General features: G+C 37.5%; 4 protein-coding genes across 7 annotated transcripts; 3 read left to right on the top strand and 1 right to left on the bottom strand.

Moving 5' to 3' along the window:
- Nucleotides 1-11,332: 11,332 nt before the first annotated feature.
- Ptar1 (protein prenyltransferase alpha subunit repeat containing 1) lies at nt 11,333-58,113 on the bottom strand. 3 transcript variants are annotated; one of them, XM_027940128.2, is made up of 8 exons: nt 57,947-58,113; nt 49,446-49,615; nt 35,315-35,381; nt 25,089-25,193; nt 23,136-23,349; nt 15,847-16,151; nt 13,846-13,880; nt 11,333-13,764 (listed from the first exon to the last, which is right to left on the bottom strand). In XM_027940128.2, the coding sequence occupies exons 1-8, from the start codon at nt 58,030-58,032 to the stop codon at nt 13,538-13,540; spliced, it is 1,209 nt and encodes a 402-aa protein (XP_027795929.2). In that variant the 5' UTR covers nt 58,033-58,113; the 3' UTR covers nt 11,333-13,537. The 3 variants fall into 3 exon arrangements, with proteins under 3 accessions (XP_027795929.2, XP_027795930.2, XP_027795928.2); XM_027940129.2 differs by having other exon boundaries at nt 11,333-13,761; XM_027940127.2 differs by having other exon boundaries at nt 11,333-13,880.
- A 35,425-nt stretch (nt 58,114-93,538) lies between these two features.
- Nucleotides 93,539-156,691, top strand: Cfap95 (cilia and flagella associated protein 95). Its single transcript, XM_027940123.1, has 6 exons — nt 93,539-93,690; nt 115,235-115,343; nt 127,057-127,175; nt 127,960-128,028; nt 139,463-139,520; nt 156,503-156,691. Exons 1-6 carry the CDS (start codon nt 93,539-93,541, stop codon nt 156,689-156,691), a joined length of 696 nt encoding a protein of 231 aa, XP_027795924.1.
- A 129,134-nt stretch (nt 156,692-285,825) lies between these two features.
- Mamdc2 (MAM domain containing 2) lies at nt 285,826-454,720 on the top strand. Its single transcript, XM_027940136.2, has 14 exons — nt 285,826-286,270; nt 286,607-286,720; nt 365,441-365,712; nt 367,294-367,378; nt 370,423-370,560; nt 383,078-383,334; nt 388,686-388,779; nt 395,610-395,753; nt 400,566-400,831; nt 427,140-427,233; nt 428,928-429,080; nt 444,942-445,201; nt 453,545-453,629; nt 453,771-454,720. Exons 1-14 carry the CDS (start codon nt 286,237-286,239, stop codon nt 453,833-453,835), a joined length of 2,061 nt encoding a protein of 686 aa, XP_027795937.1. The 5' UTR covers nt 285,826-286,236; the 3' UTR covers nt 453,836-454,720.
- A 15,059-nt stretch (nt 454,721-469,779) lies between these two features.
- Smc5 (structural maintenance of chromosomes 5) lies at nt 469,780-573,262 on the top strand. Of its 2 annotated transcripts, XM_027940148.2 has the most exons (25): nt 469,780-470,063; nt 475,938-476,079; nt 481,144-481,196; nt 504,030-504,192; nt 505,118-505,252; nt 506,690-506,830; nt 508,206-508,367; nt 510,276-510,347; nt 519,173-519,428; nt 521,645-521,799; nt 523,988-524,101; nt 531,944-532,038; nt 532,657-532,789; nt 536,396-536,569; nt 536,673-536,842; nt 538,747-538,870; nt 539,551-539,673; nt 561,264-561,389; nt 563,786-563,830; nt 564,249-564,344; nt 564,783-564,887; nt 565,105-565,224; nt 569,361-569,540; nt 569,623-569,718; nt 570,873-573,262. In XM_027940148.2, exons 1-25 carry the CDS (start codon nt 469,876-469,878, stop codon nt 571,014-571,016), a joined length of 3,312 nt encoding a protein of 1,103 aa, XP_027795949.1. In that variant the 5' UTR covers nt 469,780-469,875; the 3' UTR covers nt 571,017-573,262. The 2 variants fall into 2 exon arrangements, with proteins under 2 accessions (XP_027795949.1, XP_027795950.1); XM_027940149.2 differs by lacking the exon at nt 563,786-563,830.
- Nucleotides 573,263-576,716: the final 3,454 nt, after the last annotated feature.

Below are 576,716 nucleotides of genomic sequence, written 5' to 3'. Positions count from 1 at the left end.
TTTGGAAATTGATTATTAGATACATGAATTGCAAAAGTGTTATCCCATCCTACAGGCTGTTTTTCCACTTTCTTGATAGTGTACTTTTAAGTATAAAATTTTTAAAAATATTTATGATCACCTATTTTTTCTTTTAATTGAGCTTATATTATCATAATTAAGAAAAATTTGCCTAACATAAGGGCATAAAAGTTTATATCTGTTTTTGTGGAAAACGTTTACAGTTTTAACTCTTTAATTCTCTGAATTCATTATTGTCAAAAATCACTTGATAACAGATGTGTGAAATTATTTCTAGGCTCAATTCTATTCCACTGGTCTGTATATCCATTCTTTTGCTAGTACCATACTATCTTGAATACTATAGTTTTGTAGTAGGTGTTGAAACTGAGAAATGTGAACCTAGGGGCACTTAACCACTAAGCCACATCCCCAGACCTTTTTATATTTTATTTAGAGACAGGGTCTTGCTGAGTTACATAGCACCTTGTTAAATTGCTGAGGCTGGCTTTGAATTCCCAATCCTCCTGCCTCAGCCTCCTGAACTGCTAGGATGGCAGGTGTGTGTCACTGCACCCAGTGTATTAGTTTGTTTCAAATTTCTATGATGAAATATCTGAGATATACTACTTTATAAAGCAAAGAGGTTTATTTGGCCTCATAGTTCTGGAGGGACATCTAGGGGCTTTATCCTGTGATGTCCCTTTTTGCAGGCAGAATCCTGAGGTGGTGCAGAGCCTCACATGGCAAGAGACAGGGAGCACTTCACATGTGTGGTTTCTCTTTTCTCACACCACTGCATACAAGCATGGGAACTCCCACTGATGACTTAACCTAACCTCACCTCCCAAAGGCTGCACCTGTAAACACTATAGAATCCGATTTCCACCACCATTAATGTATGTTTTGGGGGATTAAACTCCCACATGACTCAAGGGGGACAAACCATCTTCATACCATAGCAGATATATTGTTATCTTAACAATGTTGAGTATTCTGATCCCTGAACATGACAAGGTTTTCCATTCAGTGAGAACTTCTGTGATTTCTTGCAGTGATGTTTTAGACTTTACAGTATAGAATAAGTTTTGCACTTATTTTAATAAATTTATTCCTAAGTATTTCATTCTTTTTAATGTTTTTGTGAAAAACTTTCTCTAAATTCACTTTTGGATATTTAAATGTTTAAAAATACAATTGATTTGTATTTTTGCAAAGGTTTAAAAATACAATTAATTTGTATCCTGTAGCCCATTGAATTCACTTTTTAGTAGTAGTGTTTAAAAGAAGTGGCAAGAGCAAACATGTTCTATTTACAATCTCACGGGGAAAGATTTCAAGCTTTCATGTAAGTATGTTAGCAGTGGCTTTCCATACTCCTTTTATTAGCTTGAGGAATTTCTCTTCAGGACCTACCTGTTGATTATTCTATCAGGTAAAGGTTTTGGATTTAGTAAAGTTGTTTTTCTTTATTGAAATGATCATATAATTTCCCCCTTCCTTAAATTCTTAGGATATACTATACCCGTAGATTATTTTTGTATGTTGAGCAACCTTGCATTCACAGGTCATTGTGTACAAACTTTCTTATATGTCGATGGATTCACTTTGCTTTATTTTGCCACTGGAATTTTTTTGTCTTTATTCATAAAGGATTGCCTGATTTATCAGGATACTATCAGGATAATAACAGCCTCTGAATGAGTTAGGATGTGTATTTTTGGTTTTAATTTCTTAAACATTTGGTAGAATTCATCAGTAAAGTCATCTGATGGTTGGCTTTTTTGACTACTCAGCTAGCTACTTAGATTTATTAGTCTAAATAAATCTATTTCTTCTTGAGCAAGTGTCAAGTAGTTTGTGTATGTGTTTTTAAGGAATTCATACATTTTGTGTAGGTTACCTAATTTCCCGTTCACAGTATTCCTTAAATTCCTTTTTATTTCTAAAAGGTTAGTAGTAATATCCCTTTATTCCATTCCTAAGTTAGTAATTAGTGTATTTATTTTCTTTATCTTAAATTTAAGATTTTTCAATTTTGTTCATCTTCTAAAGGTCACAATGATTTTTTTCTCTATTATATTTTTATGTACTCTATTTTAATTGTCATCTTTATTATTTTCTTTCTCTTGCTTGCTCTGGGTTTGATTCCCTTTTCTAGTTCAGTAATGTTTCCTAACTTAGAAAAATTAAGTTTCAATATGATGTAGATTTTCTACTTACTCTGCTTTGAAAAACAAAAAACAAAACTTCTGTTTTTTCCAACATTTTTAGTTGTGTTCAGTAAAAAGGTTAGTCTTACTATAGCTGAATATGAGATTTTAAAATTCATTTTAATGAAATTAGGACTTTACATACTACTTTATAACCTACTCTACAAAATTATATTATATGACATTTTCTTCTATGTAATTACATGTTCTTGTTTTTATGGGTACATGGTATACTACTGTAGGAAGGAAACATTTACACAATTTATTGTTGCACATTAGTGATTTTCTATTATAATAAGTGTAGCACAAGATGATTTATTTCTTTCCCATATGAAAAAACTAACATTGCTGGGTGCAGTGGTGCATGCCTGTAATTTCAGCGCCTTGATAGGCTGAGGCAGGAGGATTGCCAGTTCAAAACCAGTGCTAGCAAAAGTGAGGTGCTAAGCAACTCAGCAAGACCCTGTCTATAAATAAAATACAAAATAGGGCTGGGGATGTGGCTCGGTGGTCCAGTGCCCCTGAGTTCAATTGCTAGTAACACCCCCCCACCTCAAAAAAAAAAAAAAAAAAAAAAACTAACACCAAGGCTTGTGTGAAATTAATGCCACAAGTTAGATGTGTCCCAACTTGTAGTCTCAAGGAATCTTTGTACATGGTTAAGATTACAAAATTTACTTTTTGTAAATTTTTTTACCATTGGAATGACTGGTGCTGCACCAATCCCATTTGTTTATCCATCTTTGAGTACTCTCTCAATAGTGTTTGGTGGAATCACTAGCAACTTAAGAAGTATAGGAATATAACAGTAAAATGATGGAGGGCCACTGTATCCAGTTAGCCCCCCTACATAGAAGTAGAACTTTCATTGATTATGCTATAATTACTCTGAGAGGTTTATGAGGAATCTGACAAAAGATATTTGTATATCAGAATACTTCAAAACTAAATTCATAAATTTAGAATTACTACTTTGTTGTTCATATCATTTTACAGGAGGTATGGAAGTCCGAACTGTGGCTGCCAAAATTACTCTAAGAATCTTTCTGTGAAAGAAAAGGTACTATGCCAATTATTGCTGCTTCTTTATAAAGCTCAAAGTGGGGAGGCAAGCAGTCCTTCCACTTTTATCACTATCATCATAGGACACAATGCCATTGTACTTACTCCTCAGGGTGTAATCTAACTTGAAGTTGATGCCCAATCTGATCATTTGGGATGAGTTACTAGTAGACAGGCACAATGACATTCAAAAAAACGTATCCTTTCTTCTTCTTTTAACTAATACAGCATGAAAAGGAAAACTGGGTTTCCACCATGAGGGAAATGGTGATATGTGGTAAATGTAGACCAATGACAAAAAGGTTACCATATTACTAAATTCAATTGGGCTGTATGTTATCCTAAATCTATTATTGCTGTTAATCTTTCATTTCAAGAAGCATGCCATTAAGCAAAGTGATTTTCCAGGAAGCATTTTGCTAATACCAATTTTTGTCAAACTTAGATAATTCACTTACTAATTCAAATTAAGACTGTCATTAGTAAGCTAGTTTCCTTCCCTAAGGCATTAGTGCAAAAACACTACCTCAATTTTAAATTTTGTTTCTGGTGCTTTGACATGAATGATGCAAAATAAACTCCATATTCTGTTTCCTACTCAAAATATACAATGCTAATTGTATTATTGAAAGTACAATCTAGGGTGGGGGTTGTAGTTCAGTGGTGGAGCACTTGCTTCAAATGTGTGAGGCTCTGGGTTCGATCCCCAGCACCACATAAAAACAAATAAATAAAATAAAGGTATTGTGTCCATCTACAACTTAAAAACATTTTTTTTTTTTAAAGTATAATCCAATAGTCAAGGGACAAAGGAATCAAGTCCTTCCCCACAAAACACTCTTGAAATATTTAAAATCTGAGTAAATGTATCCAATAAATACTTTATAGAGTCTATCTACGTATTATACAGTGTTAAGTAACCCTACTACTCTGGTTCATAGCATACAGACCTGAGACTTAGAAAACAAAGGATGTAACACTAAACTGAGTTAGTTCCTTACTTTGTACCTTCATTTGAAATGCATGGGGAAAAGCATAAATAGTCATGACAATTAGTCATTGTTAATGCAATTTAAAGACAACTATGGAATTTTCTCTAATTTCTAATGTTTCTTTTATGTTCTAGACATGGTAACATTTAAATTTCTTTCTACAAATATAGGTAATCAAATCACTGGTTTCACTTAAGATAACAGTTCATACCACTACCTTCTTAACCAACATCAAAGCAATTTAACTAGGCAGTATGGTGGGATAAATCAAAGTGTAAAGCATCAACTACCAGAAGTAAAAATAAAATCACATCTAACACATTTTAGGAGATGAAAAATTTACTTAGAAATTGCAGATATTTAGCAAAGATAAGACAAACACTATTTTCCATATTCTACAGAAATACAATAATTTGTAGCTGCTTGGTACATGGTCACGTTATAAATAAATCTAATGGAAAAAAGAATGGCTCATTCTACTTCTCTGCCATTTATCATAAATAAGTGTACCAGTAAGATACTGGAAGACCACTGCATAGAAAGAATCCTAGGGCTGTTTGTTAATATACATCATTATACATTAAGAATAATACAAAACCAAAATAGGTGCAAATACACAATTAACATGCAATTTAAGGTATTATTTTGAAGAAACAAGACAGAATTTAGTGACTACAACTGAAAAATGTGTTGTTATAATCAGAACATCATTGCATCTTACATGGCATAGAATTTCTTTCTCCTTAAATAACACCTGGCAAATTGGAATCGACTGATCATATTTTGAGAGCAAATTTTAAATGAAGATGAAGGAAAACAAGTGGACAATTCTAGTAGACATTTTTCTAAATTATTTTGAAGTACCATAATTTTATGTCTGCCTCATCATCTCTGAATTTAAAATAGTCACACTTTGTACCATGTACATATGAATTGTCCAATAAAATACCCTTTAGCCACACATGACTTGAGAACTTGAAACATGGTTAGTCAGAACTGAGATGTAGTGACTGTAAATTACACACTGAGATTTGAAGACTTAGTATAGAAAAAAAAGGTAAGATATTTCATTAATAATTTTTACAGTGATTATATGTTGAAATGGTAATTTTTTTAATAGCTGGGTTAAATAAAATATATTATTAAAGTTTATTTCACCTCTTTCAACTGACTACAAGGAAATTAAAAATTACTTTGTGGCTCATATCTCTTTCCTTTTTTAAAAAAAGTCTATATTTATTTTTTTAGTTATAGTTGGACACAATACCTTTATTTTATTCATTTATTTTTATGTGGTGCTGAGGATCAACACAGCACCTAGCACGTGGTAGGTGAGCGCTTTACTGCTGAGCCACAACCCCAGCCCACATATTATATTTCTATTGAAGAGTTCAAGTATATATAATCTATGATCATTATACTAGCCTTAAGTACTCTGTGGTACTAATTCCCAAAATAGTGAAAGCACACTCTGCACATACCTTACTGCAAATCTTATCCTTATCCCTCTGTAAGGTATACATTTTAAGTGTAAAAAGAATTCACAAAATATTTAAGCCTTAAACAAAAGTCAATTAGTATATGGTAGGAACAAAAGAAACTTCAATACAGACTGCTCTATGGGGGAAAATGGATTAAGAAACACAGCAGTGCAATCAGTGAAGACAATTAGTATCTTCAGTAAAGTTAGCCAAACTAATCTTTAATGCCCAGGATCTGACTCTGTACCACAGAGCATATATGTAACTTGTCCATTTGAACATAAATTACAAGAAAAAAAACAATATTGACGTCAATTTATGGAAATATTCTTTTTGGGAAATCTACAAGCACTGTGATATTAACATGCACGATGTATTCTAATAGCAGAATATAGTACCTAAGATCTTTCCCTTAAATTACAGTTCCTCAGTGTTAAACCAGGCAAGTGACTAGTGTATAAGGAACTTGGGTTAAAAAAAAAAATTAGAAGCTATTAAAAAAAATTACTACTTTTAAATTTTTTTTCCTTCCTCTCCTATTGTAGTAGAGTGTATAAATATTTGGCATACTTATAATACCTCATATTTTTTCCAACTTAAAGACATTAAGTTAATCTAGTATACATTCCATTTTTCTCCTAGAACAAGAAAACCCAAAATACAATACTGACACGGTCACTTCAGTCAGAAGCCAGCATCATAGTCATGCATCAAGAATCTCACCAAACATCAATGCTTAACTACACTTGTACTATACATTTGTTTCCTCATAGCTCAGGTAGGAATGTTTGTTTCAAAATTTTTAATGTTTTTTTACATCAGGTGAACTCTGACAAAAATGCTCTGAAAGCCACAGTAAACATAGTGAAACTACTATATTATTCATAAAAATTTCCTCCTCATGTCAAAGATGTTTAAGTAGGAGTTATTTAGGATAAATTTCTATTTTACCATTACCACTTTTAAGATATTGGAATGAAACTAAAATTTAAGGAGAAATAAAACTAATCCAGATAGTACTATATATACCAATATATAAAATGATTACAGAAGACTACAGTAGTTCTCCTTAGAGTCCAGCTACCTATTTTTTTAATCAATTAATGTGCCTCAGATATTATCTAATCTGTTTACATCTCCTGTCTTCAGACCATGTTCTATATAAACAATATTTATTACAAATCACTAACTCTAGCCTAAATAAGCTTAATAATTAATGTGAAATGATACAATTTTTCAGTTTCACACATATATTATTTTAAATATATACTTCTCAATGAAAAGATAACGCTGGTTTCCTTGCTGAAAGCTCATTGTTAGTATGACAGACTAATAATCAACTAGGTGTTTACTGAGCACTTACTTCGACTGCACTCAGTCTAGGCCCATTCTTTAACTAATAGTATAAAATACCTCCTTCAAAAGCATGACATTTGATGAGGGAGGACAACATATGAACATTTCTGGTAGAATGCTGCTTGAGTCAATATTTAGTTACATAAAATGGTACATCCCTATGACCCAAAACAGAATGAAAAGTCTCAATGCATTACCACCTTATAAAGATAAATAAATAATCTACTGTGTGCTGCATAGTACTTTGAGGAAACTGATTACCAGACATGAAATTAAGGCCGATTTCCCTAAAAGTATGAGAGGAAAAAACAGAATGTCTTAATTTGTAGACCATCAAAGACTTAACATAAACAGTTTACCCAAACAAATATCTGGTTAATTAGGGCAAATGGGCACTTGTTTTGTTAGATTTCCAGCTTTGCTGGAGGGAGTTGGTCTAATTTTAAAAAGTGCCTGAAATAGTAGCATTTAAGCAAATATAAAAATAACAATTCTTTGGATAAAATTCTTTGTAAAAGCCACCATATAAATTCAAGCTGCAAATCCTTCATATACATGTACATCTGTATACACACATAGATAATCTCAAAAGTATCTAAACCTCACTTGCAATGGTGTACAACTGTTATATTTATCTTATATATTTGAATATGATTATGTATTCATGAAAACTGGTGTATTTTACCAAAAGCTAACAATGTGGACAATAAGACTGCTATGAGCTAGTTTTACCGCTCGAGCCTTTACCAATTATTGAATTCCCTTATTGAATTCCCATAACATTTTAGGTATTATGCAATGTATTGAACATGCATAGGTTCTGCACATAAAACATTCTCAGGGAAACAGATGTCTCAGAGAGCAAAGTAGTCATGGTTTTGAAAGCCAACAGTAATCATTTTCCTCAACAGAATTTCTAAAAATTGAGAATGATGTCAGTTAATGCAAAATAGTCTCCCCCACCTCCTCAAACATGAAAATATAATTCAGAAATCATTTCTACAGAAGACATATATAAAAAAATGTTCATAACACAGCCACAGGAACTAAAGCAGAGAGATGAATTGAGGCAGTCACAGAGCATCTACTAGCTATTGCATTGGTAGTGATTTATAAAAAATACTATATATACTAAACCTTTAAGAGCTAGTAATATATTTATCCTTTTTTATTTGCCACTGAATAAAAAAAGTATATCCTAAATTGAACTAAATCTTCTATGCCCTGAGGATCAACAATAGACTAATATAAGAAAAATCAGAGTTAGCTTTATGGATATTATTATCCAGAAAGTCCAAACTACATATAGCTAATATTCTTGGAAGCATGTTTTACCAGCAGACTAAGCTGGTTTGGTGGGTTTTTTGTTTTGTTTTTTCAACAGAGAGTTTGGTTTTACAGTGTTAACATGGCCTGGTAAGAGTAGAGAAGTCTTAAGTTGGGAGCCTGAGATTTCCTTCTGATCCCAGATCCACAATGGATACACTGGTTTTCTGACTCTACTCTGAACATAGCATACTGCTGCCTATAGAATATATTATTGAAAAATTCTCTATAAAGCACTTTGAAAGCTTAATTATATATTTTTCTGAAATTATGAGGAATTATTTGCTATCATGAAATGTGAAATTCCTACTCCCAAAAACAAATATATAAATGACACATTTTAAATTTCATCTTAGAATTTCCTTCCTTTCTTCTTATATGTGACAAAAAAAAAAAAAAAAAAAAAAAAAAAAAAAAAAAAAAATCCTACTTTTCCCCTTCAACTATCCTACATTAGGCCTGAACGTGGATGGGAAAGAAGGTCCTTAGAGTAAGGCAGAGGATTCATTTAGGACAATCATCTGGCATTTATTTTAGGGAGGGGTTCCAGCTTCCCTTTGGACTCAGTCTGCACAGATTTCAGGCTGTCTCAAATTGTGCACACGTAAACCTCTGAATGCAATGCATGTAATCCCCAAAATGTTAGTTGCTTTGCAGAAAGAACTAATTCTTTATAGGGTGCTTAAAAATGAGAACTAATGGGGGCTGAGGACATAGCTCAGTTGGTACAGTGCTTGCCTTGCATGCACAAGGCCCTGGGTTCAATCCCCAACACCACAAAATGAAAAAAAAAAAAAATTGAATATGGATTTGGGGGGAAAAAAGAGAACTAATGAAATAGAAATAAAGGACTCTACTTTCTTGTATCAGTATCTCATCAAAGGATAAGATAGGACCAGGTCTAACAAAGGGAATAAATAAAATCATGAGTCATATTCAGCTGTTTTATGTCCTTGTTTTCTATCTAAATATTAGAGTTTAAAGTAACATGATCCTGCTCCAACCCCAAGTAAGAAAGGCACTCAAATTAACACAGTATGTACAGTTGTTTTTAAAAAGACACTGTGTGACAGAAAGTAGAATTCTTAGGGTTGATTTTTCTTGCTCTCTGCCTTTATGATACTGAATTTGCCTAAACTTTCCAGTGCCTCAACACAGATCTCAAATAAATAGGAGATCATTACACAGCATAGGGAGGCAGCAGCACATAGAATGCTAGAGTTTGCAGGTCTGTTTGAGGAATTCATTCAAAAGACAAAAGATTAAGTTGTTATAATGTTGTTCAAAAATTTTAGCATACTTTAAATATCTTAGTTTTAAAATATAATTTTCTAGTAAAAAAATAACAGTAAACTTAAAACAGCTTTTTACACTGCCCCCCCAGTCATGTGCTACTTTCTTTTGCAACTAGATCTTCAGCATCTTCTATAATTCAGGGGTGCTAAGGTAGAGATTGTTGTATAGCAAGTGGTAGTTCTACTCCTAAATTGCATTTAGCCCATGTCATAGACCATGTGATGCTATATGAGAGAAAATTATAATTATGTTTGCAGCAATATTACAAGTTCTTTTTACACATATACTCATTCACCAAGTACAAACTGGTATGAACTGAACATATCAAAACCACACAAATATATATGCTTTCTTATAGACTGCTGCATAAAAATCCAAAAACTTTTGTTTCCACATGTCACCAAACTCCTTATTTGAATATCTAAGTGTTCTTTAGTGACAACCTGTATACATTTAATCCTACTAATTATTAATAAAGTGGAGTATGATCCCTAGCCTAGCACTGCTTAAAAAAAAAAAAGAAAGAAAGAAATTAATGAAGCTCTCAATTTAAATTAGAACTGTACTAGAAGAATTAAGAAGTGTGACTGAAAGTCTGGGCCTGGAGTTTCTAAAGAAATAATAGTAGATATTAATATTTATCAGATCCTTAAGCTTAAAAAACAACTATACAGATTTAGGAAATAACTAAAAGATTCACAGTTCAAATTAATGGGGAAAAAAGGAGAAGCATAAAACAACTATTCATGAAGATACAATAAACAAGTCATTGAAATCAAAGAATTTCTTCAGCTGTTCTCAAATGGTTCAAGCTTTGTGTATGTGTCCTTAAATAAGTAAACAGAAAGTAGTATCCTTAATGCAAGTGGGTTTCTATAAATGTTTAATGTAGATTAAGGTATAGCTCACTGATAATTCTAGAGCTGCATTTCTTGGCTTGAATTTAATGAGTTTAAACAAAGTAATGAAGAAAATAAATTTAAATTAACTTTTTCTATATGCAACAGCTCTCCCTAAGTATTATTCGCAAACAATTAATTTCTCAATCATCACTCTATCCATCACTCATGACCAATCTTTTCCCTTCTTCAGTTAATCAATCATTCATTTAATAAGTAGTCAGTGAGCCCTCACAATGAGCAAGGCACACACAGTAGAGTCTGGAAATACTATATTACTGAAATAAGTCTACATTAAAAAGGCAGGGTGAAGAGTGTTATGGTGTTAGTTACCTACTGCCTTTTGCTTGTCAGTAGTATTCTTGACCCACAGGATGATGAACTATTACTCTTTCGGTGAAAATGTGATGAAACACGTCAAATCTAAACTATCTTCCCCTTTTAAACAATGACATATTTGAAGAAAAATAAGGCTAACAAGCCCCTGAAAACAGACATACTTTTTCTACTGCATGAGCTCATTTAGGCAAAGACATATTATGCTAGTCAGTTTAAATGTCAAGCACTTTTGGGGGGGGGGGGGGGCGGCACAACAAAAATAATCATATAGGGCAATTCTAAGTTTTCCTGTGAATGAACACTTGAAAAATGCAAATTTAAAATAAAGTAGCATACAAAAGTCACATACTGACAGTATCCTTTGGATGTTTGTATTCTCATTCTCTATTTAAAACTTTATTAAAGAAAAGAAGACCAAGGTATATTAAAACACTACATGGCTTCAGAAAGTGGTGGGTTTGAGCAGTTAACAACAAAGATGACCAAGATACTGAGTGTAAGGTAAGTTTAACTAATGTTCTCAGGATATTATCTATACTCATGTCCTGATGTGTATTCACATCAAAGTAGTTGCACTCACATCAAAGAAGCCCTATTACTTAGGATACTAAAAATTATGCTTGAGATAACAGTGATACTGAGTAGTCCAGAATTTGGCAACATGTATTACTGGAATGTGCTGAACCTCCCATGTCATCTCTGTGTAGTTTCTACTCAACCCCTGCAGGAGTTGAAAATCATAAATCTAATGAGTTTTATCCATTGAAATCTACATAGACCTTGAGGTATCTGATTCAAAATAAGCTCTGTACACAAAGGGCCATGGGATTAAGTTCATTATGGCAATTATTTTCTCTCCTAAAAATTATATAAAGTATAAAAAATGGTAATTTTTGCCCCAAGAGATAAGAGCAACATCTGTCTACTGGGGCCAGGCTAAATAATTTTCCTGGTGTTCTTACAAGTATATCATTCAATTTGACAGTTCACCGCGCAACAAAACCATGATGCCCAAATAAAGGACCTATTCCATTTCCCTTAAAATAGTACTTCTACCTCAAGTCCTGGCTATTCACAAGATTGAGACAGGAGAGGTTTGCCTTTCCCTACATCTTTCTCCCCACCTTACAGATTACTAAGCAAGTAAAAAGGAGAAGAGGCAAAGCATGGTGGTCATACTTATTTCTATAACTATTACTCACATTTGTATACACGTAGGATAAGAAACAGCTTCATCATTTGAGAAACTTTTAGAGGGGCAGTTTCTATTCATATTTCGTGTGTGTGTGTGTGTATTTAGATGGGAATGAAATTCACAGAAATAGAGAACATAAAATCTTCAGTAGGCATTCCTGAAATTTGAGGAAAATTATACACAAGTCAAAATGACAAAAAAATATGGAATGGAGTGGTGAAATAAAGAAAACAGTATACAGAAAAAAGAAATACATACCATTTACAAAGGAGAAAATATAATAAGAAAGTAGACATTAGCTGACTCTTTCCCTAGTCCCACTTCATCAACCTGAAAAACTCAGCCCTTGTTAGTGAAAATTAAGATACAGCATTAATGTAGATACTTTGGTACCTCATCCCTGATAAAATCCTGTATCAAAGTGTTCTGTTTTGTTTTTAAATAAAAACTGAAGAATTAATCTCCTGAACTATTCTTTCCTCCTGGCTTTTGCCAGTAAACTTTTCATAGTCCACAAAATTTTGTAGTTTATCCAGTATAATCTCAATAACTTAATTTTTTAAAAAGGAGTTTCTATGAATACATTTGTATGTATATTTCTCCCATTTTTCATGAATGATTTTGGAAAAGAAAAAGTAGTAATAACTAAAAATGGCATTCTGGGTTTTTAAAAAATTTATTTTATCAGGGCTGATATGACTGTTTTGGCATATACCAAATATGAGGTAAAAAACAACCTATCAAAGCTAGTAATAAAAATAATTTTCCAGTACTACACTTACATAAACTCTTAAATTAGATTCTGTTTTTAAATAATCATTTAAAAATGGATTACATTGGAAGCATTTTTTTAATATAAATTTCAATACTTTGGTTACATTTAGTCTATACTTTTGAGTAGAACATGCTAGAAAAAGAACTGATTTATATTTTTCACATATCCAAACATCTAGCCATTTGATTCTGAAAATAAATTAAGTTCTTCTGCATCTGTATTAATGTTTCTAAGCTGAACTACAACAAAAAATTTTGATTTAAAAAATTTGCCTATATAGCAATCAAAATGAGGTGGGTGGATGTATATGTGACCCAATTATAAGAACTGAGTGAAAACCCCATGTATAGAAATATAAAGGATGAGGAGTTAAAAAGAAAAAATTTAAGACTCATTTTTTAGTAAGGAGCTACACAATTACTGTATCCCCAAAGGAATGCCAGTTCTTAATAAAATAAATAAAATGTAAGGTTTCCTATGGACTTTTAACCTAAAGATGAGGAACACATTAGCCAATAATAGCAAACAGTTCATGCAACTATGTCAATAAGAAAGGAAAGCAATATTGCACTAAAAGGGGAACCTTACAGGATTAATCCACTTTCATTGACTCAGAGTGACCAGCCATTTCCTGTATGCTTTGGCATACCTGGCTTGCTCTATGTTCCGGCAAGTGGACAATACTTGATCAATGAACCTGTGCTCCATTTCTAGGCCCAAAGAATCTGGAGCTGGGGTCCGCTTCAGGCGTTTGGTTTCTTGGGAATAGCCTTGCTTGCTTGAGTCATTCAATCCATCTACTTCCATTGCCTGAGACAGCCGAGGATCTGCTGGGATGAGGTGCAAATCACTCAAAGTCTCTCCAGGACTGTCTGCAGGTGGCAGCTGGGTCATGCTGTGAGGAAACTTACCATTTAAGTGATGTTGAAGGTAGAAAACATGCCGCCTATGATGGGGGAGAGGGAGGAAGAGAATAAAGAAAATCTCATGGCAAAGTTAAGCTTTTCAGGGGAAAAAAATTGTGATCATATCAACATGTATACGTGCTGAGTTTGTGGCCCACTTCATAACCCAAAGATAAACAGAGGAATTAGGAATTAGGAAAAATAGTTGACATGAAGTCTGGGTATTTGGACAAATATTGCAGATTACTTGTTTGTTTTGTGAGAAAGAACACTATTAAAAGTTTTTTCAATAAGCATTTACTGAATGATGACAACTTGAAGTTATTACTTTAACATGAAAATAGAAATGTCTTAGTTCAATCAATATCTGTTTTATATAATATCAATATTATATATAACCAAATAAAAAACTAATCTCGTTGATATCTTGGAAGACAAGAGATTCTAGAAATGGGGAATTAAAGGGTTCATTCAGAGGCTTAGTCCATAGCCTTTATCCAATCCTTTTAATTAAAAGAACACATCTGTTGCAGTTGGTCTTATGATCTAGAAATCAACTGACCTATCTTGTAAATCCATCACTAGTCTTCAACATCCATATATAGTGGATCTGTGCTGAATTCTGAGAAAAACACTTTAAAAGATACAGTTTCTGTTCTTCCTCTAAGAAGAGCAGTTCTTGTGTCCTTAAAAAATCACCTGGAACTATTTGTCAAAATGAAATCCCTGTTGCTAATCTCCAAACACTGATTTGGTGTAAGGGGGACATTTCTGGTAGACAATACGATAAACTACATGGCTTCTAAGTTGTTATATCTCAACAAATTAGTGAGAACTAGGAAAGGAAAGGGAAGGGAAGGGGCAGGGGCAGGGGCAGGGGCAGGGGAAGGGGCAGGGGCAGGGGCAGGGGCAGGGGAAGGGGCAGGGAAGGAAAGAAAAAAGGCGCTGGGGATGTGGCTCAGAGGCAAGGGGCTCATTTCCTAGTACCAAACACATAAGTAAAAGATAATTCTCTATTCATGAATGTGCCAAAAAGGAGAGATTGTCTTCTGAGTAGGTTGAGCATAGACTAGCAGGTGTCCATCTCCTCAAACAGCCTAAAACTAGACTGGACAAGAGTAAGGGCAGATCTCAGTAATTTTATTAATATGCCAACTTTTAAAAACCTACCTCCTGACTAACACAAGCAAGTCTTATATTCTGTTTCACACCTTTCTACTAGTCTTTCTCTGTATCCCAAGAGAAATTCTTTAAATTTTTTAAAATTTAAATAAACAAAAAGCATCAAGATATTACACTTCGTTAATTTTGTAGATCATTAGGGTAAAAAAATAATAAAACTTACTTTTTTCCCCTCAGGGTTTAATCAATAGTTTCAACTCTGACTATGCATCAAAATTGATTAAAAAAAAAAAATCACAGGGTTTAAACAACAAAACAAGCCTTGAGCTTGTGATCCTTATACCTCAGCCTCCTGATTCACTGTGATTGCGGGCATGCACCATCAAGCCCAGCTGAAAATTCTTTTTTCCTCTTAAAATTAAGACACCCTTATTCTACGTTTTCAAGAGAACGTAGATTGGGACTTGAGATTGTTTTGATATTGAAGGTTTTTGTTCTATTTTGTATTTGTTTAGGCATATTAATGGCAAAAAAAATAACAAAATTCCATCTCAGATATGCTAAATATCACGGTCTCCAAAGAGGGAGTCCACAAACTTCTATTTGTCTTATTTTCCTTTTATTTTGGAAGTAACACAGATTATTCTGTTGCAAAGTAAAGGCTGACTACTACTGTCCTAAGCCATAGGCAAAAAACTGCACCAGAAACTTCATGTTAATAATAATGATATGGTAACATAAACCCTTTCTTACTCACATAGGCAAAGCTCCAAAATCAGATGCCTATGAATACCTAAACAGGCAGAAGTCAGATTTAACACCTTCTGCAGCTCTCATCAAGACATGCCAATTTCATGTAGGAAATGGGTTTTTCTCTTCTCTTACCTATGACACCAAAGGGTTTCATGTCCTGGGTAGGAATCAATAAGATCTGTGCTGAATTCCACTTCTTCTTCTAGGAGATGAGGAAGATTTATCCTTGGTTCCTCTGTTGAAGCAGCTGCTTCTTCATCTTTTGGAAGAACTAGGGCTGGTTCATTTCTCAAAGTGTTTTTCTCCAATACAGAACTGTCTGTCACAGTTTGACTCATCAAAGATTTTAACAAAAACTGGCGGTAGTGAAATCCACTGTGGTCTGAAACATGCATGGATGCCCAATGTTTAGTAGAAGATAGTTCATCAAGAAGAATCTTGAAGGAAGAAAAAAGAAAAGTGAGAAGAGGAATTTTCTAAGGATTTTACTTCTCTATTAGCACCTCTAATTTCTCTTTGATTTTTTTTTTAAACAATACCATTCTCACCAATATTTTGTACACCTTGTCTACACAGTGCTGTCGTTTAGAAGTTTAATGCATGCTGGTTTCTCTCTTCCCTTATAAAGTTACAGGAATTTGTTTTAAAACCACAGAACCAAAAGACCTGTCTTTCTTTCCCTTGACCTTGACTATTCACATTCTGATGGGCACATGGAGAGAAAAGCCAAATTTTAAAATAATGTCAAACATTAAGACAGTCACTTACAAGTAATGTTAATATAGAAGGAAAATATAAATGCAGGTTAATTTGATTAAACTTTATTTTATTTAATATGCATTATATCTAACATGAAAATATACTATATCTGTTCAATTATAGATTAAATATAATTATCTGTTTTTCTATTATCTATAAGTGTCATGAAGGCAAACAGTATAACTGTTTTGTTCACTACTTAATTCTAAGAGCTTAGTACAAAACCATGATGCATGAATATAGGATTTTGTAAGGGCTCATGACTATTTTTGTTTCCAACTCGCCATCAATGATAAATGAGGTTTTAAAGTGAATTAATAAATAAAATCCAGCAGTAAAATGTTCAAATCTTTGTATTACCAACCTTGTAAATTAAAGAATGACAGAAACCAAAGCAGCATTTGTGGGGCAGGGCAGGGTGGGTACAAGAAAGAAAAGGAAAGTAAGTTTTGGCACTGTCTTGAACAGGTAGTCCAAGAATTTTGAGCAATGAACAGAATTATCAAGGGCCTACCACAATCCATCAGGGGATTTTTAGACCAGCTAAAGAACACCAGATATACACTTGTCAACAGTAAATAATAGAAACAGCACGATGCCAAACGATGACTTTATCTGTTTGTCATAGGTCCCCAGCAAATACCTTCTCCTGTACTATGTTCTCTTCTCCACTCCTCACACATCCCTTTCTTCCCTACAAGAAATCTTTCCCTGTTCTGAACTTCCAAAGTACTTTTATAACCCAGCATGCACATTAAAAAATTCTTTGCATGTCTTCATTCACACTAAATTCTGAAGGTGCTTTATTTGTTTTTAAACTCTGTAAGATGCTTATTCATTTCTAATTGATATGTCCATTACCTCATACCCACTGTCATCAGAGTGGATATATAAATATTTTATGAATGAATGAATGAACAATTTAATAAAAGAGATGACAAGTACAAAGGAGTAAGATTACTTCCAAGTAGGACATTCATGGTTTATCAATGATGTGTTTTAAATATTTTCTCTAAGCTCTAATGAGTTTATTAATCACCATCTAAATTTATTACAGAGGTGATAGCTGGCGAGTCTCTGAGAAACAAGATATTTTTTATTTCAAAAAGTAAGCAGAAATAGTACCAGATGAACTTCTACCAGGAAAATTAATTTTAAGGTCATTACATTTTTTTGAAGAATCAGTCTGTAGGACATTAAGCTAAAACACAGCAGCTTTTTACTTTTTAGCCTGGCATCTTAATATGGATTGAAAAGAGTACTCCACTTCATGAAAATCCTTTAGATCATTTCTTATAGAATATTTCTATGTTAAAAAATGCAACTGTTTGATTTTGAGGCAAAAATACCATATATAAAAAGTTTTCAAAAAGATTTAATATTTAAAAAAAATTTTTTTAGTTGTCAATGGACCTTTATTAGTTTATTTATATGCAGTGCTGAGAATCAAACCCTGTGCCTCACACATACTAGAAAAGTGTTCTCCCACTGAGCTACAACCCCAGCCCCAAGATTAATTTCTTAAAAACAAAAACAAACAAACAAAAAACAACCTTACACTGTTTAAGGAAAAAAAAAAAAAAACCTACCATATTCTTTTCCTTAAGATATATAAGGATGCATTATTAATCCAAAGAACAGACTTTAATGAGAACATTGGGTCATTTTCTTATCAGAAGAAATGGTATAAAGGCAATAACCAAAAATAAATGAACTACTTTTAAAAGATCTTGAAGACATATAAACATATGGATTAAATCTAAGATACTGACAAAATGAATGCCTTTATATGATAAACCTTAAATGCACATATTCTTTTCTAACCTCCACATTAAAAAAATGAGTAAGTAAATAAAATAAAACTAAAGTAGGGCTATGAATTAGAGGAATAACAGTTTTAAAATGAAAGATTACAGAAAATACAAATGTTATCAATCTTGTAAATTTTTTAACAATGGTTTTCATTCTAATTATAAAATTGATAATGATTATTATAGAAAATTTAAATAATAAAAATTATTTTTAAAAAAATTACCTATTATCCTATGGGCCATAAATTACTACTCTTAAAACTTTGATATATAACCAATCTTTCAGGTTTTTTTTCCCTATTCAACGCTTTTACAAAGAGGTTTTTTTTTTTTTAAAAAAAGAGTTAACGGTTACATATAGTAGTTGGGTTCATCCTAACAAACTCATACATGCATGGAAATCGACTGCAGTTCATTATCACTCAAAGAGTTTATTTATTTATTTATTTTTAAGATTTATTTATTTATTCTAATTTGTTATACATGACAGCAGAATCATTTCAATTCATAGTACAAATACAGAGCACAGTTTTTCATGTCTCTGGTTGTTAACAAATCAGTCACACCATTCTTAAATTTTATTTTTAACACAAACTCAGGATATTATTTTGTACTGAGTTTATTCCACTTCTCATGACATTAAATACTATTCTATAACAATTTTAACTCTTGCATAATGTTTACCCTAAAGATCAGCACAATTTAACTATTCCCTTATTTATTTCTACTCTTACATGAGTACCAATCTTATATATAAATCCATGTGCATATCTAATTATTTAGGATAAATTTCTACAAGTATACTAGCTGGAACAGAGAACAACCGTGTAATAGTTATTATAATATATATGATATATACTAATATATTGTGTATTATTAATACTATATAGTATTAATAATACACTAATATATAATGTCAAAGTACCCTCTAAAAAGGCTATATAATTTATATTTCTATTTGAAGAACATTAATGCCTATATCCTAAATTTTTCATCAATACTTTAATCTTCACTAACTTAGTAAAAAAAAAGTTTCATTTTAGCTTACATTTCTTTAGTTATCATAAAGGCTAAATATTTTTGTATGCTTATTTTCCCTTTGATTCTTCTTTATGAAATACCTATTTTGCCTAATTCTCTTTATTTATGAGTTACCTAACTTTATATTTGTAATAGTCATGTTTTACAGTTTTCTGAGATATTTATATATTAAACAGATATTAAGTCTCAATTTGTCACTTTTTTTGGTCAATATCTTATTGCAATTAATTTTTTAATCCTTTTCCACCACCAGGTTTACTGAGATACAGCTGGCAAATAAAAACTGTTATATATTTATGGTGTACAACATAATGTTTTATGTATGTACTGTGAAATGACTACCATGATCAAGCTAATTAACTTATCTATCACCTCACATATTTGTCATGGTTAGAACACTAAAGACCTATTATTAGCAATTTTTAAATATATTATCTCCAAAACTTATTTATCCTAACTGAAACTTTGTACCTTTGACCAGCAACTCCCTATTCTTTTCCCCACCCCAACTCCTACAACTATCACTCTACTTTTTTGTTTCTATGAGTTCAACTTTTTAAAATTCCACATACAAGTGATATCATGAAGTATTTGCCTGGTTCACTTGCACATAGCTTATGTAGTATGAGGTAAAAACCCAATTATTTTCTACAAAGTAAGTTTTTATCAACAAACTGGATAAAGACTCTTTAATTAAGAGAAATGCCATAGTCATCATCGATGAAATCTGTACATAGTATGCAATGGGATTTGTTTCTGGGCTTGGTATCCTTTCCATTACTGAGTTTCTGAAATAGTACCATATTTTAATTATTTAAACATTTAAACATCTGATGGTATAGTGTTCTTCTTTTATTCAACAATTTATTTCTTAAGATTTATTCTTTCTAATGAACTCTGAAGTCAATTTTTTAAGTTAAAAAATAAATCAGTGGTTTTTAGTATACTTGGAGTTGTACAGCTGTCACCACTATCTAATGTAAACCATTTTCATCACATCCCCCAAAGCAAACCCCAAACCAAACCAAACCAAAAAATCCCATTCGTATTAGCAATGAGTCATTCCCCTAGTCTCTCCTTCCTAGTGTCTGACACTCGATAATCTGCTTTGCAGATTCTGATCATACAAATGTTCCAAACACTTACAAGTGTTTATTATCTCATTCAATGCTTAATAGATTAAAATTATATGAAGTGCCCCACATATTTAGCTTATGACCTTAATCTATTATGAATATCTATCTTTATATAATTATCTAAGTACTATGTTTAGGAGCAATAAAATATTCTAATCTGTGATAAACTGTAATGTACCTAGTCCCTCAATTTTGGAGAATTAGTTTTTCAAGTTTTTAACCATTATAAATGCTACTTTTATATATCAGACCTTTATATTTAATATAATGGCCAATGTTTATTGGGCTCTTAGTAAGAGCCACTTCATGTGAATCTGTCCATTCAATGTGCATCAGTGGATGAGACAGGAAAAGGAAGCCAAAAGTTAAAAGACAGTCTAACTTCCTCAAGGTTACAGAGCAAACTGGAGGTAGAGTCAGGATGCAAGTTAGCCTGCATGAACACAGAATGTAACCTTTTATCATTACACAATACCACATCCCTATTATTTCTTTATGATGAATTCCTGGAAGCAGGACTGTTTAAGATAACAATTTTACAATGTTTATTTTCATACTCATATCATACAGGATACTAGCACTTTAAAAAGTCATTTTCAATTTTCTAATTAAAAAAATGCCAGTTTATTTTCATGTATTTTAAGTTGCTCTAGATTACTAATACTTTTGATATTGCTTCCTCTAGTAGACAAAGCATAGCAGAACATGTTATCCTAGCTGGGTCCAATGGCTTGTAACAACAGAAAAGGGATTTTGAAAACTCAGCACTCTTTTCTGAAAACAATGAGAACAAAAGATGCTGCAGTGGTGGCAGTGACAGGAAGAACGGCAGGCTCCCACACCTCCCAAGGTAGGTCAAGGAAGGCTGACAACATGTGAGCCTATGAGTAAATCCAGGCAGCTCAGCCAGAGTCCACTAATAAGCTGTCATCTTTAACATATGATGGTCTCAAGTAACAAAAATTGTGTCTTGGTCCCTTATTCCTGATTTTATGAAACGCTACTTGAAAAGGTCTACAACATGGCGGGCGGGAGTGTTTCCAAAGACCTCTAAGCTCACCTGGAGTCTGGACCCAAACTGGACCCACAAACCTCCGCTCTATCCTCCACTCCTACTCTCCCCATTATCAAACTGTGGAGTTGAGATAAACAGCTCTAAAGCACTTCGTAACACTAACAACACATCAAAGAACTTTTATGCATGCTTCCAGCCTCAGCTGTTTCCAAAGACCTAGACGAAGAGCCATTTCTCTGTTCTTACATGTATCCTGAGATTCCCCCAGTCCCTTCAAGTACATGCTGCTTTGTAAGTGTTGATTTGCTTCCTCAACCAGTTTCAATTTTTTGATAGAAAGTTCTTGTCTTTACTATCTCAATCAGTACACAGGAGAGTGGCTGGGAATGATGGGGAAGGGGGGTTGGCACTTTTTCATGAATAAATTACACTGAATTGATCAAGCAAACTGATAGCCAATTTTACCTAAATTTTTTATTCATGGGAGAGCAGATTTAAAAAACTAAAATTTAGTAAACCTCTCTGAGATGCCCAGTACTTTCCACAAATTAATTCAGGCAATAATTCTCAAAATAACCCAGAGGCAGAGAGTAGACTCCTCATTTCAAAAGTAAAAACATTAAAGCCTCACTTTCCTATATATAGCTGGTAAGGGCAGAATTTGGACTCAGGCTGATGGGAGTCTAAGTTTTGATCTTTTTTCTACTCCAGCAGGTGGACTCCACTCCTGAAACTCATAGCCATATAAACTGAAAAGAAAAGGGATTCTCTTCCAAAACTGTTAGCTTAAAATCTCCTTAAAGTAAAAAATCTCTTATTTGTTCTGGAAGAATCTCTGGCTAGGAAATAAAATAGGGAATGAGAACATGCAAAGGGAGATGTAAGAAGAAGGAGATAAGTACTCGAGATTCTTATGGCATTAAAAAGCCATAAGAAAAAAAAGGAGGGAAAAATTTAGATGCTGTAATATATAAAAAGGAGCACAAGTGATACCTGGATTTCAGTGATGAATAATATATGGTACAACTGTGGCTAACTCTAAACTATTAAAATTCTCTGGAAACCTCCACCTCCTCATTTTAAAACTGAAATTAGGTTATGAGAAGTTCCAACCTCACACTGCATCCAAATAATTCTCTGAATCTGTGGATTCAACCTCATTCTGATTTTTAGGCCTGAAATAGAACCTAGGAAACTTCAGATAATTTACAGGCTCTGTCAAATGTGGGAACACGTGGGTGGTATCTTCTGTACCCTCTCTTCTTCCCCAACTTCCAGGAGAGGATATTGGAAAAGATAGCCAGTTGATTCAGCACAGTGAGCATATAACTAGAGACTACCAAAAAATAGTTCCAAATCCTAAAAGGCTTAATAATCTTTTCTTGTTTCAGGACAAAGTAAGTGCTCAACCTTCCCTGAATGGTTTAGCCTCCCTTTGTCTACCAATGCACTAGCCTTACTGGTGCCCCAGAACCACACTAGTGGATAATGAAAACACTTCCATAATTGCCAGGTGTTCTCTAGGGGTATCAGCAGTCATAATCTGTTCATGCTACTGAACCATTACTTCCTCTACTCCTTTAGAGCTTTAAATTCTTTTGAGGAAGATTTAAAGGACAGGCTGATAGTCTGCCCACTGGGACTGAATAATAGCCTTACCTTGACATCTAGCTTGGCCAAGTGTTGTAACACCCAGATGCGATGAGACCAGGCATTATAATTGCTTGGATATCTCCCTGCTGCTTCACCACAGACTTCCATCTCTTCTTGTATTAGTCGCTGTGTCCTCTCTGAAGGGATTGTTTCCAAATTTCCTTTGGTCACAAAGGAAGGCAAGGAAGTTTCCTGAATTAGCTGTTGTAGCACCCATCGCCTGTTAAGGAAGCATTTGGGAAAAACAAGGAAAGAACATAAACCAGAGAGGAAAAAAGACAGTATTCTTTGTTCAGTGTTCTCTGCATTTATTTATTAATGCAAAATAGTCCTATCTATAAGCCTAATTTTGAGAGAAGTAAGAAGGGCTTGCTGTTTTGAAGACAATTAAATTTAGGAGTATGACTAAAACAGGACAAACAGGAAAGGAAATACTTTCTAAAACTTTAAAATCTGTCAAAAAAAGAATATCATCAGTTTTGAATGACAACTCCCAAATTCCATTTGACCAAGAAACTTAAAAGGAACTAGTCTGTGTATTTATGTGTAGTGGTGATGGTTATGGAGTATTAATTAATGGCTGGTAAATATTAGTAGCAGAGTCATGGTTCACATCTTCAATTACATGTGCATGCCTCACCCCTATGTATATTTGGGTGCAAATGAGAAGCTGCACCTGGAAAGCTTTCATTATGCAAAATTTCTATATTGCAGCATAAAATCTAGAAAGAATACAATATAATTTAAACCATCAGAAGATGTTTTAAAATGTCTTTATCCATAGATTTTTCCCTTTGTCTATTTAAGATCTGTACTAGCATACATTTAAACCAAAAGCTGTAAAAAGCATTTCTAACTACTTAATGCTTTTGGTTGTACAAACATTTTCCTCTTATGAAAGCATTCTTTTAGACTAAAAATTTCTGACCCAGAGGTACAGAAAATTGAATAAGAAAACTCAATTCATCGTGTTTAAATAATAGGTTTTGTTTAACAAAATTATTACTTCATTAAAAAACTAAAGACACCTAATAATTGATGAATGCATTTTTAATATTATCTTTGCCCTGCCCCATCCCTTTTTAAGCCCCCACACAATGCCATGACTCTCTAAGGCCTATTCCAATTTCTAGTAAATAAGAAAATACAACTGTGGTTTGAGAGGAGCTGCCTTGAAATGCTAGCCAAAGGAACAATTATACCTAAGATTCCTTATACTGAAATAAATAAAAATGCCCACAATTAAAAATAAGTGGCTTAGTGAGAATAACTACAGAGAAACTTCTCCATTATCACCAGGCAGCAAACCTTTTTCATTCAATTGTAGTCAAATAAAAGCAGTTATAAATAAGACAAATAAGCTTCTGGCTGGCCATGATTTTGAGGGTCCTTATTTCCATCTCACTACCTCAGGTCTTTAAAATTACTCTTTGCATTAGTGATTCTAGTAATTATAGCCTATGCGCCCTTTGTCTTAGCTGCCTTTAGCTTCCTTTATAAGTTAATTTGAATAACCATAACAATCACCACCAACTTCTTTACCAGGAATGCAACCTAACACATTCAAATGCAAGATACTCATTGTAGTTGAATCTCTAAATTCAGTCTTCACATTACCACAGTTAGCAGTAGCTAATGTTTACTAAGTATTTAATACATGACAGGTACTTTGGTAGTGTTTACATGTGGTACTGTTCCCATGTACCTTGAACTATTAACCGTACGATATGAGTGTAATAATTACTGTCATTTAGCAATGTGAACACTGAAAATTGAAGAGGTTAAATCATTTCTTACAAGCACTTGGGTAGCCAGTGATAGCCCTAGATTGGAAATGTAGGTAACATGACTTTAGAATTCATGCTTTGAATCAACACACAACCCTGCTTCACAATGCTGTTTCTTTCTCCAGTCATTGTTAATTCTAAACAAGAATACTATGCTGTAAATTAATCACACCTGTGAATCCATGTTTCTGGACTCTTTGGAAACTTAGTTAAGGCCAGTTTTCCTAGATGTAAGTCCTTAATTGGATTTAAAGTGCCAGAGAGGATCAGCTCTTTCCTGTAGAAAAAAAATTAAAAAACAAAACATTACTTTATTCTTCTATTCAAACATTCTGAATGACTTTTAATATAACCTCATTGTGAAGTGAATTTCTAAGAATTGGAGAGAAAGAGAATACTCCAAACCACTGTGGCATATAAAACTGTCATAAATATGTCATACACAGTTGTCAAGAATGTATTCTCTGGGGCTGGGGATGTGGCTCAAGAGGTAGCGTGCTCGCCTGGCATGCGTGCGGCCCGGGTTCGATCCTCAGCACCACATACAAACAAAGATGTTGTGTCCGCCAAATACTAAAAAATAAATATTGAAAAATTCTCTCTCTCTCTACCTCTATCTCTCTTTAAAAAAAAAAAAAAAAAGAATGTATTCTCATAATCTCAAAATAATTAATAAGCAGAAAAAGAAGTTCTTAAATAAACAACAGAACTTTAGTTAAGTATTTGGTATACTAAAGGTGTTTCCTAGCCTATCTCATTTCTAAAAGTTACATGACCTGAGAGCAGTATCTCTAAGGCAGATCCAACAGTGTTCAAGAAGTGCTCTAGCTTCTTAAATAGAACTTGATATGGTCTAGTTCATTATCAAAAAATAAATAATCCCCCAAACAACAATGAAAGAATATACATATTAAAAAAAAACAAAAAACACAGCATGATTGAAATGTAAGGAAAAAAAATCTGTTGAATCATTATCCTAATAAATAGAATTATTTTTATTTTTGAATAGTTCCTTCTTTCCTGCATGCAAATATATTTTATATCTTGCTCTCAGCACATCTTAAGAATTCTCCTATAGTTCCATATAATTTTTGTAATGAACACTGTGAATGATCATAGTTTTAATTCAGTAGCTGTGATGTAATTTAATGTCCTTTCTCCCACTGTTACATTTTAGGTTGCTTCTAACTTTTTGCTATTCTAAAAAAAATTGTGGGGAAATACCAAAAACCCTTGTGCTTGTAACTTGTTTCTTTTGTACTATAATTTGGGATAAGTTTCCAAAAGAGGTATTACCAGGTGAAATAGCTGCATGGCCCCTGATATATTGGGCCACTCTTTCTTGAATATAAACAGAAGTAATAGATATATAAGGTTTTTGTTGTTTTAAAGATGGTCAAGCCCAACCAAAGCTTCTGTGCAGTTATAAAGAACATCACAAAAGTATTTGGTACATAGTTTTCACTAAATAAAATTTAACATTTAATTTCTTGAATAAGTTTTGCATAATAGATGCTGGTATTTTTTATTATACTTCCCAATTAATTCAATATATTTATTATTTTATAATAAAACCAAATCATTTGCTCTTACTTATTAATTCTAAAATGTCCTTCTTGGGGTAGAGCTGATTATTAATTTATTTTAGAGAAGTTTCTACTCAACAAAACCAGAGTCAGTCTCTTATATTGGATTAGATGGATTTGGTTCCTAAATACCATAAAAAATTCTTTTTAGTAGCAATAAACTATTTCTAAATTTTTATTTGATAAGGAAAATAACTTCCTTTTTAATGAAAATACTAATTAGTGACAATGAATACTTGTATTTTATAATTGTTTTAAGGTTAGTAATTTTATAATTTGAAGCAATACCCAGAAGGTTTATAGTCATTTTAATAAATGGATTTATGGACTATTTTCTTTTCAATGGACAGGAAACCTATTTATCATTAAAAAGAAATGTAATGCAAGTCAATTGCTTTTATAGTCTTAGATATTTTCTGTTCTGAGATCAGTAATATTTTTTTGTATACAATAAGTAGGAATATTTATGAAGTAAAAAGAGGTAAAAGATTGCTCTATGTAATTTTAACTACTTTGTAGAGCAGTGCTTTTCAACATGGTTCCAACATCAGTCATCATCTGGAACTTAGGATAAATGCAAATGCTCAGGCCTCACCTGGACACACTGAATGGGAAACAGTGGGCAAGTAATCTGTGTTTTAATAAAAGTGGGCAAGTAATCTGTGTTTTAATAGCCCTTCAGATGAGAAATATTAAAGTTCAAATCCACTATTACAGAAAATTTATTGTATTAACCTTAATTTCTATTTACTAAATTCAAGACTTGTCCTTATTTGCAACTGCTTTTCTTTATTCCCAGATATAAGATATATAATAAATTTTTTCTTCAGAAAAGAAGGAGTCACCTCTTTACTAACTAACTTAATCAATGATATCTATGAATGCCATAGAATCATAAAAAAGAAAGCAAAATTTAAATATCAATTTAATAAACATTCCTAGAGGCAGGACTGAACAACTTGTAAGTGTTGTATACTGTTGTAAACAAATTTTTAAAAGACACCTTAAAAAGAAGTATACTAAGTGGTTACATTATGGCAATTGCACATCCTATAGATACAATTAAAAAACAATAATTGCTCTAATAAATTTGAGTTTCAAGTAAGAATATGGCTGGAGATAAAATTTCCATTCATTCATGGATTCAAAAAGTACTCTAACTCAAACAAGTTAAGATATTAATATGATAAGCTCTGGAAAACTACTGGATAGCTTTAAAAAAAAAAAAAAAAAGGCTTTTGTGATGATAGTCACTGATATAAATAATGCTAAAATTCCCCAATGAGACACTGCTTACAGAGGAGGAATGAAGCTAGAATCATCAAATAATCATGGAGAGAACTAACTCGAAGGGGAAAAGGTGTTGGTATTTTTTGGAGATTAGAGAACAGAGTTAGTGAAGAAAGTACCATAATTTAGGTATAATCTTTGTGGAAAGAAATTATGAGGGCTGCCTTCTGAAAAAGGGTGAGAAGGAAAAAGAATGAGGGACTTTAAAAAAACAACAAAAAGAATTATGAAAGGAATGAGATTTTCCACAAAGCAGATTTTTCAAACAATAACTTAATCTTTGCTGTATATTTCGTTCAACAACTGAAGAGTATATGAAAAAATTTAAAAAAACTCATCACTTTCCTTTCAAGTCCTCCTGTTCATCATTATGAAAATCAGCTAGCTATCTATAGTTAAACAGGCCCATAGGAACCTTCAGAAGTTACTAAAGTAAGCAGCATGATTCCCTTCTCTAGGAGATAACTATACTTTTTATACTTCCACAAAGTTTATTTTACTTTTTAGATTTTTCTATTTTTTATCTCAAACTGTATTTTGATTATGATCTCCACTGGTTAGGTCAGTAATTGGCACATAATAAATATTGAGTAAATAAATGCCATCTTTTTTCCCCTCAATCTCAGTAACTCTGTCTGAAGCAACAAAAATAATAACAGCCATCCTTGTAAAAATTATCATCTACAGAACATTTCCTGAATCAGGTACTATTTTAAGTGATTTACATATATTACCTAATTACTACCACAACAATCTTATAGTAAGTATTTGTTGAGTTACATGAAATTGCTAGTATTCAACTTTTCTAAAAAAATAAACTTTTTTATTTTATAACTTCCATATTTTTACAGAAAGTTATAAGGATAATACAGAGAATTCCTGTACACTTCGCACCCAGTTTTCCTCATCAACATCTTGTATTACTGTGGTTCACTTATCAAAACTGATGATTAATAATGATATATTATTAGTGGAAGTCCACACTTCACTCAGAATTCCTTAGTTTTTACCAAATTCCTTTTTCTGTTTCAAAGTCCCATCCACGATTCCACATTATATTTAGTTGTTATGTCTTCTTAGGCTCTTCAAATTTACATTGCTTTTAACGGCCTTGATAGTTTTAAAAGTATTGGTCAGGTATTGTATATACTGTATTTCTCGTGATTAGATTAGTGTTATGGGTTTGGCAGAGGAAGACCACACAGCTAAAGGGTCATTCTCATGTATTCATAGTAGGGACACATAGTATCAAGATGCTATTGATGCTGATATGGATTACTGGGCTGAGGTAATATATGTCAGGTTTCTTTAGTACTTTTAGGAAGGAAGTCACTATGATTTTTTATTCAGTGCACACTGCACAATTAAGGTGTCTGGAATTAAGCTCCAAATCCTTGAAGGGAACCATCCAGATAAATAAGATAAATTAACAAGATATTTGTCCCCTACTTATTAATTGATTCATTTATATCAGTATGGACTTATGGATATGGGGTCTAAGCCATTACTATATTACAATAGTCCCCTTTATCTGCAACTTAAGTCATCCACAATCAACAGTAGTTTTGAAAATTTTAAATGGAAAATTCCAGAAATAATTCACAAATTCTAAAGTGCATGTATTCTGAGTAGCAGGATGAAATTTCGTCTGTATGGCTCAGGATGTCAATCATCCCTTTATCCAGCTATTCCTCTTCTCGGACTATACCCAAGGGACCTAAAAACAGCATACTACAGGGACACAGCCACATCAATGTTTATAACAGCACAATTTACAATAGCTAAACTGTGGAGCCAACCTAGATGTTCTTCAGTGGATGAATGGATAAAAAAATTGTGGCATTTATACACAATGAAATATTATTTTTAGTCACTTGGTGGAAAAAAGCATACTCTCCTTGGCTTCAGGCATCTGCTGGGGGGTCTTGGCACATACCTCCCCAGGATAAGGGGGTGGATATGTGTCTACTTTGTTGCTCAAATAATTTCAGTGCCTTATTGAAAGCTCTTTCAACAGGTTTTATATTCCTTTAGCATACCCTCACCATGCTGATTTTTGAACACATTTCTTCCTTTATAAGATGCTTTAGGCTCATCTTGTATACTTCCTACCTTGATCCTAGAATCAGCCATTTATCTAAGAAAACCAATTCCTTCTCTTAGAGAATGGTGTTAGAAATGAACACTAGGATGTTGAGATTCAACTTTCTTTTAAGTGTACAAAAACAATTTCATAAACCAGAAACTGCATCTAACAGAAGAAAAAGTAGGCCCTAATCTTCATCATGTGGGGCTAGACCCCAACTTTCTTAATAAGATGCCTATAGCACAAGAGTTTAAACCAAGAATCAACAAATGGGATGGATTCAAACTAAAAAGTTTTTTCTCAGCAAAAGAAATAATCTATGAGGTGAACAGGGAGCCTACATCTTGGGAACAAATTTTTACCCCTTACACATCAGATAGAGCTCTAATCTCTAGGGTATATGAGGAGCTCAGCAAGATAAGCACCAAAAAAACAAATAATCCAATCAACAAATGGACCAAGGACCTGAACAGACACTTCTCAGAAGAGGATATACAATCAATCAACAAATATACGAAAAAATGCTCATCATCTCTAGCAATCAGAGAAATGCAAATTAAAACTATGCTAAGATACCATCCCAGTAAGAGTGGCACCCATTATGAAGACAAACAACAACTAGTGTTGGCGAGGATGCAGGGAAAAAGGTACACTCATACACTGCTGGTGGGACTGCAAATTAGTGCAATTTGGAAAGCAGTCTGGAGATTCCTTGGAAAGCTGGGAATGGAACCACCATTTGACACAGCTATTCCTCTTCTCAGACTATACCCAAGGGACCTAAAAACAGCGTACTACAGGGACACAGCCACATCAATGTTTATAGCAGCACAATTCACAATAGCTAAACTGTGGAGCCAACCTAGATGTTCTTCAGTGGATGAATGGATAAAAAAATTGTGGCATTTATATACAATAAAATATTACTCAGCACTAAAAAACAATTAAGATCATGGCATTTGCAGGGAAATGGATGGCATTAGAGCAGATTATGCTAAGTGAAGTTAGCCAATCCCAAAAAAACAAATGCCGAAATGTTTTCTCTGATATAAGGGGGGTGACTCAAAGTGGGGTAGGGAGGGAGAGCATGGGAGGAAAATTACCTCTAGATAGAGAACAGGGGAGGGAGGGAAAGAGAGGGAGAAGGGGAATAGCTAGGATGATGGAAGGAGAGGGTCATCATTATACAAAATTCATGTATGAAGATGTGAATTTGGTGTTAACATACCTTATATACAAAGAGATATGATAAATGGTGGTATAAAAGTATATTAATTATATGCAAAAAAAATAAGAGAGCTCATGTATAATGGCATAATTTGGTGTGAAAATACTTTATATACAGAGTTACAAAAAAATTGTGCTGTGAATGAAAAATTATGAAGGTAATGCACTCTACTATTGTCATGTATGTAAGAAATAAATAAAAAAAAGAAAGAAAAAAAAACAATTTCATATGGTTTAATCTAATATTATCTCAATTTTACAGATGATGAAACTGAGACTTAGAGAGGTTCAGTAAGTCATTCAAGGTTTCCTAGCCCCAAGTGTCAAAACCAAACATAAAATCTTCAAATTATAGTTACCAATTTAAATCAATATGCTGAATGAAGAACTTGAATCCCTGGAGCCTTGTGTCGGCTCTTCTAGTTGCTCAAAGATGTTTTGCTTTAACTAATGAAAAAAATTGGATATTATTATGAAATCAACCTATTTCATCAAGTAATCCACAAATATTGAAAGTAGAAAAAATAGCTTTTTATAACTAGCAGAATCTTAAAAATTAATTAATTTATTCTACTGGGAACTGAATCCAGGGGTGCTCTACCAATGAGCTACATCCCTAACCCCATCCCTTTTATTTATTTTTTTTTATAAAATTTTGAAACAGGATCTCTCCAAGTTGCAGAGGCTAGCTTCAGACTTGTGATCTTCCTGCTTTAGCCTCTGGAATAGATGGGGTTATAAGAATGTGCCACAAAGCCCAGCATATGCATCACTCACTACAAGAGCTAGCTCAAAAACTTGTTCATGCCCCTATTTTCCCCCTAAAACCACAGCACTTACAAACTGAACTAGAGGAGTATTATCTTTTACCAGTTTGTAAAATATAGTAAAAAATGACCCAATGTCTCCCAGGGTTACTGCAAAAGAAATATACAAACAAGTAAACAAAGTGCAGAGTATTTGATTTGTAATAGAGACCTTATATGTTAGACCAGTTTATTTCCAAAGCTGGTTGATTTCTACTCAGAATGTAAAATTTACCCATAATTCTGTCTTTAAATATCAATCAGTTATACTAATAATAAAATTTACTAGAACACATACCTGCAATTGACTTTTTAAAAATCAAGATTCCCTTTCTACTCATCCAGGAGACAATGGCCCTTCATAAGACCAATCACATGTAATGAAAAAAAACAAGTTTCAAAAGAAACATGAAAATTTAAAATCTTTTAGTTCACAGATAAGAAAATAAAACTCTTGAGAAATTTAAAGTTTTGTCTTAAGCTGACTGATAACTGATGAAACAGAACTAAATTCTCTAAGAGAAGGTTCTTTCTCCTATACTGCACTGCCTTAAAAATATACAATAAATAATGTGTGTATGTGTGCATATATATGTGTGTGTATATATATGTATGTGTGTATACACATATATACAGATCTGTATATATGTTATGCTAGTTAATTTTTTGCTGAGATTTTCAGTTCTTCTCAAACGATGAGGAATATCACAACGTGAATAAAAATGTAATACTCCCCTCTCCCTATTATCTTCATGTCTTTTTCACTTAACATGACTTATTTTCAGTTCCCAGCTTTCAAATCGCATATGTATTATGTGCCAGGCACTAGAGAAATATAAGGGGAAAAGAAATAAGACATGGCCCCCTCATATGAGAAAGTTCTCAACTGTAAAGCCACAGTACCTTCCTAAAAGTCCTCTTTGCTGATTCTTCCTCATCTTGAAATGCTAAAACAGTACTATCCAATAGAAATACAATGAGTCACAAAAGTAAGCATATGTAAGATTTTAAATTGTCTAAGTTATATTAGAAATAAATACAAATGTATTTCACTTAATTCAGTATATCCAAAATTTTATAATTTCAAGGAGTTATCAATATAAAAATCATTGATATATTTCACTTTGGGGTTACTTGGCCACTTGTGGCCAATGGCTACTGTATTGGAGTATGCAACTGTTAAAATACTATAGTGTCCCAGGGCTCATCTTTGGACTGGTTATTTTCACTATCTATACCCACTCCAAAAAAAGATCCCAACAGTTCATGGCTTTCAAACCATCTATATGTTATCAATCCCCACATTTATATCTGGCCCAGAACACCTCCCTGAACTGCAGATAATATAGAAATACATGGACACAAACCTAACATGTCCTAAACTGAAACTATTAACTGCCAACTAGCACCTACCCCTACCCCTACCTCCCAAATATACTCCTCTTCCACATATTTCCATTTTGGTAAACTCAGAGCAAAAAAAAAAACAGAGTAAGACATGCCTCCCTTCTTCCTATTTTCTAAAGCTTAAAATTTCACTACTTCTTACCACTTCTATTGAGCTGTTCTTCAACATCTCTCACCTTAATTATTGGAAGCACTCCCTAACTTCCCAACCACTCCCTACACTCCTTATAGTCTACTTTCCACACAGGAAACAAGAGATTTTTTAAAATTCATTTTTCACTTCTCAATTTTTTGATATATATGTATATATGTATATTATACATATATTACATATATGTATATATATTATATATGTACTTTTTTTTCTTTTTTAGTTGTTGTTGGACCTTTTTTTTACTGTGCAGTGCTGAGAATCGAACCCAGTGCCTCACACATGCTAGACAAGTGCTCTACCACTGAGCCACAACCCAAACCCCAACCCCGGGAAAGAGTTTTAAAACCTAAGTTAATGTCCCTCCTTAGCTTGAAAGCCTTGAATGACTTTGTTTTATCCAAAGTCAAAGTCCTTACAACAGTTAAACCTTGTGAGAGCTGGCCTGTTTCTCTGAGCACATCTCTTACACTAACATTCATTCATGATCCTCTAGCTACACTGGCTTCCTTGCTATCCCAGAACAACCAGGAACACTGGCAGGCAATACTGATGGCTTTTCCACGTGCTGTTCTTTCTCCTTGGAAGGCTTTTCACCCGAGAAATCAAAGGATTGCTCAAAAATGACACCTATTTAAAACTGTAATGCCACTCCTCCTGTTCTGTTTTTGGCCTTCCCTACATTCTTTTCCTACTTTTTCTCCACAGGAATTATCACCAAGTGGTCTGCTATATATTTCACTTATAAATGCCCTTATTGCTTTTCTTCCCCTTTTAAAATAAACATTCCACAAGAATAGGAATTTTTGTTTGTTTTATTCATGGTTCTATCCCCAGGACCTAACACCTAGTATATAAGTTAATAGATAAATATTTGATGAATGAACAAACGTTGTCAAGTATTGTTTGAAACACGACATAACATATAAAGTCACAGGACAATCCCAAGCATATAGTAGCCTCTCAATAAACATTAATCTATTTCTTTACCACTGCAATGCTTTTCACAAGAGAATCAGATTTTTAAAATTATAAAAAAAGTAAAGTCTTACATCTTATTCTATACTTTTTATATTTATGTTTATACTCTTTAAATAGCTAATTATTATTCAAAGGACAGTGTAAAAAGACATATAATAGAACTTATCTTCTTAAAAATCCATTGCACACATGAAATTCAGTAGCAACTCAAAATGTGATTGCTTAAAATACATAAAATTAAAGTATGACTTAAGCCATCTTTAAACATAGAGAATTATAATCTCTGGCTCTTTTCTATGGGAAAATATGAAATATATCTTGATCTGAATTGTGATATTTCTATCAAATATTTTGGGTTTGAAAGCTGTAATAATCAGAATCAAAGAATGTAATATATAAATAAAATGTGACACCAAGCTACTGAGTATCAGAGATTTTTGAATGATATGCCCCTCAATATTAGTGATAAAACCAAGACTAAAAGTTCTTGGCTTTGAATCCCCATCCTATGTACTTTCTACTGTACTACAGAGCTTCTCACACACCTTATAATCCAATCAATTAGGCCAGTTGCCTGTAACCCCTAGAAAGGAAGAAAAGTAAAAGCATACATCAAACAAAACTCAACATGGACATTTATATTTTAGACAAAAGTTTATAGAATACAGAAATGCAAAAAGGAGCATGGTTTATGTGTTAGAATTGCTGTGAAGTTATTATGAAGAAGGGGTTGAAGAAATAAATGTAGGATGCCCTGGACATACGGTTTACATTTCATTTTTCAAACAGCTAACAACTCACAGAGCTTCTAAGACTTAAGAAATCTAGACAAATTTTATCTTATCACTGATGAAAACTACATACCTTACATTCCATGCTGTGGTAAAGTCTGGGTTTAAAAGCAGCAGGGTACACGTGACATCTATCAATTCTAAAATAAAGAGAAGTAATTTTAAAAACAAATAGTCTTGACCTTTAAATCTTAGTTTCTTTATCTTAAGGTTCTCTCCTTTTCTGTCATATAACAGCATATATCTCAGGTCGTATTAATTTTAAAGACAGATACCTGGCTCTAAACTGAAGATTATCCTCAAGACTTTCTTCCACTTAGGTCTACCTTTTCTAAAACTCAGACCTTGAAACAATTTTACAATATGCCAGTAAATAATTAACCACTTCATTCTTTCAGTAGTTTTGGCACTAATATTTACCAAGGAAAAGAAATAATTTCTAACCACTTTCATTTAATTTCATAAATATCAAATATGTGCAAATGTTCAAAAGAAAAAAAATCACTCATAATACAACCCATTTAACATAATTAATTTAAAATTTCCTACAAAAATTTTCCCTCTTTGCATATTTTTACATAACTATAGCAATGATAAAACTACTATAACTATAGCAATGATAAAACTACATAACTATAGCAATGATAAAACTACTATAACTATACCAACTACTATAAACATTTTAAACAGATGCTGTATCTTATAGATCCTTTTTTTATGATGTGTTTCCTGAAGTAGAACTACCATGTTGGATCAATATAAAAACCAGTATGGCTCCTACTAAGCATTTCCAAATTGTCCTCCAAGTGGATTGTATCTACGTATACCGACAAGAATAACATAAATGTATTTATGTCCCTCTAATTCTGACCTATATAATTGTTTTTAAAAAATCAGTGTGATGAATTTTAAAAATTGCACTGTTTTTAATTTTATACTTTTACATTTATTCATATAAACTTTTTTTTTCATTTGTTTGTGACTTATAGTTCACCTAGAATAGCCTACACATATTCATAAGCTATTTACCAATCATGGTCTTAACAAAATTTCAACATATTCTAATAAGCTCCATAAGCCTATTTTAAAAATAAAATGAGTAAAATTTAGATAAAGGAGAATTCTAGATTCTAGAATTCAGATTATTAAACCAGGATTATTAAATTCTAAATCAGGTAACCCTACCAAGTGTGTATCTAAGTGCCAACCAAATAAAATAATAAAAATGATTGCTATAGCTTATTTACCATTATTGTGTACCAGACATATTAAGCACTTTATTCACATTCTTTCACTATAGTCTCATAATCATGGTCCAAGATACACTTACTCAGCTTTACGGACAGGGAAAATGAGATACTCAAAGTTTAAGCAATTTGCCCATAGACACTGAATTAGTATCTGACAACTTAGTGCTTTTAACAAATCAATTATACTGCAATTGAAATGTCTGTCTACATGAAGTGGGATATTTTCAGTGTGTAAGTAATAAATTTTTAAAATCTAAGAACAAACACACTTAAGTGTATCCTATCGTCATTTAAATATATTCTAATTAACAAAATCAATTATTGTTGGGGCTAGGATTGTGGCTCAGCGGCAGAGCGCTCCCCTAACATGGGTGGGATCCCAGTTTGATCCTCAGCACCATATAAAAATAAAGGCATTGTGTTGTGTCCATCTACACCTAAAAATATTTTTTAAAAAATCAATTATTATATTTTCATACGATCTTAATAAAAGAATAACATTTATTTTGAGTTCCATGATTTCATCACTATGGAACATACTGTAATGTTTAATACATAAGCAACAAACAGTAGGATTAACACACATTTATTTTTGACCTGCATTCTTCCTATTATGTTATTACATGCAAAAACATAATATGCCTATAAATATGTAAATTAACTTCTTTATTCTTTTAATAGTTTTAGGCACTATTTTAATATTTGCCAAGGAAAATGCACTTTTAATTTATTAAGTCTATGCCATTAGTCATTTAATTGTACAAACATTATAAGTACTGACAATATGCAAAGATTAAATTGGACCCTTACAACTGAAAGAATGGATATAATTGTAAATGAAACCAGATTTTACCCTTGATAAAGTTACCCACTAGTTGGAGAGACCATATAAATAATTATAAGGCAAAATTAATAGTTACTGGAGCACCTATGGGAGACTAAATGAATATGGTTATAAAGGCACTGAAGACCACAGAAAAGTATGGCATGTGAGAAGATGCATGAACTTCACAGCCAGCTCTTAAAGACACAATAGTTAGTAGAGTATGACTACACCACAGGGTGCTGGAGATATATATTAGAAAAATGAAGCCTTCTAGAACCTGGTTCCAATTTCTTTTCTGCCTGGCTTTCCACGATTTCCCTTCACATGCCATGCTCCACCTAAAGCCAAACCCCATCATTCTGGGAACATATCTCTAATCAGTTGACCTTCTATTCTCTGGACATAGCTGAGATTTACCTACTTGCTATTCTTTTCACCAGAAATGGCCTCCTGTGTTCAAATATTTATACCAATAGCAATAAACCTTTTATATCTCAGGAACTCTGAAGTGTATCTTTCCCATAAAGGCTTTCCTGACCTACCTAGCTAGAAAAAAATCTTTCATCTGTTTTGTATGTACCTTACTTTGTTACTTATATAAATATTATTCTCTTAATCAAACTATAAATCAGGGAGACAGATCCTCCCTAACACATCTTCAAATTATTCATTCACTCAAAAATTCTGTAAGCATATATAACAACCTAGGCACTGAGCTGGATGACGATGATTAAGATATGGTCTCTGCCCAGAAGAAATTCCATATTAGTCCCACAGAACAGAGGAGCGGTAAGAGCACAAGACTTAAAGACACAACAGCTGCCAGGACCCGTGGTGCACACTCCCAACAGCTTGGGAGGCTGAGGCCCTAAGCAACCCAGTGAGACCCTGTCTCTAAATTTAAAAAAAAGGCTGGGGATAAAGGGCCCCTGAATTAAATTCCCAGTACCAGAAAAAAAAAAAAAAAAAAAAAGACACAATACCTGGGTTGGCATCCAAGGCTCTCTACTTACTACCTACAACACTTCTTTAAGATCTCAGTTTCCTTCCAGGTACGGTAGTACATGCCTATGATTCCAGTGGCTCAGGAAACTGAGCCAGGAGGATCGAGTTCAAAGCCAGCCTCAACAAAAAAAATGAGGCATTAAGCAACTCAGTGAGACCCTGTATCTAAATAAAAATACAAAATAGGGTTGGGGATGTGGCTCAATGGTGGGGTGCCCCTGAGTTCAATCCCTACACCCCAAAAAACCCACAAAACAAAACAAAAACAAAAACCTCAGTTTCCTTCCCTGTGAAATGGGGATGATAAACATTGCACAGTATTTTATAAAATGAGATCTATCCCATTTCTCCACAGTTTGGAGAAATAACTGCTCAATAAGTATTTATTCAACTAAACACTATTGCTACTTACCAACGAAGAAATGAATATTTTCAACATCAATTAATCAAATCAGATGAGTCAGTTGTTCCTATAGTAAAACTGTAAATTTCTAAACTTGTAAGGTAGTGACAACATCAAAACCCAAATACTTACTAAATAAGTAGCTATGTGGAAAGGTTTATGCACGATGAGAAAGTCTCCAGAATTTCTTTGATGGCTACAACTCTTTAAAAGCCATTAAGCTACTTAGGTAAACTGGCACTTCATTCCTTGGACTCTTCTTCCTCAAGACAATGTCTGACAAATGGTAGTTGCTATATATACTTCTAATAACTCTTTTCCCCCAACTGCTACAAGTGAAGACAAGTTCACCCTTCATTAGAAAGAGATCTCCATACAGAAGCAATAGGCAAAAACTCACAAATACAGCAAATACTCAAGTCTCCACTTTTCAATTTGTGGTTGATCAAAGTAACATTTTGTTTACTCAAAGCTTTGCTTTCTCTTAGGAGAGTGATAGCAAGTTATTGAGTACACAGCCTAGCTCTCCTATTTAGTGGAATTCCTGGGCATGTCACTCACTGTGCTTTAGTGTTCCTATTTGTAAACTGAAGCTAATAACTGTAATACCTTAGAGGGGTATTAAGTGATTAAAACCATTAAGTGTCAGGCAGTATACAACATACAGTAAACACCGAACGAAAAATCCTGTTACGAAGGTGTATCTTCTAGCCCAGTTCCATAGGTCATACTGGGACTGGATGTCTTCAGATGAGGAAAAAGAATTTCCTAAGTGGGATGAGTAGTGACCACGGAGTAGAGGAATACTTTCCAACTTCTATGAATCTCAGGACTTAAAATATCCAACAGCCTCCACCAACGATTAATGGGCTTGGTAACACACAGAACCATGTGCCTCCCTCTTTGATACACTGGCCAACTCTGCCTGATTCATGACTCAAGTTGAAATGCAAGAGGTGGGGTAAAGTAGAATGTCAGAAGCAGGAAAGGGCTAATTAAAGAAAAGTAACTAGTAATACTGGATATCATTAGAGACAGATCCTCACAGAAACCCTCTGAGGTCTTGATTAGCATTCCCTGCTTTTGGTGTAGAAACATGAAGAATTTAAGTAATTTGCCTAAGGTCGCTGTTAAGGAACTTCAGGGGGCTGATTAATTGAAATTTTATTTTTTATTTTTATTTGTTCTTTTTAGATAAACATGACAGTACAGTGTATTTGACATATTATACACATAAGGAGTACAATTTATTGTAATTAGGATCCCATTCTTGCAGTTGTACATGATGTGGAGTTTCACTGGTCATGTATTCATATATGAACATAGGAAAATTATGTCCAATACATTCTACTCTCTTCTCAATACCCCTCTGGCTCCTCCTTATTGTCTAATCCAATGAACTTCTATTCACCCATACTCCCACCATTTTGTGTTAGCATCCACATATCAGAGAACACACTGGCCTTTGGTTTTTTGGGATTGGCTTATTTCACTTAGCATCACAGTCTCCAAATTCCATCCATTTACTGGCAAATGCCATAATTTCATTCTTCTTTATGGTTGAGTATTATTCCATTGTGTATATACACATTTTATTTATCCATTTACCTACTGAAGGGCACCTAGGTTGGTTCCATCGTTTAGCTACTATGAATAGAACTGCTAAACACATTGATGTAGCTATCACTGTAGTATGCTGATTTGTTAGAGTCTGTAAACAAGTCAGGATGGCGCCTGGCATTTTGCCAGAGAAATGTTAGAGTCTGTAAACAAGTCTGGATGGCGCCTGGCAAAATGCCAGAGGGAGTGGTTTGTGAAGTAACACCAGCAAGCCATTAAGTGTGGAGATTTCTTATTGGTTGACTGATGTATCTAGTTTATGCTAATTAAGATAAGCTGTGTGGAATGTATAAATACCGCTCCTGTCCTACAATAAACGGCTCCCACTCCTGCTGTATCGATCTACACAAGTTATTCGTCACCCCCCGGTTATTCTGCTGCAGCGGGACTGCGGCACTGATTCTAAGACCTTTAGGTATATACTGAGGAGTGGGATAACTGGGTCAAATGGTGGTTCCATTCCAAGTTTTCTGAGGAATATCCATACAGCTTTCCAGAGTGGCTGAACCCATTTGTAGTCATACCAGCAATGTATGAGTGTACCTTTTCCCCCACATCCTCACCAACATTTATTGTTACTTGTATTCTTGATAATTGCCATTCTGACTAGAGATGAAATCTCAGTGTAGTTTTAATTTGCCTTTCTCTAATTGCTAGAAATGTTGACCATTTTTATTTCTTCTTCTATGCACTTCTGTGAAGTGCCTGTTCAGTTCCTTTATCCATTTATTGATTGGGTTATTTGTGGGCTTTTTTTTTTTTTTTGGAGCTTTTTGTATATCCTGGAGATTAATGCTCTGAGATGCAGGTGGCAAAGATTTTTTTCCCATTCCACGGGCTTGTTTTCATGTTCTTGTTTCCTGTGCTGTGAAGATGCTTTCTAGGCTAATACTATCCCATTTATGGATTCTTGATTTTACTTATTGTATTTTAGGAGTTTTGTTGAGGAATTCAGTTTCTAAGCTGGCATGATGAAGATTTGGGCCTACATTTTCTTCTAGTAGGCACAGGGTCTCTGGTCTAATGCCTAGGTACTTGATCCAATTTGAATTGTGTGCAGGGTGAAAGATAGGGGTTTAATTTCACTTTGCTACATATGGATTTCCAACTTTTCTAGCACCATTTGTTAAAGAGGCTATCTTTCCTCCAATGTACATTTATGGAGCCTTTGTCTAGCATAAGATAGCTATATTTGTGTGGGTTTATCTCTGTGTCTTCTATTCTGTACCACTGGTTTTCATTTCTGTTTTGGTGCCAATACCATGCTGTTTATTATACTGTAGTATAATTTAATGCCTGGTATTGTGATGCCTCCTGCTTTACTTTTCTTGCTGAGGATTGCTTTCGCTATTCTGAGTCTCTTATTTTTCCAAATGAACTTCATGACTGCTTTGTCTATTTCTATTAAGAACATCATCTGAACCTTAATAGGAATTGCATTAAATCTGTATAGCACTTTTGGCAGTATGGCCATTTTGACAATATTAATTCTGCCTATCTAACAATACAGGAGATCTTTTCCTCTTCTAAGGTCTTCTTTAATTTCTTTCTTTAGTGTTCTATAGTTTTCATTATAGAGGTCTTTCACCTCTTGTTAGATAAGATTCCCAAGTATTTTTTAGTTTCTTTGAGGCTTCTGTGAATGGGATAATTTTCCTAACTTCTCTTTCAGCTGAATCATCATTGGTCTATAGGAACAGAATTGATTTATGGGTGTTAATTTTATATGCTGCTCCTCTGCTGAATTCATTCATGAGTTCTACAAGTTTTCTGGTGGAGTTTTTGGGGGCTTCTAAATATAGAATCATGTCGTCAGCAAATAGGGATAGTTTGAGCTCTTCTTTTCCAATTTGTATCCCTTTAATTTCTTTTTTCTGCCTAATTGCTCTGGCTAGAGTTTCAAGGACTATGTTGAAGATAAGTGGTGAAAGACGGCATTCTTATCTTCTTCCAGTTTTTAGAGGGAATATTTTCAATTTTTCTCCAATATGTTGGCCTTGGGTTTAACATATGTAGCTTCTATAATGTTGAAGTATGTTCCTATTATCTTAATTTTTCTAGTATTTTGAGCATGAAGTGGTGCTGTATTTTGTCACATGCTTTTTTTCTCCATCTATTGAGATAATCATGTGATTCTTGTCTGTAAGTCTATTGATGTGATGTATTATGTTTATTGATTTCCTCATGTTGAAGTAACCTTGCATCCCTGGGTGAACCCCACTTGATCATGGTGCACCATCTTTTTAATATGTTTTTGTATGAGATTTGCCAGTATTTTATTAAGAATTTTTGCATCTTTGTTCATGAGGCATATTAGTCTGAAGTTTTCTCTCCTTGATGTATCTTTGTCTGGTTTTGGTATCAGGTAATACTAGCTTCATAGAATGAGTTTGAAAATATTCCCTCCTTTTCTATTTTGTGGAATAATTTGAGGAGCACTGGTGTTAGTTTTTCTTTGATGGTCTGGTAGAATTCAGCTGAGAATCCATCTGCTCCTGAGCTTTTCTTTGTTGGTAGGCTTTTGATGTTGGTAGGTTTTAATTCCATCACTTGGAATTGACCTATTTAAATTTTCTATGTCCTCCTGATTTAATTTGGGTAGGTCATATGAGACATATGCCCTAGAAGACATAGAGACATATGTCTCTAGAAATTTTGTTGATGTCTTCAAGATCTTCTATTAGTGTATAAATTTTCAAAATAGTTTCTGGTTATCATTCTGTTTCAGTAGTCTCTGTCATGATATTTCCTTTTTCATCATGAATTTTAGTAATCTGAATTTTAAATTTTAAAATTTTTTTAACTTTTTTTTAGTTGTTGATAGAACTTTATTTTTATTTATTTATATGTGGTGCTGAGAATCAAACCTCGTGCCTCACATATGCTAGGCAAGTGCTCTACCACTGAGCTACAACCCCAGCCCCTTGAATTGTTTTGTGTTTATTTGTTTCAATTTAATTAATTTTGGCTTTGCTTTTAAATATTTCCTATCTTCTATTGCTTTTGCTATTTATTTATTCTTCTTTTTCTAGAGCTTTGAGATGTAATGTTAGACTACGTATTTGTTAACTTTCTATTCCCTTAATAAATGACCTCAATGCAATCAACTTTCTTAGAACTGCTTTCATAGTGTTCCATAGATTTTGACGTATTGTCGCTATTCTCATTTACCTCCAAGGATTTTTCAATTTCATCCCTGATTTCTCCTGCTATCCATTGGTCATTACACAGCATATTATTCAGTGTCCAAGTGTAAGAGTAGTTTCTAGTTTTTATTTTATTGTGATTTCTAACTTCATTCCATTAGGATGACAAAATGTAAGGTATTATCTCTCTGGTTTTGTTGGGTTTTTTTTTGTATTTGTTAAGAGTTGCTTTGTGGCCTATCATATTGTATATTCTAGAGAAGGATTCGTGTGCTGCTAAGAAGAAAGTATATTCAGTCATTCACGGATGAAATATTCTATATATGTCTGTTAAGTCTAAATTATTAATTATATTTTTTCAGTTCTATAGCTTCTTTATTTAGTTTTTGTTTAGAGGATCTATCCAGTGGTGAGAGAGATAAAGTCACCCAGTATTACTGTGTCAGGGTCTACTTGATTCTTGAAACTGAGCAGGGTTTGTTTGATGTAGGTGGATGCTGCACTGTTTGGGACATAAATATTTACGATTGTTATGTCTTGTTGATATATAATTCCCTTAAGTATGAAATGACTTTCTCTTGTCCCTTCTTTAACTTGGGTTTGATATGAGGATAGATATCCCTGCTTGTTTATCTGATAGGAGGACAGAAGTCCCTGATTGTTTACGAGATCCATTTGAATATGTTTTTTCCCCATCCTTTTACCTTCACTCTGTGGATGTCTTTGCCTATGAGATGAGTCTCCTGGAGATAGTACATTGTTGAGTCTTGTTTCTTAATCCAACCTGCCAGTCTACGTTTTCAATGCAAACGTATGAGTTTAGGCCATTTGCATTCAATGTTATTATTGAGAAATTATTTTTATTCCTTGCAATTCTGATTTATTTCTAGTTTTCAATTTGAATTAGTTTTATGAACTAAATTTAATTTAATTTAATCCAGGTCTGTCTTCCTACAAACATATGCTCTTTCCATGTTAGCACACCGTCAGCAAACATTCTGCCCTTTGTACAAAGGAATGAACCAAAGATCTAAAGATAAACATATATAATCAACAGCTAATTTACTCTCTAAATTTCACCAACTATATACTATTTCCTCTGTAGCCTTATCCAAAGGTGAGAGGTATTGAAAGTCTTATAATATCTTGAAGTTAAAGAGACCTCTCTCCAAATGCCAGAACATATACCAGCAAATAAATGTTCCTTCTACACACTCCAATATATGACCAACCCATAGGAAAAAAAAAAAAAAATTAGTCAGGACACACTATAATAAGAAAGTAGCTAAATTCCAGCTGTCACAGGGAAAGAACATAAGGATACTACATAAGTCAGGGAAAATTCATACGCTTACTTTGTTGCATTGCAATTCTAGAAATGGTCCAAGGCCAGGAGCACATCATAATGGTAACTGGATTTGAAAACTGTCTCTGATACAGAAAGATTTTCATGCATCTAGAAATAAATCCAAGGTCAACTTGGATTGGTTAATCTCTTCCTCAAGTATATTCAGATTTCTCAAGAAGAGAGGCTCAAGGTTAAACTATAAAGAGGAATTATAGTATCATTCCTCTCCCAAAGCAAATATGGCTATTACTATTATAGGCTTTAGGAAAAAAAACAACCATCAATCACTAACTGTTTCCAAATACCTAAGGAACTTCACATTGAGGTAAATCTTGCTAAGAAATACACAATGAAGAAACAACCAGACTCAAGTTTAGACCTCTTGCTTACCAAATTCATTATTTGTTTGACAAGTAAACAAAGAAAGAGGAGCCATATTCCCTGTTCCTAACAAATTTACTATTCAGCAGGTAAAAGCAGTGTTCAAATAATTAACTAGAATATAGTGTAGTGTTACTATTATGCAAGTCATCTGAATAAAGGACTCTTATCCATAAGAGTGCAAAGAATTATTGCTTCCTGTCAACAAGGCTTCACGTTGTTCAGTCTGTGTATATGCATGTGTGTGCTTAAGCTGACAACCACACCAGTGATGAAATTAAGACAGGAGGCTGGCCTCAGCAAAGGCAGAAAAGTAAGGCAGAACAACACAGTCAATTCAAAGAATTAACCAATGCAGGCAGTGGGGGGGCATGTATATCAAATGGCTACATACGTAAACACCTGAAGTGTTCAAATGAATATCAAAAAGGCAGCAAAGCAAAACTCAATGCCTGAGGGGTGTGAAAAGGCTGTGCTAAACCACAAGACTTGCTCAGTTAAGAAAAGCAGAGGTCCTGAGACTTGGCCAATTGTTGCTGTGCATTAACTTTCACAGCCAAGCCTTCTGATTTTAAGTGATGACAGAAATCCCAATTTTCATCCTGATTTTTACACATTTATTCAATTAATTAAGAACAATTTTTAAAACTTTATACAAGCCAAAGCATAACCTATCTGTAGACAAGCGTCAGCCCAGGGGGTGGAGAATCTACAGCCTTTGATGTTGAATATCAAGTAGAAGAAAAGTCTGGTGAGGTAGGGTAGGAACAGACAAGAAAAACCTTGAATACCATGCTGAAGAGTCTGAAGTCTACAATGACTGAAGGCATCATGAAATAAGATAAGCAGATATATATTTCAATAAAGATTCTCTCAAATGGTTTTTAAGAAATGTTACTGGAAGTATTGTTTGAAATGATTAGTTGGTAGCATGAAGGGCATGGATTATTAAAGAGCATAAAAATGGGGTAGACCAGTTACGAAGTAATAACATTTGTCCAGAAATAATGAAGGCCTAGCTAGCAAAACAAATGAGCTCAGTTTTGGATTGGGATTGGGCAGGGGTGGGGAAGGAGAGTGTTGTGGTTGTGAGAAAAGTAAAAGTGAAAAAAGATGACAATACGGCACATTCAGAGAGAGTGCAGGAGAAAGCTCTGCCCAGTCAGGGTTCCTAATGTGTTAATCTTTCTTGCTTTGTATTTGCCATGGATTTCTAAAAAATCTGAATTATAGTATCATTCCTCTCCCAAAGCAAATACGGTTATTACTATTATAGGCTTAAAAAAAAAAACATCAATCGCTAACTAACTGTTTTCCAAATACCTAAGGAACTTAACATGTTAACAAGAACAGGAATTCAGTTTGGTCAAGAAGGAAAAAACTATCTTGGGAGTACAAATCACCTTGAATTATAGAATATATTCTTACAAGGATGCCTATAATTCTGGCCTGATCAATCATACAGACACTGACATTGTGAAACTGTTCTGTAAGTTGTCAGTTTTCTTCACTTGACTCTTTTTATACATATGGTATTTTCTTCAAAACTGGTTTTAAAGGAATGCCATTTCCATGAAATAACTTTTTTCTTAACAATTTCGACATTTTATTTCTTAGCAAGATTTACCTCAATATTCTAATTGCTTCAGTTCATAAAATAGCAGAATATTCATATTAACATTTTCAGATCTTTTTCTGTCAAATCAGAAATTTACTTCCTTATTTTTACTAATAATATAATACACAATCTGAGTTACATGTGATACCACATTAAACCACCTCCCTGCCCACAAAAAAAAAAAAAAAAAGTGAAATTGAAAATTGCTTCCATAAGGACACAAGATAGGGATAAATTCAAAACCTACTTCCATGCATATGTAGTCACAACAGAACTTAAAGCTAAGACCCCAGAGTGAGTGAGCTTAACCATCTAATCTTCAAGGGTCCTCTTGGGCCTATCAAGACTAAACATATGTGATAAGGAGATAGAACAGGGGCTGGGGATGTGGCTCAAGCAGTAATGCGCTGGCCTGGCATGCGTGCGGCCCGGGTTCGATCCTCAGCACCACATACAAACAAAGATGTTGTGTCCGCCGAGAACTAAAAAAAAATAAATATTAAAAAATTCTCTCTCTCTCTCTCTGTTCAGAACCTACCAGAAAAAAAAATTAAAAAAAAAAAAAAAAAGGAGATAGAACAAAGCCACAGAGCCCAGAAGGACAAGAAACAGAAATGGAAAGAAGGATGTAGATGGACACAGGAAGGAGGTGGGTAGAGTTAGCATATATGAATGGGCAAAAGCTAATGCTCTGAAACCAACACAGCCTTTGGCTCTTAAAAACTCTGTTTCTTTTCTACTAGAGAATCCCTCTACTCCACTCCACCAGCACCCACCACCTGCAAAATTAGTTATATATTGGCTCAATTGTATATTTCTTATCAAAATACAAACAATGCAGCTTTGTTTGGCAAAAATAACATGAAGGATTCATGATGTTAACTTCTACCTCAATGTTACTGAAGCCTATGATATAGTAATGAAACAATTATAGAGGATCTACCAAAAGATAAATACCCTTACATTTATGTCTAAACTTTTACCTCAAAATTTATATCTAAGTTGATATAATTGAGAAATATATATTAAAGAACGAATGGTTTAGATATGAAGTATCCCAGAAAAGCTCATATGTTAAGATACTGTAAGAAAGTTTAGAGGTGAAATGACTGTGTAATGAGAGCCTTAACCTAATCAGTACATTAATCCATGGAAAAGTATTAACTGTGTGGTAACTGTAGGTAAGGTGTGACTGGAAGAGGTGGACCACTGGGGGTGTGCTTTTAGAGTTTATATTTTGTCCATGGTGAGGGGACCTCTTTGCTTTCTGATTGTCATGTCTGCTTTCCTCCATGTACACCTTCCTCCATGATGTTCTGTCTCACCTCAGACACAGAACAATGGAGCCTGCCATCTATGGACTGAGACCTTTGAACCTTTGAACACCAAATAAATTTTTCCTTCTGGTCAGTTCTTTTGGTCACAGCAACAAAAAGCTAAATAAAACATCAAGCGAAACAATCAAATGCAAAATAAAAACTACTTCTTATTAAATCTTCAAAGCAGACTCTTTTTATGGTCTAACAGGAAAAAGGGTTAACCTATTATGACAATATATTAAGGCCAATGCCGAGATGCATTTAGAAAAATCAGTATATGATACCTTTGGCAACACCCTTCTCCATCTCACACCCTCAAAGACACTGTCACTCAACTTTAAACTTCTGAAATAAAGGGACCATGTATTATTCATCTTTTATCTTCCACAGTACTTAGAATAGCTTCTGGTATGAGTAGGCCCTTGGTAATGGCTACCAAACTGGTAATTAAAATTCTCCAGAAAACAGAGTTCTCATTCAAAATCAGCCCACAGGCACACTGAGCACTTTTGAACGTACTGCTGTATGTGGGAAGAGAAAGAAGCTTTATAAAAACAGTTCAGGACATGGTGTTAGGTGACTACTCTGCCCCAAAGTAAGACCTAAGGTGAGACCAAAAGGATAAACACAGAGGCTAATTTGAGAGAATGCTAAGAAAAAAAACCAGGTGGGTAATTAAGGATTATCTCTTGCAGTAAAGAATTGTTTCGGAGATTGGATGCTCTGACTCCTCCACCCTCATTTCAGCACAAAAGCAGGACTCAGAAGGCCACAGCTCAATTGGGATTCACAGTGCAATGGTACATTCATAAATCACTGGGCTGGTTCACAGTATAACTACCACCACCACACCTCTGTTATCTCATCTGCAGTGCTACAAAAACAATTTCTATTTCCCATAAAATGCTAAAGGATCAGAAATCAAAGGTAACAGGAATAGGGTAACAGTCCTCTTCAGTACATAGTCAAATTTTTATTTAAAAGTCATAAGATGTGATCTTCAAATAAAATCTTTAAAATGACCTCAATTATTAACAGGTAAATCAAAACTGTTCTGGTTGTAGCAGGTGGCTTAGAATTCTGCTTAAGGCACTGCCATATAATCACTGTGGTTGCAAAATCTGAAAACTAATGATCTAGTCCAAATTCCTCACCTCACACATGCCCAGGCAGTGAAGGGAAGAACTGAAACTGGAATCCAGGAATATCAACAACCAAACGAGGGCTTTTCTCACTATGTTCCAAGCTGCTTCTAAAAACCAGAGGAAGACACATGATTGATACTTACCATCTTTGTTCAGCCATTGCTTTCTCGTTCTGTACAAAAGGAGCTTATTATGGACGTAGGGTAAAAGGAACTTGACACACCAGCTCTCCACACCAAGTTTGTTTTCAACCAGGACTATGGGACTTCGGTTATACCTTGCTTCAGGGCATGGGATCAGGCCAATTTCATCTCTTAATATGTAAAACATAAAAAAGAAATAAAGATGGTTTTGGGCTTTTCAAAAATTTCCTAATTCTACAGAATACTTAAAAAAATATTTCCCTTTAAAATATTATTTAGCTTATCTACTAGACTAGTAGAAATAAAAAACAATAACAAAAAACCTCGTGTTGTTGACAATGAAAAGAGTATGGAAAATGAGTATGCTGCACTACTCTCTGTTGACAGGAGTTAAAATTGATACCTTTGGATGGCAATTTGAAAATGTCTTCAAAATTATAAATGCACATTCCTTTTGACCCAACAACTTCACTGCTCAAATGATCCTGTTCTAAAATATACAGATAGGATTTTCACTACAACATTGCAACAAAACAGTAAACAATCTATATGTTTATCAATATAAGACTGGTAAACTAAGAATAGCCCATTCATATAAAAATTGTTAAATAATAACATAGATTTGAATATGCTGATATGAAAAGTTGCCAAGGTATACTAAATGAAATTTTTTAAAAAATGCTAAACACAATGTACAGCACAAAGCCTTTTGTATAATTTCTTTAATAATATACAGATACATTAAAATTTTCCTTGGAAGGATATCAAGAAATTTTTGGAGAAAGAAAGGAATTGAGAAAGAATTTTATTTTTATATTTTAAATTGTTTAGTTACTTACATTACTCCTGTTTTAAAAAATTGCACAAACTGTTTCAGCCTGCCTGCTAATAAATGTATATGGAACAAACACAAATTATCAAAGTTATGTTGTTAGTAAGCCATTTTTCTCCCTTTCTACTCTTCTGAAAACAAAACACCCTAGTAAAAGTCAAAACACAAAATACATTTCAGAATTTGATCATTTTGATTTGTGGTAGCATCAATATCCCTCCTTGACCACAATGTAAGCTGAGATTTAATAAGCAATATGTAGGTCACTTAACTTAACAACATAGTAAACCAGCAAACAAAAAATGTTTTGCTAAACCTATTCTTGCCTACATGAAGCATCCTTTCTCAAATAGAATGACCTTTATTCAATGAATAATGAAAATTCTTATAACAAGAGTAGTTGAAATAAATAATGCTTAGTATCTATGAATTTAAAAAAAAATTATAGTTGTAGATGGACAGAATGCCTTTATTTTATTTGTTTATTTTATTCAGTGCTAAGGATTGAACCTAGTGCCTCACACGTGCTAGGTTCTGCCACTGAACTACAGCCCCAGCCCCTATAGATTTTTAAAATGTGTCTTTAAAAAACAGAATGAAAAACTAGGTTTCAGAGTTTGTGTATGGTATAAGTCCCTGGGATTCCCTTGCCAAGAACATAGTTATTTGATAGACTACTATAGGGGGCAAACCCGTTCAACTGCAGGTTTTAAGAAAAACCCCGTTTTGTTAGCTCATCATCACAAATTGGTAAAGGGCTGTGGATCTAAAATAAAATCCCTCCTGGAAACTCTAAACTAGAGAGCTCAGAGGCAACCTACTTTCTACTGATCACTTCATTAGCAACACAGGGATATATCAATAAACAAGGGTACCCTAGGGGATGCAAGTCACTACAATTCTAAATAATTTAACTCTTGAGAAGCTTGTGGGACCTAAGATTTTTTGTCCTGACTTATAAGTTTGGTAGATTCAAAGGTGTTCTAATATGCCATGCCAATACTATCATACTTTTTTCCAAGTACCTACAGTGTACTGAGTACTATGTTAGATTCTGAAAATGCAAATAAGAATTAAAAAGTGGTCCCAGACATAAAGAGATAAATTTTTTGAAAAGTTGTGTCTGAATCTATAATAAAATGTTACCACTCTGTCATTCCAGTTATATAAATAAAATTACGTAGGAAGAGCGGGGACAATGCTAAAAAGGCATCTGAGGATAATGTCCAGTATTTCAATATGTTTTGCATTTATACTTGATATTAAGCTAAAATGTGTCTAATTCATTCTTAGAACAACTAGACACATCTTGTATACTTGAGTAATATATGACAATTGACGGTACTCAGGATTACCATACAAAGTAGAATATAAAAAATAAGCTAAAATTAGTAAAAGAAAAAAATCCTTCAATCTTAACTATTCAGAAAATTCTGTTAAGATCTAATAACTACTTAAAAAACTTCAAAGAACTGCAGGAGTCAAAAACATGTTATAGTAACAACTTAAAAAAAATCCTGGCTTCTGGTATAATCTGTTATGGGGAAGCGATTTTGGTGTTTTGGTTTTAAACTTAAATTCAAAATGTAAAAATCTGCCTTGTTCACTAGCTGTACCAAAAATAAAATGCCCAACTACCTAAATTATAGAACAAAGACATCTGCACAATTAAAAAACACGTTGCTTTGATTGACTACCCTTCTTTTAAGAAATACTTTCAAAACACAAAAATGCCTTGGAGATATCAGGTGCTTAAAAATTGCTTAGTGAAAGGCTGATTATCCTTGCACATCAGCGATTATTCAAATACATAATTTACAAATGTTATAACTTCTTGACACTCCAAAGAAACATTACCCCTGATTGTCTAACATAGTGTAATGAAAACAGCATGGGTCAAATGTCACTTTCACCTCTCAGACCTCAGTTTCTTCATTTGTAAAGAGGTAGAATTGCATTATACCTTTAGTAAAGGAAATGAGTTGGTCTCATCCAGTTTTCAAATTTTATGACAGAAAAAGTCAGCAGCTATTTGTATGTAAGACTGAAAACAATCATAATAAATAGGGAAAAAACACAAATACATGAAAAGAGAGGTAGTAAGTAACATGTACAGACAAAAGCACTCGGTGGAAAGTCCAAGATTGTAATTGGTCTACCAATGACAATTAATGTGAATCTGCTAAGTCACTTGACATCAGGATCTTCATCTGAAATACAGGGAAAATAATGTCTTCCCTGTTATAAAAACAAAGTGATACAATGTGAAGAATGTGGTAAACTACCAAGTACTAAGCAAAAATGAAGTATGTTATCATTAATTCATTTAAGAGTCTGAGGTCAGCCAGTGAAGTTCCTTGGTTAACAGTAATGAGAAGTTGAGGAAAAGAATATTAAGCCTTTGCCAAGTTATCTGACCCTTATATACAGTGATTTTGATGTTTTCTAAAAAAAAAAAAAAAAAAAAAAAAAAAAGACATTTACTTTATAGGCAGGTCAACCTATCAGTTTCCAAATAACAGTTTGATTTCAGACTTCTGTGCCTAGTCCCTTAGGTCATAGTCCACTTTTTTTTCAGACAATTTAGAACAGGATCCCAGAATCATTCTAAAACTGCAAGGGACCTCATTCTAGTCTCATTTTATCAGATGAGGAAACTGAAGTTCAATGGGGTTAAAGGGATTACCTAAGGCTAGCAGCTAAATTAAGAATCTGGGCCTCCTAATACTTAGATCAAACCCCTGGCAGTAGAGTGAAAAGCAAAACAGAATTTAGACCAATTCTTTCTAGAGTTCTGGCAGCTTAAATTCTAATTTCATATTCAAGGAAAAGGTGTGAAAAAACCCCCCCAAACCTAAAAGCAATCTGTCATCTCTCTACCATTATTAATGTCTGGGTACTCACCCCCGCCCCTTTTTCCCCCTATGTATTTTACAAAAAGTGAAATACTGGACATAATTCTTTTTAAATAAAACTTAGCAATTCACATTAAACGTTTCCCTACATAATTAAATTATATTTTAATGGCTATAATGAATGTACTATAAATATCAAATACATTTCTGGTTATTTCCTCACAAAACAGTCTTAAGGGTTCCACTGGCTTCCTGATGAAGTTCAAGGTTCACATAACATGGCTATTGACTTTGATCCACACTTAGTTTCTGTTGTCTGTACTCTTCAGAAACATCATCAGTCAACTAGAATAAATTCACATAGTATTTACTAAAGTATTGACCAGCTTCCCTCTTAGAAAGGATGGACAATCTCCAAATACTAAATCTGAACCCTTGTAATGTTGCATACTGAACAGAAAACAGCCCAAGTATTCAGAAAATGGCACATACCTTTTAAATCTAATAATACTTTGGTTTCTGTTATTCTTTTTTATTAATGTGGAGTTCTTTCCACAAAGACCAAATAACAGTAAAATATCTAATGACTCTTGCCAACTGATAACTGAAACTCTACTAGTGATTAAGATACTTCAGAGACTTCCCAGACTTTCTCATTGGACTATCAACTTTGTATGTCACTAAAATTACATTACAACTCTTAGAAAAAAGCTACACAAATGACTACTGTGTATTGTTTATTACATAGTTGTATTAGGTTTTACATGATTTCTTTTATTCTGCACAATAATCTTGTACAGCAAAAACTGATTCTCATTTTACAGATGAGAAAACAGTCTTGTTTATGCAGTCAGTAAATAAATGTCTCTCAAACCCTATAACCAAACTTTTACAACGATACTACTGTTTAAACAAAATTTAAATATAAAATCCTAACACAAGATTGTAGATCCTGGCCGGGCGTGGTGGCACATTCCTGTAATCCCAGTGTCTTGGGAGGCTGGGGCAGGAAGATTGAGAGTTCAAAGCCAGCCTCAGCAAAATCGAGGCACTAAGCAACTCAGTGACACTCTGTCTCTAAATAAAAACACAAAATAGGGTTGGGGATGTGCCTCAGTCATAGAGTGCCCCTGAGTTCAATCCCTGGCACCAATAAAAAAAGAAAACTTTAGATCTTTTGGTTTCCTATTCTTCAATTCAATTGGCAGACAATTTAAAAGTGCCTGTCATTACTATTTCCTTACAGATTTTCACTGGGATCTGCTTAGAAGTATACTTTCCCAAACCAACTATCCTTCATCCCTCACTTCTCAATTTATTAATTACTATTTCCTCAGAAAGAAACATCTTGACCTTCTAACCTAAGTAAGGCCTCCCTGTTATTATTCTTTCAAAACATTCTTTATAATTACCCTTTCTGCCTCTTTTCATAATCTGTATACTGATTTGTTTTAAGTTCCACTAAAGGACAGGAATCCATGTCTGGCCTATTGACAAACTGACACCCAACTCCTAGTCTACTATCTCCAGAAACAAGCATTGTGTCTGTCAAAAGAGGTGCTCTTTTGCAGAACATATGAATGGAATGAAATAAATTCAACCTGATAGTTAAAGACTTTCATGATCTGTCTCTTCAGTAGCTTCTCATTTTGCTACTGTTGGTTATTTCTCTGCTCTTAGAACATCTTAGCCTCTGAGACTCTAAATCCTAACCAGACTTCAATTAGCTTAAAACCCACCTCCCCTAAGAGCCCAGATATACCCAGCCTCCCCTCTACTTCTAACACTCACAGTATGTACTTACCATACTATTAATACAGCCTTTACCATTAACTGCTTTGCAAGGTTACTTTACTGTTCAAGCCTGTAGATCTTAGGCCTTCATTTAGATCTAGACCATGCAATACAGTAGTCACTGGACTTATGAGGCCATAAATCAACTTAAAGCAAAAAAAAAAAATTTAAATTTGATTAATCATTCACATTAGGCTAATTTCAAGTGTTTGACAGTTACATATGGCTAGTATGGCACAGACACAGAACATTTTCATCATCAGAAATTTCTGAGTGCCTTCAGTCCAAGAAATATTATTTTATACATCTTCCTATTCCATACAGTGAAGATGGTACCTTTAGCACCTCAAAACTGTTAACAGTTAATACAGAAAAATACTATTATTCATAACTTTAATGTGACCCTGATTACACTGTAAATAGCTGTTTTCCACATTAATATAAGGTCTGTATGTTGGGATAATGCCTGTCCCTAGATCAAGCCTTTAGTTATAGAGAATGAACAAGGATTCTCTAAGAGTCAACTAATGAATATAAACAAAATTTGCCAGGTTATTTTCCATTTTATAAAGTATTTCATATTCACCATTCATTTGGTCACTATATTTTCAGCAAAGAACATAGAGATTCAGGTTGAGTCTAGAATTTGCCTAATGGCAACTAAGTAAGACTGTGTGAGATGATTTTCTTGTGTTCTCATTAGCCTTACAAGATCAAGAGGAAACTGAGGCTGACAATGGGTAATGAATCCACATCTCACTTACTGTACCTTTGACTATTCCTGATTAGCTATTTCTATGTAGGCAAAAGTCAATATATTCAAAGGAGTAGATGTCGGCAAACAAAATTATAATCTACCTTGTATTTGGAAAAAAAAGGAAAACAAAAAGAATAAAACTTTTAAAATATTGTAATTAGATACTAATGTTAAAGGTAACAACATTCTTCCTTTTTAAAATAAATACATAACCCCTTATTTGGGGAGTAAAATGGCTAAATTACAGAAACAGGTACCAGCAATTTTAAAAAGCCCAAATTATAAGAAATTTTAAAAGATGCATTATAATATTATTGAAGTTATTTTTACTGTAAGAAATATGTGCTAAAATACAGCTGCTAATATTAAATAAGCTAATGAAGCTATTTAAATGTCTCAGATCTGTTACATACCATTATTTCAAATTATTTCAGACACCTAACTTATCACTAACTTTTAAATCCTAAATGACCCCGATGCTTATTAATAAAATTTTAAGTTGCATACTGGTACAGGATATTTTAATGACATTTCACAGAAAAATATGAAGGGAAGGTTTGTATTTTTAGGACTTAAAGGGTTTAAGTCCTTTATGAATTTTGATAAATATGATCCAGAAGAATTGGGACAAGTTCCAAACTGCACTGTGTCAACCTGCCAAACCCATTAACACTCAATCAGAAATAGTCTGTTTTTTTCAAATAGAAAATGATACATTTAGTCTACCTCAAACAGAAACTAAGGTGATTACTATATTTATTAGACTCCTAATTCTGCTCCAATTTCTTCTAGAAAAATAACACCAGTGACGAGAAAATAGGATCTTCATTAGTCCAACTTGTTTTTGAGGGTGTGTCTTATTTGTACTGAAGCTCCCAGTTTCAAATAAGGATTGAAAGGCTGACATGCAACCAGGCATCAAAGCATTCTTTACAAAGCCTAGCAACCACTATGCTTACTGCCACGAAGTCATTCCAAATACTGATTTTGAAAAAGGCAACAGTCATAAACGAAAGGAAGGGTGTCCTGTCAGAGGTGGCAGGTGTGTTTTGAGGCCAGCAGTGTTTTGTTTTTAATGAGGCACAGTTGCAGGTGTCCAATTGTGTGCCACAAGGGAGCAAGACATCTTAGGGCTTCTTAATTCTTTTAGCATCACCTTGGAGGAAAAGAACACTTTGTTAAAATGTAGGTTTGGTACTTCTTTTAGGCAGAAAAGCTGAAGGGGTGGAACACTTAAAAAGAATAATTCATGTGCTCCAGTTTAAAGGATAAAATATTTAAAATAAAACTCCATAAACAATTAAAGTGAAAATAATGCAAAACTGCATTCTTTGTTTCTTTCTGTGGGGATGAGGAGGGATGCAAAAGGAACTACACTCTTGCTTCTCCCTCACTCTTGTACAATGTTGTAGACAACTCTTTTTAATAGCTTCCTTTTCACTAGTTAAATAAAGGAAAAGTGTCAGAATGCGTACAGTCTTGTGGTATCTTCCCAGAGTGCTGGAAGCAAAATGGAAAGGAAGTTCCAGGAAGAGATAACTTGTCTGTCAGTCCTGTAATGTCCGGTTAAAAGGGCAGCAGTGCTAGGATAAAAATTAGTTATTATGCTTCCTTGTAACTATGAATCAGATTATGCTAAAAAGTGTCGAGGTTTGATAGCTTTATCCCAGAGTACATGATGCTTACAGGCTCACTCTTCAAAAAGCTCTGTTAACCTTCGAAACCCAATGTTTCATTGGAGTCAATTTACAATCTTGTGATGAGCAAAGCTGAAGTCAAAAGCAGCCTCAAACTACCTTTACTTAGTAAACTGACGGGGTTTTGGCCCGTTAAGAAGAAGAAGATCGGCAAGCCCTCTTAGCAACAGCCGGGATGTAGCTGAAAGAGTTGTGCCTACAAAGCACACAGAGAGCCACACTGTTATGTGTACCCATGTACCTTAAACGCATGTAGGTTGAGAACCTAAAGGTGAAGTCATTCAAGTTCCGAGAACTCCTGGGAAAGGATGGGGACAGAGTGTCACACAAAGTCGTTCCTTCTTGATTTTCCAGGTCATTTCTAATAGACTCGCCTGTCAGCTCGTCCGGACACCCAGAAAGCCTGCCCCCCGGGCAGACGGGTCCGCCCGACCTCGCTCAGCCTCCTCGGAAGGGCGCGTGGGCCAGAACCCGCGGTCCGCCCGCCGCCCGAGGTCGGCTCCAGGCGTGGTCCCGCTCCCGCCCGCCCCGACGACCCCCGGTGGCGGAGGACAGGCGCGACTCACATGTGCGGGTTCCTCCTAAAGGCGTTGGTGATGTCCTTCACCACTCGCTGCACCAGCACCGCCACCTCCTCGTTTGTCTCGGCCATGTTGGCGGCGGCCGCGGCAGTTCGAGCGCGCCTCCGGGAAAGCAGAGCCGCCGGCGGGAGTTCCGCGGGGAGCGCGCGCGCGCGTGCGCCAGTTTGGGCGCGCCGCTGTCGCCGAGCACTTCCGGGTCAACCCGCCCGCGGCCGGGGCGTGGTTCCCGCTGGGTTGGCGGCCCACAGAGATGGGCAGGTGGGTTTACCTCCGTTTGGGTAAACGAGTTTCTAAACCTTGGAGAAAACGCTGCAGATTGGCTTGCAAAGTTACCTTAGGCCGTAGAGGGAGGGTCCCCAAAATACTCTCCGAGGGACAAACGCGTGCGCCCCCACGCCCTCCGCCAGGTGCCCCAGAGCTCCTGGAGAAAAGTTGAACAGAGGATGCTGGTCCTTTTGAACAGCTAGTCCTGGGGCGTTTCGAAGGCTCCTGGCTTTCTTGTACCTACTCGAGGAAGACCAAAGACGTCGCGGCGGAATGAGTTCGTTTGACCTTGGTGGTGACCTGCTTTTGTACCGTGTGCCAATTTGGGCTTGTGAATTTCAAAGCAGCCTTTCAAACGGGTTAAAATTTTTAAATTAATGCGTGAGAAAGGAAAAAAAAAACAAAAAACCTTGCCCTCTGGATCTAGGAAGAAAAAGTGAAAATTTTTTTTTAGATTTTCTACTTAGAGCGTAGAAAATTAAAGGCCTGACAGTTTGCTTAAAATAGCTCTTTTTCTTGCTACAAATAATTTTTGTAGGAAAAACCGAGCTCTGTAGTCCATTTCGATTTTGAAATGTGATAATTAAGGTTTTGTGCATGCCTTTCTGTGATAGAAAAATCTGGTTGTCTTTAGTTCACTATTTTTTTCTTTCACCCTTGAAATCTGTGTCTCTTAAAAACTTTTTTATTTTTTTAAGCAAGCTCGTGGTATGTGATGTGGCACTTGAGGTAGAGTTTATGATTGTGAAAGTAATTCATTGGTTGTGAAATGAATTAAGAAATAAAAATTAACTGTACCCGGTAGTCCATATATTATGTAAGTATGTTTGTAAAGGCATTGGCCTTTTGGTTTTCATTAAAGCAAAACTGAAGTTTGACACAATTGCAGAAAACAAGATGAAACAGGTTTAAGAAGTAGTAACATCAAACAAACCTTACCCTCTGGCAGGTTCTGGAATGAAAGAGTAAAATGAGTGGAATGTATGTTTAGATTCCAGGGCCAAGACAACTTCAGATATCCTGGCTACTTAAAGAATAACAGCTCTCAAATGTTTTGAGTTAACTGATGAGTCTTTCTTCTTAATCAAACAAAACCTTACATCCTTTTCTAATGACAGTGGGAAATAAACCCTGACTTCTGGGGCAGAGTTCAAAGCAGCATACCCAGAAATAAGAATTTTTTCCAAAAAAGTTTATTTTTAATTTTAAGTTAGTGAGATTTTTGTTTTTCATTCCAATAATATATGTATTTGTATTTTACAGAAAAACTCCAAACTTGGATCCCAAGTTTTGAAGTACATATACATATGTCTTCTTTGTATTCATTTGAAAGACATGGTTCTTGTAAGACTTCAAAGAATTGTTTTACCCAATTATTAAGGACCTACTATGTGTAGAACTCAATTTTTTTTTTTTTTAAGAACTGGGAATGTATTAGAATTCTGATCCACCTCAATGTACAGATAAGGACTGAGATTCAAAGATGTTAAGAACTGAAATTCATGAGCTCTTGGATATGTATAAGAATAGGAGATGATGGATTCTGGTTACCTGTGGCTATAATCCCCACTATTAAAGGATGGGCAAGTTGGAGGCCAGCCTGAGCAACTTGGTGAGATCATGTCTGAAAATTTTAAAAAGGGTTGAGGATGTGGCTCAGTGGTAGAGGGCCTCTGGGTTCAGTGCATAGTACCACCAAAAAATATAATAAAAAAGAATAGGATATGGATTTTTGGATGATTTTCTTGAAAAACTATTCAGGGGTTTCAAAACATTTATTGATAATGATGAAACATAGTAAATAGCTTAAATGCTCAATGATAGGGTATTGATTAAATTATGGTAAATTTGTATGATAAATTATTATTTAACTATTTAAAAATTCCATTATAAGTGATGACTGTACAGTTGGATATCCATAAGCCTAGATTCCACATCTGTGGTTGGTTGAATCTAAAATTTCAAAGTATATAGGAAAAAAATTGTGTCCCAAAAATGTACAGACTTATTTTTGTCATTCCTTAAACAACATAGTATAACAGCAATTTATATATCATTTACATTCTGTTAGATAAAATATATAGCAGGATGCGCATAGCTTATATGCAAACGCTGTCAGTTCATGTAAGGGACTAGTGCATCCACAGATGTTGGAGTCTATGGAGGTCCTATAGCCAATCTCCTGGGCAAAGAGCAAGAGTATGTTACCTTTGTTAACCGGTGACGAGTCCTTGCTTCCTCATTGTTGAAGTATAACACCAGAGAAGCAGACGGAGGCAAGTTTAGAGTGGAAAGTAGAGGCTTTGTTAAAGGACAGCAGAAAAGACTTCTCCCAGAGGAAGAAGGGGACCCAAGAGGTGGAATCCCTGGAAGGGCGAATGTGTTCCCCTTTTATAGCTAAGGTCTTCATCTAGTTTTTCCCCCTATTCCTGTCCTTTGTTCTGTTATCTTTCAGTGATGGAATGTAGGTGGGAAGGCCCGAAGGGTGGGGCACAGGTGGGCCAAAGAAGTAATCTGGGCAGGAAGAACTTTTGGGTTAGCATCTTCAAGTTTGCCAGGAGCTGTTTCATTAACATTTCTTTGGGATGGGTTCTGGGTCTTGAGGACATTAACATTCCAAGAGTTGTTCTGCTTTTCCCAGACTTCATTCTCAACATGGCCTTCATTTTGGATTTTACTGGATATTAGACCTGATTTACCTAACTACACTGACTACCTATCTTTAAATCTGGCTTCAAGTACATTCCAAAGTGTTAGGGAGAAGTATATTCACAGGGGAATTTTAATTTCTAAATAAGGCAAAAAAAAAAAAAAAAAACAGTAATTTTTATAATTTAAAGCTTTTTAAAGTTTATATTAATAAAGACATATGTATGCATGTATATGTATGTGTGTGTGTGTGTGTGTGTGTATATATATATATATATATATATATATATATATATATACCAGCCATCTCATGCATTTGTTTTAGTACAAGGATTGAACTTGGGAGCACTTGACCACCAGGCCACATCCCCAGCCCTTTTTTGTATTTAGAGACAGGGTCTCACTGAATTGCTTAGTGCCTTGTCATTGCTGAGGCTGGCTTTGAAAAAATATATATATATATATATGCCCCTCACCCACAAAAATACACTTTCCACATTTTAGAAAACTAATTGATATTGGGGAAAATGTAGATATGTAATAAGAAAAACTGGTACCAGAATAGTATTCAATACAATCCTAATTTCATATATACAATACACATTGTACATAATATAATCATGTATGCATAAAATAGACTGGGACAATATAAAATGTGAACAATGATTGTTTCTTATAGAATTATTGGAGATAATTGAGACCTATAAATATGTGTTCTCTATACTTTTCTGGATGTTCCAATCTTTCTACAATGAAAATTTTGATGTATGTAATAAGGGCCAGAGAGGAAAGAAGGACACAAAGATGGTTTTAATGACTTTTCAGAAGATATGGGAAATGACCTTGAAATCTGTTTGCATCTCTGTATTATTCTACTGACATCACTATGACATGTTTATGTATGTACTCCATTATTTTTATTTGAATTCCACCTTCTGATAACATTATACAAGACAATTCAAATAGTGCTAAATGTGTTCTTATTGTGTATTCATATTATTATAAAAACAGCAAGCTTTTATCTCCTTTAAAAGAATTAAGTGCTCAGTTTTAAATAGTTTATTAAAATGTTGCCATTGTGATTCTATATTATAGTGTATCCTATCCACTATCCTAAAATCTAAAATCAAAGAACTTACTAGCAAAGAAATAATAGCTGGAAAATGTATATATTTAAAAGCATACATCAAATGCAGGGACAATTAATATATCTTTGTCTTGGTGTGTTAATTTATTTCCCTGAATACAAGATTCCAGGTATAAGAACTATTTTTTTTAAGTCTCAAAACACCCATGAATGCTAATTCCATCTATTGTTATGCCTAGTTGACATCTCCATCACTTTATTTTTCCACTTGTTGGCATAAAAATAGGAAAATACATGTGAGAGTATCTTTAAACTGAGAAGCATACAAATTATTACTTTTTCTATGATTACAGAAAGCATTATGACTAGTCAGTTTTAAAACACAGTAAAGTAAGACTAAACTAAATATTTTGGATATGAAACTGTTCTCTAATATTTCTAAAGACAATTCTTATACTGCAATTATAATTTAATTTCTTAGTTAAAGGATGAACTTTCTTTAACCTGACAAAGTAGGTAAATATTATCAAGATGATAATAATGAAGATGACTTTAAATGACCAGTTTTGCCTATGTTAGATCCTAAGAGTAAAGATACTAGTTACATAAATTTTTTTTATTATTTAGTGATGTTTTATTTTCCTAGACATTTAGTAGTTCCAAAATGTCATCCTTTTCCTTTGTTCAGTTCTTCCTTTCTACCACAGAGGCTCAAGAGACCCATGATGTATTCTTTAGAAAAGTACTGAAAAAAAAATGACTAGAGAGAAAAAGAGCCAATCCAGGACCTGCAGATGAAAACAGATAGGAAGAGTGTAACTCCCCATGATGCAATGAATGTTTCTCATGTACTGAAAATGTCAAACTGTCATAGGAATTTCCTTAGTAACATGCTTTTTAATGGATAACTAAATAAAATTTTATCTTAATTATGACAGATGAAAACCATAGACTTAGATTCAAAATTCATAACTAAAAATTTAAAAACGTGTGGGAGCTTCATTTTGACTGTTGAAGAGGTTTAGTCTGAGAACTGGTATCTGACTAAAAATAAAGGCTATACCTCCTATTCTCTTTTCTAAAGTCAATTGTTTAATTCAGATAAATTGTGATGAAAATACACCATATTTCTCAGCTTATGTCTATTTCCATATTGTAAGCCACCTTTGAGACCTGCTAAAATTAACATTAGACCAAAATTACCCACAGGAAATGATGAATTTTCTTTGTTAAATGTTGAATTATGCTCTTAATTTGCAGTATAATATTTATAGAGACTAAGAAAGAATGTCAAAGAGTAACTCCCTAATTATGTCTTTTCACTTTAAGCCTTTAATTTCTATGGGTAAGCACCCCCCCAATCATCAGTGTGGAAAAAAAAAGGTAAAAATGATGAATGTTGGGTTTATAATAGGGGAAGACTAAATATTATCCTTGAGAGGAGAAGACATGACTGAGCAATTTGCTTATTTATTCTATAAATTTTAATGAGTGTTACTGTGTATAAGATATTATACTAGCTTCTGGGTATTCACTGATGAGAAAAACACACCTGGTTCAGCCCTGCTGTAGGACTTACAGCCTGATGGAAAAGATGAACATATTCAGGTAAACAGACAAATATAAAATGAAAAATTATAATACATTGCACAAAAGGAAAAATCAGGGTACAGATGATAATAGTGTGGGTGGAAGGGAATAGCTTTAGACTGTGGTTATAAGCCCAATCTGGGTGATGATTCTTAAAACCTGAAAGAGGAGAAGGAACCAGGCCTGTGAAAAGAAGGGAAAGCCCCTCACTAGCGGTGGAAACTTGTCAAGGCCTAATAAGAAAAGAGCTTACTTAACCTGTCTCAAGAACAGCAAGAAGGCCAAACTAGTAACGTTTACCAATCTCATAGTGTTTATAAAGTGATTGCAGATTCAGAATGGTTGGCACCTGAATGCCAATAATGAGCACGATTGCTTATCTACATTTTTCACCTTTCTATATTTGCTGTGTTCTTTATTGTACTGAACAGCTCCCTGAGCTGAATGATTGACTCCATTTGCAGAATAAAAAAATTAATCTGTTTTAAGGTTTATCAGTTAAGGTCCTATCAGGAAAATGAAAGTCCAACTTTGTATTCTAAGTAAAAAGTTTTAAGACAGATCATTAGAGTCTTTTGTACCCTTTGAAAGTGGAGAGGACAGAAGTCAGGGCACAGTCACCAACCCTCTCAGCTATCAGCAGTAAAACAAGTAACTGTATCTTGTCCAGAAGTTACTGCAAATATCCAGAACCTCTGGGAGACTGCACCAACACTCTCTGCAGCATGTACTCAAGTGCTTCTCAAGAAACTCACACTGAGAGTAAAAGTCTGACCTCATATTGGCTTCGTGTACATGCTTCTGCCTGTAGCTGTTGCCTGAAGAGAAAGACCTATTCTCTCTACTTTCTAAATCTTGTGCTCTTGCTAGTAAACTACTGTGTTACCAAGGAGAATAAAAGGAATAATGATGATGCTTGGTTGCCCATAATCCCATATTGCCATAAAATAATCTGGAACAGTTTAGTTTATCTCTTCTGCTTTGGAAATTTAAAAAAGTGAGTTATCCATTTGGAGTTAGTGGTAAGAGAAGCCACTCCTTCTTGGTCCCTAGATACTTGTATTCTGGTTTTGGAAATCATGGCATCATGCATTGCATGATGCTTTGGATTACATATCTGTCTTGTAGTATGTCACTGCAACTCACAGTGTGCTGTCCAATCTACCACTGTAATTAAGTCTGCAATATGTCATCCCACTGTTTTATTAAGCAAGTTCTTTCAAAATAGTGGGGTATATATTATGATCAGTGAATACCATAGGTACACAACCTATTCCCCTGCTCCTTTTGTTGTGAAATGAGTTGCTTGTTCAGAAATTATGTGTGCTAATTATCTATTGCTGGGTAACAAATAAACCTCAAACTTGTGACTTAAAACAACAATTTTATTATTCACAGTTCTGTGCATCAACTGGGACCAACTGTGTGGAGTTAGGGATATGCAATTATTATCAGATAATTACTGGGGTTGCAGTCATTAAAAGGCTCAATTGGCCTGGATATTCAAGATTGTTTCTTTATTCTTGTCTGGTGTTTCGGTGTTCTCTTCCTCTCTCTTTATAAGTGACATCTCCTACTCCAGGGCTTTTTATAATGTGGTAATTTCAGGAATTATACACAGTAACTAGATTCCTAGAAACAGGAAGTATAATCTCAGGCCAGTTAAAGGCATAGAATCAGTTTTTCAATATTAAAATGATCAAAACAGCCCCAGCACTTGCTGGTTTTAAGGGAATTGAGAAAGTCTCATGGAATTATCAAGTTCATCTTGCAGAAGAGAATGTGGAATAGAAGATACTATTTTGCCTATCTTTAGAAAATAGAATCTATTACCAGTATTAAATAAGGCACCATGAAAGTAAATATGGTAACCAGTAATCTAGGATAGTAGAAGATAGGTCTTTGCTGCTGAAAGTTTGGGCACCTAGCAATAACTCTGGCTAGATGAGCTTGGGGGTGGGGGGTGGATGGAGTAAAAGCTGTGTTGTTAAACATAGGTATGTCTCTGGCTACTTTCTTCATGATTCCTAGAGTAAGCATTATTATGGCTAGAGAAAGAGACTATTAGCTATAGAATGGAACATTTTTGTCCTCTTGATTATCAAGGACTTTTTATAGACCACAACACCAGAATCTACACCTATTCAGAGAAATCTTATATCTTCCCCAAATCTCTATGTCATCAATTTCTAAATTTTGATAATTCTTATATAATTGATTCACACATATAAAAGTATCTGACTAGACAGCTCAGCGAGACTCTTAAGAAACCATGAGCAGAACATCCAAGAAATATGGGATAACATAAAGGGACCAAACTTAAGAGTCATTGGGATACAGGAAGGTATAGAGGTCCAAACCAAAGGAATGAGCAATCTGTTCAACGAAATAATACGAGAAAACTTCCCAGACTTGAAGAATGAGACAGAATCCCAATCCTAGAAGCCTACAGGACGCCGAACGTGCAAAATCATAAGAGATCCACACCTAGACACATTATAATGAAGATGCCCAACATACAGAATAAGGAGAGAATTTTAAAAGCTTCAAGAGAAAGGAAGCATATTACATTTAGGGGTAAACCAATCAGGATAACGGCTGATCTTTCAACACAGACTCTGAAAGCTAGAAGATCCTGGAACAACATATTTCAAACGCTGAAAGAAAATGGGTTCCAACCAAGAATTGTGTATCCAGCGAAATTAAGCTTCAGGATGGAAGATGAAATTAAAACCTTCCACGATAAACAAAAGCTAAAAGAATTTGCAGCTAGAAAACCATCTCTTCAAAACATGCTCGGCAAAACATTACAGGAAGAGGAAATGGAAAATAACAATGAAAACCAACAGTGGGAGGTAGTACAGTAAAGGGAAAAAATAATCAAAGAGGAAAAACAAACCATGTTAAGTAACATAAATAAACAAATATGGCTGGAAGAACAATCCATATCTCAATAATAACCCTAAATGTTAATGGCTTAAAGTCACCAATTAAGAGACACAGGCTAGTAGAGTGGATCAAAAAAAAAAAGATCCAACAATATGCTGCCTACAGGAGACGCATTTGATAGGAAAAGACATACATAGACTGAAGGTGAAAGGTTGGGAAAAATCATATCACTCATATGGACTTCGGAAACAAGCAGGAGTGTCCATACTCATATCAAATAAAATAGATTTCAAGCCAAAGTTAGTCAAAAGGGATAAAGAGGGACACTACATACTGCTCAATGGAACCATACACCAACAAGACATAACAATCATAAATATATATGCTCCAAACAATGGTGCAGCTATGTTCATCAAACTCTTCTCAAGTTCCAGAGTCTAATAGACCACCATACAATAATTATGGGAGACTTCAACACACCTCTCTCACCACTGGACAGATCTTCAAAACAAAAGTTGAATAAAGAAACTATAGAACTCAATAATACAATTAATAACCTAGACTTAATTGACATATATAGAATATACCACCCAACATCAAGCAGTTACACTTTTTTCTCAGCAGCACATGGATCCTTCTCAAAAATACATCATATATTGTGTCACAGGGCAACTCTTAGACATTATAAAGGAGTAGAGATAATACCATGCATCTTATCTGATCATAATGGAATGAAACTGGAAATCAACAATAAAAGAAGGAAGGAAAAATCATGCATCACTTGGAGAATGAACAATAGGTTACTGAATTCTCAATGGATTATAGAAGATATCAAGGAGGAAATTAAAAAATTCTTAGAGATAAATGAAAACACAGACACAACATATCGGAATCTATGGGACACAATGAAAGCAGTTCTAAGAGGAAAATTCATTGCCTGGAGTTCATTCCTTAAAAAAAGGAAAAACCAACAAATAAATGATCTCACACTTCATCTCAAAATCCTAGAAAAAGAAGAGCAAAACAACAGCAAAAGAAGTAGAAGGCAAGAAATAATTAAAATCAGAGCTGAAATTAATAAAATCGAAACAATTGAAAAAATTGACAAAACTAAAAGTTGGTTCTTTGAAAAAATAAATAAGATCGACAGACCCTTAGCCATGCTAGCGAAGAGAAGAAGAGAGAGAACTCAAATTACTAGCATATGGGATGAAAAAGGCAATATCACAACAGACACTTCAGAAATACAGAAGATAATTAGAAATTATTTTGAATCCTTATACTCCAATAAAATAGAAGATAGTGAAGGCATCGATAAATTTCTTAAGTCATATGATCTACCCAGATTGAGTCAGGAGGATATAGACAACCTAAACAGACCAATATCAATTGAGGAAATAGAAGAAGCCATCAAAAGACTACCAACCTAGAAAAGGCCAGGACCGGATGGGTATACAGCAGAATTTTACAAAACCTTTAAAGAAGAACTAATACCAATACTTTTCAAGCTATTCCAGGAAATAGAAAAAGAGGGAGAACTTCCAAATTCATTCTATGAGGCCAACATCACCCTGATTCCGAAACCAGACAAAGATACTTCAAAGAAAGAAAACTACAGACCAATATCTCTAATGAATCTAGATGCAAAAATCCTCAATAAAATTCTGGCGAATCGGATACAAAAACATATCAAAAAAAATTGTGCACCATGATCAAGTAGGATTCATCCCTGGGATGCAAGGCTGAATCAATATATGGAAATCAATAAATGTTATTCACCACATCAATAGACTTAAAGATAAGAACCATATGATCATCTCGATAGATGCAGAAAAAGCATTTGACAAAGTACAGCATCCCTTTATGTTCAAAACTCTAGGAAAAACTAGGGATAACAGGAACATACCTCAAGAGTGTAAAAGTAATCTATGCTAAGCCTCAGGCTAGCATCATTCTGAATGGAGAAAAATTGAAGGCATTCCCTCTAAAATCTGGAACAAGACAGGGATGCCCTCTCTCACCACTTCTGTTCAACATAGTTCTCGAAACACTGGCCAGAGCAATTAGACAGACGAAAGAAATTAATGGCATAAAAATAGGAAAAGAAGAACGTAAATTATCACTATTTGCAGGTGACATGATTCTATACCTAGCAGACCCAAAAGGGTCTACAAAGAAACTATTAGAGCTAATAAATGAATTCAGCAAAGTGGCAGGATAGAAAATCAACACGCATAAATCAAAGGCATTCCTGTATATCAGCGACAAATCCTCTGAAATGGAAATGAGGACAACCACTCCATTCACAATATCCTCAAAAAAAATAAAATACTTGGGAATCAACCTAACAAAAGAGGTGAAAGACTTATACAATGAAAACTACAGAACCCTAAAGAGAGAAATAGAAGAAGATCTTAGAAGATGGAAAAATATACCCTGTTCATGGATAGGCAGAACTAACATCATCAAAATGGTGATATAACCAAAAGTTCTCTATAGGTTTAATGCAATGCCAATCAAAATCCCAATGACATTTCTTGTAGAAACAGATAAAGCAATCATGAAATTCATATGGAAAAATAAAAGACCCAGAATAGCAAAAACAACTCTAAGCAGGAAGTGTGAATCAGGCGGTATAGCGATACCAGACTTCAAACTATACTACAGAGCAATAGTAACAAAAACAGCATGGTACTGGTACCAAAACAGGCGGGTGGACCAATGGTACAGAATAGAGGACACAGAAACCAATCCACAATATTACAACTATCTTATATTTGATAAAGGGGCTAAAAGCGTGCAATGGAGGAAGGATAGCATCTTCAACCAATGGTGCTGGGAAAACTGGAAATCCATATGCAACAAAATGAAACTGAATCCCTTTCTCTCGCCATGCACAAAAGTTAATTCAAAATGGATCAAGGAGCTTGATATCAAATCAGAGACACGCCGTCTGATAGAAGAAAAAGTTGGCTACGATCTACATACTGTGGGGTCGGGCTCCAAATTCCTCAATAGGACACCCATAGCACAAAAGTTAATAACTAGAATCAACAAATGGGACTTACTCAAACTAAAAAGTTTTTTCTCAGCAAAAGAAACAATAAGAGAGGTAAATAGGGAGCCTACACCCTGGGAACAAATCTTTACTCCTCACACTTCAGATAGAGCCCTAATATCCAGAGTATACAAAGAACTCAAAAAATTAAACAATAAGAAAACAAATAACCCAATCAACAAATGGGCCAAAGACCTGAACAGACACTTCTCAGAGGAGGACATACAATCAATCAACAAGTACATGAAAAAATGCTCACCATCTCTAGCAGTCAGAGAAATGCAAATCAAAACCACCCTAAGATACCATCTCACTCCAGTAAGATTGGCAGCCATTATGAAGTCAAACAACAAGTGCTGGCGAGGATGTGGGGAAAAGGGTACACTTGTACATTGCTGGTGGGACTGCAAATTGGTGCGGCCAATTTGGAAAGCAGTATGGAGATTTCTTGGAAAGCTGGGAATGGAACCACCATTTGACCCAGCTATTCCCCTTCTCGGTCTAGTCCCTAAAGACCTAAAAAGAGCATGCTACAGGGACACTGCTACATCGATGTTCATAGCAGCACAATTCACAATAGCAAGACTGTGGAACCAACCTTGATACCCTTCAATAGACAAATGGATAAAAAAAAAATGTGGCATTTATACACAATGGAGTATTACTCTGCATTAAAAAATGACAAAATCATAGAATTTGCAGGGAAATGGATGGCATTAGAGCAGATTATGCTAAGTGAAGCTAGCAAATCCCTAAAAAACAAATGCCAAATGTCTTCTTTGATATAAAGAGAGTAACTAAGAACAGAGTAGGGATGAAGAGCATGAGAAGAAGATTAACATTAAACAGGGATGAGAGGTGGGAGGGAAAGGGAGAGAGAAGGGAAATTGCATGGAAATGGAAGGAGACCCTCAGAGTTATACAAAATTACATACAAGAGGAGGTGAAGGGAAAGGGGGAAAAAACAAGGGGGAGAAATGAAGTACAGTAGATGGGGTAGAGAGAGAAGAGGGAAGGGGAGGGGAGGGGAGGGGGAATAGTAGAGGATAGGAAAGGCAGCAGAATACAACAGACACTAGTATGGCAATATGTAAATCAGTGGATGTGTAACCGATGTGATTCTGCAATCTGTATACGGGGTAAAAATGGGAGTTCATAACCCACTTGAATCAAAATGTGAAATATGATATATCAAGAACTATGTAATGTTTTGAACAACCAACAATAAAAATTATAAAAAAAAATCATTCTTCAGTTTGAAGACTGATCCCAGGTTTCTTGCCCCATTTATTAAGAAGTGGGGTGCATGTGGGCGAAGGATAAAACCATGTTTTGAGTTTTGTTTTTCTTTTGGATATTATATCACTCACATGGCTTAAATAAAGTAAATATTCTAATATTCTAAAAAAATACAGGCAGAAATGTAATTATGAAACCCTTTTAAAATTTTTTTAAAGTAGTTGCATAGCTATTTAGTCTGTGTCTTAACATAACATCCCCTAAATGGGTATTTATGTCAGTGATTAAACTAAATTTCTTCATTCAGAAAGCAAATGCTGAACATCTACCAGGTGCTAAGATATGCCATAAATGTCATCATTTAATTTTAGAGTTAGATAACATTGTGTTTTAAATCAAAATAGTAGTTCACTCCCCACATACCAAAGCTTTGGAAAACAGCAGACTTCATATAAATGGGGGTCCTGTAAGTCTGTATTTCCTGGCATTGTGAAAGATATCTGAAGTGTGTGGATGTACACACCCACGATGACTGCATGTTCTTTTGAGGTACTGCATGCTCTTTTGAGGTATATCTGAAGTTAAATATGGTTACCTTTAAATTTATTTTTGCCAGAAAACAAAAAAGTCTTTTTATGTTCTGGCTCTTTGTATGCTGATTGAGTATCCTAATAAAAATTCTATGTTCTCTGAAAGAATAAATAAATAAAAGTATCTGACTATCTTACCAAGCTATTTGCCACTGTGCATAGATCAGTATAGATCGACTCCTCTTGCTATGTCTTCTTCCAATCTAAACAAACAACTAGATGCACATTCTGTCATTTTGCCCATCTGGAGATTTCCCTTATCAATCTTTTAGGACCTTTCAAGAGTGAGGCTGAAAAGCTAAAGTCATCCTCTTTTTGGGTAATACCAAAACATTGTGAAGAAATATCTGGAAACAGATAAATTTTCTTTTTCACAGTTCTAGGTCTTGTGGAATTCTCCATGAGGCCATACGTATGGATATAGATCAATGCAGTACAAGTTACTACCATTGGTGTCTGAATCACTTACTCATGCAACTTGTATCTTTGAGAACAGCTTGAGCCTGATCTCTATCCCACTTACAGAGCTGTGATCCTATGAGTCAGGGAACACCTTTAGCTCACATGACTACTTGATGTCTCATAGTCAGATATTTCCCAAGGAACCAGCAGCAAGCACAGAACTATTTCTCAAAAGGATAATAATTATCAACAGAGGAAAGCTGGCTTCTTCCTCACAATCCTAAGAGTATTGGCATGACATTTTTATTTTTTACTGTGAGAGCATTCCTATCTGCTATTTCAAGGCACCATTTGGTCTGGTCTGCTGAGTCATATAGCCCAAGATCAGCTTGCATGGAAGCTTAACCCTGCTTCAGGTCCTCCAATTGCTCTGGAATTCTTTCACAACTATGATTTACTCAGTAAAAGACTCATAGAACATTCAACTTGAGTGTATGTCACTTCTGGAATTCCAACTGGTCCATGCATCTCTCAGTGATTGTGTGCAAGATGGAGAACTTGCCCTTCAGCTTGATAGAAATACCATGCCATGCCCCAGGCTAATGAATTCCTAGAAACTTCATTTAGGTGTTCCTGATGTTTTAAAGGCTTATCTTCCATCCTGTCATACATGTGACTTAGCAAGGAACCTAGGGTGTTTGCTACTTATTGTACATGTAGTCAAATTCCTTAAAGGAATAAAAGACTCATTACACATTCGTATACTCCTACATATATCCATATAACTAAACAGTGTCTAATTCAATATCTTTATTCTTCCATAGAATGTAAAGTTCAGAAAAGCTGGAACCCTATTTGTTCCACGCAGTTCCCTATGCTTTGCCTTGCATAGAGTGGGCTCTCAACAGTTGAATGAATAAATGGTTGGAATGTATGTATGAAAGAAAAGAGTGATAAAAATATAGGGATGGATAGACTAACCATGATATAGTATAAATATAATAAGGTAGCAGTACAGGAAGTCCCCTAGGAATTTAGCCAGAGGAAACTTTACCGGAGGAAACTTCCTAATCATAAGGAACCTTGAGGCTATGTTTTGGCAGTTGAAATTTTTCTGAAAAATTCCAGAGAGCCATTGGAAAGGTTAATGCTTCTTTACTGTTGAAATCTCTTTCATCAAGGACATTCTCATCACTTCATACTTTGTTTTAGTTGTGCATGTCATAAATTCACACACATATCTCTATCAGGTAATAAAATAAGAGAATCTATTGATCTTTAATTTTGTCTCCCAAGTACCTACCACAGTACCTGATCATAGTAAGCATTCAACACCTGTCAAATGAACAAATAAAGGACAATTAAAATGACACCTCCACCTGGAAGCCTTCTTTGATCATCTGTGCTGGAAATGCTCTCCTATAATATTAATTGCATTCTGCATGATCTTTGACACTTTTAATGTATTGCCTTATAGTCATTTATATAAATCTCTTATATCTTTTACTAAGTTGGAAGCAGTTGTCAAATTCATTTTTGCATTCCAAAAAAATAATACATTTCCTTTATGAGGCAGATAATTAATACATATCTTTTGAATAAAAAAAGAAAATGTATTTCTCTTTTATTTTTAATGCCATGGGTAGCAAAGAATTATATAACGAGAATAATAATTCTTAAAATTTGTCATCGGGTTGTTGTAATTTCTATAGATATATTTTATTCCAAAATTTTATGTTATTCTCACCAATTGAATGAATGTGTAGAGTACACGAAAACTTGTTTCAGAAAAAAAATTATCAATAATTAAATCTTTTCAAAGTCATTTTTAATTAAGATATTCACAAATAATAAAATTAACCTTTATAAAGTGTACCATTTATTGGTATTTAGTATATTCACATGGTTGTTTATATTACCATCATTATTATCTAATTCTAGAATATTTACACTACTTTCCCACTCCCCACCAGATGCTTCCTTTGTCTCCTTAGACTCTGTTCTTGATTTTTAGTTTGCTTTGTGTTTTAGTCAGCTTTTTATTGCTGAGACCAAAAGATCTGACAAGAACAATTAGAGGAGGAAAAGTTTATTTGGGGGCTCACAGTTTTAGAGGTCTCAGTCAATAGAAGGCCAGCTCCATTCTTTGGGGCTCCAGGTGAGGCAGAACATTATGGTGAAAGGGTGTGGCAGAGGAAAGAGGCTCAAGACATCACATCAGCAAAGGGAGGGAGGGAGAGGAAGGACTGACACTCCACTTGCCATGGAATAATTATATATCCCAAAGCCATGCCCCTATGACCCACCTCCTACAGCCACATCCTACCTACAGTCACCATTCAGTTAATCTCTATCAGGGGATTAACACACTGATTGGGAGGGGGGGCTCTCATAACCCAATCATTTCACTTCTAAACCTTATTCCATTGTCTCACACATGAGCTTTTGGTGGATATCTCACATTTAAACCATAACACTTTGTAATCTTTGGCTGAAAGTGACCATAATGTGTGATATAATAGAATTTGAAGTAAATAGGTCTTTACTGAAAAGTTTTAATGTTAATCTGGCAGGAAGTTGGACCATGTTTAATTTTTTGCTGTAGCTGTAAGTGCTAAAGGGTTCTGTTTCTTCAAGTGTACTTGTATTTTTTCTCCCTATTATCTTTAAGTTTCCCTAAGAACACCTTCTTAAACAGAATCTGTGTTTTACAGCTCTTTTGGTTGAAATCCTTTGGTATTATACTGGAGCCTTATAGGTGTGGTAGTAACATACTACTTTCTCTAGTTTTAATGGACTATTTTATTTGATTTATTTTTCTCTCCTATTTTAGCATATTGTATTAGTTTGCTTAGTCTGTCATAGTAAAAATACCACAGACCAGTTGGCTTAAACAGAACACTCTTGAAACTAGCAGTCCAAAATCAAGGGGCAGCACTGGTTTTCTTTTGAGACCTGTCTGCTTGCATGCAGATGGTTGCTTTCTTGCTGTATTCTCACATTTTTTCCCTGCTGTGTGTGCACTTCCCCATCATCTGTGTGTCCAAATTTCCTTTTCTTACAAAGACATTAGACACATTAGATGAGACCACACCCCAATGCCATCATTTGGCCCTAGTTACCTCTTTAAAGGCCCTACTTTCAAATACAGTCAGATTCTGAAGTACTGGGAATTAGAGCTTCAACATAATGAAATTTGGGATGATACCATTCAGATTATACCATGTATCAATTGTAATTTTTAGACTTAAAAATAAGTTTTTTTTTCCTAACATATAGCATGTCTATGTAGAACTAATGAAAGTCCATTTCCAAGTGATTCTATATTGTTGCAAGTGTGCTGGTATCTCATAACAATGTAGTCCTGATTCCTTTCTCCTGTGCCTTATATATAATATTGCTGTTATTCATTTCTCTTATCCATAAATGATAATCACTGAATACAATATAGGTACTATTACTTTAAATAAACTTATCTTTTACATCAATTGAGTATAAGAAAAACAACAGATTTATTTGAATTTCATAGTTTCCTTCTCAAAAGCTCTTTCTTTTTTATATAAATCCATGATCCTGACCCATATTTTACTGCTCTCTGAAAAAACCTCTTTAAGCATGAAAAATTCCAGACATTTCTATTTAAATGAGAAAGTCTTTATTTCTCAGCTTTGAAGGATATTTCACTGGTACAGAATTATAGGTTGATGAGTGTTTTCTTTCAACACTTTGAAAATTCTGTTCTACTCTCTTCTCACATGGTGTCTGAAGAAAAATGTGATTTAATTCTTCTCCTTACACTTCTGTAAGTAAGATGCTCTTTCTCCTTCCCCAGTTTTGTTCAGAATTTTCTTTTTGTCTTTGATTTTCTGTGGTTTGAATAGGAAATGCCTAGGTGTAGATTTTTTTGTAATGATTTTGTTTGATGTCCTCTGAGTTTCCTGGACCAGCACTTTTGTGTCTGCATCAGTATTGGAAAACTCTCAGCCATTTTTATGTCAGACTTTTCTGTTTTTTTGTTTTTCTTACTCCTTCTGGTGTTCTCATGATGCATGTGTTATATACCTTTTGTAATTATCCCAAAGATCAGCATAATATTCTAACTTTGTAAAATGCCCAAGAAATATATTTTCTCAAGAATAAAGGAAACCCAAAATTCGGATTGAGGAACCTTTGTTCATTTGTTTATCTACTTATTCACTCACTTAATCTGTATCTTTGTTGAATTTCTACATTCCATCAGTTTTCCACATCTTTATTTAATGGGGTGGCTTTGTATGCATTATATGTCTTGAGCATTTCTTTGCAGTGACAACGTCATCACATGGGTAATGAACCAGGAATTAATAATTCAATATTTTTTTTGTTCACTTCCAGGACTTAATAGAAACCAATTGGAAGAAAAATCATGCAGAAGCCTGCAATGACATTTTCAGCTTTTCCACTAGAAGAAATAGGTATAGAATTGATGATATTGTTTACTATTAATGTGTTTTGTTTTTGAAGGAGAAGCAGCTTCTCACAAAAATCCATCAAAAAGTAAAAAATATAAATGACCATGTAACCTGCAAAGATTTTTTTTTAATGATGAAGACATCCAATGAAGGATAAATATATTTATGTATTTTAATAACTTACCATTGAAAGGACCAGTTTAAATGAAGGAAATAAACACCACTACAGATGGCTTAATTTTACCCCCTGAACATGGTTCTTTTTGCCATATGGAGTCATGCATGAACAGCAGCTCATTCTCCAGTCTGTAATAATCCCACCAAAAGGGAAGTCTGAACAGGAACAACATGTATTAATAACAAATACAAATACAGAATTGCTAAATATTTTGACTTATACTCTTGGTTCCAACTTGCTACATGGGGACAGCTTTTAATATCTATGAAATCTATAAATATTCCTCCATCCTGAGGTTAAGTCACATGCCTAAAAATGGCTGTCTCTGTAGCCAAGAAAAAGAAGCTTGATTTTCTAGTGTTGTACTTTTCATAAGAATAGCCATGCAAATTTAGGCCTATCTTGCTTTGTACAACAACATATCTCATTTATCAATCTACTTCAATCCTTGTGTCTTCCTTTTCCTAATATTTAAAAAATGTTTTTATTTATCTGTTTTCATGTCTAAGTTTATCCCCATCTCTTGTACAAACAGCGTACATATAAGAAAAAGTCTGAAAGGATACATAAGCTCCATAATGTAAATAGTATTTATCTCAGAGGTAATTGTTAGATGATAATTACATAATTGAACATAAGTATGTAATGTGTTAATGATATTGATGAAGATATTTAAAAGATGAAATACTTGCCTTCTTTCTTAGGCAGAATTCTTAGCCTGTTTCCCCTGTTCTTGATAAGATTGATAATATAGGTCATTCTTCCAGGCCTCACCCAGGAACAACTTTCATAATGGTTTTTCCAGTACACAAAAATGACTTTGTCAATCCTATGCTTAAAAGCTTTCAGTTGCTATTTTATTGTTCACTAAAAAAATATTTGAATTCTTTCTCCCAACACAAAAGGCTTTCATAGCCTATCCCAAGCTACTGTTTTCAGAGTTGCTCCTTAATGTCAGCCCTTGTGGTAGGATTGCAAAGAAAATGAGAAATGGGTTTTATAACCTTGGGGAATTCACAAATTGTGAACTGGTGCTGCTGCTCAGTGGCTGAAATGCTCTGGTTAGTACATAGAACAGGAATCATCTTGTCATTTCAGAATTCAGAGTAATTATGTCCAATGAACAATAAAGTCTTATTATTTGTTGCCTATTTAAGTGAAAATAAGGAAGGCTATAATTGCCCTAGGAAAAAAGATGGGTATTTGGAAAGAGAGCCTTGAAAAACACTAGTATGAGAAAGAGGCTCTGCTAATAGTAATGCTACCCTTATGTCTGCAGGTGCCGCTATGATCATTGATGTGGCAGTATCCCTATAGTACGCTCTTTTAAGATCCTCAGGGAATAGTCCGAGGAGGGCGATAGCTGGGTCAAATGGTGGATCCATTCCCAGCTTTCCCAGGTATCTCCATACTGCTTTCCAAATTGGCCGCACCAATTTGCAGTTCCATCAGCAGTGTACAAGTGTACACTTTTGCCCACATCCTCGCCAGCACTTGTTGTTGTTTGACTTCATAATGGCTGCCAATCTAACTGGAGTGAGATGGTATCTTAGGGTGGTTTTGATTTGCATTTCTCTGACTGCTAGAGATGGTGAGCATTTTTTCATGTACTTGTTGATTGATTGTATGTCCTCCTCTGTGAAGTGTCTGTTCAGGTCCTTGGCCCATTTGTTGATTGGGTTATTTGTTATCTTATTGTTTAATTTTTTGAGGTTTCTACTTTTTTAACTTTAAATAGCCAATAATAGTTTCCCTTGTGCCTTTTCTCATAAAACATGTAGAAGAGAAACGAGTTATTTTAGTGACAAATTTATTCAAAATGAAGCAACTCCAAACACCTGTATCTTAAATGCTTTAACTTTTAAATCCACTTCTAAGAAATCCTCAGAACTTTGTGTAAGAATATTTAAATTTTTTCATTGATTCGTCCCTGAAAAATTATAGAATACAATCTGATATTGCATATAGATAAAAACTTTAATTCACTGCTGGTAACGAATCAATTTTTAAAAATATTTCTGGACATAAATTTGATGAAACATAAAAAGATTTTAATCTAGCAAACTTACTTTATTAGCTTCAAGTTAATACATGGTAATATTGCTTATAATAATGAAAAACGGTAAAAGCTCAATTTCTAATAATCAGGGGTCAATGATTAAATAGAATTTAGAATATTTAAATAATTCTATACTCCTTTTCACCAAATTAAAATGATTTAAAAATAAAATAATACTTTGGTTATGTCCATAATGATTGCATTAATTTGTTTTAAAAAATCACTGTCAGAAAAAAATATGGTTTTATTTGATCATTAATATATCTTCCCTTTTATCCATTCATCAAACATTTTGTAAGTGTAAACAGTGTGCCAGGCATGCTACTAGATGGTGCTGGATATATGGCGGGTCAATGTAAACTAAGTCTCTAGACTCTGACTACATTCTAGAGAGGCAATAACAAAGTAACAATGAACAATGTGAAACAATGCAAACAAAATAAAACAGTAATAAGGTAAAGAAATAAAAATTGTAGGTTTGTTTTTCTAACAAAGTAAAAGTTAGAGTTGTGTGATAGAGAGTAAATGAGTTGGTGGATGGTGGTAACTTAAGGCAGGGTACTCAAGGAGGCTCTGGGATGAGACTTCACAGATGGAAAGGGTTGCCCATGTAAAATACATGGAGAAGCATGGTTAAGAAGCACAGAACTGCAAAAACAAACCGTCTTATGTAGAAAAGAATCCGTCATGCTATGGGACCAGAAACGATGCCACTATGGTTAGTGTGAAGTGATGGGGGAGGTGTGGGTAGTACCAAATGGAGTTGGAGAAATAGGCAGGATCGCATTTATATGTAAGGGCTTGTATGCCACAGAAAGAATTTAGATTTTATTGCAAGAGCCATAAGAAGCCATTGTAATTATTTTATGCTGGGAGATGACATACTGTGATCGTTGCCTTCTTATGACTCTGAGAAGACTGGATTATAATAGAAATAGTGAGAAAAATGAAGTCTATTGCCAGACAGGAGATAGGAATGATTGCCCTCATTGGAGAAAAATGGGCCAAATATGGATATATTTTGAAGGTAGGATGAATTGATTTACTAAGGAACAGTATGTTGGTCGTGTGATGATGAAATACTTAAACAAGTGGAAATATTGAAAAAAGTAGGGCTGGGGTTGTGGCTCAGTGGTAGAGTGTTTGCCTAACACGTGTGAGGCCCTGGGTTCGATTCTCAGCATTGCTTGTTGTGTCTATCTACAACGAAAAGTACTTGAAATATTGAAAATAGAGGGTTATTATGTTATATTATAACTATAGTTGGCATGTTGTACAATAGATCTTTTGAATGTATTCCTCTTATCTAAATGAAATTTTATTTTTGACCAACATCTCCCCTATCCCATCCCTACTTCACCCTCTGGTAATCATCATTCTGCTGCTGTCTGTTTCTATGAGTTCAATATTTTTAGATTCTGCATATAGTAAATGTAATTGTGGAGTTCAGGAATTTTTGTTGCTATAATAAAATACCTGAGACTATGTACTTTTATTTAAAAAGATTTATTTAGTTCACAATTCTGGAGATTCAAGAGCATTGAGAGAGATATCACATGACAAGGCAGGAAGCGAGAGAAATTCAGGGTCTAGGCTTACTCTTTTTATATAACATATAATTGCTTAAGAAGTAATTCACTCTGTGAGACGAGCATTAATGGCTGAGGGTGGTACTGTCCTCTCATGACCTATTTATACTAGTCCTCACCTCCTAAAAGTTTCAATACCTGTCAACTTCATCATGCTGGGGACAAAATTAATGGAATACAAACTTTTGGAGAACCACTTAAACTGTATTCAAATCATAGTAGGAAAAATGTCTATGTTGGATATAATATCTAAAGATGATGTAAAATATTGGTTTAATTGTCCCAATGAATTGTCTATCACTCTATTTGGTGTCTTTCTCTAATGAACATTTAAAATTTTCTCATTATCCTTGCCCAGATATTTTACCCCAAGGCCTCTGATGTGTCCTGGAGAGGCTGAAATCACAACCTTAAGATTTTGTGTGTCACTGGTTTTTGCATTGCTTCTTTGTTTATAAAATTTTAAAAAATTACTCTTAGCAAAATTCTGGTGTATTATTGTGACTATAGTTGGCAAGAAGTAGAATGGAAAGAAGGGCCAAAAGAGGGGTAGGGAAAGAACATCTTAAATATAATACTCATAACAAAAGGAATATGAGGAATTAGTACACCCAGTTACTGCTGGAAGGACTATAATTTTTTTATAAGCTTTCTGGAGGGCTCTTTGATAAAAGATCAAACTCTTAAAGATGTGCTTAGTTTTTAATCCATAAGTTCAATTTCTACATTATTATATGGAATTCATTTTATACACATGAAAAGATTTAGTTATAAGAAAGCTAATGGCTGCATTCATTATAGTAAATAATAGGAAATAACTCTACCCAATCAAGTATTCTCTTGTCATTAACTATTACATCATAAAATGTTTACTGACATGCAAAATGTTAACATTGTTGATCAAAGAAAGTTACAAGATGTTGTATATATTGTGATTGCATAACAACAACTAACAGATTGGAAGGTTTAATACCAAAATATTAGTGTTATTAGCCAGGTGCAGTGGCACATGCCCGTAATCCTGTAATATCAGCGGTTTGGGAGGCTGAGGCAAGAGGATTGCAAGTTCAAAGCCAGCCTCAGCAATGGTGAGGCGCTAAGCAACTAAGTGAGACCCTGTCTCTATAAATAAAATATACAATAGGACTGGGGATGTGGCTCAGTGGTTGAGTGCCCCTGAGTTCAATCCCTGGTACCTAACAAAAACATCAACAAAAATACCACTGTTATTGGTATTGTGATTTTTCTTCCTTCCCTCCTCCTATTTTTCTTCCTCTCTACCTCCCTATCTTCTTTCCCTCCTTCATTTCCTCTTTTTCTTCCTTCCTTTCTTCCTTCTATGATGTACATATATAAAACATAGATAAGATAATTTAACTTTGAATGATAAATTCCAAATCAACAGAATTGGGATCTCTGATAAAGATGATGACATAAATTTTAGCAACTGTGACAAATACCAAAGAATTGACAATGCAGGGAGAGTAGACATTCATATTTAGCAAACAATTGTTTCATAAGATTCCCTCTAAATATATTTGTTGAGATATTTAGATCCCAAAGTTTTGAAAGTAGACATCTAGACTGCACCAAGTTTCCACTAGAGTCAAATCTGACTTGGGTCCTTTCACAAGGGAAATGAAGGAGAACAACAAGCAAAGAGGGATGTCGTGGAGCTAATTGAGCCTTATAGATGTTGTTTGTTCCCTTCAGTACAAGACAACCCAGAATAAGGGTCTTAAAAAATCTCCCCTCAGGGAAAAGTGACTACTTCAGAGCCTTTCCCTCCAATAATCCATCTGTCTGTAGAAGCTGGAAGTTTGCATTTGAAATTAGATTAAAAAAAAACTCATGAGGCATATTTGGAGACCTCTGGAAGCCACCATTGCTCTGTACCTTTCTACCTCCTTGCTTTTCTTATGCTGCTGTCTCTTCCAGGAATGCCCTACACGATTCCTGGTCCCTGGTTAAGAACTACTACCATACATGTTTATCTACTTATAAATTCTAGTCATGAGCAGAAGACAAAAACTTGATATTCATCCCTTAATAACCCCTACTGAACCAATCTGAGAAGCACAAAGTGCATGACCACTGTGTTTACAAGTGTCACTTATGAGCTCAGACTGATGGGAAGACCAGACACATACTTCTTAGGTAGATTAAACATGGTCTAACTATCTAAATGATCTAAAAGGAACTCATTAGAGTTATGATATACATCACAGAGATCAGCTGCATCATTCAGAAAGATGGAGGTTTAGTCTTCCGAAATCCTCACCACAGTGTTCATAGTTGCACTGGACTACATCTGAGGAAAGCTAATAATCAGCCCTTCTAGAGGTTTAATGGCTCTTCTTTTTACATCTTGGTTTACATGCACAAGACTATATCAGTTCTCTAAGTTTGCTAATCTTAATTTGTGCTGGGGACCACTTCATTAGAGCCAGGAGCACCAAATTTAAACCAACTTTTTACTGTGGAAATAAATGAAGACCAACAAAATGAGAACAAGCAAAGGCCATTTATTGAGAGCTTGCTATATTGAGGGAGTCAGTCACCATCATTTGCACTTTGTGAAGAGACTCAAAGTTAGGCATAGGAGTGGAGAAAAGAGAAGGTTTAAATTATGCCCCAATTGGAGGCTGCTGGCATGGGGAAAAGTAGGTTGGGAACAAAAAGTAAGGAAACTATCAGTTAATAATCAAGTCCTGGTCATTTGGAGTTGACAGAATTCATTGTCCTCCTGGACTGTCACTAGAGTTAGCAGTCCGACTACCCTACAAATCTGACTTACAGAGGCTGACTTTCTGGGCTAGTTGATTTTCTGGCAATAATTCATAGTTCACTTCCATATTTAATTTTTTAATATAATATATGTATGTATGGTTACAGGAGGCAATAAATACAGTATAGTAAACCCAGGCATGAACAGTCCCATTTGTCACCTTTGGTCTCCCTGAACTGCTGCATCCTGGTCCAAGTATACTTAAACTTGGCATTGCAGAGCAAGAATAGGCGTCTTCCTGAGGCATCTGAGAGTCAAAGTCTGAGATCTGCTATAAAGCTTGTCTGGCAATTGGAAAAGTAATATTGGCAGGAAATGGAAGGAAAATAGAAGTGACAACTGTTTTTTTTTTCTCCCAAACCACCTTCATGGTCATATTTTATCTACAGATCTTAATGCAACCAGTGTGCAAGTCTTTGAAACTGCTTTCTAATGCTCTCAGATTTAGTGATTTAGGACTGTGTCATCCAAATAAAGCTATTAGTGCTGCTGTAGTGACAAGTCAGGCAACTCACTGAAGGGCTTGATTATGATCTATCATGACAGTCAAATTGCCTTTAGACAGCATGTCACATGCAAGACTCAGAGATTCTTTCTGGGAATTGTGGAGGTACTGCTATATTCCAGGCGTGGGAGTTTAGACAAGCAGGAAGCAAAAGACACTTCAGATAAATGAACCAATCATCTTCTCTTGGGTCTTGTTTGAACAGGCAGAGAGATTGATTGTCAACTATTGAATTGATTTTTGTCCATATATTTAAAAAGGTAGCATTTGATGGCTCTCAGCCTCCCTTTCCCACTCCTCTTGTACAATAATGAAACTTTAGCAATGTTTTCTTACCATTGCTTTAGAAACATTTCTGCTTTCATTACCTGAGGCCATAGTTTTTTTTTCCTTTAAGCTATCAGAGATGTATGAATCCCATCTCTCAAATAATTTAAATGGAGATTGAGGAACAAATGAATTCCAACTCAATCTAATCAGATAAGCATTTGTTGATGTCATACCTTGTTTTCAGCACCATCATCTTGAATAATATCAAAGGTAACATTTCATTCCTGATCTTGATAAATAGGGAAGTACAGTTTAAAGAAAATGTTATAAAACTTCATAGGAACTACTAATAAAAATAAAAATGTAACATAATTTTTTATTAATGAAAAATATGCTAGCAAATATTGCAGAGTCTATGAGACAAAAATAAAAAAGAAAGCAAAAAAAGTTATAAGAAAAGAAAGAAGATAATGTCATTATTGAATTGATTTTTATCCATATATTTAAAAAGGTAGCATTTGATGGCTCTCAGCCTCCCTCTCCCACTCCTCTTGTACAATAATGAAACTTTAGCAATGTTTTCTTACCATTGATTTAGAAACATTTCTGCTTTCATTAACTGAGGCCATAGTTTTTTTTCTCTAAGTTATCAGAGATGTATGAATATATAATATATAATGAGATATAATAACCAAGAGAAATTGTTTAACCTCACCTGTGAAAACAAGGTTAACTATATTCTATCTATAAATGAACTCCATCCTAAGTAACTCTTGAAGGCAGAGTACAAAAAGATAAACCCAAGATACACCAGGAAAACACAAATAATCAGATTATATATTGCAATAGTAATATCAAATAAGTATAATTCAGGTTCAGAAAAATTAAAATGAAACAAAGGATATAATTTTATGTTGATGGAAACAATTAAAATGTTGGTAAAGATAATGAGAGGTAGACTCATTTACTCTGCTGGGAGTATAATCTAGTAAGTTCTTTTCAGCCCTTTTCCTACTATTGTCAGTCATAAGGGGGTCTCTTCTCAATGCATTTTCTTCTCATTGGGCATAGTTTCTTCAACTCAGGATTTTTTTTTAAAAAAGTATATTCTTAAATATGTATTTTAGTCTCTTATTGCTGCATAACAAATTATCACAGATGTAATGGCTTAAAGCAATACCCATGTATTAGTTTACAGTTCTACAGGACAAAAGCCTGAGAAGGCTTTCCCTGATTAGGGCCTCAACAGGTCAAAATCAAGATGTAAAATGAACTGGGCTCTTATCTGGAAGTTTCAGATCTGACTTTCCCTGTACCACCAGCCAGAGTAAACTCAACTCTCAAAGAGCTCACATGATTGATTAAAACCGCTTGGGGTGATCTGTCTTTTGATTAACTCAAAGTCAACTGGTTAGTACTCTTAAATTACATCAGCAAAATTTCCTTTGTTGTGCAATGTGACATAATCACAGGGTGATATTACGTATATCTTATTCATATTCCCTCAGATTAGGGCAGAAAATCTCGGGGTGGAGGTATGCATTTCAGGATCCTGCCTACTACATTACTAAGGCTTCTTTCCACTTACTATCACATGAGTCTCTCTCTCTTTTTTTTTAATATTTATTTTTTAGTTGTAGATGGACACAATATCTTTATTTTATCTTATATGGTTCTGAGGATCAAACCCAGGGCCTCACACGTGCTAGGAGAGCGCTCTATTGCTGATTTCTCTTCAAATATGTGGAAGGATATCATGAGAGAACGAAATAAGACTTATCGTTTGTCTTGCAGAAACTGAACCAACAAGTGGATCTATCAGGAGGGTTCACTCAGCTCAACAGAACATAGAACTTGTACAAATGGGAATTATCTGCCTTGGAAATAAAATATCCCTCCTGTGATCATGTAGATGCAGAATAATATCCTCTGCATTTCAACTTTGGCTAAGATGCCCAGCCCACATGAGTCTCTTTAAAAAATATTTTTCATTGTAGATGGACATGATACCTTTATTTTATTTATTTATTTAGGTAATGCTGAGGATTGAACCCAGTGCCTCACACATTCTCAGTAAGTACCACAACTAAGCCACAACTCCAGCCCCACATGACTCTTAAAGGAATACCATTTCTCAGCATCCTTTACAAATATCTTAGTTTCTCACTTAATTTTACCATATTAGAATTTTGTTTTCCACATGCCTTTTGGCTTTCCAAAATTTTTCTTGATGAAAAGAGCAAACTGCAGGTTAGTGTAGCCATGTTCACACTGAAAGTTTCTCTGATCATTTTTTTTTGGGGGGGTGTGATGCTGGGGACTGAACCCAGGTCCTTGTGCATGCAAGGCCAGTACTCTACCAACTGAGCTATATCCCCAGCCCTTCTTTGATAATTTTTGATGGTGTTTCATTCCTTTACTGGACTGTTTTATTATTCCAATGTTTGTTTCTTTTGAACCCCCTTTCAAAGTTATTTTACATTCTGTGCCTAATAATTGATATTTCAGAGTTAGGAAAAGAGGGATCAAAATCCATTTCTGTGGTCTTGCTCACCCTAGCCTGTTTCTCTCTACATTGGGTAATATTGTCTGGTGAGGTATCATTTGTTAAATTTAATTGGGGGGAATCCTAAGAGCCTAACTTGGGGATATTTTGCTTCAGAGAAGATTTGTATTTTCAAAGCTCCTTCAGACATCCCTGGCTCAATGGTATAAGTCCTTGTATCTTGCTAGAGGTTAAGAGCTTGGTCTCCTGGTTGCTCTGACCCTAACATTAGCCTTCATCTGACTTCTCCTTCTTCCTTCTTCCTTTCCTTCTCTTGCTTCCATTCTTTCCTTCTTCCTCCCTCCCCGCTTAGTCCATGTTTATAAAAGTACAGAATCAGATGTTTGGGAGACAATGTCTCCACTGATCTCAATGTCATCAGTGTAAAATCAGTGCCCTTTTCTGAGAGATATTTTTAAGGAGGTCATGACCAAAGTGATGCTGCCCAGCTTGGAGGATCAAACCATAACAAAGACACAGAGCAGCCAGATTTGCTTACTTTATGTGAAAAAAAAAAAGAGGAGGTTTGTGATTTCTCTTCAAATATGTGGAAGGATATCATGAGAGAACAAAATAAGACTTATCTTTTGTCTTGCAGAAGCTGAACCAACAAGTGGATCTATCAGGAGGGTTCACTCAGCTGAACAGAACATAGAACTTGTACAAATGGGAATTGTATGCCTTGGAAATAAAATATCCCTCCTGTGATCATGTAGATGCAGAATAAATATCCTCTGCATTTGAACTTTGGCTAAGATGCCATAGAAGTGCATAGATTCAAGACTGGCTAGTTCCATGACTCATATTCATTCTCTCTCTCTCTCTCTCTCTCTCTCTCTCTCTCTCTCTCTCTCTCCTCCCTTTAAATAAGAAATTGTAGCCACCTGGAACAGCTACTTATCCCACATTCTGACTATGTGAAAGGAAACTTTATGTTATAGTATTGAATAAACCTTTCAAACCAGTGAATCAAAGTAATCATTAGCTTATTTTACTTCCAAACTAAACCAAGAAAAATAGGAAATTAATTTTTATGCAAAGTATTCCTCTCATGCATATATACATTGGGATAAAATGAGATGCATATTTCTATAATAATTGGTAAGGTTCCGTCAGAAATAGGGATTTGGTTTCTCTTAAAGTAGAACAGACAGTGATAAATGAGAAGAGATAACATACTATAAACCATATAATGAAATCTAAAATGTGTTTCAGGGTTCAAGTATTTAAAAAAATATATATGTGTATATATATATATATATATATATATATATATATATATATATATATATATTTTTTTTTTTTTTTTTCTTGATAGAACTGGATACATGCTTTAGAATATTTTTGTATAAGACATTCAAATATTGTTAATTTTTTCCTTAGAATTTTATTTGAAAGAAAAATATACTTGTTCTGAAATCATAGCATGTGGGGAAACAAAGTATTTGATTTTTCACTGTGGAATGTAAGTTTATGTTGAGGTCAATGATAGAGCACTTGCGTAGTATGTGTGAGGCACAGGGTTTGATCCTCAGCACGACTTAAATATAAATAAATAAAATAAAGGCATTGTGCCATCTATAACTAAAAATATTTTTAAAAAGTTTATGTTGAAATGTTTTAGGAAACTAGATACTCCTTTTCATCTCTGGATTCTACAGTGACAATAGAACTCTGAGGAAGAAAGACTTGATTTCTCTAGTCCTTTCAGGGACAGTAGACACATTACAGGAGATAGTATTACCCAGAGAAGGACAATAAGCCAGACAGAGAGGATGGGAGCAAAGAAAGGCACATTGTAGGACAGATGTTCTTTAAGACAGAAGGAAGATTTGAAATTACTTGCTAAAGCAAAGGAACAAGAGACCTAAGCTTTCCTTCCTTCCTTCCTTCCTTCCTTCCTTCCTTCCTTCCTTCCTTCCTTCCTTCCTTCCCCTCTTTCTTTCCTTTTTAATGCAAGTCTTGGAAAATTAAATTGCATCATTTCATAGGAAGTTAACAAGGGAGGAACTTTGGAAACAGTGCTAGTTGGCCAACTTCCTCACACCTTAGGTGGAAAGTCATAACACACCCAAAGGATAGAAAAGTTACAGGAGCAATGGTTAAGCTGAGGAAATAAACCTGTAGTTCTAGAGGCCAGATTCCTGCAAACCAAAGATTATATATACCTACGGTATATAGCATCCTCCAGTTCACTGACAGCTCAATTAGAACAAAAAGGTGGAGGAAGGGCAAAATCTCTCTTTCTGAACTGAGACATATATCTTCTGCCCTCAGACATCACAGCTCCTGAAAGTTCTTCAGCTTTCAGATTCTGAGACGTACACCAGAGGCCATCCCTGGTTCTCAGGCCTTTCATCTAAAACTGAATTACTGGGTTAGCTTTCCTGGTTCTCCAGTTTCTGATTGTCGGTAGTAAGACTTCTTGGCTTTTATAGTTGCATAAGCCAATTCCCACAACAAATCTCCTTTTATACATTTATATGATTATGGAGAACCCTAATGACTATGATAACCCCACGTATATTTTGTGAGGGCCAAGGAAGAATAAAATGCAGTGATGGATGAGATGTCTTATTGTTATTGACAGGGGGGAATCTGTTGTTTGCTTTCCCCTTATTCTGGAAGAGCATCCTATCTTTCCCTTTAGTCCAATCTCATGCTTTTGGTCTAGACTGTCATCTCTAAAAGGAAGCCTATGACCCAGACCTAGCTAGAAGTACTGCATCACTCCGGGATCTAGTGATTTTTTTTCAGTATAGATCATAAGAGTCAAGCAGGCCAATTAGCATCCAGGACTTTTCGTTGGTTCTAGAGGAAAGGGAAGCACTGCATGCCACGGGGGAGTGAGGGGACAGTGCATGTCAGTGGCCATCTTGGGGAGGGCTTGGCTGAGAATTAGCTAACTCAAGAAAGAAAGCAGAACCAGGAAAGAGTAACAGCATTCCGAAGGCATCTGTCAGCCCTGGGATTCAGATGTGCTTAAGCCTGATGTATCTGGAATTCCCAGTCATATGAGTCCCAAAATCCCTCTAACTGGTTTAATTCTGTTCTTTGTCATCAAGAGTATACTAGAGAAACTTTAACTAGAAATCATTAGTGTTACTTGGAAAACTCCTGAATTAAATTTTACATTAAGGCTATTAGGTGACTACATGAAATTCCACCTTGAAAAGCAGGGAAACTTTCAGTTCCTTCCATAGATTTTTCCTTCTCAGATAAGGTTAGAAGGTTTTCTAGCTTATTCCCTGAGGAATTCCCCCACTGAACTCTTTTCATGAGAACTGCCAATGGGTAGCTAAATCATCTCATTCTTGCTGCTAATAAACAAGGAAGGTGACAAAAAACAAAGTAGTACTAGGGAGACGAGGAAAAAACCAAGGGCTCAAATCATTTCTGAAAAATGGATATTTACTTCTTTGAAAAGCTAAGGATATCCAATTTGTAGGATATTAAAGTAGTCCCTAATCTATTTATGTTAGAGCATGTCATTAATAATCTAGGACATTGAAATTTTATGATAATAGTTATGGACAGTTCTGCCAAAGAATTTCACTTATTGCCTGGATTAGATATTGAAATAAGAAAAATGTTGAATTATGGAATACTGTATATTTAATAAGTTTATCTCCCCCATGAGTTCCAGAAAGAATGCCTGTTACATGTTGACACTTAATCAATACTAGTTAATGATAATGGTTTGAGAGCAAGTGGATGTTTGGTTCACAGTCCAAATTAAAAGCACAGAGGAACTGCATCAAGGTTTTAGAAAAGGCTGTCAGTAGTTATGGATAGTTAAAGGAAAGAAGATTAAAGCTCTTGCTGGAGTTGAGTTCGTAAGCCTGAACTTATTCATATAAATTTTGGCCCTTGGCTTCTAGGTCATTATTTTTCTTTTATGTTTTTTTATGCAACTTTGAATTGTATCATATTTCATTGGGTGTCCAGCACAAGATTCTGCCTCCAAAATTCATATTCCTTCTCAAAGCAGTGGGGAAGAAAACAGGGAGAGACCAAAGGAGGAGAGAGAATAAAGGGAAAGGTGAAGAAAAGAGGTCATGGGAGAGACAGGAAGAGTGGGGAAAGGGAAAGAAGAAGGAGGAGGAGAGAAAAAAAATAGAAGTCTGGTGACATAGTGAAGGATCCGAATGAATAATAACTTCTTATTTTGATATAACAGGTGGACTCCAATTTTTTTTAATATAACATTCAAAAGGGTACCCATGGATGAGTATATGGTGGTGACAGGAGGTCCTTATTCCTGGAGAACTAAAAGTAATCCTTGATTATGATATAAATGCTTGGTTTTTAGCTTTTGAGTATTATACAATATAATACAAAAATTTAATGTATTTAAACAAGATTTGACATAGAGATGATAGAAATTAATTTTAAGTCATTTAAAATTTTTTTGTCTTAACTTAATTGAAAGACATCTGGCAAAGAGAAATAATTTTAAAAATGGGGTTTTGGGGGAGAACATCTGCTGGTGACTTCGGAAGGTCCTCAGCAGAGTTTTTCTGGGTTTTGGGCATATGGTCCTTAGGACAATAATGGAAAGAAAGTAGTGAAGAGGTTTTCCCCTGGGGCCTTTTATATCTAGTTGTTTTTTTTCCTTTTTAAGTTTGCTGTCCTGCCCAGTTCTTGGCAGGCTTTTCAGAGATCTGATAAAGCTAACAAGGAAATTTAGTGTTGAGAACATAGCTCCATGGTAGAGCGTTTGCCTTGCATGCACAAGGCCCTGGGTTTAATTCCCAGCACCACACACACACACACACTCCCTGCCAAAAATTAGAATAGGCTCACATGACATATTCCCATTTATCCTACAGAAAAATCGTTTTGTCCACCTGAGCTCTATTACACTGAAAAGGGTTAGTAAATGGAAGATATTGCTTAACCCTACACCTCAATGGTTTGATGAAGTTTGAGGAAAACAAGAATAACTCATGTTGAGGACCAATGGTTTCATATTTATAAAGCACAAAGCTTAGCTATAGTTTTGAAAAGAGTCTACTGAATACAAAACCACTTCATTAACACTAGTAACATATCCAAATATCTTGCCAACATTTTTCTGATTCAGACTTACATTTCATATTAAAATATGTTAAAAATCTTTCCTTTGATCTGCTTTGGTCAATTGTGGCAGCACAGAACTAGCATTAATTTACTTTCCATTTTCTGGTTGTTTTGTGAGACATTCTGGGGGAAAAAGGGAAAAGAAAGAAAAAATGATAAAAGTTATATTTATTTAAATAAATCTTATAAACAGATACAGCTTGAAAAGCAGTATAGAGAATTGTATATAATTACAACCACATTTTAGGGTAGTTATCCAAATGATAAAGGGAAATTCATGATATATTAATAATAGCAGCAGGAGATGACATTCAATCGAGGGCTGAGCATTTATTATGTATTATTCTACCTGCTTTTGGTGTATTTATTATCTTATGGAATTCTCACAAAGACCCTTTGTAATAACTGCTGTTCCATTCCTATTTTATTGATAAGGAATCAAGAAACCAAAGAGTCTACAGAATGCATTGAGGTATACACAAAGAATGGAATGTATCTGAATTTGAGGATATCAGAATTAATCTCCTACATTCTAGCACAAGGATGTTGAAAAGTATTTGGTGGACACAAAGGGCAATAAAGCTTAAAAAGTTGATACAGACAAGAAAGAAAATAATAAAGAGGCATACTCACAGACTCAAATGGCTGTCGGCTTGGTTTAAGGAACTCTAAAATAAATGCTATGTCTGTTTGCTTGTTTTCTTAATTTACTGCTCCTAGATGTGCTGAAAACTTTCTAATCTCTGTAGTACTCCCCTCTCCCCCACATCAGAAAGAGTTTGGCACTGGGCAGCTTCCAGCTTTCAGTCAAATCATCTGCAAAGACCTATCACCTTATTTGCACCTATATTATTACTACTTTAAACATAAGTAAAATAAATACACAAAAACACTAGTAATGGTGGTAATAGTTTTGGAGCAACAGCAATATGCTCTGCTTTGAACAGAATTGAACTTGATGTGGATCTTATTGACTTTTAAAATTAACTCTATTTTTCTTTTTCATTCCTTCAAAAAGAAAAGGGCTAAAATAGCAGTCAGCACTCTGCAAGCACTTAGCTTGTGTCAGTGAACTATTTATTTGGTTTTAAATAATGTGGTTTAACTGTGGCTGTTAGTGAAGGACGGACTTTATACCACAGGCGCCCACACTCTGCACCACAGGCCACAGAAAATCACTTAGTAGTTATGTGTAATCAAATTTGTGAAGTCTAATCCAGAAGGGTGCATGAGTATTTATAGGAACATTGTAATAAATCTTCTGTAAATGAGAAAATCTATTATAATGTCAATTATCTCTTACTTCTTAAGTTAGTGCGTTTGTGATCTTAAGGTCAAACACTTCTGGAATCTGTGGAAGCTGAGGAAAATCTAAGGTGGTAAAAAATAATATTTGTTCATTCACTGAATGCTCTGAAAAAAAAAAAAGCTATGTTCTAAGTACTTTGCTGGTTAGGAATAAATAAGTTTGATGATGCCCTTAAAGTGCTCAAGTGCTCAGTTAAGTTTGGGGAGGAGAATTTGAATGTGTCAAATATTATTTTCTTGGGAAGTAGAAAATGAAATAAGCACCTTTCTATAACACAGCTATCCAATAACTTCTTGAAGGCAAGAACATAATCTTTTCTGGAATCTCCTTCCCACATATGGCACATAATACAATAACGTGATGAATTTGTGCTCTCACAAAAAGTCAAAAGTTGCAACAAGGAGAACTTGGCAAGTCTAGGGGAGCTGAATGACAAGTCCTAAGATGTGCCCAGAGGTGGAATCTTCCCACCTCTCCTTCTGAAGGGACCTCAGATTTTTGTGTCCACCCTACTCCTCTAATTTTTTTCAGAGGATAATACTAGTGCTCAGAAAAGTTTAGAAAGGCTGAAACTGCAACCAAGCTTATTGATGCTCAACATATTCAGCTGATTTGCATGATTCTGTGCCTCTTTCACAGGTTAGCAAGCTGTGTAGAAACAATTTAGTCAAACTTTGTAAGCAGGGTGGTGGCTACAGTTAATGGAAGCTAAAAAGAATTCCGCAAGGATAGTGGAAACAGACCCACTCAGGGCTCAGGGACTTTGCAAATCGCGCCCCTTACCTCCTCATACCACTCCTACAATTAGGCAGATCAGTGACACTGCAGATTGGCAAGCAGCCGCCTCCCATCCATAACGATACTATCTGGGAAACCAGAGCTTTTAGGTTGGAGGGATCCGCCCCCCCCATTGACTCCGCCCTTCCATTGACCCCGCCCCAGGTTGCTTAGGAGATGAGAGACGCCGAATCTTGGTTCTTGTAGCACCAGGCAGGACTTGTGCAGAGGGAAATCCTCTGTACTCACAGCGACCATGCGGCTCGGTGATAGCCCCTGCCTGGAGTGGTACAACGGAAATCAATACTGGTTTGAGGTCGGACCCACGGACTTGTTCGAACGCAAGGGCTCCCTGACCCTCCGGTCCTATCACAAGAAATATTCGAAGCCTGTGTTGGTGCATTCCTGGTGAGCAAGCTAGCAGCAGTTTTGCTGGGGAAAGGGAGAAGTGGAGTAGGGATGGAACGGGAGAGGAACAGAGAGGGAACAGTAGAGGAAAAGAGAGTGAGAACAGAAGAGAGTAACAAAAGAAGGGGAGAAGAGAAGAGGAAGAAGGAAAAAAGAGAATAAAGTGAGGAATTAAAAAGTGAGGCAAAAGAAATAAATGGAACAGGGTAGAAGAGACAGAAGGCCAAGGGAAACAGAGACCTTTCAAGGAGCCGTGAACAGGGTGAAAGTGAATTGGGCAGCAGCAGGAGAGGCGAGTCTCTCCAGGAGTAGGCATACCCCAGGCCCAGCATATGCCAGGACCTGCTGTTCTGCTGCCCTGCTCCGGGGCCATCTGAGGATTCACAGCATCCATGCAGAGAAAGCAGCCAGTGGTTTCAGAGGCTTGGAAATCACCCGGGACAAACACTTATAGGCAGATGCTATTAGAAAGCCAGAGGTTCAGGCTGGAGGGTTCCAGGGAGATGTCCACTAGAGGACTAGCTTTCCTGGCTGCCTTTTCTTAGTGGTTTTGGGTTGTGGCACTTGAAAGAGGTCCTAAAGTATCCCCCAGGCTATTTACTGACTGTTCTAACCAGAGGTGGCCCACTGGAGTCTCCCACTGGGTAAGACCAATAGACACAGTTTGTTTGGAATGTATTCTGCTACATTTTTTTTTTCTTTTTAAAGAAAAAGAAAAATGGCTACTTTTAAAGCTAGGAAATTCGTGTCAAAATCCAGGGTTGTGTTTTCTCTTGAAAAGTTGAAAGGCTGAGCAAGAAAAGATTTTATTCCCCTGGGAACTATGAATGCACAGGAGCTGAGTATTTTGCCCTTTAAGATGGAACTTTTTTTCTCTCTAGGAACCTTTACTCAGATTGTTTTTGCCTGATTCCAAAAGGCTTTTGGATTGCTTCCTGTTCTTTACAGTTTGTGCTTAGAATTCATTAGAGATTCTCTTCTTTTATAAAATATTATAGCAACCACTAGCAACACCAAGATGTATAACTGGGAAAGAAGTGGAGTCTTCCTTTTTTTGTGGTCAATTTTCCTGCTATACAGTTGACAATAATTGTTTTTGAGTATTTGGAATATTTTGGGAACTGGACAGAAAGAAATGAAAAGAAAAAAATAAATCGTGTTGACTCTATGCTTTTGCCTTTGACAGGAGATGAATGATTTTTTACTCTAGACCTACTTGCTTCTATTCATTCATGTGATTTATATGATAACCTGCAGTTTCTGTCTTGTGAGCTTTCTAAATCCTACTTCCCACTTTCCCACAAGCTCCCTCCTACCCTTTTATTTCTTATCTCTGAAATGGACTCTCTTTACTTTGAACTCAGTGTGAGAGGTTAGATAGATTTGGAATCCAAAGCTACATTAGAAACAGACAATCCTTTTTTTAGGTTCATAAAGTGCTTACTTCATGGCTGTCAAGTAAAACACTTGGCTTTTCTGTGGTTCTGTTACTCCATAAGTATTTGGGTCATAATATAAATCACCACTAGAAGTTATTGTTAAAGAGCAAGAACTATTGCAAAGGGACAGTACTTCTGCTCTTTTCTGCACTATGATTGCTTTGAAAAGCTGCCTTGTGAACATCATAGACATCAGTAGCAAAGCCACAGAAGAACATTAATGTGAAAGAGGAGAAGAATCTGGTGAGGGGAGAATGGTAGCGGAAGACTCAGAATAATTCCAGTGCTGCTGAAAATGTCATGCTGTTGGTTTTAGAAGGAAGATTTGGGAGCAGGAAGACTTAAATTCAACTTACCAAACACTTATGTGTTATACATTTTGCTACATGTTGGCGACATAGAGATAGGAACACATTTTATCAATGAGATAATTTGTGTAAAGCATTTATCATCATGCCTGGAACATAAGTAAGTAGTAAATATATGAGAACTAGTATTATTTATTTAGCATAACATAATGATTGTTAAGCTTGGACTTTAAGTTTGAATACTAACTTTGCTGCTATTGATGTGGCAAGTGACATAACCACTCTGGGCCTCTGTCTTTAACGGTCTCTTTCCATTAGAGTGTGTGACACATACTTTAACATATAGTCTGGCACATAGTAAGTGCAGTGAAGGTTGTATATGTGTTTAGTTTCACCTATTTACTAAAATCTGTAACTCAATATCAAGGCACTATTATGGTCACTTACAAACATGGCAGAGCAACAAAAAGAGCCAAAATCAATTTTTTTTTTCCCAACACGTGTTCCCAACTGAGGTTAAACAAAGCCATACTTTGCATTCTTATTTCTGCTCTCATACTGTAAACATGATCTATTTAATGCTATTTTTTTTCTGAATTTCTTGTGTGTGTATGGTTTTATTTATTTGTTTTTGTTTGTATATGTGATATTGTTGTTAAAACAGGCTTTAAGCATTGTACCAAGGTGCTGGCTAGAATGCCTAAGTGCAAGAGGGCTGTGATAAACTTTACAGAAAAATCATGTGTGGTAAATATGCCTTGTTCCGGTATGGGGTATACTGCTATTGGCTGTAAGTTCATAAATCAACAATATATATTAAGTTGTTTTTAAAAAGAAATGCACATAAAGCAAGTTTATGTATTGATTGGTCCATGAAAATATTGTGACTAGAGGTTCACAAGTATCTAATACTATTTCCTCTAGGAGAAATGGTTCAAAATTCACTAATGGAGTGTTGGTGGCAACTTTATAAAACATGTAAATAATGAGACTCGACTGTAAAATGTGAGAAATACTGACATTTTCTGCAGCTGGGCTGTACTGCTAACATACATCTTGTTTTTCTTCCATGTCCAACCAGTCACCAAGATCTGTGCTAAAAAAGCTGCATAAAATTCAGAGTATGTAAACTTCTGGAAGAACAATGTCCTTGACCATTTTGTTTTTATGCATTTGGGTCATCATTGTTAACTTTCTAGTAACTTATTTTATAATATATTAAAACATTAAATTTTAATGCCTTTTATTATTGGTCTTTTGTTTAATTGATGAACACCTGATATCTATAATAAATGCATCATTTAGGTGACTTCTCAACTGAACATTTTCTGAGTTAAGTTACTGAACCTGTATATACACAATACAGTCTGTAACTGGTTTACAATAAGCAAATTCTGATTTAATTCTGATTACACAGCTTAAACATTTGGATCTTTTTCTTTTTATCGGGTATGTAATAGAAATCTGCTTGACTTCTCTATATATTTTAAAATGGTTGTATATGATGGACACCATAAAGTGTCCATCATAACAGAATGGTTGTTTCAGGGACATCTCAGATCTATAATTGGAGATAAGACATTGCCCAAGAGCTCTCTCTTTTAACCAGAGTGGTAAAGCCATTATCACACCTGAAGCTTCTGAATGAGAGTTGAATTTTCTAGAAATTATCCTTCACTACTCCTTCCGTAGCATTTATGGAACCTTATCCTCAGATGTTTCCATTAGAAACTGAGAGGAAATTAACTTGAAAGGAAATTTTCTCCTGGGGTATCTTCCCACTCATTGGAATAATGGAAAAATAAGAACCAGAACAATTTAGACTTTCCCTTAATGAATTCTCTTGTGATGCCATTCATTCATTCATTCATTCATTCTCATCTTTTCCTTGGCCAAACTGACATTCAGTAGTAAGTGATAATAATTTAAAGCAAAAAAAAAAAAAAAAAAAAAATCATTCAGATCTCTATGGAGACAGTTCCTGCTCTAGTCTCCATGGTGACACTTAGTTTTAAGGACTCAGGTTAATTTTATGTATTTGTAATTTCAATTACTTTTCTTTCTTGCTAAGCCTCAAATTAAAAAACCTGGGTATTTTACTTTTCACACCCTCCCTCCTACCTTATAATAGGAAGAAAATAGAAAGAGAAAGGAAAAAAAAGGAAGAAACAACATGATAATTGTGAGGGTAAACTCATAATTCTAAAGATTTTCACAAAAACTCACTTGGGCATAGATAATAAATTAGAATTAAAGGTGAAAACTAATCTTTTCTGTGAAGCTCTTCAGACTTCTATCCTAATGTGCTCTTTAGACTGGGAGCTCATAAGTGTTTAAAGTACTCCACATTCATTGGAGAACCCAGTTCCAATCATTAGCATACTTAAATAGAAAATGGTGTGGATTTTCTAATTTGCTATGTCATTCTTCCAGTATTTGCTGAATGATTTCCTTCCATACTGATCTGAAGTATTTAGAACTGCTCATATCACTAAGGGCCAAGACAGAGTCATGTATATCTTTGCTATCCTACAATCCTATCTCCTTATGCCTCCTGCATACACACAAGAACTAGAATAAAAACAAAGCAAAGCAAAACAAAACAAAACAAAACAAAACAAAAAAACCCTTACTAATGACACACTGCAGCCGCTCCCTTTGCTGAAATTCACAAGGGCTTCCTTTCTTATCAAGCCTCCTATATTTAGCATATACTTGGGCTTCAGTAGAAAGCTTAGTTACTCTTACTTTGTGTACATTTGAGACAGTTTGGTGATAGGGTTTTCTTGCACACAGCATATAATTTAAATTGAAGGGAGAAGGCTCTAAAGGGATTTTTTAATCAACAGTGAGATGTGAAAAGAGTATGCCTCTGGATAAGGGATAAGAACACTGTGAGTGCTCACTGACTTGGTATTTATCCAATAATGAACATATGAGCTGGTAGAAATAATACAGAAACCCAAACCATGCTAGAGCAAAAACATATCCATATCTGTATATGTGTATACACATACATATATTTATTTTATTTTTAGATGGTGTCTAGCTATGTTTTCCAGGATGGTTTCAAACTCACAAACCTCCTGCCTCTCTCTACCTCCTAATTAGCTGGGACTAAGGTGTGTTCCACTATGCCCAGCTCCTATATTATGTTTTAAGAAGACCCTGAGGCAAAAGGCTACAATATAACAGAAATCCATAATAAAACCAGAGTCAATTTCCATAGCCACGATCATGATGCAACAGGATATATATTGGCCACCTCTGTATCAGTTGCTTTAGAATGGAGAATTTGAAAATGGGAGCTAGGATTGCACTGCTCCTAGTTGCAGTGTGTGACATCCCACCAGGGGCTGATAGGTACTTTTTGAATTAATAGAGAGAGAAATGACATTTATCCTTTATAGAGGTATTTTTATTTCTTAACTTATAAAAGTTCCAAATTACAATATCCTGTGGGCATTTAATATGATGAAATAAGAGTAAGGACATGAAAATATATTCACTGTCTAGGGGGTAGCAGAATTTAAAAAATTGCATGCGACTCAGATGCATGTATAAAATTTATTTTCTGAAACTAATCCTTATAACTTTTCAACTGCTGGTTACTACAGAAAAATTCAACATGCCAATTAAAACTTATTTCTACCTCTTCAAGTTTAAGCAGCTTGCTTTAGGTTAAAATTGTCCCTTTCAGAACAGTGCCCACTCTTTCCGAGTCCTTCCCTCCTCCATATTCTCCTTCCTCCAGTGCCATCTGTGTGTGTGAGAGCGACTGAGGTTATGTGATATGGTATGGGGGTGGAGGGACTCAGGCCTCCATATCTATGTGTAGCCCTTGTTCACGCTTACCTCAAACGGAGCCTACTGCTGTCCCTGCTGCTTGTGGATTTGTTGCTAAGATTGTTTTGTTGAGGCCCGGGTGTCCCGGTCTGCACACCCAGTCCATCTTGGCTCTTGCTGGTACTGGAGATCCCTATGTCAAGCTCATCCTCCACCAGACCCTGACTTAAGACTAGTCACCCCAAAGCCACTGTGGTATGGACACCACATCCTTCAACATGGTGGTCTACAGCCACACATAGACAATCAACTCAGCTTCCAATGAAGTGCCCTAGAAAGAGGGTAAGTGTAGGCTTTGGTGTGCCTGGGATAGTTTACTTCCATTGGCCTGAGACATATCAAAAGCCTCTCTTTCACTTCCTAAGTGCCCTTCTTCAGAAGATAAATTATAAGGTCATCCTAGCTCTGGTTAGTAGAAGCTTAAGAAATTTGGTGGAAGACCTTTTTATTTCTCAACAACGTGTGACTTTCAAGAAAAATATCGCACCCAGGACTCAAAAATTTTATTTATTTTTTCAGTCAGCAATTAATTAGCAATGCTTAATTTTTCTTCATTTCTTGTGAAACGGTCCCAACTCTTCCCAAGGCAAAGGTTATTTTAAAGTAAGTTCAGCAGAGTATAAAGATTAATATTGGAAAATGTAATCTCATTCCAAGTAGGTCTTAAAACACGCACATACTACAGCCTTTGCAAAAAAAAAAAATGTCTATCTGCATTAAAGAGACTGGAAGGATATCTACCACATAACAGAAAATCTTTCTTACTGGGGTGGTGGATCACTGAACTTTTTGTCCTTTTATTCACTCTCTATTTGCTATTTCTACATTTTTCTATAGAGAATCTATATTATTTTCATTGTAAGAATAAAGTCAAATTACTTTAAAAATTTGATATCATTTTCTACAGCTTTCCCCCTGAAGCAAACATTCTCTAAATGATCAGAATGTAGACAAAATACTTCATTTCCTACAGAGTCTGACTCACTCTCAGTGCTTATTATGAGTCTTTTTAAAATATCTTTTTAATTGCTAGTTTAGGTTGGGTAAAAAAGATGATGCTGTGCACATTCATTTGGTTTAACCACCCTTTATTCTTGTCTGTGTTCTATAATGGTAGATTCTATGCCATGGTTATTTTTAATCTAGTCCTACGCTTTTATTCCTCAATATACGCATATTACCCACAAGTGCTTTTGAATGGAGTAGTTTTTTTAGGAGAAGCACATTATTTTCTATTTTTTGAGATAATATTCAGGAGACCCTGCCTCCTTTTTCCCTGAACCCACATTTTTCTTTCAATGTTCTCTTTTTTGAAATTCAGATTCCAATCAAATGCTTTCCTTTTTTTTTTTTTTTTTTTTTTTTTTAGTATCAGGGATTGAACCACTTAACCACTGAGCCCCATTCCCAGCTCTTTTTATGTTTTATTTTGAGACAGGGTCTAACTAAGTTGCTTAGGACCTCCCTAAGTTGTTGAGGCTGGCTTTGAACTTATAATCCTCCTGCCTTAGCCTCTGGAGGCACCAGGGTTATAGGCATGTGCCTCCATACCTGACTCAAATACCTTTTTAGAAAACCAGTGGTTCTAGAATTGTGTTGCCACAATTTTCGTGGGAAGGTTTGCTGAACTTAGCTGGCATTTACGAAAGTAAGACAGTTTTGCATGCAAGGTGAGCCCTTGGAAGGCAGAGAATCAGAACAGGAATTTTGCCATTGGGCACACTGGGATTAGGAAACATCATTGCTGTGCCTAAGGGACTCTGCCTCAAACTAGTACCCTACCCTTATGACTGTCCAATAGTTGGGCTTTGGAAGCCACCAGAACCCCTTTGGCCATTGTAATACTCCTACAGTCCTCTCAGATAGTCTCAAGGACATTTCCACCAAGAATCCCTTGTTTTGCCTCTCTGATGATCTCTTTCTAGGTAAGGGTATGGGAGTGAGGGAGAAAGGGAGAAGAATGTAGGGCTTAGTGAGATTTCTGGCAAGGAGAGGTTCAGGCTATGTACATCCGATACCCAGGCTCAAGGCTCAGGATTTTTTGTTTGTTTGTTTGTTTTACAGCACCAAAGCTATTATTAAATAAACATTTCTGAATTTGGCTGGTACCCTCTCCTTGGTACCATTTCCTTTTGGTACCAAACTCTTTTGGTTGTTAGTGACAGATACTCAGCTTGCACTACCTTAAGAGAGTGAATTAAACTAAGATATTCATGAATGGCTGATTATTGGGTAAGAAATACAGAGGTACAGCTGGGCCTTAGAAATAGTCAGACAAAGGGATACGAATGCTAATAGGTCTTGCTGCATTTCTCTTCTTTCTTCATCTTATCACGGAAGTCTATAAGAAACAAGGCTACTGCAGTTGAAGTTCACGCCTTACATCTTCATCTCACAAAGAACTTTTGGCTTTAAGGTATTTTTCAGTTGCATATCAAAAAACTTCAGGTCAGATGCCCATTCCTGGGCCAAGATTCTATTTGGAGTCACCTGACTGAACAAGATCAAATGGAAACATGGCACCTGGCACCTGTCTAATAGTCATGGAGCAAGGTGGATATAGGGCAAGAAGTGCTCAGGTGGTGATCCTAGAGGTAGTACCAGAACAGAGCAAGAATTCCAAACTCCAGATACCCAGTTTTATAGCAAAAGTTTAATAACCCATTAATACGTGGGCAATTTCCTATATTTGAAATTGTTTTGACTTTAAAGCCCTACTCAGTGCAGGTGTAAAAAAAAATGAACTTAAATGCAATGGGCAGAAAAAAGAAATCTTGTGTAGAGGTTAAGAAAGCATATTTTTGTGGTGCTTTGAAAGTTAGTTATGAATAAATCTGATATTGTGTTGTTTTTGATAGACACTAATCATTTATTGCTGTTTCCTTTGTTTCATTTTGAAATACAATTAAATTTTAATTGTTATTAGTCATGCTGTGTATTTTCTTTATTTTGATTTAACTAAGTTTTGATGCATTAATAAGGATAATTAATTGGCAGAAATATGATATGTTTCTTTAGTAAGATATTAGATTCCCTAATCAGATTGTTCCAGGTTCAATTAAATGGAAGAATTAATATAATGTCATTAACGTATTGCAAAACAAATTTTAGTGCAAATAATCTAGCCTCCTTTTGTAGAAAGTGATAGGAAGAATATTTTAAAATTATAATGTAAGAATGTATAACTTGTCACAATTTTTAAACAGAAAAACTCTAAATTGCTCAGCTAGGAGTCAGAATCATTAAATGAGCTTTTAAAAAAATCACTAAGTGTTTTCCTCCATTATATTCTTTCTAGATAAAAATCTCTTCTTTGAAAAGTATTTATTAAAATACATTTATTGGGGAATGAAGGTATAACTCAGTGGTATAGTGCTTATGTAGTATGTGTGAGGCCTTTGGTTGGATACCTAGAAACACACACATGCACCCACATACACAAAACACACACACACACACACGGGTTGAAAACACATTTATAGAGCCATTGCTATGCCAAAGGCATTCTGCTAGATCAGGAATTTTACAATGACCATCCTCCCTGTCGGTAAGACATTAGAGATTACTGTGAGACAAGACTGGGTAGGGCTAACTGAGTGATTATAATGCACTGAGTAATTATAATGCACTATGAAACAAGTTATGATTAAGAAAAAGAAGGATATTCTGGAAGCATCTGGAAGAGCATTTAACTTGGCCTGTTGGACCAGATCAAATTTTCTAGAGGAGGTTCATCTAAACCATAGGATCCACAAGGAAAACCAAAGTGTGGTATGTTAGTTTTCAACAGAGGGCAGTGTTGTCCCTTCCTGCAGAGTCTTTCATTGGTAATATGTGTAGGCATTTTTGTTGTTGTTGTTGCATTATGACTGATATCCTGTAATGTAGTATACCATTGCATGAATTGTGACTCTTAGTCATGAGGGTGACCATATCATCTTAATAAAATTTACCCATCTATACAATGCCTAATTTATGTATCTGTAAACCTACAATCAATGAGTGGAAACAGCAGAGGTATTGTGCATTTAGTTTTCATTTCTTTTAATATTTTAAATTATAGGTGGACACAATATCTTCATTTTATTTATTTTTATGTGGTGCTGAGGATTAAACCCAGTACCTTACACGTGCTAAGCAAGCAATCACCACAGAGCTACAAACCAGCTGGATTAACTAGTTTTCATAAATCTATTCATAGTAAGGGTGAGAACAGCAGCAACATCCCTAATAAATCCCTAATCATTTATTCAGTCACAGAAAGGGATTTCCCCACTCATTATTATAAAAGATCCTGAGCATTTGGAGCTCTTGCTCTCCTTGCAGGGATGCATGCCAATAGAGTAACCACCAGGCTATTGCAGGTGATCTCCTAGAGGTTAAGATACTGTGACTTCCCACCCAGACCTCAAAAAATGTGCTGTGTGAATTGTTACAAAAATATATTCTGGCCAGATTACATGTTTTTCAGTTGAGATTTTTCTTGACATTAAACAGTTCTATAATTAATATAAGTTATTGGATGTGCTATCTTTAGTTGGTTGACACGTCAAAAATCAGTGTGGTGAATGTCACAGGATAGGTCTTCCTCATTGTCCCAGCTCCTGACTTGCAACTCTGACAAATAAGCTTGTCAAGGCATGTCAAATGTCCTCCTAGATATTTAGGCACAAATTGAAACTTTTCTTCCACTATAAACCATGTAGGTTGAATACCATCTTGGGTAACAATTCTTTGCTCTTTGATAACTTCCTCTATTTCTTTCTCATAAATCATCTATTTTTAGACTTTTTGTCTCTACTGGGGAAAGTTTTGGTAATTTTTTTTTTACAAAGTTATTATGTCATCTAACTTTCCAAATTTATTTGCACAAAGTTATATTTATAGAAAGAAGCATTCGATGTGTTAAAATCTTCTTCTGTGGTTTCTTCAATGGTTATATTTGTCTATTTTTTGCAATAACTTTATTAAGATATAATTTACATACCATAAAAACTCCTTTTTCAAGTGAAAAATTCAATGGCTTCTAGTATATTCACAAGAGTTGTGGCTCCTTATCATAATCAATTTTAGAATATTTTCATTACCTCATGTAAATTCTGTTTCCCTTAGCTTTTACTTCTAAACCTCTTAAAAGTCCTAGGTAACTGATAATCTATTTTCTGTTTCTATATATTTGTCTGTTTTGCATATTTCATATAAATGCAATTATACAAAATATGGTGTTTTGTGACTTACCATGATATTTTCAAGGTTTATTCATGTTGTAGCATTTATCAGTATTTTATTTCCTTTTATTGTTTGATAATATTATATTTTATGGCTATTGTATTCCTCTCTTTTGTCTTCACTCTTTTTCTTGACTTTTTAGATACAAGTTTATACCATTTACCTACTCATTTATTTCTTGATTTTACCTTTTTTGCTTTCTAACTCTTTTAATTCTGTCTTTATTTTAAGGTATTGATTTGCTTGTTTTTTTCTATGTTTGTGAATTTGATGTTTACTTATTTTCCTTTGTTCGCTTTTAGCATGATATAAGTACTTACAGCTTTGAAATTTTCCTTGGCTACTGCTTTAACTATATTCTATGGATTCTTATAAGTAGTATTTTCATTTTTCTGTATTTTTGAGAAGTTCATCAAGTTGAGTCAGTTCTATGACTCAAGGTATTTGATAGAGTGTTTAAATGTTTCCAGATTGAAGAAAGATCTTTCAAAATGTCACTAATTTCTAGTTTTATTGCATGGCGGGCAGAAAATATATTTTTCAAATATATTGAAATGTATTTCCTTAATTTTTATGAAAATTCCATATACTTTGGAGTTGAATTCTCTTTCTCTTCCCATATAAATTCTAAGTTCACCCACTTGCCCTAGAAAATGACTCAAATTCCATCTAGTCTCAAAAGTCTCAGATCTGCTGCGCATGCCAGAATTTCTTTACCAAGTCTAGATGTAGTTCTTCTTAGTTCAAAAACTTATGAGGAAAATATTTCATGGCCCCAGTTTATGTAATTTCTCATTTCTCTTTACTTTCTTTCTTTATTTATTTTTAATTAAAAAAATTTTGTAGTTGTATATGGGCAGAATGCCTTTATTTTATTTGTTTTATTTTTATCCAGTGCTAAGGATGGAACCCAGTGCCTCACACAGGCAATGGTCTGCCACAGAGCCATAGCACCAGGCCTCATTTCCCTTTACTTTCTTTGTGCATATCAGCCAACTATGTTCCGAATTCACCTCATTTTCTTTATTTGTTCTAATTAGTTTTACATGACAGTAAAATGCATTTTAATACATCATACATAAATGGAGTATAACTTCTCATTCTTCAGGTTGTACATGACGTAGAGTTCCACAGGTCATGTAATCATATATGCACATAGGGTAATAATGTCCAGTTCATTCTAATATCATTCCTATCCCTATACTCTGTCCCTTCCCTTTACTCCCTTCTGTCTAATCCAAAGTGCCTCTATTCTTCCCTAGCACCCGCCCCTGCCCTTTATTGTGAATTAGCATCCGCATTTCACAGAAAACATTCAGCTTTTGGTTCTTTGAGATTGGCTTATTTTGCTTAGCATGATATTCTCTAGTTCCATCAATTTACTGGCACATGCCAGAATTTCATTCTTCTTTAAGGCTGAGTAATATTCCACTGTATATATATATATATATATATATATATATAGCACAATTTCTTTATCCATTCATCTGTTGAAAGGCACTTAGATTGGTTCCATAATTTAGCTATTGTGAATTGAGCTTCTATAAACATTGATGTGGCTACTTCACTGTAGTATGCTGATTTTTAAGTCCTTTGGGTATAGACCTAGGAGTGGGATAAATGGGTCAAATAGGGGTTCCATTCCAAGTTTTCTGAGGAATCTTCATACTGCTTTCCATATTGGTTGCACTAATTTGCTGCCCAACCAGCAATGTACATCTCATTCTCTTTTAAAAATACTTTGTTAAAAACAGCCAGTAGCAATTCACACAGAGAACTAACAGTTTTCTAGAAATCTCTTTTCAGTCTCACTAGGTACATGGGTTGACTTCTGATATATTATTACTACCAAATGTTTGACTTTTCTAATTTATTTTCTTCTGTCCAGCTTTTGGGCAATGCCATATATTTTATATTTTTGTTATAGCAGTACCTGTTCTGCTTCTGGTATAAATTTCTTTGCTATTCTGGGCTAGGCTGAATTTTTGATAACAAATAATCCCCCAAACTCAGTTACTTATCACATAAAGGTTTATTTCCTATTCACATAACGTCCAGTGTAGTTTTTAATAGGGGTTAGGCATTCCTCTGGCACTCAGGCTGATTGAAGTCCTATCATTGCTATGGTTTTAATGTTCCCTCCAAAACTCATGCTGAAATGTGATTGCCACTGAGATAGTAATGGGAGGAGGCATCTCTAAGAATGGTCATTATCTTGGGAGTGAGTTAATTATGTCAAGAGTGGCTTTGTTATAAAGCAAGTTTGTTCTTCCTCTCATGTGATGCTCTTTTATACATTATGACACAGCAAAAAAGGCCCTCATCAAACACCAGCACCTTGATATCAGACTGCACAATCTTTGTAGCCTTTTCTCTATATTTACTGTGACCAATACATTTCTTTATAAATTATTCAATCTGTGGTATTCTATTAGAGAAGCAAAAAAGCAGGCTAAAATAATCATCTAGAAATTCTCTTACTCTGACAGAAGAAAAGAGTCGAGCATTGCACAAGAGCTTTCAGTCTTACCCCAAAAATGGGGTATATAATTTCTACTCAACTTTTTTGGGGCCAGAACTAGTTGAGTGGTCCTACCATGTAAAAGAACTGAGAATTTAGCCTTCTGTATTCCCAGGAGAAATTGTATTGATCAACATCTGTCACATGCAGAAGATTTGTAAAATTACCCTTCTAGGGTAAACTCTGGGAGACTTTTATGTCTCTAACTTTCAAATCAAGAACTTCTAGCCCTGCAGCAATTGCCCATGAAAAATGTTGGCAAATGCCTTGCAGACATGAGCAGGTCTGGTGCTTTCAAGTTCTGCTTATCCCTCTGGTTATAGAATTTCATTCAAAAATTGTCCTGGAAATTCTCCACTGGATTTTCAACTTTTTTTTTTTTTTAAATTTTCAACTCTTAAATGCTTTTAATGTGTTGGAACCTTTAATGAATATATTTTGTCTAGCATTTTTTAAAATTGTTTTTGGTGAAAGAATTTACCTGCATAACCACGGGTGATTTGGTTAGCACTCCCAGAGACGGAGCCTCTGGACTCCATCACTGGTACTTCTCACCATAGCCTCTTTCAACTTGGCTTTAACTGGACCCTCGCTGCATTTAGTAGCCCTTGCATGTGTTATAATCTGGGGTTTTAACTTCTCATTTTGTCAAAAATTTAGTTTATTTTTAGTTTTTCCATTTATTTTACTGCTTTTGCATGATTTCTTAGAAGAAAAGGGAAAAAATATGCATGTAGATGTGTTTGTGACGAGTGTTGTAAGTCTAGATTCTATCTATGAAGAAAGTTTGTTTCTAATATAAATAAAATTAATTGCTCTTAGACCATATAACCTTGTGTTATTTACTCAATATGCATGGTTCATAGACTCACAGAAATGTGCATTTAAATGGCAATTAAGCTCACATAGCATAATCTTTTAATGTTATTCTGGGAGTGATAGTAAAACTATAGAGATAGGAGCTTCCATAGGTAATTAGGTGTTTGTTTGCTTTTGGTTTGCTGCAGGGAGGGGCACTTGATTTCCATGTCTCTCCAAGCCAGCTCTACTACCAAAGTGTTCTTTGACTATAGTGATTATGGAAGTATAATACACTTAAAAAACCCCTCTCTCTTTAGTTCCACTCTTTTGCCACCAAGTGTTTTTTAAAAATATTTTTAGTTGTAGATGAACATAATATCTTTATTTTGCTTAGTTTTTTTTTTTTTAATGTGGTGTTGGGAAATGAACCCAGCATCGCACGCATGCTAGGCAAATGCTCTATTACTGAGTCACAACCCCAGCCTCACTACCCAGAGTGTGATGTAAACTGTTTTTGGAGGGGTAGATCTAAGAAACCATAATAAGTGTCCTAGAATTTGAAGGTAATTTAGATCCAGTTGTCTCAACATAGGGGACAGAATGTCTTTATCCTTGTTGACCAGGATAATTCTGACTGTGACACTCCTGGTGGACTTAGTATTTTATTTCTCTCTTAAAGTATTCCAGGTGGAAATCAATTATATTATCACCCTTCTTGATACATGTCCCTTCAGCTGCTTTCAAATCATGTATTTGGCAGTTAATCAGACTGGCATTTACTTAGCTGTTAAGGTTGACAATGTCTCCAACTGATGTGTTCCTTTAGTTTCTTCCCAATATTCTCCATAGGGGCTACCATTTTTGAAGATTTTCCATAACAGAAAATTCATAATAAGTTGATAGGTTTTATTTACATGCTGCTTAATATACGTTGAGTGAAGAAAATAATTTATCTATCTTTGTAAAATGTTTTTCTTTTGAGTGAAGTTTAACCTTTAAGTTCTGTGGCTTTGGGGTATAGATTCACAAATCACATACAGCATGAGACACATTGAAAAACAAAGTCCCTTTTCAAAAGTTGAAAACGACACTATTTCTCCCAAGAACATAAGATTTTCTTTATGACTCTGCAAATATATCTAAAAGTCTTCCTTTGCCAGTTTGATGAATATGCCATCAAGCAACAACTACTTTGGCATGTAAATCTTTTGCCTGGGAAATCTTTAAAGAGGATTGTTAAACATTTCTTTGCAGCCTTTGCTTCTATTGGTTTTATTCTTCTAATGTGTCAGGGAATGTAGCTGAATCTCAAGGGTAATTTTCTTTTACAGTTTTAGATAGCAGATGATTATAAAACCTAATAGAGAAGTTATCTTTCTCTTCTCATTTGTGCCACATTTACATCAGAAAATACAATAGCTGACAGCCTGGTTGTGCACCACATTAATAATTCTAAGATTTAAAGTTAATATATTCTGCCATCTGGAGTCTTAACTAAACATTTTTAACATCTTTGAAATCTGCAAAGAAAATTTGTCTCTTGTTAAGTAACCAGAAACTAGAAACTGGCTCAGATTTTCATTTTTCTCGTGTCAGATATTGATGAGATTCAAATCCCTTGTAACCAGTGTGATGCATATGTATATTGAGAATTTTCCCAATCAGCTAGTCAGTTTATGATTCCTCTGGAGACAGGTTGGTATTGCAGAAAACCAGCTTCTCCCTTTGCACAACCACTCCCTCTTTATGTGTTCTTTTGCAGACTGGCCCAGGATACTCTTTGTTTTTATGACACATTTAAAACCCTTGCTTTCAGTATTTATACTAAGGTGACAGCAAAAAAAAATGTAAAAATATTCAATCAATCAAGAAAAATTTAATGAACATTTACAATGTGTTAGACTATGCTAGTCACTGAGATCATAAGATGAATAAAAAAATCATTTTTCTGTCTAAGAAGCTATCAGTCTAGAGAGGAGGAGGATGTGTTAATAGATAATTATAACACAGTGTAAAAGATGGGGTAGTAATAAAGATGTGGGTCTAGCATACCTCAACTCCACTTCTCCCACAGAGACATGGGACAACAAAAACCCTAGAGGGGTCCTTTTACATTGAGGAGAATCCTATGAACTAACCCCACCATATCCTCCACCAGGGAGCTGAGCCAGGGAGCTGAGTCTGTGTTAGCCTGAGGGGAGGTATAGGTCCTGTTGGCATATAGCTTTGGAATTGAGTTTGTTCAGTCCTGCAACTCACTTGCCCATCTGGCGATACCTATATTCAAGAGGATATATCCAGAACCCACCTTTCCTGGAAGAAAACCCAAGCTTCTAAAAAGCTCCAGAGACCAGTTCAGCAGATTCCCTTGAAGTCACAGCTTGGGACTATACCATGTTTGGCCCCAGGTGGAGACAGGAAAATGAAGGTCTGGAGGGTCCAGAAGAGTGTAGGTTTGGGGCCTGGAAGTGATTTACTACCCGTTAGGTTGGGTGTTTGTCCAGAATGAGACAGGCTTGTGCTGGTCTTTGTCCTATTGGTGTCTATTGTATATAACTCTCTTTAAATTGTTCCGATTAGCATTTCAACAATAGGGTCAGAATTTCAGATTCCATTTTATGCAGTCTGAAGCTTGGATTCTCTCCCATCTTCTTGTTCCACATTCCTAATTCTATGAATAATGTTAAAACACAAAATTATAATAGATTCAGTTTAAAGGTCGAATTGGCTTTTATTTGTAATTCTAGAATCAGGCAATATCTTTCTCAATATCTTTCTAGGAGGTAGAATAACTGTTCCATTGAGCTGAGCAGAGAATTGTTTTTCTAGGCAGAAAAGAGTTGAAGAAAGCAAAAACAGAATAAAAAAGCAGATGAATCATTTCAAAAGTCACTTTCCTTATGGGGTTTAAACAAAGGGGACTCCCATGTAATGCTGACTTGGGTGGACTTGGAGTCCTCCTGTGTTTTCGGAAATCTGGACATTTCAAAGTTCAGTTGCATTATGTAGTGTTAAGCACAAGTGAGTCCATTTTAGATTGGCCTGGTCTGCTGGGGCTTGGTGCAGAGAGCTAATTCAAAACAATGGACTCTCATAAACTCTGTTTAAAGAATGAACATACGGGGCTGGGGATGTGGCTCAAGCGGTAGCGCGCTCGCCTGGCATGCGTGCGATCCGGGTTCGATCCTCTGCACCACATACAAACAAAGATGTTGTGTCCGCCAATAACTAAAAAAAAAAAAAGAAATAAATATTTAAAAAAATTCTCTCTCTCTCTCTTCCCATCTCTCTCTCTCTAAAAAAAAAAAAAAGAATGATCATACTCTTTCTCTCATAGAAGATTAGACTGGCCTTTCAGGAAATCTTGGGTGAGGATTTATCTTAAGAAAAAGCCATCTCATTCTGCTCTGGGCTTTGATAGAAAAAGACTGTCAACAGAAGCAAGCCTGTTTCTCAAGAAAAATTTTGGTGCTATAGACAAGAAACCCCAAAGGCCCTCCTTCCAGCTAGAATGAGACCCTGTACCTACCACCAGACCTCTAAGACACCATGCTTCCTCAGTAAGCAGCACAGAATACCTATATCCAAGCATCTTTGGCCTTGAACAAATTCTGACCAGCTCCTGTCAAGTTCATATCAGGATGAATTAACATCTGCAAAACACTGTGGACTTGACCAGTGGTAGTCAATGAGGACCTTTTGACTAATCCAAAGTGATAAACCAGCTGTGATGACAATGTAGCACATTTTTCATATTGCTAGATTTATTCAATTTGAAGGACGGTGGGATTGTTTTTACTGACATTTTGGCATTACAGATCTTTTTATTAAAGGATACAGGTGATTAGTTTATTTTGAATATTCTTGTCAAAACAAAAAGTTGGCAGCCTTATATTGGTCCCACCCATTTTAGGGGGAAGTTTGGCTGCTTGGTGAAGCACTCAGGTTTGGGAACCAGTGATTCAAGTGTCTGAGGTGCCACTATTCTCCAGAGCTTTCTCAACCTCAGCACCATTGGCACCTGGAGCTAGCTATGTGTGTGTTGTGGGTCACTGCCTGGGCATTTTAGGATGCTTAGCAGTATCATTGGCAGCTACTTACTAGATGCTGGTAGAAAGCCACCCAATTCAGATGCTACAACTGAAAATTTCTACAAATGTTAACAAATGTCTTTATTGCTTGAGGTCCATGGAGGGTATGGGTACAAATAGATCCCCATCCCAAACTCAACTGAGAACCACTGGTCTAGAGCAATATTTTTCAAACTATGGTTTCAACCTCTTAATGTATTGTGAACTTCAATTTAGAGAATTACTAGAAGCATTAAAAATGAGAAAGGAGATGAGAAAGAAGTCTTTTCAGTAAGGGAAAACTAGATATCTGCCGCAGTCCGGCTGCAGCAAAATAACGGGGGAGTGACAAACGACTTGTGTAGATCAATACAGCAGGAGTGGAAGCCGTTTATTGTAGGACAACAGAGGTATTTATACATTCCACACAGCTTATCTTAATTAGCATAAACTAGATACATCAGTCAACCAATAAGGAATCTCCACACTTAATGGCTCGTTGGCGTTACTTCACAAACCACTCCCTCTGGCAAAATGCCAGGCGCCATCCAGACTTGTTTACAGACCTTAACAGATATCCACATGCAGAAGAACGATACTAGACCCCTATCACTCACCAGTGGCAAAAGTCAACTCAAAATGGATTTAACATTTAAATGTAACACAAGAAACTTCTAGAAGAAAACAGGGGAAACATTTCAGAACATTGAAATGGACAAGGATTTTTTTTTTTTTTTTTTGACAAGACTCCAAAAACACAGGAAACAGAAGCAAATGTAGACAAATAGGATTACACCAAACTAAAAAGCTTCTACACAGCAATGGAAACAAACAGATGATGAGACAACCCATAAAATGGGAGAAAATACTTGCCAACTAAACCTCTAAGAAAGGTTACTATCCAGAGTATAAAAAGAGCTTTAAAAAAACTCAATAACAAAGAAACAAATAGTCTGATTTAGAAAATGGGTAATAGATCTAAACAGAATTTCTCAAAAGAAGACATATACATGGCTAACAGATATATGACAAAATGTTCCATCTCATGAATGAATCCCTAATGGGAGACCAGGAAGGCAGAGGATACGTCCTCAGATGTAGGTGGGGAGAATCAATGACAACAAAGATGGGGTTTTTGGTGTCACAGCACCACACAGAGATGGAAGAAATCCTGAATTGACCAAGATCAAGGTTTGCCCATCTGGCCCAATAAGAGCTTGGAAAAGAAATTAAGTTCACTTATGGAAAAAATAAAGTTGTAATTGTTGGATACTAGATTTTGAAGCCTGATTAGTATTCACTAGACACAGATATTCATAATGCTTCATAGCATATAAGGACTTTTTCCTTTATTTTAAAATTTTAATTCTTATTAAAAAGTGAAAAGATATTGTTATTATTCTTGTAATCATTTTACAAATGTGAAAATGAAAACATGGAAAAGTTAAGTGACCTTCCTAAGGTCACACAGCTAGGACCTGGCTTAGCAATGACTCAGATCCATGACTCTTCATTCTACCACTTTTGGTTGTTGATGTTCAGAACTCTTCACTAAGGACTTAAGTGAAAGCTCCCTGTTAGTTCTCATAAAATGTTGTTAGGTTACTCAAAACCTTTTAGCGTTTGCAATCTGATGCTCAAATAAGAGGATAGAAGAAGGCTCCCGTGCTGGCACTCTGCCTGCTGTGCCACCTCGGGCCTCCGGGCTGTGGGTTCCATGGCAGTACTCTGCTCTCATGCTGAGGTGGGAGCCAAGGCAGGAATGAGTTGAGAGCTCAGGACCCAAAGAGCATGGGAGGAGAGTCTCATGACTTGGGTGCTGGGTGCTTCCACACTCACCACATTGTAGACTTTTCTTATTTCATTGCCTCTGCTTCTGACCAGACTGTAAGTAACTGAAGGTAGGGACTCCGTCAGGTTTGCTCCTGTTACATCCCCTGCACTACGCAAAATATCAGGCAAGTTGTGGTATCTTAGTTCATTTTCTGTTGCTGTAACAGAATATCCATGACTGGGTAATTTATAAAGGAAAGAAGTCTGTTTAACTCATAGTTCTGGAGGCTGGGAGTCCAAGATCAAGTGAATTCATTGGCATTGGTCTCATGCTGCATAACAGCATAAAAGCAAAAGGGAATTGAGAGGAAAAACTCCAAAGGCAGCTTTGCCTTTACATCAGTTTGCTCTCTAGGAAATTAACCCAGTCCCTTGAGGTTGAGAATTCACTCACTGCTAGGAGAGAAGCATTAATCCCTCTTCATGAGGTGACTATCAGATTCCAATTTGAATTTTGGAAAAGATAAACAAACCATAGCAATGTAGATCCTTAAAAATATTTGCTGAATGAACAAATTGGTGGATGGATGAATTCTTGGTGTCTCTTACACATTTCTAATCATGTATGCCTTAATAGAAGCCCCTCTGCCTTGGGATTGAACCCAAGGGTGCCCTCCTGAGCTACATCCCCAGGCCTTTCCCTCCTCCCCCTCTATTTTTAGACAGGATGTCACTAAATTGCTGAGGCTGTCCTTGAACTTGATATCTTCCTGCCTCAGCTTCCCCAGTAGCTCGAATTACAGACATAAAACTACACAGAGCAATAGGGCCCCTTCAGCGGGAGGCTTGGTCTTAGCTTCCTTTATTTTACCTAACAAAGTTTTATGAAAATAGCAATTTCTAGTGGCAGCCAGGACACACCTCCTTTTCATTCATTATCCCAAGTTCCTCCTTTTTCATTATTCCTAGCCGCTCTTTTGGTCAAGATGTTTGGAATATTTTTTCCTCTCTTCCATGTACACGTACATTTTAAGATTATTATTTTTCTTTTTTGCTTATGTTTAATTGTCAGCTTTCTCTAGATGTTCTTTAGAAGCAGGGAGCAAGGGTTATAAATCAATATGAGAAGATACTTTGCTATCTCATTTTGGAAAAAATATAATTAAAATTCATGGTAGAAAGAATTTCTAAAGTGGCAAGTTGCCTCTCCAAGATATTACCATGTCTTATTTTAGAATTTACTGTCGGTAACTAATCTACATTATTAAATAAGATTCAGTTCATTTGAGTTGCTGAATAATTACTGTGTTGGATAAGTAGTGCTTTTTCGATATTATTAGTTTTATCACATATGCTAAGTTGCTTTTTGGAAGTAGCCTCAGCATTACTTGAAAAGAGATGGAAAATACTTTATTTGTCACAAATTCAATAAATTTGCAATTGAAATTATGCCACAAATATGGTAAAATTTCACTGGATAACTTAAAAAAATTTTAGTGCAATGCATGATAAATAAGACTTATCCTTTAATGGACTCTTAATTTTTTTTTTCTTAAGGCAACATGACAGAGAAGCTTTTCCCAAAGATTATGATATAGAGGGTCCTGATAAAATAAAAAGGCTGTGTGCTTCAACATATTGTCGATTTGGAACTGAGGAACCTCCAGTAAGTAGTTGCTGCTAATTTCTTTAAGTCTTGTATTTTTCTCATAGTGAAACATGAAAATATAAGGGAAGGAATATTTTTTTTTTTTAGCGCTACCTCTAATCAACAAGATTAGCAGCTTAGGTTGGTGACTTAGACACTGTGCTTCAGCAAAATTACCTATACAGATGCACCTAATTCATAAGGTTTTGGGGGAATTAAATGAAATAAGTAAAGTACTTAAAATAGTGCCTGACTATATTAGTTACTTTTCTGTCACTATGATGAAGTACCTGACACAGGTTATGTATGAAGTAAAGAGGTTTATTTGGCTTATGGTTCTGGAGGTTTTAAGATTAAAATCAGGTAAATCCATTGATTTGGACCTGTGATGAGGTTGGGAGTATATGTTAGGTCAAGCAGTCACCTTTTGAGTCAGGAAGAAGAGAGAAACTGAAGTGGCACCCCCTTTCTCCACAGAAAAGTCTTAACTGGGCTTCTCCAGAAATCTTCACCATGGCTGACTTTAGGACTGTCAGCAAAAGAGTCTCTGCAAAAGAGTTCAATGTAGACAAACTTCCTAATTTCGTGTTGCCCTGACTTACTTGGCCACTGGCTGGGAAGATACCAGCACTCCAGGTGCTGAACACCCCTTACTAGTTTTTTACAAACATATCCAGTATAGTAGTTTGTAAAAATGTGCAAACAAGGCCTCTGGCCTTGAGCTGGGCTTCACAGAGATGTCTACATTTTTAAGATAAGTTATCAGTTAGGCTCCATGGTAACAGCTGGCAGGGGGAGGAAAAGGGGAGAAGAAGCTCTCCCCTTCTCAGGTGTTGTCCTTGAAGGGTTAACTTGTCCAAAATAGTAAAAGAAAAAAGCTGCTTTTATGTGAACTTCTGCAGACTGTGACTTCAGAACCCCTTCCCTTACATGCTGGGTATACAACTCTGAAACTACCTGAACTTGGGGTTCAGGGAATTAATTGATTACAGCAAAAGCTGTGCCCTTTGAGCCTGGCTGCAGCTAAATAAAACTCTTTCCTGCTATCTTCGGTGCCTTGAACTTGCCTCATTTGTCCCTACAACAAAACTGTTATGGAATGGATCTTAAATGCCCCCTAGAGAGTTCATGTGTTTGGTCCCCAGCTGGTGGTACTAGTGGGAGGTGGTAGAAACTTAAGGAGGTCAGCCTCATTGGAGGAAGTAGGTTACTAGAGGCATGGCTTGAAAAGTATATTGGGACTCTGGTCCTTTCTTTTTTTGGGGGGGAGGGTATTGGGGCTTGTACTCAGGGGCACTCAACCACTGAACCACATCCCCAGGCCTATTTTTTTTTTTTGTATATTATTTAGAGACAGGGTCTCACTGAGTTGCTTAGTGCCTCGCCTTTGCTGAGGTTGGGTTTGAACTTGCAATCCTCCTGCTTTCTCTTCTTTTGCTATCCTGCTGGGCTGCTATGAGGTGAACTGCTTTTCTCTGCCATACACTTCCCACTATGATATTCTGCCTTGCCTTGGGCCCAAAGTAACAGGGCTGAGTGACCAGGGACTGAAATCTCTGAAATTGTGAGCCAAAACAAAATTTTTCTCCTTTTAATTTTTTCTCAGGTATATTGTTACAGAAAGGGAAAGCTAACTGACGCAGAGACTGAAAGGCTGGGGATCTTCAATCCCTGTTTCTTCTTCCTCCCCTCCCCTCTCCCCCTCCCTCCCCTCCCTCCCCTCTCCCCCTCACTCCCCCTCCCTCCCCCTCTCCCCCTCACTCCCCCTCCCTCCCCCTCCCTCCCCTCTCCCCCTCACTCCCCCTCCCTCCCCTCTCCCCCTCACTCCCCCTCACTCCCCCTCCCTCCCCTCTCCCCCTCACTCCCCCTCACTCCCCCTCCCTCCCCTCTCCTCCCTCCCCTCTCCCCCTCACTCCCCCTCACTCCCCCTCCCTCCCCTCTCCTCCCTCCCCTCTTCCCCTCACTCCCCCTCCCCCCTCCCTCCCCTCTCCTCCCTCCCTTTTCCCTCTTTCCCTACCTCTGTCTCTTTCTTTCTTTTTCTTTTCTTGTTACTGGGGATTGAACCCAGAAACTCTTAACCACTGAGCCACATCCCTAGCCCTTTTTATTTTTTGAGACAGGGTCTTACTAAGTTGCTGAGGCTGGCTTTGAATACCCCTGTCCCTTCTGATGGCATTCCCCCAATGACTAGGCCCTCCTCTTAAAGATCCCCAGTGCGTCCCAGTACTGCCATCTTGGGGATGGAGCACTTAACACATAGGCCTTTGAGGGATATTCAGTATCCAAAATACAGCACTGGCACGTAGCAAGTGCTCAAGAAATTGTTATTATTATTTTGATATTGATATTGCTTCAAAAGCATCTTGCTGGCTGCATTCTTTGCCCTCCATAATAATCCTGTGAAGTGGCACTATCATCACTTATTTTATAGAGGAGAGGAAGGAGACTCCTAGATGTTAAGCAACTTAAAGCCAACACAGGTAGGGACTGGAAAAACAGGAGTTTGAACACAAGTCTTTGATCTTAAATCATTTGTACTTGTCTCAAGGTAGTGAAGTTGCAAGAAATTAAAACATACTATTGATATTCTGATAATATCTTTAAGGTCCATTTACAAAAAAGCACATGCATTGCTAAGTAATTCCTGTTTGAATTGCTGTGAGTGAGTTACTGCTTGGTTACTTGTATGAGGCAAGAGCTCTTCTTCTGAAAGACCCCAAATTGCCTTCTATAATGCCAGCAGCTTTGGAGCTAGATGAAGACCCAATTCAGCCTTAGAGGATGGCCTCTGGGCCTGAAGAGAAGGTTATTTGACAAAGATGGATGTGAATGTGCTAAGAAGACTGGGTTTTATATCATTGTCTGCCCCCGAAGGCTGGGCTACTCTCAGATCAGCTTTTGAAGTAGCGCTGGCCTAAGAATATCCATTTTTCAACACTGGAAATTGTTCTAGAAGATACTTTGTTTTCCAGGGTGAGAGGAATGAATTTGCTTATTGTGGCGGTAGTGTTTCCTCCCTTTCTCTTATAATTAGAATGGACAGAGAATGGTAAGAACAACCTGAAAAATAGGGATTTATTATAAAGTTATAGCTGCCCAGATATAGAACAAGGAAATTTATCAAAACCAAGAGAGCTCTAAAGCAAGACATTTTCCTCGACACTCCACTTTCTCGGACACATACACAAACACACTGTCTTTCTTGGAATCTTTATCTGTGCTCAGGGTTTTCTCTTGCCCTGAGGCCTAAATCTCAGGAGCAATCTGAGATTTGTCAGTTTCCACCCAACTTTCTTTCCCTTTGCACCAAGCTGCCTTGCTGGTCATTAGCTAGCATGTGAAGTGTGATGCTCAACTTAGTCAAGAGCCACCCTGCTTCACTCCCGCCCCTCTAAACCCATGCGTTCTTGAGTGTGGGGCTGTGAGCAAACAAAGAGAAAGCTGGCAAGATAGGCATTGTCTGACATGTAATTAGGGTCTTTGGCCTTTAAAAATATTTATTTTTGCCAGGCGTGGTGGAGCCTGGCAAAAGGAGTTGTTATCCCATTGTCTTGGGGAGGCCGAGGCAGGAGGGTCTCAAGTTCAAAGCCAGCCTCAACAGTTTAGCTAACAAGGCTGTAAGCAACTTAGTGAGACCCTATCTCAAGATAAAATATAAAAAAGTCTGGGGATGCAGCTGAGTGGTAAAGTGCTCCTGGGTTCAATTCTCTGTGCCAAAAAACAAACAGCCCCCACCCCTGCAAGACAAACAAACGAACAAAAACATTTATTTTTGATTTCCACCTGGCTTCTGGGTTGTGGGAGAAAGTGAGATGAAGTGTTGAAACCTCAAATATTTCTTCTCCTAGATTTCTATGCATTATAGTAGTCAAGCACTGGGTTTTTAGGAAGATGCATCAGTAGAGAGTAATGTTTACTTTTTCCATGTCTTTTTGTTGATGCCCATGAAAATCATGTCCTTCCTCTACCAGGTTTAGAATATGTATTAGAGAGGAAGGGAATAGATCAAAGATGGACTGCTTCAGATAAAATTGCTATTTTTATATCTTAACAATAAGTTACATTTTTCTCTAATAGACTTTTTGTGCATTAAGTACTGTTCCATCCATCTTCGTTCTTGTTCTTTGCATCCGGGCTCTAAAATTGGCAAGAAAGATATCATTCTTCCAGTGCTAAACCTAGACTATCAGATCTTATCCAAAGTCCCAAGGGTACAGAGAAGGAGGGGGGATACAGGTTTGGGACCTCCAGGCCTTCATATGATGGATGGTGAGTCCTTTTCCCTATCACAAGTTCTGATAGAGGCCTACAGACTAGAACATTCATGATAGTTGACAGGAACCACACATCTAAAAGCAAGAAGCTGAACTACGTAGGCAGAAACTCCTGAGAGACTATCAGCGGGGTTAAACCAGTACTTAGCTGTTATGTTCTTGAAGGCTAGGTAGGAGCTGAAGAGTTGAAACAGGATTTATTTAATTTTGGGTTTCATTCCCTTCTTTCCCATCTGAGAAGAGTTATCAGGGGAGATATTATTGTGAGTCCTAAAATTTAGAGGACATTAGAAAGAGAGGTCCAGAGAGTCAGGGCCACTTAACATCTGGGCCCACATATCCATATATATATATATATATACACATTTGATTAATATTTGTCAATTAAAAATAAAACAAAACTTTAAAAAGAATAGTTAAGCTCATGTGGATCATATGTGGGCCATGAGGAAGAGAAAGAGACCAGGGAACAGTTTCACAGCTCGCTTTCATTGTATGTGGGAGGAGGAGTGAATGGACTTCCAGGGTTTGAGGTTGGATATTTAAGTCCAACCAGAAGCATCCTGTGTGATGGAATATGCCATTGAATCCTCCCAGAGAGTATGCCAAAGTCTATCAGAACATCCCAGGGAAGCCAGTTTCCATCAGTGTCAGGAAGGATCAAACAGAAACATGCCCACAGGAAATCAAATCAAGATTGCATTCTGCCCTGACTGTATCCATCTCTTCTTCCTCATAACCCCACACTCTTGGCATCATTCCCCTAAGGAGACAGTGGGAGGTGAAAGTAGGGAAGAATTCCAAGAGGGACAATTGAAAAGAAGCCAACTATGCTCCCTATTCCCATTATACTAGGCCAAGCCAGAGCAGGCCCAAGGTAGAGGAATGAGAATCCTCAACTTTAAATGAAGTTTGAAGTTTTGAGTATGAGATGAGACTAGGCATTCTACTTACCTTCATGAGACTTTTCTTGGACTAAAGCAGCCAGAGAATTTTTCCCATTATCTGAAGGTGACCATAACATTCCTGGGGGTTTTCTGATATTGCATCAAAGATAAATGAGCAAGAACTAGCCCCTAGGACTGACTGTGGAAGAGCAGTTATGGAAGAACAGGTTTGTTTTCTGATTGTACCTACTCACAAGTCCTACTTGCTCAGTGGGCCAGCTACCTATTTGCATGTTAAAAAAAGCCCATTCTTATCCCCCCCCATTCCCTTTCCTTACTTTAGTTTTCTTCATAACACTTACATCACTGGACGTTTCTTAGACTTTTTTAGTTGTTAACTTTCTGTTTCCATTTACTGGGATACATGCTTCATGAGAGTAGGGACTTTGGTCTGTTTTTCTCTCTAGAACAGTGACCAGCACATGGTGAGTGTTCCGTGTATATATATATATATATATATATATATATATATATATATATATATATGTGAAAGAAAGAAAGGAGGGAGGGAAGGAAGGAAAACATTCAACAAATATTTATTGAGGGCCTATTAAGAAACAATTCCCAACAAGGTCCTTGTACATAGGAAACTCACAGTTCATAGGGAAAATGGGGAGATAAAACCATAATACCAAGGGGTCTAATGGGTGCTACGATAAAAAGATCAGGGTGCTGTGAGAGGCACCTGAACTGAAATGAGTTGGTCGAGGTTCGGGGATGGCTTCCTTTGAGACTCCTGAACTAAATCTTAAAGAAACCCTTTCTTGACACAATCTCGGAAAATGCTGCTTAGGTTTTGATGGTGAGATAAATGGTTTCCTACTTCATGGTTCTAGAGGTTTCAAGAGGCCAGGTGGGACCACAGAGGATCTAGATTCACAGGGGAGAAGTAGTTCAAGGCACTGAGGTTTCTCTGATTATCTATTAGTCTAAGTGATTATGAGCAATAGCATTTTGAATTATGGTATTTGTTTTGGTACTTATTTAGACTTTATTCAAATGATATAACTCTATCAGAATGAATTCAGTGCAGAGTAAAATTATCAGGAGTTCATCCATTATTGTTTTCTCAATTCGTTAAGCCTCTTTCCTAAGCATTCCCAATGCCACCAAGGGCTGGTGCCACAGTCACTGGTTGATCCCTCCTTGCATGTGAGACTGATGTCAAGGTGAGGGCTGCAAGAGGCTGAATAGAGACCAAGACTGAGGAAGTGGTGCATGTTGAATCCCTAAAATTTATGATCTCAATCATACATAGAATCTTAAAAAGTCAAACTCCTTGGAGAAGAGAGTAGAATGGTGGTTACTAGAAGCTGAGGGGACAGGGAAGTGGAAGAGATGGGGAGAAGATAGTCAACTAGCACAGAGTTGTGGAAGAGTAAGTTCTGATATTCTATTGCACAACATCATGGCTATAGCTAATAGTAATTTAAATTTTAAAGACTACAAGAGAGGACTTTAAGTGTCCTCACTACAAAAATATAAAAAAAAATAAATATCTGAGGTGTTGGATATGCTAATAGCCTGATTTGGTCATTGCGCATTGTATGCATGAATTGAAACATCATATTATGTTCCATAAATATATGCAATTAGAGGCTGGGGAAATAGCTCAGTTGGTAAAGTGCTTGCCTAGCATACAAAAAGCACTGGTTTCAATCCCCAGCACCACCACCACCACCAACACACACACAATATATATATATATATATATATATATATATATATATATATATATATATACACACACACACACATTTGATTAATATTTGTCAATTAAAAATAACACAAAACTTTAAAAATAATAGTTACATATAGGCCTAAATATGAGGTGTTTGTAGATAAAATAGGATATTTTGAAATTAATGACTCTAAAAGGAATTTAAAAAGATATAATTATACTAGATCTAAGATATTAGATTATAATTTACTTACTTAGTTCAGATATTTTTCTTTGACATAGTAGAATAGTGATTTAACCAGTAGAATCTTAACAGATGCTCCTTGAATTTACATCTAAGTACCTGAATGGAGCATATGGATCAAATTTTTATAGATGAAGTAATTTTCATTGCCATTTTAATAGTAAGATATTTGGGGGCAGTGGATTGCTGAGCTAGGGCTTCCTTTTCTCCCTGCCTCCATAGTCTCTGAAGTTGAAGTGGATGCCACCATTTTGAGCATCACTTCCTGGAAGTATTTTGGATTGTCTTTTCAGAATCAGCATAACTGCATCTGCCTTTCCTGTTTCAGGAAATTCTGTATAAATTTTGGCCAATGAATGTACTTTGCTACATCTGTGGGATCATTTATTCTAGCAAATATCTTCTCTGTCATTTCTAGGGATTTGGGACAGGAATGAAAGCAAGCCACACACCCTTTGAATCCCATCATTCTCTTTGCTGCTGCAATTATATGTCACTAATCATGTCCTAATGTAACTCTTAGACTAGATATTAATTTTTCACATATATTAGTTTACTTAAGCAGGCATAACTGTTATGTTAAAGAAATGAAATTTAAATGGCCCAATCATGGGCATGTGCACACATGTACACACACACACACACACACACACACATGCCCATATTCTTTGCTTCCACTGTCTATTTACACTGCTCCATAGAGTTAGTTCTTCCTTTTTCCTTGGATAAGATCTTATACAGATACTATAATTTCTTTAGTCACTCTCAGGTAATAAAAACCTATTGCTCATATTTCAATAATTAAATATCTCATCAAAATGTTGATTTCATTTAAGGTTAAAACTTTTCTCCTCCACCAGCTAAAGCCTACTTCAGGCCAGTGAAGTCTGCAGAGGGAATTGGGAGGTGAAGGACAGGGTGAGGTTTGTTGATTTTCTATTTCTCCACCTGTTCTACTCTTTCCTTTCCCCAGACACTGGACAGCATGAATGTCCTTTTGTGATTATTTGTCTACTATTCATTATGTAGCCAAGACTGTTTTGTGACAAGAAATGGTTTTGTTACCTTAGAGTAATCAGACAAAAAAAATGAGACTTGATCAAGATTTATTTCTTCTAGGAACAGGAATTTAACCACCCTATAAAAGCTTGCTTGATCAGGCAGTGGGGAGGAAATTGAATTAGTTTTTTATTATACCTAGCAAGTCTCATTTGTTCAAAATAATGATGGTTGTATTTGTGGGGAACTCTCTGGGATCCTTTAAGACTCTGTGTGGCACTACTGAGTTAACCTAGATGTGAAAAGAGGACCAGTATTTTCAAGGGCAAAACTACTGCTGAGAAATAAGAATGGCCTTTTTGATGACTTTTAAAGAGCAAGATTGCTAAAAAAGTCTTGGGTGTTACCTGTTCTTGCAGCTGCTGATTTTTTGTCTTTTTTGTCAATTATACAAAAATACTATCCTTGGAGGAGGTGAGCTGTTTGACACTAAAGACTTTTCTTTATTTTTGACTGAAGATCTAAGATCTACAATCTTCAACTTTAATTCAAAGTGAAGAGACAAACTAGTTAGGTAGAACATGCAAAGCATTTCTGCAGAAACTGAATTTCGTGGTCTCTCATTCACCTTAAAGATATAAAGACAAACAATCAAAAAAATTTTTTTGAGAAGACCTGGACAAAAGCATTTAGAATGTGTCAGAATCATCTGGAGGGAGAGTGCAGGTTGTGATCTCACTCCCAGAGGGTAGAGACAGGAAAGGTGTTCCTTCACTCTAAACCTGAAGAGTTAGGCCCTCACAGGTATCACCCAGGACTTGATAAGAGTTCCTTGGAGGTTGGGGGATTTGATGGACTGGGGTCTCCCTCATTCATGCTTGCCAAAAGACTATAGGCTAGAGGGTTTCAGAAGCAGCCTGTGGCATCAGAAGGAATACTTGACTTGGCAAGTCTTATACTTTCTTCAGTATGTGTCAGAGGAGTCTGCTTTTGGGGGGTCCAAGAAAGAACTGTCAATTGAAAGTCATCTAAAATGAACCTTTCCATGATTTTTCCAAGAGGTAAATCATCCTGGGGACAAAGATGCTGGCTACCTTAAATGTGTAACTTGAGAGGAAGTCACAAGCTACTCCTCATTCTCTGTGCCAATTACCCAGGTTATGTGTCTACTGGGTTTTCTTAAATGCAACACATATGGGGGGGGGGTCATTCTAGAAGTTTAGAAACTGGGACTTAAAAAAACCCTGATAGTCAAGAAAACAGGGAATAAGTGATATTATGAAATGCACTGCCTATACACATTTGATATTTTTTATATTATCATTTGACTCAAGCTGGATTTTATTATGCAAATTGAATGGAAATTTTAGTGATATTTTATGAGTGTGTGCTGTGTTAATTTAGCTATCTCATGTACCAAATTGCCAATCTCCAGTTTGTGATGTGTATATATATATAAAACCCAAAAGAGTTTTAAACATATGGAAGTGCTTTTATGGATCACCCACGCTTACGTCAGGTTATGAACATTTCTACACCAAAGTGATTTTTCACATTAAGCTGGTGTAGGATTAGGTTTGCCTACATATACCAGAAATCATAAATCAACAGAGGCTGTTCACATTAGGTTTTATTCTTTCATGTAAAAAGCATGGAGGATATATTCTTAAACCTACTACGAAGACTGGCACTGCGGGAATATGTATGGACAGGTGAATGAATGAATCAGATTGGATGGGACTTGTACTTTTTAGCTGCACATTGCTTAATTCCTTTCAGCCTCAGTTTTCCCCACCTGTAAAATGGAAATAAATTATGTCAAGTATTCTTCCTTTGCCCTCCTGATCTATTTTCTAGCTTTCTCCACCAAGTGCCAAGAAGGATAACTTCTGTAGATTACACCCGTGAGCTCCCTTGCCCTCTAGCATTCTGTGGGGGATTGGCCTGCAGGAAGCACTGGCAGGTGAATAGAGGAGGGAGAAGAATGAGTGTGACTACTTATCCTGTGGTTTCCTGCCTACAGGACCATGATTTGGTGATCATTGTGTGCCTGTTCTGAAAAACTACAACTATTAGATTGCACTGTCTTTATAGCTGTAGGTTTTTTTGGGTTCAGTAACTGCTCTACCATATGGCTCTTCTCTGACTATTCTCAGAGTACTTCAACATTGTTGCGATCTTAATGTTCACCATACTTTTATAAATGGATCCTTATATTCTCCCCAGTTCCCCATTTGATTGGTCTTTTCCTTCTGAGGCCATGATGGGTAAACAAGTCACAGCGTTGCTCTTTGTATTCAGTGAAATAATGCATATACTAATGCTATCATTATCTGTTTCCTTTTAATCCTGCATTATTTCATGTTTGGCAATATCTTGGCTGCACATAATTTCTGAAGGGTCGGTGGATTTATTGAAATATTTTACTGTTGAAAATGACCAGAACATAGCTCATGTCAAATTTTCAATTTTATACCTTAAAAAAAGGTGGATGCTAATTGTTTCCCTAAATATATTTTTTCTTCCTTTGTTGTTAAAATGTATAACATGAGGTCCAATCCAGGCTCCCTTAGCATTGACTGGTGAGTGGTGAAATCTTAGAGGAAGAACAGTTCACAGCTGGGAAATTGGGCTGGGAGACTAATGATTTGGTAAGTTGAGGTTTTAGAGAACAGTGGTCAGAGATCAGTGGTGTAGACCAGGGATCCAGGCCCAGAGACTATGGTTAAAACTATTTTGAGTTGGGTAGGATCCTAGTTATGGCAGAGCCTTCTTGCTAACTTGAAGTAGACCAAACCTCTTGGACTACAGCTGTGATACTACTGCAATTGGAGGCTTCAGGTTTCTAAAGAGCGGTAAGCCTTTGTGTGAAACAAAACATCTAGTGGGATTATTGTGTTCTGAGATTTCACTGGATGTTTGGGGGAACCTTGTCTTTGGGCTCAGGTAAAAGAGTGGGTTCTTTTGGTGATGAGTTCTGGTTCTCTGCTCTGAACCTCCAGATTCAGATCTAGAGGTTCATATGGGTGAAATACTGACTCCTTAGCTCCATTTTTCTTGCCAAGATTCCTTAGATGCTACCCATGATGCTTCTGCAATTGGTCTGAAAACATTAGTTTTCAGATTATCCCCCATAGTAATAATTGCTTGATATTTATCAAATTATCCTCCCTAATAAAGAATGGATAACAATGATGATGATGATGACAATGATGATGATATCTAAACTCCTTTTTTATTTAAAAAGTGATTGCGACAAATGTTTTCTTACTTAGGGAAGTTAAATATATAAACCCTGAGAAGGATAAAGAAGGAAATAGAAAGTAGATAAAAATTAGTATTTAGTTGAATGAAACACTTTCTATTTCATAGGAACAACTAATTTGATTTTATTTTCCAACAACACATAGTAAAAATTGCTATTTTTAGATATTCATGATAAAATATAGTTGAGGGCTATATTATTTTTTAATGTGAAGGAGTCAATAATTAAAATCAGAATGCACTTCAATGGGAAAATATTTTAGTAACTGGACATTTTTGGTGATTAATTCATTTTTCTTACACGTGGCTTCTATTTTTCCAGATTTGGATATCAGAAACACACGAAGAGATGGCACAAGGTTTTTCAAACAAAAACTTCGTTGAAATAAAGAGCAAGCCCTTATTAAATGAGGAAACAATGTGCTCTGGGATTATTGAGAGGTATTCTAAATACCTTCTTTTGTTTATAGGACCTGAACTTGCAGGAAAGGATTTGTATTAATAGTAATGTAGATACCCCTCCTATTTTTTTTTTGCCTCAAACTTTCTTCTCGTGCTGTACCCCTTCTTTGGAATTCCTTTTCCCTCAATGGTTTGCCAGTCAACACTTTCACGTGTTCTTGGTCCAGCTAAAAATCTCATTTCCTCTTTATACATTTTCTGACTACCTAGGTTTGAACCCCACTTTCACAAATGTGAAAGTTATTTGGTGCATACAATCCTGTTTGTACACTTATAAAATGGGAAAGACTAAACTGTTCACCTCAAAAGGTGGTTCAGAAGTTTAGATGAGATAAAGTATGCAATGTATCTAGAAATATTGCCGGAAATGCTGTCAGAATTAGGTAAATGTCATTAACCAGAATTAATTGCTCTGGTATCCCTGCCATTGGAGTATGTTATGTCCTACGTGAGAGCTGGACTTGTATTCTAGTTGTTTCTATGTGTGTGCAAGTCCTTGCCAGTGCCTCTTCATGGAAGAGCATGACATCGACTTTGTCTTTTATTGTTATTTTTGGAAAAGGCAGTCAAAGTAATGACAAAATGTTAAAATTTCCTTTTACTTAGACATTTATTTTTCAAAGTGTATAAACATTGCAAACATAAAACCCTGTAAAAATAATTGTAAACATTCAACCCTAAATTCATTTTATACAGCTTTGATAATTTATTTATAGCAGTCTGTCACATATTATTAAAAATTGCTGTCCCATCTTGTTTACAGGGATACAGGGTTGCCTGCAACAGATTTTGGGGCTCTTTTTACCAGACATCCACCAGATTGGAACAAAATGTAAGTAGCCCCCGAACTGCTGCAGGTTGTATAAAATATTTATTGATCCAGAGGATTGAAGGCATGAGGGTATGCCAAGGTCAACAAAACGACTTTACATGACATTTCAGATTTTCTTTAACAAAATTTTTTTTCAATCAAGAGGTATAACATTAATAATAACAACAACAATAATAAAAGGAATAATGCAAGCCAATCCTCATTATTTGCACATCTGTATTTACAAATTCTCCTAACTCTCTAAAATTTATTTGTAACCTTCAAATTAATACTTGCGGTACTGATGCAGTTACTTGCAGACATGGGCAAAATGTTAAGTCACCTGATGTTCACACTTTCAGCTGAAGTAAAATATGGAGGTGATCTGCCTTCTTGTTTTAGTTCTCATGCAGTAGACGACTGTCCCTTCACAGTCTATTTAGTGCCATGCTTTTCTAACTTTTATGTTTTTTGTTGATCTCGTTGTTAAAATGTCCCCCAAGCATAGTGCTGAAGTGCCATCATGTCCCTAAATACAATAAAGCTGTGATGTGCCTTTTGGAGAAAATCCATGTGTTAGATAAACTTTATTCAGGTAATGATGATAGTGCTATTGGTGGTGAATTCAATGTTGATGAAGTGACAATATATTCTAAATAAGATGTCTTTAAACAGAAACACGCACAAAATAAGGTCATATATTGATCAAGCAGTGACATGTCATGACCAGACGCTTTCAGGAACCTAACCTTGTATTGCCCTTAAGAACAACGGTGGTTCAATGCTTGCTAATTCAGGGTTTGCAACAACCTCTTGGAGCACTACTGTGTAAACAGAATGGACTGTAGAGCAAGAGATTGATGCATTTTTACTGATAATAGAAATTATTTGGGGAACAGTGTTAATTACCACTACAAAAAAGGAAATTTCTTATCCACTCATCTTTCTAAAGAACACATATTTTGTAATATACAGGTAAGTGATACGGAAATATACTTACAAACATGACAAAATTCTTGATATTGGATTTTGTATTACAGGATTGTTGTGAGAACTAAGCAAATTAAGATATGTAAAACAATTAGAACAGCAACTGTGACTTTAGGAGAATTTTCTTGATTTCTTTCATTCTTGATTCATTTTGTTTTCTCTTTCAGAAATTTTCTACTTGGATATTGGGTTGCTTGGCCTGATTCCTTGGATTTTCTTGTCTTTTTTCTCTTTTTTTTTTCTTTTTATCTTTAGTATTTACTTTGCTCTCTATTACTACAATGCTACTAATGAATTTTGTTTTCTGAATTATTCTGTTTTTTTAAGATCCTTTTGGGGTTTCATGACCACAATATCTTCCCTTAGCCATCTGGGACGGTTAATGATAGTTTGTTTTTCTTTTAATTTCTTCTCACACATAGTCTTCACTCAAAGCTGCTTTTTATTTAGTTTTAATTTTTGTTTGTATGGCATCTATCTTCGATGTGAGAAGCATTTTCCTCAGATGGTTCGTCATCAATTCTTGGTTTTTGTTCATAATTAAACAATAAGGCTGGGAGCCTATGGGCAAGCATCATTGGAGGAATCTAGCTGGGTCGGCTTTTCAAAGCAGCCTTAGTGTCATAATTTCAGACTTTCCTTTTGGGCTGGTCAGATTACCAGAGGTGGAGCCCCAAGGGAAGTTTACCAGGGGAGGTGCAGTTGCTCTGCAGTGGAGGAGGACCTTTGGAGCTCTAACTGCTTCTTGAATAGCTCTGCCTCAGTCACCCTTTGATATCTTAGAATTTGGCTCTCTGCTACCTTATCCATCTTCTTTTATGCTTCCAAAATTTGTTTCTTTCTTCCTTTCTGTTCTATCTATTCTTGTGGATTCTAAGGTTCTAATGAAATATTTGAGGAGCTCTTGAGGAAAGCAAGATTCTATGTGTTGTTCAACTTTAACTCTGAAGTTGGCCTCCTCCAGAGGACCTTCCCATACCTAACACCCTTATTCCCATGACTTCATAGACCCCTCCTCATGGCTGTTCATAGCGCTGTGTGCTTCTTTTTTACTAACACTATTTATTTGCTTTTGCCATTACTTCCTTTTTTTGTGTTTCTTTCTGAATTCAATGCTCTGAGGGGCAGGACTGTCACAGTTCCATCCCCAGTGCCTAATATAGTCCTGACCCGTAGCAGGTGCACCATGATTGTATTTGAATGCATAAGTTAATTACTTCTGATGTTGAACAACAAATTATAATAAAAGGGGGTGTATCTAATTTCTTATTTGATTTAGGAATTTGAGACCTGAAGAACACAATGATGTCTTCAATTCTATTTTGATAAATGCATTAGAAGACATGGTGTTTCAGAAAACCAGCCCTTATTATTAATTTGAACTGCTAGAACTTCTTTGTGTTATTTGATTTATGAGTATTAACAAGGAAATAAACACATGAGCACCTTCAACTGTCCTTTGCTAATTCCATAAGTAATTCTTTCTTTCAGGTAATATACACTAATTAAAGGACAGTCCATATAATAGAATGCTGTGGGGGTTTAGAATCTGCTGTCTTGAATATTAAATATTCTTTTGCTTCTTGCCAGTTGTACAGCTGTGGAAGTTAAATGTCAACTTTAAAAGGCAATGAATAAGAATGAGTTTGCTCAATGGACCAAAATAATGTGCTTCAACTTATAAAAGAAAGGCTGTAATCATAATGTAAATTTAAACTTAAGGTTACCTCTTAAGGAAAAAAAATCAGAAGAAAGGTATAGCTTTGTTATTAAGGAGACATTAGTCCAATGCAATGATCTTAATTTTTTGAGATAATATCCATTATATTGTAATGAAACTCAACTATTTGTTTCTTTTTCTCATAACTCAGCCTTTGGCCCACTTACTTCACTTGGGACCAAGATGGAGAAGACACAATACTTACACAAATTGGTAGTACATATCTCAGTAAAACAGATTGAAAATCAGAAGAACTAGAATGCTCAATACCACTCGTCACTTGTCACTTTTGTCAAACTTGTCACTCCTGACTTTCATTAGAGAAAAGGGCTCTGTGAACAATTTCTTCCTTATATGCCCCAGATTGAGATAAATGGAAACAAATTTATAATATAGGGAACAATTAGGCAGAGATGAAAATTGATAGCAAAGACTTAATATGAGATTTATAGACTTTGAGTCTGGATTGAGCTCATCTAGAACTAGATATATTGTTTCTCTTGAGGGTTGGCTACATTCCCAAGGACTTGACATTGGCCAGTGATGGAAGAGTTGAGTCAAGGAGGTTCAAAAATCTCTTTAGACAGTAACAGTGCTCTTTTGATCTCTGATCTGGTTGCCTGTGTAAGGAATCTCAAACATACATTACTTTTACTATGTAGATGTAGACAGTCAAAACATAGAAAAATAAAGGGGAGGATGGTTTCCTTTAAGGTATATAGGAAAAATGGATGGAAATGTGAATAGAGTGAATGGGCTAACTTAAGTGTCTTTCCTTGCTCTCTTATCTGATTCTCAAGCATCTCAAGTAAGTTTGACTCAATTTTGAAAGACTTTTTATGAGGCCTAGAAAACTAAATCATAACTTATGAGAGGGGTCCTATATATCTGATTATCTAATACAGAATAATTTCATGATTTGTTCAGACCCAGATAGTCATAGCTAATTCATTTCAGGAAGTAAGGTTTTCTGTGTAAAAGTATCTGAATTGTATCTGTGACCATTAAATGAACAGCTAGAGACAAAAACAATAGAATAAACAACAACAAAAACTATATCAACAGATTCAATTTTAAAAGGGAAATTTAGGAAGAAATATAATTTTATGTGAAGGTCTTATTTCTCAGAGTATTAAATATTGATTTGATAGTAACTTAAATATACTCATGTAATCTTTTGTGATCCTAGGATAAGGGTCCACAGAAGAAGTCATTTTTTTTAATAGGGAAAACCCCAATTCTGGTAGAGGGTATTTGCCATGGGAGAAGCAGTTGCTTAGGAACCGGGATCAGTTTAAGAACATTCGGGAATACTGAGCACTAAGCACCCACTGGAGAATGGAGAAATAGCCAAGGTAGACCTCATACAAGGTCAGCCCTAAATATTGAATACTGTCATTTTTTACTGAAACTTATTGCCTTCTGATGGTAGTGATCAGTGTATATTTGTTAAAATTTTATGATTTTAAGTGTGTCATGTTTCCGAATTCACCCAAATACTTATATGATCCTCCTGGTGGGAGAAGAAACAAATTAACATTGACTTGGATCACTGGATAACTTTTTGACATTGTGCGTTTTTTGAAAGAGCACAGTATGGGAAACTAGGAAACCTGGGATCTACTTCTTGGCCTACGTTAAAGCTACTAGGTGACCTTGTGCTGGTTAATAACTCTCTCTGGACTCCAGTTGTTTCCATCTGGAAAATGAGGGGATTGGATCAAATGATCTGTAAAGTCCTTTCCCATGCTAAAATTTTATGGCTCCGAGGAGCAAGGCATCTATGGTCGTGTAAATAGGCAAGTTAAATGAGGCCAAAAGTAGTTCAGGCAATTAAGTTTTCATTGTTGGCAGACAGCCGTCATCCATATGTGTGAGTGGAGTGGTCATTTCACAGTAGCCACAGCAAGCTTGGGCCACAGTTTATTCCTCTCACTGGGGCATTTAGCATCTGTAAAACCTCTGTACTTTTCAAAGGAAACATACTGCATATAAGTTGTTAGAGGACCCCCACCCCTTTTCTCAAAGTACAGTGCAAAGCATTTATTTTCTTTTCTACTTAGGCACTCCTATGGTGTTTTTCTCTTGGTGAAACACCAGCCAGTTGTTATGAGAGGGACCTAAATTCCATTCCCGAGTCTGCATCTTATTCATTGCAGGACATTTAGCTTTTGTGTGACCAGCTTTTTTTCTTTGGGGCCAACATCCTCTCTTTCCCTCAGTGTAATTCAGCTAGGTCATATGATGGAAGGGCTGATTCTGTTCCTCATTCCCATCTCCCCATAAGCCCAAGTGTTGGGTACCTGATCCAGGCCAGGCCAATCAGAGAACATGCAGGGGTGGTAAACAGTATGGAGCAGAGTATTCCTCCTCTACTCCCAGATTGCAGGTTCAGAAGATAGCTTCCTTCTGGGGGAGCATCTGTCTGTGCATTGAGTTATGCAGAGGTATAGAAAAGGAATGATCTGATGACCTCCTGCTTCTGTGAGCTGGTATTTTTCTTTCTTATTCAAGTTTGAGTTGGGTTCCTGTGCTTTAAAACTATATTAGAAATACTAATAAAATCAAATATTTACATGGAGCTTATATGTGTCATATTTTTATGTTCCCTACAAGAACTTTGTAAGTTGGTTCCATCGTCTGCATTCTGTGGAGGATAAAACAGAGCACAGAGAAGTAACATGTCCCAACTCTCATAGCTGGTATGTGATAACAAGTCAGAATTTTAACTGAGACAGTTTAACATTAAAACTCATTATCTTAGACACTCTTGTATGCTATCTTGCCAACTAGGAGACCTAGGATACATACTTTAGTTCTCTGAATATTGCTTTTCTCTATAAAAATGGATATAACAATTACTACATTTAGGCAGCTAGGTCCAGTGCACTTTAGCATTATATACATATGGTATTTTATTATGGGAATTGGCTCATACAATATGGAGGCCAAGAAGTCCAAACATCTGTTGTCCACAAGCTACCAGGAGAGCCTTTGGTCATTCAGAGTCTAAAGGTCTGAGAAACAGGGAAACTGATGGTATAACACCCACTTCAACTCTGAAAGCATGAGAACTTGTGAAGTAAAGGGCTGCTGATATAAATCCTAGAGTCCCAAGAACTAGAAGCTCTGATGTCTGAGGGCAAGAGAAAATGGATGTCTCAGCTCAAGAAGAGAGTGAAAATTTGCCTTTCCTCTGCCTGCTTGTTCTATTTGGGTTCTCAGTGGTTTGCATGGTGCCTCAGTAGGTAGAAGTAGGAGGAAATGACAGGGACATCAATATCAGCACGATATGATATATATTTTTTAAATGATGGTTGCTCTAAATAATGGAATGGAATTTCCCAGAATGGTCGTAATCTTTCCTCCTTCCCCACTGCAACATAGATATTGTGTGGCCCTCTGTGACTGGACTTGTCTTAATAATGGATGCTGTTCCACTGCTTCCAGCAATGAGATTAATTTCAAATTAATTTCCTGCTTATTTGAGTCTCTTACACAGATTCAGATGCCTAGATGGGACCATGTGATTTGGTGAGTAGATGTCACTCACCTTTGTCATGACTGCCAGGGTGTTGGGTGAGAAAATATCTGTCTTGCCTCTAGACACAACAGAAAAGAAACAGCTGACCTTTAAGCTTCTTCCAAGTTTAAAATTAATCCACTGTGACTCTGTGGATTTGGGTATATCATCTTGTCACCGCTTCACACATGTTATCACTGGTGTTTTTACATGTATAGATACTTTAACACCATGGCTCTAATGATAACTTGAATATCAGACTTCTTTCTCTTTCTCATCTTACAAAACACCTTTAGTTGTTCTTTATCTTGAAAGTTGTCTCCTAGCTGCACCTGTTAAAGGTCGAAGAGGGCATATGTGACAAATGGTGGGAGGTGCTGGGTGAAAGCCAGCTGTCTAACGTCCAAGCATCCTTACAATGTGGCATTATCCTGTGAATTTATCAGCATCTGGTCTTCGGTTTTGCATTTCCAGAAAGATCATTTTATCTGTGTTTCAGAATTTATCTGACTCATGGAGACTGACTTGTGCTCATTAAACTCATAAGAAAAGCCAGAATTCTAATTAGTTAATTTATAATGAGAAATAAAATTTTCAAGCACACTAGACAGTCATGTCAGCCTAATAAAAGCATTCTTTCTATGTAAAAAACCATATGGGAAGCCAGATTATAATCAGAATGTGGTTCAGTGTTTGGAATCTGAGCCAGGGGAGTTGGTTATATGATTATAGTGATTAATGACCTTAGACTCTGATTGTAATAGGACTCTTTCAGTTGTAGGTGACAGAAACACATCATCATGGGCAAAAGAGGGGTTTATTAAAGTACTGGAATGCCTCATGGAACTATGGTGAAATCTAAGGTGAAGCCTGGCTCCAGGGTTGACTGCAATCAGGAGTAAAATACCTCCAGGATTCTCTTCCTGTTGGCTCTATTTGCTTCCTCCTTTTTGCCCTCAGAGTTCCTCATTTTTTCCCATTCATCCTCCCATTATCAATCAGCATCCACTTGTCAGAGAGAACATTCAATGTCTGGTTTTTCAGGATTGACTTACTTTGCTTAGCGTGATATTCTCAACTCCATCCATTTACCTGGAAATGCCATAATTTTATTCTCTTTTAATGCTGAGTAATATCTAATGGATGTGAAATGGTACTTTATTTTGCTGTACTTTGCATTTCACTAATTATTTGATTTACAACAGAATTTTAAGACTGAATTTATTTCCAAATAGTAATTAGCCATGCTGGTTTTTTACATTGTGAATTGTGCATTCTCAACTGAGATTTTTGTCTTGTTGATTTGTGAAAGTGTTTTAAAATTTATTCTAATAAATACAGGTACTGATCCTGTTTTGTTTAAATTTATAATGAATTTCTTCCTCCAGTCTATGACTTTCCTTGTAATTTTATTTTTGATGTCTTTTGATCAACACAAGTTTTGAAGTATTAGTCAATACTTCAATATTAAATATCAAACTATAAGCTTTTTAAAAATTACACACACATACATATACATGTATATGCATATACACATGTATATGCATGCACATGTGTATATATGCTGCACACATGTATATACATATATATGCATATACATGTATGTATACACACATGTGTGCATGCATATATACACGTGTATGCATATATACATGTGTATGCATATATACATATGTAACATGCATAATATATGAATTCATATGTAACATTTTTGTAAGACTAACCAGTTAGTCCAGTACCATTTGATCCACCCTTCCCTTGCTAATTAACAAAGTCATTCTATCATATGCCAAGTTCTCATATTAAACAGGTCTATTTCTGAGCTCTAGAGCTCTATATTCTACTCTGTTGGTCTATTTGTATATTCTTGCACTGATACAACACTGTATTAATTACTACATCTTTATGCTATGTCTTGATATCTGATAGTGGGAACTTAACCCTCATCTTCCTTTTCAAAGTCATCTCCTCTGTCCTTGGCATTTTTATGACTCCAAAAAGTTAAGATTTGTTTAACAAGTACCATGTAACACCTTGATTTTTGGTTTGGATTTTCTGTTTATTTAAATATGTTGGATTTTCCTGGACTAGCAACAACCATAGGTAATTCTACCAAGGGGAAATAAGTTTGGGCAGTTTGCTCAGTATTTTAGTTTAAGAGTGCCCTCTTCTGTTAGGATATTGAAGTAAAGTTAATTTAATTGGTGACACTTAACTGGATGGAGGGTAGATGGTGGAGGGAGGAAGGAGGGGTATTGATAATGTGGTATCATCTTATAGTTCTATGATCTTTAATTTCTGGTGTTTGATTTTTTTTCCCACCTTCCCAATTGCCCCCATTTTCCCCAGAAGCAATACCTTCCCTTGACTGCAGTTCTGGTCCTTTGTACTTGGCAAATCATGGTCCAGATCCTCTAATTTGAGACTGTTCTCAGTATCTCCCCACATCAGGGAAAGATGCTCTCTTTCTGGAGATGATGTCATCTATGTCCTACCCCTGCCTCACAAGGGACCTACTACCCTCTGCTCTCTTCCATGTAATCCTGCCTGACTGTGTCCCAGCGTGGGCTTTGATCTGACTCTGCACATTGATTGTGGATTGTTCCGCCTGCCTACATGTAAATTGAAACTTGTAATGTCAAAAGAAAAAAATAATAACAAATTTGAAGATCTTAGTTGGCTTTTACTTGCAATTCTAGAGTCAGATAGCACTTCATCCTATAAAATAAAATGAGCTGAACAGAGGTTGGTTTTAGAGACAGAAGGCGGAAGAAACAAAGAACAAAAAGTGGGTTGGTTGTTTCAAAGTTGTTTTCCTTGTAAAGGATAAAACAGAGGGACCTCCCTTGTTATACTATCTAAAACTGGTTTGCTGGGAGAGATATGGCTACCAACTCTCTCTCTCTCTGTGTCCTTATTTCTTGGCAAGTCTAAATAAACAACTTGGTTTTGGCTTGGTGGCATGGACACTCAGCATGAGATTTCATTTTGGTTTGTTCTGTTGGGCCTATTGCCAGAGCTCAGTTCAAACCAATAATTTCTTATACATTTTATTTAATAATAGTATTTTCTATCCTCTATTATGCTTCAATTATAGGTATGTGTATGATTTAATTTTCTTTGTTGTTGACGTGTAAAGCTTTGGAGGAGGGTATATGTACAGATTTGGATTTAAGCAACCAAAGGGCGAAGAAATGTGTTAAAATCTTCCTCTATGACTGTACATCTTTCATTTCATCTTTGTGATTCTGTCTTCTTTATGCCTTATTTATTATATTCATCATTGGTTTATTGACTTAGGACTATTATATATAATCTTGGTGACTTGTCCCTTTAATCAGTTGGTAAGATCTCTTTAACTAGTAACTTTTGACTCTAAGTATTATATTTGCTGTTAGTGTAAGAATATAATTTCTTTTAGAAAAGTGTTTATATATATTTATAGACTTTTACTTTCAAGCTTTCTTTGAAAATAATTTAATGTTGAGTATTAAAGCACATATTTGGACATTCAAAAATAATTTGATGTTCAATTTAAGTCTGAGAAAATGTCTTCACTAATGAGTTTAACCATTTTACTTTCATTGTGGCTGCTAAGACATTTTATGATTTTAATTTGTCCTATGGGTGGAAATAATTTTTTTCCAAATTCCTTTTATTTTCTTTTCCTTACTTTATTAAAGATTGATTTTTCTTTTTAAAATGTCATTTACCAGTTTGAAAGTTACACATCCATTTTTTCTTTTGACAATCAGTGCTCAAAACTCTGGTGTGCAACCGGAGTCACCTGGCAGGATTGTTACACTACGCTTGCTGGGCTCCACCCATGGAGTTTCTAATTCAATGGGCTTGGGGTAGGACCCAAGTGCATTTGGCCCTCCAGATCCACAGTTTCCCATCTGCATGTTCAACCAGCCAGACTGAATATATTTTTTTAAAAGTGTGTCTATACTGAACATGTACAGACTTTTCTCCCTTCAGTATTCCCTAAATAATGAAGTATAAGAATTATTTATGCATCATTTATATTGTATTAGGTATTATAAGTAACCTAGAGATGAATTTCAGCTCATAGGAGGATGTGCACAGATTATGTGTAAATACTACATCATTTTAAATAAAGGATGTGAGCATTCACAGATTTTGTTATCCACTGGGGTCCTGGAACCGGTTCTCCTGCAATACCCAGGGATGACTATATTTGCATTTTTGTCATGTTCCCTGGTGCTACTGTTGGGGACAACACCTGGAGGTAGGAGTTGGTGGTCATCACCAGATTAAATACTAACAACTGTAGCTGATAACCCATTTGAGTTGGACTTTGTTATTTTAGAATTCTTGTTAAAATGTCTTACTTTCCAAAGAAATTAGGTGGTTTCCTTGACCATCTAGTCCTGTAATATTGCCAGGAATAGAAGTAGGGTTGTAATTGCTTACAGGAGAATAATTTCCCCTTATCCTAAGCTCCAGGAGGAGACTTTCTTTCAAGTGTCTCTGGGCTGGGACCTGTGGTTTCTCTGGTCTCTTTTATGTAGAAGTGCAGACTTTACAGATTCTAGCTGCAAACTGGAGTTTAGCTCTTTGTCTCATGTGAAGCTAAGGCTGTTTCTCTTGACCTGAAGTTAAAACTCCCCCTCCAGGGCTGGGCCAACAGCTTTTTTGATTTCCCCTTGTAGTGAGTGTCCTTTTCATTTCTCACATCTCCATGTTTCCCTTTTGAGCTTGGCTAGGCTTGTCCTTGTGTGTGTGTGTGTGTGTGTGTGGAAGTGTTCCACCCAGCATTTCTGTGTGTTTAAGCGGGTAGGGGCTGGGTATACTCAGAGTTCTCAGTTTACCTAGCTGTCTTCTATTATCTCTTCAGCTGTCATCCTAAAGAGAATGTGGAGAAAAGGGCCAAAAAGGTTTCAGAATCAGGTAGAGAGTAGTAAAGAGAATTCCTGGAATGCAGAACATCCGAGTTCAGGGACTTGGGAGTTGGTAGCCACAAATTTTATTCACATAGAAGAGTAGTAGGTGGTGCTATATTGAAGTAATTGAAGGAGGGATACCTGGTGGTGGTGGGTGATGCTAAAAAAGAGCCTGGGGCAGTTGTGGGGTTTAAATATTTTGTTGGGACCAGTCTATCCTGATGTTATTATTTCATGCAAAGTTTATAACACTAACATTTTAAAATTTATTCTTTTTTGGAATCCTTTTATCAGATGTTGACTTATCCCTTTTAGGTATACAATGACAACATACGCTGAAGATTATGTTCCACCACATGATTATCCACCACGTGTGAGTACAAGAACCACAATCTAAAATTTATGTACTTAAAATGACAGATTGCATCTAGTATAAATAGTTGATCTCGTGAAGAAAGAAGAAGTTGCTGAGATTTATGATGTTTTATATTTATTTAGATATATTAGCTGTTTGTGAAAGTCAATAGAATATTTTATGGTTATAATTTATTTTTGGAAGCTTATAGATTTTAGGGTGGAAAATATTGCAGTGTCCAAAACATATTAATCACTTTCTTTCTCATCTAGTTTATTGCTCCCATCTTAGACTTAATTTATTTGGAATGAGAACCTACCTTTTATTTGTATCTTATGGACACATGAATATGTGGCTTAATTTAGCTCTGGGAAATGTGTATGTTGATTTTTAAAAAGTTCAGTTCAAACTTAAATATATTTTTACTTTAAGAACTATACAGTAGAAGGAGACCCTCAGGGTTATACAAAATTATATACAAGAGGAAGTGAGGGCAAAGGGGAAAATAATACAAGGGGGAGAAATGAATGACAGTAGAGGGGGTAGAGAGAGAAGAGGGGAGGGGAGGGGAGGGGAGGGGGGATAGTAGAGGATAGGAAAGGCAGCGGAGCACAACAGACACTAGTATGGCAATATGTAAATCAATGGATGTGTAACTGATGTGATTCTGCAATCTGTATACGGGGTAAAAATGGGAGTTCATAACCCACTTGAATCAAAGTGTGAAATATGATATATCAAGAACTATGTAATGTTTTGAACAACCAACAATAAAAATTAAAAAAAAAAAGAACTATACAGTAGGGCTCAGTTGTATAGCTCAGTGGCAAGGTATTTGTTTAGCATGTGTGAGACCTGGGTTGATCCCTAGTATCAAGAAAAAGAAAAAAAAGAAAATATGCAACAAAATTAGCTTTGCTTAGAAGTTTTAACCAATAAACATGAGATAGAAAAAAGATTTAAATATTGATAAAAAGAAAAATAAGACATTGTTATGTTCAGATTCTGTGATTATCTACTTAGGAGAACCAAGATATTAAAACTAAGGAATAATTAGAATGAATAAAATAGTTTTCCTTCATATCAGTAACCAGCTAGTAAATTATAAAGGAAAAAAAACATACAAATTATTACAGTAACACAAATTTAAAAATACTTTTATGAAAAAATATTTACCAAGGTGAGTAAAATAAGATGTGATGTTTCATCTCCAAAGAAGTCAGAGGCTACTTCTCCATCAAGAGGTGATTGATTGTCCCTCTGTCTCTTGAATCTGGACTGTCAGGTGACTGATTTGATTAGTACGGCATTGCAGAAGTGACCTTGTAAACCTTACCTTAAGAACACTGCTTCTGCCTCTTGAAATGAATTACCATGTAACAAATCTAGGCTACTCTGTTAAAAAGAGAGGCCATAGGGAAGAACACCCAGGAGCTTGTCTTAGAAGTGAGCAAGTCATCTTGGACCTCCAGCTTGTATGAGACTGGACTCTGATTCCAGCTGACCCTGACGGTGAAACCCCCGAGAGAATACAAGGGCAGAAGCTACTAAGTTCGTTTGTTTGTTTTTTAAAAATCAAAAAATAACTGAGACAGAAATCTTGAATGAAAAAAAATAGCTAGCATTTAAAGGAACTGAAAAATTAATAATAAATTAAATTTATAAATTTAATATAACTCCAATGGTTTGTTTTCCATCAGAATTTAGGATTCTAAGAATTACTTGAAAAAACAAATAGATGAGAATAAAATATATATAATAATTTTAAGGAAGTAAAAGACTTATAATATTACCTTTAGTATATATTATATTCTTATTTTAAAATAGCATTCAAACCATAAAAACAGCAAATACAATAGTTTAATATATTGATAAACTCAATACATACAGAACTCATACTTATGGCAAGGAAAATGTTAAAAACTCCAGAGAAACAATCAAAGGACATATAAAGGTAACTTACAAAAGTATGAAATATAATTAACTAATAAATATAGGTAATAAACCAATTTACAAATAATAAAATACACGAGTTCCAATAATAAGATTTTTCTACTAAAATATTGGTAATATTTTTAAAAATAATAATCCTCAGTGAGGTAAAGAATGGAGTGAGATGTGTACTTTATCTGTTGCTAGGAAAACTAAATTGTTTCAATCTTCCTGGAAAGGGATTTGGCAATATGCATTAAGATTCCATTTGACCTAATAAATTTCCTTCTAGAAAATCTCCCAATGAACAATTAATCAAATGAGAAACAAAATTTATATCAAAATATGCTAATTACTTAATTATTTATATGGCAAAACTTGGGAATATCTAAATATTTCTATTAGGAATGGTGTTGACTATAATCATATGATGAGATATTGTACAGTCTTTATAATGTCCACAGATAGTTCTTAGTGTCTTAATAAATCTTCATTGAAGGTTAAAAAAATTGAGATGTGAAATTATGTATTAAGTTTACCCTAAATGGTTAAAATAGAGAGGAAATTTAAAAACTGAAAAAAATGTTGAAATACTAGTAAATTTGGCCATTGAATGTTGAGATTCTAGGTGATTTTCTTCATCTTAATCCTTTTTAGAATTTTCCCATACAATAAGCATTATCATTAATAATTAGAAAATCATAAGGGAAGTATATTATTTAAATATACACTTCAGACCTATTTCCTTATTTATAATAGCCTTATCTCAATCCTTGAGTAAAAGGAAGTTGCATGACACCTAACTAAACACAAAAGGGGCTGAGGCCGTAGCCCAGAGGCAGAGCGCTTGCATATCGTGTGTGAGGCACTGAGTTTGATCCTTAGAACCACATAAAAATAAACAAATAAAATAAAGGCATGCTGTCTATCTACAACTAAAAAATTAAAAAGAAAAAGAAACTCACAACATTCAAAGAACTAAATATAATAATTTTAAAGAATGTGAGCTTTATTTTCAGGGCACAACAATTTTTACCCATTATATTTTATGTTCCTGTTTTTATTATTTTCAGCATTGTTTCTGATATTTCTTGCTTTGCTTGTTCCCACATCAGTAGCACAGCATGCTATAGCAGTTGTTTAGATTTATTGTAGACTTCTGTTTGTTCACTTCTAACTTCTGTGCCAGAGTAAATGATTTCAAGGCATACTTTTAGCACTGCTTCTAATATCCACATTTAATGAGTGCTTGCATTATATTGTTACAGGATACAAAAAATATTTTAAATTATAATAATAGTAGATGGTTAAAACCCAGCAGTGTAGTGATGGAACTCTGACAATGAAGTTACCATGCATGAAAATGTATGACTCACAAAATATTGAAAAAGAGCGTATTTGTTGACTTCCTAGAGTCACGGCATGTAGCCTTAGCAGAAGTTAGTTTCACCACTCATTCATCCTACTATGTTTGCCATTATGTAATTCTGGAAGAAATATGAAAGCATTTGGATGCTTATTATTTCAAACATGCATGAACCTATCCTTCAGTTTTCATATTATGTTCTGTTACATTTTCTTAATTCACTTTTATATAAAGTGGGACAGAATTATTGGAGGTAAAGGGAATGCAAGTTATCATCTCATAGCTCTAAATAAAGACAAGGAAAGATAGATAAAGACAAAGAAAGCTAATAAGTCATTTCCAAGGAGAGGAATGGAAAAAAAATTGTGAGCTCTATCTTCTGAACTCCATTTCTTAAGCTGGAGGTCATTAGCGCATCTCAATTTTGCTTACAGATATCTTCTCTTAAAAGCTTCTCCATATCCTAAAGAGCCAGGACAGAGATTAAGTTGCAGAGAAGGTATATTAGAGAATGGGTCCGAGGCTGATGGATTGATGTGCAAGTCCTTAGGACAAGGCAGCAAGCTGAAGATTATAGTAGAGAGTTTACTGGCTCTAGTGAGATGAGCAAGGAAAAGAATTAGTTTGGCTTCAGGGACTGGCAAGCTCAGGAAGTTAAAAGGTCAAAGACACAAAAATATAGATTAAAAAAAAAAACAACTACAATATGAGAGCAGCTACAAGAGTGAGAGAGCTAGAAGAGGTCATGATTGAAGAGAGGTGTATTAGAATTTACTCTATTTCAGAGGTAGGACAGTTCTGGAAAATGACAGAGGATAAGGTGTGGCCATGAGAGTGAGTTTCTAACATGTATCAAATTCATTAATTTGAAAAAGTGAAGGCATGATAAACCAGGATGTTGGCTAGATCTAAAGTATGGATGTTGGAAATTAATATACAAGAGGGCAGGACAGAGGGCAGGGCCAAAGACTGTGAATCAGATGACCAGCCCCCAGTGAACTTCAGCAGCACCTGAAGTTCAGAAAGCATCAGAAAGTTGGTGGCTCTTTCCAGCCATGCAGCTATCAATTATTCAGTCACAAGTATAAAGCATCTTTTTGTCTTTTTTATTGGAATTGCCTTTTGAATTGTCTTTCTAGGTGTATGGGTATTTCCAAACCAGAAATTGTTGTATAATCTAGTTAATTTATAAGTAGAAAGCTGAGGAAGTTTTCAATAATTATGTTTTAAAAGTTAGCCTGCATTCCAAATGGACCTCAGCACTGCATGCACTGTCTTATAGTAAAGAAAAGAAGCTGTTCTGTTTTAGAGTTATTTATAACAAAAGCAGGATTGGCCTGCCCTACCCCTGGGTCTCTGTGCACTGGGATGCACATAGCATTGTTAAAATACTGTATTTCTGTGCTGATTGGAAATTATCTGTGATTTGAAATCCTCCAGGACCCTGCTGGCCCAGACCTACCTTGGAATCTCTGCACTCAGCAGTGCATGATGATTTTCCTTGGCCTGAAACACTTTATTTTCATAGGCGCCTCCCTCCATTAAAATAGATAAATAGAAAAATATATTTTTGATTGAGTTGGAATAAAGACAAATATAATTCACTTGGATTTTTTTCCCTTGGGGGGGACATTTAAAGCTTATTAAAGAAATATATATTTTAGGCTCTATTTCTCATTAGCATTTTTGCAGAGAACGCCCCCCCCCTTTTTTAAACACTGCTTGAATCCTTGCCTATTTGTATTGTGAGATTTTTTTTTTTTTTTTTTTTTTTTGGTACCAGGGTTGTGAGCCTCGGGGCACTTAACCACTGAGCCACATTCCCCAGTCTTTTAATTCTTATTTTTTTTTTTATTTTTAGATAGGGTTTTGCTAAATTGCTTAGGCCTTCCTAAATTGCTGAGGCTGTCTTTTAATTTGTTATCCTCCTGCCTCAGCCTCCTGAGCCACTGGGATTACAGGTGTACCACTGAGTATTTTTGCATAAAACTAAAGTACTTAACACTCACTTTTTCCTGGGAAGTACTTTTTGACTTTTATATCTTATTTTAGGCAAAAATTTCTATGTAATAGCTATTATCAATGCAAAACACAGCTCTTGCTCCTTAGGAAGTAAGTTTATTCAGGGCCAAATATGAGGGACCGGGGCCTGGGAACATGAATACATGTTACCATACATAATATGTTTTGTAATGGAGAAGGTTACATGAACAAAAAAAAGTCATAAATTGACATGTTTGCCATTACATGGGTGGGGGCTTCAGGTAGGGGGCTGGAGCAGAGCAGGGCATTTCTTATATAGGTTTCAGCTGACATCTTACGGCCTTCTTAGCTATAGGGTTGCTGGAGGCTAGGAGTTGCTAAGCTTAGTGATGTGGTCCAAGAGTTTTACCTAGTGATTATTAGGAAGTTAGTTCAGAAACAGAGGCTGGAAGATCATTTTGGTTCTTGAGCTGAAACATTTCATCTTTCCACAATTACAGTGTGTTCTAATCAACCCAGGTCAGCCTGCAGGATCTTTTTTTTTTTAAATTTCACTTATTTATTTTTATGTGGTGCTAAGGATCAAACCCTGGGTCTTGCATGTGCAAGGTGAGTGCTCTACTGCTGAGCCACAACCCCAGACCCCCTGCAGGATCTTTAATATAGAAGAACTCCTTCAGAGAACTTCAGTACACACTGCCATTGGTTTTTGGCCCTGAGATGTTTGTGGATATTATATAATCAGCATGATTTTCTAGTTTAATGATCATTTGGTAGAGTTTGTTTTTTAAAATGGCACCTGCATTTTTAGATTGTGGTAAAATATACATTAACAAAATTTACCATTTCAACCCCCTTTTCTTGTATAATCCAGTGGTATTAAGTGCATTCCCATTGTTATATCTTTTTTAAATTCTGATTTTTAAAAGCCATTAAAAAACTTTATGGGCCCCTAGAAGCTTCATGGGCCCTAGGCACTGTGCTTCCTGTGTGATGTCTACCTGGGCCTAGGCTGGACCTCCAAGAAGCCAGGTCAGTACCTGGATGCCCAGGAACCTCAGGACTTGCTCAGTCAGACTGGATGGTAAATATTTTTCATATCATCTAGACCTCAGTGCTTCTTGGCTACAGACAGAGGTGGGCATGGGGGCAGCACCACTATGGAGCCCTTTATTAATTAGCCTCATTCACAGCAAAGGAACTTCCCGAATAATGGAATGGCTTTTTTTTTTGCTTCTTAAAAAAGGATGCCTACCTGGGGCCTTTAAAAGAAATCAGGTATGACTCACAGAAAAACAAGAAGAACTGAGACAAAAAATGAATTTGGAACAGGGTAGAGCTCTATAGGAAGCATCACTTCTCTGAAATAAATTAGCTGTCAATGCCCAGTTCTTTCTAAGACCTTTAAATTGTATCTTTATTCTTGGTCCCTCTGGTTTTCCCTGGTTTCATTTCAGTATAGACAGGCCTGTTATTTTCCTTTTTCAGCTGTTTTAAAAATAATAGAATGGGAAGTTGTGTGATATAAATTTGTTCACATAAAATAATCATGTATAAACTTTGCAATCTGGGATAAATGTGGTTCAGCTAAACTTGTACCTTGGAAATTAAGGCTGACATTTGAGTAGATAATGTTCTAGGCTCCATAATGTGTCTTCATTGCTTTTATTTCAGTTCTACTTTTATTTGAACAGCATCTGAACATATTCACTATTTAATTTTCCCCTTTTTTCCTATTAAGTTCTGACTCATTATCTGCTAACAAAAGAATAATTGCCAATTACTTAGTATGCTTATTTATCTTTTTTATATTGAATGAAAGGAATGAGATTTTTGGAATCTGTTAATGAGGTAGTGATGGGGGTGGAATTGGAGAAGAAAGAGGTCATGCAGTTGTGCCTCCCATCTTATTATTCATGTCAGAGTTTGTTTTTTAACATAATGCTTGTTTCCTTTTTTACTTGGATCCAGAAAGAGATGGTGATCTTCCTGAACCTAAGTATTCTGCCCAAGAGACCTCAATGTGTGTTATACATATGTGTGCTGATCTTGTAGGTATGTGTAGGCATATTTTTTGTAGCTCGATAGGCAAATGATTCTGAATCTGAGTCTCATGTCATTCTGCCAGTACCAAGGACCACATTTCTAGGCCACAGCTGCAACCTCAGGATCTGCTGGTAGTTGTTCATGTAGCTCTACAGGGCTTCTATAACTTCCCCTTTTGATTGGGATACAATAGGACTTGCCTTCCTGTGTACAATGCTGGTGGAAAACACAAAGGAAGAGGAAATGAAGGAAAGGATAGAAGAAAGAAGGGAGAAAAGAGAAATGGAATAGCATTTGTTGAATGTCTACTATGCTTCAGGCACTGGCCTGGTTTTCTTACCTGCTCAATTAACCCTCACAGTTACCCTGGGAAACCATCCCTGTTACAATTATGTATTAGAGAACCTATTCAATAAAGAGTAGTCATGCATAGCAGATGTGTCCAAAGTGAACTTGAGCCTGACTCCAGATGGCAGGCTTTCATCCACCCTTGTACAAACTAGACTCAATTGCATAACCCAATGCTGTAGGCCTTGGTGGTCTGAGCGGAAGATTAGTGGGTTGGACAGCCATGATGATTAATTTTCTATGTCAACCTGGTTAGGCTATGATGCCCACTTGTTTAGTCAAATACTAGCCTAAATGTTGCTATGAAGCTATTTTGTAAAATGACTAATATTTATAATCAGGTGATTTTAAGTAAAGGAGATTATCCTCAATAATGTGGGTAGGCTTCATCTAATCAGTTGATAACCTTAAGAGCAAAACATTGAGGCTTCATGGGGAAGAAGAAATTCAGCCTCAAGACTGTAGCATAAAAATCCTGCCTAATTTTAGCCTGCCTACCTGCCCCAAGGATTTAAGATTTGCCAGCCATCACACTCATGTAATCCAGTGAGCTAGTTCCTTAACATCTGTCTCTCCCATTGTTTCTGTTTCTCAGGACAGAATGATCTTTACAAGCCCTTTTACTCTCAAATTCTAGTCTTTGATTTGACTCTATCTCATTGATTCTGTTCCATTGAAACTGCTATTTATTTTATGACCAAGTAATCTTCTTGATTAAAGTCCTTGCCAGACATTTAATTGGAGGCTGCTTGAAAATTAGCAAATAAATATTTTTAACTCCCTATTCATCTCATGTATCACCAACAGCACTGAAATTGTAGAGTATCACTTCTCAGGTTGTATTTTTTAGTGTTGTGTCTTTTCAGTAGAAATATACTGTTTCTCCTGAAACTTTACTTTTTATTTTATTCCCCTCCCCCTTATTTTCCCCAGTACCAGCGATCCAGTTCAGGACCTCCCATGTACTAGGCAGACACTGTGCCACTGAACTACATCCCCAGCTCTCTTTCAGATTTTTACTTTTTGAGACAGGATCTTACTAAATTGCCTGCATTGGACTTGAACTTGCCTCAGCCTGCTGAATAGCTGGGATTATAGATGAGCACCACCATGCCCAGTTACCTTTGTCTGACATCACCTTCTGAAGTTAAATAATCAAGCTCTGCTTTTTGTTTAGTTAGGTCATACAGCTCATTTCTACTTCAAAGAATTTGGGATCATGAGAGATTTCTTTTCTTCTCTTTTTGATTACGCTTAATTTCTACAGTGAACATATTTGACTTTTGTAAAGAGAAAAAAGTTTTTAAAATCAAGAAAGCTAGGTTTCAGATTTATATATAACCCATTAGAAATATAAATCAGTGGCAGAGGCAAATGTCTTAATATAAATTGAAGAATAAGAAAAATGATATTTGGGGCTGAGGTTGTGGCTTAGTGGTGGAGTACTTGACTTGTACATGTGAGATACTGGGTTCGATCCTCAGCATCACATAAATAAATAAAATAAAGGTATTGTGTTCACCTATAACTATAAAAAATATATATTAAAAAGTGATATTTGTATTTTATATGGTTGAAATGATAGGACTAGTCAAATTTTGTGCTTTAGAAAGAAAAATATATTAGTATCTAATGTTTGATAGCACTTTGCTTAGTTTTTGAGCTGGCCATAACTAAAATTGTGTGATATTAATCTTTTAAAGTCATCTTATTTTGTGGCAATTTCGTTCATATGAAACCTTATTATGTTGACAAGATTTATCTATGATATACATACTTATATTTATACCCACAGACTAAATTTCTTTGTACTTTCCATGACTATTTTCCTATTGGTGAATACCTGTAATTGTTACAAATTCTTTTCATGGTAAATTTTATCAAGTAAGAAGAAGTATAGTAAATACATAACAAAAATATATATCCCATTAGTTCCATATTTATTTTTGCTACATTTGGCAATTATTCTTATATTTGTAATATAATCATTGGGAGAAAAAATATCCAATAAGAATAAAATCACTTGAAGTTTAGTGAAGGAAATGAGTATGGAGATCTGTCCCCTGATGCTCCCCAGGTAGATGAAGATAGATGTGGCCATAAGAGAATCATTCTTTTCCTTCCACACCATTTTACATGTGTGCTTAGTAGAAAATTATTAGGGGAAGACAGGGCTTCAGTCAACTGCCTATAAGTGGGAAAATCTTCATACATGAGGTATACTGAAAATAATGAAGGAAAATAACACAGTAAACTATTTTTACATCCACTTTCATTTTATCCAATGTGACATTCACATAAATAAGTGTACTGCTTCAGATGCCATTTAAGAGTAAATGAAGTACCTCAAATGATTTTACTTCTAGCTGTACTAGGGAAGGATGGTCTTTGCTGTACTATGGCCAGGTGGCTAATAGCTATCTTTAATAGCAGACACAAGGTTAGTTCGCAGTGACTGATTTGGCCAGGAAACAACCCATTATGCATTTTTATGGATGAGCTAGATGAAAGAATTGAGACTATGCTTTCAAATTGTCTTATAATAAAAATTACGCAGAGTTACTGATGTTCCAGAAGGCAGGTCTAAAATGGAAAATGACCTTGAAAAAACAAAACTACCCAAAGTAAAAAAGTCCTAATGAAAGAGGATGAAATCAAATAATAAATGTAACCAGGGAACTGCCTACTGAAAGACTGGGTGAGGGGGCTGGGGATGTGGCTCAAGCGGTAGTGCGCTCGCCTGGCTATGAGTTTGGCGCAGGTTCGATCCTCAGCACCACGTATAAAAAACAAACATGTTGTGTCCGCCAAAAACTAAAAAATAAATATTAAACAATTCTCTCTCTCTCTCTCTCTCTCTCTCTCTCTCTCTCTCTCTTAAAAAAAAAAAAGACTGGGTGAGGACTGAGGATACATTGACTAAGAAACTCAGTGTCAGTTAATTCTGAGGAAAAAAAAAATGCAGGAGATAATGGTGCTGAGAATAAGAATACAGCAGTGGGGGTGGAGGTGATGTGGGCCTTAAAGACACATTGATATATTTTACAGATTGGAGTGGGGAAAAGGGTTAAACTGGTCCTTCATAATGAGGAAAAGGCAATTGGGAAACCTACTCACTAATCTGTCTTGCCATGATCTATTAAAGAAAAAGAAGGAAGAGAAAAGGAAGAAAGTTTTATTAACTGGTTTTCTGAAAGCTCTCTTTCTCCTGCAGTGATTCTCTGGCTGCAATGTCAGCCATTCCTGTTTCTGCAGGGCCTGTTTCTCCCTCAGTGTTCCTTTCTCTGGCACTTTCTTTTCTGCCTTGTATCGGCTTGTTTTATTGAACTCCCAACCCTCTTCTGAAGCAGCACACTCAAAGGCAACTAGAGATGGATTTATACTGTTGCATTTGGTCGGGTCTTGCTCGCTGTCATGTTTCCTTGGAAGTTAACATTATTGGCTACAGCTGCATTCTTCAACCTTCCTGCTGCTGCAGGACCTACAACATTGCACATGCTCCTTACATTTCGTTCTCTGTCCTTCATGGCTTCTTTATGGCCCCACCTCTGGGCATCCCCAATATTTGGGCTCCAGAACCATGCTGCTTTCACTTTATATAATTTCAGGGAATTCAGCAACTCCCAGGGCGCTGCATCAACCATCATTTTCGGGTTACAACTTTTTATTGTTATATAATTTTAAATTTACAAGAATGTTGCAAGAATTACACAAGGAGCTCCTATATTAAGCAGTTTCTCCTGTGAGAGAAGACTAGATATTTATGCTCCTTTACTCTAAATACCAATGTGGATTTCTTAAGAACAAGGACACATAGCTCTGGTACATTATTCAACCTTAGGAAAATTGATAGAGTACAATTATGTAATCCACATGCAAATATAATGCATAGTACCAATAATGTTCTTTCTATTTTTTCCCTGCCAATGTTTACTGCTGGGCATGGGGCACTGACTTCTCTCCAGGCCTGGGCCATCTGTCCCATACCACCACCTTCCAAATAAACATTTTGTACTGATGTCATCTCAAAAAAGTCTAAAATGTGACTCATCATCTCCCCCTCTGAAACAAGTCCTCTGGCACCCCCCCCCCACCCCGCCCCAAGTCTCTCTTTCTTCTTTTTAGTAACACGATAACTCACCCAGCCGGCCAGATTTGAAGTTGTGAATCATCTTTGGCTCTTCATCACCAGTTAGTCACCTAAGTACTCTAAGTTCTTCCTGTGAAATGTGCCTTTCACTCTGGTTCTGCATAAACCTTTGAGTGCTAATTCCGACCCATTGCCCACCTTGGGCAAATTCTTGTATTTACTATCTCCTATCTGAAGGGTTCAGAAAAAGCTTGCAAATGCCTGCCTGACTTTGAGTAAACTGTGACAGAAATCCAAAACTGAGTAGCACCAAATAGTGGGCCAGCCACCAATGTGTAGTATTTTACAAAGCTGTCTCTGTACACAATTTCTAAATACTTTCCCCCACTCCATTATATCCTGAGTCTTTTTCCCCCCAGAACAGCTAAGATTTAACTATTAAATTAAGGCATTGAACAACTTCCTGCTTCTGTCGACTCATGTATGTAGAGGAAGTATGTAATTAGCCTTCTTCCCAACCCACCTGCAGTAGGAAAACACTTAATTCTTTCCACCAAGTAATGCTTCCTTTGGTTCCACAGTAAACCTTTCTCAGTGGAAGTGTTTAATTTCTTTTAAAAAATATTCTCACTTCTCATCTCCTGTGTGCAGTAAAGAGATAACACAGCAGAGCTGAGATTATTGTCCTTTAAAAAAGCCTGATTGCAAGGCTTGTCTGACATGTAGAAACTTGGCTTTCAGGATAAAAATTCCATGAGTAGAATGGTTCACTGAGTATGATCCATTCGTGCAAACAATATGGTTTAGCCAAACATGTTTTACTTCTGGGAGTCTGAAATTTTGGAAGGCTGAGGATGTCTGTGTGACCAATCCTGAATAAAAACGTTGGGCACTGAGTTTCTAATGAGCTTCCCTAGTAGAGAGCATTTTACAATTCAGTGTTGGGAGAATTATATTTGCCTGAGACTCCACTGGGAAGGTGTTCTTGGAGGTTTGCACCTGGCTTCCACTGGACTTCTGTCCATGTACCTTTTCTCTTTGCTGATTTTTCTTTGTATCCTTTTGTTGTAATAAAGCATAGCCATGAGTACAATTGCATATATACACAACTGTGAGTCTTCCCAGAAAATAATCAAACCTAGGGGTGTTGATATATCCTACTTTTCTCTCTGAAATGAAGAAAAAAAGTGTGTTTTTCAAAAATGGCTGCTACTTGTGTTCCCATCCCATTTGATCTTACAATGTAATTTTGATGCTCTTTTCCCTGAGAGGCAGAGTCTATATTACCTGCCCTGGAAGTGATGCTCTGTGGATTTGGGAGCTGGCTAATAAGTGCACCTTCCTCCTGGTTCACTTTGTGGTGCTTATTCTCAGAACTTAGTTGCCATGTTGTAAGGAAAATCAAGCAAGGACATATATATGGTTGTTCCATCCCACAGCCCAGCCAAGATCCCAGTGGACAGCCAACATCAACTACCAGTTGGAATAGGAGATGTTTCCAGCACCTAGCCCTCAATTTGCCCCAACTTTCAAGTCTTCACAGCTGATCCCTTTAGATGTTGTGGAGCAGAAACTCTGACTTGCCATACCTTGCCCAAGTACCTGACCCCCCAAATCTCAAGACATAATAAGATGGCTTTTGTTTTATACTATGTGTGGGGTGGTTTGCAGCAATAGTAAGGGAAACTCTCCCTAAGAGGATATTCAGCTTTTGAAGAGGGGGATGTGACATAGCATCCTGATAACAGAGGAAGGGTGAGTTTACCTGTACTGTTCTTTGCCTCTTCTGGGTGTCTCTGGGGGTTGCTGTGCTCTACCTGGTGTTTTTTTCCTTGCTGGCATTAATGGCTAACATGTGCACATTGTAATTGGCAGTTTTTTCTCTTTCTCTGTGGCCTTGTTTAGAGCCAAGAAGGTGTATTCAGGAAGACTCAGCCTCCTGTGGCCCCCATCCAGCCCCAGTTTCAATGTTCAACTCTGTAGCCCCATTTGCACCCCTTTCTACAGACTAGCAGCTACTTTCAGATCTTGTTTATGAAACAGGATATCAATGATGGTTCAGGATAGATGACTTTTAGAGGGTCCTTCTGCTTGGTCATGGCAGGCAATTGAAAGGACAGTTTGAAAGGTGATCTGTTATCAGAGTTTTCCACAAGGATGTGGCCTGATGGCCCCCTATGTCTTTTTGCCATTATTCTCATTATTTATCTAATGCAATTCTTTCTGCCCAGGACAAAGGGACTTTGGTTTAAAGTCCAGGGATGGGAAAGTTGGCAATGGACCCTTTCTGGTTTTCTTAATTTTTTTCCTCTCTGCAATTCCCCAGGTAGATAGATACTTCCCTATAGTCCTCTTAACTCTTCTCTAAGCCATCAGAGCAAAGGATATTTTCCCTACACATTTGGAGAACTCCACGATTTGACATCTGATCATTGACATTCTGAAGTACTCAAAACTGTCCATTGGATTACAAGGCTTACTGTACCAAAAAAATATCCTATTTTTCATATTAGAAGCTGACATTACTTTACTCTTTGGTGGGCATATTTCTTTTTTTTTTTTTTGTCCCTTCATATATTTTTTTTTATTGGTTGTTCAAAACATTATAAAGCTCTTGACATATCATATTTCATACATTAGATTCAAGTTGGTTATGAACTCCCAATTTTACCCCAAATACAGATTGCAGAATCACATCGGTTACACATCCACATTTTTACATAATGCCCTATTAGTAACTGTTGTATTCTGCTACCTTTCCTATCCTCTACCATCCCCCCTCCCTCCCTCCCATCTTCTCTCTCTACCCCATCCACTGTAATTCATATCTCTCCTTGTTTATTTTCCCATTCCCCTCACAACCTCTTATATGTAATTTTGTATAACAATGAGGGTCTCCCTCCATTACCATGCAATTTCCCTTTTCTCTCCCTTTCCATCCCACCTCCCTGAAGATCTTAAAAGAGCATACTATAGGGATACTGCTACATCGATGTTCATAGCAGCACAATTCACAATTGCTAGACTGTGGAACCAACCCAGATGCCCTTCAATAGATGAATGGATAAAAAAAATGTGGCATTTATACACCATGGAGTATTACGCAGCACTAAAAAATGACAAAATCATAGAATTTGCAGGGAAATGGATGGCACTAGAGCAGATTATGCTTAGTGAAGCTAGCCAATCCCTAAAAAACAAATACCAAATGTCTTCTTTGGTGGGCATATTTCTGAAAAAAAATTTAACCTCCTTTTGGGCAAATGAGATACATAGAAAGGGGAAAATATATGAATAATTTTCAAATGACTCCCTGTTTCATGGGTTTGACTTTTTTGTTTGCTTTGTTTTTAGAATTGCTTTACTAATACATCACTGATAAGGGGAGGCACTCAATGTCATCTGTATGAACAGGCAACTCTTTCTTAACTAGTTTTTCCAACTTCAGAATCACTACCCTCAATGCACTTATTCTTTTTTTTAAATACCAGCTTTATTGAGATATAATCCCACATACCACAAAATTCCCCCTCTTAAGTGTACAACTTACAGTTTTTTAGTATATGACATGGTTGTATAATGATCACCACAATTTCCAAACATTTTCATTTTTCAATCATTTCAATGTATGCTTAGACCCCATTTGTTTATCGGTCCATCAACTGATGATGTGAGTTATTGAGATCCAATTCTCAGCACGGTTTTTAATCCAGTCCTTTCCATTTCTAGTCTTTAGTACTTCTACTATTAGAATCATTTTCCTGAAATATAGCATTTCATCTTGTTGCTAATCTCACAAAAGCAAACCCTACTGTCTACCAATGAGATGCTAAAGAAACACATTAATTTTGCACTTGAAATTCTCTTGAGTTTGACCACAATTGGGATGGGAACTAGAAGGTCCCATCTCCTTCTGATGGTACAGTTTGAGACATTGTTGCTCAGATCTCATGGAAAGTACCTCTACCTAACCCACTAACCATTCAATCAACCACGATAGCCACAACCACCAACAACAATGGCAACAGCAAATAAAAACAAAAGCAAAGAAATAGCCCATTGGCAAAAGCTGAAGTCCAAAATATGTAAAATAATGACATGGATGTTATGTAGCTGTATATATAAAAAATATAGTATATATATTTTTTTCATCTCTTAATTATTAAAGGTTTCTAGTGGGACATTGGGTCTTTCCGTCAGTCACACCTAGTTTGTAGTCCTGGTTTAGTTTCCTATTATTGGCTTTCTTTAAAGTCTCTCCTTTTGAGATCTTAAGCAATTTGTCTTATGTATGAAATAGGAGTAGTAATTCTTACTTCAGATCCCAATGAGGGACTGAAAGATAAAAGCACTCAAGTACTGTGTCCAGCCCATTATACACACTCAATTGATAAATGGACACTATTATGGTGGAACATATGGTTAAAATTTTCAATTTTCAAGAAAACCAATCTAAGATTGGAACTACTTTGGTGTTATTCATTGTTTTATAGCTTTGGCAATTTAATTTCAATATTGTCCTCGTGCTTTAAAATTAGAGCCAATTTAAAGCAGAAATTAGATAATCAGTTAAAAGGCTTTATGTTCCACGTCCACCATCATGCCAGTGGACTACGAAAGAATCAATATTTCCTTTGGAAATGGTCAGTGATAATGTCTTGTTTTATTACAGTGAAGCTTTTATGAAGTAGCCTAAGGAAAAACATCTTACACTATACTGGGTGATGTTGAGGTCAATTTCTCATAGGAATGAATCTAGACTGTGGCATTTACCATTGTGGGAAGTCTGACTTGGTAGCGATTATTAAAGGTGCAACCCAAGATGATGTTCTTTGGAATGGTTATAACAACAATAACAACAATGAAACGTGTTGAATGGTAGTTAAATTTTAATGTTTGGTTTCATTTGGATGATGATAAAACTTTAATTGCTTTTTATGCCATGTACTCAGAATTTAGAAAAAAATTACTTACATTACAATTTACCTTTTTACTTTTATAAAAAAATATAAACTGGATTTTTCTTTCTGATTTTGAACTACTTATAAAGGCAATAGTCATTTGCTGGAGGCATTTGTTGAGAGAATAAATTTATTAATTGTTAAAAATTTACTTTTGGTTATAAGAATAATATATTAAGATCAACTTTTGGAGATAATTTGTCTTTACATATTTTAGACATTCAATGTCATTTCTCTTTTTAGACATTCAATGTTATTTCTGTTTTTCTCATAGATTCCTCTCTGTCAAGATGATTACTCAATAGTCCACAGAAAATGCCGTTCACAGTTCACAGACCTAGATGGTTCCAAAAGATTTGGCATCCACACTTGGCATGATGAGAGTGGGATTTATGCAAATTCAGATGTAAAACAAAAACTCTACTCATTGACCGTTAGTCCTATTGTACCCTTTTTAAAATAATGTATTGAATCAGTTCTTTGGATAATGAAAGAATAATGGATATAACAGTTGATGATTGCCTGTCTTAATAAACGCAATGGAATTAGATTCCTTTAAACCCAAATTCTTATATTCTAGACCAGTGTTTTTGACTTTATTTTCATAAGTTACCTTGTCTTTTCACCAAGTTTAGTATTCATACCACTCAGGGTATGAAATTCTAGATGGTATTTGTGTCAATTTTACTTTAATTTATTTTGTTTTATGTACTGTGTATTTCTTTTAAAATTCATTAGAATAAGCGGATAAAACTAGCATAGTCAAGCTTATGATTACCTATATGTGGATAAGTTTTAAAAAGTAAGCCAGCTTAAATTTTATTTGGTGATTTTTCCTTTTTTAAAAAACATTTTGATTGACACAGTAATTATACTTATTTATCTTTTTCAGTATGATGTTTCAATATATAATAGATCATAATCAAATCAGGGTAGTTAACATTTCTGTCACCTCAAACATTTATCATTTCTTTGTGTTGGGCATAGCTATTTAGCTATTTTGAAATATACAAGAAACTGTTGTACTTACCTTTCTCTGCTATAGAACACTGGAACTTACTCCTCCTTTTTAGCTGTATTTTGATACTTGTTATCCAACATCTTTCTATTCTCTCTCCCCTTCCCCTCCTACCCTCTGAGACCACCGTTTTACTCTCTTTTTTAAAGACAAATTTTAAATAAATAAAAATTACAGGTGATAGTCAGATTTGACATAAAACTCAAATGGACAATGTCTGAGCAACACTAGCCCTATAACAACATTCAGTGTGTGTGTGTGTGTGTATTTTTGGACTTTATCTATAGTAGCTAGTTGTACAGTATTGGTTTTCCTTATTCTGGATGAAATCTTTTGAGGATATGGGATAGCAGGGATACAGTCGGTGTAATTTCAGTTAAACCTGAGGGATTTGATGGGAATTCTAGTTATCTAGTGTGAGATTTGGAAGAAATCTGGACTTTTTTTTGTTGGGGCTTGGGATTGAACATAGGGCCTTGTGTGTGCTAAGCAAGCACTCTACCAACTGAGCTACATCTCCAACCATTATTGATCATTAAAAAAATGAACTAGAATTAAAGTGTTAAAGACATAAGGATACTACAGATCCAGAGAGTTTCAAAATATAGAACTGTGACTGACTTTACTATTTTGAGAAATACCTTGCCCCTCAGGAATATTCCCTGGTTTTCCTCTCAAGTCCAGAATTAGCTGTTCCTTCGGCTGCTTGTGCTTTTTGCATCTCTCTCTCTCATGGCGCTCAGTTGTCTTAGGGTCATGTTGCATGAGTTCTTAGAGAATGAGGACCATGTCTACTCATGTGAGGGTCACCAGTGTCAAAATCACAGAGGGAACTCAGAAATGGAGAAGGAATTAACTAACATGAAGATGTCTGCCATAATCACATGCTGGTATGTGTCGGGGCTTGGGTAATTGTTTTGGTAAGCTTCTTTCGTCCTTATGACAAAAAGACCTAACAAGAATAATATAGAGAAAGAAAAGTTTACTTGGCACTTGTGGTTTCAGAGGCCAAGTCCATTGCTCTGGGTCCCAGGTGAGCAGAAAGAACATCGTGGTGCAAGAGTGAGGATGAGGAAAGCAGCTCAGGATATGGTAACCAGGAAGCAGAGAGAGCTTCCTGGTTACCTGCTCACCAGGGACAAAATATAAACTCCAAAGGCCCCTCCCTTCCCCTGCAGTGACCCATCTCCTTTTGCAACTCCTCACTTAACTATAGTTATGACCAAATTAATACATATCAAGGGATTAATTCACTGATTTGGTTAAAATTCGCACAATCTAACCATTCCACGACCAAACAATTCTTACATTGCCTCATGCATGAATTTTGGGGATATATCTCATATTAGAACCATAATAGTAATTAATACAAATGCAATCCATATGATCAGAATGGTCTTGGTTTAAAGACTCAGATAATTAGAATTCTTGTCTTATCAAAGGCCTCCATGGTAATCTTGCAAAAAACTGGCAAAATTAGCTTATAAAAAATGTAATGTAAAAATTTTAGAAGTTAAAATTTTTTTTTATAATTACAAAATTAAAATTTAGAAGTTGTCTATGTCTGTCATTTTCTGCTGCTATAACAATATCACAGACTGGATAATTTATAAACAATAGAGGTTTGTCTCAAGTTTCTGAAAGCTGACAAGTCCAAGATCATGAAGCCAGCATCTGATGAGGGCTTCCATGCTGTGTCATAATATGGTGGAAGGGCAAGTGAGCATGTCTGAAACAGAGAGAGGAGAAAAAGGTGCGATAAATTACCCTTTATTAAAAACCCACTCTTGTGATAACTAACCCACTCCTGTGATAACAGCATTAATATATTCATGAGGGCAGACCATGCTCATGATAATGACATTATCTCTGAAAAGTCTCACCTCTTAATAGTTACCATGGCAACTGAATTTCAACATGAGTTTTTGAAGGGACATTCAAACCACAACTTTGAATAAATAGTGCAATATGTAGCAAGAAAAGGCATATAAACATAAAATGTTATAATAATCAGCTCTGAAGATCCTAGAGAATAAATGAGTTATTCTGTTCCCCTGAGTTTGTTAAAAGAAATGAACACTCTGGTTAAAAGGTAAATGTGAAATCTTAAAAGTTTTGTCCATCTACATATTTCATTTTCTAAATCTTTATTTTTCTAGAATGCCTTAAAGAGTATTCAGAACACCAACTAGAGAAAAATAGATGACTTTTGATGTAGGTATGTCCCATGCCACATATAATATAAATAACTTAAGGTTACCTGAAATTCAAGTTTAACTGGGTGCCTTGTACTTTGTCAGGCAACCTCACTCTGGCTTCCCACCCAGGAGTCAGTGGGAACATCCACAGGTGATGCAGGAAGGAGGGTCAGGACAGAGTGTTTCCCCATCCTGCTCCCTGCTGGCGGGGTTGACATAGCTTGTTGCAGCCCTTTGCACAAGGTCACACCTCCTGTTAGTTCTCTAGGTCTTTGGGTTGGAGGAAGCTCTCCTTTCCCAAGTTTCTTCTAACCTAGGGGTGCTAAATACTTCTCCAACATCCACACTCAGTGTCCCTTTTTAATTGTACCTGGGCACTGCATTAACTGTAGTCATTTCCCTACTTCTTTCTTACACTTGCTGCACTCTCTGAGTAATGACTTTATTAAATGCTTCCCAAATAGCTCATATTGGCATGCTATCTGCTTATACCCCAAGACAAGAACTCCTAGAGATCTGGTCTCTGTTGAATGTTGACATCCTTGGTTGCTCACACCTTGAGCAATGTTGACTCTCAGGCTTTGTCTGTGAGCCCTAATGCACTGCTCTGTCCTCTCCAGCAGCTCCATCACTGTCTTCTCTTCCATTTCCTACCTGCAGTTAGCCAAGTATTTCCCAGGGTTTGATCCTTTTCTCTCTTCTCTTCTGTCTTGGTTTTAGCTATTGCCTTTATGTAGAATTGTGATTTTGTTCTTTTATTTACCATGACACCCTTGAGAGAAAATATTCACATGTATGACACAATGCCTTGGTATTCCTAGAGTGTGATGAGGTCCAAAGAAACTCATTATCAAATAAAACAATGCTCATGATGGTTAATTGTACATGTCAATTGACTAAGCTTTTGTGCCCAGATAGTTCAACATTACTCTGGATGTTTCTGTGAAGGGTGTTTTGGGGGCTGGGGATGTGGCTCAAGCGGTAGCGCACTTGCCTGGCATGCGTGCGGCCTGGGCTCGATCCTCAGCACCATATAAAAACAAAGATGTTGTGTCCGCCAAAAACTAAAAAATAAATATTAACATAATCTCTCTCTCTCTCTCTCTCTCTCTCTCTCTCTCTCTCTCTCCCCTCACTCTCTCTTTATAAAAAAAAACCAAAAACAAAATACAGGGTGTTTTGGGATGAGATGTATTTTTAAATTGGTAGATTTTGAGTAAAGCTGAGTGGCCTTCATAAAGTGGGGGAGTGGGCCTCAACCAGTCAGCTGAAGGTCTGACTTGGACAAAAGACTGACCTCTCTCAAGCAAGAGGGACAGATGGTCAGATGCCACAGATGGACTTTGGACTTGAACTGAAACATTAACTCACTACCTGGCCCTGCCGATTTTGGAGTTACCAACCTCTCATGAGCCAATTCTTTAATCTTTATCCCTCTCAAATTTTACAGATGTCTAACATAGATTAGATTGACTACAGATTATAAATTATTTAAGCTGGGCTGTGCATGGTAGCACACACCTATTGCTTTAGTCAGCTTTTTTGCTGATGTGACTAAAGGATCTGACCAGAACAACTGTAGGGGAGGAAAAGTTTATTTGAGGGGTCATGATTTCAGAGGTCTTAGCCTGGAGAAGGCCGGCTCCATTCCTTAGGGCTTGAGGTAAGGTAGAACATCATGGCAGAAGAGTGTAGCAGAGGGAAGCAGCTCCCATCACAGTGATCATGAATCAGAGAGAGAGAGACTCCAGCTCCAGATAACAAAATGCATACTCCATAGCCACACCACCAATTAACCACTTCCTCCAGCTATACCTCACCAGCTTCTAGTTACCACTCAGTTAATCCCATCAGGGATTAATTCATTGATTGGGTTAAGACTCTCACAAAATCATTTCTCCTCCAAACCTTCCTGCATTGTCTCACAGGTGAGGTTTGGGGGACACTTCATATCCAAACCATAACACCTATAATCCCAGTTTCTCTAAAGGCTGAGCAAGGAGGATCACAAGTTTGAGGCTATCCTCAGCAACTTAGTAAGGCCCTGAGCAACTTAGTGAAACCATGTCTCAAATAAAATATAAAAAGGGTTGTGGCTGTGGCTCAGAGGTTAAGCGCCCTGGGTTCAATCTTTGGCACCCCCAAAATAAATAAATAAAAATAAAATAAAATTATTTAGGCTGGTCTGTATTTAACTGCATTGCTTCTCTCGCATCCAGGAACTCATTTCAGAATGCACGTTAGGGAGCATAACGTCTCTGTAAGTGTGCACTAGTTTGTTTCCCACAAGAAACAAAATTCTTACGCTGATTTAAACAATAAGTACATTTATGATCTTATATAACAAAAAGTCCAGAGCTAGGACATACCCCCTGTGCACCATGTCTAGCTTCCACAGTTCTCTTGCCTCTACCCTGGCTCCCTGGAAATTGAAGCTATTCCAGACCTTGTGACAAGGCATGAAAATGTTCACAGGAATAAATATGATGATGCTCTTTTTCTTGAAGTTTGTTGCTCAGAATTTGGGAAACTTTCCCCAGAAACCTCCTCCTTGCAATCTTAGTGGCCACCATTGGGTTCCTAAAGCAATCCTGGGCAGTCCTGGGCAGGGAGAATACCATGTTTAGCTCAAACAAACCGGAATCTCCTCTGGAACTGCAAATGAGTTTGGCTTCTGCTGGGTGCAGTTGGGTAGACATGTGAGGAAAAGCAGGATCCAGCTGAGAGGGAATAAAGGGGAAGCAGGTGTTGCCTAGGGAGCCAGCCACACCTACCAAAGGAGTCACCTAGATGTCGGCTGTCCCTTAACTTCATATAAGCAGATGTTGCCTTGGTTCTCTGCCAAATAAAATATCAATTTCTTAAAAAAAACAAACCAAGCCACACTGAATATAATTTTTTTGAGGATTTACTTAAGTTCTGGGGCATGAGGATCAGCAGCTATATCACACAACCATTTATTGAAATCCCTCATGAGATGTCTCTTCTGTTTCACTTCTTCTTGTGCCTGCCTCTTGTGTCCTTCCACCCACCCAAACCCTCACTGTCAAACACAGCTCTCTCCCCCCTTTTCTGTTTTAGGAGTGAACTCACATCCTTTTTCTTGCTGCATGTGGTGAAGCTCCACCAATACTTATTTGAGAACCTAGAAGCTCATCCTCTGCCAGCTTCTTCTTTCACTGACCAGTTGTTGAGAAAAGAAATTTTCTTCTTCATATCATTGCACAAAATCTATAACACCTTTTATTTTTTTTAAAGAAACTCTTGTTCAAGGATGTTATTTTAAATAATATCAGTAGAAGGCTACCTGTAACCCATATTGTTCTTGGTCTTAAGGGGCTGGCGGTGTGTAGTAAAGGCTTTCATATCAGTAATTATCAGTAGTCCTAGTTTTGACTTTTTTTTCTAACTGGAGTCTCGCATAGACTGTTCATCTTCACCAGGAAAAGAAACTATTGTTCAAAATTGAGGTAATCTCCTATTCCAAATTAGTATCCACTGTTTCTTATTGCTGTTAGCAACAGCCCTGTTCTTCTACCTGACACTTTAAATTTCTTTCTCCTTTGTTCTTTACATTAATCTACCACTTTGCTAAATTTGATCTGGGAGCGTTAATTGGTATTTCTGGAAGTAAAATGGTTGTGGTCAAACACTGTTGGGGAATTTTTTAATTCTAGGGCACTTTCACACACACATAACCATGCACATTCAAATATTAAAGACCCCAAGAAATTTTGTAAAACAAAAGGCAGTTAAACTTCACTTAATCCAGCATTTTCCAGATTTCTTTCATCCCAGAATCATTTTTGTAGGGAATACCTATTCATATGCACTAGAATATTCATACTTAATGGAAAACAGTAGGAAAAACATCGAGCTGAGCAATTTCTAAATAAGGGTGCAGGACAAAATTAAGATTTACTGCATGTCTTGTAAGTACTATATATGTTGGTGAAATAGTTTTTAAAATCTCATTTCTACCATTAAGAAAAAAAACTCCCTACATACATCTTTTATTAAATTGATTTAGACTGAAGTTCAACTTTATGATGATGAAATAAAGTATGGATTTACCTTAAATAGGCACATTTTATCATATTTTCTCCCTTATATTTCTAAGGAAAGAATAAAAGCTAACCCCTCTATTTTAAATTCTCAAAATGACTTGTACCACATTTTACTTGAAAGTTTTCATTAAATACCAATGGTCTGTGGTTTCAGCTAACATTTTAATATGTGCAGAATTGAGTATGTGTAGGTTATAACTGTTTTATTCTATATGACGACAGCAATCTAAGGACTTAATAAGAGTCTTGAGACACCCATAGGAGCTCAGGGTCTGGCACAGGACTGCCTCTTCAGACCAACAGACAGCCCAGATCTGCCCACATTGACATACATGGGACCCAGGCCCAGGGTAGGTCTAAGTTTGCCACCCTCCCACCCCTCACCCCCCACACACACACCTTGGAGCCAAAGCCTAACCTACTTCCATCTTGGGACACTGCAGTCATCACCATAGCCTTCCCCACACAGTAGCTGCTACCTTTTGACAACAGACAGGGCCTAGAAGCAACTGCATCTCAGGGCAGGCCTCCCAAAGACAATGTAAGGCGCACTCTTCTAGCCCCATCTCTGTAAGACGATGAATCCATCTTGGGACACCCCCACTATTATCTCGAGTTACCTTGGCTATTGCCACCACCACCTTTAGTTGCAGTAGCATACATTGAGGGACACCAGCAGGGTCTGGAAGCCCAACATCAAAGTGAGGTACAGACAATCAGCACGGGTACAACAAGAATATAGGGTAGAAACTGAAATATCTCAGATTTACACTGCAAGAAAGGAAGACACATAGACAACATGAAAAAAAGGCTGGGGGAGGTGCCCCAAACAAACCAGGATACTACAATAACAGAACCCATGAACAGCAAAGTTGATGAAATGTCAGAGAAGGAATTCAGAAGGTTATAATTAAAATGATCTGTGAATTAAAGAATGAACTAAATGAGCAAATAAGGCAAAAATTGATCACTCCACAAGGAAATAAGAGAGCAACTACAGGTAACAAAAGATTACTTCAAGAAAGAAATACAGATTCTGAAATAAATAAATAAACAAACCAGTCAGAAATCCTTGAAGTGAAGGATACAATAAACCAAATAAAAATCTCAATAGAAAGCATCACAGACTAGATTACTTGGAAGAAAGAATGTCAGATAATGAAGACAAACTATACAATCTGGAAAATAAAGTTGATCACACAGTGAAGAAAGTTAGAAACCATGAACAGAACATCCAAGAACTATGAGACAGCATCAAAAGACCAAAATAAGAGTTATTGGGATAGAGGAAGGCACAGAGTTTCAAACCAAAGGAATGCACAGTCACTGAAATGAGATAATATCAGAAAATTTCCCAAGCATGAAGAACAAATTGTAAAACCAATTGTATAAAATTATAACAGCTCTCTCCACCAAGGCACACTATAATAAAAATTCCTAGCATACAGAAGAAGGATAGAATCTTAAAAGCTGCAAGGGAGAGGAATAAGATCACATATAGAGGGAGACCAATTTGTATCTCAGCAGATTTTTCAAGCCAGACCCTCAAAACTAGGAGATTGTAGAACAACATATACCAAGCTCTGAAATAAAATGGATGCCAACCAAGAATCTTATATCCAGCAAAATTAAGCTTTAGATTTGATGATGAAATTAAAACCTTCCATGATAAAAGTTAAAAGAATTTACATCTAGAAAGCCTGCACTACAGAACATCCTTTGCAAAATGTTCCATGTAGAGGAAATGGAAAACAATAATGAAAATCAGCAGAGAGAGGTATTACACTAAAGGAAAAACTAATCAGAGGAGAAACCAAGTCAAGTTAAATAGCAAAAATAAACAAAAATGTTTGGGAATACAAATCATGTCTCAATAACCCTGAATGTTAATGGCCTAAACTCACCAATCAAAAAACATAGACTAGCAGATTGGATAAAAAAAAAAAAAAGACCCAACAATATGCTGCCTCCAAGAGACTCATCTCATAGGAAAAGACAACCACAGACTGAAAGTGAAGGGTTGGAAAAAATCATTCCAGTCACATGGACTGCGAAAGCAAACAGGGGTTTCCCTCCTCAAATCAAATAAAGTAGACTTCAAACTAAAGTCAATCAAAAATAATAAAGAAGGACACTACATACTGTTCAAGGGAATCATACACCAACAAGACTTAACAATTATGTATGCCCCAAACAACAAAGCAGCTATGTTCATCAAACAAACTCTTCCCAAGTTCAAGAGTCAAATAGACCACAACACAATAATTTTGTGTGACTTTAACACACTTCTTTCACAAAAGCCGAACAAAGAAAATATAGAACTCAATAATACAATCAATGACTTAGACTTAGCTGACATATATAGAATATTCCAAACTTCAATGAGAGAATATACTTTCTTCTCAGCAGCACATGAATCCTTCTCTAAAATAGACCATATACTATGCCACAAAGCAACTCTTAGCAAATATAAAAAAGTAGAGATATACTACCCAAAATAAAATCCACTCCAACACCTTGAGACTAAACAATATGCTACTGAATGAACAATGGGTTACAGAAGACATCAAGGAGGAGATTAAAAAGTTTTTAAAGGTGAATGAGAACACAGATACAACATATCAAAATCTCTGGGACACTCTGAAGGCAGTTCTAAGAGGAAAGTTCATTGCATGGAGTTCATTCCTTAAAAGAAGAAAAAGTCAACAAGTAAATGACAACACTACATCTCAAAGCCCTAGAAAAAGAACAAATCAACACCAAAATCAGCAGAAGACAGGAAATAATTAAAATCAGAGTTGAAATCAATGAAATTGAAACAAAAGAAACAATTGAAAAAATTGAAAGAACAAAAAGTTGGTTCTTTGAAAAAATAAATACAATTGACAGACCCTTAACCATGCTAACCAAGCGAAGGAGAAAGAAAACTGAAATCACTAACATAGGTGATGAAAAAGGAAATATCACAAGACACTACAGAAATACAGAAGATAATTAGAAATTATTTTGAGAACCTATACTCCAATAAAATAGAAAACATTGAAGGCATTGACAAATTTCTAGAGTCATATAATTTGCCCAAACTGAATCAGGATGATATACACAATTTAAACAGATCAATTCAAGAGACGAAAATAGAAGATACCATCAAAGTCTACCAACCAAGAAAAGCCCAGGACCGGTGGATACACAGCCAAGTTCTACAAGACCTTTAAAGAAGAATTAATACCAATATTCTACAATTTATTTCAGGAAATAGAAAAAGAGGCAGCACTTCTAAACTCATTCTATGAGGCCAATATCACTCTGATTCCAAAACCAGGCAAAGACACATCAAAAAAAGAAAAGTTCAGACCAACATCTCTAATTAACATAGATGCCAAAATTTTCAATAAAATTCTGGCAAATTGAATACAAAAACAAATAAAAAAGATCGTGCACCATGATCAAGTGGGATTCATCCCAGGGATACAAGATTGGTTCAACATACGGAAATCAATAAATTTAACTCATCACATCAATAGACTTAAAGATAAGAATCATATGATCATCTCAATAGATGCAGCAAAAGCATTTGACAAAATACAGCACCCCTTTATGTTCAAAACACTAGAAAAACTAGGGTTAACAGGAACATACCTCAACATCATAAAGACTATCTATGCTAAGCCCCAGTCCAAGATCATTCTAAATGGAGAAAAATTGAAGGCATTCCCTCTAAAAACTGGAACAAGACCACTTCTATTTAACATAGTTCTTGAAACACTGGCCAGAGCAATTAGACAGACGAAAGGAATTAAAGGGAAACACACTGGAAAAGAAGAGCTCAAAATGGCACTGTTTGCTGATGATATGATTTTATATCTGGAAGACCCTAAAAGTTTCACCAGAAAACTCCTATAACTAGTAAATGAGTTCAGCAAAGTAGCAGGATATAAAATCAGCACCCATAAATCAAAGCCATTTCTGTATATCAGTAACAAATCCTAAAAAATGGAAATGAGGAAAACTACCCCATTCTCAATAGCCTAAAAAAACATACTTAGGAATCAACTTAATGAATGAGGTGAAAGATCTATATAATGAAAATTACAGAACCCTAAAGAAATAAATTAAAGAAGACCTTAGAAGTTGGAAATATCTACCTTGCTCTTGGATAGGCAGAATTAATATTATCAAAATGATCATACTTCCAAAAGCACAATACAGATTTAATGCAATTCTGATCAAAATTCCCGTGACATTCCTCATAGAAATAGAAAAATCAATCATGAAATTCATCTGGAAAAGCAAGAGACCCAGAATAGTTAAAGCAATCCTTAGCAGGAAGAGTGAAGCAGGTGGCATCACTATACCAGATTTTAAACTATACTACAGAGCAATAGTAACAAAAACAGCATGGTATTGGCACAAAAACAGACTGGTAGATGAATGGTACAGAATAGAGGACACAGAGACTAACCCACAAAACTACAGTTATCTTATATTAGACAAAGGTGCCAAGAACATGCATTGGAGAAAAGATAGCCTCTTCAACAAATGGTGCTGGGAAAACTGGAAATCCATATGCCACACAATGAAATTAAACCCCTATCTCTCCCCCATGCACAAAACTCAACTCAAAGTGGATCAAGGACTTAGGAATACAACCAGAGACCCTGAATCTAATAAAAGAAAAAGTAGGCACTAATATCCATCATGTGGGATTAGGCCCCAACTTCCTTAATAAGATACCTATGGCACAAGAATTAAAATCAAGAATCAATAAATGGGATAGACTCAAACTAAAAAGCTTCTTCTCAACAAAAGAAATAATCTGTGAAGTGAATAGAGAGTCTACATCTTGGGAGCAAATCTTTACCCCTCATACATTAGATAGAGCACTAATCACTAGAGTATATAAAGAACTCAAAAAGCTAAACACCAAAAAAAAAAAAAATAACCCAATCAATAAATGGGCTAAGGACCTGAAGAGACACTTCTCAGAAGGTTATGTACAATCAATCAACAAATACATGAAAAAATATTCATCATCACTAGCAATTAGAGAAATGCAAATCAAAACCACTCTAAGATTTCATCTCACTCCAGTCAGAATGGCAGCTATTAAGAATACAAACAACAAAAATTGTTGGAGAGGATGTGGGGGTAAAGGCACACTCATGCATTGCTGGTGGAACTGCAAATTGGTGCAGTCAATCTGGAAAGCAGAATGGAGATTCCTTGGAAAACTGGGAATGGAACCACCATTTGACCCAGCTATCCCACTCCTCAGTCTATAGCCAAGGGACTTAAAAACAGCATCCTTGGGCTGGGGATGTGGCTCAAGAGGTAGCGCGCTCGCCTGGCATGCGTGCGGCCCGGGTTCCATCGTCAGCACCACATACAAACAAAGATGTTGTGTCCGCTAAAAACTAAAAAATAAATATTAAAATTCTCTCTCTCAAAAAAAAAAAAAAAAAAAATAGAACCCTTTCAGTCACTCTTGTGATCTTCTGACATTATCTCCCTATCACTGTGCTGGTGTGTATGTGGGTGTCTTTACCATCTGTAACTACAAGATGACCCTGGCTCATTTTATATATTTCCTGCCACATCTCAGAATTAAGTATTTCTTCCTAGTACCACAAACACTTTTAAGACAGTATGTTAGTCAGCTTTACATCACCATGATGAAAATACCTGACAAGAACAACTGAGAGGAGGAAAATCTATTTTAACTCACAGTTTCAGAGATTTCAGCCCATAGTTGGCTGACTCTGTTGCTCTGGGCCCAAGATGAGGTGGAGCGTTATGGCAGAAGGACAAGACAGAGAAAAAACGTTAACCTCATGATGACCGGGAAGCAGAAAGAGCAAGGGGAGGGCTGGGGATGTGGCTCAAGCGGTAGCAGCTCGCCTGGCATGCGTGCGGCCCGGTTCGATCCTCAGCACCACATACAAACAAAGATGTTGTGTCCACTGAAAACTAAAAAAATAAATAAATATTTAAAAAAAAGCAAGGGGAGAGGGCCATAGGAAAGATGCGCCCCTCCAAGGCATTCCCACAGTGGACAACTCTTCCAGCCATGGTCCAAGCACCTGTTACGTGTCCCACCTACCTACAGTTACCACCGGATCAGTCCATTCAAAGTAGGATGGACCAATTAGGTTACAGCTCTCATAATCCAACCTTTTCATCTCTGAACATTTCTGAATTAACACAGAAGCTTTTTTTTTTTTTTTAAGCTGGGGGTGGGGCCTCAAATCCAAACCGTGGCAGACAGGTATCACTTCAAGCTGAGTAGCTGATGTACCTTTTCTACTCTCTAGTTCTAAAAGTCTAGAAAACTTTATAAATTTTCATCCTTGATTTATTTTCATGAAAAATCACCACCTACACTTTTTATTTGCTGCATTCGAGAGAGGAGACAATCCAGTTATCATCTACTCAGAAAAACCCTTCCCTGGCTCCAGGACTTCACTGAGGCATGCCTGTCTTCTTTATAGAAACCCGCCGTCCTCAGCATGCCATCTGTTGGGTGATCTCTTGAGATCGTTTTCTCAAACCTGCCTCCACATTCACTTGCTTTATTTTATCGCCTCATCATGCCTTTCAACTACCCATTTCCTTGAGATTTTTCTTTTCTTTCATAGTCACCGTCTTGCTATTCAATAGAAACCAGAAATGCCAACAGCTTCTTTTTCTATTTTCCTGTGCTATAAACGAGCTTTCTGTACACTCTATTGGACTTTAAAGTACTTATGAGAAAAAGGCATCCTGAAAAGAAATACTCTTTATGATTTCCTGTGTTCTTTTCTTCAGCTGGCTTACACAGAGAAATCTTTTCTGACTTCTATATTTGCTTGAGCTTTTTCAGAGATATTTCTTTATATGATGTACTTTGACCTTCAACTTTTTAAAGCCACAATGTACATGTGTGGGTTTTTGTTTTGTTTTGTTTTGTAAGTAGTGACTGAGGGATTTTTCTGTGACAACCCTTGGGTCTCATGAAAACAGCCCAGTCAACTGTAATTACCAGGATTGTCAACATTCTACCAAAGTCAATCTGTTGGGAGTTTGTATGAATTTTAATAAAAATTGGAGTCAAATTCATCTAGAGAATATTGAATAACACTCTTAGTGTAATTCATTAACCCTCTCCATTTTCCAAATATAACTTCAATTTCTCCTCTCCTACATCTTTCTAGATTTGCTTCACATTACCCCTTTTAATTTGCCACCCCTGCCCCCGAAGGATTACCTTTTGTTTATACACTTAATTGGAGTCTGGCAGGCAGCAAATTCCTTGATTTGGTGATTTTTCCATTTGATGATTATACATATTTGTACAGACTTAAGTATAATTAAATGCAATTTTTTTCCTAATAGTCTTGAGGTTAGGTTAAGAATCTTTCCCACAGAATCTAATATTCTAACAAAAGGATACTTGGGAGCCACCTATATGCATTCCATTAAATATTAAGGTAAAAAAGACTTTTTAATTTTAATTTGTTATATATGTCAACAGAATGCATTACAATTCATATTACACATATAAAGCACAATTTTTCATATTTCTGGTTGTACACAAAGTAGACTCACACCATTCTTGTCTTCATATATGTACTTAGGGTAATAATGACCATCTGATTCCACCGTCTTTCCTACTCACATGCACCCTCTCTTCCCCTCCCTCCCCTTTCCCCTCCGTCCTATCTAGAGTTCATTTAATCCTCCCATCCCCACCCCCCACAGCATATTATGGATCAGCATCCTTAAATCGACGAAATCATTCAGCATTTGGTTTTGGGGGATTGGCTAATTTCACTTACATTATATTCTCCATCTCCATCCACTTACCTGCAAATGCCATGATTTTATTCTTTTTTAATGCTGAAATAATATTCCATTGTGTATATAAACCACATTTTATTTATTCATTCATCTACTGAAGGACATCTAGGTTGGTTCCACAGTTTAGCTATTGTGAATGGTGCTGATGTAAACATTGATGTGGCTGTGTCCCTGTAGGATGCTGTCTGTTTTTTTGTTTTGTTTTGTTTTTAAGAGGGGGGGGGGAGAGAGAGAGAGAGAGAGAGAGAGAGAGAGAGAGAATGAGAATTTTTAATATTTATTTTTTAGTTTTTGGCGGACACAACATCTTTGTTTGTATGTGGTGCTGAGGATGGAACCCGGGCCGCACGCATGCCAGGCGAGCACGCTACCTCTTGAGCCACATCCCCAGCCCCCTGAAAGGGTTCTAAATGGTCCTACTTGAAACATACTTTGAGTAACAATATAAATAAGACCATATTGGCTTCTAGTAAAAAATATACTATACTGTTATATTTGTCCTAATTAAATAAATTATTGAGTACATACCTAAATGGAAAAGAAGTGGCAAATTTCCCCAGCCTTGTGCTGTGGAACTTCTTGTTGTTGTTTTCTCACAAGTTAGTTTGCTTGGGTGCAATACCTTATTTTTAAATTGGGAAAACACTATATCAAGTTAGCAAAGTTAGTGGTTCCAAAAAACATTTGGTAGGAAAAAAATGAATAACGTGATCATTAGACTCCATAGATGCAAAAAGTTCTATGTGATTTTATTTATTAAAAATTCAAAATATATAATTAAGGCAAACTAATCTAAGATGTTAGGGGTTGAATGGTGGTTCCCTTTGGCAGGCATAACTGTAGAGCTTCTTCATGGGGCTATGATGCTCTTTTTCTTGGTCTCAGTGGCACTTACTGCTATAAGCTTATGATTTATTTTCTCTTTTTTATATGTGTATTATATTTTAATAAAAAGTGTATAAAAGAAAAATATAGAACTTCAGAACTTTGCCAATGTGTTTTTTTGAAATTTATTTAAATATGGACTATAAATGCTTTCTGAATAGTAAACATGCTGCATTGTTGTTAAAAATGTATGTTGTCCATTTATTCATTCACTCTTTCACAAGTATTTATTAAACTTTTAGGGCTGGTACAGAGAATGGACTTCCTGTCTCTACAACCATAGATTAGATTTGAAATGGACCTAGAAACAGACAACTGCAAAATATCAGAATAATTGCTATCATGTAATATGTGCAAATACAAAGGATTCTAGAGATGTTCTATGGTCCCCAGAAGGAAATCAGTTTTTCAACAAAGGAGGGATACATGAGTTGATATATGAAGAAGTCATTACATGAAGTCTGTATGCTTGAGTGAGAGGAAGTGGCAATGGGTACATGAGTCAGGTGGGATGAGGAAAGAATTCCAGACAGAGGTGATGGTTAGAGAAAAGTCATGGGGCATGATGCATATAGGGAAGTTTCTAGAGTTTGGGGAGAGGTAGGAATTGGCACTAACTGAGGTGACAGAGGAAGTCAGGAGCCACCTTATGCCAGGTACATCTGCAGAAACTCTATTCAGTGTTGAGAGCCACAGCCAAAGGGGCCCCAGCAAACTTCCAGCTGCCAGCTGATGATTGGCTCACAGCAGCCACAGCAAACTTCTAGCTGCCAGCTGATTGGCTCCTCTGCAGTGATGCTCATTGGGCTGTTTCCCCCACCCTTTCAGACCACGGAGCTGCTCATTGGGGGACTTTTTTGGCTCCGCCCACATGACCCAGCCAATCAGCCTCAAGAGCAGGAGGAGTGGGGGGGGGGGTTGAGAGGCTTGTGGGAAGCAGGTGGTGGCAGTTGGGCTCTGAGGGAATTCCTGAAGAGCTCCTGTGGTATGGCGTGTGTGTTCTAAAAATAAAGTTCGATAAATGGCTCCAGAGTTGTGCCCAGCCAGACTGCGGCAATTCAGGAGGTGGTGAGCTGTTAAGATGTTGAACAACCTGGCAAGAAATAGGAATAGAAATATAACTTGAAGCTAGCATGGAAGAATGCTTGGAGAGGACATGGCTAAAGAAGAAAGACTGTGAAGAAGCTACCATCAGGGTGCAGGAGAGAGACCATGGCAGAATAGACAGAAAACAGCAAAGATGTTTAATATTTAGAGTTGGCAGGTCTTGGTGATTAATTAGATGGGTAGGGGATGAAATAGGAATCCATGGTGACATCATTGGTACCATTAATGATATTAGAGGACACATAAGGAAAATTTAGGGTATGGGAGAAGTTGAGTTCTGTCTGGGATATGAACATATGTTTACTGTAGGTGGGGAGATCTAGCAGGTAGTTGGATGTAAGGGGACTGGGGCCCAGAAGAATGGTCTGGCACTATGGGAGTTTTTTGTCATAGGCATATAACTGGTAATTAAAACTAGCAAGGTCTGAGTGTGCCTATGAAGAGTAAACAGAGTGAGAAGATCATCATGGATGAGACTGTGTAGACAAAGGGGTTGAAGAATGGGAGTTATTAGAGCATTGTTCAAGTGATTCACCATCCATGGGTCCAACTCCTTAAGAAGGAAATTGTGGTCAACTGTGGGTACATGGTGTCACTAGGATACTGGAGGTCCTAAGGAGGTAACCTTCTGAGATTCAGAGTAGTGAGGAAATGAGAAAACAGGGAGGCATGAGCTTGTGATAAAAGCAAATTATCAGAATTTAAGATTGTCAGGCTGAGCCATTTCTGAGTTACAAAGAGAATTTAGATCCACAAGGGCCTAAATTCATGGTCATAGGTGTTGTTCAACGCCTATGACGTATGGTAGGTGCTCAGTAAATATTTGATAAATGAAGCATTGATGAAACAGATTGAATGGGAAGTTAATGAATCAGATAAGGCTAAGGAAACTTCTTAAAAGTTTTAGAAAACTTGGTTAAGTGACTTTGATTTGTGTTTGGTAGTGCATGTTTCATACCTCCCTTTGTAGAAAGCAAATAGTAGATACATTCAGGAAGTGTCTATTGCCTGGAATATGATCATATTCAGAAAACATCTTTTGCTATTTCCTTCTTTAAAGAAAATGAATATATGATGTACACAATAGATTAACTGTCTACATTCTGTTCTTTTCAACAACATTCTACTTTTGAGGATTTTACCAGACTACCACTCAAAAATGTTTGGTATGAAATATGTAGAATTGTCAATGATGTAGTCTAGTTAAATGTTTAGCTTGAATACATTAAACTGTTGGTTTTTTCAGTTTGTAAGCAATACAAAGGAGATAAAAACAGACAAAATGACACCACATGGAAATACCCAGATAAATATAGAAGATGGGACAGTCTGTAGAACAGTTGGCCCAGTTGATTTAACAAGCCAGTGAGATTTGAAGGAGAAAAGGGGTGATTCTGCATGATTAGAAGAGGGAGCTTGGTTTGGATTATTGTTTGGACCAAGCAATTATGAAAACATTTTGTCACACTTGAAAGAATTAGACTGTGAACTGGGCAAGAGAAAAATGAAAGCTTATTGATGTGGAAAGGTGTGGATCAATTAGTGAATAAAGCAGGATATTGAGAATATAATATGATTTTGGTAAAAATTTCACCCATTTTTTTAAATGTATAAAAATACCTGAAAGGGAGCTGGGCACAGTGGTGCATGCCTGTAATCCCATAAGCTCAGGAGGCTGAAACAGGAGAATCGTGAGTTCAAAGCCAGCCTCAGCAAAAGCGAAGAGCTAAGTAACTCAGTGAGACCCTGTCTCTAAATAAAATAAAAAATAGGGCTGGGGATATGGCTCAGTGGTTGAGTGCCCCCCGAATTCAGTCTCTAGTACAAAAAAAATACCTTAGAGGGAAGGTACTGTGGCATGAGATTGACCAAATTATGTTATGCATGTGTACAAATAAGGCATAATGAACCCCACTATAATTATAGTGCAGCAATAAAAAATATCTGAACAGATACGCAATAAACTCTTAACAGAGGTAAGGTCTGGTTTGTGGAAATGTGATGATTTTATTATTCTTTACCAGTACCTTCTAACTTTTACAATGTATTTATATGTCAATGTAATATTAAAAGATTACTTTTTTGTTTTAAACGTTAAAATGAAAAGAAACTGAAGCTGAAGTTTAGAAAGAACATTTTCATTCTAAACATCACAAGAGAATGAAATAACTTCCTGTATTAATTTGCTACAGCTGATGTAACAAATATTACGACGTACTTAGTAGAATAAACAACTGAAATTTATTATCTCTCAATGCTGGATTCTGAGAAGCAAGTGGCTGGTTCCTCCAAGAGCTGTGGGTGAGAGTCTGGTCTATGCCTTTTTCTCAGCTTCCAGTGGTTTGCTGGCCTTATCCTTACTGCTGCCTCCATTGTCTCCATATGCCCTTCCAGTGTGTATATCTGTACCCAACCCCTCCCCCCCCCACTTTCATAAGGACACCAGTACTGATGGGTTAGGGGTCCAGTCTACTTCAGTATGACTTATCTTAACTAACTCTACAATGACCTTGTTTACAAATATCACCACAGATTCACCTCATCTTATTTGAATTTGAACTCAGAAACCCAGAGACTAAATATATGTTTGTCTATAAAAATCCTGGGAAGGAATAAGATTTTTAGGCTGGGCCATTTCTGAGTTACAAACTCAGAAATTGAAATTGATAGAAAAAGTTTATAAAAAAAAGTACAATCATTTATTACTTGGAAAAATATTGATTTGGAGAATCAGTATTGGTCTCATAAACAGCTTTTGATTATTATATAATACCATAAATGAGGATGCAGTATCAAAAACATATTTTCTTTTCCTACATCTGGCAAACATTGCCAAGGAATGTTAAATTTTATTGTTTGGTCTGGTCAATGTTTAAATCTGGCTCCCTCTACTGGAGGATATGATATTTTTCCTCTTTTCTTAACTGGAGTCTAAAAAGAGTATACAGAATAGGAATTCACCGCTCAGGGATTTTGATTCTTCGTTTGTATATGGGTATTGCTTACTTGGCAAACTTGTGGCTTATAATGGGGAAAAGCTTGTCCATCTCATTTATAGATCAGCCACTAACTACCCACCACCTTCTACCTCAAACAGAGCTAACATTTAACTCAGTCCCAAAGGTAAGTAAGCACACGAACTTGACTTTCAATCTTATTGGGACATAGTCTGTGGACTGAATTTAGGCTTTCAGAACTGGAAGGAACCTGTAGAGATCCTCCAATTCAACTCCTCTTTGCCAGGTAGAAAACACAGGTGCAGTAAGAAAGTGATTTCCCTAAGTCATGTGATTATGAGAATTTCAGTGTGGATAAGTCACAAATTATTTACTATGTGCTTCTCTAACACTTTACAGCAATTAATGCATCAATCTAAAGGGATATTTCTTGATTGCCTACTGCATGTCAGACACTCGGATATATAAAAATGTGTGAGATAATCTTTGCTCCTCAAAGAGCAATATTAATTAATTGTATGAATGGTGATTTTAGGTTAGACACAGTTGCCAGGTCTGCAGCTCAAAAAGGCCAGTTGAATGATGTTTTTCACATTAATAAGCACTAATTTTTGACAGATGACTGATAATTTCTTTGCATAGCCCATTAATCTTCTTGATTAAATGTTGGCCCCTATACAGCTGGCTTTGGGGCTTGACTTTTTCTGAACTGCAAACTGGTGACTTTGAATAGAAATGATGGAACCAAATGCATTTTGAGGTTTCAAATATTTTTTTGTTTGTTAATGTGTAAAATGATTTAGACTTCTCAGGTGAAAGTTGATTTGGGGTGAAAATGTCAGAATCTCCAAAAATTCATTTGTTCCCTGGAAAACAGTTCAGTAATCTAGTACTACTTATGAGTGCAGCTGTCTCAACACTAATTCTTTTTTCTTTTTTTTGTACTAGGGATTGAATCTAGGGATACTTTACCACTGAGCTACCTCCACAGCCCTTTTTCCTTTTTATTTTGGGACAGGGTCATGTTGAGGCTGGCCTTGAACTTGTGATCCTCCTTCTTCAACCTCCTGAGTCACTGGGATTACAGGCATGTGCCACTGCATGAAGCAACCTTAAGCCCTTTTTACGATGCTAAGATGCTCATGCAAATCTTTTGTAATCATGTACTACTACTTTTATCTGTCCACTGTGGTAACATAATTCTTCCATACCTATATGTGTATATAGACCCTCACAAGAGTTAACTAATAAGCAGAGAGAATGGAGTCATAAAGCCATTCTAACTTTATTGCTTGGACCATTCTACTAATCACTCATTTTGCTGCCCAAAGAAACAATAAGAAGCATTGTGCACACAGAGGTGGCACATTGTAATGATTGCCAGAGCCTCAATCTTTGGTTCTGCCATTTGCCAGCTGTGCCACCATGAAGTTTCTTAATCTCTCTATGCCTTATATTCCTCATAAGGTTGTTGCAATGATTAATGAATAAATATACATGAGTCTGGAGAACAGAACAGATCCTGGAACATAGTAAGTATGTATATATACTCATGAACATTATTAATACTTGATTTGTATGTGTAAGGATAATGATTATGGTGTTCATGGATTCCAAGAAAGCTTTCAAAAGTTAATTTCAAAATAAGAGCTAACTTGGTAACTACTATACCATACTAGCTCTGGACATAGATGTAAGGGTTTGCTAGGGAGAGTGCCCTTTTCCAGAACCCATCACCAGGGTCATAAATATTAGTTCCAATCTAATGAACTAAATGTCAATCACTTTCTGTTCATGCATCTTCTGCTTAGAAGATATAAAAGTATTAACAAAATGATTTTTAAGTTCATCAAGCAAGGGCGCGGGGGTGGGGTATCCCCTAATGTTGAAAGTTAAAAAAGATGTATTTGAGCACATTACATCTCTCTTCCTCTGGAAACATCTTTAGAAATCACAGGCTTTTCTATTTCAAACTCATTAGTGATTCTTGGGTTTCAGTATCAAAGGAAGGTGCATTTGTAACAAAAGAACTTTATGTTCTTAATATTCACCCTGTAATAGCAGGTACTTTGCTGAGTGCCTCTCTGAAGACTTTATACAATATAAAATCCCTTCCAGAACTGAGAATCATTCTGAGGTTCAGCACTACCTCATTTTCATCAAGGTAGATGTAAATGCGATTATTGCAAATGACTAGAGCTTTTCTAAGCATTTAACTTTTAAAACTCAAATGAGACTTAATCAACTATTTCCCATTTTATCATTGATGTCTCTTATTCTGCACAGCCTAGAAATCAAGCTGAGTTTGAATTAAAATCCACTTTCCTGGCTGCTTCTGAAAGATAAAAAAGACTAATTGGTTTGCAGCTCCTTCAAAGCCCGTACAACAGGTTGAGTTTTAGATATTTAATCATTTGTGGTACTGTAGAGTGTCTATCCAATCACTGATAAACCCAAACCTCTTATGAGCTGTTTTCTCTCAGTGCCTGTGATCTCCAGAGCAGACCCATAAGCAGCTTGTCATTATTAATTGCGGATCTTACATCATGCTACTGTTGCTGCAACCCCATTTAGCATTAAAGAGTGAATGACATCAATGTCATATCACCCCTGCTGTAAGTTAGCAGGACTTCTGCATTACTGCACTAGGATCTCTGCTGACCTGCTGCACAGAGAAACTAGTGAGAATCATTAAACCTAAATAACAAACCCACCCTCTGGAAGTGGTCCTAGGGAGGAATAGCAAATGAAAAATAAAACATCTATTCAAGAAAATCTACAAAAAAAAATTGGTAAGAAATGTGACAGTCTATAGTATCTGAACCCAGACCACTCTCTCCTTCCCCTTTCCCAGCTCAATGAGGCAGAAATTCTTGACAAATGAGGAATGGAATAGAATTTCCTCAACCTGATGAAAAGCGTCTAACTGGATGTGGTGGTGCACACCTGTAATCCCAGCTACTCGGGAGGCTGAGGCAAGACAATTTCAAGTTAGGGGCTAGACTGGACAATTTTATGAAACCCTGTCTAAAAACTGAAAAAAATAGAAATTGGGGTGTAGCTCAGTGGTGGAATGCCCCTGAATTCAAGCCACAGTGTTGTGGGAAACAGACTGGTCAAGAAGCAGCAAGCAACACTTAGGAGAACTTTGAACTTTATCTTACACCAGAGGGCCCAGAGGAAAATGAAACTCCAAATTCTGAGCCCTGATCCATGGTGTCTTACAACATTTATAGGTTAGTGGGCATTATCTTAGATCCATGCTATCATTAGGTTATTTTTCCCCTTTTGATTCCTAATCTACACAGCTGAAGGCATGCTTACAGAAGCAACAACAACAATAACAACAACACAAAGCTCTCTTCACAGGCATCTGTTACATTTCAAGAGGGAGTAGTCATACTCCTAGGACAGTTATTTACAATCCAAAAGGTAGGGACCCATGGTTAATTAGGTTTCCCAGAAAAATGCTGAGAGAAGGGAGGGGAACTTACCCTTTCCTATAATTTCATTTCACAGTCAGGTCTGGTTTTGCCATCACACCAGTACAGAATTTGGAGGGGCCTCATAGCTATTACACTTAATGGTGAGATAGTAGATACTTTCTCCCCAAACTCAGAATGGGACAAGAAATCCTCTTTCTCCACTTCTATTCCACATTTTATTGAAAGTTCTAGGTAGGGAAATTAGGCAAGAAAAAAATAAGGCTTCAATTTAAAAAAAAATTTCTAATTGTAGATGTGATTTTTAATTGAAAGTTAATCAACTGATTCCCATTTTATATCATTGATGTCTCTTATTCTGCACAGCCCAGAAATCAAGCTGAGTTTGAATTAAAATCCACTTTCCAAGCTGCTTCTGAAAGATAAAAAAAAAAAAGACTAATTGGTTTGCAGCTCCTTGAAAGCCCATACAACAGGTTGAGTTTTAGATGTTTAGTCATTTGTGGTTTTGTTTATTTTTATGGGTGCTGAGGATTGAACTGAGTGCCTCATGCATGCTAGGCAAGTGCTCCAGTGTTGAGCTACAACCGTAGTCCCATTCAAATTTGAAGAAGTAAAACTCTCTACGTAGAGAAAGCATGCTCTTTGTATATAAAAATTCTAATGAATCCACTAAGAGTTATGAGAACTAATTTTACAAATTCAGTGAGAGATTTCAAGATTATAAAATAGAGGAGGTCTTCCTGGCTCCTCCTGTGGCAAGAAACCAAGAAAGCAGATAGGCAGCTTCTCAGCAAGGTGAGTGAATAAGTAAGTAAGCAAGTAAGTAAGTAAGTAAGTAAATAAATAAATAAAATGGAGGGGATTTTAAAACTGGACACTCAAATCAGATCAGGGACTCAGAAACTTAGATATAATAAAATAAGGAATAAATCCCCAGTGGCACAGCTGATGCTATGGCTGGTCCCGAAGCACCAGCAAGAGCAGTCCTCCCACGAGCAAAGTAAAGGGATAAGGGAATTACAGGAAACCATATTTTTAGGAGGCCTGAGGCATATCTGGGTAAAGATCAAGGACGTGGCCCCACTAGTCTGAAACGTGATCTGCACAATGTGGGGGAGGGGCGGGCATAATCTCTACAGGCAGCATGTAGGGGGCAAAGGAAGGAACCATTTTGTAACCAGAGCCTGGGGAGCCAATTGGCCAAGGGAGCCAATTCCTGGTAAAACCAAGTTTGGCTTGAAATATAGGCCTAGTAAATATACAATGCATGACATAGAGCATACTTAAATGTCCTGGAGAAAATCAAACCTAGGAAGAGGTTTATGCAGGGGCCAACTAGTCATGGAAACCCACCCGGCCCTATCCCTCTCCTTCCAATTCAGCTGCATGCAGAACCCGCTGGGAGAGACTCCTCTGGCCTGGAATTCAGAAGGATGGTGGTAGGAGAGATTGAGTTTGGAGATGGAACCCCAAACCAGAAAATGTCAGGTCTGCAAGTGTTGTAGGGGACTAAGAATTGGCTCCCCCACCACACAAGTGGAACCCAGGGGAGTGAACCCAGTTTTCAGCATGGACTGGCAATGACTGGTCCCTGGAGATGTGCTGACTTAAAATCTCCAAACCAATTGGCATTCAGCAAAGAGACTGGAGCCCACCGAAAACTAAACCCTGACTCCAGGAATTCCACCTACGGGATTGCCTTTCTCACTCTGGATTGCAGTCCAGAGGGTAGAGCATCACACTCCAGAAGACCCCACTGTTAGGTCGGTGGTGGCAACTTGGTGGCGACTTAGAACAAAGCAGCCAAACGGGAAAGGAACATCAATCGGGTGCCGGTGGAAACACTTGTCAATCAGTAGGACCTCCTGACTAATGCCTGTCAATCAGCAGGACCCCCTGGCCAATCCTGGAGTTCAGTCAACTCCCCTGACCAACTCCAAAGGGACAAGGGACCCTAAAAACACCTTTTCCTGTCCCAAGCCCTTCCCTTCCTGCTGTAAGCCCCATAAAAGTCCAGTCCGGTTGAGCTTCCACACGGTTTCTCCTCAGACCCTTTTTCTGTCCACTCTGTCGGTCTGATCAAGTTCTGTCCAGAAGTGATATCTCAATAAAGCCTTGTTCGGAGGCCCCTTTTAAATCTGCCTCCTTTGGTCGCTGCCCCCCTCGCCTGATCTGACACCCACCTGCCACTACTGAGAAGAGAAGCTGAGAATGTTTGAACTCCAACAGAAAGAATTCTTTAATTTTCATGAAGATTTTATTCTTTTTCCTTCTTTTCTGTCTTCTTCTTTTCTCTGTATGTATAATTGTGATCTTAATAGTTCATGGACAATTATATGTTACTCATATTTGTTTCATTTCTCACTTCCATCATTTTTGAAGCCAGTTATTTTTTATGGATCAGTTTTTTGAGGACTAGGATGTTTAATTAGTATATTTTTGTTTCATTTATTTTTATTTTCAATTTTTTTTTAAAATTTTTACTTTATATATACATATTTCTCTTACCTGTTGATTCACTTTATCTCTTTTATTCTGCTAACAGCTAATTTTTATTGATTTCTCTTTCACTTTTTCTTTAATTTTTTACTTCTATCTTCTCTTCTCCATTCATAATCATCACATCTCATATCACTTCTGCTCTTTGTCCATTATTTGAAATTGTAAACTCTTTTGCAAACTTGCTGTTTTATTGTAGGCAATGACTGATTTTATAATTTCTGTTTATTGTGATAATTAACATTGTAGACATCATAGTAGAAACTATTTGGTTCAGTGCTATATATTGTTTGCATTGGTTCTTATTATTTGTCTCCCCAAACAGTAAGGTGCTGGAAACTTTCAGGGACACAATACATCCACAGGGTATAAACTTTACTACCTCAGATCCATACTGTTAGATGGGTAGAAACACAAACAACATGAAAAAGCAAGGGAACAAATCACCCCAAACAAACCAAGGTACTTCAATAACAGAATCCATTGACACCACAGTAGAGGAAATATCAGAGAAGAAATTAGTATGTACATAGTTAAACTGATCTGTGAATTAAAGGATTGTATAAGGAGTATAATCAGAGAGAAATATAGGAAGTGAAAGATCACTTCAAAAGAGAGATTCTGAAAAAAACCCAGAAATCCTTGAAGTGAAAAAATCAATAAGCCAAATTAAAACTTCCATTGGAAGTATCACTAACAGACTAGATCAAATGGAAGACAGAGTTTCAGGCAATGAAGACAAAATATATAATCTTGATAACAAAGCTGACTGTAGGGAAAAGATGTTAAGAGTCATGAGCATAACTTCCATGAAATATAGAATAACCTGAGAAGACCAAATTTAAGATTTATTGGGATAGATGAAGGCCTGGAGATATAAATGAAAAGAATGCACAATTTTCTCAATGAAATAATATCAGAAAATTCTACAAACCTAAAGAATGAAATGGAAAATCAAATGTAGGAGGCTTACAGGGCCCCAAATATATAGAATTACAAAAACCCACACTAAGGCACATTATTGTGAAAATGCCTAATATACAGAATAAGGATAGAATTTTAAACACTGCCAGAGAAAAATGACAGGTCGCATTTAGAGGGAAACCAATCCAGATCTCAGCTGATGTCTCATCTCAGACACGTAAAGCTAGGCAGTCTTGGAATAATATATATCAAGCTCTGAAAGAAAATGGATACCAGTCAAGAATACTCTACCCAGCAAAATAAAGCTTCAGAATTGATGAAATAAAAACCCTCCATAATAAATAAAAGAATTCACAACTAGAAACCCTGTACTACAAAACATATTTTAAAATATTTCATAAAGAAGAAATGAAAAATAAAAGTGAAAACCAGCAAAGGGAGGAACTACACTGAAAGAACAGCGAACCAATGGAGAAACAAGTTCAAATTAAAAACCAGAAATATATCAAAATGACATTGAATACAAATAATATCTAAATAATAACATTGAATATAAATGGCCTACACTCATCAATCAAAAGATGTAGACTAGCAGATTGGATTAAAAAACAAGACCCAACAATATGCTGTATCCAAGAGACACACCTCATAGCAAAGACATCCACAGACTGAAGGTAAAAGGATGGGAAATAAACATATCATTCACATGGATCTCATAAACAAGCAGGTGTTTCCATTCTTATATCAGATAAAGTAGACTTCAAGCCAAAGTTAAGCAGAAGGGACAAAGAAGGACATTTCATACTGCTTAAGGGAATTATACATCAATAAGACATAACTATTATAAAGATTTATTCCCCAAACAATGGAGCATCTGCATATATCAAACAAACCCTCTCAGTTTCAAGAAGCAAATAGACCACAACACAATAATACTGGGTGACCTTTACACATACCTCTCACTACTGGATAGATCCTCCAAACAAAAACTAAATTAAAAAAAGATTGAGCTAAAAAATACAATTAATACTTTAGACTTAATAGACATATATAGAATATTACATCCATTAATGACTGAATACACTTTCTTCTCAGCAGCACACAGATCATTCTCTAAAATACACATATGATGGGCTGTAAACGAACTCTTAACAAATACAAAAAGATAGAGATAATACTTCCTATTGTATCTGATCATAATTCAATGAAATTGAAGTCTATTATAAACTGAAAACTAGAAACTACTCTAACACCTAGAGACTAAATAATATCCTACTGAATGATGAATAGATAGCAGAAGAAATATAGGATGGAATAAAATATACTAGAGGTAAATGAGAATAGCAATGCAACATATCAAAATCTCTGGGTCACTAGGAAGGCAGTGCTAAGAGAAAAGTTCATTGCACTGAGCTCATTCATAAAGAGAATAGAAAGTCAGGGGCTGGTTGTGGCTCAGTGGTAAGGCACTTGCCTCCCATGTGTGAGGCACTGGGTTCGATCCTCAGCACCACATAAAAATAAATAAAGGTACTATGTGTTCATCTACAACTGAAAAATATTTTTTTTAAAAAATAGAAAGTCAACAAATAAATAACAACCTAAATTACCTCTTAAAGCCCTAGAAAGAAGAACAAATCAATACCAAAATGGGAAAAAAAATAAAATGAGCTGAAAACAATAAAATTGAAACAGAAGAAACATTTAAAAAATTGGCAAAGCAAAAAGTTTGTTCTTTGAAAAAATCAATAAAATGAATAACTCCTTAGCAAGCTAATGAAGACAAAGAGAGAGAAAACTCAAATTACTAAAATTCATGATGAAAAGGATATATCACAATGGATACTACTGAAATACAGACAATACCCAGAACCTATTTTGAAAACAAAATACTCAAGACCTATTTTGAGACAAGAATCACATGATTATCTCAATAGATCCAGAAAAAACATTTGATAAAATACAGCATCCGTTCATGTTCAAAACACTAGAAAAATGAGGTATAGTAGGAACATATCTCAACATTGTAAAAGTTATATATGCTAAACCCAAGGCCAGCATTATTCTAATTGGAGAAAAATTGAAAAGCATTCCCTTTAAAAACTGGAACAAGAGAACAAGACAGGGATGCCCTCTTTCACTACTTCTATTCAACATAGTCCTTGAAACTATAGCCAGAGTAATCAGACAAAAAAGAAAAGAAATTAAAATGATACAAATAGGAAAATAACTCAAACTGTCCATATTTGCTGACAACATGATTCTATATTTAGAAGAACCAAAAAACTCTACCAAAAACTTTTAAAACTCATAAATGAATTCAGCAAAGTAGCAGGATCTAAAATTAACATCCATCAATCAATTGTGCTCCTATATATCATTTAAAAAAATCAACTAAAAGAGAAATTAAGAAAACCATCCCAATCACAATACCCTCAAAGAAAATAAAATATTTGGGAATAAATCTAACAAAAGAGGTGAAAGATCTCTACAATGACAACTACAGAACACTAAAGAAAGAAATTTAAGAAGACCCTAGAAAATAGAAAGATCTCTCATGTTATTGAATAGGCAGAATTAATTGTCAAATTGGCCATACTACCAAAAGTACAATACAGATTTAAAGCAATTCCTATTAAGGTTCTGATGATGTTCTTCATAGAAATATAAAGAACAGATGTGAAATTCATTTGGAAAAATAAGAGACCCAGAATAGCCAAAGCAATCCACAGCAAGAAAATTGAAGCAGGAGGCATCACAATACTGGACCTTAAATTATTCTACAGAGCTATAGAAAAAAAAAAAACCAGCATGGTATAGGCACCAAAGCAGACATGTAGACCAATGGTACAGAATAGAAGACACAGAGACAAACCTACCTAAACACAGTTAATCTCATCCTAGACAAAAGCATCATAAACATACATTGGAGAAAAGATAGCCTCTTCAACAAATGGTGCTGGGAAAACTGGAAATCCATATGTAGCAGAATTAAATTGAACCTCTATCTCTTACCCTGCACAAAACTCAACTCTATGTGGATCTAGGACCTAGATATTAAATGAGAAACCCCATGCCTACTAGAAGAAAAAGTAGGCCCAAATCTCCATCGTATTGGCTTAGAAACCTAATTCCTCAACAAGACTCCTAAAGTGCAAAGAATTAAAGTCAAGAATCAATAAATGGGATAGTATCAATTTAAAAAGATTCTTCACAGCAAAGGAAAGAATCAGAACATGAACAGAGAGCCTACAGAATGGGAGAAAAATCTCTGCCACCTGTACCTCAGATAGAGCATTAATCTCCAGGATATACAAAGAACTCAAAAACCTTAACACCAAAAAATAAAAAAAATAACCCAATCAATAAATGGACAAAGGAACTAAACAGACACTTCACAGAAGAAGAAATAGGAATGGTCAACAAATATATGAAAAAATGTTCAACATCATTAGCAATTAGAGAAATGCAAATCAAAATTACATTGAGATTTCATCTCACTCAGTCAGTATGGCAATTATCAAGAATACAAGTAACAATAAATGTTGGCAAGGATGTGGGGGGAAAGGTACACTCATACATTGCTGGTGGGACTGCAAATTGGTGCAACCACTCTGAAAAGCAGTATGCAAATTTCTCAGAAAACTTGGAATGGAACCACCATTGGACCCACTTATCCAGCTCCTTGGCATGTACCTGAAGGACTTAAAATCAGCATACTCTAGTGATGTGGCCACATCAATATTCGTGGCAGCTCAATTCACAATAGCTAAGGTATGGAACCAACCTAGGTGCCCTTCAATAGATGAATGGATAAAGAAAATGTGGTACATATATATAATAAAATATTACTCAGCCATAAAGAAGAATGAAATTAAGGCATTTGCCAGTAAATGGATGGAACTGGAGATTATAATGCTAAGTGAAACAAGCCAATCCCAAGAAACCAAAGGCTGAATGTTCCCTCTGATATGCAGATGCCACTCACAATAGGTGGGGGAGGGAGGAGTGGAAGTTCATCAGATTGGAGGGGGGGACTGGGAACAGGGGGAAGGAAGGAGAGATGGGAATGGGAAAGATAGTAGAATGAATCTGACATTAATTTCCTATATTTATATATGAATACATGACTGAACATTGCAAGTTCACACCATGTACAACTACAAGAATGGGAAGTTACACTCTATATGTGTATGATATGTCAAAATACGTTGTACTTTCATATATAGCTAAAAAGAACAAATTTAAAAAAAATCAGCAAGTTTTCAGGATACAAATCAATATACATATTTTTGTATATATGCAATGAACAATCAAAAACTGAAATTAAAAACAATTCTATTCACAGTCATGTCCAAAAGAATAAAATGTTTGGAAACAAACAACAAGAGGGCAGAATTTACACCTAGAAAAACTACAAAACATGATTCAAAATAATTAAGCCAGTACTAAAATTCATATGGAATTGTAGGGGACTCAAAATAGCACAAGATATACAAATAACCAATAAGCACATGAAAAGATGATTAACATCATTAGTCATTAGGGAAATGCAAATCAGAATCACAAGATGACATGCCTCCCAGGGTGGCCAAGATAAAAAGGTACAGAATAAGTGCTGCTGAAGATGTGGAGAAACTGGAACTCTTATTCAGTACTAGTGGGGATATAATATGGGGTAGTTGCTTTGGAAAATGTTTGGAAGTTCCTGAAGTTATTAAACATAGAATTACTATACGCCCCAGCAATTTCACTCCAGTTTCATACCCAAGAGAAAAGAAAAAATATGTTCAAATAAAAACTTACAGATAAACGTTCATAACAGCATTATTTGCAAAAGTCCAGGGGTGGAGGCAACCCAAGTGTCTATCAACAGATGAGTGAATAAACAAAATGTGGTTTGACCATACAGCAGATTACTATTCTGCAAAAAAAATGAGGTTCCATACATGCTATAACTCGGACAAAGAAGGCACTCACAATATGTTAAATAACATGATTCCATTTATGTGACAGTTCAAATAAAGAAGTTTTTAACATAAAAAGTGGATAAGTGTTTGCTTAAGATGAAAAGGAGTTAGTGGACATGAGGGTGATAACTAATGGGTATGGGGTTTCTTCATGATGTGATAAAAATGTCCTAAAAGTTATTGGGGATGGGGTGGGGTTTATGCATATCTGTGGATATACTAGAAAACCAAGGTGTAGGTTTTACATGAGTGATTTATAGGGTATGTGAATTATATCTCTATAGAACAATTTTAAAAATAAATGGAGAGCTGTCAAAAGAGGGAAGGAAAATATAGGAATAAAACATGTACAATAATGTAGTACTCACACTTAGGAATATGTTGGGGGGTTGGGTTTTCAAGTGGCAGTAGGGGAAGGATGTTGGTCATTCATTAATCAGTGTGTTGGTTGAAGTGCTGGAATCACACTGAAAATGATAAACATGCTTGAAGATTTTTCTAATAGTTTAAAATAGTAGAAATTCAGAGAGACTATGAAACTTTCCTGTACTGAATGGCCCTCAGTTTTTACAGGGTTCCAAAATATTTGCACATCCAACTTGAAATTCATGCTGAAACTCATGCTGTCTCTTCTAAGTCCAATGGTAATGAAGAGTCAGCTGCTGTATTTAGAGAAAGGAGGCATAGAAAATTTATGATTTACCCTGCCTATGTTTCTAAATATTATTTTATTTAACAAATTTATACTGTTCCCCTCTAAAAAGTAAACTCCGTAATTCTTTCATCTCACAAATGTAGCATTTCAAACACTGTTCTAGGAGCTTGGGAGTATTTCTGAAAGCAAAACACGAAATTTTACGTCTACATAGAATTTATATTCTGCTAAGGGGAAACAGACAATAAACTTTAAAAATAAGTAAATATTAGGGTGTGTTTGAAGGTCCTATGGAGAAAATAGACCATAAGCACATTGACTTACTATATTTCTATCTGTGCCAACTCTGGTGCTTAGAAGAGCTCCTATTTCAGGGAGAAAGTGAATATTGATTGAATACACAAGTAAATGAATGAATGAATTATCATAGTTCAAACTGTATGTTTGGTTTCCAAAGTTTTTTGGTTTGTGCTTTGGAACTAGTTTCCTCTTATTTATTAAAAAAAAAATCACTGCAGCTATGGAAAGATTTTAACATCTGTCCCCCTCCCTGTTCAGCCTAGCTTTGTTTCATATATGCATTGGTACATTATAGTAGTACATAATGACACGATTCATTGTTACATATTTGTGCATGCACACGATATAACCATATAATTTGGCTAGTATCAATCCTCAGCACTTCCTTCTTCCTTCTCCCACCCCCAACATAAATCCTTTCTTCTACTGATCTCCTTTTGATTTTTAGGAGATCCACCCCCACCTTTCTTTTTCTTTTTCCTCGCTAGCTTCCACATATGAGAGAAAACATAGCATCCTTGACCTTCCAAGTTTGATTTATTTCACTTAACTTGATGGTCTCTAGTTCCATCCATGTTTTTTAAGAAGAGGTATAGTGTATTGGCGAAGCACAAAATTCTCTGGATCCAGACCATATATACGGATTAATGTGCCAGCTTTACTACTTCTTTCTGAACACTTTAATTAGTTGTATCATTATTTATACCAATTTCTAATTGTATCATTTTACTTATAACTGAAGCCTTTCTGTTTTGAAGATCTCTCTGATATAGATAATTTTGATATTATATGTTAACTTCATCCCGATAATTCCCTAGGATTCTTATAGTCAGTTGACATTTATTATTTGTTAGTTGTTTGCAATAAACTGTACTGAATCCTAAGAGTATTAAATAATTACTTGCCCATCATAAGTGGATGTTAATGATCCTTCACTGCTATCAATAGGAATTAGATGCCGAGATTCTATGCAAGATTCATCTTTATCAGCTGGGACTGTCTGATTCACATCCAGCATCTTCAGAACCTTATCCAGTGGCTGGCATATATAGGTACACAGCATGTGTTTGACAAATGAACAAAAAGTTATAATCCAGAAACAGCATTCAGGTATACATGCCAAAAGCATACAGTTGCAACTTCTTGGATATTCTATTTAGAGTATCTTTGGGCTGTTTGAGGTTGGTGCCTTATCTGGTCTCCCTTTCAGACCAGCAAATTCTGCACAGAGGACCATGTGCCTGTAGTTTGTCAGCCGCTTAGGAACATGTTCTGCCTTGGACATCAGCCAGTCTGGGGTGAAGTTCAGAGAGCAAATCCCTTCTTCTTTGGAAGTGCTATTGCAACCATGTATAGCCTCAGTCTCTAGTGAGCTGGGTTTTCATTCCTGTGTTTTGGTTAGATTTTATTATTCCTTCCTTTTGTTGGTCTGTTTTAAAAGTAAAGCAATAGTAGGGTTTGTTAAGATGTCTCATTCAAATAGTAATTTATTACCCATAATAAGGATATTAGGAAGCAGCAAGCTCTTCGGCTGTTTATTTTCCTCCCTCTTGGTGGAAAGAAGTATGGAGATGTCTCAGTTGCTATGGATACCAAGTAATAGATAATAGAATCCTTTTAACAAAATCCAGTTCAGTTAGATTAGTTTCTCTCTTGAATATATCTATTCAACATACTTTTATTCAAACAAAAGTTATATCCTGCATTAGGAAATGATGTTCTAATTTTTTCTCCAAATTTGCCTGGAAGCTTTTGTTTTTCCTAAATCCCTTCCTTCTTACACCAAATGAGGTGACAGGGAAAAATAAAGTGTATCTCTGGGGTTCCTTCTATCCCCACTGGGAAAATGACTTACTTAGTTCCACAGAATTATATGCAAGTATCACAACATAAATGACTCATTTGGGAAGCTTAGGTCTTTTCCACTCTGTCTTTAAAAACCATGTTCATTATAAAAAGGCACATATCACCTCTTTAATATTTCATTGGTTCATTGAATTAGATTTCCTTAAATTACAATCTTTTTAAGATATATAATTTTGAACACAGCATTAAGTTAATTCATTGTTGTAGATGGGGAAAAAGTCACAAAGTCTTCAAAAGAAAATTTAGAAAGTGACAACTCAGGTCAAGGGTCTAAGAAAAGTCAATTCCCATGTGTGAACATAGCTGGACTCCTCGCTAAGAATAGACATTTTGAAAGTTAAAAATTCTAGCTAAATCATCATTCGTCTATTTTTCAGAGGAATCATTTTGGAAGATTTATAACACCATCATTTTTTGAACTCTTGCTTTGGTCTCTCATTTCTAATTCTAACTTGTATCTACAGAGAGGGATTGAGTTCATTACATAAATTGAAAATTCTGGGCAGCAAACATTTTTCAGGACTGTTTTGCTGTAGGCTGCCATGATGGAGATGAAAGGGCTGGCTTATGAGTCATGAGGCCTGGAATGTAGTTCCAACTCTGCCTCTAGTTTTGTGGCTTCAGATGAATCATTTAACCTCTCTGGTCTTAATTTCATCATCTGAAAATTAGAGGTCAGACTACATTATTTTCCAAAGTCCCCTGACATCCTAAAATATCTACATTGCTTTGAAATATATTCACATCTCCAATTGATACTCAGCATCAGGGTTAAAAACTAAGTAGGCTCATTGAGTTCAAAACTAAATGGAAAAGACAAAGTTTTAGAAATACAAACCTGCCAACAACCTTTTTTGCTACCTGGCACTGCATTTAAAATAATTTTAAATTTGTAGTGGAAAATAAGAAAATAAGTGAAAGTTAAAAATTGTAACTTGTATCTATAGAGATCTGGGTGGATTGTTTTGAAACCTTTATCTCTGGTGAGACTTTGTCTAGATGTAAAGTAAGTATATAAAAGTCATCCTGGCTAATACTAACATCTCTTTCCTTTATACATGCTCCACACTTTGTTAAGTGTTTTGTGTGGTTCAACTCACTGGTCCTCACAGCAAACTATATGGTGGATATTGTCCTGTTCATTTTACAGATAAAAATGGACATAATAAAGAATAAGAAGGTTAGGTTTTTTTTGTCGCAAGTGCCTCAACTAGCAAGTGGCAGAGCCCAAAATCTCCACTGCCAACTTTGTATTTCCAGGGCATATAAACATTATAATGCAGGCTTTCCAGTTTTCTGTGTGTATGGTTTATACATTCTTTATGTGACTGAACACATACTTATTATCTCCCTTGAATTCCCCAACCCAGCCTTCTCTGCATGCCTGATCTCAATGGAAGGCACCATGCCTACCAATTACAAGGCAGAAAATTAGAAATAGACCTGACACAGCCCTCCCTCACTTCACCTGTCACCTGTGCCACTCTTGCTTCATTCTGTCAACTTAATTTATTAAATAGTTCTCAAAAGTGAATGTGTCAGTCATAGTCCCAGAGCACACCTGGCATACGCTAAGGGGCTTTAACAAAGGAACCATTTGTCAGTTGTGAGAAAACTCAAGGTCATCTACAAGAAATGGTGACGCACCAGACAACTAGCAATAGTAGAAGCTGCTGGCATGTCATGGGCTGAATCATGTCTCCCCAAAGGACATATCTTGGAATCTTCCCCAATACCTTTGAATGTGAGCTTATTTGGAAATACGTAGTTTTTTTTTATAGAGGTAATAAAATTTAAATGAGATCATTAGAGTAGACCCTAATCCAATAGGAATTTTCCTTATAAAAAGGGGAAATGTGAACACACACACACATATACAGGGTCAAGGCCATGTGGACACAAAGGCAGAGATGGGGTGATGCTCCTTCAAGCCAAGGAACTCCAAAGACTGCCAGCACACCCAGACAGGAGAGAGAATGGAACAGATTCTCTCTCACAACCCTCAGAAGGATCACACCCAACTAACACTTTGATCTCAGATTTGCAGTTTTCTCCACAACTGGGAGATAAGATAATTCTGCTGTTTCAGCCACTCAGTTTGTGGTACTTTATCACACAACCTTAGCAAACGAACACAGCATCCTTTGACTTGAAGGTGGTTAGAAATATTTCAAGAAACAGGTGAGAGTTATGGCTACAGATAAGGGACTGCCTCCAGGAAACTGTAGCCACAGGGAAATACAATTCTTCCTGAACTTTTAAAATTTATTTATTTATTTTTAGTTATAGATGAACACCATCCTTTTCTTTTATTTATTTATTTATATGTGGTGCTGAGAATCGAACCCAGTGCATCACACACGCTAGGCAAATGCTGTACCACTGAGCCACAACCCCAGCCCTCTTTTTGAACCTTTGTTCTACTATTTTCTTACTTTGAATAGTAGAGTTTATACAGGAAAGATGCAACAAATTTCCCTTTGTTTACTAGTTTTCAGAATAGTGGCTTGTTTTTCTAACAACCTCCAAAGAGGACTAATTTTCTTCTGTATTATGAACTCGCAGATTTTTAGCATATTTGATGTATTGTAATCTGTTGCAGGCTGTGTTTGTAGCTTTTTGTTGCTATAATGAATACTTGAGATAATCAGCTTAGAAAGAGGAAAGGTTTACTTTGGCTCACAGTTTCAGAGGTTTCAGTTCCTTTTTAGTTGACCAATTTTTTTGAGGGCTGTGGTAAGCAAGAAGTACATCATGGTGGGAGCTTGGGTTGAAGGAGGCTGCTCACCTCATGGTGGCCCAGAAGCAAAGAGAGGAAGGGGCCAGGATCCCAGTATCAAGGGCACACCCCCAATGACTGAACTTCCTTCCAGGAGGCTCCACCTCACAAAGGTTCCATCATCTACCAATAGTCCTATGGGCTGAGGACCAGGCTTTTAACGTGGACCTCTGGAGGACGCTTACCCAAACTTTAGCACAAAGGTTACATTTTTTTTTGCCTTGTTTATCTTAGTTGGGCCCAAAGAGCCTCTGCAGTTTAGCTCTTTTGTCATTTCCTATGCCTCCAGAGGTCTCTGACAACTTTCTCAGTCTCCGATGACAAGATGCCCTGGCTCTGCTTGGTTCTTTTTAGTGGGAAATGGCTGAGACCATATAGTATAGCCATTTCCTGACTTTTTTTAAAAATTTGTTTTTATTTTTTAAATAATGACAGTGGAATGCACCACAATTCTTATTACAGATATAGAACACATTTTTTCATATCTCTGTTTGCATATAAAGTATGTTAACACCAATTCACGTCTTCATACATGTACTTAGGATGATGATGTCCATCACATTCCACCATCATTGCTAACTCCCTGCCCCCTCCCTTGCCCTCCCACTTCTCTGCCCTATCTAAAATTCGTCTATTTCTCTCATGCTCCCTCTCCCTACCCCACTTTAAGTCAGTCATGTTATATCAGAGAAAACATTCATCATTTGGTTTTTTTGGAATTGGCTAACTTCACTTAGCATTATCTTCTCCAACTGCATCCATTTACCTGCAGCTATTATGAAGACAAACAACAATAAGTGTTGGTGAAGATGTGGGGGAAAAGGCACACTCATACACATTGCTGGTAGGACTGCAAATCGGTGCAGCCAATATGGAAAGCAGTATGGAGATTCCTTGGAAATCTGGGAATGGAACCATCATTTGACCCAACTATCCCTCTCCTCTGTCTATATCCAAAGGATTTAAAAACAGCATCCTATAGGGACACAGCCACATCAATGTTTATAGCAGCACAATCACAATAGCTAAACTGTGGATCCAACCTAGATGTCCTTCAGTAGATGAATGGATTAAAAATGTGGCATATATACACAATGGAATATTACTCAGCAATAAAAGAGAATAAAATTATGGCATTTGCATTTCCTGACTTGATGGAGCTTCATTCTTGAATCCTTTGGAAATGGTAATTGCTTCTTTGGGCAGTGTCTGGTGGGAGAACACTGGTAGATGTGGAGTTTATGCGACTTTTGCTTGTGATTTTGAAGGATACACACCTGCTCCTACCACTGAATTGCTGATTTGTCTTGTTTGCCTTTGCTGATACCAATGGGCTACGTCAGGAAAAATAGAAGTCTCTGAATATTCCAGGTAGGATATATTTTAATAAGGAGATATTATGAACTTAATTTTGTTCCCCCATTCATATATTGAAGTCCTGATTTACAATGCAATAGTATTTGGAGGTAACCTTTGGGAGGAAATCAGGTTTAGATAAAGTAATAAGGGTAGGACCTTCATGTTGGAATTAGTGCTCTCAATGACACTCCAGAGAGTTTATCTTGATTTTCCCTCTCAACCTAGATATGCTGAGGAAAAATCAGGTAAGGACAGAGAAGACAGCTATCTGCAAGCCAAGAAGACAGTCCTCACCAGGAATTGAATGCACCAGTACCATGGTTTAGTTGGAGGTGTGTTTTGGAAATGCAGTAAGAAAAGGAACGGGAGGAATAGGTGAGTTCATACATTCAAGGGCATATATTCTTTTATAAAATAAAGTGAAAAAAATTGTACAATTGATTGAACCACAATTTCTATAGAGAAACAAATGGAAAAGGAAATAGTGTTGGAACTGGGAAATGGAGGAGTCTGGAGCTTCAGGGCTGGCTTGTTCTTCCTTTTCTTCCCACTTCTATCTTTGATATTCCAGTGAGTATCAACCAAATGTAGTTCTGGAGAAGCAGCCTGGGAGGAAATGTACTAGAAGAGTCTTCTTCTGAGGGGCTTCCCACAAGATTTCTACAATAGCTGCTATAACCAGAAACCAAAAATCTTTACATGTGACTATTGAAAAGCTGTGTATAGATTGAATGAGTAAGATATGGACCCTGCTCTGTAAAAGTTCACAGTAAAAGAATGAGACTTAACTGATACTCTACCAGCAGAGTTAAGCTACTGTTACCCAGAAACTAAATGGTCCCTGATGTGGTACCGAGCTTGGTAAATGCTAATGACTGCAAAGAAGCTTCAGCATTGTGGATATGAAGAGAAAGGAGAGAGTCTGAAGGTTAAGCAGAGGACATGATATACAGGGCTTTTTTAAGCCAAGATAAAAAGTTTGGATTTTGTTCTAACTGCAATGGACCACCACTGGAGTATTCTAAGCAAGAGAGTGGTAGGATTTGACTTACACTTTGAACAGAACTCTTTGGCTGCCATTTGGAGAATGTGAAAAGAAGAACATCATTCAGATGGGTTTATCAGCTGAGTGAAGGTTTAGGACTCTCTAAGCTAAGGTGTTAACAAGGAAAATGGAGAGAAATGTTTTGATAAAGAATGTCCTTTTGAGGTAGTGTCCATACTTCCTAATGGGTCAGATGTGAGGGTAGGGAAAATGGAGAATTCAAATGAAGGTGACATTCAGTTTCCATCTAGGATGGAATGGTGATGCCATTTACTAAGATGGGGAAGGTTAAGGGAATAACATATTTGGTGGGAAAAATGAAGAGATCTCCCTCTTGCCCAAAATAGGTTTGAGAGACCTATGGCACATCCGAGTGGAAATGTTGTTGAAATGACCCTGACTGGGCTCCTGGGCTCCAGACTTGGTTCTAATTACCTCCCCTCCATTCTCTTCTACAAGTCTATTTATCCTTCTAAAGCTTAGCTGGGGTGATGCAACCTCTATGCTTTAAAACACCCAGCATGCCCTTGATGCCTTCAGAATCACGTATGCATATCAGCCTGGTCTTCAACCCTTAAACTCTGCTCAGAGCATCTCCTTTCATTCTTGTCTCTTGTCCAGTATCTACCAAGTGATCTACCTAAACTAGACAACTTCTGTTCCTCTTGTACATCCCTGCTCTAGACCTTTGCTCAAGTTCTCCTCTCTGCCTGGAATGTTCTCCTTCTCCTTTTTCCAATTAATCCTGTATTTCAAATTCATTTTGATTGATGGTAGCTATCATTAGACTTCTCTAATTGCCATGGTCAAATGGGATTCCTCTTTATATATCCTTTTATAATGCATTGTTTAGATATTACATGGTGTGCTAAGATTCTACAGGGTATTGGAGTTAGTGGTTTATTTACTCACCATTTACCTATTTTAATAGAAAGTTCTGTAAGGACAGACTATATTTTCTTCTCTGTATTCCTTGCTTGTCAATGAATCTTGTATAATTAATTAAATTAATATTTTCTGACCAGGGCCAGTGACATGTGCCTATAGTCCTAGCTCCTGGGAGGCTAAGGTAGGAGGATCATTTGAGCCCAGGACTTTAAGACCATCCTGGGCAACATAGTGACATCTCAAAATAAAAAACAAACAAATAATATTTACTTAACTGAAATGAACCAAATTGTCATTTGATTCAATAATACATTTTTCAGACAAAAACATATAACACACCAGGGTATCAATCAATTAAACATTTTTTATGATTATGAGAAAAGCAAAAAGCAAATTTATAAGCTGATATAAAAATTTTATTTATTAAAATCCTGCAGACAGCAGATGAGTGTCAAAAAATAATTCATACAATCCAAGACATGAGGTTAGAAAGTCCAAATCTCATCTAGTCTCAAATGGATACCCTAATTGTTCTGAACAATTTCAGAATGGATTATTCACTTCCTATGGATTATACCAGGTGTAACAACAAATAATCTTATTGGTTAAAAAGTTCTTTTCTCTTATCAGCTCAAACCTGCCTCCTAATTATTTCTAACTATATGCCTATTCCTGTTAATTCCTACCACTGAATGACCAATCCCAGCACTTAATGAGTTAAAATAGGGACCATTTCGGTTTCTCACAATTCTGTGGTTTGATGGAGTTCATCTGGTAGTTCCTCAGCTTCACATGATATTAGCAGTAGATGCAGTTATCTGAGTGAGGGCTTGTCTAAGCTTAAACACCCAGAATGGCTCAGTAGTATAGCTGGCCATTGCACTAGCTGTTAGCTGGGTACTCAGCTGGGGCTGTCAGGTATAGTGCCTTGGTCTTCTACATGTGCCTTTGGCATATGGGTTTTTTCCAGGCCTTAGAGAAAAATAATCTAGGGTCTCTGACTAATCTCTAGAACATGGTTTTTAGAGACTTTGCTAGTGCCATTACCTTTCCCCTGAAACCTTTCCAGATTATTACCCCTAACAAAGTAAGTTATTTTAGACAAGACAAAATAATCTGTGCTAGAAGATTCCATAGGTTTTTTTTTAACCTGCATTAATACAAATACTTTCTGTCTACCAATGAAACTTGAAGGGGCAAGAGATGATAAAGTACATGTGCCTATGTATAGTCAATGAATTTAGCTGGCAAGTAGGCCCATATCCCACATGCTTTATTTTCATTTTTTATAACTTGCTATGGATTCATCAGAAGTTGTTATGAAGAAACTAGAAGTTAAGAGTAACTCTTTTGCTCCATGTTTCCATTGTCTGCAGAGTTGTTAAAATGGCATTTCATGCTGTCCCTGATGGTCAAAGCTAGTTGCAGCTTTGGCGTATTAACCAAGGGACCTCATGACCAACTTTATCTGAAATCATTACCTTCTGGATAGAAAATGACTGGAAAAGATCCACTTAAAGTAGGGAAGAGCCATTCTCTTTTCTAGTCCCAGAAAAGAGGCTATAAGGTGACCAAATCTGAATAAGTCACTTAAGCTCAAAAGACTCAGTTTTCTTCTTTTTTAAAAAAATTGTTGTAGTTAGTTATAGTTATACATTACAGTTGAACGCATATTGACACATCATACACAAATGGAGTATAGCTTCTCATTATTTGGGTTGTATATGACGTAGAATCACACTGCTCATGTAGTCATATATGCACATAGGGTAATAATGTCTGACTTATTCTACCATCCTTCCTGCTCCCATACCCCTCTCTTCCCTTCACGTTTCTCTGTCTAATCCAAAGTACCTCTATTCTTTCCTAGCCCCGCTTATTGTGAATTAGCATCCACATATCAGAGAAAACATTTGGCTTTTGGTTCTTTAGGATTGGCTTATTTTGCTTAGCATAATATTCTCTAGCTTCATCTATTTACCTGCAACTGCCATAATTTCATTCTTATTTAAGGCTGAGTAATATTCTATTGTGTATATATACCATATTTTCCTTATCCATTCAAATGTTGAAGGGCATCTAGATTTGTTCCATAGTTTGGCTATTGTGAATTGGGCTGCATAAATATTGATGTGGCTGTGTCACTGAAGCATGCTGCTTTTAAGTCCTTTGGGTATAAACCAAGGAGAGGGATAATTATGTCAAATGATGAGTCCATTCCAAGTTTTCTGAGGAATCTCCATACTGCTTTCCCGAGTGGTTGCACTAACTTACAACCCTACCAGCAATGTATGAATGTACATTTCCCCCCTCCACATCCTTATCAACATTTATTGTTACTTGTATTCTTGATAATTGCTCTTCTGACTGGAGTGAGATGAAATCTCAGTGTAGTTTTGATTTGCATTTCTCTATATTTTCATATATTTGTTGATCAATTGTATTTCTTCTTTTGTGAGGTGTCTGTTCAGTTCCATAGTTTAGTTTTGTGTGGGGTGAGAGATAGGGTTTAATTTCATTTTGTTACATAGTTTTTCCAAAACCATTTATTAAAGAGGCTATGTTTTCTCCAATGCATGTTTTTGGCACCTTTGTCTAGTATGAGATAACTGTATTTATGTGGGTTTTTCTCTGTGTCTTCTATTAAAAGACTCCATTTTCTTTTCTGAAAGATCAGATTATAAAAGTTATTGGGGAAGATTAAGTGAAGTAATAAGTACAGACTGCATAACACATAATTCCTGACACAATCTTTAAGTTTTAATCTCAGTATTATTACTATTGGTGTCATTATAAAAAGTTGTGTTTTTTTAAATTATTTTTTTAGCAACACTTTTGATCTGGGATGTCATTAACATTATTAATTGTTTTCTTTATTCAAATTATTCACCTGCAAATGGAGGAAATATAATAGAGTTGGCAAGTCATCTGAAAATTAGGAATAATACATGTATACTGCCTGGCATATTAGATAGTCACTAGACAGAAGCACTATTGTAGCAAAGGGTAGAATCAGAATTCAAACCTAGGTCTTCTGAGTTATGTTCCTCTTACTTTTCCATGAAGTTTGCTTAACACAAAATTTTCTTGTTTCAAAATTGTGCTCAAGTTTCTCCCACTTGTTGTGGTTTCCCTTCTCAACTAATGTGTGAGTTGGAAAAAAAATTCTGTTACACTAAACATTCATTTATTTAAAAAAAGAATTATTATAACAAGAAATTGTAAGATTAAAATAATTGTCAACTAAGATTGCTTAATCCAGCAAAATCATTCTTCAGAATGAAAGGATAAATAAAAACCTTCCAAGATAAGCAGAAACAAAAAGAATTCATGACAACTAAGCTGGTACTGCAGAAAATATTGGATCATTCCTCTTAAGGAATTCCTCTTAAGTGGACCTACCATCTTTTTAGCATTTCAAGTGCATTTATAAAGAGTAGTAGGTTTAATTTTTTTTATTAAGTAGCAATGCTTAGTACTGTGACCAAAATACTCAGAATACTTGTGAATTAAAGGGGTATGGTGCCAAGTGAATATAACGAATTGTATACATCCATGAAGTCTCATTAATCTTTGCTTAGGAGCCACAAGAGCAAAACTGATCATGGGCAAAAATAATTAACACTTGGATATTTTGTAATGTACAGGATGATAAGGTCCCATCTATAACACAGAAAAAGCCAACTTGCAGTCATGGGAATTTGCATATTTATATTTTGGTGGATAAAAGAAACCATGTCACAAGTATAACTCTCAGATGCAGCTACTTTTGCACCAATTACATAATGTTTTCAAATTCAATGTTATAGGGAGTATGTGCCTATCCTTTATAGGTACTTCTTTAAATGAATTGTTTTTATCAGTTGTATCATGTAGGACAAAAACAATGGTTTTATTTTTGCATCTATGGCTGCAGTGACATAAAATAGTTTGTATGATGATTAATTGAATTCCATAGAAACTGACCGTTCATCACAGATAGAGCTTTGTAATAAGTACTAGGTCTTCTTTTAGTCTGAAGTTCAGAATTGCATCCCAAGGCATTAAAAAATTCCCCTTTGAATAGCTCTCTTCCCCATGGGTGCTATTTTAGAGGCCTTACAGTTTTATTCTCCCCTTAACATGTTAATTTAGTTTCAGAACAGATGTGTATGGCGTCTGAGCACATATGTTCCCTACAGAATTCTTGGGAATGGAGGCTCAGTCCTTCAATTTTGAAGCAGATCCTCATAGAGAACACACTTGAAACCTCTATTTCTGGATCTGAGAAACTATGCTTCCTCCCTATCTTGAAAGCTATCTGTGTTTTATGTGCTGGACAATTTAATGAGTTGCCTTTTTCTTCCTCTGAGATTTTTTTCCTAGCACATTCTACTTTTCCTGCTGGGGTCAGGCTAGGGACTCAGTCAGTCTGTGCCTGGGAGTCAGCTGGGCAGGCCGGGTCTCAGAGCTATGGCCTCATCACAAAGCCAGCTTTGTAACAGGTCTCCTAGACTGTGGAGAAACCCACCAGAGCAAGAAGTTTCTTTCATCAACTCTTGGTTAGCACTGACAAATGTTCTGGGAATTTTCACGAGGCATTCAGATTTCCCAGTGAGGTTTCTATGGCTACATAGTCAACATTTTCCAATACTGACTTTGGAGTACTTAGGAGAGAGCTCCAAGAAAATAATGCCTGTTTTACATGAAAAAAAGCTTGTCATTTTAGAAATAATTAGGAACACCAGTTATATTTCAGAACTCAGTGCAATGCTTCATGCCTTGGGGCAGACATCCTGTCTTAGAGGGGAGCCCCAACTTGGCCAAGGGTTCATGCTCACTGAATGGTCTGAGGGTGAATGACACTAACCACACTTGAGTTCACAATCAAAATGCCTGTGAGGGCTGGGGTAAATCACTTTTGAGGCTCAGTGATAAAGCGCTTTCCTAGCATGTGTGAAACACTGGGTTCACTTCTCAGCACCACATATAAATAAATAAATAAATGTCCATGGACAAGTAAAAAAAAAAAATGCTCCTGACATCTGTTGGAGGACCATGGGAAGGTTAGGATATGACAATCCTGAGCCAAATGTTACCTGAAAATAGGTCTCCCTCTCCCCACAAAATTTCACAATGCTTGAATATTGTTCTACTGCCCACATCATCCTGGGAATCAATAGAGATTATGTTTAAATTTTTCTGAACTCTCTTTAGAAACCAATGAATGTTAAAATTTAATTAATGTTATGATGGGATTGGGAGATGGAACCTTTAAGAACTGAGTAGGTCCAAAGGGCTCCTATGAATGGATTAATGCCATTGTCATGGGAGTAGGTAACTTATCACAGATGTGGGTTTGTTACAGCTGGAGAATTAGGTCAGTGGTAGAGTGCTTGCCTTCCACAACAAGGACCTGGGTTCAATTTCCTAGTACTGGGGTTAAAAGGAAATGGGTTTGTTTTAAAAACAGGTTCTCTTGAATGCCTAGTTGCTTGCTCCTGCCCTCTCTTGTGTGTTCCCACTGGCAATGTGATTCCTTCTGCAATGTCATGATGCAGCAGGGAAGCCCTCACCAGATGTAACCCTTCAGTCTGAGACTTCCCAGCCTCCAGAACTGTGAGAAATACATTTTTTTAAAATAGATTACCCAGTCTGTAGTATACTGTTACAGTAGCAAAAAATGGACTAAGCACAGGCTAGTATTAGGAGACATGTAATTAAGACCAAGATCTCCTCCCAACCCAGAAAACTTCTCTGCAGAGGTGAAAAGAGAAAGAAGACAATTTTTATTATTAAAAACAACAACAACTGTGAAACCAGAATGTGATGCATGTTTTAGGCAAACCAATAAAGGGATTGCAAAGACAGGTAGGAATTTCACTCTTTTATATAGACAAGTGGATGATATATGAGGCAGGTTTTGGAATTTGCAGTCAGGTGACAAGTTAGGCCCATTTCTTCCCAGGACATGGGGAGATGGGCCTTATCTTCTTTACACTTCACAGAGATGGGTCTCAGTCCTTGAAGAAACATAGCTCATCTCTGAGGCTGGCAAGGGACTTTCCGAGCCATTGAAAAGATTTGTGTACATTTGAAAGATATGAAAAAAAAATTCTGAAAGGGAAGGGAAGGGGAAAATTACTCTTGTTTTCAGTAGGGACAATTAAGCCTCTTATTTTGAATTTGCATTTGCTTTTTACATCACCTAAGTCCTAATGCTTCAGGGTTACACTAAGCTTGATCAGCCTTCTCCACACACCCAGCTTGCAGGGTCAATTCCTCTTCACTGTTTCTGCTCCAACAATTTCCTGCAAAGTTCTCCTTACATGGTTCCTTCTGGGATTGTACTTTTCTAGTCTGGAATTCCTCAACTCTCCCTAAAGTAGCTACCATACATACCCATATACAAGTTTGAATTTATTTTCTTCCCTTGGGAACATCATTAGAGTAAACATTAGCTTCTCTCAACTAAATTTATATTTCACTCACGCTGGAGGTTAGAATGGAATAACTCCCAAATATATGAACCATGGAGGACTCTGCCCTCAGAATTTAGAGACTCAAATTTTAGAAGAAGTCAGCTTCTAAGGAAAAAGATAAAAATGGCCTCTAAGACATAGATCTATCTTCCCATTAATTGATCAGAAATAAAAACATGTAATTTGCTGCCTAAGCTTGATATAAGTTAAGTTTCAGTGGAATCTCAGTCTTAGCAGAAATTGCCCTAAAATTGAAGTCATCTTCTGAGGGTACCTGCCCTCTAATTCTCCTTCAGACAATTCTCATCCTCCAGAAAAAATGATCCTACGCATTACAATTTAGAACCTGATAGGTTTTGCCCCTAGTAGCAAATTTATGTCAGCATTCCCTATTGCCAACATGTCCCTATTCTTCAAATTGTTATTTGAATTGACTTTAACATCTTACTGGTTTCCTCATTAAAGAGTTCAAATCTTTGACACATGTTTATTTTACATTTTCTTGACAGTGAATGATGCTTTAATTTCTTGAAGAATTTATTTTAGCATTAGTTTCCAGAGTTTGCCCTTTTAAAATTTTTATTACTTTGCAGTTTTGGAGATCAAATTCAGGCCCTTTTGCATATTAGGCATGTACTTAACCACTGAGCTACATCCCAGTCCAAGTCTGAAGTCTGTTTTGGGTGCTTACTATTAAGGGAGGGTTCCAGTATCATTAAGAATCAAATCTAAAACTCTGCAGCAGCCTAAACTGACCTTTTAAAAATATTCTTTCCATAGCTTGAATGTTTTGTCCTTCCAAAGTTCATGTGTTAGAAACTTAATCATTGATACAACCATGTTGGTAGGTGGGGCCTAATGAGATGTGTTTAGGTTATGAGGGCTCTGTCCTCATGTACCAGTTAATGCCATTATAAAGGGGTGAGATTGGGCCTCTCTTACTGTCTCAGTTTGCCCCTCTGCCATGTTATCATATATTAAGAAAGGCCCCGCCAAATATCAGTACCATGTAGGACTTCCCAATTTCCAGAACTCTGGTCCAATATGTTTCTATTCATTCTAAATTACCTGGTCTATGGTATTTGTAGCAGCACAGAACAGACTAAGCCAGCTCCCATTCCTTCCTTCATTCAATAAATAAGCAACTATCTAGTTCTTATTATTGTACAACACTGCTAGAAACTGGAGACATGGTAATGAGAAGATGAGAAGGTCTTGATCCTTAGGCAGCTTAGATAACAAATCAGGAATCTCATTGAATAAGCAAATAAATTTCAAACAACCGATATGTGCAGTAAAGAAGATCAATCAGGAATGAGGAGGTACTGTAGACTGGGTGGTCAGGGACACCTTTGTGACAGCAGCATGGAATGACAAGAGGCAGTCTTTCATTGAAGGATTTAGAAAAATATCCTACGCAGAGGGGACAGAAAGGGCAAAGTTCCAGTGATGAGAACAAGCCTGGCTGGTTTGGAGAAGTCAGAGGCCAGATGACGATGGGTCTCGAAGGCTATTGGGAGGGGTCTGGCCTTTACTGGAGGCATGTTGTGAAATCACTGGGGAGTTTCAAGCAAGGAGCTGGGCTACGTGAGTTATTCTTTGTAGAGACAACTCAGGCTACAGGGAGTTCGGGAGAGGGAAAGCTAGTCCATCTCTGTCAACCACATTTGCCTTCTCAGTAAAGTGAGTAAAATGCTAACTGCAGTGAAAGATTGTTGTGAAGATGAAGTGAGACTGGATCCCTGAGGTTTTGTTTTTCCCCCTTACATAAATCACTGTTCACATAGGTGAATATGTCGGCAGAAAGCCAGGCAGGGCTGGCTTAGCCTCTGGAGTCTCCAGATGGCATCTCTTGAATGATTCCCTGAGTGGGGAAAGAGGTCAGAGAGAGAGACTTAATCGAGGTAGGAACCAGGTGGAGGTGAGAATAAGAATCTAACACATGCTTTCTGAGCCCTGGCAAGTCTGTAAGTCCAGATTAAATGAGGATTTGTTTTGTCTTGTTTTAGTACTAGACAAATGTAAAATAACCCTGGTATTCTTGTGAAGGCCAGCAAGAAAGGAATGAAGGAAGGGATGATGGAGGGAGGGAAGAAAGATGGAAGGAACACGCTCTATATTGCAGAGGTTTGGGTTGAAGACATTATTTCAATTAGATTCTTCAGTCTTCCTTTTTGAAGGAGTGATGTCTTTCTGTCCTCCTTGCTTGGGGCAGCTCTTCCAGCTTAATTATAGGAAAGGGAAGCCTGGCTTAGAAAAACTCAGAAGAGAGAAAAAAGTTCCAGGAATATCAGGGTCCCCTTACCCTTTAGTGATGGGTGTCAAGTCCAGGTATCCTACACCTGGTAGAGCGCCTGGTGTAGCCATGACCCTATGAAGCTGATATTATCTCCCATGTCAAAACAGATGTTGAGGTCCCAAGGGCTTAAGGAACTTGCATGTAGTTGATAAGTAATGCAGCTGGTTGTGAAGGTCCTATCTGACCCCAAGTCCCACACTTGTAAGCCACACAGTAGGTGGGTATCAGCATTTCCTATGGTTTGACCCCTACCCAGGCCCTATTTCTGTACTCAGAATATTCGGATTTTTAAATGTTCTTATCTGAAACAGACTCTGCTCTACACTCCCTATCCCCTGCAGATTTTTTTCTGCTTAGGTAGAAAAGAACACATGTAAATTTTAACTATTTTCAACTTGGGATCTGTAATCTTCCATTTTTTCCAAAGAATATTTCTGATACTTAAAAAAAAAAAGCCCAGATTCCTTTAATTTCATCTTAACAAAGCAGCATTTTGTTGAATCTGTGCATAAGAATAAATCTGCTTCATGTAAAATAAATTTGAGTAGTTAAAGCAAATATATTCCACATTTATTTTTGATAATTAAGAAAACCAGGCAAAGTCAAATGGTTGAGATGCTGCACATGCCCATGGAAAATTTTCTAATTGGGACAGTACCAGAAATCAGCAATTAGTTAGGCCCATTTGGACTGTCTTGTGTTAGCTCAGGTCAGATTTTGTATTCTATTGGGTCTGACAGGCACTTCTCTGCAATGTAGTCATTTCTGTGATCTTAGGGAAATCGTTTTCCTAGCCCTGAGTTAACATGGGGCATTAGGACTGAGTGAAGACTGGGCGGGGGGGGGGGGCAAGGGGGAAGAACATGCATATTTTAATTTTCAGAGGCACAATGCACTAATTAATTATCTCATAAATTCTGGTCTGTGACAGGCCTTTGTGGTATTTAGCCCACTAATTTGCTTTCATTTGTTCCAGTTATAGCCATTTTTTAAAAATGACTAAAGCAATTAGTTCCTGAGTTTATTTATCTTCCTGAGGTGTATGCAGGAGAAAGTATAATAAAACACAGAGCTACTTTTGAGAATAGCAATGGAATCTCTGACCTCCCTTCTTACATTTTAAAAGAGGAATATAATATCAATGTTTTTTTTTTTTTCTGGTTGGTTCTTGTATATCACAGATGTGAGACGATGATGCTTATGGTAGTGGGGGAAACAGTGAGCCCCCAAGTCTATTTTTCCCCAAAAGCTCTGTCATTGTATCTCAGACTAGTTTCTCAGGACTAGTTTTTGTTCTTCAGTATCCATTGGTTATATGTAAATAAATACTTTTGCTATGGGCTAAATGTTTGTAGCTCTTGAAAACTCACATGCTGAAACCTGATTCCCAGGGTCCATGGAGGTGAGGTCTTTGGGAAATAATTAGGGTAATTTAGGTCATGAGGTTGGAACCCCATGGTGGGATAAGTACTGTATAAGGAAAGGACCAGAGTCTCCTCTCTCTGCCACGTTAGCACACGGCAGTCTGCAAGCCAGGAAGAGGTGCTCGCTACAACCAGGCTGTGCTTCCCTGGTCTTGGACTTCCTGCTTCCAGAGTTATGAGGAATAAATTCCTGTTGTTCAAGCCACCCAAGCTATGGTGCTTTGGTAACCGCAGCCCAAACAGACTAAGACACCACTCAAACTAACTAAGCAAAAGCGAATATAGGGGAATAAAAAATTAGTTCTTCTTCAACTCTCAGAAAATCTTAGTTGGAACAGATCCTGGTAAGAAAAGACAGATTAACAAGAGAAAAATAAATGGAAGTTTATTCGCATGTGTATTTCATGTGTACATGGAAGATCCAGAAAATGAATAGTTCTCAAAGAGGTGGCTTGCATTTCAGCTTACATACCATCAATGTTGGAGAAGTGACAGGGAAGTAACTGAGTTTCTAGAGCTGCAAAGTGTTAGATGAAGTGCAAATACATGGCCAATGAATCTACTGACTCACATTGGTTCTTCTGGCGCCCCCTTCAGGCTGATAAGGGTCCAGAGTTGTCTTCAGTGGTTAATCTTGTTCTCCCAGGTGGAAAGAGCGGAGGTGGGAGGGCAGAATATCCTTTGTCTTTGTAAATCTATGTCCTGCTTTTAGGCAAATAGAAGGAGTGCAGAGAGTTCTCCTGCATGGGTTTCTTCTGAATTTCCTTCAGCTCAACAACCATTTTCAGTTGCGGTGGCATATTTTGGTCTCCTACAGGCTTAAAGGAATTTATTAAAAGGGCAAAAGAGGTACTTTAGAATACCACACGGCAGGGAGGGATAAGGCAGATGGAGGGATGGAGGGATAGAGCAGATTGGAACCAACACCTGAAACAGACATGAGTGTATATCTTTCTGTCTGCCTAATTCTTTATATCTGCTTTATTCTTCTTTCTGCAAATTGACTTCCTCTACTTTTCTGGTTCACCCTGTTGAAAACCAGTCTTCTGATAGTTTTTGAGTTGAAATATTATGGTGTGATTCTCTAGGTTGATTTTTCTCTTACATATACCGATTCCAAGTTCCTAGTGAAGAGGATTTCATTCGCCAGTCTGGCTCCATTGCCCATTCCAGACCATCAACCATGGCTATGGTATGAGGAGGTTCATATTATGCAACAAGGCTGGGTGCATTCCCTGGCTATGACCACATGTGATTGGGGACTTGGGTGGTAGTCATCTGAGAAGAAGAAACTGTTGTAAATTGGAGAGACCACTCATTGTATATGTTTTGGTTTGGGATGGCATATTTAACTACGAATAATACCATAGGTCTTCCCACAGAAATATGGAAGCAAATGACTATGCTGTGGTGGGTCTGATCAGACCAGCTGTCCCTCATAACTGGAGTTACATATCTCAGGAGTGTGATGTCTTCTGGGTTTTTTTCCTGTGACTTTAATAATAGCTCCATCTCATATGAGAAAGTTATTCACTGCAGCATTAGGGAGGTAAAATGAAATAGCAATGGTTTTCCCTGGTGAGCTTGAGAAAGAAAAAGAACCCTGGGAAAAGAAGCATGGAATTTCCTTGTTTAATTAAATGTCCTCAAAGTCATGAATACTGAGGTGCAAATTGAATTAAATCTTTGTCCTTCATGGACGGCCTTGGAGGAAGATTCCCCTGCTAAGGCCTAGAGGCTGGAGCTCATGGCTCTAACTTGTCTTCTGGGCTCAAAGGCTTCCATTTTCTATGGTGATCACCATTCTGATTGGTTTGCATGTGATCTTCTCAGTTTTTAATACTTCTGCCTATAGAGGAAACATGATTTCCTAGACATTGGACAACTCAGTGGCGATAAGACTGGGACTATATTGTAAATGCCAAGAGAAATTAGATAATGTAGTTTACAAATATTTTTACCTCCCTGTATGAACACTTGGAAGAATGTGCTTTCCATTTTATATAGAAATATATTTATATATGTCCTTTCCAGGGCACTAAAGAGTGGGATGAGCATATTGTGAAAAGACACTATGAGCTCTCTTCACACTGCTATTACCAGGCAGTGGGGAGAAAACTTGTCACCACAGAATGGTAGGCTAGAGAATCCCTGCCTCATCCATGTGGGTCTCTGTCATCGTAAGTGTGTGTGTGTGTGTGTGTGTGTGTGTGTGTGTGTGTGAGAGAGAGAGAGAGAGAGAGAGAGAGAAAGAGTCTTTAATCTTTCCTGAAAGACTCACTTTTGTCATAGTACTCATGTTCTATTGCTACTATAACCAATTACCACAAACTGAGTGGTAATCACAAATTGACTATTCACACTTTTGGAAGACATACGCACATGTCTTACTGGGATAAAAATCATGGGTGGACAAGGCTGCATTGCTTTCTGAGGCTCTAGGGGAAAATACATTTTCTTTCTAGATTCTAGAGGCTGTTTGCATTCCTTGTTTGGTGGTCCTTTTGTCACACCTTCAGAGCCAGCAGTGTTATGTGTCTCTTCTGTGGTCTTGGCTTTCTCCAAGCACGGGGGGGTGGGGGGGGTGGGGGGGGTGGGGGTGGGGGTGGCGGGGGGGGGAGAGAAGGTCTTGAGATTTTACTAACCCATTGACTGGACCCATCTGGATAATCTGGGATAGACACCTCATTCTAGAATCCTCAATCATGTCTGCAAAGTCCCCTTAGCCACGTTAGGTAACATATTCACAGGCTCTGGCCATTAGGACATACACATTGCTGGAAGACCATTATGAAAGTCTTGCAAATGATTTCTGAATGGAAGAAAACAATCCTATATGAAATAGAATGACTGTAACCTCTTCTACCTTCCAGAAATATGATAGAATTTCTCTTTAGAGGAGGTTAAAAAAAATCTTAGGGTTTATTTTATGTTTTTAAAGAAAAACACCAAGATGTTATTAATAGGCATTTTTAGATATGGAAGGCAGGGCCTTTGTGGGCTTGGATTAGATGGGAAAGGTTCAGAAAAAAAGAAAATTGTTCCAAATAAGGAAGTAGCAGGGACTTTGGAAACTGCACACATGAATATACATGCAATCATGTATGAGGATCCTTAGCAACTCCTCTACACATTGAAATTTAAACCCCCGCTAATATGGACTCCCTGGTAAGACTAAAAGTCCACAATTCTTCCTTTTTCTTTATTTTTTATGGGAGCATTGCTCTTGAACTTCTCACTTTGGGTTACCCACATGCCTCCCTATGTCAAGGAGGGCATGGTGAGATTGATTGGCCTTGGCTCTGAGTTTACAAAGATTCTTCCCTGTTCCTAGCCTCGGGGAAATCTCCACCCTTGTGGCCTGGCATGTTTTGGTTTAGTAAAATCTCAAACATAAACACCTACTCTTTTAGGGATATGGGAAAAGGAACATTTCAGTGTACAACTACTTCTGTATAGCTAATTTTTTTTTTTAATAAAATGGGGAAAATTTTTTTCTTTGTTCATTCCTGTCATCCTATATCTATGATGGCCTTCAAAGTCCAGAGTGATGATAGGTTTATCTTGCAGTTATCTCTTCCAGGAATGCCCTCCTTGCTTCCTACCTCCACCTGAATTCATTCATCTTTGCAAGGCCAGGCTCATTAGGGCTTCCCCCAGTAAAGCCTCCACTGATTATCCAAGAAAAAAATGAAACACTCCCTTCGTTGAACCATGATTTCTCTTAGGATTCACTTCTCACTTTACCGTTAAACATTTTTCTCCCGTTATTTACTTTCAAGGGGACAAATTAAGAGGGTCTCTGAGTGTCTGAACTTATATATTTAAATTTTCATTTTGCCTGGTACCTGGTAAGTACTCAATACATTTTAGATGTAGTAGAAAGTTCTTGTTTTCTACCTAGAAATTTTCCTTTTTTTTTTCTTTGTTACTGGGGATTGAACCAAGGGGGCACTTAACCACTGAGCCACATCCTGAGCCCTTTTATATAATTTATTTAGAGACAGCATCTCATTGAGTTGCTTAGGACCTTACTAAGTTGTTGAGGCTGACTTTGAACTCACAATTCTCCTGCCTCAGCCTCCAGTGCTGCTGGGATTACAGGCGTGTGCCACTGTGCCCTGTGAACTATTCCTTTTGTCTTGAAATTGGGAATTTTCCCTTTCATTTGGTGACTGGTTTATCCATCCATTAGTCTTTAAATCCATTAAATTTTTATTGAGTACCTAGAGCCAATACAACTCCAGCTGCCTGGAATCCACTGACAAACAAAACTTACAAAAAGTTCCTCTATTATGGAGAAGGGAAAAAGACAATTGGCCTAAAGAAGTAAATTTGATTGTAGTAAGTAACATGTCAATGAAGAAACGAATATTATAAAGTGGGATGATAAGAACTATGAGTGTCAAGGGAGAGTACAAAAATGTACTTAAATTGGATGGCCAGGGTTGGCCTTGCTAGGAAAGTGATATTTGAGCAAAGACTTGAATGAGGTAAGGAAGAGGATTCTGTGGCTATTTTAGAGAAGGATGTTCCAGGAAAAAAAGAAAATCTCATACAAAGGCTGAAATAAGAATGGGGTTGACATATTTGAAGTGCTGCAAGGTGAACAAATGGAAAATAGTTGAAGATGAGGCCAATGATTAAATAGGGGACCAAAATCACAGCGGGCTTTTAAAGTCTGTCATAAAGATTTTCACTAACTCCGATCCAATCAAGTGGTTTCAGAGGACTCTCCAGGCTGTAAAGTGGTCCCTCCTCACTCCTATTCAATCATGTTGCTCTTCAGCACCATTAATTAGTTCTGGGGTGGGTAGGGGAAGTTCTTTCACAAATTTTATATCTAAATATGGGGGCAGAGAGTGAGGATCTGTTCTAGATATATAGATGGACTCTCAACGCCTTTCCAATCCCTTGGGGTATGACTGCAGCCTACAACAGGGGGAGAAAAAGAACAGGTCTGAGCTTAGACTTCCATGACAAATCATCAAAGACATGATGGTTTAAATGGCAACCATTTATTTCTCATGATTCTGGAGGCCAGCAATCTGAGGTCAAGGTACCAGCATGGTTGGTTCTGATGAGGGCCCCTTTTCAGGGTACAGAATGCCAACTTCTCCTTGATCCTCAAATGGTGCAAAAAGGGCTAGCTAGCTCTCTGGTCTCTGCTTATAAGGCTACTAGATCTATTCATGAGGGCTCTACCTAAGGCCCCATTTCTTAATACCATCACATTAGGGATTAGTTTCAACATATGAATTGTAGGGGAACATAAACATTCAGTCCAAACAGAATACATTACCCAGTTCCCTTATAGCTGGGTTTTTCATATGACCTCATTGACACTAAAAAGATGCCCCTGAGAGATTTGGAAGGCAGAAATTCACATTATGGAGCTGTTTCTGGTAAGTATGATGTGCATAAGCTTGGGTTTTCTGTGATAGTTGGAGCTGAGGTCCCAGTGCCTGGTTCCCACTTTGTGGATATCAAGAAGTAGAATATGAGACACCCATTTCATTTGCACTGAGAATAGCGGAGGCAGGGGATGGTTATCTGATTGTGACAGAAAACTGCAATATGTCCTGGAAGTTGATCCTGGAAGCTCAGCCTACTGTCTGCATCTCCAGTCCTTTGTGAACCCTAATTCTAGGAAGGACAGAGAGAGAGAGCAGCACATGGTTAATCATGACCACCAGGTTTATGCCTTCTACTTGAACTTGCAGGAAGGGTTTCTGTATTCTGCAACAGAATCCTGATGGCATATAGACCTTTCTGATAGGAGGTATAACATGAACATATGAGACCTCCCAATGGTTATTTTTCTTGCTATATGGGATTGTTTGCTTGCAGAGAGAGACCAAAGTCAACATGGGCTGAAGCATAGAAGGGAACTGAGGCAAAGAGTTTAACTTTGAATTTTGACTCATACTAACTACCCATGAGGCCCTGTAACACATATTACTCTTTGATAATTTGGAATATTTGAGATACCTCAAAATCTTTACTATGAATTCCCATATTCGAGGTAGAATTCTGTTAGTAACAAATCAAAAATGAATTGAGTTGAAAAATAATCCTGGATATGTTATTACTGGGATGTAGAACTTTTTAAACAATTGGAGATGTATAACTTTTAAACATAGTGCATTTAGTATGTCTTCCTCTGTCCCCTCTCCACATTATGGTTACTCTTTTGACCATGTAGAGTTTGGGGTAAGGTCAAACTTAAAGCCATCGGGTTACATCTGCTCTGCTTCATAGCCATAGCCGTATCCTAACCAATCTTTCACTGCTGGAGAATCACCTCGAGTTAGAGACCTGCTGTTGGCAAGTAAGCAATCTATACAAAGTCGAGGGAGTACATGAATGGGCCATGCAGCAAGCTGTGCCATCCCAACAGTGTGCCAATGTTGGCAGTTTCCTATTTATTTAGGAATACAAACTTGTCTTTTGCCAAAATCCAATGCCAAAGCCAAATACATCTCTTCCCAACAAGTGGCCTATCTAAAATCCTAAGCAAATCTTTTGTAATCATATAACTAGGAACTACACACTAGTACCCATAAGCCTTTCTCATCTCCACCACTGGGTGGCAGCCAGCTGCCAGGTGTCAGGTTGACAACACTGGACAATTTTCTTGGGTGCTGTGTGGCCATGTTTGAACCCTTTTTTAGGAATAATCCTTGTTCATAGCTCTTGATAAAAACATACACTTGGTGCTGATGTTTTCCCATGTGATCTTGTCTCCCTCAAATAGTCCTGGTTTCCTGGGTCCTTAATTTACCTCTAGAAGAGCCAATCATTGACTAAACAGTGACCCACCAAAATTGTTCTTCAGAAAATAAAGAAACTACCTAGCTGGTAATAAGTACCGGTGTTCAGATGTTCACAGGCAAACATAAGTGGGAAAAGGAAGATACGCTGCACTTTAATGTATCAAAGAACTCTATCAAGAAACTAAAAGGACCACTCACAGAATGGAAGAAAAATTTACAAATCATATATCTGATAAGGGTCTAGTATCAAGGATACAAAAATAATTCTTATGATTCAATATAAAAAAAGACAATCCAATTTTAAGTATAGACAGAGGATCCAAATAGGAATTTATCCAGAAAAGATACACAAAAGACCTATAAAGAAAAGCAAAGAAGATCAACATCATTAGCCTTTATGGAAACAAAACCCCTATAAGATACCACTTCATACCCACTAAGATGTTTGTAACTTAATAAAAGAAAAGTAAGTGTTGTTGAGGATGTGGGAAAATGGAATTCTCATATATTCGTGGAATGTAAAATGGTACAACCACTGTAGAAAACAGCTTGGCACTTCCTCAATAAGTTAGACCAAGAGTTATTAAATATGATCCAGCAATTTCATTCCTAGAAATATACCCAAGAGAGATGAAACACATATGTATGTTCTTAGCAGCATCGTTGATAATAACTGAAAGGGTGGAAACAATCCAAATGTCCATCAACTGATGAATGGATAAACAGAATGATGTAGCCATACCGCTCTTAGAGGTACCTACCTAGGAGTGGAATTGCTGACTCATATGGTATTTTGTTTACCTTTTTGAGGAACTGCCAGACTGTTTCTGAGAATTTACTTTTGCCTGTTTCTTCCACTACTTAAAGTACCTGATGATAATGAATATGAAATCAGAAGTCATTAATATTTGTGAGGATGTACTAGATGGGTTCACAAAGCCATTTGTACCAGATGAACTTTTACTGGGGGCTCACTGTGTGCTGGGTACTCTCATGGGGGCTGAGGAAACAAAGACCTGTAAGGTAAGAGTCCCTGCTTACAGGAGCTTACAGTCCCTGAGTGGGGCAGTGTTACACAGGAAAAAGACAATGTGTGAGGCAGAGATGTGGTCCCTTCCTGGAGGGGCTTATCCTCTAGTGAGGAGAGATCCTAAAATAAATAAATAACACTGTGCAAACAAAACCTTATCCATAACCAGAAACTGAGTTGAAGCAAGGATGGATTTTTTTTTTTTTTTACATAAATGATGGATCTTGAATAAAATTTGTCTGATAGAAAAACTGAACTGAGAATTCTAGAGATGAAGTCCTCATGAAATGGAGGGACAAATTCTGGGCTTCCATGTGTTAGGGCACTGGAATTTCCCTACCAGCTTGGCCACAGGCTGATAGTATGAATATCTGTATTTTTCTAGGCTTCAGTTTCCCTTGATTCCAAGAGAGGGAAGTGGTTTGGATCATCTTTATGACCTTTCAGGGTTTTTACAAGTTGTTCTTATTGCTGTAGAGGAAGACGGAATTGGTTTTTTTAAAGATACCGAAGTCTTGGGAAAAGAATATCAAACGTATTAGCTGTGTTTCTGTCTGACTGGGAGCCACTATTGGCATATGAAAAGGGAAGTTTTACAGGTATATCCTGATGGAGTTTCGCAGGACTGACAGGATGTCTACCTGCATGGCTGAGGTAGGAGGAAGGGAGTGGAATTCTATATATACTGTTGATATTTGATGGTAATCTGCTTGCTGTCACTAACTGCCGAGGGGCGACATGTTTGTGCCTGGCTGAAACTAGGGCCAGGGAAGCAGGGTGGATGGGTATTACACTGGGGAAACACAACATTTTGAAATAAAAATTCATTGTACCTACCACAGTGTGCATTGTGTCGAGGCAGAGTGAAAGATGAAGATTCCCTCAGGTGACCAGGACTCAGAGCTGACTCTCCAAGCACACGCTGACCCCTCCAATTCTCCACTCCTTCATTCCTGCCAGACTTTCCTTTCTCTTCATTACCTTTTACTCCACATTCCATAATCTCCTAGTGTTTCAGTCCTCTTTTGACTCCCTATAAACTCTAAATTCCAGGTCAGTCATTGTTCCACTCTCTGTAATCCTCAAACTCCTCACCCCTCAGACCTCCTGTCCTGTCTTCCACATAGTGAGGACTTCCTCAGTCCCTCACCCTCACTCAGGGCACCTCACTTTCATTTTGAGCCTTTTCTCCTGGGAAATTCTCTATTTTCTCCAATGCCCCTTACATCTCAGCCCAATTCCACCACTCTCCCATCAAAGGCTAGTCCCTAAAAGTCATTTCTTTAATAATCCTGCCCACCTTACAATTTTGTTTTCTCCTTTGACATTTTCTAATTGACAAGTCTTTTTTCATTAAAAACAAAACACTACTTCTTTTTTTTTGCCCAGAATTAATATTCAGGAGTATTGGTAATTAACAAAAAGAAACAAAGTAGACCTGACATTTTAACCCATTCTCATGGGTATTACTAGAACTTTAGATATGGTTATGGGATGGAAGGATGCATTTTTTTAATTGAAACCCTAATGCATACAGACTTTACATTAAAGGAATTGAAAATCTCAGGGAAGGCTGGCTACACAGAAGGCTTGGTTTTATGGCTCAATGATGTCCTGATTTCTTTCATTTTTCTATTTCCCCTCCCATGGTATCAATTTCATCTAAAATAAACTCTTTCTGTGGTCCTGAGATCATTACAAGCAACTTTCTGAACTAGGGACATCTTGTTCACCTCTACAGGCATGGAAAACTTCATTCCAAACCCCCAGAGGAAGCCCTGAAGTGTGCTCTGAGTGGTCTGATGGGGGTTATGTGCTCACCTGAGAACCAATCATGGCAGTTATAAAATGAATGTAGTGATTTCTATAGCCTGGGTCACATGCTCTATTCCTGTAGCCAGAGTAGAGTTTCCGTTCCTGGAATTATGTGGCTCCCCTAAATTAAATCAGAGCATTTGTCCTTTCCTTGTGTACTGCTAGGACCTGCAGATTGGTTTGGACTCCACTTCCCAGTGCATTCCTAGACCTATGTCTAGCTGTTGTTTTAACCTTTCTGAGCGCCAGCCCTCCTGCTGAAGTCAGAGCACTAGATGTAAACAGGTATCATGTGGGAAATTCCAGAACTGTGTGGAAGCATGTGGTCAGAGATGCAAGGAGGCAGAGAAGTAGGGAGGGTCAAGGACCATTTGGCTCTGTGATAGTGGTTAGGTGATCTCACGATTTTAGCTCTCCAGACATCTGCTGGGAGGGTCCCATTACTAAAAGTAGAACAGCTGATTAGAGGACAAAGAGAACAGAGCTTCCACTTAATTCTGACCAAAAAAGGAAAAGCCAGTTGGCGCAACAGAAGGTATGGTAGACACGGGAGGAAGTGACCGAGTCACCTCGGAATTCATAATGGCAGAGAAGGGAACAAATGGGCATGTTCAGACACATCCATTGGTTTTTTAATCAAAGAAAGGTAAAATGAGTTCAGAGAATGTTCCTAAAGGGGACTGTGACTTCAGAAGAATAAGTAGCTTTAAGAAAAAAAAAAAAAAAAAAAGGAATGTGTACTCTGTAATCTGGGGTTATCCTAATGAGAAGACTACAGAGGAGACATTAAAGAAACTGTGTGTGTCCATCCAAGCCCAGATTTAGAAAGAACAAAAACAGAATCTTGGAGGAAGGACATACAGTCATGGTTGAATCTAAGACCACAGCTGTGGAACAAATCTGTACAAAGGAAATATCTTGAAAGACTGTGAATAAGTTGAGACTAGAGCAAAGGTTAAGACCAAAAAACTTTATTTTTAATTTCTTTTTTTCAGTGGTAGGGATTGAATCCAGGGCCTCACACATGCTAGGCAAGTGCTCTTACCACTGAGCTATACTCCAGATATTTTTTATTTTTATTTTGAGAGATGATCTTTTTAAGTTTCCCAGGATGGCCTCAAATTTGTGATCCTCTTTCCTTAGCCTCCTAAATAACTGGAATTACAGCTTCACTTATTTTTTTCATATTTTTTAATTGGTGCATTACAGTTGTACATAATGGTGCGATTTGTTATTACATGGTCATCCATGCACACAATAGAACAGTATAATTTGGCCAGTGTCATTCCCCAGTATTTCCCTTTTCTCTTTCCTCCTCCCTTTCCCCCATCCCTCTCCTCTACTCAACTGATCTCCTTTTAATCTGCATGAGATTCCCCCACATCTTTCTTTTCCTTTTCCTCTATAGCTTCTAAATAAGAGGATAAAAACATACGATCTTGACTTTCCAAGTATGGCCTCAAGTTCCGCTCATTTTCTTGCAAATGACATAATTTCATTTTTCTTTATGGCTGAGTAAAACTCCATAGTGTGTATATACCACATTTTCTTTATCCATTCATTCATTGATGGACACCAAGGCTGGTTCCATAGTTTGGCTATTGTGAATTGTGCTACTACAACATGGGTATGCATATGCATATGTATGTATTGTTATAGTATACTGACTTTAATTCTTGAGGATAAATACTGAGGAGTTGTATAGCTGGTGCACTTGGTGGTCTTTTGAGGAACCTCCATACCGATTTCCATAAAGGTTGTACTAATTTACAATCCTATCAACAGTGCAAAAGTGGTCCTTTTTGTCCACATCCTCTCCAGCATTTATTATTGTTTGTGTACCTGATGAATGCCATTCTAACTGGAGTGACATGAAATCTCAGTGTAGTTTTGATTTGCATTTTCCTAATTACTAACGATGTTGAGTATTGTTTCATACAGTTATTGATCATTTGTATTTCTTCTTTTGAGAAGTGTCTGTTTAGTTCATGTGTTCATTTATTAATTTGTTTTTTTGTCATTGTTGTTAAGCTTTCTGTCTTAAAATAATAAAATATATTATTTTATTTCTGTCTTAATATAATAAAATATGTTATCCTTATATATTTTATATATTTTTGGATATTAATCCTCTGTCAGAACAGTAAATAGTAGAGATTTTCTCCCATTATATGGGTTCTCTCTTCACATTCCTAATTGTTTTCTTTGCTGTTCAGAAGCTTCTTAATTTGATGCCATCCCATTTCTTAATTCTTGGCATTATTTCCTGAGCTTCAGGGGTCCTATTGAGAAAGTTGTTGTCTTGTGCCTATGTGTTTAAGTGTTGTTGACCCTACATTTTCTTCTAGTTAAGTTGTGTAGTTTCTGGTCTAATTCTTAGGTCTTTCATTTTGAGTTGACTTTTGTGCAGGGTGAGAGATAAGGGTCTAGTCTCACTCTTCTACATATGGATAACCAGTTGTCCCATCACTATGTGTTAATAAAGCTGCCCTTTCTCCAAAATTTTTTTTGGCACCTTATTCAAGGACTACAGATGTGTGTATTTGTCTCTGTGTCATCTATTCTGTATCATTGATCTATGCATCTGTTTTTATTCCAGTGCCACGCAGATTTTGCTACTATAGCTCTGTGGTATAATTTGAAGTCAGGTATTGTGATGCCTTCAGCATTGTTTTTTTTTTTTTTTTTTTTTTTTTTTGGTTTAGAATTGCTTTGGCTATTCTGGGTCTTTTATTCTTTCAAATTAATTTTAGGGCTGTTTTCTGGTTCTGTGAAGAATGTCATTGGTATTTTGATGGGGTTGCATCATATTCACCTATTTTTTTAAGTGAGAGGATGAACAAAGAAGGAAAGGGCTATTGTTTGGGGCTTGTGGTATCAAGTTAGATGCAATTTAAAATAGAGCCACTTAACTGCCATATTTGCCTGTCTCTCCCCTTTTAAGTCAAGGGGTTTTCAACATGGAAAGGCTGGTAGAGCATAGAGAACTGTATTCCAAAAGAATAAAAATGATAGTAAGCATATCATCCCACTAAAATGCATTTCTTTGATTCAGCTAAATAAATTATATCCAAAGATATTGAAGCAACTTGCTCATGTGATGGGTCTTGGGATCTGTGGTAAGCAGATAATGCCTTCTTTTAAAGATGTCCACATCCTAATCCCTGAAGCCTGTGAATATGCTACCATACATGGTAAAAAGGAGCTTTGCAATTGTGATAATAATTAAGTCTCTTGAGATGAAGACATTGTTTACTTATTTTGATGGGTCCAATGTGGTCACAAAGGTTCCTATGAGAAAGGTAAGAAAGTCAGAGATGGAACAGATAATGTGAGGATGGAAACAAAAGTTGGAGCATTTGCCTCTGCTGGCTAGTATTACAAGCCTCCAGAAGCTGAAAAAAGGCAAGGCAGATTCTCCCCTCAGAGCCTCCAGGAGGAAGGTAGCTCTGCCAATCCCTTCATTTTAGTCTGTTAAGACTTATTTGAGACCTCTGAAGTTTGGAGCTATGATGTAACGAATTTTTGTTATTTAAAGCCAGAAAGTCTGTGGCCATTTGTTATAGCAGCAATGGGAAACTAATACAGGGCCACTGCTTCAGATCTGGAATACCACCTCTAAGAGGAAAGTTCCACAGAAGGGAGGTGGGCACATTCCAATTTTATAGGGGTGTTATAGGTATAAATTTGGTTGTTCATTATTGGTATAATTGTAGATTAGATTATTTCACAGGTGGCTTGCAAGCACTTAAAATAGTAGGTCAATATCAGGAACAAGTATAAATAAACTAAGAATCAATTATCTCCACATAAGGTGCATTGGGTTTTAAAGTTATTTGGCTTATTATCAGGAATATATCTGTACCATGCAAATAAAGGATTTGACAAAGCTTTTGATAAAATACCCTATTATAATTATGCAGACAAGATAAACAAATGCGGACTGAATCATGGACAATTTAGACTGATTTATAGTTAACTAAAAAATTGTATCCAAAGTATATTGATTTGATTGATCATTTTGGAAAACAAAAACAAAAAGTCTTCTCTTGTAATTTTGGCCAAATCCCAGATAGATAGATAGATTCATAGATACATAGATAACATACATAGATTTTTTTAAAGAGCATGTATGGCTACATATATAATATATTTACTAGATTTGTTGATAAGACAATGTTAATAGATTAGTAAAAAGAATTCAGATTTTTAAAGCTCTTCTTAGGTTGGAAAAAGTATGTAGACATAGTTGGGATAATACTGAAAAGAGATGTCTATAAAATCTGGCATTAGGTTTTAAACATCATAAAAGGATAGTATAGACAACACAGGAGACATTTGGAATAACAAAAATACTTTTTTTCAGAACAAAATAGTACTTGGTAATTTTTAGTTGAGATAGACAGAATTTGAATCAAGAATGTAGTATACCTACAATTTCATCTTGGGTTGCATTTTTGGAAGCCAGACCTTCAGATCTGCCCTGTTCTGACTGCTGCTGGAATAAGTACCCAGTTTTGTTCACCACACAAGCAGGGTGTAACCTGAAGGGTGCTGGAAACCATATCTGTAATTGTGGGTCCCAAAGATGTAAATATTCAGGGTGTGTTCTGGGTCTAATGAGCAGAACAGCATGGCTAGAATGGAGGGCTTTCAATGGGTGTGAGAAGAACCAGATTGATAAGGTAGGTGAAGGCAGACTGCAGTGACTAGACCCTGAATTCAAAGCCTAATGTGTGAGCCTTATCTTTAGAGAGTATGGGTATTCATAGTAGGCGAGAGTAGGTAAGAGCTGAGTTTTTGAGGTTACATTTGACATTTTGCATAACATGGAGGCAATGGGATAGAATAGTAGTGGTGCTGGGGGGTAAGTGCTCAGGATCTGAAACCTGGGATCTGATAGGATGCTGGTCTTCAATTTCTTGACATTTAATGTTGGGAAGGATTTTCTACCTTAAAATATGAAAATAGTAGCATCTATCTTATAAAGTTGTTATGTGTAGAGTAAGTTAAAATACATGAAGGCACATAGTAGAGCTCAGCATATACTAGCGAGTAGCTATTATTATAGTTCTAACTTGGAATGTGTGGGCAACAAAACCTCAGAAAGGAAGGCACAGCTGCACAAAGCACATTGAAGGCAAAATTCAGAGGCCTTGCTGCATATTTGGACCTGAATTGGCTCTCACTTGGTCTTTTTCAAGTGTTCTTAGCTTTGCTCCATCTATGTTGCAGGTTGGAGCCTGTGACATCTTCCCCTTCATACACTCTCAGAGTGATTTCCATAGTCATTGACTCTTATGTAACATAAATCCCTCAAGGGATTGCTTCAGGATCCCTATCCCCTGTGGGTAGCAAATTCTGCAGATGCTCAAGTCCCTGATACAAAATGGTACAATATTTGCACATAACCTATACATGCATGTTTTCCAGTATACTTCATTTCTAGATTACTTAAAATGCCTAATACAATGTAAACAGTTGTTGTACTCTATTGTTTAGAGTACAACAAAAAGAAAAAAAAGTCTATATATTCAGTACAGATGCAGTTTTCTCCCTGCATATTTTTGATCCTCAGTTCATTGATTCCTTGGATATGGAACCTGCATATATAGAGGGCCAACTTCAAGTTTGATAAAGGAAGGGGCTAAATTAATGATCATTCTATTTCCAATCCTCTGTGTGTTTGCATGTCTGTGTGTGTGTGGGGGGGTGGGTATCTGTGATGCAAGAGTGACACACAGGAGAGAAGCCAATTAACTTTGGAAATAATGGATTCAATTCTGGAAGTATAGTGAGGTTGCAAATTAAGTAGGGTTCAATTCCAAAGGTGCTAAGACAGAATTCAATGAGTGATTTCAGTTCCTCTGGGTCTGGTCAGTTTCTCTTAAGTTGCACACAGAAGAAACTGTTGGATTTTTTTATGATTATTCCCCATCAAAATTTATCCTTTTCTGGGTGTGTGAGATGGTGGTGATGGTATCATGTATAGTTTTTTGAAGTGAATATTCTAGAATTATAAAAATTTACAATATATACGATCAGATTCCAAGGTAACTATGTAGCATACAGGCAGAGATGCCTAATGAATACAGGTGAGAGGTTCAATCCTTCATGGCTCTGCAGTGAGAATCTTTTTCTTCCCCTCCCCCTCCTCTCCCTCCCTCTCCCCTCCCCTCTCTCTTCCTCCTCCTCTTCTTTCTTCTTCTCCCTTGTCTTGATATTGGGGATTGAACCCAAGAGTGCGCTATCATTGAACTATATCCCCAGCCCCCTGCCCCCTTTTAAATTTTGAGACAGGGTCTCACTATACTTTCAAGGTTAGCCTCAAATTTACAATCCACTTGTCCTAACCTCTTGAGTTGCTGAGATCACAGGCATGTACCACTGAAACTGGCTTATAAGTGATTTTTTTTATGCAAACTTTGGGAGAACTGCCCATCATTTGGAAAATCCAAGCAAACAAATGCTTTGAAGATGCCTTTTTATTGTAGAGTTGGGCTTAGAAGTCATCCTAGAGGGGATGGCAAGATAAGTTTTCTCCACTCTTTTTAATCTTCCTCTTTTGTCCCCATAGTGATCCCTATACTTTCTACACTATTCCAGGGAGAGGAAGCAAAGAATATTCTGGAAATGCTTTTTATTCCTTCAGCAAATGTGGACTATTGCATCTACCACCAGTTTTGGAGACTGGGATTAAAGGACAACTATCAGCCTAACACTGTGTACAATGGTTCATGGGTATAAATCAGAAGGGACATTTTAAAAACATTAAGTGGCTTTGGAGGGGAAAACTCAAGCCAGAGTGCAATGTTTCACTTTGCTAGACTTGAAAAATAAATTTTTAAATGATTCTGCTCAATGTAGAAGCCAGCAATTGAAGAAAACAATCTATTATGCAGAAAACAGAAACAATCTAGCCATGTGCTAATGGTCAATAGACAATAGCTGACTGATAGAAATCAGCCATGAGCTAAGCCCAAATATAAATACCACAGAGCTCTTCACCTCAAATGCCTGAGAAGGGTTGCCTTGTTTTGTTGATATTGCTGTTAAGGAAAAAGAAAATCATGAATCTGGACATCCTTCCTCCTAATATTAACCATCTGCCCAAATGTAACCTACTTATTTCCTGGCTGACATTCGACTTTTGTGGCTCTTTCTTTTCATAGTGATTATGAAAAATCCCTAATGGTGACTGGTGCTCAGTAACGTAATGGAACAGCTTGGAGTCTGGCTTCCAAGTTCTTCACTATGAGTCCCCTTCTCCCTAAAATGTTAAGATCCAAATATTAAAACTCCAAGAGAATGGCCAAGCAAGCCCATGGTCCTTGTGAAAACCTCCCAAATGAAATCTGTTTTGGAAAAATTTGAGATTAAAAGGAAGGGTTGAATATAAGGATGAAAGGCCAAGGTCAACTTAACTCTGGTTCAGAGGGAAAAGAAACTGAAGCCTGTTTTGTCAGCACCCAGACCCCCAGGAGCAGAGAGGAGTCATTGTTCTATTAATGTTCAGCAGATGTTCCAACAGAGATGCTAACCCCAATCGGTTTCACTGAAAGTGGTCAGAAAATAATGTTTAAAAGAAGTGAAAAGATGCTGTGTTTAAATTTGAAGGATTATGCAACAGAGGTTGGGTTAGATGAACAGGAGACTCTCCAAAGACACTTTTCAAACTTTAGCTGTTTTGCTCAAAGTTTGACTTATGTTTGGTCTTTTTGTCTAGAGAGGGATATTCCCATTTGAGTCTCTGGGCACAGGGGTGTCTTGCATAGGTCATGCTGGGGAGACTCTGGAGTGATATCCATCTTTAGCTAGACTCTCAGAAGTTTTCTCATCCTCAACACTGACTAAGCCTTGAATCATTAAATAAAAGGGAAGAGTGAATTTTTGCTGGGCATCATTTTCATATAGGAAAATTATGAATAAGTCCAATGAGAAGCTGGATAGGGGCTTATATTGCATGGCTCCCAGAATGATGACACGTTCAGTTTACCTCTATTTATCAATCAATGTTTTCCATTTACATTTAACTCTTTTAATGAATTAATTCAAAGGGCTCCATTGGAGGATTTTTGGGACAGACTCTCTGTGACATCTACCTTGGCATTTCCCCCACACTCAACCTTTTTCTGTTGTAGGCATTCGGTTCACATTTCCTGGGAGAGGATTTTGTGAACATCATCTACATGCACACCTGTGTGTAAAGAGATAAATGCAGGCAGAAGATGTGGTGTGACTAGCTTCTCTCACTTGGAAGGATCTGACCTCTTGGAAAAGGATGCAGAAGCCAAGAATCAAAAGGAGGGAAAGATGCAATCCATGCTGGACTTTCAGACTCTCCCTGTAACCTCTGGATGATGTACGGGGTTGCTCCTGAAGGCGGAAATCTGCTCTGTTTCAAGTTGTCTGGCTTCTGTCCTCAAATACTGACCATAATTTCAAGCCAGTTGAGATAGATGCATTGCACTGCTTAAAAAAATGTTTCTCTCTCACATGACCCTGAGCCATACTTTTCTCCTTTTTACTTCTTCCTCGTGCAGAGATAAAAATGCCCTGCAAGGAGTTAATGGTCTAACAGCCACGCAGCTGGCAGCAGTAGATCACAGAGCTGTACAGAAATCCAATTATCTCCTTTGTCTGAGATGAAAACCTACACTTTGAGAGTGGGGGAAGGGCCCCTCCTGCAGGGAGAGGTTTAAGATTCTGCTTGGTTTAAGATTTTGTTCTAGAAAGGAAGGCAGGTTCTCTGATGTGGCTTGGCTCCTGGGTCATAGAAGTTTCTCTCTCTTTCTTTTCCCTGGTTGCCTGAACACTTTGGGAATCCAGGAATTAGGATAAAGGAACCCATTTGCTTAGGTTTCTGGCTACTTTAGAGCTTTTGTGGTGGGGGTGGGTGGGTGAGTGTGTGAGTGTGTATGTAATGCTGGTATTTGAACCCAGGACCTCATGCATGCCAGACAAGCACTTTACTATTAAGCTACACCCTCAGCCCCTACTTTAGAGCTTTGAATATGTGGTTGACTAGCAATACATATGTTAGGCTAATGATGAGGGTGATTCTAGTAACTTACTATCAATGTAGAAGATGTTTTGACAGGAATTTGAAAAGAGGCTGCTGCTGAGACTTTGGGGAGCAAGTGCAGTAAGAAATATATAAAAGTCACAGAGAGATAATAGTTATTGGTTATCTCATTGGCTTAGAGATGATGGAAGAATTTCCAATTATAAGCCAAAGAAAGTGTTTGGGATTCAGTTAAAAAAAATAAGTAGCCATTAAAAATACAGAACAAGTAGATAGTTCACCATTAGCAGAAACATATTAACCTAATATTCTCCATCCCCATTCACTTTGCCCTGACAATCTTGTGGAAAAGCACAATCAAGTCCTTCTTTAAAAAACAGCAAGGGGACCAGAAAGGCAAGAAGCTTGTATAGTGAGCACAATAATTAGAAATAATGCTAGAGCCAAATTCTTGGCAGGGCAGGAAAGGGCAAGAATGTGATCTTGACGTCCAATAAGATCTGGGTTTGAATTCTTGTTCTGCAGCATAACAGTTCTATGATGCAGGACAAGTAAAGTCTAATTATGTGAGCCTTCCTTTTGTTTTTAATCTATAGAATAGCATTACTTACTTTGGTGAGTTAAGGAGGGTTAGTAATAATATACATAAATATTTCTTCCCCATACTACTCCTATAGACTAGGTGAAAAGGACCAGTAGATAGTACCATGGAACCAATGTAGGGCTCAAATTATAAAGGAACTAGAATTCACCATCCGTGCCTGTCAGGATGTCTGGTCACAAGGGACAGAGAGTGGCTTTGACCCGAGTGATGGTCAAGCCTATTTATTGGAGGCTCAATAGGCTGATGGGAAATTTACCACTGTAGAGAAACAAAGCTCTTCTTACATGACCACAGTCAGACCTTCGAATTCCATCTTTGTCCTTATTCCAACCTTCAGGTACAAAAATGCAGGTTTCTTACTTGAACCCAGCCCCATCTCTGGGAAGATCTAGGATGTACCTGTCCATGTTTAGCTTTTCTGGCACATTTCATTCACTCTTCTTGTTGGCTGGTTTGGGGATAAACCAAAGTGAAACCTTCCTAAAACTTCATCTGAGTCTTCATTGTTGTCAATCTTCAATCCTGGCCTAGTTTACTAACTTAAGCCCAACAATAATGAATTACAAAGATAAGGGATTGCTCAGGGAGTAGTGCTGAATAAGCAGACCTCCCCCTAGATAGGGGTCTGACTTGGTTTATTCCTATAGAAGATAGGAATGAATGAGCACTTCAATGGGATTGGTTCTTCAATGATTTCTCCAAGCTTGGATCACTTCCTAAGATCCAAATTCACAAAGGAGATAATCTGATTGGCCTAGCTCATGTCACATGCCCACAGACTCACCCAATGAAAGAGGGGTATTTTCTTTAAGAAGGCAGAAGGGAAGCTGGGCAGGTCAAACACTGGGTGTCTCTCCTCCGGTTAGGAATGTCAGTAGAAGCATTTTAATCTCCTGATGTTATAGTCTCACAATCTTCTCTGGAGGGAAGATTTGCAGCATACCCAAAGAAGATATCTTTGCAGAATAACCAAAACCTGTCCATGTGTTGCATTTCACTCTCAAGCAAAATATATCTATGTATATTAACAATTGAACAAGTTTCACAATAATTTAATATGAAAACTTCTACAAAGCATCACATGGTACAAATGTTTTAGGCCTGCATTTTGAAATAGGAAATCTGTATTTTGGCACCTAGAATGAAATGCACCTACTGGGTATGTGCATAAGAAGACGGTTTAATTCTAGATCTTGTGGCATCAAACAGTATCTATCTTAAGTAATTGGAAGACAGGAGCTGCTGGGACTACAGCAGGAAGAGTCATGGTAGAGTTGGCATCTCTTCACCCTAGGGCTGTGCACAGCAGCCTGAAATAGCTTTCTGGATTTATCAAAGGAGACTCATATACTATGTTCCTGCAACACAATATTCTGAATCTTCAAAGCATTCAAAAGCAGGTCTCTAATCCCCAACCCACCTCCCAGGCAAGGTAGCTTCATTTCAAATTCTCTAAGAGGCCAAGGACTCCTTCCCTTTATAGCCCTATAAGAATCTGTTTTTAGGAACGAAGAATAAGCAATAGCTAATATTTGCGAATACTTTGTTCTGAGAGCTGAGTTGCTCATTCCCCCTTCTTCTCTGTCAACTCTCTCCATCCTGTCTGTTCCCAGAGACTGACTTCTGTGGACCATATCAACAAGCTCCTTTGCCCATTGGTTTCTGCTTAGGTTTGACAAATGGGAAGTGCCAATAGGATACAGGAGAGAAAAGAGAGGAAATTCAAAGCACTTCTCCCTGGCTCCTTGCCTGCTGGGCCAGGGATTAGCAATATGTGCTTCTCTTGGAAGCCACAGCCCCTGATGTATAGCCCTTTCCTAAGTTATAGCTGTAGCTCTCTCCTTTTAATAATAACCTTCTCTCCACTGGTTCCTTCAGATCCAGGAGTAATAAACCTTTGACCTGTCCCAGAGGGCATCAGCATGCCTCATTGATTTCTATTTATCCTGTGCAGCTTGGTAAGTACTCCCTCAATAAACTCTTCTCAATATATAAATGTAGTAACTATTTGCTGAGTGGACTCTCTTGTAACAGCTGACTATTATTGTCCCCTTTTTATAGATGAGAAAAATGTGGCCCAACATCATTGTGAAATTCAGTGGTAACTCTGGGGCTTGAACTCAGGCTGTCCATCTACAAAACTCAGGGCCCCCTCTACTAACCTAGTCTTCCTGGCTGTCTTCACATTAAGTAAAGCTCATTGACTTCAGTTTAGGTATCACCCTCCTGCCTCATAGGCATTATCATGTGTGAGATAGTATTTTTGGAGAAGTGACTCCATTTTCCACAAGGAGTAGGTCCAGCTCTGTCTACCTACCAAAGGTGATCTGAGTCCCCGTTCCTCCTTTGGTTTAAAAGAATTGTTCGTATCTCCTCTTTTCATTCAGGAATACCTCTAGAGATTTTGCTATTTGTAATACTATTAAGCAGAACTCTTAAACGTGATTATTGGAAAACAGCCTTAATGAAATCTGACTCAAGGCAAGTCCTGAAATACCAGATCAGAGAGGAACCTAATTAGCCATTTTTCCCCCAACTCTAGATGCCACAAAGCACATTAGAGCTGTAAATGGCCTTAGAGATTATCCAGGCTCTTAACCTCATTTTCGGTAATGACTCTCTTAAAATTGGAAAAGCTATGAACCCTCTCCCCAAAGAAATGCATTATCTGTCTCTTTCTTGCTCTCTCTCTCTCTTTCACACACACATACATACACACACTCTTGCACACGTGCACATGCATAATCTTACCTATTAATTTGTTGAGGGAGTCGTTGTCTTCCTGAAGGTCAGTCACAGGACCCCATATTAACCTTCCCTTTTCTAGGCTAAGCTCTTGCAGATGAGGAAATTACCCAGTCAGGTAAAATAAATAGTTTGCCTAGGGTCACACAGCTCATTAGTTAGTATATTAATCAGATTGGGTTAAGTTATGCTGCAATAACAAACAAAATAATTTAATAATTATTTTATAATTTAATATAATTATTTTATAATTTAATAATTCAGTAGAATTATTAAAACAACAGGGTCCGCTCCTCCATTTGTGCAGTTTCCATGTGTTCTGCAGCATGCCATTTTCACACAAAATGGTATAGTATGACGAACAATTGACTTCTGGAGCATCATCTGTCATCGTGACAGGAGAGGGCATTGCAAATCAGCCACTGATTCTTAAGATTAGGTATTTTTTTCCCCACTCTGGATACCACAAAACATGTTGGAGAAATGACCTTAAAGATTATCCAGGCTCTTAACTTCATGAAGAAAGTAACACTGCAAGCCTGGTCCTACTTTATTGGTTAAAAAATGTCATCTGGCCATTTCTAACCTGCAGGGGTGCAAAGAGGCCACTGGTGGATAGTGCATGTGACTATGTAGGCTAGAAAAGTCAGAGGTGGAACCAAGGCATTTTTAACTCTTTTTGTTTAAATGCTCTCTACTCTTCCAAGGCTACTATATCATACTCTAACTCATCTGGACGTATACTACAGAAGAGTTGTCCTGTGCTCAGGCAGGGCATGTTTCTGATACACAATTGAGTTTAACTTGGAGGCATCTGATTGTCTTATTTGTAAATTCTGATTTTCTGGCACAGTTCATTTAAAATTTATCAAGACAAAAGAGTCCTGTCTCATGTGTTGCATCAGTACTGATCTTATACAACTTTCTGTTTTCTAACTAAAGACTTTTCTAAAATGTTCTTATATGTCTTTTTTTTCCTAATTTTCATTTATTTTTCCTAGTCCTCCAAAGCTTAGGAACCGAAATGTTGCCAATGCAAATACAGAGTCATCTCTAGATTTTTCTTTTGTTAGTAACTGGAGATACAAAGCTCTATTTTTATCTCCAATTGTTCATTCATCCACACTTTGCTGAATTACTGCTTTACTCTGAGGATTGCAATAAATTACAAAATTCACATAATCTGGAATGGAGTAATTGCTCAAAACATGCAAAGTGAAGTGTGTAGGTGTGTTTATTTTTATATTTTGAAGTGGCCATAGGATAATGATTAAAAGCACATACTCTAGAATCTGACAGGCCAGATTAGCATCTTGGTGCCACCACTTACTAAAAGTCATAACATCTTGGCAATTTTGTTAGCCTCTCTGTGCCTCAGGTTCTCATCATTAGGTTGGTTTAATGCTACTTCCAACTCTTGGGCTATAGTGAGAATTAACTGAAGTAATATATGTAAAGTGTCTACTGTGGGGCATGGCTTGGAGAAATCCCTTGATACGGTCACCTATTATTACTCTTGTCAGAATGCTTATTGGACATTCAGAGGCTATTTGTCACCTGGGTTGGTCAGAGAGGAGGAAACAGCCTGGGCTTTGCAAGTCACTAGACTGGGTTTGCCTCTCAGCCCTGTCCTGGTGTAAATGTGGGGCAAGTTACTAAATGCTCTGAGCTTTAGTTCTTCAGTGATATGGGATAGCCTTCCTTGTCTTGCAGGGTGTTGGGGAGGAGGCCGTAGAGATGAAACTCTACAGTGTCTCACACAGGGAATGGCATGGTAGAGACAGTTTAAACAGTAGTTCTGGATTCTGTGTGGCATAGGGTGATGAACAAAGGAAGCGAGTCCTTCCCGAAATCTATAATTTTGTTATGGAGATCAGACACGTTCACAGATAACTATACATAACCCAAAATGGTGAGTGTCATCAAGGAAAGACAGCTAATGTGCTGGTGGGTGTTGGTGGTTTGCATTAGGCCAGTTCCTTTAATGGGGTCATTTGAGCTGAGCTGTTGGCTTTGGCTGAGAAAATGTGCTCTTTGCTAAAAGGATATTTTAATTTACAGACACCAGTTGTTTTCTTTTCTCCTTTTCTCCTCATCAATGCCTTCCTCACCTCCAAACCTGAAAATACCCTATTATAACCACTGATGATTCTGAACAGAGAGCAGAAATCCATTACCCTCCCTGCTGGCACAGTCTGTTTTCAGGTTGTGATATTTACAGCAGCTCAGTTAAGATTTAATTTTCTACTATTCCCTGAACTTTGCAGCCCTCATTTCTCATTTGCTGTCTGAGATTCAATGCTCCGGCACCCTGGAACCACTGCTGGAAAGACTTACTTAACATTCAGAATCGATGAACAAACAGGAGGAACGTTTGACCAGAGGCAGCCTCAAGTCATGTGGGGTTTAGCTTTGTTTCTTAGCGATAGTTTTATATGCTTCTTTCTGCTTCCTGTGGCCAACTGCATTTTTCCACCTAACTATCAAATAAGATGCCTTGGAGGTGCCTGAACTTGAGCATTATCTCCTGGAAATGGTACAGTCCAGGACCTCTCTGGATGCCTTTATTATTTCCTTCTGGTCTTGCCCTCTGGACTTGCTTGACCTTGTATGAATCTGCCCCACCCCCACTCTGGCCTTTCTTCGTTTCTTTTTCATATGACTCTGGCTGGTCTTGCCATATCACATAAAAACTTGACTAGCGAGATCTCAGGACTAGCAGGCATTTCCCTTTCCTTGTTAGATGTGGGCCCAAGAGTTTGATTAATGTACTCTACTCTAGAGCTCTCTACACAAACTCTGCTCCACAACCGCATCAGAGTATTCAACATGGATAGGGGTGGTAGGATACTTTGCCCTTCATTCTGCTGCCCTTCTGCTGAGGTGTTAGTAGGCTGCTGGACATTCTGGGCCTGTGATGTTTGGGTTACTGCCTGCCCTTGCCCCAACACACATGTCTGCAATATTGCACTGGGAGCCAAGTTGACTCTACCTTCCTAGCCACATTTTATTGGTTAGATGGGAATGGAGCAGAAACAGGGCATTGAGTCTCTTCCCTGAGATTTTAGATTTGAGACTAAAAGAGAGAATTGGGTTAGTCTTTATGGGAACTGGAGCCACAGATGTGAAAATGAAGGGAATTGGATGCCATTTTTCTTCCAGGTAGAGTCAGTGTACAGGAGAAAAAAAAAATGGAAGCACTTGAAGCCCTGGTTCTGGTTCCTTTTAAGGTCCAATAGTACCTGTCTTCCTGTGGAGAGGACTCTTTATTGAGTACCACGGGATGCCTTGAACCCTTTCCAAAAAATCTATTTGGTTTACAGTGGTACAAGTTGTTTTCTGTCATAGGTAATCAAAGTGTGTTAATTAGTGCAATGCTTTCCCTTATTGAATAGCTGGGTTTATGCTTTCCATGCTTGTTAACCAAGAGAGAAGTTAGGTTATTATTCAGCACCTTTCCAATGTGGTCAAAAAGAATCACCAAAAACTCAAGAATTGAAAACAGGGTCTTAGATGGAAATTTTTACAGCCATATTTATTGTAGCACTGTTTATAATCATAGGGTGGAAGCAAGCCAAATGTCCATCAACAGCTGAGTGGATACATAGAATGCGGAAAACATGTATGTATGTGTATGTGTGTGTGTGTGTGTGTGTAAAGAGAAAAGAAATTAAATAGAAAAGAAATTCTGATACAAAGCACAACATGGATGAGTCTTGAGGACATTATATTAAATTAAATGAGCCAGTCACAAAGAGACAAATACTGTATGATTCCACTATGTGAGGGACCCCAGAGTATTCAAATTTATAGATACAGAAAATGGAATGGTGGTTACCAGAGAATGAGGAGTTGGGAGAATGGGAAGCTGTTTATAGGCATAGAGTTTGAGCTTTGGAATATAAAGAGTTCTGGAAGTTAGTTGTGTGGATAAATGTTAACACTACTCAACTGTACACTTAAAATGGTTATGATAGCAAAATTTATGTTATATGTATTTTACCACAGTTTTTAAAAATCATCATTGATTTTCAAATATAATATCTTTGATTTTGGGGATGTGGACATAGATAGTAGAATTAACCTGGATTTGGGAGTGAAAATCCCACAATTTTTTCCTGGCTTTGAACTCAAAGAAGTATATGCAAGGTCACTTAACTTCTCTAAACCTCACTTCACTTACATGTTCCTTGGATTTATTCATACAAGTACCAGCTCTAGGTTCTAGGATCCACACAAACTTCTGGAATGCAAAGATGAGTGAGAGGGGGGTTGCAGGAAAAGCTTGACTGGAGAGGCCGTCTCTGGGAGTATCAAAAAGACCAATCAAAGGGACTTCAGATAGGAAAGGGAGTGTATTCCAGGCTGTAAAGCAGTGTACATAAAGAGATGGAGAGATCTATGGGCCTGAAGGGTCAGGAGAATTCCGAGCAGCACTTCAGAGTCGAAGCCTGAGCACTTTCAAGTGCAGAGTGGCAAGGGACCTGGGATATGTGTTCACCAGCTCCTGCCAGGGAGTGGTTAAGGGTTGCTCATCTTCCTTCCCCCGTACTGTGACTGACAACTCTGGCAGCTAAAGACCTAGAGACCACCCTCAGACAGAGACAAGCAACATAAGTCAGATTGCCTGGGAAGGACCAAGGGCATGCTGTGGGACTCTGAGAGGGTCAGCTATAATTTCAAAGCTAAAGAAGCTGGAGAGAAAGTTGTTATTGTTTTACTCTCTCCATTCTTAGTGAATGAAGACTCATTCTGATGGTGTGGCAAGGCTCTGTTCACTACCTCAAGATTCCAGAATTTTCCTTTTGGTATTCCAGGGATCTCAGTTCCAAATATTTGCTAATTTAACTCTCACTTTCACCTTTCCTATCCCAAGTGCTTCTTTTTATTTTTTTTAATTTTTATTTTATTGGTTGTTCAAAACATTACAAAGCTCTTGATATATCATATTTCATACATTTGATTCAAGTGGGTTATGAACTCCCATTTTTACCCCATATACAGATTGCAGAATCACATCAGTTACACATCCATGTTTTTACATATTGCCATACTAGTGACTGTTGTATTCTGCTATCTTTCCTATCCTCTACTATCCCCCCTCCCCTCCCCTCCCATCTTCTCTCTCTACCCCATCTACTGTAATTCATTTCTCTCCCTTGATTTTTTTTTCCCTTTCCCCTCACATCCTCTTATATGTAATTTTGTATAACAATGAGGGCCAAGTGCTTCTGTTTTAGATATATCTGATTAATACTCCAAACCATACCTTAACCCTCCTGAAGAGGCAACCCTCTTGACCATCAAAGACTTGCGTTTCTTTTGGACTGGAATCTCTGTGTCAATTTTCTTTAATTTTGCCTGATACAGTCTTATTATGTTTGTGTTTGCTTGCTATTGAATAGGAGAATATTAGAGGGCCCAATTTTTATTATGTCCCTAAATCTGTGCCTTCACTTCCCTTTCACCCCGAGACAGAGCCACAAGGACATTCCCGCCTCAAGATTTATCCTTTCATCAATTTCCCACTCCTGCCCCATTTTTATCTGTTTGATTGATTCATTCAACAAGAATTCACTAAATGTCTACCATGTATGGAAGACAACACTTCAAAGGGCCTGAGAGTAGGAAGAGAGAGGCAAGAAGGCTGTGGAGATAGTGAATTCAGAGCACTGATTCTGAAATTAGATGGGTTAGAGTCCAAGGCTCAATTCTGCCTTAAGAAAGTCAAACCCATGTATAAGATGAAAATAATCACAATACTAATTTTATGGAGTTGCTGTGAATATGTAAATATATGATGCACACACAACATAGATTAGACTCTGACACAATAAATGATTAAGAGGTATATAAAATTATTTTTGCTTTATTATTACAAAGGTAAGCTAGAGATAGATCCCACACTAAAGCTTCACTATATCAAGATGGAGTAACATGGATCAAAGTATGTGTAAAGTAAGATGGAAAGTGTTGAACACCGAAAAGAAGTCAAGAGCGTTCCATAGGCATCAGAAGAAGAGCTAGAAGGAGGGAGTCAGAGGGGAGGTTGAGGGGAACTGAGAAGAGAGAGCATTTGAGCTCGGGGTTAATAGGATTAAGGAATACAGATCACAGAGCTAGTATATTAGTGTAGTTAATTATAATGATACATTAATATGTCATATGTATAAATATCTATACTTGGCTGACCTGCAACAGTATTCATTCATTGTTCATTCATTCAATAGATATTTATTTGGTGCTGTTCTGGAATATTAAGAAGATAGCAACACACAAGCAAAGACTCTCTTCATCAAGCTTATATTTTGGAAATGTTCTTAGAAATGTTCAAATAAAACTGGCTAGAAAGTAGCTCATGGATTTTATCATGAAAACACATATACATTTAGGATTTACTTGATGATATTAACAATTGTTAAAAATTAAAGGATTCTGCCAAAGGCTGAATGTTTTCTTTAATATGTGGATGCTAATCCACAATAAGGAGGTCGGGGGAGCATAGAGGTATGTTGGACTAGACAGAGGGGAGTGAAAGGAGGGGAGGGGGTATGAGGATAGAAAGGATTATAGAATGAGTTGGACATTATTACCGTATGTGTATATATGATTACATGGCCTGTGTAACTCTACATCATGCACAATCAGACAAATGAGAAATTAGACTCCATTTATCTATGATGTGTCAAAATGTACTCTACTGTCATGTATAACTAATTAGAACAAATATATTTTAAAAATTTTAAAGGATTCTGAAAGATTGTGTGTAGTGTGAGATTATTTTTAACATGTGTAGACATATAAACATATGTATGATAAAAATGAGATCATGCATGCATAGTTATATATAAACAAGAGAAAGTGAGGGAGGTACCACAACAGATATTTGGAGAGATACAAAAGTATTGACGGTGATCATATTTCAGGGGTGGGATTATATTTTCATTTATTTCTCTGATTTTCCATTTTGGGGTACAATAAACTTGTGTTTTTATTGCAAAAATGAGAAAGTTGTGTAGAACTCTTGTACAATCAAGCAACTAAGTACTGAGAGTTAGAATTTAACAGAAATTGCAAAGAGTCATTACCTACTTTCCTCATTCCCATTTCCTAGAATGGTTGTCACATTTCTCTAACCCTGAAGGCCTCTTGATGTTCAACTTTTTCCCCTACATCTGCTACCATGCTCATTGTTTGTGGTCCATAAATCCTTTTATTTGAAAAAAATAAAATCTTCAGCTTGAGGGGAGTGCTTTCCCCAAAGAACACTGTGCTCAAAATCTGAAGCTTTGAGCTTTTAGAAGGAAAAATACTCTATAAATGCAAATGATTACTGTTTCTATTTGCTTTATAGGTTGAGAGTATAGAAAATGTTCAAATAAAACTGGCTAGAAAGTAGCTCATGGATTTTATCATGAAAACACATATACATGCACACAAAATTTAGGATTTACCTGATGTGGGAACCTCCCATCTGTAAGTGTGGTCCAGATACAAATGTGTGGTTCTTTTCCTGGCCCCCAAATGCACAGGGGTTGGCCCTGACTCACCAGCCCTCAGCCTGGAGCTTCAGCCATTGAATGCACAGGCAGAGCCAAATTCTAGGCTGAGGCTCAGGAAAAGTTTGTCTGTTGTGGCATCACTTCTGGCAGACATAAATGCCTTTCTTCCACGGAGGCCCCAGTTTGCTTGGCATGACCTGGTTTATCTGGCACAGCAATTGAATGGTGCTCCAGCTTTCCAGAGCTGACTCCCTTTCACAAATAGGCCAGGTGTGGTGATTTTCATAGGCTCACGGTTTACATTATGAATTTTCACATTGGCTTTCATTTATTTACTTTTTGGTTTCCTATTCCAATTTTTCCTGTCTCCTCTTCTTAATTTGAATGCTGGAAATTTTAACTTCAACTTTGAAATGCATGCATTTATTCCATAAATATTTTTTTCACCCTGTGATTATGAACCCTACTATCATTTTAAGAAAAAAAATCAATTTGCCTATATGATTTGTTAAAAGATGAAGGTTCAGCAGAGGTGGGTATAATTTGAAGGATAATTTACATGGATTCAGGACAAAAGTTTAAAAAATATGATTACTCATTGTGTTAGTCTCTCTCCACTATGACAAAATGCCTGACAAAAACAACTTAAAGGAAAAAAGATTTATTTTGGATCATGGTTTCAAAGGTTTCAGTCCACAGTTGGTTGGCTCTGATGTTGTAAGATTGTGGTGAGGCAGAACATCATGGCAGAGAGGGTGTAATGGAACAAAGCTGCTTACCTCATGGCAGCCAGAAAGCAGAAGGGTGGGGCAGGGACTATGGCCAAGATACAGTTCCCAAGGCATGGCCCCAAGGAACCACTCCCTCAAGTAGGACCCACCGCCTACAGTCTCCACCACCTCCCAATAATCAGTTATGAATTAGTCCATAACTCTGATGAGGTCAGAGTCCTTGTGATTCAATTACTTCCGCAAAGCCCCACCTGTGAACATTGCTGCTTTAGGAACCAAGCCTTCAAGCCTTCAATGAGCCTTTGGAGGATATTTTGCATCAAAACCATAACAATCATCATTGTTTTGTCTTAATATTTTTAAATTATACATGGAAGCAGTATTTTTATTTTATTTATTTTTATGTGGTGTTGAGGATTGAACCCAGTGTCTCATGCTCTACCGCTGAACCACACCCCAGTCACCATCACAATCATCATTTTTATGATTGTTTCATTTTGTTACCTAAATTTTTTTTTTTTAATTTTCCCTTTCTCTTAGAATAAAGTTCAAGTGCATTAGGCTGGCCTGTAAGACCTGCCATAGTCAGGTGGCCACCTCTTCTGCAGCCCCAACACTCACATTGTAACTGCAACATAATCCATTTGTTTATTTCCTCTAGAGCACTAAACTGCTTCACCTCTGGGTCTTCTAAGTGAATTGTTTTCTTCCTGGAACACTCCACCCATTCCTGTTTGTGTAACTCCTATTTTTCAGGTTTCAGCTCCTAAGTGGTTTTCTCCAAGAAGCCTCCCCAAATCTCCTTAGTCTAGGGTACAGTTCTCTCCTCTGTGTTGTGTCACCATGGCATGTCATTGCTAGTTGACTTCTCTGGCTCTTCCATTAGTCTATAAAATTGCTGGAGATTCGGGACCATTCCTTTCTGTTGCTATTTTAATCCTTGTATCTAGCACACTGCCTGGCAGAATATAGTAGGTGCCCAACAAATGTTTTTTTAACTGAATAATTTTTTGAGAGAAGGAATCAGGATTTAAGTTGCTTTATGGGTTCCATACCGACATTCTCTTGGTTACCTGAAATATCCAGTTAATCCAAATTGAGCAAATATTGAACAGTTATGTGCCAACTGCTTCCACTATTCCACTGTTTCACTTGATCTTTCCTTAACTTTCTATTTGTCATCTGAGGACCTTTACGTTCAGTAAGTTTGAACATGATCATGGTAACCAATGAACAGAAAGAGCTCTGAGCTTCAGAGACCTAACTCATTGCTCTTGCCTCTATTGCAGGTTCTGCCTCTTATAATGCCCTGTTGCCACAGCCATCTCCTGGGCTATCATATTGGAACAGAGGCAGCCTTGAATTTGCTACATAAAAAGTAAAACTGAGACAGAATTCTAAATTTAACGCTGGAGGAGTGTTGGGGGTAGAAAGTCCAGTCTAGGAACAAAGTCATTTGGTTCTTGTCTTACCTTTGTTACTAACTATTTTGACATTGAGCCAGTCACTTAGTCTCTCAGGACTTTAGTTTTCTCATCTAGCCAATGAGTAAAAATAACTGATTAACTTTTAGAGGCCCTTAAATTCTATAATACCAAGCTTGCAATCTGGTACATGGCATCAGAATGACACAAAGATTACTTCCCAGGGTATCATTAAGTCTACCTGAGACATCTCACCTCTCAGGGACTATCCTGAAATTGCATTCTGAAGGTAAGAAAGAAGAGAATAAACACAGTTTCATATCACCCACTTATTTACTTTTTCATGCATACACATGTAAAAAAATAATAACTCTAAGTCAGGGGAGAATTAAGTGCAAAGAATGACTCACAGGGAATATGCCACCTGTCCTTCTGCTGACATTATTGGCATTTGAATAAGCCCCAGAGAAATGTGCTCATCTTTTGCACACCTTCCCATAATCATATCATAGAACAGACTCCTTCTAATGGGCACTTATTTTATGGAAATTGTTTGTAGCTCTGTATCTCCTGAAATTACCTTAAGCGTTTAAGCAATTAGCAATCAGATTTCACATCTTACTGCTTCATGAGCAAATCTGAAATATAAAAATGCAAATTGTAAGGAATGAAAATAGATTTTAAGTTGTTTGCACATAAATTGATTTCCACGAACAATTAAAACTTGCCATATTTGTAATGATTTTAAAGGTGCTAATGTAAATAGAATAATTATCTATCTGTGAACTTAGTAAAAGAACAGGAAAACCACCATTCTGAACTTAAACAGAGAGAGAAAATTTTGGCTTTAATGTAACTGAAAACAAGAAATACTACAAGTAAATTTACTAACATATGTAACTTTAATAACCTTTGCATTCACATAGATCACATACCAGTGACTACCTTAAAATGCCCTTTAAAATATTGAAGTTGTGGAAAGGCAACAAAAAGAAATTAAAATTAACAAGATGCTTGAATTAGTCAGAGGTTAAAATAGTAGCCATGACCAAAATGATAGAAAATGAAATTTATTTTTTCCTATTTTCTTTCTGTGTGTGAATCTGAAACTTCATCAAAAGTCAGGAAATCTATTTTTTTCTGTCACCAGCTGCCTATGTCAATTTAGGGAAATCATTTTATCTCTCTGGTGAGAAAAGTTGCTATGCATGGAATTACTATTTTACAAAATTAGTTAAACCTTAGTAACTTCAAGAAAATGATGGCAATGTCCCAACAGGAATGACACCCTAGATTGCAGGTTAAATAGATTCTGAAAATAGATGTCACTTTTCATGGAAAAATCATGCATTTTGTTTCCCGGTTGGATCAACTTCCTCTACTACCAAAAATGGCCTGATTGGTGGCACTCTGGGAGGTGAACACCAGAAGGCCAAACCCCACAGATCACAAATGTGTGAAAATTCCTGAAGATATTATGAATTAGTGGGGTAAAATGTAGAATATGGTCCTTTAATAGAAAATCAAAAGCTATATTTCCAGCAGGGCTTTTGAAGTATTGAGACATCTCATGGAAAATGTATCTCTTTTCCCTTTTAGGAATGGTGCATATTTTTTAAGAAGTTAATTAAGAACAGCATTGTTTCCTTGTTGAAAACAAATCAATAATAACATTCCAGAGCTCTAAGCGCCTTTCTCTAAAGAATATACTCAAGTGAGAAATCTATTTTCCTTTTTCAGAAAATTGCCAGTTTGATTTGTCTCAGTGAGAATGTAAAAATACCTATCACCTATGGACCACCAAGAGTGTTTATTTCATCTTTTGAAACTCAGAAGAAAGCAAGAAATGAGGGGGAGCTTTAGTGGAGTGGAACATCACTTAAGTTACAAAACAGAAACGACAATGTAGATTTAGGGGGCCAACCTCATTTCAATATTGAGGTTTGCTATGGTCTGAAGGTTTATGTCCCCCATCCCCATAATTCATATTCTGAAATGCTAATCCCCGAGGTGAGGGTATTAGGAGATGGAATCTTTCTAACCTTCATGATTAAGTCTTGAGGGTGCAGTCCTATAATGGAATGACTGCCCTTATACAAGCAATCATGACAGTTGCTTTACCCTTTCCACCATATGAGGGCACAGTGAGAAGGCACTGTAAAGGTCGGGCGAACGTCGGAGGAAAAGACCACCAAGAGACTGTCTCATGCAACAGCAAAGGGTTTATTGGGGGTCCAGCATGCTGGGGCTCAGAGCTCGCTTCGGAGGAGCGGAGAGCAAAGAGCCCCGAGAACAGCTTGAGCAGAGCTTATATACATTCTTTGGAAAGGGCAGGGACTTCACATACAGCATAACAAATCATCACACGCCGCGGGAAAATCAAATAACAACTCTTAACTATGATTAGTACATTCACTGGAGGGAACAAGTCGGGTAGGGGTGATTGGTCAGCACAAAGAAGGGTATACATTCGAACTGATTGGCTTAAGTCCTGAGGTGTGTACGTGCCGGACTGCAAGGTTTCTGGGTGGGGGGGGAGTTGTTTTTACAGAACAACCAGATGGTCAGGGGAGATTTCAACATACATTTCAGTGGCTTTTCCGGGAGTTGTTTTTAACTTCCACATGAATTTCAGGTTCCAAATGCAACTTAACAGAACTTAAAAACTTTACAGAACTTGAAACAAATCTTATCCTTTACATTTCAATTTCTTTAACCTTTCATTACCATCTATGAACTAGGAGCCAAGCCCTCACCAGACACAGTCCCTCAAACTAGACTTCTTAGCCTCCAGAACTGTAAGAAAAAAAAATTATTTGTTGTGTATAAGCTACCCAGAATTTTGAGATTGCAGCCCAAACAGACTAGACTAAGCTTGAACTAGATGTTCAGGAGTAAATCCATAGAGCTTCATAATGAGCTACAAGAGCCAAATGAAGGAAAAAAAGATGATGAGTAAGAGTAATTAGGTTAGTGCAAAAGGAAATGTGGCTCAGAATAAAGAATGAAAGGGAGGGGACAAGGAATTATGAACAATATGAAAGCTATGATGAGAGGTTACTAAGGCTATCAACATGAGGTCAGAGTGTGAGGGATCTGGTAAATTTGAGGCTGGTGATTATTAATGAGTACACTTGACTTGCTATCAAACATGCACTACTGAAAAATTGTATGAAAATATAATTGTCATTAAGTGAAAACATTTTTCATACTCAATTATTGGAAGGCCATTTATTTCTGGAAGGGAGAGGAGACTTTGGTGGCATGAATTCTAATCTCCTAAATTATTTCTTTTGAAATTCAAGAATTTTGCTTATGGTGAATTTGGAACTCAGATCAATGGACAATGGAATCAGGCAGGACAGAGACAGAGACAGAGACAGAGACAGACAGAGAGAGACAGAGAGAATGCATTCATTGTAGTCTGGGATGTGGAATCACAAAAGGACAAAATGTTCTCAACTGAGAGAGGCCTTTGCCATTGTTAAATTCAGTTCCTCATCCTTAAAGTTAAGTCCACAGCTGGCTGCTCATCCTCAAGGTTAAGTCCACAGCTGGCTGTTTGGAAAGTCAGAGGTAGACCTGATAGCCCTCCTTCCCACACAAGGCTCATTCTCTGGGCTCCCTTAGACTGGGTGATGCTGTGAGAGGAGAGGGGAACATGGCTGCAGCATTCTGCACACTGTTCTCCAGGGCCCTTTCCGGCTTCCGAGTCCTGTGCTTCTATGTCATCATGCAGCTCCTGTTTTTTAAGACTGCTGCCTAAAAGGATTCATTGTAAGAGCAGGAGGCAGCCAAAAAACAAATAACTGTTATTGGCTCTCAAATGGCCAGGGACTCTAGTAATATATCTTATAGAAGGAGATAGATAATGTTAAAAGAAAAAATTATCTCCCAGAAAGCAATAAAGCTTTAAAACTGAGTGCAGAAAAAAAAATAAACAACTCAGTTTCTCCTCAGTTCTTCTGGAATCTATCAAGTATGGCACCTTAAATGGGTCCAAGTTTCATGGATACCAGGAAACTGCAAGTGTGATGTGTTCAAAGATGTTATACGTCTCCCAAAACATGTCGTTTTGTTTCTCTTCTTTGCATACCATTTAACTTAGCTTCTGATTATTTCTTCTCGGAGATTGCACATGTATCTCTAGTTCCCTAGAAATGAGCTTTTATTTGTAACTGCAGAAAATGCATTATGTGATGGTTCAGAGAATGAGAGATTTAATCCAATTCTCAAGCACCACTTCATTTATTCTCTGCAAGCATCATTGTGCTGATCTATAAGTGACAACTCTGATTTTAATCTCAGCGTTTGAAAATTATTTTATTCCTAAGTAGCAGTCTTGCGTAACTTGTTTCTTCTTTTGATCTCTGACCTCCCTTTTGTAGCATGCAGATTTCTTGCTTAAAGTATTTTACGTCATATGCACTCATATAAATTTTTTCATGTGGCAAAATTTTTAGTTGGGTCATTTAAAGAAGAATAGGAATGACTAAAAGAGAGCTCCTAAACTAAACTGTTTTTAAATAGGAACCATCCTCTCTGATGACAACATTTTCTAAATTTTAAATTGCATGCAAATTATCAAATAAAACTTCTCAATAGCTATCCTGTGCTTACTATGGGCACAGCCGTAGACTCAAAGAATGTTAGGGCTGGAAGAAAATTTAGAACTTCTGGGGAAGTTTTCTGATTTTATACATGAAGAAACCGAAACCCATGATAGATACGAGGAGGGTTAGCCAGGTGCTACCTCAACTGCCAATCTATGAAGAGCTCAAAACATCACTGGGGTCACCAGGAAGTCAGAGCCAGATAGCTCTGGTCTCCACATATAACACCTTATTACTTTGTGCACAATCAGTTGAAAGTTGACAGTCTGCTAAAATATCTAACCTAAGGAATGCATGAGGTGGTATGTTAACCATGAGCATGTAATTTAGGGCTGGAGATGTTGCTTAGTGGTTGAGTACTTGAGCAGCAGGCTTGAAGCCTTGGGTTCAAACCCTAGCAACACACACTCACACACATGCACAAAGATATTTTGTTATCTGAATTTTAATTTCTTTATTTGTCTCCAAGCAGATTATTTTTTTCAAACACACTAACTTTTAAATTCACCAAAGAGAACAAGAAGTACAGAAGAATGAGTGAAATTTTCTTAAATATTTTTTGAAAATACTAATCTTAATTTGGCCAATGGAAAATATATAGGTGATCAAATTTCTTTCTGCAAAAAAACATTTTAGAGTTCATTTTTTCTATATTCCTGAAAAATGGCAAAGTGAAAAAAACCAATGGCTGACAGACTGCCAAATCATCAGCATGCCTTACATACCCCCACATCTCAGCCAGGTGCCAAGGTCACAAGGAGAGATTGACTTTCAAGATCATGGAGGCTTTGCTATGCTCATATCAATGGATATCATTCAACAAATGGTAATGCTGTTATTGTGCTAGGTTTCTGGGGACTATACAAATGAAACAGTGACATGGTCCCTCCCCCCAGATCTTATGTTCTAGTTGTGAAAAAGATCTGCAAATGCAAACAAAAACCATAGACTGGTTCTTTCCAGAGATAACTGGAGGTCTCTGGGAACACAGAAGATGGAAATTTTATGCATGCCAAGGTAAACCAAAAGGCTTTTACAGAGGACATGACATTGGAGCTGGTAATTGAAGAAAGAATAGGAGTTTCCCAAGTAGAATAGGGCAAGAGAGTGGAGCCCAGAGGTCATCTTGGAACATCAGCTATTATTATAGCCTAGAAGACTGGAAACTTCCTAGTCAAAATTTTCAACTACAACATTAATATTAATTTTAAAAGAATCAGCAAAAAGGTGAGGAAATGTAATGGGTATGTGGACAATGATATACTACTCACTCCTCTATTGGGCCAAAAGGACTTATTCCCCCAACTACAGAGGATGATGCTGAGATGGTCCCCAGCTGTCAGCCTTCTCTAAAACTGCATGGAGTCCCCTACCTCAGGTGTTACTTTTTTCTAGGCACATCTAATGACTGGTCAAGTTGGAGGTGCCCCAGCTAGAAACAACGCTAAGGGCTCATTTCTGTTTCAGAGCTCCTGAGGGGTCAGCTGAGGCCATTTGCCTCATGGCCTAACTTCTTCCTCTGCCATCTTCTGCTTCCAACCCTTTTCATGACTGTTGACCCCAAAAGCACAATTCAATAAGCTTCTAGCTTGCGTGTAAATCTTCATCTCAGAGTCTGCTTCCTAGACACAGGGGGATAAATAAATATTACAAGATAGATCGAGATGTACACATGTCACATTTCAACAAGCAAGAGCCCATCCAGCTAGTACTCACCAAAGGGTGGTGAGGTGGTCTGAAAAGCTAGGATGGGTCACCAGTTCATGGCAATCACATCTGAAATTTTCCTTCTAGTTCTTTCTACTAAGAATAACTTCACTCCCTTTCAATCTTCTTCATGACAACCTCCAAACTTCCCCCCCTATTCCTACCTTCAGGGGCTTTCCATTTGGGGGCTCTAGCCTCCAGATGACTTGTCTGTAAGCCACCAGACCAGTTCTATTCCTGGAGTCCTCCAGATATTTTCTCTAGCCCACATAGAATGCTCTGACCAGATTCTCAGTGCGGTCCTCAGTCTGCCTGAATCAGGTGGTTGTTTAAAATGCAAAAAGCAATGAGGGTCTCCTTCTACTATCCATGCGATTCCATTTCTCTCTCCCTTTCCCTCCCACCGCTCTTCCCTATGTAAAGGTAATCTTCTTCCCATGCTCTTCCTCTCTTCCCCATTTTGAGTAAAATGAAACAGACATTATTATTACTATGTGTATATATGTGAATGCATGGCCAGTGTGATTCTGCAACCTGTATACTCAGAAAAATGAGATATTATATCCCATCTGGTTCAAATGTATGATATGTCAAGGTCAAGGTACTGTCATGTGTAACTAATTAAAACAAATAAAAATAGAATAAAATAAAATAAAATGCAAAAAGCAGGCTCCACTCCAGTCTATCCATTCAGGAGGGGAAGCAAGGGTGGGGGTAGGAGTGGGGAGTAAAATCAGCCTTTGAACAAGTTCCTCAGGAGGTCCTCATGCCCACTCAAGTTTTAGAGTTTGAAAATCTTTTCCTCAGATGTTCTGGGAGTGTATTAAAAAGAAACAATGGTAAGTGTTTCTGAACTGCCTATTGAATCCATTGTTATACATAATTTGAGAGCTTTACAATTTGTGATGAAAATAGTGTAGACATTTTGTGTGTGTGTGTGTGTGTGTGTGTGTGTGTAAGGATATTTGGGCTTCAACTTACTGTCAGTGGGTAGGAATGAGACCATCTTGGTCTAGCCAGGCTTCAGAAATCAGACAGGTCTGGGGAGGTTCTGGGGGTGTTGGTTGGGTCTAGGCCCGGGTGTTGAGGAACACTTTTTCAGAGGCACTATGGCAGCTTGCTGATAGACAGGGATAGGTTCTGTCAGGTCATTTCAAAGCCTTAGCTCAGAATTTCTATTCAGCTGGAACTAAAGAGGGAGCAGATATATAGGACTGAGTTTTAACCGGGTTGGAACGAACATGGATTTGCCAATGGCATTGAAATTTAAAGAGTGCTGCAGTTGTTGAAAATACTTTTTAAAAAATCAACTTGAGTTATGAATTAATTAATTGATTTGATTTAATGAAACACCCTCTTTGATATGTCCAACAACTTTTAGACCCATACTCAGCTGTGCAGCCATTACCACAAATGATGCAAAGACATTTCCCTCATCTCCAAAATTCTGTGGTGCCCCATCTGCAGTCGCTCTCCACCCACTGTTCCTGGTGTGAGGCAACCATCGATCGAACTACTTTGTGCCACCATAGATTAGCAGTTTCTTTTATAGAATTTCATATACATGGAATCATGCTGAATGAGTTGTTTATTTGACGGATATCTTCACAGGATGTAAAATCCTTGGGAACAGTTTTCTCTTTCAGCAATTTGTCTCACTTGCAGTTTCTAATAACTTCTGTGATTGTTCTTATCTTTGTTTCTGTCAATGTGATGTCTGTTTTTCTCTAGCTTCTCTTTAAGAGTCTTGCTTAACCGTTTCAGGCAATTTGTGTATGTGTGTGCATGGTGTGTGGGTATAGTGCTTGGGATTCTTCAAGCTTCTTGCATCTGTGGATTTATAATTTTCAGCAACTTTTTTTGCCATTCAAATATTTTTAGTGCCTCCGTATCTTCATCTATGAGACCCAGATAATTATAGTTTCTAATTTATAAGGTTATTGTTTAAGATAATGCATTTAATTGTCTTAGTATAGCATTTGATATTTAAAACATGCTCCCCCAAACTGTCTGAGTCAGTAGGATTTCGTATAATTAATTATCTCAACCTGGTCTAATTTGAGATTGAAATAGGGTATTATAAATATTTATGTTGGCCACAGGCATTGACCAAGACAACTGCTGACAAATTAGTACATATGGCCATATATGAGAATAAAAGCTGATTGGTTCAGCTTCCATTTGTAACTTGGGACACTGCTCTGGTGTAGTGGGAGACTCCTCTCCACATCTGTCCCCTTAACAAGTGGATTTGCTCTTAAAGTGGAGAAGGGTACCTGAATTGCACCTTGAGCCAGGACACCATATAGTAGTTGTTTGAAGAACAACGTTTCTGTGTATTCGACAATGTTTACTGAGCCTTGGTTGTTAAAAAATGTTAATTGCTAGACTTTATTTTTTAGAGCAGTTTTAGGTTTACAGAAAATTAAGCAGACATTAAGACTTCCTACATATCCCATCTCTCCCTTGCTCACAGACTTCCTTATTATTAACATCTGGCCTCAGTGTGGTGCATTTTTTTTATATAATCCATGAGCCCGTACCTATCCAGTTTTCTTAACTGAAGTCTATAACTTGCTTTAGGATTCATTCTTTTGTGGTACAATCCGTGGGTTTTGACAAATGCATAACACCACATATCTGCCATTACAGTGCCATGCAGGAGAGTTTCACTGCCTCAACAATCCCCTGTACTCCACCTATTCGCCTCTCTCCTCCAGCCCCTAGGAACTATCAATCTTTTTACTGCCTCTACAATTTTGCCTTTTCCAGGATGTCATACAATTGTATACTACAGTACATAGCTTTTTTCTGAGTGGCTTCTTTTGCATAGCAATATGCATGTAAGGTTTCTTCATATAGTGGCTAATAGCTAATTTCTTTTTATTGCTAAAAATATTCTCTTGAAAGGATATAACCCTTCATTTATGCATTCCCCTTTGGAAGGACACGTTGGTTGCTGCTGATTTTTGGCAATTATGATTAAAGCTGCTCTAAATACTCACATGTAGGTTTTTGTGTAGACAGTTTTCAGTTCAGCTGGGGCAATGCCAAGAATCATGGTTGCTGGATCATATGGTAAGAGTATGTTTAGATTTATAAGAAACTGCAAGACTGCCCTCCATAGCAACTGCACCACCAATGAATGAGTTTCTGTTGCTCCACATCCTTGTCAGCACTTGGTATTGTCATTTTTTTTTCAGCCAGTCTAATAAAGGTATAATGGAATCACATTGTGGCTGGAATTCGTAATTCCCTGAGGACATATTACATGGAGTTCACTTTTCACAAGCTTATCTTCTTTGGTGGTATGTCTGTTTGGATATTTTTCCTATTTTTAAATTGGATTTTTGAGTTTTCTTATTTTTTAATTTTATGAGTTCTTTTTATATTTTGGACACAAGTCCCTTATCAGATATGTATTTGCAAATATATCAGATAAATGTTTGAAAAAACACAGATATACCTTTTGCAAAGCCAATCTGTGACTTGTCTTTTTATCCTCTATGTCTTGAAATAAGTTTATATCCCATCATCTTGGAATTCAATTATATGTCTATTAGACTACTTGATATTTTTCACAAATTACTAAAGCCTGTTTTATTTTTCAGCCACTTTTTCTCTATATATTTCAATTGCTACATCTTCAAATTCATGGATCTTTTTTCCTGCACTAATTTTCTGTTAATTTCATCTAGTGAATTTCTCTTTCCACACACTGAATATTTTCATTACTAAGAATTTGTTTCTGTCGGACATTTTTATGTTTTCAATTTCTCATTATTTTAATATTTTCCTTTATATATTTGAACACATTTATGGGAGCTATTTTTATGTCTTTGCCTGACAATTCCATTATTGCTGTCATTTTTGGATCCATTTCTAATACCTGATTTCCTCTTAAGCTACAGGTCACATTTTGCTGTTGCTTTTCATGCTTAAACATGCTAGACATTTTGAATTTTAGGGTATTGAATACTGGATTTATTTTTTTCTTGAAGTAGTGTTAGACTTTGTTTTGTAGATAGTAATACTATCCAATCCACTTCATCCTTCCAAGGCTTATTTAAAACTCTGTTAGGAGAGACTAACCCACAAAATTATAACTGCCTTATATTAGACAAAGGTGGCAAAACCATGCACTGGAGAAAGGATAGCATCTTCAACAAATGGTGCTGGGAAAACTGGAAATCCATATGCAACAAAATGAAATTGAATTCCTATCTCTCACCATGCACAAAAGTTTACTCAAAATGGATCAAGGATCTAGGGATTAAACCAGAGACTCTGGGTCTAATAGAAGAAAAAGTAGGCCCTAATCTCCATCACGTGGGGCTAGGCTCCAACTTCCTTAATAAGATACCTATAGCCCAAGAATTAAAACCAAGAATCAACAAATGGGATGGATTCAAACTAAAAAGTTTTTTTCTCAGCAAAGAAATAATATGTGACGTGAATAGGGAGCCTACATCCCAGGAACAAATTTTTACCCCTTACACATCAGATAGAGCTCTAATCTCTAGGGTATATAAAGAGCTCAACAGGATAAGCACCAAAAAAACAAATAATCCAATCAATAAATGGGCCAAGGACCTGAACAGACACTTCTCAGAAGAGGATACACAATCAATCAACAAATATACGAAAAAATGTTCATCATCTCTAGCAATTAGAGAAATGCAAATTAAAACTACTCTAAGATATCATCTCACTCCAGTAAGAATGGCAGCCATTATGAAGACAAATGACAAGTGCTGGCGAGGATGTGGAGAAAAAGGTACACTCATATACTGCTGGTGGGACTGCAAATTGGTGCAGCCAATTTTGAAAGCAGTATGGAGATTTCTTGGAAAGCTGGGAATGGAACCACCATTTGACCCAGCTATTCTTCTTCTCAGATTATACCCAAAGGATCTAAAAACAGCATTCTACAGGGACATAGCCACATCAATGTTTATAGCAGCACAATTCACAATAGCTAAACTGTGGAGCCAAACTAGATGTCCTTCAGTGGATGAATGGATTAAAAAATGTGGCATTTATACACAATGGAATATTACTCATCACTAAAAAAACAATAAGATCATGGCATTTGCAGGGAAATGGATGGCATTAGAGAAAATTATGCTAAGTGAAGTTAGCCAATCCCAAAAAAACAAATGCCGAATGTCTTCTCTGATATAAGCGGGGTGACTCAAAATGGGGTTGGGAGGGAAAGTAAGGGAGGAAGATTACCTCTAGATAGGGAATAGGGGTGGGAGGGAAAAGGAGGGAGAAGGGGAATAGCTAGGATGGTGGAAGGAGACCCTCATCATTATACAAAATACATGTATGAAGATGTGAATTTGGTATCAACATATATACAGAGATCTGATAAATTGTGGTATAAAGGTGTATTAAGAATTGTAATACAAAAAATAATAATAATAAGAGAGCTCATGTATAATGGCCTAATTTGGAGTGGACATACTTTATATACAAAGTTACGAAAAATGGTATTGTGAATGGATAATTATGATTGTAATGCATTCCACTATTGTCTGTATGTAAGAAATGACAAAAAAAGGGAAAAAAACTCTGTTAGGGCAGATTTGGAGTATACTTACTTTTAAGTTTATCTTATTATTAAGGTTGGCTTTTCTGAGGGTCTACCAAATGCCCTGGGTACTCTCTACTTTGGCTGGTCAGAATGTCAACATCTCCAGACTGTTGAGCTCTGGAAATTGATCAGGTTACAGTTTTGCAGTCATTCTTTACCTTAACTAGAGGAATTTCACCCTATGTTTTACCACACAAACGTTCAGTCTGTTGTTGCACAATGGAAACCCATTAGTAGAGGCAAGTTGGTGGTAGAGAGAGAATTTTATAAAAGTGAGCTAGCTCATTGGAAGATGGTGGAATAAAGAGCCATTTTCTCAGGATGCTAACAGGAGTGGTTCATATAGCTGATGGGTGATTGTGGCTGGTAGGCACTTTCATGGGTGTTTATAGCCAAATGAGGCACATCTCCTCTTTTATTTTTCTTATTTTCTTTGTTTCCATATCTTTATTCTATTCTATGTTATTGGTGCATTATAATTATACACACCAGTGGGATTCATTGTGACATATTCATGCATGCACATAACATAATTTGATCAATCTCATTCCACAGTGCTTCTCCTTTCCCTTCCCTCCTCCCGTCCCTGATCCCCTTTCTCTATTCTACTGGTGTCCCTTCTTTTATTTTTTTAAATTAGTATGTAAAAGTGAGACCATTGAGGGTACATCTGATTTTAATGTTTTAGTGACAGAATATTTTTCAGTTATGCAAATCTCAGGAATAAAGATTATTATTTCCTCGGGCTATCTTGTCACTGACTGGTTCATCTACATGCAGCTCCTGACTTATTACATAAAGGATAAACTGGAGCCAGTACCTGCCCAGGGGCTCTGCTGCTGATTACCAAACCCACCATAATGAAAGAAAGAATGCTTTACCTGATTATTGCAACAGATTAGAGTCACATGAAGTTGAATAGGGCATCAACCATGAGATCTGATCTTAATTCTTGGTTTCACCATAAACTAATGGTTTAAGATTAGCAATGAACTGCCTGGCATGGTAGTGCATGCCTGTAATCCCAGTGGATGGTGGGAGGGATGGGGCAGGAGGATGGCGAGCTCAAAGCCAGCCTCAGCAATTTAGAGAGGTACTTAGCAACTCATCAAGACCTTGTCTCTAAATAAAATATTAAAAGTGGGGGGGTGTGCTGGAGATGTGGCTCAATGGTTAAGCACCCCTGGATTCAATCCCCAGTACCAAAAAAAAAAAAATAGTGAGGAACTCTGAACAAACTTTTGGAACCCTTTCAAAAATTAATATTTGGGCTAGGGATGTGGCTCAAGTGGTAGTGCGCTCGCCTAGCATGCATGAGGCATTGGGTTCTATTCTCAGCACCACATAAAAATGAAATAAGGATATTGTGTCCACCTTAAAAACTAGAAAATAAATATTTTTTAAAAATTAATATTTGTAAAATGTGTATGCATGTAGATGTACACACAGTACTGATACTTTGCCTCACCAACTAGATAAATATTGAGTCCTAGAACTTTGAATATATTAAATTTCATTAAAATACTTATTATTAAATAAATATGTAAAACATAAATTTGTAAAGAGGCAAATTTTATAATCCCATCATTACTTAAATATTTTTAATTTAACATTTTGATATCAGTGAGTGATAATATATACTTTGACTTTTAATTTTAATAGGTAATTTTGAATAGTTCAGAAGAAATAATTCAGAAACATGAAAAAAAATTAATATTAATATTTAATTTAAAAATTTGAAAAGATTTATTCAAGTTTGTAGACTTAATAAGTTGTATTTTGATGTCTTTACCACTGGGAATGAGTACAAGTTAAAAACATGATAAATGCAGAAAATATAAAAATGTACTTCAGTTAAGTAGCTAAAAGGAAAAAAATGAATGTCATTATAAAGATGTGTATTTTTCTAGGCGGGCGTATTTGTCCAGGAGAAAGGCTTTTATTTAGCAGTTACCTTGATTTGTAACTGTTTAATATTCACACATAACAGTGTGAGAGCCGTGGTTAGTACTCCTGCTCTGGACTCCATGAGAGGGGTGGAGACAGAACAGCCTCATTAGTTGTGTGTTGTCCTCAGACTGGGCAGGTGACATGGGAAATACAGAAAAATTTTGGAGAACCCATGTCCACAGAATTTCTAGTTACAGCTCTGCTGTAGGGGCTTCTTTTACCAGCTAGTGGTTCTGTGGTCAGTGTTGAAGGCAAGAAGTTTCAACTTTGGGGTAGGAGTCCAGCCAGTAAAAACTAAACTGTGAGCAGGGTCGCTGAAGCAAACACCTATGTGTTCATACAGAAAAGTCAGAGTTGGGGAGGGTGGTGGCTGGGATGTGTGTGGGGTTGGGTGGAGAATAGACAGGAAATGCCTGCTCCTCTTCCCCTCCAGGGTCTCAAGGGCACACCAGCTCCCTTGCATTCAGGCTTCCAGGGGTCACTTGTACCCAACTCCTGAAACACTTCATAGACAGGTCAGGATTGGCCCAGGTTCTGAACTGATGGAAAACATCATTGACTCCTGTTCAACAGGGTAGGAAACAAAAAATAGCAGGGAATATTTTTATCTATCCCATGTGATTAAGAATAGCCTTTGCAGTAATGTTTTATAAACAGTTTAGTCATAAGCACCTCACTAGGCATGTCTCCTATGACAAAATTTATGTTCTGTCTGTGATCAGCTCTGCTAGGTTATGTTGGCTGAAGATTGATGGTGTGTTGTCTTTGTGCCAGTTGCTAAGCTAGGCACTTGGGGGACTCGGGGCAGGAGAGACCAGCTATCAGCTTTTAATGGACTGCTTCAGCTGTGTGAGGAAATCATGCCTGTGAGAAACAGTCACTGAAACAAATCAGAGACACTGAAAAAGAACCAGGAGGGACCATTCATTTGGCTAGTAGATAGTGCATCTTTTCCCCCAAACTGATCATCTGAGTAAACACTGTTAGCAAAGCCCAAATTGATGACTGCCTTTCCCACAGTGAAACATGAGTGCCAGTTATGAATCAGCCAAGGACCACAATCTACTGGCAGGGAAAAAGTGTGCCATGTTCATGTCTGTGCCCCTACTGCTTAGATTGGTGGTTCCCAGGCTGTCCATCACAAACACCAGGGCCGCTCTTAAAAATATTGCTGCCCAAATCTCAATCCAGACCAATAAGTCAGAGTCTCTTGGTCTCTGAGCACTGGCACATTCTATTTTTTAAAGCTTCCCAGGTGATTGTTACATGTAAAGGAAGCTGGTGTTTGTTAGTTAGCTATAGAGCTATCAATTACATAGTAATTGCAATCAGCATTCAATAAACTGAACTTGAAGCAGGTAGGTTTGCTAATACTTTGAGAGAAAGAAAAAAATGAGGAGAAATCTGCCTCTTTCAAGTTGGCAAACTACAGATAGACCAGTTTATCTAAAAGGGAGTGGGGGATGTGTGTGTGTGATTTTAGTCTATTGATAAGCAGTGAGGTGCTTATCAATAGACTAAAAAAAGACTTAAAAAACAACTTTTTTAAGACTGCCTTTTCCAGCCAGAAGTCCAGGGCTGTGGTGAAATCACTAAAATTTTAAAATTGTACCACATCGCTTGTTTTGTAGAATAAATAAACTCTGTTCCCATTTGCCCATTTGCCTAAGATAGATACTGTTGAGAGCCACAGCCGAGTCGGAATGGCCCCTGGCATTTTGCCAGAAGTAATGGTTGCGAGGGGAGCCATTAAGATGATGATAATTAAATTAAGCTGTGTATAATTGCTGTGACTGGATGATGCTGGATTGAAACAGGCTGCGTATTCAATTGTATATAGACCCCTGCTGTCCAGCAATAGGGTGGCTGGGGCAACAGGGCGGCTCCTGCTGCCTCCCGTGCCCGCTACTTTGGAGTTCTCACGGGGATTCCTGGAGAGTTCGCATTGGTTGGTGGAGTTCCGGTGGAGGGAGTTCCGGTTGGTGTGTGGTGTCCCTGGAAGGGCCGCGTGGGTGGCATTCCGGGGAGTTCGGAAATAAAGTTTGTTCCTGCTTGAGTGGCTCGTGATTTGTGCCCAGCCAGACTGAGGCAAGATACAGCTTCCTCTGGTACCTAGTGCATAGCTCCTCCAGTGGCTCTGACAGAGGGACAAGAATGGTTTGTCTCTGTGTATTAAATGCATTTCAGACAATTCAGTTCTGCAGTTTTACATTTTTGTCAAAACATGGGCCTGGGCTTCAGTAAGCCCCTACTTTATATATATATATATTTAATTGTTCAATACTATAGAAACATGTGTGAGTATGTGTGCAAGATAGATATTAAAACATTGAACTAACATTTCTAATGAGAGCATCAATGAATGTATTGAGAGTGAAATTTAGTGGCTCTTACCCTTCCTTTCTTTTCTTCCATGGGTGGAAAAATTAGTACATACCCGTACACAGATGACTATGTTAGATACTATTACAAATTTCAATAAACTCTTGTGGGAATTTTCCTAATTGTCTATGTAAGGCTGGAGTATTATAACCATTAGAAGGAAAGAAATGGCACACCTTTGTTGCAATGTTTTTCTTTGTTACTTTGTATCCTCTAGTGATGAGTTAAAAAAAAAAAGACATGTTTGAACATTTGGGGTGGGGGTGTTGCTTAATAACATAGATAAGCTTCCTTCATTTTCAAAAAAAGTGAATGAAAGAATGAGTGGAAAGATGAATGGTTGGACAGAATAATAAATGACTCAGCAATGGCAACCTCAAACTGCAGTGGCTGCAGCATTATTTGATCCATGGTGTGAAACTGGCCCAGCTTAGTTGTATTTTCATTCAGATTTTGCTTATGTAGAAGAAGTCATCACCTTCCCCTTGACAGTGAACTCAACATTGATTTCACTCTATGTTGCATTTTGCTCTACTCTGGTCATTGACCCATGATTTCAGAATTTCCTTATGTCTTCGTGTCTGTAGACACATAGTGGATAGTGAGGGTAAAATAAAATGAAAAGATTAGGATTCTAATGCAAGAACAGAATTTAATTATTAAAAGTTCATGACTTTGGGCTGGGGCTGTAGCTCAGTGGCAGAGTGCTTGCCTGGCATGCGTGAGGCGCTGGGTTCAATTCTCAGAATTACATAAAAATAAACAAATAAAATAAAGGCATTCTGGGGGCTGGGGTTGTAGTTCAGTGGCAGAGCACTTGCCTACCATGTGTGAGGCACCAGGTTCGATTCTCAGCACTGCATATAAGTAAATGAATAAAATAAAAGTCCTTCAACATTAAACAAATAATCTACAACAACAACAACAACAAAAAAAACCCACATGACTTTATCTTTCATTGTTTATAGTCTTATAATCTGAGAAACAAGCTCCTTTAGAAGCTTTCTGCACTTGTAAGATCAGAAAAAATATTACTAAATCTTGAGAATTTTAAAGTCATGTACTTGGACATATTAGTCCATTTTTAAAGATGAAGAAACTGGGACTCAGAGTTTGACTTACAATCTGTCTGGGTCTCAGCATATATGGAATTAGGAACTAGATGGGACATAACTAGTCAAACCGGATCAGAAAGCAAAGCCTAAAGTGGGCTCCCCATCAACTGACAGTCCTTTTTTTATCCAGCATTAATAGGGAGAATGTATTTGTTAAGGTGAAAAGATTTGGGAAGTCTGGGTGGGTAGGAATAGAAGATGGAGAAAGGGAGGGTGAATGCTTGTCTCTGCCAGAGCTGTTGGTAATGCCTTCTGTTAGCTGGGGGCAGTGTCAGGATTTCCATTTACTTGGGTTTAAGTCAACTTGGGAATGGATTGCAACCTGAACTTAAGGTGATAGTCCATTAGATATTGGTCACAGACCAGCTCCGGATGCCTCCAGTGTGTCCCCTTGACCAGTTGACTCTGAGGTCATGACAACACCCTTGTTGTTCAGATAGTATCTTCCAGATCCCAAGTCACATTGAAGGGTACACATTGCATCAATTTAGTTTTACAACTGTCTCTCAGACTCAGATCCTAGCCCAGATTTTTTTTTCTTTTGTATAAAACAAGAGTAAATATGAGAAATTAAGCACTGAGTATCACAGGGATGAATAACAATAGCACTCATCAGCAATTATGTTTTAGAGTCTGCTGATGTAGGAAAGTGAATTTTTCCATATCAATTGGTATATTATTTAGATTGACTTGAATGTGTTCTATTGCATGAAAAATATGCAGACAAATCTCAAGAAGGTTAAGTCACTCATAAGTATTTTCAGCCTAGAGATTTGCTACTCAAAGTAGGATTCCGTCTAGTGTGTGGAAAAGTGGATTTGACTGAATCTGAAGATCTGGATTCAGGAGCCAATGGTCCTAGTAGGAAGTTACTTGATCTTGGCCAAAGCACTTTCCCTCTTTAGGTCTCCTTTTCTCATCTGTGTACTGAGATGGTAAGACAAGTAAGCCTTTGGTTTTTTGTTTGTTTTTTAGTTATAACTTTGTTATATAGTATTTTATGATCCTAATAATTTCTTTTAGTCCATTTTCCCCCTACTTGGTAGTGTGGGGAGTGGGTTCATGAGCTCTTGGCCAAGGCTTGTGAGTTAACCACTAGTCATTGACAGCTACCTGGTCCCCCAGTGGGAACATCCCTCTCTGGGCCACTTTTTGAGGCTTGGCTCCTGTGAACCTCACTGACCTGCCATCATTCCTGTTTCCCTTGAAAAATCACTTGCTTTGAAGAGACTTCAAATTCTTTCTCTTAAGCCATTTCTTCTCCACCCTGTAGGTCAGGTCCACTGATTGCCCTTTCTGTGCTGAGCACCTGTGACTGTACCCCAACCTGAAGCAGCACAGAGAAGGTCCTCCACTTAGAAACCTCATGAAACAAGCCATGTTTGTATTTGGCAATTCGGGAATCTGAAACACAAAGGATAACTTTAAAAATACTTTTGATGCTTTAGATTTCAATTTTGATTCCAAAAGATATCTACCAATACTTCAGTAGGTTGCATATCATCAGCTGTGCTTTCTGTTTATCTCTACTTTCTATAGTTCTGTGCGTCCTTTGTAACAAGATAAACACATGGACATTCTTTGGTCCTAGATGAAGCATTTTACCCAGGAAATTAAAGTCTGCTGTTTTTTTTTTTTCCTGACAACCTTTATTTTGTGTTTATTTGGGAGAGATTTCTGAGTCATGAAATCAGTGAAAAATGGCAAGTTCTTTTATTAAAATCCCACTGGAGTCTGTGAGACAGCAAAGAATTATGGCATTAGAACACTACTTGACCTAAAAGACTCTGAAGATTAGGGAATCCAATCCTATCTCTTTATAGATAAGGAAACAGACTCAGAAAGGTGAGATAACCTGTCCAAGGTCACATAGCTTGCAGGGAAAACCAAGAAGTAGAATTCAGGCCTCCTAAGTTTTAGCAAACACATTTGAAGAAGGTGGAAAGTAGAATAAATGGAAGAAACAATGATATTTTTGGTGACTTTGTGTTCTAAGGAAGCCCATTTTTCAAGTACATTATATTTTAGAGTTTTGCATTGAAGTTTGATGTTCTAACAAAAATCTCCAACATGAAATAATCTTGAAATAATCATGAAATAATCTTGGTACTAGTATGTATTGCAGGAATGTCTTCCTAGGCCAGGGTAATCAACTCAAATGCTTCAGAGGCCAGGCTGGTAATGGGGATCAAAACCAATAGGAAGGGATGCTTCTGCCAAACTGGAGCTGTAATGTAAGCCTTGCAGTAGCCTTCCTAGCCTGCCCCACCTCACCTCTTCCTCAACTCCACCTCCTTCTCTGACAAACCAAGCCCTGGCCCAGCAGTTGCTCCCGGATGACAGATATGCTCCCCCTAGTGGAAGCTGTAGGTTCTTCTACTGTACTTAGAAGCAAACATTCCTTTGTTCACCAGTTAACCCCTGGCGTGGTACCTGTCACTCGTCAGCTAATAAGTTTTTTTTTTCCCAGTGGATCAGTGATTAAATATGTATTTTGGAATTTTGAATTCAGTGTAATGATCTGCGTTTGTGAAGATAAATTAGTTCAGATATTGATGAAAATCTAAAATTTATGGTGTAGCATGTGCCATTTCCTAAACTATAAATACCTTGGGAAAGTCATCAGCCATCGACAACCTAGTATAAATTAATCCCATGCATTCTGTTTTCTTTCTCATCCTCAGTTGAGATGAGTCACCTTGGAGACAAAGAAGAGGTGAGAAAGAGAGGACTTATATGCTAGGGGACGGGGCTTGGGAGCCTGGCCTCACTGCACAAATGGAGCACTGATAAAAGGGGCTTCAGAAGGAAGAACAAGAAGCCAAAGGGTAGATGGAGTTGGAGAATATCATGCTAAGTGAAGTAAGACAATCCCCCCCAAACCAAAGGCTGAATGTTCTCTCTGATAAGTGGATGCTGATCCATAATGGGGGGGGGGACATGGGGAAAATGGAGGAACTTTGATGGGGCAAAGGGGAAGGAAGAGTGGGGAGGGGGGATGGGGGTAGGAAAGATGGTGGAATAAGATGGACATCATTACCCTAGGTACATGTATGACTGCACGTATGGTGAGATGCTACATCATGTAAAACCACAGAAATGAAAAGTTGTGCTGCAATTGTGTACAATGAATCAAAATGCATTCTGCTGTCATATATACCTAATTAAAATAAAATTTAAAATGTGAAAAAAAGTCAAAGGGTGGGTAAGAATAACAGTGTTTAATTTCACAATTGTGTTTAAGGCTGGCACTGCCAGATTCTATTATGAAGGAAATAGGTTCACTGTTAGATACAGATGACTCATGAGCAAACTCATTATAATGTCTTTGGAAGAAATTGAGTCCTGAATTCTGTTTCTTTATCAGAGAATCATTCCCCCCTGCAATCTCCTGCCCTCCCTCTCTAATCATTATACCAGATAAAAACATATTTTCCTATTATCACTGGGGCCAGGTATTACCAGTGACATCCCCACCATTTCCACAACACAGCCTGGAGTGCATCCCACACCACTAGGACTTCAGGCAACATGCCCAACACATGTCCTTGCTTGGGGGAATCAGGAGCAGAAGTGCTCTGGATTGCACTTTTCAAAAAACCTGTTATGCACTTGTGCCAACAGAGTGGGGAAATTTTCCTTCCCAAGTTGCCAGGAGGAGCCTCCAGCTGTCCTCATTGAGCTGAAATGCACCTGCATCAGAGGCTGCTCATCACAGCAGCAGCTGGAGCCCTTGGGAGAGCCGCTACTTAGCATGGAATGGTGTCATGGATGATTTGGAGCCAAGGAGTTGCAGAGAAAAGGATCTGAACTTTGCAATGGATGACCTTAGTTCTTGGCATTACCCTTTCCTAGCAGGTGGTCTTAAGTCCCTCAGTTGCCTGAGCTTTAATCTCCTGTTTTGTAAGCAAAGATTTCACCCTCCGTTGACTTCTGTGCTGTGCTGGCCATACTTGTGCATCTCTGTGTGTGTGTTTTCCTAACCCTAACCCTGTGGATAGTTATGCACTATTATTACTCTCACTTCATAGTAGGGTAAAAAGCCCCCGCTCTGAGTGCTTTGGAGAGCTGGCTAAGGTAGCACAGCCAGGGAGAGGCATGGCTGAGGTTTGAAACCAAATTTGCTTTCAGCATTATTAAAAAGATCAAGTGTTATGTTTCATGAAGAAGGGCTTTGAAAACTTTAATCTTGTGATAACGAATGCAAGTGATACAACAGCTCAGGATCTTATGTTCAGAGAAGGCTCTGGCTGTAATCGATGGTGGAGAGAGCTCTTGATTCCCTTCTCCCAGCCTCAGTCACCTTGTCTATAAAATGGAGATGACCACAGCATGTACTTCCTGGGGTTATTGTGGCAATGCAATGAAATTGCGTTTGCACAGCCCTCGCCACAGTGACTGGCACGTCAGCTCCACAGTTGGCTGTTGCTGCTGTCTGAAGGATGATTTTAAGGTATTGACTGTAAATTAGAGAAGATGAGCTTGCTCACAGGCTTCTCTCATTGTTCACATGCTATTTTTCATTCGCTTCTTATTCCCGGTTAAATTCAAAAGCCAGAAGGAAAGCTGATCACTCGCATCAATTTTTAACAAGAATATTGTGTAGTAAGTAACCTATACTTAAACCTCTCTGTCCACAACCTGAATGAATAAAATCCATACTTCACTAAATAGCAGACAGAGCCTTCTCCTGCCATACCCACTCCCTGCCAGCCTCACAAAGGGCTCTTGGTTGGGATCTGCTCTTCCCACACTTCATCCCAGTCTGTTTTGGCTCTTTGTCTGTTTCTTGGCTCTGAGCTATCAGCTCCTCCCCCACCTGTGCCCTCTGGGCTATGTTCATCCTTATTATTGGGTCTCAAGGCTCCTTTAGCTGTTTTGATAGCACTTCCGGTTTCCACAGTCTCTTTGGTCTCAGGCCCAAATTTTGGGTCCTGACTGAGGCCTGAGCAGGCCCACCCCTGTTGTAACTGATGGTAGGGAGAGCTTTGAACTGACCCCGGCTGTGCTGCCTCGCCTTCTATTACTCTCTGTCTTTAGCTCTCTTATGATTCACACAGGGACACAAACCAAACAAAATAGCAATTGGGGCTCAGGCTGAGTCTCCGTGTCAGACCTCCAGATGTTTCCAAAAATGCAGAAGTTTTGATCATGTAGCTAAATTCCTCTCCACTTAGGTGAATCATTAACTTGTCCTCACCATGTGGCCTCATGCAGTCTCAGCTTGTGACTTGTGCAAGTGAAGCCCAGGATCTCTGAGTGCAGACTTTGGGACTTTTTCTGATACAAATGCACCTTTTCTAAGTAAGCAGCAGAGGAGTCTTTCCAGGCTGGTGTCAAAACTGGGCCAGAAAAGTGTTCTTCAATATTGTAAGTAGGTTTTAGTAATGGGGGAAAGAAGGTGTGGGATTAATCTCTTTCCTGCCAGCAAAGTGTGCTTTTCAAATACCTTTTTCCTCTGTGGCTTCCAAGGTATCTACAAGTCTTCCTTCTACTTACTCCTCCCTAACTCTCAGGGCCAAGTAGAAATTGCATAATCTACAGAGAAGTGACCCAGGCCTGGGATGGAAACAAAGCTCAGCCCCTGACACGTGGGTGCCAGGCACGCTCCTGGCAAGGGTTGTGATAAAGCCCAAAACCCACTCTTGGGAGATTTAAAAGACATAAAAGGCCCCCTCACTATATAATATATATATATATATCATAATATATATAATATATATAAAAGAAATCCTTCTTTCCTCACAGTGTCCTTGTGTTCACATAGGTCTATATATATTATATATATATGAATATATAATATGATATATATATATATCATAATATATATAATAGGAATATATAATATGAATATACTAGCAACTGGCACAAACTGGAACTTGGTGTGTGTACACACACACACATACACACACACACACACACACGGCTGCATGTGTGGTATGCTTTTGTGGGGATCAGAACACACTACCCAAAAATATGGTACATTGGCATTTGAGAAAACCACAGAAGCAGAAAGTCCACTCTCATCCTCCCTTCAGCCTTCTTCCCAGAAGCTGGTCATGAAAACTTCATTTCAGAGGCACCTTCCTATACTCAGAGGAAAAGAATATCCTTATCTCTGAAGTCACAGGGACAGAGAGAAGAATCTGGACAGGCCTTGCTAGGCACCCCTCCCCATTTATTACCTGTGGATAATACTTCTTGTCCAGTCATACTATCTACTAGTGTCCACTCTTCTTCAGACTCAGCATAGAGATACCAAGGTGTCCCTGTTTCTTTGGGTTTTCATTTCTCTTGGTTCCTGTGTGATGAAAATCTTGTATTAAATACATTTTCACGCTTTTCTCTGGTTCATTTGTCTTCTGTTATGGGGACCTCACCCCTGAACCTAGCAGTGGGTGAGGAAAAGAAATCCTTCCTTCCTCACAGTGTCCTTGTGTCCACGTAGGTCTATATATAAGGCTGTTACTTTAGTTCTCATCATTTTGGGGGAGCCATTTGTTATAAATATCTTTCTGTGATTACAGTGATTATCTGGAATTTGATCCTGATTCCAGTGATAAAAAGGGAGTTCTTAAAGGATTTTAAATGTTTTCACCATACAGAAATGATAAATGTTTGAGGAGATAGGTAAATTGAATCCAACTTAAACATCACATAGTGATGAATGAATATGTCAAAACATCACATAGTACCCCCATAAATATGTATAATCTTTATTTTTTAATGTGTCTGTTAAAAGTAAATTTTAAAATAAATAAAGAAATACGAGCAGCTTAGTAGTTACTAGAAAGTAGTATTATAATACAAATGAAGGTAAGCCATTCAGTTCATAGAGATGTTACAAGATTGGGAGAACTACTTTTCCCATCAACAAACTAAAATAAACCTGCAAGCTTTATAAATAAAAGAATATTAAGAAATGATAAATATTGTCTGTCAAAAAAAAAATGGAGAAGTCTATTTAAAAAAAAAATCCTAAAAGTGAACTTGTTCAGACACCGTAGGATAGTTGGGTTTGTTTTGACTGAGTGCATATGCATCTGTCCTAGTCTCCTGGTCCTTTCCATTGCCACCCTTTGTCTCCCCAAACCTGTGGTAGAAGTGGTCCTGGTGACTGTCTAGTCGGTTGGCTGGTGGAGTGGCTCCAACTCTGATTTCAGAATTTCCGTTGGCCTCTAACGGCTACTCTCCCTCATATGTCCTTAGCGAGTTTAGTACTCGATGGGCTGTTTGCTCTAGCAAATGCATCTGAATGATTTCTTTTGCAAGAAAAGTTTATTAATATGATTTCTCCCCTCAGGAAAATATCCTCCCTGTGTTTGATGGTTGGGAACTTTATGTTAGATCTGTCAGTGAGTACATTTTTTTTGAAAGTAAACACCAAGGAGGCAATTAACTCTATAATGGCACCATTTTATTACTTAGTCATAGTGTAAGAGTCTTTAAAACATTTTCTCTAATCCAGAAAGGACTTGAATTTATTTTAAAAAAAAATGAACGCCATACAAATTAAATAAATAGCTAAGATGTCAGATATGGGTAAGAATTCAAAACAAGAAGGAAGCAGTGCACAGCCCTGGGTAGTGGCTGCTGTCAGGGGGCCAGTTTAACTCCAAGTTTTTCCTAATGGCCAAAACAGAAAGGGAAACTCAGTTTTAAGAGTCATCATGTTATAATATACATCCAAATTAACTTTTTTTCAGACCAAGAGGAAATTCTACATGGCCAAGGAAAGCCCTTATAACTCTCAAAGGCCTAACTTGACCTGAATTGCTGGACTACCCAAAACTTAGGGATATTTTCCCAGTTGACTTGGACCTGGGGGGAAAATGTAGCAGTGTTAATGTGCACACAGACGGAATAAAATCTGCGCATGAATATTAGAGAGGGGTGTGAGCATGCCCCTGGCTCTTCTGTGTACCAGGAATATGCAATGCTAAGTAACTGATCATGTATGATCCCAGATCATTCGAGTGAATGAAGAGTTTTATTTATCCTTCAAGGGCCTACTGAAGTACCTCAATCCTGTGACCTTACAAGGTACTTCAGGAGTCCCCAGCATAAGCCTTAGCAGAGTAGGGGTCTTCTATGTGCCTTGCATGGATATGTCTCAAGTAAATAATTAGTGACTTACTTTCATGTCTGCACCTTAGGAGGCTCTGACATTCTCTGTCTTATCCATCACCGAAAGGCAGTGCCCAGCATCGTGCCTTCTCCAGTGTCCCTTGAGCCTAAGAAGAGTGAATGCCTTGTGCTGGCCAGAGTTCGGAGTGGCCTGCAAGGTTTTCCTCGGGTGTTCCTTCTAACAGTAATATGAGGAAATTACTATTATTATTGCCATTTTACAGATGAAGAAAACCATGGCCCGAAGAGTAATTTGCCTCTTTACTGGAAGTAAGTTGTAGAAGAGAGAAGTTAAGCCCATTGTTGGAACCAGCATGCTAGAATGAAGACCCAAGTCTGAATGTTTGAAAAAAGATAGGCTTGTCTCACGCTTAGGAGGCACTAAATGTGCCAGTGGGTTATGTCAGAGGAAAAGGTAGAATGTTGTGTTTATTGATATGGTTCAGTATAAATTCCTTCTTATTATCAGAGTTCCAGAATTGAGGTCTCTCTCTGAGTTATGATCTATGAACAGGCATCCCTGGGAACAAGCATGGTTGGGCAAACTGAGTATCTATGTAGATCTTCATTTCATAGAGTATGATACCACTCAAAATTCAGGAGTACATTTAAACAGGAGAATGCATGGTTCTGCATTAACTTGTTGGAAGCCACCACATAGAAAAATGGAGGCAATAATCTTTGCTTCTAATTTCTTCTAAATGCTTACTCTTTCTCAAGGCAAAGTACTATTTATAACTTTTTTATTAATTTATTCTAAAGTCAGCAGATTCTTAAGAGGCCTGATATCTTTTTATGGTTTTCTGGGGGAAATAATGAAACAGTTGGGCTAATCTAATGTTGATATTTGATCTAACATTTTGATGAATAAACCTCTGTTCTGAAAGAGACTTATGCCCTTTTGATATGCTTCACATATTTCCTTTCCAAAGGTATCCCAAATAGTTGACTATAAATATTTCTACTTAATGAGATGGCCTTGAAATATCACCACTGTGATTATAGGCAAAAATAGTGAATTTCATTAGGTTGCTAGAGTCCCACTTTTGAATCTCAGAGCAATTGTGGGTGGTAAATAGATGAAGAGCTTTTTGGATATAATTAGCTTATTTTAATGCACCTACTAGCTTACCACTGCCATTCTGATTCAGTCCCAGGCTACCTTAAGTATGTAGATCACTTTAGAACTGTTATAGGGATTCTTCATGACCCCAAAGCATTAATACGTTAAAACAACACACACATATATTCTCCAGTTTTAGGGAGCATTGAGGTATTATTAAAATTCTATATTTTATTAATATTCACTGTAACTTGGTTATAATCTAGGTTCTAATACCTAGCACTAAAGTGATATCACATATTATCCTCACAATAAATTTAATTGAATCAAACTCTATAGTTTTGCCTTAATGGTATTATTATGCTTTGCAGTTCTTGGACCATAATTCATTTTGGTGTAAATCCTGATAAACCCATAGATTTTATTTGTGCATGTGTGTTGGCATTGGGGATAGACAGAGGAGTTTTTCTAAGCCAGGAATATATATAGGCTTGGAGATACACGTATAGTTATACCTATAGTCCAGGAGAATACCAGCTTCCTGACCTCTTCACCAGTGCTGTTTTGAATGTCTTGTAGAATGTTCTATATTATAGATTTGTCTGGTTGTTTCCTCATGGTGGAGTTTAACTTGTTTCTGTATCACCTGCATTTCCTATAGACCTGCGTTAGATCTGAAGGCTTCAGTGGATCCCAGTTCAATGCTTTGGGAGCAAGCCATTCATTGATGATGCTGTGTAGCACCTGTCATGGCATCTGGAGCCATGTTATGTGGCTATTCATGATGCTGATGGCCAGTCTCTCCATTTGAGTATGTATTTTTTACTTTGTAGTTAGTTTCAAATCATAATTAGTTGGTGGGATGCATTTATTTAATTTTAATGACATGTAATATGTTTGCATCCATTCTTGAGGAAGCAAAGTGTTTTGTTTGGCGCAGGCCTGCAGGGCAGGGCAGTCCAGCACGCCTCTGTTCACACCAGGCAGATTCCCACTTCTCTGTAAGTGAGATTCAGAGGGCATTCCCACCAAGGGCAGCTGGGACAATTCTGTTGTTTAACCGGTTTTAGGGGCTAAGTAAAATATGGGAATCTGGGGATAATTTTAGTCTTATTTACCTTTTTAATTGGTAATACATTCATGGGATGCAAAATTCAAAATATATAAAAAGGATAAACAGTGAAGACCTGTTCTAGATACTTGTTACTATTTACGGGTAGCAAACCACCTCAAAATAGTGACTTGGAAGAGTAATGGTGTCCTTATTTAGTAATGAAGCAGGGGGTGGGTGGTGAATGAATGGGCTCTGGTGATCCATTCTTACTCGGGGTCTCTTGCAGTTGCTATCAGTGGCTGTGGCTGCAGCCATCAAAGCTTTCTTCATTCTTGTCTGCTGCGGAAGCTGGAAAGACTCAAAAACAGCTGGGGTCAGGAGAAGCTGCACTCCCTGGGTGCCTCTTCTCTCTGCCCCTCACTCTGTGGCCTCCTGGTCACTGGGCCTCTTACATGGCAGCTGATGGCTACTGCAGTGATTGTCCCTAGGAGAACTTGCAGACACTGAAAATCCTTTCCAATGCAGCTTTGGACCTGGTACAGTATGACTCCTTCTGCATTTAATTCATTGGGACAGTGGCAAAGGCCCACCAGGGCAAGGAAAAGGCCACAGACTCTGAGAGGAGGAGGGGCAAAGAATTTGCAGTTGTGCTTGAAAACCATCATGTTCTCCTACATTTCCCTTTTGCCAGACACCCAGTTCACTTTTCCCAATGTAACTGATGTCACCAGTCTCCTGTGAAGCATTTAAGAGATGCTGTATGCACAACATAATCATATTCTTCTCACTTAGCATGGTGTATTTATTTGTTCTGTGCTTTGATTTTTTTCCTTAACAGTTATTTCATGGTTATTTCACTGATTATTCAGGTCAGTCCACAAACTGGATCTTGATTATTTAAATGCCTTTGTAGTATCACATTATATAGATGTACTATAATGTTTAACCACTTATCTGTTAGTGGTTAATTTAGGTGATTTCAACAATTATCATTGTTAAAACTAATTATCATTGGTAAAATTTTAACAATTATCATTGTTAAAAAACAATGTGTTGTTACACATGTGAAGATTTTATCTTCTTATTTTTAAGGATCACTACTTGTATTTTTTCAATTATTGAAAAGGATTTAAGGAGGATTCTGATATAGAATAACGTTTGAGGCAAGTAAAAAGGTGAGATACTCCACATTTTTTATAAACATAAGGATTTCTGAATAATTCAAAAATGCCCCCTTTTCTGAATCCTATCAATGAGTGAGACATGAGCATTTACACCCTCTGTGAGAGAGTTAGGCTGGTAGAAACACTCTGAGATGTTATAAGTAGATGTCTATTTCCACAATGACATCTACTCTCTATGAGGAAAAATTCTTAATTTAAAAAAGATTTCCTCATGACCCCATAGGGCTTGGTACAAAATTTTCATTATTTCTGCAAATCCTTCTCCAACATCTAGTTGAGGTGAATGACTTACCCTTGGATTTTGTGCACTTTCCTCACAAAATATATTCTACTTTTACCATCTCCTCTCTTCTTCTTAGCTAATAATTTATTTTACAGATTCATAGGAAACATCACAGTTTAGTTTTGTACAGTGACATGATGTAGGGAGTAGGGATGAGCATTTCAGCAAAAGTCTATAGGCAAGAGAGAAGACAACACCATGTGGTTGAAAAGGCAGGATACTGGAGCCAGAAAACCTACCATTTACATACCTGGCCATGGGCTAGTCCGTCCGTCCTTCCTTCCTTCCTTCCTTCCTTCCTTCCTTCCTTCCTTCCTTCCTTCCCTCCCTCCCTCCCTCCCTCCCTCCCTCCCTCCCTTCCTTCCTTCCTTCCTTGTCTTTGTACAAGATTTTATTAAATGTCTTTAAAGAGCAACATCCAGACTCCAGATACAGCTTCCAAGGAGACCCTGTTAGGCTATAGGGACTGGCTGGGGCATGGCAGACGGCTCTTGCTTTGCATCCTTCAGTTCTAAGATGCGGTGGTGGGCAGGATCTCATCTTTGGGTTCCACGATGCTCACATGGACAGGCAGAGGCTTCTTCTGGGCCACTTGGGTCCCAGAGCAGCATGATCTTCACTTTGATGCCCAGCACACTAGAGGACAACAGATAGGAACTAGACAGTGCTTCACCAGCAACCCCTCCACCCCCCGCCACACACACACACAACATACAGAATAGAAGAGAGCAGTTCACTCCAGCACCACTGGATCTGGCCTCTTCTCATGGTTCATCAACTTTCAAAAAATCAATTTCCTCATCTGAAAATGAGATAATACTTACTTACAAAAGCATGTTGTCATGAAAACAAAAAGAAAGCGTTCAACTCATATTTACAGAGTTCCTGCTGTGTCCAGGTGTATTTATACACTTGGTCTCATTAGTCCTCCAAGGAGTTCACTACCTGTCATCCTTAGCGGCTATATTAAGTTCGTAAAGCTGCTGTAACAAATTTCAGGTGGTTTAACAATCAAAGTTTATTCTCTCAAGGTGTTATAGTTCAGAAGTTTTAATCAAGTTGTTGGCAGAGTTGATTCCTTCTGGAAAATTTGAGGGAGAATCCATTCTGTGCCTCTCTCCTGACTTCTGGTAGCTGATCACAATTCTTGACATTCTGCGACATGTGGCTATGTCACTCCGATCTTTACCTATGTCTTCATATACCCTTCCCATCTGTGTTTGTCTCTGTCTTCTTTACTCTTACAAATTCATTGAATTAGGGGCCCACCTTAAATCCAAGATGATCTCAGCTTGACATCCTTAATTTAATTATATATTTATACTTATGAATGTGACCCTGTTTTCTAAATAAGGGGTCAGGAATTGGATGTATCTTTTGGGGACCACAATTTAACTCACTATAGTGACCAAGCTAAGAATTAAATCCAGACTCTTTCTGATTTCAGGTGCAGCGTACTTGGACTGTGCAATGACCTCTCCCTCTGGGAGACTGCTTTGCCTGGTTAAGGAGCACATCATGGATTCTTCTCATCCTGGGGTTACATGGTTCCCTGTGCTTTTAATTTATACCAGGAAGTAGCTTGGACAACTGGTAAAAGTCACTGAGTCTCTAAATTTTTGATTTGGTGATAAGGGCATACCTGCCTAAATAATTTTTGAATAGTAGTTGGTTATGCACTCAGGATTTGTTAAATCATCCAATCTTATAACTAACACTTATTATTATTTTTATGTGTCACACCTGGGCTGATTGCTTCACATGCATCATCCCATGTCACCATTTCTCATTTATAGAAGACACTGAGATTCCCAGGTGGCGTATCTCAGGTTACAGAGCTGCTAAGTAGTACAGTTGAGATTTGAACACAGGCAATGTGACACTAAGTCCCAGGCTCTTGAAACTACAGTAGAGTTACATTGCCACTGCTCTGTTGGCAAGGAGTCAGCTTCCCTGCCACCAAGCTGGCCCCTAGGCAATTAGGCTTAGCAAACAAAGACTTGTTAATCATGACAATTAACCACATATTTCTAATAGGAACAGACTGGGCATTCAGATATCTCTTTGTTTATTTTCCTTCATTTCATTTTTGGAGTGACACCATTGAAAGACACTTGGAACTATTGAATGAAAGTACTTGGAACCTAAGCTTAGCTTTTAGGAAAAAATAAAATCAGGGTATTTCCTTTCATCGTTATGATTCCAGGCCCTTTGGTCTGGAGTTTCCCTATGCATTCATTACTCAGAACAGTTGCTTTGAGTTCGTCAGCACATTAAAATGCAATTTTAAGAAAATACAGCAGTTCTCTTCCACCACAAAAGCTAGATTTATTTTGGTTTGCTGTCAATGTAAAACAAATTTCCCTTCAACAGGGTAATATAATAAAGCCTCAGAACTACGAGGAAGGATGTAGTAAGTAAGACCTAGTCAGCACTCTAATTCTTTCTTTCTGATTAATATTTTTAAATTATCTTTGGCTGAAACAAGAAAGATAAATCATTAATATGACCCAAGTCTAAACAAAAGCTTATTGCTTTACAGTATATTCATTTATTTTTAATGCTCGTGTCAGTTTTTAAAGGATGACTTTATAACAGTATTTAACTACTTAAAACATTAACTACCAGTCTGCTGGTCCATCATCTTAACTTAAATGCTGAACTAAACTAGAATTGCTCATTGCCTCCTCTCCCCTGTAATGAAATTTGTTAATGATGGTGTATTTATGCTTATATGGAAGAGGTCATCTTCTTTTGTATGTTCTTTCTTTAATTAACTCAGTATCCTTGAGAAAGAATTTAAGCCTAAATGTCTTACTGATGGATTTATTATTTTCCTCTTAACGTAATAATGTCACTTGTATTTAAAGAATCAAGCCATTACACCAGCTTTGCTTCAATTCTGAAGCTGTCTTTGTAAATCATGCATTCAAGAGGATCTTGGGAACATATTCTGTGATTCAGGCTTGTAACTTAATTATGCTTGGGAATGAGCAAGATTAGGGAACAAAAACAGGAATTCTGGCAACAAAGGAAAGAACTGGCCTCCTTGCCCATTTGCTGAGCTACTTCCTCTCCTCTGCATTGGACCCCAACATGTCACCAGGACAAGAGGCAAGAAACATGGGTGGATTGCCTGCAATTGGGAGTCTGAGTATTTAGACTTTTAATGTAGAATATTAGTGGTTGTATGTAAAGTTTCTATTTTATTATTTGAAGTATTTCATGCAAATAATAAAAATAAACACCTAATGATTCTTGCTCAAGATATTGTTTTATAGATTCTTCTATAAATTTGAAAGGAGTAGAATGTCTGCCTTGGCTTTCCTCATGCTGTGAGCTTAGTTGACAATATTGAATCCAGTGAACTTCCAACCACCATAATGAGGGGTGGGGGTTTATCAGAGTATTTTCATTGTCAAGCTAGGAAAGCTGAAGAACAGAGAGCTGAAGCCATTTGCTCAAGGTCAATTGAAGATCAGGGAAGTTTTGGCTTTAAACTTCCTATGCTGGATATTATTCAGTTGTTCTCTTCTTGATTTACGCCTTTGTTAATTATTACTATTCTTTAAAGGTGGAGAAAATAAGTCTGAAAACCTTTTGCTGCTTTTGTTGTCAAAAAGTTCATTCTGGCAGGGTGCAGGGGTGCACAATGTAATCCCAGTGGTTCAGGAGGCTGAGATAGGAGGATCATGAATTCAAAGCCAACCTCAGCAAAAGCAAGGTGCTAAGCAACTCAGTGAGACTCTGTCTCTAAATAAAATACAAAATAGGGCTGGGGATGTGGCTCAGTGGTCAAGTGTCTCTGAGTTCAATCCCTGGTACCCACCTCCCACCAAAAAAAATTATTTAGCTATTCTTGACTCCAGTTTTATTTTTCAATTTTTATTCATTGTTTGCTAAAATGGGGAGGCTTAAATGAATGTAAGATGAATGTTAGTTATTCTGATACTCAATTTTTCAATATGCTGCACTGACTATGGGCTGAAAATTTCATCTAAATCCCCAGGGCGCAAGCTCCAACAGTCCGCTCTGATCATACTAGAATAACCCTGCTGCCTCTGGCCAATGGAGCTCACCAAAACACCAACAGCACCCATCTTACAGGATTCTGCTTTCCCTAATCTTCTCTCATACAGACTGTGGGTGGGTGGGATGGTGGGGCAGAGGCAATGACTGGGGGGTTGCCGCCCAGTTGGCCACTTCTTAATAATCAGTGGAAGCACAGCCTGGCCCGCATTGACTTCATTTCTCCTTCAAGTCTAGAGTACTCCACAGCTCTTTTGTCTCTGAGCAATGGGTCATATTCCACTCTGTGTTGTATTACTGTACTCCCTGGATGGTAATGGTTGTTTCATTTTGTTTTCTATGGAAAAGCCCAGAAAAAAGACTCAGTCTCCTTTCAGAATCCTCTATCTTTGAGCATCATCCAGAGGCTGTTCTCATGTTTCCAGAGATTTATGTTTATAGGCATAACTTTTGTGCCCAGAGATATTAACTAGCCCAATATACAATTATCATGCTATACAGTAATTCTTGAAGGATCTCAGATAAGCCCCATCATATCTTCATTGCAACTGAACCCTAGAGAAACTAAATAAGACCAAAGACAAGGAGTGAAACTTAATAGTAGCCAGAGAATAAAGACAGATTTTACACACAGGAGCAAATATTAGTGCATCAATAAACTCTCAATAGCATCCCCATCAGAGACAAAGGATAATAAATAATAATTGTTATTATTGTTTCTACATTGAAAAAATAAGGATTTTCCTCCTTCTTTTTCCACCCACTGTGGACATGCATACTTCCAAGACCATAACATAACATAACATAACATAACATAACATAACATAACAATGGTAGTAATTTTGTTTAGATCAATCACCAGTGCCTACATTATTATGATGGAAAAGCTGCTTTTGGGTGTGTGACATGTATTCACCTTCTGAGAGCTTTTGAGAGTGTCTTTTCCTTATTTTTCTGATATTTCACAATGGTGTGCTCAGTACTACGACTGTTTTATGCAATGTTTTATAATGTAATGTAATATTTTATATTTTCTCTATGAAATACAAATATGTAGATATAAATTTAGATAATATAATTTTTCTCTTATTTTCTTTCTCTTTGCTTTTTGCTGTACTTCCTGGGAGGTAGATTCAACCTGAACCTCCAAATTTTCTATTGAGAGGTTCAGCTCTGCTACCATGTTTTTTTTTTTTAATTTTTTATTGTGGGTTGTTCAAAACATTACAAATTTCTTGACATATCATATTCCACACTTTGATTCAAGTGGGTTATGAACTCCCACCTTCACCCCATACACAGATTGCAGAATCACATCAGTTACACATCCATTGATTTACATATTGCCATACTAGTGTCTGTTGTGCTCCGCTGCCTTTCCCATTGCTACCATGTTTTTAATATCTAAGAACTCATTTATGTTCTTGGAATGTTTCTTTTTATATCGCATTCCAACTTTGTTTCCAGGATTAAGTATCACGGCTCATCTCTTTAAGGGAAATAGAAATTTGTTCTTCCTTTTGTAGTTTATTTTTCCTCCAAGTTACTTTTTTCTGTTTATGGTTTGTTTGTTTAATCTTTATTACATATATTACAAGCATTCTTCATCTTCTAAATCTGATAGAGACACCTAGTATTAGATGTCTGTTCATGTTTAATTGTGGATGGGTAAAAAATTGATTTGAAGATCTGATTGAGTTTCATTGGAGGTTGATCTGGCTGGGTCATTTCTTGGGCAAAACCTTGATATCAGCATGGTTACATTTTCCTCTGGGCTGATCAGCATCTTCAAAGATGACTGATTCTTCCACTCTTCTAATTCTTCTGTTGGGAGAGAAAAGGTCTAGTCCTAACTGTTCTGGAAGCTGAGTGGGGGGTGGAGCTTAGAGGCAAGGTCTCAGTCTTCAATATCTTCATTTGTTTCCCCTAGTTTCAGGATGTGGCCTCCAAGTCCAGTGTACCTGTTTTATCCTCTCTAGAGAATAAACATCATTCTTTTGCCAGGGTGGGGAGGAGAAGTCACCCAGTAGTGTAGGATAAAGAGTGAATCTAGGGCAGGAGAGCTTCTCAGCAGTTTTTCTCATCCTCCTTATTATAAGTCATCCTCTTTACCCCCATGTCCTGTGCTTCCTGGTGTCACCATTTCCTAGATTCTTGATAATACCACAGCAAAAACCAAGCCAGCTGCAAATTTTACTTTCTTTTATCTGCTTGGTCAGTTTTTATTATGTATTCTCTTTCTAGATTTTAAAAGTTTGATTTTGTCTTCTCTCCCATTCTGCATATCCTTAAAGGCTCATACATTTCTAAATGAAAGCTATTTGTTGTAGTTTTTACATGATTTCCGGAAAAGCAAAATTTGGATGGTTATGCTTAATCCACCATATCTAACCAGGACTTTATCCTAGAAGTCTGTGTCTCACTAAACTGTGCTTTTGTGACTGATGTTTTCAAAACCTAGGAAACTTAACCTTTCACAATTCTTTGCTGAAATAAGTTACTAAAGGATATATTTCAAATATTAAGAAATTGAACCTTGAAGGAAGGAGCAGAATACAAGAATCAATAGACTTGAAGACATGCTGGAGACCCAAGCAGAGGCCAATTCAGTGTGGCTGTTCCTTTCTGGGAGAATGTGGTAATGTTGTTGTTGTTGTTGTGTGGAAAATTAGCAGAGGTGCAGGAGGCAGCCCCTACTACAAGACATTTCCACGGCAAGAGTGAAGTGCTACTGCCTTCTTCTGGAGTGAAACCTTCAGGAGTAGGAACTAGTTTCTCCATGAAGCATCCCCATTCTCCATCACCATGGGAGAGATTCTGAGTTCAATAAGCTGAATATTCAGATGTCTAATTTGAACCTGCCATGATAAGTAAAACTTCCACATAAAAAATAAGTTTTTTTAAGTATATATTAACTTGTAAGATGGGAAATTTGAAAAGCAGCATTTTCAGTTTGGAGAAAAATTATTGGGGTTTCTAACTATTCATAAAACAAGATGTCCCAGTTAAAAGTTTCTGTTTCTTTTTTTCACACACACTTTCATTGGACACAGAGACTTGCCCTTTGGGTTATAACCAAGACCCAAGGTAATTTCCTTTGGCCTCTAGAAATATAATCTTGTAAGATGCCACTTTGTGTATTCCATTCTATTTTGTATGCTGCACAACCTCAAGTGCCATCAAATAAATATTTCTATTTTAATCCTGAAGCCATTTTCCACATTACTATTTTTAATGGCCTACGTGTTGGTATTTGGAATGGCATCCACTCAATAGTTTAGATTTTTCTTCTATTCCGATAGAACATCAAGGCCACAGCTTAATAATGGTTCAATATATATATTTCTAGTGTCTGTGGCCTGGCATCCCCAAAGACAGGATGCTTTATGAAAGGCTATGTTGAAGATAGATTGCATCATCAATTTCAACTACAAACCTAGACCTGTGAACAACTTGGTTGCTAGAAAATTAAGGATAAATATTATATAGTAAACAGCAGGCCAGGCATTCTTTTGAGCACTCTAAAATACAAATCTACTTAGTACTTATGACTGCCCTGTGAGGTAGGTACTGTTACTGTTTCCATTTAACAGATGACGAAAATGAGGCACAAAGATACCAAATAATGTGCTCTCAGTTCACAGATAGTAAGTGGCAGAGCTACAATTTAAACCCACGTGGTCTAGCTCCAAAGTTTGTGATCTCAGAGACAAAATTATGCTTCTATTCTCGATATAACACTTTCTTACTCCTTTAAACAGTCTCCATCCCACTTATGTTAATAATTAGAGTATTTAATTTTGTTAATCATGAAAGGATTAAACCAGTGTATTATTAACCCTGGATCAGTAGAATCACCTTCAAGAGCTTAAAGGAAATACTAGGGCTTTGGTTCTACCCAGAAATGATGATCTAATTGATCTAGCGAAGCTAAACTTCCTATACTAAAAAAGAAACAACTCCCCAGATGGTTCTAATGTACAAGTAGAGTTGTGATTCACTGGTATTAAGTCACTGAGGCATCTTGTGATGTCTGGTGGTAGAATTTCTTCATTATCACCAATTAATCTGGGCCTTGGGGACTTAGAAAATCGTAGGAAACTAGTTTCGCTTAACATCTCTAAATCCCTAGTGTTTTGTCCTTTGTGTTTAAAGCCTCCATTTGAGTAATACTGTGACTTGGCTTCTCAACATGTGGCTTCTCTAATGTGTCTTTGTACATGACACACACGGACATACACATATACCACATATGCCTGTTCAGAGCTATATTCTCTGTCACCCTCCCGGTGGCTCTGTTCTGTCCCCTAGTGATCAGACCTTTTCTGTGAGGGTTACCTTGTGCCTGTTCAATTTAGATCAAATCACACAATGTGTAGATCCTCAATCTTACCAATTAAGTCAGAGACTATGAATCAGTAGCTAAGCTAGGGTTTCACTGCTGTTTTTGGAAATGTTTGGGGGGTATATAATGCTTATTCTGCCTTTTTGTTTGCAAAAACTTATAGAGAAGAAAACATATCATCTATGGTTAGCCCAAGGTGTTCATGGGCCTCTCTAGTCTCTGGGGCCACCATTAACTTTAACAAGTCAACCTCCAGGGTTCTCAGCCTCATTCTTGATCCCAGCAGGTGACCTAGAGCCTTAGCTCCCTGGATTTGGAGGGACATTCTACAAGTGAACACACATGCTCAGAAATCCGTTTCAACCCCAACACAGCCACCATGCTGCTCCTCCCTGCTGCGGACCTCAACATGCCACAAGGTTGGTGGCTCATAGCAAGAAGGTGGGGTGCTTCCCACCCACTTTCTAGTTAATACTGTCACATTCAGCAGCAATACAGCCATAGGGCTTTTTGTGGCCCAATGTTTTACAGAGATTCAGGGAAACTGATATTTTGGCTTTTCCAGCCTTTCTCCTGGACCCAGGAGGAAGGAGTTCATGGAGCTGGGCTGGAATACACTCAGGTGGCAGGATCTAAGCTGTCTCATAATTGCTATTTCCCTCCAACACACAAGGTCTGTTGCCTCTGTTCAGAGGCCGAGTCCTCTTCTGAGGCCTCATTTGTTTCTCGTGACAATGGACTTCTGTGAGTTTGCCTCTCCTCTCCAGTTTGTCACATGAGCTGTTCCGACCCCCAAAAGCCCACTTTTACTCTCTTCAGGCTATTGCTTCTCTTCAGTTGACTCTGTGATTCCAGAGCACATCTGTGAAGTCCATTCATTTCCATGAACATCCCCTTGGTTGATCTATACCTTAGATTTAGTTCCTTTTCTTCTAATCATAGGGTTGCAGCGTAAACACCCCCTGGGCTGGGTGTACAAATGAAGATACACTCACGTTTTCCTCAATGTGCATTTATTGAGTACCTACAAAGATAAAGCAAACTGGTCTACTTTCTGCCCTTGAAATCTCAGCTTCTGTTGTAAACAACAGAGGCATAGACAAAGTCATTCCAATGCAGAATGCCATGTACACACCCTTCACCCTGTTCATGTGCTGAAATCCTTATCCCCAAAGTGATGGCATTAGGAGGTGGGTACTTTGGGAGGTGATTGGTCATAGAGGTAGAGGTCTCATGAATGAGACTAATATCCTTTTAAAAAAGAGTCCAAAGAGACCCATATCCCTTCTGCCATGTGAGACAGAATGAGAGGACATCTGTCTGTGAAGAAGCAGGCCTTTCCCACACATTCAGCCTTTAGAACTATAAGAAATAAAGTTCTGGTTGCGCATGGTGGTACACACTTGTAATCCTAGCAGCTTAGGAGGATGAGGCAAGAGGATCGCGAGTTTAAAGCCAGCCTCAACAACTTAGGGTGGCCCTAAGCAACTCAGAAAGACCCTGTCTCTAAATAAAATACAAGAAAGGGCTGGGGATGTGGTTCAGTGGTTAAGTGCCCCTGGGTTCCATCCCTGGTACCAAAAAAGAGTTCTGCTATTTATAAGATATTTATAAGTCCGTGGTGTTTTGTTATAGCAGCTTGTGTGGACTAAGACACAGCATAATACACACAGTGTAGCACAGGAAAGCAGATGTAGAAGAGAAAAGATTTGAACTGGGTCTTGAGACCAGGAGTGTATCAGTTTAACTATGCACCACAAATGGTGGCTTAAACATATATCATCTCACAGTTCTAGCAGTCTGAAATCAAGGCATCAGCAGAGCTGGTTCCTTCTGGGGGCTGTGAAGAAGGGTGTGCTGCAAGCTTCTCCCCAGCTTCTGGTGATTTGCTGGTGATCTTGGTTATTACAACTCTCTCCCTCATCTCTGCCTTCATCTTCATGTAGTGTTCTCCCTCTGTGTGTGTCTATGTCCAAATCTTCTCTGTTCATAAGAATATCAGTCATTGAACTAGAGGGTCCACCCTCCTCCAGGATGACCTCATCTGAACTAATCACAATAGAAATAACCCTAGGTCATGTTCTAAGGCACTGGGGGTTAGGACTTTAACATACACATGGGGGTGGGTGGGAAGGGGGCACAATTCCACCCATGACTCAAGTTTACCAACTGGAGAAGGGGAGGAAGCCATTCTGATTCTGAACAGAGAGAAGAGCATTTGCAAACACCCAGGGGTGGAAATGAGGACACATCTGGGGAGGGTGAGTGGCCAGTGAGGAGATGCGTGAGAGGGGATGGGAGGAGTGGGGTGGACATGCAACAGAGAGGTAGCTTTGAATCTAATTCAAACAAAACACTTGGCATGAGTACTCTGGGTGTGAATACTTCCCTGGGACAGAGAGAAACTTCCCCTCCTGGGCTCACCCCTGCTTAAAAGTGAAGGAAAGAATGAGGCATCTGACAAAGAGGACATTTCAAAGTATCTGTTCAAACCTTCCTGGTGTCAGATGCCAGCACAGAGGTTGAGAGAGCTTTGATAGCAACTGCAATAGGACTCCATAGCCTTGGGCAAATCACCTCAACTCTTTAACTAGTTTCTTCCCCTGAATTGACCATGAGATTGCCTGGCACATCACAAGCACTGCACAGAACACAGTAGTGTTATTACTGTGACCCATCGGCCCAGAGAACTTTGATTAAAAAGAACCAAGAGGTTGCATTCAAGAGGTACTGAAGGATGTCTCACTCCAAGCTGGGGTTTGGAGTAAGCAGAAGAAGAAAGGAATGATAGAAAGAGAGCATCTACTTAAGGATCTATTTCCTTTTAAATACTCACTCTAAAAGAAATACTTACTCTGTGGATTCAGGTCATTTGAGTGTGGCAATTTGAACGGTGAGCTATATATTTTGTAATAAAAAGAGATTCGTGAGAACTGACCAGCCGTGGGCCATGGTCCCTCACAGTGAGGATTCAGATCCACAGCAGGTGGATGATTGGCCATTGGAGGGTGAGAGGCAGATGGTGTCGGATAGTAACCAAGGGACACAACTGGCCTCGGGGCAGAGCCCACAGACACCTCCTGCTGGAATGCATCAGAGGTCACTGACCAGACCAGCCAAGAATTGGCCTGGAATTGGCAGGAATTGACAGCCTGGAATTGTTTTACCAGCTCATTTTCAACCTGATAGCATGTAGCGAGTTGGGGTTGCAGGGTGTATGTGTTGACAGAGAGAGAGTAAAAGCAAGGCATGAAGCACTGAGTGTAGACTGCCAGTGTGGCCTCTTCTTACTTCTGAAGACAAGTATAGACTTTTGTAAACTTCACATAAAGATATATTTTAAAGGTTCCTGGAAAACATGAATATTAATAATGATCAGCCACAGTAAATTTATCCATCCTTATAAGTCTATCTATACATTTAATTGATTCTAATAAACATGTTGAACATTTTTTGAGAAAACAAACACTGAAAATAAAGTGACAGCAGCAGAGGTGAGCCCAGAAAGAGCACATCAGAGAGTCAGAAGAGGAGGGGAGGGAGAGGCAAATGGAGACAGACTAGCAGACAAGAATCCAGGGACAACATCTTTGGGCACAGCAGAGGAGACTGAGATATAAAAAGAGGAAAAATATATTCAACAACATTATTTGAAAATACATAAAATATGAAAAGAAGGCAAAGTATGATGACAATAAAGGATATTATTAATACTATTATTAAAATACTTCACATCTGCATAGGATCTAAGGTACACCAAGTACTTCTGCCTGTCCAAATACTGCCAAGTAGGAGGCAAACCAATGGCTTTTCATCCTGTCCCTGCCACTTAGAGATGGGGTCTTGGTTAAGTCACATAGACCCTAACTCCGTTTTCTGTTCCATGGAGTGAGAATGGTCGCATGCACCTGGCTACCTCCTCTGGGGAGGTGGGAGGTGCGATACCCCACTCTGTCTCTACTCACTTAGTAGTAGTAATACTTCTACCTTAGTGCTGCAAACTGAAGCTCAAAAATCAAACATAACCTCCCAAAAGGTTTTATTCTACCTTTACCAGGATTTAATTGTCTTTTGTTTTAATTTCTTGGCAACATTTGAAAATCAGCGTTGTAAGGGTCCCTACAGAGATGGCAGGTCATCTCCCTTGTGTATGCTATTGGCAGCCTTTGTAAAGAGACAGGCCTTTGTAAAAAGGAAGCTTATAGGACCAGTGTGGTATAATGTCAGGAGTGTGGGACATCTGGAATCAAATCCTGGCTACTGGCTGGCTGACTAAATACCTAAATATTGGGCTTCTTTTGAAAAATACACAGATGAGCCAAGCTGATCCCAGGCCATTTAAATAGGCCTGCCTTCTCCAGTTTACCACTGTCCCTATCATTTCTGTTGCCTCCTCAATACCAGCCCACTTCATTCATTTACATTATTCCCTGATCACAATATTCTTTCTTTGCAGCCTTTGTTCTTTCTCATATTTTATTGGAACATCTTTTCTTGGGTCAGTTTCCTGTCTTGGAGGCAGAAAATGTATCTTATTCACTGCTGGATTTCCAGCACCAAGCTCAGAACTGGGCTCATAGTAGGTGCTCAGAAAATGATTTCTGAACTTATCATTTTGTAACACATGAGAATGACTAGAAAGGAGAGAGAAGCAACAAAAGGGAGAGTGGCACTGAGGACAGCCCTTGCTGGGGCATGCGTCAATGAGTACATGAGGTGCCAGCATCACGCCGGATTTCTTTGTCAGACAAAGAATAAGCTTTGTCTGATAAGCTTTCCTCTAAAGCTTCACCCAGCTCTGAGAGACGACACCGATGCATGTGAGTGACACAGACACCTGTGAGGAGCACCTGTGTTTCACCTTCTTTTCTGACAAGAAGGTGAGAAGCAAGAATTTGGAAATCTCTAGGCTGAAAGTGGTACTACTAAAGCAGATTACTACTAAAGTCTGTTTAATGGCAGCGAGGACAGGACAGGCCCAGTAAAGACAAGCGTTGTAAGGGTCCCTACAGAGATGGCAGGTCATCTCCCTTGTGTGTGCTATTGGCAGCCTTTGTAAAGAGACAGGCCTTTGTAAAAAGGAAGCTTGTAGGACCAGTGTGGTATAATGTCAGGGGTGTGGGACATCTGGAATCAAATCCTGGCTACTGGCTGGCTGACTAAGTAAATCTGAGCGGGTTAATTGACCCCTCTGGGCCTGTTTCCTTGTCTATAAAATGGAGAAAATAATGATGTCCACCTCATGGGTATGTTGCATAGATTGAATGAGAGAATCCACGTTAAGCACCTGGCATGTTTGTTTAATGCGTAACACTAATTTGTATTAGTTTCCTACAGTTGTCAGACAATTATCACAACAGAAAGTTGTTCTCTCCAAGTTCTGGAGATCAGAAATTCAAAAATCAAGGTGTCTACAGAGCTATCGTCCTCTGGGGCTCTAGGGGTATATCTGTTGTTTGCCTCTTTCAACTTCAAGAGGATCCAGGCATTCCCTGGCTTGGAGCTACATTGTTCCAATCCCTCCAACAACTTTGTATGACCTTCTATGTGTTTGTCACTTCTGTCTCTTAGAAGGTCATTGTCATTGATACAGGGCCCACCTAGTAGTCCAGGATGATCTCATCTTGAGATCCCTATTATAATTACCTAAGCATACAGTCCCTTTTCCCCCAAAATGTCAGATTCACAAGTTTGGGGATGTAGATGTATCTTTTGAGGGGATTACTGTTCAACATATTACAATACCTTAACCTTGAGGGCTTTCATAAGCCAGAATTAACATGCATAGATCATTTGATTAAGCTATATCTTGGAGGACAGGTTCTTTGACGGCTGACCCTGTTTTCCTAAATGATGATGAAGTACCATGGCCATGTAGGCTCCATGATTAGTGACCAAAGGAATTGGCTGACATACGTAATTTCTTGATTCTCTGAATTCCTTCCTTGGCCCTCTTCCTGCCTCCTGACTTTGTCCACATGCAGTGTCCTTTCCTTTCTCTGCAGATGTCTATAGTGGATACTGATGTATTCTCCTGAGACCCCTCTCAAGGAAGAATTTGTTGTCCCAGAATCTGAGAGTATTATCAAACAGCCTGCAGTTTCTGGCCCCTTCAGGACAGCCTCAGTGCAGGGAGCCAGCTCACACCTGTCCCAAGCTGAGTCACATCCAAAGACTGATAGAGGCAGCTGTATAAAGCCCTGTTCATTTCAGCCTATTATAGGGTATATCAGGTGGGCCATTAACTCAAGTTCCCTTGGATTAGAAGAGGCTTTGCAGAGCCTGCTTTTTATTTCACTCCTCTCTTGGCCCAGTCTCCTCCTCCCTACTCTGGGAAAACCTCTTAGTAATCTTCCTGTACATGGAACTCAAAATCAGAGTCTGCCTCCCAGATACCTTGACCTGCACCAGTGACTAAGGATCATGTGTCCTTGGGGTCATGCAGTTATATGCCAAATAGATTTCTTATCTTGACTATGTTTGTATTAATGTGTAATGATTCTGTTTTCTACAGGTGATAATAACTGATGGCATCTTGAAGTTTTAAATCATATTTTAAATCTTTTACATATCTCCACAGGGCTTTGGAGTTTCTCATTTTCTTGTAGCTTGGGACATACAACATAAATCTAAGGCGATGCTAAAACTCTGAACTATTCTGTGGGTATTTGAGAAAAGGAGCACCCATTTGATAGTGGCTGAAAATTTTCTTGGTTGAAAATAGTGTTTTGAAGTTTCAATTGAATTCATATCTCTTGAATCTAGAAATTCATCATATATTTAGTACCATCTATGGGCAAGAAATTCCAAAGAATATAAGACAAGGGAGGTCACTGCTCAAGTTGAGATAATAAGCTTTTGGAATAAAGTAGATGTAGGTTTGAGTCTTGTCTCTATCATTTGCTGTCACTGAAGTCTGTAGCTCAGTTTCCCCATCCATTCAATGGGGATAAGTGTATTAGTGGGATTTCCAATACTATAACAAAAACCTGAGATGATCAACTTAGAAAGAGAAAAGATTGATTTTGGCTCACAGTTTGGGAGGTTTTAGTCTGTGATCAGTTGGCCCTGTTGCTTTGGGGCCTAGGGTGAGGAAGCACATGGCATTTGGGAGCACTGTGTAGAGCAAAGCTTCTCACCTATGACTTGGATAAAAAGGAGAAAGAGGAAATGGTCTCACCATCCTTCCAAGGTCATACCCCCAATGACATGAAGACCTCCCCTAGGTTCCACCTCTTAAAGGCTCCCACTGTCTCCCAATAGCACCGAAGTCTGTAGCTCAGGGACTAAGCCTTTAACATCTGGACCTTTGGGGGCATTCCAGATCCAAACTATAGCAATAATCATCATACCTGCCCTGTAGGTCTTTTGTGAAGGTTAAATGAGATTGTTCCTAAAAAAATTTTATAATAGTGAACACAATAAATATTCACTTTTATTATCTCTTTCCTGAGGCAAAGGATAAAATACATATACTAAGTAGCACACGCTAAACAGATTTTAGATCATTTGAATCACTGTTTACTGAAAACTCACGAAAATTTGTCCAAATTCTTTTAAAAATGATCCAGACACTTTTTTCTTATGAGAGAGAAGGCTATTAAGTTTCCTAATACTGAAGGTGACATCTGCCTCTCTAGGCAACAAATCACATGGCTCTTAGGGAAAGAACATTTCAAGCAGAGGGAACAGCCAGTGCAAAGTCCAGAGAGAACAGCTGGACTGTGTTTGAGGACCAGCCAAGAGGTCTATGAGGCTGGAAGAAAATCAGCCAGGTGGTTGAGGTCAGAGAAATAAGGGGCTTGAGGAAGGTTTCTTAGGACTTGGTAGGTCATTGTGAAGACTTTGGTTCTACTAAATGATTTGGGAAGACGTTTCATCTTGAACCAAGGAGAGACATGGCCCAATTTCTGTATTGAAAGAATGTCCCTGACCACTGGGTTAAGAATGGAGTGTGGGAGCCAAGCGTGGTGGCTCAGGAGGTAGAGGCAGGGAGATCAAAAGTTCAAAGCTAGCCTCAGCAACTTAGCAAGGCCCTAAGCAACTTCCTAAGACGCTGTCTCAAAATAAATAAATAGATATAAAAAAAGACTGGGGATGTTGCTCAGTAGTTAAGCACCTCTGGGTTCAGCCCAAGTACCCCTCAAAAAGAACAAGAGTCGGGGGTGAGGGGCGGGCAAACCAAAAACAGGGAGACTGTCGTCTGGAGGCCACTGCGATATCTCAGGCTGACATCAATGGTGGCATGGGTCAATCAAGTCATGAACATGAATGTGGACCAGGGTCAGCACTTGCTGTATTTTGAATCCTGACTGGCAGATTTGGTTATTGTCTTAAGAGGCAGAGACAAGTCAAGGATGACTAAGCTTTCTGTCGTAAGCAACTGTAAGAAAATAATATTCCTTTAGTTGAGATGAGGTAGAGAAAGGCAAGAGGCTGTTTTGGGAATAAACATGAGCCATTCATGTCGGGGCCTGGTAAATATTAGATAGCTCTGGAGAATCCAAATGAACACACTGAAGTGGCAATGCGATAGAAGAGTCTGGAGTTTGTAAGATGTATGGTCTAGAGATGTACTTTTGGGAATCATCAGCCTATAATTGCTATTTAAAACTATAAGACTTGATGAAATCACTTAGGGAATAGGTAGGAAAAAAATAGGAAATTAAAGGACAAAACTTGCTCTCAGGTGTTAAGGGATCAGAGAGATAACAAACAGCAAAAGAGACTGAGGAAGAGCTGTCAATGAAGACAAGGAAAACCCGGACTCTGGAAGCCAGGTGAAGGCATGGGGACAGGGCTTTGATGGTTGAACAGAAGTTGGCTTTGGTTAATGATCCTCAAAATTCTGGTCCACAGACCAGCAGCATCAGCAGCAGTACCTGAAAACAGATTAGGAATGTACAAAATCATGGGCCCCATCCCAGATCTACTGGGTGGATGGTAGCTTGAGAACCCCAGGTACAAAACCTTCTGCACAAAATTACAAGGAAGATTAAGTTTGGGGGGAGGGAGTTTTCTTTTGGAGACCCATTTAGTGCTCAAAGCAAACTTGTATCAAATAGATTCCTCAGAAGTAACCTTTCGCCAAAAACAGCCCCCATCCTTCACATCCCAGTTTAGAAGCTTCTACTGACCAATCTATCATGGTTTTTTGGAGAAGTGGAATGTCCCCATTTCACTGAACAGAGGGAATGCAGAGCACCAGGCATGCCACAAATTCCACTGGATGAAAAAAAGAGGGCGGGGGTATTCCTGGGTTAATAATACTGGACCATTAATACTGAAACTTCTGAGATATAAAACTTATTCCACCCACCTTTTCCAAATTTTACTCTAGACTGTCCTAAAAGAATTCCCCTCCCTTCCATTCTGGGGAACAGAAGTTAAAATTAGGGCCAACCCTGCGGGACTGACATGCCAGATGCAGAGAGGCTGTCCCCTGAAATAAGCTGGTTCCCACCGCGGATGGGCGGGGCAGGCGCCTCTGGTCCCAACCAGCGAAGGGACTGCTGGAAGGCCTGCCCCTTCCAAGTGTCGGCAAGGGGTCTGGTCCCAAGCTTTAAAATCCTGAAGGAAGGCACCTCGTGCCGACCTCTCCTCTCCTCTCCTCTCCTCCAGCGGTGGCTGGCTGTTCAAAACTGTGAGGTCGTGTCCCTGAGCAGCTCCCGCGTCGCCTGGGACAAGGGGGCCGCGCGGTTTGACCGCCCGCTGCAGCCCAGCGCTCTCCACACAGGCACCTCCAGCTTGCCACTCCGCCCGCTTTGCAAAGTTGGGCAGCTCCAGGAGCAAGCTTTGCCTCTGGGCTTCTCCCTCCTGGGCCCCAGTGCCCCCGCCTCCCCGCTCCCTTTCACCACCAGCAGCCGGTCCCGGAGTTGGCAGCCTGCATCCTTTGCCCAGCCCTGCTCCCTGAAGCACGACCATGCTGCTAAGGGGCGTCCTCCTGGTGGTGCAAGGTAAGGCCCGGACGAAGGAGGACCCCCGGGGGGCGCTCTCGCGGCTCGCTCCAGCTCTTGCTACCCCGGTGGCAGGGCTCGCGGTGCTGGGCTGGGCCATCCGAGGGCGCCTCCCGATCCTTCTCCGCAGCCGTTAATCTCCGCTGGCCAAGCCTGGGGTGGGAGTGGGCGTAGGGTCCCGTAGCGAAGTTCCCCCGTGGCTGCTGGGGGAGGTAGTGCATCCCTCTCCCGCCCCCTCCCTCACGCCATCCCCCAACTTTCACCAGACGGTCCCCCCGGGTTGGTGCAAGCGCTCCCCGGAGGGAGCACGAACTGAAACTCGCTTTGTGCCTGCAGCCCTGCAGCTTGCTGGTGCCTTGGACCTGCCCGCTGGGTCCTGTGCCTTTGAAGAGGGCACTTGTGCCTTTGACTCGGTGTTTGCATTTCTGCCATGGATTTTAAATGAGGAAGGTAAGGGGGCTCCATGGAGAGGCGCCCCGAGGTAAACTTTCTAATTTGTTAGTTGGCTTCTATTCCTTACCCCCACATGGATAATGTCATCTTGGAGTTAAATCCCCTCTGGAGCAAAAGTGTGAGTCACGGATCCTCCTTCCAACCCTCAGCTGTATTGCAAGGGATGGCCAAGAAAGAGATAAGGCAGGTTTTCTTTGTTTACCTGGCCTGTGGCTAGGAGCTCTGAGAATATGCACCTCCCACCAGCACTCCTTAACAAGGGAAAGGAGGGCGGGGGCATTGCTAATGATTGCCACCTGCCAGCTGTGTGCCCCCTTCAGGCCATCCTTTTTTTTTCTGGTCTTCAATGAACACATTTGTGAGCTGGGAAATTTGGATGGGACTTCTTGTCCAGCTTTGCAGAATGGCCCGATACTTGGACTGGAGACATTTAGCTCAGTAGGAGAGCATTTGCCTAGCATGCTCAAGGCCTTGGGTTCCATCCCTGCACTGTTTTAAAAAAAGAAAGCGGTTGGGGGGGCAAACAACAAAAGCCAGAATGGTCCTGAACTTCTGTGATGGGACCCCAGTGCTGAGACTTTTGTCCTCTGGCTCCTGTATATGATTCAGCACTAGACAAAAGAGGAAATTTCACCACAGAATATTTGAGGTCATTCAATTGGAGGGTATTGGTCTCACTACTCCACATTGTTTGTGTTGCAGTAACAAAGTCTAAATGTGGGGAATTCAGATGTGTCTTCCTATCTTCATTTATATAGGAAAAAATCAATTAGTGCCCATTACTCAATAGCAGGCACCAAGTGTCCCTCCTTCTTTCTCTTCTTTGTCACTTATATCACCATCATGTAGAAACCTAACACCCTTAACCATTTGGGCTAGAAAACAATCTCCTATCATGGAGACAGCACCATAAATGAAACCAGCTCACCCCACCTCCCAAATCAGTTGTCATCATACAATGTGACTCCCTGGAGATGGGTGGAGCCCTGAACCCTGATGAGAAGGCCTAAACTGTCACCACAGCTCAATCCCCAGACTTCTTTTGACGGGCTTGCTTACATGAACTTCTCTGGGCCTCACAGGTAGGTGATGCTAGCATCATTTTTGCAGAGGTGGGGACCTGAGTCTTCAAATATTCAATTGGCTGGTCTGTGTCACATAGTGTCACAAAGCGGCCAACTCTGAGTTGTCCGGTCATGAGAAGAAATAGGAAGAAACCAGTTCAGTAGTAATCTTTATCCCCAACACTTGACACATCTTGACTATTACAGTTTACTGGAGGATATTTGGAAAAAGGCAATTTTTGATCTATTATCACAGGGATTCTACCTTGCCAAAGGCTTTAGGAAAGAATCTCACCACCCAACCCTTTTTCTATTCTGGTTACTGTGAAGCATTTTGAGAGATGGCCTTACATGTATCATGGGACTGGTTTGGGGGAGCATTATTCTCTAGCACAAGGCTTCTTGAACTTCACGTGCAACAGAATGACCTGGTGGGCATATTAAGACAGCTTGCTGACCCCCTCCCTGAGTTTCTGATTCAGTGGGTCTGGAGTGGGACCTGAAAATTTGTGACAAGTTCCAGGTTTTGTTGCTGCTCCTCTGGGGACCACACTTGGAGAACTTCAGACTTCCATGATGTTTGTTCTCCCCCATCCCCTCTTTCTCATACACACATCCATACACACACATCCATGCTGTTTGCCCTAAGTAGGTCTAGAAACAAGGTGCAGGAATGACTTTGAGACCCCCAAGGGTGATCTTAAATCTTGCGTCGTAGGCTCCTCCCTTGCCTCACTCTGGTGTGACCCTGAAGAAAGGAAATCAGTATCACTCCTGAAACCAGAGCCTGAGTTCCTGAGCCCCCACCCCCAGCCTCTACCAGGATAGGAACCCTCCCAGTCTGCCTCTGGGTCAGTGGGCATGCCACAACCTGCTGAGCTCAAGTCCCTCCCAGGCCCGCGGGAAGTGCTGTGCTGAGCTGGCACCTCTGCACCAGGGTGGCAGTTATACTGCTCCCCTTCAGGGAAAACAGAAAGATGCTTATAGAAAAAGATGATTACAGTTTAATAGTATAATGAAGGCACTGTGGCTTCCCCCCCTCCCGCCCCCTGGCTCAGGACTGGGACAACTGACTGGCTAGAGGAAGTACATTCACTCTCCTCCAACCAGTCCAGGGTGGAGCAGGCAGGTTAGGCTTCAGTCGTTACATATTTAGTGTTTCAGAGATCCTAACAGTCCACTGTGGGCTCTGGATCAGTGAGGTAAATATGTGCCAGGTGCTGTGGTTGCCTACTGAGAAGCCATCACGAAGAATTTCCCTTATAAACCCATTTCTAGGTTGTTCAATTAAAAATAATAAAATTGTCCCAGGCTGAAGTTTGGCTAGCTGTTCACAAACTTCTTTGCAAATTTACTTCATCTTGCTGTAGAAACCCTTTGAAACAGGTTCCACTCACCTCTGTGTGCTGGATCCACCAAAAAATGTTATGAGTTTCAGAGATTTTTGCCCACTAACACTTGGAACATAAATGGTACTTCTGTATGCCCTTGGTCAGTAGGTTAATTTACAGCAGGGAAAGCAATGCTAAAGCCCAGTGAAGGTAGTTAAGTCTAAATACAAGTCTACAGTTTAGAATCTCATCGCAGAAGGGTCATGTCTAGGGGTAGTTGGAATCATCTTGGCTCACACTATCTCTTCTATTGCTGGAAATTGTATCTGACGTCCTTTAGTTTATCTAGACTATTAGGTTTCTAAACATCTCTGATTATATTCCAATGTCCACTAGTTCATGTCACTTTGAAATATGCTTCATCTCCAATGGATACAGAATAGGTAAGTTTTGACCATGCAACGTGTTGGCTTGGGTTGCATACCATTGTGGAGTTTCCCCCAGGGAAAGGTGGCAATACTAGGTCAGGTGACTGGGCACTGCTGCCCAGTATTATCTACTTTCTGGTTTTGCCAATGTTTGTTCCATTTTCTTGATTTACCCCTATGCTTTTTGTAGAATTTTTAAAAATTTCCTAACTTGTCAAGGGAAGTGAAATTATGTTATACTCAAATTTGAACTTGCTTCTAAATCTTAGGTTTGAATTAAACCCAGGAAATAAGGGATTTATTTTATCCTACAAAAAATCTTCTTTATTTGTTCATTTATCTTTAATAAAAATTATCCTTATTCATCCACAGTTCAGAAAATGTTGGAACTCCTTTAGAGCAATGGTCCTCAGCAAAAATTGAGACTGTTCATTCCATTTTCCTCATGCCAGCAGTGGGGAAGAAGCCCTTTGGCTGAGGATTCTTGGAGACCATACAATTGGCCTCACAATTCTCATTAGTCATTGAGTGGATTTTGGCTTCACTCTTATTTTTGGACATTGTGGCTTCCCACCTTTAACCTCCAAGAAAGCAAGGAATAGGAAAAACTGAAGCAAGGAGGGAGATAAAACCAAATCCAGGCCTGAGACTGGGACTCGGCAGTAGAGCACTCGCTTAGCATGTGTGGGGCCCTGGGTTTGATCCTCAGCACCACATAAAAATATATAGATAAAATAAAGGTACTGTGTCCAACTACAACTAAAAAATTAATATTAAAAAAAAAATCCAGGTGCTACTCCTTAAGCAGATGTTCCGAACACTAAGCTATGGGTGAAGAAGGGGATGCCAAGATGTATCAGATGAAGGGGAGGTTAAAAAAAGAAACCCAAAACACAGTTTTTAAAATCTGTTCTAATTACTTATGCATGACAGTAGAATGCATTTTTGACATATCATACATAAATGGAGTATAACTTCTTATTCTTCTGGTTGTAGAGTTACACAGGTCATGTAATCATATATGCATATAGGGTAATAATGTCCGATTCATTCCACATCACATTCTTCCCACTCCTTCCCCTCCCTTCACTCCCCTCTCTCTAATCCAAAGTACCTCTATTCTTCCCTAGCGCCTCACCCTTTGTTGTGAATTAGAATCCACATATCAGAGAAAACACTTGGCCTTTGGTTCTTTGGGATTGGCTTATTTCACTTAGCACGATCATCTCCAGCTCCATCCATTTACTAGCAAATGCCATAATTTCATTCTTCTTTAAGTCCGAGTAATATTCCCTGTATATATACCACATTATCTTTATCCATTCATCTGTTGAAGGTCACCTAAGTTCATTCTATGGCTTAGCTATTGTGAATTGAGCTGCTTTAAACATTGATATGGCTACATCCCTGTAGTATGCTGATTTTAAGTCATTTGGGTATAAACCAAGGAGTGGGATAACTGGGTCAAATGGTGGTTCCATTTCAAAAGTTTCCTGAGGAATCTCTATACTGTTTTCCATACTGGTTGCACCAGTTTGCAGCCCCACCAGTAATGTATGAGTGTACCTTTTCCCCCACATTCTTGCCAATGTTTATTGTTGCTCAAAGCACTTTTTATACAGAAGACCTACCTTGTTTTTCTTCTATAGAGGTCAAGGTTTGAGAAATTGCCTAACACAAGAAATATCTGGATGATTCTTTTATCTTAGAATAAGTGATAGTATCTGAGGCTGGAAAGTAGTCATGGTTTGTCCTAACCAAGGGACAGGGCTGGGGGTCATGGTAAAGTGCACCTGAATCACCCTGTAAATACACGTGTGTGTTTCTTTCTGATGCCCTCTTCCTTTGCCCAAACTTGTTCCTTCTCTTCTAAGGACACTCTTGGCCATCAGAGTTTCAGTTCTGCACTCAGTCATGTGCCAGTTATTATTAACAGTGATGAATCCTCCCTGAGATTTCTTGAAGCCCAGCTGGAGTCAAAAGCCTGGCCAGGAGCCCAAGGGACCTTCCTGGGAGAGGACAGCCAGTCCCCTCCTTCCTGCCAATGACAGCTCTTTTCCTGACTTTGGAAGGCTGCTTCAGCATCCCACATCACCAAGTTCTTAAGGCAATTCCTGTCCCCCATAAGGTTGCCTGCTCCTGCATTCCCTCTGCTGACTGTTCTCTTGAAGGTCTCCAAGCAGAAAAGTACCTCCCATGTGTAGAGGCTGGAAGCCAACACAAGTCTGGAATGTTCCTTGGGTGCCTCCCGGAAAGATGGCCCCAGAAATCCGGCCAGATTATTCCTAGAGCATCACATGCCAATCCCTGGTGCTGCCTTGATATTACTGCTGTCAGGTTGAGTGTGGTTATTGTGTGCTGGGCCTGAGAGTGGCCTTGGCTCTGCCTAGGAGCCTCAGTCCTAGAACTGGGCTTTGGAGATCATCCCGTACAAGCTGCTTGTTTTATAGAGGAGTCCACTAGGGGCCAGATGGGCTGCAGTCATAGTCACAGACCAAGTCAGTATCATCCCAGGGGCAGGGTCTTGTCTCCCTGGCTCTCCATCTGTTCTTTTTTCTGCATTGCTATAACAGCTCAGGTCTCCACGGGGTCCTGGACTCTGGAGCTCCAATGTGTTGGAAACTACATCGGAGGTTAATTATATTGCCAGATGTGTACAAGAACATGGATCCCCAAAATGCAGTGCTTGTGCCTAACAAACCCATAAAATACTACATTTTATGCCTCGCCAGGTAACATCTATTCACTCTTTGAGTTGCATAGGGATCCTGCCTACCTGCAATAGAAAAGAGCCTGATACATAGTATGTACTCAAATCTTTGCTGACTAAATGACTTTATTGAATAAATGAATCTAGTATCCAATCATGAAAGTATCCTATGCATTTTCTTCTGTGTTCTTGGTTCATCTGCCCTTTCAAAGGTAGCTTCTTTTTTTTTTTTTAATTTTTTATTGTTGGCTGTTCAAAACATTACATAGTTCTTGATATATCATATTTCACACTTTGATTCAAGTGGGTTATGAGCTCCCATTTTTACCCCATATACAGATTGCAGAATCACATCAGTTACACATCCATTGATTTACATATTGCCATACTAGTGTCTGTTGTGTTCTGCTGCCTTTCCTATCCTCTACTATCCCCCCTCCCCTCCCCTCCCCTCTTCTCTCTCTGCCCCCTCTACTGACATTCATTTGTCCCCCTTGTATTATTTTTCCCTTTCCCCTCACTTCCTCTTGTATGTACTTTTGTATAACCCTGAGGGTCTCCTTCCATTTCCATGCAATTTCCCTTCTCTCTCCCTTTCCCTCCCACCTCTCATCCCTGTTTAATGTTAATCTTCTTCTCATGCTCTTCGACCCTACTCTGTTCTTAGTTACTCTCCTTATATCAAAGAAGACATTTGGCATTTGTTTTTTAGGGATTGGCTAGCTTCACTTAGCATAATCTGCTCTAATGCCATCCATTTCCCTGTAAATTCTATGATTTTGTCATTTTTTAATGCAGAGTAATACTCCATTGTGTATAAATGCCACATTTTTTTATCCATTCATCTATTGAAGGGCATCTAGGTTGGTTCCACAGTCTTGCTATTGTGAATTGTGCTGCTATGAACATCGATGTAGCAGTGTCCCTGTAGCATGCTCTTTTTAGGTCTTTAGGGAATAGACCGAGAAGGGGAATAGCTGGGTCAAATGGTGGCTCCATTCCCAGCTTTCCAAGAAATCTCCATACTGCTTTCCAAATTGGCTGCACCAATTTGCAGTCCCACCAGCAATGTACAAGTGTACCCTTTTCCCCACATCCTCGCCAGCACTTGTTGTTGTTTGACTTCATAATGGCTGCCAATCTAACTGGAGTGAGATGGTATCTTAGGGTGGTTTTGATTTGCATTTCTCTGACTGCTAGAGATGGTGAGCATTTTTTCATGTACTTGTTGATTGATTGTATGTCCTCCTCTGAGAAGTGTCTGTTCAGGTCCTTGGCCCATTTGTTGACTGGGTTGTTTGTTCTCTTATTGTCTAATTTTTTGAGTTCTTTGTATACTCTGGATATTAGGGCTCTATCTGAAGTGTGAGGAGTAAAGATTTGTTCCCAGGATGTAGGCTCTCTATTTACCTCTCTTATTGTTTCTTTTGCTGAGAAAAAAACTTTTTAGTTTGAGTAAGTCCCATTTGTTGATTCTAGTTATTAACTTTTGTGCTATGGGTGTCCTATTGAGGAATTTGGAGCCCGACCCCACAGTATGTAGATCGTAGCCAACTTTTTCTTCTATCAGACGGTGTGTCTCTGATTTGATATCAAGCTCCTTGATCCATTTTGAATTCACTTTTGTGCATGGCGAGAGAAAGGGATTCAGTTTCATTTTGTTGCATATGGATTTCCAGTTTTCCCAGCACCATTTGTTGAAGATGCTATCCTTCCTGCTTTTAGCCCCTTTATCAAATATAAGATAGTTGTAGTTTTGTGGATTGGTTTCTGTGTCCTCTATTCTGTACCATTGGTCCACCCGCCTGTTTTGGTACCAGTACCATGCTGTTTTTGTTACTATTGCTCTGTAGTATAGTTTGAAGTCTGGTATCGCTATACCGCCTGATTCACACTTCCTGCTTAGAGTTGTTTTTGCTATTCTGGGTCGTTTATTTTTCCATATGAATTTCATGATTGCTTTCTCTATTTCTACAAGAAATGCCGTTGGGATTTTGATTGGCATTGCATTAAACCTATAGAGAACTTTTGGTAATATCGCAATTTTGATGATGTTAGTTCTGCCTATCCATGAAAGGTAGCTTCTTAGCATGAGGAACAGCTCAAGCCTAGAGGTAAACACCAACTCTGAGCTGGGCACCTTGGATTAGAATCCAGACTCTGTACTTTCAAGGAGTGTGACCTTGGGCAAGTCATTTAACCACTCTGTATCTCAATTTCCTCTACTATAAAAGGAGATGATGACAGTGCCTATCTCATAAGATTGTTGTAAGCCTTGCGTGTATTAATACATTTAACGCATCAAGAAGGGATCTCTCTTCCCCTCTGCTCTCAGGCAGGTCCCTATCCCTTGGCCTCCCTGTCAGTCAGTCTGAGTTCTGGAACCCTCTTTTCTGACCCCTCCACTTGGAACTTCAGTGTCTGGATTAGCAACATCCCCTTCTGCCCTGACTGACTCCACTGGATGGAGGCTCAGTATGGTCAATCACTTCCTATCAAGGCCAACACCCAGTCTGAGTTCCTCCCTACTCAGATTACAGCTGCTGACTAGGAAGTTGCTATCCAGATCCTGGCCTGATCCCCAAAAAGATGTCCGAGAACTTAGGATATTTTCCTTCTTAATAACTGCAGAAGTCAGCCAAGATCCCAGTATGTCCAGAGGAAAATGTGATATATTTTTTTTTGTCATTGGACCTTATGCTTTCATTTATCTTCAATTCTTAGCCTATAATTAACAAATATTTTGTGACTTGCATTTGGCATATAATATTCACAAAAAGCAATGGTTCTTAAAATAGCACAATCTCTTTTCTTAGGTCACCCTAGGAGCGGCCCCATTTCTTTCTCTTATTAAACAACATTTGATTTTCAAAAATTTGAGTGAAACCCAGTTATGCTAATAGAAACTTGGCCATCTCAATAAGTAGGACTAGCAGATATGTGAACATGTCTTGTGCATTCTGGCTGATTGACCCTGGTTTTCACATCTGCCAAATATCTTAACACTCTTCCTCACTTCGTCTTATGCTTGTCTTAATCATATAAATGCATTCATGTATTCAGGTCTAGGTTCTCACACAATGATCTTTCTATCTGGAAGTAGGTAGTGCTAAACACTGAAGAATAGGTTGCTCATGATAAGCAAAGATGCTTAGGAGCAAGAATAAATCAGAAATTTCTATTGTGAATGATTCCCTAAGATCTAGGCAATGTTTCTCAACATGGTTAGATATCACCTAAAAGTTTCTTTAAAAGTAGTCATGATCAGATCCTACACCAAGAGATTCTGATCTATTTGGCTAGAAATAGGACCAGATTTAGAATTGTGAAGAAAAAACAACAACAACCATACACTAACAAATAAGCTCCCTAGGTGACTGTAGGTGTCCATGGTTGAGGACTATGCATTAGAATGCCTTCCAGCACCCCTGCACCTCCAGACAAGAAAGAAGAAATACCATCTTGTTAAGAATCCTTTGATGATTGTCAGTGTCCTGAGGTCCTTCATGATGTTCTTCAAATCATATTTCTGCTCTTCCCTCCCCGTCATCTCTAATGTGCTGTTTACTCAACACACCCTTTACTTTCTGGCCTCTTACTCTGATTGCACTCTTCTCTGTACCCATATTATTCCACTTTTTAATTCTTCTTCCCCACTCTGACCTATTTTAAATGTTGCTATGGTTTGTGGGGTTTAAGTTTTCTTTCTGTCCCCCCAAGGGTCTTAGTCCCCAGAATGGGTGTTTGAGGAAGTGGAGTCTTATGAGAGGTCCTTAGGTCATTAGAAACGTGCCCTTGAAAGGGACTGTGGGAACTTGCCCAGGTTTTCTCTCATTCTACTCCAGTTTAAGATGTAACCATTTTGCTTTTACATTTGTTCTCAACATGATATGCCATCCTCACCAGAGGCCGAATGAATAGGGCTACACAGTCTTAAACTTGATAAATAAACCTTTTTTCTTTATAAAATTGGTTGTCTTGAGCATTTCACTGTAGTAATATGAAACGGACTAATACATGCTTTAAGGTCCAGTTCTTTCTTAAAGCATTCCATGATTGTCCCAGATAAAATAAATATCTCCTTTTCCTCCCTTCCCATGGCTCTCCTCATTTTTCACCCAGTAAATATTCTTATTTGTGTCTTTTAATTGGAGTCTCCACTCCATTACCTCTTCGAGTGTTACTTCTTTGAGAACAGAGATCACATCCTCCCAACAGTACCTGACAAAGAGAACATAGTATCAACAAACTTTGTGAATTTAATTAATCTCTAAGGCTCTTATATAAATTAATAGAAAAATAAAACTAAAAAATGCTTGAATTTTTTCCATGTGGTGGAAGAGATTGTGTTTAATAGTCCTTCATGCCATAATACTTCAAAGACTTCAGAGGCTTATGTTATAATGTCCAGATATAGCAGCAAAGCAGTATTTCAGTTTGCCTCATTAATACCTGGTCTGCCTCATCTGTGCCAAGCCAAGGAACAAATAGCTCTTAGAGTATTCACCCATCAGGGCGGCCTGAATGCCTCGATCCTCTGCCATCACAAATAATCACAGTATAACCTTGAGAGCAATCCTGCTGGTCTGAAAAGTGTTTTTTGGCAAAAGGTTATTAGACTTTGAACTAGTCATTGAAAACTGGTGTTTCTAAGGAACTTGTGGATGAGGCATCAACAGTACCCATCTTGATGGGGAAAAGCAGGTAAGAATATTTATTGTAGAAAGAAGTTCTTATATAGGGATGTGCCCCATGGGAGAGTCAGAGGATCAGATTGCCATTCAGTAAGATCTGCCAGAATATTTGCTTTCTGTGCTTTGTAAGAAATTTATGTGTATTTTAGGGTATTCTGAGGCTAAGAAGAAGATAATAAAACAAGTAGTATTATATCATAACTTCATAGCATCATACTTTTTATAGAAAAGGTAGCTGAAGAATATCTATTCTATCCACAAGCCTTGGAGTGTCTACCACCCATCAGGCACAACATCAGTAGTCTGAGAATGTACTCCATAGAGTATAGGGAGTACATAGCCGGTCCCCGCCCTTGGTGGCAGCCATAGACCAGTATCTATAAAGATGGAAAGTAAAATGAGTTGTGTACTAGTCAAGGATTTTCTTTGCAAGCAGCATCAGTTGTTTAAATTAAGCGCAAAAGGAATTTATTGAAAGGATATTCGTTAGCTCTTAACATAAATTAGAAGTCTAGAGAGCTATATCTGATCAGGAATAAACAAATGGGAAGTATAGGCAGGTCTTTCTGTAAGAACTATTTGTGTGATTTCGCCAATGGACATTGGTTACCCCACTGCTGGACCTGCCTGTTCATTCAGTAGCTGCAAGGTGGCTCAATTTGAGGGAGTTGAACTCGGCAATAGGGATGCTAATTAGAGAACTATCTAGAGGTCTGAGAGATGAGAGCCTGAATCAGGGCAGGGATGTCAGATATGAAAGGGAAAGAGTAAGTACAATGCCACAGAGGGGATTAAATTGGCAGACCTTGACTGATTGGGTAGAAGTGATGAGCTAGAGGGAGAGGGACTCCCAAATTTCTATGTTAGGCAGCTGTTTGATTGGTGGTACCAAGATTTGGAACAATTTCAAGAGACACACCATGTTTAGGGGACAAAAAGATATATGTTCTGACCTACCTAGGAAACACATAAATGGAAGTTTCCAGTAAGTCTTTGCAATAAGAAGCTGAAGGTCAGGTACAGGCTGGGGGGACTATGATTGTGCAAACCTTCAACATCGGTAGTGGTTAGAATCTGAGCAGAGGTGATATCGCCAGAAGAGAATGTAGGAAGCGACAACAGCAGAAATTAAGAAGGGAGATTTAGAGGAGCAGTCAAGATTAGGCAGGAGCAAGGTGTACATCTGTGGGTGAATGGAGGAAGAAAATGTGGTACCAAACAGAGTTTTATTCGGGCATAAAGAAAACTGAAATGATGTCATTTGCAGGAAAATGGATGAAATTTGAGAACATTATGTGAAGCAAAAATAAGCCAAATTCAGAAGATCAAGGGTCATATGTTTTCTCTCATAAGTGGGAGCTATAGAAGAAAATGGAAAAGAAAGGCATATGTGGGATAGGAGAATCTCATGAAAATCAAAGGAAGATCCATAGAGCAGAGGAAAGGGACCAGGGGGAGTGGAGGAAGGGAGGGAAAAGGAAAATACTGGGGAATGATATTGACCAAATTATATTCTTAAATAGTGTGCATGTACAAACACGTAACAACAAATCCCACCATTATGTACATCTATGATGCACCAATAAAAAATACGAGGAAAAAAAAGATTAGGCATAGGAAGGGATGGGGATATGAAAGAACAGAAGGAACCCGCACATATGAGGGAATTAGGAAGGTGAAAGGTCATAGGAGCCAAAGGAGTCAGGAGTTTTAATAGTAGGACATGATCATCAGAGTCCAGTGCAGCAGAGATAGTGGGCACAGTACAACTTTGCCGGGTATTGACAATGAAGAGACTGTTAGTGTTGGAATGAGGGCAGTTTTTTAGTTTCAGTCGGATGATGAGGGCAGAACCAGAATGTCTTGATTAGATCAATGATTGGGAAATGCAGATGGTTGGTAGAGATTTCTCAGCAAATCAGTTTGGATGCATGGAGAGAGATTCAGCCATACCTACAAAGAAACTTGAGATGAAGTTTTTGTTTCTGTTTTATTTTACGAAGGAGTTACTTGAGCTTTTTATAGAGTAAGGGGAAGGGACCAGCAAAGAAGGGAGATTCACAAGAGGGGGGCTCCCTCACTGGTTTTGGGTTAGACCCAGATTCCACTTGGGCAGTTCAGAAGCTTTGAATACATATGAATTGCTTTGGCTCATATAACCCAAGAGCCCTCTGCTGAGTGGCTTCTGGGCACTGGAATATTAACATCAAAATATGTGAAATTTGACGGGTGTGGTGGCGCACACCTATAATCCCAGCGCTCAGGAGCCTGAGGCAGGAGGATCACAAGTTCAAAGCCAGTCTCAGCAAAAGCGAGGCACTAAGCAACTCAGTGAGAGCCTATCTCTAAATAAAGTACAAAATAGGGCTGGGGATGTGGCTCAGTGGTTGAGTGCCCCTGAGTTCAATCCCTGCTACCTGCCCCCCCCCCCAAAAAAAATGTGTGAAATTTTATTTCTATTATAAGTGCAGAGGGGTTAGGAGATTTGGATGAATCTGTGGTAATTATAATTATAATGAGAACCTGTTCAATAAAAACAAAAATAAAACTTTGATAAGACGCAAGAGTGTGTCTTAGGTCTAAGAAAACTTGAGTGACATAACTTATTCTATTTCTGCCAGAAGAGCTATGAGTAAGAAGGGCAAAGAGAACCCTAAAGAGATAGTTGCATAATAGCTAGGGTGTGTGATCTATAGATGGCTTTTCAGAGTGCCTGCCAAACACATGTATTGTCATTATCTCTGACCTTCACAAAAATCCTGAAGGTTATTATTGCCAGAATTTAATAATAAGGAAGTATGACACAGAGTGATTAAAATAACATCTCAAGGCATTGCAGAGAGTGTAAGAGTGGGGAATAGCAACCCAAGCTTTCCGGCTCCAAAGACACGAGTTTCATTTGGCCCTGGTCTGCCCCCACCAGAGAGTAAGACAGTTTCTTTGCTCTTCCAGAGGTTAGCTCCAAAGGGGACAGACGAGGGGGTTTACGGTGAGAGAGAGGGGGGAGCCTCTGCCCAACATTGATGTTCCAACTTTCCAACTCTTCCCTTCAATCCTCAGCTACCATAGTGCACCTCCCATGCAGTAGTAAGCCTTAGAGAAGACGTCAAACAGAGGCAGGAAAATGTAATTTTTACTTATTTTTTCCTTAACAGAAAAAGATTAGAGTTTGCTCTTGGAATCATTTGAATGATTCTCTTCTCAGTCTTCAGCATAATCTTGGAAGAGAACTTAGGGAAAATTTACAGCTTGACCTAAAATACTTTGGCAGTCTTAAGGAATACTCCTAAATTTCAAATTCATCTAGTCCTACTGTGAAAGAATTAAAAGTGTACCCAGATAAATGTGTTTTTGCAAGCTGGCTATCCTACCAGACAAGAATTTTGGTACTTCTTCATCTTCTTACTCTCAACAAAATGGCAGTGTTGCCATACAACAATGTGATATATAACTTAGCTGGATGCTTAGAGAAATTTCCATTCCTTATTTGAAAAACTTTTGCCTCACTGCCAAGGAGAGCTGAAGTGTTATTTGGGGCTATGCTTATAATGAAGATGACTTTAATATGCTTCTGCTTCCCGGAGAGGCTGCTTCCTCCCTCCTTTGCTTACCAATATTTTATGATGAAGACCATTTACTCTGAAACTGTAACTAGGAATTTTTCTGTTTTAAGCTTCTACAGATTTCTTTTATTTCTGTGGCTTTGTTGAAGATGGATATAAGGGCAGGGTGTTGGAGAATTTTCTTCTGAAGTGTGTTTTGAACCTGCATTAGGCAGTTTTAAAGTATAAAGTTTGTGGAAAGAAATCCTTTGGTTTTCCATTATAAATCCTGAAAATTGGGAAGAAGTATCTGAAATCACACCTCTGTTTCTGAAAACTTTTTCCTTTTTTCAAAAATCCTGATGAGGAAAATGTGAATTAAACTTCAGAATTTTTCCTCATGAATCAACACTGAAGATTAGTGCACTTTGGAACTTACATTTGATTAATAGAAAAAAAAAACCTGAAAAAACCTAATATGTCCTAGGCTATATACATCAACCAATATATATTTTTATCTTTGTTGTCACTATAAAGTACTTGAAGTGCCCATACATGGATCTGAACCGAATATTGTGTAATATAAGAGAAAGGATGTTGGAGATACATCTAAAGATGCATTGTATTGCATTTTTAGTCCTGGGCTTGGGAACTAGGACTTATTTACTTTACATACATATGCTTTAAAGATTGGTGAATCCTTCGGGTGCAGTGGCTCCCATATAATCTTAGTGACTCAAGAAGCTAAGGCAGGAGGATTGCAAGTTCAAGACCTCAGCAACTTAGTGAGGCCCTAAGCAATTTAGCAAGACCCTGTCTTTAAATAAATAAATAAATAAGGGCTTGGGATGTAGCTCAGTGGTAAAGCACCCTTGAGTTCAAGCCTCAATGCCAAAAAGGAAAAATAAAAAAATGCTGAATCTAAAAAAAAGTTTTACTAGCTATGGGGCTGGGTTTTTGAACCATTCCATTTTAAAAACAGATCAATAATTACCGATGATGTCTTAATTTCTGTCATGTTCAAGCTTGATCCAAATGACCCTCTTGCCTGTCAAGAATGCTATTAAGCAACTTTTGAGAGAGAATGAGGATGACCTATTTGTGTAACAACTGAAAGGAGACAGCTCAATTGCTAAGAAAAGTTTTTCCGTCCCTTAGAATAGCCCTTCAGCCATTTGTCTCTACCATCACAGCTACTCACAATAAAAACTGCTGAGCGATGAAAAGGGTGCAAAATGGCTTATATTTTTAATCAACCCCTTTCATTTGTCGTTTTTGGGTTTCAGGAAGTCATTCATTCTTTTGTGAGCATATTCCTGTCATAAAGCAAGTTTGGACACATTTATGAGCCATCTCTTGCTGAGCCTAATATTAGCCTGGTAGTCTAAGAATTCTTAGAAAATTAATGGGTCTTGGAAAAATAGATAGTATTCACCATCATTCTGTCATAATGTGCAGTGAATCGGAGTCATGCACAAAAGACACTGGATTGGAGACTCAAATGATTTAAAAACTTTTCCTTGTTTGACAAAGGAGCAAGCCTGGAGAGTGAGCAGCAGGGATTCCGTGTTTCAATCTTCTTTTAGTCTCCATCACCAGCCACCAAGTGTGTTGTGGAATGACTTTCCATCAAGACACCCTCAGCTGGGAGTTGAGGGCGATGCCTGGCATATTATATTTTTTTTTATCTTTAGATATCATTTCAGAGTTGCTAAACAAACTCAAAGACCAATGCGGTGTTTGCAAGCATTTCCTGAGCACTGAGTGGGCATGTTGCTATTAAACCTGATGATCCAGTAGGAAAATGAATAATGATGATTATTTCATCAAACATTTATTAGGCAATTATTACATACCAAACATCTTGGTAGGTGCTTTATATGCATCAAGTCACTGAGTTCTTATAATAATCCAGTAAGGAAGATGCTCTACGTGTAAAAAAAAAATGAGGTTAGAGTTTTTTTAAACATTCCCAAAGTCAAGGAGCAAGAAATTGAGGGAGCCTGATTTTTAACCTAGGTTTGTCTCCAAAGACTAAGAGCAAAACCATTTTGCTATGTTGCCTCTCTGTTCCCACTGTCTTTTGACATGGGCTATCAAAGGATCTTTGTGATAGAAATAATAATAATAGTTAAAACAAAAGCTAACCTTTGTGGAGTGATTAATAGCTAATTCTTATCTACATATTGGTCTACGAATTTTGTCTTAACTAATTTGACCTTTTCAACAGCCCCATGAACTGGGTCCTATTTTAATCACCATTGCAGGGCTGTGAGGAGTGAGGCATACAGACACTGGCATGTCACAGAGATCCTAGGTAGCAGAGCTATATTCCATAACAGGATTTCTAGTTCCAGTCTGTATTCTGTGAGGGAAATAAGCAATTGTGATATTTGCCTTTTCCCTGCACTTTGATGCAAGAAACTTTCCTACTTGAGTTACCATGTGAGTGACTAAGAAAGCCATGTGAAAGCATTACCTCTTCTAAATTCTTCCATAACAGGGGCCCCGCCAGCAAATAAATTCTAATTTTGAGGAAATTTTAAGTCATTCTTTTCCTTTAGAAATGGCACAGAGCCCTGAGACAACAGAAGAATTTTCTGCCTGGTTCCAAGTTAAAGAGATTAATTTGAAAACTCCTGTGAGAGTCTTTCACTCAAAGGATCCCCACGACTGCCCGGCATTCTCTGGACAAAGTCCAGGAGAACTTGGTTCTTGATAATCTTGATGGTCTTGTTTTGAAAATGAGTCAAGTATCCTTATACAAAAAAAAATGTGTAAAATGTAATATTTGCCTGCTTGAGTTATGGAAAAAGGCATTTGAACTTAAATGGGTAGGGTTGTAAGCAGGAAACACAGGACAAGTCTAAGGGCAACAAAAGTCCTTTGACCATGGAATAAAGACAAAGGGTCAGATTAGTTTGTCTTCCTGTCCTTTCATTTGAAACTGGGAATGATTTTTGATACATGGGCTATGAACTTGTTTCAACTCAGTGAGAAAGATACTCTTCATGGATCAAGAAACAGGGGCTTAGGGAATCTGTTTTAACATTTCCAAAGTTCATTCCATGGGATGTGGACATGTATTTTAGAACATAATAGGATAATAAAGGCTAGGCTCTAGTATTCAAGATGAAAACCTTTAGCTTTTTTTTTTTTTTTTTTTTTTTTTCATTTAACATTTGTCTACCTGAGCTAGGAAATGAGGGTAACAGGAGTGGAAAACAAAGGTATTTGTCCTCAAGGAGTTGCCATCCTGGTAGGAGAAATAAGATAGAAAAACAAGAACTATAAGTTAATACATTGAGATTAGCACCATGACAAGGAATATGTAGAAGGTCCTGGGAGTTCTGAGGTTAATGAGAACTGGCGAGCGTGGGGACAGTTGGTAAAAGGAGGCCTCTTGGTGGTCCTTGAACTGCGATGAGATATAACTAGGAAAACAACTCTTAGGATGCCTCAAGGATCAGCAGCAGCATGAGCCAAGGCAGGAGTGAGGCCAGGGATCTAGTCTAGAAAGAACAAAAATTCTCTTTTGGCAGGTGCATGTGTATGAAAGAAAGTATGTAAAATGATTTTTTTTTTAATGCTGAGATTTGAAACCAGGGCCTTTAGGCAAGCTCTATACAACTAAGCTACCTTCCCAGCCCTAAAGTATAGGAATAAAATTGTCATTTGTTACTTTACCTCAGGCCACATCTGTACACATGGATAATTCATGTCAGCTGACACTGAGGACGCACACCATATAGGTCCTCTACAATATATAGTTATCAAGAGCCTTACAGACTGTGCTGACCAGATGAGTGTTGAATTCTTTAATGACTAGCTGCTTTTGTGGAACTGTAATAATATAGTAGGAAAAGTAATTTGTCAATCAGATCCTCAACCATCCTATAATAATGATTATTACCTGCCACATTTCATACACCATATCCATATTATCTCCAAACCTCAAAACCTTTTACAATCTTATGTGACTATCTCCATTTTGAAGATGCAGCCACTGAGACCCAGAGAGGTTATTTAACCTTCCCCAGGTTACACAGCCAGAGTGTTGATCAGATCCTAGTGCCTGTCTTCTCTGAAGTCAGTGCCTGTTCCACTGTCTTGCTGTTGGCGGCCTGGTCTCAGTTTCATGCTGAAGGAGCTTCCAAAGAAACACAAGATTTCATTTCTGGCCTCAAGGAATGAATAGGATTCTAAACTCTCGTATTTTGACTGTTTTGATGGCCTTTCCTTCCAAACCAGCCTCTTCACATTCTTTCCTTTGCCAGGAGCCGTTCATCCATCACAAGCATCTCTCCCAAACTCCTGGAGGCCATGACTCTCATTGTGTGCCCAGCACCTGACCTCTTGGTGGCAGGCATTTAGTTCATAACAGCTTATTGAACGAAACTTGTCTTCCTCCCTCCCTTCGTGTTCAGGTCACATGGCAAGAGACAGAAACCACACCTGTGTATGTGTCTTCTGGTCTCTCTCCATTTTCTTGTAAAGCCACCTGGGGACTCCACCCAAATACTTTATCTAATCCTAATCATCTCCCATAGGCTCCACTTCTAAACACTATAGCTGGATTGGGCTTCCACCCTCTTAATGCCTCATGATGGAGACTGAAATTCAATACATGATTCATGGATGTCAAATATCCAAACCTTTAGCATCTAATGCCTTTACAAAACTGATATCATGCCCCACTGTTTGAAGCCAGTTTCAATAAAATAGAGCTGGAGAGAAAGCTTTGACCACTTATGGGTTCTATTTGGTTTCTTCTTCTTCTTTCTTTTTTTGTACTGGGGATTGAACCCCCGGGGGTGCTTAACCACCGAGCCACATCCCTCAGCCCTTTTTAATATTTTATTTAGAGACAGGGTCTCGCTGAGTTGCTTAGCGCCTCACAGTTGCTGAGGATGGCTTTGAACTTGCGATTCTCCTGTCTCAGCCTCTCAAACCACTGGAATTATAAGCATGTACCACTGTGCCCAGAGGTTTCTTCCTTTTTCCTCCACGACAGTATGATGGCTGATGGCTCCATTAAGTAACAAGGCTGAGATCAAGGGTATGTCTTTGTGAAACCACATCCTAATATCTGATTCCTGAGATCCATGACATGGAGCTCAGTGCATGCTTGATTCATGATATGAACAGGTAAGGGTATGCAACAGGCCATGTCATAGGTGCCCATGGAACCCTCTTACTCCCAAACTGTCACATGGTAATCTCATAGTTCAAGTCTCAGCTGAAATGTCACCTCGCTCCCTGAGCCCCCTATCCAGGTTTGGCCTCCCTCATCACCTGACTTTAATTATCTCTATAGCACAGTAGCTTTGTAATATATTTCTGGTTGAATTATTTCTTTATTGTCTACCAATTCTATTCAAAGGACCTATTCACTTGTGTTACCACAGATTCTCTCATGCCCAACTCAGTGTCTAGCACCTGCAACACACTCAACGAATGTTTGACAAATGGATGAATAAATCACATTCATTATAGGAATGCAGCCTTAGAAATCTACAAAGGCCAACATGTTTCCAGGACTTATTAAATGAAAGAATACCAGAGGAGGTGGGCCATCCTGGAGGCATTCTGCATAAGTGACATGTTTCCCTCAAGTGTGTATCTAGGCAGAAGTGGTAGGCAGAAAAGATGAATTTTTCAGTGACACTTTAGTCCTGCTATTATTGTGCCACCAACTTCCATCCATCTGCTGGTTTGAATGAGTGTTCCCTTGGAGATTTATTTCCAAGAAAGAGGATCATATTTTCTTCTTTTGACAAATCTTGAAAGCAATTCTTGAAGCAAAGCAAAGGTATACAACAAGTAGGAACTCAATTCTAAGATACCGCTCAGCCATGAATAAGGGGTGTGTGTGTGTGAAGGGTAAATCTTTAGCTAGTTAGAGTGATTTTTCAAAAACCTGGCTAGACTCTCCTTGTCCAGGTTGTTTATGATTTACTCATGCAGTTATCTTGATTCTCTTCTCTTCCCCTAAGACAAGCCAAACTAACAACAGAAAGCCATCATGGAAAATGTTCTCCCTTATCATCATAAAGTCTTCTTTTAGGATCCTGAGCACACAGAACTCAGTGTGAAGCTCTTGAAACACTTTGAAAAGAAATTGCTAAATAATGAATGTGTGTGTCTGGCCACATTTCTCATGCGTCTTTGTAAAAAATGTCCATGAATTGATGCATTTCTATACCTTTCTCTCTATGAAGGTATTCAGTAGTCAGTACCATAACTGAGGTATTAGCCCTATGTTGCCCAGGTCCACTTAAATAGAACCGCAGTGACTAATGGGGCCCCGAATGCTCCACGTGTGAGAGCTTGGTCCAGCTCTCAGTCACCCTGTGAGGTGGGCAACATTCCTTCCGTTCACTGGTGGGGAAACCAAAGTCTCTAAGTAGTTAAATGACATGCCTGGTGTCACACAGCTAGAAGTGGCAGGCCAAGGAAGGCTTGTCTCAATATCTGTCCTGCCTCATCACTCCCAGAGCACCGCCATTATTTTTGAATCTCTTTAAGCAGTTGCCAATCTGCGAAAGGACAAAATTACAATGATTTTAAGTTCTTAATTGATTTTATTTGCAATTCTAGAATCAGATAATGCTTCACTCCATAAAATAGAATAAGTGTTCCCATGGGCTGAGCAGAAGAGATTTGTTTTATAGACAGACAAAAAAGTAGAAGCAAAAAAAACAAAAGTAGATCTGACATTTCAAAGTTACTTACTTGTGGAGAGAGGGGGTATAGCTCCGTGGTAAAGTGCTTGCCTAGCATGCATGAGGCCCTGTTTCTATCCCTTGCACTGAAAAAGCAAAACAAAGTTACTTACCTTGCACAGTAGGAACAGAGAGTAGAACAATAGAAAAATAAGTGACTGGTTAACTTCAGAATACATTTTGGTAAGAATTAAATCAGAGGGATCTTGATCATCAGGCCTACTGAAACTAGATAGAATGGCAAGTCTGGTTGTCTGCCTGTCCTTATAGAAACGAAGGCCAGATGACAACTTTTCCATTTGGTGACATGGAACGTAGCATGAGTGACTCCATTTTGACTCTTTGTGTGGTCTGTTGGGACTCAGTGCTAGAGCCTAATCCAAAACAATGGTCTATTGTACTTTTCATTTAATAGCTCTTTCATTTTCTTGGCCTTATTTAAGAACATTTTTCTTCCTATCAAGCTATGATTCTAGAAGTCAGCATCTATATCTCTCTTCCTTTTCTTAATCCCCTGTAAGCCTTAGAAAATTGCCCTGATCATGATAAACCAGATCCAGCTACAGTAAACAAGTGAGTCACTAGCCTTGGGTGCAAACTTTAATACAGTATCAAAAATCTTAGTAATCAAGATGAATATTATTTTAATGCACTAATTTAAAAACTCAAAATTAATGCAAAAATTAGATGATGCATAAAATATAAAAATTTTAAATGAAGACAGATTCCAACCCTACCCTTGACCTCCCTTGCCTTGCCCTCATCCTGACACTATAAGAAGCACTTAAAATCAGTGGAATGAGTGAACTTAAAATTAGTGTTTGGCTCTTGTGAGCTAAATGTATGGTTAACAATCCAGTGGAATGTTCCCATCCAGGACTCATTGATGAATCAAATGAACTAAAGCCTTAGGCTTTTCTTGCTATCAGTCTGTCCAAAGGGATGTTGATTCAGCTGGAATGTCACACCACAGTGGAGCCTCTAAGAACCACGAGAGCCCAGCTTCCCTACCAGCCTGAGCAGCAGTCTACCCAAGGGGAGTAGTTTTCTTAGCAGAAGTTTAACTCTAAATAAAAAACTGCTCTGGGTTGTCTAAGATTCTGAAGTTTCTGCAATTACTTTCTTATTTTGTTATTTTTTCCCTTTCCTTCTTTTCCCCCCAAGAAATCAGAGTACAGCTGTCCCTTGGAATCCATAAGGGATTAGCTCCAGGTCCCCTGAGGATACCAAAATCCAGAAATGCTCAAATCCCTTATATAATATGACATAGTATTTGCATGTAACCTACGCAACATCCTCCCATATGCTTTAATCATATCAAGATTATTTATGATAACACAATGTAGATGATTTGTAAATAGTGGTTTCACTGTACTGTTTAACAAAAAATGAAAAAAAGAAAGTTTGTACGAGTTCAGTACAGTCACAATTTTTTTAGTAAATTTTTGATTTGTAGTTGATTGAATCTGCAGATGTAAAACCCATGGATATGGAAGGGTTGTTTGGGATATGGCTATTTGGGAAGGAGAGAACTGAGTTATATTTAGAAATATACATGTGTATTTCTCTTTAAAGCAATCCATGCCTGCCCACCATTACTCCTTCACCAGGAACAAGTACACAATAGGAGTTCAATAAATTTTTTCTGCAATTACTTTCTTATTTTGTTATTTTTTCCCTTTCCTTATTATTATTAGTTGAAGGATTATAAGAGATGGATGGTAGGGAAAAGGCCATAGTATAATTTGAGCATATGAAATTTATATCCAAAGTCACCACTATAATTTATAGATAGCAAAGAGCCTTGTTTTATAGCCAAACAAAAAGATCAGCACATCTAATTTGTTTTCATTTAAGTTGAGCCTGTTTTTCCATGCTGTTTCCATTGTTTGTACATGGAACCCTCAAGACTTAGCCAAATGGGAGAATCTTAAGTGTAATCTGTAAGTGGGTGGTAGTTATTGTTGCTCATGATATCATGAAATAAAACAAAACTCCAGGTCCAATTATTAAGCAGCTTCTCCTCTCAGCAAACAGGCTGAACTTTGGAACAAATAACCACTTCTGGGGAACTTGAGTTTCTCTCCAAAGACCTGTTTCCTCAAGGTCATCAGAATTAAAATGGAGAAAACAAGCGCCAAGTTCACAAGCTGTCAGAACAACTAGAAACAGCAATCCAGGGCAAAGAGGAGCCCTGGGTGCTGAACCATCTAAGGAAGGGGTGGGAGAGTCTTTCTGCTTCCCTGTAGGTGTGGCCAGCTCAACCACAGTGTTGGGGCTCTGGGCCTAGACCCCTGAAAAGAGGGAGCAATTTCTATCAGAATAATCTTGTCTCCTATTTGTTATAATGTACCTAGACATGTACAATCTCGTAAAACCTAATGGTTTTCAGCAAGACCAGATCATAGATCATTCATTCATTCATTCATTCAATAAATATCCTCTGAGGACCCTCCCATGACAGGTGCTGGGGATTCATCAGCTAACAGAACCATCATCCAGTTCACATGGAGCATGCATTCTGGTGGCAGGCAGCTTAAAATAAGTGACTAAACAAGAAACATTTTTAAAAAAATCATTTTATTGTTGATCTTTATTTTTTATGTGGTGGTGGGGATTGAACCCAGGGCCTCATGCATGTAGGCAAGTGCTTTACCACTGAGCTGTATCCCTAACATTTTGTTGTGGTATTAATTTAATGAAGAGACAAAGGAGTAGGGTAGCTGATTGTTTCTGGTGGTCAGGAAAGGAAACTTTAGGGAGGAAACAGTTGACCAGGGGCCTGAAAGAGAGGCAATAAGTGAGGCAGGTGATGTGTCTGAGGACCAGAAAGGAGGGCAGTGTAGCTGCAGCTGAGGGAGGGAGGGGATGAGGGAGAATGAGGGCAGATCACATAAGTGCCTGGGGGCCAGATCACGTTGGTCTAGCACAAACCATAGGAAGGACAACTTCCAACGTTGTTCAGAGAGAGATGGAAAGCCTCTGCAGGACATTGAGCAAGAAGTGACCAGATGTGATTCTTGTTTTGTAAAGATCACTCAGACTTCTAGGTGAAGAAAAGATAGTGTGGGAACCCAAAAGACAGGTAGAACTCTGTCTGAAAGGCTTTTGTTTGGTGGAGAATTTTGTCAAAAAAAAAAAATAAATAAAATTTAAATATATATATATATATATATATATATATATATATATATATATATATATATATATATTATATATATATATATATTTATATATTTATATATATATATATATTATATATATGTATGTATACATATGTATATTCAGTTTAGGTACACTGAATAAAATGAGAGAGCATGGTAAGAAGTGTTTTTGGTCAGGAGAGCTTCTCTGGAGAGGTGACATTGAACTGAGAACAGAATGAGGAAGAGGAGTCAATTATGCATGAGGAGAGAAGGTGGGAGTAGATAGATGCACTGTCAACAGAGACCCTAAAGACAGGAGGAGTAACTTGTGATGGGGGACAGCAAGAAGGCCACTGTGGTCAGAGCACAGGTAGTTAAGGGGAGAGTTTGAGAAGTAGGCAAGACTTGGCATCAGCAAGACATTTGGGTTATGATGAGGAGTTTGCATTTTAATGTAGCTGAAATGGGGATCCATTGAAGGGATTTAAATATGAATTCTATTTGAAAGTATCACCCCAGCCTCTTTGTGGAGAAAAATTAAGGAATGGAGAAGGAAGCAAATAAACAGTCTTAAGTCATGTAGGCAAGAGAGGATTGTGATTTAAATCTGGTAGAGGTTGTGGAATCAAAGAAAGCATATCTTTTGGAGGTAAGCCAACAACATTCCTTCATCCTGTGGTTGTGGGAAATAAGGAATATTAAGAATGATTTCTAGGTAATCGGCTGAGCAACTGGATGGATAATGGTGCCACTTGTGGAGAAGCAGAGGAATTGGGGAGGGTCAGTTTGGGAAGGGCAATAATGAGGGCAGGGGATTCAGGAGTTCTGATTAGACTCATTACTTTTGAGGATCTTGTTAGAAATTTAAATAAAAGGCACTTTGATATTAGTGTCTAAAGTAGAGCTCTAGAGGAAAGACAAAGATTTGAGAATTAGCAACATGCAAATAGTATTTGATGCCAACGGCTGGGTGGGATAAGCTTAGAAAATGGTTCAGATAGGGAAAAGAAAGATTGTGTTATGGCTTGGAGATGAGCTGTAACCCCAAAGCTCCTGTGTAAATGCCAGAATATTCAGCGGTAAAATGATTAGATTATTGGAGCGATAATGTAATCAGTTAATCCTAGTTGAATGGATTAACTGGGTGGTAACTGTAGGCAGGTGAGGCATGGCTGGAAGAGGTGGGTCATTGGAGGCATTCCCTGAAAGGATTCATCTTACCTGCAGCCCCTTCCTCTTGCTCTCTGCTTCCTGGTTGCTATGAGTGAAGCCACTTCCTTTCACCATGATGTACTGCCTCATCTGGGGCCTAGAGCAATGGAGTAGGCCCACCATGTACTGAATCTCTAAAACTTCGAGCCAAAATAAACTTTTCCTTCTCTAAGTTGTTCTTATTTGCCACAGTCTGGCTGGGCACAAAATAAATGAGCTGCCACACAGCTTTGTAGGTTCAAAACAGGAACTCCTTTATTCTCCACACTCCCTCGAGCGCCACGCACTCGGCCTTCTTCTGGGACACACCAAACACCAACCGGAAATCCCTCCTCCGGCACTTCCCCAACCAATGCGAACTCCCCGGGAGAACTCCAAAGTAGCAGGCCGAGGCGGACAGCAGGGGTCTAATATACAATTGAATGCACAGCTTAACATAACCATCATCATCTCAATGGCTTGCTGGTCACCTCTCAACCACTCCATTCTGGCAAAAATGCCATGCGTCATCCCGACTCGGCTGTGGCCCTCAACACTTATTAGGTAGTTTGGTCACAGCAACAAAATGCTAACACAAAGGGTGTAGGACCAAGGTAGGACTGAGAAGGAGTGGCCAGGTAAGTAGAGGCCAGTCAAGAAAGAGGGACACCTTAGAAGCAAAAGACAAGTGTTTCTATGTGAAAGGATTCAACCATGTTGAAAGCAGCTGAGAAGTAAGATAAGGACAAATACAATCCATTGGATTTAGCAACATGAGGACTTTTGGTATCATGGCAGAAGCAGTTTGAGTGAAATAGGGAATAGTAGTTTTGAGCAGTTTCCCTCTGGCTGAGGGAGCTAAGTTTTATGACCCCTCCATGAAGTCATTTGTGAACTTTATTCCTCTGGAACACAGAGAAATAGACCTGTCTGTGCATGGTAGGACAGCTGAAAGTGGTTGCTCTCCCTGGCATAGCGTTAATCAAAGTTTTTGATTCTTTTTGCTGTGTTGAGAGCAAAATGAAGGGTCTGATTTCTTCACTTGTGCCCAAGTGAAGAAGTGTTGAGAATCATGGAATGGACAGATGACCGTGGCAATCACATGTACAATCCTTCTGCTGTATGGAATGAAGGAACGAAAGCCTGGAAAACTAGGAATTTTTTTCATACTGGAGTTTGAACCCAGGACCTCACTCATGCTAGGCTAGTACTCTACTTATGAGCTACCCCCTCTGCCACTGGAAAAGTAGAATTATAGAGGTAGGCTAGAATCCGGGAATCTTAACTGCATCATACTTAGGCTGTATGATCCATATAACTCTTCCCCTCACCTCAGAACATACAAAAATGATTAAGATTGGAAGGGTGGTTCCTAGGTGGCTTAAAGTAAGGCAGTCTACCTCCCAAAGAAATTCTGATCTGGGTCTATCTATGACACTGAGTTAACCCCATTACTTAGGTAACTAGGACATTTTAGAAGGTGCAATTGATGAAGGTTTCAAAAACAGCTGTAAATGACTGTGTAGACAAAAATGGCCTTCCTTCACTTCAGATGAATAATTATCCCATGAATTAATCTAATTCTAATGATACTGGTGAGATTACATTATCTATAAAGAGGTGGGCTCTCACTGAAAAATTTGCCTTTGTAGGCCAAATGGCAAATGGTCCTGATAATAATTGGTTCACATAAAGAGAAAACTACAGACCTTGGCCACAAGGACTAAAGGTTGGACATACTCATTCCAATACTTTGTCCAGAGGTTCACACCCAACCTCATTCCCTGACTCAGACAGTACTCATCTCTTGTGGCTCACAGAAGAAGTAGGTTTAACTTTGGTATGATCCTGGAATGGGAGCCATTAAGAGAGATGTGTATTTGCAGGACAAATGATTGAAGTCAGTGTGTCAAAGCACAGAATCAAGCGGCCGGCTGAGGGGCAGAGCCGCCCCCCACCCCCCGCGCCTGCCAGGTAGGCGGAACTATGACCACCGACAGAAAAGGCCCAGTGGCCCGCGGAGGGGCAGAGCTTCCAATCACTCCTGCAAGGTAGGCGGGCCTGCGACCCACCGGCAGAAGAGGAGCAGCGGCCTGCTGAGAGGCAGAGCCGCCCCCTCCCCCCGTGCCTGCAAGGTAGACGGAACTGTGACCACCAACAGAACAGGCCAGACCTGCAACCGACAGACAGAACAGGCCCAGTGGCCTGAGGAAGGGTAGAGCCGCCCCCCCCCCGCGCCTGCAAGGTAGGCGGACCTGCGACCCACTGGCAGAACAGCCCCAGAGGCCTGCAGAGGGGCAGTGCCGCTGCCTGCGCCTGCAAAGTAGGCAGAACTGCAACCACCGACAGAACAAGCCTAGCGGCCCGCAGAGGTACAGAGCCGCCGCCCGCGCCTGCAAGGTAGGCGGACCTGCTACCGACCGGCAGAGCAGGCCCAGTGGCCTGCCGGCGTGGTAGGCACATTGCCCCAATTGGAGGAGGGGCAGAGCCGCGGCCCGCGCCTGCGAGGGAGACTTTGCAACTATACAAGACCAATATAAATATATAGGGGGAAAATTCAATAGCACAACAGTTTCACCAAGTAGAAAGGAACGCGAACAGTATGAAGAGACAAGGAAAGAAAGGACCACAAGCAATGCAGGTCAACTCAACGTTAGAAGAGGTAATATCTGCAGCAGATGGAATGTCAGATAAAGAATTCAGGATATACATGCTTCAGATGATCTGGAGTCTCAAGGAAGACATCAGACAGCAAAATCAGACAATGAAAGATCACTTCAACAATGAATTACATAAACAAATCCAAGAAGCAAAAGATCAACCATACAGGGAGATAGAGGTTATAAAAAACAAACAAACAGAAATCCTAGAAATGCAGGAAGCAATAAACCAACTTAAAAACTCAATTGAGAATACTACCAGCAGAGTAGAACACTTAGAAGATAGAACATCAGACAATGAAGATAAAGTATTTCAACTTGAAAAGAACATAGACAGCTCAGCAAGACTGTTAAGAAACCATGAGCAGAACATCCAAGAAATATGGGATAACATAAAGAGACCAAATTTAAGAGTCATTGGGATACAGGAAGGGACAGAGTTTCAAACCAAAGGAATGAGCAATCTATTCAATGAAATAATACGAGAAAACTTCCCAGACTTGAAGAATGAGACAGAATCCCAAATCCTAGAAGCCTACAGGACGCCGAATGTGCAAAATCATAAGAGATCCACAACTAGACACATTATAATGAAGATGCCCAACATACAGAATAAGGAGAGAATTTTAAAAGCTACAAGAGAAAGGAAGCAGATTACATTTAGGGGTAAGCCAATCAGGATAACAGCTGATCTTTCAACACAGACTCTGAAAGCTAGAAGATCCTGGAATAACATATTTCAAACACTGAAAGAAAATGGGTTCCAACCAAGAATTGTGTTTCCAGCGAAATTAAGCTTCAGGATGGAAGATGAAATTAAAACCTTCCATGATAAACAAAAGTTAAAAGAATTTGCAGCTAGAAAACCATCTCTTCAAAACATCCTTGGCAAAACATTACAGGAAGAGGAAATGGAAAATAACAATGAAAACCAACAATGGGAGGTAGGACAGTAAAGGGGGGAAAAATAATCAAAGAGGAAAACAAACCATGTTTAGTAACATAAATAAACAAATATGGCTGGAAGAACAACCCATGTCTCAATAATAACCCTAAATGTTAATGGCTTAAACTCACCAATTAAGAGATACAGGCTAGTAGAATGGATCACAAAACAAGACCCAACAATATGCTGCCTACAGGAGACGCATTTGATAGGAAAAGACATACATAGGCTGAAGGTGAAAGGTTGGGAAAAATCATATCACTCATATGGACTTCGGAAACAAGCAGGTGTGTCCATACTCATATGAAATAAAATAGATTTCAAGCCCAAGTTAATCAAAAGGGATAAAGAGGGACACTACATACTGCTCAAGGGAACCATACACCAACAAGACATAACAATCATAAATATATATGCCCCTAACAATGGTGCAGCTATGTTCATCAAACAAACTCTTCTCAAGTTCAAGAGTCTAATAGACCACCATACAATAATCATGGGAGACTTCAACACACCTCTGTCACCAATGGACAGATCTTCCAAACAAAAGTTGAATAAGGAAACTATAGAACTCAATAACACAATTAATAACCTAGACTTAATTGACATATATAGAATATACTACCCAACATCAAGCAGTTACACTTTTTTCTCAGCAGCACATGGATCCTTCTCAAAAATAGATCACATATTATGTCACAGGGCAACTCTTAGACAATATAAAGGAGTAGAGATAATACCATGCATCTTATCTGATCATAATGGAATGAAACTGAAAATCAACGATAAAAGAAGGAAGGAAAAAGCATACATCACTTGGAGAATGAACAATAGGTTACTGAATGATCAATGGGTTATAGAAGACATCAAGGAGGAAATTAAAAAATTCTTAGAGATAAATGAAAACACAGACACAACATATCAGAATCTATGGGACACATTGAAAGCAGTTCTAAGAGGGAAATTCATTGCGTGGAGTTCATTCCTTAAAAAAAGAAAAAACCAACAAATAAATGATCTCATACTTCATCTCAAAATCCTAGAAAAAGAAGAGCAAAACAACAGCAAAAGAAGTAGAAGGCAAGAAATAATGAAAATCAGAGCTGAAATTAATGAAATCGAAACAGAAACAATTGAAAAAATTGACAAAACTAAAAGTTGGTTCTTTGAAAAAATAAACAAAATCGACAGACCCTTAGCCATGCTAGCAAAGAGAAGAAGAGAGAGAACTCAAATTACTAACATACGGGATGAAAAAGGCAATCTCACAACAGACACTTCAGAAATACAGAAGATAATCAAAAATTATTTTGAATCCTTATACTCCAATACATTAGAAGATAGTGAAGGCATAGATAAATTTCTTAAGTCATATGATCTGCCCAGATTGAGTCAGGAGGATATAGACAACCTAAACAGACCAATATCAATTGAGGAAATAGAAGAAACCATCAAAAGACTACCAACTAAGAAAAGCCCAGGACCGGATGGGTATACAGCAGAGTTTTACAAAACCTTTAAAAAGGAACTAATACCAATACTTTTCAAGCTACTTCAGGAAATAGAAAAAGAGGGAGAACTTCCAAATTCATTCTACGAGGCCAACATCACCCTGATTCCTAAACCAGACAAAGACACTTCAAAGAAAGAAAACTTCAGACCAATATCTCTAATGAACCTAGATGCAAAAATCCTCAATAAAATTCTGGCGAATCGGATACAAAAACATATCAAAAAAATTGTGCACCATGATCAAGTAGGATTCATCCCTGGGATGCAAGCTGGTTCAATATACGGAAATCAATAAATGTTATTCACCACATCAATAGACTTAAAAATAAGAACCATATGATCATCTTGATAGATGCGGAAAAAGCATTCGACAAAGTACAGCATCCCTTTATGTTCAAAACTCTAGAAAAACTAGGGATAACAGGAACATACCTCAATATTGTAAAAGCAATCTATGCTAAGCCTCAGGCTAGCATCATTCTGAATGGAGAAAAATTGAAGGCATTCCCTCTAAAATCTGGAACAAGACAGGGATGCCCTCTCTCACCACTTCTGTTCAACATAGTTCTCGAAACACTGGCCAGAGCAATTAGACAGATGAAAGAAATTAAAGGCATCAAAATAGGAAAAGAAGAACTTAAATTATCACTATTTGCAGATGACATGATTCTATACCTAGCAGACCCAAAAGGGTCTACACAGAAACTATTAGAGCTAATAAATGAATTCAGCAAAGTGGCAGGATATAAAATCAACACGCATAAATCAAAGGCATTCCTGTATATCAGCGACAAATCCTCTGAAATGGAAATGAGGACAACCACTCCATTCACAAGATCTTCAAAAAAAATAAAATACTTGGGAATCAACCTAACAAAAGAGGTGAAAGACTTATACAATGAAAACTACAGAACCCTAAAGAGAGAAATAGAAGAAGATCTTAGAAGATGGAAAAATATACCCTGTTCATGGATAGGCAGAACTAACATCATCAAAATGGCGATATTACCAAAAGTTCTCTATAAGTTTAATGCAATGCCAATCAAAATCCCAACGGCATTTCTTGTAGAAATAGAGAAAGCAATCATGAAATTCATATGGAAAAATAAAAGACCCAGAATAGCAAAAACAATGCTAAGCAGGAAGTGTGAATCAGGCGGTATAGCGATACCAGACTTCAAACTATACTACAGAGCAATAGTAACAAAAACAGCATGGTACTGGTACCAAAACAGGCGGGTGGACCAATGGTACAGAATAGAGGACACAGAAACCAATCCACAAAACTACAACTATCTTATATTTGATAAAGGGGCTAAAAGCATGCAATGGAGGAAGGATAGCATCTTCAACAAATGGTGCTGGGAAAACTGGAAATCCATATGCAACAAAATGAAACTGAATCCCTTTCTCTCTCCATGCACAAAAGTTAATTCAAAATGGATCAAGGAGCTTGATATCAAATCAGAGACACGCCGTCTGATAGAAGAAAAAGTTGGCTACGATCTACAGTCGGTGGGGTCGGGCTCCAAATTCCTCAATAGGACACCCATAGCACAAAAGTTAATAACTAGAATCAACAAATGGGACTTACTCAAACTAAAAAAGTTTTTTCTCAGCTAAGGAAACAATAAGAGAGGTAAATAGAGAGCCTACAACCACTTGATCTTAAAAAGAGAAAAAAAGAGAGAATTATAATAGTATTATTATTAGTTGTCACTGGAACCTGATTTTTGCTAGACAGTTCATTTTAGGGATTTATATTCTGTCCAACAAGCCTGTAATTTGATATCATTGTTATTTGTTTATTTTATAGTTAAGAAAATTGAGGCTCACATAATTTGCCTGAAGTGTATATACTTTCAAATGTTACATCTAATATTTGTACCCAAGTTATTGGCTTCATTCCAAATCCTGTCCCCTTCTCAATGTGAAGGGGTGATTAACTGAAATAATAAGTTTTCACTCAAAAAGATCTTTGGTGATTTTTGCTGAATTACAAAGAAATAAACATTTTTTTTTATTGTTTTTAAAAACAGAAGGTTATGAAGTACAAACCAAAAGTGCTTCTCACAACATTATTGACATTAAAACTTTATTTATAAAAATTATACCTACATATAACATTTTTAAATAATTTAAGGATTTATAAATTAAAATGAAAAATCTCTTTTCTTTCCCCCAAGGCTCAATCCTATCCCTGTAAATAACCACTAACACCAATTTCTTATGTAATTTCTGAATTTGTATTTGCATTTAGAGACAAAGAAAAAGTGTGTGTGTGTGTGTGTGTGTGTGTGTGTGTGTGTGTGTGTGTTTGTCATCCATCTTTGGGAATTACCTTTCAAAAACTATTTTCTTCTATCTATGCCTGGTACCTTCAACTTATGTAACACATCTAAATTGAAGAGCTGTTGAATGTCTATTCTTGGAGAGTCCTCCAGAGGCCTCTGCTGGGCAGGTTCCTCCACTTGACAAATGATTTGTGTATGTTAATGGTTAGGACAGAGGAAGGCCAGCTTTCAACCAGTAGGAAACTATTAAGAGAGGCCAGCATCCAACCAGTAAGTGCCACCACAGTCATGTGGCTCTCTGGGATCACAGTGCTCTGGGCAGAGGATAAAAGAAAGTCAAAATCCCAAGAAAGGAGTGTGCCTGGTATATATTGTTTTACATGCTGAAAAACAAAACAAACTAGAAAGAACAGAAGAATGTTGAGCTACTGTCACTCAAGTGAAAGCCACATTCCAAGAGCTTAAATGAATGTGAATTAATATTTAGGCAAATACTTAATCATGTTTTCATCTATGTGAAATATAATGAGAAGAATAAATCAATAAAACCCCCTCTGTCAAAATCACAAAAGAAGCATACTTGAGAAATGACTAACAGTGATTACAAGCTGCATATCCAAAAACCATGAGTATCAGCTTTCCAAGTCTGGAAGGCAAGTCTGAAACAACATATTATTACTGAAAACTCATTTTTACCTCCGAGAAGGAGTTTTATAATGAGCATTCTAATACATTAGATTTCCCCAGATTGATAGGATTTCCTATTTTATATTGCACCAAATGTTGGTGATTAAAAGCAAACATGTTTCAATTTGAGAATCCTAACTTTTGTCTGGAATAGAAAAGATTTTTGATGACTTTGAATCTATTCATATGTAAATATTTGGGTGCTGTAAAGGACTAGTAGAGTCTACTGTAAATGATTTGACTTTAGTAGGTCAGCAAAGCAAACCGAACATGGTTATCCTGGTGTCATGAACATCCTTACTTGGGAAAATTAATGCCATTTTCACATAAGAGAATGGACTGGATCTCATCCCCAAAGGAGCCTGAATCCTTTCCTTCCTACACAGAGGCTCCTGAAAGTTAGAATGAGATAGGAAAGTCACTTAGAATCAGGAAGGCACATTCTGTAGCAGTTCAACTTCACTCAGATCCCCAGCCTGGCCCTTTAGCTGGGGTGCTGAGTGAAGTGCTCCACCTCTCTACCCAAATTATTTCCCAATCTTATTGCTTATTTTTGTAAGAATCAGCAGACCACGGGATTCATATAAAACAGCTCTAATAGGGTTTTCCCCTTTATTTTTCACCCTTCCATTTCTGTGTGCTTACAGAGATTGTGGTGGGATCAAACATTGTTCTTGAACAAATTTGTTTCTTCAGTCAATTTTCAATCAAATCCATTGAATACCTGTGATATTTCAGGTAGTAATGCAGGGACTGGAACAAAATAGTAAACAAAACAAAATCCTACTCTCATGAAACTTATATTCTAACATAGGGAAACAAAACAAAACAACCAAATATATAAATAAGTATAAGATTGAATATTCCTTATCTGAAATGCCTGAGGTAATTGTTTCAGATTTCAGAATATTTGCATATACATAATGAGATAGCTAGGGAATAGAACCCAAGTCTAAACATGAAATTCACTTTATGTTTCATGTACATCTTATGTACATAAACTAATTTTGTATTTTATACAGTATTTTTAGTGCATCTGCTTTTCTTTAAGAGATGGGATCTTACTGTATTGCAAGGGCTGACCTCAAACTCCTGCATTCAAATGCCTTGCCTTAGCCTCCTGAGTAGCTGGCACTATAGACATGTGCCTCCACACCCAATCTATACCTGCATGTTGACTATAACCAATCCCATGAGGTCAGATATGGACTTTTCCACTTATGGCATCATGTCAGTGCCCCAAATGTTTTGGAATTTGGATTATCTTGGATTTCAGATTTTCAGATTAGGGATGCTCAACATGATTAAGATATCAAATACTATGGAAAAAAACAAGTCAGAGTAAGAGACTATGTAAGAGGGAAAGTAAGGGCAATCTGGGAAGACCTTTGTCAGAGCTGAGCAGAGACCCCAATGAAATGAGGGAGGCAGCCGTGTGGCTCTCTGGGATCCAAGCGCTCCAGGTAGAAGGTACAGGAAAGGCAAAATCTCCAAGGAATAAGTGTGTTTGGTGTATAAGAACTATCAAGAAGTCCATGTGTCTGGAGCAGGGTAAAAGACGATGGGAGATAGAGGTGGAAATGAGGTAAGAGACAGCCAGACCAGGGCACTTAAGGACTAGCTGTTTTTTTTGTTGTTGTTGTTGTTGTTGTTTTGCTTTTTTTTTTCTGTGTAAGTAGAAAGTGGATGATTTTGAGCAGAGGAGGGATGTGGCCAAGTTTCCCTTTGAAAGAATAGTGCTGGCCACTGTAGGGAGAGAACTGTGAGTAAACAAGGGACAGCTACAGGATATAGTTCAGATGAGAAAGATCATGGTGGCTTAGGAAGAATTGGCTACAAAGCCTTGGGTTCAATTGTATAGTTTGTTTATTGCTCAAGGGCATCTGGCTTTTCTCATCAAGCCAGGGGCTGTGTCAGACCCTAGAGATGGCTTTCCTACAAGCCATCTGTTTTTTTTTAATAAATTGTACACTGGTGCTGAAAATATGTACTAGCAATGGCTTTAGTGGGTGGGTAGCAGCAGAGATAAGGGAAAAATGGTCTTGTTAAAGTTATATTTGAATGATAAAGCTGATAGGATTTACTAATAAAGTGATGAAAATGAATCAATCAATGAATTAATAATCAATTCAATCAGTCAGTATCTGGCACCTCTGTCACTGCTCCCTGTTGCAGTAGGGCTCCCTAGAAGGAGACCTGGAGAAGGAGATTAGTGTGCAGGAAATATATGGGAGTGGGGGTTGCTTTGGGGATCAAGACTGGAGGAAGGGGAGGAGAAGCAGCAGAGCCGGGCAGAGGGAGAATCTGGGCTGAGATATAGTGTTAATGGAGGCCTCACCTACTTCATGATACTCAAGCTGAGATGGTATATCATGTTGCTCCAAATTGGGGCAAGGAAGTCAAACCTTCATATTCCTGTGCTCCCTACCAGGAAAAGGAATTGATCTTGAATGTGCCAGCCCTCTTCATCAAAGACAGCCCCCAAAGAGGGCTGACCTTCTGAGGGCTGTCTTCCAGCAACAGTCCCAGCATCTGGAGGGATAAGCCCTTCAGTCCTTAAGGAGGACTTCTGGCTCTGCACAGCATCCATAGAGAAACTCCATGTCCCTCATCTGTGGTGATCATACTATCATGCTGCTCTGTCCTGCTTCCTCCGATAGTACCTCCACTAGATTTCTAGGCAGCCACCAACAGTCCTTCAAATGAAACCCACTTGCCTTACACATTTTAGAAAAAAAAAGTTATCCAGGCCTTTATCCTCAGGTCCAGGCTTTGCATGGATTGGGGTGAAAATTGCACAGAGCAAAGAAGTAATCGAGTCAGAGCTCTTTGATCTGGTTAGTATGCTTTTTACATGAGTTTAGTACCTAAGACAGGATCTTTCAGTTTGCTGATGCAAGTGGAAAAGTGAAACAGGAGATAAAGCTCTTTTGGATAATTGAAGAAAAATCACTTTAGACTCTTAGACTCTCATTATGGCTCCAATCGGCCCACCTGACTGCATGGCCCACCAGTGTGGTGACACCATGGTTACAGTTCCTCGTTGAGATGCCAGAACAGACCTCAAGTTACCACCCTGTGCAGCTCCATCCAGGTCTGAATGTGCTGACCCATATGATCTCATACAAGGCACTTATCCTGTCTGAGTCTTATTTCAGTACTTATAAAATGAGGAGAACCCCAACTCTGTGTATCCCATAAAGAATGCTGTGTGGATTAAACAAAGTGACTTGAGCATGTGCAAAATATAAACTATAAAGCATGATGTGATTTTGAGCAATCATAAGACTTGGAAAATCTGGACCTGAGGCAAGCTTGACAATTTTGACATCTTAAAACTATGAGAGACTATTAAAATAGGGAAAATATTTACTTAACTTGTGAATTAGGCAAAGGGCTATTTTATGATGATTTGGGGCACACAAGCTACTTAAAAGGCAGAATAACATCTAGGGCAGCCTGTACTTAGAGGCACAGCCTGGAGCTGGCATGACTGAGTGACAATGGAGACCAGGATTCTTACCTCCAAAAACTAAAAGTCAGTATGGTATGGGAGGCAAATATCCAAATCTCAGGACAGAATATGATGTGCACAATGAAGAAATGCAAGAGCCTCTCGAGAACCAAAGAATGGCACATGCTGGAGGTGGGAGAGAACAACAGAAAAGATTTATTCAAGAGGTAGAACTTGCATGCGCTGCTGTGGATGGGTAGGATTCTGAAAGTTGGGTAAGCAAGCCAGGTACAAAGCAGAGGCACAAAGACAGGAAGCAAAGCTCATTCCAGTTAAATAGTGGTTCAGTGTGATTGGAGCAAAGGTTAGTGTAGAAGAATTAACACAGCTAATGCTTACTGAGTGCTTACTGCATACTAAACACTGTCCTAAGAACAGTAAAGGTATTTCTTCAGGTAATTATAGCAACCATATGGGAGAGATAGTGTTAGCCCCATTGTATGGATGAGCACTGTAGGCACAGACAGGTTGAGTAAATTACCCAATATCATTCAACAAGTGACTGAAGTAAAAGCTGAACACAAAATAGTGTCATTCAAGAATACAGGGCTATGGGTGTGGCTTAGGGATAGAGTATTTGCCTAGCATGTGTGAGGCCCTAGGTTTAATCCCTAACATAAAAAAAAAAAAAAAAAAAAAACTTGCTCTGGAGAGAGGTGCACACTTTTAATCCCAGCTACCTGGAAAACTGAGGCAGGAGGATTGCAAGTTTGAGGCCAGTCTCAGTAACTTGACAAGACCGTGTATCGGAAGGAAGGAAGGAAGGAAGGAAGGAAGGAAGGAAGGAAGGAAGGGAGGGAGGGAGGGAGGGACAGGGAAATTACTGGGGAACCATATTGACCAAATTATATTGTTATATTGTATGCATGTACGAATATGTAACAACATAACCATCATTATGTTCAACTATAATGTACCAATAAAAGATATGAAAAAAAAAGAAAAGAAAAATAAAGACAGGGGGCTGGGGATATAGCTCAGATAGTAGAGTGCTAGCCTCGCATGCACAAGGTCCTGGGTTCAATCCCCAGCACCACAAAAAAGAAAAATAAAGAAATAAAGACCAATTTTTAAAAATGGGGTATTTGGGATGTTGCTTAGTGGTCGAACACTTGCCTAGTGTGAGGTCCTGGATTCTATCCCCAGTACTGAAAAATATATATGAAAACCTTTAACTACTGTGCTATGCTGCATTTTCAGGGATCTAAGAGGGGGAAAAGTTGAGGTGATGCAGATGCTGTCTTTCAGGTTTATCTTACATGGAGGTCTCAAGTCCAATGTGTGGACTCTCAGTCCAATAGATAAGTATTCTCTACAATTGATATTGGAGGGAGCACAGGTCGTAGATTGACCAGCAAAATTTTAAAGTTCTATTTTAGTATATATTATAAGAACTATATTTAGAACTATATGAGAATTGTTATATTTCTTAAAGTGTGTCCCGTTACAGGAGAATTTTATTAAAGAAATATATGAAAAAAAACATAAATAATTGCACAGTTGGTATAAAGATTTGTCAAGGGCTGGGGATGTGGCTCAAGCGGTAGCGCGCTCGCCTGGCATGCGTGTGGCCCAGGTTCCATCCTCAGCACCACATACAAACAAAGATGTTGTGCCTGTGGAAAAAACTAAAAAATAAATATTAAAAAATCTCTCTCTCTCTCTCTCTCTTAAAAAAAAAAGATTTGTCAAAAAACAACTGTATGAATTATTTAATTTCTCTTCTATAAATGTCTTTAATAAAGCTTTTCTTTTGAATGGCTGAAGTTTGGGAAGCACTGGATGGGCCATGGAGAGCAATTAAAATCTCAATATTTAGGATCAATTATGGGCTCAGCAGTGGACTATGTAGAGTCCAATTCTATCAGCCCATATTCAACAAAGAAAGCATGAGTCACTCAAGGTCTTTATAAAAGAGAATTCAGTGGGGGGAAAACACATGGATTACTTAGGGGATGAAAAAATTTAAAAAAAAATCAATGAGCCAGAAGGGATATATTGAGGCAACCCAGGAAAGTTACTTCCACCCCTAATTTGGAGAGATAAGAAGAAAACCGAGTGTTAGAGCCCATGTGCCAAGGTCATCAACAAAAGCTGTAATCACACTGGAGCGGTGGAAGCAGGAAATCATGATGGAACCCTGGAAGGAGACGCAGCCACAGCTCAGGTGACAACAGAGAGCCAGAGAGGGACAAGGGAGAAATATTCATGCTCCTCCCTCTATCCAGCTCTCCAAACCACCCCCTCTAGCACCTTTCTTGGCTAAACTCTGTCTAGGAAATGCAGTGTCCTGCAGTACAGAGCAGGGGGAGTGGAAGGGCCAAGCACCGGTTCTGGGACTCTAGCACTAAGCTTCTTAGAAATAATTATGGAGGGGCCAATAGAACCCAGATGCAAAGGGTACATTCTAGAGTCATCAATAGACAGGTAGAATAGGATCTTCTATTTCTTGTAAGGGACAGGACATGTGGAAGGATTGGGTGTGAGGAAGAGGAATAAACTGAAATCAACCCTAGACTCTGCCTTTGGTTCTGAATCCCCTGCATAGTAGCTTCTCTTTATTTCATGGATGTTCTCTCTCCTGTAGGACATTTCATTTCCAGAAACTCCATTTCCATTTCTGTTCATACCAGAAGGTTTTAATTCTATTGTTCCTGTTTGTTTTTTTTTTTAACCTGTTGCCAAAGCTATTACTTTACTGGTCAAGTTAAGAAGCCACATATTGATAGCAATTATATTTATGACAGCACGGATATTTTAAGTGTTTTTCCAACTGTAGCACAACTTTCCTGTGCAGCTTTTATCTTCACCTGCTCTCGCGGCTAATGTTTGTTAGCATAAGCCTCAGGATCATCAATATTCTCTTGTGAGTCAAAGTAGCCAGGACTCGTCATTGTAAACATTTCATAGCAGATTGTGAATGTACACAGTCTTCGCCTGTGTGTATTTATTTATAATAGGACACCTGGTAAGTTTTAAAATCAAAAGTAACTTTGTTCCTTAGTAGCAAGTAATGGCTAAAAATACACCAAAGTTTTGTTTTAAGGAGAAAATTGTGAAGGTTTTCAACTCCTAAAGTGACCAACTTTTTAAAGATAATCGTGGGTAGTTAGTATTGGCCCTAGACCATCCTCTGGCACCTGGAAGGATATTGCTTTGCTTTCTGAAACTTTTCACCCCTGAAGAGTTACAGGGAAAGTTGGAGAAGAATTTCAACCAGGAACATTTGTTCTTTTAGTTGCTCTCCTCTTGTTGCCTAGAACATCATTTTCATGTCAGCATGATCTTGGCTAAAGAAGAATTTATCTTTCTTGACATTTTCCTCAACTAAGAATAACAGTCTTAATTGTCTTTTTGCAGCCCTGCCCTGCACTGCTCTGACATCCCTCTCAGTCGAAGATGGTGCAAAAAGGCATGGGCAGGACTTTGGAAATAGTATAGGGTGAGGACTGGCTATCAGATCTTATTTTCATTGTGCATTGTTAAAAAACAAAGTACTATCTGAGAGATCCATCAATACCCAAATCCTTCATTGGCCATTGACACCTCAATTTCTTGAGCTCGCAGAGAAATATCCATACCCAAAATGGGCATGGGCCTGGCTGCTTTTTGGAAGGAGAGAAAGCAAGGAGTAATCCTGTTTGGGGGAGAGTTGTTTTGTGTGGATCTTAACTCATTGTTTAGAAATTGAGCCGACGGCTCTTTAAAATACAACACATTGACAGTGTAGAGTAAGTATCTACAGGTGCTAAGCAATATCCAGAGATTTGAGTCACTGAAAATTTAGGGCTGATCGAATTGTAGATGTTTATAACTTTCTGTTGATTAAATGATTGATTTAAGAGACAAGATCTTATAACAACATGATCCATCTATGATGTGATCTTTATGGCTTGAAAACTAAATAGTGAATTGTATTCAAATTCCAGACCATTTCTTGACCTTCTTTATGGGTACTTATTTGCCATAGATCCTTGGTTAAGATATTCACTGTCTTATCCTGTTTCTTATTTTCCTACATTAGCACAATATATCCCTCTGCTATTTCTGCTCCCAATTTTCTCCTCCATTCTTTTTAAGGTAAATATTCTGAGATCTAACTACATTATTTTGATTTTAAAATTCAATAAACAGTGCTATTTACAGGACTTCCAAAAAAATCATGACCAGCCAGATGAAGTGGTACATGCCAGTAAGCCCAGCTTTTTGGGAGCCTGAGGCAAGAGAATCACAAATTAGAGGTCAGCCTGGGCAACTTAGCGAGACCCTGTCTCAAAATAAAAATGAAAAGGGATGTGAACATAGCTCAGTTGTAAATCACCCAGGGTTCAATCCCTAGTACAAAAGAAAAATTAAATATTTCAATGGTCATTTCTACTAAATTCTTAATACCCCAAATCCAAAATTCTATAATGAGGAAATTAAAAAGGACCTAATGTAATTCCTCCACAAACAGTGATTTTCAGCAGGTCAGGAGATTGCTGGTCAGCTTAGCAGTTCTTGCAGGAGCTGGTTTTGATAGAGTTAACTTGAATTTTGTTGGGTTAATGTGTTCCTTTTATCATGTATTCTAACTCTTCCTTATAAAGATTCCAACTATGAGATATAGGGATACTTGGAAACATTAATTGATTTACCTAAGTTTTCATAATTTCTATTCCTGATCCAGAAAATTTCCGGATTGAAGCCATCCTACCTCCAGAGTTTGCAGAAGGAAGAAGTTGCTCTATTTTTTTTTTCCATTGTAGACATAAGTAAGGAGTAAGACATAAGTCATAAGTCTAGAGTTTGGGTGACATTTTATTTTCTTTTTGTGATCAAAATGCCCACTTGTATAATTTCTCTGAGCTGATTTGCCTTACTCATTACCAAGTATCACTATGAACTTAATGCATACAGTGGAGCTATAGAGTGTTTTGTAAACCTTAATGTTCCATACACCAGTGAGACAGTATTTTTATTGTGACTTATCAATAAGATAAACCCAGAGAAAGAATTTGCATCATATAGCCTTGAAGTGATTTTTTTGCTTCAATACTGGTGGAAAACATCTCATTTTGGGGAGTCGTTGATGGGGAGAGTATCAAGAGCCAGCAATTCTACAGAGAAAGCAAAATGAAGTTATTAAAATAATGAGCTAGGGGCAGAGAAAGAGCACCCTGACTTGGAGAAAATTAGTTATGAATAAACAAAGAGGCTGAAGGAAGTTGATGTTTTTCTTTAATTTACCTGAAAGTTCCTGGGACTACATTAAAAAGTGAATTTATGCAATATAAAGAAGGTCCCCTAGGAGACTGAATTTAAAAATGCAAGTGAAAAATGTCTAGAAGAACACTCATTTCAGCTACTTAAGGAGCTGCTCAGGATTAAAACCTCATAGAGGTTTTCAAAGATCACCTGCATGTTAGGTAGGTACCATCAATATTAGGACTGATAATAATTTAAGACTTATTTATTTATTATTAGGAGATCTATAGTGTTTTGCTAAATTGGGGAGAGTAGAAGATGTTGACCCTCATCTAGTCTATCTTGCTTTTACTTCTCTTATAAAGAACAATGTATTGAGTTGTTCAACCCAGCAACACCATCTCATTATAAAACCCATCTCAAAAAATTTTGTCCTCAGTGATCTCTGACCCCACCACTGTGTATTGTCTGCCTAAAGCCCACATTCCCAAGGACTCAATTTCTGCTTCTAACTGAGGCCCCCTTTCTTCTTCAGGATAAGTATGCAAGGAGTCATTCTGAATTCTAGTCCCTTCTAAAGTTCTCTTAATTTTAGAATTTTGATACTGTATATACTAGACTAATAACAGTAGCTTCATACTTAACAAAAGTTGCCTACATACTTTCCATAACTCATTTAATCCTTACAATAAATCTGTGAATGTACTACTATTATCCCTACTTTTGGATGAGGAAATTGAAGCACAGTGAAAAAGTTAAGTGACTTGTCCAGGTAAGACTGAGCAGCTTCTTAACCACTAGGTGTTTTGTCTCTCCAAGCTTCATACTTCCTTTCCTAACTTTTAAATCTTTAGCAAATTAACAAATGTTTGTCTCTATCTCTGCCATATTTTTTTAAAAAGGCTGAGACTTAAAAATACACCAAAAATTAAAAGTGAAACAGGCACATTTTAAGGGGAAAGATGAAATATTTTTATCACTTTTATTTAAGATGCAAAAGAATTTGTGTATGGAAATGAAAAACAGGTGGTCAAAGAGTCAAGCTCTCATTTCCAAGCTTAAGTGTCTGTGGTTTAAAAGGGATAAGTCTTCTGACAAGCCAAGATTGTTTTAATTTGTGGTACTTGTACATCTTGTACCTGAAGAGCACTGGATATTTGTAATAAAGTAATAAAGTGTCCCAGTTGGTTTAAAACCAAACCAAAGCAAAATACACACACACACACACAAAAAAAAAAAAAAAAAAAAAACTCAGAAGAGAAAACTCCCCATCTAGGCAAGAGAACATTATCTTGGGGGTGGCCTGGCTTCCTCTTGGCCAGGTGGTAGGATTGCTGCTTCAATATCAACGTGATCTCTGAAGCTTGACTCTTTCCCCTTAAAGTACTGAAGGGGTTCCTGAATTCTTGTCTTTGGCCAAAGACATTTTTGAAAAGACTAACTGGACAAAACCCACCATTATGCAGTGATTTATAGACAGTGTATGAGTAGCTTTCACATAATGTGAATTATACACAGGATCCTGGCAGCTTCAAATACAGGCATATCTCATTTTATTGTGCCTCGCTGGATCGCACTTCACTTTGGTATTGAGTTTTTTACAAACTGAAGGTTTGTGGCAACACTGGAGGAAGTTTATTGGTGATATTTTTCCAGCAGCTCAGATGATCACTTTTAGCCATAAAGCATTTTTTAGTTAAGGTATTATTGTGGTTTCCATCTGGAATGTCCCCCCAAAATGCGTTCAGATGTGGAGCTTTTAGGAAATGATTGGATCATGAAGGCTCTGACTTCCTGAGTGAATGAATCCATTGATAGCTGAACAGAATACTGAGAGATGGGGCCTAATTAGAGGAATTAGGTCGTAGAGGTGTATCCTGCAAGGGTTTATCATGTCTCTAGCCCCTCCCCGCTCTGTCCTTCCTCCTTGCTAAATGCCTTGAACTGGGCAGCTTTCCTCCACCATGCCCTTCCACCATGATGTTCTACCTCACCTTGGGCCCAAAGCAATGGTGCCATTTAACTATGAACTAAAACCTCTAAAACCATGAGGAAAAATAAATCTTCCTCCTTTAATCTGTTTATGCCAGGTATGTTGATCACAGTGATGAAAAAGCTAACACAGGTATGTACGTTGGGTTTTTAACATAATGATATTGCATACTTAACAGGTCATATTACTACAAATATAACTTTTATATGCACTAGGAAACCAAAACATTTGTGTGACTCCCATGATAGTGATATTCACTGCACTGCAGTGACCTTGAATCCAACTCGCAATATTGCTGAGGTATGCCTTTAGTGATCAAGGGGATCTCATGTCTGGTTTTAGTATAAACCCCGAGACTCTTCTTACCAAGATAGTGCTAGGAGTGGAAGGGTTAGAGTTTCCTTCCTGGGGGACATGATCAAAGCATAATGTATCATGTATGGAAATGCCACAGCGAGCACATTAGTTTGTATAATTAATATGTGTTAATAATAATAATTAAATTTAAAAAATTAAATTTTGGAAAAAAAAAATTTTCCCTCCTGGTCTGTCCACAATCTTCTTTTATCACCATTTCAGTCCTCTTGGTATCTTGTCCGTGTTGCTTTCCTCTAGGTCTTTCACTGATCTGGTTAGTGTCTATTTTTACTTCAACATATAAACAACCAAAGAGAACTCCATGTGCAGCTTCTCAAAGCTCAGTCCTCAGAGCTGCAATTCTTAAACTCTTAGGATCATTGACCCTTTTGAGAATCTCAGTGAAAGCCAGGAATGTTCTCCCTACAAAAATATTCAGTCACATAATAGTTTGTCTCCAATGTTGTGAACTTCTAAAACGAATACATAGACCCCAGGGTAAGAACCCTGGCCTTATTAGTTTTCAATTAAAGGATATTGTTTAGGACGCATTCTGCTTCAAAGCCATCTGAACTAGACTGTTTTCCTTTCATATAAAGTAGCTGAGGTTGGATATTTTATAAATAGAAAGGTTTATCTAGCTGGTAGTTTTGGAGGTTGAAAGTCCAAGATGAGGTAGACCATCAGTATGACCTCTAGTGAGGTTAAATCACAATATAGTGTCTAACATCATGATGAGAGTATATTCGAGAGGGAGAGAACAATCACATGGTAAGACAGGAATCACAAGAGATTCAGGGGCCACACTTGCTCTTTTATATCAACCCTCTCATGAGTATTCACCAGGGTCCAAGAGAGCTAATTCAATTTCTTCTGAAGGCAGTACCTTCAGTGACCTGAGTACTTCCCTCTAGGCCCCAGCCCTTAAAGCTACTGTATCACTTCCCAATACTCCTCACTCAGGACTAAGCTCCTAAAACATGAACCCTTGGAGGACTGTCTCATCCTCTATCCAAACCATGGAGCCTCCCCAAATGAGATGCTTTTCCTCATGGTCTCTGAGAGCAACAAGTGCTCCAACCTTTGTAAATGCACTTCAGACAGGAAGATGGAGGATAAAGATAATTTCTAAGGATGTGTCCCCAGAGTTGCACATAAAACATGCTAATGTGCAGGAATGGCTCCATGGGCATGTCATAATGCAAATACGGGCAGTTGCCATCTTGAAGTTCTTAATAAATTCATGTCTAAATCTGTTTTGCAAGTCCAACAGGAAAAGTGGGCATGTGCCAGTGGTTTGAAGGCCCAGCTCAGGAAAAATGCCACTTCCTTCCTCCTCTCACCTCTCTAGGGCCCTTTTCCATTGACACCTTGAGCTCCCTAATGTGCCCCTCTCAATCCCCACCTATCAATTGTTGTAGCCAACTGCTCTTGTCAATGGACCCAGAATGGTCAGTGTCAGGAAAGCTTGTTCCATGGCCCCTTGGGGCAGGGCATGGTGATGGTAGTCTCCACTCTTAGCTGCCAAAACCACAGCAAACAAAGCAGGCAACTTACTGTGGCGTGCAGGTCACTTGATTTCTATATAGCCATTAAGTATGCTCTGGTTCATGGAGGTCACAACACCCTCAGGGTCACCTGCCTGCAGTGCAGTGGGACAGCAAGACAGTGGCAGGAGGAGAAGCCTGGCTTGACTTCCCACTCCCCACTGGGGCACTGCACAAAGGTCTGGCATTTGGTAGGAAGGGGAACCCAGCAATCCTGTGGGCTGCTTCACTGAATCTCCAAAGTGAGGGACTCTACTTGCCCAGTGAGTATTTTTTGTGCTCGAAGAAGCAACAAAAAAGAGCTAATAAAAATCTTTATGACAAGTCAAGAGAGAGAGACAGCCCAGAAGAAATGAAAAAAACTTTACATTTAATGCCCTTAACAGCACGTTTTGGTGTGTGTTTTCAACAAGGAGCCCTGCATTTTTTTTTTGCACTGTATTCCCTGAATGATGTAACCTATCCCTCCAAGCCTCGCAGGTCAGCCACAGAACACTGAAAAGGAGCTGAGAAATACAATCTTATTCTGGGTGGCCATGCCCAGCCAAAAATGAAGAGTTCTGTTACCATGGATAGAGACAATGGAGATTGGGGTACATAACCAGCAGCTTCCATCATAAAAGAAAACACTGTTAAAATAATTACAAGGATCAGGCACTGTTGAAAGTGCTTACAATGTTTAGCATTTAATCCTAAAAGCAATAGTAAAATTAGTCTCAAAATAGCACACAGAGATGAAGTAACTTGCCCAGGAATATGCATCTACCAAGGAATGATTTAGGATTCAAATCCAGGCAGTGTGGCCTTTAAATCCAGGACATCAACCCCTATACCTTTACAGCTCAGCTCACAAAAAAAAAAAAAAAACAGCATCTGTGGCTAAGAAGGGGTTTCCTACTTCTCAAAATATCTTATAAAAACATTGATTAGTATCACCTCTACTAGAATCTCTACAGTATTTGATTCAAATGCAACTTCCTAGGTTCCAACTCACACCATTGAATCAGAATGTCTGAGGGTGGATCACCAGAATCTTCACTTTAAACAAATCCCCCCAGATGATTCTTATAAACTTTAGGAAGTATTGCTCAAAAGTTTTAAGGTTCATTCCTGGGATGAATGCTGTGTGGGAAATCATGAGTAAATGGTCATTTATGTTAATATATTGGTAGCAGGAAAGCAAAAGCTTATAACCCAGTGGAGGGGGATTTGACAGCATCTACCAAAATCATAGACACGTCAGCCTGGTGAGGCAGCAGTTCTGCTTCCAGAGATGTGTCCTACAGAATGACCTACACATCCATGAAATAACATGTACAGGGTTATTCATGCTGGTATTAATGACAGCAGCAAAATACTGTAAGCAACCCTGGCATCCAGTGGAGGAGACCTGGCCAAGTCTGTCCACGTGGAGAATGTGCTGTGGTCCAGAGAATGAGAGAGATCATGAATTTTCGAGGTAGGGAAAATCTCCCCCAAAAAAATCAAAGTGTAGAAGAGTGTGCATAGTCAGGCTGGCGAGAGGGTCAACACTTACCCAGAACAGCGTGCTCCCCGAGATTCCCAGTGAATTTGCAAACTCAGAGTCTCGGTGATAGGATAACAGGTGGGAATCAGACAGGCAACTCTCATCCCCTTCCATGAGCATGGGTTATAGCAGGCTCCTTGACAGCTGTCTTTAAAATTAATGGAGGTACTTATGGCCTCTCTTCCCCAGGCTGTTTTCCTGTTGACCAGTTCCATGGCAATGGACGACATTTCATTCCATCTCTTTGGAGAGGGGAAGCCCAGTTTGGGGGTGTAGAATGATTCGAGATTGCATTAGCTTTTCTCATCCTTTCTGATTGGAAAGATTCTGCTTCAGTCCTGGACTAGATTGTCTTGGGGACAAACTTTTTTTCTGTTTAAGTACATTTGGATGATAGATGCTCTTCTCATGGCACTGTGTGATGTCTCCTCTTGAATTTGGGTCACTCTCTCATTTGTGGCAGGCTGTTTTCCTCTGTGCCTAAGAGAATATTCACGCTCTTGAGTGGAAACATGAGCGAGTCTCACTAAACAGATTGTTCTCTAAAAATAGCCCTTTTAGCCTTTCCTATTAAATTAGGTGTCACAGCTCAGAGGGAGCAGAGATTTGCTGGAGCAAAAGAAGCACAGAGGAGATTCCCTTGGAGATTGTTATATATGGCTGTAAAACCCCAGGAAGGCAGACCGTAAAATTTGTCGCCAGTTGGAGGAGAATAACCCAAATGTCAGGTCAATTATTTTTTTTTTAAACCTAAAATATAAGGATCCTAACCTAAATATATCAGGCATCAGGAGTAGGAGTAGATTAAATAGTTGATGATCAATTAGTACAATAAAAATTCTGTCATCTTTCTGTGTCTTGGGTCTGGATTAATTTGTTATGGGTTTTCTCATAGTAGTGGCTCCAGGACTGGAGTTGGGGGGGGGGCTCATAATTGCATTTTCATGGTCCTTGTGTAAGATCAAAGAAGTATAAATTAGCCATGTCAAAGAACCAAGGGAAAGCTGGTGGGCAAGAGAGGAAAAGTCCTGCTTCTTTATCTCCTCTAGCCTCACTTGGGCATTTTCATTGCTCTAACTTGGGGAGCGATTCTCATCACAAAGGCCCAAGGTTATAGACAAGGTTTATCTAGACCAGCCATATCTGATATAACTTTCTGGGATGATGGGAATGTTGTGTAACTGGGGCTCTCCAATGTGGTAACCACTGGCAAAATGTGGCTATTGAGCAGCTGAAATATGGAATTAAATTTTTAATTGTGATTTATTCCAATCAGTTTAACTTCAAGCAGCCATATTTGAATGGCCAGTGGCTACCATTTAGACAACTTAGCTCTATAATCCTTGGAATGGGCACCAGGAATTATGATTTCTGAACCTTCTTCATTTGAAATTAAGATGACAGTAGTGTTACGTTAGTGATGTGTGCATTGCATGTCCTTGTTATGGACTAGATATGACTGATCCTCCCTTCCCCTTTGGCTGTACCTAGAGGTGTGGACCATCCTGGATTCCTTACTGGGGTCCAAGAGCTAGATATATTAATGCCATGCTATTCTTTGACAATGTCCGTCTTTTTTAAAGAAACAAACTAGGGAATCAGTCCTAGGGAGACAGGCTAGTGTGAGGGCAGGGCCCAAATGACAAAAGGTGTGAAATCCCAACACTGCACCTAACACTCACAAGTGAGAAAACTTCATTTGCATTTGTGTTTTCCCTGAAATTCACTCATTTCCAAGTCTTGCTTCTACTTAGAAAACCTAACTCCACTCATTTCTGCTTCTAATTCTTATCTAGAAGTCGAAAAGAACTAATTGCTACAGTGTGCAGTTTGTGGGATTGGGACATCATGGGCTAAGTTATTGTTGGAAAACAGTCTTAATATAGACTTCAAGCATCACTTAATCTGTGTGCCTTATTAAGCCTGAATTAGTCTAACTCTCCTATGCCCATTTCTCCCCTTCAGAATGTTGGTGCTTTACCCTAGTCTGCTCAGTCACACTTTCTAAAGTACCCACACATTATTTTATGTTATTAACAAACAACAGCTAGTCAAGCCTCCTGCCATGCAACTAACCATGTCCTGCCAACAAAACTCCTCACCTAAGGCCATGTATTCTCATATCCCTAGAACTAGGGCAACTCCAGAATTTTTAATATATACATCTATTCCTATCTTTATAATCCTACTCCTTTTCTCAGGAAGTCTACCTCCTAAGGAAGTAGGGAGATTGGATGGCCCAGAGCACACCCACCCTGCCTTAGATGCCCAGACTCCATTGATCTTTACTCCTAAAACTGCCCCTCAAAGTCAGCAAACAAGGAACCATCTTCCAAAAAGGGTCTGTGCTACTGTCTTCACTTAGCTGGTGTGCTTTTTGGTCAAGACCTAGAGCTGAGTCACCATCTCTCAACTTCTGATGTCCAACTACTGGTAAGAACCCATGCTTTACTTGACCACCCCAAAGCAGAAATCCTGAGATACCCAGAGACAGGGACCACTGGCCCGCTCACCCTCCATTGTTAGGACTCCCGAAAGAGTGAATCCTGTTGGCATAGACTGCTACGCACAGGACATGGGTCTAAGATGATATTGTGATATTAAGGCACAGAAACTCAAAGGGCTTATTCAGGAACAAATTCATAACACATTACAAGCTGCTGTAAGAATGACATTAACTATTCTCCTCCCCTACTGAGGAGCCACCCAGCAGAGTGCCATGAATATAAACAACCCCAGAATTTCAGATCTAATTGTTTTGTTGATGAGCACACATGGTCCTTGAGCATACAGTGTGGGTGGTCTGCTGGGGGCTTATGAATCAAAGCCAAAGGGTTTTGTTCTCTGGTCAGCCTCCACGTGTTATTTTCGAACACTTGATTAATTACTCTTTCACTGCATGTTTAATGGCCCCTTCTGGGTCTCTGACAGGAAAATGGCTACTTGTTTATTCTCAGATGTCATAATAAATCTACCCTTTACAAACCAGAGTCCTAGCATGGACACGTGGAAGGGTGAGTTTCCGAGGACCTTCCTGGGATCTGCAGCTTACTGTGTGACCTTGAGGACTTCATCTGACTGGTGTGCCCTCAGCCTCTTTCCAGCCCAAGAAAAGCACACCTGCCCTTTCTCTGGCTGAGTGGGAGCCTGTGCAGCTGCAGCAGATTAAACCTGAAGGGAAGTTTGCCTGCAAACAGACGCGGTGGTTAGATGTTATGTAATTGCAAGTGTTATTGCTAAATATTATTTATTTTGTATACGCTCAAACATTTTAAACTTGTTTATTTTGTAGGGAACAGAGTATTTTTCCTGTTTCTGTCTCAGCTTTAATACATTATTATTATTATTATTATTTTTGTGGTGTTGAGGATGGAACCCAGGGCCTCACATATGCTAAACCAGAGCTCTACCACTGAGCTACATGCCCAGCCTGCACTATTGGTTCTTTTAAATAACCAAAGCATTCACATTTTTATAACAATTCAAGTAATACAGAAAGGTATGAATGAGTCATTGACTGTCTTCTTTGTCCTTTTATTCCATCTCCTTGAGGTAACCAGGATCATCAATGCAGGGAATCAATGCATCTCTTCATGATTGCTCCATGTGTGTAGAAACATAAATTCTTATTTTCAAAGTTTGAAAAAGTAGGGATATATAGGTTGTTTTTTGTGTAGTGATATACATTTCACATAAATACAAACATACACACTCATACATATGACATATTTCCAAGTCAAAATAGGGCCATCTCTTTCTTTTTAATAGTTGCCCAAAACTGTATAATTGGGACCCTATCTACTAATCATTTCCCTATTGCTGGGTTCTTTCTTCTTTCTCTTTTTCTTCATAAGGCCCTTTATTAAGAAAAAAGGAAGAAAAAATGCCTTGGTCTGCAGTGACAGAGCTTGCAGGCGTAGTTGGTGGGTTGCGTGAGTGCTTGGGAGTATTGTTTGTTTGCACAGTTGGTTTCCTAGGTTTCCACATCTCATTGCCAATTTGTGTGACTTGGCGGCCAACAGCTAAACTGTCTTGTGGCCAAATGCAAAGTGAACATCGAGGAATGGAAAATATTGCAAAGTTTCAAAATGGTCAGGAAGGTTCTAATTACAAAACAGATCTAGTTCCTATTCTGTGAAAAATAGTGTGGAAACACCTAATTTTTTTTTTTAATCCTCTTACATATTTCTATTGCACACAAGAAATGAAGATAGTTCTGACTTGGTGTTCAAAATGTGGATGTGTAATCGATGTGATTCTACAATCTGTATTTGGGGTAAAAATGGGAGCTCATAACCCACTTGAATCGAATGTATGAAATATGATATGTCAAGAGCTTTGTAATGTTTTGAATAACCAATAAAAAAAAAAGAGGGATTTGGGATTAGTGGTCTGGTTAGGTACCCTGACTTATGTATTCTTTGAACCTAATACTTCCACAGTAGACTGTTAGCTCATTGAGGTAGGCCTCTCCCTGTATCTTTGTTTTATGCCTGGCATAAAGTAGGTACTTGATAAATGTTTGTGAGAGGTACCTTTGTTTGTTTATTTGTTTCTTTGTTTGAGAAACTGAATGAAGAAGAGCTCTCAGATGTTTGATTGATGCAAAGAGGACTTAATGAGACAGAAGGGCAATAACTAGACCTAAGGGTTAATTTGGGAATAGGAAGAGAACAGGAAAATGAGGTCATGTGGTGTGGTCTAGTGATAGATGCTAAATCAGATCTTGAGAATGTTTATCTTGGGCTTGAGAGCAATGGAAAGCCACAGGAACCTTTCTGGAGGGGTAGGGAATGGCTAAATCACTGACTACAGGACTGATTTGGGTTTTTCATGTTATTGTGATGGATGACTGTCTTCTCCTGCCTCTTGAATGGGATGAGTTTGTTATACCTTATTTTTATAGCTCGTTCTGCCACTTTTCCATGCATCTAAGCATATTCAGGACAATAAAAACAAAATTTACATCTTCCATATTGTGAATTTTCCATAGTGCAAATCTGTGCAATGGTGTGTGTGTGTGTGTGTGTGTACAACTGACATTTCCAAAAATCAACAAACAAAAGTAAAATTTGGGGATAAGTTTAAAACCCTTCAGAAAAAAATGAAACTTCCTTTCTACCTTCAGTTTTCCAGTCTCTTGTGGATCCAAAACTTCACCTAGTCTCCTAAAGGGTATAGAAGCTCATGGATAGATTTAGCAAATTGGAGACCCCTGAAGATCGAATGCACTAACCTCAGGTCCCACTCACCAAGAGAAAGATGATTCAATAGTTTAACATTTTCTGAAGGTCCCTTGAAGCCAAAACTTCCTCTCAGGAATATCCAAAGAGTCTAACCGATTGAAATATAACCAATTGAATATTCACCTAATACTTACATGTCATCTTCTGTCTCTGATGGCCTTACCTGTGATAATTTCATTTCCAGTTACAATAAAAGGTATCCTTCCTGACATGCCACACTGTCATAGCTCTGGGCACATTCATGAGATGGGTATGGCTTGGGCCTAAAGACAGAAAAAATGCAAGGAGAAGAGAAGAGGGTCACAGAATGCTCCTTGCCCCTGATACAAACCATGAAGTGTTAAAATATAAAGAACTTGGGATGATAATAGCTACTTCAAATTATTATTGGTAAGCTCAAATAAGATACTGTATGTATGTAGCAACTCTAAGTAAACCACAGGAATCTGAGAATTATAGTTCTTAATTATTCTGAGTTACAAAATTCATTAGGTAAAAAATTCTAAAAAATAAAAATAAAACCTATCTTCACGAGCCAAGCTCCAGTCTATTATGAATTCCTGTGGAAGTTTGTAATTCACATATTAGAAAAATATATGAAAAATATGTTCAAATCTGTTCTCTGGTTGCTTTTAAAAATGCTTTTACCTCAATTGCTTCCCATTTTCAGTGTTATTGTCTTTTAACTTCTGCAAGGATATTGGGACATATACTTTTAATATAAATCCTTTTAATCTAAAAATTCAAAGATGTGTCTGGGCTTCTATCTAAAAGGAAAGTCAACAGCTATTGCAGCCCAGAGAGCCTGCTACAGATGACTCAGCCCAGGTTTGGGTCCACTTTGGGCGTAATTACTGTTGGAGAGCTGGTTAGAAAGTGGTGCCAATTGTGGAAGTTATTTTTCTTTGAAGAGAGGCAATTCCCTATTCTTTTGGGCCTGCAAGCTTAAAAAGCAATTTCCTCTACCTGGTTCACTCTTGGCTCCCAGTACAATGCCACCTGCAAATCAGAACTTTCCAGTAAATGCCCCCCACAAAAGGAATGTTCAAAAATGTTAACAAAAAAAAAATTAAAGATACAATGGAAACAGTCTAGAAGACACTATATTATCATGACATTTCAAAGTATTTTAGCTCTTTAAAAAAAACAACATATTTATTCTTTAGTTGTAAGTGGACACAATACTTTTATTTAATTTTTATGTGGTGCTGGGGATCAGACTCAGTGCTTCATGCATGCTAGGCGAGCACTTTTCCTCTGAGCCACAACCCAGCCCCAATATTTTAGCTCTTAACATCTCCTGCTAAAGACCGAATTACAACAACAACAACAAAATTAGCTTTTTAATCTTATGAGTAAATTAGAATCCAGAATGGCCATATGACCAAATTTAGATAACTGTGGACATAAGCTGTGCCCAGTATTGTCTTTTCCCAAAAGTGGAACAAATGTCAGATACAAATGGCTGGTTTGTGCATTACTGCTCCCCCTCTCTCTTTATATTTATATTGTACGCTTGATGATTTAGCAGTAAATAATTCTTTATTTTTGGTACTGGGGATTGGACCTGGGGCTCTTAACCACTAAGCCAAATCCTCAGCCTTTTTTATTTTTTTATTATTATTTTTGAGACAGAATCTCCCTAAGTTACTGAGGCTGGTTTTGAACTCACGATCCTCCTGCCTTAGCCTCCTGAGCTGCTAGAATAACAGGCATGTGCCATCACCCCTGGCTCAATATTTTCATTTTAAAGTGTAAATCTGCTGAGCACAGTGGTGCATACCTGTAATTCCAGTGTACCTGTAATTCCTGCTGAAGCAGGAGGATCACGAATTCACAGCCATCTTCCAAAACTTAGCGAGGCCCTAAGCAACTTAACAAGACTCTATCTCAAAATAAAAAATAAAATAGGGCTGGGGGTATGGTTCAGTGGTTGAGTGCCCCTGGGCTCAATCCCTGGTACCAAAAAAAAAAAAAGTGCACAGATCTATGGGATTTTCTAATTTTAGTTTTGTGAATTTGTATTTAACTGAATTTTTGGAAAATAGTTCTGATTTCAGCTCTTTAAACAAATGTTGCTCATTCTATAGTCAAAGGAATAAAAGAGCTTTGTAGTTCAGTGAAAATTTTCTTGTGTAGATATAATAGTCTCCTGAGCCAAAGCAGTCTTCTCTGATCAATCGCTTATGACCGGCTGTTCTATTAAAGGACAGCAGCAGTCACAGGCCAGAAGGGAGTTGTAGCTGAAGACAAGGATGATAATTCTTACTGAGAGGAGCAGCCAGCTGCAGCTAGGTCTTGCATTCCATCCCCTGGCTGAATTTCTCTTTCCATCTTTACATATTATGTCCTCTTTCTTATCCTCCTATTACAAGGCAAAGTCCAGCCTACTAGAAACCCGGGGAAAAAACCAAAACGCTTGCCCTGCATTGCCTCAAGTTTTCATTTGTTAATATGCTTCAATTAGCTATTGTTATCAAGGAAATTCTTTAGCCAGACACAATTAAAATGTGACAGTCACACAGAGAAATATCTTACTTTCATTCCAGTAAAGATGAGCATGCTTTGATTTTCCCACTAATTAGGTGAACGACTTAAAAACAGCTGAGGGAAGGAGTAGGACACAATGACTTCTCAAATCTTCTCTAATGTTAATATTTTACAATCTCAAAGAAACCCAGCTAGGTATCACCTATATCACTCCAATCTTACTTGACCTCAAAATACCACTGGGATACTCTTCCTGTCTGTTGGGACTTTTCCCTTTAATACCGTGAGGCTGGGTTTTGTGAAGTGGGGGGTTCACACTGCTAATCTCTTACCCAGGTCTTTCACATTCCCCCTGCCATATTTGTCATCCCCACCTCCTATTTTGCCACCCCGTTACATTGTATCTTGACTATTGTCCCAGACAGCTGTCACTCAAGGTGACCTAAGATAGTCAGAAAAGAGTACATAATGCCATAAGCATCTGACTTGTTTATAGCTCTATCTCCAGGGACTAGAACAGTACCTCGTTCAGAGTAGATGCTCAAAAAATGTTGTTGAACGAATGAACTCAGACATCATCATGTCCTTTGGGCTCCACATAGTCACACACCAGATAGGTGCCCAAGTCGTTCTTGTCTGTGTACCCAGCTCACCCCATGCCCAACCTTCACTCCACTTACAACGTGTTTCTTCTCCCTTTTGCCTGATTACTGTCTTGGGTTAATTCTATACAAATGTCCTAATCATAGTGTAAACCTTGTGTTTTCAATTCACTGAGAAAGCCATTGGGAATGAGTTTGGTTTTTCTCAATTTTCATTATGATCCACTGACACCATAAGGAAAATATATCCAAAGATCTTTGAGATAAATGATGTCACCAAACTCAAGAGACTTTAGCCTCTCCCAGTGAGGCATCACTGAAAGGCAATCCACTGGTAATAGCACAAGGTGAGAGGGAGAAGAAGTCTGGCAACAGATGCCTACATGTCAGTCATGCTCAGGGATTTTTTAATCATGAACTTTGTATGAAGTTGTAGTAATGAAAATTAAACTTGTTTTAATATAAGAACTTTGTTACATCTAATAAATACATAGTTTTCAATATCGTACTTCTAATGTACACATGTAAGTGCCCAGAATGGACAGTAAGAAATCAAAGGTCAACATTAACACAGTAAACCTGTGCTGCAGAACCTCATGTCATTCATGGCAATGTGGGTCCTATGATGAACTCATGTTACCTAATAAGTAGGATGAGGCTCCTGAAAAACAAATTATCTAAAGTTTGGGGGGAGAGGACTCTGCTCCTCCCACTACCACCATCACTAAGTAGCCTTTTATCCAGGAGCATGACGTCATCCTTAGAGCTTTGCATCAACTCCAAAGTGGAACATTGCCACTGGTTTCTGTAGGCTCCTAGGAACAAGTTCATTCCATGAAAGTGTGGTGCCCACTGGGAGGCCTGGGGCTCGGGGATGAGATCTTGCATTTCCTAGGGTCTCAGCTTTCTGAAAGCACCTCCTGCCCAGGGAGCTATCCAAGGTGCTGTCTGAAACTCCCTGTCATCTGATAAATCTGAATCTTTTGTCCCAGCATTGATATGTATTTCACCTAACTTGGGCTTTGCCCTCCTGACTTGGTCTAAGCCTAAAACCATCTGTGTTTCCCAGTTTGGATCCTCCCAGGGTGCTACTTGCATCCAAATCCCAAGATGTGTTCTGACGCATTTATAACTTGCCCTCAACTAACCCTTCCCTTGCCTCTTGTCTTACTGCCTCGTCAGACCAATTGTTGTCCTTCTCCTAAGACTGATCATCCTGTCCCATCTGGGTTTTGTGTATTCATACTACATGTCAGCAAACTGTTAGCAGTTCAACAACAAGAAAAATTAAAACTCAGATAGATGATGTTTTAATTTTTGTACTAATACAAATTGCCTGATTTATATACTCTTGAAAAATAGTTCTCTAGTAAGAAAATTTCTAGTTATGCAGACACTAAAAGGTAAAAAATAAGATAGTTGCCATAATTATTTTATTATCTTTCAGCATGCTTGTTAAAGAAAATTAAGTATTCAGCTGCTGTTGGCAAGATCAATATTCTTCTCAGAACATACATTTGCTATACAAACTTCAGGCCCATTTGCAATTTTTAAGTGAAATAAAGCAAATAAAATTGTTTTGAGTGTGGTAGTGGGTGATACATTCTGGCAATTGGTGCTAAAATTTATTTTTAAGATGTATTTTTTTTTAAGATTTGGAACACTGAATTTATGTACAATGCAAAATTTGACCCATCCCATTGCTCTCATCCAATTTCCGCTATGAGTGTATGTTGTCTGGGTAAGGAAAAGCAAATCCATACTATTTTACAGCATTGTGAATACACATCAGGTGTGATGTAGCTGAGGATCAACAAGTGCTCTTTGTTTTCTCAGCTTTTTCTATGATGATCACACTGTCTTGAGAAAGAAAACAAACCTCCAAGCACACCACCCTCTGTTTTCTGGCTGTGTGAAGGTTGCCTGCCTTGAGCAATGCCAGAGGTGTTTGTATTGGCATTTAAAGCAGAGCTAATGACTATCTGGAATCATCCACATTCCTTTCTCCAGCCCCTTGTATGACCAGTGACCCGCATCTCTAAGACAGTTCTCAAGATCAGGGACACGGGTCATAGTCATTAACAATTTTTTACTTGTAGAAAACAAATAAACCCTCCAGGGATTGAGTTCTTGACTTTGGCTTCTAACCAACTCCTAACATAGAGTATAAAATGTTAACCAGGCACCACATTCTTATTGGGCCTCTGCTGAACCTTGTCTCAATTTAGACTTCAGTATAAACAGCAGTGGAATAATCAGCCAATCCGTTCTAGAATCGTGGCCCATTCTTCCACCAAAACCTTATAATAGAGTCGGAAATATGGTACAGATAAGAGGACAGCTTGTCCCACAGAATGGAAGTTTGGGAATCTGAATTCCATTACTATCTCATCGCCTGAGGTCCCTCAGGACCCCAGAGTTCTGTTTGAGAACTACTGATTGTGCAGACCTTTACTTTGTGGATGGAGAAACGGAGGCTTGGAGAGGTTCACTCACTGTTCAAAGCCACACAGCTAAATAGTGACAGATGGACTTGGAACCTTGTCTCCTGAGCACCTTCTACTCCCCACTTCATGACCACCTCTCTCCTTTTTTTTGGTGGGAGGGAGGCAGGTCGGTACCGGGGATTGAACTCAGGGGCACTCAACCACTGAACCACATCCCCAGCCCTATTTTGTATTTTATTTAGAGATAGGTTTCACTGAGTTGCTTAGTACCTCAGTGTTGCTGAGGCTGGCTTTGAATTCTCAATCCTCCTACCTCAGCCTCCTGAACCCTTGGGATTACAGGCATGCACCACTGCGGTTGGCTATGACTTCTCTCTTTACCTTTCTGTGTTTCCTTGTGGTTGAAACCAGAATATCATGCATTGCTCAGACTTCTGCATTGATGAGGCCCATTTTTTCCCTATGTAGAAATTCCTTAATTCAAACTGGCTTAAATGGAAGAGGAACTTTATCACCTAATGTAAATTAAATATTCAGAGATAACTGGGTAGGAGTTTAAATTGCTACCCACTGCAATCTCCTTCTCTTCCTATCTCTTAGCTCTAGCTTACAAGAGCTTCCAAGTCTTGAAAAGGAAAGCTTGAAAATAAAATAATGACTAGCTTTCACATAAATCAATGTTTCCCAAACTGTAGTATGCATGTTATGGTAGTTCATGAGATTATTTTAGGAAGCATGTAGCCACGTTTTTTTTCTATTTTAATAATTATGTATGTACTTCTTTACATATGAAAGTGATGAGCACAGTTTCATGAATAATATTGCAAAGAACCTGCTAAAATGTATATGAATATCGTATTTTTCAAAGATGAGTATAGAGGAAAGCATTAAGTAATGTTAATACTTGGTACACAGTTATGGGAAAACGTCAAAGTAATACATGAATGATAGAATTTAAGGAAATTCTCATATAGATTATTTATATAATTTTATAATTTTATATAATGATTTATATATATATATATATATATATATATATATATATATATATATATATATAAATAATCTATATGAGAATTTCCTTAAATTCTATCATATATATATATATGACTTCAAAAACCTTGGTTTTTATAGAATAGTATGATTTGGCAGATATGAATTCTGAGACTGCTTTGTTGAGAACCTAAACTGCACAAGGGACTGGATGAGGTACTTTCCAAGCACCAAATTAAATTTTCACAAACATCCCTATGAGGTCCATATTGTGATCCTCATTTTATAGTGGTGGAAGTTAATTAACTCTCCTGAAAGCGTGTACCAATTGGTTGAGTTGTTATTTATAGTAAGAACTACATGACTCTAAAACCTGTGCTCTTTCCTCTGACAACTTTGTCACCCCAGAATTCATGACAGGCAGAGGTAAAACCAGGATAAGAACTTCTGATTCCTGATCCTAGAAGGATTCTCCCTAAAATTCCAAGTGGTTCTGATTTCAGAAGGTCCTTCCAGTGCTCTCCACAGACAGGACCTCCTTCTGGGTCTACTTCTGGAAGCATCCCCTGCCCCTCAGCATATCAACTCATTATCATAGTTTTAATTGTAAATATATTTGAATATTTTGCATCTTAAATTATTGCCTTTGTACTTTGCATGTTTAGGGTTATCGTTCAGTTTACAGTCCAGTAGAGAATAGCTAAAGCTGGCAGGAAAAGCCAGGGAATTATAAGTAGGCTCTCCTTTAGAGTACATACAGGATATGTGGGGGAAAGGGTGAAGGTGAGAGGAAGAGAGGGAAAATAGGAGCGAAGAAATGCTATGGTAAGTAAAGGAGGTTGAATGGAAAGTTGGGAAGACACCAAAGACAACCTCCATGTGGTTTGGTAATTTTATTTCAGGGTACTACTAGGTCCTGAATAAATTGTAGGAATCACTGGACAATGACTTAGTTGTACCTTCTCATAGGACCCCCGTGATGCCTTAAAGAAGATTTAAATGACTGACATATAACTGGAACCATAATAAGCCCTTCCTTAAGTGGCAGCTATTTCAGCCATGGTGATAATTGTGTGTGCTATTGAAAACGATCCTTTTCTTGATCTGAATGTGTTTACTCTGATAAAATCATTAAGCTCTAAAATCATTAAAAAATCATTAAGGACAAATGATGAACTGGGGAACATTACAGGACATATGACAGATTTTGTGCTAAACATAAAGATTTCTCTAAATCAATAATGAAAGACTAATGACTCCATGGGAAAATGGGTCAAGGTTAGCACATAAAGGCAGTATCAGTGGCTTTTCAACATGTCAAAAGATGTTCCATTTTGCTCATAATGAGAGACATTCAAATCCTAAACTATGGAGGGTTATCGTTTTTTATCTATCAGATGGACAAATATCAAAAAAACTCTGTTGCACACACTGAATTAATGAGATGGCAAAATGCTCCCATATAATTGCTGCTGGGAAAAGACATTGTTACAAGTACAAGGAGGAGAATTTGGTAGTATTTAACCAAAGTATAAATGCATATTTCCTTTAACTAAGGAATTCCCTCTCTAGGATTTTGTCCAATAGCTATATATATTCTGAAAACTTTAGTCATAGGTACAAGATTTATAACCACATTGCTTTTAATAGCTAAATATTGGAGGAAATCACTAGGGCACTAATTAATTGCATGGTGGTACTGCTATACAATAGCTGAGATCCAAACCAGTATAAAAACACACATCCTGAGGCCTAACAGAGGGTTAGAAAGGAGAGGAGAAAGGAACCACAGTTTTGGTGCATTTGATCTGGGAGGTCCACAGTGATCCTCAAATCTTAAACTCTTTGCACAGAAAAAGTATTGGCTCAGAACCTTTGTTTGCAGGATGCCCTGTTAAGTCTGCATTACAGATAATCAACAAATAATTTTTTTAGGACAAGTTTGTCCCGTGCAATATTTGGAACATCATTAAGTATGTTTAATGGTTTAATTTGGCAGCCTGCGTGGGATCTGGAACCCGGCTGCTCATCAGGCAGTTTTCATTTGTCTGAACCAGGCTTTTGTGATCTGTGAAATCAAGGACAGTAACTGTCCAGCTCTGTCATGGGGTTGCTGTGAGTCTTTAATAAGCCCCAAGTGTTCTAAAATTATAAGGAATAAACACAGTTAGTATCATTGTAATTGTCATCAAAACCCTGGTCTCCATAGCAAACCCTTTACTGAAACCCCACCCCCTTATTTTCTGTGATTTCTTGTAAGTCTTAAGCACACAGGCACACATTTATTTTCATATTTAAGGAGTGTTTCTAAAAATACAGAACACAGCATAAAAACATAAAATATATCAGGAGCTTCATTTTTAGTGTTCATTGCTCTTGGACTTAATCTTGTAGACCTTATTTTCAACCATCTCTGCCTCAGGTGAATAACTGGCAAGGTCTACTGCTTTATTAATTTAGTATGTATTTATTAAACACCTATTATATTCTACGCATTGGAGATAAATGGATGAGGAAAATAGACATATACCTCATTGAAAGTGAGGTTGGCTGAAGTCCAGCTATGTAAGAATCAAAGGAGGAGAATAGACAGATAAGAAGAGGGCTTCTCAAGCCTGCGTGACTTTAGAGTCTCTGGGGAGGTATCTAGGTTCTGCTGCACATGAAGGCCTCCTTCCATGATGCCAATGAGCATCCAAGGATCAAAACTACTGGATTCAGAGTACAGAACATGTTGGCTCTTGAATTCAATGAAGACTGTTTTGCAATTAAGAATTTACATAACCATGTAGAGAGTGAGTTCATGTTCTAGATCCAACACCCAGCATGTTCTAGACCTAACAGGGCAAGACAGGCAAAAGGATCAGCAGCAAGGGGAAGGACATGGCATCAGACTGCCATGTTTGAGAAGACCCAAGGCTATCAAGGTAGAGATTTCAAGTCCTCCCCACGTTCAACCAAGCTCCAGGGGCCACTGTAAGAGAGGTTGCTTGGTGGCTTTCCATGGTGGGGGGAACAATCTCCCCCACATGGAAAGTCATATAATGGAAAATGTGCTCTGAGAACTGACATCTGAGAGGACAGACACTGCCCAGCAGTGCAGCCTGCCCTTGGTTTTCATACTTTGTTAAATTCTGGGTAAAGTGAAGCTCCCTTTACACATGCCCCATGCCTTTCACTGTGGGTTCAACACTTGGCTTCCTGTTGGTAGGGAACAGACTTTATAATAAAAGAGTCCTGGACAACCCATTACTATATAAAACTATTTAGCCAACTTGGTGACCATAGTCACTCTGCTCTGCTAATAGATGTACCTCTGTGTATAATCACATTAGAAAAACAAGTCTTAAAGTCACTAATCTAGATCAGAATGTTCATTTTATAGATATTAAAGTGTTTGTTTTCATTTAAACTCTTCTTTCTAATTCACTTAAGTATGATCCTCTATGCAGCCCAGGGTGAAATGTGTTGCCCTCTACAGCTATATTTTTGAATGGAATATTCCTGTTCCTGTTTGCTTTTATCCTTTGTCAAGGGCATAAAACAACACTTGAAGGGAGAGAGTGCAAAGTAAATATATGTGTATCTATGCATATAATGTGTCAGCACACATGCATATGTGTGTGTGTGTGTGTGTATATATATATATATTCAGATTTATATATTTGCCTTTATGGTGGTAACATTTTTATGGACACTCCTCTTTTCTTCCAGTTTGAAATGAACCTGACTCCTCTCACTTGGCTTGCTCTGCTCTGCTCTTTCGCTTAGGATCTCGAAGGGCTTAGCTTTCAACCCTGCTGACCTCAGTGGTGGTTTTAGAAGAGAAGTTTTGCATCTTGCATGAGCAAAAGTGTTTGACTGCGCTGTCCTCCATATTGTTAGCCAAGGCAGAGAGCTAGAGTCTTTTGAAGACTAACGTTAGCTAAGACAATTTTCCATGGAAGGTGGATGCTTTTTCCCCTCCAGGTGCACTTGGGGGACTCGCAGAGTGAATCCAATTACCCATTGTCCACTAATAACTGCACCATTTACATTTTTAAATTTTAAATAGAAGGCCACTCTATTTCCACAATGGGGGGAACTGTTTCCCCCATCTGGAAAGTCACGTAATGGAAAATGTGCTCTGAGAACTGACATCTGAGAGGACAGACACTGCCCGGCAGTGCAGCCTGCCCTTGGGTTTTCATACTTTGTTAAATGCTGGGTAAAGTGAAGCTCCCTTTCCACATGCCCCATGGCCTTTCACTGTGGGTTCGTCACTTGGCTTCTTGTTGGTAGTTGCTAAGGTAAACTTCTCTTCTAAAACCACCACTGAGGTCAGCAGGGTTGAAAGCTACTCCCTTGGAGATCCTACGCGAAAGAGCAAAGCGGACATCTGGGTGGTGGTTCCACATGTTGATTGTTTACACTGGAGACAGTGGCCGGCATTTGTCTTCCTTCTGCCAGGCGTAAAGCTTTGGGATCTTTTAGAACTACTTTTGCAGTGTTACTCAAGAGAGGAGAATGATTTCCCCATTGTCAGGGGGAACCAAAGTGGCATTCAAGGCAGCTCAGCAATGCTGACCTTGTCACTTCTCCCTGTATTGCTGATCTTGGCATTTTGGAACTCTTTGAAATTGGAAGCTGATAAAACTATAGCTCTCTGTAATCTGGAAATGTCACACACTGAAACGTTTTTCTGAATGCTTCCCACAAACTGTGCATTCCAGAAAGGCAAAGAATTGTACATTTGAACAATCCTGTGCGTATCTTGATGTAGTAGGAATTTGTGTTTCAAATTAACAGTGGGGGCCGATGTGCAAACATTAGTATGATGTGAGTTTTCAGTGAAGTTATAGCCCTCATTAAATATCATCTTTCCTAGAATAACAGCAAGTTGAGTAATTGTTATGAAATTCAAACCTAATGAGAGATTTTTTTTTCTTGGTACCAGGGATTGAACTCAGAGGTACTCAACCACTGAGCCTCATCCCCAGTCCAATTTTTTATTTTATTTAGAGACAGGGTCTCACTGAGTTGCTTAGGGCCTTGAAATTGGATTATAGGTATGCACCACCACACCCGGCTAACGAGAGATTTTTATAATGAAAAAGGATTTTAATGTATTTTATATTAAAAAATAATAAAACAAACCTACCATCAGGAAGAAGGTTACTCATATTTAAAAATATGTAGAGTATATGCCTACTAAGAGCCAGGGAGATGTGGTATGTGCTCTTATATGCTTAAAATCCTACTGAGCAATACTTATACATAATTAGACAAATAAAAATTAAAGTAATAGTGCTGATACTAAAAGAGTTCTTACAAAAGACATCTAAGGGCTGGGGTTAGCAAGTACATGGCCAGTCCCCAATCAAAACGCAGTGTGGCAAATTCAAAGCCAGTCTCGGCTAGGCGCTAAACAACTCAGTGAGACCCTGTCTCTAAATAAAATACAAAATAGGGCTGGGGATGTGGCTCAGTGGTTGAGTGCCCCTGAGTTCAATCCCCAGTACCAATTTAAAAAAAAAAAAATGATCACCATGTACAGTTGTAATGCACAACTAAACTTGGTGGCTCTGTTAAACTAAGACCTTAAGGAAGTAAAGAGTGAGCTAAGAAGGAGGTAGTGGAGTGGAATGTATGAGAGAAAGATCAAGGTATATCCCAGATAAACCAGCAGATAGGAAGGCCTACAATCATTAGAAGCCTGGAACCTTATCTTAGAGGAACTAAAAGAAATTATGTTGCTACCATGTAGACTACAACAAGCATGTGGTTGAATATGATGTCAGAATAGTAGGGCTTTATAAATTGGGAACCCCAGGGGTGTTTTAGGCTTAAAAGTAAATATAATCAGGTTGGCATAATAGAAGATCAGATTAGAATGGGGCAAGATTGAAATAGACCCATTGGGAGGCTATTATAACATCCAGACAGAAGACAGTTTCAACCGCATTGACAGGAGAAACTTGGTGGAACGATAACTTTGAGAGAAATCTGGAAACAAAATCATTAAGGCTGAGAGAATTTTGGAAAATGAGGGAGTTAGAAGAGTTACTAAAAATCCTGAGATTTCTTGGTTGGTTATTGGGCAGCTGGGGGCTCCATTCACTCATATTTGTACACAGAGGAAGAGCAGAGTTTGGAGGCGAGAGGATGAGCTTAAGTGTGTGTGGCTTGTCCAAGTGGATATGCCCAAGGAAAAGTTGGATGTGTGAGTGTGGAAGCAAATCAAGGATTAGGCCAGAGAGAGACTTGGGAATCACCACTGTGTAATTAAAACTGCAAGTCACAGAAGTAGTGAGATAGTCAGGTAATTTGGATACCTGTAGCAAAAGAAACTAAATTATAGCTTGAATTGATATTTCTTTTGTTTTTTCTTTCATAACCAAAACTACAGTTCCAAAGTCCAGACTGGTTAGAATACTCCACAATATAATCAGGTTTTTCTACCCTGCCCACAGTGAAAGTTTCCATTCTCAAGGCTGCCTGCTAGAGTAACCAACTGTATCAGGTTGCCCATGATCAACAGGTGTCCCGAGACAGGGCTTTCAATTTTAAAGGCAGGAAGATCTCAGTTCATTAGGATGAGTCTGTCACCCTAGTCACCTCCTTGTCTTAAGATGGCCACTGCAATTCCATCCATCACATCCACACTTCAGAGGGGAGGAAGAAGAAAAGGAGAGGGATAAAAGGGACTTACTGGCTCAGTCATCTCTATCCAACCACTTATCTCCCCTCAAATGCGAAGGAGAAATGGCCATGTCATTTTCTTGAGCAAGTACATGGCCAATCCCGAATCAAAATGCAGTTCCTTAGTGAAGAAGCAGAAAGGAAAGGATCAGTTAGGGGATTAGAATTTACTAATCAGAGGTTGATTCATCAGAATAAAGACACCAGACTCAGAGAAATGTCAACACTTTAGAGACAAAGGCAGAGAATACCACCAAGAATACCACAGAGTTCAAGATGTAGCAGAAGACAGGAGCAAAACTATTACAGGGAGGATCAAGGAACAAAGAGGAACAGAACGTCTTGAGATCATGGGGCAGCCAACCTGGTCAGTGCTGCTCCCATGTCATTTTATAGACAAGGACCACCTCTGAGATAGACAGTGCCTCCACCTTCCTGTAGCCATTCCTCTCACTCCCCAAAAGCCAGACACCTCAGATGTGGGTGAAGTTGCTGAGTCAATTAGAGGAAGAAGTCAGGCATGAGGTGCCCCATGTGGCCTTCTTCCAGGACTGAGGTAGGCATTGCTAATCTGTGGTGACACTCTGTGAGTCCACATCCGTTTCCTTCCCTTTTATCGTAAATGACACTAGAGAAAAGCTTTTCCTGGCACTGTGGGGTGTCAAGGTCTGTTCGAGACTTTACAGGATAGGGTTTTACAGAGCATCTGCAGTCATAGGCAAAGCTCTGGCTTCATGTGTTTGTTTATCAATGAATTTGGAGGCCGGGCATGTTGGCACACACCTGGAATCTTATCTACTGGGGAAACTGAGGCAGGAGAATCACAAGTTTGAGGCCCAATAAGTTAGAAAGATCCTGTCTTGAAATAAAATATAAAACACAAGGGTTGGGGGTGTGCTTCAGTGGTAGAGCACTTGTTTGGCATGCCAAAATTCTGGGTCCAATCCCCTGTACCATAAAAAAAGAAAGAAATGAATAAATGAACTTCGAAAGGAAGACATTTTTCTGTTTTCCTTTTGGACATAAGCATTGTATAATAATGACTAATGCTTAATTAATTTCCCAAGCCAAGGGACATTAGGCAGAAATATTGGAAACACAGAGAAGTCAATTTCCACATTGAGAGGGCTTACCCCATCTGCAGCCCTATGTGTTGGGTTAACACGGAAATTTGTACATTATAATTTTATGCTGCTCTTTAAATACAGGCTTTCCTTTTTCCTTAAGCTAGAGCTATATTGAATTTCCCCCACATGAAAGCCTTTTTTGCTATTCTTGAAAAGGGTTCATTGAAGGAGGGGGTTCTCACCACTGGGGACCAAAATAGGACAGCAATGACTGGCCACTCCTTCCCAATTATAGACCATTTTGCCCATCACATTTCAGGAATGGTTTCAACCTATAAAGTACCACAAATCAACCCATCGTCAGCACACTGACGGGAGGATTTAGATTTAAGTTTATATAACTCTCATTTATCTTCCTATATATGGAGACTAACCCAGAGCTACGAGTTTCAAGCACTTTGATTGAATGGGAATGAGGCATTTCTTGAGTCGGTGTCATTATTAGGGACCATAAGAGGGGAAAAGAAGCCACTGTTCAGCAGGGCTTGGTGGCACATGCCTGTCCTCCCAGCGGCTCAGGAGGCTGAGACTGGAGGATTGAGTGTTCAAAGCCAGCCCCAGCAAAAGTGAGGTGCTAGGCAACTCAGTAAGACCCTGTCTCTAAATAAAATACAAAATAGGGCTGGAGATGTAGTTCAGTAGTTGAGTGCCCCTGAGTTCAATCCCCAGTAACAAACAAAAAAAAAAAAAAAGAAAAGAAAAGAAAGAAGCAGCAGCTGCCATTGTTCACTGAGAAGGAATGCCCTTGCAAAAACTTTATGGTGAGAACTCTAATCCAGGAGGGTATTTGGAGCCACATGTGATAGTGTGGATCACCATATTGTCCCACAGCTAATATCCAGATCTTCGTGGGAAACATAACCCACAAGATGCAAACGTGGTGCCTTATGTTAAAGGCAAGATAGTTAATGCTTATTAAGACATGCTGAAACTCTGGATGGTGCCTGGTACATTAGGCTGATAACTAGGGCTTCCTGGATGCCAGTGGTGGCCTGTGCTGAATGATTCCACAACCCTTCCATCTGCATGGTGCCCCACTCCCTAGCATGATTGACAGGGATATTCACTGGGGTCCTCCAAGCCCAAGGCTGTGGGATCTCTCTGACAACTAAAGTGCAGGTGCAATTATCCTATTCTGTATCCTTTGATTCTAAGTTACACCATCGATTTGTTAACATCTTTTGTAGTGTGGAGGGGAAATGTGCTACTATAGATCAATTTTAAGACATGCCCTAATTTTAGAAAGCTTGTCATGCTTGAAACCCTTTTATATTTGAGAAGATGTGATAGAAAAGTTAATCTGGTGGTTGTGCTATCAGCAGGAATGGTATTGGTAAGGAATCCAAGTCAGCTTCCATATAGAAGTATCCATCCCTTGGGGAATCCTTCTGTAAGGAAAGGAAGAAAACTTGTTTTTCTGCTATAGGAAGATGAATGTGATTATGAAAATATAAATTAATAGAGGAGACAGACAAGGAAATATTTGAAGATATCATGGTGCAAGGGAAAAGTATGGACTTAGAGCTGGATCTTGTTTATCTAACTGTGACCTTGAAACAGTGAATTACTTTTTGTGTGAATTTATTTTTCTTATTTGTAGAGTTGTGATTTCCGCCTCATGGGATCACTTGACAGGAATAAGAGACAAGAATATATGTCAAGAATCTTCTGTCTGGAACAAAATGAATGTTGGTTCCCTTTGAATCTTTGTTTCATAACAGATGATTTGAGATGAAATGAAAGCTATGGTCATTTTTGTGTGATTAAAATGAATTTCATAGTTAGAAATTTGTTAAACAAATGACATAGTATAATAGCAAAATTGAAAATTTCAAGTAGAACTTGAGATTATGAAACCCATAGGATTTGTGGTTTTCCTTATATACTTTCAGAACTGAACTTATACACACACACACACACACACACACACACACCAGGGATTAAACCCAGAGGCACTGAGCCACAGCCTCAGCCCTTTTTTGTATTTTATTTAGAGACAGGGTCTCACTGAATTTCTTAGGGCCTCACTAAGGGGATCTCTCTGACAACCAAAGTGCAGGTGCAATTATCTTATTCTGTATTCTTTGATTCTAATTTATACCATCAATTTGTTAACATCTTTTGTAGTAAGGAGGGGAAATGTGCTACTATAGATCAATTGCTGAGGCTGGCTTTGAACTCACCATCCTCTGCCTCAGCCTCCAAGCCACTGGGATTATAGGCATGTGCCACCATGCCTGGCAAAACTGAACTTTTTTGCTAGAAGTAATCAGTAGATTTATTAATAATTGTGAATCTAATTGAGAAAAAAAATCGCACATTAACAATCCCCCAAAGACTTAATAAAGTATATTTTACATTTAAAGAGTGCTCTTCCATTTACTTTCTAAAAACACAATCAACTATTTTTGAGAATTCCTACACTCATTGCATTTTCTATGTGTATCCAGAAATTTAACTCTACATAATCAGAAATTTGAATTTTTAATTTTTTAAAAGTCTTTGATATGCAGAGAAAGCAGGACTTCTACAAAATGTAAGCTGATGGCTTATACATAATTGAGGATACATTTCCATGGAGACATTCTCTTTCCACAATAACAATCTAGCTCTTTGCAGAAACTTTAAAAATGTTTTCTAGATGTTTTGCTTTATAGGCATTACTGTCCAGGCTGCTTTGATCAGCTAGTACATCCCAGAGAGGACTGTCATAACGTAGATCATAGTTAGTTTGGCAATGGGATAGGAAGACCAGAAGAGGCTGTGATCTAAAAAGATGTGCCCATAGCAAGTGGAGAGAGCAGGCACTAGGGAGAATGGATCTAGGTTGCAGAGGGCCATCTTCCATACAATGGAAGAAATTGGTTTCAGAAGGGTAAAGCAATGGCAGCTGGTAGAAAGGATAACATGAGGGGGGTCCAATATGAGATGGGCTAACCATCTAAAGAATGGATGGCATAATTCACAATAGACTATGGAACCAGTCTAGGGGTTCACCAGTAGATGAATGGATTAAGAAAATGTGGTATATACACATAATGGAGTTTTATTCAGCCATAAGGAAGAATGAAATTATGTCATTTGCCAGGAAATGGATGGAACTTGAGGACATTATATTAAGTCAAATAAGCCAAACTCAGCAGGTCAAATATCATATGTTTTTCTCAGATGTGGAAGCTATAGAGGCAAAAGAAAAAGAAAGGTAGGAAGGGTCTCATGAAAATTGAAGGGAGACCAGAAGAGTAGAGGAAAGGGTAGAGGGAGGAGAAAGGGGAAATACTGGGGAACTCTATTGGCCAAATTAAATTATTATATTGTGTGCATGTATGAATATGTAACCATAAATCCTACTGTTATGTAGAATTATAACTCACCAATTAAAAGTAAGGAAAAAAGAAAATAAATCACTAAAAGAAGAAGAGAGAGTGTGCTGATGTGATATTTGGAAATATAAGAGCCAACATGTATTAAGAGCTTGGCAGTGTGCTAACTTCTCTACTTATTCAATCAATATTCTTTTTTTTAAAGAGAGAAAGAGAGAGAGATTTTTTTAATATTTATTTTTCAGTTTTCGGTGAATACAACATCTTTATTTTATGTGGTGCTGAGGATCGAACCCAGCCCCCCGCGCATGCCAGGTGAGCGCGTTGCCGCTTGAGCCACATCCCCAGCCCACAATCAATCTTCTTTAAAATGCTACAAAGCTGGTAATTTAGCATCCCAATTTTACCAATGAAGAAAGTGAGCTTCAGATAATATAACCAACTTATCCTAAGTGACATAGTTTCTAAGTGGTAAGACCGGAATTTGAACCAACATAGGGTTGGTGAGAGCCACTCCTGACCATTCATTCCATCATGCTCTTCCACAGGCAGGACCCCATCCAGAGTAGGTGTACAGGAAATCAGGAGAGAGTAGACCCCAGCCTGAGTGCAGGGGCTGGATGTCAACCCTGGGAAGGAAGCTGTCAGAAAGAAGGCAGGTGGAGCCCTTGTCTTAGCTATGCAGAGTCCTAAGAAGTAAACAAGAGATGCAGGCATTGCTGTCAGACCTGGGTTAGAAGAGTTCAGCCAGAATCATACCAGTAGTAAATTTTCTAGATTCCACTGTAGATGATCCTTGGTGAGAACCAGGGTGATTAGCTGTGAGGAGGGGAGCTGCTGGAGATGGGCAGCCAGGAGGGGCCTCACACTAAAGAGGACAATGGTATAGGTTTTAAAATCAAAAGATCCTGAAGTGATCTGAGTGAACACTGTTCTCACATCAGCATTGACAACGTGCTGCTGATCTACTACCTGAGCAAATGTAAGTTTCTCACTCTCTGAAACTAAAGGACTCCTCCCCCTGATGATAACAGAAATAATTAACAATTACAATTCACAAACCATGTTATTTATGTACATTGCTCCATCAAGTTCTCACAACCACCTGGTAGATATAAAGTTATGTCTCTGTTGAATTTTACATTCTGAAGTCATCACAGAAGGTGAAAATTACTGCCAAAATTGCCCTTGAAAGTTCCTTAAATTATGCATAGAGTACAGTGTACATGGTTTTCTGTATATTATATCAATTTTACGCAGAACACAGCCAAATTTCCTTTCTGGGTAGAAATATTTACTTTGTTTGAAAATTAGATGAGATAGATTTCACTTAGTGGCTCTTCACATGAGACCTCTACATGTATATGTGTATGTGTATAAGAGTGGTTGGGTTATTTTATTTTTTTCTTAGTGTATTCAGTGATTTTCCAAATATGTAATATATATGTAATGGGGTTCCATTCTCTTATTTTGCCCACTTTACAGATAAAGAAACTGATGAAGTAGTTAGTTTGTGCATGATTAAGTCTTTTTTTTTTTTTGAGCTATCATATATCGGTTTCATTTCTTCTTTCAAAATCATAAACATAAACTATTTTATTTTAATTTTTTTTTATTTGTTCTACTTAGTCGTACATGACAACAGAATGCATTTCAATTCATCGTACACAAATGGAGGGGAAACATTTCAATTCTCTGGTTGTACATGATGTAGAGGTACACCATTTGTGCAATCGTACATACACCTAGGGTAATGAAGTCCATCTCATTACACAATCTTTCCTGCCCCCGTGCTCCCTCCCTCTCCTTTGCCCAATCTAAAGTTCCTCCATTCCTCCCATGCCCCCTCCATTATAGATCAGCATCTAATCATCAGAGAAAACATTTGACCTTTAGTTTTTTGGATTTGACTTACTCTGCTTAGCATGATATTCTCCAACTCCATCCATTTACCTGAAAATGCCATAATTTTGTTCTCTTTTAATGCTGAGTAATATTCCATTGTGTATATATATACCAGCTTCTGTACCATTCATCTATTGATTAGCTATTATGAATTCAGCTGCTATAAACATTGGTGTGGCTGTGTCACTATAGTATGCTGATTTTAAGTCCTTTGGGGATAGACCGAGGAGTGGGATAGCTGGGTAAATGGTAGTTCCATTCCAGGTTTTCTGAGGAATCTCCACACTGCTTTCCAAAGTGTTTGCAACAATTTGCATTCCCACCAGCAATGTACAAGTATATCTTTCCCCCCATATCCTTGCCAACATTTCCTGTTACTTGTATTCTTGGTAATTGTCATTCTGACTAGACTGAGGTGAAATCTAGTGTAGTTTTAATTTGTATTTCTGTACTTGCTAAAAATGTTGAACATTTTTTTCATATATTTGTTGATCGCTTGTATATCTTCTTCTGAGAAGTGTCTGTTCAGTTCCTTAGCCCATTTTTTTTGATTGGGTTGTTTGGGTTTTTGTTTTGTTTTGTTTGGGTTTGGTTTTTTTTTTTTTTTTTTTTTTGGGGGGGGGGTATTAAGTTTTTTGAGTTGTTTATATACCTGGGAGATTAGTGCTCTATCTGATGTGCATGTGGAAAAAATTTGCTCCCATACTGTAGGCTCTATCTTCACCTCAATGATTGTTTCTTTTGCTGAGAAGAAGCTTCTCAGTTTGAACATAATGATCTATTAAGCCTAGGTTATACATTGCAAATCTTGGGTGGGATGTACTGCAGCCCAAGTCACTCCATAATGACCATCAGACCTGAAGGACAATGCAGTAGTTCCCTTTATTCATGGGGGATATGGTCCAGTACCCCTAATGGACAGCTGAAACCATAGGTAGTCCCAAACCCTACATATAGTGTTTTCTCTAATACACACATGCCCGAGGTAAAGTTTAGTGTACAAATTAGACATAAGTGAGATTAATGACAGTAATGAATACTAGAATAGAAAAATTATAGCAATATACTGTAATAAAATTGCTAGCATCACTACTCTTGCATTTCAGGGCTATTATTAAGTAAAACTAGGATTGCCCGAACGCAGGCACCGTGATACCACAAGAGTCACTGTGATATCCAAGACAGCTAGGGAAAGACTAGTGGGTAAACTGAAATATAGCATGGTTACACTGTCCAAGGGGATGATTCATGCCCTGGGTTGGATGGAGTGGGACAACATGAAATGTTATCGCTGCTGGAAGGCCATCCAATTTAAATTTATGAATTGTTTATTTCTGGAGTTTTCATATTTTCAGACTGTGGTTGACTACAGGGAACTGAAACCATGACAAGTGGAACCATGGAGAAAGTGGGGCCACTGTATATTCATGAGCTAGTACAATTTCAGACAGGCCAAGTCCCTGTGATCCATGCTCTGACAACCTTGCACAGTGGTGGCCTGGGATTTGGACTTGGGTATTACCCTGTGGCAGTATAGATGTGGCCTGCAATTGAGTATGACCTCACAACTGAGTTCTTCCTGTCTTCACTGAAACAGAAAAGATTTTTCTGATGCCTGCACCTGACCCTGGGGCACATGGATTCTGTCTTTTCTGAGTCAGATGGTTTAACTGTTGTTTTTAATTGCTGACTCACTTTAAAAATATATATGCCTAGAGTTTTATGGTTCTTTTCTGACACCTTAAAGATTTTATCATTTTCGGTAAATGTCTCATAAATCATTTGAGATTGACTAAGCAGCAGTATCTGAAGTGGATCCTTCCTTCTCTTCCTTACTTCATGTCTCCAACACTGTGGTTAGTAAATCTCCCCAGGCATTTGGCCACATGTGTCATATCACCCACCCAATCCCCATGTGATTCCAACCATTTGTTGCCTTTTCTTATTTATTTGTGCTGACTTTAACGTCTCAGAAGCATTTGTTTTCCATTCTCATTGGTTAAAAAAAGATGGAGACAGAGAATGATGGTCAGCAGTTTGGCTTAGTAAGAACCTCAGAAAATCTTCCCCCATGAGCACAATGAGAACCCAGGCAAAAACAGTGAAGGTAACTCTTAAATAACTCTGAAAATTAACAAAAGGCTTGTAAAACTCAGGAGTTTGTAGTCAAGAAACAATTGAGGATCAGCAAAAACAGTGAGCTTTGTGGTATTGTAACTTAACTTATTTCCATCCTGAGTTTTAAATTCACAAAGAAGGACAGGGGGTTTAGAATAGTAAAAAAAAAGTCTTGAAAAAGAATGAGAAATCACACTCATCCCAATTTCAAAACTTGCTATAAAGTTAGAGTACAAGACTATGTGGTACTAGCACAGGGATAAATAGAAGTGAGATTCCAGAAATAAACTCTTTACCTGTGCTCAATTCAAGAAAATTCAATGGGGAAAAATTAATTCAGAATAGATCAAGGACCTAATATAAAAGCTAAAACTATAAAACTCTTAGAAGAAAACACAGGTGTTAACTTTCATAATCTTAAATTAGAAAATAGTTTCTTAGGTATGATACCAAAAGTAAAAAAGAACAACATAAAGTCAAAAAATTGAACTTCATCAAGATTTAAAAAAAAAATTGTATTTCAAAGGACATGATTAAGAAGGTGAAAAGACAAACTGTGGAATGGGAGAAACAGTAGTAGATAGTATATGTGATAAGATCTAATGTCCAGAGTATATAAAACTTCTTATAACTCAACAGTACAGAAACAACCCAGTTCTAAAAACAGACAAACGATCTGAATAAACCTTTCCCCAAAGGAAATAAACAAATATTCAATAATCACATAAGAGATGTTCTACATTATTAATCATTAGAGAAATGCAAATAAAAAATATGATTAGATACTACTTTACATCTACCTGAATGACAAGAGAATGAGGTGGAAAAGTGTGGGTGAACATGTGGAGAACTGTGAACACTGAAACATTGCTGGAGGATTGTCAGTGGTGTCACCATTTGAGAAAGGTCACAGAGTTACTTCATGACCTAACAAGTCCGCTCCTAGGCAAATGACTAAAAACTTGTGTCACATATTAATATTCATAATAGCCAAAAGATGGAACAACCCAAAATGTCCATCAGCACCCAAATGGATAAATTATGATATCTAAAAAAGTAGAATGTTTTTAAGTCTCAAAAAAAAAAATGAAATTATGAGGGCTGGGGATGCAGCTCAGTGGTAGAGCTTTTACCTAGAGTAAAGGCCCTGGGTTCAATCCTCAGGTACCATGGAGCAGGGATGGGAAAAAGGACTAAAATTCTGATACATGATGTGACATAAATGTTGAAAACTTTCTATGTGAAAGAAACCAGCCAAAAAAGAACACATATTTTATTATTCTATTTACATAAAATTTCCAGAATAGCAAATTCACAAAGAAAAAGTAAATTGGTGGTTTCTAGTTGCAGGGAAGAGAGAGAACGAGGATTGCTTACTAATGAATATAGGGTTTGTTTTGAAGTGATAAAAATGTTCTGGAAATAGATTGTGAAGACGATCACACAATTTTGTTTATACTAAAAACCACTGAATTCTATTAAAAGAGTGAATTTATGGCATATGAATTATGTCTAAAATTAACTTCCAAGTGTCAATGTCATTAGGATGAAATAAATGAAATATTTCATGAAGAAAACCTTATTAACTCATTCTGGCAAGATGATTGGCTGTTGTGGATTGTATGCTATAAACATGGGTATGTATGTATCACTGTAGTAAGATACCTTTAATTCTTCAGGATAAATACCAAGGAGTTGTACAACTGGGTCATATGGTGATTCCATTCCTAGTTTTTCAGAGAAACTCCATGCTGATTTCCACAGTGGTCGTACTAATTTACAATCCCACCCGCAATGTAAAAATATTCCTTTTTCTCCACATCTTCTCCATCATTTATTATTGTTTGTATTTTTGATGACTGCGAAGTCTTTTGGTAAGAGATCATTAGCATATGCTTATAGTAAAATACAATGTAGAGACAATTTTTTTTAATGCCACTCACTAAAAAGTTCAGATAATCACCAACAGATGGATTTTATAAACCTGCTATAAAACACTTTTGCGTATGTTTGAGTTTTATCTTTAAATAGAATCATTCTCTCCCTCCTTTATATGCCTTCACTTTCTTTGATAGATAAGAGGTGCCTAGAAAATGAGCCCTGTTTCTGTCTAAGATATTCTAAGTCAGTGGTTCTCAAACTGTGGTTCCCATATCAACACTTCTCAAAAATTCTATCAGTGAGAAATGCAGTACCACCCGAACCTTCTGGATAGGAAGCACAGGGGTTGGGGAGAGACAGCGAGTTGTATTTGAACAAACCCTCCAAGTGACTCCAAGCTCAAGTTTGAGAATCACTGCTTCAAAATGATTTGCTTCCTTTCCGAATGGGGAAAAGAAGAAAGGAGCATGTTATAGTTTGAATCTAGAATGTCTTTGAAATGTTCATGTGTTGAAGGCTTGGTCCCTAGCTGGTGGCACTGTTGGAGGTGGTGGAAACTTTAGTCAGAAGAAGTGGGTCGCTGGGGGTGTGCTCTTGGAGGGGTGTATTGGAACCCCAGCCCCTTTCTCTTTCTCTTTGCTTCCTGGCCACCACAAGGTGAGCAGAGCTGCTCTACCATGAACTCTCCTCCATGATATTCTGCCTGGCCCAGAAACCACATGGCCAACTGTGGACTGACACCTCTGAAACCATGAACCAAAGTAAATCCTTCCCCTATTAAGCTGTTTATCTCAGGATATTTTGTCACAGCAATGAAAAGCAAACTGACACAGAGTGGGAAAACATGAGAAACGGGGAAGTACCCAGGAGAATTGGGCCTCAAGGGCAGCAAAGTTGGTTTTAATGTGAATGTGGATAGGACACAGACATTCTTTGTTCCTTTCCTCTTTTATACCCCATTTCCTAACTCTCTACTTCCTCAGCAAAGGTTTGAAGAACTCGCTAGATCTCCCCCATCCCACCTACACCCCACTGCACTACACAATTGCTTAAAGTCCCTTCTGGGACATTAGCAAAGAGTGGGGAAAGGGGGATGGCACTTATGCACTCTTTCATGTTACAATGAAGCGGTTTATTTTTTTAAAAAATCCCTAACTTGGTACTTTAAAACTCAATAGCCCCTCTGTTCATAAATGTGTATGACACACTTAGAATAGCACCTGGTTCCTAGCAAGGGTTCATTGCACACAGGAGGCAATAGTGGTTGCAATGGCTGCAAGGACTAAATTTCTCCACAGAGGGTGCTTGTGTTGGCACTAGAAGCTGTTGCCATTTGCATCAAGTGGGTGTTTTCTAGGTTAAGAAGATGGCAAGCTGGAGATATACTCCATCTTGGAGCACTTCAGCCTGGCAATCAAGACTCCCTGAAGACACAGCCCTGTGTCCTGCACATGAGGCTGATCATCCACTGAGCTGCTGCTGGCTTGTCAGTACTGGCCACAGAAGCAGGGATCAGCACCTGGCTGGGATCAGCACCTGGGGCATGGGAGGAGAGGCTGAAGAACACTGAGATAAAGAGGCATTTCAGGGCCTTTCTAGTAAGAGTTTAGTTTGGGGGTGGGGGTAGCCACAAGGTAGAAAACAGCACAGCATGCTTAATGCTGGCCACAAATGGGGGACCCTCTGAGCAAACACGAGAGTCTGCACACCAGAAAGGCAGGGGAATCCCCCAAAGACCCACAGACAACGGCATCACTGGTATAGGAAGCCAGGTGGCCAGAGTGGGGACTGGAAGACACAAGTTAGCCTTCAATGCCCTTCTTTCCCCCTTCATAGGAATACTGTTCCGTATCCTGGGGCAGTTAGCAAGCTATCACTTTAAAATGCCAGGAGGACAGAGGAAGAGAAGAAGAAGAAGGAAAAAGGAACAGAGAGAGAGAAAGTGGTAAAGGAGAAGGACAGGGGAAGGGGAGGAAGACAGAAAAGAGGAAGAAAAGGGGAAAGATGAGGAAGGGTGAGGGAAAGAGGGGACAGAGGAGAGGGATATGAAGAGTGGGAGTCATACCCCTCTCCTCTGTCCCATATATATGTATATTAATAACAAAAACACATGATATAATAGTTATCTATTAAGTTACATATTTATTATTCTATTAATTACATATATAATAATAACATGTTACTACATGATATAACATCACACACACACACACACACACACACACACACACATATATATATATGTCTTACACTGAATTTTTTCCTTCCAAGGTCGCAAGACCCAGGTTGAGGTTATCAAATCATTTTAGTCTGCTATAATGATTCAAGTTAAATGCAAACTAAGTCATGAAGGGTGAAGGGCGCTATGGAAGCAGCAGGCTGAGTCCACCAAGTTATTCTAACTCCAGTCTCAGAGGTTCCACCTGCTTCTGCTCCTCTGGACTTCATGTCCCTTTGGCCTGCACATTCACAGCATATGGAAACCGAGGAGGTGAACGCAATGAGCTAAGTGGATGTGGTATGAAATCGTGAAAGGCAACAGGCACTTGACCTCAATGTCAGGAATTAATAGGAAGTGATAGGGATTAGGGCAAAATGAAAAGGCAGACCAGGAAGCTCCAGCCTGGTGTCATCTTGGGAGAAAGTGGCCTCAGTGTTGCCAGACTATCTAGCTGTTTTCCCAAGAGGCCAGACACAGATCCTGTGTTCAGGGCACTCCTAGAGAACCGATGAAACGCATCTATCTGCGGGCTCTATCTGTCCACAGATTTACTGGACAGCAGTTGGGTCTATTTCCAAATTGCAAACAGAAGATTGATCCCTTGCCTGTCTTCCTCTTTCTTCCCAGGCCATTATGTTTATGTGGATGCCTCCTTTGCCAGGCAGGGAGAGAAAGCTGTGCTGCTCAGCTCTGACTTACAGGCAGAGGAGTGGAGCTGTCTCCGCTTGGTCTACCAGATAACCGCGGCTCCAGGGCCTCCATCACATCCCAGCCAGCTGAACCTCTATGTGAGATTCGAGGATGAAAGCTTTGACCGCTTGCTTTGGTCAGCTAAGAAACCTTCAGACAGCTGGCTCATAGCCAGCCTGGATTTGCCAAACAGTTCCAAGAAATTCAAGGTGAGTGGCATTTAGGGGAAAGATTTAGGGATTATGATATATACTTTATGCTAATGAGATCTTATAAAACTTCTGCCATTGAGGCTAGTTATATCATGGAAGATTAGTAGTTATGTAAACTAATATTTTCTTTATTCCTTAAAAGAGCTTCTTTCCAGATTTCCTCCCATTTATTTAAATGAGACTTCTATGATAACTAAATGGTGTCTAAGCTAACCTCTTCAATAAACAGATTTTTTCCAGTAGGCTTTAGGGAGTATTCTTAGTTCTTGTCATTTTGTTTCATCCTTCTAAATTGTATATGGTATATATTTATGTTATCTTCCCAGAGGCGAAGTTGCTACAAATTTGAATAAGACATTAACCATGATAAAAGGAAAAATGAAAGCACTTTAAAAGAAAGATATTTACAAGTCATCTTCTGTTTCCTTTTCAAAGAAGAAAATTGTTCCATATGAAGTTCTGGAAAAGGAAGGCATATAGTTAAGAAGTCAGGTGTGGACTGGAGTCAGGAAGGAGAGGGGAATCTGACACACTTGGCCATGAAGTGTGGTAGTCAGTGAATCACCGAGGACACAATGAAGCCTTCATGAAAATGTTCTTCATTCCTAATCTGTCTTTCACTTTCCAATGCTATCCTTCCTTTTCTTTGAAAAGTTTTGAAGTACTGTACCCCCATATCTCTGTCTGCTTGGAGTTCCTTCCCACCAGGCAGTATTGAAGGAAGGAGTCAATACTGGGGGGTCCAGTTTCCTATTTCATACTATCTTCCCAAAGTTATCAAATCCCAGATCTACCACATACTTACAAAATACCAGGTTAAAACCACAGAAGAAAAAGCAATTACTTTCAGAAGCAGGACCAAACATGAACTGTAACATTCCTGAAAATCATTCACTAAATTTTCATGCTTCTATTTTCTCTTTGTATAAAATTCTCAAATTTAGTGGAGACCCTAAGCAACTTAGTGAGACCCTGTCTCAAAATAAAAAATAAAAAGGGCTGGGGATGTGGCATGTGGCTCACTAGTTGAGTACCTCTGGGTTTAATCCTGGTTTAAAAAAAAAACTCAAAATTTTTCATCAGTATAGAAACTAGAAGTGATGTATGAGCATCCTCTGTCTCATGGAGATATCTCTTACCACTGTCAAATTTGTGCTTCCCACCTTCTCCTCCAAGGGATTTCTCCTCCAAGGAATTTTTCCTGGGTCCTCTGCTCCCTATTTCTATTTTTAGAATGGATTTTCCCCGGGACACAAGCTGTCCTATCTACAACCAATTGGTGCTACTACAAGCACTGGAGAAGGTAGTGGTTGGGATAAATTAAAACAGCTGATTCTTTGCCCACCTCAAGGTTCTGAATATATATGTTCTCTCTCTCTCTCTCTCTCTCTCTCTCTCTCTCTCTCTCTCTCTCCTAATGAAGTCCATCGTGAGATTCATATCCAATAGCAAAGAGCTAAGACTAGCAATTCTGTTTGCCTTGCACTGCTGAACAGCTCCTGACTAACAACTGAAATACTGAACAGGGAACATGATATTCTAAAGTCTAACTCCCCTTCTTCCCCATGTGTTGTGCAGATTTTAATAGAAGGCATCCTAGGACAGGGAAACACAACCAGTATTGCACTCTTTGAAATCAAGATGACAACTGGCTACTGTATAGGTAAGTTTCATTTTCATTGCATCAGAACACAAATCTTTTTCTAAAATCTACTGTTGCCAGAAAGCACTGAATCAATCTAAAGACCAAGCTGCATACTGCATAGTAGTTTAAATTCTGTTAGGTTTCCCTGAATGCTACACATTGTTTCTCTGTCTTCAGCAGAGGAAGGCTTATTAGCATTTGCCTGGACTGGCTGGATTCATAAAAGAAAAGTAGATGCAGCAACTGGGTGACCTCAGCATTGCCACCCTAAACTCAACATATTCTAATAAAAATAATTCTGGATTGCTGTAAATTCTGCTTTTTGTAGCCTTTCCCTGAAAAACAGGCATTGTATGCCTCCTTCCCTCCATTCCTGTCTTGGCACACAGTGCCACATCTTAGTAATCATGGTGGCCACTTAGATTCCACTTGAACAGCATTGGGTAGCCTCTTAAATGCCAGATTCTGAAAGGTTGCAAGGAGAGGACAGTCCCTGCCCTAAGGTTTGCTTACCTTTTATTTGTTGGCCATGGACAATCTCTCTATATATAATAAACATATCCAGAAAAGGACAAGCCACGCTTTGGCAGTGCTGGGAGGAAGGAAAGAGCTGTCTCTGGACAGATCTCTTAGGGAAGAAAGGACGGGGCATGTCCAGGCAAAGGCCAGAGGCAGAGAAGTTGGTTTGAAGCAAGAATCTGTACTGCTCAGGGATTTCATTAAGGAAGAGTCTGGATTCTGGATAAGGACTTTGGAGTCACTAAATTATTTGGTTAGGAGACACTAAAAGTCAGTCAGCAGGGCACGGGTGTGAAACTGTGATTTTCAGTTCATGATTCTGGCTGCCACTTAGACAATGAGATGGAGACAAGCAAAGCCTGTAGGAGCTGGCAAAACCCCCAGGAAGCAATTGTGACCTTACAAAGGAGACATACTGAAGTCTTAAATTGGGGGTTAGCAGTGCGAAAGGAAAACATTCATAGAACTGAGAGGTTTTTCAGCACTGATAGTTCTCGAAGTCTTTTTGAACATGCAGGGGAAAGGAGTGAAGCCTTCACTAATTCCCCAAAGTCTCCCACTTCTCCATTTTAAACTTAAATGACATTTCTAAAGCAACGGAAGGAAAACAGACTGGGAAAGTGAGTCCTTTCTGAAGATAAAGAGAATTTAGTCCCAGGCTCCTTTCCTTGAGCCTCCATCCAGGCAGCATCCCCTGCCAGTCAGCCTGGGGCTTGGACTACAGAGACCAGCAGACTCACCTGTGGAGCGCCACCTGCTGGTTTTTCCAACTCAATGCACCCTCAGCCTCTGTTTTTATCACTGGTAAAATGGGGATAAAAATGAGATCATGAATGTGAGGCCATTGGTGTAGTGCTAGGCACTCAAGAAGAAATGTATGTTGCTTTTCTTCAAATGATTTGGTGGCCTCCTGTTTTTTTTTTAAACACAAGAGATGACACTATTTTATCTCATTAAACTTTATGTCACTCTCTTTGTACCTCTTCTCTTGGCTCCTCATCTGTAAAATGAGATTAATAATAGTGTCTACTTCATGGACCTGTTCTGGGATTAAGTTAATTCATATAAAATGCTTAGGATAGCACTTGGTACAGAGGGATAGTTTGCTTTTTATTGTTTTCTATGGTAGCCTTTGGCACTGGCTGTTGGGCATTGGTTAGCAGACTGTGCCATGGAAAAGTTGAAAATAAATCTTAAAATTTTTAAATGTTTGCTAATGTAAAAACATATTTACAACTACATGAGCTAAGATCCATGAAGGAAAGTGGAAACAGAGGGAACACTCAACCTCATCAGGAGAGTTCACCAAAGAGACCCTAATGTGTGAATAGTAAATGAAACCAGGAAAGATCACTCTTTGACCTGGGACTAGTAACTTGGGTAGCTCAGGGGCTGCTTTCCTATTTAGGTCTGTGGGGGCAATGGAGAAGAAATAACAAGAACATGGAGACAAAAGCTGTATGGTGAGGGCTACTAGACAATGGCTGTGCCCTCAGTAAAGGGATCATGGCCACCTGGCAGGGACAAAGCCAGGGGACTAAACCACTGATGTCATGCTCCTTCCATCCTCCACTAGACAAATCCAACTGGAAGCCTGGAAGCATGGGAACCCATTGATATAGTCCAGATAGGTCAGCCTCTGCAGAGTAGAGCAGGTGGAGAAGGGCAGGTGGGCCGTGGGGGTTGGCCAACACAATCATGCTTCATATTTTTAATTGCAGGATTATTAGGGCATATAGAGGCACTTGTCTATGAATTTCTTGTCCCCACTGGAGGAGTCTGTCCATTGGAAACAATTTATAGTAAACATATGAATGCTACTTAAAGGGATCTCTTTATTTTCTTTCTCTTCTCCACTCAGGAGCTGCAGAAGGGGCCCAGAACCTAGAATATGCCTGCCCTGCCTATCCTGACTGTGTTCTTAGTAATAAGAAAAACAGGGGATTTTAGCATCTAGGAAACATGCCCCTCAGTTCTGGGCATTTTGTTCACCATCAGTAGAGAACGGGATAGAGGGCTAGGCCACCAGATTTAGAAAGGGTGATGAACAAAATTTCTGGAGCTGAGAGCAGAACCCTAAATATTCATTAAAATAGATATGACTGCAGCTGGGGGTGGACCCAGTGGTAGAGTACATGCTGAAGGGTCCTAGGTGCAAACCCTGGGGCCAATGAATTAATTATTTTATTTAATTAACAGAGATGACTGACAAAAATGGCCAGCTTATGCCCAGCACTGGCCACACTTACAACAAGCCTATGTGGTGGGAACATTTTCCCCAGTTCACATGTGGAGAAACAGGCTAAGAGAGGTCATTCAGCAAACCCCCTAGCTAGTAAATGGAAGGTCCACAATTCAAAGTGGCAGGGATGAGTTAGAGTCTTCATTCACTGTAAGTTCTTGCTTCTTGGCTAATATTGTCGTGGAGTCCTGGTACAAATGTTCCAGGGAGCAGAGGAATGTATCAGGCCAACTCTGCAGTATGGGCATGCCCAAGTATGACTATGTGTTCATGACACACGTTTTTATTTCTCTTTGACCAGAGTGTGACTTTGAAGAAAATCATCTCTGTGGCTTTGTGAACCGCTGGAATCCCAATGTGAACTGGTTTGTTGGAGGAGGAACTATTCGGAACTCCCACTCCATTCTCCCACAGGATCACACCTTCAAGAATGAACTGGGTGAGCAGGAGAAATATGGAGTCCTTTTCCCCAGGGTGAATTTTTCTGCCGTCTCTTCCCACCCGCTGCATTGACCTGACTCTGGCTTCTATCAGCAGACTAGGTACTGGGGGCCCTGATGGAAGAGTAGGGTAGAATACAGAGTTAGATAGAGACCATCTGTAGGCATGGGCTCCACAACCAAGAAAAAGCGCCCCCCCCCCCCCCAGTGACCTGGTCTTGCGATTTTCACATTTCCATTATGTTTTATTTTCTTATCTATTTGTTGTTTAATAGTCCTCGTTTTTAAAGACAAGGTTGAAATAATCCCAGGTTCCTTTTCACTAAAAATAGATAGAAGGATGAAAGAACTTCCCAAATGACAGTGAGGTGAGCCAATACTAGTGATTAATGCTGAATGTGGTGTGCAACAGGGCCCCCTGGTGGCTAAGTAAGCTGAGATTATCATCAGAGGACTGGATCAGGACAAGGGTTTATTTTTGTGGGTTATCACTGCTCTCCCCTGGACCCTGGTAAACCTTGGAAGAGTTTAAGTTTCCCTTCAGTTGCCAGAAATTTCCATCCTCAACTCTAAGGTCTTCTCCAAAAAAGTGAGAAGATTCTGGTGGTTGGCTTTTCAACCAAAGCAAGAACAGGAATTTTGGTTCTGCTGTGAACAGTGGCATTTTCTATCTGAATACTGAGGTGATCTATTCACTCCCCAATAAATTGCTCATGACAACAGCATGTGCCCAGGCCTGAAAACATGACAAATTTTTATGGTCCTTTCTGTTTTCTCTCAGTCACTGTAGAATCTCTTCATCTGCGTTTGTTCTTTTATCTTTTTTTCCTTTTTTTTAATCTGAATTTCCTTTTTTCATCTGAATATTTTTAAGCATGTGTCCAACTTCTTTTCTAAGGTGCCCATGCTGCAGCTTACCTTGACTCTGGACAATCTTCGTTTTGACCTTATTATTCTCTTTGCTTTCATTCTAAGTCCTTCTTTATATCTAGAGTTTCAGATTCAGTATCCAGGAAGATATAATAATAAGTGATGTGTGGGCCGGGTGAGGACTAAAGAGCAAAGAGGATGCAAGCTCAGGTTGCCAGATCCTTTTATTTTTCAAGACATCGGGAAGAAAGGATTTTTATGTGAGATTTCTCAAATTTTTAAAAATTGGTGAATATTTTCTTTAAAAAAAAAAAAAAACACTATATGGGCTGATTTTAAAAACTGACCAATATCTACTTTGTAGCTTTATTTAACAAGTTTCCTTCTCTCACCCCCAACATCTAGGCTTCTTACAACAAATACTTGTAAGTAACCATGTAAAAATACTGGAGTCTTATGGGGATTGTCTGTTTAAGACAACCCTGACTTTAGATCTGGATTTTCATCTATTTTACCTTTACTATTAGTACTATAAGGAAAATGACAAAATGATGGTTTTCCAGGCATCTTCCCAGCTGCCAGGAATATGCATTCAAGAAAGAGAAGGAGAGTTCTACCACAAATGAATGGTCACGCCAGGTTGTATGTCCAGTGCTGTAAGAGTGGTCCTCTCCCCTGCACCAAAAAAAGAGAGGTGCTAGAATACAGAGATAAACCCCTCACTGCTTGGATGGCATCTAAGTCATGATAAGGAAGTAAACTGCATTTGAAGGGTGGGTGTGATTTTGACAGGCAGAGACGAGCTTGCAGGAGCAACAACGGTAATGTCAACTACAAGGAATAAACGGGAGAAAGAGAAGACTGAGAAAGCAGTGTAGGGGCCAATTCTAAAAGGCCTTGAATGCCAGGAAGGGGATTTCACCTTCATTCTATTGACAATTGGAAATCTGTGAACAGGGGAGAGATCCCTCCCTAGTTTTAGGTATATTTAGGTAGATCAACCTGAAGGAGGGTGTCTCAGAAGGCAGAGGACAAACACCCAGAACAAGATTTCAAAAGAGTGCCCCAGAAACTGTTTCTTTAGATATAGCTAGGCTCACTTATGTAAGGCACTGAGATAAAAAGAAAAACGTTTTACTTCTTACTTTTAAAAATAACATTTAGCACTTTTGAAACAATGACAAAAGATTGGGTTTTCCTATGTGTAGTCCATACTTTGGCCCTAAAGACACACAGCCCATCTCTGTCTATGCCCTTGCCAGGATGTAAATGAGTGTTCTGCGTAAAGGATAATCTGTAAAAGGAAAATCTGTCATGGCAGAGTGGTCCACAAATCTGCATGGATGATTGGGTTAACTCAAAGTAGCAAAATGCCATTCCTTTAAACCTATGTCTAAAGGAAAAAAGCAACTAACATTTCTCACAGTTTTGAAAAAGCTTTTCTTTTTCAGATGACTTTTTCTTCATGTATGGAAATAGCCCTGTTTTGATATTGTTTTTCTGTCATATCTGAATAATCTAGTACAAGGAGTAGAAAGGATCTTGAAAAACGAGTAGATTAAGATTGGAATCATTTTTCATTTTGTTATCACAGCTACACAAAAGTGCAAGTTCAAATAACAGGGACATGTTCGAGACCTTTCACAAATTACTTAAAGATTAGGTCCTAAGTCAAACCCTCTGGGTGACCAATGCCTTGGCTTAGTGATTACTTATTCAATGCACCGTTTTTTAATCCTCAATCCTTCTCCCAGCTCAGAATAAATATATATTTCTTTGGAGAAACAACAGACCAACTGTCTAGTGTCAAATCATCCATTTGACTCTATGACCTGAATACAATCCATCCTTTAAAGAATTTAATAGTCCTGGTGCTTATTTTCTGGCCACAGAACATTCTGGTCATATTTGTGTCAATGAGGGCTACGGAAAGCACACTAGGCTGGGAGTCAGAGTGCTTGTGCGCCAGGCCTAGTCGTTAGAGCACTGTATGACCTTGAGCAATCCCTTGACTTCTTAGTCTCCAACAGCCTGTTTGCAAATGAGGCAGTTGAATTCAGTGTTCTCCAAGATGCTTTTGAGTTCTAGAATTTTACTCTTTCCTCTTTGCCTAATGCTATATACATCAAAATCCCCAAATTCACCACCCACTGAGATCTATTTCAAAAATGTATTCCATCTCTCCTGAATACCTATAAGCACATTGCACTTGACATTAGGAAAAAAAAAAAAAAAGAACTAAAGGGAGTAAGGGGTGAGAAAAAGAGGATATCAAGATATCTAATATCTTGATCAGAAAGCATAGTGGCATTCTCATCCCTGAGGAGCACAAAGACTTGCTGATAGGGGACTGTCACCCCTCCACTGAACTTGCCTCTATCTCCATCTCTTGCTTCCTCTCTCCATTCCTCCTCCCCCTCTTCATTTTCCCATCTTTTCCTCCTTGGCTATTTTAAAGCACCTCCCAAAGGCAGGTGACTTTGCCTACTGGCATTGCTCAGTCCCCTAATGTCAATTTTGAGGGGAAAAGAAGCAGCTGATCCTAGGGCTGAAGGGAAGAAGCCTAAAGAGAGCTCCCATTGCCCTTTCTGCTGCACACAGAATTGCATAGTCAGGCCAAGCAGAGCCTGGACATCAGAAAGAGGCTTCTTTATTGATAATTCAGTTTATATATTTCAGGCATTCTTGCATACTTTGGTGATGTGAAAATAGTCACCAACCTCAAAGAAATATGGAAACCAACTTTTCTAAAATGCTCTTCCTCAGAATACCAGTTTTTGTGGATACTAATCTTTATATGAAGGAAGGACAATATATAGTCAGATAAACTGGGGAAATTCTAAGTTTAAAACAGCTAAACAGTTTTCTTTATTTCAGGATGTCTTGTGCCTTTCATGTATTCTGTGCTAATGTATGCTATAGCATTTCTTAAATTCCTTGAATATCAAAATGCTAGATAAACATACGCAGTAACATGTGACTAACAGAGGCATGAAATAAATGATATAGGCCCACAGGGGGGGAAAAAACAACAACGACAAAAAAAAAAAAAAAGATTGCCTCAATTTGGGGGCTTAGGAAGGCTTTCTAGAGGAAGTAATGGCCAACTGAAATTCAGCCAGATGAATTAAGGGGAAGATTAATATGGCCTGTGCATGATGACAGACTAAATCCCAGATCCCCAGAAATGTTCCTGCTTATGATTAGCAGGAAGCTTGGATGCATACATTCCACCTACTTCTTCCAAATCTTCTCTGATATTTCATTCCAATTTGTCTTTGGTTGTTGGACTGATATTTTTCCCATTCATTAGAAAACAGCTCTCTCATCTCTCTCTCTCTCTCTCTCTCTCTCTCTCTCTCTCTCTCTCATGCACACAAGTGCGCGCACACACATACACACACAAACACACACACCTGGACTCCCAGGTAAGTCTTTCTCATATTACATATATAAAGGGAGTGGGATGGAGAAGTGGCGGAATAGGGGCTAAAAATTATAAATTCTAAAGACTCTTACTTGAAGAACTATGGCCATGTGACTTAAAGATTGGCTCAAGATCACTCTTAAAAAAAAAAAAAGTAGAAAGAAAGAAATATTCCAATGCTCAAAAAGGATAGAGGTGGCCTCTCTTATTTCATTTGCCTTCTCCTGGGTATATTGATTTTCCCTGAGCTCTATCAATTTGGGTGGCAAAGTAAAGATTAAATGGTTCAGATGTCTGCCTGCAGCAGCAGATTTTGCTCTATATGAACTCATCTCATGATCATTCATGTACTAGAAACAGCTCATGCTTTTTACCTTCAGGTTAAAAACTGGAGCAATAGAGCAGGGGCAAGGAGAGCTGGGCACCTGCTCAGGGACATCAGCACTGCAGAGGGGTTGAGGGAGGTCTTTCTAGCAGGACACCGGTCTTTGTGTGGCAGGAAAGGGAACAGTGAATATAATATCTACAAAACACACTGTAGATATGAGTTTCCTTTCATTTGCCTTGTGTGTTTTTAACACTTTGTCCCAAAGGGTGAGTCACAATTTTTAAATGAATACTATGTCCCCAAGTTCTTGTCAAATGATAGAACCAGATAAGATACACAGTAAGAGTTGTAGTGGGACTTCTCCATAATACTGGAGGGGATGAGATTTTATCCTGGTTCTTTTTTCCCTTTACTCAATTCTGATTCATCACACATGGGTTTCTTTGTTTGTTAATATTTTATGAAGTGAAAAAAAAATCTTTCAGGAGGTAACTTATTGACAGCTCAGATCATTACTGTTTCTACAAGTCTTAGCAAAAAGATGATAAATGCTAGAAAAATAATAAGGGAAACTCATTTCTTTGCCGAAATTTTTAAATCAAGTCTGCTCAGAGAGTTACTCTGAAAGGAGTCAGACAAGGTAAGGTCTAAAATAAGGCTAGAATTATTTTATTCTGTCAGAGACCATGAGAGGATGGATCATGTCTCCATAAGTCCGGACACTCTTTTCTCATTTTGGTCTGGATTGAGTTCCAGAGACATGTTAACAGGACCTATTTGTTCGCTCTGTGCATTGATCAATTTGGGTCGTGGCATAAGCCCTCAGGGAGGAGCAGCTTTACTCACTTCCCCAGCCTTGCCTAGGTGCAGGCTCTGCTGGAGCCCCTCCCCCTCCCAGGAGGACTTACCATGGTTTCTAGGCATTTTCACAGATTCACAGGAAGCCTCATTTTCAAGGATTAAATTCAGTCAAACTTAAAATGCACAAAACTGAAAGAAGGGGTCAGAGACAAAAGTATTGCTTCCCTGGTGCTATTTAATCTGGAGTTAAGGCCCTTCACACTGCTGGTGGTCAAATTCTGGACACTTCTCCCATGGCCAATGAGAATCCCACTTTACAGTTTCCAGACGGCAATGATGTACTCTCTAGCAGGCCATCTAGGAATCCACTTCAGTTCCTGTGAGTGATGGGACAGGCCACCAGCCCCTTTCTATGGGAGTTACCATGCTGGCAGACGGTCTTCTTGATAAGAGTCCTTCCAAGGACTAGCCTAGCTACCTTCTAACTTGCCCACTTAAGCAAAGGGAAAATGCAATATCTTTGCACCATCAAATTCTAGAAGTGGAGCTCATTGGCAACAAAAATCCTTTCTCTTCACTCTGTCCCCACAGGTCCCTGCAGTCAGCTTATTGCCTTTAGCTGTGTGCAATCCTGGGCCAGACACTTGTCTCTGTACACTGTGAACTCCAGTTTTTAACTGATCGACTTCTCTCAAGCGCTCTGATCACCTTCATCTCAAGCCCAAAGCAGCTGCAGAGGCTAGGAAATTCTGCACATACAGGAAAGGATGAGGCTAGGTGACAGTATCCCTCCTTCACCCCATCTATGACTGGTTCCCTTAAGCTTCCTCCCTGCATCAGGGTAAGAAAGGGAAAGCTAGTCCCTTCTTCTCCCTTGAAAGATCAAAGTGAAGCAGAGCAAGTCAACTATGTGACAACTCTTTTCAAAGAAACCCCATCCCCAATCTCTCTGATCCATCTTTTCACCTCTCATATATACAGGTTGGAAGGGAGAGATGGGTTAAAATTGGTAGGGTAGTCTTAGTACCAGGTGCTGCCACTTAGCATATTGATGGTCTGTCACCCCTCTTTAGAAAATAAAGGTTTGTCTCTTCCATTGTTCTCAGCCAGAGGTCTTAGTAGAGACCAGAAGTTCCTCTTACTTTACATTTATGTGATCCTTGAAATCTGTGTGGAAAGGACTACAGTCCAACTCTATGATAGTAAAAATTTCCCAAACCCATCAAACTAAAGAGTCATGAACATAAATAACTGTTGGATTTATGGAGCAGGAAAATAGGCATGTCTTTGGGTGCTGTCTGCTCACCATGGTGGCAGACCAGTGCATATTTCTATCTGGCATGTGTTTCTTCAAACCAAGTTGTCTCCCTCATCAGGGAGGTGGCTTGTCCAGACAGCAAGTGACCGTGAAACAGACAAAGCAACTGGAGTACAAATGTAGCCAACAGAACCAAATCACAGCTGAGTTAAAGGATGCCTTTGGCATCATGGCCAAACCACGGGCAATCTTTAGGGAATACTGGTGAGCCACGCTGTTTGAAATTAAATGTTTAGGAACTGCCCTCAAAGTTCTTTTTCTAATTCAAGAGAAAATGGCTGACTACAAGCAGCTGCTGGTTCCACTTGAAAAGTTTAGCTAATCCAGAGGCCTGTTGCAAGAGAGGAAGGAAAGTCCTCTTCAGAAGCGATTGTACATGTATCATCACTCAGGCCGAATCCCAAGGGGACCTGGGCTTTGCCTGGCAATATTGAGAACTGTAATCTTTTAGCTGAAATTTGAAGTTGTTTTTTCCCTAGAAACTTCAGGCTTCTTGTATATAACCCAGAATCCGGAAATAATATAATGACTTCCAATCTGACTATTGAAATGTAGCACAGATTTCCTTGGAGTAGCAATAAACTTTTGACTTTTGGATTCTTAATCCTATTCGGAACCCAATTGTTCCCCTATCCAGAATCTTTCATTTTTAAGGTTTTAATTCTTTAAGATCCCTCATCTCAGGATCCCACAATAATTTGGTTGATTATAGGATCCTGTCAACTTAAAGCCCATATACTCCAGTCTCATATCTAAAGTAGTTTCATCCAACTCAAATCTTGAGCTTACAAAAATTGTGCCTCCTAGAGGTTCTGGAAGCTCAAGCCTTAGCTTCATTGACCTCAGAAGGAAAATTCCCAGAACACCATACCCTGGACAATATTTCCCAAGAACTCCAGGCTGCCTTCTGTATTCTCCTTCAAAAGAAGCACAAATGCCATCTGCACCCACCCAACCACTGGCTGCTCCCCTCAGAGCAGATTGTACAGATGATACACTCCCAGGGCTACTGCTATCCCTCCAGCCTGGACTCCTGGGGCAGATATCTGAATGGTGCCTTGAGAATCCCCTTCACCCTTTCAACAGAGGTGATGAGCAGCTTTGTGCTTCCCAGTGAGAAAATTAGTGTTATTCAGATTGTCAGTAATTAGTACCCAACTCTAGCAACATATGAACGATGGAAAGGAAAGGAGGCCAACAGAATGTGGTCTAGTCTAGTGGTTCCATGTGAGACTTGGTGTCAGCAGTCTTGGGCTGATTCCCGGCAGTCTCTCTGACTCACATTGGGCAGGTCACATTATGTTTACTGGATGCTTTTTAGATCAGAAATGTGATTGTGGTTCACTTGGCCTCACATCAGGAGTGTGAGTTGTTAATGGGGCACTTCAACTGCACATTCAGGATAAAATATTGTCCACACAGCAGGTGAGTAACTGTGTTTAAAAAAGACTATCAGATATCTGTTAGCTACAAGGCAGAGGAATTTATAAAAAGGCTGGAGGTGAGGAATGTATCTTGCTCAGCACAGTTATAGCATACTTCAAAAGTAGAATGCATAGCTTCAAGTAGATTTGTGAAGTTTTTCAGATTCACTGAAAAACTTCTAGAATCTTTGGAGATAGATGCTCCTCACCCTGGGCAGAATGATTTCTCTCTTCGTGGCTGGATCAGTTTGGTCCTCTGAGAAGCAAACACTAAACTGGGATAAAAAGGTAAAGAGACATATTAGAGAATATATCTGTGAAAGACTTGGGAAAAGGAGCCTGAATAGCTGGGGACAGTATATACTCATTAGGCACAGTAGACACGGTACCTTAGAAGCCATGCTATTTTAGGGGTCCACAATAATGTTTTAATTTTGATTATTTTAAAACCAGACCAGAAAATGAACATGGTGATCACAAATACAATAACAAATCCAGCCTAGGTTACATTCATCTTTATACCAATGCAAACACAGACTACAATTTTTAATATAGTTACGGAGGAAGAGAAAGTGCCCAGGCCCCAAAAAGTCATAATGTGGTCCTGGTTTTGGCAAACCTTCAGCACCAGATGCAAATCCTGAGAAAAAGGAGAGGCCAGGCCGAGAAGTTTCTCAGAAGCCCCTGGAAGGTGGGATGGTTCTGCTTTAGTCCCCTTGTGGCCTGAGAGCAGCCCAGACTGATGGGCCTTGGTACAAACACTGTTGTGGATCCAAAGGGGAGGCAAGTGGAGACTGACAGGCAATTATGTCACTACAGAAAGTTTTCTTGATGGGAATTCAATAGCCCACTTTCATGTCCACCCCAATGAGGAATCAAGGAAACAAAGTTTTTATAGCTCATTCTCCTCCACTCAGTTCTCCTAGAGGCATATCTTGCAAAGGGATTCTGTCTTACTGGTAAACATATTCAAAAGGCAAGGAAGCCAGGCACCGTGATGCACATCTGTAATCCCAGCAGCTCAGGGGGCTGAGGCAGGAGGATCGCAAATTCAAAGCCAGACTCAGCAAAAGCAAAGCACTAAGCAATTCAGTGAGAACCTGTCTCTAAATAAAACACAAAATAGGGCTGAGGATGTGGCTTAATGGTCAAGTGCCCCTGAGTTCAATCCCCAGTACCCCCCCCCAAAAAGGCAATGAAGACCTCACCTCTGCACTTGATCATCACATGAGATCTTAGGCAATGGAGTCATATTAAAGAGGCTAGTTGGTAACATGCATTCTCCATTACTAAAATGTTCCAGTTGAGGCTAGCTGGCCTCCAGAACTGCTTTAGAGATCATTTGAGTTTGGGATAAGAAGGAGTGTCCTCCCTTCCATATCAGAGGTTCATTGATTCCTCCTAGTCTGGCACTCTGATTCTTCCTTTAAAATTCCTCCCCAGAGGTGGCCAAGTGGACTCCAGTAGCCATGTCCAGTCTAAAGATATGTTTATTTGGTACACATAAGTTTAAAAAATTATGGTAGGAGGTTTTGTTGTAGGGTAAATTGTGCTGCCCCAAATGCCCAATACTTCCGAATATGACTTTATTTGGAAATAGGGTCATTGCATATGTAATTAAAGAATATGAGGTCATGCTGGAGAAGGGTGAGGCCCTAGTCCAATATGACTAGTGTTCTTAGGAAAAGAACAACTTTGGACACAGGGGGAGATACACAGACAGGGAGAACAGTCTTTGTAAAGACAAAGACTGAGAGTCACAAGCCAAGGAATGCCAAAGATTATTAGTAAACCACAGAAGTAGGAGGGAGACCTGGGACAGATTCTTCCCTCAGATGCAACCAACCCTGCTGACACCCTGATCTCCAACTTCCAGCCTCCAGGACTATGAGACAATAAGTTTTCTTAGTTTAAGTCACCCGGTATTGCCGTATTTTGTTTTGCCAGTCCTAGCAAACACAGGGAACATATTTAAAACTTGATTGGTTTACCACACAAAACTGGATTTTGAGCTTCTGTGAGAAAGTCTAGGCCTAGAGGCATCAGAACACATGTCCATGCAAGGGGCAGGCTCCTTACTGACATCTGATTATTGCTACTTGAGAATACGGGCCTAGCCCTATCCAGTTATCTGATTTTTTCCAGAGAAGCTTTTCTGTTTCTTGTTGCTGAGGAAATATGATCTCCAATGCTGGTAACTAATTCACCAGCTTCTATTTTCTCCCTGGTTCAGTCCACTTCTGGAGTACACTTAATCTGGCTGGTTCCTCTGAGCATCTGAGTTTGTGATCTCTATTGATTCACAGTTGCATGGCTTGGCAAGATGATAAGAGAAATTACATTTACATAAGGGAGATTATGCCAGGGGTTGAACAGTTTGCCACGAGGAGAAAGTGAGCTTGGATCTGCCCATCTTTCCTCTGCTTTGTTGAGTGACAACCTTTCTCAGACTGTGTTCGTGCTCTGAATAACCATGTATTGAGGGCTTTCCACACCGGGCAGTGTGCTAGATGCAAAGTAAATACCCAGTGTGTGAACTACATATACTGTATTGTTCCTAATATTTTTATTCCTTTTTTGCCAAGGGAAAGGAATTCTTATTAACCAGGCACTATGTTATTAGATTAATTAATCCTATTAGATTAAAGATATTAAGTTGTAATTGTTCTGAGCTTATAAATAGAACATTCTGCCCAAGCTATATTACATACCACTTCTCAGTCATAGCTTCAATAAATTAATGCAGAATTGTTAATAATAGCAGCCAACCCTTATAAAAAACAGACTATTGGGCAAGTGTAGTTCTATGAGTGGCAAGACTATTTCATTATAATATGTCAGGCAATTACAATGTGCTGTGCAAATGCTAAACAACTTTACAAATGTAATCTTATTGTATTCCTATTGTAATTTACATATGTATTCCTGTTGACCCTGTGAGGGAAGTACAGTCAGCTCTCTCTATCCAGGGGTTTCGTGAATTCATGAATTCAACCAAGACCAAAAATATTCAGGGAAAATAATTGCATCTTTACTAAACATTTACAGAATTTTTCTTGCTATTATTCCGTTAACAATACCCAATAACAACTATTTACATGGTATTTACATTGCATTAAGTATTATAAGCAATTGAGAGGTGGTTTCAAGTGTAAGGGAGGATGATCATAGGTTATATGCAAATACTACTCCATTTTTTTTCTAAGGGACTTGAACATTCATAGATTTGAGTATCCTTAGGGACTGTTAGAACCAATCCTACATAATACCAAAGAATGACTATATTTGATTCTCATTTTACAGATCAGGAAATTGAAGCCCAGACAAATTCAGAAACTGCCTCAAGATCACAGGGCTAATAAGAAATGACACAGGAGTCAAACTCAGTTCTTTTCAATGCTGAACCAAAGCTCTCCCCATTCTGCCACACAGGGGTTTTTTTTGTTTGTGACCTCTAGTGAGGATCAGCCTCTGCACCTGCCAGGTGGTATCACCAGGTTCTGCTGAGAATATTATCAAAAGATCAGACTTCCAAATCCTAGTCCTACCTGCAGTACTGATTAGCCTACATGGTTCATTAATGACACACAAATTGCCATCTAGTTGGAATACCGTTTTAGTTTCATTCAAAAAACACACAATGGCATTTTGTATAAATTGTAAAGATGCCCAGGTGTGTCCCTCTATGCCCTCTAAGAATAGATGGTATGCTTTGTATACTGTTAAAGTCTTTATAACTCAAAGAAGGCTTGGGAGGCTGTGACTTCTGAGGCATTGTTCTGTTTCTTCCCACATGGGTGTGTCCATCCTGTAATATTCAAGCACTTTGCAGATGACATATTTTTCTTTCTATATGTGTATTACTTCAATTAAAAGTGAGGGTAATCAAATTATGTACATGTACAAATATGAAATTATGAATACCACTATTATGTAAAATTACAATGCACCAATAAAAAAATATTGGAAAAAAGTGAATAAAGAAGGAAACTTTCCAGTGGGGTAAGGAGAGTAAGGTTAAGCTGGGCTGGGGATATAGCTCAATAGATGAGCACTCATTTAGCATGAGAGAGGCCCTGGATTCAATTCCCAGCACCCAGGGAATAAAAAGGAAGAAAAAAGTAAGGGAAATAAAAAGAATGGTTCTCATCCAGTATTTACAGAACAATGAACGCCATGTGCCTGTCTCCCAGCTGCAACATTTATCCACTCATGGCCAGACCGCTTTCATCTATGACCCCTCCACTCCCTCCACCACACCACTCCCCTGGATTATGTTGAAGTGAATCCCAGAATCCTACCGTTTTGTCATCAGCTCTCACCCTGTGTTCCCTATGTGATTTTTCAGGCCACTACATGTACGTGGACTCAGTTTACGTCAAGCACTTCCAAGAGGTGGCTCAGCTCATCTCCCCCATGACCACGGCCCCCATGTCTGGCTGCCTGTCCTTCTATTACCAGCTCCAGCAGGGGAATGACAACGTCTTTTCCCTTTACACTCGGGATGTGGCTGGCCTGTATGAGGAGATCTGGAAAGTGGACAATCCAGGGAATGCAGACTGGAACCTTGCAGAGGTCGAGTTCAGCGCTCCTTACCCCATGGAGGTAAGTGTGCCCTGAGCAGGTGTTGCTTTGGGGATCCACCCACACACTGGCAGGGAGGTCCACACACAACACCTGTCAGTCTTCTTTTCCTGCTGCATCTCAATCTTTCTTTTAAGGTGGGCATGCATTGAATTTCTATTTAAAGTTTTTATTTTGCACTGACAATCAAAAGTGAGGGTTGAGGTCTACCGACTAGATTTCCTAGGCATGTGTTCCCTCTGAACCTTGCATTATGACCATGGAAAGTTCTAAGATGGAAATAAGCAACAGCAACCAGTTCCATCTTTGGGGAATTCCATTCCCCAAAGCAGTTTTGAAGGTTTCCCTTAACTAAGAGACTTGTCTTTCTAGAAAAAAAACTGACTTAAATCCTTTCTTTGCAGCATAAATAATGTCATAAAAATCAAAAATAAACTTATTACTAAAGTGCCGCAGTCCGGCTGCAGCAAAATAACCGGGGGGTGACGAGCAACTTGTGTACATTGATACAGCATGAGAGGGAGCCGTTTATTGTAGGACAGGAGGGGTATTTATACATTCCACACACCTTATCTTAATTAACATAAACTAGATACAGCAGTCAACCAATAAGGAATCTCCACACTTAATGGCTCCCTGGCTTTACTTCACAAACCACTCCCTCTGGCAAAATGCCAGGCGCCATCCAGACTTGTTTACAGACCTTAACACTAAAGCCCTAATTTGAAACAAATCTTGATGAATTTATCTTACAACTGTTTTTACGGTTATATAAATGATAAATGTGCAATGCGGAAGAATTACAAAATTCAAAGAAGCAAAGTAAGTTAAAATGCCCCAGGCCAATCCCACAAAAATGAAGAACACTAACATTTTGGTGTTTATCCTTGTAGACCTTTCTCTAAGCATATATATTAGTATATATATCCATGTATATGTTTGAGAACTTTTAAGTACTTTCAAGACTATTATCCAATAAAATGGTAAAATTATCCCCATATTTACAGATGAAAAAGGAGAAACAGAGTGTCCAAGAAAGTTGACATCATTTTTTAGGTCACACAGCTGGTGAATGCCAGAGAGCTTAGGAAATTTCCTAGACTAAAATCTGACCCACAGCTGTAGGAGGAGGCTCAGCTCTGTCTGAGGGCCCATGGGACCTGGAGGATCAGATAGCACTGTGGTTGCTATACATGAAAGATATGCTCTAAGGACCTGGAGCTATAAGTGGAGTCTCAGGTACCACAAGTTTTTAATACCCCCCACTTCTCACTTTATGCTTTTGTAATGTCTTCCTTGGTTTCCTTTAAAGTGCAAAAGAACTAGATTATTCTTCTGGCTGCTTTTCAGTGGTGCCATCTGCTAGCCTGCTGTAGGGCTGCAGAGAATGCTGGGATTGGGTCTTGGTTTCTGATGTGATCCATCTACTGACGGCATGCCTGACACTCTCCCACCTCCTTCTTTTTTTTTTTTTTTTTTTTTTTATTTTTAGTTATCGGCGGACACAACATCTTTGTTTGTATGTGGTGCTGAGGATCGAACCCGGGCCGCACGCATGCCATGCGAGCGCGCTACCACTTGAGCCACATCCCCAGCCCCTCCCACCTCCTTCTTATCTTCCTCTTCTCCCCACCCCCGAATGGCCCCAGAGAGGACATGGTGGATTTGTTGTTTTCTTTCTTTTCTTTTTTTCTTTCTTTCTTTTTTTTTTTTTTTTTTTTTTTTTGGTAGCTTGTGGGCTATTTCCTAACCCAAAGTCTGACCAATTTGCTCTTGCAGCCCAGTGGAAAATTTTCTATGTGTTTGGGTTTCAAGGAGGAAAAGAAATGCATGTACTGCTTCAGAACATTTCCCTTCTATTAAAGTCAAGTGAGTCACACACACATGGCACACACACACTCACTCACTCATACATCCTCACAGTCTTTTCTTTACCATCTCCTCTCCTCTGACCATGAACTCTGCTCAGATAACGTTTGCATGAGTGAAATGTTGCTGAAATTTTTTAAATCAATACTTGAGAAGTTACAATGCCCAACACTACTAAATTTAAACACATCTTTGAGTCCACATGAATGTGGTTTTGTTCCACTGGTCTGAACCTATTCACTGGTATTATTTGCTCTTGCTAGTTGCCAAGAAAAGAAACTTGTCCAACAGAAATCAGAGAATTTAATGTCACCATATTCTCAAATAAATTTTAAAAAAGGAAAACAAACATTGGAAATTTTCAGAACAAGAAAAAACACATTGGCATGTGGACTGTGATTAGCATATCCTCATCAGAAACATTATCCTTAATCTACCTACTCAATGTGAACAATTTGTTTGCTTTACCAGTCAGTGCATTGAAAGCTCAATGTCATGGATCTGGGTCAATTTGTATACTTAATTTGCCCCTCTCATATATTCTTTCATTCATCTGTTTCTTCATTCATTTGTTCCTTCATTTATAACCCTTTTCTCTGGTCAAGAGAAGCTTACAGGGCTCCCCATAGATTTTGGAGAGTCTGGATACCAGGTCCCTCTAGGACTATTGTGATTAAGCTGAAAGGGACCTTACAAACCATCTAATCCAATTTCCTTTTTGCAAAAATGAAGAAACAGAGTCCTGAAAGAAAGAAAGGACCTATTCAGGCCCATTAGTGTAGTAGCTAATTGAACTTGGAATTGAATATAAGTTCAAGAGGGAGTTAAGCTGAAGGAAAACATACAAAATAGTTCAGAGCTTCTTACATACCTGATGCTGTATTAGGATTAATCTTTATATACATTATCTCATTTAATCTACCCCACAGTTCCTCAAGGGAGATGTTATTTTGCCTGTTTTAACAGATGAGAAAAGCATGACCTTGAGAGATTTACTGATGTATCTAAGTTGCCTAACTAGTAAGTGATAAAATAAGATTTGAACTCTAGTCTCTCTGCCTCCAAGGCACTATTCTCTTGCAGAAGAGACTACAAACTAAAAGTCTATCGGTCAAATTTAGATCATAGTTATTTTTCTGGATGCTAGAGTGGTTTTCTGTTGTCTTTGTCTTTTTGGTGTCGTGATTTTGGTTTGATTGTTTTCACTTTTAATTAATTGCCAGCATTCAAAAATTCAAAAATTACAAATAAAACCTAAAGGTTCAAGTCCTTTTGATAATTTGTTGGCCACAGAGACATTAGACTTGTATTTTTTGCTAGAACTACCACAATGAGGTCACTCAAAAATGGGTGCCTACAAAACAGAAATGTAGTGTCTCATGGTCCTTGAGGCCTAAAGTCCATTATCAAGGGGTCAGCAGAACTTTCCTTCTGAGGACCCTAAGTGAATCTGTTCCCTGCTTCTTCCTTGGTGGTTTGCTGGCATACTTAGGTTTACAAGTCTCTGCTTCATCTTCACATGGCATTTTCTTTTTGTGTATGTCTCCTTCCACATCCGTATTTCCCAGGGGTTTTTTTGTTTTGTTTTGTTTTGTTTGTATGTGGACGTACCAGGGATTTAACTCAGGGGCACTCGACCACTGAGCCACATCCCCAGCCCTATTTTGTGTTTTAGAGACAGGGTCTCACTGAGTTGCTTAGTGCCTCACTTTTGCTGAGGCTGGCTTTGAACTCATGATCCTCCTGCCTCAGCCTCCCAAGCTGTTGGGATTACAGGTGTGTACCTCTGCTCCAAGCTCCATATTTCCTGTTTTTTTTTTTTATAAGAATGCCAGTCATTTGGATGAAAGGCCCTCCCTACTCTAGTAAGACCTCATCTTAACTAATTGCATTTGCAATGACCTTATTCCCAAATAAGGTAACATAGTAATGTGATGGGGTTAGGACTTCAACATGTGAATTGGCTGGGGGACCAAATTCAGCCCATAGCAGCCATAACATTCCCATAGGCCAGCAACTGATGAAGCTGAGTGGTAGTGCCCCCTCTAGAAGGGCTTACCTTCTTCTTTTCTCAAGAGTCTACACCACAGCAAGCCCACTTGTTGTGCATACCCTGCCTGCCTAGTGCTTATAGGTGTTTAAGTTTTAAGACCTGCTCCACACTGGGTCTTCTCATGCTCTAAACTCATACAGTGAAACTGGGTGTGCACCTGGGTAGTTTTCCCCATACAGGCAAAGGCTGTGTTGACCACACCTGATCCCCATGGTCACAGGCAGAAAGTTGATTGAGATCAGAGTTGTGGCAGGTAAAAAGTGAAACGGAAGGGATTGCACTCATTGACCCAGGTGTTTTCTAACCATTGGAACACATCTGGCCATGCTGAGATCAGGGTCCTCCTCTCTGACTGCTACTTTTTTGCCTAGGCCCTCATCTAGCACTCCATGTAGGGAGAAGGGAAAGAGACTAAGAGGGCTTAGCTACCTTTGGACAGCAAGGGAGAACCTGGCCTGCTTTCTTCACTTAGCCTATTTTTTTCTTTAATCAAAGTTTACAGTGCTAATGACTTCTAGAATTCTATCAGAAATAAGGTAAGCACTTAAGCTGATATTAACAGAAGAAGGAAATCCACCAGTGAATACCAATTTAGGGTTTCTGACATAGTCTACAAGGGCTGCTATAACAAAAGGCCATAGATTGAGTAACTTATAAACACTGGCATTTGTGTGTGTGTGTTTCTGAGGATCAAACCCAGGACTTTGCTCATGCTAGATAAGTTCTCTACCACTGAACCATGCCCCCACTTCAGAAATATTTCTCATATTTCTGAAGCCTATGGGAAGTCCAAGATCAAGCCAATGACAGATCTGGTGTCTGGTGAAGGTCTGTTTCCTGATTCATAGTTCACACTTTCTTGCCCTGTCCTCACATAATGGAAAAAGCAATGAGCTCCTTTGGGACTGTTAGAAGGGCACTAATCCCATGCATGAGGCCTCCACCTGCATGACCTAATCAACTCCCAAAAGGTCCCATCACCAAATTCCATCATATTGGGTATTAGATTTCAACATATAACTTTAAAAAAAAATTTTTTTATTTTTTAACTACATGACACCAGTGGAAAGTATTACAATTCTTATTACACATATAGGGCACAATTTTTCATATCTCTGTATATAAATTATGTTCATGCCAATTTATGCCTTTATACATGTACTTTGTTGTTGTGGGTTTTTTTTTTTTTTTTTTTTTTTTTTTTTTTTTTGCATTACTCAACATATAACCTTTTAGGGGAAAAAACATCCAAACTATAGCACAAACTTTAGCAGTTTCATCCTCCCTAACAGAGACTTTGAGGTGGAGTAGGGTACTGTCTAAACAATTATTTGGGGGAACTCGATTACATAGGTACTTATAATTTGACCTGGTTTGATTTACATATCATTTTCCAACAGCTTAACAGAAAATATGTAAACAGGTGAAAACATATAATTTTCTTTCCCAGGTTATCTTTGAGGTTGCTTTCAATGGTCCCAAAGGAGGATATGTTGCCCTGGATGATATTTCTTTCTCTCCTGTGCGCTGCCAAAATCAGACAGGTGAGTATTCTCTTTTTCTTCTTTTCCCAATTTGGAATTGTCTTTTCTCAATAGATGCCTGTGGTCAGGCCTTGCTTTAAATTATCTTTTATTTCCTCATTCTCATCCTTTAAAAGTTAATTAACCAAAGAGTAATTTGGGGGGATTATTATCCTCTTTTTTCCCCTCACAGAGTGAATCTAATTTTTCTGAAGTCATAGGCCAGTTATATCTTAAGGCATTTTCATCTTCCCTGCCTACTGGAAAAAGAAAATTAAATAACACGATTTTACTCCAGCCCATCTTTCTCTTTAAAGGATATCTTGGACCCATAAATGGGTGGCTGAGGATATGGGAAAAAACTTTCACAATCTACCAAATAGAATTATAAAAACTCCTTCCAACTTTAAGTATCCAAGATTTATGCCCCTATGTGTAAGGATGTTAGTGTTGATAGATCTCTCTACAATAGTTTTGACTAAATATTACATCTCTTAATTTAATTACTTTCTCTTTCAAAAAGAACCCTCAGATAATTTTATCATGGAAAAATTTTGCAGTGCCATAATTTTGGTGTTTGGAGAGAAAATTTTTTACTTCCTGAGAAAATAAATAAGCAAATTAACTCAAAATGTATTATGAAATAAATGTTTTAGAATAAGAAAGATGACAATATATTAATGATAACCTAGATCAATGGCATTAACCTTACCATTTAGTGAATTTGTTTCCTGGAGAGACCCAGGGAGACACTCTGATCACCCATCTTATTAATGAGTACTTGTTCTAGGTTTTGGAGCATGGGAAATAACTTTTTTTTAAAAAAAGAATTTTTTCTTAGTTAGAGATGGACACAATACCTTTACTTTATTATTATTTTTATGTGGTGCTGAGGATTGAACCCAGTGCCTCACACATGCTAGGTAGGTGCTCTACCACTAAGCCTCAATCCCAGTCCCAGGAAATAACTTCTGAACCTGACTTTCAGTTAAGAGACTTGCTCGTCAGTTTAATAGGGTTTCAGATATATTCTACTATCAAGGAGACTAAGAAAAATAGTATTTTCTACTTGAGCTAAATTATTATCTCCAAATTAGAAATCTAATTTGCTTAAACTAATTTTTTGCTAATTCTAATTTTTTAAAAAGTAGGGAAATAGCTTGGTGGGGTGGCGCATGTCTGTAATCCCAGTGGCTCCTGAAGCTGAGGTTGAAGGATCGTGAGTTCACAGCCAGTCACAGCAAAAGCAAGGTGCTAAGCAACTCATTGAGATCCTGTCTCTAAATAAAATACAAAATAGGGCTGGGGATGTGACTCAGTGATGGAGTGCCCCTGAGGCCAATCCCTCGTACACCCCTCCTCAAAAAGTAAAGAATAGATAGAATCAGGCTGGATTTACATGTTTTATCATTTTTCAAGTGTGTATGTGAGTGCTACATATAAAACCCAGGGCTCTCACACAACCATTCTACCACTGAGTGACACACCCAGCTCCCATTTTATACATTTTAAGTGATTGAACCCAAATAATATCAAAGAGTATCTAAGTTTGACAAAAACACAGAAACCAAAACTGTTTCACTTCTCCTAAAATTTGATGACTTCTTAATTCCACCAGCTAATATTTTAATTATGTTAGCAATAATTTCACAACCTCTTTATCAGTATTTTTAGGATGTTCCTCTTCTCTGTTACTAGACAGTTATATTGAATTTTATATTTCCATGTTATATATGTGAGAGAAGAAATATTTACTCAATATCTGCACTGGATAGAGGGTGAGATGAAGAAGTAGCTGAGAGGTAATGGGATCAATCTTAATAAATGCTCTGCTTTTTAAAAAGATTCAGAATATGTATAAGCTCTTGCCTACTACATTGGTGGTCTGATTAGTGAAAGGGAAAAATTCCAGCAAAATGAGACCCATTTAAGATGTCTGGTAAGCCCTCAGTCTGTAAAAACACAGCCCACATAGAAACGTCTTCCCTATAGGAACCCCCTCTGAATTCATTTTTATACCAGTAGGTTCATGGAGGCTTCATACTGGTCTTCAGAACTTCCCACCACACCAACTTGGCTTTAAAGTGGTTTAATTCCATCATCACAGTGTTATGCTTAAGAACTGGGAATTTGGATTCACATTCCTATTCTGCCACTTAAAATCTGTGTGATGTTGGTCATGGTATTTAACCTCTTTGAGATTCCATTTTCACAACTATGGAGCAAAGATGGAAGAATCTGTTTCAGAGAGTGGTTGGGAAGATTTATGTGTTAATGTCTGTTACGGCCATAGCATAGAGTATGAGACAAAAAAAAATGATTGGTTGTGAGGCAATATTATTAATTCAAGTTTCAAAATATGTCCATCCCTTTTCTGAAGAACAGCGGGTCAGACTGAAGTGAAAGAAAACCAGCAGCAGGCACAGCCTGTGTGTCAACTGAATCCACTTCACTGAGCAGCTGTGGGCCTGACTCAGAGTCTCTAGAAGCTTAACCCTTTGACTTTTATACTTCATCTTGCATTTCACAAATAGTTTATGCCCTTCTGTTTTATAACAGGTGCCAACTTTTTTTCCTTATCTTGGTTAGCTCCAGACTTCTTGTCTTTCCTTTCCCCAGCTGGATCTAGAGTTTTCTTTCCTCATCTCCCTAGTAGTCTGAGACAGGAATTATTTCAACATATGAAGGATCACATTCCCACCATCTAGCTGGCTTTAAAGTTAATACAGACCTGAAATGCATCACATAATTACAGATGTTTAACACTAATATCACATATTGCCCCGGAATTCTTCCAGAAAACAGTGATACTTGCCTCCCCACTTTGAATTATAGCACCTCACAAATTCCCTTGAACTGGAGCTAACACTCTAAAAATATGCTCTCCTTTTGGTCGAGAAGTCTTTGAATGCCTCACAAGCCATCCTGTTCACTTTTAGGAATCCTGCCTGGATGCCCAATCCCAAACTGATAGCCCCACTGCTCTGCCATTTGCAGGCCCAAAATCTTCTCTGTGCTTGAGTCCACCTAATCCCCAGGTGAAGGTCGGAGAGAGCCCTGACACTCACTGTATTCCTCTCAGAGGATCACTACCTGAATCCTTGAATCTTCTCTGCCTAGTCAGTGGCTCAGCCCCATGTGTCATCAATGTTCTCCAGGAGAATGCCAGGTCCCACTCACTCTTCCCCAAGACAGCTTTGGTTTGTATCCACCTGCTTTAGGGCCTGGCTTATTTGAAATAAAGCTGCTCTGCAAATTTAGCAGCCTTCAGAGCACACCATATTCAGTGTCTCTCTTTTAGTACCACAGGGGCTGATGAGCCTCTTAGATCTATAGAACTGATGATGAGTTGGTCTCCATGAACTCCATGGAGCAGAGGAAAGGATGAGAAGCACTCCCCAACTGTTCTTCTCAATTGTAACACACTCCAGCTAATTAGATTATCTTCAAAGCCTCTTACTTCCAAGAAGTTCAAATGTCAGAACCAAGTAATTAAAAGTTACATGATGATGCTTTTCTGGTAACTTGCTTCATGGGGCTTTGTATCTTTTTTCCTGATCATCAACTGATGCTTAGGGGCTTCCATCTGTTTCTGATTCCTTCCTGTGCTTCAAATATCTTATTAACACTCCCCAGTAGCTCATTTTGTGATCACCACTTGACCCATAAACAAGCTTGAAGCAAAGGCTTGACCTCTACCCCTGATCTCCAGGCAGCTCTATGTGAGTCAAAAAAAAAAGCCCTCTGGCCCCATCTTCCACAACTGCATACTGTCTTAGGGCAAATGAGCATTCTAGGGGAAGACGATTTAGTATTAAAGTTAACTTTTGAGATTTTGTTTATATCAGACCACAGACAAATCCGCTGCTAAGACTAGGTATTTAGTAAAACAATATAATCCCACTATGAGGACACTCAATATAATCACCCATGGTGACTCAGTTCATCACCATGATCCTTGCTTACTTTCAAGTTTTGTTTTGTTTTTTAATAGACTTCATTTTTTAGAGCACTTTTAAGTGTACAGAAAAATTGAGCAGAAAGTACAGAGATTTTTTTTACATACCTCTCCCCCAATAAACATCAATGTCAACCAGATTCTAGTTTACACTAAGGTTCATTCTTGGTATTGTATATTTTATGGGTTTGGACAAATTTATACTGACATATATTCCCCATTGTAGTGTTATACAGAATATCTCTCCCTGCCCTTCCAACTGCTGATCTTTTTATTGTCTCCTTAGTTTTGCATTTTCTAGAATACTGTATAGATGAACTCATAGTATTTAGCTATTTCATATTGGTTCCTTCACTTAGTAATATGCATTTAAGTTTCCTCTATGTCTTTTGGTGGCTCAGTAGCTCATTTCTTTTCAGCAATAATGTTCCATTTTCTTGATATGCCGCAATTTGCGCTCACTCACCTACTGAAGGACATCTTGGTTGCTTTTGTGCTTTAGTGGTTAGAAATAAAAACTGCCATAAACTTTTAGGTTTTACTATTATCTGCCACCTCATCCTACACATATAATAAATGGGCTAAGATTCTCTTGCAGCCACCCAAAAGTGCTGCTTTGAGATTCATTCCTGATGAATAATTTTATTTTGTGCATGGCAAATGGGAATACCACACCAATTCCTAAGCTTCATGGCCATCTGTAGATTTTGGATTTTCCTCTGTTTTTTCTTTACTAAATAGCAGAGGATTGACTAAGATTAAGAGCATCATGAGATTTCCTGTGGTCTCAAATCTCCATGGGAGAATGTTGAAGGATCCTTGTTTGTATGACATCAGACTCATTTTTCACAGACTTTGTCTTCAGGGCTTAAAGATACAACCTGGTGATGACAGAATCAGGACAGACTGGGTGGGGACTAATCCACCAGCCTTAGGGTACTGAGAATTCTCTTCCTCTCCTTTTCTCCTGCCTGGCTTATTAAAGTTTGTCCCTATAGCACATGACCTCAGATAGTATCAGGTTCCAGTTATACAGGAATATTTTCTTCCTATTCACTTTTGGTTATGTGTTGTTAGTCACTTATTTTCTTAATTTTGTGTTTTTCAGACTCATTTTTGTATCATTTCAAACTCAGACAAAATCTGCACCTATATTCCAGAGAACTGCCATATACTCTCCTTCTGAGTCTACAAAGTGTTAACATTTTGCCTTCTTTGCTTTAGCAACCACTTAAGAGTATGTTGGGGGCTGGGACTGTAGCTCAGTGGTAGAGTGCCTGCCTAGCATATGTGAGGCACTGGGTTTCATCCTCAGCACCACATATAAATAAATAAATAAATAAATAAATAAAGATATTATGAGCATCTACAACTAAAAATAAAAATAAAATAAAAGAGTAGGTTGCAAACATCAAGCCTTTACACTGTGTATTTATAAAACCAAACATATTCGGCAACAGAACTAAAGAATGATTACAAAGTTTGAGAAGTTTAATACTTATACAATATTTTCAACTAACTTTCAGTTCATATGATGATTTCTCCAATTGCTCTTATAATGTCCTTAATAGTTCTCTGGGTCAGGATTGAATTTTGGATCCCTCCTTGCATTTAGTGTCATGCCTGTTTCCCCCTCTTTAATCTGGGCCAGTTTCTAAATCCACCTGAAAGTTTTCTTTCTTTGAAAATTGACAAATTGAAAGCAAGTGAGTCTTTATCCCTAAACAGCTTCCTGTGCCACCAGCTCACAGGAAGAACTTAAATGTCTCTCAAGATGATTACCCAGTTATACAAATTAGCATCCCCTCTCCCTGACCCCAGAATATTCTACCAGCATGCAGACCAGGATCACACTTAGATAGACTGAACATGTCTCAAACTACTATAGTCACATCCCCTCTGGACCCAAAGGGCAATCTACAATCTAAATAGTGAGATTTATGAGTCATTTGTTAATAGGACTAGATGTTATTCTCAAAAGTGCAGTTGTCTTTTATGGTCTATTCCCTTCAGGTAATCTGGGCTGTGGTGATATTTATAGACCAAGATAAATAATACCAGAACTCTGCAAAGCCAGAATAATAGCAGCCCCCTGTTAGAACTGGTGCAACTTTTGAGCCAGGTATGGTGGTACGCACCAGGTGTGGTGGTAGTAGAATCCCAGCTATTAAGAATTATAGCTACTATGGAATCCCAGCTATTCAGGAGACCAAGGCAGGAGGATCACAAGTTCAAGGCCAGCCTGGGCAATTTAGCAAGATCAATCTCAAAATAAAAAAGGGGCTGGAGATGTACAGCACCCCTGAGCCCCATTCCTAGTACTGAAAAAAAATGGTGTAGCTTGGAATTGTGTGGTTTACAATAAGTATTGATTTTCTCCAAGCACATCAGCTCCTACTACCAAGGCCAATTATAAACAGATCCGGGCTATACTTCTGACAGAGATTCATCAACAAAGGAAAATTGTTTCTGGAAAATATTATCTTCAAAATAATATTTCTTACAGAAAAATTAAGAATCTCTTAAAAATCTGTTCCTTTCTGTTTTAAACTTTGAGTGAATTTTGAGCTGTCAAGGATATGAACAAATGCTCTGAATCTTTACATCCCAAGAGGAAATTCCTCTTGAAATCTGGTACTTATTTATTTTTAAGAGAATGTGATGAACAGGGCTTCTTCCTCCCCTCCCCATAGAGAGGAAAAGAACAATTTTCCTGTCATGTTTAAACATTGGTTTGATGCTACCCATCCGCCTGCCACTCAAGTAAAAATATTTTGTTGTGTTTTACCTCCATAGTCTCCCCTGGCACAACTGTAACCATGTCTGTCAGTCAGCTGATGTAGTCCTTTGAGGTCATTGGGCTTGACTATAACTTTGGTTCTCATTTTCTCAGAGCTTCCTTTTAGTGCTGTGGAAGCAAGCTGCAATTTTGAGGAAGATCTCTGCAACTTTTACCAAGATAAAGAAGGTCCAGGTTGGACCCGAGTGAAAGTAAAGCCAAACGTGTATCGGGCTGGAGACCACACTACAGGCTTTGGTAAGTCGGGAGTCTCACATGGGACATCTTGGTGTGGTGTTCATGCATCATTGGCCATTTTTACTCCTTACCTATGTCAAAACCGAAGGAAAGAGAGAGGAGGAGAGAGAAAGCAAGCAAGCCAGCAGGCAGGCAGGCAGGGAGGCATCTCTGAGGAAGTAAAGATAATCAGTAATGTTGTGTTTGACCATTTTTTAAAAATTGTAATTCAAGTTGGCTATACAAGCAAAAGTATCTGCCTATTAATTAAATAGTCAAGCCTTTGAAAATTATTTTGCTGTTCACTTTAAATGAAATACTCTTTCAAATTTATTGGATTCTGTTTATATGAATTCTCCAGAATAGATACATAGAGACAGAAGGCAGATTAGTGGTTGCCAGGGACTGGAGTGGGAGGAACTAAGGAGTGACTGTTTAATGGATACAGGGTTTGCTTTGGGGGTGATGAAATTGTTCTGGAACAAGATAACTGTGATGGTTGTACAGTATTGTGAATGTGCTGAATTGTGCACTTTAAATTGTTAAAATGGTAATTGTATGTTATATATTTTATGTTGCGTGTAAAAATATATATCATGGGAAGAAAAGATGCTACTGAACAATGGATGTGATCTATGAGGAGCTCTTAGAAATCAGTTTGAGCACCTTGTGTATGGATTCATATTTCTTTAATGACATCCTTTGTGGATCTCACCCCAGGAGAGACTGGTAGAAAGAGCTTCATCACAAGGCACACACTGTCTCATTCATTTATTCATCAGGTATTCATATCCTGGTGAATTTACCCTGATGCCAATAAAACTGAAGTTACAGGTCCCCTCACTTGCACAGGCCCTGAGAAAGGGCTTAGAAGGGGCCATTATAACATTGAACCTGTTATTTGATATTATTCTTTTTTTAGAGATTTCCCAATTTGTAGAAATGCAGGCCCTAGAAAAGCTATTCTGACCTGACCAGATGAATGCCCAGAATATACAGTAATGGTGAGTCAGATATGAATCCTAGTCTTGCTGGCTGACAATCATTTCAATGGATAAGCGAAATGTTAGAAAAATGTGTACACAATACACTTCTCAGGAAGAAAATTATTCCTGCCAGGTAGGAAATCTTCCTTTCCATCCTAGTTTCTGTGGCTGGAGCTGAGAATTAAACTGACATAAGACATATAACAGGAGAAAAACATACACATTTTATTTAGTATGTTTACATAGTCTTCATAAGAAAAATTGAAGAATTAAAGAAACACATAGGCCTGAGAGAGCTTATTTATCAATTTTAATGAAGAATGATTAAACTGTGCAGAAGTGACAAGACAAAGGAAAAGGGCTGAAGCTTCCAGGGATACTAAATTATGGGAAAGTGACTAGGACATACATGGGGGGAAAGTAATGGAAGATAAGGGTTACTTTAGTATGTTTGTTTGTACAAATCCACTTTAATATCATCTCCCAATAGAAAAAATATTAACTCCCAGTCCCTGGTGATTAGAATACTCTTCCCTTCCTGGAACAGGGTGCTGGGAAGACACCTTGTTCATGGGAAGTTTTATGACATGGTTTTAAGTAGAAAGAGGGAGGGCAGAGAGCCCTGCTGTCGCAATGGGTCAAAGGTGTGATTTATACAGTGCAGGGGAGAAATAAAAAATGTCCACGTACTTCTGCCCTACTCAATGCTTTATTCACCTAAATCACTCAATACAATTTCACTCTATAGGTTCTTAATCAAGAAAATGACAATCCTCAGTGCTAGGCACTGCAATAGACATAATCAATTCACAGCAAACAATTTTAGATTAATTCTAAGCACTGCAAACACACTTAATCATGACAGGCTAATTGACAGACATTCCTTCTGCATGCTAAGTGACTTGTTTGTGCCTGTCAGATCAAAAGTCTCAAGCCTTAGGCTTAAAGTCCAGCAGATGCACACTCAAACCAGGAACAGGTCTGATCAGGTCAGGAACCAAGGCAGGCTTCTCCTGAGAGGGTTGTAGGGAGAAGTTGCAGCTCTCGGGGTAAAGATGTGGCTGTAGAGTCTGAGAGGTGAGGAAAATACAGAGGATCAGCAAACAATGAAAAGTATTAGGATGTCAGTCCAGGTCCTCATCAGGTTCTCAACATGAGGGCATCATTGTCGACTGGCTGAATGTCTGTTCATTTTCTCCAATATTTATATCAAATTTTGGGGCTTTTGACCCCTCTTTTAATCCTTATCAGTTGCCACCAGGTCTCTCAGTGACATCATTTACCCTGGGGTTAAAACATCTGGTCTGGTGGTCCCCACACTGATCTTTTCACCTTTCCTTCTTATCGGGTAAGGATAACCTGCCAGAGGCTTCACTCTGAGTTTATCAGGGTAGGAAGAAGTGACTTGTTTGTGCCTGAGGGCCATACTGGAGGGTTCCACTAGGCTTGGCTGGTGAAACTGCAGATTTCAAACTGGAGTTTTAAAATGGCTCAGGCTTAAGTCCATCCTTACACTTTCTGCCTCTGCTGTTTCTCAAGTATTCTTCAACTCAAAATCATCAGCACTCCAAAGAGGCTCATCTGGCAGCAACACATCTGATCTCCTTCAGTGAATATGACAATCCAGGGAGGAACCTGACTTGGCTTGGGGATTCAGGGAAGGTTTCTCTGAGGGAAGTTGCAATTAGCTGAGAGAGTGTGAGTAACCAAACAGAGGAGAAGTGTCTGTAAAGGCTTTGAAAAGAGCTGATCACACCAACACATAGGAAGGTTAGCATGACTGTACCATGGGGAAGTGGGGGCGAGAGTGGAAGACATGAAGTTATTGAGGGAGATAGGTTATGGATGCGGAAGACCAGAGTAAGTGCTGGGGATTTGATCCCCTAAAGAAAATGAGAAGGTAATGCCAGATTCGTGGGACCCCAGTAGACCTCCAGGAGCTGAATCCGATGCAATCACACAAGAGTCTTTATTGCAAGCTTGAGCCTGGACTCAACAACCATTTCCAAAGCAGCAGTCCTGAGGAGTGAGTCCCAGTCCTTTGTTCAGTGAGATTTTATAGGTTTTGGAGGTATACTCTATGCATCACAGCATCACACAGCAAATCATTTCACCCCACGGGAAAATCAAACAACAACTCTTAACATTGATTAGCACATTCACTGGTGGGAACAAGTTGGGGAAGGGTGATTGGTTAGTACAAGAGAGGGGGATTGGTTTGAACTGATTGGTTTAATCCGTGAGGGGTGTATGTGCAAAACTACATGGTTTCCTACCATGTTCTCAACCACCCAGACTACTGGGGGGTCATCTGGCATCCCAGGTATTCTCCCTGTCTCATGCTGATTAGTGGTTGCTAGAGGGTTGCTATGGGTCATCACTTAGCCTAACTGAGTCAGGGACACCTAGCTTTGCAGATCTTTCCTGTTATTTGCAGACAAACAACTCAGCAGGTGGCTATCTACCCAGGAGTGCTCTGTGGGTTTCTCCAAGGACAAGGGTCACGCTCCCTCCCTCTGAACAGGCCTTGAGGTAGAAGCTATCTTCAAAAATGGAGTCACATCCGTTTCTCAAGAAGCCATTGAAAGATTTTAAGCAGAGAAGATAAGGATTAAATTTAGGATTTTAAAAGGTTGTTCTGGCTCTTGAGTGGCCGCCATATTAATCTGCTCCGGCTGCAGTAACAAAGTACCTCAGACGGGGCTGCTTAAACAACAGAAATGCATTGTCTCATAGCTCTGCTGGCTAGGTGAAGGCCTAGGTGCCTCAGGGTTGTTTCTGGGGAGGCCTCTCTTCCTGGCTTGCAGGCAGCCTCTTTCTCACTGTGCCCTCACATGTCCTTAAGAGGAAAGAGAGTGAGCTTTGGTGTCTCTTCCTCATCTTATAAAGTGAGTTAAATAACTGGTTAGAACTAAACTGTAGAGCAAACACTGAGGTGCCCAGAAAGAAAAAAAATAAATAAAAACAGGAGGATGAGCAGAAAAGGGAATAAAAACTAATGTGTTTTTTATTTTTTCTTTTCTGCCCTGGCTTTCTAGGATACATAGACCTATTTTAAATTGACTTTGTGGGTGGAAGGACAGGTGGGAGGGAGAGGTTCCTGTCCTTCTTTATGTTATTTAGAAGAAATAAGGGAAGAACATAGATCTTCAGCACCCTCTGATTGGAAACCTATTCTTTGGGGACAGGTTTACACATGATCAGGAGAGGAGTAGGGTCTATCCAGACACACAAATGCCACAAAGCCTGTCAGACCAGCTAGTCATACTTTCCAGCCCTACTGGTCACTGCAAAGAGAGGAAGGAAAAGTAAACTCTGGGCCTTCCATTCACTATGACCTGGTACTATGCGTACCACCTAAGTCAGCCCGTTCACACCGGCAGCTCTTAGCCCCAAGCTGATTTCATCCCTTTCATTTTATGAAAAGTGTTACTCTTAACTGATGACTAGAATCTGGGCCTATGAAGTAGGAAATCTATACTAGTTCATGAAAATGATTTAGGATTGCAGAAGGTTTCATTTGCAATGGAGGCACATGGATGTTTTTTATCACTTAAAAATCCCTTCTTGGGGCTGTGGATGTGGCTCAGCTGTAGAGCCCTGATCTAGCATGTGCGAGACCCTGGGTTTGATCCTCAGCACCACATAAAAATAAATAAATAAAATAAAGGTATTGTGTCCAACTACGTCTAAAAATTAAATATTTTTTAAACCTTTCTTGCATTGTAGCCTATGGGAATAGTTTCTGCTGGTAAATCCCACTACCTTTAGCCACATTTACCACTTGATAATCTGGGGTAGATTATTTTGCCTTGCTGTTACACTAAATGTTTTGTCTTGTTGACAGGATATTACTTGCTGGCCAACACAAAGTTTACTTCTCAGCCTGGCTACATTGGAAGGCTTTATGGTCCCTCCTTACCTGGAAACTTACAGTATTGCCTACGTTTTTATTATGCCATCTATGGGTTTTTGAAAATGAGTGACACCTTAGCAGTTTATATCTTTGAAGAAAATCACGTAGTTCAAGAGAAGATTTGGTCCCTGCTTGAGTCCCCAAGGGGTGTTTGGATGCAAGCTGAAATCACCTTTAAGAAGCCCATGCCTACCAAGGTACAGTAGAACCGATACATCTTTTTTCCATTTGCAATTGTTGGACTGGACTAGTGAATTCCTGTTTAGTCACTGTCAGCTGGTAATGTGTTATGTCCCTTATATTTAGGCTCTCAGCCCTGCCCCCACACACTACCCCAGCCATGTACAAGTTATTCCTTCAGTTCTTCTTCAATCTGGGTCTCCAGATCATGACTATCCAGGGAGTTTGGTTATTTTTCATTTAAGGTCTCCTGTAGATTGTCCTCAGACTATAGTATGTGAAAACATTTCTCTCTCTCTCTCTCTCTCCTCTCTCTCTCCTCCCTCTCTCTCTCTCTCTCTCTCTCACACACACACAACACACACACATGCACACACATGTAAGAATGCTAGGATTTAAAAACAGATGAAATCACTGAGCCTGGTCCAGCGTTAAATGTTTAAGGTCAACAGCCTAAGGCTCTACTGTGTACAGGATGGGAAGAGGATGTATGCTCAATGTGTAGGTCCAACCCTGCCCCAGTCAGAGAATTTACATGAGGGATTCATCAGCAGCTGATCCTGATAGCAACAAGAATACAAAACACCTTTATTGCAGAGGAAAGGCAAAAAAAAAAAAAAAAAAAAAGCCTAATCTCCTAGGTTCCCAACTCATAAACTTAAGAAAATTTTTCAGATATGATAAATTCTGTCAATTACAACTACAACCCAGAAATGAAACTAATGAAACAAAAAAGATCCATTTTGTTTCAGCCTATCAATTAATCAACAAATATTTCTTGAGTATCCTCTCTGTGCAAGATAAGGGCCCACAGAAACGTGAAAAAGGTCCTTTCTCCAAACAGATGATTGGTACAATGGGAGTTCAGTAAATATTTTTGAATGAATTAATGAATCAATTGATCACATTCATTGTCCAGGAAATGCTCCAAGTCCAGGCTCCCTAGGAAAAGCTTCAAACCTGGGAAAGTAGGAGAACCTTCTTCACAAATCTTCGTAGCCTGAACTTCTCTTAGTTATAACCACCTGGATAGAATCATACCTGTATCCATCGAGAACTTCTTGTTAAAGAAATGTTGTACATGGTGTTGGGGCTACAGCTCAGTGGTAGAGTGCCTGCCTTGCATCCATGAGGCACTGGGTACAATCTTCAGAACCACATAAAGATAAATAAATAAAGATATTGTGTCCATCTACAACTAAAAAATATTAAAAGATAAAAAGAAATGTTGTACATCATTCCTGTTACTGTGTTGCTTTGTTACTTTTAATCCATTGGATCATCCACCAGGGCATAATTAAATCTTTAAAATGATTAATCAGATCTCTAAAAATCCCTGCAAAATTATTTTCCATTACTAGACAAGAATGGTGTGGCAGGCTCCATGGCCTACTGACTTCTTTTTTCTTTCTCTCTTTTCTTTTCTTTTTTTTTTTTTTTTTTTTTTTTTTTTGGTGCTAGGGATTGAATCTAGGGCCTTGTGCATGCAAGGTGGCCTACTGATTTCTAAAGAGTTGAACAAATTTATAATACCAGAATAGAAGCGTACAAGTTTTTGCCTCAGTCTAACAGACACTGCTTGTTGTTATTTTGTGCTAATTAAATAGGTAGTATTATGGTAGGTATCCCCTGCTTAATTTCATATATGATTACCTGAATTAACTGAAATATTGGGTTCAGCTCTTCAGGCCAAAGAGGAAGCAAATTGGTGTTTCTGTGTAGTTATCACTTGTAACCTAGGCTCATGATTATTAAGCTTATTGCCTGGGCAATTCCAAATATGATCTCAATAGGAAATGTCATCTGACACTTGCAGCATTATTGAACTTCCTCTTTGATCTATTGGTCCTAGAGAAGTCTGGGTTTCTCTGTATCTTAGAGGGATCCCAAAGACTTAATTTGCCACAACCAATTATTTAACTTATTCAGAGAGTTATAGCAACACATACACATGCACATACATACATGAACAGGCATGTGCCAGATTCACATAATTAGGGATGCACCAGAAAGGATGAAATTTTTTTTATGTTCCACACTATTTTAATTAGCCTTTGCAATACTGTGACCAAAATACCAGATAAGAATAATTTAAGGGAGGGAAAGTTTATTTGGGGCTCATGATTTTAGACTCTCAAAGCACAGATGGCCAACTCTTTTCCTCTGGGCCTAAGGTGAGGCAGCACATCATGCGGGAAAGGCCCAACAGAGGAAATCTGCTCAGCTCATGATGTTGTGCTCGAATTCGGGACCCCCAAAAGACCACCAGAGACCAAGATCGATGTAAGCTGCAAAGAGGTGTTTATTGCAAGCTAGCTCGGTCCTCCACGCACACACAGCAACTGGTGACGCTGAGAGGCCCCGAGCCCAGGGTTTGCAGCAGTTTTATACATTCTTTGGAGGAGGCAGGGACCCCCACATACATCATAGCATCTCTTAGCAAATCATCACACACCTTGGGAAAATCATAAAACATGATTAGCATATCAAGTGTAGGGAAAGAATCTGGAAAGGATTATTGGTTAGTTCAAGGGGTTGACACACTTAAAATTGATTGGTTTAAACTGTGAGGGTGTCGCAAGTGGGGGTACGTGCCAAGCTGCAGGGCTTCTAGTTTAGATATTGGTCACCACACCTAGGTGGGGGCCATCTGGAATTTCAGATATTTCAATATCTTGGCCTATCTTAGGGGATCACCACCTGCAGCTTTTCCGAGAACTGTTTCCACAGAGCTTTTCTGTGGTATTTTCCTGACTTTAGGACTGCAGTAGGTCAGAGGTTAAGTTTCAGAGCAAAATGAGGTTCCAAGTAGAATGAGGTTGCTTAGGTCTTTCAATGACAGGGTCAGGAAGGAGGGGGGGGGGCCCTACAGGGAAGAACAAGCCCACCCCCCACTCCACACACACCCCCACTCTCCCCAACCCCTGTGATTCACCTTCTCCAGCTGCACCACCTACTACAGTTACCACCCAGTCATTCAAACTAGGATGGATTAGGTTACAACTCTCACAATCCTCTGAGCTCTCACAATCCAACCACTTTACCTCTGAACATTCCTGCATTGAACCACGAGCTTTGGGGTGACACTTCATATCCAAACCATAACAAAAACCTTGTTTTGCTGATTTTTTTAAAAAAAGGATATAATAAGTGTTTTGTTCATTTATTTGGCTTTCAGGTTTTCATTCATTTATCCATTCACTTATTTATTTCTTATTCAGGTACCATGTGTTGGGTATATGCTCAGTGCAAGGGATATAAAGAATAAGGTTCAGATTCTATCCTTGAGAAGGAGATCACAGATAATAGAAGATTAATATAAGCAACTAAATATAGTGCAGCTGTCACTGTCTCATGAAAGAACTGCACAGGAAAATAGAGGAATAGGTTGGATAATTGTTATAAAAAATAATGACAACTCTTAATTATAATGCACTAATAAATAATATTAAAAAATAATAATGATAACTAGAGACCCAGCTGAGCTAATGTTTGTAAGATTAAGGTTCAGACTTTGCTGGATTCTAACTCCTGCTCATCACCCTACTCCTCTCCCCCTACACTCTGTTGGCAAACACTTGGATTATTTAGGAATCTGCTCATTCCCTGCTCCTTCCTGACTCCCACGGAATTGGAGCAAACCTCCCAGTATATAAGGGTGTCCAGAAAATTTGTCCTTTTGTCTGCTCACAAGTCTCCAGCAACAGCACTCTTCCTCCCCAGAGACAGGGAGTGATGGATCCAGACCCAGTGGGGCAGGGAAGTTCTAAGAGCCCTGAGAAGGAGCTAGTCATGGATTCAGCTCCATGCACATGAGGAGAGGATACAATTCAATACCACAAACCTCTGGATACATGTCTGAGGGTGGCCTGTAGTTCTTTGTAGATCCCTGATAAAGAGTGAGAGAACCACTTGTCCCTGATAGAGGCATGTATTAAGTCAGGAGGAAACTAAGTCCACTAAAATCCACTTTAGTGTCCATCTACAACTAAAAAAGGTATTTTAAAACATATACAGGTGGAAATGAACATACAAAAACTATTTAAGACGAGAGCTGGGGTTGTGGATCAGTAGCAGAGCACTTGCTTCACACATGTGAGGCCCTGGGTTCGATGCTCAGCACCACATAAAAATAGGGAAACTAAATAAAGATATTGTGCCCATCTATAACTAAAAATTTTAAAAATATATTTTCTAAATAAGCTATTTAAGATGAGAGAGAAAATGAAAATTGAGAGTTTTCATCCCTACTCCCTATTGCTGTATTCAAACTCCAATTCCAGGTCTTGTTTTTCTCTTCTTGTTTTTTTTTTTCCCCTGATTTTCCACCTCCCTAGCTCTGTGTCTTGTTCTCTGCATTTAATCACCCTGAACAATCAGTTCCTGGAACATACTCAGCTCTTTCTAGCTTGAGTCGTTGCCCACACTGTTGCCTCTGCCTAGACTCTTCTTATTTATATCTCAGCTTAAACCTCAAATCTCAATTCCTCAGAGAATCTTTCTCTGACACCACTCCCGGGAACAGATAAGGGTTTCCTGTGCACCCTGTACTTCTCCTTCGTCCTCCTGAAGAAAACATAGACACAATGTCTCTGATTTCAAATCCTAATTCTACCACTTACTAGCTTTACAATCATAAATCAGCTTTCTTAATTTCTTTCTTCCTATTCCATCCAGAACCCAAAATCTAGTAAACTCCTGGCACACAGTTGATGCTCAATGGCTGTTATTGACTGCCACATTCTGACTTTTGAATAGGGCTTATGGACTCTCATTAAAACCCTCTGGGGAGCTCTTCAAGTGCTAATGCCCAAAATTTATCCCAAATGAAGGAAAGAAAACAAAGAGATGGAGATTAGCATGCAGGAATTCTGTGAGGCCATCCTCCTGGAATCACTACAGAAGGAAGGGAAAGGAAAGAAGCAGAACTAGGCAAAGCAGGCTTTGGACTTGTCAGTGGAGGTCTCAGCTGACCTACAGTGACTCTGAAGCTCTGTGCCCTTTCTCAGTTGTCCCTGGTTGAGCAGTCCTGTCTTCAGTGACATGCATCCGTCAGTCATTGGATGCTGGCTGCCACAGGAAAACAAAGGCATTACCTTGGACAAGACAGCACGCTTCAGGTGAGCACTTTCCAAAGAAGGCCCACATGTGGGGAGAGAGAATCCCGGTCTGGGAATCAGTATCTTACTAAATGCCTCCAGTTGATTGTTATATACAATGCAATAGCAAGAACTGTTGCTCTAGGGCTGGGGATGTGTCTCGAGTGGTAGTGCGCTCGCCTGGCATGCGTGCAGCCCGGGTTCGATCCTCAGCACCACATACAAACAAAGATGTTGTGTCCGCCGAGAACTGAAAAATGAATATTAAAAAAAAAAAAAAAATTCTCTCTCTCTCTTTAAAAAAAAAAAAAAAGAAGAACTGTTGCTCTAAATGACTAACCATGATAAAAACGGGAAAGGAAATAAGAAAGACTTTCAGACTTGTATTCAGCTAAGCTACACTGAAACCAGGCATGGCAGACCAGCAGGTTTCATAGTGGCTAAAGACCTAGGCAAGTGCGTGTACGTGGAGGGTTCTTGCCCAGGTTTCCACCCTGAAATGCTGAGAGACAGTCCTCTGAGCCCACGGCTAGGTGGCAACAGACTTGGGTAAGTGGTCTTCCTGCCCCTGGAAAGATAGAGACAGAGCTATGGTGTTTGTGTATACCACTTAATCTGGGAACCCCTTTCAAAGCCTAAAGATAAAAGTTTTCCAGAAATATGACACTATAACCTATGTCATATTTGATTGTTTCCCACATGTGGTTTCTGTCCACAGACAGAACATGTGTCTCCAAATATTCTTGCCATTAAGAAAGGAGTGTTAAATCATAGAGCACCTAAAATTAGCACAGGACAAATACTTGTCAGCTGTTACAGGTTATCTGGAAGCTTCTATTGGCTGTTCTCTGTGGTTTAGTAACTCAGTGCATATTTTAACTTATTCCAAACTATGACAGTTTAAGAGATTTTTCTGAGCATATTGAGCTTAGCATACATTTTGCAATAGCTGGAATTTATAACGACTGATTCTTAAATGAACTTTTTGGAACTTCTAGAGAGTTCCAGTTCAACTCAGGTCAGAACCAGGGAAAAAAAATGGCTCTTTATTAAGTATCTACTTTGAACCAAGCAGCAGTCTCTTGTTCTATCCTAAAACAATATGCTACAACACCATATTCCAAATTTACAGGTGAAAAAACGAGTTTCAACAAGTTAGTTTGATTATTCCTATTTCCTTAGCACTGTCTTCCTAATTCCAGACAAAGTCCTTAAGGAATATCCTTAAAATTCATCTCAGATGTGTCCCCTTTCTATTTCCTCAGTCATCCCCAAGACAAAACCACCACATTGCACCTGAACTCCTTGGAAATCCTCTCAGATGTTTTTTCTGCTTCTACCTAGTCCTTTCCTGTACTCCACATGGAGCAGCCAGAATCACATTCTTGAAACAAGAGTCAGATTGTGGCACTTCCTGCATGAAACTGTCCTAGGATCTTTACAATAGAAGTTTCTTCCATCACTGTGGCTTACAAGGCCTTGCACAATCTGGTCTCTGCCTTCGTTGCTGACTTCATCTCCCTCTCTCTGCCTATGATCAGAGAGGCACACAGTCCACACAGTCACACAGCCTTCTCTCTGTCCCCTGGATCGCAAAGCCTTTCTTTTGTCATAGCCTTGGCCTAGTCGTGGGCTGCTCATTCCCCAGCTATTTTCCAGTCAGGCCGGTTCACATCCTTCTGTGCCAGGCTAAGGGCTTCCTGTCAGAAAAGAACTTTTCTGACCACATGGCCTGTAACTTCCTTCTCTATCCTCAGATTATTCCTCATCATATTGCTTATGTATTTTATGCATAGCAGTTATCCCAGTCTGAAATTATCTAATTTGTTTACTTGTACATTTTCCATCTCTGGTATTTTATGACAATTTAACCTTCACGAGGACAAGGACCTTGTTAGACTCATTCATCTTGCATCCACACCATCTGGCACTGGGCCTGGTACAAAATAGATCATCAGAAAAATTCTGCTCAATACATTTTCTTTGATATATACCCACTCAATGAATGATCAAAGAAATGAATGAGTGAGCTTTCTAAGGTTGGTAAGTGGCACAGCAGTCAGCTCCAAAGCCTGCTCCTTGGTGCAAGGATCTTTGAGAGATCCAGGTCTCTCGCCAGGCCTAGGGAAGGCCTGTTCCTTTGCAGCTGGAGAAAACGATGCTCCCCAAACCCACCTTGTGGCATGGGCATGTTCTGTTATTGTATCTAATTCCCATAGCCTCCTGTAAAAGAAGTGAAGTATCTCTTTTTAGTGAGCTTGTTTCCTCGAATGCATGTAGACTAGTTCAAGGTCACCCAGCTTTCTACTAGAAAGAAATGCCCCCAATGGGGACCCAGCACACTTGTAACTATTGTGTGAAAAACCTTTCTGCCTGTGTTTTGTGTCCTTATCACCCCAATTCTAAAAGCCAGTCAAGTATGGTCCGTTAGAGCCCAGCTCAAAGGGAGTGCCTGCTTTCATGAGCACTATATTCTTCTCCCTGGTGGTGGTCACAGAGCTCTGCACAGCAAGGGCCAAGCCTGGGCAGAACTATAGAGAAGTCTGATCCTTCAGCCTCTCTCCCCTTTCTTGTCCCTCACTCCAGATGCCCACTTTTTACCTCATCTGAGCCTTCCCACGTGGTCTTCCATTCCACAAGTTTCTTTGCCTTTCTTTCCCCTGTCAATACTTACATAGGCCATTTAAAGGTCAACAGAATAATTAAATTAATAACTCCTTGCTATCTTCCTTAAATAGTCTAATTTTTAGCAAAAATTATAATATATAGTTCTATTTAAGGAATTATAGAAATGGTAAGAATTTCCCTTAGACCATTCTAGCAAAGAAGCTGTATGGACGGATTCGGTGTAATATTACCACAGCTGCCGAAAGTGGGGGCTTTTACTGAACTGTTTCCAACACTCCATTTGTTACCACAGCTACCAAAGAAGGAAAGCATTACTGCCCCTCTTAACAGATGTGAAAAGCTCAGGCAGAAAATTAAGAACTTTGTTCAACATCACATAGCTATTAAACGGCCAGGCTGAGGGAAAGGACCCAGGACTTCTTAACTCCAGAATCCATGCTTTTTATACAATGCTTAAAGGTCTCCAGGCTTTTCCTGGCTAATGCCAAAAGTGCAAAATCAGGTGAGAAGGGGAACTCAGCCATAATTCACAAGATCTATTAAAAAAATTAAAAAGAGAGCTTTCTTATTGACTCTGGTTGTTCTGTTATAGAAATAAGTTTGGTTCCTCAGAGGGATTAGAATTCAAGGTGGTTCAACACGGACTATGGAGAGCTGTGAGTTGGAGGGTTAGTTTAATGCTTGAGACTCTTGGCTGTGGGTTCTTTGCTATTTATGGCTTGATAATTTGGGCTAGGTAGGTGACTTTGTAATCTATGAGCCTATGTAACATTTGCCTTTCTTCCACATGTAAAATGAGCATGCTCGCAGTACCTACTTTGCAAGATTTGGGCAAAGATCAAATGAATTCACAGTGAAAGCCCTTGGCATATTACTTGGCACATCAGTAGCATTTATTAAATTTGGCTGAGTAGAGAGAGCGAGACTAAAGAATGATTTTCTGGGTCACAACATTTATTTAACACATGGATAATTCTGCACCCTGATATTTGCTATGAAGTTCTGTATTTTTTAAACTAAAAATCAGGAGGTCAGAGTTCAATCTTTTTTAGAAGCACTAGACTTTTTAAAGAAACAACAGCTTTTGCACAATCATGAACACCTACAACAACTTTTTTAACACTTAAGAAATTTTTTGCAAGGTGTAAATTGTGAAATCATTCTCTGGGGCTGTTTTCTCCAGCACTTTACTGAATAGAGGGTAGGTGATCCAGAGTTACCTTGAACTTGTTTATATACCAGAGAATAAAATGTTGAGAAAACAATTTACTCCAAAGTGCTTTTCCTAAAAGCCAAATGCCAGGAAAGACTACAGTGATTGTCAGAAATTCCATATGGATGAAGTACACATGGTTATGCCTTAAAATCCCCAGTTTAACACATTCTTGGTCATCACAGCACAAATGTTGGGTCCTGCAATACCTTCTGGCCTGCAGCCTGTTTTCCTTTCACAAAAGTCTTTCAGTTGCCTATTAATTAGAAGCCCAGGGAGGAACTCGATATCATTTTCATTAAATATTTCTTTGGGGGGGGGGAGTTAAACAGCCTGTAAATGAGACAATGACCAGGCATTCCATTTCTTCCAATCTGACTTAATGATCTGCTCTAAATTAAAATCTTCATAGTAAACCTGTCTAAAGTCACTTATGCATTTGGGAGAAAGCGCCATCTTGCCAGTCTGAAAAATATGAATACATATTTTTCACTGGGTGTGGAACCTATGTCAGCCTTTCTCTGGGTTTGTCCCATGGAACACACTTCCCTTGAGATGTTCCATTGAACAAGGGTTCTGTGATTACATAAGTTTGAGGAATTCAGTGACATAAATTCTTGATATGGTCTCCATTAAAGAATCTTGCTTAGCCTCTCAAGGTGGCAATTCCCTCAAAGCATATGATCCACAACCTTTGTCTTGCATAGTTCCTATTGATGTCACATTACACTACACTCAGAGCACTTACCATGTTATATTGAAACTGTCTGCTTACCTGCTTGTCTCCTTAAGTCAGACTGTAAGCTTCTGGAGAACAAGGATCTATGTCTTCTTTATTTCTTTATTTGTATATCCAGTGCTAACACAATTTCTGGAACAGGCTAGATATTCAATAAATAGTTAAGAAAGATAACTGTCAATGGATATGTATTAATAGCAAGGGAATTATTTTATTAAAAGAAGAGTAAAAGTGTATTAGTCAGTTTTGTGTCACTGTAACCTAAATGCCCAACAAGAACAACTTAGAGTTTATTTTGGCTCACAGTTTCAGAGGTCTTAGTCCATAGATGACCAACTTCATTGCTTTGGGTTGGGAAGGTGGAAGAACATGGCAGAGGACAGCAAGTAAGCTCTTGGGAGCAAGAAAGCAGAAGAAGCCAGGGACAAAATATGTAATTCCAAGGCATGCCCGCCCCCGACTGCCTCCTCCAGTCATGCCCCACCTGCCTATAGTTATCACTCAGTAATCCATTCAAATTATTAGTCCTTCAGATGGATTAATCCATTGATTTAGTTTACAGCTGTCATAATCTAATCATTTTACCACCTATATTAACACACAAACCTTTAGAGGATCACCTCATATCCAAACCATAATAGAAGATTAAATTTTCTCCACTGAATTAGAGAAATAAAACTTATTGGCTAGCTCCTGAGAAAAGTGTCCTCCAAAGAACTTAAGTGTAAATCCTTAAAATACAAATATCCTGTTAGAATGTATATAAAGACACACTCGTACATATATGCATGCTCTGGGAACTTTCACTATTTTTATTTACTAAAAACAAGATCTGTGACTCTTCTATTTGAAACAAGTTCCTATCCTTACATTGCACCATTTTCCTTTTCCTGAGGACCTCTATCAGGTGCTCCCAATTCTCCTGATTCCTTCCCTGCCCATCAACACAGTTTCCATTCTATGCTCGTGGTCAGTGTCATGCTTGCTTCCACTTCTTCTACCCATCCATACATCTTCCTGGCTTCATTCATCACCTTGGTCCTCCTACCCATGGGAACCCTCAGCTGCTGCTTTTGTCTTTGCCCCAGGCTTCTCAGCACACCTGGAGAAAGTAAGACTAACCACTGTCCCTTCTGTGCTGCTGGGAAAGCCTTTCATTCATCTTGTCTCCCATTGACTTTCTTGTTCTCCACCCTAGACATTCAGATCCATTTTGCATTTCACTCACAAGTTTTCAGCTTGACCCCAACCCTGTTGATTCTTAGGGTGTGACCTCATGGGCTTATCTCCCAGAAGGATGAAGACGTTCAACATGAACCCCTTTGGTTCTGTTCCTCTCTGAATCTTCACCTGCCACCTTCATTTCCTGATTAATCTGACAAACGGAGGTATAATCCTTACTCTTAGTCAAAACCAGTTTGCCCATCTCTACTTTTGATCTCACCCTCCTGCTTTCCCTGGGACTATATTTCATAAATTATTCCCTTTCTCTCAAATCATCAATCTCCATTAGTCACAGTGCCAACATATGTTGGCCTCCTGCACTCAACACAGATGAACAACAAGCCTTCCTTTCATCTCTGTACATTTAAGCTGCACCCTGTCCCATACCTTTTGCCTTCATACTTACTGAAATATGGAGTCAATTACTGTCTGCTCTGGTGCAGTTTCTCGTTTCTCAAATCCTCAGGCTCTGCCCTCTGCATTCCTCCTCCAATGCTCCTTCAAAGGGTTTATCAACCTCAAAGTATTTTTCATTGATCTTGCTTCAGGAACATGCCTGAAAAGATCCTACCTTTCTTTCAGGGTCTACCTCAAGAGCCCCTTCCTTGAAATCTTCTAAGTCATTGACTTGTGTTTACTTGGTTAGAATAAAATCTTTGTATTGAAAGAGGTCGGGAATAGAAAGCTTGGCTGTGAGTCTTGACTCTGGCCTTAACTATTTCTCCCTATGAAATAACAACATGTTTTAAGATGACCTCTAGTCTGTTCTTTTTTTTTTTTAATATTTATTTTTTAGTTTTCGGCGGACACAACATCTTTGTTTGTATGTCGTGCTGAGGATTGAACCCGGGCCACACGCATGCCAGGCGAGCGCGCTACCGCTTGAGCCATATCCCCAGCCCCAAGTCTGTCCTTATTATTTGGTTTTTAGTTATTATAATGACAGAAACTGTGTTTTAATAATGTGCGGCGATGCAGTTCTTATGAACAATAAAGAAATAGCTCTCTCCATTTCTTTATTTCCTCTTACAAAAATATTTCCTATTTTAGGGGGAAAACTAGCTGAAATTTAAGTCTGATTTGGATTTTAAAAATCTTCCTTTTAATTGTGCTCTTAAATAATGCCAATGTGAATGACTGTAAGGTACCTGGTGTTCTGAAAAATTTAAAGACAGCAGTTCAAAGTTTGCTTGAATTAAAGAGCAAGTCTAGAAAGTTGATGGAGAGATTTATTAATAGGTGGCTATTAAATAAAATATTCTGCTATAAAGGGATTGAAAAGCCAGAAAAAACAATGTGCAGAGAAGACACATGAGAGGAGATGAATTTCCTATCACACTTCACAGTGTCTGGGAACACTGGGGACTGGGAAGACTGCTCCAGGATATTTATGTCCCAAAATTATTAAAGCAGAGAGGCTCAGTACAAAACAGAAATAGCAAGATCATTAATTATTGACAGATAATCAACATATTATAAACCAGATCAGGGTGGTTCTGTATACTTAACAGGAAAATTATTCTGTTCAGTGGAATAAGTTTTAATGTCAAATTGAATATAAGTATGGAAAAGGAGCCTACCACTGAGTTATTCAAGCTAGACTCAGCAGCAGTGGTCAGTTCAGGAATTTCTGTTACCTTAAATATGAATGAGGCAGAGTTGAAATACTCTGATTTTGCTACGTTTCATTTCTTTTCAAGGATTTGTTGATGGCTTCTGTGTTTAGTGTCAACTTAGAGGAAAATTATAAGATTGATTAGCACAAACGGTAGTTGCAAACATATAGCTTATGTAAGCATAGTGTTCATTTCAGGGCATCTTTTTTTCATGACTTTCCTAAGTAATTAGTTTCATAGAATATTGCTGGTTTGGCACATTTGTCCTCCCAGTCCTGGAAAGAAAGAAATAGGTATTCTTTGTTCATAATTTTAACTAATAAGCTTAGTTAAGCAATAATTTATTCCAAGGTTTGTCTATAAACTTGAAAGTACTACTTCCCCTCCAGCTTCCAAATTTATATCCTATGGATGTTTTGCTGCTTATAACTGATGTGTTTTTAGGGAATCTTTTCCTAGGTTCTGAATGATGTAACATTATTTTCAGATCCTCCTGTTAATTCTCTAGGAATCCCCTGGTTTTTGTAGTTTGTTGTTGTTGTTGTTTTGTTTTAGCTCATAGATCAGGTACTTTCTTGCTGCCCTTTGTAGCTAAAAGCTCAATTCATGCAATTAGAAATTGACAAGTCACTAAAAAGGCTAGTTTCACCAGAGGGTACCTTTTTTATTTCCCAATAGATATCCCCATCTTTTTTTCCTTCTCTTATATATGTTTTTCTGAATATTTCTGTTCCATCTTTTCAGTACCCACCTCTACTGAAGTCTTTCTGCAGCTAGTCCACATCTCCCTCCACACAACTGATGAGCCATGAGCTTCTATTTTTCTGTTTAATATCAACTTATGTGTATATCCATATAATGCCTAAGAACTGGCTCTTTGTGGCTCTCCTGCTTCTTCTCAGTCTTTAAACCAAGACATTTGGTTGTACTTTCATTTCATTCTCCAAATAAGGACAGTCTCATAAATAAATCTGAAAGATAAATGTCAAACAGAAAAGAATATCTGCAACATATATAATGAACTCCTAATACATTTAATATTCATGTATAAATTTACTCTAAAAATATCAATAAACAACAAATAAACTAAGTAATGGGAAAATAATAGGATATATACAGACAAATCAGGAAAAAAAAAGAAACAACTGGAAAATAAATGCACAAATTTGGGGCTGGGGATTTGGCACAGTGGTAGAATATTTGCCTGGCATTCATGAGACCTCTGGCTTTGGTCCTCAGCACAAAACACAAACAAACCAAAAGCATGAATTTATCCAATTTTATTTATTTATTTATTTATTTGTTTATTTATTTATTTTTAGTTTTCAATGGACATTTATTTTATTTATTTATATGCGGTGCTGAAGATAGAACCCAGTGCCTTACACATGCTAGGCAAGTGCTCTACCACTGAGCCAAAACACCAGCCCCTCCAACCTCATTTTTTAAAATAATAAATAACAATTGTTTATCAACTGGATAAAAATATTTTAAAAAATATAATACCCTAGAGTGTGAAGCTTATATTAATAGCTATATTTATACTTTATTCTGTTTGTTTTGTTGGATTTATCAGTAAAACATAAATCTTTAACTTTAGAAAGAAAACATAGGGGCAGGGAATGTAGCTCAGTAGTAGAGGCCTTTCCTATCATTTGAAGGGCCCTGAATTCAATCACTAACACCACCAAAAAATAAAAAAAGAAAAGAAAATACATACACATGCATATATATATTTACATGTATATGCATTTATATATGTGCATATATACATATTTGTATATGTTAAAAGTAAATCATTCACTTTAGACCCAAATACATACACACATATATAAACATATGTACACATAAATATATATTTGGGGGATAAAAGTGAATGATTTTGTAAAATTAATAAATCAAACATTTATATGAAATTACATGTATATATATAAAATATATCATGTATGTATATACACATATACATGTATGAATGACATTTATAAATGCATATATATGTATATAGGCCTATATGCATATATATATATATATATATATATATATATATATATATATACACACACACATGTATATGTAAATACCATTACATTACCTGGAAAGATGAGGATGCAAAGAAATAAGGATTTTCATATGCTATGGTATGAGGGTAAATTGATTCAATGTTTCAATTATAATTAAATTATATATTTTTTTTAATATTTATTTTTTAGTTTTTTAGGTGGACACAATATCTTTATTTTATTTTTATGTGGTGCTGAGAATTGAACCCAGTGCCTCACGCATGCTAGGTGAGCACGATACCACTTGAGCCACATCCCCAGCCCCAAATTACATATATTTTAAAAAGCTCCCAAATATGCATGCCTTTTCACATAACCATTCTAGTCTAGGGATTTATCATCGAGAAATAATTATAGTCATGCACAGAGATTTAGCAACAACGTTCATCCCAGTAATGTTCCTCTGTAATACTGAGCAGTGGAAACTACCCAATTCTCTATCGCTAGGGTAGGAGTGAGAAGTTGTGGTGTGGCTGAAAAGGGGTTAGAGTTATGTGAGATTTTACCCACAGCTCTTCATCAAGTCAGATCTACACTTTGCCTTTGCAGTTGCTGAAAATCTGGCCAATAGTTGTGTCTACGTCTCAGACATAAGTTGAGCAAAGTCAGTGTTCCTCCTTAGATATTTGCAGGGAACTGCTAAAAGTATCTGCTGTCTTCTTCTGACCTGGGAGATATTCATCTGGAGAAGAGTGAGCCCTTAGGGTTAAGACAAAGACTTAGATTTTTCCCTTTTTACTCTTTATTGATTGCATTCTGCATCTTTTCTGGTAGGTGTGACATTTTTATGTTCTCCTTCCAAGGGAGCCATAATGATAACTCCATGCTATGATGTCCACCCTTGGACATGATAATTAAGTTAGCCATTGCATTACATTACATTACATTGGTCAAGGAACTGTTTGGAAGGAAGCAAAAGAACTGACCAAAGAGGGTGGGCCAGAGAAAAGCCCCATTGTATATGCACCTCAGCACTGTCCTTTTCACACAAAATCATGGGCCACCTGGAGTCCTTGAAGGAGTCATCAAATGACCACTTGCCCCCTGAGGAGTGTACATAAAAAACAGGATGACATTCACACCTATTTTCCTTCAGTGATGAAAGGTTTATGGCATAATTATATACAATAATGTCCTTATTTCCAGGGTATGGAATTAGATTCTAAAACACTAAAAATAATGCCATCTCTCTTTGCCTTATGATGTGCATTGTTCCAGTGACTCTTTAAGATTACTTTCTATTTGGATCTTTAACATTAATTGTGTGGGATTAACCATCTGTGACCCCTGATGAAAAGAACATGAACTTTGGGGTCAGACTTTGCTCCCAAAATAAACTACTAGGAGGGAATAGAGTACAAGTGAAAATGAGGTCTAAGTGTAGATGCAGGAAGTTAGGGAATTCTTTCCTAAAGGGCTAATTTTCCGTGCAGATTGGGGAGATAATGTCATCTGCCAAGAAAGAAGGACATCTCTGAGGTGAGGGAAGAGCAGCTGGGGAGAAGATGAGATGTTGCTGCTGGTTCCATGTTACTCAGTCCTGAAATTTAGCTTTGATCTCCATAAGATTTGGGCTCCTGTGCTGGGTTACTGATGTAGGGATAGAAAAGTGAGATACCTTTCCTCCCCATCATGAGGGTTCATGACATCACTTCAGTTACCAAAGATGAGTATAACTAATTAAAACAAATTTTTAAAAATTATTTAAAAATGGGTTAACAAGAGAAAAGCACAACAAATTCATTTAATCAAAATTTTACATGACACAGGGACCTTCAGAAATTAAAACCCAAAGACCCAGAGGAAACTATGTAAGGTTCGCTGAAGCATGGACAGCCATGTAAAAATTTGACTGGATAAAAAGGATATGACCTAAGGGTAATAGGCTAAGGTGGGGAGGCAGCAAGCCCAGTCCAGATTCTTCTTGGTCTTTTTATTATACTATTTCTTCCTCCCAGGTATGGGGAAGGACCTCTTCTGAAATAAGGTTCTTAATAATCTACTAACTGACAAGGTACATCAGAGAATTTCTTTATGGACAACTCCAAAACAGAAAGGGTGGGAATGTTAGAGAGGAATATATCTATGTTTTATAGGTAGCTTTATGAGAGAGGTGTTTAAGTTTCTATGACCACCCTCTTTTGCAGAAGAGGAATTCTAGTTTCCATGGCTTGCTTTGAGGAGAAGAGAGAACAGGAAACAGGACAGAAGGACAGAGAAAGACTTTACCTCTGAGTCTCTTCCATTGCCCTTCAGTTCAAAGTACTCAAGTGTACCAAAACACCATATTTTGGGGTATTATTTCCTGAGCCATCTCTGAAAACTTAATACATGGATGTTTGGCAAAACAAAACTGCTTGTAAGCACAGTTTCATTGCTACTCAAAAGCAATTTCAAGATAATGACTTTTATTTTCAAATACTTTTTTTTTTTTTTTGGAAGGGGGAGTACCAGGGATTGAACTCGGTGGCACTTGACCACTGAGTAACATTCCCAGCCCTATTTTGTATTTTATTTAGAAACAGGGTCTCACTGAGTTGCTTAGCGCCTCACTTTTGCTGAGGCTGGCTTTGAACTCAAGATCCTCCTGCCTCAGCCTCCCAAGCCACTGGGAGTACAGGCCTGTGCCATGGCACTGGGCTTAAAATACTAATTTTTAAAATCATATTTTAAAATATTTAAAGTTAAAAAGAAAAGAATACATAATTCTACTGTCAGTTATCAAACAGTTAAATGAATATACTTATATTATATAGCATATCCTGCATTTGTGTCTGTAGCATCTTAATGAAGGGCTCTGGAATTTTACTCCCAAGGAAGGGAGGGAGGGAAATAGGAAGGAAGGAGGAGGGGAAGGGAAGTGGGGAGAGAGAAATAAGAGAGAAAGAGAGAGGGGAGGGAGAAGGAGGGAGGAAGGGAGGAAAGAAGGAAGGAGGAGAGGGAGGGAGGAAGTGAGGGAGGGAGGGAGGAAGGGAGGAAGGAAGGAAGGAGGAGAGGGAGGGAGGAAGTGAGGGAGGGAGGGAGGAAGGGAGGAAGGAAGGAAGGAAGGAAGGAAGATGAACTAGGCAGTATAATCAAATATCTCTTCAGGGATCAGGAAGAAATGTGGTGTTTCGTGGCTGAGTGTGCAGGTTGCTTCATATGAGCCTATATGTCAGACTCTCATGCTTTTTCCTCACTCTAAAATCGACTGATTCTGAGATCTTTTCTAGAACTTCCCCTCCCCTTAAAATGTTCAAAAGATCTAAAAATAATGCAGACTTCTGATTCCAATGAGTTGACAGATTTGGATATTTACCACCCAAATAGCAAGGGAAAAAATTGACTGCAAGCCTGTGTTCTACCACAGCATGCCCTCTACCCCAGAACTGAAGGCTCCTAAGTTGAAAGACTTTGACACTTAGAAGAGCTGGAAGCTGATCAATCTTTGTTGCTTGTCAAGCTAAAAGTTGAATTAAATCAGATGATCTTTAAAAAAGAAAAGGAAAAAATGAAACAGATGGGTCATTTAAGAAAAAAAGTGTTGGTCAGCTAAAGGCTTATTGAAAAACACATGGTCATTCTGTCTTTTGTGGGATATGCAAACCAAATATAGCATCTGCAAGAGGCATGCTGTTACAATTTCACAACTATTCCTCAAACTTGGCCAGGTTCTAAGAATGTATTAAAATCTCTCTTATTTTCTAGATAAAACTCCACTCAGCCTGTCTTTGAGGATTTGTGAAAATTCAATGCTTTCTGCCAAGTATCTTCATTTTGGAATTTCTTGTATTGTTTTGCTCTGTGCTTTTGTATTTTTAAAATTCTATTATAACTTATTAACAGTTAAATGAATGCAATTATATTATATAGCATATCCTGCACTTGTGTCCATAGCACTTAATGAAGGGTTCACGGACTATATTATAGTCATTTTGTGAATAAATATTACACTGATTCTCTAGTTTCCATATCCCAACTTATCTGTACAAACAATTTAAAAGGATCTTAGCCTCATCAGAAGAAAAGTACAATTTAACCTAGAATCTAACCATCTGGTAAATCATTCAGGTCCACAGCCGATAACAAGAACTGAATTAGGTTCACTTAATGAACATGGGTAATTTATGGTATCATTGGCATAGGACTGAAATGTTTCTATCTGAAGATAGAAAACCATTTATTGAAACTGTCATTCACATGCTAATTATAGGCCTAAACGCGTCTGTTATTCAATTGGTTTAGTTGGTGGTGGATTCACCCAACAGCCTAGCCCTCTATATCTATAAAGCAATCCATGGAAACTACTTTAAAAGGCAGTGGAAAACCAGTTAATTCTGACACTGTTCAGCAGCTCAGTACAAATAATCCTTTTAGACTACATAACAGAGGCTTCATCTTATTATATTCCACAGCACCCTGAAGAGCTTGATCTCCTCCTGCCCCTGGCAAAGTCCTATTCATTGTGTTGAGTAGCTCTTAAACTATGACACCTCATAAAGTAAAAATCAGTAAACTTAATTATTTTAAAACTCAACCTAAGCCTGGTGTGGTAGTGCATGCCTCTAATTCTAGTGACTTGGGAGGCTGAGACAAGAGGATCACAAGTTTGAGGCCTGCCGGGGCAAATTTAGTGAAAGTCTGTCTCCAAATATAAAAATAGAAAGGACTTTGGATGTAGCTCAGTGGTAGCACTTGCCTAGCATGCATGAAGCCCTGGGTAGATGACTAGTATTGCCAAAAAAAAAAGAGAGAGAGAAAAGAAAACAAAAAAAAAATCCAATTTGGTTTGAGAAGATGAATTCATGACAAATCTGTTTTTCTACTTTTTTTTTCCTGGTTTCTTTAACCCAGAACCTTTCTGGACTTTCACTGGTATAGGGACATCTGGTCTATTTGGCTAACACAGCCTTATGGCTAGGTTTCCAAACAGACCCTCTCCTCACCTAACCATCCAAAAAGAGTTAAAATTATTAAATACTGCAATGAAAGTCGGCTGAGCTACCCCATAGGTCATGATGTTGTTTTTATAGAGTAGATCATTATTTTTTGAAAGGGAGAAATATGAAAACAAAGGGGTGATTCTATTGCCCTTTGACAATTACAATTTTCAGGAGCAGGAAATTGGAATAGCAAAGCCCTAAGATCTAAGGATGATTATTCAGTTTGAGTATGATCCATCTGCCTTGCCTTCCTGTTTCTTTACCTTTTGTCTCTAGGACTTGAGGATGTCTCATTGCTTATTGGAACTACCACCTGGTGATATGCAGCAGAGGAAAAAAATATCTCAACGTAGTGCATTTTTAAAATATAAAAAACTATCTTGTTCTGAGCACAGAGAATAAATAGGTTGAAATCGACAGTGAATCCAAAAATGAGGTAACAGACCTGAAGTGCCTTAGCACAGAGACTGCATATTCTGGGAATTTAGTTAAGTGGGGTTTCATAATCCACACAACAGTTTATACTGCTCCACCAGAGGTTCTCAGCCAGGGAGAGTTTGCCCTCCAAGTGACAAATGGTGACAATGTCTGGAGACTTTCCTAATTGCCATGACTTGGGATCTACAATATATAACCATGAAAGGTCCAGTTCCCCTGCTGCCCAATGAAGCCAATGACTCAGGAGAAAGACTTATGGGAGAAGAGAGAGCTTTAGCAGGAGGAAGATGAAGGGCTATCATACAAATTCCATCTTGCCAGGAGTTGCAGGCACAAAAATCTTATCTGGGGTTTCTCATTTTAGCTATAGCCAGTTTAGCTATGACCAATTAATGGTCATTAATTCTTATGGTAATCAATCCTATTGATGTGGTTTCCATGTTGTCCACAGGTCACTAAGCATTCCTGTTTCCTGTAAAACTCAAAGAAAGATGAGTGATTAGCAGGTTGTATGATTGGTATTGTTCTTTTGATGTTTTCCCTTATTTTCTTTTCATGCAAAACTGAGTTTATTGGTTAATCATTTGGGGAGCAAGGCCTGGGGCAGTGAGGCAAAACAGAATAGTGAAAGTGTCACCAGGGATGGTCAGAGAAGGTCCCAGGGAGGGGGACCTCAACTCAGGACAATGAGGTCCTTGACAAACAGCATACAAAAAGAATTTCTAGATGTATCAGATATTAAGGTACAGAGATTTATTTAGGAAAGCAAGAGGTACATATTTCAAGGAAGAATGTGGTCATCCTGAACGGGAGAGATGCTTTTGATTTCTCAGGCTTGTCTTATAAAGGAAACTTGGCAAGGGGTGGGCATGGGCATGTATGTGGGGATGACATCAGTGTGGTGATCACAAGATGGTTATGGTGTTCTGGCAGTTCTCAGGATCCTTAGGCTGACATCTTCTCCATTATCTGATCAATAGATAAAACATTGGGAAAGTACTTTATATTACAGATTTCTGGGAAAATACCATACGTTACAGGTTTCATACTCCCTTTGTTCAATCTATTCTGAAAGCACATGTATTAGTGGGCTAATTAACAGTGCACAGGGAAATTTTGAAACGTGGGTAAAATTTCAATAACTTTAACGCTATGAGTAAAGATGTGTAGATTTCCCAGAAATGTGGGATTGACCAACCTGGGAGAGAGAATAGGCTTGGGGAGTGAAGTTGTGAGGAATTTTAGCACAATGCTTTCAGATTAAAGGTATATTGTCCTTGTCCTTCTTTTTGTCTCCTTTCTACCTTCATTTTATTCTTTCTAGCCAACCTCTCTAGGAGTGAGTTCTTCCATTCATCAGCTTCAGGTCAAGGCCAGGGATGCTGCTAAATATTCCACAATATATAGGGCATCCCACAGAGAAGAATTATCTGGCCCCCCAAAATTAATCATGCTGCGATTGAAATACCTGTTGTGGCTAAAAGAGGATATACAATATGTATTTTTAATACAATAAATAGTAAATTAAGTTGGGCACAGTGGCACACACATGTAATTCCAGCTATTCAGGAGGCTGAAGCAGGAAGATCCAAAGTTCAAGGCCAGCCTGGGCAAATTAGTAAGACCCTATCTCAAAATAAAATAATAAAAAGGCTGCATATGGAATTCAGGCTTAGCATGTGTGAAACCCTGCGCCACGTAATACTGGTGATCCTTATCTGACTTTATTATTTGCAAAATAGTCATATAGCTGGGCTGGGGCTGTAGCTCAGTGGCAGAGCACTTGCCTAGCATGTGTGAGGCACTAGGTTCGAGCCTCAGCACCAAATAAAAATAAACAAACTAAAGCCATTCTGTCCATATACAACTACAAAATATTTGAAAAAAGTAGTCATATAGCTCTTCAGCTACTGCTTATTTGTGTATACAAAGTTGATCTAGGTAGGTTTTCTCAATAATGAATATTCTCCATCAAAACAAAAAATTTAAAGTATCTCTAGTACCTAAGGACCGAGACCTTTAATGCACTGAAACAGATCAATTTACAAAAATTTTATTTGTCCTAACTTTTAAGAGATTTGCAGGGGCTGGGGTTGTGGCTCAGCAGTAGAGCACTTGCTTAGTATGTGTGAGGCCCTGGGTTTGATCCTCAGCCCCACATATAAATAAATAAATTAAATAAAGGTATTGGGTTCAACTACAACTAAAAAATAAATATTTTTTTAAAAAGAGATTTGCAAAGATAAGGATCACCTGTCTAAGGGACATCACTTTCTCCCATCTGCCATCTTCCCCTTTTTACATAGATATTAATATACATTCAAGCTTTTTAGACATTTCCCCCTTCTTTAGACATGTTCTGCTTGCTTTGAAATTCTGCCTGAACTGACAAACATTGTTTTTTTTTTAAAATAATCTGTAAATAAGAGATTAATCCCCTCAAGGATTTCGACTATGGCTGATTCTCTTCTTGTCACATTCTTAATTAGACCCAGAGAGAATTGAAAGAATTCTTAAAGAACACATCAAGACATTTGACTCTTTTGTCCTGTCTCAACTACGTCCAGTCATCACCTTGCTTAGTCACCAACCTCAAGTATCCCACAAGATGCAAAATAGTGGCCCCAAATTGGAGCTGATATTGTGAGCATTGTCAATAGCTAGGTGGAAAATCTGATGTGTTAGACCAAACAAGCTGATCTGGTCATATTTCTTTTGCATGGCGTAATGCTGACCGACAACAATAAACAAACTTGAGGCCTGAGACATTGTTTGAGTCTAGTCAGTAGATAACTGACTTTGGGGATCTTTTATCAGACAGAGCAACAGGTGACCTGGCTATTGTTCTAGGTATGGAGAAAGCTATAAGAACAGCCTAGTGGCCTGCAGTTGTCCAAAACATCTTTAATGTTTCATTCAACCCACTGTGGCAGTCACAGGTTATTTGGAATGAGCACAGGAACCAGGGAGATCTATCTAATAGAACTTTCTGCAATGAGGAAATGTTACATATCTGCTGTGTTCAATTCAGTTAGCTACTAGCTATGTGAGGCTGCCATATTGAGTGTTTTTCATGTGGCTAATGTGATTGTTTAAATTAATTTTATTTAATTTTAATCTAAATAGACATATGTACCTCACAACTACCATAATAAACCATGCCAGCTGAGCATGGTGGCACACACCTGTAATCCCAGCCATGCTGAAGGCTGAGGCAGGAGGATCACAAGTTCAAAGCCAGCCTCAGCAACATAGCAAGGCCTCGACCAACTTAGCAAGATCTTGTCTCCAAATAAAATATAAAAAATAAAAAATGGCTGGAGATGTGGATCAGCAGTTAAGCACCCCTGGCTTCAACCTCGGTACTAATAAACAAACAAACAAACCATTCCAGTGTAGGAAATACTAACTCCTTATTCTACATCTTAATTATAGCTATCTTGATTCTTTTTACTATTGTTCAAATATAAATATGATAAGTTACACAATGTTTAGAAAATAGAAGGAAGCTATTAAGTGTCCATAATTTTATGACCCTAACATAATTCTTTTTCTTTTCTTTTCTTCTCTTCTTTTTAGTACTGGGGATTGTACTCAGAGGTGCTTTACTGTTAACTATATTACTATCCCTTTTTATTTTTTATTTTGAGACAGGGTCTCACTAAGTTACCCAGGCTGGTCTCAAACTTGTAATTATTCTGCATCAGTCTCCTTAGTAGCTGTCACTGCAGGCATGTGCCACCACACTCAGGGAGCCTAATATAATTACTATACATTTGATAAATTGTCCAGACATTTTCCATGTATTTTTATTTTTATTTTTTAATTTTTTGTGGGGGAGGTACCAGGGATTGAACTCAGTGGCACTCAACCATTGAGCCACATCCCCAGCCCTATTTTCTATTTTATTAAGAGACAAGGTCTGAGTTGTTTAGCACCTCGCTATTGCTAAGGCTGGCTTTGAACTCACGATCCTTCTGTCTCAGCCTCCTAAGCTGCTGGCATGTATTTCTTTTTTTATTTAGTTTTTATTTTTATTTATTTTTGTGTGATTCTGGGAATAGAAACCAGAGCCGTGAACATGCTAGGAAAGTAGTCTACCACTGAGCTATACCCACACTGAAGTTTTAGATGTTTTAGGTATGATTATGTCTTATTTTTATTTCATTTTTATTTTATTTACTCTAACCATATTTTTCCACTTAATATTTTGAGAGGAATTTATTTCCGTACAACTGAATAATATTCACAAGCTTTTGGACCTAATAAGGCCCTATTTCTTAGATGTTGTATCATAGTTTTTTTATTGTTTCTGTTTCTCCCCCACATTTTTTGTTGGTGCATTATAGTTGTATGTATTGATGGGATTTGTTGTTACCTATTAGTATATGCACACAATACATAATATAACAGCATAATTTGGCCAATATCACTCCTCAGAACTTTCCCCCTCCCTCCCCATGTCTCAGAGTTTATTTTCTCTCCTTTTGGAATTGTGTGTTGTTTCATTTCCTTGTTTGCATCCTTGTTTGGTTTTATGGTCATTATAAAATAATGCTATAGTAAACATATGAAAGCATGTTAATATTTCTCCTCTTTCAAATATATTACCATTCCAATTGTTTGAATTTTAATGCAGGGAAAGATTTACATGGTGAATCCTTTCACTACTTCATATTCATTTTGAAAATGTACTTTTTAACTCTCTTTATGAAAAATGGACTTTAAAGCTGACGAAAGGAAAGTCAAGGCTTTCTCTCTACAGCACATTTAGTTCAATAAATTATGAGACAGATTAATATTCTTTCCCATATAACAATAAGAATTACTGATAAAATGTGGTAGCGTTCAGACCTTTACCTTCTCCTCATTTGGAAGTTCCCAAGCATAAACCCTCAAGTAAAATATTTTATAAATTTGAATAGAATCTCTAAAGATGAAAATTTAAGAGATAAACAAACAACAAAAACCCATAATTTTGTTCTTTATAAATATACAAAGCTAGTTATGCATTGTTACATCACCATACTATCCTATTTATTATTTAAACTGATAAAAATATAGTGCAAGTAAACCTTTCTACATCATACAATTAGAATTATTCTGAGGATTTCAGCTTAAGACATTTTATGTTTTGTATAGTGGTAAGCTGTCATATGATTTTAAAATTTTTCTATTAAAATAAACTCTGTATTCTAGGGCTGGGATGTGGTTCAATGGTAGAGTGCATGCCTAACATGCATGAGGTCCTGGGTTCAATCCCCAGCAAATATATATATATATATATATATATATATATATATATATATATATATATATATATTTTCTAATGAATCTCATCATCAGAGTACAAAGGGACACTACTAATAACACAAATTCAAGCCATAACATTTTGAATATTAGAACCTAAAAATAAAGCCAAATGTTCTTATTATCTATAAGGTGAGTTTTAGCTTCTGTCACATCTTTCTTTGTCTTTGAATTGAGATTTGTAATTGAGGGGTTGAACATGAACAGTATGACCTTGCATTAATTAAATATTAAGTTATACCCACAAAGAAGGTTTGTAACTACAAGTACAGTGAAAACCTAATACAAATGTTTTAATAAGTGCCTCTTTGATCATTCTATATATGAAAAGTACCCTTTAAAATGACGTAATGGGAAGAAATCCCACAAACATATTTATTCTCCCTCTCTTCCTCTCTCTCTCTCTCTCTCTCACACACACACACACACACACACACATTGAATTTCATAACTTATGCTATAGATTTGTTTTTCCTTCACATACAACAATAAAAATGTTTGGACTGATAAAATAACTTTGGTTAGGGCTTTTATTAGCAATACCAGCTGGGGACATAGATCTTTGCCTTGGAAATAGAACATAAACCTCCAGATGGCAAATCACTGGGACTTCATTCACAATGTGAATAAAGCACATTGCCAGAAAGTCATTTCCAAAAAAATCAATAGTGTTTGTACTGGAAGTGTTTAAAAAATGCTTGGAAAACCATCAACTCTGTATGCACTTTGTGAATTATTTAGGGAAGATATTTAAAACCTCACAGGCTTTTCTCTGTCACCCAGTTAACCTCTTACTTTCCTCGCTTTTACTCTCCATTCTTTAAAGAATGTCTCTAACTTTTTGCACAAGTATACACAATATTATGATGTTGACTCTGCTTAAAATAATATGACTAATTCCAGGATCACATATAAATGGTAACTGTTCTTCATGCCACTGTCCTGTTCCTCCTACGGGCAATTAAGAGGCGTTTACAACTGCTTATGCAGGCCTGTTGTGCCAAGTAAATCCCATGTTCTAAGAGTTTCCAATTTTTAGCTAACAGAATTCATAACTTTATATTTATGAACTGCAGGTGGTTTTTATGAGCCTATGCAAAAGTTTTTGGGACTGTGGTCTTGTGGCCCTGGATGATATTACAATACAACTGGGAAGCTGCTGGTCTCCAGGTAAGAGAGCAGTCATTTCATCTGTTTGTCTCCCTCACCTGTCAAAGACACTTCTGTTTTCTATAAGAAAATCATACATTCAATCTATGTTAGTCCAGCCTTTGCTTTTGTTGACAGAAATCCCTCTCTATAGAGCTTTGTAGTAGGCTTTGGAATTTAGAAATAATGACTCAGATGTACAAATGTTTTTTGGTACATGGGACTTAATCCTTTTTTTCTCATTTGTAAGGGAGGTAGTAATATCTACTTGAATATTGAGGATAATACACATACATTCCCTAGCATAGAACTTGGCACAGAACAGTGCTTTAAAAACAAATGTCTTCTGTTCTCATTAGTATTGTTATTTTTTTCATAGTCATCTTACAGAATGCATTTTAAGTCATATTGATGTAATTCTTATTTCACAGATACTTGCTAAACATAATTTTTAAATTGTAACAGAATAATATTCCTAAGTAAATCAAATGACACTGAAACAATAGCCCAAGCATTGATGATAGTGACAAAATAAAGTCATGGTAGCTAGCTGCATGTTGGACATGATGTCCAGTGAGAAAATGGAGCCCAACACAAGCCAGATCATTTGTCTGAATCTAATTACATTGCACCCTAAACCATAGGATTGCCATCTCTTCAACAAATAGGCAAATTGTAGAATCAACCTGGTACTGGAGAATAATATCCTTGTTTACCTAATTAAAAGACAATTTGGTTGTATTCCCTTAATTTCTGAGATCCTGCAAGAACAATACAGATAAAAATATCTACAACTTGGGACATAGAAGAGGAATGAGCCTTCATTAATTAGTACTGTATATAAAATAAAATGAAGTAAAATAATTAACACACAAGAGATATAAAGACAGGCTATCTATTTAAAATTTTGCTAAGAATCTAGATGTAGGAAAGTACAATAAAGGCCAACCAATGATGCCCCAAGTTAGGAGGTAGCACTAGTGTAGTGATAATAATATTCAAGGAATTAAAGACAGCATTAAAATTGAGTATTTGTCTTTAGGAATGAAAAATAAGGCTCTAGGCAACAAAATAAAATTCCAAATATTTATTTTGCTAATAATTACTGAGAACTTCATGTTCTAAATACTTGACATACATCATCTCATTCATTCCTCACAAACTCATTATGTGAATAATACCATTACTATTCCCACATTATAGATAAGAATACTGAAGCACAGAGAAAGGGTCATTTGTTTCCCCTCCAAAACTATATTTAGTTCTCTCATTTGTCTCTTCCTCCAAAGCAGCTATTGAATTACTATGAGGAAATCCTTCACTCATTGTGAATTTCTGAAGAAATCACCAGCATTATGCAATTTTATTATTTTTCGTATTTCAAAAAAAGCAATTTACCCCCAATTTTCAGAGCTTCATAAGCTCTTTCACACAGATAAATTCCCAAATGTGAGAAAGTTTCTTAGAGTATCCCAATATTTTTGGACTAGATTTCTGATTATCCTCTGCCTCTGGCAAGACCCATGGTGGGGTTCAGACAGTAACTGGAAGCAAGAGCTTGGTGTAGGTGAACCACCAGAAGGGGGCTGCCTCTCCATATGCCTGGCATATGACCAGAAAACACTCAGACATGCAGAGTGGGCTGCCAGGGGGCCATGGAATGCATATTCATTGGAAGTGTCTCAGCAATTGCAACACCTGCTGTTTCCTTGCAGAGAGATTTCCACCTCCACCTGGAGAGTGTACATTTGATCAAGATGAATGTGCATTTACGCAGGAGAAAAGAAACCGGAGCAGCTGGCACAGGAGGAGGGGAGAAACTCCTACTTCCTACACAGGACCTAAGGGAGATCACACTACTGGGGTAGGTGAGTTATGCCACATGGTGCTGTTTCCTAAGAAAACCTTCTAAACTAGCATCCTAGGGGTCGTTTACTGCATTTTGAAATGTGTGAATTTCTTGTCTCCAGAATCAACTGCACATGTGATCCTACACACAGAGAATAATTCAATAGATGCATTGTAAATCATCCTTTCTGTTCGTAATACTGATTGTGTATAATTGCTGCAAAAAGAATAAAAGGGCTTACAAAAGATAGGCACAGGGGTTCTGTTTAGAAACATGGGGAAAAGTCTCTGTACTTGTGTAAGTATTAGCTATGGACATCCAGAGGGACATTCAGACCCCAAAGCAGCAGCCAATGATATATATCTGTGGAGAATGTCACACAGAAAATAAAATAAAATCCAGGATTCCAATCAGATGCAGAGAATATGAATACAGAATAATGAACAAGAAAAGAACCAAAGATTGATGGTTTTGATGCTCAATGAAACATGGGAATTCAGAGGAGTATCTTCCTTTGTACTTGGATTTGACCTTTAATGCCTCATTATTATATAGCTTTTGATTTAGCACACTTATCTTATAAATACAATTATATATGTATGATTTCAATTTATTTCATTTTCCAAGCCAGATTGTGTTTAGGTATCTATTAATAATTTGCAAAAAGGTTTTTTTTTTGTTTGTTTTAATTGACTTTTAATTTTATTTTATTGTATTATGTAATCTGACACAAAATGAAGGTTAAAATTGCTTCCCCAAACCACACTTTTAATCAAAAGCTTGTTAAAAATGCAGGTTTCTAGAGTCTTGTAAAAAAGTCTGATTAAGTAAGTTTCTTGGAAACCCAGAAAAAAAAAAAAAAAGATAGGCACGCAAAGCTGTGTGAATTAGAAGGAGGTTTAAAAATAATAGAAGGAGGACTAGGGCTATAGCTCAATGGTAGAGCACTTGCCTAGCACACATGAGGAACTGAGTTTGATCCTCAACACCACATAAAAATAAATAAATAAAATAAAGGTATTGTATCCATCTACAACTAAAAATATTTTTTAAAAATAATAGAAAGACAAAAAATGGTAATCAAATTGGAGCCAGGACTGAGCCGTAGCATAGAAGATATACTGGCAGACAGGAAAGGGAACATACTAGTTTGATTCCTAGCTTTCCAGTAGCTGAAACAAAGATGAAAAGTCTATCTATGTTACAGAATTCACAGAGTTCCGAAGGTAAAAATGGAAGGAACAGTCTCTTTGGAGTGTAGATAATCAGGGGTTCATTTTCTGTAAAAAATGTATAAAATGCAAAAACACTACCAAAGTTGATCTCGGTGTTATTGTCATGTATTAGCAATGGTAAACCACATCAGTGAGCCTTTCACACTGATGCCCCTGCATTCATTTGGTATATCACTTTGGATCAAAGCACCACATTTGGTCCAGGAAAGCAGAACTCTCCCCAGCACTAAACTCATAGAACTACTTCCTCAACGATCCTTGCTCCTTTACAGAAGAGCTGTAACACTGTGCTGTGTCTTATAGCCTACTTCAGGATAAGCCTGTGGACAAACCCCAGGGCAACTACAGTATACCCTATTTGTTGATTGGATAAACTTGGTAGGTTTCAATCACAAACAGCTTTGTTTTCTCTTCACTCTTTTTAAACTTACTCTAAAGATTTTACCTGGCCTGCCCCTCAGCAAATCCTTTAGCTTCTGGGCCCTACTGAGATATTAGAGCAGTCATGAATTCAAGTTGAGCCCAAATCAAAACTTCTATGTCTCGTTCAGTTGAACCTGCTCTCTTTCCCTCAGCCTGAGCCTGCCAAATAGTTTGGGTGACCAGGGAGGAACTGCCTATTCTTTCACTTGAGGTGCTTCACCTCCTCCCCGTTCTCCATCTTCATGATCCTTTAGTCAAGACAGATACAGCAGGAATTAAAATAAATGAACTTTAAAGATATTTAGCACTGTCTTAAATTCTTTCTAGGTTATTGACTGACCTTTATTATGGCAATGTCTAGACACTGGCTCTCTTGAGAACCTCTGCATCTTACCATTTCAGTGTGCTCTCTGGCTAACCCTATTTGACCATCATTTCCCCCCTTAGTACTTGCACTATAGAGGTCCAACCCATGTAGGTTTTTTTGTTTGGGTTCATTCTGAAAGTTTTAGCTTGGGTTTTTTTGAAGAACACTTGGTCCTAGCCACCTTCCTAATAAGGGTCCATTTGACTTCCATCCTAATGCATTCTGGACTAACTAAGAAGATGTACAGACTGGTCTAACTACTGATTTCTCTTTTCCTCTTGCTGCTTCAGCAGATTCTATAACAGTGTTATTTCAGTGAAAGATGAGATTCAGAGATTCAGCCTTGGGCCAGAGGTAGACCAGATGCCCACCTTCAGCACTGAGTAGAAAATTCTAAGGGAGCTCAAAGAATCTATGATACTGGAAAGTATCAAAGGCTCAAAGTAGCTATGAGTCACCCCAGTATCTGGAAAAGAGATAAGCAAGTTAAAATGATAAATAGAAAGACTTATATTTGGTAGCCTGTATTGTATTGGTAGCCTGTAACAGAAAACAGAACTGGAATTGACTTAAGTGCAGAGGGAATCCTTTATTGGTCTTTGTAACAGAAAGAGGCCAGTATCGCCAGTATAGTTGTTCCAGTATAGTTTCAGTAACAGCTTGATGCCAGGGTTAGAACTGTGTTATCATGAATGAGACAGTTTCATTCTCTGTACCTCTCTCTGTGTTAGTTTTTCTGAATTGGCTCTAATCTCAAACAGGATCTCCTATCATGGTAACAAGGTAGCAGCTGTAATCTCAGACTTAAAACAGTGAATCTAGTAGAAAGAGAATTCCAAAACAATACCAAAATTGAAACTTATTGTCTCTGATTGGCAACATCTTGAAAACAGAGTATTGTAAAACTCATTTTGAATCCCCACAGGACTTAGTGTTGTGTCTCATATACAATAGACACTCAAAAATGTCTATGAAATGAGTGAATGAATGAATAAATCAATGAATCTAAAAGCCTTCACTGACACATATAAGAGTAATTAACCATTTATTTATCAAGACCCCTAAAAGTATGATAGTGGGAAGAGGAATAGAGAAAAATCAAGAATAAGTGAGATCAAGATACTGCATGTATGTGCATTTTTCCTGGGAGAGAGTTTGTAGTTTTTCCTTCCTTTTCTTAGGGATTCTAAGAAGGCAAGCAATAAGAGGTAAGAGAAGCTACTGAAGATAGATCACATTATGGTGGATTACTATAGGGGAATACTCTGATAACAAAGGCCATAGAATGACTTGAAAGGAAGGGCAGAGCAAAAGTAGTAAATAGTGGAGTGGAAGGAGTCCCCAAAAAGGGCAAGGACAGCACCAGAGCAGTGTTATAATAGACCCCCAGGCTTTGGAGTTGGGATGATCCAGAGCTCCCCACTCACTAAATATGTGGCCTTGAGAAAGTTGCTTAAGGGATATAGCTCAGTTGGTAGAGTGCTTGCCTCATATGCATAAAGCGCTGGGTTCAGTCCCCACCATCATTCACACACACACACACACACACACACACACACACACACACACACAAAGGAGAAAGTTGCTTGAAATTTCCAAGTTTCAGGCTCGTTATCTAGAAAATGAGAATAATTATAGCTACTCACTTATTTACCAAATTTCATAGACCAGTCCAAGTTGAAGTTGGCAGCAAGGTTGGTTTCCTCTGACTCCTTTTTGACTTGCAGATGGCTCTCTTCTTGCTATGTCCACATGCGGCTTTTCCTCTCTGCCATGATATCCATATAAGCCATGTTGAATTGGGGCCCACCCATACAACCCCTTAAAAATGGGGTTAAAATTAAGTTAAAACTTATTTCCCTCTTTAAAGGTCCTATCTCCAAACATGGTTACCTTAAGAGATACTGGGGTTAGGGCTTCAGCATAGATATTTTGGAGATACACAATTTTACCCATAGCAGACTGTCTCCCAGGAGTTAGTACAGCGGACTTACCGGTGAAGGTGCAGGTTAGTAAACTCTTTCAAATTAATGGCTGAAACCCTAGCCCTTGTCCTGCTCCTCAAGTCTTTATGCTAAAATAATTTTATTGTCTGAGCTTGTTTGACTTGTAGACCATTTTTTTCCTCCTCCCCCACTACACAAAATCTATGAAAACCTAACGAAGTATATATAATAGATATTAAATTACTCATAGTTCCACTCCTTTATTAACATTATTCCTAGCCTCTGGGGACATATTTTAAGTAATGTGATATATCTTTGTTAAAGAAAATGATGTGGTTGTGTTTGCTTTGTCTCTCTGAAAACTTAAAAGGATGTTTCAGATGGCTGGAATGAAACTTTACAGCAAAAAATTGAATGCAAAAACTTCTTAGTGTGTTCAATATTTATTGCTAGTGAATACTTGATGCATTAAATGAAATTCTCTGGTATGCAACCTAGAGAATGCTGAGTTTTTAAAGTAAACTACTCCTATGGTTCTGTCTTCTTCATTCTTTATTTTACCTGCTTCAATATGAATTTCCAAGGGAGTCTCAAGACACCGTCCAGTTTTCTAATTAAATAAAATCTTTTCAGATTATATCTTTTTATTTCCATGTGCAACAATGCAAATGATAAACAAATTTTGCTATGCTGTGCCCCAGGTATCTATAGATCATGTAGCATTGGGTAAAAAAAAAATGATTTGTTCTTGTTGTTCTTAAAACTACTTTAATAAAGCCAGGTGCAGCGGTGCACACTGTAATTCCAGTAACTTGGGAGGCTGAGGCAAAAGAATCTCAAGTTCAATCTGGGCAACTTAGCAAGATCCTGTCTCTAAATAAACAAATAGGGCTGGGGATGCAGCTCATTCAAAGGGTTCCTGAGTTCAATCCCCATTATCACACACACAGAAAAAGCATATTAAAAATTATTTTAGGGGCTGGAAATGTGGCTCAAGCGGTAGCGCGCTCACCTGGCATGCGTGCGGCCCGGGTTCGATCCTCAGCACCACATACAAACAAAGTTGTTGTGTCTGCAAAAAACTAAAAAATAAATATTAAAAAATTCTCTCTCTCTCTTTCTGTATCTCTCTTTCTCTCTTAAAAAAAATTTAAAAAATTATTTTAATAATGAGGCAGGGAACACAGCTCAGTAGTGGAGCATTTGCGTAGCATGCACTGGATCCTGAGTTCAAGTCTCAGCACTGCACAAAAAAGTAATAAAATTAATTGCTTTCATAATCATTTTACTTGTAGAAATAATAAAGTTAGTGACAATTTATTGCATACTTACCCTGGGTAGGCACATTACTGGAAATCTTTATGTTCTTACCACAGCCTGTGAAGTAAGAGAAAGGTCCCATTTTTCAGAAGAAGAAACAGAAACTCAGAGAAATTAAGTGCCCTTCCATGGTCACACAGTAGTAACTGGTAGAGTGGGCACTGAATTTCATGTTCGTGTGGCTCTGATAACCATATTCTATCCACACTGCCTCATCAGAGTCTCACAACCTACATAATACTTAGAGACCATACCTGGCCCAGAATGACTGCGACAGCTTATATGGGAAAAACACATTATCTTTTCACATTACAGCATAAATTCACCCCTAACACTCCTCAAATCGAAGGGGAAGTGAAAAAAGAGAGTTTGTTTCCTCTCTGAAAAGCCATATTCAAACCAATGGTATTTTTGGACTTTCTAGACATTCATCCAGCTGAAAGAATCTAATTTTTTTCTGAGATACTTCTAGTGTCTGTGTGTCGGTATTGTATGTTTAACTCCAGCACTGCAACCCATGCACCTGTTGCATAACCTACACACACAGAATGGCTTCCTTTTGTCTTGGTCTCTCCTGGTGAGAGCTATGTGATGTATTGGCTCTCCGATCACAAGGTGACAAGTGCTACCCATTCAAAAATTAAAGCATATGCAAACAAAGGCACCTTTCAAACACTCTTTATTTGTTAAAGCCACTAGCATCAGAGGCTACATGTACAGAAGAATCAAACATATTAGAACTGGGAAGCATTCATTAATATTACAGAGTCCAGGGTCCCTCAATTCATTTCATATTTCCTAAGCACCCACTATACATTATACACTAAATAATGCACAAATGCCTCAGAATTTTAACAAGTAAAGCAATAATGCTGAAATTCTAGAGATGATGGAACTACACAGGACAGCTAGCTGCCCTTGGGAGTGTCTCAAAGGATGAGTTGGAGTTCATCAGGAATGATCAGGAATAAGGAAGCATTTCAGGATGAGGGAAAAGCAGGTGTGAGATTAGGAACCATTGAGCAGTGGGACAGCTTTTAGGGACTCTAAGTAATCTTACTTGGCTGGCATGTAATATACTGTCAGCCAGGATTCCCAAGAAAGTGGGGTCTAAAATGTAAACTTGTAGGAGATTTGGAGACAGGATTCCAAGAAGCAGAATGCTCCTTTTACAAAGGCTGTAAATCAAGAAAAGAAGAAGAGCTGAAATAAGGATGAATTCTTGATGTGGCCACTACTATGTCCAACAGGCTGCTTGATTCTTGCAGAAACATCTAAGAAGCTGTGTTTCAATATATCTCACAACCACCAATTAGGGTGAGAAAGGGAAAAGTGTTTGTCCATAGACTTGTATCCCCCATTGGCCAGAGGTATGTGTCCACTCAGCATTGACTTCCTAAGCCTCTCTCATTTCTGGGTGGCATTCTCATGGGTGCTAAGTGATCCAGGAATGACTGCAGAAGCCACTGCCTTGAAGACTGAACACAGTGGCACTTGGCTTGGGCCCAAGAAAAGGCATCTATTAGGCTGCATCTCAGTGGATTCTATCTTTTCAATTCCTGTCCTTAAAGCCTGTCAATCTACACTTGGAAAAACACATCCAAGGGGGAAAATAAAAGAAAGAGGAGAGGCATTCAAAGCTGTTTTATAGATAATTGCATTAGATGGTCAGTCAATATATGTCCATTAAATAAAAAGAAAAGCCACACTACAAAAATGTCAGGCTATCGTGTGTCTGTCAGAATCAATACATCATCTCAGGTTAAAGAAAGACAAGCCCTGGGAATAGAGTACTTCAGTTAAATGTCATACAGGTCAAACAACTCCAATTATCCAGAAATGGAGCTTTTGGGAAGTTCCACATTTATTCTTCCCCTCCCAGTGGTTGCTCAACTACTGTTCTCTGCAGATGTCTTAGTTGTAGAGTGTTTCGTTTTCAAGTCTATCACATAGTAGGAGAGATAGGATGGAATGAGGGCAAGTGAGAGGTCACTGGTCTTTCCAAGATTCAATCATTTTTCTTGAACAAGCAGTCTTGAATTGCTGCAAGCCTTCAGTTAATTCTTGGAGCTCTATAAAAGTTGATTTTGGCAATTTTTGCTAGTGCTTTCATTACTTTTATGGAGGAGCAGATTTTTAGAAGTTTTTATGCCACTGTTCCAAAAGCTGCATCCTGCCCACCCCCAACCCCCATCCATATTTTGCTTTTTAATAGATTCAAGTTCTTTGGTAAAATTCTCCATCTTACCATCTATTTTCTTAAACATATGTGTGTGTGTGTGTGTGTGTATTTTTCAGTGCTAGCGCTGAACCCAGTGCCTCATGTATGCTAAACAAGCACTCTACCACTGAGCTACACCCTAAGCCCCTCGAACATATTACTAAATACTGATATTATTAAATCATTAGCCATAATTATTTTACAGTCTTTGTGTAACAACTATATACGTAGGATACCTGTTTCCTTCATATGGAGTTTGGTTCCCTTATACCTGCTTCTTAAAATGTCTGATAAATGTGTTTGGATACTAGACATCATGGATGAAAATTATAGAACCCAGAGAGAATGCAGCCTACTCTCAAATAGACAACTAGAATGAAGTCGTCCCTTCAGTCCAACCAGAATTGAGTCAACTTACGGTAGTGCTGCACTTCTGTTTTGCTGGGTCTACCTCTAGTTCTCTCTACACCCCAGATATAGTCTCCCAAACTAAACTCTGGAGTTTAGTTAGGGGCTGTCCTCCCTAGTCTGTCTCAAAACTTCAATTTTTGCCTCCTTAGCTGGAGTGAGATGTGTGATATGCATTTGTCTTCTTGACTCTTGCTCTCTGCCAGTTAAAATTTGGTAAATGCCTCAAAGGAAGGTTTTCAAGTGATGAGCTCTCTTTTCTGTCCCTCTTCTCACAAAACTTGGCCCTGTAAGCCCTGGATGCTTTGGCAGCCCCTAGACTCCTGTTATTGTTCTCTCAACCCACTGAGAGTAGTTGGTTTCTCTGTTCCTTGGCAGGTGCTCTCTACTCAGCCTCTGAGGTCAGTCCCCACCGTCTCAAAGCAGCCCACAGAATGCTGAACTAATTTTGTTGACCTTCTGTTTTCTCTTGAATATTGGTTCCTCCAGTGCTTGCTGCTTGGAAAGCTCTCAGCTTCAAAAGAGATTCCCTCCTCCATCCCACCAAAACAACAACAACAACAAAACTACTCATTTTTTTCTTTAAGTTTTCTTGGTGGAGTATAAACATCCTACATGTTACTCAGAGAACTGAAGGGGCTGTCACTGGTATTTCACTTTTTAGTATCACTTATTTAACATGATTCTTTTACTCAAAATTTGAAGGCATTTGCTCATTCTGTGGTACAAGCCAACCAATCACAGTATTTGAATCATTTCAAATCTTTGTGTCTCTGCCCTCTTACAACTGTATTCTTTTGCTGATATTTTCTGACTATTCTACCCAAGGTCTTGCGGTATCTGAGATTATGTGTTCTGTTCTTTGGCAAGGAGTGATAGGACAATGTTAAAATTTACACAGCCTTTGGCTATAAACTGCCTAAGAGACTATGGGGGACAATTATGTTATAGAAAAACATTTTTCAATGATAATTGTTAAAGCATGGTAAGAGAGATTTCATTCAGGACCACAACAGGTCTAGGGACCACTACTGTAGGATTTTTGCCTTGGAGGAGAGAGATTAGGCTTAACTTTGAATGTAGCATGAGCAGGTGGCAATTTAGAACTAAGGTGCTATATGGAGGGGTTCAATGAATGGAAAATTACTCAAAGGAAACATCAAGAGTAAGGTGAATTCTGGTTAAATGGAACTAACAGGATTCTTGCCGAAGGCAGACATGGGATATGGTAGAAGATGAGGCATTTGATCACTTGTGCTGTGTGATCAAATGTCAATATTGGGATGTGGGGGAATCCTGACTTAGTGTTCTTGATAAAACTGGACTTTATAAGGAAGTATACGGAAATGCCTAGGAAAAGATTTAGAAGGCTGACTGAAGTTTAGACAAGCAAAGAATCCATATCAACTATCAGAGTAATAAAGTACTGCAAATGACTATTTTTTATTCAGTTAGCACAGAAATGACTTTGACAATTACTTCATATTTTTAAAAAAGTTACTTATTGCCAGGTATAGTAGCAAGCATCTTAAAGCCAGCTACTCCAGAGGCTGAGGCAGGAGGATAGCAAATTCAAAGCCAGGGTGGGCAACTTAGAGAGATCCTGTCTCAAAACTAAAATAAAAAGGGATAGATATGTGGACTAATGGTAGAGTGCCCCTGGGTTCAATTTCCAGGACTGCAAATTGTAGTAAATGTAATGTCATTTAGGTGAATATCATTGAAATTTCTCTTTAACAGGTGATTTATCCTGAAATAATAATAATAATAAAACTTTTTGACTCAACAAATTAATAATGGTTAATAGATTTTTAGGATGCAGAGGTAGACAGGACCTCATACATCAGCTAAGGAAACATTCTCATTTGAAATATTACTGAAGTCCATTCAACAGAGTTTTAATAATTATCTGCTTGGAACCTGAGAAACAAGAAGCTTGCCCATGATCAAATGTACACTTTAAACAATAATGAAATTATATCTGAAAAGATTTCCTATTGCCTGCATTGTTGACTTATTGAATTTAGTCCTAACAACTTTTCTATACCCCCTTTTCAAATAAAGGCAACAAAATAATGGCGGATTAAAAAGTGGCAGAACTTCGTATTCTACACATTAGTGAGACAATAGACTCAAACTCTGGACGAGCAACACAGCATCTTTCTCCCTAATAATTATAGTTCATTTGTTTGGCATTGGTGACCAGAGGGTTCTTTTTGAGTTAATGTCATGCATTCTGAGACTTTCAAAGGATACACCTGTAGCTGTAGACAGATGCTACCTTTTCAGTTCCCATCCTTACGGTGTGTGAATTTCCACCTGAAAGAATACATGCAAGGGGAAAAAAGAAAGGGGAGAAGTACATAAGTTGTTTTACAGATAACTACATTAGAGGTTCAGTCAATATAGACCCATTAAATAAAAAGAGAAGTTCAGAAAAGCCACACTGCAAAAATGTCAGGTTACTGTGTGTGTGTATCAGAATCAATACATCATCAGATGTAGCAATTCCAAGGTGATCACAGTTCCTGACATACTAAAGGGATGATGCAATTAAGTTTTCCAAATTCTAGGATATAGCATGGTATAGTTTAGTGGTCAGACCATAAACAGCTGCCTCTACCCCGCTGTCTGCAGAACACAATTGCATAACAGCTCTTAGCCTCAGTATCCCACATATATAAAACAACAATAAGTAATATCCTGTTAATCTCTTAAGATTGCAATAATTAATACATTATGTTTATGAAGAGACTTGATAATATATAAGTTCAACTAAAACGAATGGTATTATTATTTTTACAATTAGTGAATCTTTTATGAAACCTGGTGTTTATCTCTGTAATGCTTTCCTGGAGTCATTGTTTTGTCACTGATGCTTTTTTAAAATAGAAAATCATGGCCTCTGACCCCTAGTAAAATTGCTTAGTAGAAATCAAAAGACATTACAACAATGTTTCCCAAATTGCGTTACCATGAGGTAACTCAAGTGATAATAATATGAATATTTTAAACATTAGAAGTAATATTCATGTATAAGAAAAATACATGAGCAGTACATCAAAACCATTATTTCACAGATTTATGGGTAAATTTTTGTTTTTATGCTTATATGAAGTTTCCTATTTAGATCAATGTATTTAAGCAATGAAAAATAGAATCTATTTAAAGAAAAAAGTTAATAACAGCACAGGTAGTAAGTACTGTTGTATGGGTAGACAAGAAATAATATGAAGGTGTTATTTATATGACTAATTTTGAGAAACACCCGATGAACAAGTCATTCTAGTATAATAACCACAAAGACAAATGATAATAATGCCTAGTCCCACCATTTGACTCCTATTAAACTAAGAAAAACATTTGAAGCAGTAGAAGTGACTTGCATCAAGGTGGGATGGACTTTGAAGGATTTGTCAATCCAGGTCCTGTCACCATCTACTTGAGCAACTCTATCCTGTGAAAGAGAAAGTTTCCTGACATAGGTACTATTTATTTACAAGATGATAATGCCAAGTCTTATCAAACTTCCTGAGGTTTCATTGGACATTGCAATTTTATTAACATTTGTCTGATGCCACAGTGTCAGAATTCTTTGTAAACTTTTTTGGTTTTTGGTTGACCTGAATTTTATAGGGATTTTTTAACCAAATGACAGTAGAACAAATAAACCAACAGATAACTACCCATTTCTATGAGAAAACGACTTCAGTCGTCACGATTCCTAGCCCACTGAGTCCCCAGTGAGCAGAACAGATTGTCATCCGGCCGTCCCCCACCCCACTACCTCCCAGAAAAGCAGCTCTGCGTCATTTTCTTAACAATTTCAGAGAAAGAGACACCATCACTTTCTTATGTGGTGCTGTTCAGTGTTTTGATAGATCTTCCTTATTTCTGGAAACTAAATTTTCTTCCAGCTTGCTACCAAGTAAAGGCAGGAGTCTTCTTCGTTTCCAAGAACACTCCTTTCTTGTGTGAAATATCAATAATACAAAAATATCAGAGAATTAAATTTATAAAAATGTGCTGTTAGGCAAAAGAAAATCAAAACTAAGTATTTAATGTGGTTTTTTTTATTTTTAATGCAACTGAATTATAATAGCAGTCTATCTCAAATCCTTGTCATATAAGAATTTTGGCATTGAGACATGCAGCAGTTTTGACATTGAGACCTGCAGTAATGCTACCCAACTGGTCTATAGCCATCTGATGAATTAGCTCCAGATCTTCAAAAGCTCCAGTGTCCTTCATTCTTTTCATAACTAATCTTATCATGCTAGTTTCTGATATTATCAGATCTTACACAGAGAAGGCTTCTTTGATAAGCCTTTTTAAAAATTGTCATAAAATATGCATAACATTTATCGTTTTAACCATTTTTCAGCATACAGTTCAGTGGTGTTAAGTACATTCACATTGTTCTGCAACCATCACCACCATCTGTCTCCCAACTTCTTTTCACTTTTCCAGACTGGAAATCCATACCCATTAAACATCTTGTTTATGACAAGATTTTAAAATGAGTCAAAAGTAAAGAATAACCTTAGAGAAACACCTTTAGCAGTTATTTCCCCAGAGCATTGGTGTCTTTGGGCCCTGATTATGAGTCTCTTCCAGCTTACTGAATGCGGTTAGCTGTTCATTCCTCAGAGCCTCTTCACTTAGGCCACTGGGGTTTCTTCCCAGCCCTGCAAGAGAGAGTCATGATCCTGAAGGAACAGCTGCTTCGAAGTTCAGGATTATGGATCTGTTTAGTGTCTGTTCATCTCAACACATCACAGTTGCCATGCAAAAAAACAGATGGGACCCTGATCTTTCAGTAGATCCACTGGAACACCCATCTTGAATGTTGAACAATGACCCACAGAGAGAAAGTCATTTGTTTTCTCCAGTTAATAATCCCTTTCACAGGCTGGAATCTTTCATGTGCAGGAACACAGGAGCTGCTGGGATTTCCTGGCTTCCCTCCACAGCTTTTGTTTGCTGAAACAGAGCTTGAAGCTGTAATGGGGTAAAGCTTATCAACACACAGGACTTTTCTCTGCTTTTGGAACATATGCGAGGTGGATTGCCCCTCCATAAAGCTCTGGTGTTTTTGTTTTTTGTTTTCTGGGGAAAAGAAATATCATATGCAGGTCAAAAAGAAAAAAAATTGTAGTCTCAAGGCATTATTTGTGCATGAGAGGGCAAAGTCTGATCAGTTGACAAATTTGTTAAAATTATTTTTAGGTATAGATGTTGGTCTAGATTGCTCTAAATCAGAATTGCCTTATACATAAATCCTTAAAATATAAACTATATCTTGAAGAATATTTGCAAAGGCCGACACTATTCAAGAAAACTAGACTGGTGTCAGTGCCCCAGCAAGGGACTCCCATTGGGACATAATCTTTGCCGTCCAAAAGCAGCAGTTACCCAGGTCAAATGGTAGAGATTTTCTTTTGTATTTCATGGTACACAGGGATCTCTGGAATTGGAAACCTTAGCTAATAGCTTCTAGCTCAAAACCAAGACTCAGAGGTGAATGAACAGAAAGTATTATAGACCTCAGTAATCACATCTGTGGAGGTGTGTATGGTCCAAAAAACAGGGGATGGGATGGAGGAAGCTGCTCCCTTTCAAGGCTGAATGAATGAGGGTATTATACTCACCAAGGCAGGAATTCAATCAAATGATCCTAGAGGTGATTGAGAGTTTTCCAGTCTTCCAGGAACTCAGAATAACCTGTTAAGACCCCATATTGTGATTACTGGGTGTGCACTGCCCTCATCACTAAAGGAAAGACAATTCTGGGTCACCTGTCTCTCTGTTATGTGTGTTCATTTAAAAAAAACATCTCACATGGTGTGGAACTAATTTACTAATTTGAGGACAACTGAACTCATTTTGGGCAACTTAGTGACATCCTGTCTCAAAAAAAAAAAAAAAAAATTTAAAGGGCTGTGGATGTAACTCAGAGGCAGAACATTCCTGGATCCAGTTCCCAGTACCACCAATAAGAGAAAGGCAGGGAGAAAGAGAGGAAAAGCTTGAATTTGTTCTAGTTTTGCCTTGGAGAGTCCAAATCAAGTGTGTGTCTCCTTCCAAGGACCTCTCACATTAGGAGTGCACTTGGTGAAGCCAAGTGTTCTAGACTTTTTTTTTTTTTTTGGTGGTGGTGGTACTGGGGATTGAACCTGGGACCTTGTGCATGTGAGGCAAGCACTCTACCAACTGAGCTATATCCCCAGCACCACATGTTCTAGAAATGGTTGAACTGGTTTATGGCTTAGAGCTGTGAAAAAACTGCATTCATTCACCCATCAGCAAATATTTTCAAGCATCTGCCATGTTCCATTTCCAAACATTGTTACATGACAGTGAACTAAACAGGAAAAATCTCTGCCTTAGTGTGTTCTAGAGGAGGAAGGCAGATAAACATTAAAGATAAGAAAATTACATAGGATGTTATGAGGCAAATATATGCTATGGAAAACATAATAAATTAAGATGTAGGGGATGAGGAAATAGCATTTTTTTGCAATTTTTAATATTGTAGTCAGAACAGGCATAATTGAAAAGGTAATATCTGAGCAAAGACTTAAAGGAGGTGACCGAGTAAAACATGAGAACTGTGGGAGGATCCAGGATTAGCACATACAAAGGTCCTGAGGTGGCATCTCTAGGGAAAGCAGGGTACAGCAACTGGAGTAAGGAGAAAGGTAAGTCAGTGAAAGGTGGTGAGAGTCAGCAAGGTTACAAGAATGGATGCCAGATTGTCCAGGCTCCTAAAGACAATCCTAACTGAGGACCTCAGCTTTTAACTCTGAAAAGCTGAACCAAGGGAAGGTTTGAACAGAGGCATAGCAAGATTTACCTTTTGTTTTAGAAGGATCACTATGGATACTGTGTTGAGATTGGACTGTAAGGGGTGATGATAAAAACAGGCCGATTTTTGTGGCCAGAAAGCTTTTGCATTAGTCCAAGGGAAAAATGATAGTAATTTGGACTGGGGCAGTAGCGGCAGTGAGAAGAGAGGTGACTGGCTTCTGAACATATTTCAAAGGTAGAGCCAATGGGAATCCCTTATGTGGAAAGTGGTACATGACTCACAGGTTTGGGGCTGAGCAACTATAAGGGTGGAGTAGGTTTTAAGGTGAGGCTGTGTCTTAGTCTGTTTGGGCCACTCTAACAAATTATTATAGACTGAGCAGCTTACAAACAACAGAAATTTACTTATCACAGTTCTGGAAGCTGAGAAGTTTAAGATCAAGGTGCCAGTAGATCTGGTGTCTAGGAAGGACCTGTTTCTTCATAGATGGCCATCTTCTCTCTTAATCCCCACTTGACGGAAGAGATGAGAGAATCTCTGGAGTCTCTTATAAAGGCACTAATACCATTCATGGGAGCATTGCCCTCATGACCTCTGTGTTTCCTCCTCTGGATATCACCTGGGGAGTTAGTATTTCAACAGATGAATTGGGGGAAAACAAACATTTAGAATATTGTCCATGAATTAGTTAGCTAAATGTCGATGTGCTAATCATATTTGTGATATAACATTCATATGTTAATTACCCCCTGCCAATTAAACTGAATTATAAATTATTCAGTTAAAAATTATTTTATGGCAAGTCACAGTGGTGCATGCCTGTAATCCCAGATAGGAGGATTGCAAGTTCAAGACCAGCCCCAACAACTTAGTGAGGCTTCAGCAGCTTAATGAGAACCTGTTTCAAATTAAAAAAGGACTGGGGATGTAGCTCAGTGATAAAATGCCCCTGGGTCACCCCCCCCCCATAATATCATTTTATGGTCTAATTCTTTTAGCATATTTATTCTTCTAGAATATACATTCTCCAGAATATAAAACCCATTCTCAGTACGGCAGTGAAGTTGTCCATTTTTCCAGGTACACTACAAAAGAAGAAAATGTGATTTGTGTCCTTTTTAACAATACCCGCTTTGCATTTCTCTCAAGGCTACTACATGTACATCGAGGCCTCCCATATGGTGTATGGACAAAAAGCACATCTCCAGTCCAAGCCTCTGCGAGGCATCCCTGGAAAACACTGCTTGACCTTCTTCTACCACATGTATGGAGCAGGGACTGGCCTGCTGAGTGTTTACTTGAAGAAAGAAGAAGACAGTGAAGAGTCGCTTTTATGGAGAAGAAGAGGTGAACAGAGCATTTCCTGGCTCCGAGCACTGATTGAGTACAGCTGTATGCAGCAACACCAGGTAAGCCAAAAGAGATAAGATTCAAGCAGGGAAAACATGCATGTAAGCTTCTGATGTTTCTCCTTTTTCTCATTATCAAAGAGAATATTTTGTCCTTTCTCAAGGTCATAGATAAAGGGAAGATTCGTTTAAGAGTAAACGTAATTAGCCTCTATGTTGATTAAATCTATGAAGTGAATGAGAAATTAGACAGGGAGAGAAAGCTTAGCATAAAGTGATTTTTTCTGCAATTCAATCATGAAAGTGTATCTATTTTTATCTTAGTACATTATGAATGTCAAGTATATTTTCATGTGTCCTATAAACCTCCAAAACGAAATCTCCTTTCCTTCTAAATATGGTGTTGCCTAATTAGTTGTTGCAGCTGCATCTTTTATTCATCTACCCACATGCATGTAAGGGTTTTGTTTTAAGCTTCTATTTAAGAGTATGTATGGTCCAGAATAAGTGTTTTTAAGCCTCTGATCCTATAAGTGGATTGATATGAAAGAAACTGAGCCTTGATTTCAAGCCCTGGGTCTCCCTCTAGGTCCTCTCGTGTGCTAAAGAAGACTTCTGTTCTAGGTGATCTTGATCATAAAGGAGTCTGGGCAGCAATGGGAAAAAGCCTTTTAAATTCTAATAGATGGGGCTGGGCAGCCAGTCTCTGCTAGAGAGCAGCAACTGCCTTTTGACAGCCCCCAATTTTACCTGACTACCATGAGAACCCCAGAAAACATTGAGGAAATAACTTCCAGATACCTAATTGTTCTTAAAATTGCTGTGTAGAATTCTCAAGTGTAACTTCCAACTAAGCCCCCAGCTTCTTCTCCCTCCTTGCTTCTGACTAATAAACCTCCTGGACCAGCACTCTAGCTTAGCCATTAGCCTGCTCAAATTCCAAATCTTCCCGGGAAGAGGAATCCAAAATAAGGGTTTAATTTTGTTACCACCTTACAGCAAAAAATAATTTTTTACAGATCTAAAGGAATTTCAGAAGCTCAGGTGGCCAGGTTGTAATGCCATCCGGTGTGCTGCATTGTTAAAGAACAAATGACAGAAGGAAGATGGGCCATTATTCAAGAAAGGCCCAATTAGCTCAGCATGGATAAACTGTCTAGAAACTTGGTAAAGAATAACAGTTCTATGAATAATATTGATGGTGATATAATGTCTATTACAGAAGGAAATAGGTTGCTCAGGAACTTAATTGACCATCCTTCAGAGATGATGGATCAATTTTGTTAGGCTACTAGCATTCATACTTCTATCCTTACCACATGTTTTTTGAAGTGTGATCCGGGTATCAGCAGCATCAGCAATAACTAAAATGCAAGTTCACCTGAAATACGAATTTCCATATTGTGGGGCCGGGCTCCAAATTCCTTAATAGGACACCCATAGCACAAGAGTTAATAACAAGAATCAACAAATGGGACTTACTCAAACTAAAAAGTTTTTTTCTCAGCAAGAGAAACAATTAGAGAGGTAAATAGGGAGCCTACATCCTGGGAACAAATTTTTACTCCTCACACTTCAGATAGAGCCCTAATATCCAGAGTATACAAAGAAATCAAAAAATTAAACAATAAGAAAACAAATAACCCAATCAACAAATGGGCCAAGGACCTGAACAGACACTTCTCAGAGGAGGACATACAATCAATCAACAAGTACATGAAAAAATGCTCACCATCTCTAGCAGTCAGAGAAATGCAAATCAAAACCACCCTAAGATACCATCTCACTCCAGTAAGATTGGCAGCCATTACGAAGTCAAACAACAAGTGCTGGCGAGGATATGGGGAAAGGGGTACACTTGTACATTGCTGGTGGGACTGAAAATTGGTGCGGCCAATTTGGAAAGCAGTATGGAGATTCCTTGGAAAGCTGGGAATGGAACCACCATTTGACCCAGCTATTCCCCTTCTTGGACTATTCCCTAAAGACCTTAAAAGAGCGTACTATAGGGACACTGCTACAACAATGTTCATAGCAGCACAATTCACAATAGCTAGACTGTGGAACCAACCTAGATGCCCTTCAATAGATGAATGGATAAAAAATAATGTGGCATTTATACACAATGGAGTATTACTCTGCACTAAAAAATGACAAAATCTTGGAATTTGCAGGGAAATGGATGGCATTGGAGCAGATTATGCTAAGTGAAGCTAGCCAATCCCTAAAAAACAAATGCCAAATGTCTTCTTTGATATAAGGAGAACAACTAAGAACAGAGTAGGGACGAAGAGCATGAGAAGAAGATTAACATTAAACAGGGATGAGAGGTGGGAGGGAAAGGGAGAGAGAAGGGAAATTGCATGAAATGGAAGGAGACCCTCATTGTTATACAAAATTACATATAAGAGGAAGTGAGGGGAAAGGGGAAAAAAAACAAGGGAGAGAAATGAAGTACAGTAGATGGGGTAGAGAGAGACAATGGGAGGGGAGGGGAGGGGAGGGGGGATAGTAGAGGATAGGAAAGGCAGCAGAATACAACAGACACTAGTATGGCAGTATGTAAAAACGTGTATGTGTAACCGATGTGATTCTGCAATCTGTATATGGGGTAAAAATGGGAGTTCATAACCCACTTGAATCAAATGTATGAAATATGATATGTCAAGAGCTTTGTAATGTTTTGAACAACTAATAAAAAAAATTTTAAAAAGGAAGGAAGGAAGGCAAATTTAAGTTGAAATACCAAGAATAGAAGGATCTGTTATTACCCATATCTTTATAAAAGCAAAAACCTGGCCCTAAAAAAAAAAAGAAATGCAAATTTCCAGGCTCCACCTCAGAAGTACTGAATCAAAAACTTGGGAATTTCTGGGACTCCAAAAATCTGTTTTAATAAGATGTCCACATGATTCTGATGCATGCAAAAGATAGAGAATCTCTATGCTGAATTAAATGAATCTGGATCTTTAGGGATGGTACCCAAGCTCTGACTGAAACTCCTCCTCCTCCTCCTCCTCCTCCTTCTTTTTTCATTCCAATGCTGCATTGCAAAATGCTCCAAGCCCTCATGCATGCTAGGCAAGTGCTCTACACTGAACTATACCTGCCAGTCCAGCATTGATATTTTCAAAACTCCCAAGTTATATTGATATACAAGTACTGTAAGATTTAAGTTCTGGAAAATAGGAAATTTTCCCACATCTAACTCTGGAGGTCAGGCACAGGGCCTTGCACATAAACCTGCTGGTAGCTTGTCCCTTTAAATGTGTATGTGTGTGTGTGTGTGTGTGTGCGCGCACAGGGGTGGGGGGCAGACAAACAGAGAGATGGGGTGGCATCTTGGGGTATTCGAGTTCAAAGGGTATCAAATGACCCTAGAGATTTTCAGCTCACAGTCTGGAAGCAAGACTCCAGACTGACCCACTTGGCTTAGAATGGAACAGATTTGAATCTTCTCTGGACTTAGTGATTCCCTCAGGAATCCCAGACGACTGCAGGGAAACTGGGCTGAACTAGGTGCTCCAAAGCATCCTAGGGTCTAATGAAATGCAAATACGCATGTGCACATAGAGTAGCCATCTTCTGTATGTTGGGCACTTGCAATGCTGTTATACATACATTCCTTCCATTGATCCTATAGCTCCATTTTGCAGATGGGGAAGAGTAAATGTTGGTAGGTGGCCAGGCAAGAATTGAACCCAGATCTGCCTAGTTCTATAAGGCACTGTTCTGTACTTCCTGCCTTCACAGAATTTCCAAAATATCATCATTGCCTTAAGGTCACAAGCTCTGAGTGATCATGGAGAAATTTTTATCCTTTATGAGATCATTCATACATTTTCAAAATGAGAAAATAATTCCCGCCTTGCTGACATTACCACAGATGGAATTGGAGTCAAGTGAGATTATTTGTGTGAAGGGGCTTTGTAAACATGATCATATCATATTATAAAAGGTAATATTCCTATTTCTCAAACTATATTCCCTCTCAAATTTCCCTAGTTTCTAATTCATATTATCATAATAGAATTGGTATTCTTAACAGCTATATTAGGCATCCAGACTGAGTTCCAGTAGTTTGGGGGTAAAATATCTCATTTTTAATAAATATTTTTTGGCCACTTGTTGTTCTGTGCTAAAGATTCTACAATAAATAGAACATATAAATTTCTTGTCTCTTTGGAGTTTATATTCTAGTAGGATACAGGTAAAAAAAAATGTAAGCCCAAAATATATAATGTAGCACCAGGTGACAGTAAGTCAAGTTGAACTCCTGGAAATAGAGTAGAATGACGATTCCATGAGGCATGGTAGGCAGGGGGACGGAAAAGAATGAGAAGTCCTTAGTCAAAGGTTACAAAATTTCCAGCAGATAGGAGGAATAATTTTAGTGATCTGTTTGCACAGTAGGGTGGCTATATAATCAATAGTAACATATTGCATATCTCAAAATAAGAGAGTAAATTTCAAAGGTCTCACTGCAAAAAAAAAAGTATACAGCAAATATGTTAATCTTCTTGATTTGATCATTCCAAAATGTATGCATATATTAAAATATATTGTTCCCTGAGAAGGCATGCAATGATGATCTGTCCATGAATAATAATATGAAGGGCTGGGATATAGCAATGGTAGAGCACTTACTAGCATGCATGAGGCTCTGAGTTCAATCCCCACCACTGCACAATAAAATAAAATAATATTAATTTAAAGCAGAGGAGGAGAAGGAGACCAAACCAATCAGGTAACAAAGTCAAAGGGCTTTAAAATAATCATGGAAGTCCTTGGAGGGTATGGCAAAGAGTTTGAAATTATTTCAAGAGCAATAGGTAGCTGTAAGATGCCTTTATGGTAATAGAATCTGAATTATATTTTTGAAACAATCACTCCAGCTACTGTGTGAAAAGTATACTTGGTAGCTGGGGTGAGATGTCATCAGAAGCTTCCAGGACAACATAAGTATAGAATGTGGAGTTTTAGACAGAGAAGAGTCAAGATGACTTTAAAGTTTTGGGCCTGAGCAATTGCTACAGTGAATGTCTATGCTATTTATGGAGATAAGGAAAGCTAGGGAGAGTACATCTGGAGGAGTAAGAACAGTTGTGTGGATGAGAGAAGTTGATAGGTTTTGTTTATATTGGACATGTTAAGTTTCTTATGTCTGTTAGAAATCCAAGTGGATGTGTCAAGTAAACAGTAGATACGAGACTGGAGTTCAAGGAAGAAAATGGAGCTAAAGGAAGTAAATGTGCACATCATGAGTGAAGCCAGACAGGTGTAGTTTTTAAGAGTCCTATTGCATTGCTGCCACTTGAGACTGTTCCCTTTGGGGTAAATATATGGGTGGCCTCCCAAAAACGGGCCAGTCTTCAGATTATCATTGTAGAGGAAATACATCAAATGACAAATTTTTCATCACGCTCCTTCCTAAGGGATTTATTAAGGAGCTAAGCAAAACCTGACTCACTATTGATCAAAAACACAAACTCATTTCATCTCCTTTGGATTCCCTGATTATTATTTCCCTCTGCTTTCGGGTGTTTTCCTCTGTTGTTTCTTAAATTTTGTTGTCATTGAAACAAAGTGTTGGACAAATTCTCAGCTCACTGAAGTATTTACATCAGTCTTATTGTTAATTATACTGCCTAACATTTACTAGGGATTCCTTTGTGCCAGGTACTCAGTTGAGAGCCTAGTCTCCAAATAATTTTGTTCATAATTCCTATCATCTTGGTAATTTTCCCCCGTTCCCCTACACCAAAAGAAATACCTAATGGTTCAATTTATTAATTACCTAAGTCCAAATAACTTCATATGTATTTATGTTCTGATAACTTATTTGTTAAAAAAAATACTTAAATTAAAAGAAAAAATATTTTATCTAATTCTTAAATTACCTCAATTATTTATTAATAGCATATATATACCTGTCAGGCATTGCACAACTTCTCAAACTTTGAAAGCAGATTATTATGCCACCTTCATTTAATGTTCTACACTGATTTTTACATAATGCTTCCTTTAATTATAGCATCTTCCAAAACCATAAAGATAAGATGTTATCTATAAAGATAAGATATTATCAAAGGGAATATAGATCAATCTAATGTTGAATCTTTGAATGACCATGAACTAGTAGTTCATACAGTGTCTGCTACTTGTTGAATATTGCTGTGTTTCCCATTAAATTTCAAAATATCCCAGAGCACTCCTGTGAATGTACTTGAGTGTGTCTGCCCCACAATTTGAGTACCAAGGAAATATGTTATTTAATACTATATTCATTGTGTTTATTCTATAAATAAATATTTGTTCATTAGCTGCTACCAGATAGATTTTGTTAGTTCTAAAGCACAAAGATATGTTAAGTGAATCTCATCATCAGTGTAGGGAAAAAAAGAGAGAGAGATACTCCTACATATCTATAAATATAACAGTGAAATCAGTGGTGTAAAATTGTCATCACTGAAGTGTTAAGAAAATTCAAAGGAGAGGGTCATATGAAATCAAGATTTTGGCAAAATCACATATTATTCAGAATATAATTTCATCAAAATTTGTCTGTTGCATTTTTCACTGCAGACTCAGAGGTCAAAAAACAGATTTTGTTGTTCAGAAAACCAAAATGTTTATTAACTTCATTTATATGTCCTCCCATCTAAATGTGTTAGGACATTTCTCCACCTTGTCTTGCCATTTATACGGATTCTTGTTTAGGGTTGTGTTTCAACGACTGTTCTCTAGAGAAACAGAACCAAACAGAGAAACAGATGGGAAGGGATTTATCATTTAGGAATTGGCTCGTGCAATTACAGAGGTTGAAAATCCCCAATGATACATCATCTGCAAGTTAGAGGACCAGGAAACCATAGCTTAATCCAAATCTGAAGCCTGAAAACTAAAGGAGCCAGTAGTATAACTCTTAGACTGAGGCAGAAGGCCTGAAAACCTGGGAGGCTGCTAGTGTAAGCCTCAGAGTCCAAAAGCCTGAAAGCCTGGGCTTCTGATGTCCAAAGGCAGCAGAAGATGGGTGTCCCAGATCCAGAAGAAAGAATGAATCTATTTTTTGTTCTATCTGAGCCTTCAATAGATTGGATGTTGCTGACCCACACTGGGTAAGGGTATATTCTTCTTACTTAGTCCACTGATTCAAATGCCAATTTAGAAACAGTCTGACAGACATACCCAGAAATAATGCTTTACCAAATATCTGGGTATCTTTACCCCAGTCAAGTTGACATTCAAAATTAACCAGCACAGCTTATGTCCTTAGAATTCTTATTGATCATTGGTTTGCTTTGTCTGTCACTAAAGCTATTTTAAGTCATTAATTTCAAAAACATGTTAATTATTCAATTTATATTCTTATTTAATTTAAAGAGGTTTAATGAAATTAGTTTAAGGGCATTCTTTTTTAATTTAATTTAAATCATTAACTAGTCCAATGAGAAGTCATTTGTTCATAAAATGAGTAGAGCAAATATGTCTTATGAACAATTTTCATTACCCACAAATCTTCTTGAAGTAATGAATGGTTTATTAACCATTGTTGGGGGCAACCTTAGATCTAGTAATCTATTTTTCCTAGAACAAGAAAATTTGATCAGTTATTTTCTGCTCAGACTCTAAAGTCATGACATTGTTCCCTCTTCTCCTTGATCTGTGTCTTTGATAGTTGGTATTTTACATGATAAATGAACCATTCTATTTTGGTAAATTTAATTATTATGCTTTTCTGTTTATAAGTGTGTATATACAGTCATATTAAGTCTTTTTGTAAAGTACCAGTATCAAAGGAAGATTTATGGAGAGCCTAAGGAAATTTAAGCTTCAGGGCCTCTCACTTTCATAGGCCATGTGGGTGCTGGGAGGTTCTAGAAATAGAGTGTTCTAAATGGGAAGAGGGACCCAAGTAAGCACTGGGAAGCATTTTTTGGTAAGCATTTCTGGGGAAGAAAGGGATCAGAGCCAAGTGTGATGGCACATGCCTGTAATCCCAGGGACTCAGAGGCTAAAGCAGAAGAATGGCAAGTTCAAGGCCAACCTGGGCAAATTAGTGAGACCCTATTTCAAATTTAAAAGGCAGCATGGGAGTAGGGGGCCCCTGGGGATGTAGCTCAGTGGTAGAGCCCCCATGGGTTCAATCCCCAATGCCAAAAGAAGGGGGGTGGTGAGCATGGGATCTGAATCTCCAAGGGTCCAGTAATTTATTGAAAATGTCTTTAAATTCCAAATAAACTAAAGTACCTAAATTTGAATTTGTAATTTTGTACCATTTTCCTTATAGAGGGCCCTAAGAACTACCTATGCCTTTAGACCCACAAAACTTGAACTTTCCCTGACCAACATAGTTATATCAGGATTACTCTATTTCTAAATTCAAATTCAATTATTTTTCAGATAATTTTTGAAGCCATTCGGGGAACATCAATAAGAAGTGATATTGCTATTGATGATGTTAAATTTCAGGCAGGACCCTGTACAGGTAATAATATGTTCCCAGTTATAGAAGCTTGATTGAAAAAAGATTTTGCAATATACTCTTAAATGATAAAACTACAATTTAATGTTGTTTTTCTATAATAAGCAGAAAAAAACATTTTTGTCTATATGTCTTTCCTGACAGAAGTGGAAGATACAACTCAACAATCATCAGGATATTCTGAGGATTTAAATGCAATTGAGTATTAAAATGTGATCTGATTTGGATTAATTAGACAAAAGTTGTACCTCTCTTCAATCAAAATGAAAATGAAACAAATGAATACTGGACGGTCTTAATCATTTTATAAGTTATAAGATGACTTCAGAGCAATCCTTTTCATTACTTTTGCAAAAAAATACTGACTCAGGGCTTTTTATTTTTTTCCTTGCATTTGACAACTGTTACTAGGAGTACAGGCTATTGGTTTTGAATAGATCATTCATCTTAATTTTGGTACCAGTTAAAAATACAAATGTGCTTATAGTTATTTTAAAGTATTCAAATAAAGGGCACAATCAAAATGAGTGTGCTCACTTAAATCTGCATTCAGTGAATGTATTGAGAGAATAGGTTTTGTGGGGTTTTATTTGAATTTCAAGTAGATCATCAACATTTTTAAAGTAAATAATGTGTGGTATCAGTAATATCTGCAGAATGAATGCAGTTTTCCATGGAAACAAGTTAGACAGGAAAAATGAAGTCTTATTTTCTATGTTTTATTCATAGAAATGGAGCATTAATTTTTAATATTTTTCACCATATGTGATAACAAAGGATCTTTCTTGAAATCCCAGGGCAAGTCAGTATTAATTAATGCTGTATAAGTTGCTACCTTCTTTTTTCTCCCTTTAAACTACCTTTGAAAGTCACCATGAGCACATGGATAGAAATTGCACTCTTTTTTTAATAAAGCAAGCTTGAAATTTTTTATGTACACACATCCAATAATTTTTATAAATTTGTTCAACAATTTGACTGATTTTTGTAACAAACGTTTTGGTAAGATTTTGAGTAATATGAATTCAATCAGATATACTAAACTACTGCTTTTTATTTACCTGATTGGAAAATTGTATATATATATATATATATATATATGTTTGTGTATTGATACAGCTGTTGTGAAATTATAAATTACCTAATAAAAGATCATTTGAAAAATCTTTGATTAGTAATTGACTCATTTCTGCCGCTGGCTGGCTGCAGCAAACTAGCCGGCTGCAGCAAACTAGCCGGGGGGGGGGGGGGGTGGGGGGGTGACGAACAATTTGTGTACATTGATACAGCAGGAGTAGGAGCCATTTATTGCAGGACAGGAGCAGTATTTATACATTCCACACAGCTTATCTAATTAACATAAACTAGATACATCAGTCAACCAATCAGGAATCTCCACACTTAATGGCTTGCTGGTGTTACTTCACAAACCACTCCCTTTGGCATTTTCCCAGGCACCATCCAGACTTGTTTACGAACTCTAACATTCCCCTGGCAAAATGCCAGGTGTTATTTTGACTTGTTTACAGACTCTAACAATTTCTATATTATTTTTCTTTATCAGAATATCTTCATTATGTAACTGCACTTTCTAATTTGAATCTCTATTCTGCCACAATTAAATGTTTTTAAGTTTTTATAGTGACATAAGTATTGCATCAATGATATAATAATTAATTTTTTAAAGAGTGGGGTTTTGTTGTTGTTGTTGTTGTTTTGACTGTAGTAGCAATTGAGCCCAGTGCCTCATGCAGCTAGACAAGTGCTCTACCACTAAGCTCTGTCCCCAGACCAAGAGTGTTTTATTTTGCATAAGGAATCTCAAATTTTCTCCAAAATTTATCTCAAATATACTCTATAAGAGTAAGAATTCTTGCTGTTTTATTTTTCCATTCTTAGTACCCAGGAAGATATATGATATTTAGTAGGTTCTGAGAAAAAAGACATTGTTTTATGAATGAATGAATGAGTTTAATCTTTCTGTGATCCCTCAAGATGTAAATATTGGCTCTTTTCACAGATAAGAAAACAATATCAAACAGTAAAGAAATTACTTAAGATGCCACAGCTGTAAAGTGGAATAACTTAAGACTCAGCCCTTATAGCTTTGAGTGTCTAAAAGTTCATTACTTACATGGAGTTGAGAGGTTTTTCCACTCAAGAGCATCAAAACCCTTACACTGGTCTATTCAGAATATTATACCGCTCTTATTGTCACATTACTTGGAAAGCAAAAAAATATTGAACCATGCAAAATAAATATCACGAGGTTTATGGAGAAAATAAATTTATTTTATAATAAAACAAAATTCAATGGATCAACTCCTTTCTACTCATAATGATTAATTAGCCATGGGTAGAATCTCTAAACAAAGTGGAAACTTTGGGGAAAATTTCAAGATGTTGACCAATTTAATTCCACATTAGGTTGCATAATTCCCTCAAAGCATTAGTTCTGTCCAAAGTTATAATTATGTTTGCTGAATAAAGAAATGTGGATCAGGTCTCAAAGACCTAACAGGTGTATCTGGATGCTTAGCAAGAAGTTTATAATCTGTACTAAATGAATGAAGTCATTCCCTAGCCTTCTTTTTTTATTATTTTATGTTTTATTTTAATTTGTTATATATGTCAGAAGAAAGCATTACAATTCTTATTACACATATACAGCACAATTTTTCATATCTCTGGTTGTACATAAAGTATAGTCACACCATTTGTGTCTTCATACATGTACTTAGGGTAATGATATCCATCTCATTCCACTGTCTTTCCTACCCCCCTACCTGCTCCCTTCCACTCCCTCCCCTTTGCCCTATCTAGAGTTCATTTAATCCTCACATGCACCCCACCACCACCACATTATGAATCAACATCCTTAAATCAGAGAAAACATTCATCATGTTTTAGGATTGGTGAACTTCACTTAGCATTATATTCTCCAACTTCATTCATTTACCTGCAAATACCATGATTTTATTTTCATTTAATGCTGAGTAATATTCCATTGTGTGTGTGTGTATGTATATATATATATATATATGTGATATATATATATATATCACATTTTCTTTATCCATTCATCTACTGAATGGCATCTAGGTTGGTTCCACAGTTTAGCTATTGTGAATTGTGCTGCTATAAACATTAATGTGGCTGTGTACCTGTAGTATGCTGTTTTTAAGTCCATTGGATAAAGACCGAGGAGTGGGACAGCTGGGCCAAATGGTGGTTCCATTCCCAGTTTTCCAAGGATTCTCCATACTTGCTTTCCATATTGGCTGCATCAATTTGCAGTCCCACCAGCAACGTATGAGTGTGCCTTTTTCCCCACATCCCCGCCAACACTTATTGTTGTCTGTGTTCTTAATAGCTGCCATTCTGACTAGAGTGAGATGAAATCTTAGAATAATTTGATTTGCATTTCCCTAATTGCTAAAGATATTGAATATTTTTTCATATATTTGTTGATTGATTGTATATCTTCTTCTGAGAAGTGTCTGTTCAGTTCCTTGGCCCATTTATTGATTGGGTTATTTGCTTTTTTGATGTTAAGATTTTTGGGTTCTTTATATTTCCTAGAGATTAGTGCTGTATCTGATGTGCGTGTGGTAAAAATTTGTTCCCAATTAGTAGGCTTTCTATTCACCTGATTGTTTCTTCTGCTGAGAAGAAGCTTGTTAGTTTGAATCCATCCCATTTATTGATTCTTGTGCTATAGGAGTCTTATTATTATTCTTGCACTTTTAGAAGTCTTATTACGGAAGTTAGGGCCTAATTTGACATGATGGAGATTTGTTCCTACTTTTTCTTCTAATAGATGCAGTGTTTAATTCCCAGGTCCCTGATCCACTTTAAATTGAGTTTTGTGCATGGTGTGAAATGGGGGTTTAATTTCATTTTATTGCATATGGATTTCCAATTTTCCTAGCACCATTTGTTGAAGAGGCTATCTTTTCCCCAATGTACGTTGTTTGTCTAACATAAGATAACTGTAATTATGAGGGTTAGTCTCTGTGTCCTCTATTCTGTACCATTGGTCTACCAGTCTGTTTGGTGCCAATACCATCTGTTTTTGTTACTATTTCCTCAGCCTTCTTGATAAATCCATAGTAATTATCCTTCAGCTATGATGTGTTGAATACTTACTATTTTCTGATACTGTGCAAAGAGCTTCATATGAATTCATTCATTTAATCCTGGCAACAGCCCATGAAGAAGATAATAGTGATAGTTCCATATTACAAGCAGGGAAACTAAATTTATCTGAGATCAGGAGTTGATGTAGGGCCTGGATTTGAACATAGGTCTGTTGCACTCCCAAACCTGTGTTCTGATCAGAACCTGCCAGCTCTCCTACCAACTGCATCCTCAATATAGCTTTAAAATCCAGCCAAAGGTCCCAAGACTCCCTCTTTCAAGAGGATTTACAGGCTATCAAAATTGCTCTAAACTTCATCAAACTAAGAATACTATTTGGGATATGAGCTTTAACAGTTGGGGAAAAATAAGTGGGAGTTGGAGTGCTAAGTATTGACTTAGGGCAGAAAAGAAAGGTAATTTTAAAAAAAAAATATTTATTTTTTAGTTATAGGTGAACACAATGTCTTTATTTTACCTTATATGTTGCCGAGGATCGAACCCAGTGCCTCATACATGTTAAGTGAGCCCTCTACCTCTGAGCCACAACCCCAGCCCGAAAGAGATAATTCTCGCTACCTGTTGCTAAGAAACAACCTGACATTTGTAGAAGAGAAAAGAGAAGGTAGAAAGTGAGCTCATTATCTCATCTTCGATCGTCTATGCTCCTTCTGCAGAATTCAATTTTTTGATGGTTGTCTTCCCTTTCCAGGTTGCTCTTGGCATTCATCTTAACTATATTTTACCTGGATGAAAATATGGATGGATGGTAAAGCACTGTATAATTTACGTAGGTTTAGAAATGCCTGAGGAGAAGGTATACTAGTTAATAGGTACTGCTTAACAATTTAAGTCTATGTTTGCATTTCTTTCTATTCTCAGCAGCATCTAAATATTCAAGTGCTTCAAATAGAAACTGCTTTCTCACACAGATTTCTTTCTGTCCTATAATTTGCTATCTGAGTTGGAGATTATGTATAGAAGGGAAGGAAGAAGATACTGAGAATATAGTGCTTCAGATGCAGGTTCTGGCTTAATATGGAAGAAGAAAGGGTGCAAAAAAAAATTTTGTTTGTTTTTGTGGCACAGGGGTTCAAACCCAGGGCTTTGCACATGCTAGACAAGTACTCTACCATTGAGCTTCAACCCCAGCCCCCAAAGATTTCTTGAAAAATTTATGTTGAGCATTTTACCAAACATGGAGATTGCAAAGTTGCTCACAGATTAACAAGGGAAAAAAAATAAAAATATAAGCTAATCAGCACAATTCTGCGTGTTAAATACACTGTGGTCATATGCACAGGAAGCTATGGAAAGACCTAGAAGGGGCAGCTGACCCAGGAGGGCAAGGTAATTTCCTGGTGGCAGTCTGGGAAAAGCAAAGAGAACCAGCAGAGACCGATTATACCCGTGTTGCGGATTCCCTGATGTTTTCTTCTCTCACTCTGAGGGTTGAGAACTGGGCTTCTTGTTTTCTCCTTCCCATGCAAGAGACACATTTTCCATATAACTTAACCAGAACTGGAAAAGAAATGAGTTTTCATAACTGCTGATGCTAATGTTCCTGCATTTTCAATGTGTGGATTACTGTAAGAGGAAACAAAGAATGTTGATTAAGTACATGGTTTCTGAATTCAGGTTGTCTCTGATTAAATCTCATAACTGTGTAAGTGAAAGCAAGTCATTTAGACATCCTCTCTTTTTCCTTATCTGCATAATGGAGCAAATATTTGTACCTACTTCTTAAGGTTACTATAAAGTTTAAATCAGAAACATACATCCAAGCACTTAGAATAGCCTCCGACAAACAAAAGCCATTCTAGTTTATATTTTAAAGTTTCAGTGAAATTTCAGATAAATCCCAGTTATTTTTATGTATTCTTTTTCTACAAAGAAATTGTGAGTTTATAGTGCCATCTTAAGGATAAAGCAACCATATAATCTTGTCATTTTTATCGGTTTTTTTTCTTTATTACTAGCAGTATCAGACTCATTTTACTCAGTAGTTGGGCAATATATTCCTCTTTGTTCTTCCTACTCTAGCTATTGCCAACGTTTCTTCTGTACAACCCACTTACCCCTAGCAAGATTTATCATGCTAAATCCAACTTCCTGTTTATATCTTCTCAAGAATGTTCACTTATTTAGAGGGGTAAAAAAATGAAAACATAATAAAAGCCAATATTATTTGGAAAAGCAAGTAGATTTTTAAGAGGCAAATTATGTTTGTGTGTGTGTGTGTGTGTGTGTGCGCGTGTGTGTGTGTCTGTGTGTAGTGTCAGTGAAAAATATCAGTCGAAAGGCAAACAATCAATTAGAATATCTAATAGAACTGGTGAACTGAACAGGAATATAAGGTAATAAACCAAAATGCAATACAGAGGAATGAAGAAGTGAAAAAAAAAAAAAATATATATATATATATATATATATATATATATATTTTTACCATACGATTTATTTTTTTTAGTTTTTTTTAGTAGTCATACATGACAGCAGAATGTATTTTGACATATAATACATACATGAGAAGTGAAAAATATTAAAAAGAGAAAGAATAAAAGCCCAATGTATTAAAATAAGAATTCCAGAAAGATAGAATGGGAGAAAGTAATTATTCAAAGGGAGAATATTTGCTACTATTTCAGAATTGGTTATAGATGAAAATAATCAAGATCACAAAGTTCAAGTAATTCTGAGAGCTATAAATAAAAATCAGTCCATGCCTAGAAAGTTATTATGAAATTATAGGATATCAAAACAGATTTTAAGTTCAACTAAGATGAAAAGATGGATGAACTATAAGAGAATAAAAAATGAATAAAATTAAATATATCAATAATAAAGTATCAAAAGAGGGCTGGGGATATAGCTCAGTTGGTAGAGTGCTTGCCTTGCATGCACAAGGCCCTGGGTTCAATCCCCAGCACTACATAAATAAATAAAGTATCAAAAGACAAAATTACAACAAAGGTTTAAAGATTTTTAAAATTGGTCTTATTTGTTATTCTAAATTTGGGTAACACTCTATTTCATAAAATAGAGTTAGAATTCCGGTGGACTGAGCAGAATAATCACCCATTTCAAGATCTTTAACTTAATCATGTCTATAAATTCCCTTAGCCACATAAGGTGACACAGTCACAAATTTCAGGGATTAGGATATAGGCATCTTTGTGGAGGGGCATTATTCTGCCAACCACAATTTTCTCTGGCTATCAGGCCAAGTTCTTAATAAGGTGAGCTTTGGGTTTTTTTCCTTTTTAACACTCCTTTCTGCTCCATCTTCTTATTTATTTGGAAGGCTAAGATATCCAATACAGTGTACAATAGAAGTAGTGATAGTACCATTCTTAAATTGTTTCTGAAACATAAGCAAATATACAAGAATTTCATTATTCATATGAGTCTATTGAAGTTTTGGGGGATTGCCTATTATTAGTAGAAAATTTTCTTTTTGCAGTTTTCTAGAAATTTTAACATGAGTGTGTGTTGCAAAGCATTGATTGCTTTTTCTGCTTCAATCTTTCTGTAATCTTTAATAGAAGAGTCACATTAATTGATTTGATTTGCAGTATTAATCAACCTGGAATTCTTTCAACAAGTTCAATTAGTTCAAAGTGTATTTACTTTTTTGGGTATCACTAGGTATTTTCATATATGCTCATGAGTAAAACTGACAGGAAATTTTCATTTCCTTTCAATTCTTCATTTTGCTTTAGCCAAGGTTAGGCTCATAAGAGCAGTTGGGAGAGTGTACCTTCTTTTTTTTGTCCTGTTACAGAGCAGGTAGCATTAGAGCACTGGTTCTCAACTGGGGACAATTTTGCTTATAAAAGGACATTTGGACAGCTATGGAACATGGTTGATTGTTCAAAACAGAGGAGGTGCCACTGGTGTGTAGTGAGCAGAAGCCAGGGATACTGCTGAACTCCTACAAGCCAAAATGTTAATAGGGCTGACATGATTTCTCCTCTCATTATGAATAATCATTATACTAATTTTTTAATTGTAATTTTGTATTTTTTTCAGAGGAGGGGCTTCAAAAAATTATATAAGCTTCAAGCACCACATGTCTAGATCTGGAAGGAAGAAGAAGCACCGTGTAGAGGAGAACAGCAAGTGTGCAGGTGTATAGGAATGTACATGGGACCACAGGGGTGGCGGCTGGGAGATATAACTAGCAAGCCAAAGCCAATCTAGAGAAAAGAAAGGAGAGAAATTTTGTTTTGACATAATTTCCAAGTATCATAGTTTCTAAGCCATTTGCCATAAACAATAAATATAATATCAAGAAACTATAAGAGAGTAAGTCTTGTATGTGGTCTAGCAATTTTAATTCTTGGTAATATATCCTAAAGAAATGCTTACACATGTATATAAAGATATGCTCAAAGATTTACCTGAAGCACTTTTTATAAAAATGAAAAATTGGGTGCCATCTATGTGTCAAGTTGGTGGAATAATGGATAAAGTGTGATATATTTATACAAAAACTCCACAGCAGCTAAAAGGAAACTAAAGATTTGTATGTGCCAACATGAATACCCTCAAAATTATATTTTTGAGTGAAAAACCAAGCCATATAACTATTCTTACTGCATTTTTATATTAAAGCATTTATATATGTATGTATATATTATTTGTGTAATACATTTTTGTAATGCATTCATACTCAAAATTTTATTACACATTTTCTATAGATAAAATGCATGTGAAATATAAAAATGCCCTGAGAAGACATTATATCATACATCGAACAACTGTTTTTTTAAAAAAACTGTATATATATTTTTAGTTGTAGGTGGTTACAATACCTTTATTTTATTTTTATGTGGTGCAGAGGATTGAACCCATTGCCTCATGTGTGCCCAGGTGAGCGCTCTACCACCGAGCCACAATCCCAGCCCCTGAACAACTGTTTGAGAGTAGCTAATTCTGGGAGATAAAAGATACAGGAACAAGCGCTGAGTGTGGCAGCACACACCTGTAATCTCAGTGGCTATGGAGGATGAGACAGGAGGATTTAGTTCAAAGCCAGCCTCGGCAAATTAGTGAGGTCCTAAGCAACTCAGCAAGACCTTGTCTCTAGATAAAATATTAAAAAGGGCTGGGGATGTAGCTTAGTATTTAAGCACCTCTGGGTTCAATCCATGGTACCAAAAAAAAAAAAAAAAGATATAGGGACAAGATGGGGGGATTAAAATGCATACCAATTTATCTATATTGTTCTAATTTCTAAGCAGAGAGTATAACCATATATGACTTATGCATACTTCTTTAAAAAGTAGATAACAGAAATAAAAGACTGGAAGAATGCTAAATTATTAGCATTTTAAATTCTAATATGAGTAAGTTATTGGTTTCTGCTTTGTACTTTTTGTCATTTTCAAATTCCTAAAATACTAATAAAAATATAAATTTGATTCTAATTCTAAAAAAAAAATCATGTCTAGCTACAATGAAGGTTGTGGAAGTAGAACTTAAAACCATTAAGTTTATAGGAGAGTTCTCGAGCATCTCAACTCATTGGAGAGATACTAGGATGAAAAGTGTCACTCTAGGTAATTGATACCCAAGGACTCACTTATCTTATAAATTATGGAGCTGGTTTTGAAAGTTTAACGATAGTTCTGACAATTACCAACTTTCTTTCCTTGGGAAGTAACAGGGTATGAGGAAAAACATTTCATCTTCCCTTCGGTCTTTTCAAGGCTCTGCTTATGCTTCTGACCTCGCCTGGGCAAGGAGGGCTAATAGTTCAATTTGCAAAGACTTGCAGAGAAGGAGCTTACACACATTGAGTTAGCCCTTCATTCATCATCATTCTGAAATTGAAGGTCAGTTCTTCTGCAACAATTTAATACCACTTTCTCATTTTACATCCTTGAAAAATATAAAGGACCATTTATTCATCCTCTCTCATTTGGGACACATCACAAAGGACACTTGAAACCTAATGTTAATTCCTAATAAATTTTTAAATCCTTCAACTGGCTTTTGTGTCCAAGAGAGAAATTTTAGGAACAGGTCAGTCTGTTGAGACATTGATCCAGCATATAGAAATAAAATCTGAAAAAGTGCTTAGAATAGTAGCTACTGTGTGGTAGATGCTGTTCGTATTAGCTATTACTACCAATTCTACAGCTTTTAATTACAGCCAATTTCAACATTAATACTACTACAGTGAGAATAAACAGACATTACAATTGTTCTAAACTGTATGAGACAGCAACAACTACTTGGGAGACTGAAGCAGGAGAATCACAAGTTAGATGCTAATCTGAGCAACTAACTGAGACCCTGCCTCAAAATTAAAAGGGTTGGTAATTTAGCTCAGAGCTCGTATATACAAGGCCCTGGGTTGAATCCCCAGTGGAGATGGGGGTCAGGGTCAGAAAAGAAACACACAAAATATTTTTGTATGATGTTTGAAACAAATTTTTTAAAATTAAAAAACTTTAGAACATGCCTGTAATCCCAGCGGCTCAGGCAACCATGAGCCCCAAAGTACCTCCAATACCACAGTATCACTTCTTAGTGGAATACCACTAAGAAGTGGTATTCCACTACCTCCAAAGTACCTCTAATCCACTTCTTAGTGGAAGAGCCAATGTTGTGTTGTCCCGTGGTTCTCTCCAGGCGGCAGTTGGTCATCAGGGAATGGTGGAGTCGATCCAGGGATAGGCAGCAAGGCAGCCAGTTTCGCCGATGTCCTTGGAGAGGAGCTCTCTGATGTGGCAGGGCAAGTGGTTTATATACAGTTCCAAGATGGTACTCATTGTTTTTACGCTCCAGCATTGTTCTGTCTCTAAGTAATGGTCCTATCAATTGCATCCAGACATGATTAAGCATGCCTGTGGCTGCTGTTCCTTGCAGTAAGCAACTTAGTGAGTCCCAGCATGTCTATGGCAGATGCTCCTTATAGGTATCCACACCTCTCATAGGAGCCTGCTGCATGTGATTTTAGTACCCCTGTGATGAAGGCACTTCTCCTTTTCAAAACTCTTCACCTCTGCCTAGATCATTCCCATTGGTCTCTAAAGTTGATTAGAAAATGTATGTGCAGGGCTGGAGGGCAGAGGTGGTGGGAGGGGAACCAAGGGCTTAGGTGTTAGCCTCTGTCTTTTTCCTTCCCTTCCCTTTCAGGTCCTGAGGGCTCCCTTTTCTACTTTATGAATTTGCCAAAAGCAAGAGTAATATTCCCTCTCTCTCGCCATTTAAACCAAAGGAGATTAATCATGTGAACCTGTGAAGTTCTTGTTGGAGGAGGAATGATAAACCCATGGTCTCAGCAGAGTTGTAGTCCATGCTTCTTGTCCCCAGCCTCTTGCTATTGTGGTACCATAAGAGCTTGGAGTGAAGCCAAGAGAGAAACCACGTAAGAGGGTGGGTTTGGTCAAAATGTTTGAGTTCCTCTAAAATTCCTATGTTGAAATTTAACTCCTAATGTGATATAGTACGAGGAGATGGTGTCACAGGAGAGTGGGGAGCTGAAGTGCCAAATTTTGGTTCTCGTGTCCCAACAAAAGAAATTTTAAAGTCAGACATGAAAACTCAAGCAAGAGAATTGAACTGAGTGAAAATGAAGCAAAGAATGCACTCAAGACTCTCTGAACAATGAATGACAAATGAAACAATGTTGCTTCCAAACTTATTCCTGTTTGATGTTTGCCAGATGTTGGTTCCATCTTCTGCAGTCATTGCCAATCAGATGCTTAATGCCTCTTTCACACTGGGTGGGAGAGGTTTTGACTCTAGTTGGTCCTCTCTGGAACTGTCATGGTGTTTAACCTATTCAGGGGGTCTCATCTACAAGTCAATTCTACATCCCAGCCCTCCCCATTGCTTTCCTGGTGGGTGTTATGATGCTGAGGATTGAAGGGATGCTTCTCCCCAGGCCCAAGTTGCTTTAAAAATAAAATTCAGCACCCCTGGTAGGTGTTATGATGCTGAGGATTGAAGGGCTGCTTCTTCTCAGGCCCAATTTGCTTTTAAAATAAAGTTCAGCCTCTGAGGGTGCTGGGTCAATAATCTGGCAGACTTTATCTGCCTGCACTATTCATGAAATTTCTTTTCTGAAATACATTGAGAAACTTATGGCCATAAATCCTAACTTTACAATGACACCAATAAGCACTATCAGGATTTAGCCCCATTGATTTTGCCTTCTTGACATATTTCTTAATTGGCTCCCTTTGTTTCCATATGTTTATTCTCAGGGTTAGTGCACCTGTTGTTGTTCTATGAGTTATTAGATTGTTCATTAAAGACATGTCAATGAAACCCCAGGACCCTGCTATGTTTTTGGTTCACAATTCACTGCTCATTTCTAATTATTACCTAACAGAGGACTCTAGGTAAGTGATTCCAACGCTTCAGCTAAAGCCCTCATTAAAGGAAAAAGTTCCCTTATAAAGGGCTGAAAAGAACAGCCTCCTTTCCTTCCACCATGTGAGAATACAGTGAGGAGGGATTGTCTATGAAGAAGCAGGCTCTCATCAGACACCAAATCTAGTAGTGCTTCATCTTGGACTTCTCAGTCTCTAGAATTGTGTGAAATAAATTTCTGTTGTTTATAAGCTGCCCCAGTCTATGAAATTTTCTTATAGCAGCACAGACTAAAACAATGATATTCTAATGGTGAAGTAAAATATATTTATAATTCTTGCCCCTAACATGTTTGCCAGCTTTTTGTTTGTATCAGTTTTTAATGTTTCTACAGAATTGGAAAATTGTCAGTCAGAATGACCTCAGGTCACTTTTTCTTTGGTCAGCAGAAAGTTAAATATAATTGCTTTGCCATATCTATTAGTTAGCAAGGAGAGGGTGATGAGGTTAGTGGATAACCTACTTTATACCCCGACAAGTGTAGGATTAGCTGTTGTGGCTTACTCATTTATTAGCATCAGATTCTGGGTAATTGCTATTCTATTTCCAAAGAACTTCTCTATCTGCCTTTACAATATCACCCCTTTCAAGGAAGTTCTTGAAGTGGAGGAAAGAAAGAATTCAAAAGTGGCCAAGTATGGTGTTACACTCCTATAATCCCAGCTACTCAGAAGGATGAGGCTGAGGATTTCAAGTTTGAGGCCAGCCTGGGTAACTTAGTGAGACCCTTTCTCAAAATAAAAAAGATTTGGGGATGTCTTTTGTTGGTTATAGTTCTCCTGAGTTCAATCCCTAGTGCCACCAAAAAAATAAAAAATAAAAAAATCCAGATGTGGGAAGATAAACATGTATACTTTCAAGGGTGCATGAAACCTTTAAAGTATGTTAGGAAGCACTGAGAGACTAATAAATAGTCTGCCAGATTGTCTCTCTCCTGCTTAAAGCCATTCAATGTCTCCCCATTGCCAGCATAGCCTTGAATCATGTTAATTTCCAGTCATATCAAGTCCAACAAAAGACAACTATTCAAACAAATAGTGGTATATCTATTTAAAAAAATGACTATATCATTACTTAAAACTGTGTTATAAAAAATGTTTAATGACATAGAAAATTATCAATATATTAAGTGGGGATTAATAACAGTATAAATAATACAATTTATCCATTATCATGTCAAAACACACCAAAATCTTAATGAGTAGTTTGAAGAAAGGAATTTTGAGTTTTTTCCCTTTTTGTGCTTTCTCAAATTTTCAGCATTTAATAGGTGTTGCTTTTGTAATTCTAAGTAAAATCAATATTTTTTTTTAAAGGAAGGTGTTAAGCATGACTGACTAGTTGTTTAGAACTCATAGTATGTCTGCATTTGTGGAATAATCACATGTTGAGAGGTTTATTCTCAACTTTTAAGTTTAGAAACAAAATTTGACTACTGCACTGAAAAACTGATAAAAAGTGTTAAGATTGGATCCCTGCTCTCAACTCCAATTACTGTTTGTAAGGTCCTTGCTTAGCATCTGGATGGCCATCTTAAGTGACAGCCTCCATCTTAAGAAAAAAGTTTCCGGTGCTTCTGAGAAAAGCTCACCATTCCCTCATACCAAACCAACCCTTCACCACCTGCATTCTTTCCTTCCCAAGGGCATATCCCCACTCCTTCATACCAACCCCACTCTTAACCACTTGCATTAGGACCTGCTCTGCTCTAATCCCTGAGTCTGCCCCATTAAATCAAGGAACCCTAGCATATATAGCCTCTCTCCATCTATGGAGAGATGGTCTTTGTCAGCTGTGTGTGTCTCTGCCTGGTGTCCATCTTTCATTTCTCATTTGCCTGGCTCCAGGTTCCTCATTTTCCTTTCACTGTTGTCTATAGTCTTATTTGTCTGTAGAATAGATTCCCTCAAATCTAATTACTTCTTCAAATAATTTAACTTTTCTAAGGTTTTCAAAGCAAAGCATGAAATTCTCAAAGAATACATATACTAGCTGTGTAGGGAAGAACAGCATTGTGTATTTTCATCTCTGCTTTTGAACATTTTAAAAATCATTCTTTATTTTAATTTGCATTTGAATTTTTTTTCTAGTGATCATCATAAGTTCACATACTTTTTACTTAGTCTATTTTATTTGGCTGTAACTTTTCTAGAAAGCAAATTCCATTTGAGTGAGAGAAAGAAGCAGGGATCTGGGAAAACTTTAGAAGTTAGGAACAAGGTTCTGCTGCAGGAGCTTTCTAAATGGTCTCTTCATTTCCACTTCTGACCCCTTTCCAATCAGCTCTCCCCACGGGAACCAAAATGATCACTTAGAAACTTTTATCAGATCATGTCTTTCTCCTGCTGAAACCACCGGATTTTGTGGCTCCCCAATGCTTTTTTTCTTTTTGGAACTGGGGATCGAACCCAGGGCTTTGCGAATGCAAGGCAGATGCTTTGTCACTGAGCTACATCCCAGCCCTCCCCATTGCTTTCCTGGTGGGTGTTATGATGCTGAGGATTGAAGGGCTGCTTCTCCCCAGGCCCAAGTTGCTTTTAAAATAAAGTTCAGCCTCTGTAATGATGGATAAGGCTGTTACACAACCCCTTTCACTCCTCAGTAGCCACGTGGGCCTCCCCTTTGTTTCACAAATATCCCACGTTGTTTCCTCTTCAGAGCCCTTTTCTCAGAGCATCACACACTTGTTTCTTCAGAGTTTAGCTCAAACACCACCTTCTATGACACGGTTTCCACTCCTCCCCACCCCATTAATCCTGCTTTATTTTCCTAGAGCACCTATCACAGCCTGAAATCTTCATCATTTGTTGGTTCACACGTCCAGGCTAGAACGTCAGCTCTGATAGATGCAACCCTTTTTCTCCAATGGCCCCATCCTCTTGCTGATCAGAGGCCGCCCGTTATTAGTGGAACCAAGGCGATCTCTGCAGGCTCTCTGTGCCCTTTTTTGTGGTGAGGGGACTAACTAGTTGAATGCTGCGAGCACGCTGAAGTACAGCCAGCCACCCACAAAGCCACATTCTTAAAGAAGCCAGCACTTCCTAGCTAAGGCATTTCTAGAAGCTCCGGGGGAGGAGGTCTGAGCAGGGAATCAAGGAGCCAGAGGTGGAGAAGTGGCGAAGGTATTGGGTGCAGCGCAGTCTTCCTAAGCTCCGGAACATTGAAGGCCTTAATGGTGCCATACAGGAGAAGCGGATATTGAAAGGGGTTCTTTCTCGTTCTTTTGAGACAAGGAACTGATTTGAGAAAAAGGAGAAGGAACCCGAAAAGAGAAACCAGACACCGATATGCCCCGCAGCTCTGGGGCGGACTCTAGGGAAAACCCCTAAGAAACGACTCCAGTCGCCTCAGGTGCCACCCACCGCAGACGGGTGGACGGATTGGAAAGCGCTCAAGTAGATTTCAAAGCACTAAATGTACTTGACATCTTTCCCTGAAGTTTAATTAAAAATAAAACAACAACAACAAAAAACCTCAAACAAAACAAAACAAAACAAAGCCTACATTTATGGAGAAGACGGTCGGGGTTCAAGTCCCGAGATTCCCGCCCCTCCAGCCTCTCAGGCCAGGCCTCTGGCTGGGCGGAGCGTGTCCGCTGACGCCGCCGGGGCGGAACTGCGCAGGCGTCGCGCGGCGGCCAGTTCGCGCGGGAGCGGGGCGCCTAGGCCCCTGGGCTGCAGGTCGCTGGGAACGGAAGCGGGACGCCGAGGAAGCCAGGATGGCGACTCCAAGCAGGAAAACAGCGAATCCGAGCCCTCTGGCTTCCAAGAGGGCTTTCCCGAGGGATCCTTCCTCGGAGGTCCCGAGCAAGAGAAAGAATTTGGCCCCGCCACCGTCGTCGCTGCTGCAGTCGTCCGGGCCTTTTGTGGAGGGCTCTATAGTCCGCATCGCAATGGAGAACTTCCTGTGAGTGGCCCTGAGGCCGCGCCGAGGCAGGGCAGGCCAGGTGGCCCGCAAGCCGGGGGCGCCAGGCGGGGGCGGGGATGGGCGTGTGGGTGTGTACCTGGCCTGAGTGCCCCGGAATTCGAGCCAGGTTCCCCTGGAGGGTTACTCTCCTAGGCCGTGGAGACTGACGTGTGTTGCTGTTGGGATGTGTCTTGTGTGTTGTTTTATTCATTCCGCCAACGTTTTCTCGAAGGCGTCGTATGGCAGTCAGTAGAGATATTAAGTGATTAGGTCTCTGCCTGCTGGGAGTCGCGATCTAAAGAGGACTTAATCTGCAATTCTCAAAAGCATTGCCCTGGGAATTCAGAGGCAACAATTATATCAGAGTGACAGTGATGTGTGGCAGATTTTTTGAAGTATAGGCATTAGCACGGTGGACAGAGTAGATAAGATGGTAATGGTTGTGCTGGATGGGGGTTTAGAGTGTACCAAAAAATAAAACCTTACCCAGTTGCTGTACTTTCCTATAGACCCTTGACTCCTCCAAATCCAGCTCTCTTCCTTGGATCCTCATCTCTTCTTTTAGACAACTAGTTATCATTTTAGAACCTAAATATGTTGTAACAAAAATATGTATCTAGCGCGTTACAGTTCATTTTTAAGGCCTTTTTGTTGTTGTTGTTTTCTTTTTTTTTTTTTAAACAAGCTTACCCATAATGGCATAGAGTCACAGATTGTTGTAACAATACCACCATTTTTTTCCCCAAGCACTTATTTGCCAGGTACAGAACTAGGTGTTCTATTGATTCATTGCTATTTATTTCTCCCTAACTATATCTTAAATCTTATCTGAGTTAAATGCGGAGAGGTTAATTTTGCCCAGGTTTATATACCTAATAAGGAGCTGAATTGCTGTTTGAATCCAGATAAGGAAACATAAATGTAGTCAAGTAGGTAGAATCCATAATAACATGTATCAGGATGCTATGGGGTCACAAAGGATGTAGTGATTAATTTCATCCTCAACTGTGAGAAAGAGCCTTGTAAAGAAAATATGAAAATCTTTAAATGAAGGAAAGAGCATTACCGGTAGAAGGAACTGCGTGAAAGAAAGTTTGGAATATTTTAGGAAGTGTCAAGTATTTCAGTATGACAAGAATGTGAGTGAATATGTATGTAGATAAAGATAGGCAATCAATGAGTCTCTGTATTTTTACCATGCTAAGAAATTTCTCTTGTAGACAGTCTGGATGAGTTTTAAGCAGGGTATGGTGTAGTTTCTGTTAATCTGGTAGCAATATGAAGCGTGATTTATTTAGAAAGGATACAAGATTGGAGGCAACAAGACTTTTTCAATCTAAAGGCAAGAGATAAGAGTTTGAACATAGTAGTAACTGAGCCAAAAGGAAGAGATTGGCAGGGTCTGGCTACACATTGTGAGGAAAAGGAAGGTGGAGAGAGGAGTGCAGTCTTTCCCAAAGTCCCTACCTTGTCTTACTAGTGTGGTGCAATTCAGAAAAGTGAGCAGTGTTCGAACAAATAATACATACCTCTTAGGTCCTGTGACTTAAAGTTTCCTGTGGGATGTCTAAGAGAACTCACAAAATTATGAACAGGTCAAAGATTTGGGAATCATGCTTCTAGATAATTGGTTGAGATTACAAAGATTTTTGAGATTGACCAAAACAAAATATAAATTAGAGGAATAGAAGACTTTACATCTACTGGTGAAAGAAGATCTTAGGCTGAAAAGGAACTATTCAGGGAGATAAAGTGAGAACTATGGGAGATTGTTACTCGGAGGAGCTAAGGCAAAAGAATGTTTCATCTGCCACATTGAAGTCACACAACAGGATTGAAAAGAGCCCATTGCACTTAACAATTAGGAAGTCCTTGACCATTTGATGAAGCATTGGAAAAGAAAGCAGAAGAATGAATGAGGAATGAGGAAGTAAAGGTTGGATTCAAAGTGAAAGAAAACTGCTTGTAAGGTACAGAGCTAGGTGAGATTTTGTTTATTTTAATGATGAGAAGGCTTTGAATTTTTGGAGTGAAGTAGGAAGAGGTAGGCTGAGAGAATTAGTAAAGGAATAGAAGGGATAGACTTAGAGAACTCAAGTGACCTGGAAAGAGTAGAGAGAGGTTCCTATGAGTGAACCAAGACCAATGGAAGTGGGAATAGAAGGAGAGATATCTAGGTTGAAGAAACAGAGTACAAAGTCTTAGAGGAGGAAGCATAGCTTGTCAAACAACTGAAGAATTACATTATAGGTAGAATTTAGAAGTCTTAGTAGAGACTAGAAAAAAGTGGAAAGATGAAGCAAGGACTAAATTACAAAGGGTCCTTTGTTCCTTTAATTTTTTTTTAACAAGTGACATATTTGCATGTCTTCCAACAAGACCTAATGATTGAATGATTGGAGGGTGGGGATAAGTGTGGGTAGAAGCAAGAAATGAAAGAATGAAAGGTGATGTAACACAGATGCCTAGGTTTTTGTTACAGAAATGAGATAAATGATGAAACTGTTTACTAAGTGACCACAAGAGTGGTTTGGGATGGGAAAGATAATGTGTTAAGTTTAAGGTGATTTTTATGGGACATCCAAATTGAGTTACTGAGGAGGAAATTTCATATTTAAGCCATCTGGGCTGACATTCCAAAAGTAAATGCTACCTGAGACCATGAAGAATACTTATATGAGATGCTAACAAAGTCTGTTGAATGAGGAGAGAGTGGGCCTTTGACAATAGGAGGATATTTATTTATTTTTGGTATCAAGGATTGAACCCAGGGGCTCTGAACCACATCCCCAGACCTTTTTTTGTATTTTATTTAGAGACAGGGTCTCACTGAGTTGCTAAGTGCCTTGCTAAGTTGCTGAGGCTGGCTTTGAACTCGCAATCCTCCTACTTCAGCCTCTTGAGTTGCTGTGATTAAAGATTTTATTTTGAGACAGGGTCTGACTGTTGCCAGAGTTGGCTGATGATCCTGCCTCAGTCTCTCCAGTAGCTGAGGAGCTGAGATTACAAGCAAGCCTCACTGCACCTGGCTCAGAAGAATGAATTTTAAAAGTGCAGAAGTTTTGTTTTGTTTGTGGCAAGTTACTTACTTGTAATATCTCTCTATTGTAGACTAGAAATTCTCAAGCTTTTCCCTGTTGTTTTTATTGTTAAATATCAGTTGTATCACTATTTTAGTATGATATTTGCACAGAGATTTCACAGCAGGGAATTCAGCTATTAAAAGAATGGGGCTTTTATGTGTTAAGAGAAGTTCTATGTTGAAAATTTCCTGAATGTCTGAAGTTGCCAAACTCTGTTATTTTAATCGTAATAAGGTTTCATCTAAGACCCACTGCTAACAAAACAAAGCATCTGAAAAGACAAAGTAGATGCTATACAGAGGTATGGGGTTAGAAAGCATTAAAACAGAAATGTGTTCAATTACGTTACTTATATACTTGACAAATTAGTAGCAAGCTAAGCATTTTTTCTTGGGGAATTAGTTGGAAGCTATATCTGAGAGATAACTGAAATATTGCAGGCAAAAGATATTTATGGGTTCCAATTCAGGTTATTCAAAGACAAGTTAGAAAATGTTGGAGTCAAAGTTTACTTCACATTTTGCCAAAGCTGGCAACTCCTAAGGATTAGATACTACTGCAAGTAGAGACTTTATGACATGAGAGAATATTACAAACATGCTTGGTGGTAAAGCATTCTTGCTTTCTCTCATAGGAATAAAGATTATTCAAACATAGATTCTTTGGTAAATCTTATGGGAGCATATTTAAAAATAAATGTTATTTTTAAAAATACATCAACCCAAGTCATTGGGTTGATGTATCTTTTTACCTTTTTAATTTAAATAGAAATAATTTGGTTGGGTTTATTTCAAAATTAAAATATAGTAAGTAGCCATTTAAGCATTTTAATTCAAGAGAAATATAAATATAAAATTAGAAAATCCATATCCTCTCCCAAAATTTGTGTAAAAGTTATTTGTACAGCTAGGCACCATGGTAGCTTACCAAGGCCTTAAGCAACCTAGGGAAGCAGGCCCTGTCTTAAATTTAAAAAAGGGGGATGAGGTGGGGGGGTTGAAGATGTGGTTCAGTAGTTAAAAGCCCCTGGATTCAATCCCTGGTAGCCCCCCCTCCCCCCAAAAATAATTTCTTTAGTAGCTTTGATATAGTTACCATGAATTGTAGTTATTTTGAAAAGGATGAATTATATTATCTTTTAACTTTTTTGGAAATATTTTGGGAGGTAAGTACCAGGGGATTAAACCCAGAGGTATTCTAACATTGAACTACATCCACAGCCCGCCCTCCCTTCCTTCCGCCCTCCCTCCCTCCCTCCCTCCCTTCCGGTGGACATGCTGAATATTGAATTCTGGGGGCACTCAACTACTGAGCCACGTCCCCATCCCTTTCTGGTATTTTATTTAGAGACAGGGTCTCACTGAGTTGGTCAGTGCCTCACTTTTGCTGAGGCTGGCTTTACACTTGGGATCCTCTTTCCTCAGCCTCCCGTGCTGCTGGGATTATAGGCATGTGCCACTGCCTGGCCCTTTCTATTTTTTATTTTGAGCTAGGATCTTAATAAGTTGTGGAGATTGGTATTGAACCTAGCAATCCCTTCCTCCTCAGCTTCCCAAGTCACTGGGATCAATAGGCGTATGCCACCATGCCCAGTGATAATAGGCCTATTTTAGAAAAGACATAAGTAATCTTAGGTTTGCAGAGAAGTTCTTATCTTGATATGCATTATCACCTTTTCATTTCTTCTACTGATAGGTTTTTTTTTTCCCTCTATTAAAAATCCTGTAAGACTGGGGTATCGCTTAGTGGTAGGGTATTTAGCTAGCATATGGGAGGCCATGGTTTGATCCCTAACATTCCTCTTAAACAAACAAACAAAAAGCCATATAAATTGCATCAAGTTTGTAAGAATACCTTTTTTTTTTTTTTTAGTGAATTTGAGGAAGGTTGTGGGGACAAGTGCATGGAGTACTGCATACGTGACATGTTAAGGGCATCTGAGTGGCAGGCCACTCCCCTTGTGCTAGGCACATGAGCTGTAGTCTGCTTACCTGATAATGAGGCCATGTGTTGCAGTCCCAGTGCTTGCTCCACAGCCCACTCCTCTATTGGTTGTTGCAAGGACAGTTATGAGAAATTGCATTGGTGGCTGCCTGTAATCTGCTTAGCTCCTACCTGATTATATATATATGGTAACTGCGCAATAAAATCAGACCTGCTTCCTGCTTGGTCTCCGGAGGTCTTGATTATCGACTCCGAAGCCACACTCTCCTCTACCCTGTTCTCACTGAATGAGAGAGAACCCACGCAGAAGGTCTTAGATAATGATAATATAAAGCAAGAAAAAAGAGCTTTTGAGCCAGGCATGGTGGTATGTGTACCCTTGTAATCCCAGCTTCTTGGGAGGCTGAGGCAGGAGGATTAGAAGTTCAAGACCAGCCTGGGCAACTTACTAAGACCCTGTCTCAAAATAAAATTTAAATGGCTGAGAATGTAGCTCAGTGTAGAGCACTTGTCTAACGTGTGAAGTTCTGGGTTCAGTCCCCAGTGTCCTGCTTCCCCCGAAGTGCTTTTTTTTCTTTTGGTACTGGGGATTTAACCCAGCAACAATTTACCACTGACCTACATTCCCAGCTCTTTTTTTGTTTTGAGGCGGGGTCTCACTAAGTTGCTTAGGGCTTCAGTAAGTTGCTGAGGACTGGCCTGGAATTTGTGATCTTCCTGCCTTAGCCTCCTGAGTTTGTGGGATTACAGGCATATGCCACCATGTTTGGACCCAAAGTGCTTTTTTAAAGAAAATATTTTTTTCTCCTCTTACCCTGCTTCAAATTTTTACCCTTTTATAATACAGAACATATGATATCTGTGAAGTAACTCCTGGACCTCACTTGAATATGATTATTGGAGCCAATGGAACAGGGAAGTCAAGCATCGTGTGTGCCATTTGCCTTGGATTAGCTGGCAAACCTGCTTTCATGGGACGGGCAGATAAGGTAAGTAACTTTGATTACATTTTTTTTTCTTTCCACTTTTTTATTATTGCATTATAGTTGTATTCCCATATGGTGGGATTTGTTGTTACATTTTTTTTTACATACATGTAAATTACATTTTAGGAAAATTCAAAGCCATTAGTTATTTTTAGAAACAAATCAATTTCTACTTCTCAGTTTCTTGAATATAGCAAATTTGTAGTGTTTGAATATAATGAATGAATTTGGCAGGTGGAGAAGGTAGGAGATTATCATTTATAGAAGTGTATTATACCATATATTTAGAGAATTCTCCAAGTACCTACTAATTGAAGTCCTAGATATGTAATATGTTATTTTTTTAAATGAATTGCCAGACCAAGGGCAGAAACAAAACATTGTGAATCTGAAGACATAAGCAAGTTCTGGAATAGTTTCTCCAAGGGGCATTTGCCGATACCTTGTACATTAAAGCCTTGTTTTGAATTGTTTTGTACAGGTTTAGGGCATCTTAAAGGTAGAGAAGGACTAGAAGATAAAACCTAGTAGTGCTATGTGTTAAATTTAACAACAATACTATAGAATTGAACAGGGGATTTACTTACTCCTCATTGTTAGATCTAGAGTTGGGGAGAAAAAGGAGGTCTTCCTAAAACTTCATAATCACATGTTTGGGACCAGAGTTTGTATTACTTATATGACCTAAAGATCATAAATTTTGATAGTTTAAGGTGGTGTGAATTAGTAATATCTATAGGAACCTGGCAGGAACCAATCTAAATCTTTTAAAGAAAAATAACATTTGGGGGTTACTGTTGTAGTTCTGTGGTAGAGCACTTGCCTAGCATGTGTGAGGCACTGGGTTCAAATCTCAGCACCACATATAAATAAATAAAATAAAGGTCTGTTGTTGACAACAACAACAAAAGAAAGAACATTTAATCCAGTTCTTAAAGAATTTTAACAAAGTTACAAGAAATCCATTGATACCTAAAAATTACAAAACCTAGGAGAATATGAGTAAAATAAGTTAAAAAAAAAAAACAACCAGACTGTACAACCAGACTTACAAAGCTTGCAGATATATAATATAAACTAAGTGTATTTAATTTGAGAAAATAAAATAAGTTTACAAGTACAGCAAATAAGTGACAAAAAGATCAGTTCAGTTTGAAAAATAATCAGATAGAGCTTAAAGAAGTGAAAAGTTTGTTAATGAAGGAGAGGAACTTGGTAGAAAGATAAAGCAGCAAAGAAGACATATTTGAGAAGAGAATTTGTGTACTCAGGTGTTTGAAAAAGTTTCTGAAAATGTAATAGAGAGATAAAAAGAATATATAACCAAGGTTAAATGGGTAAAGGAAGATAGTCAGGTGTATATCTAATTACAGTTCCAAGGGGAGTTAGTAAACTAAGGAAGAGGTAATATTCAGAGAATGACTAGGAAATTTCCAGAAATGTTGGAAACCTTGAGTCTTCATATTCAAGAAGCCTAATAAATCCTGCACAGAAAAAATGAAAGAAATCCATAAATGCATATATTATAATTAATTTCAGAATACAGAATTTAAGTAGTACTTTTCCTAGAATGGGAGCAGGAAAAAAATGAACAAAATCTGAGTTCCTCACTAAAGAAAGAAAAATTGAGCTTCCCTAATCCAGAAATCCAAAATCCAAAATATGTAATGCCAAAATGAAGAATTCCTCACTGTTACCTTTGCTGAATGCATGAAATTATGAAAAATATTGTCTTAGCCAGGCATGGTAGTATATGCCTATAATCCCAGCTCCTGGGGATGAAGAGGGATGACAGAAGAGAACCTCAGGTTCAAGGCCTGCCTCTGCAACTTAGTGAGACCCCATCTCAAAATAAAAGATAAAAAGTGCCAGGGATGTAGCTTAGTAGAGTACCCCTGGACTCAATCCTCAGTACTTCAAAAAATATGTACACATACCAGTCTAAAATTACTTTTAGACTGTGTATATTAAGTGTATGTAAAACAATGAATTTTGTGTTTAGACTTGGGTCCCATCCTCACAGTATCTTCATTATTTATATGCCAGTACTCTTAAAAATAAAAAGAATAAAAATCTGAAACACTTTTGGTCCCAGATATTTTGGGTAAGGAATACTGAACCTGTAGATAAAATGCATAATATATTATGGCCAAAGTGAATTTCATTTGGGAAAAATGAATATATGTTTTAAAATAGAACTGCATGATCATCTCAGTACAGAGGGAAAAAAGTATTCAGTTAAATTCCACAGTAACTTGTGATTAAAACTAATAAGGAATAAAGGGAACTTGCTTAATTTCATAAAAGATTATGAAAATATGTAGCAAGCTCAAGAACAAGTTGAGGTTATCTACTTTGACTACTATTAACATTGTATTGACAGTTATGGGCAGAATAGTAACATAAACAAGAGATAGAGAATTGAAAAAAAAAAACCCTATCATTCTAAGATTATATGTATGAATGTTTGCCTAAAAATCAAAAAAGATCTCTAGGCAAGACTGAATTAATGTGGAAATTTATCAGGATTGCTAAATATAAGATTAGACCCAAATTAGTTTTGTTTCTGTAGGATAACAATGAACAAAAAATGCAATTAAGATACATATCATTTATTAAATACTAGCAATAAGTTGCACAGAAATAAGTTGATTGAAGTCATGTAAGACCTATGAGCAGAGACTAGGGGTGTAGCTCAGCAGTAAAATTCTTGTGTAGCATGCACTAGACCCTGGGTTTGATCCCGAGCACTACCAAAAAAAATTTATGTGCAGAAATTATAAAATTTTATTTAAAATCATTGAAGTTTTGAGTAAATGGAGAGATATTTTGTATGTTATTTTTATAAAAATGTCTTTCTTCACATTGATCTGTATATTTAATATTATTCCAGTAAAAATCCCAGGATTCTATATAGCAAATTAAAGGTAGGCTTGAATTTGATATAGAGTGATACAAAAGAGTATCACTAATGTAATCTTAAAGAAACAGGAGAAAGTAGGAAAACTTGCCCTACCAGATAGAAAGATTTAATATGAAGTTAGAATAATTAAGACATGTGGGATTGGTATTATAATGTATAACAAAATGTTGATATCCAGACTGTATAATAAGGAAATAATAACTTGGAATATAAATAGGCAGGAAAAAACCAGGCCTGGTGGTACACACCTGTAATTCCAGTGGCTCAGCAGGAGGATTGTAAGTTCAAGGCCTGTCTAAGCAATGAAAGGAGACCCTAAGCAACACCCCATTTCAGAGTTAAAAAAGAAATGGTCTGGGGATGTTTAAAGCACCCTTGGGTTCAATCTCCAGAAATCTTTTGAGAATTTAGTTGTAAAATTTATTTTTAAAGCTTGAAATGTACATGATATTAAAAGTTTTATAGCTAGACTTAATATAGGGTTATGAGATTGAAGAAAATACCCCTTAAGATTATAAATAAGCTCATTCAAAATGTTTTCAATATTATATTGAAGGCATTTATGAAGTGGAAAATATATTTTCATTATTAATACCTTGAACATTACATTGTAACAATACATTGTAACCTTGAACAATGGTCTGAATAGTTTTTCTTTAAAGGAGTTGAAGTAGTTAATCCCCAAAGATCAATAGTTAATTGTCCAAGGACCAATTTTTATGAATATTGATGTATAGTTTCTTAGTTACCAGATCATGAGTTAGATTTGTGCCTGTCTCATGGTCTGTTAGACTATATTCCAAGCAGTGTACATTTGGCATGAATTTGTCTATGATAATTTTTATAAATATTCTGTATTTATTTTTGTCATAAAGAAACTACATCTCATCCTTGGGTTGGTGGGATTTTTAGTGGAAGTGGTGGATACAGTATTTCCTAGACACACATTTCAGCCCTTGGGATATTCATAGATTTAGTAATTAGGGAATGCTTAAGTTCTTAGCAAAAATATTTTGATATTATATTTTTGTTTAAATTCTAGTATAAAATTTTACACAAGCAATGCTATAATAAAAACTGCTTCCTAATTTTTTCCTTCTCATTTGTACTAAGTATTTTAATTGTTGCAAGCTAATGTAACAATTAGCTACTACAAAGATACCATTATTTTCCCTGTCTATGAGGAATTTTAAAAAGTTAAATAACCTGGTCAAGATCATAAAACTTGTATGTAGTAGAGTTGGGATTTGAATCTAGATGTGAATGTTAAAGTCAGTACTCTTAATACAAAAATCAATCTGTAACTAAGCAATAAGTACTAAAAGTAATAGAAAATACACCTTGCAAATAATAATCTTTTAACAGTGGTAATAACAGTGATGAGGATTATAACCATAACATTAACATTTACTAAGCCCTTACCATATTCTGCTATGCTAATAATCACTTACACTTAATTCTTACGAGCCACTCCTTTTACATATGATGGAATTGAGACCCAGAAGGATGAAAAGGCCCAGAGAATACATACAGCTTAATGATTAAGATCCAATCTGAGGCCCAGGGTCTTTTTTCATGCTTATGCTCATAGTCGCATGGAAACTAGCTCTACTGTCTCTTTTACTATGTAATTATATTCCTCCTTTTTAAATGATGGCTCGGTGACAATTACCGTAATTAATAACAGCTAATATTAGAGTGACTTAGCATTTAACCTGTGCAACTCTGCAGAAGTCTTCAGTATCAGGTTTAGTATAGGACTTTGTGGTTGTATTATAGCACCTATTTTATCACCAGCCTTTTAAAATCTTCTGAGAGTGTTTAGTACAGTGGCTAAGGACATAGGCCCTAGAGCTAGGTTACCCAGATTCAGAACCATTTTCTGACACTTACTGGCTTTGTCACAAGCTATGTAAGAATCTAACTACCTGGCACATAGAAGTTCCATAAATTTTAGCTGTTCTTATTTGTGGGAGGGAATAGAGAGGAACCTAGATTTGAGAAGAATGCCTTTAGAAAGTGGTGGGAATAGACATTCAAGTAATTGTTGAAGTAAATCTTGATTTGACAAATATGATTTTCCAAGTTTCTGTTACCATGGGACTGTCATCATATAACTAATTTTTTTCTTTTTTACACATTAGGTTGGGTTTTTTGTGAAGAGAGGATGTTCGAAAGGCATGGTTGAAATTGAATTGTAAGTGTTACAAGCCCTAAGACCATCTTTTTTCTGTATAATTTCTTAGTTTCTATTTGTGCTTTCCTGATGACTTTGGAAAGAAGAACTGATAGAACATTATGGCATAAATATTGAAAGTAATATTTGAAGAGTACTTGATATAAACAAAATTTTTTAAATGCAGCTTTTAAAACTTTAATCATAAGAATTTTATTTTGGAAAAATTCTCAAGGACATTTCTGTATACCACTGCTAAATTTTCATTAAGAAGTTCATGGGCTGGGGTTGTAGCTAAGTGGAGAGCACTTGCCTAGCATGTGTGAGGCTCTGGATTCGATCCTCAGCACCACATAAAAATAAATTAATTAGTTAAATAAAGATATTGTGTCCATCTACAACTAAAAATATTTTTTAAAAAAAAGGAGTTGCTGCTATGCCTACCTGTAATCACAGAGACTTGGGCAGTTGAGGCGGGAGGATTGCGAGTTCAAAGCCAGCCTCAGCAGCTGCAAGATGCTAATAAGCAACTTAGTGAGACCCTGTCTATGGCTCAGTGGTTTAGGGCCCTAAGTTTAATCCCCAGTACCAAAAACAAACAAAAAAGAAGTTGCTATATTTCATCTGTTAGCTTTTGCCAATTTTAAAATAGGTAGTTTTTAAAAATGCAAAGTATGTAACATTGAGAATGAAAGCCTTCTTGCTATAATTCTACTGTTGAAATACAATATAATTCTACTATAGTTTGATGAATTTCATATGTAATGAATACTCAACATTTCTGTTATCATTTTTCATCCCCTATCAAGATATTGATAATTTATCACGATATTCTTTTCCTTTGAGCCTGCATATTCTCAATTGTTATCTCCTTCTCGGGAGCTATTTCTGATGGATCAGAATTGTTATTTGTGATTAAATCAAGGGGACAATCCTTGTACATACATTTTGTCTTTTTGATACATTATTTAGATGATTTTTAAGGATGTTTTGGAGTATTTTTGGAAAGTTTTGTAACTTTTGAGCTGAAAAACTTTTAAAGGTACATCTGAAGGCCTTATCATTTTACAGAATATAAGGAAATAATATTTGCCTAAAATTGTTGGAAAATTTTTATTTATTACAGATGAGAAATAGACATAGGAAGTTAAAAAAAAAAGTAAAAAAAAAAAATTATACCCACCTTACTAAAAAAAAGACTATTTTATACAAAACCAAGACCTGAATAGAAAAGCAGATTATTGTTCTAGAAACATAAGATTAATGTTATCATTAATATATTAGTTCTTCTCCAAATTATTGAGTATGTTTGATAGAATTCCAGCAAGAGTCTCAACAGGTAAGTTTACAAGTTGCAAGTTAATTCTGAATTTCATCTTGAGAAATAAGTGTGCCAGCAAACCCAAGAATTTGAAAAAGCAGAATTGTGAATAAGACTTTTATGTACTGGATGTTAAAGTATACTGTAATACTGTTGATGTAGAACTATATGGTACTGATATAAAAGTTTAGAGGAACAAATGGAGAAACCAAGAAAAGATGTAAATGTGTATGAGAATTTAACTTATTGTAACTGTAGCTGTTTTAGTGTAAGGTATTATAAGAAATAGGAAAAAATAAATTGTTTTTGATCCTCTCACATTTAATACAACATAACACTCACCTGACAGCACATGTCTTACACCAGATGTATGGGTATTTTTCTCTATACTCTGCAATTCAGTTCAGGTCTGATACTAACTAAAGTTGGTGCAGAGTCCAAAGGTTAAGGGCTCAATTCCTCAAGACTGTACCATCAGAGGCCATTTTCAAATTTCATTTTGTGACCTGCATTTCTGACAACAAGCTATGAATTGGGGTTCCCATGTTTCCTTCCTTGGGTTCAGTTATTTGCTAAGTCAGCTCAAAGAATTTAGGTTTACCAATTTATTGTAAAAGATTCTACAGAGGATACAAATGAATGAACAACCAAATAGAGAGAGATAGGACAAGGTCTGGAAGAGTCATGAAAGCTTTTGTCCTCATAGAATTGAAGTGTACCACCCTTTTTGCACACCCTGATGCTTTCTAAACTTCATAACTTGGGGATTCTTTGTTGTTGTTGGAGGATTCATCACTTAGGCATGACTGATTATTAACTCAATCTCAGCCGTCCCTCCCCTTCCCAGAGGGTATGTGTGGGGTGGTACTGAAAGTACTTGTCTTTTAATCATGGTTTGGTCTTTTTGGTGACCAGCCCCTATTCAAGAAGCCACAAGAGTTACCTCCTTAGATCAAAAGGCACTCCTGTTACCCAGGAAATTCCAAGGGATTAGGAGTTCTGTGCCCAGAATGGAGGCAGAGGCCAAATATGTATTTTTTAATATATTACTGTATCACAGGTATAAATCATTCAAATTGAATTGGGAAAGTTGGCTATTAATTTTTTAACTGAATTAAGAAGTTTGACTAATATCAGACATGTAGATAAAATCTAAGTATATTAAATGTCAAGTGAAAAATTATCTTATTTAGAAAATAATAGAAATACAGAATATTTTTTAAACATTAGGAATGGGGAAGTCCTTTTTAACCAGAACAAGAATCCCAGTAGTCAATAAAAGTCAAATAGGAAATTTAGGCTGTTTAAAAGCCAGTTAAAAATAGTGATACCTTAGTTAAGCAATAAATGGGTGAAAATATTTTTAGCACAAAAATAGTACAGGTTTTAAAATTACTGAAATATCAATGCCTCACACAAATGAGTAAAAATTTATAAGCAACCTAATGTAAAAATGAGCAAAGAAATTGCACACAAAATTAAAATAAATGGCCCATAAGTATAAAATAGCTTAGGAAAATTTAAAAATAAACCCCAGTAATATAAAAGTATAAGGAAATGGATGCTGTCATGCCCTGTTAATGGAAGTATAATTTGTATACTCTTTTTGGCCATATCTTCAGCATTTAGAATACATAGTATTCTAGTATTCTAAATGTATAGTATTCTAAAAGCAGGTAGTCTTTTACCTGGTTGTTCTGTTGAGCAAATATCTGTTCCAGAGAGTGTTTTCTCATTTGCACAAAATGAGATTTATCCAGTCTTAACAAATTATAAACAACCCAAGTCAGCTGATGATGGCTAAACTTGTACTAAATAAAATTATAGAATTTATAAAGTTTGGAGGAGTTGGTGCTGAGGGTTCAGGAAAAGCCCATTGAGACTGTTTCTGAGCTGAGAAAAGAGTGAGAAAAAAGAGCCAACCATAAGAACATCTGTTGGAGGCAGAAAGAAGTTTCTGCAAAGCATCTAAAGTGAGATTGAGTTTGTTGTTTTTGAGGAACAGAAGAATGGAGTGTGCTGGAGTATAAATGAGGTGTTTGTTATAGGATTTTGGAGAATACCCTTTACTTGGTGTAGGATACTCCCTTCTGTTCCTGATTTGGTATGATTTTAATTATGAATAGCTAGTGAATTTTATCAATATCTGTTGAATTGATCATATTATTTTTGTTGATAAGTTAATTTTCTTCCTTTCACTCAGTTTAGCATGCTTAAAATAATGATTGTAACATTTTGATGCATTGCTAGATTTGGTTTTCTAATTTTTAGGATTTTTGCATCTTTATTTTGCTTGTGAAAGATATTTGTATGAATATTTGGTTAAACTTACCAGTAAAATCATTTGGGGCTTTTGGGTTTTTTCCCCCCCTATTGATTTTTAATTTTTTTCTACTTACTGATTGGTTTATTTAATAATAATGAGATTATTTAGTTTTTCTGTTTTTTCTTGAATCATTGTACTTATTTATAGTTTTTGATGATTTTTCTTTTTTATTATTTAAATTTTTTTTACCTGAATAATATACTGTGAGTTTATTGTGTGTCTCTTTTCTTTTACATAACATACATAATTTTTTAGTCTTCTGTAGTTGTGTTGTCCTCCTTCGTTTATGTGTGTGTTCCATATTTGAAATATCAGTTTATTGATTTTGCTAATGCTCTCCTGTGAACTATTTTTTTGCATTGTTTCTGTCTTATATCATGATTTTTTATTCATTAATTTGTATTCTTACCTTTAAACTTTCCTTTAGTTTCTTTAAATTTTGTTTTTAATTTTTTAAAATTTACTGTCAGTTTTTTAATTTATTTTTTTCAATTTCTTGAAATGGATATGTACTGTACTAATATTCAGTTTTTTGTTTTCCCTAATATATAAACAGTTAATATTAAAATTTTTCCTTGTAGTATTACTTTAACTCCATCTCCCAAATTTAGGTATATGGTATTTTCTTATTTTTCAATTCTAAACATTTTTCCATGACTTTGTACTTAATTGTTTCTAATTCTAATGTAGTGATTTTCTTTTTTTAGTATTGATTTTCACATTATTGATGTGTGGTAAAATGTGAATAGTTTTTATGTTGCTGTGCTTTGAAATTTGGTAACTTTGTAGTGTTATTCATTGGTTGAAAGAGAATTCTCTTACACCTGAAGTTGTATTTGTTCATAATTCAAATTTGTTAAATTCTATCTTGATTTTAAAACTCAAGACATTATTGTTATTTTACATTAATTGTACTATCAGTGTTTATTTAAAATCCCAGATCTTTGTTTGCCTTGCTTTTAATTCCTTGTTGTATTTCTGATCTTCCCTCTGACATCACCTTTTTCCCGTTAAAAAACACATCCTTTAAAATTCACATTAATTAGAGTTTTCTAGTAGAGTGCCCAATTTTTATTTAAAAATTATGCTATTTTGCTTTAAATCTTAAAAGATGTATTTGCTAGATATAAAATTCTACATTGACAGATTTTATTCTAAGCATGTTCCAAATACAATGGCATTGTTTTCCACTGTGGATCTAATCTGAAGTCTCTTTGTTAGTGATCGCTCTTTTTCTTGAGATGCTTTAAAATACTGTGAGTTTATTGTGTGTCTCTTTTCTTATACATATTTTTGTTGTTTTATAGTTTCACATCATATTTAGGTGTAGGTTTGTTTTTTATGTGTTCTTTGGTATTTGAAGATTTTTTGAGGGGGTACTGAATATTGAACCAAGCAAGGGACACTTTACCACTAAACTATATTCCTAGACCCTTTTATTTATTTATTTATTTTTAAACTTAAGAATGTTTTATTACCTGACTGTAAGTGGTTTATTATATTTTTTCCGTTTGAGGCCGAACCTGCATGTCCCATGGATACTGGGATGCATATGACAAGATGGTTTCTTAGTACATACAAGGGTCTGAGGGAACCTGCTTTTCTTTGTTAACCTCACACAGTGAACTAATGTTAAAAATGATACCTCAGAAGAAGTTGTTCCTGCCTTTGGGGTGTAACTTTAAGAGTTAAAGTTCTTCTCATCCTATGAATCCCTGAAAATTCATTTTAAATCAACAAAGAACTAGTTACCAGGAAGGGCAGTGCAAAAATAAACTTTTCCGCACAGTGCTATCTTCCACAAAGAATTGGCCAGAGCTTTTCCTTGTTTTGGTAGAAACTTGAATATATGCGACAGACAGTTAAGCAACAGCTTAGTTAATACAAAAGGAATAGAGTTTAACAAACACATGTCTTTAAGTAAGTGTGTAAAGGTCGGGCGAGCGTCGGGGGGAGAGACCACCAAGAGACTGTCTCATGCAACAGCAAAGGGTTTATTGGGGGTCCAGCATGCTGGGGCTCAGAGCTCACTTGAATAGAGCAGAGAGAGAGAGAGCCCCAGGAACAGCTTAAGCAGAGCTTATATACTTTCCTTGGAGAGGGCAGGGACTTCACATACAGCATAGCCAATCTTTGCACGGTTTCTGGGAGGGGTTGTTTTCGTAGAGCAACCAGATGATCAGTGGGCATTTCCGGGAGTTGTTTTCAACTTCTACATGAGTTTCAGGTTCCAGGAAAACAGAACTTAATTCTTACATTCTTAACCTTTTCATTCCCCACTTCTTTTTCTGACTACTTTTAATCTTAAAAGTAAGAAATCATAATTATTGAGGGGTATCACATATTGTTGTCTGATTACCATAAGTTTAGCTTGTCCAATTTGAGCTTGGAGAAAGGAAACTACATGGTTGAGCAAACAGGGTCCTACAGTTAGCAATAATATGAGGATTATTAATGGACCGGCCAGAGCTGATAAAAGCGTAGTTAACCAGGGGGACTGTGTGAACCAAGACTCAAACCACCCTTTTTGGGCTTCTCTCTCTCGCTGACGCTCTTCAAGGCGTCTTCTTAATTTACTCACTTAATTTACAACTCCAGTATGGTCGGCATAAAAACAACATTCTTCCCTCAATGCAGCACAAAGGCCCCCTTCTCTCATGAAGAGGAGGTCCAACCTCGCCTGTTCTGTAAAACAACTTCAGAGAGAGAGGTTAAAGATTCCTGTAAAGCTGTGATGGAGGTTTCTAATATCTTTAAGTTTTGGTCTATTGCATATGGATTTCCAGTTTTCCCAGCACCATTTGTTGAAGATGCTATCCTTCCTGCTTTTAGCCCCTCCCTTTATCAAATATAAGATAGAAGAAATGCCGTTGGGATTTTGATTGGCATTGCATTAAACCTATAGAGAACTTTTGGTAATATTGCCATTTTGATGATGTTAGTTCTGCCTATCCATGAACAGGGTATATTTTTCCATCTTCTAAGATCTTCTATTTCTCTCTTTAGGGTTCTGTAGTTTTCATTGTATAAATCTGTCACCTCTTTTGTTAGGTTGATTCCCAAGTATTTTATTTTTTTTGTGGATATCGTGAATGGGGTGGTTGTCCTCATTTCCATTTCAGAAAATTTGTCACTGATATACAGGAATGCCTTTGATTTATGAGTGTTGATTTTCTATCCTGCCACTTTGCTGAATTCATTTATTAGCTCTAGTAGTTTCTTTGTAGACCCTTTTGGGTCTGCTAGGTATAGAATCATGTTATCCGAAAATAGTGATAATTTAAGTTCTTCTTTTCCTATTTTTATGCCTTTAATTTCTTTTGTCTGTCTAATTGCTCTGGCCAGTATTTAGAGAACTAAATTGAATAGAAGTGATGAGAGAGGGCATCCCTGTCTTGTTCCAGATTTTAGAGGGAATGCCTTCAGTCTTTCTCCATTTAGAATGATGCTAGCCTGAGGCTTATTTAGCATATATAGCTTTTACAATGTTGAGGTAAGTTCCTGTTATTCCTAGTTTTTCTAGTGTTTTGAACATAAAGGGATGCTGTACTTTGTCGAATGCTTTTTGTGCGTCTATCGAGATGATCATGTGGTTCTTTAAGTCTGTTGATGTGGTGAATAACATTGATTTCCGTATATTGAACCAGCCGTGCATCCCAGGGATAAATCCTACTTGATCATGGTGCACAATTATTTTGATATGTTTTTGTATCCGATTCTCCAGAATTTTATTGAGGATTTTTGCATCTAGGTTCATTAGAGATATTGGTCTGTAGTTTTCTTTCTTTAAAGTGTCTTTGTCTGGTTTCGGAATCAGGGTGATGTTGTCCTCATAGAATGAATTTGGAAGAGCTCCTTCTTTTTCTATTTCCTGAAATAACTTGAAAAGTATTGGTATTAATTCTTCTTTAAAGGTTTTGTAAAACTCCACTGTATACCCATCCAGTCCAGGGCTTTTCTTGGTTGGTAGTCTTTTGATGGCTTCTTCTGTTTCCTCCTTTGTTATTAGTCTGTTTAAATTGTGTGTATCTTCCTGACTGAATCTGGGCAAATCATATGACTTAAGGAATTTATCGATATCTTCACTGTCTTCTATTTTATTGGAATATAGGGTTTCAAAATAATTTCTAATTATCTTCTGTATTTCTGTAGTGTCTGTTGTGATATTGCCTTTTTCATTCCGTATGTTAGTAATTTGAGTTCTCTCTCTTCTTCTCTTTGTTAGCATGGCTAAGGGTTTGTCAATCTTATTTATTTTTTCGAAGAACCAACTTTTAGTTTTATCAATTTTTTCAATGGTTTCTTTTGTTTCAATTTTGTTGATTTCCACTCTGATTTTAATTATTTCTTGCCTTCTGCTACATTTGCTGTTGTTTTGCTCTTCCTTTTCTAGGGTTTTGAGATGAAGTGTGAGATCATTTATTTGTTGGTTTTTTCTTTTTTTGAGGAATGAAATTCCAGGCAATGAATTTCCCTCTTAAAACTGCTTTCATTGTGTCCCATAGATTCCAATATGTTGTGTCTGTATTTTCATTTATCTCTAAGAATTTTTTGATTTCCTCCTTTATGTCTTCTATAACCCATTGATCATTCAGTAACATATTGTTCATTTTCCAGGTGATGCAGGAGTTTTCCTTCCTTCTTTTATCATTGATTTCCAGTTTCATTCCATTATGATCAGATAAGATACATGGTATTATCTCCACACGTTTATATTTACTAAGGGTTGCCCTATGGCATAATATATGGTCTATCTTTGAGAAGGATCTATGTGCTGCTGAGAAGAACGTATATCCACTTGATTATGGTTGATATATTCTATATATGTCGGTTAAGTCTAGGTTATTGATTGTGTTATTGAGTTCTATAGTTTCTTTATTCGACTTTTGTCTGGAGGATCTGTCCAATGGTGAGAGAGGTGTGTTGAAGTCACCCATAATTATTGTGTTGTGGTCTATTTGATTCTTGAACTTGAGGAGAATTTGTTTTATGAACGTTGCAGCACCATTATTTGGTGCATACATGTTGATAATTGTTATGTCTTGTTGGTGAATGGTTCCTTTTAACAGTATATAGTGTCCTTCTTTATCCTTTTTGATTAACTTAGGTTTGAAGTTGATTTTATTCGATATGAGTATGGCCATTCCTGCTTGCTTCCAAGGACCATATGAGTGGTATGATTTTTCCCAACCTTTCACCTTCAGCCTGTGTATGTCGTTTCCTGTCATGTGAGTCTCCTGAAGGCAGCATATTGTTGGATCTGTTTTTTTAATACAAGTTACTAGCCTGTGTCGCTTGATTGGTGAGTTTAAGCCATTAACGTTTAGGGTTATTATTGATATATGGTTTGTACTTCCAGTCATGTTTATTTATTTATTTATTTTAATTTAGCTTGTTTTTCCTCTTTGGTTATTTTTTCCCCCCTTTACTGAGTTACCTCCCACTGTTACTTTTGGGTGCTGTTTTTCATTTCCTCTTCTTGTAGTGTTTTGCTCAAAATGTTTTGCAGTGCTGGTTTTCTGGCTGTGAATTCTTTTAACTTTTGTTTATCGTGAAATATTTTAATTTCATTGTCAAACCTGAAGCTTAATTTTGCTGTATACAGTATTGTTGGTTGGAATCCATTATTTTTCAGCATTTGAAATATGTTGTTCCAGGATCTTCTCGCTTTCGACGTCTGTGATAAAAAATCATATGAAAAATCAGCCGTTAACCTAATTGGTTTACCCCTGAATGTAATCTGCCTCCTTTCTCTTGTAGCTTTTAATATTCTCTCCTTGTTCTGTATGTTGGATATCTTCATAATAATGTGTCTTGGAGTTGGTCTATTACGGTTTTGTATGTTTGGGGTCCTGTAGGCCTCCTGGATTTGGCAGTCCATTCCGTCTTTCATATCTGGAAAGTTTTCTAAGATTATTTCATTCAACAGATTGTTCAGTCCTTTGGTTTGGACCTCTATACCCTCTTCTATCCCAATGACTCTTTTTTTTTTTTTTTTTTTTAATTTTATACCAATGACTTTATTTTAAAATAAACCAAAAGTCGCCAAAATCAAAGCATTTAATATACACAGGAAAGTGGGTGGCTCTATGGCTGGATTGGGTCCCACTGCCTTTTGAAACGCAAAGTGCCATTTGAGTCAACAATTCTTTTTTTTTTTTTTTTTTTTAATTTTTTATTGTTGGTTGTTCAAAACATTACATAGTTCTTGACATATCATATTTCACACTTTGATTCAAGTGGGTTATGAACTCTCATTTTTACCCCATATACAGATTGCAGAATCACATCAGTTACACATCCATTGATTTACATATTGCCATACTAGTGTCTGTTGTGTTCTGCTGCCTTTCCTATCCTCTACTATCCCCCCTCCCCTCCCCTCCCCTCCCCTCTTCTCTCTCTGCCCCCTCTACTGTCATTCATTTCTCCCCCTTGTATTATTTTTCCCTTTCCCCTCACTTCCTCTTGTATGTGCTTTTGTATAACCCTGAGGGTCTCCTTCCATTTCCATGCAATTTCCCTTCTCTCTCCCTTTCCCTCCCACCTCTCATCCCTGTTTAATGTTAATCTTCTTCTCCTGCTCTTCGTCCCTACTCTGTTCTTAGTTACTCTCCTTATATCAAAGAAGACATTTGGCATTTGTTTTTTAGGGATTGGCTAGCTTCACTTAGCATAATCTGCTCTAATGCCATCCATTTCCCTGCAAATTCAATGATTTTGTCATTTTTTAATGCAGAGTAATACTCCATTGTGTATAAATGCCACATTTTTTTTATCCATTCGTCTATTGAAGGGCATCTAGGTTGGTTCCACAGTCTTGCTATTGTGAATTGAGCTGCTATGAACATCGATGTAGCAGTGTCCCTGTAGCATGCTCTTTTTAGGTCTTTAGGGAATAGACCGAGAAGGGGAATAGCTGGGTCAAATGGTGGCACCATTCCCAGCTTTCCAACAAATCTCCATACTGCTTTCCAAATTGGCCACACCAATTTTCTTTTTCTTTTTTTTTTTTTTAATTTTTTATTGTGGGTTGTTCAAAACATTACAAATTTCTTGACATATCATATTCCACACTTTGATTCAAGTGGGTTATGAACTCCCACCTTCACCCCATACACAGATTGCAGAATCACATCAGTTACACATCCATTGATTTACAAATTGCCATACTAGTGTCTGTTGTGCTCCGCTGCCTTTCCCATCCTCCCCCCTCCCCACCTCTCCCCTCCCCTCCCCTCCTCTCTCTCTACCTCCTCCACTGTATAACCCTGAGGGTCTCCTTCCATTACCATGCAATTTCCCTTCTCTCTCCCTTTCCCTCCCACCTCTCATCCCTGTTTAATGTTAATCTTCTTCTCCTGCTCTTCGTCCCTACACTGTTCTTAGTTACTCTCCTTATATCAAAGAAGACATTTGGCATTTGTTTTTTAGGGATTGGCTAGCTTCACTTAGCATAATCTGCTCTAATGCCATCCATTTCCCTGTAAATTCTATGATTTTGTCATTTTTTAATGCAGAGTAATACTCCATTGTGTATAAATGCCACATTTTTTTTATCCATTCGTCTATTGAAGGGCATCTAGGTTGGTTCCATAGTCTTGCTATTGTGAACTGTGCTGCTATGAACATCGATGTAGCAGTGTCCCTGTAGCATGCTCTTTTTAGGTCTTTAGGGAATAGACCAAGAAGGGGAATAGCTGGGTCAAATGGTGGTTCCATTCCCAGCTTTCCAAGAAATCTCCATACTGCTTTCCAAATTGGCTGCACCAATCTGCAGTCCCACCAGCAATGTACAAGTGTACCCTTTTCCCCACATCCTCGCCAGCACTTGTTGTTGTTTGACTTCCTAATGGCTGCCAATCTTACTGGAGTGAGATGGTATCTTAGGGTGGTTTTGATTTGCATTTCTCTGACTGCTAGAGATGTTGAGCATTTTTTCATGTACTTGTTGATTGACTGTATGTCCTCTTCTGAGAAGTGTCTGTTCAGGTCCTTGGCCCATTTGTTGATTGGGTTGTTTGTTCTCTTATTGTCTAATTTTTTTAGTTCTTTGTATACTCTGGATATTAGGGCTCTATCTGAAGTGTGAGGAGTGAAGATTTGTTCCCAGGGTGTAGGCTCCCTATTTACCTCTCTTATTGTTTCTTTTGCTGAGAAAAAACTTTTTAGTTTGAGTAAGTCCCATTTGTTGATTCTAGTTATTAATTCTTGTGCTATGGGTGTCCTATTGAGGAATTTGGAGCCCGACCCCACCGTATGTAGATTGTAGCCAACTTTTTCTTCTATCAGACGGCGTGTCTCTGATTTGATGTCAAGCTCCTTGATCCATTTTGAATTAACTTTTGTGCATGGCGAGAAAAAGGGATTCAGTTTCATTTTGTTGCATATGGATTTCCAGTTTTCCCAGCACCATTTGTTGAAGATGCTATCCTTCCTGCTTTTAGCCCCTTTATCAAATATAAGATAGTTGTAGTTTTGTGGATTGGTTTCTGTGTCCTCTATTCTGTACCATTGGTCCACCCGCCTGTTTTGGTACCAGTACCATGCTGTTTTTGTTACTATTGCTCTGTAGTATAGTTTGAAGTCTGGTATCGCTATACTGCCTGATTCACACTTCCTGCTTAGAGTTGTTTTTGCTATTCTGGGTCTTTTATTTTTCCATATGAATTTCATGATTGCTTTCTCTATTTCTACAAGAAATGCCATTGGGATTTTGATTGGCATTGCATTAAACCTATAGAGAACTTTTGGTAATATCGCCATTTTGATGATGTTAGTTCTGCCTATCCATGAACAGGGTATATTTTTCCATCTTCTAAGATCTTCTTCTATTTCTCTCTTTAGGGTTCTGTAGTTTTCATTGTATAAGTCTTTCACCTCTTTTGTTAGGTTGATTCCCAAGTATTTTATTTTTTTGAAGATCTTGTGAATGGAGTGGTTGTCCTCATTTCCATTTCAGAGGATTTGTCGCTGATATACAGGAATGCCTTTGATTTATGCGTGTTGATTTTATTTCCTGCCACTTTGCTGAACTCATTTATTAGCTCTAATAGTTTCTTTGTAGACCCTTTTGGGTCTGCTAGGTATAGAATCATGTCATCTGCAAATAGTGATAATTTAAGTTCTTTTTTTCCTATTTTGATGCCTTTAATTTCTTTCATCTGTCTAATTGCTCTGGCCAGTGTTTCGAGAACTATGTTGAACAGAAGTGGAGAGAGAGGGCATCCCTGTCTTGTTCCAGATTTTAGAGGGAATGCCTTCAATTTTTCTCCATTCAGAATGATGTTAGCCTGAGGCTTAGCATAGATTGCTTTTACAATATTGAGGTCTGTTCCTGTTATCCCTAGTTTTTCTAGAGTTTTGAACATAAAGGGATGCTGTACTTTGTCGAATGCTTTTTCCGCATCTATCGAGATGATCATATGGTTCTTATTTTTAAGTCTATTGATGTGGTGAATAACATTTATTGATTTCCATATATTGAACCAGCCTTGCATCCCAGGGATGAATCCTACTTGATCATGGTGCACAATTTTTTTGATATGTTTTTGTATCCGATTCGCCAGAATTTTATTGAGGATTTTTGCATCTAAGTTCATTAGAGATATTGGTCTGTAGTTTCCTTTCTTTGAAGTGTCTTTATCTGGTTTAGGTATCAGGGTGATGTTGGCCTCGTAGAATGAATTTGGAAGTTCTCCCTCTTTTTCTATTTCCTGAAGTAGCTTGAAAAGTATTGGTATTAGTTCCTCTTTAAAGGTTTTGTAAAACTCTGCTGTATACCCGTCCGGTCCTGGGCTTTTCTTAGTTGGTAGTCTTTTGATGGTTTCTTCTATTTCCTCAATTGATATTGGTCTGTTTAGGTTGTCTATATCCTCCTGACTCAATCTGGGCAGATCATATGACTTAAGAAATTTATCTATGCCTTCACTATCTTCTAATTTATTGGAGTATAAGGATTCAAAATAATTTTTGATTATCTTCTGTATTTCTGAAGTGTCTGTTGTGATATTGTCTTTTTCATCCCGTATGCTAGTAATTTGAGTTCTCTTCTTCTCTTCGCTAGCATGGCTAAGGGTCTGTCGATTTTGTTTATTTTTTCAAAGAACCAACTTTTAGTTTTGTCAATTTTTTCAGTTGTTTCTTTTGTTTCGATTTCATCTCTGATTTTCATTATTTCTTGCCTTCTACTTCTTTTGCTGTTGTTTTGCTCTTCTTTTTCTAGGATTTTGAGATGAAGTATGAGATCATTTATTTGTTGGTTTTTTCTTTTTTTAAGGAATGAACTCCAAGCAATGAATTTTCCTCTTAGAACTGCTTTCAATGTGTCCCATAGATTCCGATATGTTGTGTCTGTGTTTTCATTTATCTCTAAGAATTTTTTAATTTCCTCCTTGATGTCTTCTATAACCCATTGATCATTCAGTAACCTATTGTTCATTCTCCAAGTGATGTATGCTTTTCCCTTCCTTCTTTTATCGTTGATTTTCAGTTTCATTCCATTATGATCAGATAAGATGCATGGTATTATCTCTACTCCTTTATATTGTCTAAGAGTTACCCTGTGACATAATATATGATCTGTTTTTGAGAAGGATCCATGTGCTGCTTAGAAAAAAGTGTAACTGCTTGATGTTGGGTGGTATATTCTATATATGTCAATTAGTTCTAGGTTATTAATTGTGTTATTGAGTTCTATAGTTTCCTTATTCAACTTTTGTTTGGAAGATCTGTCCAGTGGTGAGAGAGGTGTGTTGAAGTCTCCCATGATTATTGTATGGTGGTCTATTAGACTCTTGAACTTGAGAAGAGTTTGTTTGATGAACATAGCTGCACCATTGTTTGGGGCATATATATTTATGATTGTTATGTCTTGTTGGTGTATGGTTCCCTTGCGCAGTATGTAGTGTCCCTCTTTATCCCTTTTGATTAACTTTGGCTTGAAATCTATTTTATTTGATATGAGTATGGACACTCCTGCTTGTTTCCGAAGTCCATATGAGTGATATGATTTTTCCCAACCTTTCACCTTCAGCCTACGTATGTCTTTTCCTATCAAATGCGTCTCCTGTAGGCAGCATATTGTTGGGTCTTGTTTTGTGATCCATTCTACTAGCCTGTGTCTCTTAATTGGTGAGTTTAAGCCATTAACATTTAGGGTTATTATTGAGATATGGGTTGTTCTTCCAGCCATATTTGTTTATTTCTGTTACTAAACATGGTTTGTTTTCCTCTTTGATTATTTTCGCCCCCTTTACTGTCCTACCTCCCACCGTTGGTTTTCATTGTTATTTTCCATTTCCTCTTCCTGTAATGTTTTGCCGAGGATGTTTTGAAGAGATGGTTTTCTAGCTGCAAATTCTTTTAACTTTTGTTTATCATGGAAGGTTTTAATTTCATCTTCCATCCTGAAGCTTAATTTCGCTGGATACACAATTCTTGGTTGGAACCCATTTTCTTTCAGTGTTTGAAATATGTTATTCCAAGATCTTCTAGCTTGCTTTCAGAGTCTGTGTTGAAAGATCAGCTGTTATCCTGATTGGCTTACCCCTAAATGTAATCTGCTTCCTTTCTCTTGTAGCTTTTAAAATTCTCTCCTTATTCTGTATGTTGGGCATCTTCATTATAATGTGTCTAGGTGTGGATCTCTTATGATTTTGCACATTCGGCGTCCTGTAGGCTTCTAGGATTTGGGATTCTGTCTCATTCTTCAATTCTGGGAAGTTTTCTCGTATTATTTCATTGAATAGATTGCTCATTCCTTTGGTTTGGACCTCTATACCTTCCTATATCCCAATGACTCTTAAGTTTGGTCTCTTAATGTTATCCCATATTTCTTGGATGTTCTGCTCATGGTTTCTTAACAGTCTTGCTGAGCTGTCTATGTTCTTTTCAAGTTGAAATACTTTGTCTTCATTGTCTGATGTTCTATCTTCTAAGTGTTCTACTCTGCTGGTAGTATTCTCCATTGAGTTTTTAAGTTGGTTTATTGCTTCCTGCATTTCTAGGATTTCTGTTTGTTTGTTTTTTATAACCTCTATCTCCCTGTATAGTTGATCCTTTGCTTCCTGGATTTGTTTGTGTAATTCATTGTCGAAGTGATCTTTCATTGTCTGATTTTGCTGTCTAATGTCTTCCTTGATACTCCAGATCATCTGAAGCATGTATATCCTGAATTCTTTGTCTGACATTCCATCTGCTGCAGCTGTTACCTCTTCTAAAGTTGAGTTGACCTGCATTGCTTGTGGTCCTTTCTTTCCTGGTCTTTTCATACTGCTTGCGTTTCTTTCTGCTTGGTGAAACTGTTGTGTTTTTGAAATGTTTTTTTCCCCTATATATTTATATTGCTCTTGTATAGTTGAAAAGTCTCCCTTGCAGGGTCGGGCAGCGGTCTGCCTACCTTGCAGTCGCGGGCGGGGGCTCTGCCCTGCCCCTCCTCCAATTGTTATGAGGTGTCTACCACGCCCGGACCCCTGGGCCTGTTCTGCCGGTCGGTCGCAGGTCTGCCTACCTTGCAGGCGTGGGCGGTGTCTCTGCTCTGCCCTTACTCCAATTGGGGTGACGTGTCTACCACGCCGGCGGGTCGCTGGGCTTATTCCGGGAGCGGGAGGCGGCTCTGCTCTGCCCTTACTCCAGTTGGTGTGACTTGTCTACCACACCCGCAGACTGCTGGGCCTGTTCCTGGCGCGGGCGGCGGCTCTGCTCTGCTCCTACTCCAATTGGGGTGACGTGCTTACCACCCCGGCCGGCCGCTGGGCCTGTTCCACCGGTCGGTCGCAGGTCTGCCTACCTTGTGGGCACGGGCAGCGGCTCTGCTCTGCCCCTACTCCAAATGGGGTGACTTGTCTGTCGCACTGGCAGGCCACTGGGCCTGTCCCGCTGGTCGGTCGCAGGTCTGCCCACCTTTCGGGCACGAGTGGCGGCTCTGCTCTGCCCCTACTCCAATTGGGGTGTCGTGACTACCACGCCGGCAGGTCGCTGGGCCTGTTCCTGGCGCGGGAGGCGGCTCTGCTCTGCCCCTACTCCAATTCGGGTGACGTGTGTACCACGCCGGCAAGCCGCTGGGCCTGATCCGCCAGTCTGTCGCAGGTCTGCCTACCTTGCAGGCGCTGGCGGCGGCTCTGCCCTGCCCCTCCTGCCACGCCCGCAGACCGCTGGGCCTGATCTGCAGGTTGTTCACAGGTCTGCCCTCCCTGCGGGCACGGGTGGCGGTTCCGCTCCTCCCCCACTCCAATTGGGGTCACGTGACCACCACACCGGCGGGGCCTGATCCGGGTGCTGGCGAAGGCTCTACTCTGCCCCTACTCCAGTTGGGGTGACGTGTGTACCACGCTGGCAGGCCGCTGGGCCTGACCCGCCAGTCTGTCGCAGGTCTGCTTACCTTGTAGGCGCGGGCGGCGGCTCTGCCCTGCCCCTCCTACCACGCCCGCGTACCACTGGGTCGCCGGTCTGCCCACCTTGCGGGTGCGGGTGGCGGCTCGGCTCCGCCCCCTCTCCAATTGGGGTCACGCGACCACCACGCCGGCGAGCTGCTGGGCCTGCTCCGGGCGCGGGCGGCGGCCCGGCTCCTCCCTCTGGCTTGAAGATAAAGCGAGAGAGACTCGGGTGTCTGTGACTCACCCTCCCTACCAGGAGACCAACTGTTTCTGTTGCCGCTGGTATTGATGAAGTTCTCTCATCCGCTGCTTTCTGATGACATCAGATCTCTGCCATGTTGGTATCCTATGCGAATGGCAGCACTTCATTCCCTTTGCCGGGTGACCAAAGCAACGGGTGACTCCTGACCGGCCCTCACAGGCCCCGTCTCAGTCCTGTTGCCACTGCCCACGAAGGCTCGGTTGGTATTTACCTCCACAGTACTCAGCAGGACCCGGACCGAGAAGCAGTTTCCGCGGGCTCCTTAGCCCTGGGCCAAAGCAGTTCCAGGAGCCGGAACTCAGCCGCTCCGTGCTCGGTGTATGCTCCGATAAGAGCAGGCTCCAAGAAGCAGTGTCCGCGGGTCATCTAGCACTGAGCCTGAGTAATCTGTCTGCAAGCCGCAGGCGAATGGCAGCCTGGAATTACCTGTTCTATGGCTGAATGAGCTGCGGTCAGTCGAAAACAGGGATGGTGACGTCAGCTCTCCAAGATGGTGGCCGCTGGCCTCCTCTGTGATCTGACCGGTGTGGAGAACCAAATTGGACCGCTTCCTTCCCCCGTCTCGAACCCAGAATTCAGCACTGAGTACAGTGCTTGCAAGGCTGGCAGAAACTGCAGCGCTGTATCCCTGCGTCGCTATCTCTTCGTTTCCCAGCACGCGCTGCAGACTCTAGCCGCGGGGCGATTTGCTGAATAATTGCTGATTTGTTACCCTCCGTGCAGCCGATCCTCGTGCGATGGAAATCCTTCCTCCAGGTTCCGGAGCACCCCACTATTGCTGGAAATTCCTAACAAGATAGCCTTTAGCAGTCCTGACTCGTCATTCTCCCACACAGTGACGCAGCACACGGGGGCAATGCACTCCCCTCGCCGCCATTTTCCGTCTCCCCAATGACTCTTAAGTTTGGTTTTTTTATGACATCCCATATCCACTGGATGTTTTGCTCGTGGTTTCTTACCAGCCTTTCTGCGTTGACTATATTCTTTTCGAGTTGAGAAACTTTGTCTACATTATCTGATGTTCTGACTTCTGTTTGATCTAGTCTATTTGTAATATTCTCATTTGAGTTTTTGATTTGGTTTATGGTTTCCTGCATTTCTAGGATTACTGTTTGATTTTTTAAAAAAATCTCTATCTCGTGGTAGAGTTCATTTTTTGCTTCTTGAATCTGCTTATGCAATTCATTTTCAAAATATTCTTTCATTGTTTGGACTTGCTGTCTAATGATTTCTTTAAGATTCCATATTATTTGATTCTGGTATGCCTTGAGTTCTTTCTCTGTCCATTTTTCTGATGCCTCTAGGTTCTCCTGTAAATTTAAGTTGTCCTGCATTGTTTGTAATCCTTTTTTCCCTTGTTTTTTCATGGTGTTCACGTTACTTTCCAACTCTGTTTAACTGCTATGTTTCTGTTTTCTCGTATAAATTTGTTTTGGTTTTGTATATCTCTGTGGTCTCTCCTTTGTGGTGGGAGACTATGCCTAGAGATGTTGGGCTTTATTGTAATTTAAAGCTGATTCTCTCGATTCATAAAAGGCTTACGGATTCTGTAGGCATATAGTGATCTGTTGTTTGGTCTTAGGACTTTATGTTTAGGTTGGGTGCTATGATGGTATGAAGGTTAGTATGTCTTGGCTACTTTGGAAGATTGCTCTACTGAAGGGGGATATTAACAGGCGAATGGATCAGGGTATTTGGTAATAGCTAGGTATTTAGGAGCCCTATAGACAGCCTCAAAACAATCACCTATTTGCATTTAGAAAATTACCCGTAATGAAAGTCGTCATGCTTGGGATGAAAGTTAGGGGGAAGGGGAAGGAAGGAGTCCTTAAAGAGAAAGAGGGAGATAAAGATAGGTAGACTAGAGGAGAATGGAAAGAACAATAAAAATTGAAAAGGGAAAAGAAAGAAGGGAAAAAAAAGATAAATGAAGTCTTAGAGTTCTATTTTCTTCTCTTCCAGTAGGCGGATCTGTGCCCTCCGAGCCGACCTTCTGCCCTCTATGTGCCAGCAGCAATCCCAATAAGTCGACTCCTCTTCCCCTACTGGTCGTCTCTCTAGTCCTGTTAGTCCAGAGCTGTTTCTCTTCTCCGGCCCCTCCCCCTCTTCCTCCTGCCAGCCAGCCAGGCCCCGCTCTAAGGAGGCGATCTCCAAGGATCTGGTTACACTTGCAGCCTCACTGCGTGCCCTATTTCCTGAACTACTGAGCACTCTCTCTGTCATTCATCCAGACCCCAGGGTTGTGGAGGGGTGATCTGGGAACCCACAGTTTAATTTGTCCGGACCCCTTTGGTGGCCATGCCCCTGGGAACTGGCGGCTAAGGCCTTGGGTGTCGCCGCTGGTGGTAGGGGGAGTTGGGGGTCGGAAGTCCCCTCTGCTTCCCTAGGCCCCTACAGTCACACCCACGCTGCTGGTGGTAGGGGGAGTTGGGGGTCGGGAGTCCCCTCTGCTTCCCTAGGCCCCTATAGTCACGCCCATGGAGCTCTGGGGCGAGATTTTTGAGGTTTCCCACCTGTATGTATCTGGTGGGAGTGGGAGTCACACACCTGCTAAAGCCAATTCTGCTGGGAAGGGATCCTATCTGCCGAACTCTGGTGACATCAGCTCTCTGCTATGGCGGGCCCCAGACTCCTTGCCGGGGTGTCCAATGGGAGGGATGGGTCTGGCCTGTCTCTGGTCTGTCCTAGTCTCGGATTCAGTTCTGGTTTGCTTTTTCATGAAGGCTTGGTTAGCAGCCTCTTCATAGGGTCCCTCCACCCCGCAGTGCTGAACCGCCTCCTACTGTGCTGGTCGCCAGGCAGCGGCGGCACGGAGCAGCCCGGACCTCCAAGCTGCCGTGGCCGAAATTCACCCGTCTGGGGCAAGCTGTCACCTCCAATAATCCCTAATTCCCCAGCAGGTCTCACTTCAGCAGAATTTTGCTGGGAGTTTCTCAGCAGATAGAATCTAAACGTTCTAATGCATCTCTCTGTCCACGTGGTTGAGGAGGTACTGAAAGTGCTGCCTCCCCGCCCGCCGCCATGTTGAGTACTACTTATTTATTTTTGATATCAGGAATTGAACCCAGGGGAGCTTAACCACTGAGCTATAATCCAGCCCTTTTATTTTTTTATTTTGTTGAGGGTCCTGGCTGAAGCTAGTCTGGAACTTAAAATCCTCCTGCCTCAGCCTCCCGAGTTGCTGGCCACAGTCACAGGAAACCAAGGAGCTAAAACTCCAAACCTCAGTTCTTGTGTTCCCACACAAAAAAATTTAAAGTCAGACACCAAAAGCCATGTAAGAGAACTTTATTATAAGTGACAATAGAATGGAAGTGAAGGTGAAAATAAAGTGAAAGCAAAGTAAGGCTCAAACAGAGAAAGACAAAATAGACAATGCTGTCACCAAATTATTACTGTTTGGCGTTTATCAGAACTGGGGACACTTTTGTACTCTTTGCCAATCAGGTGTTCAACATCTCTTTCACATCAGGTGGGTCAACAGCTGGTCAGAAGTTACCTCAGTGCACCTGTGTCCACTAAAGAAACTCCCACCCTACCATCCCCCCCCATCCCGCTTCTGAACTGTAGGAGACATTTGGCACCATAACTTAGTTTTATCTTGACCCTGTTGAGAGTTAGTCCCTTAAATCCTTCTTTCATGAGCCCTCCAACCCCCATTGTAGCTCTTTTACTTTTATCTGTTTGTTCTCAAGATTTGTGTACTAATGTTTTTCGGCAGGTTGTGTGCAACAAATTATTTACTCATCTGTCTTGGCAGTAACTTAATGAAAACTTTAAGAATAACTTAAAGTAAACCTGTGACCTTGACATACATGTTACAGCTCATTGCTAGCTATTACCTAACACTACCACACCTGACAAGTTTCTTAAATCTATGGCTTTGTGTCTTACTTCAGTTTTGGAAAGTTCTTATCTCTTCACATATTGCCACTGACCCATTTTCTTTGCCCATCCTTTTTTAGAAATTTTATCAAATCATTAGATTTTCTTAGTCATCTGTATCTCTTATATATCTTATACATCTTTTATATTTTTCATCTTTATGATTTTGCTTTCTATAATTTATGCTTGTTCTTGGTGCTTTGTTTTCTTGTGTCTGTGTTTCCAATGAGCTGCTTTGTTTTTAAACCTTTATCTGTGCTAATTCTTTGAGGATGAAGTAAATTCCTACAGAAGGAATTTTTACCAAAGAGTATTGGATGCTTTCAATCCAGGATCATAATATATTGAATTCTCAGCTCAAGAGGTTTTGAACTTTGTAGGTAGATTATGTAACTTAAAGATACAAACACAAACATGTTTGAAGCTAACTTGTGGCTAGTGATTCTCAGGGAGACCTTTTGTTTGTTTCTTGGATCAAGCCATAGATGAGACAGTCAGTTTTGCCTTGCTGTCCCTACTGGTGGTGTTGGTGGGGATGAAGAAGTTGTTTATCCTTCTACTGAGGAAGGGTAGCTTCTTGGGGGTGGTTTTCTATAACACTCTGAACATTGGGTAGCTTTGCACTTTGTCTGCAGTCCCTCTGCCAGGAGATCATGCAAATAAACCCTCACGGTCACCTAGTTGGGTAGTTGCCCTCAAGGTGAAGATCAATTTCATTTTTTCACTCTGGTTTTCCATTTGCTTTAATATCTTGGCCAGAACTCCTTACTTTCATGCTAACTGATAAATGCATTTATGAAGATAGTTTATTCATTCTTTTAGTTGTTTATAGTAGGAAAATCAGTAAGGGTACTTCATTAGACATTCTGCTGGAAATTAAGATTTAAAACTAGTATTTTTGAAGTTCTAAAATTTTAGTGTTTGAAGTATTCTGATTACAATCTAATCTATATAGACAACATTTATAAATTATTATCATTTAGCCATTAGATACCAATAATTTATCTTTTTACCACATGCTGCTGATTCCCAGTGAAGAAGATGGATGAATAGATGGGAGGTGTGGAGCAGTAGTACCTCTAAAAGCAAGAAATAAGTAAATACCCTTCTTTCCGATTCTATGTTGCTTAATGTTCTTTGTAGCCTTGTAATATAATTCCCTCTGAATTCAGAGAAGAGTACATGGTGAAGAAGCCATGAGCTACCTGTATGGGCAGGCTAATTTTGATTTCTGGTAATGCTCATGTAAGAGTCAGTATTCATTTTTAACATTTTCCAACTAGGGAATATTTCAAGGTTTAACTGTTATGCTTTTATATATATCGGCCCATTTTGAAATGCAGTCAATGCATGTGATAAAAGAATAGCATAACTATTTTTAAAGGATAAATAACTCTAGATATGCAACTCCTCTGGTAGTGTTTGTGAATTAATATTGAATTTTAATTTTGTTTTGCTAAAAATTTAAATTGTTGACTAAGTAGTAATTGACACGTGGCCAGTTATGGTTTTACTACTAATAAAATGTCAAGATTTCCTTATTGGGAGGGGTCAAAATATCAGAAGAAATTTAAAAAATCATAATAATCCTTTATGGTACCTTTGGTGAACAAGAGTGTCGGAAATTTTATTTCTTAAATAATGCATTTTGATAATAAATATTTAAAAATTATTCTTTCATCAGGTTCAGGACTTCTGGAAATCTTATAATCACCCGTGAGATTGATGTGGCAAAAAATCAGTCCTTTTGGTTCATCAACAAAAAATCTACAACCCAGAAAGTGGTTGAAGAACAAGTTGCAGCCTTAAATATTCAAGTGGGCAATCTTTGCCAGTTTCTACCTCAGGTATGGTAGAAGTAAATGTAAAAATGGGGAAGTTTTGTTTCTAGTATTTACTGTTTATGCCATATGAGAATAGAAATATTTTCCAAGAGATATTATAATGATTATCATTTACATTGAACACATAGTACTTTTAATACTAATAGTTCTTTGTGAAAGAACTCTTACCACTTGTAGTATAATGTTATTAATTTCAGTTAATAAAAAACATCTCAGTTGCTCAGTCACTTTAGTTTAAGTGTATTATTTTTAAGTACAGAGTAGTTTCAGTAGCTTTGTGCTTCATTTGCGGAACCTAAATTTTGTCAGTAAACAGCTTTTTAATCAAGGTGTTTGGATAAATATTGAATATACTAAAACTCTTGTATGTGTACCTTCTAAAATCTTGTTATATATTAAATTTATTTAAGAATTAAAAATCCTGATAATGGATGTTAAATACCTTTTATATTTGTCTTTGAATGCTGTTTAATGACAGCATTATTCATTTTCTTCAGAAACATAATGGTTTAATTAAATAAGTCCAACTTAAGTAAAAACTTAAAATCTGAAAGTTTTTTTCATTTATCAGCTCATGTCAGACTATCTCAAAAGTAGATATTTGAAATTGCCTTTTTTTTTTTTTAAACTTGGAACATTCCATCTGATATGTGAATAGTGATCACTTCAGTCCAGGAGACTATTTTCTCTTTTATCCATAATCTGTTTATGATCCATGTAATTTCAACCTATAAATTATTGACATAGAAATGTTTTAAAAGTTACCAAAAAGATGATCATTTCTGCTGTGTTGTCTTTATTAAAGAATAATATATAACGTGTTTATGAGACTCATATCTCAAAGTTTTAAGTGTAATCACAGAATAAAACACATTTTAAAGATATTTATAAATTATCAAGTTGCTGATATTTAATGTTTATGCTCTAGGACAAAGTAGGAGAATTTGCAAAACTCAGCAAAATAGAACTGCTTGAAGCTACTGAGAAGTCAATTGGTCCTCCAGAAATGCACAGGTATCACTGTGAACTCAAAAACTTCAGGGAGAAAGAAAAACAGCTGGAGGTATTTATAAATATACAACTCATGTCTGTTGTCCCTTATTGATTTCTATGTTATGAACTGTAAAAGAGTAAGTAATAGTTCTGTTCATTAATTGAATTCATATTTGTGATTTTTTTTTAACCCAGGATAATGACATCAGTTAAATGACAAAAAAGGAGAATGGATTTGATATTGTAAAGTTTGACAATTTGAAGACTTGTTTTCATTCAAGCTGTTGTCCAAACATTAATGTGTTCTGAGTATTCACTCTCTGCTGACAAAACACACTTAAATATTAATTTCATAACAGTCTAAGATGTATTTTCATTTAGGAATAAAAGTTTGAAAAATTTAACAGCAGTACTTGTTATTGAGTTTTTAAGAAACCAGTAGCACCATTTTGGATTTTTCCCTCAGGAAATCGTGATATTTTGTCATTGAGTCAGTACCTACTAAATATCTTGTCAGGAACCATGAAAGTTTTTAGGTAATACAGCAAATGTAAATGTTGTATTTAATATAACACCTCTGTCGAACCAGCTTTCTCTGTATTTTTTATCAGCTACATAAAGGTAGACTTTATAAGAGAACTAAATATTTAGTTGCAGTGTTAAGTATTTTCATCTTTAAGAAATTTATAAATAAAAATATCCTTTATGGCATAATATTTGTAAAGGTATTTTATTTAATAGATCTTTAGCCATATCCCTTCATCTAAAATAAATAAATACATTTTCATAATGAGAACTCTTATAAACAGACACTTTCTGTTCAAATATAACTGTCTGTACTTGGTAATATGTATTTATTGTAGTAAAATGGTTTTTTTTTTTTTTGCACAAATTAAGAGGGAATGACCAAAGGAGCTGTTTTGAGTTTTTTATAATTATTTTACCCTACTTGAGATACTCCTTCAATTCTTTTACCTTTTTTCACATCAGTCTACTACTCCCACCTGAAATACTCCTCTAACTTACCATCTTTTGAGAGAAAAGTGATCATATATTCTACCATGTTCTGAGTGCATCTTTGTATTTGTTAATTCACAGTATAAAGCTGATAGTTTGAGCATCCCTAATCCAAAATTTGAATGCTGCAAATTCAAGGCTTTTTGAGTGTCATATTGGTTCTCAGAAAACTTCAGATTTTGGAGTATTGAATTTTGGGTTTTGGGATTAGCGATGCTTAATTGGTAACATCTATGCAGATATTTCAAAATCTGAAAATTATGAAATCAAACACTTCTGGCTCCAATCATTTTGTATAAGGAATACTCAAACATGTATTAAGTGAATTGTTTCTACCCCTGAAGTAGATGAGACAGATAGCTCTTACAAAGCGCCTGCAAAATTCTTTATTGTGAAATTTTGCTGGCATTATTTTTCATTGTTAAAAGATTTGACCTGTTGTCATTTTTTTTTTCATTTAAACTGATTGTTCAACAAATATTTATTTTAGACTTCTTACAAAGAAAAAACTGAATATCTAGAGAAAATGGTTCAGAGGAATGAAAGATACAAACAAGATGTCGAGAGGTTCTATGAAAGGAAACGACACTTAGATTTAATTGAGATGCTTGAAGCAAAACGGCCATGGGTGGTAAGTCTTAATTATTACAGAGGCAAAATAGGTGAATCTTTAAGTAGTGGAATAGTTATAAAGAATGCATTAATTATGTGTTCAAATTATTTTTTGCTTTATATAGTATACATATTACAATTTCTACCTCTCTTACTCTTTATAATATAGATGTGTGCTAGTTGTTTTATAACAAATCGTCAGTTGAGTCAGTATTAATTCTTTCAGATTTTGGTCCATGAAAGCTAGTTCTTTGATATTTTCAAAATGTTAGATCTAAAAAGACTTATGTAGGTCAAAACATTAAATCTTTGAATGTTCTTAGGTCATTAAGAACTTACTTGAGATATGCCACTGATAAAAAATTCAGCTACAAATGTAGCTGAAATATCTTAACTAAAGTTCTCTACTCATGTTTCATAATTTTCCTGAGGCTACTGTGTTTTTTCTAATCACAGTGTGATATATTTCATACCTAAGTCTACATTATGGGCTAAAGATTAATGTTCCTCCATAGGTGGAACAAAATAAGTAAGGAAAGTTTCCTAGTGTTTTTTCAGAAGTTAGATTGGAAATAATATTAGATTTTTTTAAAAGTGAGCCGCATATGGTGGTGTACACCTGTAATACCAGTGGTTTGGGAGGTTGAAGCAGGAAGATTGCAAGTTCAAAGCCAGTCTCAATAATTTAGTGAGGCCCTAAGCAATTTAGTTAGACCGTTTCAAAATAAAATGTAAATAAAAGATGGAGATGTGGCTTAGTGGTTAAGCACCCTTGGGTTCAATCCCTGGTACGCCCCCCGCCCCCCAAAAGAAGTGACTTAGATTATAAACAATAATATGATTGTATTTGTGGTATCACTCCCCTGCATTTCATAATTCCATTATTCTTAATTTTTTTCCTTTATTTTCTTCTTCTTGACTGCATTTTCCCTGTGTCTATTATTTTTCTTTCTCTGACATTATCTTCTGAAGTCTTAGTTTCCCCAGTCTTTTTAAAAATTTTCTTCTTTTTTTATTTACTCTAATGAATATTTGTGTTCTTCTGTATATACTGTATTAGCACTCCACTTATAAATTTACTCACCAAATATTTATTAATTCTTGTGACATGAAGAGTGTCATTTTTACCCAGCTAGCTAGCAACATGCTTCTTTTCATTTTTCTTTGACCTATTTTCCTTTTGTAATTTTCTTTCATTTTTACCTTTCAGAATTGTTTCTTTTGTTTCTTTATATATCGCTAAATCCTTTCTTACCTGAGAGATTAGAGGAAAATCTTATTTTAGTGACAAAATATATTTTTTAGATTTTTTTTCTGCCTGTACTTTGATTTTAGAATATGTATTGGTTTAAGCTGATTAGTGCATTAACTTTATTTCTTGAATTATTTGCAAGGAATATGAAAATGTTCGTCAGGAATATGAAGAAGTAAAACTAGCCCGTGACCAAATGAAGGAAGAGGTCAGAAAACTTAAAGAAGGACAGATTCCTATGACACGTCGGATTGAGGAAATTGAAAGGCAACGCCATAATTTGGAGGCTCTAATCAAAGAAAAGGTACTTTGCTTATTCAGTTTTGCATTATCTGAATTTTATTTTAGCAAATATTTTCAGCTATTTCAAAGTATTTTCTAATTTACTTGTAAATTTTATTACTTTGTTTCTTTAACTAAGAGTTACTATAGGGCTTTCAAGAGCTTGTTACTGTTGAAGGATTGCTACTTTATAGAAATTCCAAGGTATAAAAAGAGAAAAATAAAATCTGATTGTTTTAATTACAAAATGATTTATAATAGTATTTCTAGAAACATTGAACTCCTTTTGTGAATTTGTTTTCTCTGCTTTGTAATTATACACCCTTTTGGAGGAAAATGATACAGAAAATCTGTTATTTGTTGGAGTAAATAATATAGTCATTACTTGTGTTTTAAAAGTATAACCTTTATGGTCATGACTTTTAACCTTTAAAGGAACTTTGGGGTCAGAGATTATTTTGAGAATGGTTTAAATTCCTGCTTTCCAAATGTATTACTCTTCCCTTATCTCAGGGGGTATATGTTCCAAGACTTCACTTTGAATGCCTGAAAGTGCAAATAGTACTGAACCCTATTGATCATTTCAAATTTGAGAGCAAGAAAGGATTATAGATACTTTTATCTAGAAAAATATTCTCACTTCATAGTTAAGGATACTAAATCTCAAAGATAACATGTCTTCTTAAAGAATTTAGAACTAATAAATATCAGTCAGTGTCATGTTTGTGGTGATTGGTTATAGTTAGGGTGTGTGTATTAATCAGCTTTTTGTCACTGTGACCAAAATACATGACACAAAACAACTTGGAGGAGAAAAGATTTATTTTGACCCACAATTTCGGAGATTTCAGTCCATGGTTGGCCTGTTTCTTTGCCTTTGGCCAGAGGTGAGAGAACATCATGGCAGAAGAGGGTATGACTAAGGAAAGCCACTCAACTTTTGACAGCAAGGAACCATAGAGAGGTGGAGAGCAAGGAAAGGCCCACAGATAAGCTATGGTCCCAGGGCACATCCCTCAGTGATTTACTTTCAACCATGCCCTACCTGCCTAAGTTTCCACCTCCTCCCAGTAGTTCATTCATAATATTAACCTATCAAATGGATTAATCTACTGATGAAATTATATGGTTCTTATGATCCAACCACTTCCTAAAAGCCCCACTGGACATTACTGTTTGGGGGATCAAGTCTTGAACACATGAGCTTTTGGGAGACATTCCACATCTAAACCATACACTTGGGTTTATAATTGTTTTGGGTTTTTTGTTGTTGTTGTTGTTTGTTTGTTTGTTTGTTTGTTTTGGTTCCAGAATTGATGTTTCTACTAAATTTTTTTTATAGTGAAAAAAACGTGGACAGTAAATTCCAAGTCTCTAAAGTATCATATTTAAAACCCTTGTTTCACTTATCTTTTATAACAGAAACCTAGCTATTGAGACATTGTCATTATCTCTTTGCCTAATTTGTTTTTGTAGAAATCTATATAGCCTAATGTTTTAAAATTATTTTCCTGAAGAAGTGCTCTTGGATTCTGAGTTGGCACATTAAATCAGTCTACATTTTTTTCTCACACATGCTAGGCAAGTGCTCTACCACTGAGCTACATTCCCAACCCTTTTATTTGGAGATAGCTTTGCACTCAATTTTTATCATTCTTTTTCCGCGTCCCAAGTAGCTGGGATTACCAGTGTGTACCACCATATCTGGCCTGTTAAGTATGTATGCATATTCTCTAGCTATTTTTAATATTGTTTGGAATAACCTTTTGTAGATTTCTATACTGTTTATATATGTTGTGATATTATGAATTTGAAATAAATAAATTGAGAAAGTACTGTTGTAGGTTAACTCATATAACATTATTTGGATGGGTAGAGCCACATGCTGATTTGAGTTTTTAATTACCTTTTCCCCTCCTGGTTCTTACAGGCAACAGACATTAAAGAGACATCTCAAAAATGCAAACAGAAACAAGATGTTATAGAAAGGAAAGATAAACATGTAAGATATCCTGTTGAAATTGTTATTTCCTTAATTTGCCCTTACTTTTATGTTCAGATCTGGATAATGAGTCAAACTTTTCCTTGATTTTTTTTTCTTCCTTTCCTTCCTTCCTCCCTTCTTTCCTTCCTTCCTTCCAGTGGTAGAACTGAGAATTGAATCCAGGAATGCTCTACTACTTAGCTACATCCTTATTTTGAGGCAGGATCTCACTAAATTGCCTAAGCTGGTCACGAGCCTTCTGCCTCAGCTTCTTAAGTCCAGTTGCTGGGATCACAGGTGTGCTCCAGGACTAGAGTCAGATTCTTGTTTGGGAGTTGTCCAGGATCCTCCTCAATCTCTATTTCTTATGTTAATCTGTAAAGGAAATTTAAGATTTCTTACGTTAATCTGAGGAAAACAGATTTGGAAGCATAGTAGTTGAGCGGAATATAATTGTAAAATTCCTCAGAACTACTCATTTGACTATATCTCACATATACTGATATTTTCTTTTAGTTTTAGATTTTATAATTTTCATAAAACATTTTTATTCAGATGAGCTTACTTTGACGTTCTTATTATATTAGTTTCTACAGATAGGGCTTTTTTTGTTTGTTCGGTTTTGTGGTTTTTTGGAGGGCACTGGGGATTAAACCCAGGACCTGACATTTGTTAGCACAGGCTTTACCATTGAGCTACACCCTTAACCCTTCATATAAGGAATTTTAAGCTTTCTTTTTCTTTCTTTTCTTTTTTTTTTTCCAATTAGAGTTCTAGTTATACTCCTTTATACTCAAGGGTACTCAACCACTGAGCCATATCCCCAGCCCTATTTTGTATTTTATTTAGAGACAGGGTCTCACTGAGTTGCGTAGGGCCTCACTAAGTTGCTGAGGCTGGCTTTGATCCTCCTGTCTGAGCCTCCAGAGCTGCTAGGATTGCAGGCATATGCTGCCATACCTGGCGACTTTAGAATTTTTTGACACATCTTTTGGGCTTTTATTTTATATTTGATTTTTATACATGCTCCAAATATATTTGAGAAGAATTTGCTTTCTATCTTTGGTTGTGGAGATACACGTATATATACACTTATATGAGTAGGCTTTCTGCGATATTATTCAAATGGTCTACGTACTTTTTTACTTACTTGATATATCCATTTTTAAAATTAGGGCTTTATAGTCATACATAGTAGTTGGGTTCATCCTGACAGACTCAGACGTGCATGGAATTTGATTTTAGTTCATGATCCCTCCCTTTTATCTTTACCTTTTTTTTCCAACTTTCCTCTCCTATTCTCCTTTCTCTACTACACTTTCTTTAACTCATCTATTTATTTATATTCAATTAGTTCTTCCTACGTATGCATAAAGGTGAAGTTCCTTGCGGTATTTTTATATATGCAGATAACATAATTTTTTAAGAATTCATTCTGCATTGTCCCCCATACCTATTTCTCTCTCTGCCTCTCCGTCTCTTCTTCCTATATTACTGATCTTCCCTTTGTTACCCAATCCCTCCATCTGCCTTTCCTCTATTTTACTCTAGCTTCGGCATATGAGAGAAAACATTAGACCTTTGAGTTTCTGAATTTGGCTTATTTCACTTAGCATGATATTCTCCATTTACTGGCAAATGCCATATTTTGCTCTTTTTTATGGCTGAGTGGAAATCTGTTGTATGTATATAACCAATTTCTTAATCCATTCATTTATTAATGGGCATCTGAGTTGATTCTATATTCAGCTATTGTGAATTGTGCTGCTGTAAACATTGAGATACTTGTATCACTATAGTATGCTGATTGTAGATCTTTGGGGAAAATACCAAGGAGTAGGATAACTGGATTATATGCTGGTTTCATCCCTAGTTTTTTGAGGAATCTCCATACTGCTTTCCAAAGTGGTTGTACCAGTAGTCTACAGCCTCACAAGTGTGCCTTTCCCCCCCATGACCTCAACAGCATTTATTGTTGTTTGTGTTCTTGATAATTGCCATTCTGATTGGAATGAGATGAAATCTTAGTGTAGTTTTGTTTGCATTTCCCTGATTGCTAGAAATATTGAGCATTTTTTTCCTATATATTTGTTGGTCATTTGTGTTTCTTATTTTGAGAAGTTTCTGTTTAGTTTTTTTGCCCATTTATTGATTGGGTTGTTTCTTTTTTGTGTTTAAGTTTTTTGAGTTCTTTGCATATTCTGGATATTAACCCCCTATCTGGATATTAACCCCCATTCTGTAGGCTGATATATCCTCCTCATAATTATATTAATTGTATTTTGCTACATATATATATATATATGTATGTATATATACATACATATATATATAAAATATTACAGCAGTTGTCTTTCATATCAGGTAGAAGGGAAAAAAAGTTACAAATTACAAAATACACTTATACTGTCCTTTTACTTTTACCCATGTAATTACCTTTACCAGTGCTCTTGATTCCTTTGTGCAGGTTATTGTCAGGTAAGGATGCAGCAGAGGAAAGCTGCTCAACTCATGACTGCTGGGAATCAGAGAGCCTGAGAAGCTAGGGACAAAATATAATCCCCAAGGGCACTTCCCCAGTTACCTGTTTCCTCTAGCCACACCCATTTGTCTAAGGTTACCATCTAGTAATCCATTGAATAGATTAATCCCTTGATTAGATCACAGCTCATATCTAATCACTTTATCTCTGTGCATTCTTGCATTACCTCATGAGCTTTTTGAGGACATCTCATATCTGAACCATAATACTCAGGAACTTTTCTGTTGACTTTTTTCCCCAGAATGTAGACCATATTTTCTTATTTGTTTGTGTTAAAATTTTTTGGTTAAAACTAGTCAGTTTCAATAACAGTGTAGCAACTCTTATAATCATCTCTCCTTCCCAGTCCCAAGCCTTGATATTCTTTATGTTTTAGTGATTTCCTGATTCTTTGAAGTTTGTATTCTTCATTATATGTGACTACCAAAGCCAGTGCTCATTTAACTTAGTGGTTCCCAAGCTGGGCATTGCCCTTACTTGTCATTGAAATCTAGTCATTTTGTTTGAATGAATGTTCCTTAGATTGTTAAATTTTGGCTAATTTTCACTGCTAGTCCCAGCTATGTCCCTGACTTTACTTTCTAATTGCACAGAGCCTCAAGGTGAAACAGGTGAGAGCTTAGGGCCTTCTCAGGTCTTTTAGAGCATGTATAGTTCTACTCATATACATGGCCTTTTGGATTCCCAGAAGCATCCAAAACTTTGATTGGACATCTCATACCCCAGTTTTTCCTTTGAAGATTTTTGTTGAGCTTATTGTCTGCTGCAACTGTTATAAATTATCCCTCTTCAGGCAGCTCTGATGATAAATGATTCCTGCTGATTGTTTTTGACAAATGTGTTCAGGGGAAATTTAAGATTGTAGTGAGTGAACTGAGTTGGGTCAATGAAGACAAGCCTTGCCAAATCAGTTTTTCTGGGAAACTGCCATACAGAGCAGAAAATGACATTTCTATGAGAATGAAGATTTAAGAGTTCTTAACTTATTCACACCTTTCTATTGTCTTTAATGCTGCTAGTTTTCACTGTGGTTCTAGGCTGTTGGTTTTTAAGACTATCACAGAAATAGGGAGAAGGATTTGAGAATAGGACATGTGTAAAATTCCACAAAGCTTCCTGTTATGGAGACTCAAACATTTTCTTAAGTAAATACTTCTGGATTGCTACAAGCATTTGGTTAAATTTCAGAATTCTAAAAAAGTTAATGTGACAGTTTTTGTCCTTGTGCATGCATTGCTTTTATGGAGGAGAGGATTTTAAAAGTTCACCATTTCTGATGAAATCCAAATCTTTTCTATATCTACAGAAAAATGTTGCTGGACTTTTATTAATTAGGAATTGCATTAAGTAGTTGGAGAATGACCTTGATTTCTTTTGTCAGCATTGTGTAGTTTTCAGCATACAAGTCATCTTGTGTTTTTTTTTTTTAAACCTTAGTCTCTTTTCTCTCTCTCTGGTAAATTTCTTGATTTTCTACATCATGTCGTGTGCAGATATGGATAGCCTTCTTTCTGATTTGTTTCCTTTTCTTGACTTACTGCTAGAGTAGAACTCCTATCACTGTATTGAATAAGAGTGGTGAATGGGGACATCCTTACCTCATTATTTTTTTTCTTCCCCCACATCCTCATTCTTGATCTTTGAATGAAAGCATTCAGTTTTTCACCATTAAGTACGTTAGTTTTAAGTTTTTAGTTTTTTATAGATGCTTTTTTTGGTCAGATTCAGAAGATCCTTTGTTTGAGAATTTTTATTTATTTATTTATTTTTGATGGTGGGAATTTGAACCCAGTGCCCCATGCAAACCAGGCAAGCACTTTTACTGCTGAGCCACATCCCCAGCCCCTGTTTGAGAATTTTAATCTTCATTTTTGATAAAAATGCTTTGCTACATATATTGATATGATTGTATAATTTTTTCTTTAACCTATTAATATGATAGATCAGCATTGATTTTGAACATCAAATCAACCTTACATCCCTGAAATACCCCACTTGATTGTGGTATATAAATGTAAGTTCTTTTTACATATAAATATATTGCAAACATTTTGTTAAAGAGTTCTTGCTTCTGTATCTGAGGGATTTTGTTCTGTAGTTTTCTTATGGTGCTTTATCTGCTTTTGATATTAAGGTAATAGCTAGCTTCATAAAATGAATTGGGAAGTAATCCCTCCTCTTCTGTTTTCTGGATGAGATTGTGTAGAATTGTTAATTTTTTTTTTTTTTTTGAACACTTTGTATAATTCTCAAGTGACACTAGCTGGGCCTAGAGATTTCTTTGGGGGAAGTTTTAAGATTTTGAGTTCAGTTTCCTTAGTAGTTTTCGGGTTATCCAGATAATTATTTCATATTAGTTGAGTTATGATAGTTTGTGTTTTATAAGAAATTGGTTTATTTTGTCTCATTTGTCAAATTTGTATGTATAAATTCTCCTATGCTTTTGGTAAGTATAGATAATTGTGATATTTCTATTTCATTCCATGGGAAGTTTGTTTCTTTTGACATTTTCCCCCCCTTCTCTCCTTTTTTAGTCATTCTTGCTAGAGGTGTGTTAACTTTATTGATTTTTTTTTTTTAAGAAAACAGTTCTTTTTACATTACTTTCTGTTTTATTATTTTCAAATTTTGTTGTTATCCTTTGTTGTTTTCTTTCTTCTGCTTGATATGGGTTTATTTTGGTGTTCTATTCTAGGTTTATAAGATAGAGCTTGGTTTATTTATTTGAGAATTTTACCCTGTACATTGTTTTTGTCTTTCTTTCCTTTTTCTTTTTGTTTGTGTAGACGGTCTCACTATCTTGTCCAGGCTAGACTTGAAACTGAGATCCTTCTGCCTCAGCCTCCCAAGTAGCTTAGATTACTGATGTACACCACCAGGCCCAGCTGAGTTATAAACTGTTTATAGCTCTCAGAGCTATAAATTTTTCTCTCATTACTGCTTTAGCTGTGGTGCAATTTTTGATATGCTATATTTTTATTTTTATTCAATGTAGTGTGTTTTTTTTTTTTTTTTTTTTCATTTTTCCTTAGATTACAGTTTAACCATTCAACCTTTATATATATTTAAGTGCTTTGGGGGTATTACCAATAAAGTTGCTGTGTATATTCTTGTATATCATTTTGTATGCATGTGCTTTTATTTTTCTTGTGTAATTTCCTGAGAGCACAGTATCATAAATTCCTTTTAATTAAAAAAAAAATTACCAAACTGTTTTCCCAGTGATTGTTAATAATTAATTTTAATTATGATTGATAAAAGCTGACTTGCAATGACAGGCTTTTTTTTTTTTTTTCCTAAATGGTCTGTCATAAATAATTTGAGAAACACTGGTCTGGAGTTGCCTTGGAGGGGTTAGATTTAGGTAGCTACAGGGACTGTCCTTACATTTTATAAGATAAAACATAGTAAAGTCGAATGTAGCTAAAGTGTAGGTTTGAAAGAAGGAAGAATTCTTGATTTTAATTATTCTATTAATGGAATATGAGATGAGGTCATGAGCTAAGTAGAGGAAGGCAGCAGTAATAGATTGACAGGAGGAAGAGATATGAATTTATATTGGAATGAGGGCACAAATTTATTAGAGAATTTTGTTATTGATAGTTTTGACATCTTGTTTAAATTTTATTATTATAAATTAAAAGACCAGTTTTTTATTTTTTCCAGTAGTTCAGTTGCTTAGATATAGAAAGATAAAGCTAATATAATTAGGTTTAATTAATACTAGGTTTTTTCCCTGGCCAGTGTGACATAGGAATGGAGGATTCAGGGGTCTTTGCAGTGGAGTGGTTGTAGTGCTCTTTGAGGAAATAAATGAAGGAGAGTTGTATTGTGAAAAGGTAGTACATCAGTAGATTGTAGGACCTTGTGGGGGCCAAGGGATAACTGGAATAAGAATGTCAGATGAATTGGATGGAGGGAAAGGAAATGATTATCAAACAGTAGGATTATGAAAATATGGTCTTCAGAAGTAGTGTGATTTACATGATCTACAATATAAGTAGAAAATGACTGAAGTTGCAGAAGTAAGGGAACAAAGACCAAAAAGTTAGATTGGTTTTCTGTGTTTAGGTTGAAATCACATGACAGGCATAATGATAAATTAAATAGAGGAAGATGGTAAATCAAAGTCATCTGATAAATGAATAATATCAGGGAGTAATATGAGGGGGAGATGGTTAACATAGTAATAAGGATAATGGGTGGCAAAGTCTGATTCCAGGTCTTCAGAGGAACTAAAGTGGGGCTCAGTTAAAGGAGGAAGGAGTGTCATGACAATGAGGACACCTCCATTTCTGAGTCCTGAAGTGTAGTAGGGTTATAGCAAGTCACCACTTAATAGAACTCTAGGGAGAAGTATTTTGGAAATAACAGTTTTCAGTTAGAATAAGATACATTTGGAGAAATTGAAGATATTGATCAGTATGGCAGTAGTGTCCCATTGAAGATGGGTGACCTAAAAGGTTTAGACTTTGCTCAAACTAAACATGGGTAGTCATGGTAGGACTAATGTGATTAGTCATGGTAGTTTCTTGGATGAGGGTGGCAAGTGAGTTAAGAGTTCAAAACTTAGCCCAAAGGTAAGAAAGGTCAAAGTGAAAAACCAACCCAGTGATTTTTTTTTTTTTTTTCAGGAGCTGAGTGGTTTCTGTTGTACTGGAAGTAGAAAGCATGTATATTTAAATTGTGTGTGTCTTGCTCCTTTTTCATGAACTTAAACTTTTTCATGCCTAGTAATTCTTATTTCTGTACTTGTCTTCTGTGACATGCCCATTTATTCTTCTGAAGGCCTGGGACTTCATGGGTTTCCAGGCTGAACACTGGAGCTTCTTGTCTACTTCCTCCTTTCAGGTTCTTTAAACATTGTTAATTTTCAATGACAGGTGTCTTAATTTTTTTCATGTTTTCTCTCATTCTCTGTTTGGTAAGGGTGAAAGAATTTTAGCATGTGTTTTGTTCATTGTCATAATACTACCAAGATAAATTTTAGAAAGGAAACATTTATATCATTCCAAATTTCCAACAATAGGGAATATAATAAAGTGTAGTATGTCCATATAACAGGACATCATGTAGGTGTTCAAATTTTATTTTGCAGGAACATGGGTACTAAGAAACTGCTCTCGGTAAATTTTTATTGGTGCCCTTTAATTTTTAAAATGTGTTTTATGACATTTATAGGTTGTTAATAAAATGTAAAAATTTAAGTTTGATTAGATTTTGAGTGATTTTTATTTGTAAAGTCTCTATTTTTCATATTTTTGTAATGAATATGTTAACTTTTATAATGAAAAGGAGGAAATAAGTGATTTAGAAATAAAGTCAACTAATAATAGATGGTGTAATATATGAACCTTGAATATTTATTAATAGAGAATTCTCCTTATAAAAAAATCAATTAGATATGTAAGTGTACATTTGTTTGTGTGTCTTACAGAAAATGGTAACTCTTTGGTTTAGATAAAAAAAAAATTCCTTTGATGTCAGGTGGCAACCTGTGCGTCTGGCTTTTAAAAAATAATTTACATTATGAACCAAAACTTCAAGTGTAAAGACTGATTAAAAGCCAGGCATGATGGTGCACATCTGTAGACCCAATTATTTTGGAGGATGAGACCCTTTCTCAAAATAAAAAACATCAAGAACTATGTATACAATTCAGTGGTAGAGTACTTCTAGCATGTGCGAGGCCTTGAGTTCAATCCTCAGTACTACAAAGAAAAAAAAAATTTAAATCTCACAGTATTAACTTGAAGTATAGGTAGAAAATAATTTTGTTCAAAAAAAAATATTGTGGTTTGAAATTATAATTGACTTATAATCATTTGTATTATTTATTGAAACTTGTATATTATACAGCATAACAATTTTGGTTGTATGATGTATAGTATATATTCACTTTAACTATTTAGAAATTTAGCTTTTTATTTTGTTTATTCAGCAAAAATAATTTACATTGTGTGTAAATTATTATGTGTGTAATTTCATACTAAGTACAATTCTTGGTATTTGGGATATGTTAGTGAACAAATCAAGATAGGTAGTCTGGTAGAACTGGCAATCTGCTAGTCTAATTCTAGTAGGATTCCTTGTAGAGAGAAAAAAAACTCCATGTTCTTAGTTTGGTGTTTTTTGTTTTTTCTTGTGGTGCTAGTGGTGGGACCTGGGGCCTCAGCATGGTGAGCAAGTGCTCTATCACTGAGTCATATCCTCAACCCCATGTAAAACTTCAGTATTAAGAAAGCCTTATAAATCAGGAGAAAAAGCAATCTTAGGTACTGACCTACTTTTGTTTTATTAGATTGAGGAACTTCAGCAGGCTCTAACAGTAAAACAAAATGAAGAACAAGACAGACAGAGGAGAATAAGTAATACCCGCAAAATGATAGAGGATTTGCAAAATGAATTAAAGACCACAGAAAACTGTGAGAATCTTCAGCCTCAGATTGATGCCATTACAAATGATCTGAGACGAGTTCAAGATGAAAAGGCATTATGTGAAGGCGAGATAATTGATAAACGGAGAGAGAGGGAAACTCTAGAGAAAGAGAAAAAGAGTAAGTTTCTTAAAATGGGGATTCATCTCTGACAATGGCCTTTCTTCTTCCCTGATACTCATTTCTTTAAACTGTGCAAGTTTCCTTGCTGGGCAAACTTAGTTCAGTTCTTCCAACTTGTGCCCTATTACCTATATTTGTCTTATATGTGATTTGCCTCTGGTTGATCATTATTTTATGTCTAATTACAACAATTGAATTAATTTTCTAAAAATGCTTAACTTTATTTTCTTTACTGAGTAACTTAATATTACTCAGATCAAATTTAAGCTCTTTATCCTACACTTTGTAACCATTAGCTTTGGTCGTTCAAACCTGTCTAGTTTCATGTTTGCTTTTCTTTCCTGTAGACCATGTGGATAAATTGGTAGCATTATTTGGATGGAGATCTTATATTCTTTCTGTTCACTGTATATGACTAATACCAGTGGGGGGAAATAAAAAACACTTTTATGCTTTTAAAAGTTCTAGATGTGTATAGTTAAAAAGAACTAAAAGAAAAGGGTGATGCAACCCCTTTCCTACCTCCAGACCCACTCTCAAGAGTAAGCACTTTTAACTCTTGCAGTTTTTTGTAATAGACATCTTCATATATTCACCATATTCTTATCTCATTATCACTTGATTAATCAATTTTAGACATCATTTTTTGATAGTTATTTTGTAGATTTTAGCTCATAATACATCCCTAATTATTGTAATTTCTCAGATTATCTCTTTTGGGGGTTGGATACTCGGGTTGGACTCCGAGGCCCTCGACCACTGAGCCACATCCCCAGCTTTATTTTGTATTTTATTTAGAAACAGGGTCTCACTGAGTTGCTTGGCGCCTCGCCATTGCTGATGCTGACTTTGAACTTATGATTCTCCTGCCTGCCAAACAGCTGGGATTATAGGCATATACCACTGCGCCTGGCAATATGCCTGTTTCTGTGGCATTGAACAGTTGTCCATATTGTTTACATACACATTTTGTGATCTAAAATACTAGCACTGTGCTCCTGTCCTTGCTTCTCACATTCAAAACTCTCTCATCTATACTCCCATTTTTATATTTTCAAGGTTTGAAACATCTATTTTATTGAGAACCATAATTAAGTTTTATGTGTTCTATGGGTTAATTCTGGAAGTTTATAATACCAAGTATTGTTTAGTACAATAGTAAAACTTGTTCATAGCCATGCCAAGTAGTATATGATGGCTAAATTTCCTTTAATTCATAACTTTTTATAAGTTTTTAATTTACCTTTATGAATTTTCTTTCTTTCTTTTTTTATTTGGTACTGGATAGTAAACACAGGGGCACTTATTACAGTGCTATGATCTCCAGCCCTTCCTTTTGGGGTTGGGTGGGTGGGTACCAGGGATTGAACTCAGGGACACTCTACCACTGAACTACATCCCCAGCCCTATTTTGTATTTTATTTAGAGACATGGTCTCACTGACTTGTATTTGTAGAACCTCACTTTTTGCTGAGGCTGTCTTTGAACTCGCATTCCTCCTGCTTCAGCCTCCCAGACGCTGGGATTACAGGTGTGTGCCACTGCGCCCAGCCTATCCTTACTTTTTATTTTATTTTGACATAATGTCTTAATAAACTGCTGAGGGTTTCACTTAAAATGCTGGGTCTGGCCTCAAATTTGTAATTCTTCTGCCTCAGCCTCCTGAGTCACTTGGGTAACAGGCATGTGCCACTGTGCCCAGCTAATTTACGTTTTTTTTTTATTTTTTTTTTTAAACAGAAAACATTTTCTTTAGCATTTCCTTAAGTAAAGGGGAGAGTGCTATCTTTTCTTTCCTTGAATTCTGTAACATTTCATCCTGCTTCCACCTAAACTGGTAATTCTCAAAGCCTCCATCAGTATCTTATCATATGGGATTTCTTTCATACCTTTTCTATGTTGACTAAGCCTATTCCTCTATTTTGTGTGTGTGTGTATGTGTGTGTATATGAGTGTGTGTGTGTGTGTGTATCTTTTATGCCCTTACTTTGTTAGAGTACATTTGCAGATAACCTCCTAAGAAGAGATTTGGAAATTAATTCCAGACTCTTTGTATTTCTAAGAATATCTTTTAATTCTTTTTATCTCTTTTTCTTCATTTTGTTGTACGTATGATTATTCTATGTTAAAAATCATTTTTCTCTCAGAAATTATTAATAGATTGTTTCATTAATTAAAATTTTCAGAGAATCTACTTTGTTTTTCAATTTTAGATGTAGATGACCATATTCAACGTTTTGACAATCTTATGAATCAAAAGGAAGATAAGCTGAGACAGAGGTACCGGGACACTTATGATGCTGTTTTGTGGCTAAGAAATAACAGAGACAAATTTAAGCAAAGAGTTTGTGAGCCTATAATGCTTACGGTAAGAAAATTATTCATCTCAGTGACATCTTGTAGTTTTATTATTGTAATCATTGTGCATTTTTTGTTAATTTTTTAAAGAATTTTTAGTCCTGTTAACATACTGTTTTTTCTGTTATCAGGCTTCTGGCATCTTTGGTATTGGGCTAAATCCATAAATGAACTTTATAAAAGGCCCCTTGATCTATAATAGTAACAAGTATTACAAAACCTGCAAACTTTTTTCTAGTAAGAGGTGTAAACTAGAAGCTTACAGGCCAAGAATCCTGTATAAACTTAGTTTGGTTAGGCTGGTTATTACATTATAGCTTGTTTTAGATTTAAACCTGCTGAAGAATTGGAAAACTACTGTAAATAAAAACATTAATGAGGAACATGTGACAAGATGAACAAGAAATTGGCTGTTATTTAAAAGGACATTCTGGGGATTTTGAGAATAAAGCAAGTAGTTTATTGACATATTGTAGCCTTTATTGATTATTGTGGGTCATTAAGAACAGGTAAAGCTATATTTAGTAAATATGTAATAAGTTGTGGCTATGAATTTAATAGAATAATTTCTGAACTGTAAAATGATCAGTCTTATGTAAAAAAAATGAGAAAGTGACAAACTATATTCTTTGATAATGACATTTTAGTCGTTGACATATAAGCTCAAAACTTACCCCACAATGACTTAAGGATTATTTTGCTAGATAATTTATTTTAAAAAGAATTCACTGTAGGTCTTTTCAGGATTCATGAAAAGTTTGTTTTTTTTTTTTATCTATAACATATTTGCGTTATACTTTATTAAAAATCTTTTCATATATATATTTCATTCTTTTATAGTAACAAAATTAATATAGATGATGTATTCTCTTCTTGCTCAAGTATGTATTATTAAAATGTTTTTCCAGATCAAGAAGAGAATTTCTATTTTGAATGTAGACATTGTTTTGATTTATCTGATTAGGTTGGAAGGAAAATATGAGAAAAATATTGTCACCCTTGATATCTTATAATGCAAATATAATTGTCAACTGATTTTTATTAAAATGTTGACTTCAAAAAAATATTTCAGAACTTAATTAGATTTCTCATTCTCTTGTCATTTGATTTTCTAATCACATCATATTACTAGTTGGCATATACTTATATTTTAAACTATATTTGAATATTTAATACTTTGATTTTTCTTCCTTTATAGAGTAACCCTTCTTTCATAACATAACACCTCCCTCCATTGAATGTCCCCATACATACTTATTTAAGTCTTCAAGGCCTGCTTGAAATGCTTCTACCTTGATAGGCAAGATAGCAATATACAGACTTCGTCATGTACCTCACCAATTAGCAATCTATTTACATAATTTATTTCTAATAATTCCAATGTAGAGTTACAGAAGTGTAGAAGGGTTCATTTACAGATGAGGCAAAAGATGAAAATTTATGAAGATACTGATGGGTGAAAGTAAATTATTTTTTTATAGTGGAATACTATTGAGCCATTAAAAATACTGCTGTAGGTTTCTAATTAATAACATAAGAGGAAATTTATGGCATGATAATTTTAAAACAAGATATAGAATAGAATGTATAGAAAATTTTAGGGCTGGACTCTTCTTGTGATAGTTTGTTTTCTCTGACATATCTTAATATTTTCCATAAAATTGAAATACACATGGCAGAAATGCCTAGTTAATTAATTTTTAAAGATGTTTGTAAGTTTATGCTATGGTGGTGTAAACCTAGGTTTCCAATAGTTTCATAAAGTTTTACTCTTTGGTTCTTTGTGTTTTATTATCTATCAGCTATTGCCATATATAATTTGAAGTTCTCTTGAAGATTAAGAAGAAAAATATTAAAATCTTGGGAAAAGAGAAATATTTCAACTCTTAAGTCATAATCTAAGACTGTTTCAAATGTTTTCAATGAGTTGACCAGAAAAAAACTAAAGTTATCTCTTTATAGCATCAAAATTAATATGCATTAGGTACTATTTAAATCTTGGCTTCTGTTTAAGTATGTATTGATTGTTTCTTGGTAACAGACTAGATTTTTTAAAAGACTGTTCTGTACCCAGTCATTTTTTCTTGTCTTTCTTTTCTCAAGTATGAATCTGAGGAAATAAAGATATTCAATATAAATATGTTCTAATAATCAAGGGGTTCCATGAAGATCAGCTTTTTTCTTTTTGTTTTGTTTAGATCAATATGAAAGACAATAAAAATGCCAAATATATTGAAAATCATATTCCATCAAATGACTTGAGAGCCTTTGTGTTCGAAAGTCAAGAAGATATGGAGGTTTTCCTCAGAGAGGTAAGTACTAACCAGTGTAGCACATGTAACATTTGTCTTTCAGTGCTACAATATTTAATTATAGAGCAAAAAGTAGTAGCTATTTTTTTTTGCTAGGAGTTTTGTGTAAAATTACTAAGTTTTGCTAATTTATTTCTTTTTTTGTCATTATAAGTGATAAGTTTGACTTTTTGTTTTATTGATTTGTTTTTTGTGGTACTGAGGATCAAACCCAGGATCTTACACATGCTAGGCAAATGCTCTACCACACTTGAGTTATACCCCATCCCAATAAATTTGTTTTATAAAAGGCAAACAGCACATAATTTCACCTGTAACATATTTTGAAATTAGTTTGAAAAGTAATTCTGTCAGATTCAAAGAGAAACATGACCTTAGGTTTTGGTCATCCATTTTTGAGCATGTATTTAGATAAAGTCAGTCTTTCTTTGAAGGTGAAATCAATATTTTTATATTTTATACGCTGTATTATATATTATATAGTTAGGTACATATGATTTTGTTTTACAGCTTATATATTATCAACTATATATTGTTATTATCAGTAAGATTTAATTTCCCTTTTTTATTACTTTATCTTTTTAAAAAATGCTTGTTAAGCAAATTCTTATCAATAAAAGATACTTTAAAATGTTGTTACATCAAAAAATAAAATAAAGTAAAATGCTCGTAAAGCTTGGTTTAGATTATCTTTTTTGGTCTTGTTTAAACCTTTGTTAATTTAAGTGAGGACAGTACCCTAGATCAGCCCAAGCAGTCCCCTATATCTGTGGTATACAAATGCTTGGAAAGAATCCTTAACTTTCTTTGGCTTTTATCATATTGCCCTACTTCTGGTTCAGTAGTTGGCAGAGAATGAACATAAAGGTAAGTGGATTTAAAAATGTGTGTGTGTGTGTGTGTGTGTGTGTGTGTGTGTGTTTGTTTATGTTTTATATACATATATAAAATTATAAAATGGCTTCCAAATTATTGAACATCTATGTATGTTAAAACTGTTTCAAGCCTGACTATAGAATTATTGATCTTACATCAGAGTGCACTGAAAGAGCCAGTTATTAGAGTTATATATCTGTAAGACATGATATACTGTAAAGTCATATAATAAGGTTTAATTAGATGACCAACTTAGCTTGCACTGAGTGTCTTGTGTCAAAAGTTTATGTTGCCTGTACACTGAGGATTTGAACTATGTTCTAATACTGTGAGAATACTAGGCACCCTCTATATCCCCAGCCAGAACTTTTTTTTTTCTGTTGTGCTTATAACAATTATCTTTCCATAGCTACTTATCAGGTAGGACCAGAACTTTCTCATACATATAATTTTTTGTGAGTATGTTAAATTGTGAAGTTTATTCTGTATAACTTTATCCTGTAATTATATCTACTAGAGTACCATTTCTCATCCCTCTGTAATTTACAAACAGTAGTCACAATTTTTTCCATTTCTCCATACTATCATGTGCTACCTTCACAAGTTCTACAAAGTCTGGGTCCTGCCTATAATATCAGTTACTGTTTTTCTTTAAGTCACCTGAATATTTGTTATCCAAACAAAGTATTCTAAAAGAAAGTATATCACTATGAAATTAGAAACCAAATATTTTGTACAACAGTAAGAAAATAAAAACAATGTTAGTAAATTCTAGACCTGTACTGGTGCTTGCTGAAAGCATGTACTATGTTTAAAAAGAGGTAACAGGGAATTAAGGACATGTTGACAACTACAGCTTTCTCGTTGATATAATTAGAAATATTGAAATAGAATTGAAAATAAAATTACTTTCTCACTGTGTTATTCAGTTTTATTTAAAATAACCATTAAAAGAATAGATTTTTCAAAACTTTATGAACTTTATATACTAGCATTAATGATAGATTAACTCACAGCCAGTATTCTTTCATTTTACTTCCACTCCTTTATTGATTTTTAAAATAATTTTTATTTTGATGATTTTAGACTTACAGAAAAGCTATAAGAGTAGTAGATGGAATTTTTGTATTCCCGTTTTCCAGATTGACTATTTATATTTTGCCCTGTTTGTTTTATTGTTTCTCCATTGCAAAGTACAGTCAGTTGTGTTACAATACAAGATATACATTTTTTAAAATCACGGTGTTAGCTGGGTTCAGTGGCATATACCTGTAATCCCAGTGGCTTGGGTGCCTGAGGCAGGAGGATTGCAGGTTTGAAACCAGCCTCAACAGTTTAGTAAGGCTCTAAGCCACCTAGTGAAACCTGTCTAAAAAGTCACTTTGCTGTGCAGAATGTGCAGTAAAATCCCACAGGGCTTATGGAAGGGAAAGGGTTAGGATATAGTTTTCAAATTTTTTTATGATGGATTTAAAAAAATGAACCTAGTAAAAATGGTAGCACAGTTTTACATGTTAAATTATTAATATACAAATAACAGAAGTAGGATGCTTCGTTTTGAAAAAGACCTGAGCCTTAGAACTGTGCAACTTGTGAGTTAATATTGACTAAAACAATTTTAAATTGGTTATCTGAAATTGGATGAAAAGTTGTAACTGCAAATATAGGTGGGTGTGGCTTAAAACACATGTTGAACTGAGGTGGCTTGTTGATGTTTAAAGGGGTGTGAATGTGTGTGTTCAGTTATGCAATACAAGATATACGACACTTGGTTCAGTGGGATGCAGTTTTCTGCATTCACTTGCAGATAACCTTTTGTTTCTTTCTGTATGAAATTGCATGTTAGTAAATGTGAATTTCATATAGTACTCAAATTGTCTCCTAATATATCAGTTGCTTAGAACAAATTTGTTACACATTAAATTATTAATATACAAATAAAATTGTATATTTTATACAATAAGTATAGCAAAACTGATTATTTTTCCTTTTAATTATTTTTCCTTATAATTTCTTTTTGAGACAATAAATATCTTGTCTCTCATGAAACTGCCTAGTAGGTTTAAGTTCCATTAATAAGGGACTGGAGATTGTTTAGCATGCACAAGGCCCTATGTAAGATTTCCCCCAAACCACAAAAAATGATAACAATAGCAGTAATTTGTTTTTAAAAGAACTATTTATGAGTCTAACTCAATCTTTCCTTCAAAGTTTACTAGCTGGCATTCTACTAAAAGAGCTTTTTCTCCATTTATTTATATTTATTTATTTACTATATTGGTATAGACCCAGAGAATTTTATGAATTATCAATTACTGTCTTTTTGTGGGGGTGAGGGTACCAGGGATTGAACTCAGGGGCTCTCAACCACTGAGCCACATCCCCAGCCCTATTTTGCATTTTATTTAGAGACAGGGTCTCACTGAGTTGCTTATTTAGCACCTTGCTTTTGCTGAAGCTGGCTTTTGAACTCGAAATTCACCTCTCTCAGCCTCCTGAGCCACTGGGATTACAGGCATGCTCCACTGTGCATGGCCATTACTATATCATTTTAATGCTCAAATTGTCCCAGATTTGGCCAGTGAAAACTTAGATTGACTCCTGTGTCCTATGGATATGTTGTCATCATATTTTCAGCATTTCTTATTTTATTGCCTTATTGAATGGCTCATCTTGAACATATCCTGCATAACTATTCCTTTTCCCAAAGACCCTAGTTGCTTTTAGAAACCAAGACCTAGGAACTAGTTATTTTCATTGTTGCTGGTGTCTCATTGCTTCTAAGTCCTTGCATGCAAACCTGCATATCTACTTATTTCTTTATTTGTCTAGAGAGCTAAATGTACCTTGAGTTCACACTGCTGTTTTCATTTGGCAATGTTGCATTAGTGGGTACTCTCTAATTTTTTTTTAATATTTATTATTTCTTTCTGTATTAATGAAAAGCATAGCACCCCATATGTATTTACTCATTTTTCAAACTTAGAATGCTCTGAAAGTAGTTTCAGAATTGCTAATCTGGGCTATTATGAAATATTCTCTGTTCTACTGTCCCACCATGCCTCTCACACATCTTTCAGCATCTTTTGTTAAATATATATTTTAATGTATAAAAGTAAACATTGTTTTTGATTATTGAATATGGATTTCTAAAATTCATTTTATAATTGTTTATTGCTAGTACACAGACATAAAATTGGTTTTTTATATTAACCTTGTATCCTGTGACACTGTTACATTCACTTACTGAATTCTAATAGTTGCTTTATAAATTGTATCTACTGAGATGATCATATGGCTTTTGTACTTATTGTAATAATATGATAGATTGGATTGGTAGATTTTAGAGTGTTGTGTTATTCTGACATTCCTGGAATTAACTCTGCATGGTCATGTAACCATATATTGCTGAATTCTGTCTATGAAAAATATTTTTGCATTTGTATTTATGAGTGATAATAATTTATAGTCTTTTTGTCAGGTTTTGCAGTGAGAGTATGGCATAAAAATGATTTTGCAAGCGTGTTTCCTCTTTTTTCTGCCAAGTTTTGGTGTTGACTGTTTTATGGCATTTATCAGTGAAGATATCAGAATCTGGAGCTATCTTTGAAATTTTTATAGAAAACTCAATTTCACTAATAAGTGTAAATATTATTCTATATTTTTTATTCTCATTTCAAAGGAATTTTTTCTATTTTAATTAAGATGTTCATGTTTCTGGCATAAACTGTTACATAACGTTATCTTTTTAATATTGCCAGGATCTTTTACCAATAAACCTGTCAGTGAATTTTTCATTTTAGATACTTCATATTTTAGTTCTAGAATTTCTATTTAATTTTTTTTTTATTTCTTTGTCTGCTAAAGGTCTCTGTTCATTCATTATGATGATAGTTTTCTTACATCATACCTGCTTTAAAGTTTTTACCTGCATCAAGAATACAGATAATAGTAATGCTGGTGAGGATGTGGGCATGGGGAGAACATTTATACACTGTTGATAGCATTGTAAATAAGTATAACTGCTATGGAAATTAGTATGGAGGTTCCTTAAAAGTCTAGGAATGGTACCACCATATTACCCAGCTCTACCACCTTCTTGGTATTCAAATGGATTAAAGTCAGCGTGATAAACAGCAATAAATGCATACCCGTGTTTATAACGGCACAGTTCATGATGGCCACAACATGAAATCAACCTAAGCGTCCATCAATGAACAGATAAAGAAAATACTCATAGTGGACTTTGCTATCAAGAATGAAATTATGTCATTTGTAGGAAAATGGGCAGAACTTGAGATCATTATGTTAAGCAAAATAAGCCAGACTCAGAAAGTCAAGGGCCATATGTTTTCTCTCATGTAGATTAGAAGACCAGGGGTTGTGTAGTGGGGAATGAAATTGGCCAAGTTATGTTGTGTGCAAGTGTGAGTATAAAACAGTGAAAACCCCATTATTAATGTACAATTGTAAAGCATCAATAAGAACAAATAAAAAAAGAAAAAACATAATATGAATAATTTTGAAAATTGTTTAAATTTATATTATGGCCCAGAATATGAATAATTTTGGTAAGCCTGTGTACTTCATATATGCATTTTGATATTTTTAGAATTACACACACACACACACACACACATTCCTATACAGATATATAACCATAAGCACATATTCAAATGTTAGTAACTAAAATCTTCCATAAACTTACTGATAGTTTCCCAGTTTTCCGTTTGCTTAATCAACTACTGAGAGAAGTATGTGAAAATCTCCTCTTATGATTTGAACTTTATCTGTGTCGCTTTTAGTTCAGTCACTCTTTGGATGCATTTTGAAGCTATGTTATTAGGTACATGCACATTTAGTGAGAAAACTATAACATTTCCCTCTCATAACATTTCTTCATTTAAGTCTCCTTTGTCTGGTATTTGTAAAACTATATTCGCTTCCATTTTTTAGCATTTATATGATATAATTTTGTCTGTTCTTCTCTTTACCATCTATCATAGCCTACATTACCAATTGTAATTTTTTATCTTTCTCCTTTTCTGTGTATACTGAATCAAAATAGAATTTGATTTTTTTATAATTTACTAAATAAAAATAATTGTCCAATTTTGTCTCTTGAACATTATGTTAAGCTTACCTTTCTTTATTGGTTTTCAGGAATTCAAAAATAGTACGTAAAATAGTCCAGTAAACATATCAGGAAGCTTCCTAGAAAACCCTCACTGAAATGTTATTATATTCATTGTGAGTGAATTTTACTAGTTGAACTTATAAGACAATGTTAGGGCTGGGGATGTGGCTCAAGCGGTAGCACGCTCGCCTGACATGCACGGGGCACTGGGTTCGATCCTCAGCACCACATAAAAATAAAATAAAGATGTTCTGTCCACCGAAAAACTAAAAAATAAATATTAAAAATTCTCTCTCTCTCTCTCAAAAAAAAAGGGGGGGGGGAGACAATGTTATTTTCTTTATTTCCAAGTTTCTCTCATCAACTGTTAGGATTTTGAAATCAGATTGAAACAAGCATGAATTGAGAATTGAGTGTTCAACTCTGTAGTCAGTAGGAAGAAATTTCCCAGTAATGTAGAATTAGAACAAGAGCATTGCTAGTATCAGAAAAATGAAATCTTAAGATTATGGGAGGAGGCTGGGGATATGGCTCAAGTAGTAGCGCACTCGCCTGGCATGCGTGAGGCACTGGGTTCGATCTTCAGCACCACATAAAAATAAAATAAAGATATTTTGTCTACCTAAAGCTAAAAAATAAATATTTTTTTTAAAAAAGATTATGGGAGAAGAAATAGTTATTTGAATTTATTTCCAGAAAGTTAAATAATCAAGTGAACATATTGTCAAAGAGTAATAAGTACAGAATTATATGTTTGTGTGTTTTATTTTGAAAAATTAAATACTAAAATAGTCATATATGTATATATATGTATCTATGTATATATGAAATGAAATCTTAAGATTATGGGAGGAGAAATAGTTATTTGAATTTATATACACACGTAATCTCTTCACTATTTGTTTTCTTGACTATGGTAGATAATGTAAAGACTGGATTCATCTGTCTTATTCTAAAGAGATTAACAGACAATTAACGTAGTTGAACTCTAAACTCTATCCCATGCAATGGGCAGCAATTGAAATCTACATGCAGTTTTTTCAGCCTTCCACTTGTTGCTTTATTCCAGCCCCCTGGAATTTTTCATCCCTTTATAGTTTAAGGGTCAATCAAGGATTTAAACAGGAGTTTATATGCAAATTTTGAACCTTCTTTCTTTGCAACACTCTCCTTCTAAGAATTTGTAGCCATTCTAGTTACCCCAAAACTCCATCCTATGATTCCTACAGCAACAAAACTACAGCTTTCTACCTGAATTTTATTCCCATTCCTGTGCTCCAGATTGGGGATTACCCTGAAACCACATAAGCACAAATTTCAGTACTTTTCTTCTCTTCTGAGTATCAACTTTCCTCCAGCCTCTGTTTTTCCAATGTCTTCATATGATTGGTTTTTGAGGGGGAACTGGGGATTGAACTCAGGGCACTTGACTTCTGAGCCACACCCCCAGCCCTATTTTGTATTTTATTTAGAGACAAGCTCTCACTGCTTTGCTTAGTGCCTCACTTTTGCTGAAGCTGGCTTTGAACTCACGATACTCCTGTCTCAGCCTCCTGAGCTGCTGGGATTACAGGTGCCACTGAGCTGGCCGTATGATTGTTTTTAAAATCTAGTCCAGAATTTGTAATAATTATTTGTAGAAAGGTTAGCCCAATACTTTGTAACCTGCCATTAACAGAAGCAATACTATTAAGTATCATCAAACATCCAGTGTTCTGCTTTTTTCCTGATTATCCCATGAATGACAGTAGCAATATAGCAACTTGAAAAATCATTTCAATTGAGAATACATGATAATTAAGATAATACTTTCTTTTCCCTATATCCAGGTTCGTGACAATAAAAAGTTAAGAGTAAATGCTGTTATTGCTCCCAAGAGTTCATATGCAGACAAAGCACCTTCAAGGTCTCTGAATGAACTAAAGTAAGTTGTGAAAATATTGTTACAACTAATTTGAATATTGAATAATCTTAAATATATTTTGATTATCTCCTTGTCACATAATATGTTTGATGTAAGCTGTACTATTCTCTTGTAGAATATCTACTGAAGTCTAAAATATGGAAGAAGTTAGGCCCAGGAATATATCATGTGGCATAGTGTGTGATGAAAGTGATAATTTAAATCAGTGGGATAATACTGGACTGTTTAATGGAAAATGCTAAATATCTTTTATTAAAGATGCAAGATAAGAGTTGGTTAGGTATTGGGAAAATTAAATGGTAAATCATTTTATAATACAGAAATAATTTCCAGAATGACTAAATGTAAATATTGCAGTAATGAACAATTATAAGTGAATATCTTAACTCTGGATATAAGTTGACATTCTAAAGGTAAGAACAATAGAAGAAACAACAAAAGAATACTTTGATTGTTTCTAATAAACTTAAACTTCTCTGACAAGGAAGTAAATAATACTAAGTGGTTTTAAAATGTTTGAAAAAAAAGGAATTCCTCTTCCATTGTTGAAATAATTTGTAGTTTTAACAATCAAAATTTTTAAATGTTCTTTTGAAAAATCAGTACTTTTCCTTTCAGACAATATGGATTTTTCTCCTATTTGCGAGAGTTATTTGATGCACCTGATCCTGTAATGAGTTACCTTTGTTGCCAGTATCATATTCATGAAGTTCCTGTGGGAACTGAAAGAACCAGGGAAAGAATTGAACGGGTAAGAAAAGTATTGAATCGTTACCGAAACAAAGTTTCATTGAAACTTCTTAGTTTAAAATAAAGCAAGACCAAGCACAGTGGCACATACCTCTAATTCCAGTGACTTGGGAGGCTGAGACAGGAGGATCACAAACTCAAGACTAGCCTTAACAATTTAGCAAGGTCCTAAGTAATTTAATTAGTAAGACCCTGTCTCAAAAGAAAAGAGGCTTGGGGAACAGGTTTTTTTGTACCACCATATTAATGTTGCCATATTAATACTGTATATAAACTTCTGGGAACCTAATTGCTATTTATAATACTGAGTTCATTTTATAACAGTCAGTATAGAAGTATTCTTCAGATCATTCATGATGGGTAATCATTCATTTGGGGCTCTGTATACTTCACTAATAGAAGATAGAAGTGAGGGATTGAACAGACACTTCACAGAAGAAGAAATATGATACTCAACAAATATATGAAAAAAATGTTCAACATCACTAGCAATTAGAGAAATGCAAATTAACACTACACTGAGATTTCATCTCACTCCAGTCAGAATGGCAATTATCAAGAATATAAGTAACAGTAAATGTTGGTGAGGATTTTGGGAAAAGGTATACTCATACATTGCTAGGGGGACTGCAAATCAGTGCAACCACTATCACTATGGAAGGCACTGTTGGAGATTCCTCAGAAAACATGGAATGGAATCACCATTTGGCCCAGTTATCTCACTCCTTGGCATATGCCCAAAGGACTTAAAATCAGTATAGTATGGTGAAATGGTCACATCAGTGTTATAGCAGCTCAGTTCACAATATCTAAACTATGGAACGAACCTAGGTGCCTTTCAGCAGATGAATGGATAAAGAAAATGTGGTACATATACACAATGGAATACTACTTGACCATAAAGAAGAATGGAATTATGGCATTTGCCAGTATATAAATGAAACTGGAGACTTATCATGCTAAATGAAATAAGACAGTCCCTAAAAACCAAAGGCCAAATTTCTCTCTGTTATGTGGATGCTGACCCAAAATAGGTGGTGGGGAGGGAGGAGTGGAGGTTCACCAAATTGGGTGGGGGAAATGGGGGGAAAGAAGGGGAGTGGGAAAGGGAAAAACAGTAGAATGAATTTGGACATAACTTACCTTTGTCATATATGAATACATAACTAGTGTAACTTCATATCATGTACAACCCACAAGAATGGGATATTATACTCCTTTTATGTATGACATGTCAAAATACATTTTACTGTCATGTGTAACTAAAAAGAACAAATAAATAAAATATATATAAAAAAAGAAGTGAGGGCCCTGGAAAAAAGTTAAAAAGAAAGAAATGAGAATCCTTAGATGGGTGCAGTGATGCATTCCTGTAATACCAGGATTGCTTGTGGGGGGGGGGGGGGGTGAGGCAGGCAGATTACAAATTCAAGGCCAGCCTGGGCAATTTAGTGAAACATTGTCTAAAAATAAAATAAAGAACAGGGCTGGGATGTAGCTCAGTGGTAGAGTTATTACCTAGGATGCATAAAGCTCTGAATTCAGTCCTCAGGACCACAAAAACAAAAAGAAGGAAAAAAGAAAAGGGCCCTTACTCATTTCGCAAAAAAAAAGAGTGCTTGTACCAAATTGCCTATATCTTTGATTAAAATGACATATATGTAGGATCACTTGGGAAATAAAAATTTAGAAATCTCTATATGGGGGTACCTCTCATGTGTCTTAAGTCAGTGAGATTTAGAAAAGAGAACAATACCATCTATGTAGATGAAACCAATTTATGTCATAACTCCAAGAATAGGTAGAGCTATCTCTGGAAGTAAGGGTAGAAGTAGTAATTCTTTATTGATGGGGAAAGACAATAGACTTTCATAGCTTTACTTTGCGGCAGAAAGGAGCAATGATTGCATTTGGAAAATCTTTTGAATGATGCTTCAAAAGAGTCACTTTTTTTTTTTTTTTAACATAGTTCCTGGTTTATTCTTTTTGTTGTTGTTCTAATTAGTTATACATGACATTAGAATGCATTTTGACATATTGTATACAAATGGAGCATAAGTTCTTAGTCCTTTGGCTATACATGATGCTGAGTCACTCCAATAGTATAATCATACATACATGCATATAGGGTAATAATGTCTGTCTTATTCTACCGTCCTTCCCAGCCCCACCTTTTGTTTAAGTCACAGTATTCAATTCCTGTAACTCACATTAAAATAAAATTATTTCTTCTCTTACCCTTTCTTTTCAGATATTTTTCATTCACCTTAATCTGTTTGGTATTTATATAAGTAATAATATTTTTTAAATTCTTGATTATATTGAATGTTTCTTATACTTGATTGTCTCAATGCCCAGCCTTGTGCTGTGTTGTGTAAAAATAATTTAAATTATGATGAGATAATTTTTAGACTTGTATATGTATAATTAATACATGTTAGGAAGTGCTTCAAGCACCTGGTAAAGCTATGGTATTATCTTGGCTATCTTTCACAATATACAAACTTTTATTGAGAAATTTTCTACCTCAGTTCTTCTGTTTGTTTCATGTCTAGAAATGGTTATAATGGCTGTATTTCTTCCTTGAATAAATTTTCTTTTTGTTTCATTTTTAGGTAATGGCAATAATAGCTATATTTATTCCTTAGAATAAAAATATATTCTTTAGTGTATGTTTTATTGTCAAGTCTTAAATATATTAAGTTGTCTAACAGTGATTATACACTATTTATGGGATTGTTCTCCCACTAATTTCTAAGATTCACCTCTTTGGTTAATCTTAGAAGTCTACTCACTTTTTTAGCTTGAATATCCTTTTTCTAGGAATGCCCTCCTCTCGTTATCTCGGTCAGTTAAAATCCCAGTTAAAACTCATTTCCATGAAACTTGCAAAGGCTAACCTCACCTGGTCTGTACCTTATTACAAATTTAGAATTTAGGATGACAGTTTATAACCCTGTTGACTAAGTGTACTTAAATGTGTCTTATCTGTTCACTTAAATTATAAATTTTTAGAAGGAAATAAGCCATGATAGCATTGTTATTAACCTTTAAAGATTTGGGTGAAAATCCATCATAGCAGCCTACTCTTGATAAATATGTAGAAACAAAGATCTAATAATGTTTTTATGAGCAGAATGGTTATGCTTATGAACCTCCTTGTGTAAGTTCTTGAGAGAAAAGACCTCAAAAAAGGTGAAAATAAAAGATTATATGTCTTTGAACAATACAGCCAAGGGAGGACATAGTAAATTACTTAATCAAAATAACAGTATAATATACTGGGCACCTAATTCCTCTGGTCTATTCTTTAGTGTAATAAAGCTCCAAATGTATAATTGGGAGAGAGTGGAAGTATAGCTGACTTTGCTAGTTCAGTTTTTTCCTCACTCTTCCCTCATTTGGTTTTTCAAAATAATAACCTAAGTTGTATTATTCACCCTTTTAGAGATGTTATTGGATAGGATAAGGGGGAAAAAAAGAAGAAGAAAGTATACCTAGTGTGTTTTGATCTTCCAGAATTTACTTAATATATGGTTTTAATTCTTTAGTCCTTTAAAACATGTCTTTCTATTAGATGCTCATGAATTCTTGTTTAACATTATAGGTAATACAAGAAACTCGATTAAAACAAATTTATACAGCAGAAGAAAAGTATGTGGTGAAAACTTCTTTTTATTCAAACAAAGTTATTTCTAGTAACACATCCCTGAAAGTAGCCCAGTTTCTCACAGTCACAGTGGATCTAGAACAAAGAAGACACTTGGAAGAACAGCTAAAGGTTGGTTAATTGGATTTAATGGTTAGAAAAGAATATTAACTGGTTTTCTAATGCTTTAACTAGAACTTTTAAAAATATGTTGACAATTTTCAATATTCCCTAGGAAATTAAAAGGAAATTACAAGCTGTGGATTTAGGATTAAATGCCTTACGTGAGACAAACAGGCATCTAGAACACAAAGACAATGAACTGAGACAAAAGAAGAAGGAGCTTCTTGAAAGAAAAACAAAAAAGAGACAACTGGAACAAAAAATTAGTTCCAAACTAGGAAGGTATCTTTTGGCCTTTTCCAGGGAATGATGGGAGTCCCAAGCACTGCATGGGAAACTACTAATTAAACCCTGTGTCCAGGCATGGTAACGCACACCTGTGATCCCAGCTTCTCAAGAGGCTGAGACAAGAGGATCACAACTTCAGTGTGTTCTGGGCAACTTAGGAAAAACCGTATCTCAATATAAAAAAAGTGGGGTTGAGAATGTAGCTCAGTGGTAGACTATACTTGGATTCAATCCCCAGTACCACAAACAAACAAAACCCCTGCAACAACACCACATTGCCACAAGCACATTTTATAGTAATTTCTCTCTGAAATTTTTTCTTATTGCTCAACCACAATTTTTGTCCATAGGGGAAAGGGAGGTGAATCTTAAATGCTGTGAATTTTTCTATTCCAGTCCCTAAACCCATTTACATGGTTAAAATTAATGAGTCCCCTGAATAAATTTTATTTATATGGATTACATTATTGATCTTTACTGTATTAGGAATTAAAAACCCAGAATGTTGCTGGGCATGGTGACACACACCTATAATACCAGTAGCCTGGGAGGCTCAGGCAGGATGATTGTAAGTTCAAAGCCAGCCTCAACAACTTAGTGAAGCCCTAAGCAACTCGGTGAGACCCTGTCTCTAAATAAAATAGAAAAAAGGGCTGGGGATGGGGGCTCAGTGTTTAAGTGCCCCTGGATTCATCATTCCCTGGCACACACAAAAAGGTAATATGCCGTGGTTGTTTGAAGTAAGATACATCTATGTAGTCTAGCTTCTTAGAACATTTTTTCAACTTTAAACCTCTTTTTGTTTTTTAACTTTTAGCTCTTCACTTCTTTGTTTGGTCATTTGCAATATACTTAATCTTTACTGTGTGACTACTGTAGTAGATTCATTGTCTGAAACTAAACTTTCTCCTTATAAGATAATGTTGGATTTGGGGGGTAGGAGGCAATGAAATGACTTTTTGGGTTCCTACCTTTATTTATTTTGGGATATACAGGGATGACCTGGTTAGTAGTCTCTCCCTGACTAGTCCCCTCTCCATTTAGTTCAGAATACTATTGAAAAAAGAAATAAATAAAACAACCAGAATGTCCATCCCAACATACTCTTAACTTGTACCATTTAAGCCACTCTGCAACACCCACTGAACTTGTTCATTCTTATTTATTACTGCTTCTATCCTTTCTTCTTTTTCTTTGTGGGTAGCATGGTATAATGCAAAGAGCATGAATTTTGATGTTAAATACATCTTACAACTCAATATCTGTGATTTTAGGTAATTTATTTAAATTTTCTGAGCCTTAGTTTCTTCATCTTTAAAAAAGTATGGTTTTAACTTTTCAGATTGTTATTGTCTTTTAATTCTGTTTTTTACCTACTGATCAGTTCTCTCGATGTAAGCTCCTTAAGGGAAAGGACAGTGTTTCATAAATAGTATTAATAACAGCAGTAACAGCTTCTACTCTTTAGTCAGTTATGGGCCAGACACTATATTAAATATGTCGAGTGTTGACCTTTTTTAATCTTCATATTCCTGTAAGGGAAATACTAGTATTATCTGCAATTTACAGATGACAAAACTGAAACTCATAAGAGTAACTTGTCCAGGTTTCCACTCTGCATGGATGAGTGGCACAAAGGACATTTGTAGCCACCTGTCTGGCTCCAGATCCTTTACCATACCATTAGTATTATCAGACTGTCCTGGTAAAGAATAATCTCAACAAATACTTTTTGATTTTTTATTTGATTGCATAAAACTATTTAATCTAGGAGCTAGCAGTTTATACTTTTGAATTGGATTGCTAAATATAGCACAGAAAACTGCAGGAGACTTAAGCCTTTGGTTCATTCCTTTTGTTTAACTTTTGATTTCTACATCATCATATGTGTCATACAGTTTAAAACTGATGGAACAGGATACTTGTAACCTTGAAGAGGAAGAGCGAAAAGCAACTACCAAAATCAGAGAAATAAACATTCAGAAAGCAAAACTTGTTACTGAATTAACAAACCTAGTAAAGGTAAGTCATTTTCTTAATTTTGAATAATTTTTAAAATAAATGATAGAGTTGGGTGTGGTGGCACATGCCTGTAATCCCAGTCATTTGGGAGGTTGAGGTAGAAGGATTGTGAGTTCAAAACCGGCCTCAGCAGCTTTAGTGAGGCCCTAAGCAACTTAATGAGAGCCTGTCTTTAAACAAAATATAAAAAGGGACTAGGGTTGTGTCTCAGTGGTTAAACACCCCTGGTTCAATCCTGGGTGCAAAATAATAATGATAATAACTGGTTTTAAAAAAAAAAAAAAAGGATAGTAAAACTTCAGAGTGCTTTATTGGAGGTAAGGTCTTAAGCAAAAACTTAAGTATTAGTGATTTAACTAAATTAGCTTAATTTAAATTAGAGTTTCATCAGCCCTTTTTCTTATTTTTTGAGACAGGGTCCCACTAAGTTTCTTAAGGCCTTGCTAAGTTGCTGAGACTAACTTTGAACTTGAGATCCTTCTGCCTCAGCCTCCAGAGCCAGTGGGATTACAGGTGTGGGCTACCACACATGGCTAAAAAATGTTGTTTTTTGTTTGTTCTTATGATTTATGTTTTCATTTTAAAAAATAAAGTTTGGCATTTTCATCCTTCTAAAACATAGATAACATAAAAACAATACCCTTAGGAAAAGAACTAAACTCAAGGATTTTTGTCCCTAGATTTGTACTACTTTGCACATAGAAAAAGTAGACTTAATTCTTCAGAATACTACCGTAATTTCAGAAAAGAACAAATTAGAATCAGATTATATGGCTGCGTCATCACAACTACGCATCACAGAGGTATGTTTTTACCTTTATTTTATATTTTGAGATTCCGGTCTCTGACTAGTTTAAAAACGTGTATCATATGTTATTACTTGCAGTATGATGATATTTATGCTATTTAATTTATAAATTTAATACATCCTGCCAATTGAGAAAGTAATACTTTAAAGACTTAAAGGCTGTATAACCTCATCAATTTAATCTTCTGTTAATATCTGGCTGTGAAATGATAAATACTGAAATAGTGTGCATAGGGAAGAAAATGTGATACAGTATATTAACTTCAACCCAAAGAAGATCTGGCAACAAGATGGAAGTTCTAGTTTATTATTATAATTTTTAAATAAGTAAAATATGATCTTCTGACCTCACTTTTCAAGAAGGGGTCAGAAGATCATATTTAACTTATTTAGAAATTATAATAATAAACTAGAACATTTTCTTTGTAATTGTTCAGGAGTAGGAAAAAGTGAGGTTAAAAGCTACAGATGAATTCTATTTAGGGCAGAGGGATGAGAGGAAAAAGGAGTGGGCAAGGGATTAGCAAGGATGATGGAGTGTGATAGATATCATTATCCAGAGTACATGTATGAAGACATGAATTGGTGTCAACATACTTTATATACAATCAGAGATATGAAAATTTGTGCTGTATACGTGTAATAAGAATTGTAATGCATTCCACTGTCATTTATTTTTTAAAAAATTTTAAAAGCTACATTCATTGTAAACAGATTTTATTTTTTTTCTCCTTTGGACTGTCTTCCAGTAAAATAAACAAAATTTGAGAGGCAAATTTAGCAGAAGCAAAATGAAACAGTTGTATCTAACTTTGAGTTAGCAGTATAGCATCACAGAAAAATTATTCCAAATCACTTTGAGCATAGCAGTTTGAGTCTAAAGACCTAAAGAAAAAGAAAAAAATTATTTTAAAAAAAATGTTTTCAGGGTTTATATATATATAGTTAATAACAGTATTTGGAATGTTATCTTGAAAATGTTATAGGGTAAAGCAAATAAGTATTATGTTAATGTCATTAGAATTTTCAGCATAGAATTTTATATTAGATGTAAAATAAAGAAGATGAAGTAATAAAAACTTGAAAGGTGTTTATTTGAATTGGAAGTATTAAAAAAGGCTATAATGTATTTTTTCTGAAAAAAAGGAAAAATAATTTCTTCACTCTGTTTACTGAAATGACTTAGATTATGACCTCTAAATATTATTTTCTACTAAAATGACTCATTGGAGAAGTGACTGATTCTGATTTCCAGGCCCAGGAAAAATATATATAAGTAACCCTAGATCATCTTGTCGTATGGGAAAGTAAGAAAGTAATCAAAGACAACTTGATTGTTAACAGATCTCAGTAACCTACATGAAGACTCTCCTATTGATTCCTAATGAAGGGATCCTACGTGAAAACACAAATGTCTAAATCCACAAATTCATGATACTGAAAAAATAGTATTTGTCACTTTGTGTGATATTTAGGCAACCAACTTATTATTTTTAAAAATGATAAAGAGAATTTAAGCATTTATCCTACATTTCTTATGTAAACTATTGTTTTTGATAAATAAATGAGAGGAATTTTGCTTTACAAAAATATTCTAACTGATGAATGAAAAAGGAATTACAGGATTAGTATATCACCACTTTGCAGCTGCTAATGAATCAGTATGTCACATTAGCTAATACTCAAAAAGCCACATATTTTATATATATTCTGATAAAAGGGTATGCTATCTCCTATAGAGTAATCTTGTGAAATAATCAAATTCCAGTCTTCATAATCCCTGATAGCAGGGTTTCTCAGCCTTAGCACTATTGGCATTTTGAACTGAATAATTCTTTTTGTGAGAGGCTTTCTTATGCATTATAGAATGTTTAGCAGCACTCTGGCTTCTGCCAACTAGGTGATAATAGTAATACACACATTAGTAGTGATAATCAAAAATGTCTCAAGACATTGCCAGATTTACTCTGGGTAGTAAAATTGCCCCTCAGTAGAGAACCACTGATCTAAAATTCCCAGTTTTCAGGAACTGTAAGAAGCAAGAAATACATTAAAGGACACAATGCAAAATAGCAAAGTCCAGAATATAGAAGACCCATAGGACAAATGGTTTACTTAAATACTTTTTATTAGGGGCTGAGGCTGTAGCTCAGGTAGAGCGCTTGCCTAGCTTATGCGAGGTGCTGGGTTTGATCCTCAGCACCACATAAAAATAAAGTTAAAAAAAAAAACTCCTGAAGCTTAAAAAAACAACAACTTTCTAATAGAAATACAATGTAAGATGTTATGTGTAATTATACTCTTTCTAATGGCCAAATTTTAGAAAGTAAAAAGAAATAGATTAAATTAGTTATAAAAGTATATTTGGCTTTATAGGAAATTTATTAATTACCTGTTCTGTATCTCCTTGTCATACTAAGTCTTCAAAATAATTGATTTTATGCTTAATACATCTCAAGTCAGATGATAATTTTCATCAAAAATATTTTATCTGAATTTGTATTTGATAAAACTTAACAATTGCAAAAGTTGGTTTTTACACCCAAGTTGCTCTAAACATGTCTGATAGCTGGAACAAATGTCAGTTGCTAATTTAAATTAAAATTTTTAAATTCAACTCCTCAGTATAACATTAGTTACATTTTAAGTGCTTTTTGATGCCTATTTTATTGAACAGTGCAGTTTCTAAAATAAGTTTCAAGGACAAAAGTAAACTAAGTTTAAGAGGACTTAAAAACCATGTTAACCCAAAGTTAACTAAAAGTAATGTGTAGACCTAATTTTAATCTTGAGTTGAATAGATCAACTATAAAAACAATTCAGAAGAATATGAATACTGACTCAGTGTTCGATGCTAGAATTATTGATGGCGTTTTAAGTTTGATAATGGTATTATGGTTGTGGAGTTTTAAAAAGTTTATCTTCTAGACATACATTGCTGTAATATTTATAGGAGAAATTGGAAGATATATGAGATCACTTAAAACAGTCTAGAGAGGGGTTCATGTAGGAAAGGAGTATTGGTCATGGATTGAGAATTGTAGAAGCTAAATGCTAAGTACATGAAGGTTTATTATACTATTATCTACATTTATATGTTTGAAATTTTTCATAGTAAAAAGATAAAGCTTGGGGCTGGGGTTATGGCTCAGTGGTAGAGTGCTCGCCTAGCGCGTATGAGGTCCTGGATTCAATCGTCAGCACCACATAAAAAAAAGTATTGACCGCTACAACTAAAAAATAAATATTTTTTAAAAAGATAAAGCTTCCATTCTTGGTCATGCTGAAATAACAGGGAGCATGATATTTACCCTCTCACTATAAGCCACTAAAAAATATGACAAAATATATGAAGCAGTTGTTGGCAGCAAAAGGCATTGATCATGAAAGAAGGGGGGAAAACAAGTTGAGCCCTGTGATTGCTGCAGTTTATGACCTGGAGAGTTTCCAGACCAAAGGGCAGCAAAGGAGAACTTAATGTGAGAGATACATAGCTCTACAGATACTACAGACATTAGTGGATATTAAGAGATATGATCAACAACTTTGTGTCAAAATTTTTGACAAATTAGATAAAAGGACAAATTCCTTAAAAGTCACAAAACTGCTACACTTGTCTCAAGAAGAAATAAATAACTATTGTAGCCCTATATATTACAAGATTGAATTTGTAGTTAAAAACATTCCCACGAAGAAAATGCAGGTCCCAGACTCTTCACTCGTGAATTCTTTCCGTGCATTTAAAGAAAGAATTAATCTTTGTTCTATCTCAAGTCCTACAGAAGGTTAAGAAAAAGGAATACTTCTTGACACATTGTATGAGACCAGCATTATGGGATATAAAAACCAGATAAAAACAATATCTCTCATGAACACAGTTGCATATTTTTTTTTCTTTCTTTCTTAAGCCTTTTTTTCCTAACTGGGTGCAATGGCACATGCCTTATAATGCCAGCAGCTGTGGAGCATGAGGCAGGGGGAACCACAAGTTTAATTTCAGCCTCAGCATTTTGTGAGGCTCTTAAGCAACTTAGTGAGACCTATCTTAAAAAAAAAAAAAAAAAAAAAAATTAATTTTCTGGAGCAGTTTTGAGTTCATAGCAAAACTGAGTGGAAGCTACAGAGATTTCTCATATGCTACTGTCCCCATACTTGCACAGCCCCATCAACTATCACAGTGGTATATTTGTTATAGTTGATGAATTTACATTGACACATCATAATTATCCAGTCTGTAGTTTTGTTAGGGTTCACTTGTTGAACGTATACACTCTGTGGGTTTAGACAAATGTATAATGGCATATATCTACCATTAATAGCATCACAAAGAATATTTCCACTGCCCTAAAAAAATCCTCCACGCTCTACAGATGTAGAAATTTTTAATAAAACGTTGACAAATCAAGTCCAACAGTATAACAAAAGGATAATACATCTTAACTGAGTTTTATCCCAGATATACAAGGTTGCTTTAACATTTGGAAATTCATTGGCGTAAGTCATTGTATTAACAGAAAAAAACAGAGTATGTTCTCAATTTATGCAGAAGAAATATTTGATAGAAACCAGTATTCTTTCATGATAAAATCTTTCTGCATCAGGAAAATAAGAAAACTTCCTCAGTCTGATAAAGAACATCTACTAAAATCTTAACTCATACTACACTCAATGATAAGAGACTATTTACTTTCCTCTTAGAATTTGGAACAAGGAAAGTATCCATACAAACCACTCTTCTTCCACATTGTACTAGAGGGTCTAACCAATACAGTAAAGTAAAAAAAGAAATAAAAGACATACCAACTGAAAAAAAAGAAACCTAGTGATTTCAGACAGATGTGATGATCTCTGGAAAATTTAAGGAATCTCTAAAAATGCTACTAGAACTAACAGTAAATTTAATTCATCAGGATGAGTTGTGGCTTCGTCTATTAGAAATGAACAGTTGGAAATTGAAATCCCCCTCATCCCTGGTACTAGGTTCCTTATCACTGAGCTATATCCCCAGTTCTTTTTATTTTTTATTTATTTTTTTTATTTTGAGACAGGAGCTTGCTCAGTTGCTTAAGGCCTCAGCCTCTTGAATTGCTAGGATTACAGGTGGGAGCCACCTAGCTTGGGCATTAAAATTTAAAAGTAGTATTGTTGTAATAACACCAAAAATACAAAATATTTGAGAATATATTTACAAGGCTCATATACTGAAAGCTACAAAACTTTAATGAGAAGTTTTTCCTAAGAGAAAATAAATACATTGTCTCCTGGATCAGAGATTCAGATTTTGTTAAAAATATCAATTTTTCTTCAAGTCTATAGATTAAATAAAATTCCCAGGAAGTTTTTAGGAGAAATTGACAAATAGTTCCTAATTACAGTGAGTTTAGAAAAATGAAAACAGCTCTAAAGAATGGAACAATTTTCATCCTAGCAGCCTGGGAGGCTAAGGCAGGAGGATCACGAGTTCAAAGCCAGCCTCAACAATAGCAAGACACTAAGCAACTCAGTGAGACCCTATCTCTAAAGAAAATATAATATAGGGCTGGGGATGAAGCTCAGTGGTCAAGTGCCCGAGAGTTCAACCTCTGGTACCCACCCCACCCCCAAGAAAAAGAACAATTTGCGGGATTCACATTTAAGGCTTTTAAAGTTACAGTAATCAAGATAACATTTTTGTTTTTTTGTTTTGTTTTGTTTTGTTTTGTTTTTGACATTATTAGAAGTATAAATTTATTTCCTTCCTTCTTACCAACCTTCATTCTTTACTTTCTTTTTTTTTTTTTTAATTTTTTATTGTTGGCTGTTCAAAACATTACATAGTTCTTGATATATCATATTTCACAATTTGATTAAAGTGGGTTATGAGCTCCCATTTTTACCCCATATACAGATTGCAGAATCACATCAGTTACACATCCATTGATTTACATATTGCCATACTCGTGTCTGTTGTGTTCTGCTGCCTTTCCTATCCTCTACTATCCCCCCTCCCCTCCCCTCCCCTCTTCTCTCTCTGCCCCCTCTACTGACATTCGTTTGTCCCCCTTGTATTATTTTTCCCCTTCCCCTCACTTCCTCTTGTATGTACTTTTGTATAACTCTGAGGGTCTCCTTCCATTTCCATGCAATTTCCCTTCTCTCTCCCTTTCCCTCCCACCTCTCATCCCTGTTTAATGTTAATCTTCTTCTCATGCTCTTCGACCCTACTCTGTTCTTAGTTACTCTCCTTATATCAAATAAGATATTTGGCATTTGTTTTTTAGGGATTGGCTAGCTTCACTTAGCATAATCTGCTCTAATGCCATCCATTTCCCTGTAAATTCTATGATTTTGTCATTTTTTAATGCAGAGTAATACTCCATTGTGTATAAATGCCACATTTTTTTTATCCATTCATCCATTGAAGGGCATCTAGGTTGGTTCCACAGTCTAGCTATTGTGAATTGTGCTGCTATGAACATCGATGTAGCAGTGTCCCTGTAGCATGCTCTTTTTAGGTCTTTAGGGAATAGACCAAGAAGGGGAATAGCTGGGTCAAATGGTGGCTCCATTCCCAGCTTTCCAAGAAATCTCCATACTGCTTTCCAAATTGGCTGCACCAATTTGCAGTCCCACCAGCAATGTACAAGTGTACCCTTTTCCCCACATCCTCGCCAGCACTTGTTGTTGTTTGACTTCATAATGGCTGCCAATCTAACTGGAGTGAGATGGTATCTTAGGGTGGTTTTGATTTGCATTTCTCTGACTGCTAGAGATGGTGAGCATTTTTTCATGTACTTGTTGATTGATTGTATGTCCTCCTCTGAGAAGTGTCTGTTCAGGTCCTTGGCCCATTTGTTGACTGGGTTGTTTGTTCTCTTATTGTCTAATTTTTTGAGTTCTTTGTATACTCTGGATATTAGGGCTCTATCTGAAGTGTGAGGAGTAAAGATTTGTTCCCAGGATGTAGGCTCTCTATTTACCTCTCTTATTGTATCTTTTGCTGAGAAAAAACTTTTTAGTTTGAGTAAGTCCCATTTGTTGATTCTAGTTATTAACTTTTGTGCTATGGGTGTCCTATTGAGGAATTTGGAGCCCGACCCCACAGTATGTAGATCGTAGCCAACTTTTTCTTCTATCAGACGGTGTGTCTCTGATTTGATATCAAGCTCCTTGATCCATTTTGAGTTAACTTTTGTGCATGGCGAGAGAAAGGGATTCAGTTTCATTTTGTTGCATATGGATTTCCAGTTTTCCCAGCACCATTGGTTGAAGATGCTATCCTTCCTCCATTGCACGCTTTTAGCCCCTTTATCAAATATAAGATAGTTGTAATATTGTGGATTGGTTTCTGTGTCCTCTATTCTGTACCATTTGTCCACCCGCCTGTTTTGGTACCAGTACCATGCTGTTTTTGTTACTATTGCTCTGTAGTATAGTTTGAAGTCTGGTATCGCTATACCGCCTGATTCACACTTCCTGCTTAGCATTGTTTTTGCTATTCTGGGTCTTTTATTTTTCCATATGAATTTCATGATTGCTTTCTCTATTTCTACAAGAAATGCCGTTGGGATTTTGATTGGCATTGCATTAAACCTATAGAGAACTTTTGGTAATATCGCCATTTTGATGATGTTAGTTCTGCCTATCCATGAACAGGGTATATTTTTCCATCTTCTAAGATCTTCTTCTATTTCTCTCTTTAGGGTTCTGTAGTTTTCATTGTATAAGTCTTTCACCTCTTTTGTTAGGTTGATTCCCAAGTATTTTATTTTTTTTGAAGATATTTTGAATGGAGTGGTTGTCCTCATTTCCATTTCAGAGGATTTGTCGCTGATATACAGGAATGCCTTTGATTTATGCGTGTTGATTTTATATCCTGCCACTTTGCTGAATTCATTTATTAGCTCTAATAGTTTCTTTGTAGACCCTTTTGGGTCTGCTAGGTATAGAATCATGTCATCTGCAAATAGTGATAATTTAAGTTCTTCTTTTCCTATTTTGATGCCTTTAATTTCTTTCGTCTAATTGCTCTGGCCAGTGTTTCGAGAACTATGTTGAACAGAAGTGGTGAGAGAGGGCATCCCTGTCTTGTTCCAGATTTTAGAGGGAATGCCTTCAATTTTTCTCCATTCAGAATGATGCTAGCCTGAGGCTTAGCATAGATTGCTTTTACAATATTGAGGTATGTTCCTGTTATCCCTAGTTTTCTAGAGTTTTGAATATAAAGGGATGCTGTACTTTGTCGAATGCTTTTTCCGCATCTATCGAGATGATCATATGGTTCTTATTTTTAAGTCTATTGATGTGGTGAATAACATTTATTGATTTCCGTATATTGAACCAGCCTTGCATCCCAGGGATGAATCCTACTTGATCATGGTGCACAATTTTTTTGATATGTTTTTGTATCCGAGTCACCAGAATTTTATTGAGGATTTTTGCATCTAGGTTCATTAGAGATATTGGTCTGTAGTTTTCTTTCTTTGAAGTGTCTTTGTCTGGTTTAGGTATCAGGGTGATGTTGGCCTCGTAGAATGAATTTGGAAGTTCTCCCTCTTTTTCTATTTCCCGTAGTAGCTTGAAAAGTATTGGTATTAGTTCCTCTTTAAAGGTTTTGTAAAACTCTGCTGTATACCCATCCGGTCCTGGGCTTTTCTTAGTTGGTAGTCTTTTGATGGTTTCTTCTATTTCCTCAATTGATATTGGTCTGTTTAGGTTGTCTATATCCTCCTGACTCAATCTGGGCAGATCATATGACTTAAGAAATTTATCTATGCCTTCACTATCTTCTAATTTATTGGAGTATAAGGATTCAAAATAATTTTTGATTATCTTCTGTATTTCTGAAGTGTCTGTTGTGATATTGCCTTTTTCATCCCATATGCTAGTAATTTGAGTTCTCTCTCTTCTTCTCTTCGCTAGCATGGCTAAGGGTCTGTCGATTTTGTTTATTTTTTCAAAGAACCAACTTTTAGTTTTGTCAATTTTTTCAATTGTTTCTTTTGTTTCGATTTCATTAATTTCAGCTCTGATTTTAATTATTTCTTGCCTTCTACTTCTTTTGCTGTTGTTTTGCTCTTCTTTTTCTAGGATTTTGAGATGAAGTATGAGATCATTTATTTGTTGGTTTTTTCTTTTTTTAAGGAATGAACTCCAAGCAATGAATTTTCCTCTTAGAACTGCTTTCAATGTGTCCCATAGATTCCGATATGTTGTGTCTGTGTTTTCATTAATCTCTAAGAATTTTTTAATTTCCTCCTTGATGTCTTCTATAACCCATTGATCATTCAGTAACCTATTGTTCATTCTCCAAGTGATGTATGCTTTTTCCTTCCTTCTTTTATCGTTGATTTTCAGTTCCATTCCATTATGATCAGATAGGATGCATGGTATTATCTCTACTACTTTATATTGTCTAAGAGTTGCCCTGTGACATAATATATGATCTATTTTTGAGAAGGATCCATGTGCTGCTGAGAAAAAAGTGTAACTGCTTGATGTTGGGTGGTATATTCTATATATGTCAATTAAGTCTAGGTTATTAATTGTGTTATTGAGTTCTATAGTTTCCTTATTCAACTTTTGCTTGGAAGATCTGTCCAGTGGTGATAGAGGTGTGTTGAAGTCTCCCATGATTATTGTATGGTGGTCTATTAGACTCTTGAACTTGAGAAGAGTTTGTTTGATGAACATAGCTGCACCATTGTTTGGGGCATATATATTTATGATTGTTATGTCTTGTTGGTGTATGGTTCCCTTGCGCAGTATGTAGTGTCCCTCTTTATCCCTTTTGATTAACTTTGGCTTGAAATCTATTTTATTTGATATGAGTATGGATACTCCTGCTTGTTTCCGAAGTCCATATGAGTGATATGATTTTACCCAACCTTTCACCTTCAGCCTATGTATGTCTTTTCCTATCAAATGTGTCTCCTGTAGGCAGCATATTGTTGGGTCTTGTTTTGTGATCCATTCTACTAGCCTGTGTCTCTTGATTGGAGAGTTTAAGCCATTAACATTTAGGGTTATTATTGAGATATGGGTTGTTCTTCCAGCCATATTTGTTTATTTATGTTACTAAACATGGTTTGTTTTCCTCTTTGATTATTTTCCCCCCTTTACTGTCCTACCTCCCACTGTTGGTTTTCATTGTTATTTTCCATTTCCTCTTCCTGTAATGTTTTGCCGAGCATGTTTTGAAGAGATGGTTTTCTAGCTGCAAATTCTTTTAACTTTTGTTTATCGTGGAAGGTTTTAATTTCATCTTCCATCCTGAAGCTTAGTTTCGCTGGAAACACAATTCTTGGTTGGAACCCATTTTCTTTCAGTGTTTGAAATATGTTATTCCAGGATCTTCTAGCTTTCAGAGTCTGTGTTGAAAGATCAGCTGTTATCCTGATTGGCTTACCCCTAAATGTGATCTGCTTCCTTTCTCTTGTAGCTTTTAAAATTCTCTCCTTATACTGTATGTTGGGCATCTTCATTATAATGTGTCTAGGTGTGGGTCTCTTATGATTTTGCACATTCCGCGTCCTGTAGGCTTCTAGGATTTGGGGTTCTGTCTCATTCTTCAAGTCTGGGAAGTTTTCTCGTATTATTTCATTGAATAGATTGCTCATTCCTTTGGTTTGAAACTCTGTCCCTTCCTGTATCCCAATGACTCTTAAATTTGGTCTCTTGATGTTATCCCATATTTCTTGGATGTTGTGCTCATGGTTTCTTAACAGTCTTGCTGAGCTGTCTATGTTCTTTTCAAGTTGAAATACTTTATCTTCATTGTCTGATGTTCTGTCTTCTAAGTGTTCTACTCTGCTGGTAGTATTCTCAGTTGAGTTTTTAAATTGGTTTATTGCTTCCTGCATTTCTAGGATTTCTGTTTGTTTGTTTTTTATAACCTCTATCTCCCTGTATAGTTGATCTTTTGCTTCTTGGATTTGTTTATGTAATTCATTGTTGAAGTGATCTTTCATTGTCTGATTTTGCTGTCTGATGTCTTCCTTGAGACTCCAGATCATCTGAAGCATGTATATCCTGAATTCTTTATCTGACATTCCATCTGCTGCAGCTATTACCTCTTCTAACGTTGAGTTGACCTGCATCCTTTCTTTCCTTGTCTCCTCATACTGTTCGCGTTCCTTTCTACTTGGTGAAACTGTTGTGCTATTGAATTTTCCCCCTATATATTTATATTGGTCTTGTATAGTTGCAAAGTCTCCCTCGCAGGCGCGGGCGGCGGCTCTGCCCCTCCTCCAATTGGGGCAATGTGCCTACCACGCCGGCAGGCCGCTGGGCCTGCTCTGCCGGTCGGTAGCAGGTCCGCCGACCTTGCAGGCGTGGGCGGCGGCTCTATCCCTCTGCGGGCCGCTAGGCTTGTTCTGTCGGTGGTCGCAGTTCTGCCTACTTTGCAGGCGCAGGCAGCGGCACTGCCCCTCTGCAGGCCTCTGGGGCTGTACTGCCAATGGGTCGCAGGTCCGCCTACCTTGCAGGCGCGGGGGGGCGGGGCGGCTCTACCCTTCCTCAGGCCACTGGGCCTGTTCTGTCTCTCGGTTGCAGGTCTGGCCTGTTCTGATGGTGGTCACAGTTCCGTCTACCTTGCAGGCGCGGCGGGGGAGGGGGCGGCTCTGCCTCTCAGCAGGCCGCTGCTCCTCTTCTGCCGGTGGGTCGCAGGCCCGCCTACCTTGCAGGAGTGATTGGAAGCTCTGCCCCTCCGCGGGCCACTGGGCCTTTTCTGTCGGTGGTCACAGTTCTGCCTACCTGGCAGGTGCGGGGGGCGGGGGACGGCTCTGCCCCTCAGCAGGCCACTGGGCCTGCTCTGTGGGTGGTCACAGTTCCCTCTACTTTGCCGGCGCAGGGGGATGGTGCGGCTCAGCCTCTTAGCAGGCCGCTGCTCCTCTTCTGCCGGTGGGTCGCAGGCCCGCCTACCTTGCAGGAGTGATTGGAAGTTCTGTCCCGCCGCGGGCCACTGGGCCTTTTCTGTCGGTGGTCACAGTTCCACCTACCTGGCAGGCGAGGGGGGTGGGGGGCGGCTCTGCCCCTCAGCAGGCCGCTGGGCCTGCTCTGTGGGTGGTCACAGTTCCCTCTACTTTGCCGGCGCAGGGGAGGGGGCGGCTCAGCCTCTCAGCAGGCCGCTGCTCCTCTTCTGCCGGTGGGTCGCAGGCCCGCCTACCTTGCAGGAGTGATTGGAAGCTCTGTCCCGCCGCGGGCCACTGGGCCTTTTCTGTCGGTGGTCACAGTTCCACCTACCTGGCAGGCACGGGGGGTGGGGGGCGGCTCTGCCCCTCAGCAGGCCGCTGGGCCTGCTCTGTGGGTGGTCACAGTTCCCTCTACTTTGATGGTGCAGGGGGAGGGGGCGGCTCTGCCTCTCAGCAGGCCGCTGCTCCTCTTCTGCCGGTGGGTCGCAGGCCCGCCTACCTTGCAGGAGTGATTGGGAGCTCTGTCCCGCCGCGGGCCACTGGGCCTTTTCTGTCGGTGGTCACAGTTCCCCTACCTGGCAGGCGCGGGGGGTGGGGGGCGGCTCTGCCCCTCAGCAGGCCGCTGGGCCTGCTCTGTGGGTGGTCACAGTTCCCTCTACTTTGTCGGTGCAGGGGGAGGGGGCGGCTCTGCCTCTCAGCAGGCCGCTGCTCCTCTTCTGCCGGTGGGTCGCAGGCCCGCCTACCTTGCAGGAGTGATTGGGAGCTCTGTCCCGCCACGGGCCACTGGGCCTTTTCTGTCGGTGGTCACAGTTCCCCTACCTGGCAGGCGCGGGGGGTGGGGGGCGGCTCTGCCCCTCAGCAGGCCGCTGGGCCTGCTCTGTGGGTGGTCACAGTTCCCTCTACCTTGCTGGCGCAGGGGGAGGGGGCGGCTCTGCCTCTCAGCAGGCCGCTGCTCCTCTTCTGCCGGTGGGTTGCAGGCCCGCCTACCTTGCAGGAGTGATTGGGAGCTGTGTCCCGCCGCGGGCCACTGGGCCTTTTCTGTCGGTGGTCACAGTTCCACCTACCTGGCATGCGCGGGGGGTGGGGGGCGGCTCTGCCCCTCAGCAGGCCGCTGCTCCTCTTCTGCCCAAGATAACATTTTTGTAAAAAAAAAAAAATATATATATATATATATATTTTAATGGAACAGAATTAGATTCACATATTCAATTGAAAAAGTAATTCTTTCTGACAAACTGGGCTAGAACAATTGAGTCATGTGAAAAATGAACCACAATCCTTAGCTCATCCCATATACAAATAGATCACAGACTTAAATGTAAGCTAAAGCTGCAAAATGTCTTGATTTTAATAGAAGAGAAAAAATCCCAGTGACCTTGGAATTTACAAAGATTGCTTAAATAGAGTATAAGGACAAAGTATAAAAGAAAAAGAATCATATTTCATCAAAATTAAAACTTTTGCTCTTTTTTAAATGCAAGCCACAAATTGGGAGAATATATTTGCAAAACATACACCTGTCAGAGGACTTGTATCTAAACCAAGGACACTTATACCTTTGGGCCAAATCCAGCTAAAAGTCATATTTTGTTAAATTCCTGTGAGTTAAGAATAGTTTGTACATTTTGCAAAGAATTTTTCCTTTTAAAAAGAAGAATATATGATGGAGACTTTATGAAGCCCTCGAAGCATAAAATATTTTCCTTATTAGTCAGAAAGACCAAAGTGCTGGTGAGAAATTAGAGCAACTAGAACTCCCCTACTGCTGGTAGGAATTTAAAGTGTGTGACCATTTGGAAAATCATTTGGAATAAGAGGTAAAAACTAGAAACAAATGCCCAGAAGATGTTGAATGACTAAACAAATTATATATGCACACAAGGGACTATTTCTCAGCCACAAAAAGAAATGAAGCATTTATATAATACGAAGACGTCAAATATGCTCATTGAAAGAAGCCAGACAAAAAAACATTATGAACTATATGATTTTGTTTATAAAATTCTGCAAAATACAGAATGCTTAGTTAGCAACAGAAGGCATGGTTGCCTGGGAAGGGGTATAGTGGGATGGATTACAGAGGGGCAGCACTTTTGAGGGTGGTAGATGTGGTATTATCTTGATGGTGGTGGTGGTTTTATTGTTGTATGTATTTGTCAGAACTCATCAAGTTGTACAGTAAACATATGCAGTTTATATAAAGTTCATTAGTCCCAAAAGTCAGTAAAAAAATGGAATTTTTTAAGAAAAAATAGTTTTTGTTATATCAAAGTAAGCCATAGTGCTAATTTTTTGTGGAAAGCATATTTAGAATATAGGCTTTAGGAAGTTTTAGACAGAACTGCACAGGGGAATGGAAATATTAAATTAGAATAGATTAATAGCTTCCTTACTGTGAAGCTAGCTTCTTCAAATCCTCTCCTAAAATAGCTTATAGCCAGAAGAAAGAGGGGAAGTGTGTGTGTGTGTGTGTGTGTGTGTGTGTGTATATGTGTGTGGTGTGTGTGTGGTGCTAGCAGATAAACAAGTAAGAGCATGCAGGTAAAAATATACCTAGTGTGTGTGTATGTGTGTGTGTGTGTGTGTGTGTGTGGTGTGTGTGGTGCTAGCAGATAAACAAGTAAGAGCATGCAGGTAAAAATATACCTAGTCAAACAGAGACAGGGAAGACAGCCTTTCCCACAATGAAAGGAATGCAAAAGGAATAATAGTATTCATTCTAAATAAGCAAAATGGATGCAGTAGTTCAGAACCACCTCATTTCTTATGGCCTTGTCGGAAAGGTCATCTGCAGGTCTGTTGTTCTTTTGGTTAATAATTGTAAAGTCCATGCCGAAGGTTACTTCATTGATTGAACCTATGAAGGTAGTTGTTCAATATAGGAAATAATATTTTGAAGAGATTTCATGAAAAACTTGACCTATTATGTAGATACTGCATGGAGTTCAATCCAGTCATTATTCAATATTTGATCCTGGTGCCTGAAGTTTTATTTTTAAATCATTGTTAATGAGACTTAACAGATTTATGTCTGTTTATGGAAATATTGTGAAATCATAATGGCTTTGGAGTAAGCACTCTTCTAAACTTGACATAGTGAAAGCTATTCCAGTAGCCTTAGTTCAGATAAGATTAGGTACAAATTGACAGGAGTATTCTGTTATGATTCATTTTGTTAGTAGTAACAGAAAGTAGTATTGATTGTTGTGTTTCTGGAAATTAGAGAAGTTTCTTGGGAGCTTTTGTTTTCAGTCTTTGAATTGCTAATTAATTTTTTACAAAGACAGCCATGTTATACTGTCTAGAGAAATAACCTCTGATTAGCTGCTTATCCCTTTAGGTTTTGTTACTTGTGAACAATACCCACTCAGTTCTCAAAGCTGTGATGGAAATTGGTTTCATCTATATAGATGGTCTTGGCCTCTTTTCTAAACCTTACTAAGACACAAGAGGTACACCCACATGAAGAGTTCTGGTTTTTATTTTTTTATTTTCCCAAATGATCTCTGTAATTTGATGTCATTATTAACTAAAGACACAGACGACTTGGTATAACCACTCATTTTTGCAAAATGGACTTGTAAGGGCCCTCATTTGGTCATTTCATTCCTCTTTTTTTTTTTTTTTTTTTTTTTGTGTGTGTGTGTGTGTGATGCTAGGGATTGAACCCAGGCCTTTTACTTTCAGGCAGGGTTTCTGTAAATTGCCCATCCTGGCCTCGGATTTGCCATTTTCCTGCCTCTTAGCCTCCTGAGTTGCTGGGATTACAGGATTGCATCACCATACCAGCATTTTAAATAATCAAGAATCCCCTCCCACATCTGTGTGGGGCAGTGGGTATGGGGTTCTCCTGGTGCAATGGGCTGGCTGAGAAATAAAAGCTAAGAGAAATAAAACAGCAAAAAAACCCACATAACACAGAAAGTAGTTTCAAAAACAGGGGCAGGATGGACAAGCTGATCAGATGGATGGAGCTTCAGACAGTATATTTTATTTATATTAGGAAACATCAAAGACCTTCCATTGAATGTTCTTTACCATAATAGGATAAAGGTGGGGTGTTCAGTTCCTAACAGGATATGCCCATCCCCTGTACTACTATGAGGGACCTTCCTAGCAGAGCGGAGGGGAAGATCACGTTCATTGGGCAATCTGTTGCCAGTGGGAGAACCATGGAAAGTTCCCAATGCTAGGCCCATCCCTTCTTACTTCCATGCTGAGAAAAAGTCCTCATGTATTTCACGGATAGCATCCCCAAAGAATGATAAGCAATCTGTGACTGTGGTCCTCTAAACTTCGACTGTGCTGGATACCCTTAACAGTCCACACCCCACCTGATAGAGAACAAGGACTTTGGATTACTTCCCCCATTTCACCCTCTTCCAGCAGGAAGAGCAGCTTGGAGATGTTGTCGCCCTTTTTTCCTTAGAAATGGAGTGTACTGTACGGTGGGGAAATCTAACAGTGGTCCACTTTGCTCTGAATGTAGCCCTTGCTTCTCTGCCACTGCAGCTTATTTTTAAAATGGACTTGTTTCTTTCTCTTCCCTCTCTCCCTGCTCCTCCCTAATCTCTTCCAGTCTCAGGAGAAACAGGATTACCTTTCTTCCCCATTTTAGGCAGAGTTATGTGTCCTTGAGTACACACCCACCATAAGAACAAAGTCTCCAAGATTTGGGGGATGGTACTAGAAGATATCAGAAATGACTGTCTCCCAAATTAACAAGTGAATTACAACTCCAACAGAGAACATGAGGAATGTAGCCTTTGAATCAACTCTTTAAAAGCCCACTGTTCCTGCTGATGGGCAGAATCACAGCCTCTGGACAGGAGTCCCCTGTTTCTCTTTTGCTAGCAAATCAGTAAAACTTTTTTCCGTTTTCTCAAAAAGGAAAACAGTATATAAGTGTATTTAAGTAGCTTTGGCTTTCTCTTTTACTTGTTCTTTTTTCTTCTCATGTTTGCTGCCATTTACCTACATATGCTTTAATCTGTCTTGTCTGTTCATCTTGCTATGCAATTCACTTAAACCAAGGAAAACCCTTTTTTCCCCCTACTTGTCCCTTTGAACACATGACATATCCCTCTGAGGAACCATTACTAACAATTCTGATTTTATCCTTTGCTTTAATAAGGAAATAAATTTGCAAAAGAAAGCTGACATAGTAAGGATGCTGAGGGGAAAGAGAGGTTGTTTGTTAACCCTCATGGGGTTGATACTTACGCAGATTTTGGAAGGCAAATAAGGCAGCAGAGTTCCTGACCAATAGAACATTCCCAGGGAAAGGCATATAATTGTGAGCCCCTGTTTGATAGTGTCACCACTATCTTGAATACTTATAGGATAGATACTAAGCTAGGATAAGTGTGAATACAAATACAGTGATGGACAGTTGTTGTTGTTTTTTTTTAACTGTGGGCAGATTTCCTAAAGTCCAAGCTTAATCTTTGTCTATAGCCATACATATAATATCTGACTACTTGAATCAAAGTGTGGAATATGATATGTCAAGAAATTTGTAATGTTTTGAACAACCAACAATAAAAAATTAAAAAAATAATAATAATAATATCTGACTACTTCAGGGATATGATGTTCAGTTAATTTATATATTTATTTAGGTATGCATGACAGTAGAGTGTATTTTGACATATTATACGTACATGGAATACAACTTATTTCCAATAAGGATCCCACTTTTCTGGTTGTATGGATGTGGAGTTACACTGGTTGTGTATTCATGTATGAACATAGGAAAATTATGTCAGATTCATTCTACTGTCTTTCCTGTTCCTATCTCCCTTCCCTTTATTCCCCTTTGTCTAATTCAGTGAACTTCTATTTTCTGCCCCCTGTTGTGTGTTAGCATCCATGCATCAGAGAGAACATTTGGCCTTTGGTTTAGGGGATTGTCTTATTTCCCTTGGCCTAATGGTCTCCAGTTTCATCCATTTACCGGCAAATGCCATAATTTTATTTTTCTTTAGGGCTGAGTAATATTCCATTGTGTACATATGCCACATTTTCTTTATCCATTCATCTGTTGAAGTGTACCTAGGCTGTGTGACAAGGTGCTTAGTGTGCTGCCTAGCATGAAACTAGTGTTTGTTTAGAAAGTATAGGTTTATATCAGTATTGATATTAAGTTATAAGAATTAGAAATTGAAGCCAGGCACAGTTCTGCACACCTGTAAATCCCAGCAATTCAGGAGGCCGAAGCAGGGGAATCATGAGTTCAGAGCCAGCCTCAGCAACTCGTCAAGGCTCTAAGCAACTCAGTGAAACCCTGCCTCTAAATAAAATATAAAAAATGGCTGGGAATGTGACTTAAGCACACCTAGATTCCATCCCCCCACCCCCAAAAAAGAATTAGAAATTGTTTGTTTATTCCTCTTAATACTAAATGTAGGAATTCTGTGCTATCCGTTTAATCTCTTTTCTGCCTACCTGCAAACCACTTCCCTGCAAAGTAGAACTGAATGCCATATATTTTTTACTTACATGAGATACATATAACTTTGAAGAGTAAATATCAATTGTTTTACAGTTTTGAGTATTTCTAATCTGAAGCATTTGAGATTTCAGGTTTTCACAGTTTGGGAATAATTGCTTATACATACTGAGTTCTCTTGGGGATGAGACCCAAGTTTAAATAAAAAATTCATTTGTGTTTCATGAATACTTCATATACATAATATATGTCTAATACACCTGAATTGACTATGACTGATCATAAGAAATGTGGAATTTTCTACCTATGGTGTTAGTTAGCCCTTAAAAAGTTTCAGATTTTAGAAACCAGGCATGGTGGCACACTCCTGTAATCCCGGAGGCTTGGGAGGCTGAGACAGTTGACTTGCGAGTTCAAAGCAAGCCTCAGCAACTGCGAGGCACTGTGCAACTCTGAGACCCTGTCTCTAAATAAACTACAAAATAGGGCTGGGATGTGGCTCAGTGATCGAATGCCCCTGAGTTCAATCCTTGATACCAAAAAAAAAAAATTCAGATTTTGGAGATAATATCTTAGTAAAACTTCATGCTACCTAGAAATCTAATTTAATTCTGTTTGTACAGAATACAGTTTTTATTTTATTTGCCTTTTATTTTAATGAGTTGCTAAATAGAAATGTTAATAGAATACTCAGCTATTTGAATAAGAAAGTCTGTGAATAATTCTTAATTCTTCCACAAGAGGGCCTTCTTAGAAAAGTTTTTCATTGTTTAATGTTACCATATTTTTATACAATTTCCATAACAACTAAATTTTCTCAAAAAAAAAAAAACCTTTAAGAATAATGATAATATTTATTCATTTCTTTCAAGATATATACCTACAAAGTAATATTTTCTGAGATGTTAGTGGGGGTAACTTGTAAATTTCGCCCTTTTCTCCTCTTATGTCTTAAATAGATTGAGTATTTTCTATTCTCTATTAACTATTAAAGGCTAAACTCTAAACAGAGATGGGAATAAAGCCATTCCACTAGCCTGACTTTAAAGCATTTTATATAAATGTATAATTCCCTTCTTTCTATCTGCAAAAATTGTGGTTTAAAATAGACAAGTGCTCTCAGGCATGGTGGCGCACACCTGTAATCCCAGCAGCTTGAGAGGCTGAGGCAGGAGGATCATGAGTTCAAAGCCAGCCTCAGCAAAAGTGAAGTGCTAAGCAACTCAGTGAGACCCTGTCTTTAAATAAAATAGGGTTAGGGATGTGGCTTTATGGTCGAGTGCCCCTGAGTTCAATCCCTTGTACAAAAAAAAAAGTAGGTGCTGTATGAAGAATTATGTCAAAAACATGTATGTATAGAAAGAACTTTTTTTTTCTTTTATTGATTTTTGTTATTTTTTTAAAATACACGACAGCAGTGGAATGCATTACAAATCTTATTACACAATTTTTTGTATCTTGTATATAAAGTATGTTCACGCCAATTTATGCCTTTATACATGGACTTTTTTTTGCATTACAATTCTTAATACACATATATACCACAATTTTTCATATCTCTGTATACAAAGTATGTTGACACCTAATTCAAGTCTTCATACATGTATTTTGTATAATGATGTCCATAACATTCCACCATCCTTGCTAATACCCTACCCTCTTCTGCCCCCTCCCATACAGCATGGAACTATTAAATGAGTTGTCCTTCTAAGTCCGGAGCTTCCACAACTCAGTGGTGTTTCTTTCCCAAACTTCATTTTAGCAAAATTAGAGGAACGGAACAGGAAGCAGGAATAGAAGTCATTAGGAATATTTAGTTCCTTTCCAATTGCCCCCTGTTGTACATTTGCCTGAGTACAGTGGCCCCTAAAGAGAAGAGTAAGGTTACTGGGAGTCTTTAACATTTTCTTTTATTTCTCTCAGACCATAAAGACTGAGGAATTCATTCAAGGAAACCATAGTACTAAGTGATTAGTATAAAGGCTTGCTCATATGTTCAGTACAGTAAGGTCCTTTTACTTTTCGCAACTGTATCTTAGTTTAGTTTATTTTATTTCAAATTCATGAGCATAAAAATCACCTGAAGACCTTATTAATAATATAGATATCAGGAACTGGGGTTGTGGCTCAGTGCTAGTCATTTGCCTAGCATGTGTGAGCCACTGGGTTAGATTCTGAGCACCACATAAAAATAAATGAATAAAATAAAGGTACATCAACATCTAAACAATTCTTTTTTAAAAAATAGATATCAAAGCCTAATCCTCAAGATACTAAGCAAGTAGATGTGGGGTGGGGCTAGGACATCAACACTTAAGGTGTTTTTTGTGCAATTTGAGTTTAGTGCAAAGAGCAAATTGGATCTTTCACTTTCTTAAACACCTGTTCACTGCTCGTTCCATAACCTCGGACATTTTTTTTAATAGCTCTCAGACACATCTAAAAAAAGATAACGTATTTCTCAAGATTGTAATGGGGATCAGATTAATTTACTTACGGGTTATAATAATGCTTCGCCTATAAGAGGCATTCAGTAGATTACTCATCATGTGTGAAACTTTCCCAGTCTGACCCTTGCCCACCTTACCAACTCTGATTGCTGACAAATTCCCCTCCTCTAATCACATTAGATTACTTGTTTCTTAAATAAGCATGTCTTTGAGGTTTTCATGCCTTTACATTCATAATCACCTATCCTTGGAATGCCTTCTGCTATTGCTTCTTTAGTAATTTCTTCTGTTTGGAAACATTTTAGTTGTCATAGAAGCTATGATCTTCGTACATCCCCTTCCCCCATTTATGGGGGAAGAAGCATTGTGCGCTAATGAAAAGAACATTTGTCCTTTAAGCAAATACGGATGTGATTCATGACAACTTACTAAATGTGCACATCGGACATAATCTTGCTGTACAGTGTTGTGAGATATAAAAGGTGTATGTGAAGCACCTAGCCGGGGGCCTAACACATAAGCATTCAGTAAATACTGCCTGTTTCTGATGTGATAATGATTCTATGTATCTTTCTCCATATCCACCTTTCTATGCTTAATGCAAAATATAATACTGGCATTTAATAGGTTCTCAGTTATTATTTGGTAAAGGAATGAATAGGTCCATGAATAACCACAAAAAAGGCACTAGAAAAAGGCTGTTAAATTTCAGATATGTGGTGATTTAATTAAACAGCTCTCTGGTTTAACAGTAATGTTCAGATTTTCAAAATGTTTCTTTTTCTCCTAATAGCAACGTTTCATTGAGTTGGATGAAAATAGACAAAGATTATTGCAGAAATGCAAGGAACTTATGAAGAGAGCTAGGCAAGTATGTAATCTTGGTGCAGAGCAGACTGTTCCTCAAGAATATCAGACAGTAAGTATAAAAATTATATAATGCTACAGTTGCCATAACACATTAATTTAAGCTTAAAGTATCTTATGCATTATAATAGGCCATGAAAAATATGATGTGTGATAAGAAATATGGGATTTTTTCCCACTTTAAAATGGAATACACATATAAAGTAATTTCATTCAGCAGATTTTCTCTACTCAAATTTGGCCACCAGTCTTATTACTTAATACTAAAGTTATTAAAATGTAGGAATTACCTTACAGAAGTATTGGTACCATAATAATCATTCTTGCAATAAAAGTGAGCTTTTTTCCTCAAACCACCTTTAAGGAGTGCATTGTATCAGCAATTGGTGTGTAACAAACAGTAAGTAGGATGATTCTTAGAGAAACAAAGGCAAAATGAAAATGTTTTCCTAGAAATTGGAGTGTTTAATTAGGGTTTACAGGGAGCTGAATCTTAAGAACTAACATCTGTCAGAAAAGGAAAAAGGAGCTCTCAGTGTCTTCATTTTATTGACTGACATCACTCAGTAAAATTAGTGAAAGCTTCCCTTTAGTTCACATTTCATTGTTGTATATCCGACCTATGACCCTAGTCTTTATCTGACAAGTGGGGATGACACCTTTCCTGCCTATTGAAAATAATGTCAAAATAAAGTAAGAAAATTAGTTTTTAAATAATTGGTATTTGAATGTCTTTTTTTTAGTTTTTAATTTGAAATTTATTTTAATAGATAATGAAATGTATACTAAAGATATAAAAAGCAGGAAAAAAGACTAACTTGGATTACATTTGTCAAATCACCAGAAATTTTATTTTGATACCTGATGTAGAAACCTCAGAGAATGGATTTGACTGGGTAAATGTTAGGAATGGAGTAGAAATCTGTAAAACTAATTGAGGAGGTTATTGTTTTTAAAGATAGTACTAGAATTTTTCCTAAATATGTTTTTTCATAAAATACATGTTTTCATAAAATAAATATTAGTTTAATATCTGCATTAGTTATCTTTCAAAAATAGCATGATTTTCCTTGATAATTTATACTGCTTTTGAAAGAAACAGAATTAGAAGATAATTAACATTCATTAAAAATGTATTAATTACTTGCATTAATCAAGATAGACGTTCTTCTATACTGAAACATTCTAGTCTGCAGGATGGGGCAGACAAAAACACAAAGGCAAATAGATAATGTAAGATAAAGATGTTATAGTTTTGTGGGAGTTTTTTTTTGGTTGGTTGGTTGGTTGGTTGGTTGGGTTTTTTGTTGTTGTTTTGTTTTTGTTTTGTACTGGAGATTGAAATCAGGGGTGCTTAACCACTCCAGCCGTTTTTATATTTTATTTAGAGACAGGGCCTTTTGAATTGCTTAGGGCCTTGCTAAGATGCTGAGGCTGGCTTTGAACTCAGAGTCCTCCTGCCTCAGCCTCCTGAGCTGTTGGAATTACAGGTGTGTGCCTGGCGAAGATACTGTTTTTGATAAGTCCTGAATGAAGAAAGGAAATCACTCAAGTGAAGATGTGAGGGAAAGTATTCCAGGCAGAGAAAGTAGTTCATACAAAGCCCCTTAGATGGAAGTTATTTAGCATATGTCAGGACAGAAGGAATCTCAGTGGGGCTAAAAAATTATAATCCAAGCAGAGAGGAGGGCAGATACCAGATTATGTAGGGTCATTCTTGTACAATACATACAAGAAAGGCAGCAGAAGACCAGACAAGAAATTATAGTAGCATGGATTAGGATGGTAGCACTAGAAAGAGAGGGTTTGATAAATTTAGAGAGTCTTTTTAATGACACAGCTAATAGGACTTACTGGTGGATTAGGATGAAGGGGTTAGAGGAAACCCCTCGGTTTTTCACCTGAGCAAAAGTGATGTTATTTACTGGAATGGAAAAGATTGAAGGAGAATTGTGTTTGCTTAAAATAATGGAAAAGGTGGATGAAATGAAGATTCTGTTTAAGATGCCTGTTAGAGTCAGGTGAAGGCAAGTAAGTGTTAGGCATATAAGCTCAAAGCTCCGTGGACAAGTTAGAGAGTCAGCAAATGTACATAAATATGTAAAGGTCTATAGAAGTAGAACTGCATTCTAAAGGATTAAAAAAAGATTAAGATATTAGATTAATATAATTTATCAATCTCTTTTAGGATTTCAAGATTCATATTGTACCTTTTAGTATATGGGCTAGGCAAAACAATGTACTGCTTGTCTCCCCTCATGCTTAGGTATCTATTCTAATTTGTCTCTGTGGCATGGATTCAGAAGAGGGTCCTGTGGTGAAATTCTACTGTCAAAGTAACTGGATTCTTAGGATGCTTTTGTAGTTCTTCATAAGTACAGTGTAAAGTTCTAACTTCTTGCTCTCTTTCAATGCCCCACATATTCTGGACCCATTCTACCAATTCAGCAAGTACCCACCATTCCAAATGGACACAACTCCTCACCCCCCATGGTATGCAGTGCTCCTTCTTTTTTCCAAGCTTCTGTTTCCTTTCTGCCTTGTTCTTCCTTAGCCATTTGCTTTAAGGCCCAGAGATGAATTCTAGGCCTTTCAATTCTCTTAACTCTCTTGTAGCATGAACTGGTACTTTTTCAAATTCTATAATCTGTGATATGTACTGCTTATTTTAATACTCAACATCATTACATTGCCTTAAGGTATTACCCACTGTATACATTTTGATTTCTTTTAAAGTGTAAGCTTTTTGAAGGCAAAAGACCTTGTTTATATTTCCTTTGCAACTTTGAATGCTAACATTTTATCGATTAGATAGTAGATAATTAGTATATTATCTTTCTTTTTAACTATTTGATTGGAACTGTTTTTGCTGTGCTATCTCTAATGATAGGTAATTTTTTTTCCTCTTTAGGCTTTCCAAGATCTTCCAAACACATTGGATGAAATTGATGCTTTATTAACTGAAGAAAGATCAAGAGCTTCCTGCTTCACAGGACTGAATCCTACAGTATGCCTCTTTCTCTGTTCCCATTCTGCAGCCACCACAGTTGCCCCCCTCCACACACACCACACAGTTCCCTTCAGTACTTGCCTCCCACTCTGTACTAGAGCCTTGGTAATAATAAGCTAGACAGCAGGAACAATGTGCTTTAAATGCCAGATTCTGAATCTATTAGAATTTTAAATAGATTCTTCCTAAGGAACACAGTGTTCCGTGCCTTTTCTTTATAAAAAGAATAGTTGGGTTAACTTGAAATACTGTAACGTCTATTTTTTTCAAGGATTTAAAAAATGGCATTTCAGTATGTAATAAGAACATATATTAATTGCATACAAACAGTGCAACACAATTGACGTTTTCAATTAATGGTTTCATTGATGCAAAATTCTACATAATGTTATCCTTTGGTAGATTTATCTTAAAGGAACATTTTTTTTCTGCCAGGTGGTTGAAGAATACACAAAAAGAGAAGAAGAAATTGAACAGTTAACTGAGGAACTAAAGGGAAAGAAAGTTGAACTAGATAAATATAGGGAAAACATTTCACAGGTAATTTTGTAAATATTTATTTATTTATTATCATATGCTTATTATTAATGGTTTGGGCATTTAGAATAATAGAAAATGGAATGATATACCCCTTAAAAAAAAAGTGTCTTCCCATAACTAGATCGATATTGATATAAAATTTTTTCTATGTAAAGGTATATATCAGAATATAATAATACTTCTTTTAAATTATGTATTTACATTGCCTTTTTTGTAGGTAAAAGAAAGGTGGCTTAATCCCTTAAAAGAGCTGGTAGAAAAAATTAATGAAAAATTCAGCAATTTTTTTAGTTCCATGCAGTGTGCTGGTGAAGTTGATCTCCATACAGAAAATGAGGTAAAATAGCTTTTGGAATATATTTCTTGGCAGTTAATTTTAATTAAGTGCTAAAAGTACATGTGAAATAATTTACTTTAGAATTATGTCTGAAAATTTGGCTTACTAAAAAATTATCCAAAGGAAAAGACCACCTATGGTATTCCTTTAAGGTCATGTTTTTGCAGGGGTTTTTGTTCTGTTTTGTTTTTTTTTAACCCTGCAAGGGTGGGTGGATGTTTGAGATTAGTGACTAATTCCTTACTAGCTCTGTTTGTGTCCAATTTGAGTAAGGGTTATTCAGCCATGTTGAATAACCACTTTCTAAGTTAGAAGAGTCATAAAATTAGAAAACATTACCAAAATACACTGTATGTCAGAAGTTCCTTTTTGATCAGAAATTTACAAGAACAAAAGTATTTGGAAATGTGCTAATTTTTTGAGCCACACACAGTTCATGTTGATGTGTAAAGAGAGCCTGAAGATGTAGCTAAGTGGTAGAGCACGTGCTCAGTATATCAGATGCCCTAGATTCAGTCCCAAGCACCAGAAAAGAAAGAGAGTCAGGTGTGTTGGTGGATACCTGTAATCCCAGGAACTTGGGAGGCTGAGAAAGGAGGATTGCAAGTTCCAGGCTATCCTCAGAAACTTAGTTCCTAAGCAACTTGGTGAACTTTAGCTCACAATAAAAAGGGCTGAGGATGTAGCTCAATTGTAAAGCACTCCTAGGTTTAATCCTTAGTTACCCCTACCAAAATAAGTAAATAAATAAATAAAAGAAATGTATATAGATGCTTCAAAATAATTGGGAAACAGAAGTGGGTGAGGTTATAAGTGAAACAATATTGGCCATATATTGATCATAGTTGAGGCTAGTTGCAGGCACATTGAACTTGTTTTAGTGTTCTCTCTAATTTTTGTTAATTGAAGCCAGGCACTGTGGCACGCATGTGTAATCCTAGCTACATAAACATAAAATTTTAAAAGGTACTGAGCGGGTGGCTGGGGTTGTGGCTCAGGAATAGAGCACTCACCTAGCAAATGTGAGGTGCTAGGTTTGATTCTCAGCACCACATAAAAATAAATAAAATAAATGTATTTTTAAAAAGGTACTGGGGATGTAGCTTGGTGGTAAATCTCCCCTGGCTCAACCCCCTAGTACCAAAATAATACTAATTATGAATAATCTGTGTATGTTGAAAACTTCTCCACAATAAAATTTTGATGAGAAGATAGTAAAAAATATCACTTCACAAATTTTCCATTTTAGCATGTATGGAATTTTGTGTTATGTTACATATATAATTATAAAACAAGGTAACACTGATTTTTGCCCCCCCCCCCCTGAGGAGTTTAGACCCTTAATTCCTTCATCTGTGTAGTTTGAAGCATAAATATAAAATATTATTTTATTTTTTGAGTACCAGATCTAAGATATTAGATCCTACTACAGTGATTGTCATCCATACATTCCTTAGGTTTGTTATAATTAAGGGGGATGTATTATAATAACAATAGTAATTTTTAATATGTTTCCTTTGTGTCTAGTACTTTTAAGTTTGTTATCTTATTTAATTCTTTCAACCATCTTGGAAGGCAGATACTTCATCCACTGAATGTAAAATAAACTAAAAACACACATTTACTAAATATCACTTCGCTTTCAAATAACAAGAAATCAAACTATATAGGTTTTGACCAGGTAAGGCATAAATATATAATCAAGGAAGCACAGTGAAATATATGGGACTTGACCTGTTGTAGAGATCCCATTCTTTAACTCCTAATGCATGATACCATAACTTCATCACATGCTTTTTCTTCTGGACAGCTCTTCTCTGTTTTATTTTTATTTTTAAAAATTTTTTTGGTACATTGTAGTTGCACATAATGATGGGATTTATTGTTACATATTCATATACGCACATAATATTACAATATAATTTGGTCAGTATCACTTTCCAGAACTTCCCCCTGCCCCTTTCACCTCTCATATCTTAGTCTCCATGAGATCCACTGCTCTTTTTTACTGTTTTAAATGATAAATGCACTTCTGTAGATGATTATTCTGTAGATGATTATTCGGTGCTAGGCTCCTGGATAATGGACGTTCTTACCTCTTCTCAGCCTCTTCCTTTGTCTCCCTTCTGTTCTGACCTCTTTAATCATAGTTCTTTAATTGCCTTCTTTATTCAGGTCTTCAGTGAGATGGAAGAAGCTATAATAGGGCAGAAAGAGTAAAGGATGGATGTTAGAGCCAGAAGCAAAACTATAGTAATCAAAACTGGTAGTCATAAATTATAGAGTTAATAAAATTATTGTGGAAGAAATGCAGCATGACAGTTAAAAACTTGACATTGAGAATTAGAAGTATTACATGTTTATTACATTGTCGTTTATTTATTTTGGTGTGCTTGGCAAAAGGGTGGAGGCGATGGCAAACAGATTAAAAGTGGTATTTCTAAAATTTGACAGTGTAACAGAATCCTTAAGGTTAAAGAGATTTACTATCGTGACCCACATGACATTTACTCAGTTTCCCCAAACTAGGGCAGTGTGTCAGATTAGAAATATTAAAGGTAAGAGAAATTTAAGAAATAGACATAAGTGAAAAGTAGAGGGCATGGTGGGATGGTCCAGCTCTGATGGAGACTGGATCTAACAACCAAATGGAGCCCACCCATTTTATTTAAATGGGTAGGAACACCAGTGGGATTCAGAGTTGAAGAACTTCCTGAGGAAAACAGGAAGAAGATGGCAAAGACAACTTGATTGGGGCTTAGCAGGTTACGCCCTATACCTCCTCTACTTCCAGGCTGCTGCATTTGAACCTAGGGCTGTCTGAGCCAACAGGCGGAGTCAGCATAATCTGAGCAGTCTTGAATCCATGGGAGTTCTCAGGAGAGTAACACCCCTGCCTTAAGATGGCTCAAAGAAATCCATAAATCATTCCCAGCCCCCAACAGTTTTACATTTTTGTAAAAGTTCTGTTAGTCTTACACTCTCTAATGTACTCACCACTCATCTTAAACATGTTGTGATCAATTACATATTGTGATATTTTGGATATAATATAGTATTAAATTTAAATTACAACCAGAGAAGTGAAAAATTCTGCTCCATTTGTATACAAGGAATCAAAGAGCATTCTACTGTCATGTATAACTGATTAGACTATTATTAAAATGAATCTTACCTATTTCTTTTTGATTTTTTAAAATATGACCACTAGAAAATTTTTAATTGCCTGTTTCTTTATGTCTTTTGGTCAGCAGTATCTTAGACCATACAAAACTATTTGTTAAATAGTTAAGAGTGTGTGAGTGTGTGTGTGTGTGTGTGTGTGAGAGAGAGAGAGAGATACTGGGGATTGAACCCACACATGCTAGGCAAGTGCTCTGTCGCTGAGCTACATCCCTAGTCTTAATAGTTAACTTTTAACTAGTGAGTTATGTTTTAAGGTAAATCTGAACCCAAGTGACCTAGAAATGACAAATAACACTGATAAGAGCAGTAAATAAGCTTTAGAGCAAACTCAGTTTGAGCAAAATGTATAGAACATTGAATGTACCTTGTTATATATCTGGCATTTTGCTAAACACTGTATGTATATATGTGGCATAATATAAAAATTCCTGCCTAATTTTCTTCTTACCTGAGGGGTGGGGAGAACCTTTGCAGAGGCATACACAGCTACTTCTCCAGCTGAAAATGGCATGGCACTCCATTGTGTTTTAATTATTTTTACCTATAGTTTAAAAACCCAGCATGCTGAAACTAAAATAGTGCCTTTCCATGACAGGTCTTCTCACTAATTTCTAAAAATTCTTGGGATAGCCTGCTAAAATTAAAACCAATGGTACAGGACAGGAAAAAAATTACTTTTAATTTGAATAATATCTTGTCTAATAGAGCCTTCTTAGATGGTAACTGCTTAAAAATTTATTTTTTAAATTAATAAATTTACTCTTTAAACTGATGTATTCCGTCTATTTTCAAACAATAGAATTAAATTGCCCAGGGCCTGAGAGTATAACCAGTTGATTGGAGTGCTTCCCTAACATGCTCAAGGCCCTGGGTTCAATCCCCAGAACCACCAAAAAGAATTAAATTGCCCAGGTAAACTGTCATCTTGTAACTTTTTAAATGTTTTTTAGGAAGACTATGATAAATATGGAATTCGAATTAGAGTCAAATTTCGCAGTAGTACTCAACTGCATGAATTGACTCCTCACCATCAAAGTGGAGGCGAAAGAAGTGTTTCCACCATGTTATACTTGATGGCCCTTCAGGAGCTTAACAGATGTCCATTCAGAGTAGTTGATGAAATCAATCAGGTATAGTGATTATTATTTTATTTGGATCTGATTGTATCCTGTAATGAATATAACTATAACCATTGTTATCCTCATGGTTTAGGGAATGGACCCAATCAACGAACGGAGAGTGTTTGAAATGGTTGTAAACACTGCCTGTAAAGAAAACACATCTCAGTACTTCTTTATTACACCAAAGGTAGGTAATAAACAATCTCAAAGTGCGTGTGCATGCAGAAGTCCTCTGTGACTGACTTACTGTGTAGTAGATTTTGGCACAATATGTAAATATGAGCAGGAACACTCCCCTCCCAAAAAAGAAATCAAAAATTTATAATATTTACATTCATATAAGGATCAAGTTCCAGTGACATAACCAGAAATCTCATTATTTGAAAAAGAGGCAAATCTTATGTTTGAGAACTGAGCTTTTCTCCCTGCTGTTGGCACTCATTCCTCTTCGAGAAAAGCTCCTCTTTTGGCATTAAAAGATGACTGAAGAATGCAAACACTAGAACTCTCATCCTTTTCATTTTCCCAGAAAATTCTGTCCTATCACATACTTTCCCCATCTTTATTTACCACTGTTACTCCTCTGGCCCAGAGGAAATCAGAAGTATCCCAACATCTTCTACTCACAGATAAACTTTGATAACAATACAGTTATCTTATGACAATTTTCTGTAATCTAGAACTATTGAAATGAGAAATTTTCTTTTGTTACATCTCGTGCTGTAGGAAAATTATAAAAGGGATATACTCAAAGATGTATTTATTAAGGTAATCAAATACTTATTTTTCTTTTTCAACTAAGTAGTCATGAAAAATTTCATTGAAGAGCCCATCCCAAATTCAGATTTTTATTGAGTTTTATCGTCTGCTTTTTTCCTGCAGATACTCTGTGGAATAGGCAGATCTGTTAATACTCTAATTCTTCCCAAACACCTTGTCCTACAAATAAAACATTCCTGCACACACTTTTCGGGCTACCAGTACATCACAGTGCTTGACCACAGAAGTTGCATGAGAAGTGTTTGTGGATAAAAGTGAAAGTGTCTATCCTAGGAAAATTATGAAAGACATACTCTTTTCCAGAACCCACCTGGGGAGTTGTATCATCCAGTTGTCCTATGAACTTAAAGGATTCCCTGGTGTTGATTATTTCTTAAGCCGGTATGCTAACTCAGGTAGCAATCACAGTCTGGCAAGGCTGTGATTGAGGTATTTGAGAGCTTCGTTCATGTTTTGTTAATATTAGAGTAAGCTGATATATTTGACCGTGAACATGTAAAGTTGGAAAACTATGCTTCTTGGTGTATAGCATTGTGTGACAGTTTGTCTATTTTAATGCAGCTCCTGCAAAATCTTCCTTATTCTGAAAAGATGACAGTATTATTTGTCTACAATGGTCCTCATATGCTGGAACCAAACAGATGGAATTTAAAGGCTTTCCAAAGGCGCCGGCGCCGTATTACATTCACTCAACCTTCTCAGTAGAAGCAAAGGGAGGGAACTTGGAAGTTTTTCTGTTAGATTCTGTTTATAAATATGGCTCAACTGAATAAAAGTTGGTAGATTTATTAAAACAGAAAGATTGATTATTTTTGGAAACTAGCTTTTAAATATACAAATAGGTTAGTGAAATGTATATCACAATGATTTCTTTCTCTGGAACATCATCTGGTAGTAAAAGTTAAGTCTTCAGTCTTGGTTGATCTTCCTTAGTACTCTGTGAGTAACTGGATTTCCATGCTTAAAGGTATTTACTATTGCATATCTAAGGTACGGTGGAATGGAGGTTATCAACCACAAGTTTTCTTGACACAATAGCCCTGAGCTTTAATTGCAAATTAAATTAATAAGAACTAATTACCTATAAAGTCATCTTAAGATGACTCTAGAATTTAAATTCTAGTTTCTCCCAGTGATATTTAACTTTTTAAAATTGATATGGAAGTATCTAATGTATAGTAATAATTTATGACAAATCTATTCAGTGCTTTCTATTAAAAAAAGATTACCTTATCTCCACTAGGAAATGGAGTTTTGTGGGCCTTTGAAGTAAGTTTTATGAAACTTGATGCTGTTATGGTTTTTCAAAGGGGAAAAAAAGGCAGTGGGCCTCAAAAATGCTAGCAGAGCTTCTTTGAAATGCCACAAGGTGGCCACTAGATGATGCAAAATGCAGCCAAAAAGATTGACAGAGAATAAAATCAGGTGACAAGGGTTTTTAAAGAATAACCTTGTAAAGTCTGTGGGGGGGTCTTGTTTTGTTTTGTTTTTGTTTAAATTTCTAAAAAAAAGAAAACATTTTTATAATTATTTTTAGCAAGATTTTCTTAAAATTTCATATACTGGTTTCTACAATTTGTATTTGAAATTTCTCAGTGCTGGGTAAGAGTGAGAGAAAAACATTGATTTGTTTAAAACCATAATGTTTTTAGAATTTAAGCGTAGAAGTCCTTCTTTACGGTGTTGATCTACGCTTTATCTTAGAAAATCTAGTTTAAACTGTTTTCTTCCAGCTTGAAAGAATTAAATGAGAAAAATCATTTGTTTATCTCTGAGAGTTTTGCTAATTAACAGTGCCAAACAAATCCTATTCTTTTAAAAAAAGTAAATCTTATAAGAAAATGGACTGGTCCAAGAACACGTCTTTGAGTAGTGAATTGGATCTGTTCTGGTAAACCTGACAAAATTTTATTTTATTTTATTTTATGTTATGTTATGTTATTTTGACTTGCTAGGCTGAATAAATTGAAGAATGGCATTCAGTTTGGGTTTTGTATATTCTTAAATAGCCACTGACATTTATATTCTTATTAAGTCAAAAAATAATGAGCTGAGTTTATGTCCTTTTCCTTAGACATTTTCTCTTTTAAAACATATTTTTTCTTTATAAATGTTTTAAAAGAGCCCTCCCCTCCTAAGTAAACTAAACCTAGTGCATGTCATATGAAAATATTTCAAAATGACATTTTTACTAGTATGAACAAGTCATATGAACATTGAAAAACTTGGTAACATATTAGTAAATGGACATTACCAACTGTATTCTGTTGTTACTTTGTTTCCTACTATAGTATCTTTATTATATGTTCTTGATGTAGTTTGTTTTTTGATAGTTATTACAGTCATCTTGTTTCTACAAAATGAACCTCATTGTGCTTGAAGATTAAGCATATTTGAAAATAAAATTTTAATTTACATATGCTAACAGTTACTTCATACCTTGTTTATAAGAATTATATTTCTCTACTAGACAAAGTAATATTTGGTTTTACATTGAATTTTGAGCTCCGAAGGATAAATTATGTATCATTTTAACACATTAAAGAATAGTAAGTCTAGAGCCGTATAGTTTCAACCACTTAAACTGTCATGTTTTCTACAAATGTTGATTTTTAATTAACATTCAAATTGTAAGAACCTAAAGTAAAAGCCTGATTTGATGAAAAAAATGATACTGAAAGCTTTAAGGTGACAAGCATTTTTGATTACTAAATTTTCATTGATTTGCCCAAGGAGAGTCTCTGTTAAGATTTTCTATATTGAAAGTAAGAAGAAAGATTTCTTGCTGCTTTCTGATTGTCTTTTGGACGTATGCCTATCTTTGCAATATAAACCTTTAGTATGTGAAAAATGTAATTTTGTCTTGCAATTGTATGTGTACATGTCTGTAATTGATAAAAACTCCGTTGGAAATGCTAATTTGTTGGTAATAAATACATATTTTCATATTCTTTGGGTGTGTTTTTAAAACAAGAACTTGTTGATTCTTTGAACCTTCTGAGGAGTCACTTGGTTTTCATATTTTCTGAAAAACAAATCTCTTAAGCCCCCACCATTTTTAAAACAGAATTCAGCAGTCTATTCGTGTTCAAAAGGATAAAAATGTAGTCTCTTGTCTGCCTTCAATTACATTGCATTCTAATAGAATTAATAAACATGCATGAGAAAAAGTTTCCATCATCTAAAGAAGCCAATCAACAAGGCAAGTATAAAAATATTTTTATGTTGAAATATTAAATTATTAAAAACATGCCCAATAAGCAATTTTGTCATATTCTTATATTAAACTACTATCAAAGTAATGTTTTTAAACATTTTGAGTGAGGTAGACTATCGCTTGCAGACAAGTTACTGAACTGTTTCCATGCTGGTGAAATGATAATGACAGCTAATTCACAGAGTTATTGAGAAGATCAAATGAAATCTGGGGAATATTAAGGAACCTAGTTCATGGTAGGTGCTTTTATAAATGTTTGCTTTTCTCCTGTTTTTGAAAACTGTAATATATTGATTTTTTTATACCTCAAGTTCTGAATTCTAAGTTAAGTTAATATATAGTTGCTTATTGATAAGTACTGTGAATTGTTCAAAGGATACAGAAACCTACCAGCTTTGAGGAAATCTTGTGCATTCAGATGTAAATATTTTCATGTATTTTGTAATCTTCATGAAATATGAATATAAGTTAGATGAGCTATCCTAAAGATACTTATACTAATCCATGTCATTATTCTATAGTCATACCATATATTTTGGAAAATTTATAATTAATTTGATTATTTGGGAAGTTGGACTGTGTTGACAATTTGAGCTTTTTTTATTCCCAGTGGAAAAATTGGGTATGGGGTATTTTTTGTTTGTTTTGGGGATTTAACCCAAGAGCTACATCTCCAACCTTTTTATTTTTTATTTTGAAACAGGGTCTTGCTAAGCTGCCCAGGCTAGCCTTTAATTTGTGATTCTCCTGCCTCAACCAACCTCTTCAGTCACTCTAATTACAGATATGCACCCCACACCCAGCAAGGATTTTATTTTTTTAATGTTGAAATATAACTGCAGTCATATGCCACACAGCAATGTTTCAGTCAATGGTATATAATGTAGTCTCCTAAGACTATTATTGCCTAGAGACATGGTAGCCATCATACAATTGTGAAATCACCTAACAATGCATTTCTCAGAGTTTCTCCACCATTAAGTGACACATTGCTCATTCCTCAATTAAAAATGGCTTACTGGAAATTGTCTGGAATATAGTTATTTTCAAAAAACCAAAGGGCAGGGGAGGTAGTTCACTGGTTTAACTAGTATGCACAAGGCTCTGGTCTTAAACACCAGCACTGTGATGGGGTGTGGGGTGAAGGGTGGGACCAACCCAGCCTCAAAAAAAAATCCCAAAGATAGAGTACAGGGTCGGCCACTCCACATAAATTCATTATAAACTGTGCTAAGGGGCGTTGGGGAAGCTGAGAGCTACCTAAAACAGTTCTGGCTCTAACCCTGCCTTTATCAGAGTCTGCAACATGGGTGAGCTATTTCTAGGGAGGTCAGAAACACCTGAAAAGATGTTTTTTCATAATTATTATTACCTGTCTGACTGCCTCTCAGAAAAACACACATTCTTGGCGTTCAATCTGTGCATTCAGAGTGAAGGATGAGAGAAAATAGAGTGCCAAGAGGATCAATTGGCCATTTCTGCCACTTTTTCAATAAGGAGTGGATTGAAAGATAGGATTCCAGTATAAGGAAAAGATATTGTAAATTAGCATCCCTATACTACTGATGCAGAAACAGGAACTTAACAATGTTACGGCTTTTTCACATTCTTGCTGTTGATAAATGGCAGAAGTAAGACTGAAAAGATAGTTACATTTTTTCTAAAATACCATCCTGGCTTGCTATCGTGCTACCTTGTCTTTTTTAGTTTGAAGCTAAACCATAAGCAGTTCCTGGTAATGTAATTAATTTCCTTGTGAGTTGTTAGATGATGCTTCTTCAGTATGCCCCCAACTTGAAGTTAAGGTACAGGTTTCTTCTGCCAGTATAGTAAAGGCCCGAATATAACTGACCAAAGATGTTTATTCTTAGCAGTATAAGCATGATGTTCCAACTTTGCACTCAACTTCTATTTTGTAGTTCTGTCATTCTTGGCCCTTCTTTTGGTCTGGGATTGGTGTTTTAGCTCTTAACTAATATACCGGTATCAAAACCATGGGAAGGACATGACCACTCCTGTTAAGAGCTATGGTCTGCAAGAAGTACATTAATTTTGCTCTTGTCTAGAACTTAATTACATAGTCTGATCTAGCTGCAAGTGAGTCTTGAATGGTTATCTTTAACTATATGGACATGTGCCTGAGTAACTTGCAGTCACTCTACTAAGGTGAGGATGACTGCAATCAGAAATTTATACCACTAACCCAAGAAATAACTGATAACTCTGTGCCCATTGACAATATTTTTAGAGAAAAGACTTGATAAATTTTTAAACATAAAAATCAAGTTCTCAAAACCTTCAAGGATCCTACATAATTCCCCATTCTGGACCCATTCAAAGAAGCATTCATGAGCTCCTACACTATTCTCTTACCCTGTTTCATTTTTCTTCAAAGCACTACAATTTAAATTGTTTGTTGTCCGTGTTCTTTGCTAAGATAAATATATCTAAAACTGCTTTATTATTTTAGGTAAGCGCTCTACCACTGAATTACATCCCTATCCCACCATTCATTTAATTCTTATTAACATGTACTATGAACACAGTACTATAGTTCATAGTTTTGAGAAATTAAAAGTATGTGGCTCAGCGGCAGCACACTGGGTTCAGTTCTCAGAACTTTGTATAAAAAACTAAAGGTCTGTTAACAACTTAAAAAAAAAAAAAGTGTGGCCTGTACATGATTCTGCTTTCAAGAGACAGTCTACTCCTGTGCATGGCAGCCACATACCTGTAATCCCAGCTTCTCTGGAAGCAGAGGCAAGGAGGATCATAAGTTCAAGGCTAGCTTTGACAACCTAGTAAGACCCTGGCTTAAAATAAAAAGGGGCTCAGCCAGGCATGGTGACACACGCCTGTAATCCCAGCGGCTTGGGAGGCTGAGACAGGAGGATTGCGAGTTCAAAGCCTGCCTCGGCAAAAGTGAGGCAGTAAGCAACTCAGTGAGACCCTGTCTCTAAATAAAATACAAAATAGGGCTGGGGATGTAGCTCAGTGGTCGAGTGCCCCTGAGTTCAATCTGCGGTACCAAAAAGGTGGCGGGGGCTCAGAATGTAGCTCAGTGGTAGAGTGCTTGTGTGGCATGTGTGAGGGGCTGGGCTTAATCCCCAGTACACAAACATAAGAGCAACCTACTAAGTGCAGTAAGTGGACCACAAAGACCAGTGTTTAAGCATAGTGACACATTG

Source organism: Marmota flaviventris, chromosome 13 (genome assembly GCF_047511675.1).
Source record: "Marmota flaviventris isolate mMarFla1 chromosome 13, mMarFla1.hap1, whole genome shotgun sequence".
NCBI classification, from domain to species: domain Eukaryota; kingdom Metazoa; phylum Chordata; class Mammalia; order Rodentia; family Sciuridae; genus Marmota; species Marmota flaviventris.
This window is presented reverse-complemented; position numbering and strand designations above follow the sequence as displayed.

Coding starts and splice junctions, on each gene's coding strand:
- Ptar1 (XM_027940127.2), bottom strand. CDS start 58,032: ATGGCCGAGACAAACGAGGAGGTGGCGGTGCTGGTGCAGCGAGTGGTG. Junction 16,152..23,135: donor TGGCCAAGCTAGATGTCAAG/GTAAGGCTATTA, acceptor TCTTCCTTCAAG/ATTCTTCTTGATGAACTATC. Junction 13,881..15,846: donor GAAACCCTTTGGTGTCATAG/GTAAGAGAAGAG, acceptor CCCCCATCATAG/GCGGCATGTTTTCTACCTTC.
- Cfap95 (XM_027940123.1), top strand. CDS start 93,539: ATGCGGCTCGGTGATAGCCCCTGCCTGGAGTGGTACAACGGAAATCAA. Junction 93,691..115,234: donor CCTGTGTTGGTGCATTCCTG/GTGAGCAAGCTA, acceptor TTTTTTCTTAAG/GCAACATGACAGAGAAGCTT. Junction 127,176..127,959: donor TGCTCTGGGATTATTGAGAG/GTATTCTAAATA, acceptor TCTTGTTTACAG/GGATACAGGGTTGCCTGCAA.
- Mamdc2 (XM_027940136.2), top strand. CDS start 286,237: ATGCTGCTAAGGGGCGTCCTCCTGGTGGTGCAAG. Junction 367,379..370,422: donor GACAACTGGCTACTGTATAG/GTAAGTTTCATT, acceptor CTCTTTGACCAG/AGTGTGACTTTGAAGAAAAT. Junction 383,335..388,685: donor GCGCTCCTTACCCCATGGAG/GTAAGTGTGCCC, acceptor TTTCTTTCCCAG/GTTATCTTTGAGGTTGCTTT.
- Smc5 (XM_027940148.2), top strand. CDS start 469,876: ATGGCGACTCCAAGCAGGAAAACAGCGAATCCGAGCCCTCTGGCTTCC. Junction 536,843..538,746: donor ATTAGTTCCAAACTAGGAAG/GTATCTTTTGGC, acceptor TGTGTCATACAG/TTTAAAACTGATGGAACAGG. Junction 564,888..565,104: donor ATAGGGAAAACATTTCACAG/GTAATTTTGTAA, acceptor CCTTTTTTGTAG/GTAAAAGAAAGGTGGCTTAA.